Source organism: Athene noctua, chromosome 1 (assembly GCF_965140245.1).
Source record: "Athene noctua chromosome 1, bAthNoc1.hap1.1, whole genome shotgun sequence".
Lineage (NCBI taxonomy): Eukaryota > Metazoa > Chordata > Aves > Strigiformes > Strigidae > Athene > Athene noctua.
Genome location: NC_134037.1, coordinates 248165571 through 248742286, shown reverse-complemented (window position 1 = coordinate 248742286; position 576716 = coordinate 248165571). Strand labels below are relative to the sequence as shown.

General features: G+C 39.3%; 4 protein-coding genes across 19 annotated transcripts; 2 read left to right on the top strand and 2 right to left on the bottom strand.

The window, feature by feature from the left end:
• The first annotated feature begins 168978 nt into the window (after nt 1–168978).
• Nucleotides 168979–414209, top strand: GRIA4 (glutamate ionotropic receptor AMPA type subunit 4). 12 transcript variants are annotated; one of them, XM_074916299.1, is made up of 16 exons: nt 168979–169146; nt 170295–170453; nt 247177–247416; nt 318028–318212; nt 334493–334546; nt 336527–336685; nt 338468–338635; nt 340259–340363; nt 348831–348941; nt 357396–357581; nt 364190–364560; nt 365904–366102; nt 371838–372085; nt 404103–404217; nt 406454–406588; nt 413101–414209. In XM_074916299.1, exons 1-16 carry the CDS (start codon nt 169059–169061, stop codon nt 413263–413265), a joined length of 2688 nt encoding a protein of 895 aa, XP_074772400.1. In that variant the 5' UTR covers nt 168979–169058; the 3' UTR covers nt 413266–414209. The 12 variants fall into 12 exon arrangements, with proteins under 12 accessions (XP_074772400.1, XP_074772392.1, XP_074772385.1 ...); XM_074916291.1 differs by lacking the exon at nt 404103–404217 and adding an exon at nt 397162–397276; XM_074916284.1 differs by having other exon boundaries at nt 357396–357602.
• Nucleotides 414210–446359: 32150 nt separating this feature from the next.
• MSANTD4 (Myb/SANT DNA binding domain containing 4 with coiled-coils) lies at nt 446360–456431 on the bottom strand. 3 transcript variants are annotated; one of them, XM_074932315.1, is made up of 3 exons: nt 456345–456431; nt 449938–450567; nt 446360–448297 (listed from the first exon to the last, which is right to left on the bottom strand). In XM_074932315.1, the coding sequence occupies exons 2-3, from the start codon at nt 450397–450399 to the stop codon at nt 447722–447724; spliced, it is 1038 nt and encodes a 345-aa protein (XP_074788416.1). In that variant the 5' UTR covers nt 450400–450567; nt 456345–456431; the 3' UTR covers nt 446360–447721. The 3 variants fall into 3 exon arrangements, with proteins under 3 accessions (XP_074788416.1, XP_074788433.1, XP_074788424.1); XM_074932332.1 differs by lacking the exon at nt 456345–456431 and adding an exon at nt 455691–455963; XM_074932323.1 differs by lacking the exon at nt 456345–456431 and adding an exon at nt 455536–455649.
• A 2589-nt stretch (nt 456432–459020) lies between these two features.
• KBTBD3 (kelch repeat and BTB domain containing 3) lies at nt 459021–476121 on the bottom strand. 3 transcript variants are annotated; one of them, XM_074916247.1, is made up of 3 exons: nt 476030–476121; nt 467451–467692; nt 459021–464616 (listed from the first exon to the last, which is right to left on the bottom strand). In XM_074916247.1, the coding sequence occupies exons 2-3, from the start codon at nt 467672–467674 to the stop codon at nt 462996–462998; spliced, it is 1845 nt and encodes a 614-aa protein (XP_074772348.1). In that variant the 5' UTR covers nt 467675–467692; nt 476030–476121; the 3' UTR covers nt 459021–462995. The 3 variants fall into 3 exon arrangements, with proteins under 3 accessions (XP_074772348.1, XP_074772356.1, XP_074772364.1); XM_074916255.1 differs by lacking the exon at nt 476030–476121 and adding an exon at nt 475161–475671; XM_074916263.1 differs by lacking the exon at nt 476030–476121 and adding an exon at nt 468857–468956.
• Nucleotides 476122–476430: 309 nt separating this feature from the next.
• Nucleotides 476431–511486, top strand: AASDHPPT (aminoadipate-semialdehyde dehydrogenase-phosphopantetheinyl transferase). The gene is made up of 6 exons (XM_074932303.1): nt 476431–476596; nt 477704–477929; nt 496199–496320; nt 496795–496956; nt 503427–503504; nt 510546–511486. Exons 1-6 carry the CDS (start codon nt 476453–476455, stop codon nt 510702–510704), a joined length of 891 nt encoding a protein of 296 aa, XP_074788404.1. The 5' UTR covers nt 476431–476452; the 3' UTR covers nt 510705–511486.
• Nucleotides 511487–576716: the final 65230 nt, after the last annotated feature.

Sequence of the window (576716 nt, the reverse complement as noted above, 5' to 3'; positions counted from 1 at the left end):
CGATTTTGAAAACATGTGCATCGCAGCTGTAATGCACTGGGGGTGAGGGGTGGGTGTGATTTTAAAAACATGGCAAGCCACTTCTGTATTTTATTTTCTGTAACTAATAATTATTTTCAGTTTTCAAAAGCGTCTGGATATTACACCTTTACCAACAATCAAACAATTCAGGTTCTCAAAAAATTATACTAGGAAAACTGGGGAGAGGTGGAGGTTTCACAGACTGCCTAAACACAAACTGTGTATGCTTCATTAGAATTTGTCAAACGTGACAGTTTTTAGAAAAAACTGCCTGTGTTGTATGCATTGAACTATATTTTACACTGTTCACCACTGTGGTGGTTTAGGCCCTGCTGGGACCTGAGGCCACGACGCTGTTGTCCCTCCCCCACCCTCGGACTGGACGGGGCAGGGAGTGAGATACAAACCCCGGGGTTGAGATAAGGAAAAATTTAGTGCAACAGTGTAACAAATAGTAAACCGAACAACAACAATAGCATTAACAATAACAATGAACAGGACAAGAGATATACAGAGATATACCACAAGGATAGAGCAGTGAAGGGGAGCGACAACGAACAAAAGCTGTCTCTGCTCTTCCTGCGCTTGGGCACCCCGACCTGATGTCCAGAGCTCCCTCCCCACTGCTGGGGAAGCTTAACCCTATCCTAGCTGAACCAGCACAACCGCCATCTAAGGAACAAATACATTCGGTAGTTGGCAGACAGGAGAAGTGAAAAGCATGAAAATAAAAAAAAATTATTATTGGTAATGTGCTAAGAATGTACTCTACTAAAGTGCATCAAAGTACACTCAGAAAACCAAACCTAAGCAGTCCTTAAACTAAAGAGTTGTAATCCTACAGGTATCTTCTCACTGCATAGTCTACACTGATGTGTGTATACATGTGCTAACACTTAATCTCATTCTTTGAAATCTTTCTCGAAAATGTTTTCTTTCTAATGAAATGCAACATCTTTCTCTGCTTTAACAAAAAAAAATCTTTTTTTTTTTTGCATTTATCTTTTTTTTTTTTCAACTCATGAAAACACTAAGTCCTCATAAAGAAGAGTATTTTAAGACATTCCCTTATGTATTTTTTTCCCTTGACTTCTCCTGTTTACTATTTTCTTGTTTTTTGAAGGAAAATGATGAAATCAACTTTCTTTTTTTTTCCCTGTCTTTCCTGCCCCATTTTGGTAAAGCTAGGAAAGAACATCAAGCCATTAATAATCTAGTAATAACATTAAATATCTGTGAAGTTATAATTATTTTATCATCCATTTTATTTCATTAGCACACATATAAAATGTAGATAATACTCAGAAAATATTAACTTTTTTTTCTTGCTTATACCATTTTGTTTCACTAAATTCATTATTAGATGCTCACATTTCACATTTCTTTTTCAAGGCCTACTTGTGGCTCTCCTCTCCTCCTCAGACTATTGCTGGACTCACTGTGCATTCCAGATTGAGACATGAGCCAAAGTAGTTTAAGAAACAAAATAAAATACCCACAGAAGGAATCTATGGGTACTAGTTCTACAACATTAAACAGTATTTTTTGTGAAAAAGCAGATGGAGGTCGGTCAACTTGCGGTATTTCAATTAAGGTTTTAAGAAGATCCTAGGAAGATTTACTAAAATCCTTATCCTCAACAAAAGGCATTAGAGAGAAAATGCATTTCAAGCTGGGTGTTGTTTTCTTTTCTTTTGGTTTTATGTTTGGTTTTTGGTTGTTTGTTTGTTTGTTTTCCCCAAATCACTAACACTGTTTCCTTACGGTAACTCACCAGTTTCGATACCCTCCCCATCTTTCCACTGTACCTACCCACTAAAAGGATTCAAAAATTGCTCATGAAATTTACAACATATGAACAGGACAAAGAATAGAAGATTTTTAAAATTAAGAAAATTACAATAACTGATTATATTTTGAACTTAATGGAATCATATCTCAGAATATGAAGAGAGCCTGGGAAATAAGGGAGGTATCTGCAGTGTGTCACGTCTCAGTACCTGATGCCAAATTTATCAAAACTTTTCATAGACTTGTTTAGCACTGCTGTCTTGCCCACTTCTGTGTGACAGAGACTGTTTGCTTTTGATGAACTAGATTCCTGTCAATACAGGAATTGGCAAATATACCTGTCCTATATAAGAAAGAGAACTTCTACTTTTGCCCATATTTTCAGAAGGAAGGAAAGGTTTGAGAGCAATCAACTTTAGAGATTTTAAATTCATTGGATTTTTCAAAATTGAATTGATTAGTGTTGTCTGAAAATTAATATTATTGAATGTAGTGTGTGTTCAAGAATCAAAAGTAAAGCTCTCCACTAACCTCTCCAAACAGGAAAGTTCATAAGTGATGAACTATTTCAGAATCTCCAGTCTTTCACTATGCATCAACTACTTCATAAAGATACCACACAAATTAATAAATGCATCTGAGAAAAAAAAAAAAAAAAAAAAAAAAAAGGTTAGTTAAAATAATACAAGAAAAACACCGGAAAACAATATAGAGTAGAAAAGGGAGATATAACCATGAGTAACTGGTGTCATCTACCTAGACTTGTGCAAAGTTTTTGAAACTGTCCTACATGACATGCTTGTCTCTTAAATTGGCAAGACGTGGATTTGATGGATGGACACTTGGTGGAAAAAGAATGGGCTTGGTGGTCTCACTCAAAGGCTTTTGGTCAGCGGCTTGATGTCCAAGTGGAAAGCAGTGACAAGTGGCATTCCTCAGGGGTTGGTGCTGTGTCCAGCTCTGTTTAATATCTTTGTTGAACACATGGATAGTGGGATTGAGTGCACCCTCAGCAAGTTTGCTGACACCACCAAACTGTGTGGTGAAATCAACACGCTTGAGAGAAGGGATGTGCCATCCAGAGGGACCTTGACAGGCTTAAGATGTGGGCCCATGCAAACCTCATGAAGTTCAACAAGGCCAAGTGCAAAGTCCTGCACATGGGTTGGGACAATTCCAAGCACAAATACAGGCTGGGCCCTGAGTGGGCTGAGAGCAGCCCTGAAGAGAAGGACTTGGGGGTATTAGTGGATGGAAAACTGACTGTGAGCCAAAAATGTGCACTCACAGCCCAAGAGAAGTGTGGACAGCAGGTCGAGGGAGGTGATTCTCCCTCTCTACATCACCTTTGTGAGACCCCACCTGGAGTATTGTGTTCAGCTCTGGGGCCCCCAACATAAGAGTGACATGGACTGGAAAGGCCATGAAGATGATCAGGGGGCTGGAGCACCTCCCGTATGAGGATATGCTGAAAGACTTGGGGTTGTTCAGCCTGGAGAAGAGAAGGCTCTTGGCAAAACTTATAGCGGCCTTCCAGTCCTTAAAGGAGGCTACAGGAAAGCTGAGGAGGGACTCTTTATCAGGGAGTGTAGTGATAGAACACGGGGTAACAGTTTTAAACTGAGAGAGGGTAGATTTAGATTAGATGTAAGGAAGAAATTTTTTCCTGTGAGGGTGGTGAGACACTGGAGGAGGTTGCCCAGAGAAGCTGTGGCTGCCCCTCCCTGGCAGTGTTCAAGGCCAGGTTGGACGGGGCTTTGAGCAACGTGGTCTAGTGGAAGGTGTCCCTGCCCATGGCAGGGGGTTGGAATTGGATGATCTTTAAGGTTCTTTCCAACCCAAACCATTCTTTGATTCTATGTTTCTATGATGATTGAGGATCTCAGTACTTTGTAAGACAGGTCTATCATTCATCTGAAAACATGATGAACATCTTATGACAGAGCCTCACTTTCACTCCAAAATCTCAGGCAAATGAACACATAAATATGTAGGTTTTAAGATCCAAGAGATTCTTTGGCTTGAGTTTCTTTTTCAAAATCTGACTAATGAAATTATTTTTTCTCGTGTGATTTCAAAATAGTCATTAGGACAGTAACTCTACATTGTCAGGGAAGAATTTCATCAGTCCAGACTCTCCATAACATCCTCCACTAAGCTCATCTGTTTGGGCATTAAACCAGGCAAAGAGGATATTTGACTATGTCAATAGAAATGAGTTTAAATAGAGCTATCTTCCTATACAATCCCTCGGCTGTCCTTAGGTGAATTGCAATAAATGATGATAGGGCAATTATACTCTGCTGTTTTACCAGATGTCTCCATTTCTCTGAAATACTATTTTGCTCAGCTTTATAACCTCTGTCTCTCTAAATATGAAAAAGAACCAGTGTGATTAGTTACTTATTCTTCATTATGGCAAGAACTATTCCCATGTCACACTTTATATTGGCTACTGTACTTCTTACAGGAAATTTTTTCTGTTATGTAATAATTATAATCTTATTCAACTGTAAAAGATTTGACTCTAACTATAAGAATATTATTTGGTTCTAGGGAATGATCCAGAAGCCACAATACATGTAAAAGAGTCCTTTCCCCTTTCTTGAAAGTAGATGATTTGCAGTAATTGGCCTGCTCCTTCTGATCCTATTTATGGAAGCTCTAGCTGATGGAAGAGTATTGAGTATCTTTGAATTGTAGGCAGTATCAGGGCTGCCACCATGACCTGGTCTATATCATCATTTTAGTAATTTTCCATAAATCCTTAAGAGATACAAGCAGAAGAAACACACTTCCCTTTATGGATCAGAGAGTGGACCTATTTGTTCACAAGTCGGAATCAGTGTTAGCAGATTAAATGACACCAGCACAAAGTCATCACACAGTAAAAAATATTCTGAACATTCTTAACGTGATTTATCCTGACTTAAGCAAAGAAGGTTTGAAGTAATCAAGAAAAAAGAGAGAAGAAAGAAAGGGAAAGGTTGTGTGATGTTTTCCTATTCTTTTCCCCTGAATCAATGACAATTTCACGTGCTGACGTTGAGACACTGTATGCCAAGAACATTTGTCCACATATGGTATTTCAGAGCACAGAGTAAGGGAGTAAACACTGCAGAGCACCCTCCTTTGGATCCCTTTCTTCTACTAAGTGAGCCATGGCACAGTACCCACAGCTGTGTGCTGACTTTTTTGTTGTTGTTTTTTGTTTGTTTCTTGAGTTTTCTTTTTCTTTTTTAAAATTTTCTTTATTTTTTATTTATCTTCTTCTGATTTCCTTTTCTTTCTCTTTTTGTTCTTCATTTCTCTTTCCCTTTTTCTTTTCATTTCTTTACTCCACTTTCAGACCTGAAGGTGGGAGCCTGGACAAGATGCTTTGGTGATTTGACCCTCAAAAGAAGTTTAAGAAACCCTCAGTTTGGCTCTCCATGGTAGCTTAGTAGAGCTTTTGAAAGCAAGTAACAGCTAGGAATTAAGTGGCATCAGAGAAGCCTGAAAAATGTGTTGTAGCAAATGAAAGCAACTGGGGGTAGGGGACAAATGCTATCAAACTCTTAAATATTATGAGCCTAAAAACATCATTTCCATGAAGGACTTACAACAACGAGCAGATATCCAGTTCCTCTGAGACCAGGCATCAGCTCTTTCACAGAACTGTTGATGAAATAAATCTAATTTATTTTCTGTGCTTAGGAAATAGAAGTCACTTCCCTGCAGCTCTCTTCAGACAGAGTTTCTGGGCGGTGGTGTTTGTTCAAACATGTAGCAATCAAACTATGCATTTATAATCCTAGAAACATAAGAAAGAGCGAGCACAGAAGAAAGTATTTCTGTACTTACCTATATCTAACCTTTTGTTTTGAATACTATTAGGGAAACAGATTGTTCCCAATAATGCATGGAAATTACTGCTGTTGTTATTACATCCTGCATATGTGTCTTGGTATAAATCACTTACAACCAGCATGGAAATATACAGGACTCTTATGCAAAAAAAAAAAAAAAAAAACCAGCTTCCACAATTCACTGCAGTCACAATATGTGGGGGACTCAGGTTAAAAATTAAACTGGCATTTTAGGCATAAGTCTGCTTTACTATGTAATATGGATATGAGTTTATTTGTTTTAACACTGATTATGTACATGGAACAATGCCAAGATAGCCTTGACCTCTAAAGACTACATCTATAAAGATGTTTATGTTATCTGTGAAGTGTCATTATCTGTGAAGATTAAATTCGTTGCCAGTAAACAGCTAGTTCTTTACTATGCCATCTAAATTCTGGACAATTACATTGATTCTGAGATCAGTAATTTTTTTTTTTTTTCTCTAAAATTATTTACAATTAGTAGAAATTGTGCTTGTGTAATTGTTGTATAAAATGTCTGAATGAAAACTTTACATACAAACACTGAACTATGAAGGAAATTTTATGAGCATCTTTATTTGAAATGGGAAGACCTAATACCCCATATCCCATTAATTTAATAGGATAAACACAAATAAATATCAGGAATCTTGTCATTCCATGCCTCAGACTGCAGTGACACAAACATTATGGCTTTAGAAATACTTTCAATACTACATAAATAAAAAGCCGTGCCTGCAGTAAAGCTGGAAGCAGCAGCTTGACTGCTCTGAAGAACTTCCATCATAATGAAAGAGTAAACAGACTTTCATCGCCTACGAAAATGAAGTGCCCAGAGTAAAACAGCGACACTTATGTGCAGTCAAAGTTTTCCAAACACACAGGTCCTGGCCAGCAGAAAAAGCTATTACCAATTCTTTTTTGATACTGCTTACTTCTGCACCAGCTCTTCAATGTGCAAGAAGGAGTTCCAAGCAGTAGCCTTGGAGTCTGTTTTATTAAATTCCATAAACAAAGTGGAAGGTAGTCTGGGGCAAAAGTGCTCCCTGATAGATATTTACGTGCACAATAGATAGTGTTAAATCATCCAAGTGAGGGGTGACTTATCTCTGCAGATTTAAACCTTGACATTTAGCAGGACTGAACAAACAGCACATGTACCTCAAGTACACAGGATTTATTGTTTTCATCTACTTAGGTGTCCACTTTATGTGAGTCCCTTATTAAAATATTACTGCAGACACCTAAAGCCTCAGTCCAAATTCTTGAGATGTGATCTTGGGTTTTGAATATTTGCTCTTTAAGTGCAGTGTTTGACGTATCAAATACATCCTATCTAGAGATGTCTTTTCTCTAGAGTTTTCAAATTATAACTTCTCTGTTCTTTATTTAGAGAGACACTTACTTTCTTTCTCCAGAAAGGGAATGCTGCATAGAAGTGTAACGCATCACTTTTATTTCAAGGCAAGGCCCTGTATTGATAACACATTCAAACTCACCAGGAATACCTGAGAGGACTGCAAAATCCCATTGATCGCTTCTGAAATACTGACTTGCAATATGTTTTCACAATAAAAAGGCTGAGTACCAAGTATATCGTCATTTGAGAGCACAAAACCAGAAGGATGGCTTTTCCAGCTTAGGCCAAAGGTCTGTCTAGTCACACCATCCATGCGGGGTCTCGCTCTGTTTTCTTCAGAGAGAGCAGAGTGAACAATTCCCAGTAGGTCTTTGGTCCTGTGCTGAACTCCTTAGTTCATCTTTTTTAATTTTTTTTTTTAATATTAATCACATTTCCTTCATGATTTTTAATTCATTTTGCCTATTTCCTGTGGTTCTCAGCCTTTTTTGTAAGGAATTTCAGTGCCTCTTCAGGATGTGCATAGGCTTGTCCTTTCCATGGCATTCAAGAAGGATGAAGGATGCTTGAGGAAGAACATAAGAGCTCAAACAAACAGCAGCACTTTTTCAGAATATTCTCCAGGAGTCTGCAACAGAGAAACTGCCTAGCACAGAGGCAGTACCACTGCATTTAACTCAGGGCAAGCTCTTGTCTCCACAAAGGTGACTGCTCTCCTCTTGGGAGGTACTGCAGACTCTGTGCTTCCAGTCACTAGAACATGAGTGTATCTTGGATAGAATTACAATCTATAATGCCTGGGGAAAGGGTGTGAAAAAGCAAGGAAACAATTAGAGGTGGTCACCAAACTGAGACAGAGACTCAGATCTATTGCCAACCCCTCCCAAAGCAATATTCACGACTCTTATGCAACTTACATTATAATTACACTTTTTAGCTCTAAACCTGAACTTTCAGACTTTTGAAAGAGAGAAGGTAATCAAAACGTAATCACTGTTCCTTTTCACTGTAACATACCAATATAATGGGACTAAATAGAAGCTCTCTGCTAAAATTATTTTCTTCATAATTCAGTGATATAAGGAGCAAATGCTGCTGGACCTATCTGAGGAAAAAAAATGTACACTGTTTGGTGGTTAAATACATTAGACTGAGCTGTGTTAGGTTTCAGAGGGATTAGAAATCTCCAAACTGCTGCAAATAAATTTCTTAAGAGTTAACAGGCCATCAGGGTTTCAGTGATGAGCTGCTTGTTCTTTGAAAGAATACAGGGAAGAGAAAAAGCGAACAGAACAAAAAAACGGGATCTGTGAGAATGGCTGGAGAAAATTTTGTCAGAATAAATCCCTTTATATACAACAAGAAGGTTTCTGCAGAAGAAAATTTTGTTTTTTCCAGTATGAAATAATGGATGAGTCAAACAAAAAAACTATGTGTACATAAACACTTTCATGTACATACATACATAACCCAAGGACACATCATTGATACACTGAAGAAAACAAGGACATGTTCCTGTGTGTTTTGGTGGTTTTGAAAAAAAGGATGCTAAAACCAGAACCATTTTCTTGCTCTATTAGATACAAATATACAACACCTACTATTTTAACTTCTTGGAACCATTTCAGTTCTTTCCTTTAGGGTTGTGCTGGCACAGAAACACATCCCTGGCTTACCAATTGACTCAGTATTTTCTGCAGTGTGGGTTAAATCCAGTGAGATAATTTCATTCTTGTGAAATAGGTTTGAAACATAGCTGTCTTTTTCATGTTCTTTTCATAGTTTGTCTCATTTGCAACTCATATTTCAAATCGGGTTATCTTGCCCAAAAGGATTTTTCTGGTATCTCTGATATGCAAGACAATAAGTGTCCTTGTGTGAGTTGCTTTTAAACACCACCTTCTCAATATCACATTGCCAGTTTCCTTCTGGAGCCTTCTCACAGTGGGAACTTTGTTACAGGATCTCCTGAAGGAGCTTGGCTGGCTGTGTGGGAACGACATGGGAAAACTGCTCCTATAGCTTTGCTTTTTGTGCAGGAAAGAAATTCAGAATGCAGAATAATTTCAGGAGTAACCACAGGAAGAAAATGGTGTTTCAAACCATTGGGTGGAAGGGTTAGGCAACTAAATGTTTGAGGAATAGGTGCCTACCCAGCCTCAGGACTCTGGAGACAATGCTGTTTGTAACTGCCATGTGCATTAGTGAAACAATTCAATGTCATTCTTTGAGTTTTGCCACTGTTTCTTGTAGTTAAATGGGTTTTGCTTCCCTCTCCACCTGTTCTATCTTTAGTGAAATCAGCAAGAACAGTGAAGGTATTCTAAACAATGAAACCATAATTGTGTAAGTTTGACAAAAATTAAATTATGCAATGTTTTGGATCTTGTTCTGCATTTAAATTGATGAAAAGGGACTCTCAAAACCACTGATTTTAAGTCTACTTGTTTGATGTCAGACCTGACACTACTAGCTTCTCATACATACAGTGTAAGTTTAAACTTTACAGCTTTCAAATGCAGGTTTCCCATTGCACTCTAATCTCTGAAATTAATTTAGTTTCAGGAGTATCAGATCAACAGACTTGGAGAATTAACTCCTATCCAAAGCGCAGGAATTGTTCTCAACTAAGTGGTAAAAGATTGAGTTATTATTAAAGCTTACACATCTGCAGCTGCACAATCTTGCCAACAGTCTTCCTTTAATGTAGCTTGGAGCTGCACTGGAGGGAGGTACCGGCCCTTCTGCCTGTTGCAATGACCATACTGATGGTTCAGTGCTGTGAACACCTGTCTTTTTGCAAGCTGATCTGCAATATCCAGTTCATTTCATTTAATGAACTATGGGCACCACTAAACACAGCCCGATGCAGCCAGTGATCCAGAAATGAAAGGTTTGCTATCCTTTTACCAATAGACTGATGTGCCTTGCCCTTATTAGTGACGTTTGTGTAAGTTAAGGCTGTGTGTTCAGTACCTTGGTTCTTTCACATTATACCTCAGGCCACTTCACTGTGCAAAGCACAATGCAGAACTCAGTTTCTTCAATTCTTTTATAAAAGTTATAGTGTTATATCACCAAGAAGACATCATGCAATTTCCTAAGCAATAACACTATATATGTAAAAAACTAAAAACACCTGGAAGCAGTGTTGAGAGTAATCTTGAACAAACTTTTATTTCTTTTTACTTTGAGCATATTTTCCCACAGACAGTGACTCAGCTTCAGGTGATCTTTAGAACAGTCATTTCCAAGCTTTTCAAACACCTGAAGTTTTAGCTTCTGCAGCACAAAATTAAAACTGTAAGTAGTCATCAGAATTCCACAAAGGCAGACCACTCCTCCTGCCTAGTGCTTCTTAAACTCTTGTTTAGTATGAGATAAATAAAGTTTTGTAAAAGCAACAGTAACTGTCCCAGAGACTATAAATGACCTTTTGTACATTTTTCTGTGAGCTGGGGAATTTCCAGGAGAAGTGAGCTTCAGTATGGTACTCTTGAGAAGATATATCTTTGCTATCATTTTTTTGAGGGGGAACATCCACAAATCCTCAGGTCTGTTTGCTTCTGGCTTTCATATAATATTCATTGCTCTATAGTGAATAAAAATAAAAAGCAATAATTGTGATTTTATTTTTAAATAAATGAAATGCACACCATTTCAAGGAATTGTTCAAATCTTAGTCTTATTCTAAGGTGCGTATAAAACTTTTAGTGAAAAATGCACCCAATAGAAACTTATCCTGCAAATTATGTGAATGTAAAGTCATAAGTTTCTGGGTTCCAAGACCTTGCCATTAGGCAGAAAATAGATCCCTTAAACAAAACAGGAGTTGGACACAGCTTAAGATGTAATCAGCTACAAAGCTCTCTTATATTCTGTAGGAGCCATTTTGTTAATATTAGGAGAGGATCTGAAGCAGATTGAAAGGGTAAGATTTCCATGTGGTTCTCTCCTATCTACTGATACCCTTCTTTGCTTTTTCACACCTCTCTCCTTGCAACAATATTACACCATTTTTGAGAAGTGTGGGTCCATACCAGACTTACTGTGTGGTCCAGTTAACTGCTGAGTAAGACTTTCCTCTGAAAACCAAGCAGATTTTGGTCTTTTTCTGCTTTGTTTTCTAATAAGTCTAGGATTGTGGTGTTGCAATAAAATCTCTGAAAAAGATATACATAGATAAAGAGTTACGGAACTTCCATACTGACAAGCAACTTGCAGATAAAAACTATGGAAAACAGTATATGTTTTACAGGATTGTTTTTCTTTCTCAATTCCTATATCACTTTGTACACAAAACAGAACAATTTTAATAGTAAAGAGTTTTGCATCTGAAACTTCCTTGGTTACAATTGTTAACTATGAAAATTGTATCTCTCAGGTAGAGGGTGATACAGATCTTCCAGGAAAGCACAGAGCAGAGAGGACAAAAGTCTCTTCCATTTCGAAGGGGCCAAGGTTTCTTCATGCAGCACTTCAGGACAACACCTCACAGCAGGGAATACTAGGTGCAGAAAAGTATTTTTTTAATATTATAGTCAGCATCTAACCATGAGGGCTTATTCCCGTATTTCCTCCTTAATATTTCAGGGTTATTTTGATATAGCAAGTACAGCACTGGCTTAAGGGCAGGTACTGTAAGAATTCCTGAGGTCCATTCGAGGGTAGATGAATTTTTCTTTGATTTTCTAGTTTAAGTATGATAGAGCATTGTCACTCCATGACATATCACTCATTTCCCAGTGTACAGAAGAATCAAGAATCAGGATTCTGATTTCCTTTAAGCAGACAAGTACCTCTAAGTGAAGTATTGCAGTCATATGCCATTTAGAAACTGATTTCATCACCTAGTCTTCTATATTTTACAGAGATCCATAGATGGAGTCTGCAAAACAGAAATGACTGAATTTTCTAATCATAATGACTAGATGAATCACAGACAAAAGCTAAACTGAGCAGCAAAATAAACTAAAATTAGCAACAGCATGCCCCTGGCCTAGGGCAACATCCAGCTGATGAACAGAGACAGCTGGGACCTCATCCTTGCTCTACATTGTTATAAAAAAAAATTAGTTATGTCACTCCTGTAATAGTATGGACAACATCCACCTTCTGGAGCACCTGCACTGACGTTTCTATGTGGTTTTGCTTCTTTGTGGTCCCAACCCACCTGCCTGGATATATTCTTCAGGAGATCATAAAAATATCAGGAGAAAGAGAGTAGAGCTGTTATTTCATCTATCACTGATAATCCCTCTAAAGCCCTTGCATTTGTTCTTCACAGGGTCTATAAAGACACGTCAAAAAATATATATAGCCGTGTTTTTATTCATCTGTTCACCGTCAGCTTTTAATGCTTTTCTTGCTTGCCACAGAATAACACTCTCCCTCTCTTGGCTGTAAATGCCACAACATAGCTTTTTATAAACTAATCAATATTTAATCATTGTAATACTTTGGAGGTTAAAAGAGGTTCAGACATGGAAATTATATTGCACTTTCCTGATATTGAAAAGACCTCCCTTTGATTCTGTGAGATTAATAAATCATATTATTCCCATTATAGCAAGGAATCCAAATTACACATAAGATATGTGAATTACCCAAGGTTATACAATGCATCAGTAGCACAGCAAAGAACCAAACTGGCATGAACCTGTCCTACGGGTTATTCTCAGTTAATTAGACCAGTTCTGTCTGTGTGTATGTTTAAAGGGATATAATCTCTGATATAAACTGTTACTGTGAGCTGGCTATTCCTTTGCAGCCCACATTCATCCTCCTCTGGATTTTTCTTCATTTAATATGACCTAGTTCATCATATTAATTAAGATGGAGAATGGGAAACACTTGTATGTTAAACCTGCGGTGCATGAACCAATCAAGTAATGTTGAGCAGCTGGTCAAATGACCAGAATTTGACTGACACTACTGTCACTGAGTGTCTAATGCTAAAGAATCATCATGGAGTCCTTTAGAAGTAAAATGAATATGTCAGTAGCAGAGAAACTCACCAGCTTGACAAATGGAAAATCTTGCCACTCCATAAAAACTATCTTAGAGATGATATATACAGGTCATCCTCTTACCTTGGAATGATTGTTCTAAACTAATGCCTTCCAAGTATGTTGGTCAAAAGACATGCATCCAGTTTTCATCTCTGCCTTGCTTTTTTCTTGAGGTTCCCTGAGGACCACATTCTCAATGCAAAACAAGAAACTTAAATAGAAAATTGGTGTCTTTCTTTGTGTATCTCAGACTTAGCCAATAACTAGGAAAGTTGTTTTACTGATTTCACATACAACTTGGCTATGGTAGCATCAATTACCTCTCAACTTAGATTTGCAGAACAGGAAGAGCCATTTAGCTCCTCCACCAATCCAAATGTCATTACTAACCCACAAACTGTATATTAAAAACCAAGATACTCCTTATGTATTGCAATTCATGGTTTTCAATACATGAAGCATAGTTTTAGCATGCACCTGCTATTCCTCTTCTTTTCAGTTAGTCTAAGATTAGTTTAATCCAGTGAGCACCTTACAAAAGAGATAACATTTATTTCTCCAGTCTTTTGGAGATACATATTTCTTTTTCAAAGCTTGACTGAAAAACAAAAGTAAATAATTACCAGATAAATGTGCAAGTTTGTTTATATTTCTCCTTTTCATCTTGCCATCGGTTCATGAATAAATGGAAAGAATATTTTCTAGGAAATGCTTAAAGAAAGTGATTATTTAAATATATATACAAAAGCTCTAGCTGCAGCAGCAGTAAGGCAGGGGTTATACAGCTGTGCAAATTCATTCAGGAATAAAATCTTCGTGAAAGCTTTCCTGAATAGCTATGAAAAATAAAGTGCATGTACAGGAGGAAAAAAGAAAACATTAAGACACAAATTCTCTTCAAGAATTTATTTCAGAAGGTTTCTCTGCCTCCTCCTCATTAGGAAATGTTGTACTATCTCAAATCTACGACTTCCCTCAAGCAACAGAATTTCAAAGTGATTCTGTGCAGAATGAAAGTATTTAACATGCTGGCTGGAGCACTAGCTTCTTTGCATTGATTTGAAATGGTGTATTAATGCTACAAGAGATTACCTAAGGTTATTTAGGGTTAAGGTTACACTGTCTCCTAGGACAATAATTAACTAGTCAAAAAAACCCCAGATTTTGTTCTCTTCTTACTAGTCTTATCTTCCTTATTATAACAAGACCCTTTCTCTCTTTCAATTATCTGTGCACACAGTTTGACTTTGCTGTATAATTTTTCTAGTATATCCAGCACTTTGCTCAGTGCATTTTCTCTCTAGCTTTTTTAACAGTATGGAATTAGTTGAAGGGGTGAGGAGCCCTTTATGTGCATTATTTGGACTTTTCCAAAGGTGCCATTAGCACCTTCTTTGATGTTTTCTTTCTTAATGTGTTTAATGGCTCTAAAGCAATTGGACTGTCTTACAAAATGGTATCTCCTTGAGCGTGCAAACAACTCAGAAAAGTTATTGCACTTGTATGATACCTACAAAATGCAGTAACCTTCCTAGATCGGTTTCTTAAAATCTTTCCCAGGGATTTCCTTTGAGCATTTTGGAATAGTTTATTTTATATGAAAAGTTCATGGAATAAGATTTAGGAGGAACAGGAAATCCAGTGGGAGTGAAGATCATCAATGAAAATTAAATGAGATGAAGTATTGTTGGTTTGTATTTTGCTCATGACTTTGCAGCAGTTGCAAGCACCCAACCATTTTCCAGAATTTTTGTGTCCAAGAAAATGTTGATTGTAGTGCATTTTGTGGATGTCCCATCACTGGAAGTGTTCAAAGTCAATATCAGTGATACCCCACTATTAGAACTGTTCAAAGTCAGGTTGGATGGGACTTTGAGCAACCTGATATAATGAAAGATGTCCCTGTCCATGGCAGGGGAGTTGGACTAGTTGATCTTTAAAGGTTCCTTCCAACCCAAACCATTCTATGATTCTATGATTTTCCTATCCAAAACCCAAGCTGCAATATTCATATACTACTAATAATAATGACCATTCCCTTGTTGTCATGTCTTCTCTCCCAAGCATGGACAGAAACAAGTTGAAGAGTGAAAAAAGCAACAGTCCAGCTACTAAAAAATAAAAATATCTGCTAAATATTTTGAATATCATGAACACTTATCTTCCTTCTCCCCTTTCCTCTGTGCCTTTTTTTTTTCCCCCCCCCAAGACAAGAGGACAACTGTTCCCTCTGGTAACAATGCTGATTTTTTAAAAATTTTCTAAGGACGGTCTTAAATCACAGATGCTGAAAATATTCTCTAAATCTTTCCCAGCTATAAAAAAAAGCAGTATTGTGTCTGCAGAGCTAAAGTGTCTTACATGTAATGCATTGTTATCAACATTGTTTTGAAAGATACTGAATAATGTGGTTGCCTAGACAGCAGGGACTGGACTGACTGACCTGAGAGGTCTTATATTCAGTCTAACTTCCTCTATTCCTATGAAAAGGGAACACTAGTAAATTAATTTCGAGGTTTCATTGTTTGAGATCCAGAAGTGCTATTGCACCTCAGTAAAGCAAGACAGCAAACATCTTACTGAAGCTTTCTGAATTATAAAACATACTGTGGTAGTTCATGTTGTTCATTTAAACCTAGAACAGATCTTTATTGAGCTGAACTTGTTAGGGAAAAAAATGAAATGACCCTTAGGAAAATATGTGGCAAATTGAGCTAAACTGCTGACTTTCCCTTCCCAAATTTAGGAAGAGTTAATTAGTTTGTTATATTAAGTGTAGTGAACACAAGAAGGTGGCTATACATGCAGAGTAATAACTCCATGAGATTTGTTAGGATATTCAGTTTCAAGCAGATACACGTTTTCCTCATAGAGAAGAATGGGTGATAAGGAAGGCAGGATAAACAGAGAACTCATCTATGCAAGGATCATACAAACCAACATAGGAGCATTTTGCCTATTCAAAAAATGTAGGCGGAAGAGACCAGAAATATTTATAACATGTCTCAAACAGGAATATTCATTCCAGAGTAACATACTTTTTGGTTATAATTGCAACTTCCTTTACTGCTAATTAGCTAAATCCTAGCTTTCCAGACTTTCATAGTATGAATACAAGTTGTCATCCTTCAGTTCCATTCAGAAGAGTATTATAATAATTAATACAGCCTAAACAAAGCCATGCATTCTGGAATAAAGATTGTAGGCCATGTTTGAAGAGTAGAGTAACCTAGATAACAATTACTGTGAAAAAAATGAGAAGATCATAGCTGATAAAGTAATAGTGAGCTCTTTCAGTGATGCAGCCGGAAGAAAATCAACCAAGTAAATCCCTGGAAAAATTTAACAGGGTAGTGGTAAAGAGACACTGAACAATAATTTCATCTCTCCTCAATACTGAAACCATGCTAGAATGGTGTCTGCAGTTTTACTCTTTACAAATGAAAAACTGGAAGGAATCTCTATGAAAAAAATTTGAAGGCTAGTGAAAAATAATTATACAATGAGATTTTGAACTCCGTTAGTTCATCTTCTTAATAGCAAGCTAACATCTTTGTGATTAGTCAGTATGAGTAAATTTACGGAAGATTCACATTAGTATGGGACATATTCTCCTCTCCTCATATGATCTCCATTTTTCATATGATGGTCCAGAACAATTTAGTTATATAGACAGCCTGGTTTATCAGTTCAATATCCTCGCTGAACATCATCTTGAATTCCATAATCATTGCTCAGTACAAGTGATAGTTTCATAGCACAAGCCTTCCCTTTTGACATGCAATGGAATCAAAAGGAAGTATGGTATTCCACTGATTTATTTTGTATGATCTAACAAAGGGACAACCTGGGGTTCTGGTCTCTGCTCCAGGGACTGTTTATGTATTTTATATAATAGAGTGTCCTTGGACAATTCAATAATACTGAAAACAGAACGAAAGTGCAGGAAAGGTTTCTCACAGCTAAGGGGCCCTCTTTAGACCTGCTAGTTCAGAGTCTTTCTCTCTGATCTTATAGCTCATGCATTCCGAAATTTAGAGTAGTCCAGCTTCAAAAAGTATTGTAAAGTGCCTTCCTAACATCTTTAATGCAGGGTAGGAAAATGCTGGTCTATGAGAGTGGTGAGTATGAGAGTCCTGCAGGCTAGAAGAGTCTTCCACTTCCTTAGTAAGTACTCTTCTAATCACTAAGTCATCATGCATCCTTAAATAAGGATATTTTTCAGAAACTTTTGTTGTGATTAATGATGTTAAACAGAGCTGTGACTTGGCTCCAACACTCCTCAATATCTTACTTGCTCCACTGTTTCTTGTTGCATTTAAAGACATTCCTTGCGACACATACAAGAAGGCAGCAGTTGATAGACAGGTCTTGAATTCGCATCAGTGGTATGCAAAAGCCAAAATAATAAAGGCAAACAGTTGAACAGTAGTTTGCATACAGCTACCCTCTGCTGAATTATATCCTTCAGAATAATTTAGTTGTTTTAGAATTGTTTAGCTCAAATTACAAAGCATCTTGGTCTCACAGTAACAAAAACACTATATATGTTAGGACTAAGACTGGTTGGACTGAATCCATGCACAGATCCCCCATTTGTAAGATGTTCTTCACGCCTGCAAATTCTTAGCCTTGGTAGCATAAGCTTTCAAAATGCTGTAGTTGCTGAAGGTACTGCAGAGTGTACCAGCATTGTTACTGGCGAAATAGTCTCCTCTATGAGTTACTTCAGTCATATTCATCTGTAACGTCACTGATAGTAATCAAATATCAGAGGTCAAAAATCAGAGGCCATCACTGAGTGCACCCTCAGTCAGTTTGCAGATGACACCCAGTTGGGTGGGAGTGTTGATCTGCTCGAGGGTAGGGAGGCTCTGCAGAGAGACCTGGACAGGCTGGAGCCATGGGCTGAGGCCAACTGGAGGAGTTTCAATAAGGCCAAATGCCGGGGGCTGCCCTTGGGCCACAACAACCCCCAGCAGCGCTACAGGCTTGGGGAGGAGTGGCTGGAGAGCTGCCAGTCAGAGAGGGACCTGGGGGTGTTGGTTGACAGCCAGCTGAACAGGAGCCAGCAGTGTGCCCAGGTGGCCAAGAAGGCCAATGGCATCCTGGCTTGTGTCAGCAATAGCGTGGCCAGCAGGGACAGGGAAGAGATCTGACCCCTGTCCTCGGCACTGGTGAGGCCGCCCCTCGATTCCTGTGTTCAGTTTTGGGCCCCTCACTACAAAAAGGACATTGAATGACTCGAGCGTGTCCAGAGAAGGGCAACGGAGCTGGTGCAGGGTCTGGAGCACAGGTCGTATGAGGAGCGGCTGAGGGAACTGGGGGGGTTTAGTCTGGAGAAGAGGAGGCTGAGGGGAGACCTCATCGCCCTCTGTAGCTACCTGGAAGGAGGGTGTAGAGTGCTGGGGATGAGTCTCTTTAACCAAGTAATCAGTGATAGGACAAGAGGGAATGGCCTCAAGTAGCACCAGGGAAGGTTTACACTAGATATTTGGAAGCATTTCTTTCCGGAAGGGGTTGTTGGGCGTTGGAATGGGCTGCCCAGGGAGGTGGTGGAGTCCCCATAACTGGAGGTGTTTAAGAGTCGGGTCGACATAGCGCTGAGGGATATGTAATAGTTGGGAACTGTCAGTGCCAGGTTAACGGTTGGACTGGATGATCTTCAAGGTCCTTTCCAACCTAGATGATTCTGTGATTCTGTGAAAAAGTCTCTAGGGTAATATTTTGGGGGAGAGTTCAAATCAGGAACTCATCCTGGAAGAGGAAAATCATAACACAGAGACAGTTCCCAGACTAGGCTAAATCACAGAACTAATCATAACATCTGGGTGATCCAGCCCAAAACAAGACTTTGATCACAAAACTATGGAGTTGTTTGTCTCACAAAATTTTAGGATATATTATTGAAATTTTTAAAAGAAATCTTTAAAAGAGAAAATAATCAATAAACTAGTGCCACTTGTTCTTGCTCTATATACACAGGATTTGTGTTCTGTCCAGAACATCATTTTCACTATAGAACTTAATAAGTGGCACATACAAGGAAAAGATACTGAAGCTGTACAGAAAATTACAACATAAATTTCCATCAAGCTATCCTGGAAAAGGTAATAAAATGCATGCCCTTGTGACTATGTTTTAGGAAAAAACAGTTGTCTTTTCTTCTGTATCCTTGCATATCTAATACATGATTTTGATATGTGACAGTAAGAGGAAATTTTCTCAAATCCAACGTTTACAAAGATGTTTCATGACTAACATTAGATTATGATTAATTTGAACAAAAATTAACACTTTTGTGAGGTTCATCTCTAACCAAACCGGTCTAAAATTATCATAAGAGTTTCAGATTCTGTGACAATAGAGTCTGAAACACCAGTTAAGAAAAAATTCAGATTTACTAAAGCAATGCTCCCCACAGACTGTTCTGTGCTTTGCTTCCTTTCTCACAACCTTGCGTTGTCAAGGGAGTGACAGCATGGTAACTATAAATATTGCCTTGAGGAATGTTCCAGGCAACAAAGGCTCAAACATTTATTGCTCTTACATCTTTTTTTTTTTTCAAAGCATTTCCTAATAATGTCAGATAATGCAATGCATATCGGTTTCATTTGACCAAATGTAAATACTTACGACATGTACATCTACATCCCAGCTAAACACTTGAGGGAGTATACAGTGACTAAAAGGAACTATAAACTCTCAACAGAAAGAGATGATGGACTATTGTAGCACAGTTCACACACAAGCAGAAATTTAGAACAGGTCAGATGCATAACTAGGAGTACCTGCTTCCCTCTTTTGAAGAATCTAAGGGAGACCAACTTGGAGATAGATATGCACATTTTAGAGCTCTAAAATCAAATGAGATGAATCCCACCCTCAGCACCTAATTTCTACAGGCTGTGCAAATCTATCCATTATATGTGTTATGTTCATGTTAGCAGTTGCTATGCAGTTACTATCATTATACTATTATTAAAACTTCAGCATGGAGCTGGCTTAACAAAATGGCCTGTATCAAAACAATTCTTGGTTACCAACCTTCACATTTCAGCTAAACAAGAAATCATACCCTTGGTTACCTATGACTTTTCTGAGCAAGGATGTACTGATAAATTAGTCATTTTTGCCAAGCATCAAATCTCATAATTAATTAGGTTCTTTGGGAGTTTAATTTATGCTGTGTGAATTTCTGCAAAGTTAAAAATCTCTGTATGAGCCATTGACTGAGCTGCATGGTTGTATCTCAGTATACCCTGAGATAAATGCTGGAATTCCTCAAGAGAGACAGAATTTCAGGTATGCTTCAACTTCTGTCTCTCTCAATCTGAATGAAGGAGTTATAACACAGTTTTGAAACCCCTTTTCGATTACCAAACCCTTCTCATTTGCTGTACAGAGAGAGGTGGGTCCCTAAATTTTCCCTGGCTTAGTTTTTTGGGATTTTTTTAATCTGAAGAACATGCTTAAACTTTAGGTTATGCTGTTGTTTATTATGTGTTTTATTGTATTGTGTTTATTTATTGCACTCTTTATTCTCTTGCCTCTGGGTCAGGACTGCCACTTCCCATTTCCCAAGATATTGTGGTGTTAAACACAATGAAGACTGTAAAGTGTTAGGTCCGAACTGATAATTTAGAAAATAGAAAACTGACTAGTAGTAGATGCAGCCATGGCACTAATGTATACTGAGACTGCCCCACAGGATGTTACTCAGTGTGGAGAGGCCAGAACCTAGCCAAGGGGGAACAATCTCTGTTGTGGCGTTTGGAATCAATAATAAGCAATCTTGTTCTAATTGTATTGTTCAGAGTGCCAGTTTCCCTTTGACATTACGTATTGTTTTATGCCTTGGTCATTCATTTGCCACCCTCGAGGCACAGGCAATAGCCCACAGCCTGTAACAGAGCAAGATATTTTTTCTCGTTGTTTGCGACAGCATCATTCTGTGAATAAAGGTGAGATTTAATTCATCTTGACAGTGCATTCCCAAACATGTCAAGTAATATTGCCACAATCTATAATCATGTTACATTTGTTCCTAAACACCCATTTCCTACATACAAACTTTCATGAATATACCTATGCTGATGTTTACTCGCTTGGCACAACAGGATCTCTTCTATCAACACTAATAGCTGAGTTTATGTGTAATTTACTGCACTTTATGGTTCTGAAACACAAGATTGTAAAGTAAAAATTATAGATAATGCATCCCTCTTTTTTTCATGCTGTCCTCTTGAAACATGCTTTCTTCTCTGCCCTCTCAACTGTGCACTTCATGTTGCACTACACTTCAGGAGAAGGGGGTGTTATTACTTTATTAAACTTTCTGGAATACTTAAGCATGAAAGATGTTATATCACATCAAGCATCATTTACAAGAATACTTCAAGAAATGCAGGGGAAGAACATTCCATCAGTCAGCCTTGGATTAAAAAAGAAAATCAGATTCCATTTCTTTATTTGCTACATACTCCACTGTGAGTTTGGGACAATCAGTGAAAACTCGGGGTAAAAGTTTACCACAAATAAGTCAACAGTAATAGCTAGTTATTTGAGTTAAATTAGTGTATGGTAAAAGAAGGCAATATTTCATTGCATTTTATTCTTCTGAACTGTGTCACAGAACCTTTCAAGGAAAAGCCATAGATATCTGAGTTATCTTGCATTTGCCATGAACTTTGCACACGCCTATAGAGAATTGACACATTTATGATGAATTATTTTTTCACAAGCCTGAGCTCACAATGTATTGGTGGTTAGTTATTTGCCTATAAAGTTGGTATAGTGACATTTCCTGAATCATCAGGGCATTACAGAGATAAAACCATATAGTATTGCGGTCCACAGTTAACAACATGGATATTAAGTGCCCAAAATGAAAAATGCAAGTGAAGGTACAGACATGATAAAGAGGGAGATGGATACCTTCTTCTATCAGAAAATAAAGAAAAGTGTCTGAAGCTGAATGCTCGCTGTTACTGTCTGCTGGAGAGAGCAGAAAGTAGAATTTTCCTTTCATGTTTTTTTTCTGTCAACAGCAATCAAATTACACTCTGAGAGGTCTTTACAAGATATATAATATATCTACCAGTAGTATAGAGGGTGATGAGCAAAACAAGAGGAAGGAAGGGAGAACTGTCAAGATGGTGGGAATAAGTGCATGCTTAATGCATGCTTAACAGAGAGGACCCTCCTCAGTGACCCCCTCCACTGAGGACTTTGTAACCAACAATGCCAGAACTGACCTTGTGGTATGATGCTCTTTACTGATATTGCAGAGCACAGGAGAAAGGTTAGTGACCCTGGGAAGAGAAGAGCCATCTCCAGCAGAGTTATTGTAGTTGAGTGAAATGATAGAAACGCATGGCCAGGACCATCAGTGTTTCACTTTAGGGCCTGAGATGACCCTGCCTCTCTAACCCCATACAAATACAGGAATTGCCTGTTCGTGTGTACCTGGGAGTAGAACATGATAGGGAAGAAAACAGAAATGTTCTGTAATATTTATTGGGCATAGCCAGAGGCTGTCAGGGAACTACCTTAAAGATTGGTACCATCAAGTAACATGACAAAAAAGGTTTTACTCATTACTCATTTCTGTAATCTCTAGCTGTGTTTTCCACAATTCTCTTGACTCATAGCATATTCATTCCTTGTTTATAGTGCAACCTTACTACCAATAATCAGGGAAGTCTTCCATGTAATTTGTGTCTTCAGAATAGACTTAGTTTTCACATGTGCCTGGATAGTGCCTCAGGCTGCTGTTTTATGTTAATTTTAAGAGGAATCCCTGGATATTATAACCCTTCCTGTTGCAAATAATAGCTGTCAGAAGGCTCGGAGACAGAGTTTACTGGGTTCGGCAATAATTAATTTCATCTATACGACATGTGGAAAATACCCATGATTTGTATTGTGGTAACATACCACAGTTGCCACTGTATTGCACTAACATATAAACTCAAACACAAAAAGGAAGCCTACAGAGGGTTGAAGCAAGGACATAGCCTGGGAGGAATACAGAGAAACTGTCCAAGCAGGCAAGGATCAGGTTGGGAATGCCAAAGCCCTGATAGAATTAAATCTGGCCAGGGACATCAAGGGCAACAACAAAAGCTTTTATAGGTATGTTGGAAGACTAGGGTAAATGTGGGCCCTCTCTGGAAGGAAAGAGGAGACCTGGTTACCTGGGACATGGAGAAGGCTGAGGTACTCAAAGACTTTCTTGCCTCAGTCTTTACTGGCAAGTGCTCCAGCCATACCACCCAACTTGTAAAAGGCAAAGACAGGGACTGGGAGAATGAAGAACCACCCACTGTAAGAGAAGATCAGATTCAAGACCATCTAAGGAACCTGAAGGAGCACAAGTCCATGGGACCTGATGAGATGCATCTGCAGGTCCTGAAGGAACTGACAGATGAAGTGACTAAGCCACTATCCATTATATTTGAGAAGTCATGGCAGTGCAGTGAAGTTCCTGCTGACTGGAAAAGGGGAAACATAACCCCCATTTTTAAAAAAGGAAAACAGGAAGACCCAGGAAACTATGGACCCGTCAGTCTCACTGTTGTGCCTGGCAAAATCATGGAGCAGATCCTGAAACTATGTAAGGGCACAAGGAAAATAAGGAGGTGATTGGTGACAGCCAAAATGTCTTAACTAAGGGCATATCATCCCTGAAAAATTTGGTGTCCTTCCACGATGGGGTTACAGCATTGGTGGATAAAGAAAAAGCAACTTATGTCATCTACCTGGACCCTTGCAAAGCATTTCATACTGTCCTGCACAACATCCTTGTCTCTAAATTGGAAAGACAATGGATTTTATGGATAGACACTCGGTGGAAAAGGCATTAGCTTGATGGTTGCACTCAAAGAGCTGCAGTCAATGGCTCAATGTCCAAGTGGAGAGAAGTGACGAGGAGTATTTCTAAGAGGTCGATGTTGGGACCAGCTCTGTTTAACATCTTTGTTGAACACATGGACAGTGGGATTGAGTGCACCATCAGCAAGTTTGCTGACACCATCAAACTGTCCGGTGTGGTCAACACACTGGAGGGAAGGGATGTGCCTTCCAGAGGGACAGGCTTAAGAGGTGGGCCCATGCAATCCTCATGAAGTTCAACAAGGCCAAGTGCAAGGTCCTGCTCACAGGTTGGGGCAATCCCAAGCAAAAATACAGGCTGGGCCATGAGTGGATTGAGAACAGCCCTGTGGAAAAGGACTTGGTGGTATTAGTGGAAGGAAAACTGACTATGAGTCAGCAATGTATGTTCACAGTCCATAAAGCCAACCATATCCTGGAATGCATCAGAAGTGTGGACAGCAGGTTGATGGAGATTTTTCCCCCTCTACTCCACTCTCGTGACAACCCACCTGGAGTGCTGTGTCCCATCCCCAACATAAGAAGGACATGGACCTGCTCAAGAGGATACAGAGGAGGCCATGAACATGATCAAGGGCCTGGAGCACCTCTCCTTGTGAGGACAGGCTGAAAGAGTTGGGGTTGTTCAGCTGAAGAAGAGAAGGCTCTGGAGAGACGTTATAGTGGCCTTTCAGTACTTAAAGATGGCCTGTAGGAAAGCTGAGGAGGGACTCTTTACCAGGGAGTGTAGTGATAGAACAATGGGTAACAGTTTTAAACTGAAAGAGGGTAGATTTAGATCAGATATAAGGAAGAAATTTTTTCCTGTGAGGGTGGTGAGACACTGGAGGAGGTTGTCCAGAGAAGCTGTGGCTGCCCCCTCCCTGGCAGTGTTCAAGGCCAGGTTGGACGGGGCTTTGAGCAACCTGGGCTAGTGGAAGGTGTCCCTGCCCATGGCAGGGGGGGTGGAACTAGATGATCTTTAAGCTCCCTTCCAACCCAAACCATTTTATGGTTCTCACATACCAGTATTAAGATGTTCTGTACAGTATTTTTTTAGTAATATCAACTTTTCAGCTTTATGATGCATTTTGTTTGGTCCTTACCCTGTATTTCCCTCTAACCTACCTCATTCCAGGTTTTTTCTATCCCTTATCATACATGATACGATAAGCATCTAACACACTCACAGCATGTAGAGGGTCTATAGATGCTTTCTGGCTTTCACAGATGGCGTTGTATGCTAACTTTATTGCTGCCATCTTTCTTTCCTGACAGAGATTTCAATGCATACACTAATCTCACAGGAAAATATGGTAGAAACATCCATATTCCTGTAATCCTCAGGCAGGTACTAAATTGCTTTTAATCACCAAATAATCCTAATAAGGCTGTCCTCCTATGTGCATTTCAGTTTCAACTCTATATGACATTCCATTCCTACCCCAGCATGCCCACCACACCAGTGCTGTAGTGATGCATCAGAAGGCAGCTGGTGTGGGAAGAACCCTCCAAAAGCAGATTTTTTAGTGTACAGTGTTAAAGACAAAAATTGACTCATCCGATTTTTTTTGAGAATTTGAGATCTGAAAGTTGTGTTATTAAAATAACTGTCTTCATCTTTGCAGATGACACCAAGTTGGGTGGGAGTGTTGATCTGCTCGAGGGTAGGGAGGCTCTGCAGAGAGACCTGGACAGGCTGGAGCCATGGGCTGAGGCCAACTGGGGGAGTTTCAATAAGGCCAAATGCCGGGGGCTGCCCTTGGGCCACAACAACCCCCAGCAGCGCTACAGGCTTGGGGAGGAGTGGCTGGAGAGCTGCCAGTCAGAGAGGGACCTGGGGGTGTTGATTGACAGCCGGCTGAACAGGAGCCAGCAGTGTGCCCAAGTGGCCAAGAAGGCCAATGACATCCTGGCTTGTGTCAGCAATAGCGTGGCCAGCAGGGACAGGGAAGGGATCTGACCCCTGTCCTCGGCACTGGTGAGGCCGCCCCTCGATTCCTGTGTTCAGTTTTGGGCCCCTCACTACAAAAAGGACATTGAATGACTCGAGCGTGTCCAGAGAAGGGCAACAGAGCTGGTGCAGGGTCTGGAGCACAGGTCGTATGAGGAGCGGCTGAGGGAACTGGGGGGGTTTAGTCTGGAGAAGAGGAGGCTGAGGGGAGACCTCATCGCCCTCTACAGCTCCCTGAAAGGAGGTTGCAGAGAGCTGGGGATGAGTCTCTTTAACCAAGTAACAAGAGACAGGACGAGAGGGAATGGCCTCAAGTTGCGCCAGGGAAGGCTTACACTAGATGTCAGGAAGCATTTCTTTCCAGAAGGGGTTGTGAGGGGTTGGAATGGGCTGCCCAGGGAGGTGGTGGAGTCCCCATAACTGGAGGTGTTTAAGAGTTGGGTCGACAGTGCTGAGGAATATGGTGTAGTTGGGAACTGTCAGTGCCAGGTTAACGGTTGGACTAGATGATCTTCAAGGTCTTTTCCAAACTAGATGATTCTGTGATCTCCTTGTATTCAGAAATGAGATCTGCTTTGGAATGGCACAGGGTTCTGCTATGCCTGTGTCCCATCCCACTCTGTGTGCTAGCATAGGTTGTTTTTAATTCTCTGCATGGTACAAGAAGTGACAACAGTCACCCAAAAGGTTTTGCCAAATAGCAAGTTCATCTGAAACCTAGCAGTGGCACAGTGGGTAGTGTAATGGCTAGGTAAAACTTGGATGAGAACCAAAATCCGGGAATACAGTGATAATAGCAGCTGAGACAAAGCTTACAACATATACCGACAAACTGCAAATGTATATACAAACCTTAGAACATGTAAATCACATAACACACACCAGTAAGCTTTAATTCATACAACATGTCTCAACAAGGTCTATGACATGTCCCAACTAGCCCTTTATGTGAAAAATGGAGAGAGAATGGAAGGGGGAAAGACAGCAAGAGAAAGGAAAGGAGAGAGAAAGAGAAAGATTTCACCAGTCCTGGTTCCAGCATTGGTCCAGCCAGCCTGCAGGTCCAGTTCCAGAGGGGGGCCCCACAGGGCTTAATTCATGTCCTTTTATAATCCCTTGCCCCTCTTCTGGGCAGGTACTTGGAATATTAGGGTAATTAGGTTCCATGTGCTGTTCATGCTTCCCGAATCTTCCCAGCTCTGGTGCATGAGCAGTTTGTACCTTCAGAGCCTTCTAGAAATGGATCTTGGGGATGGGTGTCGTTGGGGAGCTAGTCCACCCTCCCTGTAGATATGACCACCAACTGATCCCTCTTCTTAGCGCATGTGTTTTGAAAATGGCCTCCCCATTGGCTCTTCACAGAGTCACTCAAGGTAGGGAAGTCCAGTGTCAGAGAGTTTTGGTCCCACCTGCACAGGACACACACACACACACACACACACACCCTCCCACCTTGCCAGATCTTCCTGACTTACCTGCAGGACTCCAGCGTTTCCACAGAGACCCTCTCCTTTGTCAAAGTTCCCTCTGGATGTTTGAGGCATTAGCTATGACTTGGTTGGACCATCACAGTCTGCTCACACACCAGGGTATCTTTGGACCTGCAACACAGCACAAACCACAATAAATAACCTTGTGCTGCACATCTGCATAGGCTGGTTCACATGAGACCTCAGCAGAACTTGACATGGCCTTGACAGTATGTCATATCCTAGGTTTTACTCAGCTGGACAGGAAGAGAAGTATGCAGCTTCTGCTGTAATGTGTGCTTTTTTGAAAATTTGCATGTATGCCTTTTTATCTGGTGAGCAAAAAGAAACTTGACTCTTCTTGGAGTTGCATGGAAAACTCAGCAACAAGCTCTTTTTTGCCTTATTGTTTCAGTTCTTACAATATGATAGTGTCACCATGAAGATGAAACAGAGCGTAATAAAGAAATTAAAGCTCACAGGTAAAGGACAGATAATTGCAGGTGGCCAGAAATCAAGCATTGGTCATGGACATGTGTGGCCATGTGAATTATAATCATAAGATTCAGACTGCAATATAAAAATATGGTTTTACTTCAATGATTCTAAACACAACATTTGAAATACTTTCCTAAGTAATAAATTCAGTCCAGGTGAGAAATACGATTATTGTATTGGAGTTATTGACTCTTCCAATTTTATTTCAGATGTTAAATGTACCCTTCAGATGCTGTGGATCAGCAATTTTCAGCCTTTGTTATTTTTTGACACATTAGTATTTTATCCCCTAAACAAAAAACAATGCTTGTTTAGAGTTTATTAATGTATCAGTTCTGTACCCATAAATCTAGTATTTGCTTGGATCTACAGTACCCATGTTTTATACAAAAATAATTTCTTTGCTAAACATAAATTTAAGTGAAAACCAAACAAAGATAATGAAATTTTGAGATATAGTAGGATATAACTCCATCAATATTGAAAGACAATAGAACAGCCACTCAGTTAATGTAGAAATTATTAGTGCCACCTATTGGCAAGCGATGCAAACATAGCAAGCTATAAAGTAGGAAAATAATACAAAAATAAAATGCTAATTGATTTCCAAAAGTGAAACTTCCTTTCAAAAAAAAATTGTGTGGTTTGTTTTTTTTTTTCCTGGCATTCTTTTATGTTTTATCTCCCTCCATGCAATTTGAAATTATTTATAGGAGCAGTGAATTTTAAGCAGCTAATGGAGATACCACCGAAAAATGAGTTTTGAAATTATGAATGCTACTAATCAAAGTGGGAAATCTTATTCTAAAGAATGTCACTTTATTCTAAAGATTTATGTTTGTTCAGTCAGGAAAGGAAATGTATATCTAGCCAGATAGTATGGGATAAAGAAGATTAAAAATAAACTATTCATGAAGTTTTTTTGGGGAATGACACTGTTGATTACCAAAACCCACTGAAATTTTGATCTTTTCAACACTTTCAAAGATGTTCAAATTATTACAGTTTATTCCAATTTATTTTATTATTGTGTTATGGTAAATTGTATAGAGAAATTTTAACAGAAGTACAATTTATAATGAAAGATATGAAAGTACTGAGAAAAATTTCCAGAAAATGCAATATGCTTTTGTGATCACTGTGCACTTAATACAGTCAACATGTGAGTATACCTATTTCTATGCTTAATACATACATGGAAGTATTGGTTTGAATGCCAGATATGCACGTGGCTAGAAACATGAAGGGTCAAGTATTTCAAATCTAGCCAAGCCCAGCCAATTTGCTGAATGCTGTGGTTCTGCCTGCAGGTTTAATAAGTACCAGGTTGATTACTTCTTTCTGGTCATGAAGGAAAATAAAAGAGCCAGAGCTGTAAACCACTTGTTACAAATCATTCCAATTTGACAGTGAACTATTAGTAAGTGCTTTATAAATAAAAAGATTCAAGTCTTCTTGTGCCCACTTTCTATAATTTTGTTTGAAATAGACTTCCTGGGCTTAATTATGAGAATATCATGAGGCAGTGTTAAAAGCTATGTGTGACATCTGCTGCTTCTTTTCTGTCCACAGTTGCTCTCTCACAGAAGGAAATTAGATTATTCTGATATAATTTTGTCTTGACAAACCCATGTTGACAGTTACTAATTTCCTTGTTTTCTTTTAGGTGCTTACAAATAGTTTGATTACTTTTTTTTAGTGTTTTTCCAGAAACTGAAGTTCATCTAATTTCCAAATATTCTTTCTGTTATGACTTGGACTGGGACCCCAGGGAGTCATAAAGGTTTTGTGATCCCCTAGGGTTAAATTAAGGTGAAACAACACCAGATAAATGGTTAAAATATTTTACTTGCAGTAGAAATAGCTTTAACTTGGAAAAAGATAATAAGCAATGTGGTGTCTTATAGATCTATAAGGAAAAAATAAGAAAGGTGAGAAAAGAAAAAGGAAGGAGGGAAAGAGAGTCGAAGAAATCCATCATCGGCCCAGCTTCCAGTGATGTCTCAGGTACAGTAATCTTGGATAGTGCGTGCACACACAGCAAAGTTTTTTGTTGCCTTCTAAATTCATCTTATCAGCTGATTAGCATACTAGACAAGGAGAGGCAGGTGTTCCACAAACTCATTTCCATAAGAGATGAGAAAAAGGTGGAGCATGGGCTCTGCACATGCATTGAGGGGGAATGGGGTGCCCCAACCCCCTTGTCCAATTGAGTCTGTGGTCAGGATTTCTCTCTGCTGCCTTTACTTCTCCCCTGGTTCCCGCAGATTTTTGCTGACTTCATGCTTTTTGAACAATCATCTGGCTTCTAGAGCAGAAATGCTCACCTCTTATCAGTCCTTGCCACCTCCTCGGCTTTACACAATGCAGCCAGTGGTTAGCGGTCCTTGCTCTTGATGAAAAACATTTAGTTTCACTCAGCCAATGTTTCCCCTCTTTGAGACTTATCTAAGGAGTTTGACAATACAACCACAAAGGAGTGGGGACCTTTGTGTATTCTTTGATACACTCCCGCTTCCTTGTGTGGAATTCCTTAGACAAAGGTCATAGCTTGTCCTTGGGGTTTTCTGTGTTGATGAATATTTGAGGCATTACTTTCTTCTGTTCCTTACACTTCCACATTCCTTTCTAAGATCACTACCATGTTTGTTCCTCATCATCACCCATTGTCCTTGACTTTTCAGAGGGAATTCTATCATCTCTGACATATCATCAGCTAATGCTTCAAGTATCACAGCTAATAGAAAACATCTAACTTATTATTGAGTATTTAACCTCTTCCTTCCCACTTAAAGCTTAAATTTTCTCCATTGTTACTTAATACTCTAATAAAAGTGATGCAGAAAAAGTATTAAAAAACATATGTCAGCATCAGCTCTTGATTGCCTTTCCTCTTTTTTTGAACTGCTACTTAGTTAGTCTTTGTCCTATTTTTTCTGTGATGAAAGAATGATTTTTATTATTATCATGGCCTTTGGGATTGAAATCTATTGTGTGTCTTGTAATTTTTGATTCTGTAGCATCACACTTACTCTGTAGTTCCCTCCCCTTAGGAACTGACCTAGCTTCACCTTTTCAGGTGCTGCCTGAAAAGATCAAAATTTAGCATCATTGCTCATAATTTAGAAAATCTTACACTTTCTGTTCTGGGACAGTTTGTATTTATGCCCTTAATATTGCTCCCTTAAGAAACTCCTAGATTTCTTAAATTCCAATTGTTACTTACAAGACAATTCTGAATTTACTGAAGCCTACTTTCTTGAAATCTGATGCTTTTATTTTGCTGTTCTTCTTTTCCTATCATATGGTTCATGAACTCTGTTGCTGCATGGCTTTTCACACTTACTACTGCCTTTCATCCAGATATTCTTGATCAGTTCCTGCCTAGTAATAACAAACAAGGAAGGAGGTCTCCTATCTGAATTCTGTACCATCTGCATTCATAACAGTTACCAGTTCATTGCAAGGACTTTGTGGGCAGTTCACATCTTTTTCCAACAGAAGTGCAGAAGCTTCCCAACAGAGGTTAAAATGCCTCACTGGCCTCAAATCCTGACATCTGTATAATTTTGTCATTGGCTTACAAGAAATCTTATTTACTTTACTATTTATGCTGATAGTCTATTGTTCACCTCTCTACTTTGACAATGCTCATATTTTTTTCTATTTTAAAAAAGACATACATGTATAGTAAGAAGGCAACAACCTATTAGTTAGAATTCATAACACAGATAGCGTACGCAAGGAATCATAGCAGGCCCAGCCAGCACTAGGACAACTCAAGGAGCACTGAGGATAGAAATGTATTACTAAGGTCTAATTAAGAGCCAAAAAAACTTGGCAAAAGACTCTTCCTAAGTGCTGTTCATTGCAGCATTCTAGGATTTTTCTGTTTGTTTCAGAACAAGTTAAGTTACTTACCTGGTTATTTGTGAGAAGTTATTCTTTGTGTTCTTAAAATCACCTTTTCCAAAGTTCAATTAAAAAAAAAAGAATCATAGGTAGATACTGCCAGAAAATAAAAAAGAACTCCAGAACTATTTGGTTCCTAGTTTAATGTATATCAGTAAATATTGCCAATGAGGTAAAAATCAATAGAATCTCTTCTCTTGTTATATTTGTGAGATAGATATAGATTTCCATTTAATCAAAATAAATTCCTTACCTTTTAGCCATTACTGCAACTTAATAACTGTCTTGCAGAGGTTTGATTTTTTCCTGTCTGAAGTCAGAGGGAATTTTGCTGCTGACTTCAATGGAAAATATTTCACCTGAAGCAGTTCAGTCTAATGATGTCTTATTAAAATACTGGAGACTAGTTTGAGCTTTATTACGTCAGACAACTGCATTCACATTGCTGTATTCCAAGGATCTTCTATTTATAAAGTGGATACCACTGAAAGGCTGCTGATTATCAAGGTGATGGAATCTATACTAGAGCAGATCCTTTCCTCTTAAAGTATTTTTGAATAGAGTCCACAGACTTGTGGTTTTGTGATGGGGAATTTTCAGCTGTACCTCTTTCACCGCTGCTGGCAGACATAATGTAGGGGACTGAAGTTCAGCAATCAGCTAATTGATTACAGCCTCTGGCTCAGTGCTTGCCACAATCTTCCTTTATGCCTATCTGATTTTCACAATATCATTATCTTCTTTATCCTTTCCCTTCAGAACAGATATCTTCTGTTAGAACTACAAAACCACTATAAACTACAGAATGCAAGTCCTTCTCTGCCTTCTCTTTCAGCATTTTAATACAGGAGAGCCTTAGGTGCTGTTGGGTAGTAGTATTATTTTGCTAGGCAACTAGCAGCAGCCCAGCAGGACTTTTCCGAAGTCACTGCTATGTTGTATGGCTCTGCAGTGACACTGGACTGCATCACTTACCTTGCACACAGCCACCTGATGCTACTGAATCTGAGAAACTCCCAAAACCGTGGCAGTTATGGTGACCATTATGTTTCTACTGAGATATATCACTCTTGCTTGAGAACCTCCAGAGTGATAGCACACCAGCACTGCAGTACACTGGGATAATGATCTTGGCCACAGAGGTAGGTAGGTAGGATGAGGGTGGATAAAAATAATGCTCAACTGCTTTTCTGTGGCACAGCATTTAATTTGGATTGATAGCAACACACCTCTCTGTGCTCATCTGATTAGTGTGAACAGCCTTGTCCTTTGATATGAAGAATGACAAAATTACATAACCCCACCTGAAAAAATAATCCATTGGTAAGTGGAGCACTGCTGTGTCTCAGGACAAAGCTCAACACCTTAAGACTCAACATCTTATATAAAAAAAGTATCCCCTTATTGTCTTCATTGCTGTTATGATGTTGGCTGCTTTTAAGCAATAATGTAAAAATAGTTTTCTTACCATCAAAACTGGTTAAACTACTGAGTACTAGAAACTGGAGAAAGTGTCATTGCACCTACCTTGTTCATATAAAGTTTCCTTTCACATCCTGTGCAGGATGGTTTCACACAGGAGACTGGTTTCGATCTGGCCTGGTGTGGAAGATCATACATTTTTATGTTGCTGGCAAGTTATTGACCAAAATATTGGATTTTCTACTGCGTGACATGTGCTATGAGGCAGACTGTGATTTTTTAAAAGATAACTCCATCATGGAAACTTTTTTGCTGAGAACCTCAAGCAGTGTGCTGAAAATATTGTAGATTAAAGTATTATCAGGATTTTCTCAGACTACTTCAGTGAAGTGTCATTTCATTTTTCAGGGTTGACACATTAATGAATTAATCAGAAAATATGTTGAAATAACAACCATAGCAAACCCAACTTTTCCACACTTCAGTACATACTGCTTTTTTGAAATGCTGAAATAATTTCTACTTACATCTATAGAAGAAATCTCTCAGACCACTCAAGAAAATGTTGGTTTTGCCTTAATGCCTTAGCATTAAGACTCAACCTGTGGAATTTTATTTTAGAATACACTTTGCATATGGATATAAAAATGCTTGTTTTGTCATTGCAATGCACAAAAGTCTCCTGAGCATACAAAGCCTTACATTTTTTCCTACTACCTGAATTAGAAAAAAATCCCACATATTTATTTACTTGAATGTGATGACTGTGGTGGTGAAGTAAGTACTATTTATGAGCAGAAGGGTTTACATGACAGTTTTGTTATCGTCCAAAAGTGATCACAGCAATAAAACACAAGTTTCATAGAAGGCCACTTGTGCTAGGACTTTTATTTTAGTAATAATAAAGCACTTTTCTGTGAATTTAAGAAAGTAAAATATTTAAAGGAAACTAAGGATAAGATTGACTTCATGACATAGACAGATACAGTGGTATGAAGGCTCCAGTACAAGTAACAGCCCATAAAGTCTCATAAAGGGTTGACTCAAGGGGTTTCTTTGGAGGTTTTTCACTATTTAACTGAAAGCAAATACTAAACCAGCTTCAAGCAGGAAGGTAAGCACTAGCGTACAATACCCAACTAAATGCAGGTTAAAAATAAATCTATCTGCTCCCTCAGTTCCAGTAATTCTCTCAAAAAGTAAGGAGGTAATATTGCTTAAAGGAGCATTACATTATTAATTCAACTCCACAGTGTGTTGAGCATTGTATAGTGCAGCTCTAGCATGGCATCTCCTCAAAGATTCCTCTAAACAGGGTTTTGCTTAGATTTCTTTAGATTTGTGTTTATTTTCTGAGAAAGAGCTAGATGGTAATTCCTGGAAAGATATTCCTTGGTTTAACCCTGAGCCACAGAAGAGACTGCTAGTGCATACTCCTGTGTGATGGAGGTCCGAGGGGAGCTTTGAGAAAGCATTGGGTTAGCGATGGTTCAGATATGCAGCAGCTTGTGACCCACAGAGCATCTGAGTTCCATAGAACTGGAGCTAAGCTGCTGCAGTGCTCAAGATCCCATAGGAACAGAGTTAAACAGCAGATTAGCTTCAGCCTTGCACAGTTACAGAGCACCACAGGACTGGTGCCTGAAGATAAGCTCAGCAGTTGTGAAGCTTCCCCCATAGCAAATCCAGGAGACGTAATGAATGGGATGGAGATAAAGGTGTAATATTCATGAATATCAGCAAAAGCCTGATCTTTATTTTCTTGCCAATTGTCTGACACAGGACAGAGCTGTGAAAAGCTAATCAGAGAACTAGTCAGGAAATCAGAATTTTACTCATGGACACTTGTGAGGAAACAGAAAAATCTTTCAGTATTTCCCTGGTGGATAATTTACAGCATTAAATGCACAACAAATGACTTCCTCACATCCCTTGACTGCCTTCCAGCTTAACTGTGTTAAAGTAGTAGAGTGCTAAAATCACTCTTTGGAGATGAAGTAGCACAGTCATGCTTTGAAGCGAAATAGAGATGTAAAAGAGAAAGTGCTGCTTACCAACGTGAAACAAATTATTTTTAAAACGTAAGATGTTACTTTCTCCTTCCTTTTTTTAAAGTTCCCATTTCCCAAGGGCTAAAAAAAAAATGAAATAGAGAAGTTGGGTGTTTTTCCATAATGTTCACTTCAAACAGCCCAAAATCCCTGAAAAGACATTCTAGTGAAATCTTCCTTTCAGCACCAAAAAATAATGTTAGTTAGACATTAGATTGTTTTCTACCTAAATATAGTTTTGAAAGAAAACCAAACTCTTACTTCCTGTGTTTTGGCAGGATGGCCACTATCTGTATTGATGAGCATTAGTACTATTGACTGACTAAAAATACCCCACCAAAACAGAGAGTAGCACAGAAGATAAATCTTCTGAAGCTTTAGTACAGGAGCGTATTTTACTTAAATTATAACAAGAAGAATAGAAAGGTAATTCTTAGACAGGACTATGTGGATAATCTGGCTTCAGTCTGCAAGCCACAAACTTACCTTCATCTACAGGCTTGTCTTGGTTTGCAGCGGGACCAGAGTATACTGACTTTGCCAGAGTAGTTCCTTAGTGCTCTTCTAGTCCTTCTAAAGATTAAGGAGAAACCACCAGTGTATTTGAAGGCTACAATTTCATAGTTGATCACATCTCTGGACATCAGTGACACATCTTGGCAGAGATGCAGCATTGTAAGCTCCTGTTAAAATAAATTAGAAAATTATTTTCTAAAAAAATAAAAAAATCTTTTGTCTGGTTACTGAAAACTTTTAATTGTAATTGTTAAATGAAAAAGCTGCTAAAAACATGACAGAATTGGAAATGCTAATGAGGTATATATCTAAATCTTGATGGTTTTTCCCTTTTCATTACTTGTATTCTGAAGAATATTTTCCTGGCTTGTTTTCAGACTACTATTTACATCCAAAAGCTCAGCTGAATGACAAATTTTAATTTCCATCTAATGACTAGTGTTTCACAAGAAATAAATCAAGAAAGAACAATGACTGCAGAAGCCAAGGATCAAGTAGGGTGGATGGACAGTTCTCTGCATATACCTGTGGGACAGAGGTTGCAATAGAAGCACACTGATAAGACACATGTAGGAGCTCACACTGCTGCTGCACACGCTCAGTCTCCCCGCCTCACAAATGTACAGATCATTTCTAAGCACAGAAATTATTACTTTCAGAAACTCTGTGGGCGACATTTAGAAAAACAGGCAAATTTGCCAATTGTATAGCCCAGCTGACTCCCCAAAACAGGCTCCAAACAACAAAGTGGCCTTCTTTCCTTCTGAACACTGGTATTTTATTTAGCAAATAATGACAGAAGAGCCTTGTCTGAGAGTGGATAGTAGTAGATAGTGGGCGCGTGAGGAAATAATGTAAGATGAAGCCAAGTTTATACACTATAAGTATCTGATAATTAGTGGTTTAAGGATTTCTTAAATCAGGCATGACCTCAGATCTTTTTATTTAGCAAACCCTGAAGGATTTTTTTCTTTCTATAAATTTCTCTGATCCTTTTCTACCTTTGTTCTTCATAATATCCTGTGGCAATGAGTTCCACATTTTAATTATGAGCATGTTAAAAAGTATTTCACTTCTTTTAAACCTGCTACTTGAAAAACATAATTTGACAACTTATTTGAGAGCTAATGAATGAACATCACTCCTGATTTTATATACTTGTACCATATCACAGTTTTGCCAAATTAAAAGTCTTATTCTGTTTAATGTCCCTTAAAACTAAAACTGCTCTGTAGTGTTGCTCATCCTTGTCACATTCCTTCCTGCTTTTCTATTTCTTCCTAACCCTTTTCAGATGAGAATATTGGAATGCACTGTAATACTAAAAAATATGTGTCCTAGTGATTTATATGCTGCCTTAATGGTGTTTTCTGTTTCATTCTATCTTCCTTCCCTAACAACTTCTAATACCACATTTTGCCTTTCTGGGCTTACAAGGCATTAACCTCTCTTCATAGAACTATCACGGCTTTTTTGCAATTGCATTGCTATCAGTCTTAACTAATTCAGCAATCATCTTTGTATATGCATAGATATGGTTCTTTTTCCCAACAAGCAGTATTTTGTATTTCACTGACCATTTTATTTTTAGTCAATAACCGAGTGACTCTAGCAATCTCAAGATTCCTCTGCACCTCTTCACAGGTTGGGTCTGTATGTGTTTTTCAGGGCAGGGATGGTTATTGCTTAATACCCAGATCCTGTAGCTGTGTTATTTTGTGTAAGGCCCAAACAGATTAAAACACACCCTAAGGTTGCTTACAAAACAGTGGCAGATATAAGAATGGGCAAAGGGGCAACTAGTAATGGTAGTAGACTGCTCAAATGTTTTTTCATAGTTTCTTATCACTTTAGTTTCTCTGTCTTCCCAGCAAATTCTGATGGGAAGAGAATCACAGTTCCATTTACTTCCTTCAGCCTTAGAACAGAAAACCTCTCTTTTGTCTATACAGTGACACAAAACTGGAACCACTGGTGTAAAATAGGTACATGTAGTACTGTTTCACCGTCAGTGACTGGGTTTGTGCAGCCTCTGTTTTTCTGAAGTCATTCACAGTAAATCCTCTGACATGGAGGTGAATCCCGGAAGGATTCTAGGAAGACATTGCAGTCCTGAGCTTTTAAGAAAAGGAGAGAGCAGACAAACTCAATATTAGCCTGGTAGTTTACCATACCTCTAAATAATATTTTGTACTCCTTTCTCTCCACTCCTTGCAAAACAGGGGACAAAAATGTAAGAGGTGTACAAGGTCAGAACTATAGTCCTAATTTTAAACCACAGCAAGAGTGCAGTATGAATCCCTGTAGTTGGTGAAAGGAATTTCATCCTGAGTAGTTAGGGAAGTACCCTGCACAACATGCAAGAGTGCCCTGAGGGGGAACAGCTCTGCAATGACATACACATTGGAGGACCTCACTCCTTAGGTGTTTTCTATGCCAAATTTCTGTGTCATGTAATTTACATTGATTGTCAGACTATCTCAGTGGCCTCTATGGTATCTGAAAGTCTAATCCATTTGAACCAGGATCATGTTCTGATTAGTGCAGAGACAAATTTAAAAATGTCTATCTCCATAACTTTCAGTGGTGAAACACAATGCTAATACGCAAAATCTCATGAAAGCTTTGATTTTTCTCCCTGTATATATTTTTTACAACAAAAAAGAATCCCCTTTATCCTAACTCTGTGATCATAATTATTTGAACAAATACTATCATCTGTGACTCCCGCGCTACTATGTGAATCCCTGGGCATTGAATCCAAAGTCATTTTGACATATGGCTTCAAGCTCAGATGGAAGTTGGTTTACTCTTCCCTGTGGAATTTGAAGTCATAGAAGTTGTACTAAACAGTTCTGAAGGAGATCAAGCAGAAAACAGTCATTTAAAATGAAAAGGGAAAAAAAAAAGTCTATAAATTGGAAAACAATGGAGGGGAAAATAAAGAATACATAAAACAGTTTACAAAATAGAAAAATGGTCAATAGATTTTATTTATTATTATCTATTACAAATTTACCTGGCTTCTAAACTTTTTCAACTAAATCATTTTTACAGTTGGAACAAAATGTTCCCTGGGGAAGATGCTGTCTTTGTTTGAAAACAACTTCCACCTCAACCACAATATATTTGCAATTAAGCAGATTTCTCTAAAGTATGGCCGCTGGTATTATACAATAGTGACACACATACACACACAAAAGAAGTATCAATTCAATACTATGGAAAGATTCACAATAATCCAGAAATATTCCCACCCTGACCCAAATAGTGTCACTTCAGGACAGAATTGACCATTAGTGACATAGTAAAATAGTGGCATAGTTGAAATGGTGTTCTTTGGTGATTGGGGGCATGTGTGTGTGTGTTTGTGTGTATTTCTAATATATTACAGGAGATGAATCTTGTGAAATTTAATTATTACAGCACTTTCACAGTATTTCTAATGGAAGGTCAACATTTTACATCTAGCAGTGATAGCCTATTTGTAAGTTATTTATCTATTTAATTTTTATTTATTTATAATGCCATTCTGCTAAATGCTGTATTAATCTTCTGAAAAAGTCTGTTCATCTCCATTGACAATGTAGGAGGTGTAGAGTTATTAAGAGCCTAATTAGGGCTATTACTTTTACCCTCTAGTCATAGCTAGTTTGAAAAAAAAAGTTTTAGAAAATGAGCTTATTTTTCCCTATTATGACTTTGCATGAACTTTGCTGGATTATAATGACATTAAAAGATGATGTGGTGTTAAAAATGCTGAGGTACAGACTGCTTGATGGGGCTAGTAGAGTTACAAAGATGGTGAAAGACTCCAAAGGTTCATCAGCTACTGCAAAGATTATAAGTTTTCTTTCCACATAGTAGATATACTTTGGGAGGGTCTCAGCCACTGCTGCTTACTACCATCTGGGCTAGAGATCCTTCCCACAGCCACTCTAAACCTGCATCACCCCTGCATGGTCATGGTCCACAAGCAGAAACCTCCAGCTGGAGAGCTGGGACACAGGGCTGCACTGAGAAGGGAATGAAAGTGTATCAGGGAGACTGAAGGAGCTCCTCAAAACAATAATAAAAATATAAAAATGCACAGTATTTTGAGGTTTTACAGGAAGCAACCTGGAAATTCATAATTCAAAAATATTGCTAAGTGATGGAAATTAATTCAAAGAGACTTTACTATGCAAAAAAAAATAAAAAATAAAAGGAGGAACTCTGTGTGGATTCAGGCTCACTGCTTCACAAAATATATACAGTTTTGATAACTTTGCACTAGAAATGTTGCTCTTTAGCTAGCGTGAATCAACAGTCTTCAGCAGAGCTACACTGATTTACATGAGCTGCAGACATGACCCATTGTATTTAATTTTAGGCATCTTATTATAAGAAAGATATTCACATATTGGAGGAAGATCAGAAGAAAACTGCAAAAATGATTAGACTTCTGGAGTGATTGATGTATGAGGATTGATTGCAAGTGCTAAATATGCATAGTTTGTCTAAGAAATGACTAAAGGGGGACATGGTAACAATCTATAAATATTTGAAGAGTCTAAATGTCAAGGAGGGAAAGACATTTTCAGGATACAGAAGAGAAGCAGCAGGATGAAATTAGTAAAGGAAAAAAGAAAGTGAATTTTAAAAGAGTTCCTAAAGGAAGACCTTAGAGAGTGAAAAAGTGTTGCCTTTCCAAAAGAAAAAAAGTAGATATAGATATAAATATAGATGAATTTACAAATGCATCTGTCATCCAAGATTGTTCTAAATGACCTTGAAAAGGAAATTTTAAGGCCAGTGCTCTGCAAATAATCAGCTCACATTTACCAATATCTGTTCACATTGGAGTCTGGGTCAGTTTGGGTTTTTTTAGGGTTTAAACAACTGTCACTCCATGAGGAACCACAAAATTGGGGGAAAATGTGACTATGTCCATTGTAATTGCAACTGATTTAAATTTAGAACACCACTTTTAGTCAAGAAGCACCACTTCCACTTTGACGAAAATAAGGAGAGACAAAAGATCTGTATTTTCCTTGCTTTTATAGTCTCTGGAGCCAGTGGTATGATTTAGAAAACAACAAAAGAAAAGGTTGCCTCTGGAGATGCCTTCCACATTTTTATGTTCAACCCAAAATATTTTTAGAAATGAGTGGAAAGTTTAGAAAATGTCCATGTATATAGCACTGACAAGATCACTACAGCTATAGATTTATGTCTTACTATGAATTTCATTAAGAATTGATTTCAGGATTACAAGTAGTGACAAGTATAGAACAAATTTCTGTAAGATGCTAACAAGAAGAAAGGAGATTCAGAGAAGTGGGCCTAAAATTAATAGAAAATTAATAGAAATTAATAGAAAAAATTGATGTTCATCACGAAAGAGTGGTATGTCCCCAATTCCAAATGTGAGTGAGAAGGTGAGAAAACAGGTTTTGGGAAATATATAGAAATGATGAAACAACTGGACATAAGGAATCACAGCTCCAAATTCAACATATGAATCCCTGAGTCAATGTTTTCCTAAAGATATAAATGATCTCCAGAAGTGGAAATAAATATGGAATTTAAAAGTAAAATAAATGTGGTTATCTGATTGTATTTCATGATACCACAGATTTTACAGAGGTTGAAGCCAGAAGAAATCATAATGTCCCTCTTCTTTACCTCTAGCATAACACAGGTTAAAAAACATTACTTGTCAATTTATGTGACAAATTGAACTAAAGAGTATCTTTTAGAAAAATTTTCAGCCTAGATTTAAAGACTCTAAATGATGAGGAATTCATTTCATCCTTTTGTAATCCATTGTAGTGCTTGACACTCTTCTGTACTAAAATAAATGTGTCTTATTTCAACTTTCCTCATTACTGATTTCAGCTTCTAGACACAGGTGTTCTCTCTGAATAATTCCTACCATGATTACTCCTCAGAAATCCACTTATGACCTTAACACATGCTATTTTCTTCTTTGGTTGAAGTCTACCCACAATTTTGCCAGGACATCACATCTAGAGATTTGGTAAATTTATCATTAGATAAATAGTTTCCTTAAATGCATTATTTATTTTCCTAGTATAGATTAGCAATTATTCACTGAAGATAATCAATATATCTATATTGACCTGAGAGACCACAATGGCATGCAAAGTATTTTGCAGAAGCTTAACATAGACTGAATTGTGCTGGCAGAAAAAAAACCCTCTACTCACCACCACTCATCATTGTAAATTACATCTAGGTAAACACCAACATCTGCTTCCCATGCAGAGTCTGTCATCACAGGACCCATTATATTATTATGAGTAGATCAGATGGTTTAGTATTCATTACAGATATAGAAGCAGCAAGAAAGTGCTTAATGCACATGCTAATGGGCAGTAAATGTATGAAATGAATTGTACCAGCCTTCACAGGTAACTACAATTTTGAAACTTTAACTGATTTAATATGAAAACTCGATATCATCAAAGAGAGATTCTGAGGTAATATGTATGCTTAGTGAATATCTGCTGTAAAAAATCAAAGAGACTAGCCCATGAGGAAGAACTAGCAAGTGCACTTTAGGGTGTCAACAATACCCAGTATACTACTTTTTTGCCCTGTTTTGTAATAATGTGTGTTACATTTTTGGAAAAAATAACAATCCAGCTATAAAGACTAATACAGTGAGATGGTTTATAAACAAAAATCCTATCTCATGCCATTCTTGTGCACTTTTGTTGGATTTTAGACTTGGATGTAGGAAAGACAAGAGGCATTACTGTATCTGGCAGCTCTATACTTTCCCTTCATGGATCCCTCCAGGAAGAGGCAGAACAGAGAATAGGTAGGACTTTTATCACTTCTCACCCACAGTACTCTAGCTTGCAGAGGTAAGCCACCATGCAAGGTAACAAACAAAATCATAAAAATATAATAATGTGATTCAGTGAACATTTGTTGTCAGTCCACTTAGTGAGACTAGAAGACACAGATGTAAATAGCACAGTTTTGGACAATAATTTGACAATTTTGACAAATACTTCACCAATCTAAGTTGTTTCTGTGACTCCTTAGGAGCTAAAAAATAAAAAAAAAAAAAAAAAAAAGAAAGTAGGGTCGAAATAATTCTCCCTGAAAAAGACACTGAAAGGAGTAGAAATGGTTACCTTAAAGAGGCGCCGAGCTAAGTAGTTATAAAAGCATGCCCCCCACCCCCCCCACCCCCCTGGCCCAATATTGCATACACATCATGGGAATGTTTGTTCTTCCTGCTCTAACTATAGTTAAGCAGGCAGTTAAGGGGCAGTTATGTAATCGAAAAACAGCAACTTCAAAACTACAATTCGGAAGTTTGGAGGGCTTTTTTCTTTCTTTTTTTTTTTTTTTTTTTTTTTTTAAACAGTGTGAAATTGCCATGATTAAATAACATCTTTGAATCTGGCAGGATTCACTAAAAGATTTGATACTATGTAGGCAAATATTAGATTTTCTAGATTTTGGGACATGAGAGACTGGGAAAAAACTTTTACTGGTGATCCCACATCAGCCTGTTACACGGGACTGCAACCTCTCTGGGGCAACTCAGGCCAATTATGGGCTAATGAAATAGTACTTACATGTACAGTAATTCCTGTAATTCTCACTTTGTGGTAGAGGGGAATTAGCATTCACTGAATTTTGCTGGCCGCCTTTAGATTTGGTCAAGTTCTTCCTATCTACCGGGATTGGATTCTGAACTGGAGATGGATCTGATTATGAACTGGAGCTTTAGCTTTCAGCAAGTGCTACCTTTCTGATGGGAGCAGTCTGTCACTGCCAAGAAGTTATCTGTTATCTATTCGAGTAATAATGTAAGGGTACTAACATGGTTTAACAGCAGAAGTCTGGATTTAATTTGCTTGCTTTATACAGAAAGACCCATGTAGCTTTCACCGTGTAATCCATATAATGAACTTATAAAGAAGATACAATTTGTAGTGTTCTGGTTCATATTCTTGTGAGTCTCTTAAATCAAAGTGCAGGATTAACAGTGAGGTCTGTAAAAAACATATTGCTGTAATACAGCTGTCTCTAGTCAAGAACAAACCTAAACTGAAATCTGGTACCGTCACATGATAAGTTAACATAACTCTTATAATACATAAGAACAAACGAATGGCCAAGCTGGGTCAAATGAGAGCTTCACCTAACCCAGGAACCTGAGTGATACTGGCTAATAATGAAAGCCTAGAGAAAGAGAATAATCATGGGGCAACCATAAGGGATACTTCCCCAATAACTTCCTAGTCTGTGATTTAGGGACTTCCAGACTCAGAGGTTCTGTTTTTAATAGGTCTTGATGGGATTTTCTTTTCTGAATTTCTTTTATTGCTTTTTGAACTCATCAATGCCTCTGGCATCGCTAGCACCATGTGGCAGTAAGTTGGACAACTTAATTATGAGTACCACACAAAATTAACTTATTTAGTTTGCTTGAAGCCTGCTACCCCATAATTTAATTTCATGTCTGTTAGTTCCTTTGCTGTGAGAAAAAGTGAATAATTGTTTCCTATTCTCCTTTCCAGTGTCAGTCATGTTTCATCTGTGAGTTTTTGAAAGCTATGAGGAAGTATGTGAAAGGTCTGTCTCAGGAAAGAACAACTACCGATTGACTTTTTCTGAAACTGAAGCATGTGCAAATCATGACTAAGTGCTTTTATTTACACTATAACTGTCATTGAAACAGCAATTAACTATGCCCATTATTTATACACTACCCCTTACTCCGGCCATAAAGTCATAGAACTGCTGAGGGCTAAAAGATACTGTGAAGGAGTAGTTTTCTTCATCTTGCAATCTACTTTTCTGGCCAAGCTCTGATAATCTTAATATATTTAGTTCATCTCCAATAAGTGTGACTGTATAAACAACATCTGCATTTTCTTTAACATACAATTTCTTCTTTCTCTCTTTTTCTGCTCTGAATGGTATAAAATGAATTCTACATTTCATTGTAGTGCTTAACAATCAACCTTTAAGATACTAAAATAATATAAATTTCCTACCCCCTCACTCTTACCTGCCATTCCCCACTACTAAAACAATGCCACTTATTCATTATCAATATCTTCAACAGTGGCCAACTAAGTGACATTTCTAGGAGTTTGGTATCAACCTATATGAAAAAAAAACCATTCATTTCACTTCTGACCATCACTATATTTAGCAGCAATCTATCCTAGAAGTCTGAAGGCAAGTATAATAGCCTCATTTTATCATGAGTATTTCTCATTCATAACATGTTAGAAAATGACCTACTGTGTTTCATCTTAGCAGAAGTAAAATATGTAATGTGAGGTTTTTGGAGATTCAGAAATCTCTGCAATTTCAAATCTTATAGTAAATATAGCATACACCATTTACAGGGTTATTTGAGACACGTGTTCTGTGAGCTATATTATGATGTCAGCTTTGCAGAAAGGGATTGCAGCCATATCAGGTAGCAATGAGAATATGTGGTGAACTGAAATTACAGAAAGCTTTAGCATTTATTTATCTTCTGTCTTTTCATTAGTTTAAAATGCTAGAAAGGCCTCCCAGTCACCCCAATATAATTTAATAATTCAGTAAAAATTTTATTCAGACCTAAAAAACAATAGCATGATACAAAGTTATGCATTCCTAAACTCAAAGAAATTAAACCACCCCTTTATTCTCCAGCAACTGTGTGCAGAGACATACACAAATACTTACATACCAACTATTTTCAAAGGCCTACGGGAAACACATATGTTTGGCTGCACACCCTAAGATACTCTGATATTCCAGTCAGGTGTTGATATAGCAAATTCCAAAGTCAGAGAGTCTTCTTTGAGGAGACTCACTCAGTACTACTTTTTACAATAGGCCAACAATAGTCTGAAGTTGGTGGTTTCCCCATTGATCTAAAGCGAGGTGATGCTTCAGAGTAAAAATGAGATATGTCATCATCACTGAGAAAGCTCAAAACTCAAAAGATCAGTCCCTGGGTTATAGCATGGACAGATTCCAATGCTCAGTGGTGCAAATCCTACAATGTGCACGCATTTCAGACTGAAGTTGACACAAATTCAACACAGAACTCTTCGTAATAATTTCCCAGCTCGTATAGGAACCTTAGGGATAAAAAGGTGTGAATTCTCTACATGTACAGAACTGAATATCTCTGAAACATTGTAAAATATTGATATTTTAAGCAATTTTTATTGGAGAGTAAAGGGGTTGTAAGATTGCCACTTCTATTTTTCCTGACTGAGAAATTCCTTAAACACAGGATACAGATCATAGGAAGTACTTAGAAAGAAGAAAACTTCATCCATGTGCAAACATTAACTATGAAGAGCTTTTACGGATGGTGGTTTCTCAAAACGGGACAAAATGGGAGCTAATTTTCTGTAGAAGGCAGTATCCAGAAGCTCTGTCCTTATCATAAAAAATAATTATTTTGTACTCCAAAATCAGGTTCTAGATATCCAGTCTAGGCTAACCTGTTAAAAATTAGCCATAGTTAGTTTGTTAGCAGAAAGTTGTGGAGAAAGAAGTCTGCTTGTTCTTTCACATTCATTTAGAAGATCTAATTAATATTTAATAAAACCCCAAAGCATTCCAACTTTTATAATGTATAACTTGTTAAGCACATGTGCAAATTTCAATATAAACTGTTTGCAAACAATATTAAACTATCAACAAATTCAAGTGTCTCTTTTCCAGCTGGATATAAGAGGGGTATTTTTTTAATCAAAACTGATTTGGCAGCAGTTTGATCGCACATTTCTTTAACATATTTTAATGTTCTATTTTTAAATGGATAATTAAAGAATATAAGGAAGCTAGAAAATACAAGTATTATATAGTATATATAATTATATACTAAAAGCAAACAGATACATACTATACAATGCACTTACAGGCAAAACAATTACACACATGACCACTTAAGCACATTCATTACTATATGTCCAGTCCATTTGGCTACCACAAGACTACTTGATAGAATTGAAACCAGGCACATGTTTAAGTGTTTTGCTGAACCAAAGCCTAGAAAAATAAGCAGACAGTTAAAGATTTAGAACAAAATTTAATTAAAGGATATATCCAATATTTTAAAAATTGTTTAGGCATGTCCTCCAAATCTGAGTAGCTAACAGAAGTCAAACTTTAATAAAAAACCCAACTCTTTTATAATTTGGTCTTAATTCTGCTAAACTTATACAGGCCAAACTTTCGAAATAGAAATGAGATATCTTTGTGAATACGAACAAGCTCGAGTTTCTTTCTATGTTTTTCTCTTCCAAGAACTGAACTGATTTGTGTTTATAGTATGTTGCACAAATGACTCACTCAGGGAGCATCTGTGCTAAGTACTGAGTGGGCCAACGTTTTATATCAAGTAATATGACACATTTTGCTCTTTTTTGTTTGCAAATTATGAACAGATTTTATTTTTTAAGGGTTCTTCTCTCCCCTCAAGTTGGAAGTTGTCCTTAGGTTTTGGATCATCTTTGACTAAGCTCCCACTGGGGCAGAAACTAACATGTCTCTCCCAAGAAACATGGAAGAAGACAACTAATAGTGGGAATTCTTATCAAGTCTAGTGTATATTTGCATCAGCCCTACCACTACTGAATACTTCTGCCAGAATAATTTGCCTGACTTTCTTCTCAGAAGAATCTGCTTGACAAAACACAGCTAATGATAAAAGACCACAGAAAAGTTTTGTAAATTGCATTCTCATGCATACCCATGGAAACAATCACAAACTTTTGCATTCTTCAGATCTGTCAGTGTTTTGTTGTGTAGTCAGACAGTAGACACTGTCACACTGAAAATATTATTCTGTTTAAGTGTAATTCTTATACTGAAGCTTCATGGTAAGAATATGCTCAGTTTGCTTTCAGCAATGTTCAGCAACTTTTGCCAAAAATCTGTTTCTTCCAATAATTCTTAATTAAGCAATTCAAATTAGTATTCACAGAAGCCCATCCTCTTAATGGCAAAGAGCTGGCTCGGTTTTTAAGTCAGTTTTTCACACGGAAACAGTATTACTGGAACACTCAAACTAAACATATCTTGCTGCAAATAGAAGTGTTTAAAATGACTTTTTTTAATATAATAATATATATATATAATGGCTTTTAAAATATAATAAATATTTTTTCCGTAAGGTATTTTTCAGTAGGAATATGCAAAATTAAAATATGGACTTAGCTGAAACTCAGTGCAAGATTCAACAACAAAATCTGGTGTAAATGTTGGACACTGAATTGAAGGCATACAGAAACATTCCTTTTCCCAAGTTTTGCTCGCTAGACCTTCCTTAGTTTAGTTTAGTTTAGACTGAATCTGGCTAATTGTTGTGCTTGGCTGGTATCTCCTTATTCCCGTATACTTTTAAAAAATGTTGAAGTCCATCTCTTTTCTGTTGAGCGAGAAAAATTTGGAAACTCTTATTTCAAAATATTGTACTTAGTACCATGGTAGGGCTTATCCTACTAAATCTATGAAGGAGATAGGAAAAATTACCTCACAATGTCCATTTTAACCAATCTTCTTATTAATTCAGTTCAGTGAAGCAAACAAACAACTTAAAAATTTTTAAGTGTCAGGTATAAACATAATACCAAAAGCAAACAAATGTTTGGGAGCACTGTAGAATTCTCTGACAATTTTTCATCACACAGGTCGAAATGAGATAAATTAAGCCGTTACCATGACAAAACCCAGGAGATTTGGAAAGTCTGTGCAAGACTACTAGACGCGTGGAAGATTTATGAAGAAATAATTCTTCTAAATACAGGTATAACACATTGGAGACTGGCTATATGACCAGGGTTTTAATCATATAAAATTCTTGTTTGTGTCCTTCCAGCAATACACCAGCAGTACTTCCCTGTCTAATCATAACTCACATAAAAATCAATTTTGACAAATCCATAGCGCTTTTCTTTCTTCAAGTGCATAAAAAAATAATTTATAATATTAACCACTAACTGGTGGTTTATAAACGCAAAAATTGTGAAAAATGTTCAAATACGTGTTGTGTTTAGTATAATAGCTCTTACCAGTTGTCAGTGCTTGAGTTTTCTTGCTTCTTTTTGCTTTCTTAATGTGCCTAAATTATTTACTGAAGCTGTTTACATTGATTGATTTTATAACACTCAAATATGAATCAATAGGTCGCTTCATATCTTAAATTTGCAAACTGGATTTTAAAATGGCATACTATCTTATGTAAGCTAGTCAACAAGCAGCTGCATGCTATTTTAAGAGATTCATTTTAGGGTAACTTAGAGCTTAAATGATAAATTGATAGGTAATATAAAGCACTCTGAAAAGCAAATCCTGGCCTTGGGATCTATACATTTTAGTGAATAGGACAGTGCTTTGTGTGCTTCATGGTCAGCATACTACTCTTGGGTATTACCAGTATAAAATTGAGTACCATATGAGTAGTGGCGAGAAAAAATATGCAAATTGGATAACTAATTTCCAAGCAAGAAACATCTTCAGGTTGTAGATTGCTTTAAAAGCAAATCAAACTGCAGTATGCAGCAAAAAACAAAAAACCTTGGGGTTTTGTGTTGAGGAGAAGGGAAAGACTAAGGATTTGCTTTATCAATGTTATCAAGGCACTTGCTCCATCTGCCTAGAAATGGTAGGAGAAGTCAGAGCACTGTGAGGGCCTCCTGTGGGTATGGGTCAAGATCAGGCTGGGTGAGGAGAATTAGGGTCAGGCAGCCCCAGGATGGCCATGGGGATGGGGATGGGCTGAGGCCAGGCTGGGACTCGGCCAGTGGGTCAGCAGGGCTGGACCTGGGCAGGGCTGCCTCGCGGAGGAGCCATTGCCCCAGGTGCAGGGGCCTCCCTTGGCCAGGCTGGACATGGCCATGGCTTCCCCACAGGCTGGACTTGGCCATGCCTTCCCCCGCAGAGCGTCTCTGGTCCCAGCGGGACATGGCTCAGAGCCAGCCCTACCAGGAGAGGGGTGTGCTCAGAGCCTGGCAAAGCAGAGGAATGAGGAACCAGGCCTTGTCGTATGTAAAAAAATGACTTTTCCTCAGAACAAGAATGAAGTGCGTATGGGGTACCTCAAAGCCTCTTTTGGGAGCTGTTATAGCAAGTTGAAATAGTAGTGAGCCGAAATCTAGTAATCAGCACTCAGCTACCATGTCTGTCATCTGAGCAAGGGCTGACCTCACAGCTCTGCGTGTGTGTCAAATCTCTGGCAAATCTCACCTGCAACTGCACGGCTGGCACAAATATCTTGTCTGGCACCTAACGGTAAATAAAATTCAGGGACTTAGAAACACTGTTTCCTTACATCTGAGACTGCTGCTGTCCACTTTGGACCTCATTACGCACTGCTTCACATATCCTAGGCAGGTCCATTCAGCTCCTATCACTTGACTAGTCCCTGCAACTCATGTTATCATAAACCATCAGGATCCTGATGAAATTTCATGTAAAAATGCAACATCCAACAGCAGTATTTCAAAATACGATGTTAAGTTTTAGTTTATTATTGTTTTACAGATAAGTCTGGTAAAGAACTTTTTTTTTAAAGGGGAAAAAACAGTTTCTGCAAATATTTTCCCAAGAAAACTGATTTTCCCATGAGGAAAATCAAAATCTTAGTGGATTAAGTCAAGTCAACCAGAATGAGAAAATTTTGGAGTTTTTTGAAACCAATGGAATTATTTTATTTTGTAGTCTGCATTAACTTCTGTCTCTGCTTTGTAGCCACAGGAGGTTATAATTGAAGCACATCCCTTCCTCACTCTCTTAAACAGAAACAGCTCTGTGAATAGAATACATCACCCATGATAAATCACTGCCTTTTTATGTTTGAAATTGTGACACATGATGAAAATCATATGATTATATTTTAAAAACACATAATATGCAAGAAAAGCTTAGCCAGTAAGAAGCATGTGTCATCAGAATGATACCATAGTGCCTGGGAGGAACCTGTTATTCTTAGCTCAAGCTGCTCTGGTTTTGGAAATATCAGGAAAATTTTGGAAATCTGGAAATTGGAAATATTTTACTGTAATCACGAATGTCAAAATTTAACCCCTTTTCTGAATTTTCTGTTTTATGATAATGTAAAAAATGTAAAAAGCTTTTATAAAAATATATATTCAAATTTACTACCCCTATCAGAAAGAAAACAAATGTGAAATGATTAGCAATTTCCACAGGACAAATATTGCAATATTAACCACTCAGACACAAAAGCTAGCTATAACACCATCTCTAAAACTTAAATTCTCAGAATTTTTTTTAGTTGTCTTTTAAATTACTATTAAGCTTAGGAGATCTGGGCAGTTTATTATTAGATATAGGGCAGCTACAGATTAGAAGGTTAGATATTTTTCGTTTTCATAGATACAACGACTAAATTTAAAAATATTTTAAAACATGGACATTATGACTTTTATATTGTGTATATAGGTGTATATATATATACACAAATGTTTATACATCTAAACACTGTCACAGGAAATGATACTAGTAGCAAATTTATTATGAGGTGAGATGTAAGCTTTCTTTTGGAATTTGGTAGCTAATTTGTGACTGTGATAGACCATTTGTAAAAATGATAGAAGTTATCAAGTCTGATTACCTATCTTAAACTGCCCTAATGCAGAATATTTCCATATGTTGATTGAGGAAATGTAAACTGATTTCATAACACTAGCCAAAGACATATTTCTTAATCTATCTGGAAAATACTTGGTAGCATGGTATGATCCATGTTTTCAAAGACAGATTTTAAACTACCCTTTAAAAAGGCAGGAGCATAAATCAATAGCAAAATGTTCTTGTAAACTAGATAGAACAAGTTTTCTGTCTCCTTCTTCTCTTCTAATTTTATATGCTTTTCAAGTATCAAATGGAAATGTTGATTTGAATAGTTTTTTAAGGCATAACTTTCAAGGCAATAGAAAGAATAACAGTATACCTGGCTGATTTTCTATTAACATATTGATGAAACTACAAACCAGCAGAAATGTCTCCTCTCCTCTCCTCTCCTCTCCTCTCCTCTCCTCTCCTCTCCTCTCCTCTCCTCTCCTCTCCTCTCCTCTCCTCTCCTCTCCTCTCCTCTCCTCTCCTCTCCTCTCCTCCAGTATATGGCAAATTTTAGCCATAGTATAGTATAGTCAGGTATACAACTATGGCTAACTCATATTCTATTTCCATTCAATTTCTGGAAAAACACCAGTGTCCTTTTTTGTTTAATTTATACTTTGTTTCTGAGCATCACAATGTTAGAGAACTGTTTCTGGCATCACATCAGAAATTCAACTTGGCAGGTATCACTCTATTAAAAGATTACAGCAATGTGGCAACCACTTGGCCAAAGTCATAGTGTTTTAAAATGATTTACAGTCTTGCAATTACAAATTGTCATCTAGCCCTGGGTTTGGGTATAAATACAGAAGATAGAGATGGATACTTAAGTATGGGCTACCTTTTCTGTTCCCACAATTTACAGATGCAAATTGTGAACACATTTTTACATCCACAATAATTGCATATACAATTTATCTCATTTGGATATGTAACTGCCTGATTACACCTACAAGGTAAATACTACGATTCTTCCTCAACACCATGTTACACTGCCATAATACTAGAATAATTCACCAATGAATCAATGAATCCATAGCCCTACATAAATTGTCTCCACAATTATTTGTTCTTACATTACTAAAGGTGTAAAAGGAAGTCTAAATAAGGTCATCCTGGATAATGAATTTCTATTGTATATACAAATCTATTTGACTTTACCTTCACAAGTCTGTATCTTCCCATTTCTAAAGACCAAATTATTAGAATATATTCAAAATAACCTATATTTTATTGTTTGTTTGGGTTTTTTAAATAAATTTCTGGTATTCCAGTTTCTACATGACTTAGGTAACCTTTACCCAGGCAAACATTTCAATATCAAACACCCAGCAAATTATTTTAACAGTCAGGTCCACTGATTCAAGAGGTAATAGAATCAAACAAAAGATGTTTCACCTCTTGTAAATATGTCTTTTTCAGAATAATTTTCACCTTTGTCATCTTTAATTGTGCATATAGATGAGGAATTAAGCCATTTCAAAATTTAGTTCATAGCAATTGTAAAAGCATCAAAATTTTGACTACTGTGGCTTGCAGACTTTAATTGTGTCCACTGTGAGATATGAGAACGCTTAATCTTTAATTTCAGAAAAACAACAAAAAAAATCATAATCTATTAGTACTTCAGCTTCTTTCCTTGATAATTCTTTTTATATGATAGTCATTTTGCTCTTGATCAAAATTTTCTTAGTAAACAGTTGGCTCAGTATCAAAACTCGATGGCTAGTATAAAAATTAGAAATAATGACATGATTTTGTCTTGGGAATGTGTGAAAAGTTTTAAATCAGGGGGATCCCAATTCTTATGCCAGGCTTATCTCAAATTAAAATAATGAAGAGGTACCAACAGAAAACACTATAGTTTGATCCTAATTTCATTTTGATCTCTGCAGTTTTACATTAGGGTGAGTCCACTGTTGTCATAAAATTACTCCAGAACAACATAATGTAAGAAACCTAGCCCAGGGAACTCTGTTTTATTTTCCACACGAAGGTGTATGTGACCTGAAGTTCATCAAAGCCAAAACCTCGTTTCTGACAGGGGTCAATACCAGATGCATCAGAGAAAGGTATAAAAATCCTATGGCAGTAGTATACATGATAATGTGGATACATGGGTTATCGTGGATACACAAAACTGAGTTGAAATAACTTTCTGTCTCCTCTCAGAGAAGAAATAACAGCACATACTACACATATGTTGTTGTGATTAAGATTTAATGCAACTGGCAATTGATTAGGAGCCATTATGTCTATTTATATTTTAAAAGCTTTATAAATTCTATAATATTAAAATGTAATTCATTATAGTCTAATAATTATATGTATACCATTAATCAACAGGAAAGTGCATGTTACAATACAAAACACAGCATAAGAGACATCTTGCTCCATGTTGGAAAAGATAGGGCATCCTGGGAGGGCAGTAGAGGAAGTAGCATGTTCTGAGGGAGATTTAGCTTTGCATAAAAAAATTTAGATCTGGGAGGGGTTTTTGCAACCGTAATGGAAGTTGTTCTGTTTTGCTCATATAGCATAATATCAGCCTCATATCAGCTTCACATTAATCTAAAATACAAAAAAGATAGTCTATGAGATCACTACAAACAAATCATGACTGCTGTCAGCATTCCAGAGTGATGAAGATTTTTTTTTATTGTTAAAGACATTTTCATTCTTTGAAAAAGGCACTGAAAGCTTCAAAGTGGTAAAACAAAACCAGAAACTTAAAATTTCCCTGGGGACTTGATCAGAAAGTTGTTTTCTTTCTCAGAGCTAAAGACCAGGGTCATTTTTAAGCAAAAATAACAGATGTACTATCTGTAAATTATATTATGCATATAAATTAATACATGCAACACCTTTATGATATGAGCATGAGAGACTCCTGGAGCATCTGACTTTAATTCTTGTACTTCAGTGAATGCACTGCTCTTTCCCTCTCGATTCTTCATTTCTCAAAAGGAGAGTACGGGGGTGTATATAGTTGCAGTATGGAGCAGATAACAATGCAATTGGACCTGGAAAACTTTAGGAATGTCAGTTTATCCATATACTCCCTGAATGTTGAGGCATCACTGCCCTTTCCAGCTCCTTGTCCATTCTTTTAAACAGAGGTCTGAAAGTCTCAAGTTTCTACAATTGTTTCAGCATGTGTCACTATTCAGTTCTTTATTTTAGCCTAAATTTCCTGAGTAGAATTTCCTCTGATAAAACATCATGTTCAGATACCAGTCAGTGAAAAAATACCAGATTCCATGTACAAATTTGCTTGGGTTAGGTGATCAGCTCCTTGTTTATCTGTATAGTCTTACCTATCCATAGTATTCATTCCCACCAATACCCACCAAACACTTGAGTCTCATTCTAGTTGTTCATTAAATAGAAAACTATAGCATTTCAGCTGTAAAATAAAGAGGAACAATGGCCCAAAATGAAAGAGATATGAAGAATACCTGTGTAGGAAGTATTGCCTGATACAACATTAGTTTTGCTGATACAAACATCAAATTCTACATCCTCATTTTTTCTGATCTGCAATTTCTGCATAAATAATTTATGGTATTATAAGTGACAGAATACTATGTCTGACTTGGTGTTAATTTGTATCAAAAATGAGACATGATTAAAAAATATGAGCCTAGATCTATTTCTGTAAAAACAAACTCTTCAAATAAAGGCAGGCATGCTAAAAACAAGAGGAAGACTGTATGTTGCTAGCAGTGAGACCTTCAAAGCATTAAAAAGAAATAATCACCACTTTGTACTCACTTTTTTCTTTCTGTGCCTACATGACAGACACCCACGATTCTAAGGAGCTTCTCTATCTCTGGTAAAGACAGAGAGGGATGATTTTTAAAACCTTTTCAAAATCAGATTATGATCCTTTCCTCTAGATCCTAAAACTACCTCAGACAAAAAGATGAAATTAAACAGGACTATGAGGTATTCAAGCATCCATGAAGCTACTGAACTGAAAAGCAGTGAAAGAAATCACTCATAATATTGAGACACATAAGAAGGGACCTAAACCTTCTCTCATTTTGTTCACTATAAATAAGAAACTAGGATCAGTGGATTTATACTGATGTAAAAATTATCAAGTGCAAGAAGAAACCCCACTGCTTTCTGCAGCAGCATAGCCTCTCATCATTCTGCAGCAATATATATTAAATAACTTAGGCCTTTTTCACACAAACACAAAAGTGTCCATTTTATTGAGCATCCTTACCTGAGGCACTGGCAACACAGGCCTAAACTCAGGAGAGAAGAGCATTTTTTAACTCTAGAAGTCCTATGTGGAAACTCCATAAATGACCATCCATTCTCTGCATCATATACATGCCCAAACTACTCTGCAAAGGCATATGCATGAGAAGAGTGTCTTTAAAATGTCATAACTTTGAAATTACTGAGCCACTATGATTCCCTCACTCTGCACTGGAGAACAGTTAGGACTGCTGAGCCATGGGGTCATTCAACATCACTGGACCATGAATGCCCTCCAACAGGAAGACATTATTATCAGCAGATATCTATCAGACCACAGTGCAGGAAATGAATAAAAATGGTCCATGCAAATGTTTTATAGCTGCTCCTAAAAAGTCTGGTTTATCTAACCTGAAACTATTCATAGGAGCATTGTGGTTTCAGAGAATTTTTGCAGGTCAAAGGTTGTTGGCAAACACACAGACACATTGTTGCTACATCCCTTGCTGTACTTTCAAATTACTTTCTTTCCTTAGAAACATACTCTTACTCTGTGTGACAGACAAATCTTAGTAAAAATAAGATTTAAAAAATCAAGGTCAAAGTATAGATTCAAATAGGTCCCCTCATGGAAAACTGTGGTGCATTATTTCTTCCTGCCAGACTGTGAGAAAAAATAATTAAATCCCAACAAAAGATTATGAGATGAGAAAAATACTTTACCCAATGTCCTCAGCAACTATTCATCATTATTGCCTTGTTCTATATTGAAAAACTGAGACATGCAAATCCTTAAACATAGGTGCCTGGTGACTCTGGACATGGGACATCCATGTGGTTTTTGGCAAGTTTGTCCCAAGACTACAGGAGCTTTTTGTGGTCACCTTGAGGCTGAACAATACCCTAGGGCATCTACAGTGGCACAAGACACCTATGCTTATGTAGCTTAACCACTCACCAACTGCTGATAGAGGAAAAGCTTGAAACTCTTGTGTTTCTTTTAAATTTGGATTATTTTTACAGTGAATGAAAAACGTGGGGAAAAAAAAAACAACATATGGAATGCCTGGCCTATATTTGGATAAATGCAGTAGTGTAACATGTTCAGAGAAACACCTTGGCCACTGTTCAAAGAAGTGTGTGTCCATGAGTCAAGTCACACTAGAAAAACAAGGTATACAGTACACTTACGTGTCTCAGATATTGATAGTGTATCCGTTTTAATTTATCTTTATTAATCTCAAGCAAATAGACCTGAGACATCATAAATAAATATGCTTCATTTCCCTAAATGTGATGCCATGTAATAGTCTGCTTTTTTACTTGTCTGTAGGTTGTGTTCCTCCACAAAATGTAAGGATATGTGGAAGGTGAGAGCATTTGTTTCATTAAAGTTATGCGATCAAGGACCTTTTCAATGCAAAAGGGATAATATATAAGGGAAGAAATGCTAAACAAGGACACACTGAGACACAAACCTGCTAGAGACGGGATAACAGAGATGATGGCAAAGACCAGAAGTCCCCGATGACTACTTGTTGAGCCATTAAGAAACTCTAAGCACAGTGTTGGAAAGGGCCAACCTGGACTTTGCCATTCGTAAGAAAGGGGAACAAAACAAACATTCAAGATATTTGAGAGGGGGTGGTGGAGGCATAAGGACTGATAAAAGAACTGAAGGGAATCAGGGAGGAACAGAGAGGGGAAGAGACAGGTGTAAAACTAGGCTGGTCAGTACACTTGTCCAGCTGAGCTCTGCACCTGATCACACAGTTTATCCTGTCTTCTAAATACTTTCTTAACTATCTGTGTAGTTTTATCTGTGTTTCATGTGTTTGAGGGTTGCAAGGACTAAGTGCCAGCAACTGGTGGGACCAATGTGAGTGGATTTGGGGTCAGCAACTGCAGTCAGGCTAGGGGTGTAGGTACCCTGGGCCCATGGTGTCACCTACTGGAGGGGAGGTCTCAGAGACAGCTACTGGAGCAGGTGAGGGTCTCTGTTGCCAGCCACTGGGGCATGAACAGTGTGTGTCCTGAAAACCAGGAGGAGAGGGGCTCAGTGCTGGTGGCTAAAGCAGGACTGCAGGTCACAGCCTGTGTGCCTGCTGCTTGCTCCAGTGTGGGGAGCAAGTGTTTATATCTTTAGCAAATCTGGCATCCATGGGGTTGTGCATGTCATTCACTAGCCAATTTCAAACTGGAGTAGATGGAGAGTAGGAGGCCCTAGGTCCGAGTTGGGGTATCAGGCGAATGGAGCATCCATGCTGGTGTGTGGCGGGATGTGTAAGTGTGGGGGGCCTGTGAGATAAGTGTCTTGACTGTGTATCTATCTGATCATGAGCACCAAGCTGGACCAGCCAGTGAGTAGGAGACCCATGGAACGACTCAGAGGGCTTGGGATCTCAACAGTAGTATTAGATGGACATAAGGGCCATGATGGTAGTCAGAGAATCTGTGAATATGTGTGTGTTTTGAATCTAGAGAATGCTCTGTATGTGCTTTAACTAGTGAACTTCAATCCTTACCAGCTGAAGAGGAGGAAGGGGATTTGGTGTCTAAAATTATGTTCTATTTCAGTCCTATATGGAGATGTTGTTGAAAGTAGCACCTTGTCTGTGGCAGTCTGGGTAGCTGACCATAGCCTTCATCTGACTGTGCGTGTGTGTGTGTGTGTGTGTGTGTGTGTGTGTGTCTAGGATACCCACTCAGCCTCACTACTGGCTGAACCTGCTAATGAGAAAGAAGCAACCACACCCATCAGCCTGGGCTGGAGACTCCTGGGCCCTGGACTCCTGAGATATTGGAGGCAGTATGCCCTTAACTTAGAGAATGGCCTGAAAACTCTTTGTAAAACAAGCAAGGGTAATGTTTCATTAATAGGGTACTCAAGTTTTTACTAGAAAGCCAGACATAGCTCTATGCTCCTTAAAACTTTTCAAGAACCTTTTTTTCTCCTCAAACTCTGAAAAGGACAGGGATACTTATTACCCCAATCTTTTACCCTTACGAATTGCTGCAGCTGCATTGCATTTTTATTGTGTTTCTGAAGTTTGAAAACAATATATATATATTGCAAATTTAAACACCAGTGGATAAACAAATTTTTTCAAACTGTTCAGCTTCAGCAAGGCTTAGATTTATCTGTAAATTGATCACAGTGAATGTGTTTACCACATCTTGGCACATATGGATGAAATAGATTAGACTTTTGCAGACATAACTTGTACTTTTGGAAAGAGTAATACAGCTCACAGCCATCCATATTTCTGCATCTTTAGTGTGTAGTCTCTAATAAGTAATTAGTTTAGTTACATGGAAGAGTAAGTTTTAGGAGGGAAAAAATCACAGAGCAACGTTGCTAATCACTTCAAAAATCAGTCTTATGAGTTAGGCAGAAGTAAAGTAAGACATAGATATTAAAGTTCTTTGCCCCAGTCTACAGCTGCTGGAGGCACATGGTGAGATCAGAATCTTTGCCCTCATGTTTCTTTTACTTTCCTAGTCCTTTAGGGTAGAAGAAAAGCTTAAAAACATTAACTGGGCACACACAGCACCTAAAGTGCTTTCAAATATCCGGGACCAATGACAGGAGATGTGAATTGTTCTTTTCAGTCTGAACTTTGAAACTCTCTTCAAATTTAAGGGCAGAAGACAGCTTGCTATTTGGCTTGTGCCACCTAGCTACACTGTATTGCACTTCTCAGTGCTACAGCCTGTGCAAATGTGTATTACAACACATTCTACTGCAAGGTATTTATATCAGTCTATGCTGAGGATGCACAAATAAACAAAATCCTTCAGGGTAGACTCTTGATGGGTTGTTTCCAAGGTCAATGTCTGTTGAGAACAAATTAAAGAAAATTCTTCATTTTTCCTAGATGAGTAAATGTTCAAATGTAAACAGTTTATTAAGTTGTATTTTCATGTGAAAAAGCACCATATTACTTTACATTACAGTCATGGATAGCAGTTTTCACTTGAGCAAATTCAATAAATCTTTACTAACCTATTTGTATTTTATGGTAGTTCTCCTTCAGCCTTGAACAGTTTCTCTCTATGTGAAGAATAGACTGTAAATCCCATGCTTCCATCTGAAAAAAAGAAGCTTCATATCTGTACAAATTATGGCATTTAATATTAGTATATACAAATGGCCAATCTGTTTCTACCTTCTTGTTATTGTCTTCATTTTACTAAACAGTTTGTGTCTCAGATAAAGTTCATTCTTAGCTCAGTATCTGACCAAAAATGGGTATATTATAAAGTACATCTTCTCTGTGTGTGGAGTAAGTTCCCACAAATGTAACTTGGAAATTATTATTTATTTAGTTAACTAATTAATTTATCTCTCGCTTTCTTTCCACACCATAGATATACAGAGAGAGGAAAAAAAAAAAAAAAGAGATTGAATATATATGTATATTACCTACACAACATTTGTTTAAAATCCATATTTATATAGTCCAATTCTGCAATATTATGAATGAACCCTGTCCTTCTGAAGTATTTATAAATATACAGTTTTCAAGAAAAGGCAAATATTTTGTAGTAACAATAAGGATATCTGCCCCAGACAGTTTGTGACCTCTTTTCACAGATTTTGTTATTAAAGGGAACAACTGTAACAGCATAAATGAATACAGATATATAGAAATAAACACAGCAAATAATTGAGCAGTATCTAGAGGAGAATATTCCATAACTCAGCACTGAAAAAGCAGAGAGTCCCAACAAAGACACTATTCACCTGCCTACCAGGTGAAGATCTACATACTAGTAGATAGGGTTGTATTTTAGGGTCTATTGGTTAACTGTAGAGCAACTGGCACTACCAGGTGTAACAGGTTTTTTAAAATAAAAGGTGTTTAGTACCCTGGAAAGATAAGCCACAGCTGAGAAGTACTGAGCATGAACAGAACTGAAGACCCTTAAATACACTCAATTATTTAATGACACATTTTATCTGCAACACAAAAATATTAGTTTGGACTCTGCTAGCCTTTGATGAATAAACACAAATTCCTACCACTTACTCTTGCTTGATGTTGGTGGAGTTTTGCCAGTTAATATCAACAGTCAGCCTGGGGTAAGAATGCAAATTATTGTTTTCATAGAAAATTTTGAACCCCCCAGAAAGTGCAAATGCCCTCATCTCAGATGAGCTTTCAACCTTACTGTTTTGCAGGGTGATATCCTTTTTGCAGTGGGTAAAAATAACACTAACATATGCTGAAAGTCAGTATTCCAGTTGTTTGATTTTTCCTTTTGCACTTTTCAGATATCTAGCTCCTTCCTCTTGAATGGGAGGTGTGAATTTGGACTATCAGTTCTTTTCTGAATCTTGTAAATTTTAAGCTGAATTGCACTACAGGAACTGAGTTCAGTGCCATATAGGGCAATGAAGTAGATTCAACACAACAGATTTCTGCTGTTTCATTTCTAACTCTGTTTTTTTTAGGCTCCCCTACTACAGTGTTCTTAGATTATCATCTAGCTTTTTAGACACTAATCTAAAATATTAAGGAGCTGAAAAGAAAATCAATTCATAATCTATGCAAGTGGGTTTAATCACTAATGTAGTATATTAGTCTGTGTGCTCAGTCATATGTTCTAAAAAGACATAAAAAACTGTGTGAGATAAAGGCAACCATCCCTTCTGTCAAGAAACCCTAAGTGATTTACTAGTAGTTATAAATTTATGAATCATTTAGTGCTTTCCATCATCCAAATCACATTAACTCACTGTTATGAAAACTCTCCTGAGGTAAATAAACATTTCAGTCCATGTTGCCACAAGATTATACAAATAAAACACACGTAGTAAATTGTTTTAGACATTGTGGGTCCTGACATTACTCTCTGTCTTTCTGATGCAGTGAAGACTTCTCTGGTTCTGTGATTCCTTGCTTACTAACATAGAAAGGCTGACTGCTGGCATCTGTCATAATAGATAATGACAAGTATATACAGAAAGAGAAGTGAGTTGCCATTAAAAACACATTTAATATCATGAGTGCAAAAAAGCCCTATGTATTTCATTATTATCAGTATCCCAGCCAATAATTATGTGTAAATTATAATAATAATTTAAGTATTGGTTACTTTGCATTATTTATTCATTTTTAGTACTGATACAACTGTCAACAAATTAGATGATGAACCAGATTTATTCATATTACAGCTGTATGTAGAAGTTCAAACTAGAATCAGAACTGCCCACAGAGAGCAAAAGCAGTGCACAGCATTGCCTGTTCCGCAGAAAATATTTCAACCTTAATCTGAAAGAGGGTGCATGAACAGATGTGGCATGCATGAGAAAGGGTGAAGGATAAAGAAGACTACACAGTCAGTTATAGTAGCTCCTTTGATTCTTAACTTAGAAATCTCTCTACTCACACTCCTAAGGTTTAGTATTATTCTTTATAACCACTACCAGTTCTTAGGAATCCTTAGTTTTCTTTCAGACCTTTTTAGGATCTCAGTAAACTAGCTACAACTGCTTTGCTCATTTCATGTGGCTTCAAATCACTACAAATGATATGAAGTTGATGTTTTGGTTTCTCACACAAGACATACTAAACTCTTTACCCCCAAAATATTAAGTTGCATATTTACAGCCTTTGAGACAGGCTGCATATTTACAGGGTGTAACTACTATTTTTTTCCCTGAATATCTTTGTATCTAGAGCTTAGAAGTTTGTTGCTTGCATGCTCGCTTTACCTGCTATATTCATTCATATCTACCAGTAAAGTATGTTACAAGGCTGAATCGAAACATACTGAATAACATTTTTAAAAATCCCTTCTGTGGTGTTATCTATTAGATTAGAATGTCAACACTGAAAATTAAATAATCATATTTGAGAGAAAGCCATCGTCTCCCATTTTGATATAGTTGGTCTGCATTCATAGTAAGGTCCTGACTTAGGTAATTAGGAATATACTCTATTCAAGTGCTGCTGAGGGAGGCACATCTGAATATCTCATTATGTAAAAGATGGATAATTATGTTTATTTTCTTATAGCACATTCACCAGAGCTGAAGAAATTATCTCCGCATTAGGCCATTTCCCTCATTTTTACACTGAATAGAACGCATAAAAACCTGACCAGTATGACTTTGCTAAGTATGTAACAAGGGCAGAAGGACAGCTGAACTTCTGTGACTTTCTTTTCAACCACAGAAGTCCTTTCCAAGTGTCACACATAAAAGGGGGAAAACATTGGGTTTTTCAAGGAGTGTGGTTTGCAAGATGAAAAATGAAAACTGCTCTTACAGTCACTTTCCCAAGCAAGCTCTGCTTTGCACCACCACATTTAACTGAAGTAAGGACTACTGACAGGCATGGTTTCCAGACACTATACTACCAAGGGCATTGCTAACTATTTAGAAAGATACTATGAGGCACTGTTGGTCTCTAGAGCCATTGCCATCATACTAATAGAAAAACGGAGTAAGCATGACAACACAGCCAGCAATAAGGTACAGATTTCAGGTGTGGCTTGAACCTTCTGTGAATCTTGAGGGACATTTGAGTTGGAGTTCAGGACACATAGCACTTTATTTACATGGAGCAAGCTGTGTTTCCTCCCAGGAAACAACGACAGGGGATTTCTAAGAGGTCATTCTCAAAGGATTTTTTTTTTCCATGTCCACTTTTGAAGCAGTAACACACATAAAAGACTCTAAAGAAAATCAAGAAGACTAATGTCTGTCCCAGGGGATAGAATTTCTGTGATTACTTTCCACCTTTATCCGAGGAAACAAAATTTCTGCATGTTTTGTAAAATTACAGTGACTCATAGGGTCATTACCAGAGAGACTACCGTACAAAGTGACATTTTTCATACATATAAAGAGGAAGGTAACTATTTGTATCTAACTGAATCCAGCACATCCTGAAGAAGACTTACTGAGTATCTCAGGTCTGAAAGGACAACTGAGGATAATTTAAAATTGTGACCAATAAATTTTTCATTATAATATAAACTAAAATAGCTCACAACTCAATTCCTGAAGAAGATAAGAATTCTCTTAGGTTTAATACTGCGGCCTTCCTAAGATTTAAAAAAAAAAAAAACAAAACCACAACACACTAATATAATAGCAATCCTACTACATTTGCCAAAACTTTACTTGAGAATTTTAATTGATCTGTTAATTCCAAAATTATAATCACAAAACCAGGGTTTAAATAGTGCTGGAAGCCCATACCTGTACTATGGTTTGTGGAGACTGAGTCTGTTTTGCCCGACCAAATTGGACTAAACGTTTCTAGTTGAATTTCTGGGATCAAGCAAGAATTCTTTACCTCACATAGTGTTTCCACTCCTGCAGTTTCTGAGATCTACTGCAGGACTGAGGTCACGCTACGTGACAGCATGGAATGCAACACACATTGCTCCTGAGCTAAATGCCAATCAAGTTAGCCTCAGGATGGGGTCAGGGTCATCACATCAGCATAGTATAATAATCACATATAACCCAGGTAATTGTTTTAGACACAGCACCCCACTGGCATGGCCATGACTTGAGCTACCTGAATCATGTGGGAGTGTTCAGTTACCAATAGCTTGAGGCAATAATGTGTTGACACAGCACTTTGGAAGTACACAGAGCTGCTATCTCCTGAACAAATCCTCTTGTATTAGTCCCCATCAGGGATCACTCTCCAACCTCGAGTCCACTGGGGAGTCACAACTTGTGTTTCTAAAAGCAGAATGTCTCACCCTGAGAAGAAGTATGATGCAGATAAACTGCCTGTTAAGAATGGTTCCTGGCTCATCCTAACCTTTGGGCTGAGCCAGGGAATGGTATGGGAGACCACTAGTTGTTACAGGGCAAAACTGCACCAGTGAGTGTGCTAGTGGTTGTACAATATGGATTATTACACATCGGCTCTTCTGTTCTGGGCTTGCCCTGGCAATATTGCATTTCTAGTGGAGACACAGACATAGTCGACAAGGTTTTATATGAGCTGAACCTGGGCTAAATCATTCTGACTGTCAGCAGGACTTATTCCACTGTTAGAGCTTTATCACATGGCTTTCTGCTAGTTCAGAGCAAGCTAAACTGTGTTTGTAAATAACATATAAATATATTTGTATGCACAAATAGTGTTCTCCTCCTTCCCTTCAGCTGCGGGGATGGATGAGGAAGATTACAGGAGAAGGCAACAGATGAACTTGTGGCTCTGAGACTGGTGTTACATCAGGGCTTTGGATTTTTCAGTCACGGGTTAGCATACAGGATGCCAGAGCTTTTGGCATCAGATAGGATGAACCTGTCCCAGAGGGGGAAAAGGATCTTGGGGCAGGAGTTAGCTGGGATCACTGAGAAAGCTTTAAACTAGATTTGAACGGGGAAGGGGACAAAACTGGAACTCCCAGATATAAGCCCCAGGGAAGGTTACCAGAGTTTGTGGGCTGGTGTGCCAGCGACGACCCTCACCCTGCCATCTCGGTGGAGGCAAGGGATAGAGACATGCAGCACAACAAAGATGTGAGGGATATTGATGGATCAGTAACCGTGGTAACACCTGTGAAAGGTCAGGCCGGACTTAGGACCTCTAAATGCAAAAAGGTGCTGGGGACATCAGCCCATCTGAAGTGCATGTATACCAGTGCACACAGCATGGGTAACAAACAGGAGGAGCTTGAAGCCATGATGCAACAGAAAAATTATGATGTCATGGTTATCACAGAAACACGGTGGGATGTCTCCCATGACTGGAGTGTGCCAGCTGATGGCTACAAGCTCTTTAGGAGGGATAGACAAGGAAGGAGATGTGGTGGGGTGGTGCTGTATGTCAGGAACTGTTATGATTGCTTTCAGTACAAGTGTGGTGAAGACAGGGTGGAGTGTCTTTGCATTAGAATCAGGAGGAAGGCCAACAGGGCAGACGTTGTAGTAGGAGTCTACTATAGGCCACCCAACCAGGACAGAGAGGTTGATGAAATATTCTATAGGCACTTAGGAGAAATCTCACGATCACTTGCCCTTGTTCTTGTGGGAGATTTTAACATCCCAGACATCTGCTGGAAATAAAACCCATTAGAGCGGAACCAGTCCCGGAGATTCCTGGAACATGTGGCAGATAACTTCCTGACACAGCTGGTGAGTGAACCGACCAGATAAGGTGCCCTGCTGGATCTCCTCTTTGTGAACAGAGAAGGACTGGTGGATGATGTGGAGCCTGGAGGACAATCAGGGCACAGCGATCGTGAAATAACATTCTCTGTTCTTAGAGAGGCCAGGAGAGGGCTAAGCAGAACTGAAATCCTGGACTCCAGAAGGGCTGACTTTGTCTCGTTTAGGCACCTGCTAGACAGAATCTCTTGGGAGAGGATCCTGAAGGGTATAGGGGCCCAGGAAGGCTGGGCGCTCATTAAGAAGGAAGTGTTAATGGCTCAGAAGCAGGCTGTCCCCAGGTGCTGTAAGAGAAGCCGATGACAGAGAAGACCACTTTGGCTAAACAGGGAGCTTTGGCTGGAACTCAGGGAGAAAAGGTGAGTTTACAGCCTTTGGAAGAAGGGGCTAGGCACTCACAGTGATTACAAAGATGCTGTGAGGATATGCACGGCAGAAATCAGGACATCTAAAGCCCAACTAGTAATTAATCTGGCTTCAGCAGTCAAGGATAACAAGAAATGTTTCTGTAAGTACTTCAACAGCAAAAGAAAGACAAGAGAGATCCTCCATCCCCTGCTAGACGCAGGAGGAAACATGACAACAAGTGATGAAGAAAAGGCTGAGGTGCTTAATGCCTTCTTTGCTTCAGTCTTTAATAAGAAAACTAGTTGAACTGAGCCAATCCAGCCTCCTCAGCCACAAGACACAGGCTGGGAGAACAATCCCCTGCAATCCAGGAGGAGACAGTCAGTGACCTGCTGCATCACATAGACATACACAAGTCTATGGGACCAGATGGGATACACCCGAGGGTGCTGAAGGAGCTGGCTGGGGTGCTCACCAAGCCATTTTCCATCATTTTCCCGGAGTTCTGGCTGACTGGGGGGGTCCTGAAAGATTGGAAATTGGACAATGTGACATACACATATAAGAAGGTTCAGAAGGATGATCTGGGAAATTACAGGCCTGCAGCTTGACTTCAGTGCTCAAGAATTTGATAGAGCAGCTCATCCTGAGTACCATCATACAACACATGTGGGACTTGCTTATTGGCTGAGGGAAAGGCTGTGGATGTTGTCTATCTTGACCTTAGCAAGGCCTTTGACACGGTTTCCCACAGCATTCTCCTGGCAAAAATGACTGCTTGGATGGGCACACGCTTCACTGAGTAAAAAAATAGTTGGATGGCCAGGCCCAGAGAGTTGTGGTGAATGGAGTTAAATCCAGTTGGCGGCCGGTCACGAGTGGTGTCTCCCAGGGCTCAGTTTTGGGGCCACTCCTGTTTAACATCTTTATTGATGATCTAGACGAGGGGATTGAGTGCACCCTCAGTCAGTTTGCAGGTGACCCCAAGCTGGGTGGGAGTGTTGATCTGCTCGAGGGTAGGGAGGCTCTGCAGAGAGACCTGGACAGGCTGGAGCCATGGGCTGAGGCCAACTGGAGGAGTTTCAATAAGGCCAAATGCCGGGGGCTGCCCTTGGGCCACAACAACCCCCAGCAGCGCTACAGGCTTGGGGAGGAGTGGCTGGAGAGCTGCCAGTCAGAGAGGGACCTGGGGGGTTGATTGACAGCCGGCTGAACATGAGCCAGCAGTGTGCCCAGGTGGCCAAGAAGGCCAATGGCATCCTGGCTTGTGTCAGCAATAGCATGGCCAGCAGGGACAGGGAAGAGATCTGACCCCTGTCCTCGGCACTGGTGAGGCCGCACCTCGATTCCTGTGTTCAGTTTTGGGCCCCTCACTACAAAAAGGACATTGAATGACTCGAGCGTGTCCAGAGAAGGGCAACGGAGCTGGTGCAGGGTCTGGAGCACAGGTCGTACGAGGAGCGGCTGAGGGAACTGGGGGTGTTTAGTCTGGAGAAGAGGAGGCTGAGGGGAGACCTCATCGCCCTCTACAGCTCCCTGAAAGGAGGGTGCAGAGAGCTGGGGATGAGTCTCTTTAACCAAGTAATAAGCGATAGAACAAGGGGGAATGGCCTCAAGTTATGCCAGGGAAGGTTTAGGCTAGATGTCAGGAAGCATTTCTTTCCAGAACTAGTTGTCAGGCGTTGGAATGGGCTGCCCAGGGCGGTGGTGGAGTCCCCATCCCTGGAGGTGTTTAAAAGTCAGGTCGACAGAGTACTGAGGGATCTGGTGTGGTTGGGAACTGTCAGTGCTAGCTTAATGGCTGGACTAAATGATTTTCAAGGTCTTTTCCAATGTAGATGATTCTGTTATTCTGTGATATTAAAACTTAGGCCATTATATAATGAGATCCTCATGCTACAAGACATTACATGTTCCAGAAGTTCCTGGGAGTTTGTGCAGCAGTGGAAAAAATGAATAATTCTTTGCTTGTAAAACACAGAATTTTATATAACGTATAGTTAGGTATCTGGGCAAAGTGAACTAAGAGACTGCTGGTGACTGATATCTCTGATGTCTATAGCAGTGTTTCTCCAGGCTAAGATTGTCTGTGAAGGATATCCCAAAGTATTAGTAATTTGTTCCACTTTATCATGGTCATGTCTATGTGACTGCAGTGTTTGATTCAATGCTCTTCTCAAATGGTTTTCTGTTAGAAGACTGTAACAGCATCTTGCCTTTCTTCTTCTTTGTATTTTTTCACACATTTATCTGTACTCCCTGCCACGGTCCGAAATACTCTCTCCCACCTCAGCTACTCAGATCCCCATTTCACTCTAGTCTGTAGCTGAAAATGCTTCCCCCTGCCTGGCTTGTCACATCCTGGAGGTCCAGGTCTTCCAAAACTGTAAGCCTGACAGCAAAGAACTACCACAGTATCTAGGAATAAGTCTTCCCAGGAACAGAGCAGGAGATATGGCATCAGTGAAGATGGGGGCAGGAGAAATCTTTGTCCCAAATGTGACCATAAGGCTAAATATGGCCATCTGCCTGAGCCCTTCTCCAAGAACTGTTGGGCTCAGTTCCTTTTCTCCCTTTGCCTTCCTTTGTCTTTCTGACTGTCATTGAAAGTCCTGAAAATATACACTGCTGTCTGTATTGTGTGTTCATGCCAAGGTGCTGGCAACAGAGGGCTTCAGAGGTAACCTCTGTGAGAAGCCTTCAAGGGCTGCCCTTGACAGACACAGCCAGTCCCAGATGGCTCAAACAGTCCAACCACAAGACACTATTTATCACATCAGCCAAGCCAGTGGCGCCTCTGGAAAATGTATTTAAGAAAAGGCAAAACACCACACAGGCAAAGGAGGAGGACAACAAAAGAATGAGAAAGAGCAATGTGAACAACAAGGTCAGAGAAGAAGGAATGGGAGAAGGTGATCCAGGCACATATTCCCCTGCAGCCCATGGAGGATGATACTGGAGCAGATATCCATGCTGCAGCTCATGAAGGACCCCACACTCTGGAGCAAGTGGATATACCCTGAAGCAATTAGAGTCCATGGAGGTCTCACAATACAGCATGTTTTTCCTGAAGGACTTGCAGCCTGGGAAGGGCTGATGCAGAAGCAAGGGAAAAGTGTGTGGAGGAAAGAGCAGCAGAGAGAAGCTGTTATGGACTGATCACAAACTGTATTCCTCACACCCCTGTACTGCTCAGGGTGGGGAGGAGGTAGAAGCATCATAGTGAAGCTGATCTTGGGAAAAAGAGGGAAGTGTTTTTAGTTTTGTCCCTGTTTCTCACCATCCTATTCTATTGTTAACTGGCAATAAATTAAATTTATTTTCTCCAGGTTGAGTCCTTTTTCCCACGGCAGTAACTAGTAAGTGTCTTCATCTGTCTTCATCTCAACCCATAAACTTTTTCATCCTATTTTCTCCCCCTGTCCTGTCAAGAAGGGGAGGGAGTGAGCAGCTGGGTTGGACTTTGGCCCTTAAACAAGGTTAACCCACCACAACTGTGAATATGGCTCACTTGACTATGACTCTTGTGGCCAAACTATGGGCCCTACAATAATAGAAAAAATATTCTACAGCAGCATAAGATTTGTTATCTGCATCACTTTTTGAAGACTGCATATGCAGGGCAATCATAGCAAATTCTGAGCATCCATTTACTTTAATGGAGTTAAGTGCTTTGCATTGGTCAGTGGCTTTCAGTAAGACCTGTTCCAGTTCAACATAAAACAATTAAAGTGTTAGTCTGAACTATAACAGAAACACAGATAGAATAACTAAAGATAGCATAAGCATGTGTGACATAGGGTCCCTTATATCGCTCACGGTCTGCTAGGATAGGATTAACTTCACTAAAATTCACACTTCCGTACTTATAGCCAAGTTATGCCCAAGACTCACTTCGTAGTCAGTAGAGAAAAAAAGCCCTTCCAAGATATGATTAATTTCCTCCTAAATCAATGTCTGAAGTAGGTCAAATGAATGACCCCTAAACCATCTGTTTCTCTCCACTGGCTAAATAGGAAGCCTACTTCAGAAGGTGAGAAATTTGGATTGTACACACCAAAAAGAGATGAGGTTTGTCTCACCTCTAACAACTGGTTGGTCCATTCTGTGCTGCTTTACCAATGCTTCTAACAGATGCATAATGCAATGCATTCTCTAGCACATCCCACAAAAATGAGCATTTGTACTATGCTAGGTTATGAAAGATGTGGTCCACTGAAAAGTTTTGCAAAAAATAAAACAGAATTCAGATTTTATCGTTTGACTCACAAAACACTCAATGGTCTGTGAAGACAACCAGCACACCTATTGAGGCATTTAGTATAAGTAGGACAGCAAAATACAGAAGTATTGATCAGCAGTAGGGGAAAATACATTCAGATGTCACACACGGACTGAGAAACCCCAGCTTGGTACCACAGAAATACAAGACATCAGCTTTGCAGACCATACCAGATAATTGAAACTGAGAGATCAGGCGTTCCTAATGTGATTGAGTGACCTGATTTCATGGTTTTTAAAAAGTAATTCAGTTGAGTCAAAATAAGATTTGAGTGGTTTGGGTACCTTATGCATCACAGGTCAGTAACTCATCACTCATGAGAGGTGCCTCAACCCTGAATTGTACGGGATTTGAATCGGGTTTCAACTCTGAGCAAGGACTTTGTTTCAAAGTGAATTCAAAACTCTTTCCTTTGCATTCTTTTTGTCCTTGGGTGACAGACTGGGGAAAGGCAGCTTTCCACTTAGCATAGTCGAGTCTAATCCACTGAGGCCTACACTGCACCTGTCCTAGTGTTACTTCAACACCTCCAAGTAGTATGTGTTGCAACATGACTAATATTTACCATGACAGATCTTTTTATGATAACATTCCTGTGTTAAACCAGTATCTTTTCTCAACAAATTCTCAGTAACATGAGGATGCCACACCTGGCTTTGCAAGACATTATTTTTATGCACCTCCTTTATATGCATTGACATTTCTGGGAGAGGTGTGGCTTGAAAAATCAGACAGAGGTCAAGGAAAGAACATCATAGATATTCAATTGTCAAAGAATGTAAGGCTCTGAGTCTCATCTAGACAGTATTCTATTCCTGTACATTACTTGCATTGTACTATCTGATCAGGAATCTCACTGATTCAAGTAATAATAAAAAGAATCATAAAAAGACCGCAAATGAGATTCCACTATGAAGGAATTAAAAGAGCGCCATGCCAGCTCTTGTGAGATGTGTCTACCCCCGAGACATCTGAATCATAAAGAATTGGCTTAGATGCTTTGGTAAAACTTAAATTCTACCCTGACTTGGAGAATTTATCTAGATATTTGTAAGATACCAGTATTGTCTTATCGTCATTGACTTAGATTTATGATTTTCTGACAATATGAGGGGTTTTTTTAAAAAAATCTTTATAATGAATGACTGGAGAAAATATTTAATAAATATTACTCTGGATTTGATGCGATATATGGTAATATTTCAATCAATAAAATCAGAGTAGCAGAAATAAGCATCTTTGTGTGAATCCATAGGGAATTCCATGGCTAATAGATATTTTCTAGGAGAAAACAGGTAAGACAGTGAAACGTTTTCCTGTGATGGCCTGAGGTGAAACTTCCCAGAGACAGATCACAGAACATCCCAGCTGTGCACTTGACAACAACTGACCTTGTGGTGAGGTCTGCGTGGAGCCCATGTACCACAGGCTGACCTCTGCCTCCTGCCTCATCCCACTCACTCAAGGACATGGCTTTTGCCTCACACCCCACGTGCATTCACACTGCTCTGGGATTGGCTGTTTTCCATGTTTTGAAAGTGTCATACCCACATGATGAGTGTCAGAGCAGCCTCTGACTTGGCACTTCACTTCCTTCCCCTAAGGAAGGTACAGGTACACTTTCCACAGGACTGGGTATAAAGAAGACTATATTATTATCTATAGACATATATGAAGATCTAGACATTTAGTGGAGTAAGGACAATAAGGAAAAGGCTGAGGAGGTTTCCCCCAAGAGAATACACAAAGCAGAAGACCCAGCCAATGGCTCATGAATCAGAACATTTTATTTCAAGGTGAGTTTCAGACAGGGTGGGTGGCACAGAGCTCCCCTTGTCCGTGGCTGTGGGGAGCCTCCAGCTGCCTGTGGGACCATGGCGCCGTCCAGACTGGGGCTGCGGGTGCTTCCTTGTCCTTAGGTCAGTGTCCTGTCCCAAGGTCTTTGTTGAAAGCTGAAGACATCTCTGGCTGAGTGGCTGTGGAGGGAGGGGACGGGAGTGCACCATGGTCTCGTCCTGTCCCTGTCTGGTCCTGTGGCTGCAGAAGGCAGCATAATATCAACAAACAAAGGAAACAGCCACCCTGGCTGAACCATGGGCATCCCCTGCCCAGGACTCTGCCAGCCTGAGGCCAAGGCTGTCAGTCCCACATCTCCCTGGCAGCCAGGAGACACCCATTCCATGGTGGCATGGGCCACCACCGCTCAAGCACCCACTCTGACAGTGCCTCTGCATCACTAGGTGTGTGCCAAGAGCTGGTGTCATTTTTGATTCCTTAACTTTTAGTTGGTGTGCTTGTAGAAGGTAGCAAATATCTCCAGCTGTGTGGCTGAGGACTGGAGGGCGCCAAGGTCTGGTCCTGTCCCTGTCTGAGCCTGCAGCTGCAAAAGGCAGGATCATATCAGCAAACAAAGGAAACAGCCCCCCTGGCTCCTAATGGGCAACCCCTGCCCAGGGCTCTGCCAGGGTCTTGATTCCTTTGTCTCAGCATCCTTGTAGAAGTTAGAAAATCTCTCTGGGTCTGTGACTGAGGTCCTGTTCTGGTCCTGTCCTTGTGCCAGGTGCCACGGTCTGGTCCAGTCCTTGGGTGAGCCTCTGGCTCTGCAAGACAAAGGAGGAGCAGCCACCGTCCGTCATGCCACGGGCAGCCCCTGCCGCCCTGCCTGGGCCCAGCAGCCCTGCCCTCCCCTCCCTGACCCCTTGCCTCAGCCCCTGCTCACCCAGCTGCTCGCCTCCAGTCCAAGCTGGCTCACCGTGCAGCCCGTTCTCTACCCATCCTGGGTGGCTGTATCACCAATCCCCTGTGACAAGGCCACCACTAACATTCTGCCTGCTGTGACATGGCCACCAAATCACCAGGGGTTCCAGAACTGACGGAAGGCCCAGCCCTCGGCTGCTGATGGAAAAAGGGCTGTTGCTTTTCAGCCTTGTTAAATGCAGTGGGATGAACAAATGCCATAACTCAGGCCCATGGGGAAAATGGGCAACACAGAGATACCATGATCATTCCTGTCTGTGTGGGGACATCCTCTTGACCCGGGGCTGTGGTCACCTCATGGCCCCTCACCATCCCGTCCCACCCCACATCCCCTGGGCTTCCTCCTTACTTCAGTGCCAGGGCAGAGCGAGGTTTAGCTCAGCAGGAGGGTGCACACAAATAAATGTGATGCTTGAACACTGGGGAGCAGTTCAGATGTTTAACACACTGACCTAGTGCCACTAGGGCTGTCCACCAGCCTAATATCCTGTGGATATACATGAAACTGGCAGATAGGACATGGGACCTGGGAAAAATGTATGCCTCTTTAGGTCAGACGGGAAGGATGCACGAGGGCATCTCACATTGCACTAAATACTTATTTCAATCACAGTTGTAACACCTGGAAGTCCACCGGGTCTGGCACGGACAGTTAGCTCACACCCAGCTGCACAGAGCAGGGTTCAGGTGTCTGGAAACGGGCTCCACAGCGTCACTTCATGTGCTGCGAGGAGCCTCCCCTGGCCTGTAGCCACTGCACCAGGACAGGGCAGGGCTGGGGTAAATGCGGCACCGTGCTCGTCTGCTCTGCCTCGGGGTCTCGGGCACTATGGAGAGCTGCAAATGGCACTGGGTATTTATCTGTTAGGAATTGAACACTCCGCACAGATTAATTCACGTGCTTGAAGTGAGGTCTGCAGTGCACTTCAACTACCTTAAGGTATCTGTCCTGATCCCAAGCGTCCACTTCAGCAGCCTCCCATAGATCCTGCGTCATATATGGCAGCTCTGTCTTGGGGAGTCTGAAATATGGTTCTACCTAAGTGTTTAGGCTTTTTAAACACTTTCCTACACTTAAGACTTCTAAAAACAGATACTATGAGAGACTTTATTCTGTGCTCTGGTGGCTGCAATCATCTGAACTCTTTCAGAACTGTGTCAGAATAAGATGAACTCACTCCTAGAAATTATGATTTTCTTTTGTACTTCAGCTCTAGTGATGACCCCATATTCTGCTAAAGAGAGAATTTAATCTTGCGAGTTCTAATTATATGAATGGATGTTGAATTGCTTATTACAGAATTCCTATATTTTAGTATATGTGATATGGTGAAGGGTCTGGAGCACGTCTTATGAGGAGAGGATGAGGGAACTGGGGGTGCTTAGTCTGGAGAAGAGGAGGCTGAGGGGAGACCTCATTGCCCTCTACAGCTACCTGAAAGGAGGGTGCAGAGAGCTGGGGATGAGCCTCATTAACCAAGTAACAAGCAATAAGACAAGAGGAAATGACCTCAAGTTGCACCAGGGAAGGTTTAGACTGGATATTAGGAAGCATTTCTTTACAAAACAGGTTGTGAGGGGTTGGAATGGGCTGCCCAGGGAGGTGGTGGAGTCCCCATCCCTGGAAGTGTTTAAGAGTTGGATTGACATAGCACTTAGCGATATGGTGTAGTTGAGAGTAGTCAGTGTTAAGTTAATGGTTGGGTTGGGTGATCTTCAAGGTCTTTTCCAATGTAAATGATTCTGTGATTCTGTAACTACCAAACTGGCCTGCAGGAAATAATGCTGCACATTGTAGCAAAAATGCAGCTCGATGCAGTATTTCATAGGAAGAAAATACTAATTTACTTTAAAACACAACTGATTTCAGCCCCTAACACTCATGCTTTCATATAAACAAGCACCAAGATGCATGTAAGTACTCTGGCAAATAGTCAGGCACTGACACTTATATCCAGGGATACTATCCAGGAGTTCTTGTATTGACATGGAGGACAAGCAGCACCAGCTTTCAAATCTATCCCCACACTTACTGGGTTCTTTATAGGAGGGTGTCAGTTATGGATGAGTATCATTGATGCATCAGGAGCCAACACTGATTAATCTTTTGGTCCTGTCCCACCTCAGTGAGTCACCAGGATTTATTCACTGTCTCTGTTTCTAGTTGTCCTGAGGAAGAGCAGGTAGATGTATGCTAGGACCTTGATGACCTGCTACTGTAGATGTCAGCCTTATTATAGTCTTCGTTCTGTTGGTATTTTGCACCCTTGTGTTCACATGTTTTATAAACATTTTTATTACAATTTTCTACATCCCTAGAAGATTCCTGGACTTTATTTTTTCTAATGGATTACAGGCATTTTTGTATGAGTTAGGGAAAAAAAAAAAAAAAAAAAGGAAGGGAGAAAAAAAAAAAGGGGCAAAAAATACACCAGCTACCTTTTATGATTCATGATATTCTTCTCAGTAGTCTCCAAAGATTCAGGCGTTGCCCATTAGTATTTAAATGATATCGTAATAATTATAAAATGTTCCACGTTCCTGGACCAGAATTAAAAATGAAGACTACATCTCTCTTTCTTTTATGCAATTTTTTAATCTATGAATTCTAATCTGATCCAGTCTTCATGTTCTGTTTATTTTATTGGATGAGGATAAGATGGTGTGCCTTTCCACTTCCTTATTCTCCATCATTCACTTTACATTATCCCTTTTCAACCAAACTGGAAAAAAAGTTTGAGAGGAAGGGAAAGAGAGACTTGCCACTGATAGGACAGGCAGAAGGAAAACTGTCAAGTAGATGAAAAAGTATTTATTTCACTTTTACATAATATTTTAAATGTTATTCTGGGGATTGTCATGCAGCATTTATACGTCAGAGTGGCAGCTGCATCTCTCCTGAGAGTAGCAGCATAGTGAGAGTTAGTAAGTTCAGTTCCATGAATCCCCTTTATGACAAGGTCAGATTGTTGAACAGGAAACTGATCTGTGTACAAATAAGGCAGGCATCTCTACAGAGTTCATATTAATAATAAGACATTTTCTGCGTTATGCTATCAGAGAGCATGTTTCATACCATGTTGAACACTGAAATGTACAAAAACCACACAAGTTTTGTATCTTCAGTCTTATATAGTTACCAACAGCTGGAGAAAAAATATTGCATGACAGGAGAAAAAAATTATATTAAAATACTTCAGCATCAGACCATTAAGATAATTTGGGAAGCTGTTTCAGAACCATTGGAATGATCACAAAAATCTGCCAATACGTGTAAGAATGTGAGCCTTCCAAGACAGATTAAATCACCAACAAGCAGCCTTTCAGGACTTTCTATTGGTTGGGATTATTGTCTTCCATAGCATTCCTAGCATGACACACAGTTCCAGATCCTACTGTTCACACAAAAATAAAGCACATTATTGTGACAAGCATTATTAATGATGCCACAGTAATGCGCCTGTCACAATAACTTGTCACAGTAATGATGCAATTGCCCTAAACTGGCACATCCCCACTCTGCTACAGCAGCGTGTACATTAATGATATCACATCTGAACCTGAAATAATGACTTGAAAGAATTTTTAAAAGTCATCTTATAGATCTTCAAAATGAACAACTCATATTTTTGTATAGGACAAATCTATTCATCTGGCATCACCAGCAGGTATAAATCTTCAAATAATTAAATTGCTCCCCAGAGAACTCCTTCTCCGTCACATTCTCTTTGCAAGTGACCTTTCACCCAAACTGTTTATTCTGTTCCCATTTCCTGTGTCCTTCATTTGTAAGCGGTATAATACCACTCATAGCACCTTCTACAGCAGGATCTAACCATACCTTTGTTAAGTAATTTAGTTTTACAAAAGTGAAGAACCCTTGCAAAGTGGAGAAACCTTAACATCCTTCATTTTTCGAAGGTGGAATCTGTGGTGCAAACAGTCTAACTACAGCCTTTTTATTGAAAAGCTCTGTCTCTGAAATCAAGAACAATCAAAGCTCAGCAAATTTTACAGTTAGAGCAATGGAAGGAACTGAGAAGAGAGAATGCCCTCATCATAAGACTTGCAGAAGTCTTTTTTTTTTTTTTCACAGCATTCAATTTCCATGTTACTCTAGAATAACTTTGTTTTAAAAGTAATCAGTTATGCAATATGTAATGAAGGATAGGATGTTCACAGTGAAACACAAAATATGTGAATAAGAATGCCTTGATATTATGGAGTTAGATGTGTTTAGAAACAAAGAAAATACTACCCAGGTAATAATTTATATTTTAATATTTATACCACTAAGATGCTCATTACCAGAATAACTAAGTGGTGCTTAAGTTCTTTTCCTATCTGAGTTAAGCCCCAACGAATGGTGAAGTTCTGAGTGCTCTGGGTAGCATCATGCTCCCCCAAGTCTGATCTGGATTTTCTATAAGGACCATTAACTACATCATGGAGTGAGTATTGAGACCACCCAGGCCTTGATTCATTTAGGGGAAGATATAATCTGAAATCCAGCTACTCGGGGAAAGTGATACCTAGCACATCATTTTGGAATAAGCTCTGCTGAAAGTAACCTAAATTCAGTATTGTTTGTTGCTCGTGACAAAGTGTTGAATTCTTTGCTGACAGAAGATAGAAGAAAGGAAACACTCTGAGACAAAGGCAGCAGGTAGAGGTTTTACAAGAAATACATGACTCCCTCCCCTCCTCTCATCAGGCAGGAGGAGGGCATGTGGGGGACAGGGGGGAATGGAGAAAGGTCCTTCCTTGGAAAGACAATGAAAACCTTCTTGGCCCTCCTCACCTTCCCAGTTGTCATTATACAATAGGTACAAGGCTTTGGAACTAGACGGCCAGCCAAATGAAGATGGAAACAAGGACCCATCTAGTGAGTCATCCACAGCTTGCCCCTCAGCCCCAAGACTTGCAACTTCTTCAAATAAAAAGAAAAGAAGGGTAATTATAGTGGGTGATTCTATTGTGAGGGGTATGGAGGGGCCCCATATGTCGACCAGACCCATACCATAAAGAGGTCTGCTGCCTCCCTGGGGCTCGGGTCAGAGATATTAAAAGGAAGTTCACCGCTCAGTTGCAGCCCTCTGATTACTACCCCTTATAGGTTATCTGGGCAGGTAATGATGAGGTGGTAGAGAGAAGTATTCAGTCGCTCAAAAAGGACTTCAGAGAACTGGGGCGGGCTAATTGAGGACTCAGGAGCTCAGGTTGTGTTTTCATCAGTCCCTCAAGTGGAAGGGAAAACCGTATCTGGTTGAGGGTGGAAAACATATCTGATTAATAGTGTCTCAGAGACTGCTGCCACCGTAGGAATTTTGGGTTCTTTGACCATGGCGAGGTTTATAAGGCACCTGGTCTGCTGGCGATAAATGAGACAGGTGGGATGCAGCTGTACCAGAGGGGGAAAAAGATTCTGGGGCTGGAGTTAGCAGGGCTTATTGACAGGGCTTTAAAATAGATATGAGGGGGGACAGTGAGATAACTGGGCATGTTAGGAACAAGCTCAAGGGAAGCATGCCAAAATTTGAAGGATAGTGGACTGGTAAGGGCTCTCCCTCTGCCACTTCATCTGAGAGAAGGGAAAGATGTTTAGGAACTGTGGAAGCACCTGAAAAGGGTCTGGTAAGGAATGGGCACCACACTCACAGAAAGGACTTGGATTCACTAACTCATCTCAAGAGCATGTATACCAAAGCATGCAGTATGAGCAACAAACAGGGGGAGCTTGAGGCTGTGATGCAGCATGAGAACTGTGACATAGTAGCTATAACAGAAACGTGGTGGGATGCCTCACATGACTAGAGTGCTGCAATCGATGGCTACAAGCTCTTCAGGAGGGATAGACAGGGAAGGAGAGGTGGTGGAGTAGCCCTGTATGTAAGAGAATGCTATGACAGCTCAGAAATCAAGTATAGTGATAATGGGGTTGAGCATGTGTGGATTAAGTTAAGGGCCAATAAAGCAGAACTTGCTGTGGGAGTCTGCTATAGACCCCCCAACCAAAGTAGTGAGGTGGATGAAGCTTTCTCTAAACAGTTGGAGGAAATCTCGTGGTCACTTGCCATTGTTCTTGTGGAGGACTTTAACTTCCCAGATACCTGCTGGGAACACAACACAGCAGAGAAGGAACAATCCAGGAGGTTCCTGGAATGTGTGGAGGGTAACTTCCTCACACAGCTGGTGAGTGAGCCGACCAGGGAAGGTGCCCTCCTGGACCTGCTTCTTGTGAACAGGGAAGAGCTTGTGGGGGAGGTAAAGGCTGGAGGCTGTCTAGGGTGCAGCAATCATTAGATGATGGAGTTTTTGATCCTTGAAGAAACAAAGAGAGGGGTTAGTAAAGCTGCCACCTTAGACTTCCAGAGGGCAAACTTTGACCTGTTCAGAAGACTGATTAACAAAATCTCTTGGGAGGCTGCCTTGAAGGAAATGGGAGTCCAGGAAGGCTGGACATGCTTCAAGAGAGAAGTCTTAAAGGCACAGGAGAGGCTGTTCCCGTGTGCTGGAAAACAAGCAGGCGGGGAAGGAGACCAGCCTGGCTGAACAGGGACCTTTGGCTGGATCTCAAGAACAAAAGGAGAATCTATTGCCTTTGGAAGAGGGGGCAGGTCTCTCATGAAGACTATAAAGATGTAGTGAAGATATGCAGGGACAACATTAGGAGAGCAAAAGCACAGCTAGAGCTCAACTTGGCTACAGCTGTTAAATATCCTTAACAGATACATACAAAAGTGTTTCTATAAATTCATTAACAGCAAAAGGACGATTAGGGAAAATCTCCCTCCTTTACTGGATGCAGAATGAAACATGGTAACTAAGGATGAGGAAAAGGCTGAGGTGCTCAACGCCTACTTTTCCTCAGTCTGTAGCAGTGGAACTGGCTGTTCCCTGGACACCCAGCCTCATGAGCTGGGAGATGGGGAGGGGACGCAGATTGAGGTCAGCACAGTTGAAGAGGAGGTGGTCAGAGACCTGCTGCACCACTTGGATGCACACAAGTCTGTGGGACCAGATGGGTTACACCTAAGGGTGCTGAAAGAGTTGGCAGATGTGCTCGCCAAGCCGCTGTCCATGATTTGCCTGAAGCCATGGCTAACTGTGGAGGTCCCACTGGACTGGAGGGTGGCAAATGTGACACCCATCTACAAGAAAGGCAGGAAGGATGATCCAGGAAACTATAGACCTGTCAGTCTGTAGTTTGGTGCCAGGCAAGGTCATGGAGCAGGTCATCTCGGGTGCCATTAGAAGTCATATGGACAACCAGGGGATCAGGCCCAGTCAGCACGGGTTTATGAATGGCAGATCCTGCCTGACAAACCTGATCTCCTTCTATGACAAGGCAACCTGCTTATTGGATGAGGGAAAGGCTGTGGATGTTGTTTATCTTGACCTTAGCAAGGTCTTTGACACGGTTTTCCACAGCATTCTCCTGGCAAAAATGGCTGCTCATGGCTTGGATGGGCACACGCTTTGCTGGGTAAAAAAAACAGTTGGATGACCAGGCGCAAAGAGTTGTGGTGAACGGAGTTAAGTTTGGTTGGTGGCTGGTCATGAGCTCCATTTTGGGGCCACGCTTGTTTAACATCTTTATTGATGATCTAGACGAGGGGATCGAGTGCACCCTCAGTCAGTTTGCAGATGACACCCAGTTTGGTGGGAGTGTTGATCTGCTCGAGGGTAGGGAGGCTCTGCAGAGAGACCTGGACAGGCTGGAGCCATGGGCTGAGGCCAACTGGAGGAGTTTCAATAAGGCCAAATGCCGGGGGCTGCCCTTGGGCCACAACAACCCCCAGCAGCGCTACAGGCTTGGGGAGGAGTGGCTGGAGAGCTGCCAGTAAGAGAGGGACCTGGGGGTGTTGATGACAGCCGGCTGAACAGGAGCCAGCAGTGTGCCCAGGTGGCCAAGAAGGCCAGTGGCATCCTGGCTTGTGTCAGCAATGGCGTGGCCAGCAGGGACAGGGAAGGGATCTGACCCCTGTCCTCAGCACTGGTGAGGCCGCCCCTCGATTCCTGTGTTCAGTTTTGGGCCCCTCACTACAAAAAGGACATTGAATGACTCGAGCGTGTCCAGAGAAGGGCAACGGAGCTGGTGCAGGGTCTGGAGCACAGGTTGTACGAGGAGCGGCTGAGGGAACTGGGGGTGTTTAGTCTGGAGAAGAGGAGGCTGAGGGGAGACCTCATCGCCCTCTACAGCTCCCTGGAAGGAGGGTGCAGAGAGCTGGGGATGAGCCTCTTTAACCGTGTAATAAGTGACAGCACAAGAGGGTATAGCCTCAAGTTGTGCCAGAAAGGTTTAGACAAGATATTAGGAAGCATTTCTTTCCAGAAGGGGTTGTGAGGTGTTGGAATGGGCTGCCCAGGGAGGTGGTGGAGTCCCCATCCCTGGAGGTGTTTAAGAGTCGGGTCGACATAGTGCTGAGGGATCTGGTGTAGTTGGGAACTGTCAGTGTTAGGTCAATGGTTGGACTGGATGATCTTCAAGGTCTTTTCCAACCTAGACGATTCTGATTCTGTGAAAATATTTGTATCATATGACTTTCAATAGTCCCTACATAACCTATTTTCTTCATGCCTTAGCTGTTCTAAAGAGAGAAATTTAGACTGGGTGAGTGAGTTGTATAAGGCTAAATTATTCAGAAGGATAACTTCACAAACAGAGTTACACCCTGTCCCATTGAGACTTGTGAATTTTTCAAGTGGCTTCCATAGCAAACCAGGATTTCAACCAAAGTGTTTTTGATTATATTTTACTGACAATGATAACTTACAAAGCAGCACTATGGCTACTCACCAAAAAGACAGAGTACAACTTCAGGACATACAGCAGATCATGGAAAGATGTATCCTTGCTCTTAAGAAAGGATACAAACCAAACATACTAATAAAAGACCAAATACAGGTGAAGGACATAAAGAAAACCAGGAACAAGTAGTGTTTTGGCACAGCAGATGTAATACATAATATTCTCATGTCAGAATGAGGAATAGTTAAGTACATTAAGGACTGCAATTAAAAAAATTATGGGAAAATAAACTGCTCCCATTTATATGAAGTGCATAGCTATGTTTTATCCAGAATAATTATGTTAATAATATCATGCTTATGCCTTTGTCTTGTAATGAAGTGTGGGTGATTGTGAAAATGGATCTACTGTAATGATTGCATATATTATTATCTGGAAATGAAGGATGAGATTCACCTCACTTAGCTTCACATGAGTTGGGTATCAAGTCTAAATTCATTATGTAGGCTCCTTTTGGAGTCAACTGTCAGATAAACATTTTCCAATTTAAGATGTCTAAAACAGTCAAGATTAATAGCCTTTGGACTTGCCTGTCCGTTACCATTGATTATAGAAAGAACTGGAAGACTAACTTACTAGATACACAACTTTCACATAGCCAAAGTTAGGTGATACTAATTCTACCTTAATAGGTAGAATTAAATCTTGAGATTAAGTCTTTGAAGTCTAGAACTGCTATTACATTTACATATAAACACATGCTTAAATGTTTTACAAGATCTCAACTAGGCACTTGTCAGGAATAAAACTTTAGCAGATAGTTACAATTTCCTTGCTTCCTTCAAGAATGATAATTTGTGAATAGTTCATTTAATTCAAGTAGCAATTAGCAAAGCATTTTAAGTATCTGGAATTGTGAGAGCAAACCTCATTAAACTGCATAGATTTTGTCAACCTAGTGGACTTCCTCCTAGAAAAAAGCAATGGCATCTGTAACAAATGCTACATTCATGAATGCTGTACCACACTGCTCAACTTTTATAAAATAGCTGAATGTCATCTGCACAACATTCTCATAAAATAGAAATTCAATCAACAGGTTTTCCTTTTCAATGGTACAAGTAGGTTCTGTCAGCTCTGGTGCTCCTTTAAATCTAAGTCAGCCACCTAAAGCAGGGCCACATGGATTCGCTGTTCACTTCTGTAAGTGATTATACCTGCATCAGTTCTGTGACAAGACTGCATTAACTGTGTAATACTAGTTGCTGCAGAGTGTGAACAGAGAAATCTGTGGAAACAGAGATGATAAACTGTGCTAAATAAACCATGACTGCTGCAGTCAAGGCTGCCTTTGGTCAAGATCCTGAAGAGCAAACAATACACTTAATCCATTTACAAAGCTTTGGAAATGAAAATAAATGCTAACAATATCTAACGGCTGGACTTTCTGCATCCAGAGAGGAAAGGTTCATAATTTCGTTCTAATTTGTATTTGTCCTCTAATACAGCCTGGTTGTGCTATTCTTGTGTTTAGATAGTCATATGCTCTTGCTCTTCATCACTCTCCTTCTTTTCTGACTTTTTTACCTCCACTCTATCACACTGGGAGAAGCAGTTTTGGTATTTATATATTTTGTTGATGTGCAGAACTGAAATGGTCATGACTTTCACATGTTTCACATCTGAACTGTCAGAGTCTGGAAAGTAAGAGACACAGATCTGTAGCTTTGCCCCTGGTCAGCTCCTCCTCCTCTGCCCCCACCCCCCCTCACCCATCCACCCCCTCCTTGCTTTTTTTTTTATACTGGCAGAAAAGTGCAAGAAAAAGGACAACACTGTTATGGAATAAAGCCACAATATTTCATCATCTTAAGAGGTGAGGAGCAGAACCAACCTGCAATGTATCTCTGATTCTTAGAAACACAGATGCAGAGTTAGCCTCACTTATTTATTTGGGTCTAAGTAAGCCATAAGGGCTAGCTGTAAAAGCTAGACTTCATATTTTGCCTTTACTCCTGTTAGGCACGTCAGTCTGAGAGACGCCTATTCCAGTAGAGGAGTCAGCAGCCAACACATTGATGTAAGGTATAGATGACAACTTTAGCTAACGAAGTTGTTTTGCTATTGTGACATGTTTGTAAGGAATGTGGGCCTGTGACAATGTTTTGAACTTGTTTGTACAGCAGCTAACACAAGGAAGAGACTATCTGCACAGGATTCCACATAGCCTGAGAAGGAAGTGTAGTAAAAATAATTTACAATTTTGAGTGCATAACATAACCTAAATGCTCTGAAAAAAAGATTTTTTTCCTCATTTTTATCCAGATTAATTTTCTTCCCAGAACAGAATAGCTGACCAGTTAAAAATGTGTGCTAGAAGGATCATTTGACCCCTTATCACCTTTATTGGCATGTTCTTGTAACCTTCTACTTTACTGGTCTTGCTCTTTTAGGGCACTCTGAGTGCTTTGCCACATAGAGGATCAACACAGGAAAGACAGGTGGTATAGGACTTAATGCTTTTTACTGCCTCTTTTGCCTCAGTACCCTCTGTCAAGATAAATGGTTAGCACAGCAGCATCCAGTTCCTCTCCTAAGCTCAACGTACAAGGAAGCCATCACCCTAAGCAAGTACAAAGGATGGCAGCAACAACATATTCATGGGAAGCTCTGTTGCGTGGATTCTGTCTGTGTGTTGGTTTCTTTTTACGTAGTTGCTTAGGCTGGCCACTGCTGTGCACCGCTCAGGTGCTTTACTGGTCTCAGCATGTTCTGCTGTGCAATAACATACTTCTTTTTGATTTTCCTCATTTCTGAAATTCTGCATTTCCAATTTTGCTTGCTCTGCTGCTTTCTAGATTTGTATGTCTTTTTCCAAATTTAATTCACAATGATTTTTAGCAGATGCTCATGTACCTTCCTATTACTTCAGGCCACCTCTAAGAATGTGATCCCATGAATCACAGAGAATTAAACTTCCTTGCTTTTTCAAGGAAATAAAGTTAACTTTTCTTCAAACTACTCAAGCAGTTTCCAGTATTCATGAGTCCAGATTTTTTATTTTAAAGTAAGTGCATGAAATATAAATACAAGATAAAATCTGTGGTCCAGGAACCTTTACACTAATCTGATATATGCAAAAACAAAGGGAGAAAGAAGAGACTATGCAACTCTCAAAAACAAGATTAGTTGTTGACTCCAACTTTTATATTTTCTATTGTCTGCTCTTTCAAAAGATGTATAACACTGGAAAATTACTGTTATTGTTTTTCTTCTGCTTATTTTCCTTTCTTGACTGATACGCACTTTACAGACAAAAAAAGTCCTGAGGAGGGATTTCACTGTCTCAATACAGCATACTCTTTATTCAGTGGAGTTTTCATAATTTAAAAAAAAAAAAATGCATATCAAGTGGTTCAATTATCTTTCTGCAGAGCCTAAAGTGGTCATGCTCTCTCCACCCATATGCCCTCTCAGGTATTATTTCTGGTTGCCTTCACTGACTCTCATTTGTAGTTGTGAAAAAATAATAAAAATATTGTGGACTATTCAAGCCCACTTTACTCTCTGTAAAAGCAGTCTGTCCTTGTACATTCTACATCCCTTGTATAGGCCCTATACATGGCTCACTCTCATGGAGCAAGACATTTCCCACCAGGTTTTTTTCTAACATAAAGCAACTGTTCACATTTAACCATGACATAATGTATCCTATTCATAAAAGACTCCACACATGTGTCTGTATTTTTATTCATCTGGAGAAAGATCAAGAGCGAAACCAAGTATCATATGCAGAGGAAGGCAGAGGTCATCAGACTGCTCTGTGTCCTCTTGAAGAGTCAGACTTGTCAGTAATGTGGAATGATCAACAACGTTGGGCAGGATTGATATCCAAGGGACACTTCACTGTTTTGAAGGATGGAATTACTGGTTTTATGAGCACTTAGCTGACAGATGAGCATCATCCTGCAAGCCTAGTACAGCACCTATACAAAATTCAGATAGAAGCCATAGCAAATTTTGGCTATTATTCATGAGGAAGGAAGAAACATGGTGAGTGTCCTACATGCTCTGATGTTTTGGCACAGAGCTCCAGGCATGGACTAGGGGTCAAACTACCAGTTGTATGGAATAAGAAGTAAGAGGACTGACTTCTTTCCAAAAGTCTCTTTGAAAGAACTTGCTGCCTTTGGGGAACAAATATGAGGAATAACTGCTTTATTGTGATTGGTCTTATCCATCTGCACTTCATCCATTAAAATGCCATGAAGAAGCCACAGAAGCAGAGCTGGACCCTAAGCAAACAAGCTATTTAAAGTAGCAACAAATGCAAATTCTAGCAACATACATGTTGTTGCTCTAGATGTTTCACGATAGTTGTCAAAAAGTAGAAAAAATGTGAGTCTATTAAAGACATCATACTATATTTGGGGTTAATATTTTATAAACTGAGGAACACAAAGCTCATTTAATTTTATAGTTAGGTCAAACAATATGATTTTTCAGTTTTCCTGTGCTACACTTACTAATGGAATCTCCTCAAACAAAGAAGTCTAAGAGGGACTTAATTGCTTAATAATTTGCTATATTCACTTAATGTAGTAATCATTCTTGCCTACCAATTTGCTGCATAGTATTTTCCTGAATTTTTAACTTTATTAATAGAAAATCAATGCAGTAAATTATCAAGATAATTTTCTAATAATTTTTTTTCCTTAGAGAAGTATACAAAGTTTAAAATTACTGTTTGAGAGAAGATTAAAGTTAGCAAATTTTTTCAATTACATTTTTAACAGAAAAGAAACAAACAAAGAGGACAGAATAATACTCATATATGTGATACAGTATGTATGTGGTACTGAAATAGTGATAGACAGTATTAGAGAATAAAAATTCTCTTGTGTTTTTGAATAGCCATAAGCAAAATATACAGAAAAGCCATCAAACTACAGTCTGTTGCTCTAAAATATTGGTGCAGGTTTTTATTAAACTTTGATTTTTTTAAAAATTAAATGAATTATGCGTAATCAAAATGACAGATATATTTCAACTTGATATATTGTAGTTATAACATTATGGAAAATGAATGGTATTATATTTTCTAATTATTTAGTCAAATAGTTAACTCTGGTGGGTCTTAACTAATTTATATTTTTCAGACACCATTGATGTTTCATTCTATTGTTCTAGAAAATTTGTGATGAACATTTCTCAAGGGACCCAGTTCTGTAATTGGCTGCTTCATCTGTGTAAAAGCCAACTGGGCTTCCAGGACTTTGCATGGGTGAATGCAAATCTATTCAAAGGGCAAGGAGCAACATTTACAGATGCCCAGTAATTCTACTGCTGTTTCTGTGTTTGATTCCAGCCTGTTGCTAAGGTGTAAGGTATAGATTTGTCAGCATTTCAGAGCATCAGCCATCCAGTTGACAATGTCTGGTCTCAGCACCACTAAAAAACAAACCCCTTAAAACACATGGTTTTAAAATACTGAAAATGTGGAAACAATCATGACTGCATGAGAAGGGAATAAAGAACAACAGGAGAAAATGCTTTTTTAAGAACTGTATTAAAGAAACAAGAGATAGTAGCCTTGCATAAATTAAAAGAAAACAGGAGCAGAGAGTCTTAGTCCCTTTTACATGGACACCCTTTTACTTTGCTATAGCAGTCCTAAGTAAACATTAATGGAATTATAAAAAATAATTTGAGGTGTTATTAATCTCTTCTTTTAGTCAGTAGTCTCAAACATTGTTATTAAACCAAAATTATCATAGTTTTGTATAGTTTGGGGTTCTTAGTCCTGAAGCTTCAGTTTAAGGTAATATAGTAATCTGCATGTAGGCCTTCTTTAAACGCCATTTGACTAGGGTTCTTCAGGATACTTTTCAGGGCTTAATTTTTCTAGGGAAAATATGTATTTGATTTCCAGAGCAGTTATAAATTTTTTTAAACATAACTCTTAAAAATATGGAAAGATTTTTTTGCTTTTGCAATTAAAAAATGATTTAAAGAAAATCAAGTGGAAGAAATTCTTTCAAAATGGAAATAAATGCATGGCATCATTAGGGTAAAGTTTTCATAAGCAAGCAACAAGTAAATCCATACATAAGTAAAGCTGTTCAGGAAATGTGAAGTTTTGTCACAAAATGTAAATGCAGAAACATGTTTCTGACCATAAAGAGATTTCAGATTGTAAATGTTAACGGATGACATACAGTAATTGCCTGTTTCTCTTCAGATACAGATGACTAGTAAAGGTGTAGATATTATCATATGACTGATGAATATGATATGATATGATGAATTTTGGACTTAGATAAAAGATAAATTAGTAAGGTAAAAATTAAAGCTCTTTTAAGAATTAATACTATTACAATGTTTCAGAAATTAAAGAGGGAATTGGATATATCAAAGTATGTCAGTGTAGATTAGGGCATTAATGTAGCCTTAACAACTATCAACAGTTATAAATTTTCCATCTGTATTTTTGAACCTAATTTTATAGTTTACATTTTCTTCTTGGAGATATGACTGAAATTTCCCCTCCTTAAATAATCATATTATCATTAATAAAGTTAACAGTATCTGAAATAAGCACAGTCGTGCATGTATGTGTACTTATTTGTGTGTACATATATTTTTCATTGTGCACTACTTGATTTAACAGAGACTCTCATTCTCCAATTCTTTTTCTTCTTGAAAGGCAGCAGCTATATTCTACTGCTTTTAACTTTGCACAACTCTCAAATTTAGCACTGCTTCTGCTACAAGTTGACTTCTTTGATTTCAAACCTCTGACATTCCCAATGTACCTTAACAAATTACAGGGAACACATATGCAACATTTTCCTCAGCTTTAAAACTTTTAAGTTGACTTTTTTAAAGACACTTATCTTTGTTAATGTTTCAGAGAAAATATTGTCTAAAAAAAATTAACTACATCTTTATATTATTATACTTTATTTTCATTCTGACATGCTGTATTTATAACTCTGTCTCAGTTGTTTGTTTTTTTTTTCAAATATTCTATGGTGTTCACTCAAGGAAAAGTTATCCATCCTAAAATTCACTAATAAATAGGTATACCCATGAGTATCTGAGCTCACTCGGAGCTCACGTGTGAGGGATCCCATGGGAACCTTCCATGGAGGATAAAGGAATTAGCGAGTGCTGGGATTTTTTCAAGAACACTCTCCTTGAAGCAAAAAACCAAGTTCATCCCCTTTAAAGGTAAGGGAAGTAGGTGGAGCAAGAGAACCCCTCTGGCTTAACTGTGAGTTTCTGAGTCTGCTGAAAACCAAAAGAGAAGCATACCAGAAAGTGAACGAATACCTATTGAGTTCTACAAGGGCATTTCCAGGGCATGCAGAGATGCAATTAGAAAAGCAAAAGATCATCTCGAATTGAAATTGGCCAGAGATATCAAAACCTATGAATAGGGGTCTTCACATATGTAAACAACAAACAGAAACAGAAGGAAAATAATGACCTGTTGTTAAACAAGAGAAGTGTATTAGTCACCAACACAGAAAAGGTGGGGGATCTCAACACTTTCTTGACCTTTACTAGGACTGTTGGGCCCCAGGTCTTGGGAACAAAAATCCAGGTGGATGCAAGCATAGAGCCACCATCAGTGAAGGAAGAGTTGGTATGTGAACTATTACAGGAGCTTAACACCTACAAATTGATGGGTCCTGATGTTATCCACTGAAGGTGTTAAGAGAGCTGGCTGATGTTGTTGTGAGGCCACTCTCCATAATCGCTGAGAAGTCATGGAGATCGGGGGATGTCCCAGAAGACTGGAAGGCGGCTAATGTCACCTCATCTACAAGAAGGGCTTAAAGGAGGATCCAGGAAATTATAGGCCCATCACTCTTACCTCAATCCCTGGGAAAGTTATAAAACAAACCCTCCTGGGGGCTATCCCAAGTCAAATGAAGTATGTGATAGGGAAAAGTCGGCATTGATTCACCAAGGACAAATCATGCTTGACAAACGGCAAAGTAACCTTCGCGGTTGATGTGGGGCAAGCAGTGGACACTGTCTTGTGGACCTGAATTTCTCCAAAACATTTGATACAGTTACCCTCAGTCTCCTCCTAAAGGAACTGATGAGTTATGGTCTTGATAAGTGGTCTGTGCAATGGGTGGGGAACGGGCTGACAGGCCACATCCAGAGGGTGGTGGTAAATAGCTCTTTTCAAACTGACAACCTGTCACAGGTGGGGTTCCCCAGGAAGGGATATTGTGCCCAACACTGTTTAATATGTCATAAGTGATCTGCATGATGGGATCAAGTGTACCCTGATGAAGTTTGCTTATGATATCAAACTGAGCAGGGATGCAGACACTTGGGAAGGGAGAGCCATCCTGCAGGAAAATCTGCATATGCTGGAAGAGTGGGCTAACAAGAATTTTATAAAGTTCAACAATGACAAGTGTAAGGTCTTGCACCGGGAAAAAGATAATCCAGGAGTGTCGCACAGGCTGGGATCTACCCAGCTGGGGGACAGCTCTTTGGAAAGGGGCCTGGGGGTCCCGGTGGACAACAAGTTCAATATGAGTGACCAGTGTGCTGCAGCAGCAAAGAAAGCCAACAGGATGCTGGACTGCATCAACAAGGACATCACCAGCAGAGAGAAAGAAGTCATTATCCCACTCCACTCAGCATTTGTCAGGCCAAACTAGTTTTGGTCCCCACTGTACAAAAAAGTTGTGGACAGTCTAGAGAGGGTCCAGAGAAGGGCCACAAAGATGATCAAGAGACTGGGAAGCCTGCCATATGAGGAAAGTCTGAGACAAGTGGGTTTGTCCAGCCTTGAGAAGAGAAAGCTCTGGGGAGACCTTATCACCTTGTTCCAGTATTTAAAGGGTGGCTACAAAGAAGGAACTCCCTTTTTACAAGGAGCCACATGGAAAACATCAGGGGTAATGGGTACAAGTTATTCCTGGGGAGATTCTGATTGGACACAGGAGGAAAATTTTTCACATTGAAAAAAAATCAGCTATTGGAATAATCTCCCAGGGAACTGGTGGATTCCCCAAACTTGGACACCTTTAAGATTCAGCTGGAAGACTGCTGGGCCATCTTGTCTAGACTGTGCTTTTTCCTAGATAGATTGGACCAAATGATCCTTGAGGTCCCTTCTAACATGGTATTTTGTGATTCTAAAGAATTATACGCAGTTTCACAGACCAGGCTTCTGAAAACTATACAGGAAAATAACTGTGCATCTACAGTGCTCAAAAGCCCTTTGCATGCAATGAAAGCAAAGAATCCAATAACAGACTAGCACATGAAAGACTGTGTCCAACTCCATTTTACAGCAAGATGAAGCTACTCTTGACAGTCTTTTTTTCAGCCTTCTGCCAAAAAGACAGGAAATCTAGTAAAGAATTTAACTTCTTAAATTAAAATCAAAGGTAGGAATTGCAAGGCAGCTCACACAGGCACATTTAGAGAAATTCAGCTGATCAGTGTAGAAAGCTACAGTTCTGAAGACAGAACCCTTGGCAGCATCTACACCAGCCAAGACACAGGCTGAAGGGCCAGACGCCTTTCATCCATACTGCTAACCATAATGCTCATTGCCAGGCTTCGTTTAGGTCATTCCTTGTTCCTGTAAAAACACAATTTATTTATACTAAGATATTAATATTATGCTTTTTCTTAATCAGCCATGTAATTAACCTACTAGACCTGTAAAATGAACAATAAGGTACAGAAGGAAATGTGCTTGTTTCTGACATTAATTCCTATATGTTATATGCAATATCATACTCCTAATTCCCTGCAAAATTGACAGCTGTCATCAATTTATAGTTGGTTGGTTACATTTGCAGTGAAGCTTGAGACAATGGCTGCTTTCATGAACTCTGTACTCATATGTTAGTGCATGTTTCAGTCGAGTTTAACACTGTTAGACATTGCGATTATGCTTCAAAAAATGCAAAAGTGAGTTTCAGATGTTACTGAGTTTTGATATTCAGGAAGCAACAGTTATCCGTGCTCATCAAAACTTAGGGTTTTTTTAATGAATAAGAATAAATCAATCTGGTCAACTGGGATACCTCATTAGAGGAAGTTTTGTTTAAATATCTGAAGCATTGACATATGATTATGATGCACAGGGTAGGAAGTTAGGTTTAGAAATCTTTGCACTATTTTCCCATATCCTGATTAAAATTTACCTCTCTAGTAATCTCAAAACTCATGTTATTCATTATACTAAAGGTCACATTCATTAAACACAAGAAGTACAGTGAAGAAGGCAAATTCATCTGCAGTGTTCCATCTCTTACTGTGTAACCAACTGTCATAATGTTTAACAACTGCATTTTTTACAAATTGCCACAAAACTTTGGTTCCTATCATACATTAAATATGAACTGTGTTCAGGACAGGCTTCAAATAAAACACTGTTTTCACTGTTAAGGTGTGATTAAGAAGGTACAAACCCTTTCAGTCTTATCAGAACAATACAAGTTGTATGCATACAATTTTTTCCATACTTTTTACAGTAATGTAACTGCATCCATTCATATGAAAGGGAGGTGTGCCTTTTTAGGTATATTAGCACCAAACATATCCCTCACCAAAATATTTTATCCTGAATGAAATTTCTGTTAACCAAGTGATAAAAGAATTGCTTCTGAAGCTTCTTCACTCTGAAACAACATGACTTGCAGAATACAGCCCACCAAGTGAATTTCTTTCACATAGATTGTTTAAAATATACTAGTAACTAGTTGATACTTGTGGTATATGCATATTCAGCAGTGCTATACAATTCTGTTTTGAATCACTGATTGGATGACTAGAATTTTCGTAAATAAAGGATGGAGAAATCAGAGAGCTCTGAAGATAGACACATAGAATGGCATTCATGAGATCACAAATATAGACATCAGCAGTAAAGATATTTTCATGTTAGCTAGTTGTCAAGACTTTTTCACAGTGAGTGGAGTAAAATTGGCACTTTCAAAGCATGAGTCATCTCATCCTAAAATAGATGATTAAAATAGGTCAGATGAATCACTGGATATTGCTCTCAATTGACCTTGGAGAGAGCATTGTGTTACTAGGTAGTATGTACGCATATAAACTGTAGACATACGATGATGGGTGAGATGGACACAGCCCAGGGTGTCTTCAGAAACTATTTTCACAACCAGATTTACAAATATGGATCAGAACAATAGACTAACATTACCTAAGCAGAGGAAAAAAAAAAAAAAGAAAAAAAAAAAAAAGTTGTTTGCATTTTAATGGTAAATAAGCTAAAAGACAGTACATGTGATTTAAAGGGATCCTCTATATCTGTATGTAAAGTATTTGGATATAAAGGTATTTTTCCTGGCTCTAGAAGCTGTACACATTCTTTGAAATATTATCACAGTGTTTCAATGCATCATATCCATATATGTTAGCATCAAATATCTTTATAACTTCAAGACCTAGAACTAGTACTGTAAATGACTGGTTCCCTTGAGAAAAAGCAAGTCTAAGATATAAATACTTTAAAATTAAACTTGAAAGATTCTACATAGATGATAAATGGCTTTGCAGTAAACTACACATTCTCACAGTTGAATTAAAATGAAAACTGTATGTACTGATATTTTGACTGAGGAAAGTTGTAACCTATCCTTTAAATTATAACTACTAAAAGCATACATAGAGTGTTTTAACATCTTCAAGCATCTTCTTCCATTAATTTACTCTTCTACAGACTCTCACAAGGGCACTTTCTTGAAATCAAAATCCTAAAATTATTCATCCTGACATATCTGCCAGGTTTTATCCCCAAACCATCAGAATATTAACAGAAAGGTTAAAGGCAGCATTATGTGTCTGTGCTATGTGTTTTTTCATCTTATCTCTGTATGACCTTAAGGTGAACTTGAAGTCTGCATTCAATAGAGATTGAGCTTTTCCTGGCTTTACTTCACCTTCCATTTATGCATCATGATGTACTACATTGTTAACAGCATTTGCTGCTCTGCTAGAAATGAAGACGAAACTATCTCAAATCTGGTTGACTATAACAGATCTCCCCAATACAGATTTAAATGAGATTTTCTAAGTCTCATGTTCCTAAACTCAGCGATCTGCTGCTTATTTTTAAAGTCAAAAGAAATTAAATGCACCCATTACCACTGAAACTCAGTCTAAAACGGATTGAGGCAAGCCATGTAATAAGTTCTTCAGTGGGTCCTTACTTCCATGAATAATGCAATTATGGCAAATTTTCCAAGTTTTGTGAGTTTGTGTATATACTCTAGAGAGAAGTAGGGTAACTTTGTAAATATTCAGGAAAAAATACTTACCAGAAAATGCTCTTTCTAGGGTACAAATCTGTTTATAAATTTGGATAAAATTTGTCAAATAGCTGTGAGAGTAAAGGAAACATCTGACCTCCATGATTTCCAAAAGGAAAAAAAAAAAACAAATTATAATCCAAAAAAATATTTCAAATCTTAGAACTTCAGAAATAAGGTTATAAAAAAGGAGTTAAAAGGAAAATATTATCTATTTATCAAAACTGATTTTATAGTAGTGGTAGATTATCCCAGATCCAACCTAGTTAGCTATTTTGTCAACACAGACCAAAAAATGTCAAGCATAATAGCTAGATATAGGAATCCAGACCCATATTTCAGCATAAGAACAATAATTTCCATGTCTTTCCTCTTCGTACTGGCAATCCATTTGTTCTCTATATCTGCAGCTTCTCTTTTACTGCAAAGTTTACTTTGTGGACATTGAAAGGATCAAAGTCAGAACAATAAAGTAACTCTTGTATTTGTCTTTTAAATGTACCTGTAATACATATGGTTGATTTACCCTCATTGTCCTAAACTGAATTTCAGTGTTACAAGCTCACCAAATTTTCAGTGTATTCATACAAAGACCACTATGACTATTTGGTCAAAATGTAGCATCAGTGTGTTGTTATAAGAAACGTCAGCTTTTCCTTACAGTACTGATTTATAAATATTTCCCCTTTAGTCTCAGAAACTTTCTCTTTCTTTGTTACAGGGGTAATCATGAATTTCATTAACTCTTCTCCTTAATCTACTGGTTTCAAGACATTTATGTATGTCTTAGGTCAGCAAAATACCAAAGCAGGTAGTCCCAAAAACACACATCAAATATTTAAGTTCCATTAAACCAAAGGATGATAATGTAAAGCAAAGGAAACAGCTGAATGCAGGTAGCGGCACTTCTTTCCCATTATGAGTGCAACAAATAAGAAGGCTTTGTTGGCAACAGTAAACTTCACGAATAAGATATGGGGTTTTTTTTTCCAGAAAATGGTAAATATTAGTAAAAAATATATGAAAACAAAAACTAAATTATGTTCTAAATGATAAAAACATTAGTTGTTACAAATGCTGGTTTTCAATAAACACGACTGTCAACTGTTATTCTCCATCATATGTATTGTTATTCCTGGTTATTTGGAGAGGAGATTTCATTCAAATATTAGCCTTCTGTGGTTTCTTTTGTTTCCTTATAAAAGTATTTAACAGAGTTTGAGACTTTTTTTTTTCTCACCTGGTAAAGGAAAATATAACTAGGAATACCATTTGGAATTTTTACGTTGCTCATCCTTACATTCTTTTAAAATAACAAAAATAAGTTAAAAGTGGAGAATACGAGTGTGAAAACTATTTACACCTTATGTTTTAAAAAGATTTTACATATCCTTGTAATAGAAAGAAATTAAAAGTGAGGTCTTTCTTTTGCACTACTTCCACTCTTTTCTATTTTCCTGCTCTCCAGCTTTTTCCAACATAAAAGTTAAAGCAATCAATTTTTTTGTCATATTCTATTTAAGTTGTAAAACTTTCTTTTCCTGCTCTATCTTTGGAAATTATAAAAAGTAAAGAAAAAAAGACAAAAGAGAAAAGAAAAAAGGAAAAGAGAAAAAAGAGAAAAAAGAAAAATTTAAAAAAAAAAAAAAAAAAAAAAAAAAAAGGAGTTGTGCCACAGAAAGAGATAAATATTGAAAAGTAGTATGGGTAGGCTACCATTTAATTCTCTCACAAGATATATTTGTCTTTAAGGGATCTCATCGGATTTGGTAACCCTGATCTGGATACTGTGGAATACTATTTATATCTCTACATCAGTCAATGTCTCTATATCAGTCAATAAATGAAGACAATTCCTTCACAAATTTTACTTCCCTTTAAAAATAATATTAATTGCCAATTATAAAATACTAGCTGTGGCAGTCTACACACATTGTCTGCATGTAGCAGAAGGCAAACTGTCTGGAGAAACTGAAAGTAAGCACTTTCCTCACATCCCTAACGCAAATGCATATAGCGTAAAAATAAAAAGGAGAATTTTCTCTTATTCATATTCATATCCAAGTGAAACTGCAACAGAATCTTTTTACCACACTTTCAACTTCTAAAGTACAAACGGGTCTCAGCAGCTTCAGTGCGAAAGTTGTTCTTTCATTCAGGCTGCCATTTTGAATGTATACAAATTCCTCTGCTTCATCCTAGATCTCTTTCTAGATTAAAAGTATTTTGAAAACAATAAAACTGATTGTTTCTTGTGCAATGAAACAAGTTGTTTCTCTCAGGCTGCCATAATATACTACTGGCACAATTTAAAATTTTGCCTGGATAGGATCTTGTGCAGTATTCCCCAGATGAACTGTGCAATTGCCTTTGCAGAAAAGATTGTACAGGTCCTTCTTATCGTTCCCCTCGGGTAAATGGAGACTGTTGTAGGTTTATATGTGAATTCTTAAGAAGATCTTGTGTCAACTTTTATTAAAGCAATTCTGCCAATTAAGCTGGAGCTTTAAAAATCCATTTTTAGGAAAAAAAAAAAAAAAGGGAAAATAAAAAAGATAAGGGTAATTTGCAGTTATGACACACCAATTAGTCTATGATTCTGAATATGATAGCAAATTTTGGTATATTCAGAGACACTATTTTCATGAGGATCCCTCTCCTAGGAAAAATTATTGTCCAGTGACCTGTGCTGCTACTCTTCTGCTGTGATCTGTCTTTGCCTCTGGGCCTGACAGCTCCTTTTAACATTAGCCTTTTTTACTGTATGTCCACTGCCACAGTTCTTAAACTTTAAATTATTTCCATAGCTATTTATCATACTGCCTAGTTTATGGGTTAATTACCTGCTTGCTGAACTATTTATCTTTACCTATTAGGTAACATGTACAATGTAATAAAAGGTGAGCTCAGCGTGCTGGAATACCCTACTTAGTATTACCTTACACAGGACAGAAACAGTAGGTGTAACAAAGGGTGTACTGTAGTAAGGAACTTCCAAAGTCTGGCAGGAAACCTGGACTAAGCTTACTGAGCTGTGCCTGATGCAGGTTGACCCCCCTTCACGGCTACTGCCAGCCCTGCTGGTTCCATGAAGGGCCACAGGGATGAATGACTGTCATTCCACCAAACATCCCAAGCAGTTTTATCTTGATAGATTTCACCCAACTCACAATCCTTTGCAATGTGTGCATGAAATGCACTATGCACCCACTTTGCTGTTTAACTGTCCAAAAGCACTTCTAACTGTTGATCTATTGTTTAACAGTGTGAAAATACCTCACGTATATGGTGTTCCATGGATTTACTAGTCTGTCATCTAAAATCTAACCTGCATTTACAGCATTTAGTTACCTCCAGAAGTGGACCATTTTCCATTTTATTCCTTTTAGTATTCTCTTTCTAGGGTCCTACCCAGCTCCTCTTAATTTTTTTTTTTTTTTTTTTAATTATACCAGTTTGTCAATGATGATTTTGCTTAAATATTCCCTTTAAGACACTTTTCTCATCCCACATACTTTTATGCCTTTCTTAATATTTTTGCACAACTTAGATCCAGATTACAATGCCAGATCCCTCTCCTTACAGCAGAGTCACCACAACCTCAGTCTGTTACCATTATGACTATGTACTTTTCTCCTCTTTCAGTTTCTTCTCTAGTATTGCCCATTATATCTGTAAGTAGAGTTGTGTAGAAAAGAACATTATTATGGTTAATTTGAAAGGAGCCTGGAAGCAAAAATACTCTTTCAATGATGTTTACACTGCAACAATTCAACTTGTCATTGAAAACCAAGTACAAAACTTGGGATTTTTCTTTGTAGACAAAAACTCAGTAATCTTTGCATATAAGTCCAGGCATATTTCAGTTACAGTTGTATAGAAGTGTGGAAAAAGTCCCTTCTGTCTGGAAAGAAACATTTGGTGGAAATTGTTTACCCATTCCTCCTTTATTGTATGCTTGCTGATTTATGTAATCCCCCTGGCTCTTCCCCTAAAATCCTCCTAACAGTATTCTTTCAAAACTGTCTGTACATCCCAAAATTCTTCCTACATAGCTAGAACAATAATGGACAGCAGAAAACTTTCAAATAAATAAATGAGTAGAACATATGTTGATTTAAAATGCTCTATCCACTTGAATTTTTAATTACCTTTCCAGTCCCTTCCCTCCTAATTATCTGTAAGTGGTAAGTGGTGTTGAGGTGACACTTTTCTCGGATATTTGTCTATGAAGAGATTAGTTCATTCATACATACTGCTGTATCAATTACTATTATTATTTGCAGGATTAAGACAATGAAGTGGGATTTTACACCACATTTTGATCAGATGAGCTACCTGAGTCTCAGAAACAAAATTCATTGCTCAAGCCACAGCCTGCAAATTGACTCTCTGAAGACTGTTTAATTTGTGTCATTATGCTATATCATTATGAATTCCATATTTCATTTGCTCATTTCTGCTGAAGTTACCCCTGTTAAAAACTGCTGTAGTCATTGGTGCTTCAGCCTGCTTCACCCATGGAGTGAACTAAGTCCTTTAAGGGTCTTTGCATTCTTCTTTAAGAAAGAGCTTTATATTTCACAAGAGCTGGTTATGCTCCCAGGTAAAAGTTCAACCACTGCCTTTAGATTTTACATCCCATAGTAAAACAGAAGTAAACCAGGCATGGTACCTCAGTGTTTGTTCTGACCCTGTGCTCCAGAGACCTTGTTCCCCTCAAAAGGAGGGGCTTGTTCTTTTGCAAGCAGTATTTTTTCCCTTTCATTTTGAGGACTCAAAACCAAAACTACACTCACAGATTACTGTATAGCAAATTTCATTTGTATATAAGAGAAAACTTTTTTACTGTGACAGTGGTTGAATACTCAGGTCAGGCTGCCCCAAGAGCTTGTGGTATCTCTGTCCTAGGTGATATTCAAAACACACCTGGACATGGCCCAAAGAAACTTGTTCTAGATGAGCCTGCTTTGAGCAGGGACTAGACTAGATAATCTCCAGAGTTGCCTCCTTACTACAGCTGTTCTGTGATTGTGTGATATATGAGCCTGCTTTGTGTAACCTCATCTTATAAACTTATGTCTCATTTTAGGAAAGGATATCATGTTAATTGTTCATACTGTTGATTTCTTGTATTCCTAATACAAGGTAACTGAAAGACCTGGTTTGTTCCTCAGTACAAATTAATTTTTGAACAAAATTCAAAAGATTATAATGCTATTGGGCATGGCTATCCTGAAGGATTGACTTTAAAATGATTGGTAATGACATCTTATTCAGCACAGTGGCAGAACCATCCATTTAACTTTACATCTCTTCTGTCTAGGTATCATGACTTCTACCCTTACAATAATTATTAGAAACACTGACACTGATATAAGCTACCCAAACAAGTCAACCTCCACCTTCTTTTTTTATAAACTCAAGATCTTGTTTTTTCTTTTTTTCTTTTTTTTTTTTTTTAATTATTAAGGACATATTATTAACCCCCTTTTCCACTGATCTGAAAGAAGATTACAGTCTCACTGTGCTTCTAGTCAGTCTCAGAATCAAATACATGAATTCTTTATCTGTCAGTCATTTAAAATAATGACCTTTAATATTCAATCTTTGAAAAAACACTGGGGCGTAAAACTCTCTTTATCTAAACAGTATTTCTTCTGAATCATTTGTTTTCCTCTTCCTAGTTATCTTCATCTTATCCCATACTTAGTTAATTCTACTTTTGGATATTCTAAGGACTATGATCTTGAAGCACCTTTGTACATGAAAAATGTCAACCAGAGGCTGTCACCACACAAGGATAAGATATTGTCCAAAGTATATCACTGGTTTCATATAATTTTGCTTCCTCAGAAATTTCTGGGAACATCATTACTTGTAATGAGTAATTAAAAAGAACTATGCTAGGAAGAGCTGCAGGCATCAGAAAAAAAACCTTGAGAAGTTTCTTTTAAGGTGTACTCCATTTCCTTTCTTTGCTTCCAGTTTAGCCACATATACTCCTGGCTATGAGGGTAAGACATCATTTTAGAAAGTGGATTTGGATGTTTCAAACTGAGGAACTGAACATTAGCGGTCAAATTTGAAAGTCATATCTAAAACTGTGGCCACGTGTTTATATTAAAAAAAAAAAAAAATGCTGCTCCATGGTTTTTTTTTCATGTACAATTGTTATCCTTTTACAGGGATGAATCTGGGTTTTCATTGCTGTAAGTAAAAGTTGAAAGGTGAGGAGGACTTAGGAGTTTCTCTGTGTCTGCACTCCCACAGGGAGCATAACTCCTACTGGCTTTAGAGAATGCAGGTGAAGAAGATGATCTCAGCATCTTTCACCAGCATTCAGCTGCTCTACTCAGCTTCTTTCAAGCAACATAAATGGTACACATCCATTATTCTGTGTGCATGTATCACTGGAACTTGACTATATATCAGTAAACCTGACTACTGTAATCCTAACATATTATTATGTGTAATTATGTTCACACAGACATGTACATAGCATGTGTGTCCGTGCATAAGAGAGAGGAGAGAAACTGAATATAGGTTTTTTAATTATTGGATTTTTTACCAAAGGAGAAAATCCTTAAGTCATTTGAGGATCTGGTCCTTTATATAGAGTGCTTTGTATATGAAGTGTTGAAATCTTACACGGGTTAGTTGCTGACAAGCTGCTTGGATAGGAAATTTCTTCTTTCCCATTTTCAGTGCATTAAAATATTTATCAAAAAGAATTCTTCAGGATAAGGTAATAACAGAGTAAAACTTTACCATATGTTCAGCATGTCATCTCTCACATACATATCTTAAGTGCAATTCAAGTAGTCTTGCTGGATAATAAAAGTTTCTAGAGTATACAGTATCAAATATTAATTCCTTATGTTAAGCCATGTTGTTTACGATATTCTTGGAATAGATGGTGGGAAAGAAATGAAAATTGTCAAAACAAGAGAGTATTCTACTAAAAGGAAAAATGAAGAATTTTGATATAAAGATTTTTTGACAACCAAACTAAAATAACAAATATCTTTCTAACTTCTAACCATTTTTTTCCTGGAGTGATCCAAAGTCCACTGAATTCAAAGGCAGTTCTTTCACAAGCTCACTGAGTTTTTCATTGAAATCTTACTGTGCCTTTCTATAGTATTGTGATAACAGAAGGGACCTGAGCAGTCTGGAAGAAAAATGAAAGAATGAAAATAAATTTTTATCTTAGGAAACAGCCAAGATATCTTTGACAGAAAAGTCCTGATATACCCTCAAAGATTTTGTCTGTGAGTGAAAAAGTAGATTTTTAATTAGAGACAAATATAATTTTTAATGACACAAAGCTGCAAGAAATGTGTGAAATATACATAATTCTGCAAACTGTACCTGCCAATTAAAGATAACAACAACATATTCTGTTTCAGAAACATTTCATAGTAAATGAAAATCAAAGCTGAATAATTCCATGTAACTTAGCTAACTGCCAGGTTAAGTGTAGCAAATGATTTTTTAAAATCTTTGATTTTTTTTTAAAGAGGATCTAGTGCTTTGAAGCAAGTCAAACAAATTAGAACTGACTCTAGAGGGTACACAGAATAATGTTTAAAGAACAGATGCAGTTTAGTATCCACCTGGACTAAGCAGCAGTCATTGCAAATTAGGTTAAATGTCAATGTAAATTACAAAGTGGTATAAACTTCACCATAGTTTCTGTGTTAAGTTTTAAACAGCAGTTCATTTGAAGTTTAATGACAGTATGTCTATGCATATTTCATCACAGAAGGAATGCAAAACATAGACCTTCTAAAAGCCTTAGTTTTGACCCTATGCAAAGTTGTTCCAGTACTCCATGGAAATTCTGGCAATGCAACATGAAGACCAAGAATTAGGTCAGTAATGGGTCCCTACACCACCACAGGTTATATTGTCAAAGAAATGAAAAGCAATACTAAAGAGAAGAAACACTTGCACATGGCTAACTCTTTCAAAAGCTTCCCATTCCTGCAACTAACTACATGATTTGACTTGCCCACAGAGTCTACCATTGAAGCAAATATCACCCACTGACCTACAGGATGCATTTACTGATTCAGGGTTAATAGTAATATCCATTTAAATTTACCAGTATGTGAAGCCATGATACAGTGGTTTTGGATTTGAGGGTTTTCTGTTCCTTCCACCAAAGCAATGAAGTCTGACATCAAAGCAATTTTTTCAAATGGTTCCTATTAAATACACAGTATTAGCCAGAAGAGGTAGTATGGAGATTTAGCCACAGCACTGTTCTTTGTGTATGAATAGTTGTTTTTCTCTATATCAACAAAATCTATTCCAGAAAAATATATTTATGTCCTGGAAAATAAATTCTCCCTTTCCTACCTTGTTACCTACTCCCATTAAATCACTCCTTCTCTCTGTGGCTCACCAGTTCCCTCATTTACCTCTCATTGTGCTGGAATTGATTGAGAAAAACACTTAAAGTGCTGGCCTTCAATGCTAGTCCAGCTTCTACACCCATCAGTCAGCTCAGTAAATCACTCAGCCCTGCCCTCATTTTCCAGCACCAACTCAGTTCAACTCTGTACAAAATAGTTGTTCCTCAGCTCCCCTCACTTTCCCCTGCAGTCTCATCAGAGAACCTAGAGAAGTTCTTCTATGTAATAAATCCAGAGAATAAACAAACAAATCACTCCATGGCATCAAATAATTCTCACCCTTTCTACCTAGGTAAACAATTCACTCCCGAGAAGAATTTTTTCCTCTAATTCTTCTGTCTAACTACCTTTGGATCCACAGTGCTTGACAAAGACAGTAGACAGAGCTTTCCCAGTTGGAGTACAAATTGGTTTTATAGGCAATACCTAGTGTGGTTTTTACTCTTTGGAACACATAAATGAATATCTACATGTAGATTTATGATCTCCATAATCATCTGTTCTAAGACAGACATGTCCTGTTTTTAATCAGTCAGTTGAATATGTGGGAGGGAGAGAATAAGGAAGTTATCAGTGTGCATTTCATGCTGTCTTAATACAATCTCAATCTTTTGAACTATTTGATCAGAACAATTCCTGTTGTTATAACCTTTTAAATCCCAGTTCAATGGAAAATATTTATAAGAGAATTTCACTTTGTGGTTATTTAATCATCTAGAACACTGCTTTTACAAGGACCTTGATGCACTGTTCTTGAAATATATGATGATATTGATCCTGCTCCAGGCAGGAAAACACAGTGGGAAAGGAAGGCTGAAAACCAGGTGTTGTGGATTCCCCTCACATCCACTGCCTGTCTTCTCACTCTCTATACAAATGCATTCATCCACAAGAGTGGTAGCGAAGCCTTGCTAGAAAAGAAATGTAGCAATTTTTAAATTTTTTTTAAAATATGTTTGTCTGGTGAGTAGAGTGTACAAATAAGGCAAGCTGCATGTGGCTTAAAATAGAGTAAAAGGTAGGAAGAAGCTGAGGTTAAGATAACTTTTGAGATCATCATAACATGATAGACTGGATATTTATAATACTGCAAGAAAGTACTTTGTCTGAATGGTGTGCATTTCAGTTGTGCAGCTTGTGTGACCCGAAAAAAGCCGTATCTTCCAAGGCAGGCATATGCATATAGAATAAGCAATGGTCATTTGCTTCTTTTATGTAGCCCAAGATCTTTAAAATGGAGGCTTCCTCCCACTATGACCAAGGAAGATGCTTTGCTGTTTTTCACGCAGTTCAGATGTGGAGAAAGGAAGTAGAAAAAGTATCAGGAACCATGAAGATCAACTGATTTGGAAACAGAAATAAATACAACCTCTTAGAAGTGATGCAGGAGCAGGTATTGATTGCTGCACGTGCATTTAGTACCAAAAACCGTTGCTGAGCACTTTATACGAAAGGTTTGTTTTAAGCCTGAGAAAGCTGGTTTCAGTAAAGCAGGTTCACGATTGTCCTCTTGTTTGTTTCTAATACATGTTTCAGCTTCTTCTTTTATATATATATATATATATATATAAATAAATAATAATAAAAAAGTGATGTGTAAATGTTTGCAGAACTAGGTCCTAAAAGACACCTTCCTAGATTTTCTGTCATACATACAGCACTGGAGAAACAGATATATCAGTTATATAAATAATGAAAATATTAGGTTCCAAACTTACACAGTCTGATCTGTATACTAGTCTTGTTGAAATTGCAGAAAATTCTATCAGTGACTTCAGTTTCAAAACAACTCCATGCTGAAATTAACAAATACAAGCTCTGAAAATAGAGAAGAATGAAGAAAACTAAAAATAGTGAAAATTCATATTTTTAAAAAATCAATTGGCAAAGAGAAGTGGACAAAGCACCTGTAAAAACATATTAAAGAATGAAAAGAAAAGCTATTCATAACTTTAAATCAAAGCTCAGTTATTTTAGCTACTAAAGAAATGAAAATGCTGAATTCTAAAGAAATTAATAAAATTTCTTATATTCTAGTTTGTCTTTTTACTCATGATGGTTTGCTAAGTTATGAAATTACTAAGGCTACGTGTTTTCTTTCCAGTAAACTCCCTTTTCCTTAGACCAGAAAAGCTTCACTCAAATTTCTACCATATTGTCATCTTTTAATTGGATCTCTTATATGATCCATCACTAAGTCACTCAGTCCTTAAAAGAGAAATAGTTTATTGTACACACATACATAGTCCTTTAATGATTTTTGAGTGTATAACATCACATGATTAAGCTTTAGGAAATGTAAATGTTGCAAAGACTATCTGAAAGAAGATATGCCTTTAATGTGAGTTTAAACGTTATTATGCTAAGAAGGATCTTACATATATTTACAAATCAAATTTAATGCTGATACTAAGATTTTCATCATCACTACATTTTAAATATAAAAGGTTTAATTGAGTATTTTTTTCTTTAAATTTAATGAATTCCATTTGAAGGTCTAAGTGAAACTTAGGCATTATAGGGACTCTATTATTCCCTTTAAAAAAAGGAAAATTGCCTCTGAATAATGGCAAAGGTACTAAAAGTAAATTTGCACTACTTAGTGCCAATTGCTAGGTTGTCCTGAATCAAACCAAACCACATGAACCACCCCACCACTTCTCTGTCATTATCTTGTACTGAAGTCCTCTACAATCAAGAATCATTTTTAAAGAAGAGATGAGATTTGTCTCTCCTATTTTTACATCCCCACAATGTAGATGTTGGAGTGAGTCACTCCAAGATGAATAAAGAAGGAAAAAGTGAAAAGGGGAAAAAATAGACACATTTTAAGGACAGGTTCATCTGACCTATTTTAGACCTCAATGTTTCTCCTTCCAGGCTGCTCACTGCTAGTAAGCATGCCAGAGAGGGGCAGAGGGCCTAGGGGCTTAGGGACTGCAGCTAGTATTATAAAATTGTGCCAATGCTGCTGGTAGATCTCTGGCCCCAAGGCTGGGGAAGTCTCAGATGCTTGCAAATCTGGGGGATGTTTCAAAGTGCAGGAAAAAGGGCATCTCTGAAGTGAATGGAAGCAGCATCTTCATCATGAAAGTTCAAGCAAGCAACCAGAGTCAAAGTCTCTGAAGATACGGGAAGAATCTGAGTTGTTAGCTGGTTGGTCATCAGAGGTGCAATGAGCTGTAACACATACCTGTTCCTAATCTTCTCCAGGGATCCCTGGGGCAGGAGTTCATCTCACCTTGCTCTTATTTCTAGTCTACCACCTTCTGGTGCCTTGAACACCAAACGTAGTTCATCACCAGTTTGAAAACAGCTAGTATAAATAATCCTATTTTTCAGCTTCCTAGAGTTAATTTTGGAACTTCTTCTATACTCCTGATACAGTTATGGGTTATAACCCTAAGTAATTCAGTCTTCATTCCATAGGCAGATATATGCTGCATTGGATATCTCACTCAAGAAACTGGGAAGACTGTTGGGGTGAGAGCCCATCACTTCAGTAAGATGTCATTCACATGAAAGAAGGACATTTTAGGCTTAAAATTTTAAAATTAAATATATCTAACTTTTATATGTTAGAAAATCAAAGCTATGAACTCAGTGTCTTCCATACTCTCTAAGGTAAGAATGATTTAATTTTCCCAGAATTATAGAAAGAAACTTGTATGACTTGGTTAGAACAGTCTTAAGGATATAATTGCTTTGATGTGTTTCCTACAACCTTGGCCTTTGAAGTTGCTGGTTGCATACTTTGTAACATTAGTTAGTGTCGCACGCCTTGTGACGCTACTACTATATTTGTTAGTAAGTAGCAAAGGTCTTCATTACAGTTCTTCATGAAATGAAAGACTGGGAAAGCAAAACTTGTCATTTTCTGGTTTTCAGATTCCTCCCTCCAGCAAAGCAGAACATTATCAAATATATTTGGGTTTTTGGTGGGTTTTTTTAAGAAACTTTCTAAAGCAAAAACATTTATATTTTATTACCTTTTTGTAAATTCTGTAAATTGAATAGTTTCAAAATGCCAGCCAACTGTTCTACTTTTTAAATGCCTGTTTAGAGTTACCTCATGGAGAGCATGGAGAGAAAGCAATTAAACAGAGAGGAAAAGAGCATGTGAAGTCACTGGAATCCAACAGGACTCTCAAACTCAAACCAGCTACTGCTGCTATGTCTACATTCAGGTGTAGAAGCCTTTCTTTCTCTAACTGTCATTGAAATACCAGCTATAAGTTTTCTATTATTCTTCTCAGTAAGGTCAAACATCAACTATGTGTTCAAATTTATTTGCAAAAATAAATCATCTATTCTGGGAAAGTCTATCCATATAATTACACATTTCTACACTGCCACAATATTGTGTATTGACCATGATTGTTCATCTAGAAGAGTTTTCATTCTCTGAATTGCTTTTTTGGCCATCTCTCAGCTCTGTGGGAGTATTTCTGAGTTGACACAGTTCTCAAACTGGTAAATCTCAGTAATATTCTTCTGAGTAAATATGTCCATCAGATTAGAGCTAGTCATTAACAGTCACTAACTTTGGCAGCCTGCAAACTAGTTTCATAGGGGTAATCACCATTTCTAATTTGTGTTTGGTAGCGTTTCCAGACTGTAAATTAACTTGTCAGATTTTGATCCTTTACTAGCCTTTATGACCTTTTCTCTCATAGTCACTCAGAAATTGTTCTATGTATGTATAATGTTTCCATGTCTGGTATCTCTTACTACAGTTAGTTGCAGCAAGCCCCTTTCCAAGCACAAAATATCCCTTATTCTTTTACTTGTTTCTTTCAACACTTAAATTACTGCTGTAGATTTTATTGAGCATGAGAATACTTCAGAAAAATGCTTTCACTTTTCCCATCTTATTTTATGGGAGCCCAAGATCAAATTTTCAGCAATGGCAATGGTGGCCTCCTGTGGGTTTCGTTGACTTCAAGTTCACCTTCACACAAATGAAATGCAGTCATGCTTCCCTCACTCTTCTTACTCCTTTCTGACCTTCTTTCCCCACTCCAGCCTGGCTAGAGATGATATGTGTATCTACTAATACCTTTAAAAAATGGGCACTCTACCTCTCTAACTGCCAGAATTATGCCAGTTTGCGACCCCAAAATTTATGCTGCATTTTAAAATTTTGGCCCAAATATAACAAGCATAAAGAGCTAAAAGCAGCTGAGTAACCAATCCATGTTGTAAGTACTGCCAGAGTTGAAAATCTGCAAGAGTTATTTCTTGCTGCGCAGCATCACAATTGGACTGTGAAAAAGAAAGTCAGAGGCTCAGCCATAGATCACACAGAGCTCTTTGCCAGCATCACAGGAGCAAAGATGGATTGAGGTAAAGAAATCCCATAGAAAAGGTTTAACTTAGCTTTTTCACAGTGGAGAAGTGTGTTTTACCATGTGGTGCTTGGTCTGATGCAGGGTGCAGTCAGACAAGACAGATTGAACCAGTCTAATAGCTTACTGTCTCTGAAAGGCCACTCCTCTGAGCCAGCTCTGGTGCCCCTCTGAGCAGATTTCATCCTCTAATCCAGCAGAAAAGGGGAAAAAAATGAGATTTCTGCTGGATTGGTGGGTTGCATTTTCTTACTGAGGAAAACATGAACAAGACTACCCAGATACTCCCAGGGAATGAGTACATAGATGGAGCAGGGATGGATGTCAGAGGGCAAGAAACATTTCCCTTCTGTTATCTAAGAACTGTTATGTCAGTTTACCATTCTTACCTAAGTGCCCTTTCAAAGGATGCTGACACACCATGTTTCTGTTTTCTGTGCTGAGAGTATACATGAAACACCCAGGAAGCGTGGATGGAACACAACAGCATAAATTAGATAAGACATAGTAATTATCTTAATCCCTAAATTAACTTTTTTAAAATATATGACCTCAGTTAAAATAATAGAATGTATAGGATAGTGCAAAAAACTAAAAATTATTTTATTTATTTAGGACAAGTTTAAGCTCAGCATTAATGATAGTTTTTACCTCCTCATCAATTTTGCTTGCTATTTATACAAAAGATGTAGGCCCAGAACTATCAAGAACAGAGAAATGTTCCCCAGTAAGTTGTTGTGAGGAGAGTAAATTGCTTTTCCCAACCCTGAATAGTATCTGATGTGTACAGCTGTCTCTGTACATTCAGCCTGCCCCCAGCACTGCAGAGACAACATGTGATCACCAGCACTATCCCAGGGAAACGTTTCTGGACACCTGGGAGACATAAAGGAGAACTGTATACAGACCAAGTACACTATATTCAAAACAGTGGTGACTAAGCCATTCAGTGAGTGCTTCTCATGATTTCCTGAATTCAGCCAGTGCTGTCCTAATCCACAGAATAAAAGCAGAATAAAAGAGGCAGAGACTGAAATTTAGTGTACTCTTACAAACTTTGGGCCAGAGACTCTGTAAGGTCAAGTTCAAGAGCACCATTTCTAAAGGACAGTGAACCAATTTAAGGTAAAAATTAATGAAAGCTAAGTGCAGGTGTAATGACTTTGCTCTCTGGGTTATTTCATGCACCTTCCACTGCTTATAATGTTTAAATCATCAGTGGTACTGAAACACCTCTAGCCTGCTTCTGTGGTGTCGCTTGGTTTTGCTTACATGCTGGGAATTAAACTGATTGTCAGATTTGGGGTTGAGAAGGAAAGTTCTCCTGGGTCACATAGGGAGGGATACTGGGGGCAAGAATGTGGCAAGTACTCTTTTTCTAACCTCTCTTTTTAGTATGAGGCATGGCCTCTTCCCTAAAATCATCAGGGAATATTTACTTACTAAATGACTTGCTATAGGCAGAACAGTGGTGGTACCCTTTGATTCCCTTGCTTTCTACCAATGTCACATTATGACTTCTAATAAATCATGTGGCCTTTGGCCTATTTCTTGTGAGCAATGGGCACTGGGAAGTGCTCTGTAGCTGGTGGTGGGTGGGTGGCTGGTGTCTGTGCCTGTAATTGTACCACTGATAGAGGGGAACCCTTCTCCTTTGTGTGCTCCGATGTACAGCTCCCATTACTTTCTCCAGATTACTTGCACTGGTGCTCAGATATTCTGCTGGCTGAGCATCATTTCAATAGTCTCAATCAACTGGTAAGAGTAGAAGCAAGTACTGAGGTATCACAGTGTGGTTTTGAAGTCTTAGAGGTTGCTGACAAGAGGTACCTGATTCTTTGCAAGTAAACATTCAGTGCTTTCCTCCATTTCTTATTAATTATTCTAAACCGTCATTTTCAGAAGAAACAGACATGTACAATTACCTAAAGGAGATGCAGTATTTTTAAGAAATAGCATGACTCGTGAAATGTATATTCTGATTCACCTTATGCAAAAGTAAACAAAATTAGGCCACGTGAACAGTACTTTAAGTATCTGTTTCTTTCCAGTACTATAAGGGAACAAAGGTTGCTTAGTTTAGATACATGTAAACATATAAACATTTAATTGTAGAAATCCAGAAGTAACTGAAATGAATCCCACCTTGGGCAATAGTTTGATGAAAGCATTATTGTAAAATTTGAACACGTAGAAGTTTATTTGATTTCCTCTACTCACAGAACCAAAGAAATGGTCAGGTTTGTCGCTCAAAGGAGAATACAGCTTCCTATTTCTCTACACAAAGCAGGTTTTCTAACAAATCCATGCCAAAAAAGAGTCTTTCAGCAAGCAGTGTCCTATAACTTCTGGCAGTTTTGTGACAAAGCCCAAGAACAGGCCTTGGACAAATACAGCAGTGGGATCTCTGGCTCATAAACCAGAAAAGAAAATAAAACCTCTTGAACCAACATGAAGTTTCATGTGTTTTTTTGTTTTTCCAATGCTTTCGAACTTTCAGAGACATTAACAGTATATTAATTTTCCCATGTGGAATTCTACATTCAGGTTAATTTAAAACTGATGAATTTTGTTAAGGTAATGGGCCCCTAATGTATTGTACAAATGCATATTAACTACTCTTTGTAAGAATTAATTAAGAAAAAAAAAAAAGAAAATAAAGGAAAATATCTGTGATTAAATTAGTTAAATAAGAACTTATTCAGATTCAAAATTACTGTATTTTTTCCCTATATTATAATGGTTAGGACACTGCAGAGAATAAATAAAAGCTTTTATGAAAAGAGACAAATATCTGATCTATAAATACATTGCTTCAGTGCAATCTCTTGAGTTATTTTCATACTGCATTCAGCTACTGCCATAACAATTTCCCCTGCTCTGCTCACGTCTTTGTATTTAAAACTAAAATAATGTTAAAAAAAACCTTGGATGAGAGAATACTGGATGAGAAAGAATTGGACATCTTGCTCTGAAGAATCTGAAGAGGCAAAGAGACGTGAGAAGAGTTTCTTACTTCCATGCACATTAGTTGGCACAGACAGAAGTAGATCACCCAGACAGATATCCTGTATAACACAGGTCCTTACCTCTCCATGCAGAGATTCAAATTAAACCAGTGTTGGAGAACAATGACAATCTCTCTGCCACCCATGCCTGAAAGATTTCTTTGCTCATGAGGAAAAGAAAGCAGAGAGAGAATTGCAATTTTAAAAATAATCTACCTTATTTCAGTCTCAAAATCATCTGTGAAGTGGTACCTGACACTCTGCACTTGGTCCCTACTGTACACCCCATAATAGTAGATCAGATTTGTAGCTCAGCAGCAGTGAAATACTTAGTCAATTCGGTACTGAAAGGGAACTTCTTAGAAATTACTCAGTTGCCATCTCATTGAAGGTCACAGCTTTCCTACTGTTAATATGAACTATTGGGACACTCATACAAGGAAATTACCACATTGGTTCAAATTCAAGTTGTAGTTTAAGGGTCACTTTCATTTTACACTCATGAGTTTGCTTAGGAAAAAAGGAACACAAGACCCAAAATGTTGAACCCACACCCTGTTAGACATGTTAAAAGTAAACAAGACAAAGCCATACATCTAAAACTAAAATATTTTTTTTTAGCATGCAGTTCTTAATCAAACTTGCAAAATAAGACTTGGATTATACTGATAGAATTCCATTCTGGACCCTCAGCGAAATCACTGGGGCAAAATGATGATAACAACATAAACCATGACCAGACTGGCACATGGTGAAAATCCTGGGTGAATATGCTGAAGGGGCTGGCTGTTTACCATCCCTTCTTCTCAACAGCATACATTTTCAAATCCAATGAATAAAAAAGTTAAAAGTAAGGCTTGGTTGGGGAGCTCTTTGAGATGTTCATGTCTGGTTGTCAAAGAACATATACAGAAATTGTGTCTCTTCATATCCATGCAAAAAGATTTTCAGCAAATGATCAACAGGCCTGAATTTCACTTGGAAACAGTAAAACACCATAGTCTGTCCTAACACTTTTTTCCTGTGAACCGTAATTGTAGCTTTTCCATCCATTACTGATAGCAATTTTGGCAGCCTGAGAGCAATCATAAACAATGTTGTAACAAAATACTCAGAAAAATAACACTATCTCAAAAAAAAGGTAAATTTCAGCTGCTTTTTACAGAAACAAGCACTTAAGTACTATACTATAAGTGGTAAAAGCTAATGATATTGAAAATTATTGGTGAAGAAAACTGTTCTTGTTAAGATTGTAATGTAAACTGAGGTATGATCATTTTGAAAGGACAAAGTAATATAATGTTTGCCTCTAGAAAAACAGTGAGGAAAGGAGACGTGAATAAACAGCAGGAGACCAGAAGGTAATTCAAGGGCAGAGGAAGAAGAGTACAAACACTGATCTGCATTTCTGCTGTGTCTCTGAGCAACAGCACTCAGAAAAACAGGTCAGCTCACCAGGTGGTAGGCTGTGCGACTGTGTGATGCTGAACCCTCCTGAGGATGCTCTTTCTATGTAACACACATGTCCAAGGAACAGTACAGTGTATTAACAGCTAAGGCATCACAAAATTTTTATCTTAAAGGGGATGGCAAACTCAGTCAACTTTTCTGGAAGATTTTCTCAGAAATCCAACTCCTGTGATGTTACAGAATGACAAGAACCAACTCATCCTATTCCTGTGAACTTCACTGGGGTTTTTTTGCCGGAAACATGAAAAACTTTTCTCAACATTTTACCCCCACTGCAGTCCTTTCCAAACAGCATAGACAAGACCAGATTCTGAGCCTCTGAAGGCTCTACACATGTTTGTCCTCCATCATTTAGTGTTGTGCCCTATCTACTAAGCCTTCCCTTTGTTGTTAAGGTCTGTATAACTCATACTCTTCCTATTTCAATGCCATACACTGGATATTCTTTTGAGAGTGCTCAATACCATCACACAATTCTTCCACCCATTTCTCCCAAAAACTGACCATGTACTCTCCCACAGCATTTTCTATGTAGGTTGTATAATTTCTAGACTGGAATAGCAGACTCCTCTACCATCTTCCCAGTTAAATCCATTTTCTCATAAAAAGTTTATCCTATTGACAAATAATAATTATTTTTAAAAAGCAGGTCAGAGACAGAGAAGTTTTTTCTTTCCTTCATAGAAGAAAAAACAAATTATGGAACTACAGAGGTGTATTTCTAACCTCACTTTTTGTCAGTTTTAATCTCTTTTTATGTGCTTTAACTAAGCCAACAAAATCGGTTTGAGCATGGGAACAGAATGTGATCAGCTCCACCTGCAACTTTATCTAAATATTATAGATATGATGCATAGACATGTTTTTTCGAAAGCACAATTTACCTCATTTCAGAGAGGTAGGTATATTTACTCATCAAAATCCTGGACTCTAACTATTGTGTAAATATGTAGAGTTGGCCTACCTTTTGCATGTGTTTAAATAATCCCAAGCAAACTACAGTTTTACTGCAAATTAAATATTTATACATGCACGCATTTACACATTCGCCGAAAATAAAAGACAAACAGTGAACTGGAACAGAATTCCTATGACATCCTCATAGTAGGTAATGACATCATATAATATGCTATAATATAAGATAATATGATATAATCAATTTCCTAAAATTGTTTTCCTGAAAACCAGAGTATTTTACCCTCATTTCCTTTCCAGCTTAAATTTATTCCTGGACAGTTTGTTCCCACTTGTTTCTGAGCCAACACTATTCTTTAGCTTAAACAGTTCCTTCCTGTCTCTGGCTTTACCATCCCGATGTATTTAAAGACAGCAATCTTACCCCTGTCTGCTTTTGTTCTGCTAAAATTCTAAGCTCTTTCAGTATCCTTTCATGAAATAGACTCTTCCTTCCCTTGAGAATCATAAGAGCCTGTCTCTTGCACTTTTTCAAATTCATCTCTCCTGACTATGAATGAGGAATTGAACACAATATTCCAGATGAGGTCTCATCCAAGCCTGCCACAGTGGCATTAATATTCTCCCTCCCTCCACTGGAAATGTCTCCCCTGACACATCCCAGTCTTTTACTAGCTTTTTTCACTGTCACATTACAATGGTAGCACACAAATTATCTTGTGATTGATGAATGCACTCAGATACACTTCCTTCCCTTTGGCACCCCATTGATAAACTCTAGGATTATTAAAAGGGCTTTGTTTGATTTAATTTATTAGTTACTCATAATTAAAGTCCTTTCCATTTTATAACTTTATATGCTATTTTATTTATATTATATTAATTTTAATGCCAACTAACTCCCTGAAATGCTGGGGTTTCAACCCCAAGCCCCAAATTAAGGTTGACGTATGGGTGATTCCCACAGCCCTTCACAAAGGGGGGGTGAGTTTACCTTTAGGCTTCCCTCCAGGGCTCGGCCTTGCAGACAGAGCCATTGGGTAAATGAGCCCCCGGTGTCCCACATTAGGTAACCCAAGGTCAGGTGTCCCACTTGGGGATAAAAGCTGGGACCACTTGCAGGCAGGGGCAGTGTCTGTGTGTGAGGTGGGTGCCCTGTGCAGAGTTCCCTGTTGGGGAAGGACCTCCTGCCTCCCTGGGACTGGGCTCCAGTCAGCTCTGGCCTTTGTAAACACAGGCTGTGTAGAGATTCAGTGTGTGGCTTCCTTGGTCTTATGTATTTGGCTTGTTGTCTCCCATCCCTTCTATAGGAGACTGCATTTTACCATTTATTCCCCCCATTGTTGGTTGTGTGGTATCATTGTTGGGGTCGGTGGGATTGATGTCATCAATTATGTATAATCTGACTGATTTGTTTGTACCCCCGGTGCTCACCCATGTACTGACCCTTTTGTATCAAATACAATTTGGTTATTGGTTCATCTTTATGCTGGCTGTGTCTTTTATGCTAGGCCTAATAATTGGCAAAACACTCCCCAATTAAGATCATTTTACTATTCCATATTAACAGTACCTACTATTTTCAAACAACACATTTCATTAGGACATTTCTACCTTTGAGTGAAGTTTATTAATCCACAGCATCAAATGACCTGCATCTTGAAAATGACTCTTTAATGCTTTCATTCCTAACACCTAGCTTAAGACTTCTTGGTTCAGCATTGTGCATTTCTTCCTGTTAGCTGTACTCACTTTAAACTTTTTATACTTATCTCAGGTTCTTCCTAGCAAATCTCCATGTCAAATCATTGTGTGCTTTATTAAAAGGTATGTTATGTAATGATCCAGGTTGATTAGATCTGAGATCTCTCTGTTCTAAAAACCAATTATCTTATGAAAGAAAGATGTCATTTCAGTCTAGCCTAATCTACTTTTTGTAAACCTGTTCCTTATTATCCCAGTTCATGTCTTTTGTATTCTTTTCTTCAAAGCTTCAAGTCATCCAAATCAGTCCAAGTTACCTATTTCACAATCCTAACAGGCATTCACTTACTGCCAGGACAATATTTTTCTCCTGCCCCCTCCAACTTTACCTCTACCTTTATCTTTCTAGTTGTACTGATCTCCCAAATACATACCACAATATCCATGACTTAAAGTGTAATTTTTCAGAACTATCCATCCCCAAGACAAGTTTATTTATCTTGTTGAATTCTGTGCAATCTCAGTTACAATGACTTCCATTTCTACTGTCTTATCTCATTTCCCATAGTGGGTAAGCAGTATCACCACTGCAATTAAAACTTGGGACCAGCCATTCAGTTAATATTGAGACTTCTTAGATTTACTGTATCTCTTTGCTGTCCTTATGACATTGCAACCCTACTTTTATTTTCATTCTTTTCCTCTTTATTTGTTTTTTCTTCTGTAGAACATTTTTACAGCTTTTAGTATGTATATTCTGCTATAAGAAGATGAGGAACAAATGCAACAGCACATGGCAGAATAAACAGGGCTTCCTTAGGTTTGCAGCCAAAAGAAACTTGTCTATCGACATGAATTTTTCCCTTCTTGCTGCTGACTCAGAGTGCTGGGGATAAACTAAGCACTCAGAATTTGCATCAGAGGTATTGCCCATAAATTAAGCTCATGCCCTCTCTAAGATGTGGAGAATTCTGGTGTCATATACTTCTGGAGTCATTGAAAAGTGTAACCCACATGGTATTTTCAAGGTGATTTTCAAGTATGAGTTGTTCAGGCCAAGTTGTGCCCCACTCCCTACCTGAAGTAACAGGGGGATCAGCTCAGGAATACATCCAAGAGTACTTTGAATCCCTAAAGTGCTGAAGTAATAAAAGTGCTTGTTGTTTCCCATCCTGTAATAGTATTCAGACAGTTGATTTCAATTCACTCAGTCTTGCTCAGCTTTTTCTATTACTTAACTCTTTCCTTTCTTTCACAGACTTGGGGGGAGGAGCAGGGAGGTATATTGCCTAGATATGACTTTTTCATTTCAGAGATAACACCGTCTCCAGGGATCATCCATAGTGTTATAGATGGTTGATGTTAGGCTTGCTTCTTGGTATCTTATGGAAGGTGTAACCAGGTACTGAACTATCCTAAGCACAACAAATTAATAGAAAATTCTCTTGCACTGTTCACATGCGGAATACTGTTCAAATATTGCAGTCCTCTGAGTCAAGCTGTATTTACAGAGGTCTGCATAACTGCTGAGAGTGCTACTGTTTAAAAATTTACACCATGCACCACTCTCATCTCAGCAAACCTACATTTTAGAAATGAATGAAAAAAATAATAAAGGCTCAAGTTTTCCTACATTAGCCTTAAGGGCCACATGTATAAACAGCTGCTACAACCTTTCTGTTTTGGTTTTTTTTTTGTGGGATGTTGAATTATTCGGACATGCTGTAAAGCTATCTGGCACTGTGTGACCTAATAGAAAAGCAAACCTTAAGCATTTACTATTATAAAACACGAACCTGGGGAGATAAATACTCTGCAGAGAGGGAAGGAAGTATAAGCCACAGAAAATTAATAATAGCCATTTCTCTATGAAAGAAGAGTAACCTTCTCCTAGCTACATTTTTTTTTCTTTTTTTTTCCTAACATTTCACAGTCTCCTTTATCTCCTTGTGGCATGAAGCTACACTTTACTGGTTTTGCTGCCTTGAATTCAAAAGCCTTTAGCCCTTTAAATGTGGCATACCCAAACAGACCAGAAAGGGTTCTTTTTGAAAAGGTGACATCTTCTTTCTCAGTCAATAGGTTGAATGGTGCCTTTCTTTTTCTCCTGTTCTGTTACTCTACTGGTCTTAAAGTTGATGTATAGCCTGAGTGTATTTGTAGGTAGGGCATGGTAAAAACAACCAGGGGGTACATACATATGCCGATTGGAAGAGCTATTGCATAGACATGTGGTATACCACAAAAGAAGGAGAGGAAAAGTGAACAATAAGAAAATACTTCACTGCATTTAGTGACTTTGCTGTACAAACAATTGGGTTTTGGACATCCCTTACAATTTTGAGTCCTATATAGGTCGGGTCAAGGTGTAAACCCATCTTTTATGTGCACCAGGATAACTGAAAGGAAGATATTTTCAGAAAGGTTGCTGTGCCTGCTACCACTTTCAGTTAAAAAAATAAGAAAAAGAAAAGCAAGCATTGCAGAGTTCAAATCCATCTTTCTTGTTTTCTCGTTTCTCATGCTGATATTTTTCCTTTCACTATCTCACCTCTCCTTCTTGGGTCCTTTGCAGTATCGCACTCATCCAAATGCTGTGCAAAGCCAGTGGCAATACCACAAGGGGGAGTGGCAGAGGTCCATCTTTTGGGTTTCTACTTTTACCTTCTCAGAACAGCATCAGCCTGATATAGTCTGAAGGGGACCAGCAGTGCACCTAGACCCAGCTTAGTTTCTCCCTTGCTTTTATTAGTGTCTCACTATCTGAGGACCAGTGTCAGAGGAAACACTGGGGATGGTTTTCCATCGCTGAAAGCACAGTGTCTTGAATGGAGGGTGATATGATCAGCTTGGGATAATGTACACATAGATACAAAAGAGATGTGAAACTGCCTTAAAATGTTTTTATGCCAGTTTAACGGAGCTCTGGTGGTGAAGTTATCTTGTAAGAGAGCACATTTAGACAGCTTCTGGTACCAATAAGATTCAGTAGTGGTTCACCTGCAGCTTCAGTGACAGTCCTGCAATCATGATGATAAACACAGATTAGTGAGAACTGAGTTCTTGCTCTTGCTTGGCAACAGGTGTTTTGATATTATCTTGGGCAACTTACTTAGATTTTATATTTCTTATTCCCCTTTCCATCAAAATGAGTATAGTTCTTCAGTTTATCACTGTAACATTGTGAAAATAAGATCTTCACTTTGAAGATCTGAGGTGTTTGGGTACTAGTATGATATCTATATATGAAGGATCTTGAGATATGACACTAGAAAAATAGATTTGGCAGTTAGAAAATTTTTTTTTTTCCATTTTTAAGTGTATCAGTAGAACTGCACATGAAAATGGGTCCTGTGTCCAGATTCAGAAAGAACATTAAGCTACAGTGTGACGTAATGGCAGTCTATCCTCAACCACTCTTTCTGGAAGGTGTGGGAAAAGGAGATAGATAGATAGATAGATAGATAGATAGATAGATAGATAGATAGATAGATAGATAGACATTTCACTAAAAAGATACTTTTCAAAAATTTTAGAAAACCTTCTGTTGTCATTGTTTACAATGCCATTGGATACAAGGTGGAAGCTCATTTTTACAGACAATAAGCAAAGCTTTACTCATGAACAAAATCTTCTGGGATAAAATGGTGATGTTAATATGCATTATTTCCACAAAGACACACACATCCATAATTCTGTACTTGCAGGGTCAAAGCTGACGTTTGAAAAATATACATATCATGAAGTTATATATTTCAATTATAAGTCAGAATTATTTCACTTCTAAGAAACATATAGAATATTTTGGAGGATCATGTGAAAGGTCTAAGATATCTCATATTTTGCCACACTTATGGATAAACCAGAGAGTTAAAAACAATCATAATGCCCAGCTGCACTTTCCCTCTGGTGTTAATGGGGCCATTGATCCTGAAAATAATTGCACTGGACCTCACAGAAATCAGAAATATTGTCATTTGGGTCAGTAGCAGTATTCTTACCTTTCACTCTAAATGTCACAGTGTTTATAAATCAGCATCTGTGAGCTCTTGCCTCACATGGAAATGAGGTAATGTAGTTATTTGGAAATGGATAAGAAAATGTGGAAAATCAGCCTCTTTATATGGGATAGTCCTAGTTTCATGTTAGCAGGCAGAGAGTTCTGGCATTTCAAAAGGATTAATTAGTACATCTGACATGCACTAGTGAGGATTTACTAATACGCAGAGCTGACATACACCCCCAAAAATTTGGAAGCCATGATTGAAGCTAAGACCAATGGGAAATCAGAGTACACCTTTGTTCATTAAATGGCAGGTGCGTTCCCAATAAAAACATGTTTATAAAAGTACCCCTTGAAAGAAAAGTTGCTTCAGACAGATGTTTTTACTGACATATAAAGCTAGCAATACAGAAGAATAACTGTGAATGGATCCTCACTGGGAGATTTTGTTTTGAATTAATACTGCTTTTCTCTCTGTGTTCAGCCAGACACAGCAGGTAGGGAAGTTGATTTCCTTTGTTTAGTTCATAACAGAAACCTAGAAATATTTTTCCTGGGAAATCTTGCTGCAGAAAAGACTGCATTGGTTAATGATAAAACATCAAGAGAGAGGGTGGAATACCATTGAAAAAGATCTATAAATACATGCTGGGTTTATGTATATATATGTCATAAATGCAATTGGTCTAGGAAGTGCTGTGCTACTGTTATCTTCATGGAACAAGTGTTACTGAAAATTTCTCTGATGTATCCCCTATCAGATGTCACAGCACCTATTTTCCCAAAGTATGAAACTGGCTTTAACAGCTGTTACAATCATTTAACTTTTCTGAGGAAAGTCCTTAGGTGTAACTACAGCTTGCAATGGCTCAAATAAAAAATAAAATTAGTCCTTTCAGGGAGAACAAACAAGTCGTCCTTGATGTGAAAAGATGTGAAAAACTCTGGTTTGAGCCACTTTATTTAATATAATCTACGTTGGATTTAACAGGCTACAAAAAAGGATGTAGTTTCCAAAGTTCCTCACAGCTCCTCTGTGCCTGTACCATTCTATTTTCTGTTTTATTCTACAAGGAATCAGGTACTAATTGTTTTCTTTTGAAACTTAGCCATCGTGTTACATCATGTGGTATGTTAGACATGAGCTCTTGATCTACTATGAGGTTGATCTAAAAGGATCCATCCTTATCACCTTTGTGTATGACTTGCCTTATCACAATGACAGTAGTCTGAAAACTAACATGACTCACCGCATTAAATAATCCCTAAGAGTACATCAGACATAATATACAAAAGCATTTTAAGAGCATACAGAATACACTGAACCCTCAGCGTTACAAAATAATTGAACTGAATTGAGTTATTTTGAATGGGGAATAAAATCTTAATTTGCTAAACCTAAAATGGATGCACTGGGATCAAAGAGTTAGAGTAATGGATGGCAATAGTATGCAAATACAGCAGGCTGCTGGAACAGTCTATGGAGTTGTGCATGCAAATACACATGGCACAGAGTGGCTTTATTTTATTCCAATACACAGAATCAAAAAGATAAGGAAAAATAAAGCAAAATACAACATACAGCAAAAAATAGGCTGCTAAAGGGAAGAAGGGCAGAAATGTTTCTTTTGCAAAGCAGCATTTCTGGTTTTGATTCACTGCATTTTCCCAAAGATTTAAACTGTAGTAAGCAGAATATATTTATGCACATTAATAAAATGTAATTCCTTCTGTAGATAATATTTTTTTCACTCCTAAATTCCATCTATAAGATATGTTACAGACTTCTGTGGATATTGGGTTTGTTTTTTGGGAGGGTTTTGGGGTTTTTTTGATTGTTTCCTGCTCTTCTGTATATTCCCCAAAAAATCATGTATTTCCTAATCTGGGTAGGACTCTTGAACTGTTCCTAATCCTGATCCTTTTGAATTGAATGGTAAAATTATCTCTGGCATTAGCAAAAACAGAATTAAGACAATATTATGTGGAAATTTTATTTTCCTTTGATTTGCATACTTTTTGTTTGTCTTAGATTCTACCATTTTTGGCTTATAAATTTGACTAATAACAAAACGTAGGGACGTAGGTATAGACAAGGAAAATAACACCCTCATTCCTGAAAATACAGAAAAATAAATATTCCACATAACGAGGAGTTTCTCTTGTTCAAGTTTGTTTTCTATGCATTGAAAAATCTATTTGTGAGATACATCATAAACAAAATTTTTTGTGACTAAATTTGTGGACTGCTTTCTGCTCTGTTGTGGTTTGAACTCAGCCAGTAGCCAAATGCCACGTGGCCAGTTGTTTACTTCACCCCCCTCCCTGGTGAAATAGGGGAGGGACAAAAGAAGAAATTAGAGGTGGAATAAAAAAAAAATTAGTAATAATAAGAATAGTAAGTCCAAAATGGGTAAAATGCAGCAGTGGCTTACTGAGCATGACGACAGGTACGCAGCCCACTGTCCTGCAGCAGCGATCCAACCACACCAGCAAATCTCACCACGCCAATCCAGAAACCGAAAGGTCTGTGAGAGAGCCCGCGTCCACCCATATACTGAGCGTGACGTCACATGACATGGAATAGTCCAATGATCGATCTGGACCCGGCCCGCTAGTTGTGCTCCCTCTCAGCCCAAGGAAAGTCAACTCTATTGTTGCCGAAACAGGACATGCTCCTATAAGAGGTCCAGCCACAGAACATATATAGCTAAAATTCTTGTCTATAGTGGCTGTAATAGTCCTTTGCAATATTGTTTTTCATGCTGGCTAAAAGACTTAACATTCACTTTCAGAGGGACAATATCAGTTACTTAAAGGCAATATTTGTTCTGGTTTTGCTTTAAATATAATTTAAGCAAACTTCAGTGTTATTTAAATGTCCTTCTTTGGGGACAGGGTTAGCAGCAGGATTAGTCCAAAACACAAATATGCAGTAATTGAACAAACCCCTGTTGCAGTGGACATTTTTGCCGCTTAAGGAGATTCTGAGAGCATCACTCCAAAGTGGCTAATAGTACCATGATGAACGTTTTCAACTAACAAGGTAAAAGAATCACAGGATTTATTTTAATTTCTGACACTAAAGGCAAATACACCCTCCAAATTTTTCTAGCGTGTCTAGTCTATGTTGCTATTATTGCTATTCATAAGAGATACTGGTTTTGTCCCTCTGCTGTTCTTAGATATTTCTGTTTTTTTTTTGTTTTGGTTTGGTTTGGGGTTTTTTTGAGGAAAAGGAAAAGTATTTCCTGTCAGTTCTGTCCCAGAATATGTCTTTTTTTTTTTTTTTCTTCCAATTATTCTTTCATCTGCAGTGTCCTGAGACTTGATTCCGTGTTAAAAGAGAACTGAATTCTGTCTATTTTGCTGGTGACATTCTGCTCTATGCTTCTGCTTATTTAGCCTGGAGCACTGAGATCAGTACCTTCACCTATGTGATGTTGTACATGGCAGACAACCACATTTGTGATGAAGTAAGTAAACAAGAAATTGTTGGGAAGACAACTGCAGGATTTGCCTAGGACTGTTTGGATCACTTCATAGTTACTTAGTTTCTTTGAGCTAGTTTCCTATTACTGCGCTCATTTACCAAGTCCTTCTAGATCGAAGTTTAGCAACATGATATTATAGCATGATATTTTATCTGGGGTCTGAAAAGAAGCATATACATTTCAGTGACCTTTCTATTATAAAATATGCTGTGTTGGTACAGTGAGGTTTCATTCAACTGGGTCTGGCTTACCCCTATGATTTGAACATTTCATTTTCTTCATGTGACTGCATATAAAATTTGACCCCACAGTGGTCAGACTGGAAGACTACTGTATGAGGAGTTAGTGATCCATATAATGAGTAATCCAGATGTATGCGTCTGTATCATGGATACTGCATGACTGCTATTTAATCAAGGCATAGCTAATGAACGGTGTAATTGATCAGTGAATACACAGTCAATGCAAAACTATTCGATGTACATGTGGTCAATGTGTAATTAATCAAAAGTACACATACAATATTGTCTTGGCACTTGAAATATTAGATGCACCTTTTCAAGAACTGCAGCTTTATTAATGAGATAAGAATATTACAGCATACCAAGGGATCTAAAGCTAAATCAGCATTCCAAGTTTGATTCCTTCCAATGTCTGATGAAGCTGTACTGTGAGCAAGACTCTATAAGGACACTAATGAAATTAAGCATGGTGAATTTCACCATGGATGGGATCTGTGGAGCATGCCCTGATCCATGGTTCATCCAATGATGTATTATCTCGGGGTTTCCAGCATCAGAAAGGGATGTGAGTTTTTATAATTTGCTGTTACCTTTCCTAGGCTCTTAGTAAATAGTTATCTGTCTTGCAAGTGTATGTACCTTTGTTATTGAGATCCAGATAAACCACCGTCACCTGGTGCAAACAAGTAATCTTTACTGTGCAAGTTAGCTTCATGAAAAAAAAACAAACAAACAAACAAACAAAACAAAACAAAAAAAAAACATTCTGCTTTAGGTGTTAATGTGAGGCACATATAATTAATGAATTAAAATTGTTTAGAATATGGAAAAGGTATGTGTTCTGTGATCTTTCACATTGAGTAGTCTAAAATATGACAGCTACCACTATCTGGACTAAATACAGGGACAATTTCCCGAGGAACAGACTTCTGAGTTCATTTTCTGATGACATACACTTTCTTTAATACCTATCTAGCTCCACTAGCCAGAAGTTCCTTTTCCTCCCATTCTTTAAAAAAAAAAAAAAAAAAAAAAAAAAAAAAAAAATCTATACTTTCCTCATTTAGTCAGTCATGATCATGCCTATTCTGTATGCCCAGGAGGTATCTTAAAGTAATCATAGCACTATCAGAGAAAATACTAAAATCAAAAAAGCATAAGCCCCAATCATTTTACATAAAAATTCCTTTTCATCACTGAATGCTGGACACCTTGTCTTTACAGGTTTTTGAGAGAGTGTTGGTTTAAGAGCTTGGAAGGTAATCCTTGCCTGAGTATACTCTGCTCTAAGTGTCCTTTATGATTATTACTGAAGGATATAAGTGAAAGTAATATATAAAGTTTGATGGGAGCAAACAAAAACCTTGCAGCAGAGCATAAACTAGTAGTATCAACATACCGCTACTTTTCTTACCCAAACAATGCATTTTGGATCTTCCCACTTCAGCTGAACTTTGACAGAACGTTCCTTTCACTTCAAAATATTTTAGCGGTGAATGAACTGTTTGTGTAAGTGAGGCCCATGGAACAACAAATATAAACAGGCAGCAATAGAAAAAGATACTGAAGGAAAGAAGTGAATTAATTCAAATGTAAAGCTCCCCGAACACTCCCCCAATCTCGCCTGCTTAGCAGGAGATGTCTATGTCACCGTTTCAGCACCACGGCCAGCAGCTCGGCGCACCGCCCGCCTCGCGGGACGGGTTAAATCATCTCCTCGCCCCAGGCCAGCAGTGCTGGAGGTGTGCAGACCTGGGCGGCGACTAGAGCAAGAGGAACTGCCCGAGCAATACTGGAGCAAGTATTTTTTATGCCCAAGCACTTTAGTGGAGACTGAGTGAATTCAGCACTCTAAAATCAGCAGAAATGCAAGGAACCAAACACTTGAGGGGGGGAAAATTAAAAATTTAGCATTTTAAAAATAAAGAATTCTGACATTATTGCTTGCCTAACAAGTAGCACTGATATGGGTTTCAAAGAACAAGAGTTTTAAAATTCTATGCTACATTTTCACTGCATTTTCATATTATCTAGATTTTTTTATCTTACTGGCTCATATTCCTAAATAAAATACCCCAAACAGCCCAGGAATATAGTACATTAAAAACCTTTATGGGACGTAAATACATAGACTGTCAAGGTCAATCAGGTACAAAGACTTCATTTTTAGCTCAGCATATTGTAACACACCTAGTAACAGGAAATTTTACATGTTTTCTGTGTATCAAAAGAAAGCAAAAATTTACCTGCTTAATGTACTGGATCTAAAAACCCTTTCCAGCACAATCCAAGACCCCAAATAGGCAGGAAATCTTAGGGTCATAAGAGGTGTCCTACAAAATTTAACGCAGAATATATTTTTCTTGCGAGAATATTTACTATCCTGTCAAAGTCATAGTACTGAAAAAAACCTATGAATCTCAGGGGTTTTTTTTATTCTGCATATGATTTATGGTTTCTATGATGGCTATTTTCTGTCAAATTCTGCTTCTCAAGTCCTTGCTTTGCTTATCCTTCTATTCTTATTTTGGATATTGAATATAAATGGGACCATGCTATTATAGTTCGGACATGAAAAAGCAATTAAAAACTCAGTGATGTTTCAGTTTCATCACCAAATGGCACAAATATCCAACTATCTGCTGTCATAGAATAATAAACTACTAATACTTTTAGGGAGGTAATCAGCAGGACATTCTTGTTTACTTGCTTCTTTCCATGTCTCTCATGTAGTTTTACTGTTACTACATGGTGGATGCACTCACACTTGCTGGGCATTCACCACTGCTCTAATGATCCCAAGTCTGCAGACCCACATTCCCTTGCTCACTGGGACTAACACAACTATGCAGTGTCACTCTGAGTTGGTTTGACCTTGGCTAAATGCCAGGTACCCACCAAGTCACTCTATCACTTCCACCTCTTTCCCCTTGTTTTCTAAACAGAGCAAAGAGGGGAAAGAAAATAAGATAGACCAACCCTTGTGGGTAAAACAAAAGCCGTTTTAATATAAGCAAAGAGAAGTCAAGGTCCATGTGTGTGGAAAACAAAACAAAAACAAACAAACAAAAAAAAGCCAAACCAACAAAACCAAAAAAAAACCCCACAAGCCAACAATAACAACAAAAAACCCCACGCAGATTTATTCTCCCCTTCCCATGGAGAGGCGCTGTGGGGCCTTCTCAGGAGCGGGGCTCCCATACCACAGTGGTTGCCTCGGAGGACCAAGGGTGACCCCAGCCCCTTCCTCCTTTCCCCAGCTTTATACTGAGCAGACGCCATGTGGTACGGAATACCCCGTGGGTCGGTTCGGGTCAGCTGTCCTGGCTGTGTTTCCCCCACTGCGGGGGGAGATGTCGGGAAGAGCCTTGGTGCTGTGTAAGCTTCGCTCAGCAGCAGCCACAGCCCCAGGGTGCTACTGACACCCTGCCAGCTCCCGACATAAAACACAGCACCGTGAGGGCTGCGATAGGGGAAAAACAATTCCAGCTGAGTCAGACCCAGTACACACTTGCTCTGGACACCCATGAAAACTTTCAGGTTTTACTCTATGGCTAATATTGGCTGTTCGGAAATTAATTTCCATTTTGTAATGTGATTTTCATTGTGTATGTTTCAGGAATAGTACCTTCTCGACTGGTGTACTGTTATATATTTTTGAAAAGCTCATGTTATGAAATTTCATGCTGTATAATTAAATTATAATATAAACTGTGTTTTTGACAGATTTTGGAGGTTTGAAGTTCAGATGTCAAAACAGTGATTTCAACAGATCTACAAGTTCAAACTTGGACATAATGCAGCGCAAGCTGCTCGAAATATCAGTGAGGTATATGGTCAGGGAAGTGTTAACGAATGAACAGTGCGACTTTGGTTCCAAAAATTTTGAGGTGGCAATTTCAGCCTCGAAGATCAAGAAGGTCGTGGACGTCCTTCTGCTATTGACGACGATGACTTGAAGGCTCTGGTGGAAGCAGATACACGCACAACTGTTCCAGAACTTGCAAAAGAACTCGGGGTAAGCATATCAACTGTTTCTGAGCATCTGAAGAAGATTGGAAAGTCGAAGAAGCTCGACAAATGGGTGCCGCACGAATTGAATGAGAATCACAGAAATCGCCATTTGGACGTGTTGTCGGCGCTTCTTCTTCGCAACCAGAACGACCCGTTTCTCGACCGTATTGTGACATGCGATGAGAAATGGATGCTCTACGATAACCAGCGACGATCGGCTCAGTGGTTGGACCGGATGAAGCTCCACAGCACTTCCCAAAGCTGAATCTGCACCAAAAGAAGGTCATGCTGACTGTCTGGTGTCTGCTGTTGGTTTAATCCATCACAGCTTCCTGAATCTGGGTGAAATGATCACGGTGGAGAAGTACATCCAGCAAATCCATGAAATGCACCAGAAACTTCAGTGGCTGCGCCCAGCACTGGTCAACAGCAAGGGTCCAATCCTTCATGATAACACACGGCCACACGTTGCACTTTCGATGCTGCAATGGATGAATGAGCTGGGCTACAAAACTCTGCCTCATCCACTGTACTCACCAGACCTCTCGCCCACTGACTATTCAATCATCTCGACAGCTTCCTGTGAGGGAGACACTTCAGAAACCAAGGGAAGGCCGAAACTGCCTTCGATGACTTCATTGCCTCCAGAAGTCCAGAATTTTATACAACCGGAATAAATATGCTTGTTTCTCATTGGCAAAAATGTGTTGATTCTAATGGTTTTTATTTCGATTAATAAATTTTATTCTGAGCTGAGATATGCCACTTCAAACATACAGGTTGAAATCGGCAATTAATTTCTGATAATTTCTCCATCTTTGGGATGCCACAATAAAGTTTTCTAGAACCTAAAATAATTGTCAGATTTCCCAGTCCTCCTTGAAAGTTGTTTCCCTGTGTGTCATCAAAATCTAAAAGTCTCACATTTATCACTTACCCTATCACAAAGGGAAATATGTTACGAGAAAGTATAAAATAAATAATAATCGCTATAAAAGGAACTACTTGCAGGAAAATCCCACCTTTTGTCATCCTCATTCTACCATGTCTTACTTTCTCCACCTGCCCAGCCTTATGCCTCTAGCTTCAGGATGGGTGCTGGAAAAGCCTCTCTTTTTAAAGCTGCTGTTTCCTTTCTGAAGAAGGTACTGGTTTTCAGTCCCTTTTGAGTTGCTCAAACAGAATGAAAGACTGCAAACTCACTTGTCCAATACTTGTATTGAGCAGGAGAGCCTCCAGGTCTGGGACTATCAATGGATTCTTCATTCTCTGTCAGCACCTTTCTGTCCAAGCTGCAGGCAAAAGAAAATTGAAAGGCTGAAGATAACCTAGCAAGAAAAAGGGTGCTTGCAAAATAAAACATAACCTTTAATTTTATGAGAATATATACAACCATTTGTTAAGGCTTCTATCATCAAAAAATAAATTATTATATATATAAACAGACACTCCTTGTAATACACAGTTCAGAGGACAAGATAGACATATTTTCTGGTCCCCTGAGCCTGCAAAAGCAAATGCATATTTCAACATCCATTAGTACTTTTCTGCAGGCTTTCCATAGCCTTTAAGTGGAAAAAAAACCGAAACAAACAAACAAAAAAAACCCCAAAACCCAAACCAAAGCCAAAACCAAAACCCACCAACACCAAAAAAACCCTGTGATAGAATCTTTTTATCTTTTTTTTTTTTTTTTTTGTAAACTTCACTAACCTCATTCAGAGGACTTAAATGCAAAACATAGTAGGAAATATTTTCAACTACTATTTTTTCCCTCCTGCAGAGAGTATTTAGAAGTTTGAGAGAGCTAACGATGACAGAATTTGCCATCAATGGAGAATTTTTCCCCTCAGACATCTCTGATCTTTATTCCTGACTGACTGACTGCTCTGCACTCTCAAATGTCATTTTCTGTGATCAACACTCAAAAGCTAGTAAATTCACATCAAATTTTAGGAATAAATGTATCTCTCACAATAATGTTAAAATACATTTCCCTCCCTCTTGGAATGACTTTTAGCACTGTGCCTGCAATTTAGCAAACACGGACTGGGTGTGCACCTCTGCACCTTTAAGTACTGCTCTCTTGATAAGAAAGTTATAAAGTATTCCATCTGAAAGCTTCTATCAGAAAAGAAGCATGAATGCATTAAACTTCAAAAACTCTATCTTTCTTCATTATTACTAATAATGCATTATTATGGTGGTCATCTTACAGAGATTTTTTTTTTCCAGCCTTCTTTTGCAACATTTCATTCATCATGATAGAGAGACTACTTCTTGATTCTGAGATGTTTTCCCTCATATGCTAATAGCATCAGTCCATCCCTCCAGAGGTTATAGGAAATTTTTGACAGTTCTTTGTTCTATTCCTGTTTCTGCAAAGTTTGAAAATCCAGTATGTCTGAATAAAATGTTAAAGTGGTCTTTGTGACGGTATCCTTTCGTAAATGTGACAAATTATTCCATTATTGTAAACATTTCTCACACTTGGTTCTAAATTTTCACCAAGAAGTTTTCATTCTCAGGCATTTGGGCAGAGCTACTCACTGGTCTCTGGCAAACAAGAGAAAAATAGTGGAATAATGTGGAAAGGCAATATGTCTTCATCCTAACCTGCTTCTTCCTTAAACCATGGCTATTTTCAATCATTTACTTAACAGTACTATATGTTTTCATTTAGATCTTGTCTGCTTTCTAGAGACAGAATATACATTCACTTTCTAAAGTTTTCCAGATCCACTATAGACTCACATTCTTGATTTAAATAGATATATTTACACAGCAGATGATTCAGCATTTCTGACATTTAAAGTGAAAATATTTTGTTTCTGTAACACATACCATATTTTTCCAAAGTTGTATTAGGCAAAATCATCCCCTTCTTCTTTCATAAGAAAGGCTCAAAGCTCTCATGGTGGGTTAACCTTGGTTGGCTGCCAGGTGCCCACCAACCCAGTCCCTTGTTCTCCCTCCTCAATAGGACAATGGGGACAAAATAAAAGCTCTTGGGCTTAGATAAGGACAGGGAGATCACTCACCAATTACCATCACAGGCAAAACAGACTCAACCTGGGGAAGATAAATTTAGTCTATTGCCAATTAAAAGTACAGCATGATAGTGAGAAACAAAGAACTCAAAACTAAAAGCCCATTCCCCCACCCCCTCTTCCCAGGCTCAACTTCACTCCTTTATTTCTGGCACTTCTACCTCCTGCCCACCCAAGCAGTGCAGGGGGATGGGGAAGAGGGTTGTGGTCAGATCATAACACTTCATCTATGCCAATCCTTCCTCCTCACACTATTCCCCTGAATAGTGTGTTTTCCGTGGTATAAAGTCCACAATCGGCTCCTGTGTGGGTCCTTTCCGTGGGGTGCAGTCCTTCAGGAACAGACTGCTCCAGCGTGGGTCCCCCACAGGCCACAGTTCCTGTCAAACCTGCTCCTCTGTGAGCTCCTCTCCATGGACCATGGTCTGCAGCTTTCTTCAGGCATCTCCACCTCCTCCAGTGGGGGATCCTGCATGGGTTGCAGTGTTCATATCTGCTCTGGCAGGATCCTCCATGGGCTGCAGAGTCCAACTGCTTCACCATAGTCTTCTCCATGGGCTGCAAGGGAATATCTGCTCCAGCATCTGGAGCATCTCTTCTCCCTCCTTCATCACTGACCTTCATGTCTGCAGGACTGTTTCTTACGCATTTTTCTCACTCCTTTCTCTGATCACTGCTGCACAGTGGTTTTTGCCCTTTCTTAAATGTGTTATCACAGAGGCACCATCAGCTTTGCCCAGCGGTGGGTCTGTTGAGCCAGCTGGTACTCACTGTGTCTGACGTGGTGGCAGCTCCTGGTGTCTTCTCACAGAGACGACCCCTACAGTCCTCCATCACCAAAACCTTGACAGGTAAACCTAATACAGCTCTCAGCTGGATATGGAATTCTACCTGAGGTATTGTAAATCCAGAACTACTCTTTTCACCTCTTTTACATAGTAATTACCTTAAATGAAATTTCTGGTCCTCTTTTATCATAATTCATGCTTTCTTCTTCCCAAAGTTTGCACCTTTCAAAGCACTTATGTATCTACTTCCTCTAACTCTCTTAGAATTATATATATCTACAACATATCGTTTCTTAACTGTTTCTTTTCAAATTAATACTAGGTTTTAATAGCTTCCCATAGCAGTACAGCCCATAAACTCTCTATTAGTCTACCTCACATCTTCTTTGTCACTTCTGATTCTTCATTGTTTCCTGCAATATGGTGACCAGAACTGTGTACAACATCCTTCCTCTGCTTTCGTTTTGAAACATGCTCATACATTTCAGAAATGCTCACATGAGTTTCATTGAAGGAGCATTAAGTTATTAACTTAGGCAACACCGGAGAATGAGGAAATACCAAGCATATGACCCAACAATGTAGTGCTACCAGTTGAAGGACTGGTAAGAGAATACCTGCTTTCCACTATAGTTCTTTCTATCCAATCTTACTTTCTACCTTCACTTTTGGAGAGATCGTTAGCTGTTTGTCTGAAGTCCTGAACCTGGGGAAATTGCAGCAAAGCACTAACATACCTGCTGGATCTATCCTTTCCTAGTCAGGATTATATGAAGCCCTTCTGGAGGAGAGAGAAATGCATCATTTGGTCAATCCTTGTGCTCTTGGAGAAAGCTCACACCCTTTCCCTATATCCTGTCATCTTTCACTTTAGCTATTTTTTGCTACATGGCAGTGATGTATATGTGAGTTTGTTCTCCCAATCTCCGTTAACTTAGATAATGAAATTCCACCAAATCAGAACAGAAAGTCACAAGACAAATAAAACATGCTTCTGAAATCCAAGGAGGGGTTCTCCTGCCAAATAACAAAGGTCTGTGGCAAACAATGTGACTGAAATCTTAAAAACAAAACAAAACAAAAAACCAACCCAACAATTTACAATAAAAAAAGCATTGTCCCTCAGAACTGTAGAACCTACCTCTCCTCGTTCTCAGTCTGTATTCACTTACTGCTATAAACTTGGTAGCTAAGTTAAATAATTATGAAAAATTTTGCCATTGGTAATGTACTTAGTAACCCCATATGTGATCCTTTCACACAGCACAGTATGAAAAGACTTTTTGATGACCACAATAAATTCTATATCTTCCCCAATTCTTGTAATTTCCTATTGTCATTTGCTCCAAGAAGTTAATCAGGTTTATAAGCCAGCCCCACTTTTCATAAATTAATGTAATCAATTCATCTAGTTTCTGCCTCTTTTCGTTAAATGAATCCAGGACTAAAATATAGAAAAATAGAGAATATCCACATGAGAAAAACAACAACAATAACAACACACAGATCACAACAGAGATAGGAAGGTTAGAAGCATATTCAAACAGTGCAGCTAACTCTGTACTGAAGGGGCTAGAGCCCCTTAACTGCAAGACTGGGCAGGCTTGCAAAATCATCCTCACCTGGTAAGAAGGCTACAGGAATGCTCTTGAGCACCATCCAATTTCAAACTTTTAGGCTGCAGACATTGCCAGCATATCAATATGGATGTGTTTCTCTCAACATCTGTTGCCTAGTATTGTGAGAAATCTTACAGGAAATGTCTGTATATGATTTATATTCAGGCTGAATTTAAATCTTTTCTATTTTTCCACACTGTATTTTGGGGAGCAGATTCTCTCTCATTCGATTTTCATTAATATCTGCAATTCGGGCATTTTCTACCATATAAATTTCACAATACCATATAGATTTCACAAATAATATTTTTCAAAAAAAAATCATGTGTGCATTTATATGTATAGTCTACAGAATGGAGTATGTAACTATATATGCAACATATATAGTCTTAATTCACCTCCTTCTGCTTACTTTTGCTACCATCCTGCCAAAGATCTTTTTCATGTGTTTTTCTCACAGTTCCCTCTTCATTAATATCTTCTCAATAGCTGCTTTGATCTTCCAATCCATCGTGTGTTCATATACCTGTTCAACAAAGTACTTTTCAGAATTTTTATTACAAAAATTTATTTTCTTCCTGTTCTTTCCACCAGGTAAGTATTTCAAAGGTATTAACAAATTTAGCTTCACAGAATACCTATGAGCTTAGATTGTAAGGTCAACATTTTATAGGTGGAGAACAAAACTGCCAAAAGCCTACGCTGAAAATGGCTGTTTTCACACATTTTGAAATCTTTGTTTTTGAAATCAGATCTCGGGGATTCTCTTTTTCAGCTACTTGACCAATTCACTTAGTTTAACAGAAAAACAAGTGTACTATACTCATGGAATTCAGACCAAGATGTCTCTAAGCAGCTTCAAATGTGTAGTCTTTTCCTTCCTGAACTCCATCTGCTAGTGAAACAAGCCTCCAAACTCAGCTCTGCAGACTATGGCTCAGTATATTTCAGTCAACATCTACTTTCCTAGACTCTGAGCTCTACAAGCACATCTTTGAAGCAGTGTTATCTGCAGAATGACAGTATTCCTTTCTATATATTCATCTGCTGTTTCCTTGCAGTGCTTTATCTTCAGTTCTCTGGTTTCATCCTCATCAATCTTGTCCTATGGTCTTAGGCTATTCAGCACAACAAAGTCCTGGTGTATTTATGAAGGTTTGGACAGGAATGATTATGAGTTTGGAAATAAAGAGGTTACAAGTAAAACTGAAACACATAATTGCAATATATTCAAGGACATCTTATGCAAAATGTACTTCTTAGAGTACTGTTCAGCCAGAAAGCTTTTGACCACATATTCACATGGCATCTTCACCTCACTGACTACATTGGTGCTGGAATTCTTCCTTTATTCTGCTTCCTCCCAACTGAGGTACAGATGGAGTTCCTGCTTTAATTCATTGTAAAGGCAACTTGGATGACTTTTCTGTGAGATTAATACCTCTGCTACTCAGAATCCTTTCCAAGTTTCACCTATCATCTCTCTTCAGAAAGGAAATATTGCTATTTCAGTTTCAGTTTCCTCTTCTCTGTTATGATCAATACACAACCTTAAAATCTTTTAAGGTGTCATACATCATGAAAAGTACATGAAAATACTTGTACATCAGCTCATTTAAGTCTGAAACCTCCAATACATCCTCTGTTTCTTATGAAAAACATTTTCAGACATAGAAATGAAACTTTATACATACAAGCCACTGAAGACTTCCTCCTCTCTCTTCCCTTCCCCTCACTTCTTCATACACATATTTTTGGATGCACCCCTCCTGATAATAAAACACCTTGGTTTGTTGGTATGTTTTGTTTTACATTTCATGGCATAGTTGTGAAAGATGTGAAACAGGGCTATGTTGTCTTTCATGCTTCACTCTCCATGGCTCCAAGGGTTTTTCACTTCTGCATAAATCCCTGCAGGTATACAATTCACAGTAGAAGGAAGAAATTTTTACTGAGTGTAAACTAGTGTTTAGGGAGCTCTTGCAATAGTTAGAGAAACCTGTATTCTCATCCATCTCTGAAGAAAATGCTGAGACAACTTCAGCTTTTTTTAGACTTAAATCTTTCTTATGCTGGTAAACCACAAGGAATAAACATAAACCAAATAAGGCCCCTAACACATTTCAAGTCTCAGTTTCAAAACTCCAACAATTCTTAAAAATAGTACGTGTGACTTTTTAAACATAAGAAAAAATACTGCTTCTTTTCTCCCACTTGTTTTTATTTAAAGAAACTACCTAGTGGTGTTACCTGATATTTAAAGAAGATACAAATCTATATGGCCTAAAGCTACAGTCATGGTGTACAAAATTCCAGCCAAAATGATTAAAGGTTCAACATAAATGACAAAAGATAATGGGGAAGTGTCTGGTAAACTAGCTAAATATATGTCTAATTACAGGCGGTGATGATGGTTTTTCCTGTAGTGTACTTTCTTTTTCACTAAGAGAGTGATGGGTTTTTTGCTCTATTCCTTCTCAGCTATGGCTGTGCCTTAGCCCATCTGCTTTTTTGTATGCTCTTTCTTCCTTCAGTTTCATTATTCTAGTCTTTGATGACTTTCATGACTGATATTGAAGTGGTCATGAAATGAAGCTAAGATGATTGATCACTGTTAAGAAACATAGATCCTTGACTTTAACATTATATCCTTAACATTTTCCTTAATATATAAAATAATTTTAGTTTATAACATTAAACTAAGTTGTTTAAAGCATTATGCTTTCAACTCATTGCTGTCCATTTTGAAATCTTCTGAATCATATTTTATGGTGACTGATAACCTAGACTTGGCTCTGTATTAATCCCACTGAAGGAAGCAGCCAGCACCTGATCCTTTCACTGACAGACAGCCTCTCCTGTGATTATTTACTGAGTTGACTGCTCAGAGTTGACCAGCTACTGTGCATAATAATTGTTACTTCAGATGCCAGTATTGTAGACTTGGATTTTTGACATTTCTTTCATTCTTTGGTGATATACTTGTTAAATGGTTACTTCTTCCATTAATTTTTCTATTCAAAAAGCCAAATAACATAATGTTAAAGAAAAAAACAGTCCTTTACAGAGTGCTTGCTTGGACAAAGCTTCACATACGCAAGCTGTATTGAGGTCAGAATGTAATATAATAAAGACAGTTAATAACATAGAAAAACTGTTGACAACTATTATGGAAAAATTCTGGTGGATTTTTTCATTCGGATAATTTTCTGTCACTTCATTAGCAACAATGTTGCAGTATCAATGTCATGAAGAACTGAAGACAGTTGTGTTTTCAAAACACTATCTCTGGCTGCATAGTTTAATATCTCTCTGGCCATTAATACTTACATAGGGAAGTGCTGAAATACAATGCAAATATTATTACTTTGTTTTAACCTTCTTTGCTAGTTAAATCTTCCCTTAGACATTGCATAAATTGCATTAGCTAAGTGTATTCTTCATCCCTTTTGGAATCCTCAGAGTTTTTAAAGCTGTATTCATAGGTACCACACATTCAACTTTCTCATTGTTTTTCATCTTTTCAGTATGTTCATATCATTTTTACAAAGCCTGCCTTCTGCAAAGGCTTGTGTCTGCTACATCTAAACATTTTGACCAGCTATGTTATCTAACCTTTGTTTCTGTCCAGTTCTTTTTTTGGCTGTCTGAGATGAATTTTGTCAGATTCAGTGAATGTACACTGTGAAAAAATGGTTCTCTTCTGCTACTAACATTAGTTTTTATGTATCACTCATGACTTGAAAAGTTAAATATTTCTCCTCTTCTCAGAAATATTTTACACATTCTTAATATTTTCAGTCAAAATCCTTACTACAAAAAATTACATCAGTTAATAGTGTCTGTCAGCACATATGTTAGAGGCTTTCTTGGCAGCAGGTCACGTAATTGTCATTCTCTGAAATGTTGCCTGACTTAACGCATATTCAGAGATACCAGTATTCTGAAATTGACTTCAGGAATATATATCGTGGTGGTCATCTTTTGAAGCCACTTGAGGTAGTTCACATGATGAAATTATATGCAGAATATTAGCATTCAGGAATCTTAAAAACATTTTACTTGTAAAACATCTTGTTGAGATGCTTATGAATTTGCTATCATCAATCAAAGACATCAGAGTAATTTAGCAACGTTGGAAAATATTAACCCTATTTTCTATAAATGATCTGAGGTACTATGATGAAGAAACAGTTTGCAGATAAATTTTCTGCATTGCCAGAAAATGGAATACAATTCCTGTCATGAAATCTTTTTGTTCCTCTTCTAACAGGGCATGTAAAAATTTAATGCATATTTACCACCTAACTATATATGCAATATTACAGTTGGACTTGGAATAAGTAAAGCCCCGGAGCTCATGCAAGGCCATATATGTCCTGATGGTATTGTGTCTGAGGAGGTATTGAAGTTTCCTCCACATATGATGGTTTGATCATATTGTTACTTCATCCCAAATCTGATTGACCTGATGGTCAGCTCAATTTCCGTCTTTGTTTCAGAGGGCTAAGAAAAGGAGATAGACATTGTTTTACCAGAAAATTTGCAAAGATCAGAACAGGGAAAGAATCCCAGTTCAGTGCTTACTGAGATATTTTCTGGTTTTTATTCTTGCTAGTATAAACTCAAGAATACCTGAGTTGAATGAAATGCAAAAATACCACAGGTGCAGAGCAGTGTGCTCCCAGTGTTCACTTACTCTGAGGTGGGTTCTGCTGTCAAGTTCAGGAGATACGATAGAGTACAGTGGAGCCTGGTACGAACCCAGGCAGACTCAAGTAGAAATTCCCTGAATTGGAATGATCTGCAGAAAGTCTCTTTATATTTTGACAACACAAAAAAAATCTGACCAAACATTTTTCCAATCAGATGCTACTCTGGATATATAGCAGCCAAGTCCACTCTATCTAAATAAACGGATGCATTCAAGTAATATATTCCAGAGTAAGATTTTTACTTGGTTTGTGCTTTGATAGTTCTTGTTCAGCTAATCTGTGGAGTTACTTATTTGTGTATATTTCTCTTTCAATATCAGTCTGACATGCAGTGGAATGCTATTTAATTACAGCTCTAAATTTCGTAGGTGGACACCTGAGTAGAACATCAAAACGATGACCGCAGATCATTGCAGCAATGAATGTAACATTTATTCCAAAGTACTGTTTTCTATGTCTCTGTGTTGAATGTTGATCTTCTTTTTCAGTTGTTCGGTGATTAAATTGTTAATTTTTCTTCCTCTTTCTCCTCCAACAGTTCCTCAAAGACATATTACATATTCTTCAAAGACATAGTGAAATAATGGTGACTCAGATGTTAAATTTAACATTAGATTTTCTGACTTATTTCAAGTTAGATAAACGCAATCTTTGTATATAGCACGTTAAGTAAACAGAAATACAGTATACATCCTACAAACATTATATGATACTGCTACGTGTGTATAAAATTAAATGTACATAGTTATACATCTCAGTCTTACAATATCTTGAATTTAAAGTCCTATGACCACATTTTATATACAGTAAAAGTCTAATTTATTGTATCAGAAAGTCTAGTAAGATTTTGACCTGCTTGCCTCTCTCTTGCTGTTTTCCTCTTTGTATAATTCTGCAGTCTATATAGTCTGTAACAATATATATACACATACACATTTTTCATTTTGAGTCACTGAGTAAATGAAATTACATTGGGTCTAATAAATATGTTGTCATCTAAATAACAGCTTCATTAGAGTTCATTATAAACATTAGTTTTATTATTTAGAATTTACTGTAATGCTGACTACTGTTTACTTAGTTCCAGTAAAAAATCTGTACACTTTATTATGTGCAGACTGAACCTTACAATTATATTGCACCAAGATCTGAATATGCAACCGTATGATTTGTAAACTCTTTTGCATTTTCTAAAGGGCAGCCACAGCACAGAAGTACAACTGCTGAAATGAACACATGCAGAATCAGTATGAATGAGAAGCAAATGAACTGAAAATACAGGGAGAAATGAGGTAACCAAGGATTAATAAAACATATCTCCAACATCCTCAGATAATAAGATATGTATTCATGAATACTACTAATGAAATATATTATTAAACTTTACAATAGGGCCTAAGCAGCTACTGAACTGGACATAACACAAATGGAGGCAAAAACCATATGTTACAATCTCTCTCACCCAAGAGATATAACATTAAATAAATAAATAAATAAATAAATAAAGTACATCAGTAGACTGTATCAGAAAAAGTATTGCAAAGGCTCAGGAAATATTAATGCCATTGTATAATGTACTCATGAGATTTCATCTGGAAACTCCATAAAGCTCTAGCTGTCCTCACTCAAAAAATAAGAGTTAAAATTGCAAAAGCACCAGAGAAAGTTTCATAGCATGAACAGGGAAATGAGAAAGATTGATTTTATAGACAGCACTGAAAGAGTATAACTTGCTCGTTTTACCAAAATGAAGGCTGGGATGTGGAGAGGAATTATGACTGATTATTTTACATAATGAAGGGATGGTGTAGGAAGATGAGGTAGGATGGTGTCAGAAGAAAAGAGAATCAGCAGGGAGGTAGAAGAACCACATAAACTGCAAGATAGACTAACACAAGAAAAACCTAAGGGAAAAGGACCTGGGTATATTGGTCAATAACAGGCTGAATATAAGCAAGGTGGCCAAGAAGGCAAATAGCACCCTGGCTTGTATCAGAAACGGTGTGGCCAGCAGGACTAGGGAAATGATGTCCTCCTTTACTTGGCACTGGTGAGGCTGCACCTCGAGTGCTGTGTTCAATTTTAGGCCCCTCATAACAAGAAAGACATCGAGGGGCTGGAGCATGTCCAGAGAAGGGCAATGAAGCTGGTGAACGGCCTAGAGCACACATCTTATGAGGAGTGGCTGAGGGAACTGAGGGTGTTTAGCCTGGAGAAAAAGAGTCAGGGAAGACCTCATTGCTCTGTACAACTACCTGAAAGGAGGTTGTAGCAAGGTGGGTGTCAGTCTCTTATCCCAAGTAGCAAGTGACAGTATGAGAGGAAATGGCCTCAAGTTGTGCCAGGGGAGGTTTAAATTGGATCTTATGAAAAATTTCTTCACTGAATGAGTTATCAAGCATTGGAACAGGCTGCCCAGGGAAGTGGTGTAGTCACCATCCCCAGAGGTGTTTAAAAGATGTGTAGATGTGGTGCTTAGGGACATGATTTAGAAGTGGACTTGGCAGTGTTAGGTTAATGGTTGAACTTAATGATTTTAAAGGTCTTTTCCAACATAAACGATTCTATTATTCTAAGAAAAATTGTAAACCAGACAGAAATACATTCAAGTTGAAAATTAGAGGAAGAATTTTGGTATGATAGTAGTGAGTTTCTGGAACAAGCTTCTGGCTGACATGGTGGAGACAGAGGAACCTGTATCTAATTTTTAGATGTCTCTGATCAGGATGGTACCCTGATAGCAGGGGCCTGAGTTAAAGCCCTGGGGTTTCTTGCAGCTGTCACAGTTCATATCGATTCAAGGAGTTCATTGAGTTTCATAGTAATGAACCCTGATGAAAGGACAGATCAAACACATGGAGAACAGTTGTCCTTAATCCTCAGCACTTCATTATAAACCTTTCAGAAATTAGTATAGGCTTGTTGAAGTTTCTGTTCAGCTCTTGATCTCTGCATTCAAATTTCAGTGACATTCAAAACAGCTGACATGGTAGAGTAAGTTCAGACACATGAAGAAAATCACAGAACTCATGTGCTGTGGTCTTTTTTTCCAACTAATAAATTTTCATAAAATACATTGCAGAGCGTGTTTGCTCTTAATTCCTGAAATTTGACAGGGTATAGATTTTTATAGAGAAAATCACCATGGTATCCCACCACTTTCTATATTGGGACACTTCAACACTTGGCTTGATCAGAAACACTCTTATAATGGGTTTCCAGAAGCATGTCAATACTTCTATGCTGATTTTTACTGTATAAAAGTGGATACACAAATACTCAGCTAGAAAAAAAAATAGTATTACAGTAATATAGTTGCTAACATTCAAGTGACATATCTTTCACACTCTCTCTGTTGCTGGAATTAAAAGAATTGAGCCAGGCAAGACCCTCAGCTGTATCTTCCAGAACATCTACCAAAATGTTAAATACAAACTCAGAAGAAAATACAGACAGCAGCTTCCACTTGTTTTTTAGTTCTTGCCATGACTGAATGAAAATAGTCAAAGGTCAAAAATTGTTCCAAATACAAAGCAAAAGCTGTGGAAGATAAATCTAAGCTGAAGAAAATAATCTCATTAACTATGTTAAATATGTTAGTTGTGCTCCTTAATCTTGAATAAAAGGTCATCAGCTAGATTTTGTTCTGTTAATAGCAGTAGGATGACTCAAACTGGAAAAAAGCTCAAGCAGCATGTGCAGTAGGTCTGAGAGCTATGTGCATAGATCTATTCATAGGGAGAGACTTGCACTGCACTATACAAATATGTATGGTGCAACCACTTCTTGAGTGTTGCAACATCTAATGGCACTCCAGACACAAACAGACATCAGGTAATACTGGAGCAATATGGATGAATCTAAGACCAGGGACCAGTAATCACTGGCACATGCACTGCCTTCTGTGCTAAGAGAAAATTGGTTGATCTTGTGAAATTATTTATTTCCTTCCCTTGGAGGTCTTGATGATGCCAAGGCTTTGCAGACAATAAAGAATAGGCAGAAATAATTTGAAATATTACCATGACATCTCAAAAGGCTGTATTGTATTGTTCAGATGCATAGACTTTCCTAAATGGAACAATCTTTCTTTACAAGACATAGTCCAAGAGTTAATTTCCTGGAAGTTTCGAAGGAATCTCCATAAGTTTAAGTAGGAACAAAATTCAGAATTAAAATCTGCCACTCTCTTAATTATTTTTTACACATTTCCCCGGGAAAGGGATTAATTCACATCTCTGCTGCAAACAGAGCTTTTCATGCAATTCTCTGTTTCAGTAAATGTCTGGCCTAATTCAATAAATATTTTATTAAAGGTCAGCTACAGGAGTGTTATGAAAACCTCTATTTCACACAAGATCATGATTCTAGAAAAGTATAAGCCATATTCTTAAATCACTTTCTTCCATCCTTACTCCAGTACAGTACTTTATTCCATAAATAGCCTATATCTGCATGCCGTTTGCATTTTTTGGGGAAAGCAAACTATGTTTTGTCTCCAAGACATACTTTTTTATTGAATACAGTAATCCAGACTACTGCATGGTTTGCATAGCAGTTGCAAAGTCTGGCCTATGTGCTGGCTAACACTGGAATTATTATCAACTATTACTTGTATTACTCAAGTACCAAGTTTTCCTCTTCTACTCCCAAAGTAATAGCAACCTAAGATTACAGAAGTTAAGGAGTTCTGAATATTATATAAAGGAATACTTGAAACATTGGGAAGATGACGGATGCATTGATGGCTACCAAAAAGTTATACAAGTTTAAAATTAATAAAATCTTTGCAAAAGGAAATTTAGGAAATGAGAGGGAAACAAATCTTTAATTGTTGTAAGAATGGAAGAATCTGTTCAAAACTTCTACTTCAGCGTTTTGCTGATACATACAGTACATGTCTTTAGAGAAAAGGAAACAATGCCATTGGCTATTTACAGATATACAGAATTATCAAAGATGCTATTTATAATGTAATCTTGTAATTTGTCATAAAACAAATCTCACCAGTGTGCTACAGAACATCAGTGAGAGATGAAAAGGAGACACAAAATTATGTGCATGAAATGAAAAGTCCCCCCAGCCCAACCGAATGGTGTATATTTCTTTATCCTTGTTTCCAAGCTTTTCAGTATGCAAAGACAAGATGAGTGTAACCAGGGAAAGCAGCATACTAGTTACAGAAATGCTACAAGCAAAATCAAGTGTGGACATTTAGCTTATCTGTTTGGAAGACATATTCTCCAAGAAGTATTTTAAACAAAAGCATTTTAAGCTATCCTGTGGACAGCATGCTAAATATAGTGGATGAAGCATCTTTCTAATCTCACGCATAAGTAACCTCCTGACCAATTAAAGAGCAGGAAGGAAGACCAAATATGAGCAAAGATCGCCCTCTTATCATGCAAGCAACCTGCTCAGACTGCTGAAAATTAATCCTGTATTTTCCCTCAAAGAACAGATATACTTCCTTTTCAACTATTTGCATTGAGAGAGAGACTAGGTACCGGACAAATAGGAGAAATTGTCTTTAAAACAACTGGACAGTCACCCTGATCAGGCAGTATAAATAACATTGGTTTCTGACTCACCCAGAGAAAAGGTCTGTTATGGCTTAACCCCGGTGGGCAGATAATCCCCACACAGTCACTCACTCACTCCTACACAGTGGGAGAGGGAAAAAGAAATGGAAGGGTAAAAGTGAGAAAACTTGTGGGTTAAGATAAAGACAGTTTAATAGGTAAAAAAAAAACCTGTGCATGCAAGCAAAGCAAAATGAGGAATTAATTCACTACTTCCCATTGGCAGGCAGATGTTTAGCCATCTCCAGGAAAGCAGGGTTCCATCATGTGTAATGGTTATTTGGGAAGACAAAAAAGCATAACTCTAAACATCTCCCTGCTTCTTCCTTCTTCCCCCAGCTTTTATTGCTAAGTGTGACAACATATGGTATGGGATACCCCTTTGGTCAGTTGGGGTCAGCTGTCCCAGCTGTGTCCTCTCTCATCTCCCTGTGCACCATCAGCCTACTCACTGGTGGGGTGGGGTAAGAAGCAGAAAACGTCCTGTCTCTGTGTAAGCACCATTCAGCAATAACTAAAACATCAAACATCCCTCTGTTATCAACACCGCTTACACCACAAGTCCAAAACATAGCCCCATACAAGCTAATATGAAGAAAATTAATTCTATCCTAGACAAAACCAGTACGAAGACCCAGAGACATCTCCAGGAAAAGCACCAACTATTTTATTCAATTTTCATTTTGGTTCCCAAAGTCAATTTTCTAGGCTTCTTAGGAGTATCTTCTAGGCACGAAGTTATTGGGTTAAAAAGAAAATACCTTCTTGTTCTGCCTAACACAGTTATTACTCAAAAAATGTCTCTTTTATTATAGAACATTCTATTTGATCTGGGTTTTTTTTTTAAAAAAAAGGTTTTAAAAAGTAATTTAGATATCTTTATATTCTTCACTGAACACTGAAAATGTTAACTATTTGTAACCTCTTGCTACAGACCTACTTTTTTAAACCGGGGAGCTCATTCAGTTGTCCCACATGCTGAATGCTTAAAATGGCCAGAAAAATTTAAATGGAAAAAGCTTTCAGTACCGAAGGTAATTCTATCAAGGTTAATCCTTTATGAAGACATTTTTACAGGGGTTTTTTTTTTGAGGGGGTTAATAATGAAGGGAAGAAAATTTGAAAGAACAAGAGCATGAATTAAACCTTTATTTCTTCCTCATTGATTCAGTTAATCTGTTTGTAGACAAATGCAGTGGTCAGATTCAAATATAAGCCCTGTTTTCTTGCTATTTAAAGAAAACAGTCAGACTTTGTAATGGCCCCTTACAGCACTGATAAGTGAAGACCCATAGATTTGTGAAAAGAGACAAGATTACATGGGTATTTAAGGATCTGCCTGTCAAAAACACTGTAAAAAACTCTTAGTCTTTTCTTTTCCAAGTCAGGGATCTTGTGGAGGTCTGTGGATAATTTTGTACCAGTGTAATTATTCTTGGCAAGGACACCACAAAACACTTCTTTTCCAAAACTTGTTCAGTCCTGTGACAGCTGCTGACCTAGTGACAGTTACTGACAATGGCTTAAGCACAAAAGTGTCACTGCAAGGTAGGAATCATTTGAAAAGTCATCGTTTGTTGGCTATTTCTTTCGAGCTACAATAAATAATATTTTGTTGTTGTTATCTTCTATTTAGCAGATCCCAGTGACCAAAAGATAAAATGGCAGTTGAAATTCAATAGCAAAGTGAGAAGTAATGCAAACAGGAAAAAATATCATTACTGGTGGATGCTGAGGACTCCACGTCAACCATTATCACTAAGAAAAGAGCTATGAGAATTATTGTGGATAGTCCTTTGAAAATGTCAAGGAAATGCTCAACCAGCAGGTCAGGTAGTAACTAGATGTTGAGGGTCATTCCAGAAAGAACTGAGAACAACCTACAAGCATTATCTCACTTTCTGAACCCACACAGTTTCCATGTTGGAATATCTCATAAAGGTCTGGTCAAACCATTGCAAAGAAAAGTATACTAGAAGATGAACAGAATTATAGAATATTTTACACATAACAGGAAACTACATAAACTTCAGCTAGGAAAAGGAATATGATGTTTTTACAAGAAAAGATCTGTAAAATTACTATGGACATAGAAAAGGAAGAAAGAGAAATATCACTCTTTATATGTCATAACAAGATAACTAGGGAACATACCAGGAAATTATCAGGCAGTAAGTGTAGATCAAACATGAAATGAAACTGAAATGAAATAAAATTGAATGTAACTGTGGAATTCATCACTGCAGGATGCCATGAAAGCTTAAAATACAGGGAGGGCTCCAGACAGTTTACACATACTCATGGGGTGTATTTCTGTTGCTAGGTACTACATATGGCTGGTTATCAATGTAAGCCAGGGACCTTATGCTGTACAAAATATATTCAGCAGTTCTTCCAACAGACAGACATGCATTTCATCATCATGAATCACATGGTCTTCCAATCCTAATCTTATATCTCAACTCAGAGAGCTAACTACAAGAGTAATGGCTAACCTCTAGTTAGTAATAGTAGCCATTTAAACTACTTGAATAGTGAATTTAAACTTGGTGGATGAGGGAAGAGCTGTGGATGTTGTCTACCTTGACTGCAGTAAGGATTTTGACACTGTGTCCCATCACACCCTTACAAAAAAGAAGCTGATGAAGCATGGGCTGGATGAGCAGTGAGGTGGATTGAAAACTGACTGAATGCCTGGGCCTAGGGGTGCTGATCATTGGTACAAAGTCTAATTGGAGGCCAATAACTAGCAGTGTACCACAGGGGTCGATACTGGGTGCAACCTTGCTTAACATCTTCATTAATAATCTGGATGGTGGATGAAGCATGTACCATCAGCAAGTTTTCTGGTGACACAAAGCTGAGAGAGTGGCTGATAGGCCAGAGGGTCTTGCTGCCACCCAGAGGAACCTAGACAGGCTGGAGAAATGGGCTGACAGGAACCTCATACAGTTCAGCAATGAGAGTGCAAAAGCCTGCACCTCCTGAGGAATAAACCAGGCCATCAAGCCATACTGGAATGAACTACCTGGAAAGCAGCTTTGCAGAAAGGGACCTGGGGATCCTGGTGAATGCTAAGTTGACCAGGAGCCAGCAATGCATCCTTGCAGCAAAGAAGTCCAACCAGGAGCTTAATTTCAAATGCACTGTTACAACTGCAATGCACTGAACATGAAGGAAACACATTCAGATGTGATTACATTCATCAGATCAACAGCAAGTCTACCACTGGACTGGCTTTCCTCCCTTCTTCCAGCAGAATTTTTCAGTCTTCTGGATACTGCTTTGGAAGATACTTTAGGACTTTGGCCACAGTGTTGCTCTCTGTGTACTTTCCAACGTACCAGAAATATAGAGATAGGATATGCCTACAGGATATGCCATTTTTAAGCCATTATGGTACAGAGACCAAAATGTGCATCTCCGTAACTATATAAGCATAACTTGACACAAATATGTCAGTCTTGTTTCTGCTGGAGGCTATGCAACTGTGTGAGAGAAAAAGACTTGCTCAAATACTTCATTTTCAAAAAAAAAAAAAAAAGAAGAAGATTGATCTCTTAAAATTAGAAAGTATTCACAGAATTGCAGAATCACTGAGGATGAAAGGGAGTCAGCAGAATAAGTTCTTTTCAATGTTATTATCTCTGTAATGTAATCTTATGTCTACATATTGTGAGAAACAGTACTGTTGTATGTTTTGGTTTTCTCTTTAATGGGTATTTTGTGAAATAAATTTTTAGTGCATGTCTTCAGCTAAAGTTTATAGTATAAATTATGACACAGTTATTACTAGGTCATCAGATTGATTAGTTGCTTGCCCTCAGCTGAAGGGAATTCTCCCACTCTTACTGGCTACTCAGGAAACAGCAAAGTGAATAGCATTCATAAGAATAGAAGAATTTAATCCTGAGACCAGTAGTAATTTCAGACTTCAGCAAACACTGCCAAACAACTTAGAACAGTAGATTCTAATACACCAGACCACACACATACACACACAAACAAACAAACAAAAGAAGTGGGTTTATCTTGTGCTTCCGATGCAGAGTTCTCCTAAAGATTTCAACTGTCTTTTTTACCTCAGATATATTAGTATCCTGGATTTTGACATAAGAATTCCAGAGACATTAGAACTTTGCTGGGTATCTGATTAATTACACAAAGAGAAATGAGAAAGATGTTAAGAAGATCTTGACAAATACATGTAGCAAAGCAGCAACAACCCAGTCCTCTTTTAAAAGCCTGGAAATTAGGAAATGCTGCACACTCAGCAGTAACTTTATCTATTACAGATGTAACAATAAGACTGTCTACTTCACAAAGGCAAAAGTTTTTAAGAGCAACTGTTTATAACAGCACTCGCTTGAAAGAAAAATGCCTGTTTACCATTCCTCAGAGTGCTGCTCCAGCAACTTGACCAATCTAGAAGAAAAATTACTTTGTTTAGGTATAATATGGAAAAAAAAAATCAAAACAAAGATGTGTTTGCTAAAAGTATCAATGTAGTAAAGAGAAAATATAAATAGCATATGTAGTAGTCTGTCCATTCATATAGAACTGCCCGAATATAAAATGTATTTGGGCAGTAGTAACAAATACAATTTGCTGTTTTAAGACTACCTGCAATGATAGTTTAATGTGCATGTGCTGAGGTCACAACAGTCTGATACAGCATGAAAATCAACTGTAATACTCTCTCACAAGGAACAACCGGGCAAATCTGAGACAGAGACAACCTGTACCTGGCCATGTCTTAGTTTCATTAGTGTTGTACAGGAAGAAACATGAATGTCTGTGCAGTCTTAATGTGCCTCTAAACAGGGCAACGACATCAAACTGGAACAGCCTGCTCAGAAAGGTCACCATCCTTGGGGATATTCAAAAGCCATCTGGACATAGTCCTTTCCCGGGATCTAGGTGGCCCTGCCTAGGCAGGGAGGTTGGACCAGATATCTTCAGAGGTCCTTTCCAACCTTGGCCACTCATTGATACAATGGTTCTGTCAACACCTGCAAATTCCTAACCAGTAAGACAGACATAAGCAGAAGAATTGAAGGAAAAAAAAATGAGAATCAAATTCTAGTTAATACATCAGGAAAGTCATAAGCTGAATTGTCATTGACTGACTGACACAGAAAGAAGATATTCCTGAATTTAGAGGATAGGAAATAAGATATAGAGTTTGAAATAGAATAAAAACAGGCAAAACACGTCGTCCAGTCCCAGACTACTCTGAAATAGGACAGTGTCTGCTGTACCAGAGATAAAACTAACTGGAGAAGTCTTTCAGAGGCTGGCTTGATACTACCACTCATAAATAATAAAACATGCACTGTATAGGGAATATGCTAGAGTGTAGCTGGCCTTCCATGGGAACTAGAGAAAGTAACAAGGGCCATTTCCTCAGAACATGAAAATAAAGATTACGTGGCAAGTTCCCCTTCTCCCTTAGGTCCTCTCTTCTCTAGATGAACATAAAGGGAATGGAGGAGTATGGAAATGTGGAGCACGAAGGACAGTGTTCTTTTATAAGTATGTCTAGTTTTTTTGGCTAACGAGCCCAAAAGAGCTCTTGATTAGCATGATTCCATCTTCCAGATTATTATTTCAAATGTTGTACCAGGAAATGACTCAACTGGATTCTTGTCCTTGAGTAGTAAATAATTATTTCTGCAAAGGAGCACTGCCATCAGGAGACATCAGACTCCCACACCAAAGTACCCAGTATGTAATAGGCATTCTTCTATGTTGTGAAAAATCCAGAAATGAATCCCATCAGCTTGCAGAGAAGAACTCTGCCCATTGCCCACACTGTGCAGGAAGGGGCAGGATTTTGTAATCATCAACAGAGCCTTTGAGAACTTCAAGTAGTCTGCTCTTTTCTTCCAAAAAGAAACTATTTAGTGAGTTCAAAAGTGCTTCTGAAGCTTCAGGTTCTTCCCTCTGTCCCCAAATCTCTCTGTGATTTAGCAACATGTCTACTGCAGATTACCAGGTGTCCATTAAAGGAAGACTAGGATAACCACAAATGCCTGGCTAGCAATACATTTTCTGTGCTACTATAAGCAGCAGGATTTGAAAACATGCAAAATTCATGTGCTTGCAGAGAATCTTATGCAGGAAGCTCTCTCAGACAGGTTTTCAAAATACCACACAGAGTGAGAATTTCTTGGCTGCTTGTCATAAGGCACACATTGCTAATGCCTAGTGTAAAGGGTTTGAGCAATAGCAGTGTCTATTTGAAGTAGGCCAATAGCAGCTGCATCCTCCCAGTCACAAGAAAGCTCTGCACAGGCTTTCAGTACAGAAACAGAGCTACTCCAAAAGCTAAGATTTGGTGGTACTCTGGAAACACCATACATTTATTTAACGGGATGAAGACAGCTTGTTGAGAGGGTGCAGCGAGAGCAGGGATACACCCTGGGTGAGACAAGCCAGGGGCCACAGTCCCTGCTGGGCAGTGCCTACACCTACAGGGTGCAGTGCCACTGCCCCAGAGGCAGGCAGGCAGGACAGGGTGGTGAAAGCACAGGGTGGTGACAGCACAGGGGGCTCTCAACAGCCCCGTGACCATCAGGCAATGGCAAGGCAGCAAGTCAGCACCAAGTTCAAGCCAGGAAATCCAAGCAATAATCCAGGAAAAAGAGTAGAGGCAGACACCCCTACAAAAGGTCCCAGACAGGGACTGGCAATCCAAGTCTAGGCTTAAATGGAGCCCTCAGGTGAGGCTGGTCAGGGCCATCAGGACTATTTGTGCCCATAGGACCCCTACACCAGTATGTAAGGTGAACTCTTCTGCACCTAGCAATCATGTGCAAAAATATTTGTCATTCAAACCAAAGTACAAATCTCAGAAATGGAAAATGGAAAGTACTGGGCTGTAAAATAATAGCATGTTGCCCTTTGCAAACTTAGCTCACTGTAAAAGAGTTGTTTTCACATTTCCCAATGAAACTCTCTGACATAGCTAAATTGATTTACAAAAGCTTTTAAAATAGAAATGTGTTGGATTTAAAAAAAATGCTCATTTTCTAGTACTCTCACAAAACAGAGGTTGTATGCACCCTTATTAGGACAATAAGCAATTCATCAAAACAATGGTGCTTCTATAATGTGAGCTGTTGGTAGCACCATGCAGAAAACATAGAGCAGGAGCAGGTGCCTGAGCCTTAAAGAAAATTCAACAATAATGCTTCTATACTGTTTCGCATTTCCAGAATACATGAATTTACCTCATTAACTACTGCTAGCTGCAGTGGTAGCACAGGTGAGATAGTGACACTGTCTCTCATCCATAATTCTCACCCATCCAGTCTGTACTGGGAGCTTAGTATATCAGCATCCACCCATTTTCCTGCTTGTCTCACTGGTTATGTCTGCTTACAGTAGCCAGTTATCTTATTTTCTCACTACTACAGTAGTGCTTAATAAATTAATTTTCCTAAAAAAGACTAAGAAGTCCTGCAATTCTACTGGCATTTGAAGTAACCATTGCAGTGTGACATTTTAAAACAGTGTGAATGCATGATGCAGGTCCAGGAGAAGACTGACACTTGCTACCAGGATCTGCCCAGGCTACTTCTAGCTTACCATATCTTGTGCTGGTTGTTTTGCTTGTGAATCAGGATATATATAAAATCAACATGTATGGAAAACTTTCCATTCCCCATCAGTCACTGAAAAGGTTTTTCTTTCTGTTTTCAAATGATTGGAGACCATCTTACATCAGTAAATTTTGGTCTCCTGGAATAATCAAAACTTCTTTAAAAAACAATAAGCTTGATCGAAATTTTATCTGTTTACTAATGGAATTTGCTGATAGCAATTGCCTGTTCATAGCTTTTATTACTTTCTTCCTATATCTTCTAATAAAATTTACATCTGCAATATATCAATAGGGACATGATCAAGTTTGTTTATAAAAAGAATATGTACTAGATGGAAAAAATCAATGCACTAACTTTGTATCTTAACAGATAGTAGTATTTGACATTAACCTCATGTAGTTGCTTCATCATTCCTGGGAAGTGTTCACAAGAGGGAAAGAAACAAGTTTCTCCAGTGTTAAGGCAACAGGAACCATACAGGAATCTTCTGTACTGATATGTGTTGTTTAAAAAAGTCTACTCACCTAAACTTGTACCCAGAATTACTGCTCGTATTCACTATGTTCTTGAATCAATGACACCTCTAAGTCTTATTACATATAAATAAACAATCAGATTACATTATTTTCAGGCCTAAAGACAGACTAAGATATGGGCAACAATTAACTTTTAAGAAATACGATTCAGCAGACATTTTCCAGTACCACCCTCGAAAACAGCTTCTCTTTTTTCTCATGGTAAAGATAACTTTCCATTACTTAATTTCACACACCTCTCTTCCTTAGAGATTTTCCAAATAACAGTAGCTCTATGCCTCACAGTATTCTTCTGACCCAACAACAAAATATATGTCTTAATGACTAAAAAAACCCTCTAAGTGACAATATTTCTGAAATTTTAGTAACCCTACTAAGTATCACGGTTGCTGCCTAAAATCCTTTGACTTTTAAACTATTTATATGAGTAGATTATTTTGCTCTTAGGCTAGAAGAAAAGTCCAGTAGCAGAGGATAAAAAAGAAAAGAGCAATGAAAATGACATGCCATGTTACATGACACTGTCTTCTCAGTTGGAGATCCAAATATTAGCCTCCTGCTCCAATTTCAATTTTGTTGTGTTATCAAGCGTAGCACCATTTCAGAGGAACAATACCACCAACAATAAGCTTACCACACGTGACAAGCCTACATATATAAATTATTTCAACATATCCATATTTTCCTGGGAATATCTACATGTAAATCACAAATCTGAATGTTAAATGTTGTATCTGTATCTTCTCTGTATGGCATCTTTTACCTATACTTTTGATAAGCTTAATAGTAATTTTAACAAGACTTTTATAGATAAAACACACGTTTATAGCTGAAACACCTCAAATTACCCCTGGATATTTTACATAGAAGTACAAGAAGAAAAATAAGTGATTTTGCAAAAATGTCTCTTAAAAAGTCTGTTCACTTTTTGAGGATCTTCCCTACTGTCAAAGAATCTGAATGCTGAAGCTTCTGAAAAACTGGTGACATGGCAGCAAATGTTCAGTGGAGAATTTATTTTAATTTCAAACTCATTAACTTCCTGAAAAAAACGGCTTTTGAGCAGGAAGCTGGTATTCCATTTCTATAAATGTAAGTTATGATCCAGAATGGAGACAAGAGCCCAGTCCCCAAGGCAGAAGTTAGAGATGAGAGACAGTGCTGGGGTCCATAAAATGGGGCCTTTAAATAATACACAATAAATACAAATGTAGTCTTCTTTTAAAGCCTAGTTCTACAGCGGTGCTGGAAAAGCATGAACCATGAACCACATGATGAACGTGTTGAAATGTTCGCTGAGACTAAGAGTAAAGGTCAAAGTACATAATATCAGTCAGTCAATCAGTCAAACAACTGTTTCCATTGATTTTCACAGATCACTCTTTGGACTCACAGATGTAGGATTTAAACTATTTGGTGCTGTAAAATATTGAGTATCACAATGGTCCTTCCCCATACTTCAACTTTGTACTTCATGCGTCATCTTACTATCTTGAAACACAACAAAACAATCTTCATTATATTAACTCTGAGAAGTTCTTCAGAGATCTAATTATTTGTATGTGAAGTTATATATGTGAATAACTTTACAGGATCAAGACCTTATTGTGTAATTTTTTGGGACATACACTGAGTATATTTAAATTGTATGGTTAAACTTGGCCCTACCTTTGAGAACATAATACACAAATAGTCAAACTTTTAAAGTTTACATATTATCATTCCTTAAACTCCTATTAACACTAATTGATAGGTTGCTTTGATGTGCTGACACTCTGGGATTCATCTTGTGTCAAGACGGAAATCCTAAAGCAACTGCAGTAAGCCTTAACCATTTGGAAAGCATTCAAGCATGTCTAAATCTATCTCAGCTATCACGGTTTTTACTATTACCTGTCACTCTTCTCAACCAGCTTTCATTTCTCTATTTGGCTGGGTATTGCTTCCTATTATGAACTTTTTTTGGTGGACTGTCCAAAACAGTAAACTTTTTTCCCTTCTTGTGTTACAGTACCTGAAGGAATCTCAGACTTCTTTGACATTAATAACAACTTCCAAGTACTTTGGAATTCAGACCACTGAATTTCTACAATCTTGCTTTCTTCCTCTGCCTGAGGAAACAGATCTAAACTCATGAGAACCATTTTTTGCTAAAAAGTTCAACCAAATCTGTGTAAGTTTAAGAGCCAAAGAATAACTATGAAAACTAAGACTGTTTAAGAGAAAAAGCCACCACCAATGGTGAATAGCAGTCAGGTTTTACATTTGTTATATTTTTCAGTAGTTTTGCATGTATGAGGATAGCTATACATTAACCTTTTCTCCCTCTCTGTCGTTAGTTAACATTTCTAGAGCTACCAAGGGAGCAATTTCAGCTTCATATAAACCAGCTAAAGATTGAAACTGATATACTTCCAGACCATTTTCTATTGTTTTTCTGGTAAGTTTGGCACATTGCAAGACTTAATATTTTGCAATTTGACCATGTCTTTAGGTTCAGAATCAGCTCAATAGATTTGTTCCCTCATTGTAGCCTGTATATATGTCAGTGTTTTCAAGTGCATGGAACAAGTGCTCTCAAACTGCGAGGTTAGCTTTCCTGATGCAACTTGGATCTTTCCACAGCAAGATATACCAAGCCCAGGGAAAACATGAAAATGAGCATTAATTTTCTCTTATTTTTTTCTCCGTTTGGGTTACAACAAACCCAGGATTTTGTACTTTATGATGAATAAGATAGGTGCTTCTGGGTTTTGCTGATTTCCAAGCAGAAGCAAGCTGGCAAAGCAAGAAATAATGGCAGGTATGTACATCCAGACGTTGTAAACTATCACAACAGTGTCCAATTTCCAGAGGACTATTAAAAAGAAGTTAATCCACAGATATTTCCATGTTTGTTTACTTCAGTAGTTTTTATGTTTCAAGTTTTTTGATATTATTTTTTCCAAACTTAATGGCACCTTTATCAATAAGCCATTAAATCAACTTTCCAAAGTTATGTGTTGGCTACCTGTTGGGGGAAAATAATTAGGGACAAAGTTCGTCGATGCAGGATTTCTGGAAGAGCTAGATTCTCTCCAAATTTGAAATCACACTTTTTAAACTGGACACTCAAGCCAGGTATGCAGGTATCCAGACACGGGGTGACAAGTCATATTATGAACAGAAGCTTGAAAACTATATAATTAGAATTACTTACTCATAGTGGTAGGCCAGATAATAGGGATGAAATAAAAGATTAGGAAGAGAAACGATTAAAATAATGTATCAGTCTGCCTGCTGAAATGAATTGTCCCCTATTATACAATATCTAGCATTCAAACTGATCTTGTTTTAAGCTCTTTAAAATTAAGGACATATTTCTTCCCTTAGGTCAAGATCCCCAGCTCTCAATTCCCATGTCAATGACATCTTCTGTTAGTGCCAAGGGCAGATCTTGAATTATAGTTAACAAATATTTTACTAAAAAAAAGCTAAATATACCTAATATTTATATATTTCCTAAATCTTAACTGTATTTAATAAAATGTTCTTTATAGAAATATTTTGCATTTAGTTGGAATATTATTTTTTTAAATCTGGATAAACTAACTAGGAATTACAAATTTTCAGGTGTTCTGATTATTCCCTCCTCTACTCTATAGCAAATCCCTTTATTTCTTCCAGTAAGTGACAGTTTCCTTACTCAGACTTCATCCTGAAAAATCTCATTCTTTAGTTTAGCCAGGACTCAACCTGTCCTATAAAAATGCAGTTTCTGAGCTTTTGCTTAAGTTCCCATTACCAGAGTAAATTTCATCTTCAGTAAAAAGATTCTAAATTTTTTTTTGTGAGAATCTGTTAATACATGAGTGAGCCTTTACTAGACACTGAGTTTTCAAGCAACTTTCTGTAGAAATCCGCTTGTTCATGCCAAAAAAAGAAGCATTTGTTATGTCAGCTTTCATTCTTAAAGATGAATGTGCTTATAATTTAAGTTCAAATGTTTCCTGGCTCCTTTAGGCCTCAAGAAATATTTTGTTCTCTTTTTTTCTATCGGTAGATATAGATGTGTTCAGAAGGCACTGACCATTACGAGGAAAATTTAAGAAAAGACAAGTACAGTTTTCAAGATGTTTTTAAAGCAAGCAATAATGAGGCTTGAGAAAAAATTTTTTCTCAGTTTGACTGTCAGTAGTTACCACATTGGAGCAGCTTTTTTACTTCTTTCTAAGTGTTATGCTACACAAGAAGAAAAGCCCTATGATATATGCAGCTAAAATAGTAAAATCAAGTGGTTAGAACTGTGAAAAATAAGGACTTGGAGGTGCATTTATGATTTTAAATTTCCTCCTTTTTAGACATACATCATTTATCATAAACTCTCATTACAAAATTACTTTGAACATTTTCCACATAATTCTGACTCAGTGTGTAGTCATTACTCAAGTGAGTAAATATTTAGTGGCAAACTTCAAGTTGCCTTTACCTACAAGAACCTTTGTGGAAATGGAGAGATGATGAATGTACTAAAATAATACATTGGCCAATAACATTAGCAAATACTGATTTTTAAATGTTCTTCCACATTAAGTGACATTGAATATATACAACATATATATGACCAGTCAAGCATACTTTCTCTAGGGCTGCTATTTCTTCTTCTGGGACTATATTGTAGCCTAAATTCCCAAAATGTCAAAAAATGTTGAATGTGGAAATCCTCACTGCTCGGTGCTGCTGGTGGCCCTCAGTACTTCGAGGCAGTCTGAAACAGATGGAAACAGAGGAGACATTTCATCTTGTGCACACAGAATAGCAGTAATTGTACATAATAAATGCAAACACATTTTCCTTTAGGATCAGTTTCCTTCAAAAACAATTTGTTTTATATAATCTAATAAGCTCTACAAAAGAATTTTAAAAAGGGTAGAAAGCCTACTGAATGTGATGATGAACATACGAAGGATTCAGACATTTTACTGGCTGGAGAGTTAGCACAACCTACATACATACACACACAAACCCTTATTTTAAAAATGAAAGAACGAAGAACAGTTAGCAAAATTCCCCAAAGGCCTTTCTCGTAAGTTAGCAACATCATTCCTATATTGTTTCATCAAACTATTAAATATGTTCCTGTTAAAATTTGTGCAAAAGTGCATGGCCCTTCACAAGTTTTCTTACGAGTTTTCTTTTTAATGTTCTCTGCATATCATTAAGTGATTAGCTGAAAACTAGTAAGCTGTCACAGACAAACACACAGGCCTACACAGACACACAGAGGAATGACCGACGCCTGTTTCTGAGATTGTACCTGCCACCGTGTCTTGGCCTCGCTGTACGGACTGGCTGTCAGTGCCCGGGCGCGGGGGGGCTGCGGGGGCTGCTGTGAGGGGAGGCCAGTTCCAGCAGATTCCAGCCAGCTCCAGTGGCCCCATCACAGGGCACAGCTGAGCCCCTCAGCCACGATGGTGGAGCCTCTGGGAAAGCATATTTAAAACAGGGCAAATGCTTCATGGTGGTGTGAGGGGTGAGGAAGAGAAGTGAGAGAGACAGCCCTGTGAAGATCAAGGTCAGTGAAGAAGGAGGGGGAGGAGGTGCTCCAGGTGCCAGAGCAGAGCAAAGATTCTCCTGCAGCCCACAGAAGAGACCACAGTGGAGGAGATACCCCCACGGCAGCCATGGAGGACCCCATGCCACAGCAGGTGGATATTTCCTGAAGAAAGCTGCCACCACGGACAGCCCGCGGGGTAGCAGGGGAAAAGTGTGAGGAAGGAGCAGCAGAGATGAGCTGTTATGGACTGACCGCAACCCCCATCGTCCCTTATACTACAAAAGTATCATTGTAAGAAGTCTCTCTTTATGAATTTTGTTTACTCTCAAGTTAACTAGACGCATATTTCTATTATCTTTGATGAACAAAAATACATGAATACACCTCAAACTGACCTTTCCAAGAACATTTCCTTTTTATCAGGTGCACCCAATAACAGTCTTAAGTCTTATTTTTCCTCTATGCAACCTGTTATACATCTCAGGTAAAGAATTCTCACATATATTTAATACATGTAACATTTGTCATGCATTATCAGGTCATGTATATTTTTCAATTAATAAGTTTTAATTAAGTCTTTCCAGAACCATCAGATTACAGATCAAATCATAATTTGTGAAAGTTAAAAGAAAGTTTCAAATTCTCAGCTGCTGAGTGGCAGATAATTGCCAGTGAAATCTAAGAAAATAATGGATTTTTATACTTTTTAGCACTTTTCAGTGTTTCTTGAGTATCTCAAGATGAAATTACAAAGAAAACCAGATATGTCTCAATTCTTCTACACTGCTATCCTAGCAACTTTTGATCTAGGCTGGGTGCTATAGCAAATGACTCTTGGCAGCTTTGGCTTAGGAAGTCCTGTTTTTCCTAACTCTGGGGATGGATTTTCAGAGCCTTCTTTGCACTTCATGCTAGCACAGGTATCCAGCTGCTGACATTTCAAGAGTGTATTTTAAAACTAACTTGGTATCTCTAACCTACAGCAGCATCACAGAAATAACTGCCACCTAGGCCTACTCACAGATGATTTGGTTGCATATGACATGACAGCTGCTGTCGATTCTATCTTAATATCATTAACCTATGAAAATACATTCAACATAACCACAGCCTGCCGTGCTGAACTTCATAAAGTAGTTCAAATCATTTTTTGCTGCAGGTCATTAAGAAACTAGTAAACAGACTATTTAACAATGATGCTAATGTAAATTTTCCATGACAGCAGTCACTGGTATCCTGCTGACAAATGATAATGTCATTGCAACGTGTCCTTAGAGCTCAGTAATTACTTCTGTATTCATGAGTGTATTTGGCTGGAAGTTTACCTGATCTGAATGTAAAAACTCTCAGCAAAGTTTATACATGCTAAGTGCGTCAGGTGCATGTGCAAAATGAGTATGTTTGAAATCCCTCTAAAGAAATGATTTGTTCACCTGGGGCATTACACTTTCTTCTTCCTACCACTCAATATTCTTCCTGAAATACTGCATTATTGAACTATTGCTTTAGCTTCTTACCTTCCAAGATAATGCAATAAGAAAACATTTCAAAGACCAAAAAAGCAAAATACTTCCAAAGAACTGCAATAAACTAGCTTTAAAAGTGTCCTGCCTGGGTGTATGAAATAGGCTTTTGTAATTTCAGATACCACTAGCATAGTTTGAAGCATAGTTTTATGATGGTGATTCTTTCAAAATGCTTTTAAACCTTCTAAACTATTTGAAGGACAACATCTGGATTTCAGAAGTTAAGAAACAATATCTAATGTTTCTAAATGAGTTTTATATATTAAAGTGTCCACTACCTGATTAAATTTACCTTCAAGTACATAAAGAAATAAATAACGTTGTATTTGAAGCATCAGTGATTACATGTGAGAAGTCATATTATAGAAGGGAATAGTCTCAGAAAACAAGAAACAATGTCTCCTTAAAAAAGGGATAATGAGGAATCCAAAGAAAACAGAACACTTCACCTAAGTATGGAACTACCTTAAAATGGAATAGATGTGTAGATGGTGAACTTACACACACCTGAATAATAACAAAAACAGCCAATATGGATTTTTCAAGAACAAAATATGTCAAGCCAAGCTAATCTCCTGCTATGACAGGATGACTGCAATGCTGGGTAAGAAGAATAAATTTGATGTATCTTGAGTACAGTAAGACTTTAAATATTTTTCTATGTTAAATTCTCACAGGGAAATGTCGTCTAGATGAAAAAAAAACCATAAAGACAGTGTGTGTCTTCCTGAAAAGCTCTTCTCAAAGAATAGCTGTGTACCAAATAGGGATTTTCTTTCAAGCTGGCTCCCTCAGAGATTCCAGACCCAACTCTGTTAAATATTTTCATTAGAAATATGCATTACAAAGTAAGTGGATAAAATTTGTAGATGAAATCAGGATGTGTTAGAGTTACAGAAGTCTGGAGAACAACTTCCTAATTCAAAACTGTCATAATAAAGAAAGCTCAGAGCACAGTAACTAGTAAGAAGAAACAAACACTTAAGACACCAAATCAGGAAAAAGGACCTGCAAGATTAAGTGTATTAGAAGGACATGTGAGTCAACAGTGCACTATTACTGCAAAGGAAGGAAAGGGAAATCTTGTATTGTCAAGAATTTTGCAGGTTAAGATATGGGTGAGGATCATTTTCTTCTACTTGTTTCCAGGGAGAATGCAGCTAAAGCAGTGTGAGCGGTCTTCAATGCCATACTCCAAACCACATAATCACTCTGGAAAGAATACAGCAGAAAACAGTAAGAAAGAGAAGTGGACTCAGAATGCATTATCTGTGAGGGAAGACTGCAGACAAAAAGGTTTCTTTTAGTCCAGGCAGGCAAAGAGTTTATAAATCTTCCAGGGCATGGAAAATTGTTAATATAAAAGACAATGACAGATTGTTACCAATTGTTCATGAGAAAGAAAGACAAAAAGAACCCAGTTTAACTTGCAGTAAAGACTATATAGGTCATATATTAAGAAAAAAAATGAGAGAAAAAAAGCTTGAACAGGACACCCTCAGAAAGTCTTTTAGCAAAACTTCTAAAAAAGTACCAGATAAAAATCTCTGTGGGAAGCTCTAGCATATTTGATCCTTCTCCAGCGCCAGGGGACTGGACTATGTAACCTTTGGAAATCTATTCCATCCCTGCATTTCTAATTCAATGACCACATGATGTGCTTTATCAAGGACCATTTATGGATTTTTTAGGAGTCCTCTAAGTGACATAAGGTTAGATAATTTCACCCTTTTGCAAAGCAACATTTTCTTCCCCAAGAGGCACCCCTTGCATGTACTTACAGATTATAGTGCTATTCAACACAGGTAAAGGCAGAGGAAGTTGCCATAAAATGTATTTTGGATAATTTTTATAAACATGTCTACGTGAATGATTAGGACAAAATCTGACCTGTTTTAAAAGATGCTCCACAAATAAACTTTCTATGAATAATCCCTAGCTTCACAGAGTATGAATCACTGTGTATTAAATATTAAATAAATCAACAGCTTTAAAATCAATTGCTTTTAAGGGATTTTAGTGCTAGATGAGATCATTACAGCACTGATTTGCTTCATATAACTTCACCTAGTAATGTAACAGACATACCCACCTTGATGTTGGTTAGGATAACGCATCTTAGTCATTTTTTAAAGAAGAAATAACTGGATAAAAACAGACATGTCCTGACTATCAGAATACTTGTAGGAACATACAATTTTGAATAAATACCAGGTATGCTTACAGCACTTAAGGCATCAAAGACTGTTCTGATTTTCTAGGAAAACAGATTCTACTTCTGTAAACACATAGCACGTGGTTATATCTGAATGGCAGCAATTATCCAGTCTGCAGCTTTTGCAGTGTGGGGGACGAGTGTTGGAAGCCAGCTAGAGCTGAAGCAAACAGACTTATTTGAGATAAAATTTAACCCTACTGTAGAGAGAATAATACAAGTTTGAATACAGAAAGGCCAAAACCGTGGGCTAAAAATGCATCCTCTAATGCAGACAATATTGTATGAGCTCTAATTAATGTGAAAATTAAGCAGAAAATAACATCTCTGTGTGTGTGTTAAGAATAGCATTAGATTGCTTGATCTATTTTTTTTCCCAAAGCTGAGAAATAGCTTAATGTAAGCAACTAGTGCTTTGATATAAAAGTATAGATGGTATGATGGCAGTACATTATCTCTCAAACATGCAGATACAGGTCTGTTAGGAACTAGGAAAGGTAAGACAAGATCTCAGCCCATAGATGAAAAGTATCATTGGCAATAAGCCTCACTAAAACTAATTTTTATGAGGAATTTAGTGTTACATGCAGTAGAAGCATGTAACATGAAGCATTGGTTTCCTGATTATCATGCTTGAAAGATTTTTTACCAAATTTTCTTCCCTTCATGAGTTTAAAAGTCAGGGCAGAGGTTTCTTAGCAATTTCACTGTTACCTTTCTCTCCCCGGATCTGGAATTCAGACTCGCCCTTTTTGCTTATCCAGCATCATTGATACTGAGGCTTTTGCAGCTGGAGCTGGTGGGGTGATTCTGTGCTAGTGGCATGCACAAGCCACAGAGAAACTATCTCACCCTTCCACATGGGTGAAGGCATGACGGAGGTGAACAAGAGAAGTGAGCTAAAAAGTTACCACCTTCAAGCAAAGGTGAACTTTGGGGTGTTTTTTACAGGATATGACAATTAGGTCAAAACAGCAAGATGCACTGGGTAGTGAACAGATGCCATTATACTGTTCTGACATCTTCCTCACTCTGGTGCTTAGATTATGTCACAGAGGTTAAGGCAAAACATTTTAATGAGAACTGGTAAGAGAATAAAAAATATTTTCCACCAACAGTTGGCAAAAAAAAAAAAGGGAAAAAAAAAAGAGTTTGGGGAAAATCTTAAATTTTTAAAATTGAAATATTCTGATGTTTTGACATGTTCTGGGATTTCTTCCTGAATAGAAACCAAAGAAACTGTCTTTTTCATTTAGGGAAAAATATCGTTTTTATTAACAATAATTCACATTCCAAATATCTATAATTATTTAGGTCAAGTTTTTGTCTCCCGATTATTTTCTTCTGGTTTCTTCTCATCTTATTCCACACTGAATTCAGTTTCACTGCAAAGTTTTCAACTGAGGGGGTGTGTGTGTATGTGTTACAGTGGCTGTTGTTTGCTTAGAAGATGTAGAATCAACATCTCATGCCCAGTTAAAAAAGGCAATTTTTAAGTGCTGCAAGATTCAGAAGGGCCATATGCATGCCTCCAGTAAATAGTAGAGGGACATGTGGGTGAACAGCCTTTCTTAACCTGCACCCTCCCTTTCAGGGAATGACCAGGATGGCCAGACTTTTCAGTCTGTATGATTACCAGCCAGAGACCACAAATACACCCAGGGGAACCCTTCCTTTGATACTTTAGAAAAAGTACTCAAATGAGTAAGTATAAAAACGGGAATGAAATACATTTATTTTAAACACTATTTCAGGTAAACTTACTGACAGTTGGTCTAACTCATACAGTATCTAGAAGACCAGCAATAACTCACTTCAAATTCAGGAATTATTATAAGTGATGGGCAGAAGCCAGCATTAGCAATAGTTGATCTTTTTTCACTGTATAAACAAGGCCAGATGGGCTCAGGTGGAATGCATTTAAGTTGGTGCATTTTCCCCACACGCATGCCTCTAATTGATGAGAAAATTGCCCCATCCTTCAGATTTGCCTGGCATTTACTACTGCAATAAGCTGTACTTAAGGAAGAAACATTGCTTCAAACTTTCACACTTTCTCAGGTACATCCCATGATGCAGCCCACATTATAAATCTGGGCCAGAAGAAACCTATTACACCATTAAAAATGTAACGAAGGTGAGATCAAATTTAAAGGGCATAGATTCCAATTTTGCTCTTGTATCAAGTTCTCAGGGACTTAAGCTGTCTGGGAAGTATTGCAGAAGAATCTCACAATACTAATTGAATGAGCAATAAAATGGCAGATGAAATTCTGTATCAAAAAAAATGGAAAGCGCTGCACATGGGAAAAATAACCTTAACTATACATACACAATGATAGGCTCTAAATTAGCTATTACCACTCAGGAAAGAGATCTTGAAGTCTTTGTGGATAGCTTCCTGAAAACATTGTCTGCATGCTCAGAGGGGAATGCCATTTTAGGAATGATTAGGAAAGGAAATGAGTAAAACAGAAACCAGTTTTACACCTGAAAAAATGTGTCATATTCTGTGTGTCCTATTTTTCAGAAAGCCATAAGAAGCAGCAAAGAGAATAGCAGCAAAGAGGACTGATATATAGCATAGGCTGTAGGATATAGGAGGACAGAATAGATGGAGTAGGATTCTTCACATTTGAAGAGGTGACTGATGGGTGATATTATAAAGGTATACAAAACTATGGCTGATATGGCATGGTAAACCATTTTTACCTCTTTTTTCTTAGAGGAGTGTCAGGGAAAGTTCAATATAAAACAAGGTTTAAAACAAACTAAATAAACTCTCTTAGAATGGGATTATAGAGCTCACTTGCATAGGATGTTGTGGACGCTGGAAGTAAATACATGGAAATAACAACCGTAGGCAGCTCTTCAACACAAGGATCTCTGTGAAATCTTCAGTTTAGAAACCTTTAAGCCCTGGCTGTCAGGAGGTGAGAGCACTGAACAAGAAAGAACCTCTTCAAAGTCCCTTCAAGTTTAAAGGAAGGACTGCTCAGCTTCTCATACTCTTCCCTAATAAACCTCTACTGGTTGTTAGACATAGGGTACTGTTCTAAATGGACATTAAGTCTAACTTAATATGGAAGTTCTTAATTATAATCAGCATTACCACATTTTTCTCAAATGGAAATAATCCTGATTGATATCAGAGTGATTTAAAGAATAATCAGGATTTTTCACTTTCTGCAGGATAACCACAATAACCTCGCCTTTTGTGGTCAAGGTCTCTTACCATATCACTTCAGTTTCTTAAGGTTGGTAAGTTTGCAAAGAATGATGTTAGCATGCAGCATGGTGGAAAGGAGTGGGATCGTTGGATGAACACATTCAAAGCAAAATGCATTGTACTATAGTTTTTTCAGTATCAACATAACACTCTTAATGAGAAGCACTATTAAAAATAATTACCTGTTCTGTCTGCCCCAGAATTTAGATGAATGGAAAATAAATCAGTAAGAACAAAAATGCAAAAAACCACTGTAAAGCAATTTCCTGAAAATGGGTTCTGCTACTGAAAGGAAACTGTATCTTGTTCTGGTGCATGGCTCATCTATGCAGTACTGCTGGTATCACTTCAAAAGGTGATGTGAGACCATGCCACAGTGTGGAGTGTAAAAAATTCTACATAGATTTGTATTTTACTTACTTTTTACTGCCCAGAAGTGCTAAGCATTTCACAAAAGACATAGACTTGTCCCTGAGTTTACAGTCTAATGGATCTATTTGACAGCTATGTGAGCTACAGCATTTCATAAGGCAAGAAAGGACTAAGCAAGGACAGGGTGTTGAGTCAATTGTTTTCTCCATCGTTTATTTATTGCTGAAGCATTTCCAGTGACCACACAGCGTAAGCTGCAATGAGAATTGCATTTGAAGCAAGACTAATCTAAATGACTGAATCCAGTTTTGAGATGGAACTCCATGCCCAGATGGTTGTGCCATGGGGAGCCTTTGTAGTGCAGACATTTGCCTACTCTGAAGGAGCTCATTTAGCAGCACTGGCACACAAACCAGGGTCAGGGTGTTGTCTGTTTGCATGCTGTCAACTGCCCCGGTGCAGCTGGAACATGCTGGGGAGGGGTGGTGGTGCATCTTTATTTCTGTGTCTCTTGCTAGTAAAATTGCCCTTCTCTTCTCCTTTCGTCCTCTCTGTACTCCAGTTGTCTCAGCCTACCCTTGACAATTAGCACAGCTTCACTGTCCCCCTTTCTCAGACAAGTCCCCTTCTCCCTCACAAAGTTACATGTCTCCAGACACACAATGACATGCCTTTTGTATAGATTGTGTAGCTGGGATTTGTATTTCGGATGCAAGAACATATAAATACGAATCAAAGTTGCTACTTCAGCAATGGGTATTGATCACTACATATGCATCATGAACTCCGTCCACTGCAAATTGTCTGTCTCCTTCATATCCTGCTTTTCCTCTGGGATTCCCAAAAGGTGAATGACTCTGGTATCTTTGCAGTTTTATTCCTCCTGGCTAACATACAGCCTTCATTTCTTCTCTAGCACAGATTTTCTCATCTTCTTCTGGTTCCTGCAGGGTCTTTCCATAAACACATTTAGTCCAAGCACAAGACTATCTGATCAAGAAAATAGCCAAAGTTTTCCAAGCCTTGCCAGAGGGAAAAAACATCATATTCATGCATTTTCTGCAGCAAGATTTACTCAGGTGCTGCAGCAGATAGCCAGCCTCTCAGCAGATGCTCTAAAGCACCACTCTTCTCTAGTGGTGGCCTCCAGACAAGGCAGACAGGAGCTGTCATGTGGCCTAAGGCAAAGCAAGCATTCGCCACCAACAACCAGCAGTCCCTCTCCAGACTCCCTCTAGTCTATCCCCTCCATACATTTTATGCATTCAATAAAACATTTTTCACTCATTTCTTAATTTCTCTAATATGTTGTTGTTAGGAGATCTGTCCCTTTTTCACTTAATCACTTACCACAACCTTCACAGTCTGGCTAAAGGGAACTAGCCGGAGCCAGGGACCCCAGTTCAGAAGATGGTTTGTGCAGCACGCCTCCAGCAGCTACCGGGAAAACAGGCAAACTCTCTCTTCTGCTCTCCTCTTGCCTGGCAGTGTGCAGCTGTACGGGGTTTATGTGGCAAGGTTGGGGGTGTGGGGGTTAGCAAGTTCTGCAGGGGTGGCTTCTGTGAGAAGACACCAGAAGCTGCCACCATGTCAGAGCCAGTTTCATCTGGCTCCAAAACAGACGCATTTCTGCCCGAAGCTGAGCCCATCAGTGATGCTGGTGGTACCTCTCTGATAATGTATTTAGGAAAGGGTAAAAAAACCACTTCATAGCAGCTGCATGAGAGAGAAGTGAGAAAAATGGATAAGAAACAGCCCTGCAGACACTGAGGTTAGTGAAGAAGGGTGGGGAGGAGGTGGTCCAGGTGCTGGAGCAGAGATTCCCCTGCAGTCCATGGAGGGCCATGGTGGAACAGATATCAACACCGCTGCCTGTGGCCAACCCCATGCTGCAGCAGGTGAAGATGCCTGAAGGAAGCTGCAGCCTGTGGAGAGCCTGAGCTGGAGAAGACTCCTGGAAGGAGCTGTGGCCTGTGAAGAGGAGCCCACATAGGAGCAGGTTTTGTGGCCCATGGAGAGCCTACACTGGATCAGTCTGTTCCTGAAGGACTGTACCCTGCGGGAAGGATCCACACTGGAGCAGGACAAAAGTATGAGCAGAAAGAAGCAGCAGAGAAGTGCTATGGATTGACCGGGACCCCATTCCTCATCCCCTCACACAGCTTGGGGTAAGAGGGAGAAGGGTTGTGAAAGAAGGAGTGAAGTTGAGGCTCATAAATGCTGGGGGTGGGGGGTGTTATATAGTTTTGTCTTTGTTTCTTACCATCCTACTCTATTCTTAATTGGTAATAAATTAAATTAATTTTCCCCAAGTTGAATCTGTTTCGCCTGTGATACTAATTGGTGAGGGATCTCCATGTCTTTATCATGACCCATGATCTTTGTCATCTTATTTTTTCCCCATGTCCCATTGGGAGTGAGAGAGGAGCTTGGTGGGCACTCACAAGTCAGCCAAGGTTAACCACCAGAGCAGCAGTGAGTCTAAAAACTTATCTCACCTTTCTTCCTTTCCAGCCTTAATCTTGATTACATCCCTGTTACCTTTCCTGTTCCAGTTTTTCTGTAAGATAAACATTGTGATCAATTACTTGATCATCTGCCATTCACTTCTCAAAACTTACTGAAATGAGATTTTCCCTCTTGTATCTTTTAAACAAAATTGCTAAGGTGGCCTCTTCACTTTTCTTTCCCCTGCTTTCCACAGCTACAAAAGTGATCCTGACATGTCTAAGCAGGGTAGTGTCAAGTAAAGGAGGGGATTATTTCCAGGAATAGCATGCAGTGATACAGGAATACTGGGGTCATCTCTGATAGTCAACATTAGAAACCAAAGCTAGACAAATGCAGATTTTAACAAATGAGAGTAGGTTACAACTGGAACAACTTACCCAGGGAAGTGATGGATTTCCTGTCTCCTGAAATCTTTAAATTAATATTGGATGTTTTACTAAAATATATGTTCCAACTCCAACAGAAATTACAGACTTGATGTAGGAACTGCTGGGTGAGATTCTTGGTCAAATCAGATTAGACCATTGTACAAAATGGTTCCTTACGGACTCTCAAATTAAATTTAAATTAACATGCTACCATTATATTTGAAAAACACCAAGGCATATTCCTCACCTCAGTTGGTAAGCAACTGAGTAACTTGCTGTGCCACTATAATGGACATATGTCTAAAATCCTATACTTTTAAACATGTTTGGCATGAACTCACATGAGTACATGTCACCAGATTAACTAAATGTTTTACCTGTTTCCAGGTTCACTTGCTCCTAGTGGTGAAGAACCAGCCAGTCATTATGGAATGGAAGTATTATCCCATTTTCATTACTTTTTACTTGGATTTACAAAGTCATAAAGTTAAATGCTAAAGGATGGAAGAAAGGAGGAACCAAATCTTGGGGAGAATTTAGGAACACGAAGGAGGCAAGGCAAGGAAGAAGAAAGGCAAGCAAGAGCAACAGCAGAGGTCACAGAAAGCCATGGGTAAACAATGTGAGACACAAGCCTGCAGATTCAGAGGAAGGATGGCAATACATGGAGGGAAAGTAAAAGGAAGACTTACTGAAAAATAAAGGAATGAGTATTCTGAAATGCAGGTGAAGTTTGCTTGCCACTGACCTGCAAAGAAATCTCTCAAAGAGTAATTTATTTACAGAAACTCCACACTTTCCCAACCACGCACACACAGACAGTCACGCACACGATGGCACATGCCCATGCAGATAAGTTTATATATAAATCTATTTTCAATGCTCTTTGCTTGCTCTTCTGGGTACGTGGTTGATGGTAAGGAGCTCACGATCATGCTTCAGGAATCACTGCCACCGTCTGCAGCAATTAAAGGGGGTGTCTTCCAGCCCAAAACAGGAGAGCTTGAGGACATGGGATGTGGTAATAAACTAAGAAAGTAAACCTGAGTGAAAGCAGGCAACACTCTGGTTTGGAGCAATTGTGTGTGCTTGAACACAGAGCCGCAAAGTTCACCTTAAAAATCAATATCCTTTCATATTACCAATTAACATTTTAAAATTAAGTTATTGGAGCTCAAATCATTCCCTGTAGCTGACAGAAACCTCTCTGCAAAGCTACATGTAAAACTAGAAGCTCCCTTCTCTGACATACAGCTATTGTTGGATGATTTCATTACCTATAATTTATTATATATATATCTTTAATTATTAACTGCAATATCCCCAGACTTCTGGCAGCAGCTTTGGGGAACTTCCAAGGCTTGGAAAGAAAAATCCAAAGGCACCAAAAAGAAGGGTCTAGACACATTAAAAAGCTCCATTATTTTTCCCACCAAAAAAAAAAAAACCAACCCTAAAATTAAATATATATATAAAAAAAAAAAAAGGCGGCATAGGAGCAGCGAAGTTTTCCTTTCATTTGCTCTGTCTCCTCTTGGCGTGAGTGCCCACCAGCGCCGAGCGCTTCCCTGCTCGTCCCTCTGCTCCATCCGCTGCCGCAAACCCCGAGAGCGGGGAGGGATCCCGCTCCGCGCGTGCGGAGCGGGGCTCGCAGGACGCGGAGCCCTCCGCCCGAGCGCCCCCCCACGGGGACACACACACACAGGCCTGCCCGGCCGCGACCCCCCGCTCCGCAGCTGTTCAGCACATGCAGATAGGACCCGCCACCTTCATTAATAATAATTGGTACTTAATAACCCCAGCCGCGGGCACGTGAACGACAGGCTGCAGCGGCCGTGCCCCCCCGCCCCGCGCAAAGCCCGGGGCAGTGACCTTGCCAGTCTCTCTCACCCTACGCCCGCCGCACAAACTTCCGCGCCGCTACGCGTCCGCGGATGTGCGAGCGGAAGAAATACAGAGGGATGGGGGGGGGGGGACCACCAAAAAACACCAAGCAAAAAACCCCATCGCTTTCGCGGTGGCTGTGACCGCCAGCGCTGCAGTGCGCGCTCGAAGCCGCGGGCGGCTCCGCGGGGCGGCGCGGAACGGGACGCGCGCGGCAGCTCCCCGTCCGCGGCGGCGCGGGCGGCGGCGGGAGGGGGGCGCGCACGGCGCATGTCCGCCCGCGCCGCGCCGCGCCGCCACTAGACGCTCCCCCCCGCCGCCAAACTCACCACCATCTTCTGCATGTGCAACATTCGCAGCCGGACAGAAACCGCTCCCCGGCGATGGAGACTGCGGGAAAAATCCGCCGCGGCGGGATGGCTTGCTGAAACGGCAGCGGCAGCCCGGAGAGAGGCAGAGCGCGAGAGAATAGCGAACATATACTAAAACAGAACAAACAAACAAAAAAAAAAAAAAAAGAAAAAAGAAAAAGAAAGGAGGAAACCTCTCTTTTTCTCCCCCTTTTTTTTTTTTTTTTTTTTTTTTAATTCTTGGTTTTGTTTGTAGCACCTCGTCCTCAATGCCTCTCTGAGCAGCATCTAGCGAGCGAGCGGGAGAAGGCGAGACAGAGAGGCAAAAGAGAAGATGAGGATAATTTGCAGACAGCTTGTCTTGTTGTTTTCTGGCTTTTGGGGACTAGCAATGGGAGCTTTTCCTAGCAGTGTGCAAATAGGTAAGCGCTGCATTGGGCTGTGTGCGTGTGTCCAGGGGTTCAATCCTTTGGAAAGTGAGTTGGAAAGGAGGCTCTGAAGGCAGTTTGCAGATTTCTCCTCCACCGCTCATCCCATTTCCCTGCCTTCATGAAAATACCCGCGTGTATTTGTGTATGTATGCCCCCGGGAGTGTGTGTAGCCGTACATACGGGTGTGCGTTCGCGTGCGGCCGGGAGGATGCTTGTCTTTCGCAGCACTCCTTCCCGCTGCGGGGCGTGTGGGCTCGGGAGGGGGAGAAGGGGCTCGGGGCTAATGCCCCTTGGCTGCTTCAGCCCCCTCCGGCACCCCGCTTCTGCCAGGCTCCCGGAGCGATGGCGAGTTCTGTGCACCGGAGGTTGCCGTAGCCGGCAGGGCTGGGGGGTAGAAGGCAACGCTGCCCTTCTTTCCATTCCCGTAGTTGGAAAGTTCAGGATTTTGTAGGTCTCTCCCTGTAGTCCTGTGCCCCATCCTCACCCCTTTGCCGTCGCCTCCTGCTTCCCTCCTTTCGGACGTGTCTCGGATGGGACGCAGCTATCTGAATTCCTTCCAGCTCAGCTCCATCACTGCATCATTTCTCGTGGACTTGTAAAGATGCTGCTAATAAGGCTGAGCTGCTCCCTGCCTGCACATGGCTGCAGAGGAGCAAAGTTCATTATATTCCTGTTCAGTGCAGATTATCCTACACTGAGTTGGTATGTTCTCTTTTTTTTTTTAATCTAGAAAGCATCGTTCGCTTTAATCAGCCCGCCACTTAATGTAAGAGGCTGTTGAGTAGCTGATTTACCAGTGTGTTCGGTATCAGGGAGATGGAGGCTAAACACTTTAAAAGGTCACTGTAATCATGACAAATCTGGGTATTTATGTATGAAAGGCTAGAAACTGAGAAGTCAGGAAAGAAGCATGAATGCATCGGGGAGGTTAAAATCGATTGAGGACAGTGATTTAAAGGCAGCAGTTGTGATTATGAATATGATTAGTTCCTTATCCATTAAAGTCTTAGGACTTGCCTTGCTGTGCAGCTTTGGGAGAGACAGTGCTTGGTGTTACAAGGGAGTAAGTAGCTTGCAAATGATTCACCCTGCTTCCTTTGCTTTTTGCTTTTTTTTTTTTTTTTCCTGTTTTTTTGTAGGTGGTCTCTTCATCAGGAACACAGATCAGGAATATACTGCTTTTCGATTAGCAATTTTTCTTCATAACACCAGCCCCAATGCATCTGAAGCACCTTTTAATTTGGTTCCTCATGTAGACAACATTGAAACAGCTAACAGCTTCGCTGTAACAAATGCCTGTAAGTAAACGTGTCATTGATCTGACCACCTTATGAGTAAATTGCAGTGGAAATAATAGGAAACCACATTATTATCTTGCATTGGAAATATATCAGTAAGTCTGTCTTCAGTTTAGATACCCTTTGCAGAAAAGCGAAAGGGGCAGCAATCCTTGTTAGTTTCTAACTGGAGCAAAATCCCTTCTCCTGCCTTCTGCTGACTAACCTGATGTGACATTTACTTTAGTGTTATTACTGTAATTTCTTGCTTTCTGGTTTCTATGGAGATGAATTTTGTTGTTGTAAAGAAAAAATATGAATGTCGCGGTCAGTCCATAAACCCCACAATTACTCTTGTTCACTTTTGGGTATGGCATACCTCGAGTGTATTTCAAAAAGTGTATATATATATATATATATATTTGTGCTCACAAATGCTTTTCTAATGGCTGGAAAGGAGGCAGGGAAGCAGTGGTGTGCAGGATAATATATCTGAGTTGGTTGACGCTGCAGTTGATCTGGTGATGTCACTTGAGGCAGCCCTGCTCTTATATTCTAGGTTGTAAATGTCTCTTATCATCTCGTAATGCATACATCCTGTGGATATGTCTCTATGCATCCATACATTGGTGCCAAATCAAGTTAGTATCTGATCTACTTGATTTCACAGACCACCTCAACTGGAACAAATACTCTCTTCGTACTATATATTTTGTACACACACACATCCGCATGCACACAGATGCACATACACCATAAGAGGAAAACAGGGAAAGAAATGCCCTTACCGAATGAGGTAACATTTACTTTCTTCTTTTTTCTTTTTTTTTTTTTTTTTTTAATTTAAAGAATAACTAGCTGAACTTCCTACATTTAGATCACCTCAGGGGTCTTTAAGCTTTGTTAAAACACATGCTGGATACTGCTTAATCTCCAAAAGAGGCAAAGCATTGTTTTTATTTATCTTCATGTATGTCAGGCTTATAAAAAGAAATTAATGTTATTATGTAAGACAGTGGGATATAGCGTGGCAAAGCTGAAGACTGTAGTAGCATTACTATTTTGATGTTTGTATTTCAGGATTCTATAGGTTTTCCTCTGTGGCCTTTAAGTTTTCGAATCCCTCCTCTTCATTTAAGAGTGAATTGCCTCTGGAAGTAGATGCTCTAAGCAACATTGCTGAGCGAGTTTAAAATAGAAACATACTGGAGACGGTCTTACGCTTCATCATGCCTTTAAAATAAATACTATATTTCTCTCCACTTTCTCACAGCAGTCTCTATGGTACTTTTTAATATGTGAACATTAATGTGCAGTTCTCATGCATAATTTTTTGAATGATTGCTAAATTTATTTAGACGAGTCTTTGGTACTCCAAGTTTCAGATGACCTTGCCACCTTATTTAACAGGAAAAGCTGCTGAGCTGCCAAAATGGCTCCATTCATTTTATGCAGGAATGATTGATGTCCCATTAAGTGTGAATTCTATATTAAGCAATGTATTAGTTGTGTTTAGCGTGAAAATCAATATCAAATTCCATAAGGAGCAAACATTTCCAAAGGTGCTTTGAAACTGGAAGGAATCAGATCTATACAGGTGTAATTCATTGAGAAAATATTACAATGCATGTCAACTTTTGCAGGCACTGATTATAGATTCCATGAAGACAAATGACATATCTTTTTTAAACTTTCATTTTTAGTGAAAGAGGAGGGGACTAAAGTTTTTGTATATTGAAATCAGTAATTTCAGGTGAAGTCAATTATTTGAGATTCTGCCTACGCATCTAGTTCTACCAAATAATTTCTGACGCTATTGTTACTTTTTGGATTAAGGGTATTGCACAGTATTTTCCGTTTGAACATTAATGAATTAATTCTGATCTACATAAATTTAAAATAATCTAAAATGGAGCTGCTTCTCTGTGTAAGACTTAACACCATAGATTCAAATAGGGTTGGCCCAAAACTTTCCTCATTTAGACTATTCACAGCAGATTCTTCTCTCTCATTCCAACCACCTTAGGTTATGTTTACCTTGCATTGCTTTAACTGAGGAAAACCTGTCCCTTTATATTTGCTGTCATTTATAGATATAGATTTATAACCTGATTATTATTTTTTTTTTAAACTGAGCCCAGTTTCAGTTCCAAAGAGTTTGATCACTCAAAGATGCTGAATCTTTACAGTATGGAGAGAGTCAGAGAAAGAGGGGGAAAGTAAATGTGTATGTTTATGTGTGTATGTATGCTCGTATAATTCTGTACGTGTCTCTGTTAGATAGGCGTAATCCCAGAAGCCTTATTTAGGTCTGTACTTTCCACTTACACCAACATGTATTTTTATATTAGTCCAAGTTTGCATTTATTTCACATTTTGCAGTCTTGTGTCAATAATCTGACTGCTGCTTCTTTTTTTAAAACATTTTAATACTGAAGAATATTTTTTAAACAACAAATCCACTTCTAATGAAACATAGGCAGACTGAATGAACATATCGTGTGTCCCTTAAGCTAAATATGAGCAGAGTTCTGCAAAAATCAATTGTCTGATAGCTGGAGGACACCGGCTTCCATGTGATTGAATTTAGTGGCTTGACAGAGGCTTCTAAAGCGCAGATGTGTGAGATTTTCTAACCTAATTAAAGAACCCCCACCATCAGCTCTGAATTAAGTGATTTCATGGCAATATGAAATGATAACTCTTTGCTGAACCGCTGTGAAACAGTGGCTTTGGATCTTGCTATTTGTGTAGAAATTACTCAGCTCACACGTCCCCAAATATACAGTACAAAAGCCTTAGAGCTGCTGGACTGAAATGAATATTCATGTGAGTTCAAGCATAACACTCTGAGACATGACCAGTTACTTCTATTTCTGTTTCCACTTGCTGCAGAGCTTACTTGTGAAGATTCAGGGCCTGGCCACTTGCATGTGTTAGGGATAGTAAACAGACTATTTCAGAGGATTAGGGATGGCATATTAGCAGGTAACTCACTGCAACACTGGAAAAACTTGATTATTTTTTTCTTTTCACTAGCTAAAAACATATAACCCCATGTTCACCCAGGAGTACTTTTGGCACTGCAATAATTTTGTATATTCAGTTTAATACCCATCTTCTAATGATTATCTTACGCATTTTTGTTTTCTTTTAAACGGTCCCAGAACATTAGTATTTTTGTTCTAAATCGTGAATACACATGAAACAAGTTGTTTAAGCACATAGACTCTGTTGTATGTTTGCAAAATTGATCTGATCTATATCAGTTTGAAAATAGACCTTTCTTACCCCCTCCCATTTGCATGTTTTATTTAAACTCTGTTCATTTCTTTTGCACTACATACATTATTCAGAGAGTCTCTCTTACTGACAGAGAGAGCTGAAATTATTGCAAAACATGAGTAGTACAAGATTCTTACTCATCAGAACACAGTACACCAGAGCTGAAACATTTGACTATTGACATACATTGTTTTGCACATTATAAGCAGGAAATTTTGCTCATGATTGGAAATCTACCTTCAGTTTGATTTCAAATGTTGGAGCAATGCATTGATTTTTGGAGAGGATTGTATATATTTGTTCTTTAGCTGAATGCAAAATAATTTTCTCCATTCCATGAACCATCTATATTACAGTAGTATATCTTAGCAATGTAGTCATCATTGAACCTACTTGTATACTTTTGAGAGGCAGCTCTGTAATTTTACAAAGAACTATTTGGTTTCTAGCTCTTCTCTTGTGGTTGAGAATTTTTCTGTTGAAGTTTCAAAAATCCTTAACGTATAACCAGTCTTGCAGTTCATGTACAGGATTAGGCTAAATGGGGAAGGAAAGAGATCAATTTGAGTCTCTCCATCAGTGTTTCATAATAAAAGTAAAGCTTTTCCCTTTGAGTCTGTTTGACATGTGTATTCTGAGATGAATATATTCCTAATAAGTGTAATTTGGGGTAAACCAGACACTCCTGTTGTTTCATCTTGTCCACAATTCAGTTCTTACCAGATTTTAACCCCAGTAGATACAAAACCCCAGGAATAACAATTTTGCTTATTACACGCCCCATGGATCAGAAGAAGAAAAGCCCACTGGGATTAAAAATTGCATATCTTGGAATAACTTTTCTCTTTTTCCAAGAGTGATTTTTATGCCCTATGGACTCCTGTGGGGTTGATGACCTGAAATTGGAGGGCCTGATTTTGCCTCACCATCATGAGCACAGTTTCTGGGTGAGATCCACTGAGCTCAGGGTCAGCCCTGAGGACGGACAGGAACCTCACTCGTCACCCTGCCCTCCCTGGGGGTCTGTCTCTGGGCTTGTGATTGCTAGTGAGGGGAGAGCACTGTCATTTTGAAGTTAACTTTTCTGCTGAGACATCCCAAAAGCTGAAGAAATAGACTCAAATGTAGTAATTGCCTTTATACTATGACTTCATTTAACTTACAGCAGTTCAGCTTTGACTCGCTAAGCTTCATCATAATGGGATTTTCATTAAATTTGGTTATTAATTCTGCTTTATAATTACAACTCAATTTAACAACAGGAGTGTAACCTTAGTTTAATAATCAGTGTCATTTAAAACCATGGTGTTCTTTGTTTAGAATGTGAGGTTTTGTACAGCTGAATCGTATTTTGCTGTGATCAAGAGCAGTAGAGTATTCCCAAGGATGCAGTTTGGAGTGTATTGAGAGTTACCATAAAGGCATACCATACGGTCAGGTTAGAACTGCAAAAGCAAATAGTGTGCCAGTTGGCTAGGAAAATGGAACTGGATTAAATCATGCTCTTCTAAAATAGGATCGATTACAAAAACCCATTTGAAGTGAATGTTTTACTTTAATACATGGAGTTTATCTTAAACTAGACCCCAATTATTGAAAACAATTTATCTTAAAATTTCTATTGTTAGCACATGCTGATGGAATCAAAGAATATATGTGTACTTGGGTGTCACTTGCTGAAAGGATTGTTTATTTTTAATATACAAGAAGTCTGTATGCAAAGAGTTTCATAACTCTACATGTGGTCCTTGTAAATAACTGTACAGCATAGAGAAAATCAACCATCAATATCTCCAATCCATCAGTGTCTGGATTTAATTTGCAAGGTTATTTTTGGGAAAATAAATTACAGACCTTTGCTGAAATATAGTCGGATTTCTTCAGTGAAAATTCAGAACATGCATTTCTCTGGCATGAAATAAGACTTTTGTCCTAGCATGTTACTGGACTGGCTAAAACTGTAAACTCAAAAGCGTTATTATAGGCTACAGAAATAATTTCATATTCGTTTCAGAGGATTAATAACAAAGATTGTGTTCATTCCACCTGCAGAAGCCAATGCAGTGCTGTATTTCTTGTGCAGGACAAAGCACTGTAACAAGTAAATTAAATTGATTAACTTCAGCTTTATCATTATAATCTAGGTTTGTATGCTAGTCAAAATAGCTCATGCATTTCACTTTTAGGTCTTTATTGTTTTGAGACTTGCTTGTTCATGAGAGAGGAAGCCGTTTGCTTTGCTTTCTTAACTGGTTTAGATCCTACTATGAATTGTGCGAATTCACATTGTGGGCAGGTGAAGTTCTTTGGATTTAAATGTGTGACCAAATAATACTTTCTCATAGTTCTTATTCTGTAATAAATGACTGATTTAAAGGGGATACTAGTGCAAAAGTGAAGAACTCTGTATGATTGCACCAGTTTAATTAAAAGGAAAAACTGACCTCCTCTCTGGTTTTCCATTCCTTTGGGGACTTGACTTGAGGCAAAGATTTTGGACTAGTACAGCACCAAGTCTGCTTCTGCAGCTTAGGGGGGCATACCTATACCGAAGTTATATGTTCGGGCACAAAGTCAAAATAGATAATTTATTCCTGTGTAAATCAAGAATTGTTCTTCTGAACTTGGGAAAATAAATTTGTTCAAGAGTACCTAATCACAGCATCTTGTTTAGACATTTTGGTGTTGCTTTACTTTTAACCATTTTCACAGAAGTTTTATTATCCTCCTCTATCTAGTTTGGGTTCTTACATAACTTTTTAAATTTTTTTTTGTTTTAAAGATATTACTGGCTGATAACAGTGCTGATATGGATTCACTTGTTTGTCAGCGCAGTTATGGGTTGAGTGCTCTTAAAAATTCTGTGTCAGTGATAATCTGTTTTCAGGCGCCCAAGTTCAAATAGAGAGGCTGTCTTACATTTTGGCACTCAGAGACATTATAGTATTTTCCAGAGTTCTCAGCAGCACCTGCCTTCCCAAGGGGAATGGTTTACTACTGAGCATTTTGGAAAATCTGTCCTTATCTATGTGATAATGCATGGCTCAACTGTCTTGTCTCAGTAGTGCTACTTCCTTGTGAGGACTTTGTTTCTTCCCTGTTCTTTTTCCTACAGTCCTGATGAAGTGTCTGCCTGACTTCAAATAGTTGCAGCTGTTTGTTGGGTTTCTGGTTCCTTACGGTGAGAAGACGGAACCAGAATATCACATACCTATCACCTTTGTCTTGTCAATGCACTGTGAAGACTGAGCCCATCCTTCCTCTTCATGAGGTTCCTCAGAAGCTGATTATAGATAAGCTTTATGTTGAACTCAAGGGGGAATACCTGGGTACTTAATAACAAGCTGCTGCTCTTGCTGGGTTTTGGCCAGCTATGCTAACATTAACAAATTCAAGTTCAAATGTTGGCCCTTGTCCTGCAGTTTCTTCCCCAGGCAGAGCTGTTTGATTTAAATAAGGGCTCTCTACCTAGGCATACTGGTACCCATTATACTGAAGGAATAGTGAGAATCAGCTTTTTTCCAAGGTGAACAGATTCTTTTGTCTCATAGCTCAAATTTTTAAAAGTATCAAATTGCTTAACTCCTGTTATTCTTAAAAAAATATATGTTTAAAAATTGGCCCCCTGGTACATAATTGCCTATTTTAAAAGAAAGTAATTTGGACTCCTGTTTTCTTGTGTTCCACAGGCTATTTTGGTGTTATATTTATATGCAACCATTGTTCCTGAAAAATGCAGTCTTGTGCAGTACATTTCTATATTCTAAAGCCACGGACAACGCGAGCATGACTGCAGGGTTTTTTCTCTAAATACACATAGAGCACAAGAGAAACAAAAAGCACACTTTTCACCATCTTATTTATTAGATTCTTTGCGGAGAACAACTTTAAACACATTTTGAAGACCGATACTAAAATATGTCAGCTTTTAACTGTTCATAACAGTTCCTCTGCTTCGCAATTGCAGACCCTCTGTGGGGTAGATTCTGTGCCATTTCTGCATGCACACTCTTCCAATGGCTTTTACGGTGTGTTTGCATAGTACTCTCTTAAACCCATAAAATTTGAATTTAAGTTTTATTTGTGCATCGCCTTTTCATAAAATTCAGGTGTGCCCAATGAATAACCATCAAATAGGTGTTTTAGGAAAGTTCACAGGTAGTGAGAGTTAATTGCTGAAAAGAATTGAGACTTTTATGCTCCAGTTTTTTGCCTCAGTTTTCAAATCCATTTCTAAATGGTGTCCTGGTTTCGACCAGGATGGAGTTGATTTTCTTTGGAGTATGTCATACCATGTGGTGCCATGCCCTGAGATTTGGGTGGGTGGGCTCTCTCTTGCGGGGGCTTTTCGCTCGGGCTTGGGCTGGTGCTGTTTGCTCGCTGGGTCGTGTTGTTGGTGGAGGGGGATGGCGGTCACCACGCTCAGTAAGTCACTGCTGCATTTTACCCGTTTCTCTTTGAACTCACTATCGTTACTGTTGTTCTCTTGTTATATTTAGTAAATTCTTTCTTTTTATTCAACCTACGAATTTTCTTCTTTTTTTGTCCCTCCCCTATTTCACCAGAGGGGGCAGGGGGGAGGTGAATGGCCGGCCGTGTGGTGTGTGGCTGCTGGCTTAGTTCAAACCTCTACAAATGGTTATGGAATTTACATTTTCACATTGTGGTGCAAAAGGCATTGCACGTGTTAGTATTAGAAATTACTATACAAAATAATTAGGAATTGTTACACAAATATTCTGGTTTTGTTATTGCTGTCACAGTTTTGTGTTGAGGTTCATTTCTTTTTGTTAAAGATTTCACTAATACCACATGTCTGGTTTTTTTAAATGTCAGGATCAGATCTGTTTCCTCAGTGGGTAGAATGATTCTTGTAATACATAATCAAGGTGGAGACAGAGCAATGAGAGGAAATTCTTGTAGAGCAAAGAGAGTACAAAATGTAGAGTAATATTTGCCTGCAGAAGCTTCCTGTTCTGCTTTAATATTCCTGATGTACAGTAGCAGTATTTCACACTACTAGTTAATGTGAGATATGGGTCTGGATGGTGCTGTGTTCAGGTCTGGAAAACATTATTGAGTGTAAGTGGAAAACACTTCATCAAGCACAGATACATTCATGTAAAATTCAGAAGTAAAAAGCTATAATATTTTTTAAGAAGCGCATGCACAGTAGTACCTTTAGCCCTTTGTTGCCTCACCTAAGTTGATGGGGAAAAACGGAACAAGACTTAACAGACCCACAGTCTCTGCAGAACCACGTAGGACTCTGTATTGGTGATTTCCTCCGGGTTTTCTGTGTGGATCTGTGCTGGAGAGGCTTGCTAATAAAGGCCTTCAGCCTTGGTCATTTCCATCCATTTAATCCAAGAAGAGTGTTTAAGAATGGACTTTTCAAAACCATTGCAGCTGGGAGGATAATTTCCTTTGAAAATCAATAATCATGTGCTCTTGGCTGACTCAGGAGTTTTTCTCACTTCTCCTCCAAGTAGAAAGCACAAGCTGGGTAAGAAGCTGGCTCCCGGGGCTGTTTGTGCACCCTATTAACACCGTCTCTGTATCTAGCTGTTTGCGTGCCCTCCAGTTGAGAGCTGGTCAGGTGCTTTTCTTTCTCAGGTCCTTTTTTTTAAATCGGTATCCTTGTTCAGTGCTTCTCTTGGGTGGTAAAAGAAATGGAGTAATACTGTAAGTGATGGATGATTATATAGATAAGAATTGGAGTTGCTGTCTGGAGGCACAAGCAAATGTCCAAGGAAAAGAGCATAAGAGGACATTGGTGTATTGGGAGGATGTACATCGGCATCTGCTGCAGGATTACAGATGCCCCATGAAAATATGTTGCTGGCAGGTCAGAAGTAGTTCCATATTGAAGTGATCCAATTTACAAGCCCTTAACAGATGATACAGAAAAGAGTGAAAGCAGTCTGGGGGATGAAACGTTGTCTGATGGCTGTGAGCATCAGTGCTTCAAAGAAGAAAAAGTAAAGGTCACCAAAATAAATGTGAGAGTAGATAGCATGTAATAGTGTTCACAGGTTATTGTGCTCTAAGGCTAGATGAGAGAATTTTGATCACCCAGGCTGACCAACGAGATACTAGTCAGACAGCCCCAATTAATTTCTTTATCCAGCCCACATTTTTTTCCAAATAAATCCACTGTTGAATTAAAGACTGAAAGAATTGCAGGTAAATTGTCATGTCATCAACACCTCATTTGGACATATCACCCATTGTCTTTATCTGTGTTGAATGTAGGAGTCATACAGAGTAGGCAACCAGAAAAAAATTGCCTACTGGTTTTGTTGTTGGTCTCTAATTTAGAGAGATAGCATAATCAGCATGATTTGCATCCTGGCGCCACAGTTGTGCAGCTCCCAGAGCCCCCTGAGGTTTGTTCTGGCTGGTTGGTGCTGTCTTGCCTGCTCACAGGGGCAGTGTGGGACACCCTTGGTAGCAGGGCCTGTGCCACGGCAAGACATGTAAAGGACATACAGGGGACTTCTCCAAGTACCCTTGGAAAATGCTTCCAGTGGACACAAATGGTGGTTTTTTTCTGTCTTAAGAGAGAACATCTAACCCCACAGAGGGGAGTATGTCTTGAGGCAGTAGTAATATAAGCTCGGTAAATATGTTCAAAGACCATTAACTATGTTTTTGCTAGCAACTGTATGTTAATCCCCGTTATTTGTACAGACTTGTCTACCTACAAATACAACTTAATGGTCAGGTATGTTACACATATTTTACTTTCTATGAGCCACAGAGGATGTGAATCTATTACTGCTTTCACCTGGAGGGTTTGGGCTGTTAGCTTAAGATACTAAGAGTTATGAATTCAGCTTTGGAAGTCCCTGGTTTCATCTGCTTTGTGTGTTGGAGGAGATGGCAGCCTGAACACAAACATGATGATGAATGAGATTTAATGCACAAGAATATTTCCAGAAAGCAAAAGCCTAATAAAGGAGTACAAGAAGTGTTCCCACAGCTGTCCTTGGTGATCTGTTGTGCTATTCTGAATAGCAAACTTATATGGAAAGACAAAAAAAAGGACAAACCTTTTATTTTCTTATACCATAAGTCATTAAAACAGAGAGAAATATTAACACAAGACCTCAGCAATTAATTATGGTATACTAATAGCTGTATTTGCAGCATCCTGTTTACTACCATTCCATCCGTTAAATGGTTTGCTTAAATGATTTATTGTACTGTTATTATTCAAATCACATGGAAAGTGACAAGGTGGTTTTAGATAACTAAGTCAGAAAAAGAACAGGCACAGTTAATGCAAATGCATGTGTGCAGCATATAATTGACGAGGTTCGGCCAGGTGTTGTGCGCAGTGGTTTGCAGCCCAGGCAGGAGGTGGGTCTGCCCCGGTTCTTCGGGGACACTTGCAGACTCAGAATGACAGATTGCCCGGAGTAAGGAATCAAACGAGTTTGAGACCATGCGCCTGAAGTTGGTGTTTGCCCTCCATTCACCCTCAGTTGGGTGGAGAAAGGGTTCAAGATTTATCAGGAGCTCTGTACTTCATGAAACAGCATTGTTCAGTGTTGCAGAAGGAGGTTTCTGAGAGCAGAGGAAGGGCTGACATGCAGTGCTGCTCGCTGCATGGGGAATTTTCTGTTTCTGAAAACAGAGCAGGAAGGTGTGGCTGGTGCTTGTGAATTAGAGATTATAACTGGTGTGAGCTGATGTGACTTTGGAAAACATTAGGTGGACATGTGGTTTGTGCTAAGCTGAAAACGTGGTGTGGAGGAGGAAGTAACGAGTAATCCCCATGTCCAGTGGAGTATAGTAGGAGTTAATAGACATGCAAGAATGTAAGACTCAAAAATACTATTTAAAGAGACAGGGAGAATGCTGTTCTCTATCTGCCAGCCTCTTGTCCCTCCATGCTTTTTGCTGGTACATGCCCCAGCTTTTCATGGCAAAATGGGAAGAGTCTGCAAGGAGCACCAGCAGTGGAAGCAGTGGACATGGTGCTTCTTGAGCTCTGCACCACTGAGAAGTGCTGCTGCACAGGAGACAGCAGATGGAATCCCAGGGGCTGCCTTCCCCATCCCCTTCCTGCCCCACACCTAGGGACAGGCTGCGAGGGCTTCTGGGTTCAGCATGTGTTACTAGCGCCTGTAACGTATTGATTACAAATAGCCATCAGCTTAGCTACTGCAGGGAAAGGAAGCATAAGGACAGAGCATAAACTATTTGTTTCTTGGTTATGAACAGAAGCAAGATTACATCCTTATACAACATCAGAAAAACTGCAAGTTTACATCTCTGTCTTACTCCCCATACCTTGCCTTAGATTCCATCATGGTCAATACTTTCTTATTTTAAGGGAGTGAATGGAAGGAGGGAGTGGTTGTGTTGTACTACAGAAGACAGTTTATACGGATGAATTGGATTGCTTTCGTCCATTCTTCTCTGGGTCTCTGACAGATGTTGAAGGACTCCTGTATTTTTATTTCCTGATGAAAGCCCCAGAAAGCCCATCATTCTTTCAGTTACTGTTTATGATGGGAATCTTTTGCACTTCAGTACAGCTGGCAGGCACCAGAGCTTCACACCTTAATCACATTTTCTTTGTCAGCCTTTCACATACTATGCTAAATGGGAGACTAGCAGAAAATCCTTTGAGCAATTACAGTAATAGGATAATAATAATTACTGCAGTTCCTTGCACTTACATAGTGTCTGTGAGATTAAAATGAGATCCAGCATAATGTTACCCCTTTGAAAAGGTGTGGATATCCCCATCCTCTGCCAGTGGCATCACCTTAAGAAGCAACTCTCCATGGCCTCAGCTTCTTTCTCCCTTATCTTTGGTATGGTCAAGGAGGTCTGTACTGCTATCTTCCTATTCATGTCTGTGAGCAATTGACTGCACAAATAAAGTCATGAAAGAGAATGTGAGTGAGGGGAATCAGCAGCCTGAAGAAGGTTTTGTTGATGTGTGTGGCTATAAAAGACAAGAGACTGTTAAAGGGTAAAGTCTCTCTAGTTCAGAGGGAGCATGTTTACATGAGGCATTTTCCTTTCTTGGCTTCACGTCATGTAGATCTTAGGAGCATTAGTGAGAGTTAAATGTGTGCAACCACAAATGTAACACACAGGTGTAACTTTAAGCCTGTTCGTTTCTTAAGATGTGAGTTAAGATAATGCACTACCTTCCTATTTGGTCCTGTCTGTGAAAGTATTTCTGCAAACTGTTGGATTATTGGTACAGTAAGTTAGCAGTTTCTATCTGGTGTAATAAAATCCTTCGGGGCCTTTTCCTGGCCCCAAAAAACTGCTCCACACTTAATTAAAATTATGAAGTTCAGTGTCAATCTTTCAAAACATTGTACCTATTGTTAGTGCTGTAATGATGATAAGTTCCTTAAGGATGTGTGTGACCATAATAAGCTGCTGCCATAATTTTTTCACAGAGACAAAAATAGCAAAGTGTTTTAAAATCCTAGATACTATTTTTTTGGTGGTACAGTCTGTAACTTTCCACAATAAAAATACAGAACAACTCCACCTTTTATTGGAAGCCTGCCCCTTTTTCTCACCTCTTAGTAGGTCCAAACAGAGATGGAAGCATCCAAAACCTGTTGGAAGACAGGAACGCAGCAGACTATCTCCTTGCATTTGCAGCATGGGTGACTGAAGAAGCTCTGTTTGTCACCTCAATTAATGTGGGTATCTTGATGCTTGACTTCAAGAGAGCAAATAATGGCTCAGACTTCCTAAAATCAACGATGTGCCGCAATTCTGGCTCTCTGTACAGCCAGTTGTAACCCACAGGAGACCTCCATGGAGAGCAACCTGGATGTGACTATTCCCAGTATCACACTGGGTGAAATGCCTTTAGCAGCAGCCAGCCATTCCTCATGGTACGAGAAGGCAAATGTCAGAGGTTATACTGTAATACTCACTCTCTTCTGTTGTCATCTTGACCAAACAAAAGATGTTCTGGTCCATGATGTCTGTTTGGATCTAATCCCCTGGAACTTGTAACACCTGACAGTAGTCCCAAAGGATTGCAGCAGAGGTTTTCTGGAGTATTTTACATTTCTGCCAATCCAGTGTCTGCTCTGGTAATTCCGTCTCCATTTGGCTGTGCCAAGGACATGAGGAGAGCAGAAGAGACGATGGCTGTCCACCCTGGCCTTCCTGGGGCCTTTATCTCCTGCATCTACAACCCACCTGGGAAAGCCCCTGCCTGGGAAGATCACTGATGTCTGCTCCGTTTTGCCAAGGGAGCAAAACTGCACAGGAAGCAAAACTAGGGTGGGACTTGCATTCTTCTCCTCCAGGGCCTCCTGTGCATATTTATGATTTACATCTGCACTCTGACTTTCTCACGCATATCTGCAAGAGACTTTGAGCAACAGTTTGATTTCTGGAGCTCAAACTCTTTGTTTTCTTAGGATTGTTACTTGCATCTCAAATTATGCACATGGTTGACAGTGTTTGTCACCAAGAAAGGAAGTTTGGGATAATAGGGACAAGTCACTGGTGTCTTAGGTTGAGCTGCAGACACATGTAAAAACATCTTACTTATTTTCTTCCATGTGTATGTAAAGGAAGCTTTACAAAACACTTAAATACCTTTAAAACTCTTTTGGCTTTATGTTGACAACTGCAGACATTTAGGAGATGCTTTCCAGGAAGAGACTTTAAGAGACTTGATCCATCACACATCCTGGCCGGCCAAATCTCAATACTCCATTGGAAGCATGGATGGGGCTTAATTTACTTGGACCAAGTTGTTGTTAATTTCTGGTTGAAACTGTTGCCCAGAAGTCTGTGTAGATGTGTATAGCTAACAGAGACCTGTCCTTCTCTACATTCATTTTTGTACTTCTATCAGCTAATTCAGTGATTGAAATACTAAATCTAGCACTCAGACAGAATTTGGATTTATGACAGTCCCTGAAGGACTTTGACTTATAATTATTCATGTAGGTAGTTTTTAAAATTTATGACAGAAATAATACCTCTGTGCTAATATTTGCCCTCTTGCTTATTTAGAGCACTGAGAGTAAGACAAAAAAAACGAGCAGCTAGGATTTCCTGGGGCAAAGCTCTGGCTCAGTGCTCTGCTGTCCCTCACAGGGCCTGGAAGCCAGAGACATTTCAGAGACTTTAGACAAGTTCCAGAATTTGCAGAGATGTAAAACCAAAGTGATACTTGGTCCAGAGCAGCAACTAGTATATTTAACTGTACTTTAGAAGCTCTACTTGTCTCTTTACAACTAACTATTGTTTTCCGCTATTCAGGGATGTGCACATATACTGTAGAAGAGTTTAGCGGGTCGTCTCTGTCCCACTCCACATTCTCACAGGTTGACGGTGATATTCACCAGTTTGTCCTGCCCCTCTTGCTGCTCTGTCATAGTCTGCGGTATTGCCCAGAGCACATTCTGGATTTCAAGAGGTTACAGCACATCCCTTGGGACTAAGCAGCAACGAGGAAAGATGAGATCGGGCAGCTGGAGTCAAGTCTCAATGAACCACCCAGTGTGGTGTTGCCCTGCCTTCTCCCTTCCCTCTCAGGCCATCACATCCACCAAGCTTTATGAAGGGAACCTGCCAACAGCACTGTTTAGTCAGAACTGAAAGCAGCGATGTTTGGTTTTTGGAGTTTTTCTTCTGGTCATACCTGCCATCTGTGTTTTCCATGTTCCTATCAATATCTGTTGGAAGTGTGATGTCTTCCAGTACCCAGAAATGGGGAGAGGTCGTGGAGTACAAGTGGACAAAGAGATAAAGTATTTCCTAGGAAGGAGTTGGAAATGAAGAACAGATTTCTTTTGAACTTGTGCTTAGGGAGAGCCTTTCCTCAGGCTAAGGTCATGTTTTCACTGAAACAATGTGAAAGTGAAGTATTTTTATCTTAACGACTAAGAAACTAACTTTAGTGTAAACCTGTGACACCAGAGAGCTTTCTCATAAGGGGAAAGGCTGCCGTAGTCAATGGCTTTTGTTTTAATGAGTAAGGCAGTCTTTACTCAGATAGACAAACTGTGATCTGAAAGGAAGCCCTTCTCTAGCGGGGGCAGAAAATGTCTTTAAATTAGTGTCCTTCTAACATTCATGTCTTTGTAAGAAGAGGGTTAGTGATGTGATCAGGTGTGAGCAAGATGAATGGCTTTCAGATATGCTTGGGATGATGGCTTTGCTTTGTTGCTGTTTTGTTTTGTGTTTTTTCTTGTTGTTTGTTTTGTTTTATTTTATCTCACATTCAAAATGAAGAACCAAGAATCTCCTGTATAAATCTTACAAAAAATCTGAAACTTCCAAGTGGGTGAACATGAGCAAAGCTGGTACTTTCCATTTCAGCGAGGCACACCAGGGCGGGTGTTGGATTAATGCTGTTTCACGGGTCATTAAGGACCTGCAGAGGAGCTGCTGTCTCAGCGCCACCCCGAGATGTGGCAGCGCTCCCACACAGGGCTTGTGACACCCCTCGCTGTGGGGTGCCGGTGTCCCTGCCACCACTGTCCCAGCCCTGTGTGAGCTCTGAAGGTAACACACAGGACTGGTTTTAGGATGGGGAGGGGGTTAAGCTCGTAGGATTGTACAAAGGCCATGGGGGGCTGCAGCTCTTCGAGAATATTGGAGCAAACCTGCATTAAGGTCCAGGCCCGCTGCTGCCCATGCTGAGCAGTGCCCACCTTGGTGGCTGGGTTCTGGGCGAGGACCTGCCTGGTGCCTGCCCACCTGCATCCTCCCAGGGTTGGGCGCCAGGCAGCGGGGCTGGAGAGGGCATCAGCTCTTCTTCCATAGAGGTAGGAGGCTATAAACAGTGATTATCAGCCTCAGGCTCACTGCAGCGAGTGCTGTCATTAAAAGCTCAATTGCAACCACTACGGTGAATGTAAGGGACTCCAAAAAAAGGTGATTTCAGAAGGAAACTTTCAGACCTTCTAATAAGCAAAATAGCTAGTGCTTGTCTGTATGCCTTGAAATGATGTGGGTTTTTTTTTTCTTGCTATTTAGGGTTAATACAGTGTGCATGTAGTAAGAGCATGTCTGCTAAGTGTTTCTAGCAAGAGTTCTTGAAATGCTGCCAGACGACCTGGAGAGCAGCATACCTTGCTTTTAACACAGAGCGACAGCTTTGCATCACACATGCCACTGCATAGCCAGGATTGTAAATGCCCAATTTTAATTATCAAGTATATTTATAATTCGTTAATAGGAGATAGGAAAACAGACCAGGCTGGCTTTGCAGTGTGAGAAAGATAAATGGAAGATGGTGTGTAGGTAATAGATGCTGGAGTAGAACATGTGGAGTTTTTCTTTCCTCCATTTTGTCTTGCTGCAGTTATTTTGCTTAAACTCTGTTTTTCCAGGAAGAGGGGCTGGAAATAGGACAAATGTACATCCATCACAAATGTTCAGAATTCTGAAACTGAGCTTTAAGTACAGTGTGAACTGCTGAACACAAAACTTACAGGAGCAGAAGTAATGTTTTGGTATGTTCTGTGGCAAATATTTCTTTAGTTATTTAACAGCACCCATTTAAACTTCGAATGTATTGAATAACATATTTCTTAACCACGTCCCTCCTAGTTGTTCTTGAATATGTAAATTTAATTGACTTACTGATAAATATTCCAAGAACTGCTTATCAGTTTGGGTGATATGATAGATGATATGTCATTGATTTAATGACATAAAGCCATGTTTAGGTAATGAACTTTTGGCAGTCTTTCTCTTTTAAACATATAGTCATCTACTTCAACATTTTTTTTTCAGGCTAAATTAAAAGTAGAGTGAGAAATGTATATGTAATATATCACATTCTCAGCTGTAACTTGAGTCTAGATAGCAGAGTACACCATTGCCTAACCATCAGGCTCACTTTAGAGGCATAATCAGCTATAAGAAAATGATGAGTACCTAATTTTATATCATTAGAGATAATTATTATAACTGGGAATGCTTTTAACGTGAAAGTGAATAAATGGCACCTGTGCAATATATATGTCCATAGTTCAAAATACATGTTTAAATGAAAGATGTAATATGAGATAGAGAATTGAAATTCTCAGTTTGTTCATGACATCCTTTTTTTTTTTTTTTTTTTTTTGTGGAGGTGTCTTCGGACACTTATGATGAAAATGGCATTTAATACAATGTACTAGTTGTGTGTATTGTGTGTAGACTTAGTGGCAGATACATGTTACGGCGCTCCTAAATGCGGTGGTTCTTTGCTGGACCGGGACTTGGCCAGGAGGCAACTTGGCCCCCACCAGCCCCCAAGCCTGGGTGTTGGGAGGGTCTAGGGGAGCACAGACATCTGGGGGGGAACTTAAAAAGCCAACAGGCCCACTGACTTACTTTACTCACTATGTCATTCACTATAGTTGAGAACATAATTCATGGGTGGGAAGGGGACGGTTTTGAATGCAAAAGGTTCTTGTAATTTTAAAAAATCAAAAAAAGTCAACAGCATACGATACCTGGTTCGCAGTGAAAGACGGACACCCCATTGCCTACTGTGAAGGCATCTGCTTATAAAATGATGTTTTGAAGCATTCCTTAGTCTTTTCTTCACAGCTGATATTTTTCCTGAAATGGAAGAAACCCAAAAAACCCCAACTTCTGGCTGCCTCAGTGTCTTTCACATGGGGATTTCAGAGGTGTTTGTATTATCATTAACTAAGTTTCTGAATGTTTCATGATTTATGTGGAATATGAAAATACTATTTCAGTTGGTGCTCAGATGCATTTGCTTTCTGTGTGCTGTAATGGGTCAGGAGAGCTGAGCAGAGCAGAGATCCCGAGCAAGGCTGTTGTCCTCCATCACAGGTGATCTGTGCAGGTGCGGTGAAAGGGAAGTTCTCTAATTCTTAACGTCAGTCAAAGCTGAGCACCTGGTGGCCCTGAGAAGAGCTCCCCATTGCTGCTGCTGCAGAGAACAGAAGCGATCTGGGCTGTTTCCAACTGATGGGGCATTTGGGCCCTGATTTCCAGCAGTGGATTGCTGAGGACACCCGCTGCTCTGGCAGCCAGAAAGCTAATGGGAGACGCTGTTGTTCAGTTTTCTGAAAAACAGGGCTCAATTTGTCTCCCAATTGAGTCACTGTATGTCACATTTATTTTATCTGGGAAAAAAAAGTTAGAAGGGTTTCTGCTGGAGCATATATGTGGGTTCACCGAATTACAGAATCCATGATTATGTGAAGTGACTTTAACCATAAACTTCTGTTTCAGTTTTAGTTTGTCAAATGAATAGAATCAGCCAAAGCCCCCTTCTTTTATAGTTTCTAGGACAGCTGGAAATTTCAGGAAGATTCAGTGCCCAGCTATACATGCTGTATGCGCGATAGCATCTCTTAGGTATGTAGGTGTAGCAAAATTACTGTCTCTAGGTCCAGTTTCTGACAGTTTGATCTTCTATGTGCCAAAGACAGAAATTTCATTTTATCTAGATATTCTCATCAGCAACAATCTGTTATTTTAAAAACTGAAAATACACAAAAAGTTGAAGAAAAGGAAATCAATGGTATAAATTATTCAGTGCCAATAATTATTTCAGGGCATGTTCCTATTCCACATTTCCAAGAGTTTAAGGGGGGGCACTTTTATACTTCAGAAATAAATTATCCTCTATCAAAGAAAAGTAAATGCACTGAACGGCCAATCTACAAGTGAAAATAATCATTGCTATATGATGTATCCAATATGCATTTAGTGATTCTGCTTTAAAGACAGGGCACAGATAATATTGTTCTTCAAGGCCCATGTCAGAGAAAATTTGGTTTTGTGCTTTTTCAAAAAAACCTAATTAAGTCAGAGTCATTGCAATTACATGTATGTGTAAAGTTAAGCATACTTTTAAATCCTTAGCTGAACAAAGCTTTCAAAGCATTTCAGTGTTGTTCCAGCCAAAACACAAATATTTTACAAATCGGGAAGGGAAAGTGAAATGTTTGCTTGAGGCCAAGGAACCAGTTACCAGCAGGATTGGAATGAACTAAATTCCCTGAGTAGCTTCTTGACAGACAGAGCACAATTTGAGAGCCATTTACATATTTAGATATATGTGTTAAGAAACTTCATGATGGTCATGTTTTATTGTTGTCTTTATTCTCTGGAAATGCTCTGTCTGAAAAATAGGATTTTAAATAAACTATTACATGACAATCTACTACAAGTATAAAGATAAATAGAAATTTATGCATATTTTCTTGCTTTTGTCTTACAGTGTTGTCGTAAACAAGTTTATAGCCTTAGCAATATGTTTCATTTTCCATAGTACCATTAAAGCTGTGATTTAATTTTAGTTTGTGGTGTACAATTGCTTGTTGGTTTATCATCAAGTTTATTGTAATCAAGGTATATTGCTGGGGTATGGAGTACACTTTTCCCCAGCAAAATTAATTTCCTGATTGTAAAGAACAAGAGCAGTCGCTGGAGCTATTATCTTACTATTCTGTTTTTAGTTTTTGTTTTAATAATTTATTGAATATGTAGTGTAAGCTTCTCATGCATTAACCTTTGCATACAAAAAAATTCTGCAAATAATTCCTGTTGTTGGGCTGTTCTTCAAGGAAAATTTATACACATGCCTATTTTTTAATAACAATTGAAGTATGGAAACAATTGTTTTCCAAGTGGGATGAACTTTCAGAACTGTAGAAATAATGGTATAGGTTGAAGTAATTTATTTCATATATTTTTATTGCATTTCCCCAACAATGTTTGTATGCAAAAGATTCAAAACAAACAAAACAGATGTGGTTTTTTGTGTGACAAGTGGTAGAGCTATGGGACTCTTTTCTGAAGAAAACTGGTGATGCAAAAAGTTTGCATGGATTCAAGTACAGCTTAGCTGTGCAAAGAGATGCATGAGGCCAAACCACTCAGAAACACTGAGCTGTAAATAGCTGAGTGCTGGGAGTATACTCAGGGGAAATACTCACTTCTGACCGTGCGTGGAGGTAGGTGGACCCTTTGCCTGAGGCAGAATTGCCATTCTTATTTTGGGGGATATTTCCAATCCCATTATGATTATAGACTCTTTATGTAATACGATACTAACATAAGAACGGGCTAAAATGCTGGCAAAGCACCTTCGGGCTGGCGAGACTGACCCCGGGCGTGGGAGCACCAGAGAGTGCTGCTTATGTTGTTGAGCATCAGCCTTGTGCATGTAGGTGATGGTGCGAGATGCAGGCGGGAGTGGCTCAGACCCAGTGAAGCAATTACATGTTCAGTGCACATCCCAGCACTAACTAAAGCCTCACAGGTATTTCCAGAGGAGAATGTACCCTTTCTACTCACAAACATCAAAGGATCTGTAGGGTTACTGATTAGGAGCCGCAGCTTCTTTTACTTAAGGAAGGCATGGATAATTAATGATTTTGCGTTCTGATTAGAAAATTAACATTGCTAATGCCGTTACTAGATAACTGAATTTCGGTATTATACAAGCCTTTTGAAATGCAATTTGACAGTGCATATATCAGATTAAATTGGATTGATTATGGGAGTTTTGAAGTTGTTGATTTCTTTGAGAGCTCTGTTAACGAAGCATTATATTGTAACAGAACCCATTAATAGCACTGTTCTACTTCACTAACAGCCCATTACCCTCAGTAGGTAATAAAGTACATACGCGAAATGCCATAGCCAGCAGGGTAGGACTCCACTGCGTCCACTATAGATCTTAGGATACAGTTATAATTTTGTGGTGCTGTGGGCTCTTGTTTTCACTGTCAACTTGGGCTGATAACACTGAGTCCCACAGACTGCTGTCATGAAGCAAGACTGCGATTTTGCGTTGTCTGCTAACATCAGTGGACTGCTGCAATAATTCCACATGTCAGGATGGTGTAGTGACAATATTCTGTCTATATGAGGAGCTAGGGAAAAGAATTGACACACTGGGCTATGCAGTGTGACCCTCCCAAAGTGGCAGTGAGATAATTACCTGCATGTAGTTTTTCTTCATTTCTATTGGGTGACGTAGTTTTCTCCCTAGAGGCCAAAGCAACTGCATTGTATTCTGGAGTACCATGCAAAAAATAAAAAATACATATTAAATATTATAATGAAGAAGACAGCCTCAAAGCTACTAGTAACTAGAGGCTTTGGCTGCATACCAGAAACTTTCAATTCTTTTACAAACTTCTCTGCTTTGAATCTTGGTCGAAACCTCATCACCCTGTAATTTCAAAACTTTGAAGAAAAAAGCCTTGGCATCTCATTTCTGAATGTTTTCCACAGCATCTGTGAAATTCTTTGCCACTTTCCTGTACGTTACTTTCATGGTCCCATTGAAGGCAATGCACAATGCTGAGGTACGACTCAGAAATACCATCCAAAGTCCAATGATGCATAGGTACGACAAAGAGTTATTTTTCATTTTTTGAGTTTTTGATGATAGTGATGATGCAGGAAAAGATATCTGTACAGCTGGCAGCTGAAAACTGCACTTTTTGATGTCAGGAAGATAAGAGGTCAAAAAAATAATAAACCCCATGGTGCTATCTGTTGTTACTTTTTGAAGTAAAATTGCCCTTAATGCAGATGTTTCTAAATCCACAGTTGCCTACCTTGGTTGTCTGGGAGCCCTGAAAAAGAAGCAGCCTGCAGAGAAAACAACTAGTAGGGCAAATATATTATACTGCAGTTCTGTTGTCGTCCTGGCATGCATGGTCTTCTTCCTTATGCTTAGGAGGTAACACAGAATTTTTGTTTTGTCCTGTGAGGAGATTTTCGGGGTGGCAGTAAGATTAGGGTTGTGAGAAATTATGTACTTTCTGGAGATTTCTTTTTATTTACTTGCACCAAGTATCCCTGTGTGATCTTGACTGTAAGGCAAAATCTGAACTCAGTAGAGGTTGATAGGTCTGAGAGCAATAACCCAAGTAAACCTAAATGCACCTATCAAAGACTGATAAGAGTTGCCCTTATTGAAAGAATTTGCATTTCTGTACTTCCGGAATTGTGTCAGACCAATTTCCTCTCTATTTTATTACTTTTCAGTAACACAAAATTCTTAGGAGTGTCTGGTGCCTTGTAACCCCGAAACATATTTCAAATTATTTGCCACCGGAACTGCACTCAGAGCCCTGGAACATTAAAATTCTGCCTGCATTGCAGGGCAGTAGCTAATTTAAAATTTAAAAAAAACCAACAAAACCCACAAAAACAAACAACAAAAAAAGCAAGACACAACACTGCTGGCCTTTAATGTCAGACTCCTCTTTCTTAGACTATTTTTTTTTTTTTTTAAATGAAAATGGCTTTACTTGAATGTAAACGCTGTGGTCATTGTCATTCATCTGAACTTACATTGGCTCTTGTCTCTCTTCCTTTACAAGTTTTCATTTTCAGTAGTTTGGGTTTCATTTTGAAAAGTATTCTCCACACCCAAAGTTGGAGACTTGTGAAGCAGGATCAAGCCTAGAATCAAGTACAATTTTAGTTTCATTTAGAGAAAAATACGTCAAAACCAAAATGAAAGCAGGCTTCTCAATCAGGAAGCCATTTATTTTGAGGAGGGGCAAGAGAAACGGGGAGATGAAAAATGGTTAAAAGGAAAGGGCTGGCAGATGGGAGAGAGGTTGAAAAACCTGTTGTTAATGTAGTCTTTTTCAGTCAAGATAACAAAAGAGAACAAAAAGCAGGTGGAAAGGATTTACTGCCATGTGTGAGGTAGGGAAGTAAGAAAAGCAATTCCAGAGCACTGCAACGTGAGAACAGTTGTGCAGTCTGGACCAAACTCTGTGTAAGCGCCATCCTGCCTCTAACAATTGCTACTGGAGAATATTTATAGAAAAAAAAAAAAAAAAAGCCTATACAGTGATCATTGCTCTGTGACCTGTGCAATTTCTGGCGGAGTGTATAGATTTCTGGAGCCATTACGTATATCCATATCAGTTTATCTGTCCTTCATGACTGCCTAATCCTTTTCTGAATTTGGGTATCCTCCTGAAATCCACAGCATCCTGGGGTGGGAAGGGGGCCAGGGGAAATATAATTTTCATGACCTATAGGGTCTTTCCTTCTTTGAGTTGTGAAATTAATGGGAAGGAGACAAATTTTCAGCTACTGGCAGTTGCTTTTCCAGAATTTATGCAGAAAGCTGCATCAAGCTGACTGATTAAACTAGACAAAATATTTCCTCCAAAATACCATTTAGTCAGACATACAGATCTGTTGATATTGAGACATTTCATTAATCCATTTAGATTTTGCAAGTATGTTTGGCAGCTTGCTCTCTCCCTGTGTCTCTTTCCCAGTCTCCTTAGGAATCATTATATTCAACTTACTTAGATATACTTAAATACCAATTTCCAGTTTTAGTATTTGATATTTTTGTTTTGAAATCTACTTTAAATTCAGTGTAAAACTCTGAAATTCCAAACTGACTCAAATCCAGAAGGAGATTTTTTTAAACTTCAGATATGTTTCTGTTTCATTGTCAAAAAAAAAAAAAAAAAAAAAAGGATTTTATCTCCATCCATAGCAGATGTTGGTTTTATTTTCAGAATTGCAAGCAAACTGAAAAATAAGTTGTTCGGACAGTTTTCCTTCTGCATCTTCAGAAAAGTTTAATTTTATTTCAGAGTCTCTAAGAGAACAACATTCATATTGTAGTACTCATTGAGGTACTCCAGTCTTGCAAATAATCACAGTATGTATGACATTGGCACATGGCATGAAATAACCCAAGCAGTAGCACTATAAGACCGGGTAATACTAAATTCCCCAAAATATACAGTTAACTTAATAATTAGACTCTTTGCTCAGCTATGAAGTTGCTACAGTACTCTGTCTCCTTACGATTTTTGTGATTCCTCAGTCAATCAAAATCCAAATGAAAAACTAGCTCTTGAAGACACTCTGGATTTCTCAGAGTCCTTTGAAGAGGCGGAATGTGATTAAAAAGAAGATCAAAATTACATTGTAAAATCATCTGTAATATCTGTGTCTTCTTTTCCTGAAAACACTGAACTAAAATTTTGAAACATAGAAAGTGTTTAAAGATTTGCTTCTGAAAATCTACTTTTATGATAGGTGAACCCAGAACAATTTTAAAGGATATTACAATGTCTGTATGAACAATTAAAAAATGCAAATGATTTATTAAGTAGGCACAGTATTTTATGTTATGTCAGTGAAGCAGGACAGCACAGCAAGCAGGGACAGCACTGAGATGTAGAAATCCATCCCTGTAATATTACAGATAGCTCAGTTATTAGGATTCTACTTTTCTTGAGAAAGAGTAGAAATCCCTTTGCTTGCTTTAATCTCAATCTTATATGCCACTTAATAGAGAACAAGAAATAATCCTGATCACAGACAGTGTAATTAGATCATTTAGATTTTATTTTCCCTACATGTTACTCCTCTCTGTATTTTATCACCATCTTCCTAATTAGGAAGCTACTCATGATAGGTGAGAAAATTGCTTGCATACTGGGGGCCTTTTGGTGGTTTATACTGAAGCAGCAGGAGACAACTAGAATGACCACAAATGTTCATATGCAGTGCTAAATATCAACCTAATTAATGTTTAACAGTCATTTATTTTGTAAAAGCTATTTTCAAAAAACCCCCACTTTTTTATGTCATACCAAATGATAAGACGGAGAGAACTTCTGCAGATGTAAATCGATACAAAGCCAGGGCTCTGCCTTAAGTTCAAAAACTGATACAAGTCGTATAAGAAAATCTACTAGGATGTGCAGTTTTTTCTCCTTTTTTCCCTTCTTTTTTCCTGTACCAAGCTAGCACATGTACCTTGATGGAATTCTAGTTTTCAGAATTACATGTGTTTATCTGTGAAAAAAAGGTACTGGACAAGTATTGCTGACCACAAATACATCATGGTAGACCACTTGTATCCTTTCCTTGTTACCACTTAGGATTTTTTGAAAGAAAAACAGTATTTTTTTTTCTCAGTCGGACAGGCTTCTGTTTTTGCAGACAGTGGATGAGACTGATTTTACATCAATATTCTCAGTAAAATTAGACAGATGTATTAGTAATCTTGCTCTGGTCTGTGTGCTGACAAGCAGTGCATGAGTAATGAAGAGGTCTTTCCAATGTGACCCTACTGCAGAGCGCTCATGAACAGGGATGTGCATTATTAGTTGATAGTTCATACCAGAATTAGAACAAAGAAATGCAATTTAAGGTGCTGCTTACTTATATGATGTTCTAGATAGTTTAGAGAACAATAAAAAGATGGGACTTCTGTGCTGGACCTGTGTAGCTAATGTTTTCCTTGTTTTTTTAGGAATTAGTGCTTTTCCAAGAAAAATGTAGAAAGCTTCCAGAAATTGTTGTTCCTAGCTTTACAGTCAAGAAAAGCAGACTATATGACCTGTAAAAATATTTCCATTTAAATTACAGTATGGATGAACAGACAAATGCTTAAAAAATGAACATACATGTTCAGATAAAGGTATTGAACATTTTACCTAGAAATACAAATACATGTTTGTTTTAGGTTTTATCATCCACTGCTACCTCAGTATTAATAGTTAAACAAATAAATTGTTTTCTATCTTCTTCTCTAATGTATGCTAAGAGACCTTATATTTTGCTTCCTTTTTTAGTGATTTGGTGATAATGGGCAACAACGCTAATATGATGAAATCCATTTTTGGATTTAGAGTGCAAATGAACCCTTGTTGTGTTTTGAAATTGCAATCATTTCCATAGCAAGAGAGAATAAAAGGTATTATGGGATAAAATTTCAGCTCAGAGCACAGTGATCCATAGGTGATCATTCCAGTAAGATGATAGTCACGACAAGTTGTCACAGGTCCATGAATTCAAATCATAATGGCACATCACTCCAGTTTGGCAGTACTGACATGGATGTTTAGGTCTGGATTGCTGACACCCACAACACTGCCATGCACGGGGGTGAAGGCAGATACTCACCACCCAATGTAGACATGATCTTTTTTTGCGGAGTAGTGGCCGGTGAGATGAATTTTCCGCTGCTGCAGACTTCCAGCTGTGTGTGCACAGGTTTTCACTAGATGGTCACCAGGAGAATAGGTGAGAAAGGAGACATGTGATGAGCCACTTGCTGGAAGTGGTGTGTGGCAAGGGGAGGAATAGCTGATGATGTGTTCTCTTGAGGAGTATTTGGCCCTTGGAGCAAAGGTACTCAAAGACAGAGCTCCAAAGACATCTGAAGAGATTGCAGAATATTTCATAAGCCATGCTACTGTGGACAAAAGTTTATCCCTCTCAATATTTAAAGACAGATGAGAATGATAAAGGATGGTGCTTAGTGCTCTTTTGAATTGTCATCTTTATTCTAAACCTTTCTTTGCCCCATAACAACTGGAAGCTTTGGGGCAGTTCAGTAAAGGTTTCTGGCATAAATTCCTAATGTTTATTGTTTCAGTTCCCAAAGATTCTTTCTGTGCAAACACAAATTGTTTTCTGTAAATGCTGGCTTCATAATTCATTTAATCACCAACATAAGGCTTTCCATGTTCCTGTTTTGTTGGTTTAGAGTTTTCCACATAAGTTACAATGTTTCACTAAGTGTCTTCGAACAAATAATATTTAAAATCACTTCATAAAATGAAACACTTTTTCATTGTTATTGAATAATATATGTTTAGAATAAGGAATACCTAGTTATTAACAGAGCATGAAGTCATCAGTGAGTTTCACTTAACCAGCTAATTCACGGAAACATCTGGTCTGTGGTCTGCATGTCCCTCAGAATAACGAGGAAGTCAAGGAAAATTGCTTGGAAGACAAGCAGTCTTCCAGGTCCAATACAGTCCTAAGTGATTTGTTTTGTTCCATTGAAAACAGTAGCAGCTTGGTCTGTCAAATTGCTTCAGAAGTGCTTATGTTCAGGTTACGCAGGTATGTGAGGAAGCTCAAGGCTTACTCATACTTGCAAGCACAGCATATGTGATTCTAATCCTCCCATCAAAAGTAGTCTATCAAAATGTCATTGCTTTCATTAAGGATAAAATTTATCCCCTAATCTGTATTCTGAATCCTGTAAAGTTGAGGAAATAATGGAGGAGGTAAGTAATTCTTTTTTAGCTGTTCTATTCAATTTACATTGGTTTCAAAGAGAATTTGCTTGAGCATTTGCTATTATATTCCAGTGAGACTAGTGCTAAAGAAAGGGAGAAAGGATAACTTCTGGGTGTGTTGAGGTCTCTTCCAGTTTATGGAAGGTCTTATCTCATGTGGTTGCCTGTATTTTTACAGGATTGGATATGATGATTCGAGAGAAAGCTTCCAGATATTTCTGTGTTTTCCTCAGATTTTTAGAGGAAGTGATGATTGAGACCACAGTGGTGAAAAGAATGGACAGTATCTGGAAATGCCATCTAGCCCAGACAAACTGGATACCTTTTTTCACTAGTTTGGCAATGACTCTGGGTAACATCCCTCTCCATGTATTGGAGATCAGCTGAGTTGGTGTCTGGAGTGGTGCACCTTTATTTGTGAAAGTAATGCCATTTTAGTACTTCTGTGTTAGAGGACTTTGCAAAGCAAATACGTAAATTATAGAGCAGGGAAATGCAGGAGACTTACTTTTGTTTCTTTTTCTGTTTTTACACTGGATATTCTAGAATATGAGTGTTTTGTCTCTGTTTATCTATTCTGCAGGTTCCTCTAGAAAAAAAATTCCTTATCAATTAAAGCAACATGTGCTTATAACTATGTATGTGTACAGATGTGAGCGGGCGTGTGTGTATATGTTACACTGAAGTTCCTCAGTTGTCAGTTCTTACGCAAGTTTGACACTTTTAGTGAAGTCACTGTAAATACTTTGGGGAAGAAAAGGACTCTTAATGTTAATAAAGGTTGTGTGCAAGATGTGCTCCTTTTATTTATGGTTACAAAGATCAACATGTTTATGGGAACGTTTACATAGACCAAACTAGCCAGACATTAATTTTCTCTGGCCTTAAACCATTTACTGGATGCCACGTAGATGTGCTAGGACTGATGTGTAGAGCTGTGGGACTGTAGGTCCCTTTTTCCTGACCAGTTATGGGCACTGGAGGAAATAATCTGGACTGCAAAAAAAGAATAGAAGAAAGAGAGAAGCAGCCCCACTGGTGGATGGTGATTAAAGGATTATCCCTGATCTCCCCATCTTGTAGCGGAGCCACAGCTAAGGAGTCTGTGGGAAGTGTGAGCCCTTAGCTATTGTTTGTGATAAGAAATTTTCATGCTAGAAAGGGTCATGGTATTTTTGATGGTTAGCACTCCTGGTCTGGCTTTGAGATGTTCAAACTCGGGATCTGCCTGTGGCATCACAGGATGAAGCCATGCTGCTCTCGACCTTTAATCCTGAGCATCATTCAAGAAACATCCCCCTCACAGGAAAACAGGCCAGAGTGGGGCAATCCTGCTGCCAGTTTCATACATACGTGCATACTTTCCCTTACTTTGGATTAATGATGTTTAACACATACATCTGACATACTCCAGGACACTTTCTCTGAACACACAGGTTTTCTGCTGCTTGGAAAGCCCCTGGCTTCTGAGTGGTCTCTGCTTGGACCCCATAACATAGCTAATAGGAGCAGTGGAAGTTCCACTCTGGAAAAGTCAGCTTTTGACCAAAGAAAACTGATGGGTTAACCTTAAGGCTTTCCTGGTGGGAAATGTAGTCTACCTGTCACTGTGACGCTGCCCAAGTACCCACTCCTACCTGTAGCAGCTGAACAAGTTGTCAGTCAGTCGTGCTGTCTTTAATTGAATTATTCATGAGGTTAAAGTAATTCAGGGTCATGAAATATGTATGTAAAACCTATGTTTTCACAGTAGAAAAATAATGAAAATATATTTTCTTTTCTAAACAATGCCTTGTGTTCTAGTATAACAGGCAATTTGTATAGTTTTTGTTGTGTGATACATGATTTAACTATGTAAATATTTTGACAGTAATCTGAACAAGCGATGCCTTTAATTAGTAAGCATTGCTTTAAAAGAGCAATTAAAATATTAACTAAAACTGTAATATCTTATATTTTCATTTTACTGACCAATAAACATCAACAAAGTTTTTAGACCATTGTGAGCTGATGTTTGTGTTTGCGGAATGTCCGCAAGCAGTTTCAACCATTAGAGTGCTCTACTATCCCATGTCCTGAGTTTTATGTAATTTACCATTGTGCATCATGATTTCTGTAAAATGGGCGTTAAAGCTTTACTTTATGTTTTGTTATAGTGGTTGTACGCTGAGGATTTGTCATGCCTGACAGATCAAATAATATGTTCTCATGTACTGGGACCAGTGCCTACCAGTACACTCCAAATTAAGCCATGAGGGCCATATTTAATCATATTGATTAGATGAGTATAGTTCGTGATGTAGAGGAAGACATTCACGTTAAGCAAAACTCACAGGAACAAAACGAACTGAAGAAGGGCAGTGCTGAACTGCAAACACCATACCTGGTAGTGCCTCTGCCAAGCTCCGATCCCTGTGCTCACAGAAGGAGCAGCTCCACAGTTCCGTGCGGATGGACCCTGCAGGTGCAGTGGCTGTGTCTGCTGTGGGCTCCTGACTAGAGTCAGTGCTAAGCACTGCTAGAAATCAGAAGAGTTATTCTGTAACTGATATGGGGCCTTTATAAAAGGCAGATGTCATCCACTATTAAAGATTGCATCTCTTCATGCTCTATTGAGTAAAAATTACAATTTAAACCTTTAAAATATACATCACGGTGTCTGTAGACTATAACATTAACAAGCTTGTACTATGCCAGGTTGACTGACAAGATAATATATATTTAAATAAAAAATGACAGTGGGGCTCCACCAGATTTCCCTGGAATTCAAGTGTGAATTAAACATTAGTCAGTTTTCTTTGTACCACAAATTAATGAAGACAGAACAATCAGCAAGGAAGCTTACAGCCAGAAAATACCATTTACGTAAAGTGATTATTAATAGGCAGTCAATATTTACTGCACTGTAAATACACAGTCTTTTGTTTTTTTAAAGAAGTCAAATACAGGGCCATGGTACATGTCATTTCTCTACAGTGATGACTACTGTAGCTGCAAACAACTATCAAATAAATACACTGCCAAACATCATTAGTACTTGTGCTTGCCATAGAAATTAGAGAAGCTTACATACAGTTTTTAAATGAGGGCAGCATAAGTAGCTCCAGGCAATAATTCAGACTGTCCAATTGTGTCAGTTTTACAAGAGGACCATGACTAAAAATAGCTCTCTAGTACCAGGAATAGTGAGAGCAGCTTGGGACGGGATGCTGGATGTGGAAATTAAGGTTATGGGTTATCTCAGTGATGTTACCTCAGGTGGAAACATCTTTTTACAGTGTTAAAAGTACATTAAGGACCCTGGTCGAGGCAGCTAAGTCCAGGCAGCGTCAGGGAGGTCAGTAGTATTTAAGAATAAAGAGCTGAATATGCATGCAAGCGTTTCTTACATGTAGTGATACAGTCAAGGACTCAGACCTTCTGGACTTTTGAAAGGAATCTGTTGCTTCAAGATGCTGGGTTATAATTGCAGTATGAGGTAAAGATCATATATGGCAATGTTAAGTTGCGTAGGTGACAGTAAGCATGGTATTGCCACTGAGTAATGCCAGGAATTCACTGTTGAAGAAAAGTCATACGTCAAAATTAAAATTGATGATGTATTTAAAAATCATAAAATTAACTGAAGTGAATAAAATAGTAATTTAAGTGACAGTATTTAAGGAAAAAAAATAAATCATGTGTTCCTATCAATATACTGGAACGGGGACAAAATCTCACTAACATAAAGTATAACAAAACTTTTTTAGTCAGTTCCAAGGTGGAACTACTTTACAGCTTGTTTCTTCAGTTCAGTAAAACACATGGTGGACTTGACAAAGGATAATCACAGTAAATCACTGTCTAAACCTAAATTCATTATAGTATTGGAGTGATAACTCTGTACTTAAAAGTTGCACTGCCAGATCCAGACTCATAATATATTGTTATAGCCAAGTAATAATGCTGAAATTCAAGTCATGTTTTTATTCAGGCAGTGTTCAAAGTAATTAACACATTCATTAAAATTAATACTGTAATTAATATAAAATGTTTTATGATTTCAAATGTCCTAGCATTTGCCTTAACTGGAGGTGACTTCTTTTTGAAGCTTGGATAAACTCTCAACAACCTTGAGGTTTCCAAGTGTCTAAACGGGTTTTTTTTTCACTTAGGATAATGGATGGAAACTTTCTTCTTACACATAGAGCTAAGAGAGATCTTAATTTTCAGTCTTTATATTTAACATGCACAGTATACTCTTGAATGAAGAAATATGTGATGTGGCTTGCTTGAAGATTATTTTAATGATTACAGGTACTGTTTAAACCAGATAGAAGTCAGAATGTGGTCTGTGAATTCAGGGTTATAGTGGTGTTGCTGAACTGGAGTAAGTAGTGTATGTGTGCTTCAAAATGAATAAAATTAGATTTTATATAATTAGCTTTGAGATTAAATTTTTTAAGGAGCATAATGCATATATGTTTCATATGTGCCAGTTATAGTAAGCTTTTTTTGTGCTAGGGGTTTCTAGAAAAGGGAGATATTTTTCCAGATACTTTATTTTTGACAAGAGAATTTTGGAACAAATGCGTATTTTAAAAAAAAAAAAAAATTGTGGATTGTTTTGAAAAATGAGCAAAATTTAAATCTTCAACTAAAATTGATGGGTTTATCATTAGATTAAGAAATTTTTATGCTTGTACTTTCATCCTTTGGAACTGAAAAATTGAAATTCTTACTGCAACCTGTTTTAAAATACTCTTAAAGAAAGAAGGGAAAGGAAATGGATGTTTCTCCACTGAACAAAGCAAAACTTTCTTAAAAAAAATTTTGCAAAAATACCTGCCATTCCTAACTTCTTTATGGTGTATGTTTCCTATTAGGAGAAGCATACTAAGGTAAGAATAGCTAGACTAACTGACAACTTTCTCAGTATCAGTCATAAGGATGAATATTTTCTTGTGGCAAGGGAAGGTAATCGTATTTGCAATAAAAAAAAAAAAATCCATATTCAGTCTGGAGAAACAAATGCATTTTCAGAGGAAATACCTTTATGGGTTGGGTAAAATCAAAATTCTATTAAAGTTACTTTGCCTTCTGAAATTTCAGTTATATATGCTCTGTGGAGAGACGATCTTGTGTACCTGAGCACAATATTCAACAATATGCCTAGGCTTTTCAGTGTCTTTTGCCCTCTGTATTTTGAATAGATGTGATGTTGTTTTATTTGATGTTAGGAAACCATCGTTATTTAGTTACAGAAACTCTAGTGATAATATTAAAGATGATACATTATCTCCTCGAACTAATATATTATAAAAGTAACACTAGGCTGTAGTTTTGGATGAATGATACAAACCAGATGACTTTTGTATCCACTACTGATTTGATTTCATCTAATTAGAAGCCAAATGAAATGGTCTCTGATGAAATGCAGATGAGCAAGAATCAGTATTTTGGCTTCACAGTTCTTTGTCAGTAATGGCTGGCTTAGCAGTTAGGAGCGTTATGTAATCTTTCTAATACCTGATGGGCTCCCCTGGTCTCCTGGTCGGACCCACTGTGGTTGCAGGCTCCAGCCCTGAGCCTGCCTTGGTAAGCCAGAAATGTACTTCCCTGGCTGAAGTCCTAAAATACCCTGATGTGCCATCTTGGCATGTCACCTCAGATCCTCATCAGGCCGTAATCCTTTTCATTGCCGCACAGAGACATGAAGGACAAGCTTCTGCACGGTTTGCACAAGGTGGATATAAAGCTGTCAGAGCCCCATCAGTGATGTGCATCTCCTTCTAATACTGTTTTGGGAGGTGCGGGGTTGGCCAAATGTGCGTGCCTATAGGAAGTGTGAGTCAGGGGAGCGTCAGCTTGAGTTTCTGGTTTGGAGACAGTATAGTGGGAGCTCAGGTTCTTACTGTTTTGACAGGGAAAGCCTGAGCTGGTGCTGGTAGAGATATCTGAATAAGCTGATGTCGTTCAGATTGTTAGATAATAGTTTCTAGGATGATTAGTTATCTTTATTGCAGTAGTAGCTAAATGCCATCAACACTTACTCTGCATGCAGCAGGCAAGACACTGTTGTGGGTTTTTTTGAGGTGGGGGAACTGATGCTTTGATTTTTTTTGCTAGATCCCAGTGGATTCTTGGGAGCTGCAGGATTAATCCTTAGAAATCAAACCTGTGTGGTATTGAGCTAGAAGGACTATCCTTTCTGTGCTGAGATTTCTGTTTTGTTTATACTGTGTTTCTAAGCGTGTAAGACTATATCTGGTAGCTCTTGGTTTGTTTGTGCTTTGGAGTTTTGGTAGCATGGATACACTATATAGATCATTATCCTAAAAAACCCAGTAACATATGTGAGGAGATTTTACTTCTTCATAATCTGGCTGCCTTGTGTATTTTTCTCTTTGGACACTAAGGTATTGAAACCATCACATAGTTTTATAAGTGACTTGGAAGACTTAGAGTAGCTCAACAAGGTTTTTTTATATGTACGTTTGCCATCTATTTTAAGTGAACTTGGTAGATACTTTTTACACCTGCGTCAGTGTATAAATCCCTGAATATTATTCATGCATAAATTCTGTTTTAAAAGTCTTAACATTTATGATGCATTTAACTTTTCAATCAAACAGAATGTAATGTTAAGTGTTAATTTATTATAAAAGTATTGAATATTGAGGATATAAAATACTGAATTTAGAATATGAAGTATACAGAAAAGTAGATAGCTGAGAGCTGCTTGTGAGTCATCAAAGATGTAGCTTGGAAGGTGTCATACCATGAATGTGTCACTCTGATTTTCTAGTTCAGTTGTTCAGTACCAAAAAGTCAGTCTGATGGAAGCATTTTATTTCAACAAGTAACAGACTGTGGTCGCCATGTGTACTGTGTATTATTATTGGCTGTGTTTATAATTTGAAGGTGGTAACATTTAAGACACACTATGAAAGACACTATAGCAGCATAAGGAAGCCAGTCCTTGCCAAGGAGAGTTGTAATCTGAGATATGAAATGATTGATGGTGAAATTAGGAGTCCAAAAAAGAAAAAAAATTAATCAGCAGTGCACATAGGGGCAGGTATTGGTAAGTGTGTTGGGTTTGTGTGTGGTGGGGTTTTGGTAACAAGGGAGGGGGCTACAGAGGTGAGTCCTGTGAGCAGCTTCTAGAAGCTCCCTTGGCTCCAAGTCAGACCCACCTCTGGCCAAGGCTGAGCCAATTAGCGATGGTGGCTGCACCTCTGCAATAATGTATTTAAGAAGGGAAACCTGGAAGGAGGAGGGGTTGTGAGGGAAATAGCTATGCAAACACCTAGGTCAGTTGAAGAAAGGAGGAGGACGAGGAGGATGGGGAGGTGTGACAGAGCAGAGACTCCCCTGCAGCCCGTGGTGGGAGGGCAGGCTGTGCCCCTGCAGCCCCTGGAGGTCACCGGTGGAGCAGATGCCCACCTGCAGGCCGTGGAGGATCCCACACCAGAGCTGCAGCTTGAAGAGGGCTGGGACTCTGAGGGAAACCCATGCTGGAGGAGTCTGTTGCTGGGAGCACTGCAGCCTACAGAGGATTGCAGACTGTTGCAGGGACCCAAGTTGGAGCAGCTCATGGGAAGGACTCCTATGGTGGAGAAGGTCATGGAGGACTGTCTCCCATAGGGGAGGGACCCCACGCTGGAGCAGAGGAAGAGTGTGAGGAGTGCTCCACCTGAGGAGGAAGGAGCAGCAGAATCAATGGGTGATGAACTGACTGCAACCCCCATCCCCTGACCTGCTGTGCTGCTGTGGGAGGGGGAGATAGAGAAATTGGGAGCAAAGCTGAGCCTGTGAAGAAGAGAGGGGTGGGGGGAAGGTGTTTTTTAAGATGTGGTTGTATTTCTCACTGTCCTGCTGTGTTTCATTGGTGAATGAAGTGGTGGTAGTGGTCAAATTAAATGTTCTTTTTCTTCCCCAATCGAGTGTGACTTTCGCCCATGACCATAATGGGTAGATCATTCCTCCCTGTCCTTTTCTCAATCCCTGAGCCTTTTATTTTCTCCTTCCCCATCCCTGAGGAGGAAAGAGTGATCAAGGAGTCATCAAGCAGCTGTGTGGCACTCAGTTGCCCTCTGGGTTTAAACCATGACAGTAAGGTAGTAGGGGTGCCAAACTGTACATTATTTATGAATGCAACAGACATACTGATATGAGAAAGGAAGAAAATAGCTGTATTAGCCTAAATTTTCAACTGCAGGTGTCTGATATCAAGTATTTAATAGCTTGGGAGATGTGAGAATCTCTTCCATTCTCACTGGAATTAATTGGTGTAGAGTCCTGAAGGCAGCTCTCACAATCAGGTCTGACTTTATGAATTCACATTTGGAGGTGTTGGCCTTTATATCCTACTCATATGTATGTGAGTTTCTTAGTAGTTTGCGTCCAACAGTTTTTTGTAAAGGTTATTTATTTACTACATAATGATAGTTCTAGCCATTTCTCATGTTTCTAAGAGTATAGTGGGAAGACAGAGCAGGATGAACGAAACCGTGGAAGTGAGACCTGTATGTATCCACAAATAGAAGTTAAACAGCTCAGTTTTGCCAGGAGCATGAATATGTAAACCCTACGCAAAGATCGGAAACATATTTTGTAATTCTCTTCCTATTTAAGGGCAAAACTGTGTCTTCTAGAAACTGAATTCAAGAGTGGCTTTCTGGTATTTCAGTTGTAGTGTTCAGGACTTGATGTTTACAAGAACGAAAACTTGGAGGCTGTCCATTCTTCTGAAAGACGTACTGGGAATTGCCCTTTAGCACCTATAGAGAAGGAAAATCAAGAGACACATAAGTATTCTTGCATATAAATTGCTTTCAATACTGTTAACAAAGGTGCACCCTTCTTATTTTCTCTGTGTCCTTTTCTGCCTCTCCACACAGTGCAGTTATTAAATATTAATTAGATAGTAATGTACTCTATATTAAATTACAGAAAACATTCCTGTGATTTTATGCTTTGAGCTTTGCAAAAGCAGTAAGGAAATACATTAAAACACTAGTACAGATGTAGTGTAGTTATACTCACTTCTGCCATATAAGTCTGTACTGAATTTGTCTCATCATAAAACCTCTAGAAAATTGATGTCTTTGCACAAATGCAATAATAAACAATAGAGTCATAACAAAATGGAAGCACTTGTTTCTGTTTTCTTACTTAGGTAAGTTACCTTTGGTGGGTGTATCTCAGTAATTAAAAGATACATGCAAGCAGAATAATATTATATAAATAATGTTTCAATGTCAAAGTATATGTTTGCAGATCTAATTTAGCTGCCTACTATGTTCCTGCAGGGTTTGAGAAGGGTGCTATATGGATGTGCTGAATTTTTTAAAGGCAAAAAGCGGCAGAGGGCTTCAATTTGCAGTACTTGTTTTACCTTAGTTTTTGTCATCAGCCTCCTGAAAAGAAGGTTTTGGCAAGGTGTCTTCATTGGAACTTGCTGAAAACCAGCTAGAAACACCACATTTACAAAGAGCTTTACATGTGTTGATGCCAACTGGTTGGCAGCATTTTTATAGAAGCTCCTTAGATTTTTTTTAATGCTGTGGCTGCAGTTTGTGCCAGCTCCAGTGACTCTGTCTGGGTTGCTGGACCTACAGTTGTTTCCTACTTGTAAGGTCTGTATGTCCCACCTGTGCCTCAAGTGCATACTCCAACACAAACCTGTTTGTGAAAATACATGCTTACTTGTGTGTTCCTGAATTTATTTAATTTCTAATCACGATTGCAGACAGGATACAAGGCAGATAGATAGATAGATAGATAGATAGATAGATAGATAGATGAAACTAACTCTGGATAAATAGTGAGATATTGAATGGTGAGACTTAACATGCTGAGAATTTTGCATTCCTTAGCAAATCTTTGCTAATAACAGCATATTGCAAGGTAAATCAGCTAGTTTATAGCTCAATGGAACAAGACTTTGAAGACTTGGAATTCAGTAGAGAATAGGAACAGACTCTCTTCCAGAGTGCCTTCTGTGCACTGTACTTTTTCCCATGCCACTGCCCTGAAATCATCTTAACTTTCTGCCTTGTTGTCTGGATTATGTGCTTCCTTGGGTCATTCTCCCCACAGGACAGTCCTTCCTTCTGTATTCCCTTGCTTGGCAGTTTGACAATTTTGAGTTGTTTGCACAGGTCCTTCATTTCATATCTCCACTATGTCTTCATGTCCTCCTCTGAGCTCTCCTGTCCTTTTCATCTGCATCACTAGATCTTCACCTCCATGAGTAGCATTATATGGCACTTGTGGCTTAAAGAGATTCTGGCTTGCAGGTTTGGCATCCTGTCACTTTTATTTCTGGAGAAGATATTTTCCATGAAGGCAGCTGCAAAACTCTGCCCCATACTCAGATAGTTCACAACTTATTTAGAAAAGTGCCCTTAGAGAATAAAAGAATCTACTGTTTACGTTTGTTGTGACACTATTACTGTTTTATCCATTGTTAATTTAAAAGAGGCTTGCCATGAAACCTAGGCTCATTTGAAGCATAAGTGCATATTATTTGCTTGAACAGTTACAGTATCCCTTCTGTCATATATACAGGTTGCTAAAAATGTTAGTTCAGTTTTTCATTACTTATTCTTTGTGCAGCTGCTAAAGCAAAACCTTTGTCATAATTCTGCCTACACTAGTTTCTGACATATAAGAGAACTAGTAACAGGTATTGTTAGGATGCTAAAAAAAAAACAGTGTCCCTTTTGGACTCCATTCATTATAAACTCTAAATCCTGACATGGACTCCACTTCATGAGCTCAATTCCATAGCCTTCACGAAGGTGTTTTCTTTTGTAGACATCTTTTTTGCTTATTTTTAATGGTACTGTAATGTGTGCAATCTAAAAGAAAAAATTACATCCAGCACTTATAAGCTGAACAGGATACAGAATCAGGGTGCAATAGTTCTACAGCAGACAGAAATACTGTTGAGTTGCATTATATTCTACATGGCATTAGAGAGCATATGAATTGATCTCATGTTACTTTTTCTCCTAGTTGTCACCAGATGGATCACCACATTTATATAGCATCAGTCACTGTCTTAGTTCTACTTCATATTAACCAGCGTGAAGTAAACAGCACTAAGTAAACAGCAGAACGGTTCAATACCCTGTGCTGATTTCTGAACATATGCAATACAGCAATGAAATCAGAAGCAATTACAGTGTAAACGAAAAAAAGGTCTTTTTTGTGTACAACAGGAAACCTGAAATTGTATTACCAGTTTGGAGTAAATGTGCAGTGAAGCACTTTCTCACAAGAGGATTTTAGTATCTAATAACAGAGCCCTTTCTTGCTCTGTCTTGGACTCCTAACCTGAATGAAATAGTAGGTGTGCTGCATGCTTGCTTGAGGGAATGAAGGCTGGTCTAGTCAGCAGTTCACCTGCATGACCTTTACATTTCTCTGACAGAGCGTACAGCCTCCGTTTCCTCTCTTGCCTTCTGTAAGGAGGGAGTTGTAGCGTGTCTCCTGCTTAGCATGCACGCACTTAACTCCTGTTAATCCTTTTGGGAGCTACACTGTGATATCAAAGTAAGTATATACTTTTAATCTCTAAAGCAGCCCTCTAAGAGGTAACTGGAATTTATAGGTCTTATCAATTTGCAGCAGTGCAGGTGGATAAAGAGAGTCTTTAAAATAAAGCAACTGCTGACTCAGCCTAGTTAGAGGCTGGGGAGTAAAACTGAAAATTCAGCAGTGCTAGTCCCTCCTCATCTATCAGCTGATTGAAAGTATTACCCTTTTCCTGCTAATCCTCAAAGACTGGTGTAATGTTAAAGAATTGGAGATACAGGTGTCTAAATAACAAGAGATTGCTAGTGTTTGGAGACCCTTTAAAGAGTAGCTCCTCGGGATATCCTTCCGCAGCCAACAAGGAGAAACTTAGAATATTAAAGTTTACTTTACATCTGAAAGCTAACAAAACTCTAAATTCAGTAGAGCCTACTAACGTGGAGGTGGTTCAGCTAGATTTTCTTCACTATCAAAAAGTGGTAGGAGCATCTGCACTTGATTACTTTTATATTTTGATTACTTCAGACAAGTAAGGTTTGATAGTCATCCTAATTTGAATAACAGCTATCCAAATAGCTCACTGTCAATACATGTTGAATAACAGTATCGTTGTGTAACATCAGATTCATGTAATACGCTCTTTTCAGATGATAATAGAAATGCAGGTTTGTTGTATGTTACTGGGATGAGCACATTTTGAATGCACATTTGAGGGCCAACCTTAATTAGACTAAAGATCACTTCAACCCACAAATAATTATGCTACCCTTCCAGTTGGCCGAATGGCTCAATTGTCTGCTTATGTTTGGCTCAGTTGTCTGCTTATGTTTGTAAATAAATTGAAAAATAGATCCTAACATACAGTTTAGGAATAAACAGCAAAGTTGGAGATGCTCTTCTTGCTGATAATTTAAAATCAACATACTTTCAGACAGTTATGTTTATTTCCTTTGGTACTGGTGACATGATGAGTAATAGGAAAAAGTACAATGGAATATACAGGACTGATATATAGAAAATAAATATTATTTCATACAGTTAATAAAAAAGGCAATGATGTCTTGAAAAGCTGAAAACATTCAATGGATGTTCTGATATTCTCCTGTCAATTCATTTCTAATATCTGGTGATTGATTATTTCTAGAAAATGATGGCCTTATAGTTGTGTCACTTTAATATTTTTCTCTTTCTAGTTGTCTAAAAGCATTCTGGATATGAGACATTACTCAGGATGCTTTAAGAACCAGAAGTTTGCCTTTACTTAGTTGTTAGGGAAGGTTTTTTTCAGGTACCATTCGGGAGTGTTTCTTCCTGGAAGAAACTAACTAAATGCAATTTTGTTTGACCATATTGCAGCCAGCCTCTTAGTTTTAAAATGAAAGTAACATTGAATGTTATATTATAAGGATGCAGAAATTCCAATATTTCTGGGGTTTATTTTCATAACCCATTACATACTGCTTTTGAATAAAATGCACACTTACCTACTTAACCATGTAGAATACAAGAAACAAGTACTATGAACAGAATTCCATAAAGTAAATATTGCCTGTAGTTGTAGATACAGAGGCATTTTGAAATTTCAAATGCAATGAAAAAAATGGAAATAGAAAAACTTCGAGCTTGCAGATATTTGTGGAGAAATTTCCTGAATCGTTAAATGCCTCTTTTCATTCATAATATGGAAACGTAGCAAGATGCACCTGGTATTTCTGATGAAAGAAATCACATTCAATTTTTTCAGCTTCCTGAAGTTTAACATATCCATGATCTGAATAACATCTTTTACAACAAAATGTTTTATGGGTTTATTCTGAAGGCTGATAACATGAGACCAAATATCAGAACAATTAAGTGTATGCATAAATCCAGATAACAACAGGGGGAAAAAATAGTCTTTAAAAATTCGTTATGAACCCGGGACATATTTTGATTACTGTTCTGTAGAGAGAAAATACTTTCGTAAGAACTCATGATATCTGCAGTTAAATTACGAAGAAGATGACATTATGCAAAATGAAGAAACATAAATCTAAAGTTTATGTTCATGACTTCACAAAGTCTAGAGATCTGTATTTTATCTCAGAAGTAAAACAGCTGAACCCTAAATGAGCTGCTATTCACTATAATTTACATACATGTATGTAATTAGAACTGAATGAAACAGTAGAAAAATATGATAATTTACTGTCTTTTCTTAAATTGTCTGTAAACTTTTTGTGTATAAACTTACAGTTGATGTTCTTCAAGGACTAGAAATTGCAAAGCAGGTCCTGACATGGGTCAGGAGACTCCGCTAGAACACTGATGCTGTATAGCATTGTGAAGTTTTGGCCTCAGATTGGTGTTAAGAAAATTCCCTGGTAATGGCAGCTGTCCTTTTCTGGAGCTACATGATGATGTTTTTAATGCTGGTAACCCAACTCCATGTTACGGCCTAAGACTGTTGTACAACTCAGCGCATGCGTGACTGCTGCCTTCCCTTTTCCCCTGACCTTTTCCTTGTTTGAGTGTGGAGTCAACCATGTTAGATTGAAATGCCTTCACTGTTGATTTAAGATTAAAAAAAGATTTTGCACTGGGGCGTTGAGTTTAGGAAGCACTCATGGACTCCATTTAGTTCGCTTTGCTGTTGTCATAGTGATCTCCAACATGGAGGTGGTAAAAAATGGCCCGAGGTAATAACATTTGCAGCTCTTCCAGCTGCCTGCACAGTAAATATGTGTCTGTGACCTTAGAGTCTAGGATATAGTTTTTAATAAATGGTGAATTTCAGTCCCTAAAATAAATGTAAATTTTTAAAATTAACCCTTTGAAATGTAAATTTATATAAGTCTGTAGGACCATATTTTAATTCCAGTGTAGTTAGTAGTACAGGATATAACTGCATGTTTATGCTTTGAGAACGTATATCTCAGTTCTGAGCTTTCCCCAGGCAGTCTCTTAAGATCCTGTAATCCTCCCAGGTCCAGCAGTAGAGACAGTCTTGTAAACATGAGAGTTTCTCCATAAAACTGTCCTTGAAAAATAAATCTATGCAATTAGCTTCCTATCACTCTGTTCAGCACTTACTCCTGCAAATACAATGTTTCACTATTCAATGGGTCTAATTTAGATTAAGTCTTTAGATCAGGGCTGTAATTTCTCTGTCCGTTTATATCTGTGATGCTATTTAAAGATGTCATATTATTGACCTAAATAATAACTTACCAAACGTTTTTTGTTGAACAAGGTTTGTGAGGCTGTCTGATTACAAGGTGAATGGAATGGGGAGAAAAAAGTGGAGGAGTTTGAGAGCTCTTTTCAGTCTTTGCATTTTCTGAGGTGCTATGTGAGGAAACTGTGAAGGATAAAGGAGAATCGTGTAGCGTGTCCAAGGCGTCCACTTTATTTTGCAGTGTCTGTTTTTTTTATTTGTCTGTGTGAAGGAAATGGTCTGTATCCCAAGATCTCTTCTGTCTGAGAGCCATGCTCAAAGCCTCTGTCAAGAACATTCTGTTGGTACCTGGTTACCAAGATAATAGGACTCTTCCAGGAGGCCCCCCACAAGATTTCTTTTGTGCTTACTTATGTTGCTACTTAGGCATGTGAAATGACCCGAGAATGGGTGTAGCCAACAGATAACTTGTGGCAATGTCCATTGGGATCTGGGGACACATCTGTCACTGTACATGGCACTGCCTTATCTCTCTGTAGCTTAGAAAGGTCTCCTTTTGCAGCTCAGAATACTCCTTCCTTTAGATGATGGTTTTGGTTTTATCTAGTCCTTCTTACATGACTTCACTCTTCTTAAACTGTGAAATATATTCCTTCAGCACTGGAAGAAGACCTGCAAATGTATCTGTCACTGGCCTCAATTCAGACTGCTGGAATGCGGCAGGGTGATTGCTGCAGAACTGTCCCAGCAGTTAAATCTGTACCTGTCAAAGGTGATGTTTCATTTCTCTATACATTTCTCTATTAACATCTCCAGACTTGGAAGCTGAGTCTTGGAGTTATATGAGTCTGTGATCACAGTTTTTTAGTTTGGACCTGAAAGCTTAGGACAATTCTGGACTAGGCTCTTCATCTTGGACAAGCTGTACCCAAGTCTCAGCCTGCATGACTAGGTGCGGTTCCTATCCGTAACATTCACACGGCCAGCAGAGGTGAAACAGTTCTACTTGGTGGTTACTGAGTAGAAGATTTATGTATAGAACTTAGTGTACAGTCAAGATTAAGTAGGTTTTAGCTATACTCATGTATATATGTAAGTGATCTGATATTTTATCACTTGATACATGAACTGAGCCAACTTAATGGAAGAAGTTACATGGGAGGATGCAACAGAGCTGCTGTCATTGGATTTGAATGTAAAATGGAGACCTTCAGCATGTATAGTGTTTGCATGGGAAAGATGGAGGTTTAGTGAGTGCATTGTGTGGGATTTCATGGCAGGACATGTTCCTGAGGTTCTCCTGAAAGTTTTCCCATCGTGCATGTGAGTGTGGAACTGGCCAGGTATCCTGTGAGCCCGTGTTGGTATACATAGCTCAAAGAGGTAAAATGTTAATGGAGGTGCATTAGGATAATGCAAAGGGAAATTTAATTAAGACATATAGCTCTGGGTGCCTTACAAACATTTAAATTTGTTCCTGAAACCAGCATGGAGCAGAGTTTTGGAATTTCTCTCATTTGATTGAGAAAGCCATGACGTCATCTGTGGATTTCTGTGACTTGAACTCACACAGGAGGACTAGAGGGCAGAGTCAGACAGTTGTTCAGTATGTATTTACAAGCTCAGTTTCAGTCTGATCTTAAAATAAAGCTAGGTGTACTTAATCATATGTCAGTGCCTCTGTGGGTAATAAATGGGATGGCAGAGGTCTGGCATTTAACAATTTTTTTTCTTTTGCAGATCCTTACTAGACAAAGACTTGTATTTGAACAATCTGCTGCCGTTTTATTCTTCTTTTTCCCCAGTATGAAAATTGTGAAGCGGCAGGAGGGGGAAGCTACATTTTAATTGTCCCAAACAAAATAGAAATTAACCTCTCATTTCATAAGTATAACTGATGCAAACATATAAGAAGTTTGTTTTCCACTATATTTTATAATTTGGTAATTATAAACAAGTATTATTGATGGTGGCTTTAAAACAATGTATAGTAGTTTATTTAGCATCTCTTGCTTTTTCTTTAAGATGCCTTAAGCTACTGGAAAAATTATTTACTATGTCACAAAATTTCCTGCCTTATTACTTAAAGGAAAATATTTCCCTCCAGTTATTTTCACATGTAATGCTATTTCCCATATTTCACAAGCTGTTTGCAGTTTAAATTTAATCATATTTGCTTCTCCATCACTGAGACTTTTTAGAATTACCTTAGAGATCTAGATTTTATTTGGATATTTACAGCAATTAGATGTGACGTATCACACTTTGTTTATCTCAGTTAGTGCCTAAAGGCTTGATTCTGATCTGAGATCTGCAGAGGCATAGCACCTAATTTGAAATAAGCTCCATTGGAGATGCTAATAGCAGTTTCTGTGCAAAATAGTTACTCTGCTCTCCTCCTACCTCCTAAAATGTGTTAGATTGGAAAGATGTATTGGTATTTTATTATGACCTAATGGCAGGAAGTGGAGCCAGTCTCCAGGATTTTAGTCTTTTGTCCTGGCATTCTCCAGATATATAATTGTATAGCTGACATATGAATACAGTTTATTTACTGGAATAAACATGGTTTTGAGCCTTCAAATATACTCCGCTACAAGGAGACCTGATCACCTATACTTTTGCTTTGTATTTTTTTCTATTTTTAATAATGCAGAGATACAGATATAAAATTCAGCATTCCTGGAAAGTCAGTCTGGTTTGGTGATGCCCCCAGAGAACTTTATTCTGATGAATCACTGAATTAATCATCACCTAGAATTTGTAGTTTACCCCCAGTAAATGAAAAATATTTCTGGTGATCTTTCTACACATGCATTCTCCAGTGATAACTCTAGGCATGTGACTGAGATGAATTCACATCTTTGCTTTAAAAAATTCTCGTATGGTCATACCACACTATAGATACTCCCCATAGCACTACAGCTAGTGCTGTAGTACTAGAAAGAGTATTGCAATATGTATTGGCTGGCAGTGCATCAATTCTTACTGCTGGGTAATCTGTGTTTGGAGCACATGGAATTAAAATATGGAACTTGTTATGTTTCTTTGTCCTGCATGTGTTGGCAATACTCAGTCATCATACTCTCCCCAGATACATCCCTTCATCAAGAGATTTGGTAATGTGCTAATATCTGTCACCAAGCTGGTTTACCGCATCAGTCAAGACTGGTCATATTCAAAAGCAAGAGCACTTTGCTGGCTTACAGTGGTTTGCCCACATTGAGTAAAAGGCATGAGGAATCTTCCTGTGTTCAGCTCTGAGAACAGAGTATATGACAGAAGAACCCTTGTGTAAATATATTCATGTGTGTATTGCTTTTGGTTGAAACTGTGGATTTTATTTGCCAGAAAATCAGGGCTGGTACTCCGGCTCAGACAGAGCTGGGCCGCTTTGTACTCGAGCCAGGCTTTGCTCATCCCTAATTTACGTGTTGTGTAATGCAATTTACAGACTGCAGTTGGAAAATCTGTTTCAGCTTTATAATCATCCATCTGTGGCATTTGAACCCTGATCAGAGTAAATTAAACTCAGTGTCCATAGTCAGGTTTTGTGACTGCTACCACTTTTGTGAAAGGGGCCCTTTTAAAAGTGTGTAAGACTCCCAAAATGTTTATATGTAAGCCGTGTCTTTGAAGACATGTAGTCCATTTGTGGATTTCCTGAATGAGATAAAGTAGGGGAGAGGTTTTACTGAATTATCTGTTTCAACAGTTTGTAAATTTGCAATTGTGTTTTGAAGGTTATTTATAATGTTTTTATGGAAAGACAGTACGCTAAATTAAAGTTTGCTGACATGCAATATAGGTTTGGGCTACACATAACAATACACATAAAATATTCTGCAATTCTCATAAAAATACAAGCACACAGACTGATTTTTCTGGTCTGACCTTTAGATGCAGAATGCTACTTTAGTATTCATAAGACAGAGTCTTAATGTCTTGCTTTTTGAGATCAGGCGCACTGTAGAAAAAAATGGATAGTGCTGAAAATTACTGTTTCTGTAGAATTTAGTTTCTTATTGGACTGTTTGTGTGGTTTTGGGGAAATATGGCTTTATTAAGAAAAGACGACTATCCTTTACTCATTATTCAGAGGTTCTGCATACACTAATTAGTACTATGTTATTTCTCAGATACTCAAATTATAGTGTACAAATAAATTTTAATTGCTAGTGATTTATACAAAAGTTATTAATTTCGATGCTACAGAATGTTGATACTGTGGAAAATTATTAATGTAGTAAGTATTTTAGACAAGAATAGGGCAATAATTATTGTTACTAATAACATTCCAGTATTATCCAAAATTTACTGAGCCCTTTAGAAATGCAGAGGACAGCACAACCTGCATCTTAAAAATGCATAAAGCAGCAAGAACAGATGTAATATGCAGAGAGTCAGATTTATGCTAGGCAAATGTCTCATTATTTACAGGTTTGCTGCTGTCTGAGTCTAAATTTAACACATTTATGGTATTTAAGCCGTTGCTGTCTGCACTGATCCATCTAAGTCAGGAGTGACCAACTTGTGGCTCTTGAGTAGCCTATGTGCAGCCCCCTGCTGGAGTTGTGTGCAGGACCATGGTGAGGCTGCCCATCACAGACACCGGTGGATAAATAAACCCCACAGCTGTGGGAGCTAGTGAATGCTGCCGAGGCCAGCCAAGCACCCCAGGGCCATGCGTACACCCGGCCCCAGCTGCTCTGAGTGGGAAACGCTCCCATGTTGTCCTTTAGATACAAACTGCTTGAGAGCTTTGCACTTGTTTCCCTGCTCCACTGCCTTCTAACCCCATGTGGGGATGTGCTGTCTTCTACCTTCCCCTCATGAAGCTCAAGATACGTTGCGTGTAGTGTCAGGATACCGGGCTGCTTCTAGAGTTTTTCTCCAACAGTTCTGCCTAGATGAATGTGAGCTTTACCATGCATATCTGAGAGATAGGGAAGAAGAGTGACTCCAGGAGACACCTAGTAGGGAGCAGGGAGCTTTTCCCAGCATTTCAGAGTGGGTGATCCCATTGGAGTTGAAGCATGGAGGGAAGTGAGGGCGTATCTGTGAGAAATGTAACAGATGAGGTGTGAATAATGCCTTCGTGACTATTTGCTTTCAGTCTGCTGCAGCTGGAGATCTCAAAAGTAAGGCTGGTGAGAGCTCAGAGGTGAGGTTGTGATGAGAAGCAAGAGAGACCCTGTCAGAGATGACTCTTATATGGACCAGAAAAGAATGAGCGTGATTTCTATCAGGCTAGTGTGCAGACATCTCTGTGAATTGAGTTGGTGAAGTTGCAATAGGAAGACAAAGAAAAGAAAACATCTCAGATGCAATGTGAGAAAAAAAGGTACTAAGTATCAGACATGACTTTTGTGAGTGAGGAAAAATGGTCAAAATTATGTTGGGCTATGTCAGAACTGCATAAAGAAGCATAAGTAATCCTGGAGGAAACAGAAGAGCTCTGTTTTGCCATGTTGAACTTGAGCAGATACTGTGAAGTTATGGGTTAGGGTGATTTATGGAATTGAATAAAACACTGAAGAAGCAGCTTTGCTTTAAGTCACCTATACAAGACTATTACTAACAGTGTTTGAACAAGCAAAGTTGCAAAAAAATGAGAAAAAAAAACAGCTTCAAGAGAAAGAATTTTAAGAAAAAGTGATGCGAGGCTGGGCTGTTGCAGAAGAGGGGTAGTCAGTGAATATGAGTAGACAACTGCATTTGACTGAGCTGAAAAATAGAATGGCCATTCTCACTGTTTTCCAGTTTCTCAGCTGATGGTAAATTAACATATGTCAATTAGTTTGAATTTACAATAGCTCAATCAGACCAATACTGGAATGGTGTCATACATAAAATGGACAGAGAGACCCAATAAATAACTTACTTGACCTTTATATATTATTTATAAAGGGCTATGCATGGAAAGTGCTAGCACCTTCCATTTTCAATAACTAGCCTGCAGGAGCTACTCATAAAAGCAGTGCTTCAGTCTAGCAAGGAAGGAAGCCAGGTTAATTGGAGGATTTACGTCAGTCAGTAAGATATGATGTGTTCAGTTGCTTTATTGACATGAACCAGCTTTGTAGTGATACCCAAGAGAAGATTTTAAATAAATCAGTGCAGAAAGTAACTGGTCCCATATGGGTCCACTGGCAAATAAAATAATAATAATAATAAAGAAATGAAGTCCTCTACTGCAGGTTAATTTAAATGTGGTTTCTGTTTAAGACTTTATCCATGAGATTAAAAAAACCCCCTACAACTGTAAGGCAGATGAACCTGAAGTTCTGGTTTGTGCAAGGGTGTTAACTGAGATTGAACATTCTAGGAAAATTATTGGAGGTCAAGCAATTATTTATATAAGGTGCCACATTCACACCAAAGGGCAACAGCAAATGGCAGCTGTTGGCAGTTGTGTAATTTCTCATAGGAAAAGAGTTTACGATCACAGTCAGGATTTGCAGGATTCTACACTGGGTCATTTATGCACAGCTTCCCCGAAGCCTATGGCCTGAGTGCTGCAGACTGTGCTTGGAATCAGTAGAAGTTCTGTTACCAGAAGCTGTGACTCTAGCATGTGTTATGAGTACAGTTTGGAAGTGAGGAAGACCTTCATGGTTTTATAGCCCATTCTTTCTCTTGAAGTACAACCCTTTTGTTGTAAATACACCTGCTTACCTTTCTCAGATTTGATTAGGCTGACCTTTTGTTACAATTGAAAGCCAACCAACCAACCAAAAAAAAAAAAAAAAAAGCAAAAAAAATGTTATTTAAAAGAAATTTTTTAAAAGTTCATAAAATTTTGAATAGATCAATTTAGATAGGGTCAATAAAATACAGTAACCCAAATGATGGAGGTGCTTAGACAAGTCCTAGTGGGCTTTCTTCTGACCTAAAAGTCTGTCTGTCCAGGGCATCATTGTAGCTTAGTTGATAGCAAGGGCCCTTTTACATATGTGTGGCATTGGCTGGGTTAACAGTAGCTCACCTTTTGGATGGACTGTTGCAAATTTCTACTGGCAAATAAGGCAGTACTCGGCTATAGACAGTATTTGGCCTTCTTGACATTGAGAGTACATAAATCGCTCTTACTGTAAGCTTTACTAATGCAGAAAGTTGTGTATATTGGGGATTAGCTGGATTTCCTTTCAGAATTGTGTTTCTTGTACAAGAAGGTAAAGGTGTGCCTTTTTTCTCTCAAACATTAAACATTTTTTTGTCTTCATGAATTCTATATCTAAAATAACTCAGTTTAACTGCCCTACAAATCAAAGAGGTTTTTTCTGGTGCACAGATTAGATCTTCCAGTGTATTTTCATGTTGGTGGTGTTTTTTCCCCCATCTCACAGAATTTTCTGTGTCTGAGGCAACCATGCTTTTGCTTATGATTATGGGGCAGTTCCTCTACATATTGCAGTGGCCAGATAGGCCCTCCGTATTAATCTTAAATCATGCCTTACTTTCATTCTATCCCACTTGATTGTACAATTTGTGCAAACCTAAATATCTTTTCTATCCTTCTATTATTTAAGTATATGCAGACTAAAAGCTATTACTTTTCCATACTTTATAAGTGTTTTTCTGATTGCATGCTCTTTGAGGAAGGAAATCTAAACTTCATTTTTCTTTGGTGTTCTCTTTCTTGCCTCCTTTTTCTTCTCCCCTCTGGATATTTCTATTGGCTTTTTCTTAAATATGCATAAAAAAGAATCTCACAGTGTGGTGGGTTGACCTTGACTAAGGGTCAGACACCCACAATCCACTCTCTCACTCTCACCTTCCACAGGACACCAGAAGAAAACAGAATTTAAGAGTCTGGGGTTGGGATAAGGAGAGGAGATCCCTTACCAATTACTGTCATGGGCAAAACAGACTTGACTTGGGGAAAATTAATTAAGCACCTTTTCTCAGGCACAAGTGCACTCCTTTCCCCCTGCCCTGAGCAGCACAGCTGCCATCGTGGCTGAGGGGTGCAGCTCTGCCCTCGGTGGGGTCCTTGGAGCTGACTGGAACCACCTGTGCCTGGCACAGGGCAGCTGCGTTCTTTCTTCATAGTGGCCCCTGCAGCCCCCCCCTGCCAGCACCTGCGCACCGACACCCCCTACAAAGAGACACAATTCAGTGAAAACATCTAAGGGAGGGTTTTTCTTCCCAACCCCAGGTACATTTTCACCCATTCTGTTTTCCAGCAGTTTTGGACTAAAGCTTTTTCATGTGTGGATGTGTGGGAAGGTGTATGAAAGCTCACTCTATATAAGTAAAGTTTATATTTTTCCAGTTATGTTATTTGATTCCCAGGCTGCTGCTGCTTCTTGCATAACTTTGTCTTCTCCCCCTTGGTGATTCCCTCCATATTTTTTCCCCAACAATTAACTCTTGCAGGGTTTACTACACTGTATTTATCAGAATTACTCTGCCTTTTGGTGGTCTGTTAGAACTTCCCCATAGCTGTTGTTAAGTATAAAATGGCTAGTCCATGTCACTAGGCACGTTCACTTCTTCCTCTTCTCACATGCTAATGAACCTGGTTGATGCCTGAGTCCTTGCGCAAAACCTGCTGGAGCCTCTTTTACTCCTTCGGACAGCATTACCAATTCCAGCTTTCCTCTTGCTACACTTGTCTGTTGCCTTCGGGAGTAAACTTACTTTTCTTCTTGAGTTTCTTCTTTGCTTTCCATGGACAATGTTGCTTTCTTCAGCCTCAGACATTTGCGTGTAACTGGCATAGCTATGCTACCTACTTGACATTTTGCACTTCTTTTAGATTAATATTTATATTGTATGGGTTTTGCCAAGTATATATGTATAACATTTATTATATATATCATATTTTGTATATTACTATATATAATATAGAAACATTTCCTCTCCTTATAATTTAACAACCATTATAAATCGTTCAAAAGCATAAAATGTCTTTCCCAGACTCTGGCACTGTACTCTTCATTGAAAATTAAGATGTTTCTCCTTACTACATGAGCTATCCTATATTCTGATGATTTCAACCTTTTCCTTTTTCTCAGCCACAGATCATTTAATTATTGGAGTCTTCTGTCAATAGGACAACCGAGATTTAAAATAGGAATATTCAGACTCTGAAGCTGGATTTTTTGGGGGAGCTAGTTAGACTTTCCTGATCTGAGGAAAGCTTAACAGTATAAATGATGCTACTGTATCTTCGTTGAGTCCATCTGTGGGCAGCTTGTGAGCAGACTATACACTTAGCTGTGAATACCTGATTTCAGCTTAATGAAATATTATCTTCCAGAGTCTAAAAATATGATCACTTCAGGGCTCTATTTAACAAGTTGTTCAAAGCATGAGTCACTGAAGCTTAATTGCAGAATAACTGGTATTTTGTGAAATCCAAGTCAACTGTTCTTGTCCTAAAAAATTATAACTTCATATTATTGTCTTTTTAAAACAACTGTATATTTTGATGTGCTTATTTCAACTCTTGATGGTGGTGAAGGTGTATGTATTATTTGTGATTACTGAATGTCAGGTATATTTTCAGTTGCATAGCTCTCAAAGATACGACTGCTCAATTCATGTCAGTTTTCTTGAGTAGCACCAGTGTAAGTTATGGCCAAGCCACATGTTCAGAAATCCTGTTTCTGCTTTGTTCATAAAGTTTTTTTGTTTTTTGTTTTTTTTTTTTTTCATGGGAAATGTAGTCTGCCGAGAAAGCTCTGTCCCAAGTGGGAATGAAAAATTGACTGAAGAAGGAAATGACTAAGGATGGACAGTTCTGAAACAAAATTTTCTGAGTCAGTTTAAAAAAAATGCAATACTTTTTATTTCAAATGTAAAAATTTGTTTTGATTTAGTGATGAAAAGATGGAAGTTTTCTGGTAGTTGAAGCAGTTGGCAGAGACTTCTAATGTTACAGAAATTATGTTTTCCTGATAATATTCCTAGTTAGGAGATGCCAGAAAAAGAGAGAGCTTTTTTGATCATACTGTATGCTGTGACATTACCCTTGTGACTCTTTTATTGAAATTAGAACCATTAGATATTTTTATTGTTTTGACATTATTTAGTAGTCCTTGTTTTTTGACATGTGGAAGCTCATGAGATGAACAAACCAAAATTACAGAAAATAAGGTCAGTAAGTAATCATCTGTGCAATCAAAAACACTTCATGTTGTTTACAAAATCCAGTGTCTTAAAGATGTACATAATATAGTAGATGTAATTTAAAGACTGTAGTCTCAGAAAAAGAGAGAAGATATGTTTTCATGGTTTATGTGATGCTCTACATACAATAGCACAAGGAGAAAAATCGGCAGCATTCTGGATAAGAGAGGGCCTTGGGTATCAGAGACCACTTAAGGCGTATCTCACTAGCAGCTTGATTTCCTGATTGCTCAGCATTTGCAGAAGACTGTAATTACGCTAAAAGCAAACTTTCATGTTTTGTACAAATTATTCACTATTACTTTGCTGCAGGGCTATTGCAGAAAACAACTTGCACTTTCATAGTTTTTCGCAGAGGAGCCTTTATAATCAGAGGCAATGATAACCTTGCTTCACCCAACCGGGTGAATACAAATCAAAACACTGTGCTCAGTGCTGGTGTTTTCCTCAGTAACAGTCAGTTCATTTCTTTATTTTGAAGGAAAAGCATTCCTGTCCATCACGCACCTTGTGGTGAAGCGCACTGTGCTGGTGGAGTCTTATCCTTCATGGAGATATCAGAGTTGCTGAGGCGAGCAGCTCCAGTGCCGGCACACTCAGCAGCAAAGTGCTCTAGCATGGTGCACAGTTGGGGTTTTCCAAATGTGGGAGCCTCAGGAGGAGCCAAGAGCGCTGCCAGGAGCCCATAGCTAGCGCAGTAGTGGCTGACGAGACCTGTTCAGGGCCAGGAGCAGTGGTGGCCAAGGCCCCCACATGGATCAAAGAAAACCTTAGGGAGCTCTGTGAGCAGGGCGAGTCAAACAGGGCATGGCATGGCAGCAAGGGTGTGGTGCGGCAGTTTGTGTGGAAGGGTGTGCAGGAAGGGCATGCAGGAAGGGCGCTGAAGCTCTGCCAGCTCGACCAGGGAGTGATGGTATCCACCTGGCAGAAAGCCATGGCCTCTCTAAGCTCTGCACCCACCACGGCTGATGCAGCTGCCCAGCCAGAGCTGCTGGGAACACGCTGCCAACCTGGTGCCAGGCTGGAGGGTGGGCCCTGCTCTGACATGGGTCTGGGATGGCAGCAGCAAGCACAGATGTGGGAGGTGTGTCCGAGTACAGGAGCTCCTCCACTCAGTGACAGAGCTCTGGGAGGAGGCAAGTCGGTTGAGTATCAGGGAGTGCAAGAGAGAGAGAGAGAGAGAGAGAGAGAGACTACTGGAATCACACCCACCTTCCCTGGGACAGGCCCAACAGGCAGACAGGACGTGTGATACGGAGGATTCCCGATCCTCTCTCCACCTGGCTGAACATGGTGACTTGAGGGATAGGGGGCAATGGGAACAAGTTCCTGCGTGGCACAGCAGGCACGTCTCCTCTGCAATACCCCACCTTCCCAGGTGCCCTTGTGTAATAGGTATGAGGTTCTGCATGTGGAACCGGACAATAGCGAGGATGATGGTTCATCTAGCTTAGAGGTGTTGGCCGAGGTTAAGTCAGGCTGTGCCCTGCATCAAAACTGCTTCCGTAAAGAAAAAAAGACAGGTCATCTTCATAGGAGACTCCCTTCTGAAGGGAAGGCCCGGCCCAGTATGCCAGTCAGACCCACGTCTGCTGCTTCCCTGGGGCTTGAGTTACAAATGTGAAGAGAAAGCTTCCTACCCTGGTACGGCCCTCAGATTATTATCTGTTACTGATTTTTCAGGTGATGAAGTTGCAACAAGAAGTCCTAGGGCAATCGAGAGACTTCAGGGCCTTGGGACGACTGATTAAGGGATCAGGAGCACAAGTAGTGTTCTGCTTTATCCTTCCACTTGCAGGGAATGATGAGGGAAGAAACAGGAAGAGCCAGCAAATCAGTACCTCATTCTCAGCCTGGTGTCACTGACAGAATTTTGGGGTTTTTAATCATGGGTTGGTTTACATAACACCAGGCCTGCTGGCAACAGATGGGGTACACCTGTTCCAATGTCAGAAAAGGATCTTTGTACAGGAGTTAGCAGGGCTCATTGAGAGAGATTTAAACCGGGTAAGCCTGGGCACGGCACACAAGTGTTTCCGGCATGGTGTGTAGAGAGGTCCTTAGGTCTGCAATCTCAGCAGAGGTAGGGGATGGATATCCATGTGGCAGCAAAGGCGCAGGGGTTATCGATGTATTAGAAATCATGGAAGTGTCTGAGAATGGCCATGTAGGAATTAGGGCTTCTCCCTGCAAAAAGGTGGCACCCCAACCAAAGTGCATCTACACCAGTGCACGCAGCATGGGCAACAAACAGGAGCTGGAAGCCATTGTGCAGCAGAAAAACTATGATGTAGTTGCCATCAGGAAAACATGGTGGGATGATTTGCACAACTGGAGTGCTGCAGTTGATGGTTATAAACTCTTCAGAACGGATACGCAAGAAAGGAGAGGTGGTGGAGTAGCCCTGCGTGTTAGGGAGTGTTTTGGTTGTCTAGAGCTTAATGATGGTGATGATAGAGTTGAGTGCTTATGGGCAAGAATCAGAGAAAAGACCAACAAGGCAGATATCATGGTGGGAGTGTCTTATAGACTCCCCAACCAGGATGAAGAGGCAGATGAAATATTCTGTAAGCAACTGGGAGAAGTCTCACAATCGCTAGCCCTTGTTCTCATAGGGACTTCAACTTACCGGATGACTGCTGGAAATACAATACAGCAGAGAGGATGCAGTCTGGAAGGTTCCTGGAATGTGTGGAAGATAATTTCCTGACAACTGATGAGTGAGACCACTAGGGATGGCGCCCCACTGGACCTGTTGTTTGTGAACAAAGGACTTGTGGGTGACATGATGGTTAGAGGTCATCATAGGCATAGCGATCATGAAATTACAGTTTTTGATTCTTGGAGAAGTAAAGATGGGGTTCAGCAAAACTGCCACTTTGGACTTCCACAAGGCAGCCTTTGGCCTGTTTAGGAGCCTGGTTGACAGAGTCCCTTGGGAGGCCATCCTGAAGAGGAAAGGAGTCCAGGAGGGGTGGACATTCTGTAAAGGTACAGGAGCAGGCTGTCCCCATGTGTTGAAAGATGGGCCTGAGGGCAAAAAGGCTGGCCTAGCTGAACAGAGATCTTTGGCTGGATCTTGCAGGGGGGAGGGGGATGGGTGGCAGGGAAGAGAGTGTATGATCTTTGGAAGATGGGGCAGGCAACTTAGGAGGACTACAGAGATGTTGTGAGGTTATGCAGGGAGAAAATTAGAAGGTCCAAGCCCAGCTAGAACTTAATCTGGCTAGTGCTGTAAAAGACAATAAAAAATGTTTCCATAAATAAAATAGCAGCAAAGGGAAGGCTAAGGAAAATCTCCATCCTTTAATAGATGTGGAGGTAAACCTAGTGGCAAAGGATGAGGAAAAGGCTGAGGTACTTGACACCGTCTTTGCCTCAGTATTTAATAGTAAGACCATTTGTTCTTGGTGTACCCAGCCCCCTGAGCTGGAACGTAGGGACAGGGAGCAGAATTAAGCCCCCCATAATCCAAGGGGAAATGATTAACGACCTGCTACACCACTTAGACATACACAGGTCTATGGGGCAAGATGGGATCCACAGAAGGGTGCTGAGGGAGTTTGCAGAAGTGTTCACCAAGCCACATCCCATCATTTACCAGCAGTCTTGGCTAACAGAGGAGGTCCCAGTTGACTGGAAGTTAGCAAATGTGACGCCCATCTACAAGAAGGGCTGGAAGGAGGATCTGGAGAACTACAGACCTGTCAGTCTGACCTTGGTACCGAGGAAAGTTATGGAGCAGATCGTCATGAGTGCCAACACATGGCACGTACGGGACAATTAAGTGACTAGGCCCAGTCAGCATGGGTTTATGAAAGGCAGGTCCCGTTTGACTAACCTGATCTCCTACTATGACAAGGTAACCCACTTAGTGGATGAGGGAAAGGCTGTCGATGGTGTCTACCTGAACTTCAGTAAAGCCTTTGACACCATTTCCCACAACATTCTCCTGGAGAAACTGGCTGCTCATGGCTTGGACGGGTGTCCTCTTCATTGCGTAATAACCTGGCTGGATGGCTGAGCCCAAAGAGTGGTGGTGAATGGAATAAAATCCGGCTGGCAGCTGGTCACAAGTGGTGTTCCCTAGGGCTCAGTATTGGGGCCACTTCTGTTTAGTATCTTTATCAGTGATCTCGACAAGGGGATCAAGTGCACCCTCAGTAAGTTTGCAGATGACACTGAGTTGGGTGGGAGTGTTGATCTGCTCGAGGGTAGGGAGGTTCTCCAGACAGATCTGGACAAGCTGGATTGATGGGTTGAGGCCAACTGTATGAGGTTCTCACCTAGGCAAAGTGTTGGGTCCTGCACCTGGGTCACAACAACCCCACACAATGCTACAGGCTTGGGGAGGAGTGGCTGGAGAGCTGCCCAGTGAAAAGGGACCTGGGGGTGTTGGTCAGCAGCTGTCTGAATAGGAGCTGGCAGTGTGCCCAGGTGGCCACAAAGGCCAATGACATCCTGACTTGTGTCAGAAATAGTGTGGCCAGCAGGACTAGTGAAGTGATTGTCCCTCTGTACTTGGCACTGGTGAGGCTGCACCTCGAATACTGTGTTGAGTTTTGGGCCCCTCACTACAAGAAAGACATTGAGGGGCTGGAGTGTGCCCAGAGAAGGGCAGGAAAGCTGTTGAAGGGTCTAGAGCACAAGTCTTATGAGGAGTGACTGAGGGAGCTGGGGTTGTTAACCTTGAGAAAAAGAGGTTCAGGGGAGACCTCATCGCTCTGTACAGCTACCTGGAAGGAGGTTGCAGCAAGGTGGGTGCTGGTCTCTTATTCCAAGTAGCAACTGACAGGATAAGAGGAAATGGTCTCAAGTTGTGTCAGGGGATGTTTAGATTGGATATTAGGAATAATTTCTTCACTGAAAGATTTATCAAGCATTGGAAGAGGCTGCCCAGGGAAGTGGTTGAGTCACCATCTCTGGAGGTATTTGAAGGAAGTGTAGATGTGGTGCTTAGGGACATGGTTTAGTGCTGGTCTTGTCATTGTTAGGTTAATGGTTGGACTCAATGATCTTAAAGGTCTTTTTCAACCTTCTACAGATTCTATGATTCTGTATTAATTTCAGAGTTTAAAAAAAATCACAACTCACATTTCTTCTGTTAGTGAATCTAAAATTCTCTTAAATCTGACATACATCTGGGTGATAGTCCTTAAATGCTAAATTGAAGTATATTTCAAAGACCTGCATCTATTTTTTCACAATCTTCCTACTAACTTCAGTTTATAGATTGCTTATAGAAGTAAGCCCTATATCTACATAGCCTTCTGATTTTATTAACAAAGTGATTCTGTTAATGTCTGCTATGCCTGTGCAGGAACTGATTTCCACAAGTTTTCTCTTACAGCTGTTTCACCATTTACTTTCGTGAGTTAATGTGAAGGTGTGGCAATAAACAGACCATAGTATAGCCTCTAGAGCAAGCCCTCAGCCCTATTCTGACATGCCTAGACTTAGGCCTTAGGTTTTGTACAATGTCCAATAATCAAATTGTGTTGTTTAAAATACTCATCGATATATGTTGGTTTATCTTCTGATGCGCAGGGATGACTTCAGGCTGGATTTTGCCCTTGCGTGTGCACAAGCAATTCCCACTGACTTTGAAACAAGGTGACTTCAGACAGGAGCATAATATTGTCCCTTAACCTTTATGGCAATGCAATTATTTAATCAATTGGAGTTGTGTTTTTGTGATACCTCATAGTGCACCCAATCAATAATAAATTTCTGGTTTTAGTAAGTGATTGGGAATAAAACATGTTCCTTATTGTGTTAATAGCATTATGCCATAGGCTCATCCTCGTAGAAGCAGGTGTGACTTTCTGGGTTTTTTTCTAGTTGCCTTACTTCTAGTCCAAATTTGGCAGGAGGTAGAAAAATACTGTTATCAAGTGCAAATATGTACCTTTAATGCCATATTTTCAAAACTGTATGTACACTTGTGTTCATTGACATTACTATTATTAGCCTAGGGGGTGGTTTGGTTTGGTTTGTTTATTTTCTAGTAGCTATGCTGACTTTGTTTATAGTAGTTAATTACTGCTTGCAATGGGCAATGAAAATTGTGATGTCTTGCAGGTGGTATCTGGAGGAGGGTTTATTAACCAGTATTTGATTATTTGCCAACAGTATCCTGAGGTGTATGAACAGGAGTGGGGCCAGTAGATCTTGAGAAGTTAGCACCCACCTTGAGCACTGGCCCTGTGAGGAGGGGCTTGGGAAGCTGGGCTTGTTCAGCCTGGAATACTCAGCTTCAGCGGGACCTCATGGCAGCCCCCTAGTGTCTGTAAATTCATCTAGGAGATGGAACTGGCCTCACTGGAGTGGAGCAGGATGAGAAGATGAGAGACTGAAAATAAACTGAAATGAGAGGTTCATGCTGGATATTAAAAAAAAAAAAAAAAAAAAATTGCCCTCATGAGGACAGTCAGGCAGTGGCACAGAATGTCCATGTTGTTGTGCAGTCTCTGTCTTTGGAGATTTTCAACCCTGAAGCCTTGAGCAGTGTCATCTGGCCTCAGAGCTGACCCAGCTGTGAGCAGGAGGTTGGAGCAGAGAACTTCTGAGGTCCCCCCCAGCCTGAATCATCCTGTGATCTTGTTCCTACCCTCCAGCCAGGTCACTTGAAGTCTCTGTTTGCTTTTTCTGAATTTTGATCTCAGTTGAAGTCAGGGATAAGAAGTGGCCTGGTAAGGAAATCCTGTGGGGTTGTACTGAGTTTGTCCACACAGAGATCAAAGCATTATGACAAGGAACGTGATGCTGGAGGAGATTCCCTTAAGCCTCCAGTGCAGTCCTTATTCGCACAGGCCACCAGCTGGCAGGCCATCCCTCTTTTCTTCAGTCTAGAGAAAATGCGACAAGAAAATTAAGCAGCTAGTTTGTGTAAACTATCTCTTGATACTGTTGTACATAGAGGAAGGATTATCCAGCAAAGCATGGATGTGAAGTAGATGATCTGGACATTGAAAATCAAAAAAATGCAAGTAGTATATTACTAGGACTGGATTTTTTTGTAGATCCTCAGTGTGATTTCAGTGCAACACATGTTAAACCCGGTAAAACCTGGATGGAAGTAAAATGACCCTACGTAGATTATATTTGATCTCTGGCAAAGGAGTAGTTGGTGCATTTCTTTCTTTTCTGGGCTGTGTAGGTATAGAAGTGTAACTATTGTGGAAATGCCACAAAAATAGGCTAAGAAAGAGACTGTAGAAAAAGTTGGATTTTAAAAAGACAAGTATTCTGTGCTTCTGTATATTATTTCTTTTTCACAGCAACTCTTCCATTTCAAATCAAGCTGTGAAAAATACTTGAATCTGTAGCTTTAGTAGCATCTGTGCTCCTTTGTGTACCCATAAACAAAACAAATTCATCAGGCTAAGGGTAGTCGGTTTGATTCTGCATAGCTGCATAGGAGAGAAAAATGCTTTATTCTGTACATTGTTCCTGACTGATTGAGTTTAGATATGTGATGTCAACATTTCATTTAAACATTTGGTTGGTTGAAAAGGCATGATCAGCATGACCAGCGTTTTCTAAATTTGAAGAATTATTATTTACAGATGTTGATTTTGGCCAGTAATTGCATATTTGTATAATAAATCGTTGTGGTACTTAATTACTAATGAGTTTTCTGTATGTTAGAAATTAAAAGATCATACAATATTTTCAAGACTGTGAATGTGACTTTTAAAAAGCATACATGTTGTGGTAGCTTTGGGCTACCAGAAATGAATAGGTTTTAATGGCAGAGGTACTTTTAATAAATATGCTAGTATATATGCATTAAAAAAAAATGTTGCAATCCTTATTCAGGAGAAATGTCCATTTCTGTTAATGAAATGTTTCCTGTAACAGAACATAGAGTAAGCAAGATAGTCTCAGAGAGAAAGAAAGAAATTACTTTGTAACAGCCGGTTTGGGTAGGTCTTGCTGGAATCAACAAAACTGTGGAAGACTTTTAAAAATATTTTTTACATCTAATTTTATAAATAAAAAGATTGAACATAGTTTTCTTAAAAACTCTACCTACAGCGGTCTGCCTTTCTCCATTATGCCTATAAGCAATACCAATCCATTATCCTAAGACAGTCACTTTGATCCTGCAGAGCAGCACGGAGAAAAGCAACATGTGCAGAAGCATTTCTGCACTTCGGTGCTTAGCGTGATTGATGTGGTTTGGGTGCGCGTTACCACAGTCACATTTCATCCACCAACTCTTCAGCCACTGCTAATGATTTTTTTGTCATTTTTCTTTTTTGTATATAGCAACAGACTATCTGGGAATTATGAATGAATGTATGCTAATTAAGACAATAAAGCAGTTTAAAGATACACAAATGTTAATAGGATTTGAAATAAGAGGTAGCTTGAGGCCGCTGCTGTAGCTAAAAGGCCATTTAAAAATTATTAGCATCAGGCCCAGTGGACCAGTATTAAAGTACAGCTGCCTTTTTAGTACAATATCAGAGCTAGTGGCCCCTAGACCCTGAGCTTTATTCCAGTGATCACAGCTGTGAAGTGTGCTGTACTAATTTTGCTTATTCCTGCAAACGCCAGCATAGATGCTGCTAGCCTTACATAATACCTGGGGTGATACATACAGTATTTTGTTACTTTGTCTTTACAGCAAATCAATTTTAAGTACATCATCAAAATGTTCTTGCAAAATTTACATCAAGCTGTTAAATGTTTTACTAATTTTCAGTGGTCTTTTGTGAAGACTAAGATTGATATATAATAGAAGATGGAGTATATTGCTTAGTTTGTTGATCTAAAGGTTCAGTGAGGTGAAGGACTCTGATTAGCCTGAAAGTCCAAAAATAAAAACAAAGGTTTCATTTGAGAAGGCTACTATTTGAACAGCAAAAGAAGTTTACATAAGGTGACAGCTATTTTAAAACTTCTGTGATAACTGTGATAAAGAAAAGTATTTTGTAATGGCAAATTCTGGTTGACAATCTGCCGCCTTTTCCCCCAGACCCCACAGTACACTCGCCTTCGGTCCATTCACAGAGATAACACAGTGCCAGCCAACCAATCTCAGCTCCCTTCTTATCTGTCGTCTTTTCTAAAACCATCACCAGCACATTTTCCAGCTCTGTAGAAATCCCAATTATAGATAGTCCATTTCAAAATGCCTTATGGATGAAGACCCATTTCTGCCAAAGATATGAGAGAGCAAAATGAGAGGGCTTGTGCTCCTGTTTTAAATTAGTGAAGTTGTGGAAATACTTAAGACGGTGCCTGAAAACCTGACATGGAGAAAACAGGATTAACTGAAAACAGAGGAAGAAACAACGATAACTGAGAAATCTATTTCTGTTACTGCTTTCTTTTCATTAGGCAGTTTCCAAGTACAGAAATCATGATCTCTGCCTTCAGAAGGTAAATTTTTTTGGGAAATTAGGAAAACTCATTGCATGTAGAAAGATGTGAAGCAGTGCATAAAACTGAATATTAGCAGCTTTTTTAGGCTTTGACCAGCAATGCCCTCTGACTTAAGTGGTTCTGAATACATTTTGCCATGTTTTTATTACACTTTACAGATTATTGTTCTAATCTAGAAGCTCACAGTCTAACAGTGTTGTAGGAAGAGAGGTGAAAATAGCATTTTTGATTGTTGTGCCAAGAACAGGATACAAACACAAATATTTGCATCACAGTGGGTTTAAGGACAACAATGGGCAGATAGTTTTTGAGATGCAGTTTGATTTCTTTGGCTTTATGTTATTATTTTAAGCCAGTAGGTTGTACTGCCATCCTTTTGTGTATTGAGAAATACCGTGAAAGAGAACTGTGACTGCCAGATTACTGTAGTCAACAACGTAATAATGCAATTTGGTGACATCAATTGATTTTAATGCAAATGAGCAATTTTGCTCTTAGAGGAGAATATGAAATATGCTAAGCAATTTCTGCCTATTAGAAGGTTGTGTTGTGTTTCAAAATGTCTACTTGAGTTAAGAGGAGCTAGGTCATGCCAAGCATTCAAAACTTTTACCTGCATTCTACAGGCTGCTTTCAGTCTGGTAGCCATTAGGAGCTCCAGTTTTGGATAGAGACACCGTTTTGTTAGATGTTTTACAAATACAGAGTTACAAAAGAGGTGTTCATTCATAAAAAAACTTAAAATTTAATTATTTAATGTGAAGCAGTGTTTTGAGGGTGGTAACTATGCTTTATGGGACAATATAAACATTCCCTGCTCAACTGTTAGGCTCTCAGACAATAGGATATTTAATTTCCGAAAGTATCTCCTGGCCCAGAATTGAAATGAAATAAACTCTCCTTGTTAAACTAAATATGGTGAAGTAAGAAAGACAGATATGTTGCCAGAGTTACAAAGTTACATACTTTAATTTGGCTTATCTGCCTATTTCTTTTAACGACATCTAAGCTAACATCTATACATTTTATAGTAGAGATGTATATGTGTTTAAAATAAACAGCTGTACAGTTTGCATAGAATGAAAGAATTTGTGATCTGCAGAAATAAAAAACATGAATACTTACGATGTATATACAGATGTATTTATGCATGTATTAAATTTCTTAAGTCTTGTTTTCACTGAAGAGAATTAAATACAGGGGCATGGCCAGAATCCATCTTGCAGTCAGATCTGATGAGACCTGTCATCCATTTAGAAGGTGAAATGCTTTCACTTTAAATAACCTTGGTCAGATGGTTTGTTTGCGTTTTATTTTTTGAAATGTAATTACTTTCATTATTTTAATTATTATATGAGACCTACAGCTATTTAGAAATGCCTTTTAGATGTAAAAAAGGTAGAAGGATTAGTTTTTCAGAGAAAGAAGAAATGGCTTGGTGAAAAAAAAAAAAGGCAGATAGTGGAAGATCATTTCCAATATTCCATGCCAAGCATTTGATTTTAAAACCACCCAACTGTACTGTGGTTGATTCCCACTGACATAATCGTGGGAGGCTAAGAAGCAACTCTCTCTTAAAATGACTAGAGAAGAAACTGCAAGGCACGCAGAGGTAAAAGAAGGAGGAGAGGAAGAAAAGACATAGCTCAGGGTTACTTAAGATTTGGACTTTTGGCCTCCACAGAGAGTAATTCCCTGATGTCATTTTGGCGTGACATGTCCACAGTAAGCAGAATCTACATCTGAAAATTCCCTTAGCTATGATCAATGCATTATCTGGGGAAAACAGGCAAGCTACAAGATGCTGAAAAAACTTCAGTGCAGTGAGGTGATCAAAACAATAAGGCAACATAAAGGAACAAGTACAAGTAATGAAAACACAGTCTGTTTGACATGGCAGTGTGAGATGTCTTAAGTAGCCATAATTCCCAGATATATATAGTTACCCAAATGGCTAAGGCCAGAATTTCTGGGAGGATCAGGAGAGAAAATTGCTTGGTATGGTTTTATTTTTGTGAAGTTAATAGTAATAATGCCTAGGACATTTGAGGGAGGGCTGAAGTCTGAAGTACAGAATGATGAAAGAAATTTCAGAGAATTACTGGTGAACAGGCCAATGATGGATAATAAAGGTAGACATTCATCTTAGTGATTCTTTGAAAAGATTGTATTCATTGCTTCAGCCATGTGAAGAACTAAAGTGTTAGAATCTTTGGTTTTCAGATTGGAAAACTCAGAAAGCCTAAGTGACATGTCTACAGCTAGTGGAAATTAAAATGGTAGTTAGAGTGAAAATTTACCAACTCCTTGCTTTTCACTTAGACTGTGTCTATCCAGGTACCATTTGCCAGTTCATTAGATCAAGGGTAGGAAAAACAGTAAAAACAGTAAGATCACACAATTTATGGGGTAATTCTAGGCAGTCAGAAGCACTTAAGTGTTCTGGGAAAGCCATCATTACCAATGGTGACATGTAAGAAGAAACAACCTAAGCAACCAGGAAGTGCATTTTGGGTGTACATCACAAAGTAAATTTCACTTTTTATTTACTTACTTATCAGAACACACTTGCACTAACATAGAAGAAAAATCATGGAAGCATGGAAATCTCTTTTCCATTATAAATAAAACCAAGGAGCTCAAATGTGATAAGACTAATAGAACAATTGGCACTTCGTGTATCTTGATCCCTGAAATGATATTTCAGAAGATACCCCTTGACTGGGGAATAGCTTCAGCAGAGCCTCATGCACTTTGTCAGCAACTGCTGTTCTGCTGCTGTACAGTCACAGACTGCAGAAGGCAGCAGCAGAATTTTGTTTCTAGATCTTGTGAGGAGCTTTTTTCTCTCTGATCAAGTTGTATATAATCTCATGATGTGATACCGTGTTCCATTTATCTGACAGTAATGCTAGTTTCAAATTCTGCTTCCTATCATCAAACGGAAGGAGGAAAGGACAGACAACAGATTTTATCAAAAGTTTTCAGAAGCTCTTCTTATGGAAGTCCCAATTGTGAGCAAAAAGTCACTGATTTTTTTTTTTTCTTCAAGTTAGGGTGTGTGTAATAGCTTTTATTAACCCATGGGAGGTTGGGAAAAACAGATAAGATTTTCATCACATATATCCTCTTAACATTAGCATTGTTTTTAAAAATTAGAAACCATGTTTTCTCGCTCTTTAAAGATACTTACTTCAGTCTAAGAGTGGCCAGGGAAGCAATGTTTTATTTAATGTTACTTAATCAGCATCATATGGTGAATGTCTGTTGATCTTACTAAGGCCAAAAGGAATCCATGGCTTCATTAATTCTAAATGGTGAGCAGCAAAGTAGGAAGAATTATTTAAGATGATAGCCTCGTGCAATATCATGAATCAAAATAAGCAATGATTTAAGTTGCTAGTGGGGGGAATCTTGATGGTGTGAAATCTGTTATGTAAGGAAGGAAGTAGCAAAAATCCCAACCTTGCCCCTGCCAGCATTCAGAAGCCTGGATTGGACAGACAGTATTGCACTTCAGTGGACAACCCACATTAGCTGGAAGATTAAGTTGGAAGAATAAGAAATTGGGAGACAGACTCACCAATGAAAGAAAAACAGAGTTCCAGCAATGGATCAAATGGCATCACTCCCCTCAGGACAGATTTTAATTCTAAAAATAATACTACAAACCTGACAAAAAAACCCCAGATCTCCATTCAGGTTTGAGTGACAGCAATGTAAAGACCTTCATCGTCATGCAGAACCAAGTTAGTCACATATTTGATTTCCTGCCTTCCTTTCCTTCTTTTTCCCAGAACTGGGGAGACATTTTCTAAGTCAGAGGAAGCAGTAAGATGACTAGTGTCCTTTTAATGTCACATGGAGTTTTAGTACCAAACTTCCCTGATACTTTAAAAAATACTTTATTTGAGCTTCCTCAGATTACAGCAGAGTTCATGTTTTTTTTCAGTTCAGTTAAATTAGAATATGAGGTTTGGCATGAAGAAGCACCATTGGTTCAAAGTGTGAGGTATACTTGATAATGCATCCATCAAAGTAATTTAGGTCAGGAGCCATGCTGTATGGCTCCACCTCTCTTATCTTGTATGAAATTCCATTAATTCCTGTCAATGACAGTCTTGCTGGCAGGAGTACTGCTAAATTAACATGTATTTCTCCAAAATCAAGAAAAAAAATTTTTATGTCATTTTTTTTCTGAAAACTATGAATACTTCTTTTACGTAAGAATCTCTGATTACGTACCTATATACAAAAAGCTATTTTTGTGTAATCAATTGCCTATTTTCTAAGGTACCCTCCCATTTAAAATGGTACTGGGTTTTTTTTTTCAGTTTTTCTTCTTCTGGAAAGAAAAATGTCTGCTTAAATGTGCCTATTCTCTCTCTTTCTGAGATTAAAAAAAAAAAAAAGCAGCAAGCTAATGTAGAGAATTGGACCATCAAAGGCTTACTTCTTAAAACAAGGAAGTTCTGTTACATTAAAAGGGGATATGGGGTCAGGTTTTATAAAAACTTACATTTTGGGGGGAAAAACAAGCTGCAAAGAAACTTATTTTCTCTACAAAAGAATGTTTGGATGAAGTTCAAATTTGCTCTGAAAGAAATAATATGTCTCATAAGGAAATTAATCAATCCAAGAACAGCCCAAAATGTTTAATCACAGAAGAAAAAAATCACATAGGCCGTCTAGATAAGTTATAAAACATGATTTCTCTAGATATTCATCTAATGAGGATGAGCTTTCCCTCAGCTGGCAAACTGAAGAGGTGAAATGATTTTGGAAGAAGATCTCTAACCACCACATGAGTATCTGAGTTGAAATGTTAACCTCAATTAAGCAACGGAGATTTTTTACCACTGATTGCATAAAACAGTTTTTTACTGTAGTCCAGTCTAATTTCCATGCAATCTGTTATGCCTCTCTAAACTTCTATCCTTAAGGAGGGGAAAAAAAAAAAAAAAAAAAAAAAGAAGATAACTATAGACACTTTGTCCTTGAGAAAACCTGTGAGCTTCATGGGAACTTTGTACCAAAACCTTCATGTTTAACCTCTCACATGGTACTGATACTATTAACAGTTTTTAAAAACAGCAAAAAAAGAACTTCTGTACCAATGTGGATTCTCATTCATATTACTATGAAAGGTAAACGCTGCATGTGGATTCCGTATGGGAGAGCATTCAAAGGGAAAGTTTTGGCAGAGTTAGGGAAATGCACGTGTATGTGCATTGCCAGACAGCTATAAATACCAGATCCATGGAGTGCACAGGACTGGCAGACAAAGGCACAAAGACTGGATAATTTATTGCAGAGAGAGCTGTGAAATACTTTTAAAAATGAGAAAAGATTTGTTAGCATTCAGCAAATGTGAAATTCATGAGGGGAGTACTATCAAAGAGATTAGCAAAGGCACAGCGGAAAGAGAAATTTTATAAATAAACCCAGTGGAAAATGTTTTCTTGTTGTGTAAAAATGTTCCATTGGATTAAAATTATTTGGAATTATATATTAATGAAAGTAAATACTTTAGTGGTGCCAAAGTTTTCAAATGGAAAGTGCTTAAAGATTAAAGCAGTTTTCCTCATAGAAATTTATGAAAGGCCAGGGTACTTTGTGTTCTCCATCAGGAAATGAGAGTTGTCAGCACTTTTCTGGAAAATAGATACATGGTCTGTATCTGAGAAAGCTGCAACTCCTGGCTGGGAGGGATCTGTGCCCATTGTATGAGAATGGCCTCAGATAAGGGCAGCTCTAAAAATTGCATTGAATCCAGGGATGGACAGGGGAGAAAAACACAGAGATGTATTTCCTAAAGTGAGACTTTTTAACAATTTTAAATGTAGCTATCTAAATGTAGGTGCCAAGTCTTTCATAGTTGCATAGTCTCCTCTTACAGCCAGAAGAGAGATGTTCATCTAGTAAATGAACCAGTACACTTAATTTATATCACCCATCTTAAACTGGGATGATCTGTCATCTGAATACACCTTTTTCTGTTTTAGAGATAGGACCTAGGAAAAAAAGGTAACTTTCAGCTGCTAAGAATTAGGTGAGACAGTCCCTTCCACTCTCCCTGCATGCATAGATACATACAAAAAAATGCACACACTACTTTCACAAATTCTTTAGGGATTGGCTTGGAGGAAACTTTAATAAATGTATTAATTTGTGAAGAGCAGACTTACTCTGTGTGAAGCATGGAGAAGAGTTCAGCATGGTACTCTCTTTGTTATTTTGGGCATCTCTCAGGGTAACCTAAAGTTAACGTTCTGTAACTTAGTAATATGATATAAGACATAACACACAAAATACTGTATTACAATTTCAAGTCTATTTTAAAAGAAAAAAATACCGTACATGTTAATTAAGCTAATTCAATTCCATTTTCCATTCAATAGTCAAGAAATGCACTATCACTTTCTGCTGTTGTTTCAGGAGTTGACTTTGAGCAGAAATAGTCTTTCAGAGACAATTCTCAAACCTTTCTGGAAACTTAATTATTAATTTAAAATGTACCAAGTTTGTATCTTGCTTTGCAGTATGTTCTCACATCTGCAATTGCACAGACAAAACTGCATTTCCCAAATTACAATTTGATGTAGCACATTCAACCAAGGTTTTCTTCGTCCCTATGAGAGTATTTTTAATTGAGCTGGCAGGTCATTTACAAAGCACTAGAAATAACCCATTGCTATGCATTACATGTAAAAGACACCAGTGAATTTTCTGTGCCTCAAGTTGGGTGGATCCATCTGTTGATCTCCACATAAATACTCCTGCACACTATTTAGAACGTGCTTAATTTCATGCATGCAACTAAACACATTGACCTTTAGGACAAGTGCTTATGTGTTTTTAGGGTTCCAGAATTTACTATACAATTGAAAGATAAAGGTCCATTAGGTATAACATTTACACATTGGGGTAGCACTCAGAAGCCGCAGCTGGGACAGTTGGACCATTGTGCTAAACTTTCTACAAACTGCCCTTCCTGTTAAGTGCTTGTAGTCCAAAATAGAACAGACAGTTAAAACGTTGAGAACTGAGGCATGGAAATGTGAAGTGATTTGCTCTAGAGTACGCATTTTGTCTCAGAGATTCAGTGTCCAACATACAGTTATATTAAAGAAGATAAACAGTTGAGAGGAATAAATATTTGAGAGGGTAATGTTTGTGATTCAATTTTTTTTTAAAACCAGAAAGATCTTAATTTAGTCTCTTTTTGTTCACCTCCATCATTAAGACTATATTAGTATATAGAGCAATAAACTGATTTTAGTTAAAGTAGTGATGTGATATTATTCCTGGTTATAGTGCTTTAGGTACGATGCTACTTGAAGTGTGATGCATGGGTCCTGAACACAGGGTAAGATAATTCTTTTGCTTGAAGAAGTTTGTGATCAAAAGGCAGAGGTAGATGATGATTTAGAGGATACAGGTTCTGTTAATAGGAAACTAATACGATTGTGATGGATGCTTGTTTCACTAGGCACAAAAAGATCTAATATAATTATTAATAAATGATCTATAATTTGTAAGAAATTCCTTGTTTCCCTTTTCGCTTTTTTTGGATAGCAGTATTTAGAAATAACCCTTTCTGAGACAATTCTTAAGATAGTAGCAAACTGCTCTAATACATCTATAATGTTTTTCATCTACCCACTTTATGTAACACTTTTCTTTTTTATAATCCTGTCATCTTATATCAGTGATTTAATTCATGAAGGTACCTCATTAAGTTTGTCTCAGTGCTGGGAATTTTTCTTAATGCAACAGCATAATTTAGTATAAAATCAGCAGTCTCAAACAGAAGCCAGAGGAAGAGCATATTTGTATCAAATTTGTACTGAGTTGGGGTGCAAGGTAGTTTAAAACTACATGGGGATGAATTCAGATCATTTGTCTTGTAATTCTAAAGACCTGAGTGGCCTTGTGTCCTCTTCTGGGAGTTGGAGGTCAGGGGAGTGATCGGGAGGAGGTGGATCAAGGAGCACAGAAGAGAAAGAGTGTTGGGATATTCAGTACAAAATGAGCAGAAATGTATTTTGACATTTTAACAGGAAATTCTGATCTCAAAGCTGGTTTAGAAATATTACCTGATCTCAAGTGTTGGAGCTGTCATGCATGTAAGTTGATAAATCATTTGACCTTGGGAGGCAGGTCCTTATGTAGATTAAATGATTCTCCCTTCCGTGCTTCATCTCACTCGCAGAGCTTGCATCTCCATATGGCTTTGCTATTCCTCTTGGAAGGAGTTCTTCAGGTTGAGAAAATTCACCCAGTACTTTTACATCAGTGCTGGCAAATGCAGGTGCACAGCAGCTGAACAAAATAGAGCATATGACTGTGATTTGTGAGAACATGAATCACTGACAGCATTGCACACACACCTCAAATGAAAGCCTTCATATACTATTGTGGTACCAAGGAAATGTAAATTCTTATATATATTTTTTGAAATTCATTGCTCTCTGGAGTTCACCAGGTGTATTGGCTTTCTGTGGACAGGTTTTGGTTGGTGGGGGCTACAGGGGGCACCCCCATGTCTGACAGAGCCAGTTTTCAGATGGCTCCAAAATGGATCCACCTCTGGCCAAAGCTGAGCCCAGCAGTGATGCTGTGGTGCCTCTGTGATAACATATTTAAGAAAAGGTAAAAAACAGTGCATTGGAGCAATGAGAGAGGAGTGAGAATATCTCAGAAAAACAACTCTGCAGACACCAAGGTTGGTGAAAAAGAGTGGGAAGGAGGTGCTGCCAGTGTTGGAGTAGAGATTCCCCTGTAGCCCATGGAGAAGACCGTGGTGACACAGGTTGTTCCTCTGCAGCCCACGGAGGACCATGGTGGAGCACGCAGCCGGTGGATGTGCCCTTAAGGAAGCTGCAGCCTGTGGAGAGCCCACACCACAGCAGCCTTCTGGCAGGAGCTGTGGCCCATGATGAGGAGCCCGTGCAGGAGCAGGTTTTCTGACAGGAACTGTGGCCTGTGGGGGACCTATGCTGGAGCAGTCTTTTCCTGAAGGACTGCACCCCGTTGAGAGTGCCTACAGTGGAGCAGTTCTAGAAGAACTGCAACCCATGGAAGGATCCATGTTGGAGCAGATCGTGAAGGACTCTATCCCATGGTGGGACCCCACGCTGGATTAGAGCAACAGTGTGAGGAGGGAGGAGCAGCAGAGACAAGTTGTTACGGACTGACCACAATCCCCACTCCCCGTTTAGATCTCCAAAGCATAGAAGTAACTGAAGAGGCAGCAGTGAAAGGCTGTCCTCATATCTGGAAAGCTTCCATAACGCAAACTGCTCTGAGTCTTTCAGTTTTGGTGCTTCCACAGTTTGTGAATTTGTGGCAGATCAGTGGGCCTGTCAGTATATCTGTAACAGCCAGCTGTGCCAAGGCTTCTCCCGTTGGAGACTGCATCCTAGGGAAAGCATTTTAAAATGCTTCTTCCAGAGCTTGTGTTCTGGAACGCTCAGGGTCTGCGAGTCGTGGCTCTGAAGCAAGATGTACCATGTTTACTTCTGTATTAGAATGTCGGTCTTCCAGATTCTTGCCTATATAGGTACCATTTAGACTGCTGAGGAAAACTAATGCTGTTGGCAGACCAGCTGTGCTCTGCTTATGAGATTTCATTTTGTAAATATATCCTTAGGGCAGTGTTTTATTTATCTTTTGAAAAAAATTATGAAACATTTGGGTGTGACCCAATAATAAAACAAGCCCAATATCCTGTAAGTATGTGTGCAGGTATGTGTATATAGGTGTATTTGTAGATACATTTCTCACAGCCTTGACCTCTTCTGTGTCATTTTCATGGTTATGATTACAGCTGTATTTGGACTCTTCCCCTGTGCCTGTTTAGAGGATTTAAACTATATAACTTCTGGAAATCAGTGAATAAAATTAAATCGGGATTTTTTGCTTTTTGTTTTCAATAAAATATTTGTGTTTAAAGTGTGGGACTTGTTTTTAGAACAGTAACAGGGACTTTGGGAAGTCTTTCACAGAGCAAGAAGACAACATGTGGCTTGTCTCTGTGTCTCAGTAAACCCTGCAGTGCACAGTTTTTGCTATTTTGGCATTATGATTTCTTTTTTTAACTGAAGGTCCTGTGAGTCACCTGTTCTTTTAAAATGATAGTACTATCACATAGTTCAATCTGCTAGAATAGAACATGCCTAATTCATATTACAGTTACAGCAATAACATTATCTTGGCTATTTAAGGTGCATTGAAGTGTCTTCTCTGGCATCTGACCTCCACATTCATTTTATCTTAGGTGAGACCAATGGCATTGCAAAATTTTCAGGAGAAAATCGTATGTGTAATACTGGTATTAAGTTGTCAGTTATGAAGAGGTGTCTGGTTTAAAGAAAAATTATTATTCAATGTATTTTAAAGTATGCTCATGGAAGTGTATTTGTCACTGCTTTATATTTATGGGGGGAAAATCTTGAACAAAATTTTCTTAGAATGCTAATATAAGCATAATTTAGTCCATAAGTAAAATGCCTTTAGAAGTGCAAGAGAAATAGAGAACTGGGAAATCCAGGTAGTCGTGTTTGCCTGGAGGCATTTTCTGAGAACAGTAGTGAGTCAGAATGCAAATAGTCCTGGCTTTGCTGATTTCTGTGGTTGCTGCTGATTACTGTAAAATTGATTCAGGAGCGTTGCAGCATCTCTGCATATGTTTAAGCCTAATCTCCATGGTGTCACAGTCATTTTTCCTCTCTGTGGTTACTGTACTAAGAAAAAACTCTCATAACCTTTATCTTAGCATTTTTTTCTTATCAAGGAGCAAAGAAGGACACTATTCAGTAACTTCCCAGTCTTGATCTTGAGTATAGTAGCACAAATTTTCTTGGAGGGGTTATTTCAGGACTTTAATGATAGTCAGATAATGTTTTATTGCATTTGGATCTAGGCTATGGCAAGGATAGCTTGTTTTGAAAGCATGAACAATTATTCTGTTATTTTTAGTTAAGAGTATTTTAGGGGCATATGTTATTTAATGAAATTTCAAGTTTTACTTTTTTATCTCTTTTTTTTTATCCATCCTGAGAATGAATTTGAGCTTTAATTCCACTAAGTGTACAGTTTCACGGCTTGACATTGATTTCTTGAATTTTTTGTCATGTAGAATCCTACTGTATGGACTGCATGTTATGAAAAGTATGCTGTACTCATGTAAAACTGCAAAGAAGTAAGGCAATGCAGGGCCTCACAAGGGTTTTCTCTAAACAAAAAAGATATTAACTAACTAACACTTATGTACACAAGGTTTACATTCAGCTATTTCAGTTGGCAAAGTTAACTGGACTGTTCTTGAAAATAGAGAAGGACTGTCATTTCCTCACAGAAGCACTTGTAAAACAAGTGAGAAATCCCTTTGCAGGGGAAAGTAACATGCAGGATGTGACTCCAGAACTGAATATTTATTATTATACAAGAAATATATCTAAGAAATCAGTGTTTGGAAAGGCTTATTAGTAAGAAATAATGTGTTGAAAACATCAGGGGTTATAGAGGACACCTGCTGCAGAAATAAGAGCCTAAGTTAGGGCTGCCAGTGAAAACTGAAACTTGCAAAACTTCAAAACAGCAGTAGAAAGTCACTTCTTTAAATACAAAGCAGGAAATAAGAAAATAATTGAAGCTGTTACATATTGATGATGGGACAGAAAACCAGGAAAATCTGGTTAGAGACATAAAATTAATAGATACTTCACACTGATTTTCACTCAAGGAGGACACTGGCCTTAAAAGAGATGTGATGGCTAATGGGAATAGGGAAATCAGCTCCTTCCATTGTTCTTAAGGAATTGTTTTACCGAAGGGCAGATGCAATTACAAGTGCTTCTTAGTAGAGCTTTTAAATGAGTTGTGATACGTATGGTCAGTGAATAGGAAATATAGTACCTGTTTTTAAAGGGAGACATGGAATCTGGCATCCATGGACCTAGCAGTTTAACATCAATAGACTGTAAACTTACAGAACAGATTTTAATGGAAAGAAAGCTTTATAACATGGCTATAGACAGAAAACGGCATAAAATGCAACCAGAAGTTATTAAGGTAGTATGTATGGGATTAATCCATATCTTCCAGTTGCTGAGTGAATTAAGTACAATAGACATGCTCCTAAGAGAAGTGATTTATGAAAATAGAGACAAACAGGAGAGTTAAAAGGGAGACATGAAACTAAGAGGAAGATGGCAATGAATTCTGTTAGAAGATACCAGGCTGGAGAAGCATAGCTACAGGAGGAAGATACTAAAAAACTGATTTTACAGTAAACACAGAGATAGTCAGAGTACCCTGTTGGAATTTGCTGGTGCGGCAGACACAGGCATTGCTAGAAGTTCAGAGTAAGCTGAGAATGTAACTGCAGAAGTAAATGATTTTGAAGAGTACAGCGATAACTGTGACATAATGGAAAATTAATAATAGTGACTAATTGAAATATTATGCTGTAAGTAGAAACTCATCATTTGGAAATGGCCCAGAAGGAAGAAGGAGCAGAATTTTGATCCCAAGATGATTGTCAGCCATGACTGAGGTGGAGATTTAGGAAAACACAATGTGATCTTACGATATGTCAGCAAAAGTATCTTAAAGTAGAGATGGGGAAGTAGTGTAAAAAGAAGCAGAAAGCCTTCAGCTGAAATTCTAATGTGGTTGTTATCTGTGTTCAAGAAAGATAAGATGAAACTGGGAAAGTACAGAACACTATTTAGGATGATTAGTGGAATGTCAGGCCAGTCATTTGATGGGTCTAGGAGAATGTATGTTGTGTGGTCCAGCAAAGAAAACACTAAGAGTGTTTTTAAGAGCTGTGTATCAACATATTGAAGGGGATCTTAGAGGAAGGAAGAAATATTTTTAAAAAGCTTTATATTTATATATAATCTGGCTATGAAAATCCTTAAGTTGGGGGCTGTAACAGTATGACAGCACATAAAATCACAGAACTGCCCTCAAGCCACTTGCTCCAGTTCTGGCATCAGAACTAGATAAATCACCCAAGTCTAGGGAAAAAAATGCACAGTTTGTAATTTTTTTTTTTTGCTTTTTATGCCATAAATGTAATATGAAATAATTAAAGCTGAACTGATTTGAATCAGCCCATTTGCTAAGTGCGTACACTGTACCCTGACTGTGCTGCTCTCACAGGAAAACTGTGACCTCCAGGCTGGGAGGGAGGAGGCCATCGTGTAGTTAGAAGGGTGTGTGTCCTGGGTTTGAGTGAGTGGCAGGGTTTTGGTAGTGGGGAAGGGGGATGCAGTGGTGGCCCTCTTTGAGAAGCTTCTCGAAGCTCCCCCGGCTCCAAGTCAGACCCACCTTTGCACCAAGGCCAGGCCAGTTAGCTACATCTCTGCAGTATCGTATTTAAACAGGGGAACCTGGGAGGAGGAGTTGGAATTGTGAGAAGTAATTTCAAGGAGAATATCTGTGCAAACACAGAGGTCAGTGGAAGAAAGGAGGAAAAGAGGGGGAGTTACACCAGAACAGAGATGCCCCTGTATCCCGTGGTGAGACAGCAGGGCTGTCCCCCCCTGCCACCCACCCATGGGGGTCACTGGTGGAGCAGATGCCCACCTGCAGCCTGTGGAGAACCCTTCACCGGGGCAGGTGACTGTGCCTGAAGGAGGCCAGGAGTCTGTGAGGAGAAGTCGTCCCCACTATTGTAGTTCAGCTCTGTGAAGACTGCAGCATGCAGGGGTGGCCAACGCCAGAGCAGCATGGGAAACACTGCAGCCCTTGGGAGGGACTCATGTTGGAGAAAGTTCATGGAGAACTGTCTCCTGTAAGAGGGGAATGACCCTAGAGCAGGGGAAGAATGCCAGAAGTCCCCCCTGTCCCCGAGGTGGAAGAAGCAGCAGGACTGACTGCATCCCCCATTCCCTGCCCCCTGCACCGCTGTGAGAAAGGAGGTAGAGATATTGGGAGCTAAACTTTTTTCTTCCTCTAATGACTCTGTCTTTTGCCCATGACCATAGTGGATGGATCACCCCTCTCTTTCTTTATCTCAGTTCCCAAGTCCTTCCCTTTACTTTCTCCTTCCCAGTGCTGGGGGGGGGGAGGGCAGAATGAGTGGCTGTGTGGTGCTCAGTTTCCCTCTGAGCTCAGACTACAGCAATGTGACTTAGGTTTTCCCATGTTTAGGCTACATGGAAAAAGGGGTTGTGAGAAGGGAGGGTCTGGAACAGGAGAGCATAGAAAATAAATACTTAGGAGAAAATGGATACGATGATCCCCTAACTGACTGTTCCTTTCTCTGTTTTCTGTGATTCTGGGATCAGTAACACTAATAATGAACACACAGTTACTCCTAAATTGTTTAGTACTTTAAAAAAAGGGAGATGTTTTTCACTGCTCCTTTTATAAGTTGCTAGAAAGGCAGTATTTTCTCAAGAAAATATCCTTATGCCTGCTTTTATGTACATAGATCAGTAAAGCCCTTATCCAGTCTGCTGATATCAATAAAAGTCTTTCTCTGTGTCTTAAATGAGTCCAAAAGCAGATAAAAACTCAGAATATATATTCAGGTAATTTATTTTCTGGTTTTGAGGTTAACACAGAGTAGAAAGAAAAGGTTTGGGGCAAAAGTCTGGTCACACTGACTAACTAAATTTTTCTTCAACAGCTCTCTTAAGGAGATTATTCAAGAAGTAGGTTTTTATTCGATGTCTGTAGTAGAGTTTTAATGTAGCATAAGGGCTCCCTGCTTAAAAGGGAGTGAAGGTTCTACATTGTTACAATTCAAGATGTCCAAATTTCACTTAGGAGGTCAGTAACATTTTTGTGCTAATTTTCACATTTTAAAATGTGAATTCTTTCCTGTTTAAGGTAATTGAAATGATCAATGCCTGATAGTATGCAGAACTATGGTTAAAACAGCATATGTTGCCTTTTTACTGGTGTGCAAAAATCCATGTGGTTTATTTTAGATTTTATCTTAGAATAAAAACACTATAGACAATGTAATGTTCTATGAATAAAATCCAAAAGTCACATACTGTTATTTAGCTATGTATTGGTTTCCAGAATGAAACACATGTGAAAACTGAAGCTAACAATACAGGCAAAAATTAAAATCTTCAAATTAAAAATTTGGGAATGTTGTAATGTGTAAGTACATGTTTATAGATTTTTGTCACTAGCTGAACTCTTGGTTTTTTTCTTTCAGTTTGCTCCCAGTATTCTAGAGGAGTTTTTGCCATTTTTGGACTATATGATAAGAGATCAGTACATACCTTGACCTCATTCTGCAGCGCCTTGCACATCTCGCTCATCACGCCGAGTTTCCCCACGGAGGGTGAGAGTCAGTTTGTGCTGCAGCTGCGGCCATCTCTGCGGGGAGCCCTCCTGAGCTTGCTGGATCATTATGAATGGAACCGCTTTGTCTTCCTGTATGACACAGATCGAGGTGAGTTGTGACCCGGCTTGATCTTTTTAGTTCAAATTACTTTTGCAAGAATTGTGCATTTTTATATCTTATTGAGAGGCTGGGGAGTCAAATTTTAAAGGGCATTTGAGGTGAAATACCTCCGTCTGAGTAGCTGTGTGGCTGAAGGAAGAATTCCTTCATCTGCAAAAATTGGATATTTGATGCACATAGTATATAATCGACCAGCTGAAGCCTGTGCTTTAAGTCTAGAATACTAAAACATTTTAACTAATGTTAGTGAAACAAAGACACAGTTCAATAAGCAGAATTTTACAGCTCTGTTCATTCACTCTTCAACTCACTTCCTAAGTGACAGCAGTACAAAGAAGTAGAGAGAACCAGCCACTTCTGTGCACTTGCACTTGGTGTAAGCTGAGGTGTGAGTGAGCCCCTTGGGGCTCCATGCTTTGGAAGGTCAAGGCAGAGAGAGGCTCACTCGGTGTGAGGCCCTCAGGCTGCAACAGAGAAGTGGAGGTAAGAGGCAGGACCTGCCAGGTGAGAGGTATCCATGGGGCAGCAGGGGGAGGGCGTGCTGCAGTAGCCCATCTCCTGCTCCTTTCATCTGGAATTACCTCTGTGATGGACTACCCTTTTATAAAATATATAGCGTGTTACACAAAAGGCTACACTCTATCCACATTATCCATTCCACATCCCAGAGCATCTCAGAACCTTTTAGGTGGTAAAAAACTCAAGTGCATCACTGCACCTCACCCCTCAGTGTTGAATTGAGAAGTAAAATCTCCTGTTCTCCATGTCATGTGTTCATGCTGCTGGCAAAGCCCTTTGCCTTTGTGGAATAGGATTGAGCCAACATGGCTGAGCTGCTGTGAAAGAGGCAAGATTTTTATGCGGATGGCTTGCTTTCAGGGGGGAAGTGAGCAGCATAGCTGTAGTCAAATAATTATTTTACTACAGCTGTTTCAGTATAGCTCCCCATGTGGACAGTCTATTCTGGAATTAAGGTGGCTTTATTCCAGTATAATTACTCTGCAGTAGAAATAGGGTATTATACTAACCTAACTAAATCTGTTTAATTATTTTATTATGTCTATAGAAGTCAGTTTTCTCATACATACAAGCACTAAATTTCAGTGAATATTTAGCTTGATATGCTGCCTAATATGAGAATTTAAATCAAAAAGAGTAATGGAACAAAAGAAAGATTTACTATTGTTTCATAATTGCTTGTTTGTTTGGTTTTTTTTTTTAAATAAAGGTTTTTTTAATGTTATCTGGACCTACAAAGTTCTGGGAAGGATTATAGAAAATATTAGGTAACTGGATAGAGAAAAAAAAAAGCACACTTAAAAGTATTCTTACTCAAGACATAGTTGTGGGTAACAAGAAAACAAGTGTGTAATTACAGATGTGATCCTACAAGTTCAACAAATTGTTAAGAGAAGTGCATAACTTACAGTCACCTTTCTCATCTAAATTCACACATTTAATTAGATTGAGACATCATTTTTAAGCATGCAATATCACACTAAGTGATACAGTTTCAGAACATCTATAGTAGTGTGGTTAACAAACAGTTCTTACAGCACTGAACTCTGCAACTCTGAACTCATCGGTGTGTCTTTTGCCAGCTTGGATTTCGGGGGTGCTGCATTGGGTAGTGTCTCAAATTCTGAATAGGTCTTGTCACTCACTTTAATGCAGGAGAAAGTAAGATTCAATGTACCTTTAGGTATTAAGATTACTGTAAAGATGCATCATTGCTGAATAATTTTCACTAACATTACACAACAGAAATTTTTAATGTGGACCTGAAATATGATTTTAAAAAGTATCATCTCTTACTATAGTGTAACTGGAAAAAGAAAAAGAAATAATTCATGTTGAGTCATAAGGTCTCTGCAAGTGAGGCCAGAACTTAACCTTGTCCAGATTTTTGCCAAAGATCTTTCCTTTACATGCAGATGTTTCCCTGTCTCTCAGAGCAGCCCCATCCAACCAAACTGAAGGAAGGGGAATGGAGTTGGCCTTTGGGTTTTGATACTGGGTCTGTGAGTTGATCTTTGCAGCTTAACTGGGAAGCTATACATAAGCTCTTAGGAGGGAAGGTAAGCAATAAGCATAAATCCCAGCCAGACCCAGTAGCTGTTAGTGAAGACGGCAGCATTTAGCAGCTATCAGTATTGTAAAAGTCAGAAGTCCTTGGCAGAAGGCGGTATGACAGAATAAACTTTGGCAAACCTTCAGCAGCAGTGGCGACATGCTGTGGTGGGAAAATGCACATTGTTTTCAGACCTGCTTTCCTGGCCTTTCCATCCTGCTTGCTTCTTGGTTCTGTTGCATGAAGCTCGGTTGCTACTCTCTTTTATGGGGTGAACAATTAAATCCTATTATTAAGGTAGGTTTCTCTGCTGTATCACTCCATTCAACTCTGACAGCCACTCAGCTCCCTGCAGAACCCCAGTCTCTTTGCTATTGGGAGCATCAATGTTAACATTTCGCTTCAGGTCAGAAATGCACTTTTGTCACATTTCTCCAAGTCATTCCCACGTACCACACTTGAGTTTACACCATGGAGTAGTCTTGGAGCTTACAAACAATGAAGAAGTGGTGGCTTCGGCTGTTACATTAAATCTCCCTTTCTGATGTTCTGCCAAATTCACAGCCTGGAAAATCACTGTCCTGTGACAGGATGAAGATACTAGAAAGAATGGCAAAGGTACAAAATGAACTGGATCTAGGAGGGGACATTACAGGAAAGGAGAACAGGTTTTGCAAAAGGTGTCACACCTAAGAGAAATACAAAGGAAAGTTCAGCTCATTATTTAACAGGGAAAGTAAGCAAGTAAAAAGTGTCACAGAAGGCTAAAGCCTCAAGGGTCCTTCTGTTTCAATACATTCTTCTTTCTCTTACTCTGCTTCCATAAAAAGGTTTAATTATGACCCAGTGCTTAATACAATTAATATTAACAGCAAAGTGCCAGGAACACAGACAGGACAGGGAAAACGCAGACTGAAGAATGCTTAACCAGGTTACGTGAAACACAGTGGGAAAGGCTGAAATGCAAAGATATCCAGAGGAAATGGAAATCCAGCAGGGCTGAAGTGCTCAGTTAATACTTAATGTCACCTCTAAAGGGACTTCAATGAAAGAATCAATGATTAGACCAGAAGAACATTTAGCTTATATATGTTGTTTTATTGTGATTGAGAGGTTTCTTTTAAAAAGAGGCATACAATCAAGTGGAGCTGTGCATCTGCAAATCCATTGGATTCTTGACCTAGTGCAGGTATGCATACAGTATGATTTTGCTAGTTGATGACAATATTTTCTAGCACCAGAAAGCAAAAGTTGGACCTGAAACCACAGAAGAAGGATGGAGAAGTTTGTGTGAGGTGTGAAGAGCTGTTTAAGAATAGAATCAGAATAATTTCAGTTGGAAAAGACCCTTAAAATCATCAAGTCCAACCATTAACAACACTGTGAAGTCCACCACTAAACTATGTCCCTAAGCGCCATGTCTACACATCTTTCAAATACCTCCAGAGATAGTGATTTGGCCACTTCCCTCCACAGCCTGTTCCAATGCTTGACAACCCTCCTGGTGAAGAAATTTCTCCTAATATCCAATATAAAATCGATAGTGCAACAACTGAGCATACAAGAGGTTGGTGTTAGTTTTCCACATTGTGTACATGTCACATGTCCCAGACTGGAAGCCCAGAGAATTGCAATGGTTCTGTGATCCCCTCGGGTTAAAGGTGAAAGGACACTGAACAACCGGTTAAAATGCTTTACTTGTGGTAGAGAACAATTTAAACTTGGAAAAGAATAATAAGCAATGTGGTCTCTTATAAATCTGTCAGAAAGAAAAAGGAAAGGAAAGAAAAAGAAAGGAGAGAAAGAGAGTCAAAGAAATCCAGATCACCATCCCTGGGTCCAGCGTTGTCTCAGGTCCCGTAATCCTGGGTGGTGGGTGCACACACAACAAAGTTTCTGTTGCCCTTTTTAAGTTCATTTTATCAGCTGATTAGCATACTAGACGAGGAGGGGCAGGTATTCCACAAATTCATTCCCATGAGAGGCAAGGCAAAAGGTGGAGCATGGGTTCCAGTTGAGTTGGTGGTCGCTGCCCAGCTTTGGTTTTTCCTCTGTTCCCAGAAATCTTATCAGTCATCCCAGAAGTGATCACCTCTTATCAGTTCTTGTTACCACTTTAATGGTGAAGGAGCCATTAGTCATTAGCAAGTCATTAGGCAAGGCAAGCATGGTGTCTGGTTTGCACAGTAGAGTCACAAATGGCTACACGATGGAGCCACCGATAAACATTTAGTTTCACTTAGTCCAAGTCTCCCCCTTTGAAGCTTATCTAAGGAGTCTGATAATGCAAATGCAAGGGAGTGAGTGGTGCATCCTTCAATACACTCCTGCTTCCCTGGGTGACATTCCTTAGACTAATCCAAAGGCTACAGCTTGTCCTTGAGGTTTTCTGTGTCAGTGAATGTTTAAGGCATTTCTTCCTTCAGTTCCCTACAGTGCAGCCTTACGGAGAGCTGGAATGGCTGAAGTTGCTAGTAAAACTGCAGGGATTACCCAGAGCTAAGAGGTCCCAGGATGGTGAGTGGTAGAGGGGCTGCAGAACAGCATGGGATGCCAGGGAGGATGTCAGCCAGCAAGGTGGAAACTGCTTTCACAGAAGTTCAGCAGCCATTTGAATTCAAGCAGGTATCCCAGTAAGTTTTCAGTCCCTGACTGTGACTAAAGAGTGGTAGCAGGAGGGGTAGAGCTACCAGCTGGCCTAGCAGTTGGCTTACCAGAGGCAAGGATTGTAAAATAGTTACAGTTATCTTGAAATTAGGTATTGTGTGTGAGCCTGTTAATGTACCTTGATAATGCTTTTTTTTTACTTTGCTCCTTGTAATTACATATTGTTCATTAAGCCAACTCAGTCATGGTTGCAGGTGAGGAAAATCAACTTGCTGTGCACAAGGTAAATTTAATTTTCCCACATTTCTGGATAATGTTTTTATAGCAGCCCCTTTAGGTTGAAGACATTCTGTTTTATGACAATCTAAACTGGGCAGAAGGATTACAGAAATCCTGATGGCCTGTTGGAATTAATCCATACATAGATTAGCAATCTCCAAGTTTTTGTCTTTGAGGATTTGTGGAGGATAGCCAAGTCCCAGATTTCTGGAAAAGGCAAAGAAAGGTACGGGAAATTTATAGGTCTGCCTCTTATTTTGAGAGAGTTATGGAATTGGTTATTTACCATCAGTTTATCAGACTAAACTGATTCTCTCCTTTGGTAGAGTAGCTGGCCCAGCAGTAAGCAGTAGGTTTGGTGTAGCCATGATTAGTACCTCCAGTGATACTGCCTCATGCCTGACATTCTCCCAGAAAAAATTGAAAATAGATTCAATTATACCATGGCATCTTGAAAATTAGAAACCATAGCCCCCAAATTGTTGTTAATGACACATTTTAAAAGTAAGAGGAGAACTCAGATGAGGTTGAAGGCATTTGTCTTTCATCTGGTCTAGTGAATATCCAGTATGAATTTGCAGGATAGCACAGCGAACAGCTTTTGTGGGTACCCAGCCTGGCTGAGGTAAGAGTGACAAGACAGAGTTCAAAGTGATCTTGCTAAATAGAGGAATAAAAAAGGTGAAGTATGATAAAGGTGTTACAAAGGGTAAACTTAGTAGGAAAGAAACAAAGTACAGACGCAAAGTGCAGAGTAACTGGCTCAGCACTAGTATCATGGGGAATGTTTTGGGAGTTGTGGTGAGCTATAAGAATAGTGTAAGTCCAGAAAGCAATACTGTTTCCAATAAAGTAAATGTTGTTTTTAAATTTATGTAAAAGAATGTTGCATTTGAGAAGTGAAATCTGAATATTGCTCTCTCCCAGCTGGCTATGCTTCTGTATCACATCTTGGGATTTCCACTGCAACAGAAACTATCAAAAATTTCCAGTAAACTGAGGAAGTGGAATGGGATTGAGTGGATGAGGCACATAGAGGACGTGATGGCGGCAGCACTATGTTGCACACTTTTTCCTTGCCCTTTGAAAGCACTGGGCACTGTTCGCAGCTATATCAAGGGCCTTCAGTATGGGCATGGCACAAGGAATTTCCAATTTTTAATTTTAATTTTAAGTTCAAATTTACAATTTCCATCTGCTGCTGGAATGGCACTGTGGTCACTGACCACCTCGTATGGGTATCACATGTAGAAGTTTCAAGGGCCCAGAAGAGAGGGAGAATATTAACAAAAAAGAATAAATCATGACCTGTGAGAAAAAGCTTCAGGAATTGAGATCTTTTATTCTAGGTCTGTTAAGGAGCAAAGACCAATTCTTCTTCGTACCCTCTGAGATCAAGGCAAGAATTAGAATTATTTTGCAGAAAGACAGATTTAAGGTGTTACTAGGTAAAACTCTTCCATAAGATTAGAATAGTCTGAGGAGATTGTGGGGATTCTTAACACTAGAGTTTTTAAAGAAGAGGTTAGAAAATATCTGCAGTGATGATCTGCTTTGCTACATCCCACCTCAGATGATCTCTTATGTCCTTTCAGAATTTATATTTATGTAATTTTCATTATTTCTCTAGGAAATCGGGGATGGCTTCATCACAGTTCTTGAGACACTGAAAAGATAATTTTCTACAATGGAGCAACTTTCAATAATATATTATTGCTATTCAATTATATATATAGCCTTTGTAAAACATTTAGTATGTTCTATTATTCAAAAACCAGATCAAAAACATTCTAAGTGACTTAGATAAAAACACTGTAAAAACAGTTTGAAGGACTGTAATTATAATATGTTACTCAGTAAGTTAAGTTATTGTTAGCTGGGCATTTAGGAACTGCAAGAAATGGACCTGCATCAGACTTAACTCATTATTTTTACCACACTTCTGAAGAAATTTGTGAATGTCTTAATAATTAAAAGAGTAATAATAGCAAGTTGGAAAGTTATTTCAGTAGTTAGCTCAATTGAAAAAGCTAGCGGTACTAAAGACATACAATACATTCTAGTATTATAGAAATACAGCCTACCTGTTTATATGCATAGCAATACTGAGTCAAGGCTCTTATTTGTGAGTAAGTTAAAAAGATCAAGTTTTGCTAATAAGGAGCAAATTGAAGATGAACTTACAGTACTCAAAAAAAAAAAAAAAAGTTTTGGCACCAAGTGCTGTTTAACTGTTAATTATATATTTTGCATAACACTGTTAAGCCCAGACCTACATTGTTGTTATGCTGGAAGGCCACAGGGTATTTCAGGTAAGCCTGAGAAACAGCAGTTATGTGCTGGATTGTAGAGAAGATTATGCTGGGAATCTGACTTTGTTCTATTGCAGTGATCTGCTTGGTCTTGGGCCCTTTTTCAGTTATGATCACCAGGAGGAATTTGGAAGGATTCCCACAATAAACATTTTTCATCCTACTGACCTTTGGCAAAATGTCCAAGAACAGAAGAGAAACAGAAGTTTGTGACTACTACATGTTCTCTAAAAATGAAAGGTTCTTACCTGCATCATGCAGTTAGGTACCCAACTTCTGTGAAACAAGATCAGTGGTGTCATGGCATCATAGAAATACTGATATGATGTATTCCAGAAGACAGCATCCAATACCTGGTCTCGTAGTGTTTATTAGACTTCTCTAACATCTGGTTTGTAGGTTTGAACTTTTCTATGTTTTGTATCTTTGCAGTTATTGAGATCAAAATCATCAGTGTTTTTACCATGTCAGCTATTACCTATTTCAAAGTAGTTACATTAGGTCCAATGGTCAAACTGGTTTGGAGTTTTGGTATTCCAAGTACATCCCAGGAATAGGATGGCACCTATGCTGTAGGTGAACAGGAAGAAATCCTCACCGGATTTGATAAAAATCTGTTTCTCTTCAGCGAACACTCTATATGGGCAGTGAATCATGTCATACATATTGGGATCTTGACTACCACTGTGTTGTTTACTAAAGTTGTGTTGTAATTTTGTGCAGGCCAGTCTGAACTGATACACAAAACATAGCAAACAAAGTTGTTTCCTCAAAAATCAGTGAGTGTGGAAAACTGTAGTAAGTTTGTCAGCCTCCTTCATATGGTCTGCTGCTGTCTATACTCAGTAACAGTAAATTTCATGTCTTTAATGGAATAGACCAATGTACTTTATCCATTGATAATTGGTTTGCAGCAAAGTTTGTTTTGCCAGTGTTATCTCATTAGTAATTATACCAGCAACATGCCGGCTTCTTCTTATCTTCTCAGCAGGCAATAACAGCTTGAAAGTATAGGTAGTAAATGCACACTTGAAACTAAGATGCAGCTGGATCCTAACATCAGCATCAGTAATGATACTGTGACTTTCTGTCTTCCCCTTGTCTTAACACCAAAGAGAAGGAATAATGATAAACCAGTATATTTATTGTATAATGAGCTCAGAATTTACTACATATGAAAATCTTCCAAGAGCTCCTCTTGTTGATTGAAACTATTGAAATGAACAGAAAATACAGGTATAGAAATCAAAAGCTGATCATCAGCTGTACAGATGAGTCCCCTGACTCTGCTATTTCATGTAAGATGTGGGTCAAACTAAACTGCATCAGAACTTTTCTGGGTGTTTCAGTCATCTACTTAAACACTCAGAATATGCAGTGCAGCCTAATGTGCAAATACTATAGAAATGTATAAATCAGAAAATATTAAATAAACTGCTGCTCATTATATTCCTGATCTGAAGAATTTGCTTTCCTTTATTCTGGGTTAGTGGATGCCATGGAGAAGACAAGAGACTCGTTTCAAGTTGCCATGCCAGTGAATCATCTTTGCCCTTTTTAATAATTTGTTTGTGACAGTGTTGCAGAATCCTTAGAGCTAAGTTCTTTTCTCAGTAGCATTTATCTCAGGTTTGCACATGTGTAACTCAAGAGTATGCCCGAAGCTTCTGTATGCTTTTATATTCCAACATCCTAATGTAAATTACATTGCTACAGCCAGTGACTTGTTCTAATAATACCAGAGCAATTGCATTTACAGAACCTGGCACAATCGGTTAATTTGTTGTTACCTGCATATGTAACACATTCTTTCAAATGGAAACATGTCATTTTTAGCTGTTTGTTACACACATTCTGTACAATTTACTTGAGAGCAGGACAGCGCGGTCTGTAGTTCTGAATGTTTCCATTTCTTTAAGAGCTTTTCCACACAAGGAAGTTATACTGCAGTTAAGAAAGGAATTGACTTTATAGTAGAGCGTTTTTTCTGAGAAAAACCTCTTGTATTGGCATTTTTACTCAACCATCTTCATAGCAAAGTTATGTTCAGTTGCTCTTTGAGTTATGAGTGGCAACTCTGAGCACATTTCTGAGTATGTGCTGTACCTGAGTATTTGAGTACATATTGCTCTGAGCAGGAATTTTAGTCACTTGCCCCATACTGATAAGCCATAATAAAAGTTCTGCATACTGTATGTTAGGAACTGTATGCTGTAAAAATTTATTTTATGATTATTTGATCCCAAATAAGAGCAGATGATTTATATACATACTAATGGGACTTATATTAATCTTTTCCATGGACTAAATAAATTACGTCCAGAAAAAGAAAAGTTTTAAGCAGAAATTCGTGCTGCGGTTTGTTGATATATAGCTTTCATATTAATCTTTAAGATAGACTCTGCCCTTCCTTATGTATATCTATATCAGTGGTATCATGATTGACAAAACCTGCAAAAACCTGTCTTCAGTGAAGGGACTGTGGCAGCCTTACGTCAGCATAACCAAGAGCATCTTTTCTAAGTATTAGGCTGTCCTATGTTACCACAACACATTGGTCAGTAATAACACTGCAGACAGTTGATAGATACAACATCCAGCAGCGTGGACCTCCAAAGAAGGCCTTGAAAAGACTCAGACAAGGAAGCCAGCCACACATCCAAATGCTTATGCTTTAGAAATTTCTTTCAGTATGGACATCCGAGTCCTGCAGCTGCTGTACATAGCCTTTTATATGGCCACAGGTGTTGGCTTCAGTGCTGGAGCACGGAGTGGTAGCAAACAAAGGGGAGTATAGTCGATGCTGCCAGAGACCAGACATAGTGCCAATTTAATACTGAATCTAAAACAAATACTTGTGCCAATTTGTTTCTAAATGCATTTTTAGTTAGAAAAATTAGCTTGTCTCTTTTGAGAGCATTATCTATGTGTGGATGAATGTTCCAAGTTTTAATACAGTATAAAGCAGGCTTTTTAAAAATCAAAATAAATAAACAAAATATAGACTTACAAATATCAAAACCTACTATTCTATTGTTTATGCTCTTATTGTTTAAAAAAGAATCAAACTGTATTAGACTAATTTAATTCATGATCACTCCTTGGCATATTTTGTGAAACATTTATGCCTTCTATAGTACAAATTACTTCTCTGGAGCTGCAGCAGGAAGTAAAGGTAATTCAGCATTAGACTATGTTGAGAAGTAAATCTGTGTTTGTGCTTAAGGGCATTTCTGGAGTTACACATTCTTAATTCAGCTGATTGAACTGTCATTGTATCATCTATGCAATCTTTAATTTTAGGACTGCGTTTTCTGCTTCCATGAAGAATGCATATTCCAGTGTATTCAGATTTTCACTATTTTGAGATGCATTTTGCCTGTTTATTTTAGGCATTTCCCTCATTAATTACAGCTGACTCCTATTTGCATACATATTTCTACAAATAATTTGTCTTTGGTCGATTCCAAAAGGAGAGGTGGAAGTGTAGAGATCCTTTTAAAATGATTGACTACTTATCACAGTACTACAGATGCTATTTCTGCCTCTGTACAGGGAATTTCCTGCACTAGTGTTTACAGATAATAGCATTAACAGCTGCTTCTGTTACCAAAATTGCAGTGAATGTTTGAGGTATTTAGCATTTTGCAATTAGAAAGATACCAAAGGGTCTTTCAATCCTAAGGACTCAAAATCCCTCTTTTGTACTACTACCTTGGTGGGTTTTAATATTAATGCACACCTGGATGCTGCAGGAAGTTTTCCTGTGGGCAAGGGACATAGATTTTGTTCCAGTCTGACTTGGACTGCAAATGGCAAGCAGAACATTTAATCCAGTTTTGAAGATCTGGGCATAGTAAGTGATGAAAGTTTCACCCAAAAGAGGAGTCGTGAATGCAAAACTGTGGTTGCTGGTCTAGATCCCTGAAACAAATATGCATTTTATGTTAACCCATCACTTAGAAAAGAGAAAGACACTGTCCTGGGAGTAAGGACTTGTATCTTAGATCTTCCGTCTCCTAACAGAGAGCCCTGTCAGCACAGGACTGTTGTTATTCTGGGAGGTCCTGTATAGGCACTTCTATTTCATAAAAGCCATTGGAGCTAATTTTCCTCTGTAGAGAGTTCAGAGTAAGAAAACTACATAAGAAATGGCAAGTATAGGTACACATTACGAAAAATGGACAGTAGTAAACAAGTCTTGAACAAAGATAATAAGCAACATTTTTAAGTGAGCCATTGAGAGAAGTTCCTCATAACAGAAATGTGTGTTTGCAGATGCTTGTTATGAAGCAGTTGGATTTGTATGAATGGAGTGGAGAGGAGCCAGTTTACTTTGGTAGTAAACTTGGTAAAAGCAAGGCATTAAGATATCTCCATTCAAATATATCCATCCTGTGAAAAACAAAGTACTGTGTTTTATGCAATGGGATAAGGGTAGTTTCAGCTAGATTTAAATTATTCAAAATACTCTTAAGAAACTTTAACTATTGGTAGTGAAATAAGGCTGCTTTGCCAAACTTACACTGAAACACAGTTTACACTTAATAGTACAAAGCAGGTAATGAATCTGACCCTTAAATACAGGTGATTGTCCCAAGCAGAGACCTGTCAATTATTTTTGGATAGGAATCTCATTTTGTTTGTGTTGATGGTGTGGATGGCTTTTTATCATTTTGTATATGTGTATACATGCATGTGTGTATATATATGCCTAATAATAATTATATCTCCTAGTTTTGTGAGGGTGCAGAACAGTTGAAATCATTTAAATATCAAAAATCTTCTTGCCTTAGAAGTTGAGAACATACCACTGAAAAATCTTCTAGCAATAATTTTAATTTGTATTTTCATTCTCATTAAGCATTATTTTAAAACCAAACTTCTCCAATGTTCAGCTAGTATGTCTCAACATTTTCAATATTTTGTTTCAAAACTTTTCAAAACAGGACATTAATCTAAACTAGCCTTTTCCCATGAAAAGGATATTGATGTTTATTTTTCAAAGAAATAGAGTTTGGGAAAAAATTTCCCAGCTAATTCTATCAAATATCTGTTTTACTGAGAAAATAATATCTTTCCTCTGAAGTGTTTCTTTAAAAAAAAGTTTTAAAAGATCAGTACATCTCTGCATGTATCTTTGAAGTTGTGCCTTGTGCTAGATTGATTTCACATCCACTTTGTCCTTAAATAAGCAAAGGATTCTGCCGGTTATTTCCTAATACAACTACATGCACTTGGTCTTAAAGCAGAATGAAAATCCCTGTCCAGGTTCTATGAGAAGCCAGGGGTGATGTTCACAGTGTGCCCTTCTGCACAGGACTTGTATTATTCTGTGAAATGCCCCCAAAACAGCCCCACTTGATACACTCTTTTATTTTTAAAACTGTTATTTTCCCCTTGTGAGAAGAGGGACTTTCTTCTTTGCATCAAAATATTAAGTTACAGGTTCCTAATCCCATGTCTGCATTGTGGGCTGTGTATAGAACTACAGCAACTTCTCTTCAGAAACTTCTGATAAGGCCTCCCAAAACTTGGCTTACCTATTTTTTTTCTCACATTTCCACTGCTGCAGTGAGGTTTAATTATCTGCAACTGCATTATCTCATGAATCACCTCAGGATCTACTGCATTCCTGCTTTTACATATTTCCTCAGATTTGTTTGATTCAGCATTTCTTTTCCTCTTTGATCACTCAGCATTGGCTTTTTTTCTACACCTTCTATTCCTTTTTCCACATTTTCCTGTTCTACAGGAGATTCCAGTAGGCCTGATTCATTTTCAACCCTTACACATTATTTGAGAACTTTGGAGCATCCCATTGCCTTCTATTTTTATCTCTGCCATCCACAATTGTCACAGATAAAGGTTTTTAGCTTGAAAAAAATTCAGAAACATGTAAAATTACTCTGTATCCTTGGCTTCCATGGAGGAAAAGTGCAGTTTCATTTCTAGGATGAACAATTAATTATCAATATATTTTAATGCATCAACACTCCAGTTTGAATGAAAACTAAAGACATAAAAAAGAAAAAATCAATTTATTTTTATTCTAAATCAGTTCAGAAAGTGAAGGAAATCCTGTTTTGTTTTACTTACTTTTTTGCTGCTAAAAATGCGTATGGATTTCACGTACATGTATCACCAAACAGAAAAAGAGAGAGGTTCGCCAAGTGCATTATTTTTTATCCTCAAATGCACTTCCAGGCTACTAGACAAGAGTGATAATAGGAAATGCATAGAGGTGCAGTATTTTGTCTGCACCAAGAGCTGAATTCACAAGTAGCTGAAAGGCCAAATTACATAATTTCTCCTCCCGCAAGTCAGGCGTGTTGCGGTGGCCACCGCACAGCTGCTGGCCTGGGCAGCATCCAGGCAGACACAGTCACAATTGTCCCTTTTCATCTGGGTCATTCTGAATTCCCTCAACAGGAAATGGAACACAAGCAAAAAAGTTTTAAAAACATCCCAGACATGAATCAACAAAAGCCCCGAACATCTGCTCATCAAAGCTCATCAGAAAACAGTGTATTTTATTTACACTACTCTTCTGGATGTACTGAGAATGCCCAATGAGGTTAGAGATCACTGGAAAATATTGCTCCAATGAAGTATTCATTTCACTTTACAGATTGCTTGCCTAATCTACCTAAAATATGTGAAATACAATGTATCATAATCACAGTCTCTGCAATTTTGTTATTTATTTTAGCATAAAGTGATGTAATCTTATTAAATCCACAGTTGATATCAAATCCAAGATGGCTAAAAATAGGTACAATATTTTAATCAATATTTTTATTTCTTTTGAAGATAAAATAGTGCTAGCAAATGTGAAAACCAGGATAATAGAAACTGCAGTTAATATAAGTAGATTCAGCAGAGGAGTGAGGAACATTTTCATGTATAAGGAAATGTGGGCTCAGATCCGCAGATAGAGCAGCTCACCATAAGCTGCTGACTACATCCTGCATTGCCTGGGAATTGGACCACTGTGTTTAAGCATCTAACATTGTATAGTTTTTCTGATCCACCAGACAGATCCCATACTCTGTCCTCATTCAGGATTCATGAATCCACATGTCCTTGTGAAAAGTCTTATTACCAGGGCAGGTCTAATATCAGCTTTGTCCAGAGTAAGAGCTTAGATACTTACAGATACTTTTTAAAGTATTGGTTGATATTTTTTGTATTTTTTATTTATTGTTATTGTATTTATTAATTGGTTGATATTTTTGTAGAGCTTCATTCAAGCTATTACAGAGGGAAGTGCTTAGCTCAAAGGTGGGTACTGAGTTACCTGAGCTATTTTGGTTGTTTCAGGGAGAGGTTCACCTCAGCTACAGTGAGGAAACATTGGTTTACAGTGGCTGTGACCTTGTCGTTGCAGATGTCCTCACACTTATCTCTGCATATCAGAAGGGAGACAAAATCTTCTGCAGAACTAAAATTTGTTGGGGAGTGAAGGGAGTGTTTTAACTTTAGTTGCCTTTTTCAGACTTTTAAAACGGTGTCTTATCACCTTAGCATCAAAACACCACATAGAATTTCCTCAGAGACTTTTCTGTTTGTGTTCATAGGAAAGCATCTTCCTTAGAGATGAGTGCTTTTAAAGGAAGCCAGTGTAGCACCCTGGTCACTCTCTTAAAGAGTCAACTTGGAGGTTTTGCAGTTTTCTCAGTACATTCCAGAAGAAGCAACACTTTCATAGTGTTGGTTTGGAGAAAGAGGACAACAGCATTGATGAATGACTGGAACAGCTGTAAGTCACATAAGGAGTAATTATTTTTTGCAAGTGTAGAAAGGAATTTTAGTCTGCATGTCTGCTGTGTAGCTACAAAATATTGCTGTCAATGCCAAAAAGGATAAACACCTGCTAAAAGAACTGTAGAGAGGATTATCTCTCTTTCTTACACATATACTTATGAAATATGTACCACGCATTGGACCTTCTCCAGTTTTTTTCTCTTTCTCTCAGCATTTTTCTAGCCATTGAATCAATTGTTCACCCTCTCTGCCTGACCTGTGAAAAAGACATCTGCTATGTAGAGAGGCCAAATATCAACATATGACATGCTTCGGTTACCTTTTGCCAACTTGCCAGGACAGAATGCTTGTTTGTTTTTTAACGGATCTGCTTTTGAGTTCTGTTGCATGGTATCACCACTGGGATGTGGGGCTGGTACTCTCTCCTACTCCTTATCCCTCCTCACCAGGCTGGAAAGATCTACTTGCTAATTTCGCTCCACCTGTGCAGCTGTAGCAATACTCTGCCAGCAACGCTAATGCTCCCTTGCCAGTTTTTAAACATTCTGCCAAGTAGAGAGAATTAATAACAAGATCTGAATCATCTCTAAAGTAACCCCAATGCCCCTGTGTCCTATTCCTCCAGTATTATGTCATTTTTCAGCTCCTGTCCAGGATAATAAAAAGAATCTCTTATACCCCCACAGCTGAGAACTGTGTCAGGGCGGGCCGTGCCATTTATTCAGGCTACCCTTTTGCCTTTGTGGCTCTAAACATTTAAAAACCTTTAGGCCAGATTTTACAGTCCATGTCATGCTGCTCAGCTGGTGCAAAGTAGATGGAGTCCAGCCAAAGCTGGCAAGTGGCCACAGCCTTCCCCTCGTGCCCGTGAAGGCAGCTGGGAAAGGGCAGCACGATTCACATCTTTGTGGCCCCTCTTTGGTGCCATGTCCAAGGCAGCCTGGCCCTGGGCCCCCATCACCCTTGGAGGGGAGCCCGGGGCTGGGCTAAGACCTGTATCTCCATGTGCAGGGCAACGTGTGGGGACACAGCTCACATTGCCTCCTCTGAGGACGTCCACATTTAGAGTGGAGCTTTTGATTTTTAGACTGGAAAACAGAAGAGTTAAAATGGTTGAAGGGTTTGAGTGGAGGTTAAACCAACAGGGAGAAACTACTAAACCTAAGTCACAGCTGATAATGTCTGCAATATACATGCCTACTATAACTTCAGCAGCAGCTTCCCACTGTGATGTAGGCTTAACTTATTTGATTTTCTTTCTTTCATTTCATCCTTTTTGCTCCATTTGAAAGCAAAATCAAAGATCTTAGAGCATCAACATGAACTGTCAGAAGTCAATAGTGGAAGATGCTTTGGGATGGCCGTGCTCAGTTAGTACCCTACTTTCAAGAAGTGCTGACGAGCATTCCTTCTAGGATTAAAAAAAGAGTGTTTCACTTCTGTTTCAATAGGAGAACTTGGCCTTTAGTCTCCAGAGACCTATGCAAGCTGCATGATGGTGGGCAGAGCAGAGGCAAAGGAATGGATCTTGCTGCAGTCAGCTGTGGTGCCTGGTTCTGCTCCTAGCACCTTTCATTCCTGTTGCAGCTACTGGTGGCTCGCTTTGGCTGGGTCATGCTCTCCTTCCTCAGTGTTCTGGGGAATATCTGCACAGCCACAAGTATAACCTGATACACTCTAAGCTTCTCCCCTCTCTTCTCTCCTGTCTCTCGTCTACCACATATGTGAATTATAAACTTTACTTCATATTCAGATGGCATCCTTACTTATCTCCAGGTCTCTGCAGTGCATTTGGTTTTCCCGTGGGCATGAAGTCTTTGAGGCAGCAGTTCTGCAGCTCTTCGATTCTAATTCTGCAGCCTACCTGTCCTGTCTACCATTTGCAAAGGACAACACTTAACTGCCTGCAAGGGCATTCCTAAATACCAGTGTGGAGATTCTGAGACAGCTTGTCCTGTTAGTGTGGTAAAAGGCAAACCTCTTTATAGAAATGTAAACATGCTCTAATACTTTGCCATCCACCTGTCAGTGGCCATACATTGTCCTTGTCCTGCCCTGAACATATGACTTGCATATATAAACCACATCATGTTTCATTTTACCACATCATGTAGCCACTGCTTTTATTAATAAGGGGTTATTCCACAGCGGCTGTGATGATAACAGAGTGGTCGGTGGTAATGAACTGACCTCAAGTGCTGCTTAAAGCCCTGATGGGAGGTGTGAAAGAAGGCATCTTTTTAGATGAAGTACCACATGCTTTCTTTGTCCTGGCCAAAAAGGGTCACCTGATTTGATGCACCGGTTGAAATAATCTTTTTTTTTTCCAAGATTATCTTCCATCTTTTTCACTGTTAATACCTTAATATGACAAATTAATTTGTCTGAAAGAGCTACCTGGTAGAAGCCACTAAATTGCTTTTGGCTCTCTGATCTGTTTGTAGTAAAGAGGCGGTTAGTGAAGGCCTAAAAGTTATCTGGCTTGGAAAGAAGAATCCAATCTCTGTCAGAGACTGGAGTTATAAAATTTGACCTACTTAACAAAAAATCCTATTAGATGGATTTACACATGGCTCCCTGAGATCAGACTGTCCAATGTGAAGAACAGGACCTGAAGACTTCTAATGGGACCTGAAGCCTTAAAGCTGTTTAATGCTGTCAGGTATTTTTTCCAGGTTTCTTTTCCTTGCTTCTTTCAGATTCTGGTGCTAAAACCAATGCAAAGTATAGTCTGATCCATATAGAATTTACAGTCTGGAATATCATCATGCCCAACCACTAAATCTGTTACATCACAATATGATAAACAGCATTGCTGTAAACAAGAAAAAAAAACTTGAATTTTTTTTCAACACAACTAGTTACATAGCATGGCAAGATGAGCTTCCTCAGAGACTATTCTGAGCTCTGAAGTAGTCAGCTCTCCTTTTAGCTTGATGTAGTCAAAACCATTTTTTCTTGATTTCATACTGCTTCATGTCACCCCATGCTGCAAAGCCACATGATTTTCTTGCAAAGCTAACAGTACTGAGTGGGATTTTTCTTGAGTCTCTTGCTTGAAGAGTCAGATAGTTTTGTGAATCTCTCAGCACTTCTTTCTGTCCAGAAAGAAAATACAAAAAAGAAAATTTCTGACCCTCTTGGTTGTAGAAAAGAGTTTGTGACCCCAAACATTGCCATGGCTCAGAAACTAGGAGACAAAACAAAAATCCAAATGTATATTGTTAACTTTAAATCCTTTTTTTTATTTGTCTTTTTTTGTTTGTTTGTTTCAAGCAATGATTTTGGAAGTTTGTTTGCTTAGCCAAACTTTGGTTAACAAGGTCCTACCAAAAAAACCCCAACCAAACCAACCCCAAAAACCAAAACCCCGCAAAAGATCTTATGAAATTCACACTTGCTAATACTTTGACTCATTGGGATCATCCCCAGCTCCTTTGCTCTCTTTGACTTCTTATCTTTTAAATAATAATGTTCCTGTAAATGGCAGATATGTTTGCCAGAATGCTGTTACCTTCTTTGCATAACTGTCACAATATCCATCACCTGGTCAGAAAAAGCAAATGCCCATGCCAACCTGGCATAACTGTGAATTTGCTTGGTACATTCCCAGCAAGAGGTACTCAGAGAGTCACCCTTGGCAAAACTTGGAAGACGTTTCCTTGATAAAGTGTCAGGGGTGGTATTTCTGGGCCCTGAGCAAACATCTTTTTCTCCATCATCCAACAATCTGAGCACAAGGAGAGGACATTACTGTCTTGGGCATATTGAGCTCTTGCTGGTTATGAGCAGTATTGGTACAGTGTGTATTGCAAAGCAGAATAGCTTACTTTCTGGGTAATAAAGTAAGGATTTCAATTCAGCATTGTCATTTCATATGTTCTTTATATGAGAGCATATGGGGAGTCTTTGACAGAGAAGATATATAATTTTTTAAAATCTGTAGTAATAAATATGTACTGGCCATAGCAATAAACTTTCTCCATCCTTTAGCTTTTAAAAATGGTTTTGAATAACTCTGTAAGAGGACTAGATTCCCAGCTGTCATCAAAAGCAACAAAAGAGGCATTTATGCATTTATCCTCTGAAGGCTGGTTCCCAAGGCTCCCTTCTGACATGACTGCTGTGCCACGAGCTTGCAGATTTTGCTAACCTCAAGCTAGGGAATCCCCACTGAGGGAAGGCTAGTTTCACAGACGTAGGATACGGCCCAGGGACTCTTTCACTTATCTTTAAAAAGGTCTCTGTGCACATGTGTGTGCACATGTGTGTGCATACATGTGCATGCACAGGCATGCATGTACTTTAGACTTTATTTTGTCCTGTATCTGCAAACAGAAATACCCCTTAAAATTTCACCTCAGCTTAGTTTAATTTGGCTGACTCAAGATGAGAACATACCTCCTGATACTTCCTGTGTTTTTATCTCCATACACTTGAACAGTAATGATATCAATTAGAATGAGTGAAGGTAGAAGGTGAAATATTACTGGCCTGAATTGAAACATTTTATACCAGTTTTGCATTTAGTTGTCATAAATGATCATGAAAACACAAGGTCTCATATATTGATTCCTCATTCTTCAGTCCATTGAGGTTTACATTACATTTGACAAGTGGGTATTGACCTTCATATGGTGTTGAGTTGATGTTGTCTTTTAAAACACTAAAATCTTAGTGTTATCTAAACAGAAGTGATAATCTTCTTATTACCTCTCCTTTTTCCACATGGATTATTATATTATAAATGACAATATATTAATTTAGCTTGGCTTTACTTTGAATCATACATATACTTGAATTTTGAAGTAGGGTATTTGAAATGAAAATAATGTATTAAAGATCTCTGGTGAGACCTAATAGATTTATAAAAATAGAAAACTGCAAGTACAAACACATAAATATTTATGGTGAATTTTCTTATCCCTGTTTATATTATATGTAGCATAATTTTTCTGTCACTGGATTAAATTTGAACTGCCTCTGGTTTGTGTGACAAGAAGTTTAGAGAAGCTCATATCAATCAACATAAAGCACAATGCAATGAGTCAATATCAGCACTACAAACGTGGAAGTTTTTTAATGCATGACTGATGTAAGTGCATGTCCTGTCCTTCTGAATTAAAAAGACCATTTGGGACTGAAAATTAAATCCTAGCTGGATTGTTTTTCAATTAGTAAAATAAGGGGAACAAAGCTTTTAAAACACTTTGTGATTCATTGATACACTTCATAGAGCACACATGGCAGTGGCTGTTCCTTCAGCCTGATTCTGCTTTCACTGACAATGATGAAAATCAAGAGGATCTCCAGGAAAGTCAGTGGAGCTACCTGGGGTAAGATGAGAACAAAATGAGGAATTTATTGTCACAGCTGTGGAGCACATACATAGCAGTGATGGATTATTTCTTTATGGACTATGACACAGCTTGAATGAAGAAAAAATAGTAATGGCCTATAAGGAATTGATTTTTTTTTTTCCAGTGCTGAATGCAGGTAGAGCCATTGTTTGCCACTGCTCTTATGCAGAGAAAGAACTGGAAAAGTACAAAGAAATTGTACGGGATGTGAATATGTTTTACAAAGGTACTTTCCGTTTAATCATTGGAACACAGTAGTTTGCCTTTCTATAATGGAAAGTATATGTCTCTGAAACTGCTGACAAAGTCTGCCAGACAGAAAACAGATTGGAGAAATGTATGCCAGAGGCTTCCTGAAATATTCTTTATTTGCAGCTAGTAATCTTTGGGTAAATTCAGACTTGTTCAGATTATGATATTTTATTGTATGTCAACCTGAACTACTGCATCTTTCAATGACTAGTAACATATTTCATTTTTAGTTAATAAATGATGGATGGCTTTGGGTTAAACAAATCAATCTAGACTTTAATTTCTAATGTTTCTTTCAAACTGCTAATTCCCTTCAGCTTTACATTCATACAGGTTAGTACAATGGTTATAGTTGATTAATAGTGAACTTTGCAAGTTACTATCTGGTTCTAGTAACATTTAATAATCCATTTAATTTTTTTCCTTGCTGTTCCTTGTCCTCTGTAAATTATCTAACACTTGGTTTTGATTCTTAGCAAAAAAAAAATGCCACTATATTTCTCTTCTAAAGGATCAGATAATACAGAGTACAAACTGACACTTAATTTGAACTGCTTAAAATGCAGAAGGCAGAAGTTTCACTCAGGGATAGAATTTTAATAGCCAAGAGGACTTCAGTAAATCTAGTGGAAGGAAAGCAAAAGAAAGATGTCAAACTATTGTTTTTGTTTGGCAAGAAGATTAAAAAAAGAGCTACGAATAAGATGAGGAATTTAAGAATTAAAAACTCCTAAAGAGAATTACTTAGAACACTGTTTTAAAGCATCCAAAGAAAAATTTCAAGGAGCAGAGTCCTAGGCTCAGAAAATGCCTAGTGGGATGAATCCAGACATTGGCAAATGTAAAATGTTGTAACTATGTGACTATCAGGGTTTCACTAGAGGGAGAGGAAGCTACCAAGCAAATCCCCAGAGTGAGACAGCTTTAGATTTTATTCAATGCTTTTGAAATGATGCAGAGGACATACAGAAGCTATCTAAGAAAGAGAATAAAGCAAACTATTGTTACAAGAGGCCAGGTGTTCTCCACATGAGTGCATATGAACAAAGCTATAGTAGATCTATAGGTATTATAGATTGAAATTGCCATGGAAAGGTGGACATTTCAAAACTCATGAAGAATTTTGTATACAGTTTTGAAATTATACCATGAAAATGACACTTACAGGATACTGCTGAAGGCAAAAATACATCATGCTTCAATTATCAGCTAGAGATTGCTGTGAGTAACAATATCTTGAGTTATACTAGTAAAGCCAAAGAAGAAATAACACAAGGAAGATAACAACTCATGTCAGATTTTAAGCCAGTATCTGAACATTAGCGAGTATGATAAAACTGACAGGGACTGTAACACATAGTAAAAAGCTTTTTGGCCTTTTTGTGAAGCAGCTGGTGTTACATATGGTAAGAAGTAGGATCATGGAGGGACTGGACTTTGGTTTAGTGGCAAATATTATATGCTGTAAAGTAAAAATAATGGAAATGACTCTCAAATAAAATGATACAAAGGTGGTCTCTCAAAATTCTCTAACCAAAATTTCTCTTGGATAATTTGTCTGATTGTATTTAGTGTGGTAGGGCTGTGGTAATTTATCCCAGGTGACAGTAGGCCTTAGAGCTTTAAGATAAGCTATAAAAAAGAAGATATTTCAGCAAAACACTGAGAAGTAATCAGTCTATTAACTCCTGTATGAAAAACTACCATAAAGCTAATAAATTTGTTTTTAAATTAATGACAACATAAGTGAAGATCTAGTTTTTGAAGGGAAGTGACATTTTATTCTGATTCTCCAGTTGAATCACATAAAGTTTCCTTGCAGGGATCAGCTCCTGTGTTTCCTGCTGTTAGCTTGTGAAACTCACCTTCAGGTGATGCCATTGAGCTAGTACAGCTGGTTGTTTGTGTAGAAAATTGGAAAACTCAAAAAAGCTAAGTATTAAGCTACTTGTTGAACAGCTAAAATTAGTGGGTTTGGGAGCAATAAAATTATAAATATAGACGATGGAATGGTAGAGAGAAAGACGTGGGCATTTCTGTATCGTTTGTTATTATGTTGCCTAAGCAGTAACAGTGAAAGACAATTGTATATCAGGTGCTGTGACAGTCTGTAAGTTACTGCAAACTCTTTTACCATAGAGTGAAAAACATACTCAAATGTAAAGTAAAAAAAAAAAAAAAAAAATTAGTACCCATATAATAGAAAATATTTTGGGGATTTCTTTCATGGTCAGTCTTCAGATGTCCACCACCCATAATGAAATAGAATCTTATTAACTACAGGAATAAAAGTTCTGAGAATATTGTAGCAAATAGTTAAAGTGTCTAATGAAAAAAACCAAAACAGGTAGACAAATTCCTCTGCTTTCTGGTACCTAGAAAATGCTCTACTTGAAATGTCACAAGACATAGATATATATAAAGAGGGAAATGAGCCTAAAACTCTAAAATCACTTTTAGTGAAGTTTTCAAACAAGATTTTTCATAGATCTCTGTCTTATGTATCTGCATTGCTTACCAAAGAGTATCTGTGCTAGATTCTTAGCACTTATTTGTCATAAACTGGCAATTAGCTAATTAACAAACTGCTTTGAGACAGATTGTCTCATTTGGAAAAAACCTACTTAAAAGTTTTTTAATAAAAAAAAAAATAAGACTTCCAGAACTATTGCCACATGGTATATTTGCACAATGTAGACTGCACATTTTCTCATCTTCTACTAAGATGAGAAGTAAATAATTTGCAATTCAGAAGTGTTCCAAACATCTATTAACCCTTTATCTACTGTGTTCACACATATTCTCAGTTCATATCTGGTGGAATGTGAAGTTATCAGCCACAGTTTTGAAAATGTACTAGTGTTTCAGTATTCTTCTATTTCTAATGGAAATTTGACTACATATTTGTTACCTAGGGACCTTAATCTATATAGGGCTTAATGTAGTCTTTATGCAAAGAAAAATCCAGTCATGTGTTTCAGACTGGGCATTGAAAACTGTTCTCCTTTACAATGTTTAGATAATCTAAACATGTCCTGATATGGGTGGGGTTTTTTTTAATGAGAAGCTATAAAATAGTGTTTGAAGCATATTGATTGTTTATAAAAAATATTAGGGCAGTTGGGCAGATAAAAAGTAGTTCCCATGTTAAAAAATAATACTATTTTTCTGACTTGTCTATTGCCAGTAGGTTATTCACAATAGTAATAAGTTGCTGATGATAGTTTTAGGAATAGTGGTGTATACAATAAAGACATCATAGCAAGTGAACAAAAAATCTTTTCTATCAGAAAGAAATGACAACCTCAGGAAACAAAATGTTTCCTGCAGATGTGGTGAGAGAAGTAAATTGCTGCAGAATGAAGTAGTATGTGGATTTATAGCAAATTCATTATTCCACAGTAACTACCTGACTGTGAGGAAGGTTGTCTCAGCACTCTGACAGAGGCTGCAAGCTCAGAGCCTGCACTTCTTTGCATGGTGGTGACCCATTAATTTATTCACTTATTAAATATTTGTCAAAGTTTAGTATCATAGTACATCATCAACTAGCCAATTAAATTCAATAATATTGATTGGAAAAAACATTTAGGAGTCCAGACTCAAGTATAAGATTGGAAATATATTTTTTGGACTTCAGTGGAGGCCCTAGTAAACAGAAATTAATAAAGCAGGCAAAATCTGATCTACTGTAGGTGGGAGTGTTTAAACCTCAAAATCTTAGTGAATTTAACAAAGTTCAGTGGTTAACTTCTTGATTTCATTTAGTGTGACCAGCATGCAAAGCTTCCAAATTTGTCATGAGCACTGTTAACTTTACAGAGTGAAATTTCTGTGCAGAAGTTTTGGACTTATAATACTCTTGGTATATTCAAGCACAGATTTAATAAGAAAAGTTAAGGGGGTTTTTTCCTCCTTTTTATCTTGAGATACTGATTTGATTCATTCTGATATTTTAATACCATTTTTGTTAGGATTTCTTTATGGTATCGCTTTGTTCCACTTTCAGACTCCAGAAACATTTCTAATATGGCCTTCTCTAATAGAGGACAGGGAAGGCTCTACTGTAGATGTTGGACTTCAGGCTGTTTCACAGAGAGATCTAGGATTGCACCAGTGTGTGTCCAAGCCCCAGCCTGAGGTACCTGCATAACCAGTATGTGCAGAAATAGGAGTTTCCCATGAGCAGGAATCCTCAGACAGGAATCATCAAAGCCAGATGCTAGGAAATACAAACGGGAACAGTGTTTTGCCCTCCCTGAACTTCACATAATTAGATGTTATGGAGGCATCTGTTCAAAGTTCATAAATTTCCCTTTGGAATTAGTCATCGGAGTTTTTCCTTTTGACAGCCCTGCCAAGGCAGGTGTCTTTATTCCCTTAAAATACGTCTGGAAGAGATGGTGCCATCTTGGATTTTGATACATAATTTTCATTAAGTAGTTACTCTAAAAATCGTGTAAGGGCAAAAAGTGAACGTGGCTGATACATGAAGACAAGACTTTAATGTTAGTCTAATCAAAATACGAGTTATGATTAGTCTTATCACAGTCATACTAGACCTAGGACTTACAGTGCTAATCCTCCTTCTGCATAAAGTAGAGGCAAGGGGAGCTGGACCATCAGAGATGTGAAGGTTTTACTAGGATGAGTATCATGTTGGTGAGAGTTTCTTCCTCCATGATCCTCTTGAGAGCTTTTTTATGTTCTCTAATTTAGTCTTGTTATTTGGTCTTTCTTCATTGGTTCCCAATTCCACCTTATCTAGTTTTTCTGTTCTCTTTGTTATCCTTGAAAACCATTTCAGCTGACTGAGTGACCAGCCACTGACCACTGTGATTTGTGATTACAGTGTCAGGCCTCCGCTCTTCACCTCTGCCTGTGCTTCTCTACACTACACTTTAACACATGGACTGTTCTCCCTATGCAAAACTATCCTACCATTGTCTATTAAATATACATAGGTGCTGTACCATACAGCTGCACGCAGCTTAGCTGAAGCTACCATGTATTTAGGCAATAGTCAGCTGACTGCTAAATGTTTGCTAAAACAGGCTAAAATCAGCTCAAGCCAAGCCAAGTCCAGAGACCTAGACTGTTAGGTCAATAAAAAGCCTTTGGTCTTTTCTTAGCAATGGGAAGATCATGTTTATTATTGTCTAAATTGGATACACCAAGTTATCTACACCTACTTTTCAATATGGGTATTTGTTTCATGGCTCAGGTCATTGCCTGCTGAAAAACGTGTTGAGACATTCTCAGTAGAAGGACACTTCTGCTGGATTGCTTTCTGAGTTTGTCCCTGTTTTGTTGAGAGCAGGTGGGCTGGCTTGCACAGAGCAGGAGACTGTGGGAACATTGAGTCCAACTGTTAACTTAAAAATGCAAAGTCAAGGACTAAACCACGTCCCTAAGCACCACATCTACACTTCTTTCACACACCTCCAGGGATGGTGACTCAACCACTTCCCTGGGTATCCCCTGTTCCAATGCTTGACAACCCCTTTAGTGGAGACTTTTTTCCCAGTATCCAATCTAAACCTCCCCTGGCACAACTTGAGGCCATTTCCTCTCATCTTATCACTTGCTGCTTGAGAAAAGAGAGAGACACCCACCTTGCTACAACCTCCTTTTAGGTAGCTGTAGAGAGTGATAAGATCTCCCCTGAACCTCTTTTTCTCAAGGTTAACAACCCCAGCTCCCTCAGTCACTCCTCATAAGACTTGTGCTCTAGACCCTTCACCAGCTTCGCTGCCCGTCTCTGGACACGCTCCAGCCCATCAGTGTCTTTCTTGTAGTGAGGGTGCCAAGTACAGAGGGACAATCACTTCACTAGTCCTGCTGGCCACACTATTTCTGACACAAGTCAGGATGCTGTTGGCCTTTGTGGCCACCTGGGCACACTGCTGGCTCATATTCAGACAGCTGCTGACCAACACCCCCAGGTCCTTTTTCACCAGGCAGCTCTCCACCCACTCTTCCCCAAGCCTGTAGAGTTGTGTTGGGTTGTTGTGACCCAGGTGCAGGACCCGGCACTGAGCCTTGTTGAAACTCGTATAGTTGGCCTTGACCCTGTCCAGATCTGTCTGGAGAACCTCTCTACCCTCGAGCAGATCAACACTCCCACCCAACTCAGTGTCATCTGCAAACTTACTGAGGGTGCACTTGATCCCCTTGTCAAGATCACTGATAAAGATACTAAACAGAAGTGGCCCCAATACTGGGCCCCAGGGAACACCACTTGTGACCAGCTGCCAGCCGGATTTTGTTCCATTCACCACCACTCTTTGGGCTCAGCCATCCAGCCGGGTTCTTACGCAATGAAGAGGACACCCGTCCAAGCCATGAGCAGCCAGTTTCTCCAGGAGAATGTTGTGGGAAATGGTGTCAAAGGCTTTACTGAAGTTCAGGTAGACACCATCGACAGCCTTTCCCTCATCCACTAAGTGGGTTACCTTGTCATAGTAGATCAGGTTTGTCAAGCAGGACCTGCCTTTCATAAACCCATGCTGACTGGGCCTAGTCACTTAATTGTCCCGTACGTGCCATGTGTTGGCACTCATGACGATCTGCTCCATAACTTTCCTCGGTACCAAGGTCAGACTGACGGGTCTGTAGTTCTCCAGATCCTCCTTCCAGCCCTTCTTGAAGAATGTCCAGCCTTCCTTGACTGCTTTGCCCTTCAGGACTGCCTCCCAAGGGACTCTGTCAACCAGGCTCCTAAACAACCAAAGGCTGCCCTCCAAAATTTTATTTTTACATAATATATATGTATTTGCAGACTTCCAGTGTTGCAACAGAGTGCTTTGTAGCCACAGCCTAGTAATAAGTAATGCAATTATAAATAATCAGAACCACCAAAGCAGTAGTTCACATCAAGAAACTGCAAAAAATTGCTATTTATTGTGCGTAGGTGGAAGAATAGGAACTAGAAAGTTGATGCTAGGATATGTTCCTAGTCATTTTTAACCTCCTTGTTAGAAACACATTTGAGAACATGTTCATATACAAATTACATTGTGAGGGTTAATCAAAGAAGCTGTATCTAACTAAAAGGACATATAATTCTTGTTTTGACTGATTTGTAACTTGAGAGGAGTCTGCCCCAGTTGTAGTTTTGAAATGAGAAACTCGGATATCCCCTTTAAATCTGCTAAACTAAAAAAAGAATGAACAAAAAGCCCTGTTTAGTTGCTAATAGAGGTAAATTCCTTTTATGCCTTCAGTTAGCATACAGGAGAAACTTCTGTCTTCATTGAGAAAATACCATAGTTCCTGTAGTTTTGATCAACACCCCTGCTGAATCTTGGATTGTTTCTTCATCTTGGATCACATTTCCCTATTCTGTATTTATTTATAGAAATTTCTTTATTTTGTCAGACTTGATTTAGTTTTAAAATCAGGACCAAGATTAAAAGAGAGGGAGAGACTACTGTGTTGTTAGACTTGGACAGAATGTCTGACATGACACTCTCTCTCTACTTCCTTCTTCCCTTTTCTTTAAATTAGCATTGTAAAGCAGCATGTTTCTGACTGATTCCACATAAACACTGAGGTGCAGCACCTCCCACCATTCCTGTCAGTCTGACTCAGTATGAACTGAGGGGTTATAAGGCCAGATGGGTTGACTGTGTGCATCTACATGGGCATTCTGCCATACATGGGGCATAGATTTTCTAGTTTTTGCATGTAGCTGAGGGTACTTCTTGTTAAGCATCTCTTGTCAGTCACGCATAATGAACAAATGCATGGCTTACCAGGCAGAAAACACAAATTTATATCAAGGAAATAAGTGCAGAAGAAATTTTCTCGAACAATTTCTGTTTGATAGAAAACTTCTGTTAAAGCCAGGTTTTAGTCCACATATGGAGGATATCATCTCAACAAATAAGTAAAGGTCTGTCCATGCTTAGATGGCTTTTGTGAAGATAGCTTGCCAAAACCCCATAGGGAGGTTGTAGTATGGAGTCACAGAGGCTTAGCTAGCATGGTCTGAGGGGTAATGCTGGGGACTAGGTTTCAATCAAGGGCAGCACAAGGCTGAAACACACATCTGAGTCAGTAGCAACACTGACCAATACTTCTGCTAAAATCGTAGAATCACAGAAAAATTTGTGCTGGAAGGGACCTCTGGATGCGATCTGACCAAAGGCCACCCAAATATGTGGGCCAACTTAGAAAAGGTTGCTCAAACCCTTGTCTAATCAGATTTTTAGTAACTCTAGGGATGGGGATCCCAGATATGCTCTGGGAAATCTCTTCTTCTGACCACTTTCATTGTGAGAATTGGAAGTTCTGGGTTTGATACTTAACGTCTGTTGGGCCTCTCTTCCTTTTACTGTGTACCACCAGAAAAGGCTGGCTCCATCTCCTTTATTCTCACCCATTATGTAGTTGAAGAGAGCAGAAAGGTCTCCCTTAGCCTTCCCTTCTGTTGCTGCCTTCTGTCTTGTGTAAGGGCTGTGAAGGATGTAGTTCTCTCAGTTTAAATTGAACTTAGTGAACCAGGAAGGGCTTTGGCCCAATATATTTAACTTCAGGTTGGTGAAGCAATTATTCCTCGAAGAGTTAATATCCTTCTGATGCTGCATTTTGAATAGCAATTTGAAAAGAGTAAGGAACCTTATTTGGAGTCATTTACACCACTAATAGCCTTTTTCAATCTTAGTTATGGTGTCAGCAGTATAATATTATAATAAGATTTCTTTTCTCTGCCTTAAGGTAAAACTAACTGCAGAGACAGAAAATGTGCATTGTAGGCTAAACTCTGCTGGTTATGTAGCCTCTTAGGAGGAGGAAAAACAAGCTATGACATTGTTCCATTATGTATTCTGTAGATTATTATCTCCCCTCCACCTCAGCCCATCCTTTTTTGGGACACTTGATGCAAAAACAGTTCTTGAAAACCAATGAGTGTCAGGATTGAAATAGTTCTTGACTTCACTGGGTAGCACATGGGGAATTGGTCACACGAGGAGTAGGGATAATCTAGTTGCATGGAAACACCCCATTTTTCTTAGATATGCAAACACACAATGCCAAGGGCTGAATTTTTTGCTTCAGTGCCTCTGAAGATGGGGGCACAACATAAGGCTGATTGTGTTGGCAGTCTGCTAGCCACAGTCAAAATGGAGCAGCTACCTTTCAGGCACTGTTTCCTCAGTCTGCTGCACCTGTGCAAGGTAATGGAGAAAGGCTAAAGCAGGCAGAAATAAAGAGGCCACGGTGTCTCTGACCCAAAACTCTCTCACAGCAGCTGGGCTGTCAGGAGGGTGTGTAAGTACACCTGGTGTATGCTCGGCTCCGGCTGCTCCCATTGTAAGGAGTAAGCAGGGGGCTGAAATGTGATTGTCTGGATCACAGTGCACACCCAAATCTGACCCCTGAGCTATGCATTTACACATTGACCTTATTCAGGTCTCATGCTGACTATATGATCTAAATAATTTTCAAAGCTTCTATTCATGTAACTGTGATTAGATAAGGTTGCACAGTAGCTGTTTTTATACAACTGCAGTGCACTCTGTATGCAGGGTCTAGTGAAACGCTGAAAAGAAAATTCTGAAATAATACTTTCTCCAACTGAAATTTGATTTTCAAGTTATAAATGAGAGGCATTTTTGAAAGGGTTTTAACTGGATATTTTTCTCTCCTGGGAGATGTGTGCAAAGCTCTCTACCCCATAGGTAAGGCACTGACAAAGCTAAATTTGATGCATTAAATGTCATACTTCTGTGGGTGGGCATACATTGTAATGGTGTTTACAACATGAATCAGCATAATTGTTCCTGATAGGTTGCTTGTATCACTTTATCTTTCCTCCAACAGAGACAGCTCAACTTCTTTTCTGAAAAGTTGAGCATCTCTTATACAGCATAAGGCTTCATAACTGAATTTCATGTTTTTATAAAATCCAACAGAAATACCTTTTATTGTCTTTCTTCCTGATGGAATTATTATGTGAGATGAACAGTTTTGGTCTTACTATAGCTTCTCTAAATCATAAATATATAAATGCTAAACATCTAACATTAGGCAATTATAAATGTACAGATGTCAGAAAATTTTGAAGATATTGTTCTCACACAGATTGTAATTTCTTTTTAGTATGTATATGCAATACTTACTATTTCTCAGTAATGCTTTACTGTACTTAACTTTTATTTCATAGCCACCTTACGCGTGATTTGTACTTACTGCAAGAGTTGTTAATTCAGATTTTCCAGGTTTTGTATGTTCACACTAAGTATTTCTAATGTGTTGTATATGGAAAGGTGTTGTGTGTCCTTCTTTGGGGGGAAGGGAGAATCGGAGATAGCAGCGTATGTTCCTGAAAGATACTACATAATTGTGTCTGAAGTCTGTCCCTGAAATGATGCTTCTTTCAGGCCTCGCAATGTAACTGAGTCAACATCTGATTTGGATGTATTTGTCTTGTGACTTTGTAAAAATGCACATTGTGATGAGATAGTATAATGAGAAGCAGAAGCAATTGTAGCCACTGAAGTCTCCCGTTGCCACTGCTTGTGTGCAGCTGTTGTATGTAAAAACTGACAGTTCTGTGAACTCAAGATGAAAGCACTAGAGAAAGAGAAACAACTACATTTATTCAATAACACATTGTCAACAACAGCCAGGCTACAATTTTTAAATTGATACATTTGTTCTAAATATGATTTAGAGTCATTCTGCCAGGGCAAAGTTAAAAACTGAAAGTGAGGGAGTTTGAGAACTGATAGTATCACCCCGACTCCTTTTTGGAAATAGACTAATAAAAGTGCATACTGAAGTATGTTAGTCTGGTCTATTACAGTGACTCCCAAATACTCTGGGAATGCAAACTATGGTGCTGCAAAATCCAAATGTGTTAAAAATTATTGCATTATTAAAAAGATCAAAATTAATAAAGAACTTAATGAAGAAAATTAGAAAAATATGGGAAAGCAAGAAGTTTTTTGTGGGTTGAGGAAAAAAGAATCAACAAAGTATGAACATAAAAAATAATTAATGTGGGTTCTACAGAACTTTGTCTTTTTTAACAGTGGTCAAAGTCACTATCCTGTGGAGAGGGATACATTTGTGAGCAGTCACTGGAAGCCTTCCTAGTCTTCACAAAATCAAAGTAACATAATTTGTCCTGTAGGGCTCAATAATTTTAATACTAAAATAAATATATAAATATATAAATAATAAATATAAATATATAAAAATAAATAAACAGTTTATTTATAATTCTGTGCCCATTAATTGTATTTATTAATAATTTTCTACTGTTTTGAAAAACAAAATGATGTTACATTCTACCTATCCTTGAATCACTGAAACACATCATCTCTAGGTGCCTGTCATGGATCAGGCCTTGTCATCTAGCTACATATTCAGAAGGTTTATGTTACATGAAGTGGTTAAGGGCTGGCCAAGTTCTTTGTCTGTAAAACAGGGATAATACCTGGTCTCTGTTGCAAAACTAAGCACAATAAAGTACATTTTTGAGATGCTGAGATACAGTAGTACTACAAGCTACTCGAATACTATGAAAAAGGAAAATGAAGGTTGTGAAAGAAGTGATAATAAATAGAAAATACACTTTTTTTCCTCATTTCCTCTTTTTTGTGATTTGTCAAATCACGCAGCCAAGAGCTTTTAGTTTATGGACAGAATAAAATCAGTATGTCATCAATCACTTCTGTGAAGAAAGCAGCAGCCAATGGAGCAGACAGCAGCCAGTTTATCTCATAAAATGAAACTGCTTTTTTTGCTTTTTGAACTATTCATTATTCTATAAGAGTTCACATTTTTATTAAAATGATGGCAGCTACATGTAAGAGGTCAAAAACATGCAACTGCTGTTGATTCCACTTTGATATCTGTCAAGTATTATTTTCCAAAGCATGGAAAAGGCAACTTACTCAATAACTTTCTACCTCCTCTTTGGAAATATATTTCATAAATTACATGCAAAAATGTATGGAGAGGAAAATACAAGGGCATCCTACTTTGGTTTTCCTTGCAGTTGGTATTAGGCTTTCTGGCTTCTCTTGCACTTACAAAAAGTACAGTTACTGATAATACTAAAATGTCATTGTTACATGGTAAACCCTTTCACTACCGCTGTGCATTAACAAATGAACAACAGTGGCTTTATTTCTCATTTCTTTTCCAAATTTTCCTTCTGATTGTCACTGTACTCTTGCATGGAGCTTGATCTCTTTTAGCTTCGAATGACTGTACAGATGTCCAAGGGAGTCGTGGTGAAATTTTGAGAAGAAGGTGGCAACATAAAAGGCTCAGATATGAAATAGCTGAGGACCATTGCACAATGCTCTGATTTTTCTACTGTGTAAAAAAGCATTCAATCCCCAAAATGGAATTCACTTACAATTGGCAGAATTGCTGAAAGGAATTCATGTGGGAGTGTGACACAGTCATGACTATTTTTTGCCTCCAGTAGGATGGAAGAGCTACTAACCGAATATCCAGGTGATCATTTCAGCTAGTACTATTCAAAACCTTTGGTTTTAAGCTTCCAACTTTTCAGATATAGAATGACAAATGATTCATTAAACATAATTAGAAATGAGTCAAGACAATGTGGGCTAGGGCATACACTTCATGCTATGCTTTGATCAGGAGCCTTGCTTTTTGGGCTTATTGAAACACCGTTTCCAGGACCAAATTACCATTTTTGACATATTGCATGAGGGTTTCCTGACTGCTCAGGAAATCTTCCAAAAATGGGTCTTCCTCAACAACCATATTGGCTTAATAGCATGATGAATTTAGAACAGAATTAACAACAGAACTACCCAAGAGCAAACTGTACCACTGAAATGGAAGTAGTATGTTCATTTGAGTATTACTTGTTGGTATCATCATATCACTTGAGAACTGTAGTAAGAGATAATTCTTTAACAGAAGTACAAAAGAAAGAGACCATCATTACCTACAGTGATTGTATCTACATATTAAGCAGGACAGCAAAAAGAGAGCAAAAGATGGGAGAATTCAGTCATATAGGGAGACATGAAAAGAATTCTTAAAGTTGTGGCAGTCTAATCATTATCAAGCCTTCCTACAAGTGTTACAGAAAAGCAGTATTTGAGGGACAATAATGAAGTAACTAAGTAAATGCTCACAGGGAACCTCTGTTCAACCTGCAGAACCACAAAGGAGAAAGCAGAGTTGAATGCTGCAAAATCTAGTAAGTGGGTATGAGATTAGCATCACTGATCATCAGCATCTCTAAAATAAATTATAATATGGTGGAGGCAGGTCAGAAAGAGCCTTGAAAGTGGGTAGAAATACTTAAATTCGATGCAATAAGGAAAGAAGAGCAGGGTAAAGGAATACAATGAGAGGGACATTATGACCAGAACAGTGGACTAAGAGACATTCACTGAGTAACATTATGGGTTGATATGAGTGAGGAAAAATATCATCTCTCAGAAATGAATGAAATAATGTTGAAATAGCTGAGAAAAAGGATGGAAGCTGTGGTGAATTTGCACTGCAGGATGGATACAATATGCTAAATACGGAATTTAATCTGCAAAAATAAGATTGTACATTAGCATGTTTAATGCGATAACTTATTAGAGAGTTCTGATGTGTAGGTTAAGAGCCTGCCTTATAAATAAGATGAAGTGGTTATGTTATTATGTTATTATGGTATTTAAGAAAGTAAATAGGCAGTTCGAGAAGGAAAATTATTCGTGTTGATCCTGAGCTCATGAGGAAACAGTAGAAAGGTAGAGGACAAGTTTCAGTCTGTCAAAGAGACAGACTGGAATAGCAAATGTATAGGTTATATATATCAATAAATATGGCAAACTATCTGGGAAAGTAGAGACAGAATTCAATTTTAAAGGCTTGAGTAGAAGCTTTAGCTGATGCAGACAAGTAGGTGGGAAAGCAGAGGAGATGATCTGAGAGGGACGTGGCAGAGAAGTATGATTAAAGGGGTTATAAGCAAAGGATTCAGGGAGCTTAGAGAGAAAGGAGAATTGAGTAGTGATTGTAAAGGCAAGTGGAACTAGAATTGGTACAAATTCAAGCTCTGATGGGGAGGAAGGGATGATAACTCATGTGTGTTAGAGTATATGCCTGAATGTGCATATTTATAAGCTTGGAAAATAAAGGCTGTACTCCAAAGGGAAGCACTATGACTATTTTTTATTTCACTGTAGCCGCATTGCTACTTTGTTTTTATAGGAAGGATGTGGGTTGTTACTAGAATTCAGCAATTCCTTGAAAGTAAGAAGAGCATAACACTGGCTTAATTTATGAAGGGTCTGTATTAAAATATTCTATTAAGAGCTTTGTTCCACTAATTATATAGGTAAGTGCTAATATAACTGGTTTATATTAAATTTAGAGTATAATATGCAGGAGGATGGATGTTACTTTTCTAAACCTCCTTTGTTGCAGAAAAAGATAATGAGAGCTATATAAAGTCCTGAAATCATAGCCAATTTATCAGGCCCACTATGCGAGCTAATGCAAGACTAGAGACATACTGCATTGACTGCTGATCATTTTATACCACTTTTAATGCCTAGAAATGAAAAGAGATAAATTAATGGAGAAATAAGGAGAGAAAATGGAATATAAATAATGCATTTTTGACATTTTGAATCTTATCCTATTATTAGTCTTTTTATATGGCAAAAAAAATCTAATCAAATCAAACAAGTATTCAGATTTTCTGCTTTATCCCATATACATGGATTATAGAGGATACTCGAAGAAGTGTTGCAAAATAATATATTTTTCATAAGGATCTAAAGTGAACAATAAATGGGAACTAACACAAATACAGTTTCCTTAGATATGATGCTTCGTAATACCATTATTATTTGTTGTTTATGCTACAGTAGTTAATATTTTATCATAATTTCTTTAATAATACTATTTTGAGAAATCTAAAAATTTGTTTATGAGGCCTTGCTTTAGTCTAGGAATTGACTTCTAAAATGTAAGCTAAATCATGTCATTTTATGGAAGGAGTAGAAAGATAATAAGGAGCAATGGCAATCATTTCAGGCACATTTGTGTTCCAGTAACATAAAATTTCATTTGATTTCTAGTCTGAACTGTTGCGTTTAGGCCTAAAAATCAAAGTTGTCTGGATATTTGTTTATTTAGGATATCAGAAGACTTGACCCAGTGGGGAGTGGGAGGCCATGAGGAAGCACCTGGGGAACAGAGTGGTGGGAGATTCTGTCGTGCTCTCACCTGGTGAAAACATTGTGACTGTAGTCCCATACCAAGTGTCCATGTCTGAATGCAGGCAGCATGGGGAACAAACAAGCAGGATTAGCCACCATACAGCCACTCAGCGGGGACTTTGTGTGGGATTACAGAAAGGAGTGGAATGACCCCGAGTATGGCAGTGCTGCAGGGTATGGAGGAGATGGACACAGACTCTTAGGAAGGATGGACTGGGAAGGTGAGCAGGAGCTGTCCTCTGTACAAAGGGACGGCTGCAGTGTGCAAGAAGATGCCTATGAGGCAAACTGGACCAGAGCATGGGCGTCAGGAGCAGAGGACAGATGAGCAGGGGTGGTGTGCTGGTACGTCTGCTGCATGCTGGCTAATCAAGAAGTGGAAGCAGAGGAAGCCTTTAGTCAGCTGGAGAAAACCTCAAAACTGCAGGTTCTGGTACTCATAGGGGACTTCACCTGTGCTGATATCTGAGAAAATGCAATAGAGCAGAGTGCAAGCAGTGCAGGAGATTTCGGGAAAACATCCAAGTGTTTTCTTGAAGCAGATGATGGAGATAACTAGGGTAAACCTGTTGGACCTGCAGTTACAAGCAAGGAAGAGCAAGGCTGGAGATATGCAGGGCAATGGCAGCCTTGTCAGCAGCAACTGTGTGATTCTGAAGTTAAAGACAGAGAAGTAAGCAAGACAAATAGCAGAGTCACAGCCCCAGTCTTAAGGAGAGCAGCTCATTTAGGGATCTTCTTGGCATGATTCAACAGCCTTCTAACCTGGAGAGGAAGGGGTCCGGGAAGCCATCTGATCATCTGGAACAGTTTCCTTAGAGCACCAATATGGTCTGTTCTGATGTGCAGCAAGTCAAGCCAGTGTGGCAGAAAGTCAGCATGGATGGATGGGGAACTCCTGATTGAGCTCAAATGCAAAAAGGAGGTCCACTGAAGACAGAAACAGGGACAGGCTACCTGGAGGATTACAGAAACATGGCTCAAGCATGCCGTTATGGAGTGGAATGAAAACCAACAGGGTGTTTTAAAGGTTTCTAGAAGTATATTGTCAGGAAAAGGAGGATAAAACCCTGTGAGTCCCCTGCTCAGTGGGAAGCGGAAGTAGTGGCCAAGGACGCAAAAATGTCGGTGCCTTTTTTTTCTTGATTTATATTGGCAAGATCTGCTCTCAATCCTGCCAAATCACTGAGCTTAGTGACAGAATTGGAGTGAAGGAGGACTGTGTCAGATACCTTTTAAGCCAATTGGATTTATACAGGCCCATGGGACCAGATGGGATCTATCCAAGGGTGCTGAGGGAACCAGCTGACATCATTTAAGGCTGTTGTCTAGGGTCTTTGAAAGATCTTGTTGCTCAAGAGGAGGTTCATCATGACTGGGAAAAGGAAAACTTCACACCCATCTTCAAATAGGGGAAGAAAGGATTTTGGGAAGATCAGGCTGGTCAGATTTGGCTCAGTCTACAAGAAGCTTATGGAGCAAGTCCATTTCTGTGCATATGAAAGACAAGGAGGTGATTTGGAATAGCCAGCATGGATTTACTAGGGTAAGACTCTGTGACCAGTTTGATGGCTTTCTATGATCAAAATACTGGCTTCATGGACAAGTGGAAAGAACAGTAGATGTTGTTTAGTTTGACTTTAGCAAGGCTTTTGACATTGTCTCCTGTGCTATTGACAGCTGAGATACAGTTTGGGTGAGTGAGTGATAAGGTGTGTGTAATACTGACTGCATTGTCATGTTGAAAGGGTTGTGGTGAGCTGTAAAATACCCAGTTTGCAGCCAAGTATTGGTGGTGTGCCTCAAGGTCAATAAGGGAATTAATAATCTCTATCAACTCTATTAATTACTTGAATAATGTGACAAAGTGCATGCCCCAGGAGATTTGCAGATGATACCAAACTGGGATAAATGACTGATATGCTGGACAGAAATAAAGTTCAACAAACACAAATGCAGGCATTGCACCTGAGACAGAAAAACCTCAACAGTAAGCCCTGGGGGCTATACAGAAAAGGACCTGAAGTCCTGAGGAGTTGAACATGAGTCAGCAATACACAAGGTTTCTTGAGCCTTAAGAAGAGAAGGCTCCAGCGGGATCTTACTGCAGCCTTCAACTGCTTGATGGGAGGGTGTAGGAGACAGACTCTTCCTTATGGTTCTCAGCAAAAGGAGAGGAGGCAGTGTTCATAAGTTGCAACTATGTGGTTTATGGTTCAATATTAGGAAAATCTCTTCACAGTGGAAGTGATGAAACAGTAAAATAGGTTTCCTAGAGAGTTTTTAGAATGTTCACCAAAATTAAGATGTTCGGAGTTCAAATGGACATGCCTTGAGCAACATGCTGTTAATTTGCCCTGCTTTGAGCAGGAAATGAATTCAGGTGGCCTCCAGGGCTCTCTTTCAGCCAGAATTATTCTATGATTCTGTGACTATGACAACAACAAATATTCACAAAATCCCTCATAACAGTACCAGAGATGAGCTAAATGCCAAGGTCCCATGTGAACTCTCTTCATAGGTAAATATCTAGCTTTAACATCATCAGTACTTCTGAATGTTGATGAATGGAGGCATGGAGCACAGTCAGGGATCTTGGATGCCCTTGGAGATGGATGTTGAAGATCTTTTCTATGTATTTCCCTCAAAAGGTCTTTCCATAAAAGCATCTTCCTACTAGGAAAAACGTATAGGTGATTTTGGTCAGCATGAAAGACCAACTTTTCAAAAGCACTTAAATGAATAATTCCTGTTATTTTCCATAGGATTTTCTGGTGTTTTGTGGTTCTAGTCTTTACATTCTAGGAGGTCCTACTGAGAAGTAAATATTTTTATTCCCTAGTGGGTCTTGTTGCCTGTAATTTAAACACATTTTCATAGAATCATGGAAACATAGCATGATTTGAATTGGAAGGGACATTTAAAGATCATCTAATCCAGCCCCCCTGCCATGGGCAGGGACATCTTTCACTAGATCAGATTGCTGAAAGCCCCGTCCAACCTGGCCTTGAACACTGCCACTGATGGTGCATCTACAGCTTCTCCAGGCAACCTGTTCCAGTGTCTCACCACCCTCATCATTCATCATAAAGTATTTCTTCCTTGTATCCAATCTAAATCCACCCTTTTTCAGTTTCAAACAACTACCCTTTTTGTCCTGTCACTACAGGCCCTGGTAAAACGTTTCTCTCCATCTTTTTTATAAGCCCCTTTTATATATTGAAAGGCTGCAGTAAGGTGTCCCTGGAGTGTTCTCTTGTCAACACTTAACAATCCCAAACTTTCTCAGCCTTTGACTGTTCCAGCCCTCTGACCATTTTCATGGCCCTCCTCTGGACCCGCTAACAGGTCCATGTCTTTCTTGTACTGGGGACCCCAGAACAGGACACCTACTCCAGATGAGGTCTCATGAGAATAGAGACTAGAGGGGGAGAATCACCTCCCTCGACCTGCTGGCCACTCGTCTTTTGATGCAGCCCAGGATACAGTTGGCTTTCTGGGCTGCAGACACACCTTGTCAGCTCATGTACAATTTTTCCTCTACCAGTACTCCCAAGTCCTTCTTTGCAGGGCTGCTCTCAATCCATACATCACCCAGTCTGTATTGATAATGGGATTGCCCTGACCCAGGTGCACGAACTTGCATTTGGCCTTGTTATAAGATTTACATGGGCTCACTTCTCAAGCTTGTCAAGATCCCTCTGGATGGCATCCTATCCATCTAGCAAATCAACTGCACATCTCAGCTTGGTGTTATCTGCAAACTTGCTGAGGATGCACTTAATCCCACTGGCTATGTCATTAGTGAAAATATTAAATATTGTTGGTCCCAGTATGGACCCTTGAGAAACACCATTCATTACTGGTTTCCACTTGGATGTTGAGTTGTTGACTGTAAATCTTTGCATGCAGCCATCCAGCCAATTCCGTATCCATCTAACAGCTCATCCATGAAATCCATATGTCTCCATTTTAGAGATAAGAACACTGTGAGGGACTGTATCAAAGGCCTTAGAGAAGTCCATTTTTACCTTTCTGAGCATTTAGAATTTGGGAGACAGAGAACACATTAACTACTGAGATTGTGAATTATAAGCATTACTGTTTTCATTCCTCTTCCCAGAGAAATGTGTTAGAAAGACTGTAATAGTTTGTATTAAGTCCATTAAAATATTTTCCAGTGCTTTAATTAACCTCTTAATTTTAAAATGTGCATATTTTCCTTTTTAAGGCTCTTCTAAATAATTGGTTTTACATTTCACCCTTTTTTCCATGTCTTTTGTTGTTTTTTTCTAAAAATATGAATGGAGGAGTAAACTATTTGACAATAGTACATGTATTTTGACCCTGTATGAACTCTTAGTAGTTTCAGTCCCTAAATAAGATGGAGTTCTGTGGTGTGGACAACAGGCAGCAGTATTCAAGTCTGTATACATTAATAAGAGTGGGAAAAATGAGATTTCTTCATCTTTAATGTTTACAGTAGGTATTATAATGGTTTCTTAAAAAGAATATTGAGTACCTGGCAGGCATGTAGAAGTATTTCTCATGCATGAGTCACGCCTTTCCCTACCCCCACCAAAAATGCAGTCTAAATGATTTTTTTTATCCACTTGTCATTATAACTCAGCATTTTAAAGAGTGGCAGATTACTGTGCATAACTTACGATGTTCATTGAGTCATTGGAAACTACTCTCTGAGCTCCATATTTCATCTTTCTTCTTCTTAAGTGTCAGGGGTTTTTTGCATATCACAGATTTTTCAAATGACACTGGACACAAGTCTCAGGGGAATATAGTCCTCATGAGATAATCATACCTCTGGCAAACTGAATTTACTTGGGTACCACTCTTGATTCAGGTTGTTGTAGGATACAATTATCTTCACAGAACCACAGAATCATCTAGGTTAGAAAGGACCCTGAAGATCATCCAGTCCAACCGTTAACCTAGCACTGACAGTTCCCAACTACACCAGATCCCTCATCGCTATGTCAACCCGACTCTTAAACACCTCCAGTTATGGGGACTCCACCACCTCCCTGGGCAGCCCATTCCAACGCCCAACAACCCCTTCTGGAAAGAAATGCTTCCTAATACCCACTCTGAACCTTCCCTGGTGCAACTTGAGGCCATTCCCTCTTGTCCTATCACTTACTACTTGGTTAAAGAGACTCATCCCCAGCTCTCTGCACCCTCCTTTCAGGGAGCTGTAGAGCGCGATGAGGTCTCCCCTCAGCCTCCTCTTCTCCAGACTAAACCCCCCCAGTTCCCGCAGCCACTCCCCGTACAACCTGTGCTCCAGACCCTGCACCAGCTCCGTTGCCCTTCTCTGGACACGCTCGAGTCATTCAATGTCCTTTTTGTAGTGAGGGGCCCAAAACTGAACACAGGAATCGAGGGGCGGCCTCACCAGTGCCGAGGACAGGGGTCAGATCCCTTCCCTGTCCCTGCTGGCCATGCTATTGCTGACACAAGCCAGGATGCCATTGGCCTTCTTGGCCACCTGGGCACACTGCTGGCTCCTGTTCAGCCAGCTGTCAATCACCCCCCAGGTCCCTCTCTGACTGGCAGCTCTCCAGCCACTCCTCCCCAAGCCTGTAGCGCTGCTGGGGGTTGTTGTGGCCCAAGGGCAGCCCCCGGCATTTGGCCTTATGGAAACTCCTCCAGTTGGCCTCAGCCCATGGCTCCAGCCTGTCCAGGTCTCTCTGCAGAGCCTCCCTACCCTCGAGCAGATCAACACTCCCACCCAACTGGGTGTCATCTGCAAACTGACTGAGGGTGCACTCGATCCCCTTGTCTAGATCATCAATAAAGATGTTAAACAGGAGTGGCCCCAACACCGAGCCCTGGGGGACACCACTCATGACCGGCCACCAACAGGATTTAACTCCATTCACCACAACTCTTTGGGCCCAGCCATCCAACTGTTTTTTTACTCAGTGAAGCGTGTGCCCGTCCAAGCCACAAGCAGCCAGTTTCGCCAGGAGAATGCTGTGGGAAATGGTGTCAAAGGCCTTGCTAAAGTCAAGGTAAGCAACATCCACAGCCTTTCCCTCATCCAATAAGCAGGTTGCCTTGTCATGGAAGGAGATCAGGTTTGTCAAGCAGGACCTGCCTTTCATAAACCCATGCTGACTGGGCCTGAGCATCTGGTTGTCCCGCACGTGTTGTATGATGGTACTCAGGATGAGCGGATCCATCAGCTTCCCATGCACTGAAGTCAAGCTGACAGGCCTGTAATTTCCCAGATCATCCTTCTGTCCCTTCTTATATATGGGCGTCACATTGGCCACTTTCCAATCAGTTGGTACCTCCCTGGTCAGCCAGGACTGCTGGTAAATGATGGAAAGCAGCTTGGCGAGCACCCCAGCCAGCTCCTTCAGCACCCTCGGGTGTATCCCATCTGGTCCCATAGATTTGTGTATATCTATGTGATGCTGCAGGTCACCGACTGTCTCCTGGATTGCAAGGGAGTCTTTCTCCCAGTGTCTGTCATCTGGCTGAGGAGGCTGGATTCCCTCAGCACAACCAGTTTTGTTACTAAAGACTGAGGCAAAGAAGGCATTAAGCACCTCAGCCTTCTCCTTATCACTCATTGCCATGTTTCCTCCTGCATCTAGCAGGGGATGGAGGCTCTCCCTGGTCTTTCTTTTGCTACTGACATACTTACAGAAACATTTCTTCTCCTTGATCGCTGAAGCCAGATTAATTTCCAACTGGGCTTTAGACCTCCTGATTTCTGCCCTGCATAGCCTCACAGCCTCTCTGTAATCACTGTGAGTGCCTAGCCCCTTCTTCCAAAGGCTGTAAACTCTCCTTTTCTCCCTGAGTTCCAGCCAAAGCTCCCTGTTTAGCCAGAGTGGTCTTCTCTGTCATCGGCTTCTCTTACAGCACCTGGTGACCCCTGCTCTTGTGCCATTAACACTTCCTTCTTAAGGAGCGCCCAGACTTCCTGGACCCATATAGTCTTCAGAACCATCTCCCAAGGAATTCTGTCAAGCAGGTGCCTAAACAAGTCAAAGTCAGCCCTTTGGAAGTCCAGGATGTCAGTTCTGCTTAGTCCCCTCTCGGCCTCTCTAAGAACAGAGAACTCTGTTATTTCATGATCGCTGTGCCCTGATTGTCCTCCAGCCGCCACATCATCCACCAGTCCCTCTCTGTTCACAAAGAGGAGATCCAGCAGGGCACCTTCTCTGGTCGGTTCACTCACCAGCTGTGTCAGGAAGTTATCTGCCACATGTTCCAGGAATCTCCAGAACTGGTCTTACTCTAATGTATTTTATTTCCTGCAGATGTCTGGGAAGTTAAAGTCTCCCACCAGAACAAGGGCAAGTGATAATGAGATTTCTCCTAAATTCCTATAGAATATTTCATCCACCCCTCTGTCATGGTTGGGTGGCCTATAGTAGACTCCCACTAACACGTGTGCCTTGTTGACCTTCCCCCTGATTCTAACGCAATGATTTACACAGGCCCCAGGGAGGCAGCAGACTTCCCTATGAAGCATGTCTGGTCTTCATATTGGGCCTTCAACACCCCTCAGAGTGGAGTCACCCACTACAATGACTCTTCTGGGGTTCTTTTTAGAACTGGTTTTAATACCTGGTCTAGAATGCCCCAGCTTTGGTGGACCTTGGTCATCCTCCTTGTTTGTCTCATTCTCTTCCTCCTCTTTTTCATTCAAGGGTTCCAGGGCCCCGAATCTATTGTGAAGGGACACGATGGAGGGTGAGAGAGGTTGGGAGACGATTTTCCTGTCTCCCTGAGTAGGGACCTGTTTCCAGCCTCCCCCATCTCTTAGGTCCTCTCCTTCTGCCTGATAGCAAGAGGATGAGGGATAACCTGCCTCGTTTGGAGCCTCCATTTGCTCCTGTTACTTTAGGGGTGCTAAGGTGCTACTTCACCAGTCAATTTCCCTTTCACACTCCCTGATACTTCTTAATCTCTCGATCTCTTCTTTGAGTTCTGCCACCAGGCTGAGCAGGTCATCCAGCTGATGGCAGCGCACACAGGTGCTGTCCCTGCTGCCCTCCGGCAGGACTGAGGCTCAGGCACTCCCTGCAGCCCGGGACCTGGACCGCTGCATGTTTGCGTGGCAGCTCCGTCTGGGTCGCCACGTTCTTTCTGGTGGTGGTTTTGACCTGAGTGGTTCAGTCTACTTGTGGAGAACAATAAGATGAAACTAGCTCAGGTAAGGTCTAGACCCCGGAGAGGGACTGCACCCTCTCCGTGCAAAGTACCACGCAAACTAACGCACCACACCCTGTTTGCTGCACTCCTGGTCGCTCGCGCTCCCTGGGGGCTGCTCTTGTACATGAGGGGCATTGGCCATCGTCACTCCAGGCTCTGCCCACTCTGAGTCCCTGCTGCCCTCGTCAGCACCAGCTCACTCTTCCCACTTAGAGGGGAGGCGACTTGAGGCTCTCCTTCTTCTCTGGGCTTCTGCCTTCATGTCTTGAGGTTTTGCCACGGGTTTTAGATGCTTTCAGGGGGGTCCCCCGCCGCTGTCCTCCTCCTCTTTGGAGACCCTCTCCTCAGCAACTCCTCACAAATCTTGTGAGATTTCACAATGCTTAGGCATTTCCTAATGCTTTTTAATGGTTTTGTATTTCTTCCCCAAATTAAAACAAATAAATAATTTGCGCTTTAAAAAGAAGATTGTTGGCGCTCATGTAAATAATACTAATTATGATAAATAAAGCTTTTTTTTATTTGGAGCATGGGTTATATGAAAAACTTAAAGCTACATAGGGGTGCACAGGACTTCTAACCATGGCAATTCTTGTGGCTTCTCTTCAAGAAAGGATTCTGAGAATATGTGCTAGGATGATCATCACTGTGCACAGCCTCTGTCATGAGAGGAGAGTGAAAAGGCTCTTCTGTGAATGAAAAGTGATTGTTTTTCATAAATATATTAGGAGAGTAAAAGTAATGGAGGAAGTGGAACTTTTTAAGCTAAAGGACAGTGTTGACTCAAATGCAAAGCAGTGTAGAAATGGAAAAAACAGTGAATTTCTATTGGAAATCAGAAGATTATTAAGCAAAAGTGGAAGAAGGTTGTGGAACAGCCACGAAGTGACCTTTATGGAATGAAGTACTGTCAAGTACTTTTATAAGGTAGATTGGTTATTCTTGTCTTATGGTTAGATTTTGTGCAGGTATTTTGTCAGGCAATGAATTTTAGTGTTCGAAAAAGGATATGTGTGTTGTTCTAATACCATGTGCTTCCTAGTATAGTATTTCTATATCAGCTTTTTAAAATGGCATATACATACCGTTTTGGAGAATATATCATGACTAGCAGTGTATAGATAGGGGACAGAGATGTTTGGTAATTTGTAAATTAATAACGGTAAATTTGGGGGGATCAAACCTACTTTTTTAGCTTCAAACCTATAGTAATGTTAAATATATAATGCTCTGAAAAGACTACTGAGTATAAATCAACCATTATCAATAACAAATCAATTAACTTCATAGTACTTACTGTAATATAGGAACTTCTGGTTTACAATTACCAAACTTTTTTTACCCCAGTCTTAGGCATTGTTTTGTCTTACTTTTGCAAATGTCAGTGCCATTAAGGAAAAATCAACATTATCTGAGTAGTCCAAGAAGAGCACAAGATAAATACAAAGTGATCCTGTTCAAATTCTCTGTGAACATGTAGGATTTAATTTTGTAAACTGATGGTCAGTAATATTGTCTGTCTAGAAAGACCGCTAAGGTAAAAGAAAGATCAGGCTGCTGAGAAGATAAAAACCAAGAACTGTCAGGATTTTATGTACTTGTCAAGAAAAAGTAAGTTTCTGAAAATGAGTCGTCTGACCCTTTCATACAGTTTGTCTCTCTGTTTCTTATTATATCTCACTGTCTGGAGGGGTGTTCTTCTGCCTGCTGGGGTCAAGTGACTCCGCTACTTTATTAGATACACCAGTCTTAGGGCTTTTAGGAAATGAATTCATTTCCCTTTGGATTTCGTCTCATCCCTGATACCTAACCAATATTTTCAGGAAGACCTTTTCTTCTCTTGCTGTTCCTCTAGGGTGTTATGTTGTACTTGCCAGATTAAAAAAAAATGTTTTGACCAGCAATATGCGTGAGCCTCTTGAATAAAAATGTAGACTGTTAATCAGCAAAAGCCTTTCTGAAAAGCATTTTCTACCTCGCTGACTGTGTATTTTACCTGGATTGCCATATAATTGACTGAATTCTTCCAGTAGATTACTGTAAGTATTTTGGGTTTCATTGGTACTATGTATACCAGAAAAAAAATCTACTTTTAGGTTCACATGTTTTCATCCATAGTGTGCACAGGATCCACATATCCTAGTGAGACGAGTAGGGTACAAAGGCCTTCTTGTGGGGAAATTATGGAGAGGACACAGCAGGCATTCAGGAAGGATTTGGTCACAGGATCGGGCCCAGCTGCTTACTGATGCCCGAAACAAGACCTTTGTGTTTATCAGATTGCATGTGAAAGTACCAGATTAAATTCTCTGTTGAATTGTTACAGATGAGGTGGGACTAAATAGCATAAAAAGGTTTAATTCCCTTTTCATAATTCAATATATTTGAGTGTGGGCAAGAACAAATAATAACTCTATAGAGCACTGGAGGTTTTAACTCAAGGTAATATACCTCTGCCACATACTGGATAACAGTCACAGTTTTTATATGATTATCATCAGTATCTTTGAACTTGGTTACTTCAGACTTTAGCAAATTCTTAATCTCAGCCTTGGAGTGGCTAGGCAGTTGGAGTAGCTTTGCACTCTGTTTTCTGAAAAATGAGGAAGAAATTACTGAATGTGATTCTGAGTGTCTTTAATTGTACAGAAAAATAATGTAGGGTTATTTTCCCACCTATTGGGCACTTTCCACATATTTTTTTAACTTTTGATGTCGATACATTACAGTTGTGGCTTAAGACTTTATTGAAAAGAAGAATTTAAATTAACAAAAAAATCACCATAAACCAGGTAATCAGATGTAATGATAAGTCTATGGATCTGGATTCCTCTTAATTTCACTGAGGTGCCTTTAACTCCCTGTAAATACAATGAAGTACTCTAATGCTGCATGGATCGAGTCTTCAGGGAGAGTCCAACATGAAGATAGTTTGCAAATCCTGAAAAGATAAAAGGAGCGATATCAAGAAAAGAAGATCCCATTATGCTTATTTATAGGATGTGCCCATTTCATTGCCTGCTCTTTCAAATGCCTTGTTTCCTGCGAAATTTTCTTTTGCATTTTGTTGGCAAATCCAGACATTTTGCAAACCCATAGAGTGGCAATCTAGTATAAAATTTAATTTTTAGGTGTATTCGGATATCCCACATGACTGACAGTACCTTGTAAGTTCATTGTTTGTAAGTCATACTTTATAAGTTTATGCTGTACATGTAACTTGTACTGCAAGTTACACTGTTGTGGAATTTGGCCTGTGACATTTATGGGAAGTAGCATTTGGGCATGTCTGCTATCATTAGGGTCACCATACAAAAGCAGATTCTCAGGAGCCTTTCAAAGATGTAGATGGAAGTTCCCAAAGATGATGTAGGCCTTGGCACAAGCCTTCTTAACATAGAAACATTAGGTATTTTACCACATTTTAAATGCATCAGGGAAGGATATCTGTAGCTGTCTTTGTAAAACTTTAATTGTAATAAATCTGCAGGACAGAAAACCTTTGGAGTACCAAAGACGCTGTAATGGAGAAGTGTGGCTTTTAGGTAAGAATATGCAATAAGATATGAAGAGTTATTTAAAGAACAGTGTAGCTTTCAGATTTAAGTATTACTGTCTTGCAGCATAAAGACCTTTTCTGGTACTGGTTTTTAGTGGCATGAGACTACAAGTTCAATTCCTTGTGGGTTTCAGTAGACATACAAGCCTGGAGCATGCCTGGAGCAAGGTACTGTACAAACAAAGAAAGATGCTATTCAAACTGAATGTTGAAATGTCAGTTTGCTGCAAGTTATCCTTAATAAATTCTAACATCTCCCTGGTAAATGTTTTGTAGTGTTTGTCAGCATGGTGGGGGTTTTTGAACTCTCTTTCCTACCCAGATATTGACTATCTTAGATATTAAGTGACCGAGATCATTCCAGGGTGGAAAAGGGCTTTTGCTGTGGCAGTCCACTGAATATGTCATACACTTCACCTGCATAATTCTCCCCTGCCAGGAAATAGCTAATACTGACATACTGGCATGCTGACAATGAACTGTCAAAAATGTCGTCGATTCTAAAGAGCAAAACCTATGCTTAATCTATGGTAGACATGTTTGGTCATGTTTTAAGTGTTCAGTTTGCAAATAAGGCAAGTAATTTGAAAATCAAAATCTGTCACTTCATATCTTTTGGAAATGATCATAGAACATATGCAGTAGCGTTTTAAACCATACTTTTGATGTGCCAAAACTGTGCCACACATGTTGTGACCATCCCGGAGTTGTGAAACTGTGTATGAAAGATACACAAGAGAAATTTGCACAGAAGAGGTAAACATTCAGTCTAAAAAGTGAAAAAAGTCTATTTCTGGAAGAAAGTATATCAAGACAAGATTTAACATAAGGACAGTTCACGTGAGAAGGCATGCAGGGACAGCGCCTCTTCAAAGGAGGGGCATTGCACTGGCCAAGTGGAGAGGCTTGAAGCCCACATAACCCAGCAACTGGGCACCGTTCTGTGACCATCCGCACAGGCCGAGGGCACTCACCCCACCTGACCCCCAAGGCAGGAGGGCGGGCACTCCTCTGAGAGCAAAGGCTGCAGCTCCGGCCGGGGTCCGCACCATCCGCCCAGCGGTGGCCGATGCTTCCAGCCAGACGGAGCTGCTGAAGGGAGAGGCTGCAGTGCAGACCTCAGCGTGCAGGACGTGCCCAGACCTTTCTCCTGGGGCAGGGACAGGCGGCAGAGCTGCCTGCAGAAGGTGTGCCCAGGTGGAGGAGCTCCTGCAGCAGGTGGCTGAGCTGCAGGAGGTGGTGGGAAGGCTGCGTAGCCTCAGGGAGGCTGAGAAGGAGTTAGACAGCTGCTTCCAAGTGCAGTCTGCAGTGGACCCACAGCCCACGGCCAAAGAGCCAAAAACACACAAGGAAGGGAAGAGGAACAATTATACAGAAGAACAGAAGCTTGCGGTAGAATGACCTGCAGGAGGAGGAGACTTCCCCTGAAGCCTGATGTGCCCTTGCAGAACGGCTTCGCTCTGCAGACTGAAGAGGAAAGACCTGTGACATCAGGAGAGACACGGTAGCTGAGTAAGGCAGCCCAGTCTGCTCTCCGTGTGACAACCAGCGCAACTAAGAAAAGGCGACAGGTGATAGTAGTAGGTGACTCTCTTCTGAGAGGTACGGAGGCACCCATCTGCTGACCTGACACACTCTCGAGAGGTGTGCTGCTTACCCCAGGGGCTTGTGTCAGGGATGTCACTGGGAGAATACCAAGTCTCGTACAGTCCACTGACTATTACCTGCTGCTGTTGTTTCATGTGGGCACCAGGGATTCAGCCAGGAGCAGTCTGAGGAGTATCAAGAATTACAACCTCTGGGAGTGGCAGTAAAAGACTCTGGAGCACTAGTAGCCTTTTCATCAGTCCTCCTGTTCAAAGAGAAGGGTTTTGAAAGGGCCAGTCAAATCTGGCAAATCAACAATTGGTTACGGGACTGGTGCCACAGCCAGGGGTTCAGCTGCTTAGGCCATGAGACTCTCTTTGAGAAACCTGGTCTACTGGGGGCTGATGGGGTCCATCTGTCAGAGAAGGGGAAGAGCATCTTCGGTCATAAACTTGCCAAGCTGATGAGGGCTTTAAACTAAAGTTGCATGGGAGGGGAACTTTAATCCATCCCACTCCTACCAGTGTCATGCCAGTGCCAGCAATCCCCAGAGAGGGATCACAGGTCAGCAGGAGAGCCCCTGAAGAACAGCACAAAGGAATTCCAGACACTTCAGGCACTAAGGCAGTTTCATAGGGGACCCAACTTAAATGCCTCTATGCAAACACACATAGAATGGGGAATAAACAAGAGGAGTTAGAGATGTGCACACACCTGCAGGGCTGTGATCTTACTAGCATCATGGAGAGATGGTGGGATAGCTCCTATGACTGGAGTGTTGGAGTGAAAGGATACAGGCACTTTAGGAGGGACAGGCAGGGAAGACAAGGAGGGGATGTTGCCCTCTATGTCAGTGACCAGCTGGAGTGCATGGAGCTCTGACTGGGGATGGATGAGGAGGTGACTGAGAGCTTATGGGTCAGGATTAAATGAAGGGCAGGGACAGGTGACATTATAGTGGGGTCTGTACAGACCACCTCACCAGGAACAATGAGCGAATGACCCTATAGACAGATAGGGGAATCCTCATGTCCACAAGCCCTGGTCCTCATGGGGGACTTCAACCACCCCAGTATCTGTTGGAGGGACAACACAGCAGGGCGTAAGTAATCCAGGAGGTTTCTGGAACGCATTGATGAATACATCCTTCTCCAAGTGATGGAGGAGCCAACAAGGAGTGGTGCTATGCTGGACCTTGTTCTCACCAACAAGGAAGGGCTGGTGGAGAATGTGAAGCTCAAGGGCAGCCTTGGCTGCAGTCACCATGAAATGGAGTTCAAGATCCTTGGCGCAGCAAAGAGGGTGCACAGCAAGCTCACTACCCTGGACTTCAGGAGAGCAGACTTTGGCCTCTTCAGGGATCTGCTTGGTAGCGTACTGTGGGATACAGCCCTGGAAGGAAGACGTACAAGACTGGATATTAGGAAGTATTTCTTTACAGAATGGGTTGTTAGATATTAGAATGGGCTGCCCAGGGCAGTTGTGGAGTCCCCATCCCTGGAGATGTTTAAGAGTCGGGTCGACATAGCACTTAGGGATATGGTCTAGTTGAGAATGGTCAGTGGTAGGTTGAAATGCAGGGGTTTCAACCCCAAGCCCCAAATTAAGGTTGACATATGGGTGATTCCCACAGCCCTTCACAAAGGGAGGGTGAGTTTACCTTTAAGCTTCCCTCCAGGGCTCAGCCTTGCAGGGAGAGCCACTGGGTAAATGAGCCCCCGGTGTCCCACATTAGGTAACCAAAGGTCAGGTGTCCCACTGAGGGATAAAAGCTGGGACCACTTGCAGGCAGGGGCAGTGTCTGTGTGTGAGGTGGATGCAGTTTGCAGAGTTCCCTGTTGGGGAAGGACCTCCTGCCTCCCTGGGACTGGGGTCTGGTCACGTCTGGCCTTTCTAAATGCAGGCTGTGTAGAGATTCAGTGTGTGGCTTCCTTGGTCTTACGTATTTGGCTTGTTGACTCGGTTGTCTCCTGTCCCTTCTCTGGGAGACTGCATTTCACCATTTATTCCCCCCATTGTTGGTTGTGTGGTGTCATTGTTGGGGTCAGTGGGAGTGATGTTGATTATGTATAATCTGACTGACTTGTTTGTACCCCCAGTGCTCACCCATGTACTGACCCTTTTGTATCAAATACAATTTGGTTATTGGTTCATCTTTATGCTGGCTGTGTCCTTTATTCTAGGCCTGATAATTGGCAAAACAAAATTGGCAATGAGGATGGCCCCATCTGAAGTTCCTGGTTGGGAAGATCCTGTGTATATATTGCTGGCCCTTGAATGGATTAAACTGGGGAGACCATGTGAACAGTGGGAGAAGTGGTTGGCGGAGGCTGAACTGCAGAATGTATTAGAAGATAGTCAAAAATTCTCCAGTAAGGCACAGGATGTTGTAACCTTCAGGAGATGGGGATGGATCTTGTTAACAGCATATAAGAAACAGCACCAGCAAAAAGATCACTTACTGTCTGAATGTTCCCATATGCAAGCTCAGATTATGACACTAGAATCTGTAAACAAGCTCCATACTGATAAACTAGACACTTCTCAAACTGTACCTGAGAAGGACACAGTACAAGTTGCCCAGTGTAAATGTAGGAAGACATGGGGACATGAAGAAACAGCTGAGATGACTGTGGCAGTGTCTGTAGTGGAATACAAGATAAAGATGTCACACTTGGAGATTGTGTGAGGGCTGTGGTCCATGCATATCTCAAAGGGCTGAGTGAAATGCTGGGTTTCAACCCCAAGCCCCAAATTAAGGTTGACATATGGGTGATTCCCACAGCCCTTCACAAAGGGGGGGTGAGTTTACCTTTAAGCTTCCCTCCAGGGCTCGGCCTTGCAGACAGAGCCATTGGGTAAATGAGCCCCCAGTGTCCCACATTAGGTAACCAAAGGTCAGGTGTCCCACTGAGGGATAAAAGCTGGGACCACTTGCAGGCAGGGGCAGTGTCTGTCTGTGAGGTGGATGCCCTGTGCAGAGTTCCCTGTTGGGGAAGGACCTCCTGCCTCCCTGGGACTGGGCTTTGGTCACGTCTGGCTTTTGTAAACGCGGGCTGTGTAGAGATTCAGTGTGTGGCTTCCTTGGTCTTATGTATTTGGCTTGTTGACTCGGTTGTCTCCTGTCCCTTCTCTGGGAGACTGCATTTCACCATTTATTCCACCCATTGTTGGTTGTGCGGTGTCTTTGTTGGGGTCAGTGGGAGTGATGTTGATTACGTATAACCTGACTGACTAGTTTGTACCCCCAGTGCTCACCCGTGTATCAAATACAATTTGGTTATTGGTTCATCTTTATGCTGGCTGTGTCCTTTATGCTAGGCCTAATAATTAGCAAAACATAGGTTAATGGATGGACTAGATGATCTTCAAGGTCTTTTCCAACCTAGATGATTCTGTGATTGTATGAAGAAGCCTGGCTAATAATCAAGGATCACCTCCTTCAAACTCAGGAGTGATGCATACCAACAAAGAGGAAGTCATCAGAGACACCAGGAGGCTGCATGGGTGAACAAGGAGCTCCGGGATAAACTCAAACACAAAACGAAAGGCTACAGAGGGTTGAAGCAAGGACAAGTAGCCTCTGAGGGATACAGAGAAACTGTCCAAGCAGCCAGGGATCAGGTTAGGAAGGCTAAAGCCCTGATAGAATTAAATCTGGCCAGAGACATCAAGGGCAACAACAAAAAGTTTCTATAGCGATGTTGGTGATAAAAGAAAAACTAGGGAAAATGTGGGTCCTCTCTGGAAGGAAATGGGAGACCTGATTGCCCAGGATATGGAGAAGGCTGAGGTACTCAATGATTTTTTTGCCTCAGACTTCACTAGCAAGTGCTCCAGCCACACTGCCCTAGTGACAGAAGACAGCATCAGGGACTGGGAGAATGAAGAACTGCCCACTGTAAGAGAAGATCAGGTTCAAGACCATCTACAGAACCTGAAGAAGCACAAATCCATGGGACCTGATGAGATGCAACCGTGGGTCCTGAGGGAACCAGCACAGAAAGTGGCTAAGACGCTTTCCATCATATTTGAGAACTCATGACAGTCTGGTGATGTTCCCACTGAGTGGAAAAGGGGAAACATAACCCCCATTTTTAAAAAGGGAAAAAAGGAAGACCTGGGGAACCACAAGCCAGTCAGTCTCACCTCTGTGCCCAGCAAAATCATGGAGCAGATCATCCTGGAAACTATGCTAGGGCACATGTAAAATAAGGAGGTGACTGGTGACAGGCAGCATGGTTTCACTAAAGGCAAATTGTGCCTGACAGATGTGGTGGCCTTCTACAACAAAGTTACAGCATTGGTGGATAAAGGAAGACCAACTCATGTTATGTACCTGCATTTGTGCAAAGCATTTGACACTGTCCTGCATGACATTCTTGTCTCTAAATCAGAGAGACATAAATTTGATGGATGGACCACTTGGTGAATAAGGAATTGGCTGAATGGTTGCACTGAAAGAGTTCTCCAAGTGTAGAGCAATGATGAGTGGTGTTCCCCAGGGATCAGTATTGGGACTGGCACTGTTTAACATCTTTGTTGGAGACATGGACAGTGGGATTGAGTGCACCCTCAGCAAGTTTGCCAATGACATTAAGCTGTGTGGTGCAGTTGACATGCTGGATAGAAAGGATGTGCCACCCAGAGGGACCTGGACAGGCTGGAGAGGCGGGCCCATGCAAACCTCATGAACTAACCTGCACATGGGTCAAGGCAATCTCAAGCACAAATACAGTCTGGGCAATGAGTCGATCGCACGCAGCCCTGCGGAGAAGGGCTTGAGGGTCATAGGGGATGGAAAATTGACCATGAGCCAGCAATGTGCACTTGCAGCCCAGAAAGCCAGCAATGTCCTGGGCTGCATCAGAAGTGTGGCCAGCAGGTCAAGGGAGGAGGTTCTCTCCCTCTCATGAGACCCCACCTGCAGTGCTGTGTCCAGCTCTAGGGCCCCCAACATAAGAATGACATGGACATGCTCGAGCAGGTCCAGAGGAGGCCATGAAAACAATCATGGGGCTGGAGCACCTCTCCTGTAAGGACAGGCTGAGAGAGATGGAGTTGTTCAGCCTGGAGAAGCAAAGGTTCTGGGCAGAGCTTACAGTGGCCTTCCAGTACTTGAAGGGGGCTACAGGAAAGATGGGGAGGGACTCTCTCCGGGATTGTAGTGACAGGACAAGGCGTAATGGTTTTAAACTGAAAGAGGGTAGATTTAGATTAGATACAAGGGAGAAATTATTTCCTGTGAGTGTGGTGAGATACTGGAGGAGGTTGCCCACAGAAGCTGTGGCTGCCCCCTCCCTGGCAGTGTTCAAGGCCAGGCTGGACGGGGCTTTGGGCAACCTGGGCTAGTGGAAGGTGTCCCTGCCCATGGCAGGGGGTTGGAACTAGGTGATCTTTAAGGTCCCTTCCAACCCAAACCATCCTATGATTTTATGACAAAACATCAGCTTCGACCCAGGCTGTGATTTATGATATTACCCAAATTCACATATAACACTTAATGTGCTTTGTGACAGGACTGCAGTTGTAGTGTATAGTACTAGTCCTGTGAAGAAGGGTCCACTTCCCACCTGCCTGCCTTTCAGCTATAAAGTTTCTGCATGCATACTGGAGTCTCATTTTGCTATCTGGTTCTTTGTTAGCTTTACTTTAACTTCTTTTTGTCAATTACACTTTCACCTGTCAGAATTAGTCGTTGTAAACTTAAAATCCAAGGAATATATTAAATGGCTTTTTGGAATGAGATGGTCTCAAATTTTAATTATATCAGATTTCAAATATTAGACCAGTTTCTTCTCCCATGAGTAGTTTCAGCTAAAGTCAATACAAATATTTTATGAGTTATGCAACAGCATTTGTCCTATCTTTTACAAGTAATCCTAAAAGAAACACTATTTATAGTATTTCTCTAGTTCTTATTCTGTGAAAATGCAACACAGAATATGGACCGTATAGTAACTCATCTGTAATGTTGTGAAAGCATGACAGAAAGAAAAATGCCATGTAAATTAATCTAAATGATTTACTTCTAAATGTATTTTACGACAAACAAATATTAATATCAATAAAAGTGAGAATATATGCATATTCAAATATGTCTAATTTGTATTATATATTTTTGATCATAATATTTTTAAATTAATTACTGAATATCCACATGAAAGCAAGTTGGTTTATTTTCAGACTTGATAAGTATGAAAAATGCTTCTGAAATGTCCTGTTGACCTAATTAAAAATAAAAGGAATAAGCAACTAGCCTTACCTATGAGCCTGTTTGGTTTCCAAAGTCATCTTTTTTGAGACTTCTGCATACATGCAGTACCTAGGACAATGAGCCCTTTGAGCAAAACATTATGTAAATAGAAACAATTATTCTAGCAGGGTGCCTAAAATTTTATCCACATTCTCTATCATAGGGTATATTGTACAGGCCTATCTCATATTTCATGATCATTGTCTCAGGATCAGAATAACCTTTTTAATAATGAAAATGAATTAACAGCAGACTCCTTTGCTGAAAAAGGACTTGTTCATTTAGACTACCAAGGAGATGAAAGCTAAATACTGAATATTAATATTTTCAGACACAGATAAAACCTTAAAGAAATATCTGTCAAGTAATTACAACTCTTTCTTGCACAAATATATTCCTAAATTAAGCCGCTAAGGTTTTTTAAGTGTTCATTCGGTGATACACAAGTCAAGATGCCATCATCAATAGAATACTAAATGTAAGTAAAAGTGGTATCTTGTAGAGTATTATTCGATTAATAGATGTTTTATGTCTGCTTTGTTATATTAAGGAAAAAAATCTCTTCTTTGTGTCTGTCATGAACAACTTTGGGAGACACTTACTACATGGTACTTCAGAATAGCTCCAGCCCACGGAGGCATCCTGGTCCTGGGACAAAGATGTCTGTCGGGGGAAACACCACACATGAGCACTTTGCAAATTCACACCCTCCTTCCAACTGCAGCAACTTCAAGTACATACAACTTCTCACAAGACTGTTTGGTGTAAATGTCCTGCAGTGTGTAAATATTGAGATTGTTGTCATCATCATCTCCAGTGTTAACAGCTCAGCAGGGAAACTCCTGCTGCTGCTTATATCTGTGCAAATTGTCTCTCATGAAACCATCTCATAATAGACATAGGCAAATGTCCAGTTTCTGTAATGGTGATGTTTGTTTATTTGTAATTAATTAGCCTGAGATCTGGTTCAATGATTTGGAACCCGATTTAACAGGTAATTTTGGCAAGAGGATAGAGGTCACCCTGTCTCTAGTACCTTGGGGAGATCATACCACATACATCCTAGCCTGGAGTCGTAGTCCAAAGCTGCCGTGTGAGCGTTCCTTCGGGGTGCCAGTAGGCATAACTCCAATAATGCAAGCAAAATATGTACTTAAGGAATTATATGCAGTTTTAAAGCTGTACCCTGGTCTCCTGGAGACACTTAAGGATCCCCAGCAAAGGAGCTGGGTGTGGTGTCTGCTCCCTTCCACTGTGCTTCCAGAGAAAATGCCCTCAAGTATTAACTGTGGCCCACTGACCTTTTTGGAATAATGTTTCAGCCCTCAGGTTGAAAAGGCTGGACATTACTGCATTAAGCAGACTGGGAAATTCAGATCTACGCTGTATCTCTTGAGGAAAATTAGACAGTTGAGGTAATTTATAGTGTTTAAGATGCTCTATTATGAAATAATACCTTGTCAGTCAGATTGAAAAGGTCAATGGAAGCAGAAGCCAAAACATACAAAAAAGCGTTCATGAGCAGCAGTTTTTTCACAGTAGTTTTTGAGCAATAGGCATAGCGTTGTTCTAGGCATCAGTTTGTAAGAAAATCCAAGATAAATTAAATAATACTGTATACTTAGATGAACTATCATCTTCTGTAGCTTTTTAATTTCCAAGTACAGCAGTGGGAACCTTAAATCTGGTGAAAGTGGAATTTTTCTGGTTTTACGGTAGTACAACTGAAATCAAACCCTATTTACTATATTATTTTCAACCTGAGTTACAAGCTAAAATGCCAAGCATATTCTTGGACACCTAAAGTACTTTATTGAGCAGTTACTGGGTTCTCACTTCTCATTCTCTCAGATACTGAAAATCCCTCTGTTGTGTTTTTATTTTTCATCTCCTTAAGTTTTTGCAGCCAATTCCCACATTCTCTGCATATTTTTGATATTCTTTTATAAACTACTTAGCCACTGAAGCAAAGATTGCAATAAAAGTTTCTGACTTCTCTGATAAATATTCTTTGTACCATGCTGCAGAGTGATTTTCTCTGTTGTTCTCTGCCTTGGTGAATATTTTGGCATTGTTTTTCTGCTGTAGCACTGCTCCAGATGGAGTGGTGAAGACTAAACCACCCAGGATATTCAGTCCTAATGATCATGACACAGTGGACTTGGGGGGTATCCAGTGACACATGCAGAGTCCTGTACTTTCGGGGAGGGGTAAGAGGGGATCTTGCTACTACTGCTCCTCTGGGTAACAGTTATGTAGATACCAAAGTGTGCCTTTTGTTTCTATTATTCATGGAGATGCCCCAAATGGAAATATTTAAGAAATGTCCATTTGTATTAAGTGCTATTTCAATTTTTTTGAAAACTTTGTCATTTTTTCTTCTGGCCAATCCTATGCAGAAAAATTCAGTCATGTTCATTAAGACTTGGGATATCACCAGAGTACAATTTTCTGTGAATAAACAGCTGTTCAGGGGAAGGAAAATACCCAGCTCTAAAATGAACAAAGTTCTTAAGACTATTTGCTTTCAAAATGGTCAATGCAAGTGCCATTGTATAATGAAACGTCACAGGCACTTAACTTTTATGGAGCTGTTATTGACTGGTCACTGGTTCATTTTCAGACATTAAATGCCATTTCAGCCAAGGTCAGTTAAAACTAAACAAAGTCCAGATCAACATATATTTAATACAAGAAACTTGCCAGGATTTTACCACAATTTTTTATCCTGGCCTGTTTTCAGACAGGCCAATCAGAGCTTTTAATGTCTGTAGTCTTTTACCTGTTATCTTTTCATTATACCTTGCCCATTTCCATGTTTCCCACCAAATGTCAGTTCCTACAGCTGAAATTTAATTTGAATTGTTAAATATATTCATTCTACCAGAGCTTTGAACATGAGTTTATGATTACTTCTTAGAATATAGCTTGCCTCAGTGGGCTGTAATAAATTAGTCTAATCATATGGTGAGTACTTACTTCATCCTGTGTTTGTTCCTGCTAGGAACTGAAATTGTCTCTGTAATTGTATGCAAATCCCTTCACCAGAATAATCAAAGGAAACTATGTGTAGCTGCCCATCCTCCACAAGAGAAGCATAAAAGTAATCTAACTTTTAATTCTACTTAAATGAAAAGTTGTATCTTCAAATGTAAATTGCAGATACAAAATAGAAGAAAACTTAAAAGGCATGTGAGTAGCAAACAGATACTTTGCTAATATTCCCAGGCTTCTTTTAGTCCTGCTTTTTAACATACACACAGTGCTATGTAAATAGTGTTCATGGCATTGAACCTGAAAAACAATAATATTGGAATTTTTCATTCTAAACATGGGGGAATTTCTTCTCCCCTGAAAATACATGAGATGATAAATGTAAGGGGTTTTATGAATTGCCTTCAGAGAGTGCCTTTTTCCCTCCACTGCCTGCAGAAGGAGACTGAAGTAAGTAGCTCAGACTTAGCCATCAAACTTTCAATTGACATAAATTCTCCTGTAAGTCTCTTACTCCAAGGCATGTTTTAAATATTGGTCTCAAATCATTCTGATTTGCTCTTTTGAACTCTGTCAAATATTTCAGCATTCATTTTTTAACTGTGGACACCAAAAAGAGATTTAGTCATGTAGGAGCAGATGAGTTCCTGTATGAAGATCATATCATTCTAGCCTTCCTCTTCCCCGTTTCTCTATTCAAGTATCTAGATTTTACATTAGCTGTTTACTCATAACATCGCTGCAAAAGATTAGTTCTGTGTATCTATGACTGATAAAAATGTTTGTGAAGACACTCAAATAAGGCAAGACTATTAAGTGCCTTTTGTCCCATCAGTTCTTTTCAGAGGAGGTGTGAGGAAAGGGAGAGGGTAGAAGGAACTGAAACAATTTCTGTTTGTTCATTTGCCTCCTTTAAAAGTTCTGTCACTTCTTTGCATGCAGTTTTGCACAGATTCGTATAAAGTATTTACTTATATACATACATATGTATGTATTTACTTGTATGTATGTATGCTTGCAATATCTTGGAGCATTTAGAAGAACTTATTAAAATGTTTTCTCACTTTTTATTTTCTTGTAGGATTTTGTTCTTTTTAAGAAACTCAGATTCTAAGCTGTTTTCAGGATTTAGTTGAGAGCGATACTTGCAGTCCCTCAGATGAAGTGCCTGGGAGGTGCAAGATTATTTAGTATCATGGAATCATTTAGGTTGGAAGACCTTTAAGATCATTGAGTCCAGCCATAAACCTAGCACAGCCAAGTCCACCACTAAGCAGAAGTGCTACATCTACACGTCTTTTAAATACCTCCAGGGATGGTGACTCAACCACTTTCTTGGGCAACCTGTTCCAAAGCTTGACAACCCTGTTCATGAAGAAATTTTTCATTATACCCAATCTAAACCTCCCCTGACACAACTTGAGGCCATTTTCTCTAATCCTGTCACTTGTTACTTGGGAAAAGAAGCTGACACCCACCTCACTACAACCTCCTTTCAGGTAGTTGTAGAGAGTGATAAGGTCTCCCCTGAGCCTTCCTTTTCTCCAGGCTAAACAACCCCCGTTCCCTCAGCCATTCCTCATAAGACTTGGTGTCTGGACCCTTCGCCAGCTTCGTTGCCCTTTTCTGGACACGCTCCAGCCCCTCAGTGTCTTTCTTGTTTGAGGTACAGCCTCACCAGTGACGAGTACAGGGGGACTATCACTGTCATTGCACCTCAATAAAAGCCACTATATGAAATCTTTGGATATTTCCCAAGTTGTTTCTCCAGTCTAAAAAGAAAGAATGACATTTTAATTCTGGTCTACATCAGAAGAGCAATGAATTAGTTTTAGGAACTGGAAGAAAATCATAGATCTTTAGGCTTATCTCCAAATTGTTAGTTGTTTGCTGAGGGGGAGGCAATCAACTTTTAATAAAACTGTGGTCTGCGTCAGTTTAAAAGAAATAGTAAGATTTATTTCAGACTTATTTCAATCAAAAGATAACCATATTATAATCATAACATCCAAATTTTACAGCCTTTCTTCCCAGGACATGTTGCATTTTTCTGAGGAAGTTAAATACTTGAGAATAGATTTCAGAAAAATCTTAACTGAAATTTAAAATCAGAAATAATGTGCCCGAGACCTACAAGTAGAACTTATAGAAGGAGAAAGGTCTTATCAATTATCTGCTGTGTAGCCACCACTAAATATGGACATGGCCATGTGCAAAGAGATACAATTAAGGATGCAACTCTCTTAAAAGAATGCTTCTTAGTGTGAATGTCGGTTGTTTCAGTCTGAATATTGTTCTTGCATTAATGCCGATGATAGGTAGAGGTTGTCAGATGTTTTATAGTATGACTAGTTTTCTAACAAATCCCTATAGAAAGGAGGCAGAAGTTCTGACATCAAGATCCTCATTTAGTACCCACAGTCAGTTCTGTCCTAGGTCACAGGTATCTTATGCATGGACTGAGGCAGATGCCTGGTGGGGGAAAAACTGTATGTGACAATGTAATTAAAGACAGCACCATAATACATTAATATGAATACTTTAGGGTACTGCTAATTTTAATATATACCAGCTCTTGAGTGCTTCAGCTTGCAGTCTTAATATTCTTTGACATGGTTCTTTTGGATGTTCTTTACACAGAGGTCTCTGTAATATTGTATAACATCACAGGGCAAACAAAATCCTATTAAACTGAGACTAGAAAGGTAAGTTGTTGGGAAGCTAGCAATTTCTGGAAAAGAGCTTTGCATCAATGAAGATGTTGTGCAAGAAATGTATTTTATTAGTATCAACATTACAGACTACAGGTTTCAGTGAAATGAAGAATTTTGGCTTTGAGGCATTGCACTAAAAAAGACAAGTGTAAACTATAAAGTATAAAAGGAAGGAATTTTACAACTAAGCTGGGTATTTGTCAAATAAATAGTAAGAAGAAAGAAAAAAGGTAATGTTGAAGTTTTGAACATAGTGTATTTTCTTCCCAAATAAGTTCACTTTGTCCTGTTTTCTCTTCTTTTTCTTTTTTTTTTTAATGCTGATACACATTAGCCCTAATCATAGACCCAAGATGACATATCAGATAACTGTTTATTTGGAGAAACTATGTAGCCTCTATAGTTACTCTAAAATTCTGGTCTGACAGAGTAATCTAGCAGCTGCTTTTTTTTCTCTCTCTTTTTTTTTCTACTCAGTGACTTGATTGCTGTTTAAGGTAATAGGTGGTGAGGTTCTGATAATGCTGCAATTACATACAGTTCCTGATTTAGTGTTCAAAGTTCTGTAGTAAGAATTCGCTAAGAATTTGGTTTCATTTCTGTGTGTAAGCTTCAGAGGAGCCAAAGACTTCTCACATCAGCCAGTTCTAGCTGAACCCTTTGGCACAGCTAAATAATAGACAAATAAAAGGAAAGAAAATATCAAATGCTAACAAGGTACATAGATGTACTTTTGGGGTATATGTGTAAATATGCTTGGATGTGTTCATTTCTATGAAAGCTTGTCATAAGGTTACTGGACTTTGACAGTAGTTTGAAGGCTAGTGAAGAGGGAAGGGTAGTGGTATCAGAACTGTGGAAGCATGAGCAAAACTATCAGACTGCCTTCAAAACCAGGGCTTTTCTTCAGTCCCTCCCAAGTTTCCACTCATATTTATCACTTGGCATTTTGATAAGACACCTTTACAGTGTAATTCATGTGAGGGTTGCAGACTCTGAAATGCAAAGAAGGGAAAAAATCTTGCTGCAGAGTGGGTGTAGCATAAATGGGACCTGACATAGCCTGAATCTTTGATCATGAATTCCCATTGTGGAGTAAGCCAAACCTCCTTCCATATGGTCCCTGAAAGCACATACCTTATATGCCATTGTTCCACTGAAGACTTTATTTTTAAAAAAAGGGTAATGTTTGCAATATATTGACAGCACTTTCTTGTAGCTTTATGTCCTCCTCAGGAAAAAAGGATTATTAAATACTGCAGATGAAGTTGCACAGGTACCAGCCTCTAGAGGATTAAGGGAGAGAAGGACAAAAGTTTGACCATAAATCACTGTTAGAGGTTGTTTTGGAGGTTTTTCACAACACCAAGAAAATATTCAAGGTCATGGATCTCAGGGAGGTAAGAAACGTAGAATCAGATCATAGAGGTAATTTTCTTTATCATCAAATATCCTGAAATCTTTGAAGCAAAATAGCGATAGAAGAGATGGCTAATCTGGATCCATTATTTCCTCTGTTTTGTTTCAGAACCATCTGTAATAAAGTTATCCTGGTCATTGATAGTAGAGGTGACTTAATTCACAACTTACAACATAACAGGTATATTTGAAAGTATATATAATTTGGAAAGCTAAGTAAACCCAAACATTAATTTTTCAGGGACAAATCATGTGAGATAAAACATATTTCCTTCTATTACAAAGTAAAAGGTTTTGTAGACAATGGGAAAAAATAAGCGTCTCATTCTAGTACAATATTTTACACAGTTTGCATGAAATTTTGCTAAATGAGTGCATTGGGTTTGTGTGACAAGCTTTTGGTAGTGGGGGGCTACAAGGGTGGCTTCTGTGAGAAGGTGCTAGAAGCTTCCTCTGTGTCTGACAGAGCCAATGCCAGCTGGCTCCAAGATGGACCCACTGCTGGCCAAGGTCGAGCCCATCAGCAATGGTGGTAGCACCCTGGGATAACATATTTAAGAAATGGAGAAAAACACTATGCAGCCACAGCTAAAAGAGAGGAGTGAGAATGTGCGAGAGCAACAGCTCTGCAGCCACCCAGGTCAGTGCAGAAGGAGAGGGAGGAGGTGCTCCAGGCTCCAGAGCAGAGATTCCCCTGCAGCCCGTGGTGCAGCCCATGGTGAGGCAGCTGTGCCCTGCAGCCCGTGGAGGTCCATGCTGGAGCAGATCTCCACCTGCAGCCTGTGGAGAACTCCACACTGGAGCAGGTGGATGCCCAAAGGAGGCTGTGACCCCGGGGGAAGCCCACGCTGGAGCAGGCTCCTGGCAGGACCTGTGAACCCATGGAGAGAGGAGCCCACGCTGGAGCAGGTTTGCTGGCAGGACTTGTGACCCTGTGGGGGACCCACGCTGGAGCAGCCTGTGCCTGAAGGACTGCAGCCTGTGGAAGGGACCCATGCTGGAGCAGTCTGTGAAGAACTGCAGCCCATGGGAAGAATTCATGTTGGAGAAGTTCGTGGAGGACTGTCTGCTGTGGGAGGGACCCCACACTGGAGCAGGGGTGAGGAGTCCTCCCCCTGAGGAGGAAGGGGTGTCAGATACCACAGATGACGAACTGACCACAACCCCCAATCCCTATCTCCCTGCACTGCTGGGGGATGAGAAGGTGGAGAAAATCGAGAGTGAAGTTGTGCCCGAAAAGAAGGGAGGGGTGGGGGGAAAAAAGGTGCTTTTAAGATTTGGTTTTCTTTCCCATTATCCTACTCTGGTTTAATTGGAATAAATTAAATTAATTTCCCAGAATTGAGTCTGTTTTACTCTTGACAGTAATTGATGAGTGATCTCTCCCTGTCCTTACCTCAACCCAGGAGCCTTTCGTCATATTTTTCTGCCCCCCATGCGGTTGAGGAGGGGGAGTGATAGAGCAGCTTGGTGGGCACCTGGTGTCCAGCCGAGGTCAACTCACCACAGTGAGATAAAGAAATTTTGTCTTTACTAAATTTCTAACAGATATGTGAAACTCTAGTCACACACTTGGACTCATAAAGAGGTATATGAGGTTCACTGTCGAATAAGGAGGTACTAAGTAGTGATCCATTCTGGTTGCAGTTTTTCCCAGTGTCTTTGTTAATGACTTGGATGAAGAAACACAGAATACTTCTGTCAAACTTTCAGGTGATAAAGAATTGAAAGGACTATGTGTACTTTGGAATACATTTTTGAAATACATCGCATTTTCACCAATGCACTTCAGGAAAGACGGATAAATTGCAACATATCCAGAGGAAAACAAAGAAAATTGTCAGAATCTAGACTAAAACATGTTCCACAAGGAAAACCTGAAAGAATCATGTTTCAGCAAGAGAAGTGCAGACAGAAAAGAAATGAAACAACAGTCTTCACTTATGTAAAGAGCTGCTTTAAAGAAGAAGGGAACAACCTGTTCTCCAGGTCTACTAGAGATAGGACAAGAATGAGTGGCTTTAAATTGTGCCAGGGGAGACTTAGGTTAGACTTCAGGAAACATCTCCTAATGATAAGGATAATTAAGCAATGAATATATTACCTAGGAAGTTACAGAATCCTCTTTAGAGATTTTTAAAGACAAAGAAAGATATCTGTCCCAAATGATTTAAATACAATTTCTCTGTCTTGGGGGATGGAGGGATAGAGAGGAATAGATGGGATTATTTCTCAAGCTCCCTTATTTTCCAATCTATGTGTCATTTCTGTGAATTAGACACAAGAAGGACTCAGAACACACCTGCAGTTGTAGCTTTCACTCTGTCACCTAAATTGAGCAGTTTGTATGTACTTTCTGTTGAATGTTCAAGCTCCAACTCCAAATGCAGAGAAAATTGGGTATGCAAATCAGTTATCATGTTAAGGGTTATATGATAGAGCTTATAAATCTTACTCTGTGTGTTTGAGTTCTGGAAGCGTATACTGACCAGAGTTTAAAACAAAACCAAATGTTGATAAAAAGGTATTAATTATAATGAGGAAAATTAAAATACACTTAAGTTTGAGTGTTTGTAACTATTGGTTGAATGTACAATTATGCATCACTCATACTGTAAATTTCTTGTGTGGCTTTCATCACTGTAGTGTGTGAATTCATCTCACCAAGATTTGGCTAGATAAATGGTAGGTATTTTCACTAAGCCTTATGTCTAGACTCCAGTATTCATTGGAGAAAGAGAAAAGCACCTTTGAGATAGATTTCTAAGTCCCCAAAAATGCTTTTTTATGGGTTATATGTCTCTCCCTTGAAAGCTTGGATGATTAACTTCAGACAACTACTTTATAGACAGCAGAGTTAAGTGACATGAATCCAGTCCTGAATGTCAAATATATTGCCTTATCCATATCAAATTATTTGATCATTTATTCTTCACTTTTGCTGTGTGTTGGATTTATAACAAATTTATTTCTTCTACTGATCCTAATACAAATTTCAATAGATGGAATTAGCTTTCCTAAAATAGCTCCAGCATTTCAATGTCTGTGGCTGTTGGGGTCATAGGTAATCTTGGGAATGGGATCACTTCCTATTTGAAAGTTAATTGGACCAGAAGAAGAAGAAAATGAATTTGTATTTTAGTAATGTGCAGTATATGATGCTCATTTTTAAAAAGGACTCGTGTTTGTCAAACATGTTTCTGTTCCTGGTGCTGTAACAAATATATTGCATATGCTGTTTCCAAGTATATTAACCTGTTAAGTTGTGTCATTCAGTATTGTCTGTCTGTTAGCCAGAGTAAAATACAGTAATAATATGCAAATATTGCATCCTCTTCATCATAAAAAAATATTAAGAAATTGCTTCCTGCACAACGGTTCCAAAAAAAGAGTTATTACTGGGGGTGCTATTGTTTGGAGCAAGCAAGCACTTTGCTATCTGTCTCCTGGCAAGACTATCAGGAATGATTGCCCAAGCTTAGAGGGGCAAGGAAAACAGTTTCCCAGAATGAAAAGGCTTCAGGAAGATTAAAGTTACTGAAATATAATTATAACATTGTAATTGATCACTCAAGTATTTTTGGTGAAAGCAAGAATGAAGAAAAAAAAAAAGAAAAAGGAAAAAAGGAAAAGGAAACAAGCCAACGATGTGCATTCCAGCAGAAAAATAAGTCAAGAAAATGCTCCTCTATCTCTATAGTTTATTCTGAACACACTGTAGAGATTTAGATATCAAGATTTTACTTTACATTTAAATGGAAATAAATGAAATTAAGTCATTGACTGCTGAAATGAAATTGGATAGAGGAAAGCCTAGCTGGTACAGAAGAAAAATAAAAAAACCCTGAAAGGCCACTGAACTTTTAAAATCAAAAAGCTTACTCATGATTTCAGCTACTTGCGTGGAGAGTGGTTGTGTCTAGGCTCCAATTACAGCAATGTTGCAGTGACTAGGAGGAATCCTGTACTCCCAAACTGCACTTAAAATTTGTTCTTAAATACCAAAATTGCTCAAGTCTCTGTGAAGAAGTACTAATCTCTCTAAACAGATAGAAGACCGGGTGCACATCTGGCATTGGTTTTCTATGGCTGATGCATTTTGCAATGGAAAAATGCCTATGGAGTGTGGAATGAGGGAAGCAAGGTTACAAAAAACCTAAGATGCTCTTTGTGAAGTACTTAGCTGTAGTATCAACCCCAGTATGTAGATTTTCTGTGATAGGCATCTCCATCTCTGATTTTACAGGAAACAAACAGAGTAACTCTTTCATGTTTGTGAGGTTTTTTTTCCCAACATGATGACTGTGTGGTCATCTTTTTGGAAAAAAATAGCAGTAATTTCAATCACAGTTCCACCTGACCGGAGAACAGAAAAGCAAGGAGAGAAGTGATGAAGAAAACAAAATCTTTGCAGACTTCCCCTTTCTCTGTTTGATTCCAGTATATTGAGGTGGAATTGGTATTAATGGTCCTTAAGCAGTTGTCAATAGTGTCTACATTTGAGCAATGACCTACAAAAAGCAATTGGCAGAATTCTCATCCCAGATCATTTGAGGAGAATTCCTGACAATCAGAGTTCAATAAAGAGGAAAACTAAGCCATTTTTGTATATAGCATCCTTGTGTTTGGGAAGGACTTCATCTGTTTTTCCAGGCAGTTGTATTGGTGTTTTATCTTGTTCATAGATTTACTAATTTAAAAAAAAAAAAAAAACCAAACAAACAGAAAACAAAACCCAACAAACTTCGTGAAGGACCAGGAGCTTGTGATACAGACTTCCAGGCTTCAACCATTTATGTTTGGGCACAATAATTTATATTTTTTGATAAATTAGTTATATGCATTTTAAGGTTGAATTAGTTCATGACGAAAGGTTGAGATATATATATACACATACACACATTTGTGAGAACTTACCTTACTTACATTTATTGCCATATTCCTAAACATTTTTTTAAATAATGTTGTTTTGTAAAACATTGATAGTGTATCTCAGCTGATATGAGTTAGCTTGGGTTTTTTTAGTTTGCTTTTATGCAACAAATAGTATGCCACAATACATGGGATGGAATGTATTCCAGAAAATGAATCATTCATCTGTCTGTAGCATAACTGAGGATAAACAGCAGATAACCACAAAATAAATACCTTTTAGATGACAGCTGTAAGATTCACGCCTGCTGTCTTTACTTGGGCAAACATCTTTCTGAAGTTTAAGAATTTTGTCTAAACAGAGATGCTGCACGTTTTCTGAGAAGTACCCAAGGTTAGTTTCAGCTTTTTTGCCTTATGTTTGCAGCCGTACATACAACTCATTTTTTTTCCTGTCAGCTGTAGCCAATTATTTTGGACAAATAAGCATTCTCCTCAGCATGTCTAATTTTTATGCCAGCTAAGCCTGTGAATCCTTTATTCGTTCTGTGTAAACTCCACCCTTGTCAGTCTGTTATATTAAAAATTGTTTCTGCACACTGAATAGATGACTAATACCACCGATTACTTGCACAGGGATTCTTCTCATGGAGATGTTGCACCATATCCAGTTACTACCATTTAGCTGTATTATGCTATGTGTGAAAGACATGCTAACATGAAAACCCACATCTGAGTGCCAGCTACTGACAAGAAGCTACAGAAGCTTCAGATACCTAAATGATGGCAGTTGCTAATGAAATGTGGCAAGTCAAACCTTGATCCAGTGTAGAAGAGCTTTTCTATGTGTTTGGTATTTGTCATGCTTTATGCTGGGATAAATTCCCAGTTTGATCAAAACACATCTTAGTAAAGTTGTCCAAGTGAAATAAGAAAGGAATGAGGGGATGTCAACTGCTGTTTCAAACACTACTTGTTCTGAATAAAAAAAAAATGTTAATTTGTGTCAGGAAGCTGAATTCAGTAAATGTTGACTGCCTGTGTAGCAAAGATCAAGTCAAAGTTACACTGTAGATGAAGCAGGAACCCCTGTAACACTGGAGTAGTTTTAATATATGTCTATATATGGAAATGAATAGGAAATGAATCAAGAAATACAATGTTTGGGAAAGAATCTCATCATGATTTGCAGAGATAATTACAGGCAGAAAGGAGATTGAATATAGCAACAGGAAAAGCAGAATAATTATGCAGCAATTAACAGGAAAGCTGTATGGTTCTTTGAAAAAAATAACAGTCATCGGGTTAAAAATATATGCTGAGTACAGAAATGTTTTATTATTCAATACATCAAGTATTTTAATTCATTTCCTAAGATAAAATACTGTTTCATTAAATAAATGTCTTATTTCTACGATAAAATATGTTATGCATTTTATGTATTCATTACAATTGTTTGTATTTTTGTCTTAAATATGTCATCTGAATTGGAGACAAAACCTGATGTTCATTTCAGAGTGTGAATGCAAAGCGTGTTAAGAAGATACGGATTTCAAGTTAATGTTTCAAGGACTGCAGATATCATAGGAGCCAGTAGAAAAACAGCCCATGTGTCCTAAAATCTTCATATTCTGATGAAAGTGTTGTCTGCTTTTATTTTACTGGAGGCAAACTCAGGTTTTGGTAGGTTTGTAGGTCTTCTGATAATTAGTTAGCACCAGCACACTCAATAGTACTCTTCCTGAAATGTGGCTTACAAAGATTCTTTTTGCAATCTATGGCAATGTCTGATAGTGCTTTTTACAGGGAATCTGTCACTCAGTGGCATCTTCAAGTGCATTAAAATGACAGGTGGGGGTCACTGCACTTAGTCATGGGACCCTCTTGTTGAAGAGAGAAAGGAGCCACCACTGTACAGATGCATCACTAAGGATAGCTTTCAAGAGGTGAAATCTTTTGTTTAAAGCTAGTGGGGAAATTTCAGCCAGATAATGAGAAAAAAGGCGTGTTGTGATTCGAGACAGGGAGACCTTTTCTCAATTGTATAATTTGTATTGGTGTGTTATTGTCAAACATATCTGCCCTTTATGTCTTTCTTTAAAATTAACTGGGGATCTGAGGTGTGCATTCTTCATGGCTTTAAACAAATTCACCATTTACTCTGATAAAAGATGGAATAATACATGCTTCCTACTTCAGGATCTGGTCGGGCAAGTCAAGACTAGACTGTCCTAAAATATGTCACAAGCTCCTCTCCCGCCTCCACATCCCCAGTGAGAAAAACGGAGGAGAGGGAAGAAGGCAAAGGGCTGGTGGGCCAAGGCACGCTGAGCCTGCATGCAGGAAGCCTGCCCTGCAGGTTCAGGTGGAGACCTCTGAGAGGATGCTGCCTTCCCCTTCTGTGAATGGGCTCAAAGATGGCAAAGGGGGCATCAAATACTGATCATGATAAAAAACAATAATCCTGCAAGTAGTAATAATTAATGCTTATGTGATGACCTTCATTCATTGACCTCTCATCACTTTGCATGCATCGAATAAAGCTATATCAAATCTCTGAAATAGATCAATATAATTTCTGTTGACACATCTATACTGGCATGCATATATATATATATATGTATAAATGAATGAAAAACATAATTCTTACTAAGAAACATTAAAAAGTGCTTGAATCAAATCTTGTCAAAAAAAAAAAAAAAACCCAACAAGGAGAAAAGCAAAGCATTTGAATGTCTAACATATTGCTTCTGTGGTATACAAATACTTCTGGTGAATGAGTAGGCTCAGATTTTTTCTTTGCTGTGTCGTGAAATGCCCAGATACAGAAACCTGTACAAAACCAGTCTGAGAAGCTGAATGCTTGTCTGGAGGAGTTCATGTGTATAAATCATAGGAAGATTATCTATATTGCTGAGAATCCAAGCATTCTGATCACAGCAGTTTTAATTTTTGTTAATTGCATACTGTGCGCTGATCATAGCTAGCAGCATAGGTAGGGATAAAAACAGTCTCTTATTCCCTTCCCTGCAGTAGAAAATACTAAGAGACATAATATTGATTAAGGAAAATTCCTATTCAAAAAATGCAATGATTGTATTATTAGTGTATTGCATTCCTTCTTTTTTAGGTTATTCAATACTTCAAGCTATTATGGAAAAAGCGGGACAAAATAGCTGGCAAGTCAGTGCCATCTGTGTGGAGAATTTTAACGATGCCAGCTACAGGCGGCTTTTAGAAGATCTGGACCGAAGGCAAGAGAAGAAATTTGTAATAGACTGTGAAATAGAGAGGCTTCAGAATCTCTTAGAACAGGTAATACCTGCTTTTAATGTCACTGTAAGCATATTACTGAAACTCCAGATGCAGTACAGTTGTTCATTGTGTTTTATTCATTTTCTCAATAGAAATGAAGTTGCTTGCTTCTTCATTTGTTTTTTCTGCTCTGTTTTCTTTTTCCTGTATAATTCTCGTCTTGGCAGCCACCACATCAATGCAGTGAGCTCCTGCTTTCCCACCCAGCAGGTCTGTGGGAGAAGGGTGACAGCAGTCAGGGCAGCTGCACATTTGGTCCCTCATCCCAGCACCTCCATGCCTGATGCATCTTGCACCAGGGTCTTGGGGCTGGCAGAACAACATGGTATTGCTGGATTGCCAAGATGCCCTCAGTCTGTACCTTCATGGGGGTAAAGCTCAGTCTTATGTGAGGAAAAAAAAGTTTATTTGAATCCAGTATTACTTCCTATTCACCAAATAGCATAGGCTATGTATTTCTAGCCATAAAATGCTTTAAAATTATTACTACATTTATTTAAACTGATAGTTTTATTACCTTAGCAGAGTATTTATGAACATGAAGAACAGTAGAATAAAGGTGCCACTGAACTGGGAAGGAAGGTCAGGTTCTTCCATCAGTTATTCATGGGAAGCTGCTATTAGATAAAGAAAATACTGGTCCAGACAGAACAGCTTGCACTAGGTAGTACCTACACCAGTGTGTAAAGGGAGTATGAAATCCTGCTTCTCTGATGTGGCAAATCTGTCTCTATATAGTGCTTATGTATGATTTCTTTCCTAAATGATGGAAAAAATAAAACAATGCTTTGAAAGGAGCATTTTGTCAAATGACAGGAAAATAGGGTTAACTGCTTCTCGCATGATCCTACATATTATGCTGATGTGATTCAAGGGCACCGTTCAGTACCTGCTGCTGTTAATGCTGCAGGAACTGCAGGGGATGAATGCCATCTGCTGGTGGTAGATCCTCCACCGCCACGATGCTTCTCTGCTAGTGCATTAGAGAATTCTAAGATTTTGTTGCAAAAACGTGCATGATGCATCAGCTGCTGAAGTCACAGAAATATGAAATGTAGTTTTTGATACATAAATTCATAAAATAGTACTCATATAAATATATACATCAAGTTTGCTTTCACCATCAGAAGATAAAGAGGGAAACAGCATTAATAGTATGGCTGATTTAACAAGGACTTTTTCTATGACTGTTGCCAAGAGAAGAATAGATGATGCCATATTGCTATAGATACTCATTTGGCCATTTTTTTTTATTCTGAATGCCATTATGTTTTAACACATGCTTTCTATAGCTTATAATTAAATCCTCCCCCGGTTCAGCCTATGTTGTAGTAAAACAGAACACTCATTTGAGTGTCTTTTAAAATACATTTAGAAAAATAATTTCTCTCTTAACTCTGTGTGTGTGTGCGTATGTACTTGATTTCTTTTACATGGTGTGCAAATGTGACTTAGAAAATGTATGCTATATTGCCATAAGTCTTGAAATATGCCCACCAACCTGCATAGGTGTATCTACTGAGTATGTACTCAGTTTCAAAACAAAATGAAGACATCCAGTATGCATTTGTATGCACCCAGTACAGGATCTCACTGATCTCACGTGTAAATTTTATTTGCTTCCAGGAGCTACTGCTCATGTTTCTTTCCAGATTGGTACCTGTGTAGTCAGCTCCTTTTTAGGAACATACCCTGTGTTCTTTGTTTAGATCACGCAGAACTGAATTGGATATTGATATCAGTGTGATTAGGTTTTTGACCTTCTCTGACTTTATGCAGGTCTAGTTTTTACATGCCTAAAATAGTACTTAATGCAGGCATGGCAAGTCATAAAAATGAGGTGCCTGGCCTCAACAGGCTGAACCAGACGTGGTGAGTTTGGCTAACACCTCTACAGGGCAAGCCCGAAAGCTAATTGAGTCCTCTTTTCATTAACTACACAGGAAGGGCAGAGGGTAGGAGTTAACATCTAACTTGAAACATACTTGTATTCGTACCTGTATGCAACATACCTGTAGTCAGTCATACAAGCACTTTTAGGATGGAATTCTTCTAGCTACTGTCTAATTTTGAGTGGGATGAATTTTACCCAGGAAATGAGCTCTTCTGTACTTGTGCTAGTGTTTTTTCATACCTGAGTGTAAAGCCTTTGCTCTTAAGTCTATGCTAATGAAGTGAGAGAAATTTTTATTTGGGCATGTGGATTTTTTATTTTCTCAGTAGTTACTGCCCATATATAATAAATAAATAAATATACTTACCTTTGACCTAATTGAGTTTGAATTCATATATTTCAGAATACTTCTGTAATTTTCCACAGTTTATTTCTGTAGTTCTTAACCAACATGTCTGGAGATGGTCTTCATCCTTCCAAAGGAAAGTCACTGAACAAACAGCAATGGCATTATAGCCAGAGTATACAAAGTATGCAGAAGAGCTGCAGCTTTACTTTCCATTGTGAAGGTCCTGGTCTTCCTAGACAGGCTGACCTGCAAGCAGGCCTGGGTGCTGGTTTGGGGATCCAAAATGAAAGCACTTTACCTTCAGAGATCAAGTGCTGCTTAAGAATGAGATGCCAGAAAGTCTCAAGCAGGAAAACATTTAGTCTGCTAAAAATGGGATTGAAGCAGAAGGAGTCTAGCCCAATGTAGAAGATGGAAAATAACAGCCATTTTAAAATACCAGACACTGACTTTTTTCCTTTGCATGAAGGCTTTAATAACCTGTAGCAGACAGGTAAGGTGGCTTCACATATGGACTAAAAGTTGGTGTGCTCTTCCCTGCATACACAGAGGAATTGATTAAGCTTCAGTGACTCTAATTAACTCAACTTCTTTCCTGCCTAGTTCTCCTGTAATTGAGAGCCTCAGTTGTGACTATACTGTAATACTTTGCAATGTACAAGTAAATGTTCTGCAGAGCATTTAGGAAAAGTAATTAAATCTCAGTAACGAGAACGTAACTCAGAGTGCTTTGCCCTTAAATCTATGCTAATCACAGAGAGAAACTGGCTTGTGGGCTTGTGGGTTTCTTCTGAAGCGACTGCCCATATATATACACTTACACAGTCACGCTTCTAGTGACTCTGGACCTCAAGCAGTGAAGACTGGAGAATTTTTCGATGGCTATATTCAAAAAGTGACCTCATGCAGTCATCCCCTGGTGTCCACTTATCTGACATGGTGTCTTCTTCTTGCTGTTGTCTCTCAGCTGGCCAGCTGCAAAAAATCAACACCTTGCTATTTCCTCACTTCTGGTGCAACTTTAATCTTAGAATTTTCTATTTCTTTTTTCTCCTAAATTTTTGTTAGTTCATTTTTTTTTTCATTTATTTTCTCTTCTGCATGTTCCTTGGTGTTTGCAGAAGCTGCCTCCACACTCCATACCTGAAGCTTGTCTTCAAGGAAGATTTATTTTCTAGAAACCAATGACATATCTGAAATCTAGACTCCCTCTGTACGCAACCCAGGATGTACATTTTTCATCATATGATCTTCCGTTCAGGTTTTTATGTTGCTGTGGTGAGATTGATGTTTTGGGCAAGGCTAAACCTCTAGCTTTTAAAGGTGAACTATAGAGAGATGGAGTTTCATTTTCAGATCTGCATTCTAGAAAAGGAGAGTAGGGCCAGTATTAAATTCAGGAGATGCATTCAGCCTGCGCACAAGTGCTTACATCAGTTTTGCTTGGATTGCCCCCTACTGTCAGACTCAGAAGAGGTTTTAGATCTTACCTCTCAAGGCTATGCCAAGACTTACAAGACTTTGATGGTTTTCTTAATAAAGCTATGCTCCTCTTCTTTGGTCATGCTCACCCACACAAGTAAAAACTGGAGATATTTGGGGATGAGTGGAAACGTTTTGATTGGTTTCTGTATTAGTGCCATTTGGCATGACTCATCTCAAAGTGTTGTTTAAACATAACACTGAAGCAAGACATCCACATCTGCAGGGTCACAGGTTGTTGCTTTGATTCATCACTAAGACAGACAGCACCTTCAACCTATCTGAGTCAGTAGATCACCTATTCTTAAAAATCTGCTGTAACTTAAACATACCAAGATAATTTCAGCTCCTTTTTAGACTTTATTCTCAGGACAGTGAAAGAACACCCTACCTCCTTAATATCTTACAACAGACATAACCAGGAAAGCCTTATTGTTTTTACACTCCTCTGGATGACCTTATCACCCTTCAATCTCAGGCTCTGAAAGACCAAAAGCATCAAGACTTTTGCCATAAGTGTTTTCTTTACTTGCCCCTCTGGGGAGAGAACCAGGTCCTGACCCATTTTAATTTACCAGTGTAGACCTGGTGTATGGTTTGGGGTGGTGTGGCTCTGGGCATGGACTGCTCCCTCACCATGGCCTTTCAGGGCAGCCTTGGCAGCAGTGATGCTTGGGGTAGCCCCACAGTCCTTGACGCAAGGGCATGCAATGCTTGACATGACCACTACTGCTCACCCCCAGTGTGTTTCAGTGCTGTACAGGGAGCAGCAAAAGCAGTAAAATGAAGATAGAAGGTATCCCCCCCCCTCATGGCAGGGGGATTGTAACTAGATAATCTTTAAGGTCTCTTCCAACTCAAACCATTCTATGACTATATATTATGAAGATCTATTTCATGTCAGCTTTCTCCAGAACTTCCAGAAAGTGTGTTTCCATTTTGAAGAAGTATATCTACGCTTAACAGTTATGGAGGACTCTTATGCTAAACAGAATGTTTTTTAGAACCGCATAAATAATCTCACTAAATCTGCTGAAGTGTCTCCCCAGTTTACTTACGTGGCTCTTTGTTTCATCTGTTCATACACAGCCATAATAAAAATCCCCTACATGTTTTTTATTTAAAAAATAAACTAGGATAGCCCTTTATTTGTATTGCATTAGTGACTAGAAAGAGAGACAAAGCCCCATTTTCCTATGTGCATGAAATTAGACATTGTTTTTACCATTGCCTTTCCAGCTTATCAGGACAAAACGGAAAAAGAGAGGTAAAACAAAGACAAAGGAAGATAAAATGACATCTCCACAGTTTTATATAACAGATATAGCTTATATAGCAGAATGCATTTCTAGTGATTCATATTCTTCTGTCAAGGATCATTATGTCCTTGTTTATCAACATCCCTTTTTTCACAACACTTTCAGCAGGTGGTCTTTTAAAAGCACAAAAATATTCTGTTTGAATCAAAGGATGGAAGTTGATGAGAGAGAAGAAAAATTCTCTGCTTATGTGTCTCTTCTTTCCAAGTTGTGTTTCTAAAGTGCTCCCCTGAATTTAATACAAAGAACTTTCTGCTTAAGATGAAATGAGCACTTGAAACACATTATAACGTGTTTTCCATTTCCTACCAACTAATCCACTAATCCTGGCAGTAGGCAGTACAGCACCCGAACAGTCCAGGCCAAAGGAGACATTTACTTCATATGGCACAGCAAGAATCAGGTCCATTTGTTTCTCTGACTTTTCACTAGAAGTTTCTCTTCTTTTCTTACTCCTTCTTTTATTTTTATTTATGCATTCTAAAATACTGTATCTATTTCTGGCTTATTCACTGAAAATCAGAAGTCAAGTCAGCCTAAGGATAAAGGCTGTATCTACCAAAATTAGAAAATGCTTACAAATGAAATGTGTTTTTATTTATTACGGAGAAAGTCTAGGCTTTCTCAGTAATACCAGATACCTATATAAGACGAACTTATGAAACCCCAAGTCAGTCTTCCCGGTTTAACAAAACTGTTATTTTTCATTTCTATTTTTCTTCTCATTTTTTTCTCTTTAATACTTATGCATTGCTTAATTTGTATCCATTCAATCTGAAGCAATCCAGAAGCTGCATATAGCAGAACAAAGCAGTGGTTAGAATTACTGAAACAGTAAAAAGTGAGGGATGACACCCCCTTGGTTTTTGCAGGCTTTGTTTTTCTCTTAGACCACCACTACCACCAGCACCATAGAAATCTTCTTCCCACAAATGTACTGAACATCTTGAATGATGTCTTAGAGGCATTGTCTTCCTTTCAATTATAGCTGATTTGCAAAAATCTGTTAAAAAAATACTTTACTGGAAAATTGATGGAGAGACCCACGGACAACTCAGTAGCAGAAATGTGATCTCCTTAGGAAAGAGGACTAAAAATATATAGAAAAACACACAAATTTAAGAAAATGTCATATTACTCTCTTCCAAGTTAGCATTTAGTTGGAATAATTTACCTTCACTGAATATATGTCATAGATTTCTTTTGTTCTTTGTTTGCTAACTTCCAAGCAAGAGTGAAGTGTAATAAAGCAATGAAATTGTGGTCAGTTTTGAAGAATAACACAGAAAATAATTTTTAAGATTTCAGTGAAAACATATGTTACTTCTTCAACCATTGTATTCATTCTTTTCACTTCTTCAGACACTAATAACACTTACTACTAGAGAAGCAGACTGTCATTTGCTCAGCCATAGCTGATCTCACAGCTGTTACTTATAGTTTGTTCAGTGCTCAGAAATGTGTTCAGGTATACAATGAAGGCAATGTTCCAAATAGATTTTACAATTAAGCTGCGAAGTGTAATATAAGAATCATTTAGATTGTGGTGGATAGTTTTGTTAACTGTAAATACTTTAGCCCTTTTCTTTTGGCCTTTTATTATATTCTCTTTTTGCTGTTAATCTATACTAAAAGGATATTTAAAATTATGTAAGGAAACTGTCAAAAGCATGAAATGCTGAAGTTGGAAGTTAACAGTTCTGGTCCCCCATTTCTTTTTCTGACGAAATTCTCATTGTCAGCACATACTAAAAACTGAAGTGCAAATAAGGTACCAGAAAAAAAAAGACTGGAGTTTTAGAGCTTTGAGATTTGTTTTTTAGGCAAAATTTGGATTTTGAAGTTCAGACTGTGAAGTACTGACATGAGCAGCTCTATTCTACAAACAGAATAAGAGAATAATTGGGGTTGGAAGTGACCTCTGAAGGTCATCTGAACAGCTCAAGGGGGCAAGCTTAGTTCAGGTTACTCATCCAGTCAAATTTTGAACACTCCCAAGGATGGAGATCCCACAACTCCTTTATGCTCTGTTTCAGTACTTGACTACATCATGTTAGAAAATATTCCTCGTATCTATCTGGAATTTATTTTGGTACAACCTGTGTCCTTTGCCTTTTGACCTATTGTTGTGCACCTCCAGGAAGACAGATACCCTCTTCCTTACACCTTCTCCTCCAGGCTGAACAGTCCCAGCTCTTTCAGCTTCTCATATGACAGATGCTTTAAGCCCTCAGTCACATTCATGGCCATTCTCTAGACCTGCTCCAGTATGCCCATATCTCTTGTACTGGGGGAGCCCAGCACTGGACACAGCACTCCAGATGTGCCTCACCAGATCTGAGCAGAGTGGAAGGATCACATCCCTCCACCTGCTGGCAGTGCAGCCCAAGAGGTTGTTGGCTTTCTTTGCCATGAGGGTACATGACTGGCTCATAGTAAACTTGTGTAACAGAACCCCCAGGAGCTTTCCTGCAAAACTTGTTCCAATCCAGTATGTACCCAGCCTGTCCTGCTGTGTTTGTAGAGTCAGACTGCGAGTCAGGCCACAAAAGAAGACACAGATCTACACAAATGAGCTCATTTGTTTCTCATTACTCTGTTTGCATACCTATAGACAGCTCTTGAGATAAAAATACCTTATGAGTGGGTGAACTGTGTATCATCTTGTATTGATTCTTCCAAAACCATGATATGCTTAAATCAGAAACAGCCACAAGGAATACCAGAGTGATCAGATCAACCTCTGTGCTACTTTGTCAGCACATCTAAGAAAAATCCTTCGCTAAGCCAGGCAACATGCTTCTCCAGTATTCTGGTTTCTCATTCTCTGCTATTAAATACTGTGCTACTTCTTCCTAGTTTCAGTTCGTCCTTTTGGGCAGATTTTTGCTAGGAATTGAATTTAACTGTGTCTCCATACTGACTTTCATGCTAAGATCAGCAAAGCAAACTGAAAAACACAAGCTAACTGTAATTGCATTTGCCTAGGACCTTTATGTTTGCTTCTTTCTGAAAGAGCATATTGCTACTCTTAATTTCTGTTTCTCAGGGTTTTTCATATGCAATAACATCTGAAGTGTTTGTTTCTATATTTGTACACACAGATACATAAACACATGTACATGGATGTACACAGGACTAAAAAAAATGTTTCTCCTTTCTGCAAGAATGGCAATGGATTTCCTTTCTTTTTCCAACTGTGGCTGCTCCATCCTTTCCCACCTGTCTCCATCCAACAAAGTTCAAGCCTCAGCACTCGGTGTGTTAGATCTCTTCCAAGGTGTCCGCTGTGAGCAGCATTTTCTTCTGAATTTTGCATAGTGAATCAGTTTTACTGTCAGAGATCATCACTCTGGCTCCTTGTCTACCAGGCAGGCTGATTCCAGTCTTTTTTAGTTGCTCGCTGCCCTCCCTTGCCTGTAAGAACTAAAGAGGATGTTTCCCAGTAGACAAGCGCCATTTTTCTCATTTCTGTCAGTGCTCTGTATCAGCAAGATCAGGCCTCGCTGCTCATCTGGGGCTGTATTTGCTTTTAAACACAGAGGTGAAAACTGCTATGCAGCATCTGGCACATGTGTAATGCTTCAGTGTACACAGCTGAATTAATACATAATAATACAAATAATGTACATTGTACTTTGTAATATTAAAAATTAAACATGGAAGTAAAGTTGTCATGTACCAAAGTATTAGTATCATTAATCTTATCTTGTAAAAATTACAGGCCAAAAAACTTTAATTAATAATCGCTAACAATACTTAACCATGATAGGGAAGTAGCTGCACAGTGTGTTGGACGCTGTTCATAGCTGTCTAACTAATTCAGTTTCTGCGTGTGTTGTTTGACATCACTGAACTTCATCTTCCCCAGCCTTAAAGAGCCTTGAGATATGTAGCTGAAAAGTATCATCTATGTGTGAGCACTGAAAACCCAATGTCTCTGATGGCTAAAATGGAGCAGGCTGTTACAGCAAGACTTATTATTATTATTTCCATCAAAATGAAAGTAAATAAATGTGTGAGTGGAGAAAAATACAGAAGCTGACATATTCCACTCCTTCTTGGTCTGCTCTTAATATTTTGCCACACGAGTACTAAACCTGAAAAAGTAATGTTTGAATGCTGAATTTCTCTAAATTGTTCGAGTTGTAAATTTTACCATTTTTTAAAATGTGGTTTTTCTTATATTAATTTCCAGTGTGTCTACTAACCGAAGCTATTAAACTGTCATTTTTGCAAATCACTGGCATAATTAATTTAAGATAATAAGAAATTAAAACATAATGCTTTAATAAAATACAACATAATACTTACAGGAAGGCAAAAATCAACCAGACACCACATGAATTAAACAGAATAGTAGCTCAATCATTCATCCACAATTTCTTCTGCTTTCCTGTTTTTCATGAATGCAGCAGTGCTGGCACGAAGGATCACTAGCACAACGCAGATAAGTGTTTATCAAGAGATTGTGTTGCTTTTACATGTAATTGAGTTGTGTAATGAAGATTTGTTTATCCCTTGAGTCAGAAATGGCATGGACTTTCCTTGTCTCTCATTGTCTCCAGTTTTCCTCTATATCTTTTTGATTTGCTTGAACAAAATGCAGGTTTAGTTCTCACACAGAACCACAGCAGCAAATCATTAGCCACGGAATTTGGTATGTGCATGGCACACAGTAATTTAGGGCAGTAGCAGCATTCTTGGATTTACAGTACTTCAGGAGCATGGTAGCAGCTCTCTGTGTAGCTCTTCTTAGTCCCAGGGGGGTTGGGAAATTGATAAAGTGCCTTTTCCTCATCATTCCTTTCTCTCCATGCTTTTTTTCCCTAGAGGTCTATGGAGTTGCTTCTAACCAACACTGCAATGTCAATGCAAACTGATAACTCTTCTCCTTGAGGCAGTCAGCTGCCAGCACTGCCACCAGTGTCTTCGCCACCCCACAGGGACAGGAGGAGCTGTCTGCATAGGCTCATTTTCTGTGAAGCAGCTGGGATTTTGCACACAATAATAGTCCCACACTGCACAGTAATAAAAACACTTATTTTCATTGCATCACACAACTGATGAGAGTTGGACCTGAGAAACAGGTTATTTCAGTTGCTGAAAGAATAGGCAGTAGAAGGCAGGATGAATATAAACAGTTCGGGGGATTTGTAAAGTGACCTTCTTAAACCCTTCCTCTCCTTCCTTGCCTACTTTTTCCCTACAAGTCTGCATATACCATTTGGCTCTGAGCAAGCCTTTCAGAAGAGTAGGCTTTGAATACAAATGCCTTTAGTAGCAGAAGAAAGTAACCAGCCAAAGGGCACTTGGTTAATGGCCTTTGAGCCATCTCTCCAGGTTTTCTTCCCCAGCGGCTGCCAGCTGGTCGTGGGCATGGGGGCTGTGTGGGAAGCATCCTTCCCCTCGGCTCGGCCGTGTGTGGGGCAGGTGTGTGCACCTCTGTGCCAGCTCACCACCTGCCTTAACAGGGAAAGAAATGCTGATTTGTAAGGAGCCACTTCTGCTTTGTTTGTGGCCTTCGTTAACATCCTCTCTGGTGGCTGTAGTAGGCTGTTAACAGTCCACCCTTTCCCCAACAACAGTGCCCTTTCACAAGCACTAGCTGCTAAAATTAAGCTTGTTCCTCAATCTCTTTTTTATGGCTTTGTAAAAGATTTATCCTTGCTTCAGATATTGCATAAAATCCCATTTCAGTTGTGGTTTATATCATCACCATTTCTGCCACACCGTTTCAGGTCAGGTCTCAATCTTCCATCTTTAACAAGTCTCCACACTTTTTATATTGTGTTAGACAGACTTCATTTTATTGCAGGTGTTCTTTTTCTTAAGGCAGTGGATTGTGACACAATAGCAGAGAGGAAAACCTTTGTTAAAGTCCCATTGGTAATGCACCACTATCACCCTTTGAAGAGATTTAACTGAAAATAAGTCCTTTTCACTCCAGCTGTACTGACCTCCATCTTCTGGAAATCGTAACGAGGAGCATTTCATGCTATAGAAGTTAAGCATTCTTTTAAAATGAGTTATATGCAATATCCATTTCATAGTAGTGGAGAACAGAGGATGACTTGGGGCTTGATTCTCTGTTCAGATTCTGATGTAAGTCTGGAAATGTTTTTATCAGAGTCAGTGAACTTGCCACTCCTTAGGAAAGAAAAAAAAAAAAAAAAAAAGAATCAAAGCAGACACTGGTAGCTCTTCTTTTCAATAGTGGAATAGTTTCTGAATTTCCTAGTTGAGGCTATTGTTCAGCTAAATTAAAAGAACAGTATTGTATGATAAAATCAGAAAGTTCAGAGTTGTGTCTAAAGCCTACGTTGGATTCAGATCTCACTGGCCCTGCTTTTACCACACTTCAAAGTCAGTGGTATAATTCTAGTTAACTTTGATTATCACTGAAATCACTAAGATCAGAATAAGTAATTTTCTTAATTGCTATATAGTAGATCAGCAACTAAAAATTATCACAATGTACTGTTCTTTTCAGCTTCTTATATATAAATGATCAACCCTAAGGCTGATTTTTTTTTCATAGTTCACCTTTTTGCAGACATTCAGATACAGAATGATATTTAGAAAGAAAAAAGTTGCATTCAATTCAGAAACAAAGGCCTTAATATTTCATTTTCTTTGATTCTATCCTGCTTCAATTACTGAAATAAAGAATTCACTAATAGTGTGACTACTGGATAATACATGGAATGCCTCTTCTCTTTTCTGTTAATGGTAACTTGAGAAGCAGATTGTCTTTTCTTATTCATTCTTCTTCAGAACAGTGTTGATTATTTAATAATTTCTTCAGTTTTACAAATAAGAGTATAAAAGAGTTCCACTTCTAGGTGCTAGCCATATTGGTCATTGAATTAAAGCATACAAATCAACTTACAAAAGGCAGTGCAGCATCCTTCTTGCCCCTGCTCTCATCGTTCACCAACAAGTCACAAATCAGTTCACCCTTCCCAACACTTTCTTCCCAGAATCTCCCTGAGCAAGCTGAGGTCACCTTGAACTCTTGCTGTAACAAAAGCCAGGTGCAGTATCTGGTGTTTAAGGAGAAGTCAGAGTGGGAGTGCAGAGCAAAAATAAATGCTTAAAAGGTGTAAATAAAGAAGTACTATATGAGGGGGAGGAATGGATCTGATCTCATTCACTCAGGTTGCCAGGACTAGGACAGTTTTTTAATCAAAGCATCCTGAAACAATGAAAAGGACAGTTAACATATACAGAAGGTCCTTCCTGACTTACCATACCAGCAGTTTCATGGTGTATCACTGCTTTGAGTGACTGGCAAAGCTCATCTCTGATGCCTAGCCCCATCTCAGGTTTTGCAACTGGCCAAGGTGAGAGCCGAGCTAGACTTCCAGCTCCATGGGCAGAGCCGCCGTGGGTGTCTGTGGTATCATTATCCTCACTTGAGGGCGTTTCTTTTGAAATGAAGGCAGTTTTCACTGCTCAGCCTTGTGCATACATGGATCTGCACTCTGCCCCGTGGGTGCTCAGGGCCTGTCTAAGAGAGCAGGTCCCACAAACACATGGAGCATCTTGGTAGCAGGAGCATGCTCTTTTGAAGTGAATCTCTTGATTGTGGCCATTTACTGTGCTGTGTTTCACATCAAAGGCAGACTCAAAATACAGGAACTGGTTTTCTTTTGGATGATGCCAAACAAGAAGATGTGCCCAGAAGCACCCCTGAACTGCATTGTCACTAGTGTGAGTTCAGTCTAGTGACCAGGTTAGAGGTAGTCCAGAGTAAGACCCTGAAATGTGCATGCTATGGATGCCAGCTCCTGAGCACCAGTGCTTTTGCTGTACGGATCCTGTCCTACGGACTTTGCTACTTGCTAATGTAGATATTAAAGGATGCAACTCTGCCCTCTCTCTGGCCTGTGACTGAGCTTAGCCCTTCGGTCTGAATTTAGGGGTGCACGAGGAAGTACCTGGGTGTTTAAGGGGCCCCCATACTTCATGAATTTCTGCAGCAAAGGCTTTCTGGAACCCTCTCTCATCTGTCAAAATCTCAGTTCTGTTTTCCCCTTTCAGAATAGATTTTCTGGTTCTTTTACCGCCCCTCTGCATGCTGCCATAGAAGAAAAATTAGTCCCTCATTCACCAGCACTCATCTGTTTAGTTTGTGGTTCAGGGCAATGTCTACTATTATGTGTATGGAATGGTTGAGGTCTCATCTCTGTTAAAGCTCTAGTCACTGCTAACCGGTTAAAGAACAGAGAAGAAAAGTGTGAGAGTTTGCATTCCAGACAGAGTAGCTGTCAGAAACTCCTTCTCTTTTTATGAAAGACTTAAGTTCATTGCCTCAATTTATCTCAGTGAAGAAGTACAGTATAGAGAAAGGTGGTCCTTCAGGTAGTGAGAATTCATATTCTGTTTTGTAGATTATAATCTGCAGCTTTGAGTATCCAAGAGAGGAAAGTGACTATGTATAATTTGGATTTTTAAAAGTATGAGAAGCTCAGAGAAAGCTGTTTAACTGAACAGGCACTTTTTTCCTAAGTCATAAGCACTTCCTGGTTTGCAAACTATGTGTGATTCATAGCTGTGAACATTTACAAATTCAAAATCGGAATTGTATCCGATTTTGGTTGGAAATACAAGCCATATAGCATCATTTGTCTTTGTATGCAGGATCAACATTCTTAGGGTGAAATTCATCTCAGTTAACATTAGGGATATAAAATGTAGGTGTCTACATCAGAGCTAATCATCATCAACTCTTTTGCTAGTCAGTGCAGAAAAACATGCACTTTCAGGGCACAAGATGTCTAATTAATTTTAGAAATGTGCTTTAGGATAAGATGAATCATTTCCTCAAAGTGCCTGCTCTTTCCACTGACTATAAAGTTAAGACAACTAAATGATACATAAATGTGTGCCTTTATCACTCACCCTAACAGACAAGTTAAGAGAGAATACAGTGAAAAATTATTTTTTTCAAAAATATTCTGTATTTTTGAAATTAAATCCAGGAATTCTGCAGTCATTTCTAGGTGCATTTGCTAGGAACAAGCACAGAAGTAAATCTGGTTAATCATTTGCAGTATTTACTCATTTTGACCGTGAGAACTATGAGCATGCATCTGACATACCTCAGTGGTTACAGGTTGATCACGTGCTTATTTTATTTGACTGGTATGTTGCAATGATCATTACAATTTGTTCTACAAAACCAAGGGAACAGATCACTAAGGGTGTGAGTTGCCACAGCGGTGTTAACTTCCCAGAGCTCAAAGGGAGTTGCAGTGATTTGCCCAAGTGGAGGATCTGGTGCACAGTTACTGTGTCACATACGTCTTAAATCATGTCAGTCTAATTAGATTCAAACTGTGATGCTATAGTTATTTAAAAGTGTGAGGTTTTAATCTATATCAGTTTCCCTATGATGGGAAAGCAAACATATTTTCATTACCATATACTGCTGAAGGAGTACAGACGTAGAAGCACTATTGATGTCAGGGTCCCCACTGAAGCAGTTGAACTCTCTCCTTGGGCCAGCAGGGATCTGAACCCTCTGTATTCAGGGAAAAAAAATGGCTTGAGAGCACCCTCCTTGTGTTGGCAATAGGGAAAAATGTGATTTCTCCTTCTTGCTCTCTGCCGCCCTCCGGTAAAATGGTAGCAAGTACTGATATTAATGGAACTCTGATTGGGTCCAAAATAAGAAATTCATTTATATGAAGGGTAACGGTCTGACCATGGCTCGGGGGTGGGGTGGGGTGTGTGGGGGGGTGGTTTTTCTGGTTTTTTAGCTTATGTTTTGCTTTCTAAATACTATCATTTTACCTACAGACTATAAATAAGAAATAGGTGTTGGGAAGCAAGAAGAACAAAAAGATAACAGACAAATTGCTTATTTACTTTATTACTTTAAAATAATTAAATTAAAATAGTTCCAACAAGATGTTATGCCACATCCCTTCAATTTTGCCTTCCACTTTGCTGTAGAAGCAAACAGAGCTGGGAAACAAGCATTTCCAATTCTTAATCCAGATTTAGAACCTGAATCCTTGGGTGTCTTTGGCCAAATTATTTAGTCCTTCAGCAACTTGTTTCTCATCTCCAAAATGTGATACTAGTTATTTTTCACTGCACCGGGGAAAGAGACTGCAAGTCTTAGTGAACGTTTGTTCTGTCTTTTGAACATGAGGTGTGATCCATAAAGTCAACAAGTTGCCAATTCTTCAGGACAGGGCCTAGAGCTAAGATTTCAAAGAAGGAAAGAAGACAGATCTATGTTTCCCATTACTTACTGAGTAACCTGCACCACATGAAGAACTTCTGGCTGTATCTTATTTATTCATTTGGAAGGAAGATAAAATGCTTTGTGTTTTTAAACTATCAAAATCTGTGGTTTTAAACTATCAAAAATAAAGTTAAAGGGACTCTTTACTGGTATTAAATGCAAGTTGCGTGTTACAGATATTATTGTTAGCTTCTGTAGTAAAAACATCTTCAGTCTGCATTGAAGCTATTAACACCTTTTTCTACTGACAAAATATTGTCCCCTTATTTTTGATTTTCAGCACATTAAATAAGAGGCATTCTATCGTAGAAATGGCAGTAATATCGATGCAAGGTGCAGGTTGACATACTTTTTGTCTAAACCCTGGTGTTGATCTTGCCGTATCAGGACTGTAGCGACTGTACGTCACAGTTGTTCCCTTTTTTCATCCTTGTTGTTATATTATGGTTAAATGTTCAAGGGCAGCCTCACGGTCTGTTCTTGCTCTATCCTCACTCATGCCCATTCCCAAAGTCTTTAGCATATTACTAAGAGCTGAATAGCACTCTGGTACTTTGCTACCTCAAGGGCAAACAACTTTGATCCCAAGAGATGAAAACCCAGTTTGATTCATAAATTTTGCACTTAAGATGAAAAGGTACATCATTGGGCAGACTTTCTAGCTTATGTGTGACCTCCTCCTGAATTTGTATCCCATAGGTAATTGCTCTATTTGACAAAATTATATACTACAGTAACATTTTCAGTCATACAGAAGACACTCAGATTACCAGTTCATTACTTAACTCACTTTCATTTTACTTTTTTCCCGTGATTAAGCACCTGGAAAGTTATAGCTACTTTACTGGAGAAAGACTCTTAACGTTATATTACTGATGTTATATATTTAAGAATTTATATCTATCTGGCTATGAAAACACCTTTCTAGAGAAAATATGACTTTTTTTTCTCTTTTTTCTTATTTCTTTTCCACAGATTGTCAGTGTGGGAAAGCATGTTAAAGGATACCATTACATTGTTGCTAACCTGGTAAGATACTTTTCTAGAATTATACCCCTGCTCGGTAAGTGAAACACTCAGTTTTACTTCAAAGTTATAGTACTTCACAGAACATTTGCCATTTGTCACTAATACGTGGTTGTGCATAATACATCCTTTATGGTGCGTTAAAGAACTTGGTTTTGTTGTTACAGCCATCTAGACAAGAAGGGCACAGTGTTACCCTTTTAAATTCTGTCAAAATCAATGTAGCATAAAGGACTGCTGAGTGTATCTTGTGGCTGAATTAGAATTTACAGAACTACCCTATGATTTTTGACTCATCTTTTTAGTATTAGTGACATAACAATTATTGAGGTAACTTTTCTACATTCTCTAGGGAACATTTGTTTTGCTGTAAAGTCAGCTATTTCCAATCAAATTACTAGTTCAGTATTTTCACTCTAAACCGCACATTCACACAGATAATGTTCAGAAGATGACAAAGAAAGTGTAAAAGCAATATTTTATTATTAAACTAACCCATTATTTAAGCTAAAATACTTGCCTGGCGAAGCACGGTGAATGTGGGACAGAGTCTAATGTATGCTTTAAATTGTTTTCTTTTTAGTCTCCCTCAAGGAATTTTAGTTGACATGATATATTTGAGTGTGCTTTCCTGTGCTTGCACCTTAACTTAAGATCACATCAGTGGATTTTTAAGACCTCAGGCATTTTAAATGAGACATGTCTATTCTCTTAGGTCTTACAAATTAGATTTTCAGCATTACAAATTTATAGTTCCCCAAGTAACTTTTCCCATGCAAAATAGTTGCTGTAAACAAGGAACTGGATGTTGCCGTGAACTGCTAGTGTGATATACAGTGGAGACAGGCACATCTACTCATCTGCTTCAGCAGGGGCACACATTGCTATCTACTGGCTGTTCAATAATGTGGGTAGTGTGACTTCCTGATGTGTCACCTTTTATATTTACTGCCAGTATCCTTTAGGACATGAATCGAATCTCTGTCCTTAACCCTTTCCCTGGGGCACTGAGTCAGTACCCCACATTTTTTTGTGTGCTAAATCTTTCCTTTTTAAGTTAAGTGTGATAATACACTTCTGTTTGCACTGATAAATGCCGATCAGAGGAATGTAAGAAAATAAAAATAAGATACCTCTGAGCTGGCATTAAACATAACAGCTAGAAAGGATCAGAATGATTCATGTGTGCTTCTTAGCTTACTTGAGCATTTTGCATTATGCAGTTTCTTGAAGTTCGGCTATGTCTCTAAAGGCAAATTTTACAAAATAATTTGTCTTTATATGTGCTGAACAGATTATCCTGAGAAACTAATAAGTCATGAAGTATATCTACTTTATTTTCTCTTTCAGTGTTGGGAGTCACTCTAGGCTTTAAATATGTAGCTGGTCGGAGAGCTATCACCATATTTCACAAAAGTGTAATTCTGATTTTATATTTTCCTTGCAGTGACAGTGAAATCCTTATGCACTGTCTCTGCCTTCTAATGTCTGTTATATTATGTCATGATACCAGACACCTTCAGCCTAAACTGAATCCTTCCATAAATGTATTTACACAAATGTTCATTTTGCAAACTTGCAAAGAAACAGGGATATATCAGTTAAAGCACTAGTACAGTGATCATTCAAATCTGCTAGCTTTGACTGAAATTCAATTAAGACTTTAAAATTCTTCAGGTACTTTTCAGTTGTTTCACCAAAGGTATTTCTTCAAAAACTGTCTGCCACTCCCAGAAATGTATTGCTTAGCTCTAAGTCAAGACCACCCTAGCAATAACGTGGGAAATTTATTTCTTGGTTTTGTTTCATTCTGTATTACACAAATGGAAATTATTAACAAAGGTTCAACATTATTCTCTTTTAAGTCTTGGCTTCTAATGTAAACCTGCTGCTGTACATACTTTATTCTGCCTTTCTGACCTAGAACAGATTGGACCCACAGTGGTGTATCAGGACAGACAAAATCTTAAATTGATTTTCTAGGGATTCAAAGATATTTCTCTGGAGAGATTTATGCATGGAGGAGCCAATGTGACTGGATTTCAGCTAGTAGATTTCAGTACCCCGATGGTAACTAAGCTGATGCAGCGCTGGAAGAAGCTAGACCAGAGAGAATACCCAGGATCCGAGACCCCACCAAAGGTACTAGCTGATCTGAAGCACTACCAAAAATATCACTCAAGTGTTCTAATTTCTGAGTAACATTGTTGAATACGTGAATGAAGACCTTAATATTTAGGCAGAGGAGTAAGCTGTTTATCTTACTATCACTGGCAACTAATTATGCCTATCCTTACGATTGTGTGATAGAAACACAGACTGCAACACATTTCACTGATGTACTTCAGTGTCCTTTGTCACTTATTCTCCAACTTCACCTCTTTACTGACAGGAATTAAAGGTCAAATGCTTAACTGACAACTTAATTTCAATCAATTTTAAATGAAGTAGTCCAATTATCTAGATTCACTTAGAGTGCAGAGCTTTCCGGACAGCTGAATCCTTCTGTATGTGAGATATAGCCAGAGTTGTAAATTTGCTACCCTTAAATTTTCATTTGGAGTTTCCTCTGGAAATTCTATCCACCTGAAAACCTGATGTAGTAATCACTTTCAGGCACAATCTTGCAGTGAAATTGCACCCCAGTGTTCCTCTATCCTAATCCCTCACAGATGGATAACAAAATATTTTTCTCACCTATAATTTTCTTGGCAGAAAATAACAGCATAGCTATAAATGTGACTTCATCAAAATAGTTCTGTTATTATACATACTAATGCAATCAGACCTAGTTGAGACTGGGCTCCTTTGTGCTGGGCACTGTGCAAAGATAAGCAATCAGCCCCTTGACTGGGAGAATGGTAGGCTGGCAAAGTCCAGAGAAAGTGTCAACATGGATACTACAAAGCATAGCTACATAATTCAGTGAAAAATCAAGAAATTTATGTTCTGGAAAAAAAAAAAATACAAGGCTGTTGAGGGCTATGGAGTTCAGATATCCCCAGGTACTGGTGACAGTAACAGTTTAGCCTGTAGGACTCCCTGCCACATGAAGAGGATTGTTCTGCCTCCTTCTGAGAAGTCAGCATGATTAATCTGAATCACCCATAACTCACCTATGGATAACCAAAATTTGAGATTATAAGGTTAAACCATGTCCCAAAGATCTTATAATATGCAAAACAAAGAACAGGAAGGAAATTAGACTGAGTGACTGGATTTGAGTTTTGGAAGTTACGGGTCATATCAGTAACAGCCCTGGGCATGTGAACAACTTCTCCTGGGGCGGTATATTCATCAGAGGACCATACTGAGAAAATGTGCCTTTGCTTATGTGGCACGTATTGTTATGCTTCCAGGATAACATCTGTTGAAGACTTTCTCTACACGTTTCATTTGGCGTGTTCTCAACCTAAAGCAGTTACTGTAGTTATTGTGGAAACACAGACCATTCAGTGCCCTATGTCATTCAGAGAGAGCCAACATATATTTTCCAATAGTAAAAATGTACCCTTGATCATTCTTAACAATTCCAGTAGCCTGGATGTCTGCTCAATAGCTGTACATATTTTCAGTTAAACTTTCTCAGTGAGTTACTGTTTCTCTTTTTTCTGAGTAAGTTGCATGGGTGGGGTTATTCCCTAACATATAAGACAACTAGAAAAAAAAAAAAAATTAAGACCTCAATATCTCCAGTTTAATTTATTTCTTTTAATAAAGTTTTAAAGCTGGAGTTACTAAAACATACTCTTCTCAGTCCTCCATTTGTTCCTTAAACAAAATTGCTTTTGATTTTGAGGAGAGTTTTTTCTAAATGCAGGTGTAGAAACTGCTGCATAATGAATCAAACTAGAAATATCCGAGACAGCTGATTTTTGTAAAGACACGCCCACTCTAAAGCTGTGTGTTTGTCCATCTTTTTAGTATACATCTGCATTAACATATGATGGAGTACTTGTGATGGCTGAAACTTTCCGTAATCTTAGAAGACAGAAAATTGATATTTCAAGAAGAGGAAATGCTGGTGATTGTCTTGCTAACCCTGCAGCCCCATGGGGCCAAGGAATTGATATGGAGAGAACATTAAAACAGGTAAGGATAGGCTCTATTCTAGTGACCTTTGTGAATAGTAGATACTAATTGTACTCTGTATGATTTGGAAGATATAATACACAATGGTAGTAATGGGAGAGGAGAAATTTATTTTTCAGTTGCCATTTGGAAACAGCTGGGGCTGTTCCGGTTGTTCTAGTTTTTATCTTGGAACGAAGGCAAATGGTATCTGCTACTGTGTGAAACTACTGTTAGTTCTATTAAGATAGTTGGGACCTCCTCCACTAAACTGGTGATCTCATCTGTTGCTTTTGCATATAATCTGGGTATACAAATATTGTCATTTAAAGAAAAAGGTATAGCTACCTAATACAACCTTTCAAATATGTTTCTGTCATCTTGAATAGGAGTAGATTTCTCCCAGGGAAATCACATTGGTAGTATTTTTTGCTTTAAAAAGAAATAACCCAGAGCTATTGTTCTCTGATGTCAGGAGTTTGAATTCCTGATTAATATGGATGCCTAGAAAGTTCCAGATCTCTGTCAAGATGATTCAGCCTTTCCTTTGAATAGGACAGTAAGAAAATAGAAATCCTGCAGTAGAATTTAAATCATTGCAAATGAGCAGGCTCCACTCAGGAGAAACTGCTGAGGAGAAGTGACTGCTGACAGAGCTGGCAGCTCTCTGCCTGGAAGCCAAGGTTTCAGTCCTGGAGAAAAAACACCAGAAATAGAAATGGACAGAGGGCAGGAGTAACTGGTTAAATCCACATCCTGACTCTTAGGGATAGAAATAAAGCATTTTGTGTGCTTCACATAGTCTGTGCAGATGCACAGATCTTGAACAATTGTGAGAAGCATGAAGTCAGGCTTCTGTGTTAGGGTGGACAGTGTGAGCCTTCAAATCTGGCCGAAGAGGTTTGCGTAGCTGGATCCTGATACAATCAAAGCCAGCAGCAGTACGTCCATGGCTTCTTTGGGATGAGGACCACAGTCTGCATATACTTCAGTGAGGCAGTAAAGTGCTGAAACTAAAAAAAAAAAAAAGAGTTTTGGTTTCAGCTAAGACACAGGTGGTGGAAAACTGCCACAGCCAGTTTTACAGCTTTACATCTATCCTTCACTCTGAGGCTTTGAAAACACTCTCTTCAAGCCCTATGCATGTCACCCATCTTCTGTGGTAGTAAATTACTTTGCTGGGGCCAAGATTGTTGTCAAGTTTACCTTGATGAGCAATATATACTAAATTTATACATTTAATCTACCAGAGTGTAAGCTAAAAAGATATATGAGCTCAGGTTGAACGTCCTTTAGGTATATTTCATGTGATCCAAAATATTCTTCAGCAGTGATGAGAGTGATAAAAAATGTACTTCTCTTTAGGACCTGCAGCTGGAAAGTCGGGCTGCACAGCATGAAAGAAGGTCCACTGTGTGTCTTTGTTAGGCCTTAGATACTGGCATACGTAAACCTATTTTGAGCATGGTTTGACAGGAAAAAGGAATACAAAGCCAATTTTTTGCTTTATAATGCCTGTCTATCCTACTGTAGTGTTGTTATAGTAATTTAAGGACATAGCCAGGATAACTTTCACTGCTCTGTGACATTTGGAATAAAGAATATAAGACTGGATCCTCATGACACTTACTCTTCCATTTGTAGGTTCGAATACAGGGATTGACAGGAAATGTTCAGTTTGATCACTATGGTCGCAGAGTCAATTACACCATGGATGTCTTTGAGCTGAAGAACACGGGCCCTCGGAAGGTATGTGCTGACAGTGTTTACTATCCTGATATCACATAAATGAGTTATGTATGGTGAAATGATTATGCAAACTTACATTAAACTGGACTCTGTGTAGTTTAAAAAAGATAATATCTTGAATACACGGATATTTCTGGGGGAAGCAGATTTAAATTGCATTTTCTACTAGATACTATTATTCAGTGCAATAAACTGGGACACAAAAAACCAAGTGTGCATCTTGGAGAGGTGAGATGTCAGTGAGTCAAGCATACTAATGAAAACCAGCTGGATGGCATGTTGCTATACTGATGGGTGATGGAAAATGGTCAGAACTCTGAATAGTTGATATTTCTTGTATCTTATCCAAGATTTCTATCTTGCAAATTACTGGTATTTTTAGGCAGGGTCATTTGTACATTCTGTGTAAACATGAATCATAGGCTGTAACTAACATAGGGCTTTTAAGGGGAAGAGGAGAGCAGAGAGGAGGAAAGGAGAATGCCATGAATACTTGTATTTTCTGAAATTAATTGCAGTATCTAATGCTGTGTGCTTGATTGGTTGCTTGTAAACAACTTAGGCAAATGCACATCCATATATGTCTAAGCAGATCCTCCATGTCTGAATGCTTATAGCTTATCACTCATCTCAATCACTTTGAAAAGATAGCCTGGGTACTTTGTTAACCCTTTCTCCTCTGTGCTGAAATTTGGCCAGTTTTCATAGTATAAACCAAATAAAGACCAGAAAACGTACTCAGGCTCAAGGATTTTATTTCCTTTGGAGGCACTGTGGCCCATTTTTTTGGTGAGGTCACCAGAACAAGAAAAAAGTGAGAAGCTGATGGTGAGTAGGAGAATCATGGCTGCTTGAATAGGGCCAAGGCAATCAGAATTGAATCAAATCGTCCTCTGCTATCGGGCCAGAGGTAGCAAGCCCAGTACATAGTACTCCAGGTGAACCGTGTTTCCCCCAAGACAGTTATATACTAGAGTGATGAGGAGGTGGTGTTCAACTACAGACCCAGAGCAGAATTACACACTGGGATGAACAAATTGCCAGTATATCACAGCATAGAGCTTTAGACCAAAGCAAAGTATGTGCCTGTGTATGTGCTGTTTTGAAGTATGACAGATGGCTGAAGAATAAATTGGGAAAGGTGAGTCTGTCTTCTTTCTCTCTTGGGAAGTCCAGTGTCTCCTGCCAGGCAATGTGTCTGACCTTGCTTCCACTCCTGCTCCCCTCCTGGCTCCCTGCTGCACTGTCGGCCATCAGGAGGATGTACAGGTAGCTGGGGTGTATCAAAGGCAAGTGGTGAAATATGACCTTTCCATTCCCCAGTTCTCAATTGTACAGGAGGGAAGCCAAGGTGGAAAAGATGTGGTTAATTAGGTCAGTAACTCGTTAGGGAATTTGCTTTCCAGCAAACTGTCAAAAGTGGCCTGTTGTTCCTGTTTCAACATTTGTCACCTGTTTTGGGAGAGGTGTCTGGATGACACCACTGCAGGGATGTCCCCACCCTCTCTTGCCTTCAGTTTAAAGGGAGGGTGGCTGCAAATAGAGGAGCTATGTCTGTGCTGTGCTGGAGTCCCAAGGTGCTTTTCTTACCTTGTCAGGCATGTTTCTGCCACTTTTAAGCCATTACCCGTCTTTGATATAACAAGCCATAGCATCTTTGACATATCTGGCTACTCACAAGAATTTATTTCTCATGTATTACACAGTATTTTATATGTGATCATTGGACCAATTCTATGCTCCAGACTGACAAATCCTATATAATACGTGAGAAATGGCTATACTTAATTGAACTAAGAGGCCTTCACTTTTAATATCTTCTTTTCATGTCCTACATAACATGACTTACGACTCACCCAGCAATATCTTTTCAGAACTAGCCTTTCCAATCAGAGTAATGTATGCCTCTAATCTTTAGAAAAGTGATTTTTGTTGCCCACACCTATAAGGATATGAACAGAGCATTGCAAAATGGCACAGCTAATCAGAGTCAGACTTCAATATAGTTTAGTAAAATGGGAAACAACAGCGAGTGCTCATATTACTTTCATTTATGCCGCCTTTCTTACACAGTTCTTGTTTTCAGAAGAGTAACAAAATGAGATGGTGAGGGGAAAGGGTGTGAGGAGAAGGATCACAGAGATGTAGTGGATTGGCTTCTGTGACTGGAGTCTTGCAGTGGAGGGATACAGTGTCTTTCTGAGGGACAGGCAGAGAAGATGAGAGGGGGAGTTGCCCTTTATGTAAGAGAGCAGCTGGAGTGCATGGAGCTCTGCCTGGGACTGGATAAGGAGCGAGCTGAGAGTTTATGGGTTGGGTTTAAAGACAGGACAGGTCAAGGTGACGTTATAGTGGGTGTCTGTTCTAGGCCAACTGACCAGGAAGAACAAGTGGATGAGGCCCTCTACTAACAGGTATGAGAAGCCTCATATTCACCAGTCCTGGTTGTCACAGGGGACTTTAAGCAACCCAGTATCTGCTGGTGGGACAACACAGCAGGACATAAGCGATCCAGGAGGTTCCTGGAGTCCATTGGCAACAACTTATTCCTCCAAGGGATTGAGATGACAATGAGGAAGGGTGCTCTGCTAGACCTCTTACTGAGCAGTAAGGAGGGACTTATTGGGCATGTGAAGCTCAAAGGCAGCCTTGGCTGCAGTGAGCATGAGATGGTGGCATTCAGAAGCCTAAGAGCAGAGAGGAGGGTGAAAAGAAAGATCATGCTTGAGGAGAACAGACTTTGGCGTCCTCAAAGATCTGCTTGGAAGATAAGGAGTAAGGAGGCCTAAGAGAGATGTTTAATATTCAAGGATCACCTCCTCCAAGCTCAAGAGAGTTCCATCCTAACGAATAAGAAGTCAGGGAAAAATGTCAGGAGACCTGCATGGATGAACAAAGATCTCCTAGCCAAACTCAAGCACAAAAAGGAGGGTTATAGAGGGTTGAAGCAAGGATGAGTAACCTGAGAGGAATACAAAAAACATTGAGCATCCAGGCACAAAGTTAGGAAAATTAAAACCCAGATGGAATTGAATCTGACCCAGGATATCGAAGACAACAAGAAGGGCTTCTATATGTACACAGGTGGCCAGAGGATGACTAGGAAAAATGTGGGCCCTTTGCTCAATGAGACAGGAAACCTGACTATACAGAACATGGAAGAGGCTGAGGTACTGAATGCCTTCTTTGTCTCAGTCTTTACTAGCAAGACCAGCCTTCAGAAATCCCAGGTCCCAGAGGCAAGGGAGAAAGTCTGGAGTATGACAGATGTACCCTTGGTGGAAGAGGATCAGGTCAGGGAATACTTAGGCAAACTGGACATACATCAGTCCATGGCCCTTTGGGATGCACCAAGCCCATGGGATGCACCCACAAGTGCTGAGAGAGCTCGCAGATGTCATTGCAAGGACACTCTCAATAATCTTTGATTGATCATGGTGGCTGGGAGACATGCCCAAAGAGTGTAGGAGAGTAAATGTCACTTCTCTCTTCAAGAATAACAAGAAGGGGAAACCAGGGAACTACACCTTGATCCCTGAAAGGTGATGGAGCAGCTTAGAAACCGTTTCCAGACACATTAAGGACAAGAAAATCATCATGAGTAGCCAGCATGACTGGCTTCTTCAAGGGGAAGTCATGCTTGATCAAATCGATAAACTTCTAGAATGAAGTGGCTGGCCTAGTAGTGTAGGGGAGAGCTGTGGATATTGTCTACCAGGACTTCACTAAGGCCTTTGACACTTTGTCCTGCAAGATTTTCCTAGAAAATCTATTGGTGTTTGGGCTGGAAAAGCAAACAGACAGAAACCTGGCTGAAGGGCCAGGCCCAGGGGGTGCTGATCAGTGATCTGAAGTCTATCTGGAGGCCAGTAAGTAGTGATGTACCCCAGGGGTCAAAACTGGGTCCAGTCCCATTTAGTCTGTTCATTAATGATCTGGATCTGGGGCAGAGTGCCACCAGCAAGTTTGCTGATGACACCAAACTATGAGGAGGGGCCAGGGGATTGTGCTGACAGCCTGGAGAAATGGGCCAACAGGAGCCTCATGCAGTTCAGCAAGGAGAGGTGCAAATTCCTGCCTCTGGGAAGGAACAATCCCAGGATCCAGTATATGCTGAGGGCCACCTGGCTGGAAGACAGCTTGGCAGAAAAGACACTGGGGGTCCTGGTGGACGCCAGGTAGAACATGAGCCCGTAATGTGCCCTTGCAACAAAGAAGGCTAATGGTATCCTGGGCTGCATTAGACGGAGTATTGGCAGCAAGTTGAGGGAGATGATCCTTAGAGGGAGGTGATCCTTACCAGTCACCTACTTAGCACTGGTGAGGCCACACCTGGAGTACTGTGTCCAGTTCTGGGCTCCTCAGTACAAGAGAGACATGGACATGCTGGAGAGAATCCAGTGAAGGGCCACAAATAGGATTAAGGGTCTGGAGTGCCTCTTCTATGAGAAAAGGCTGAGAGAGCTGGGACTGTTCAGCCTGGAGAAGAGAAGGCTCAAGAGGGATCTTATCAATGTGTACATACATCTGAAGGGAGAGTGAAAGAAAGTTGTTGAGCCAGGTTAATTTCATTGGTGCCCAGGAACAGAGGCAGAGACAGTGAGCACGAAGTGACCCATGGGAGGTTCCCTCTGAAGATCAGGAGACACATTTTTACTGTGAGGGTGGCCAAGCGCTGTCACAGATTGCCTGAGAGGTGGTGGAATCTCCATCCTTGGAGATATTCAGAAGCCATGTGGACACAGCCCTGGGCACCTGACTCTAGGTTGAGCAGGGGGGTTGGGCCAAATGACCTCCAGAAGTTCCTTCCCACCTCAGTCATGCTGTGATCTGTGATTCCGTTATTCACCATGCATCATGTCACCAGGATTTAAAAAAAAAAAAAAAAAAAAAGGCGGGGGGGGGGGAAGTAAACAAAGTATATACATATACATGTACATGCATAAGACAGTCTAAGATTTGAGTCCTAAATTCTAACTTGGTCAACTAACGTGAAAATTATAAAAAAATTTGCATATTTGGTTGCTCTTACTGACTTGCGAGCTTCAGCAGGAGTACTTCAGCAGTTGCTACAGGGCATACAGGCCTTCAGAAATGACACCATTCATTCAAAAGCCAAACTGTTGTGACAAACTTAGTTTGAGGCAGATATTTTTGCAATGTTGGTTCCTAAGAGACAAATCCGGCCTTTGTTTAGGTGGATGCAACTGGTATAAAGTCTAATTGCAATCCAAATAGAATCATGTAATTTAATAGCTGAATTCAATCCTATCCTTTGAGGAGTGTTTTTTCCTTGGGGATTTGAGTTATTTATACGAAAGCATATTGTTATTTAGTGCTCTGACAGTGGCTGTGAATTTATAAACTTATACAAGTGTCATGATGTATCTTATATATTTATTCAGTAATCCAGTTCCAGAGTTACTTTAGCACAGGTTCGAGATGCATGCTCACAAGCTCACACCCATGCACACAAGCTAAAATCTCTTTTTAAAATGCCTGCCATTCCTCAAATCCTCCCTCACCTCTGTCTGCATTTTTGTATGGTATTTACTTGTATAACACAGTGCATCATTCATCTTCTGCTTTCCTTCTGAACTTTCCAGCAGTGAGGAATTGCACAGTGAAAAACAATCATTTGCTATTATAATGAGCTTCGCAAATTGCCAGGTTTTGGTGTACATGTCCTAACTTTAACCGATCACAGTTTTTGACAAGAATTTGACATTTTCAGTTATCAGTTGTATCTGTGACTCTATGGTTGTCTGGGTGAAAAAGAATATGTGCTAGCAGAAAACCTCCCTCTCCTGTATCAGCAATGCTGAAGCTTCCCATTAACTTCAGACACCTAAATCAAAGCTGCAGTGCTGTAATAGCAATTACGAAGAGAAAAGGAACAGTCCAACTAAATACACTAGAAGTTGTGCATAGGAAGAGAAAAAAAAGATCACTCATACTCAATCATACTCACTCATCTAATTATTTCAGGTATTTGTAATTCTCTACGTTGAGTGTGTCTGCACACTACTCTAGGGACTGCTAAAATTAATTGCCTCTCCATAATTTTCTTTCAGAAAGGAAATTAATAGTAAAAGTAAAAATCAAGAGGAAGATTGGCTTTTTTAAGAATATACAGGATTCTTTAATGGATATGAGACCAGGAACCAGAAGCAAAACCCTGCACTTCTAGTCTCACATCACATTACTGCATTGATTTGAACATGATGTTTGTCTGTGTCATGGAGGCTGAATCCTATATGATGGTGAATTGTAGTTTGGGTTCTACAGTAATGTTAGAAATAATATTGACCGCATAACTGATCTGATCACTTAGCTGTTTTTCATCATATGAAGTCTTTTCATCCAAGGCACAGGCTGTCCTTTGGCACTGGCGATTACACTGAAGCTCTGTCTGGAGTCTGCTTTCCACTAAAATTCCCTTTCCTCTTCTGGTAAGACAGACAGGGCATTCCTCTCTCCCAGCTTTTGGTCTCATAAACGCCTAATTAATCAAGGAAGGAGGGAAGGAGGTATTGCTCGTGACTGATCCCCAGGTGCTTCTGAAAAGTGAGCTGTGCCAGCTTGAATTGCATCTCTTTGATAGGAACCTTTTAAAATCACTGCCACTGTCTGCACTTTCCCTGGGAAAAAAGATTAGTCTCTTAATTCATTAGGTTCTCAGCAACCTGAAGAGCCCCTTTAGGTGGGTTTATAGCACTGTTCTACTGGCATGTTTGTGTTGTCTGACATGGAGCTGAGTACTGTCAGCAGTGAGTCAGAGGAACAGGCACTGAGCCACCTTGTCATAGGGTCCGCAGACAACCATGAGCTAACTGCAGAAAAGAAAATGACACAAAGGGGAAAAGGGAGGATGTTTGCTAGTGAGCCAGAGGTTAGATGTGAGAGAACAGTTTCACCTAAGGTACCCGAGTCTGTCATGCTGAAATGACTGGTGAGAAGGTGGAATCGGACATCTTCAAGTAAGAATGACACAAAGGACCACTTGCTATTTCATAGACATCTGTCTTGTACTGGGGACATCATGCATACAGCATCCCCAGGAAGACCTTTCCTTCCTAACATCACCCAGGGCAACATTAAATGATTGGGAGGAATTCTACATCCAGAAGTGCCACTTGCTGATATAGATGCTAAATACGGTATCACCACATGGAGTGAGATGAGTGTCCTGTAAGATTCTGACTGGGCAGAATTTGCAAAAGCAGTGAAGTATTTTAGGTCTTATATGTACTTTTGGCTACCCAAAACCATATTACATAGCCTGTGGGGAATTTTGGGGGGTATGTGGGGATTTTTAAGTGTTCATTGAGCAGCTCCTAAAAGCATCAATCAAAGTTTGAGGGGGGATCTCCTTTTCTCAGGCTGCCTTCATTCCATCTGGTTTTACAGCAAGCACTGCACCACTGGGCCCTCGCAGGAAAGGATGTTGACTCATCTTGTGCCCAGCAGCACCACTGCCAATGCACAGGGCACAGCTGCAGGCTGTACTGAATACCAGAGATGTGCACTGCAAAGAGTGATGTCTGTATGTAAAGGAAGGCTTCAGATTGCAGGCATACCATTTTTAACTTTTTTTTTTTTTTCTCCATGGGAATGCAAGAACAAGTGATAATCTAGACCTGGCTCTAGAGTAAATTCATCCATCACCAGTAATGAGCAAAGACAGCTGTTTCACCTTAAAGCTGCTCTGGGAAGGGTTGTGGTAACTTAAATTCATCCAGGGAGAGGAAAATGTGATCTGTTCCCCCTCCCTGTAGGCACTTGCCAGAGATACTTGCAGAGTCAAGTCACTCTCACCATTCTTTAGAGTCAGTGAGGAAAGCAAGCAGTTTTCTGAGAAGGGGTGCTTATTCTGCATGAGCTGAGTTTGGCAGTGCTTGTCTGTCCAGTGAGTGGAGCTTTAATAACAGGGCTTCTAATATAGGTGCTAAAGGTCAGTGCAGCAGTTAAGTGGAACGAGCCTGGTGTAAGTCCCTGGGTTGGGGTCTCTTAGGAGGCCCACAAGGCAGCAGGGGATTGAGATCAGCCATTGAATTACAAAGCTGCCATCCAGATATCGTTCACTGATCCATCTAAGACCAGAAGATCTGGAGGAGTAGTGAATGAAAATTTTTTTGTGGAGAGCAAAAATTCTTACATCTCATTTATGCCCCAGGAAGGCTTCAAACTATTGAAAATGGCATTTAACTGGTACCTCTGGTCAAAGTAGCTCATATCATTCAGGAACAGCTGAGTGGCAGCTCTGACTCCATGCAGCAGTGGTGCAAGGTGATAAACCCAGAGTGTTAAGATACATACCACTGTGCACCTGTCCGTGAGCATGACAGCACTTCCCTTGGTACAAAATTATCTTTGAATCGCTCTGTTGTTCTTACAACCATTTATATTTGTAATTATACAGAGTGTAGACTTTTCTACTGTAAATTATATACATTTTGTTTTGCAGGTTGGATACTGGAATGACATGGATAAATTAGTTTTGATTCAGCATGAACCTACACTTGGAAATGACACTTCAGCCATTGAGAATAGAACAGTAGTTGTCACTACAATTTTGGTAAGGTGTTCCTTTTTTTAATGCTTACACTGGTGTGTGACACCATCTCATTTCTAGTTATGGTCCAATTTAGTCTGCCAGTTCCTAGGTTAGTGGGAGGGTGAGAACTATATAGCTTAATTATCGTGACTGTCATGTCTGTAACAGAGGTTTTTTGGTACACATTTAATATAATAATTTACTTGAAATCAGGTTTTTAAATTTTAGTTGTAATTTTTTTTTTCTTTATTCAGTTGTTTCCATTTTTTACTAAAGTAAGTCCTAGAAATAGAAGTGAATTCTTTCAACCTCTAATTGATAAATCTTGACTCACAAGAAACTGGAAGAAAAGAAAAACCCAAAACCTCTGAATTTAACAGAGGTATAAAATTAGATGTCTGTAATGACAGTGTCCCTTTTTGTTGATACTTTATAAATTCAAAGTTGACATTATCAAGAGCTAAAATTCTATATAGTTCAGTCAGCCAATGAGACCTGGATTATCTACTTCCAATTGTGAATGAACTTGAATTTAGTAGATGCATTTGAACATATTTCTTAATATGTTTATTCAGCATTTCAATAAAGTTTCCATTTTAATAAAATCTGGATAGATTTGGGGTTTGATCTGCCAGTGTTACTGGTGTTTTTAAAGAGTGGTTGCAAAGGAGAATGCAGTTGCTTCATTCATTTACATTTTTAATACATAGTTTTTCAAAACCATAGATTCTTACAAATCTGTATTTTAAACAAAATATTTAACAATTTTCCCTCTGAAGTCAGACATGCCCTTTTAAGCTGATGTTTGTCAAGCCAACTAGCAAAGGGTGACCTTTACCTGACCGCTTTTAAGATTTTACATCTCAGTTCACTGCCCTTTTCACCTACTTCATTTAGACAAGACATTTTAACCCTTTAGAATAAGCTGTGTCTCAAATGGGAAGGAATATGTGTTGTTAAACAATATTTTTTTCTAATTTAATACAGAGTTGAAAATAATGCAAAGGAAAGTGACCTTTTCTTACTCAAAAATGCAGTTAGTTACCACATTTCCAGCAGTGTGTATTCACATCTATACATTAAGTATGTTTTAATAATCTCCTGTTGAAGATTATCATTCCAGGATTCAAACCAGCCAAACTACTATGCAGGAATTCAGAATGTAACTCCTAACCAAACTGTGTAACTTTTTATTTTATTTTATTTTTTTGCATGGGACATTTAAAATATATGTATCTTTTTCCTAAAAAAAAAAAAAAAAAAAAAAAAGACGGTGATGGAAAAAAAAATATACTTCAGTACAGTCCTCCTCTTTTCAGCCTCTGATGAAGAATCCTATTTTAAGAAATTGATCAAGGAAGAAAAGAGTCCCAAGATGCTGCGAACATTCCTAACTAAGGCTCAAGTATTAACCACCAGTCTAGTAGCATTGAGCTAATTTTTCCATATGGATTACTGTTCCTCTGACTGGATGACCAGGCACTGAACCACCAAGAAAAGTTCTGTGACTAATCTGAAATGTCTAGAACAGATGACGTTAACCTTCAACTTTGCCAAGCTGAGAAGAGAACGATGTGAATAACAAGCTTTCAGTCGAAATTTTCCTCTCAGACCAATCCTGATATCTTTGACTGAAGCTACTATACATGAATACTGTAATTTCTATAAATAGCTCCAAGTTTAGGAGAAACAAGTAAAAATAATAATGAAAAGTAATAGAAAAGGTTCCTGTTTGCCAGAAAGGAAAGAGAAAGAAAAAAAAAAAAAAGCTTTTAAAATGTGTTATCTTGCCTGTCCTGTTTGCATTGAAGCATTTTGATGTGCATAATAAATGTTATCTTCAGAACTTTTCCAGTCCCTGTATTGAAAGGACTGGTGGGATCATTTTCAAAACCAAAAAGCTGAATTAATATTCCAAAACATGCCCTGTGTTTATGCAGCATGTCCTTTTGGGATAAATGCAGTTATTTGAAAGGAGCACTGCTTCTTGGCCAAAAGTGTCCCCTTTCAGTGTTTCAAAATCACAGTGCAAGAGAAATATATCAGAATTTGGTTTGAATAAGAATATATGGTGAATTCTGCCTTATCATGCCCATCTCCCATTGACTCCACTGGGAGCTGCACACATGATGCTGAAGGCAGGTTAGAACCATGATTCTTAATATTGGCCTGACAGGGCAATGCATTTAACATCCACAAGCATGTGATCACACACACAAAGAAAAGATATATTTAACTAGAATAACTTTCATAATACTGTTATTTTGCTCTTCTCTGTATTATAGTCATGTTGCAAATGCCAGACAGACTTTTTCACCTCTTCTTTCCCCTCTTCATTTTGAAGGGAAGTTGAACCATTGTAGATGACACATATAATTTTGGTTGCATGCATATTTTCCACATTGAACTGAAAAGCTTCTGCAGTCAATGCTGTCAGGCTTTTCAGTCTTCAAAGACAGGTGTCGTGACAGCGTAAGAAAAGTTTACAAGTTTTCAGCATGGCTCGCTTTAATTTTTGCTTGAAGCCAAATAGCACAAGTTGATTTGACCTCTGTTTCTTCAATTTTTATGCATCCAAGCTTACTTCGCTGTAATGTGGCTGTATGGCTATTGCATAGAAGGTGCATTATAACAAATTAGCTCTGCACTCAAAGAACTTAGTACAGTGTTTTCTACTTGGCAAAATGTTATGTACATTTGTAATGTAGTGAGAGCACATAGAAGTTATTTTATAGTTTTGATTTAGGGCATAGGCATCAACCTATCTCTAATTAGTCCTGTGGTGAAGGAACACCCCAGAGAGAGGTGGCAGCAGGAGCAGCTGATGCATTTTACTCCACTAGTTGCCATGCAGCCCGGATTTTTATGGTTCCTGGGAGAGACCTATGTCCTGCACCTCATGTGTTGCACAGCCTCCTACACGTATAGCCCCATGAAAAGGACAGGTTTTCTACTTGTGTGCAGAAGCATTTGCTCCAGGGGGGCGCTTGGGACTCCAAGTGCACAGCAGGCTCGTATGACTGGAGAAGGGATGCCATGTGCAGCCCTCCTCTAACACTAAGGTAAGGTGAGTGACTTAGCTAGAAAGAATGATCATCTCTAATTTAGTAAATTGAGAAATACTGTGACAAGTTGTTGAGGTAGAATACAGAATAGTAGGCTGGGAAGACTACACCAAACTCTCTAATTCATTTCCTGATATAGCCAACTCTGTACCTACTCTGAGATTGCAAAACTTAAAAATCCCAAAAATCTTTTAAAACCAAAGCTTGATGTATATGAGCTGCATCTGCATTGTGGCTTCCGAGCTCAATAATTTAGTGATAGTCTTGGTGTTGGCAGATTAAGCTTCAAGGGCAGGATCCAGTTCATGACTGAGTCACCTAAATGTAGATGACTTTACAAAGGGTACTGATTCAGTTGCCCTCTTAAAAGCACTCAGTGACATTTAAGATGCTCTAGGATATGCTGCCTACCCTCCATTTCTTACACTGACAGGATGGCACTTGCCTGTCTCATGCCATATAGGACCATCTGGATGTCTCAGATAGTGGATGTTGTATCAGGCACGTGAGATAATTTGTGCCCCAAGTATGTAAATTTTCATCAAGTCCACAAAGATTTAGAAATTGATTCAGTAACCCATAGGTGAATGCCTAACACTGCGGATATCAGACCAATCTGGAAAGGGACAGCACAAGGACCTGCAGAACAGCACTTGGAGGTCAAGCAGTTTACCTTAGGGTGTCTCAGATGTCAGATAACCTTCATTAGGTGACAGAACCACACTCATTGTTTTGACTGATGTACTCTTGATGGAGTCTTACGTCAAAAAAATTCTAACTATAACCTTCTTTCTTATAATAGAAAAATATATTTTGATTAGAAATTTTGTTAATTAAATTCTTCAGTAGACTGGAGAAAAAAATTGAAGTTTGTTGCATGACAATAATAAATACTCAAACCGAATCCTGGACACTTTATTCAGAAAAAAGACCCCCAAACCACTAAAACCAAAAAACCTTCCATTGACATCTACAGAAGTTTCTTTCAGAATAAAGTGTGATAATATGTGCCACTCCTGTTCTAAAAATGAGGCATTTCCTTGCACAAATATTTGTCACTTTTGCAAATTATTTTTACAATGTTTAAAGATTTTGAAATGAACTTTAGAATAGGAAAGCCAAACATAGATCTGTTTGGTATTTGGGTTAGTTACTTTCTCCAGCTTCCCTTATAGTATGAATCAGTTGTAAGCATTTTACTGTACACATGAATTTGTGGCAATGTGGTGGAATGATTTGTTTACATCTATAAAGGTAATTGTTGCAGACATCAACTTGTATTTACAAATGTTAAGTATTGTTATAAAATTGTGAATTATATAAGTAAAGCTTGCACCATTTCAAATACCTGTTCCGTGCTAGTCATTGATCATTTCAATATGGACTTTTTCTTGATTCACTACCCCATAGAATGCTATTAAGTAGCTGAAATCTTGCAAATATTGCAGTGCTAAACCTCATTCAGCAGTAAGTCAAACTTGTCTTTTACATCAGTAGGTTAAGAGTTTATAGTTCAAAACTGTAGTAAATACAAAGATGGTGGGGAGAAGTAATATTTTTATTAGACAAGATGCTATAACTGGAAACAGTGAAAAAGTATGCCTGCTGTTTTCAGGTACTTTAGCTGATCTAATAGTAGATATTACCTCTTCCTAGATGTCTTGCATCTCTTGTATCTTTACACTAGCATGGTTACACTAACATTACTACTAATTCAGAAAATGCTATTGTAATATATTACACAAAACAAAAAATCTTTTTCAGTGCCACAGATAGAAAAGAGCATCAAGATATGGCTGAGTGCATGCTATTGATCAATTCAGATATTTCATGACTTTGCAGTGTGACCTTGCAAGTTTGTCTGTATAAGTTGCTTGTTAGCAAACCAGTAAAACTTGCCATTCAGTGACCAGATGTTATTACAATAGCATCTGCACACCTCATTAATTTGAAATACCACCAAAGTCTTGAATGGACAGAATTTACAGCTAGTGCTACTGTTTGATTTTTTTTTTTGTAAACAGTCTTTATCAGAAAGCCACATTCAATCCCACCCACATCCCCTCATCAAATTCTACTTGAAAATACATCTCTTGTTATTTGGCAGGTAAAGTAGGCACAGCAATTAAAGAAACTGTTATTTATTCTGTGTAAAATAGGTAGGAGGGAAAGGACAACATAGTAAGCAAAAAGCAGTATGTCTTGCCATTATTTTTAATTGTATTGTTTCACACTGGCAGATCTCACTCGATTGGTGCTTCTTTTAAAGCAGTCACTGCAAGAGGTACTACCTTACTCTGTACAGAGAATTGCATTATAAGAGATGTTCTGTATTTTGCTCTAAATCAGTAAGATCAGAGTGTGTAGAAAGAGAAACGGACAGGAAAAGAACTAATGTGGTTCCTCCAAGTCACCCAGCAGATCCCTGCCAGAACCCAGGTCCTCTGAGTCCTTCCTCACTTGGTGGTCCCTCCACTGGATGGGATTGCCACTGCTTGCACCTGCCAGGGATTGTATTGGACCCCACTGCTCCCCTTCTCGGTGTTCTAGCACAGAACTCATGGGGAGGAGGGCTGAAGCTTATTTAGCCTTTAACAGGAAAAATAAGGCACCTGTCACTTTGCTTTGCTGTGCAGAGACAGTTGAAATGCTTTTTTGTAGCAGCCCTGTCAGTGATGAGGTACAGGCAGAAGCAGAATGTCTGGGTTTTGAGTGAAGGAGCAGACTGACCTGGCCTCCTCTGTGCCTGTCTGCTTTGTCTCCCTCTCCAGAATTATTATTTCCTGATGTGACTAATTGTATGCCTTTGGCTTGGGATTTATAAGAAAGGCTAAATCAGAAGAGCTAACAGTCACTAACTGGTCTTTGAAAAACAACATTGCTTTTGAGGTGCGGCAAGCAAATGTAACTGAAGCTTGTAAGGAGAGTCCACAAATGCAGGATGCTGGACAAATCTTGGCTGTATTTCTAGCTAGAGGTTGGCTAAATCACAGTCAGGAGACATAGAATTTTTGATCTCTGTTTATTTTTAACCATTTTTGTGCAATAACATATGTAGAAAGACACAGATTGGCTTTTCCTCTCATAGGAACAAAAAGCCTACATGAGGGAGGAACAGCTGATTAATGTGCCCAAAATACTTCCAAAATCAAGATCTGCTGCAAAGAGAGGGCAGGACCCTTTCTGCCTGCTCTTCTCCCTCCCTCCCTCTGGAAAACAGGTGTCTGAGATTAAGCTGATTTAACTGAGGATAGGAGTACAATAAATGGTGCAGGCTGCTGGTAATGCCAGTTTTCCTTTGAAGATACAAACTCTGTATGGGCAAAGGCATTGCACTGCATCACTGCAGTGATTACAGTGCAGAGTTGATGCTGTAGCTCAGTGGTCTTCACGGTGCCCAGGCCACATGCGTCAGGGTGATAACAGCTCGTTTTGTGATTGCTCCAATTCTAGAAGTCCGTGGTGATCTATGGATGTGCGGTGGTCCTAACTGTGGGCTCAAAAATGCAACAAACTGCTGTTGTCACCCGCAAATTTCTCTGGGAATTTATACTTACATATAGGTCAACAAACCCGGTAGTCAGACAGAGTTTGACTTTGATCATTGTGGACACTTTTCTATGCTGCTTGGTTCCTTAGCTGAAGGAACGGCCATAGTGCATCAATGGCCTCCAACACTGAATTATTGCTAAAGGATTGTGGCCCAAAGAGGCATGTCTGTAGCAGAGATTAACGTAAGAAGGAGATGATGGGAGGAGAGGTGTTCTGGGAATACACTGGAGAGCAAAACTTTCCTGCAATACTTAGGAACCTGACTCTGTTTTTAAGGAATCACTAGCACTTCCCTGTTCTCAAACTGTGTGGAATTTAATCTGGGACCTTTCTCTCACACTGAAGTAAACGAACTACACAACTTTCTCCACTCACATAACAAAGCTTCATTGTGCCATCCTTATACAGAGGTGGGTCCTGGGCAGTGTTACCACAGGGAGTAAACTTACATAAGTAAAGGAGTAATGCCTCCCATGTATAATCTCTCTTTTTTCTGTTTCTCTGCCTTTTCACCTTCCAATAGTAAATTACAGATACGGTTCAGGCTTGCCTGTCAAGTTCTTCTCTTGGGTGGATCCACAGCCTGCTAATAGGAGCTACATATTGACATCCAAAAGGAAAAAAATATCTGACACACTGAAAAATTTTGGAATTGGTTCATTAAGTCCTCCTGTTGCTCCTGTAATGCCATGTTTCCTCCATTGTTAAACACCTAATAGATGTTACGAAGTTGCTGTTGCTTACGGTTGATGTTGATGTAGTTTCAAGAAGCAGACATTCTCGGACTACATGTTTACTTTTATATTTTTATTTTTGTACTAATTATGCATGTGGGAAAGATGTGAATAGGGCAGAATACTACCAAGGTTAGTGTCAAAAAAACATTCACCAAGGCCAGCACAGAGAAAACTTAAGTTGCCAGTATTTTGAGATGTAAATTCAAAGGGTGACATTAGTGACAAGTATTTTATCAGGAACTGGCTATGAATATGAATTATGTGAAGTAATTTAAAAAAACCACCAGAAAGTATAGTTTCGCATAATGATTCCTAAAGTCTGAATCCACACAGCAAAAAAAGAAAAATGTGACTGTTTTCCCAATGTGACCTTGATTTTCCAGTCACATAATGTTCACTATTGTGTAGGACGGTTTACACAGGGAATGTAAGATCCACTTTTCAAGACAGGTTTTACACACTTAGTATCCAAAAATACTTCTTTTTCATGCAGCATGTAAAGTCAGTGTCAGCTTAATGCCATTCTTGTCCATGCATATTGCTTAGATTCTTCCTAAAAGACCTTGCAGAATGTGCACTGTTTATTTGAAGAGGAAGAGAGGTGTTTCACCAGGAACATATTTCTATGTTCTCACTAAAATGTATGTAGCCTCTTAGTAACTATGCATTCTAAACCCCAAGAAGGCAAATAATTCAGACTGTGCATCTGAAATTACATTGACAGTAACCACACTATGCTAGAAGATATGCTTACTTACTGAAGTCAAAAGCGTAAATTATACCTTGCATTATCCCACAGTCATTTGCGTTGTATGGGTTCAGCTTCTGTTCACGCTTCAAATTTAGCATATACTGCACTGAGGTCATTTAAAATAAAGTAAAATTTATATGGATTCTTGGATAGTTTTTGTGTTTATAATTCGTAAGGTTCATCAATCTTGTGAAATGTATAAGCCAAATTACAGTGTACAGAAGGATTTCTGTTCATATATTTTAATTTAAATATGCTAATACTATCCATGAACTTTTGATAAAATGTGTATTGTTCGGTTGGTAGATGACATGTTTTCAGAGTATATGCGGTATACTTCTCCTTTACAGTTCTACTTCTTTCATTATAGGAAGCCCCATATGTTATGTTCAAGAAAAACCATGATACGTTTGAAGGGAATGACAAGTTTGAAGGATACTGTGTAGATCTGGCATCAGAAATTGCAAAACATATTGGTATCAAGTACAAAATTGCCATTGTTCCTGATGGAAAGTATGGAGCAAGGGATCCAGAGACAAAAATCTGGAATGGGATGGTGGGAGAACTTGTTTATGGGGTAAGCATACCAATTTTTGAAGCAGGATTTAATATATCATAGTATTAGTCATAAAATAGGAAGTATATATGCATTTTATTTAACCTTGGGGTCACAGAAAAAAACCCAGAATTTTGTTTCAGATCTCTGTGCTTTCATTTATTTTCAAGAGAAAATCAAATAGTTTCATGCAAATTCTACAATTTATTCAACTAGTACTGTGTAACATTAGAACATCCATAGTTTGCACATCTCTTAAAAATTCATTAATGTTAGAACTAACGTTAGAGACCATCTATTCCTGATACATTGTAAAACTTAATTGGGAAGAATATCAGTCAGTCATTCATTTTCATGGAATGATGGACTGATCTTTTATAAAAGACAGGACTCTTGGTCTAATCTGAGAAATGGAGAATCCCCCATCATATATTAAACTTATATAACAAGCTACTACAGAGAAGTACACAATTAGGCAATTCAGAATTACGACAGACTTTTAAAATGAGTATCAGTAATAAAATTCAAGAGCAAACCTGGTTAAGTTCAGCAACTAAATGCACTGTGGTATACAGTGATCTAGAGAAGAATTCTTCAGAATAGCATATTTAACATTTCTGTTGACACATAAAGTTGTAATATTTAATGAAGATAGTTCCAAGAAACCCATAAAAATATTTGCAGTATCTGGTGTTACCAAAAGTAGCAAAACTCAGAGCTGTGCTTGCTGATGACTGCAGTTGCTTGTATCTGCACTGAGAACAGATCAGAATTCTTAGAGAAACTTTTCATTTCGGAGATGGAATAAAAAAACATAAATCCTAAAACTATTCAGGTGAGAATATTTCTGCCAATTAACTCAGAACATGACTCAACCTCCCTATAAAAAAACTACTGCATACCATTTGGTCCATCCACAGTTGCAGTTTTTGCAATTCCAGTGATGGTTAGGGCCATGTGTGGAAAAAGCCTAGTAGCTTTTCTAGAAGCTCCATTTCTGTTCCCTTTTATCAGCTCAGTATAGCTGATAAATTTTGTCAAAATCTTCTCCACTAACATCAGTTCAGGGACTCCTCAACATGAAATAGACTGTGTGCTGTAGGACTGTGGGAAATGGTGCCCCAGATTGTTGTTAGTTTCCCCTCCACATGGGAATGAGAAGGTTATACCAACCTCACAAAACTCCCTGTGTTCTTGGAAGTTCTTGGAAGAATCAACCCCACTTGTATCTTTAAAGAGTGGAAAAGCTGAATGATCACCAAGCATATATATCCACTTCAGTGGCTTGGAAGCAGCTCAACTCTCAGGATATTAAAAGTCAAAGGTTTTTCATACTTATTTTATCAAAATGGACGTGACTCCTTGTCTGGCTTTTAAGTGCAATGACAAGCACATAGATGTCAATAGCTATGTGCTGTTTTACAAATTGTGAGAAAATTCTCTTGCCCAGATGCATAGTTTCAGTGGCCTAATATCTAGCTGAAAATTATAGAGGAAACTTGAAATGGCACTTACATTTTCTGTTTGTGGGGTTTTTTTTCTTTTTATCACAAAAAATTTGCCTCATCAAACCCAAACTGCCCTAGTACTAGACTGAAATAGAAAGTACTGTGAGGAAGCTCACACAGAAGTTCATGCCAATAGTGGAAAGTGACGTGCAGCTGTTAACATAGCTGCAACAAAAATTCACAAGCATAAGGAACCTGTTGCAAATCACCTACATGAAGAGGACATCCCAGAATACATGGTCAACACTTCATTTTTTTGTAATGGAAAAGAATGAGGTGAAGGCTCTTTGGTGGCCAAATTTAAAAGCTCCTACACAATTATCTGTTAGGAAGGCTTCAGTCTGATTGTGATTCTGGTATTGAGCTCTGGGAATGAGCTGCAGTAAAGCTGTCAGAGCTGCTCTTTTTCTTGAAAGTACTAACAGAAGTCCACTGTTGTCCAGTATATTTGCTTTATTGTCCGAAGGCTTCTTGGGGTTTTATGTATCCCAGTATATCAGTGGCACCAGGGAGTGTCCCTGGGCACTGGAACTTGGCTGACTAATCTCCTATATTGCAGCAATGGTCCCTGATATATTTTTGGCCCATAATTACTGTCCAAAATAATTTCTGAGCCCAGCTGGACACTAGGATAAGGGAGAAACCATTCCCTATAGGTAGCTTGGATGCCACCATGCTGGTGTACAGGTTAAATGACTTTCATAGTAGCAACACAGGCTGTCCTGTGCCATCTGGCTTTAAGGCCAAGAGCTACTCCAAGCATGTTTAATGTACTTTTACAGGTGTAGCTTTAAAGGAAATTGTTATTTCTGTTATCTTATAAAAGTTTGCTGCTTAAGATTTCCATAGGGAATCTGTGAAGAGCATCTTCCCTGCAATTTCCTTGAGTCCTTGCCAGATGATTTACAGAGCATTGGGTCCCCTGGCCTATTTAATATAGAGAAAGCATAAAAATCAGTCAGCCAGAGACTTTCCTGAAAAGCTCTGCTACAAGAGTATGTTCACCTTCTCTGATAGATCCCCAAATCATAACCACAAGTACTCTGAGTAGTTGGCTGTGCTTCAAGCAAGGATTTTTATATGCAGCCAGGACTGGGACAGAATTTGCAACCGAATTAGCAAGTTAACGAGACAATCTGTTTGGGAAACATTTTACAGCTTCTAATTCCCAATCACATTAAAGGATTAACAGACAGTTTTGTGCTGGCCAGTGAGATTGGACCTTTTCTGTGCCACACAAAAGGCTCCCCTCCTGTTCTTCTCTCTACACAGTACCCCAGTGCCTCAGTGTCACCAATGTCTCTTAGTTCTATCCCTGTTACTGAGAGCGAACACGTGCCAATTTTATCCCATGTCTACTTGAGACCCATAAGCACTGTTGGTCGTTCTGGTACCTGGATGCTCCAGATACTGCACAGGGCAGCTTGGTTGTTACCCGAACTCTGTAGTTGATTTTTTCCATCATGTTCCAGTGTATAAAGCGCTGTGGTGTACAGTTTTGCTATGACTGTACAGAAGGTTGTGTGCAGGGGTGTGTTTATTTTTCGGTTTTGTTTTTAGCACTCTGTTAAAAACTACTAGGAAGTCTTCTGTCCCTGATGTATCCGAATGCCTGCAGTGGTCCCTGTGGGACTCTATAGACCTTGATATCTAAGGAGAAATGCTGGCTGGGCATGAAATACCATTAAGCACATGTAACAGGTGTTTCCAAATGCACTAACAGCCAGCTCCAATTAAATATTCATTCTACTGACACAGAATGCTATTCTTTCATGGCTTAACACAAAAGGTCACAACTTGTTTCTGTTTAAATTCTGAGAGGCCGTGAACTACTGAAGTTGAAATCAATTCCTCGGTGATTTTTCTCAGCTTTACCACCTTCATACAGCTTGTACCAAGCATAGATTTTACTGACAAGTTTATAATAATATGTTCTGGAAAAGTAAAAGTATCTTACCATCAGACTTAATGTTGTCCCATTGTATAATATCGGGAGGATCCAGAATCCATCTGTCTTTGTTAGTGGCGCGGCCTTGATTGAAATGCTGTTACAGATGCAGTTGATTCAAGTGTGAAGTATCATTAGTCTTTGTCAAAACAGATTTCACTGGCAACAGAATCATTGTTTGCACCATTGTTATATTGTTAATCATTTAAATCCATAATTATATGGTGTACATTAACTGGGCAAAGCACAAATGCTGATGATTATTATGCACAGCTATTGTCATTATTTAGCTTTCAACAACAAAGATTTTATGTAGGCCTTAATATGGCACACAGTAGTCTTACAAAAATAACGAATAATACGATCAGATTGGGGAGGATGCACTTTAACAGTTATTTGGCATCTAATTGTGACCTAGCTATGTGCTGTCCCTTTGCAGTCATTGGCATGAAATGGGTTTACATACATTATGAATCATCTGACATTAGATCACTGTTGTAATGAAATGGGATAAGTTCCTGTTTTTTCTCTTTTAACTCCTTAAAGTAGTGTAGGCAGCTAGTTCTAATGTAGTTTGAGTTCTGCACGTACTCTTTGAGCATTTAAATTTGGTAAGATGAATCTTTTCCAGTCTTTCACATACAGTATGGAGTGTGCTAATTGGATTTTTAAAAACTCCACAATTCACACTAAAATGATGCTGTCACTTTTCCACCTCACATCATAAAAGCTAACAGCCCTCAAGGATCATTGTTTTAATCCCAGTAGCAATCCACAGACACAAAAAAATTGTTAGCCAACACTTTTGAAGACCAATGACCAGGTCTATCATTTACACTGTGTTAATGAAGATACTGCTATGTGACCAATACAAAGATTAGCAGTAATAGATCACAGTTTCCCCAAGTCTTTCAGTTAATCCATTTCAAGGACTCTACATTAGACATTCACAGTAGCTGATATTTAGAAATATAAAAGACATTGACTCTAAGGAAGGAAACTGTTCTTCATGCAGCAATGCCAGTAGCCCAAACCATGCTACAATCCATAGACTACAGAAACCAAATTTACTTTACAAATTTCAGGATATTTAAAAACATATTTTAGACATGTTATTTTTTTTTTCATATAATACCTATCTTCATAAAATATCTATTTCAGACGTGTAATCACAAGTCTTCAAGAAGCCAATTTTTATAAAATGTCTTATATTACAAAATTTACATTAAACTTCAGAGAATTAGCAGCATTATCATAATGTTTACCCAAGATGTTAACACCAAAAATGTCTGATATGCTTGCAAAATTGTCATTTAGTGTGCTTAAGCTGTAATATCTTTACAAACACTTCTGCACAAGTATTTCAGAATGACAGATATAATCTGATGATTAATATATAGCAATTTTAATACAAATTTGCATTTTTTGTCCATTGCACTGGAATGAGTCAGGTTTTTTGAATTATTCAAAATTATACAGCTACCAAAATAGGTTTAAATTTTATCTACATGAAATTAGCTTTAAATTAAATTCCATAAAATACATATAGCTCAGTATAACTTAGCATATAAAATAACAAAAACATATTCTTTTAAATGCCTTTATCTGTTTCAGAGTAGTGAGATAACAAAAAAGCCGACATTTCAATTTGTTCTTTTCTTTATCACACAAGTTATTTATGTAAACACTTGAATTAAACTATTTAAGCACAACCTTGATTTTCAGCATGTTTTAATCTCATTGAAATTGATGGGATTTAAATATATCCTTGTATATTTTATTAAGTATGAAAGTCCTTAAGAGCATCCTGAAAGACAAACATGCTTAAATGCTTTGGTAAACTATGGGTTATATACTATATCTGAAGATGCTACCCCATAAGATTGATTTGGCCCAACTTCGAAAAGAAAACTACAACAGTTCTATTGTGGAGACTTATGAATAACTCTTAATTGTGCCTGTGAGGATGACTGGGCCTGGGGTGGGGTAAACACAGGCAGATTATCTCATGTATTGAGGTCTGAAGTGGAGTAATGCCACTGCAAAAGGCAGATTGCAAGTCCACCTTATTGGCAACCAAAACAAAGTGTTCTCAAAATATGCTCAGTTACCCTCCTTAGCCCATAAGCTGTATAGAAGTCCATGCTAGTCACAGAGCATGAGCTCTGCTCTGTAAATCCACATAGATAAGCACCGTGATGGTGAACAGGAGAAAGGTTTCATCAGATTCTGCATCTGTTCCCCTACCACCAATGCATCTTTTGTCCCAATTCCCATCTTAACTACCTTTGTAATGACAGTTTTAGTGTCCAAGACAAGGCAAGGCAAGGAGCAAACCTTAATGTAGAGTCCCTAATGACAGAAATGACCCATTAGCACAGCTACAATATCTTTATAGTTCATGCAGACATCACTGTTGGCAGCCATAGTCACCATCATCAATAATACATAATTCAAGACTGGCATCTTCATTCCAAAAACAGAGAAACGTATTAAAAATTATTCCTAATAGGAATGGATTCAGCACATTTTTTATCCTTTTATTGCATGACTTTGCACAGCTGTTTTCTGTATACTTGCCTTTTAAAATCTGAATCATTCCTACTGAACTATCTTTCCCCCAAGAGAACTGTGTGCAGTTTTGTGGCATCATGGCAATAGTTAATCCCCTTTGCTACTTCATGCTATTGGGAACTTCCCTAAGTCTGTGAGGTGGTTTCCCTCAAAGAATGATTGCGTTTTATGAAAATATTATAATAAATGACTGTTCCTGGGATCTCATAAAAAGATCTCTATACATTCAGTGACATTAGGGTCATTCTCATTTTTAATTCTTCCTTGAATTCCTTTAAATCAAATTTAATACCTAAAATGATCTACCTACACTGCTGTACACCTCTATATGATTTGTCTTCTCCTTAGCCAGAAAACTATTCCTATAATTCTGTAAAATAACCTGCAATATGTATGTTTTACTAAAAGAATATTGAGTAAATATAGATTGTGATAGAAAGAAACAGAAATATGTTATAAAAAACATTTAAGCCACAGTGTCCTGATGTTAATGACATACCTTTGGAATTAGCTGCTTAGCTGAGTGTATAAGACAACTCCAATTAATCTATACATCTGTATTTCTTTTTTCTTTATAGAAAGCAGAGATTGCTGTTGCGCCTCTGACCATCACTTTGGTACGAGAAGAGGTCATTGATTTTTCTAAGCCTTTTATGAGTTTGGGGATATCCATTATGATCAAAAAGCCCCAGAAATCTAAACCAGGAGTGTTTTCCTTCTTGGACCCTTTGGCCTATGAGATCTGGATGTGCATAGTCTTTGCCTACATTGGTGTCAGTGTGGTCCTGTTCCTAGTTAGCAGGTTTAGCCCATATGAGTGGCACACAGAAGAACCAGAGGATGGGAAAGAAGGACCCAGTGACCAGCCTCCCAATGAGTTTGGCATATTCAACAGCCTCTGGTTTTCCCTGGGTGCCTTTATGCAACAAGGATGTGATATTTCCCCAAGGTTTGTGTCAAATCTTTTTACATTTGCATTTTATCTTCAACACTGAAGCATAAAATCTTCCTTCATTTATTTTCCTGGCAGTGTTTTGAAGTTCATTCTTTGGGAAGCCTTTTCATTTTTTTTGTTTTCTAATAGCTATGATAAGGGCAAGAGAGAATCTGCTTTGAATTTCAGTCATTACTATTATTTTACGTATGTCAATTTGCATGAACCACAAACAGCTCTCAGAAACAGCAGGTACACACAGGAGTAATTCCACTGAGTTGACTTCAGAGGAACTGTGTTGTTGCTAAATTAGTTCCATTGGATTACAATTATGAAATGCACACTATTATGCTGAATATTTGCATTGCATGAATGAATGTCCCATTTCTGTTCCTATCAAGTTCTACAGCACTGCTTCCAGAATGTCACTGTCTATGAGAGAGAGAATATTTGACCATCTGTTTCTGAGAAGCCACACTGTATTCCTAAACTATGCCTTACAGAGTGGGTGCCTTATATGTAATATAGACCCCAGGCCTGAATTTCAAAACGTTTTAAGATGTTCTGGAACTTCAGTGTGCAGTAACTACACGTTCTTATTTAAACATTATGACCCAATCTTTCAAATCTGAACGCTTCATTTTAGCCATTTATAGTGAGATTTAAAGAGTGTTCAGCATTGGCCTAACTCTGCTATTATTGAAGTTAGCAATTAAACTCATACTGATTAAAACTGGATGTACATTACTCCTCAACAGCTTTCTCATCAAATTACAAGTATTAAAATGGAAAATATAAATTTTTGCTTAACAAAAATATCTCTGTTACCACAAAATACTTGCTTCTTAAATAAGAAAAATGTGAAAGTTCAAATGATTGCAGTAGCTTGTAGAATGTTTGATATGTTTGGGTGACAGGAACATTTTAATCCTAGAGCCAACATAATCCATGTGCAAAACCTTTTGTGTCTTTTGAGTTTTTTTTAAGAGGAAACAGAGAAAGCTACCGATTTACGGATACCATGCTTTACTTTTGTCTCCAAAAAGAGATTACCTATCCAGTATTTTTGACAAAATTTTTGCTATGTTAGGCATTTCCTGAAATAATAACACTGGGATTACTTTTCAAGGGAATTTAGACATCTGTATGTGCATGATACATAGTAATACAGTGAACTCTGCACTGTAGGCATTAAGATAGAAGAGAAAAACCATTTATTAGTATTTGAAATGCAAATGATCTCCCTCCCATTGACTGTTAATGATATATGTTCAGGAATAATGGTGCCTTCTCTCTTTCTCTCTCTTTCTTCATGGCTTAAGAGACAGGAAAATGTGCATTATCTTATTCATGTTTAGATCCCTCTCAGGTCGCATTGTTGGAGGTGTCTGGTGGTTCTTCACGCTCATCATTATTTCATCCTACACTGCTAACCTTGCTGCTTTCTTGACTGTTGAGCGAATGGTCTCACCCATAGAAAGTGCAGAAGACCTTGCCAAACAAACCGAAATTGCTTATGGGACACTGGACTCAGGGTCAACCAAAGAGTTCTTCCGAGTAAGTTGGCATGTCCATGAGAGCAGCTCTCCCTAGCGAATGCTCTTATAAGATGCTTGGAAGTGTGAAAAAAAGTTACTTTGCAATTATGTGTGATACAGTGTGTAACTGCTACAATATTTCAGCTACATTTTTACCCCCACAACACCATTTGTTGTTTTCAGCTATTTTAATTCATGGAAAGCTTATTGATCCTGTCATATTGGGCAAAAGAGGTGCCCTGAGGGACACTGAAGCCAGTGATAATTAAAGCAGCATTGCCCTATTGATTCATCTGAAGCTACAGTACTAAAATGTGCAGCATTGAAAGCCTATGATGATGAACATGGAGTCTTGCAGGTTTTGTTATGCTTATGGATTTGGCTGTGTGCATTTTGCTTTAGGGTCTTGGGTGGTGGGCAGGAAATGCATTTTTTAATTTTTTGACTTTTCAGATGAATAATAAAGAGAAAATATGTCTTGGGGATATGTGGTTAGAGCATTAGGAAATAACCTAAATAGCCGTTCATATGTCTGTGCTGTCTGTATTGATTACTTCATTTTCATTTGCTTTCCTGTGTTAGTGTGGTTGGTAATCCGCATCATTTGCCAGCTGGAAAACAGGGAATCTGGACATCACAAGGAATACATAATAAACAGCCCCCCCCCCCCCCCCCCCCCCCCCCGCTTTATTTATTTCATGTTTCTAGCAGATGAAAGTTAAGCCTAGCAGACTGAATATTTGTGAGTTTAGTGTTTGAACATGGCTCTGAATAAATGCTGTGAGACAGTAATCCTTCCCTGGAAATTACACAGCTTAGGAGCATTATTTATCTGAAAGGTGCATTTTAAGGCATTTTTAGAAGAAAAGAAGATGAAGTGATACTTTATTATTATAGTCTAATTGAAAGGGAGCTGTTCTGTGTTAGGTACTCCCATGTACCTTGACTGTTTTCAGTTTGGCCAAACTGAAATCAGAAAATCATTAACAAAATTATGGATGGGATTTGTGAACTATAGACAGTATCATTTCAAGGGCAGCTGCTGAGTGACCCCCTAAAGATCTGTAGTGAAATAATCTTTTTTATTCTGAGAGATATCCCCATAGAACATGCAGATAGTTTCTGTTAGATGTAAAAAGGTGATGCCTCATAAGATATAAATGGCACTTAACCAGCACACAGTGGTTAAGCCTTCACATAATGAAGCTGTCCAAGGAGTTTAATCTAAGCTAGTTTTCAAGATTTCTTCTATAGACACTGGAGAAAGCAAGCACCCCTGTGTATCCTGTATAGGACAAGTGTGTTGTGTTGAAATAAATCACCCTTTAAAGTATCTTCCTCTGCATAAAGTCTAGAGGGATCCCACTGAAATGTCTAGGGTACTTGGTGCATCCTTTTTTAATGGATACAGTTCAGCAACAGGTTTCTACTTAGATGTGTGTTCTTCTAGAGCCAGGGTTTTGGTATACACCTAAATAGGACACTACAGATGCTCTCTGGGAGCTTTATTTTTACCTCAAGAGGTACAAACTCAGCTTGTGGTCCCTAGAAGCCCTGATTTCACATCAAACGTCTACAAAAATGGTGGCATTAAGATATAGGAGGCTTGTCTGAGAATCAAAATAGTTTGATCCTGAGATGGGCAAATTTCCTATATAATCCCTCAGTACTCATTATTTATATTCATCTATGCTTAACCCATTAATTCTCCTTTAGGTCAATTTGTGAAAGGTTAGGTATTTAATTCTGTCAATCCCAGTTTTGGTCCATCACAACCTGAGGTGGTAACGACAATATCTGAATATAAATAGTTCTTTCAACTAGAATGAAGCTGTGATGATAGTTAAAAACATGATGCTGAGGACTAGGCAGATTTATTCAACTTTAGATTTAGTAAGTTGTTGCATTTTCAGGAGCATCCAGTGCTTGCAGTTTTTTTAGTGATGATGCAAAAATTGATTATCATGGAAATAGTAAAGAATGAAGGAATGGAGTTGTTTTCTTAAGAGTTTCAAAATGCTCATACAAGCAACTGTTTTGAAGTAATGAGGTCAGGTCTTTTGACATAAGAACAGTCTTGGTCACAAAAATTTCATGATTCATTTAAATTATCCTGTAAATACAGATGCTTTTTTGTTTGAATCAGTATTTTGTGAAGATCTCTCCTTAAAGAGAGATCTTCTTTGTCCTCTGTAATGACATCCATTCTTTCGCTTTAATCTTAAAGGGTTACAAGAAAAAAGAAAGAAAATCAATGTTCTTTATTTTTTTCCTTTATTTCAAAATACAAAGGGAAACATTAAAAGTATCTACAAATATTAAATGTAGTTGCATATGCAAAATTTGAAGCTTTATCAAGATTTAAACTGTGTTGATCACTTTTTAAAAATGGTGCAATTGAGGCCATGTTATCAAATGATTTCTAATCTCTGCAACACTGTGGTGATTGTTAATGATAACACATGTGCTATTTCTAAAAATATTTTTCACAAAACAGGGACAAAGATAAAATATCATTGACAGACAATATTTGCCCAAACACTCAGAATCACAGAATCACAGAATCGTTTAGGTTGGAAAAGACCTTGAAGATCATCCACTCCAACCGTCAACCTAGCACTGACAGTTCCCAACTACACCAGATCCCTCAGTGCTATGTCGACCCAGCTCTTAAACACCTCCAGGGATGGGGACTCCACCACTTCCCTGGGCAGCCCATTCCAATGCCCAACAACCCCTTCTGGAAAGAAATACTTCCTAATATCTAGTCTAAACCTTCCCTGGTGCAACTTGAGGCCATTCCCTCTTGTCCTATCGCTTATTACTTGGTTAAAGAGACTCATCCCCACTCTCTGCACCCTCCTTTCAGGTAGCTGTAGAGGGCGATGAGGTCTCCCCTCAGCCTCCTCTTCTCCAGACTAAACACCCCCAGTTCCCTCAGCCGCTCCTCGTACGACCTGTGCTCCAGACCCTGCACCAGCTCCGTTGCCCTTCTCTGGACACGCTCGAGTCATTCAATGTCCTTTTTGTCGTGAGGGGCCCAAAACTGAACACAGGAATCGAGGGGCGGCCTCAGCAGTGCCGAGGACAGGGGTAAGATCCCTTCCCTGTCCCTGCTGGCCACAATATTTCTCATGCAAACCAGGATACCATTGGCCTTCTTGACCACCTGGGCACACTCTTTTCATAATACATAAATTAAGACCCACCCTGAAACAATAACAAGAAGACTTGTTTGCCAGGTCTAACATTTTGTGTGGTTGGAAGAAAACATCATCACTTCTGTAATTAGAGTCATGAGTAACTTTTCTGTCAGTGATTGATACCTGGCTGAAGATGAGCCTTCAGGGCAGTTTCTCATCATTTGATCCTTTCTGATGAAAATATCAGAAACTCTAAACAGCTTTTCAGTCTGTATTAATTTTCAATTGCAAACAGAAAAGAGAAGGGTCATTTTAAGAAAAATTAGACTTTGAGTTTCTTAGCGAGAGTTGCATTTTCTGAGCAGCTTGCTCAAGGTGAAAAGAGCTTAGTTTTAGCAGTCCTACTCAGAAAAGTCCTAAATGAAAATTATCGTAGGTTCGCTGACTGCAAGGGAAAGCTGCAATGTTTCCTCATATGATAATAAAGAATATCTGTTGGTTCACTCTTCAGTTTTCGTTCTGAGTTGACATGTAGAAATTGAATGTTAACAAATGGAAGTTTGGGAGAAGAAAATGTTCTTACAGAGCAGATACCTTGTTAGACTTTGCGTAATTTTTTTGTCTCTTGATGGGCAAAAGAAACTAAATCCTAAAAAAAAATAGCTTTAAATCAACCTTTTTCAGCTGATTTAGGGCATAGTTTCCTCTTACTAATAGAGCTATTTTATGTGCTGCGTGTTTTTAGTTTTGAAGGAAAGTGACCTAGTATACGTTTACTTTATAAAGAGTCTGATGATGTAGATACTAAGATGTAAAAAATGATTGGAAGTGCAAGCAGACAAAGGCAAATAAATATTCTTTAAGTGATGCCTGATTCATTAATGATCTCTTGCACTTCTTTTCTTTCTGTAAATTTAAATCTATGAAATTACATCAGCGTAAAGCAAAAAGAATGCATAGGTGTCTTAGTTTATGCTCTGCTCTCAGCCACTATTATATAAATGAAAAAGTAGCTATGCCTACAGTGGAGAGTGTGACGAGGCAGAATGTGATTGTGAACATGCATAGCTGTTATTAATTTAAATTGTACTGTATTTGACAGAAAGATAAAATGATGCATATAGACAAGCTAAAAAAGCAAGGATAATTTATGATGTTCTGCTGTATGGTATTTTTATTGAACATTTCTGGTTAAATGCCACTTACTTTCAAGTGAAACCTCCTTCCCTAACAAATTACTTTCTAAGTAATAATACAATCATCCAGTAATTGGTAAAAAGAAGCGCTTCGGGGAAATTACTTTTACCTATACAAAGGCTCAGTTGCAGGCTTTTTGAAGCCATTGTGTATTTAAATAATACCTAGTTTATAGAATTGGATATTAATTTAAATGTTCTAAGGCCCTTTGTTTTGGGGATTTATAGTAATGAATATTTTCCTGGAGTGCTCAGCACAGTGTAGGAATGGGCACGTTGACCAAATCTTGCTCAGCTGAAAACTACTGTTGACTCAAATAAAAGCTGACTTGAGCATTGTGTTCTAAAGTACTTTTTGCAGAATGCGTAAGAGAAGACAAGTGTCATCTGTTATTAAATAAAAACACTGTGTAGTGTTCAGCTGATGCACTGCTGGTGTGCATGTATGTATCCCTCTTGCTGGAGGAAGCAAAGGAGTTGTTGAGTGAAGCTAACAAGCATGGGAAGCTTCTCAGCCTGACAGCATTTCCTTTCTTTCTTTAAATGAAAATATTTATGTGCTTTTATTTTTTATTGTTTTATTTTTGCTTAAGTTGTTACTTGTGGTTACACTATGCATTCCCAGACAGGAAAATTTCCAACTAATGCTCTCTGAGCCATGAATTCTTGCACATTCTTTGAGCAAGCACATTTCTTACTCAATAACTGGCAGGATCAGAGTCTTTAAAATAAATCCACTGATACTGTGGTTCTAAAAACATACCTAATACTTCTTTAAGATAAGTGCTTAGGGCATTTTGTTTCCTTTACTAGCATATTTGGTCCAATTTGCTGTTTCCATCTTTTATTGTGAACCATGTCTTAAAATGTTGTGCAGCCTTTCTGAATGTAAATTGAATGCAATGGTATTCTGGACTCTTGAATTATGAAAGCAGAAATCTTACTTAAGCCACTGTGGTTTTGATGGTGTAAGAAGTAGGTGTTAGAGCTGCAAAATACTTCAGGATTCAGCTCCGTATTTATGGGGAGATTATTCTGCTGTATCTCTTTCCCATACACTTTTATTGTGGATATCTACTTCATATATAATTCATATATAATTCCTTAAAACACACTTCACAACACTTTGACTGTGTGAACTGCCTTTAGCTATCAGCAAATTCAGGTCTTAGCTTTGCAGTTATTTTATTGTGACTGCTAGAGGCTAACTGGACCTAAAAATATTGATTATATAGTATTGATATTTCTTGTTTCTTTTAAAATAATCATGGAATTCAAAGAAAATCCTTATCCAAGTATGATTTTCCCAACCCCAGTTGTTTGAAAAATGAAGTATGATTGATTTTCTTTTGAACAGTGCCATTCTTAAATGTTACAATATTCGTTTGTTCTAACTTCTTTTTAATTTTCTCCAGAGATCAAAAATAGCAGTGTATGAAAAGATGTGGACCTACATGAAATCAGCTGAGCCATCAGTGTTCACTAGGACTACTGCAGAGGGAGTAGCTCGTGTCCGCAAATCCAAGGGCAAGTTTGCCTTCCTGCTGGAGTCCACCATGAATGAATACATTGAGCAACGAAAGCCATGTGACACCATGAAAGTGGGAGGAAATCTGGATTCGAAAGGCTATGGCGTAGCCACACCGAAGGGTTCTCCATTAAGGTGGGTGGAATAGTATAACAATATAAAATGTGTTGTTATAGTATTCCACCTTCCCTGATGTCCCTGATATAGCTCTTTTTGTTTTGTGTGTGAACATGGTATGTTATTTTTCTTTTCTTCCATTTCATATTTTTTTGATCAACAAAGGTAACCATTTCTAATTGTGATATGGATTTAGCAGTTATAGTTGGCATATCTTTCAAGGCCATATAAAAACCAAACTGGTTGAACACTAGCTACTTCAAGTCAGCCTCAATAGAATTAACATCAGCTATTTCATCAGCTTCTTTCACCAAATTCAACTGTTTATAGCACTATTATGCCTACATTATCTGCATTAGTATGTGCATCAATAATATGCCTACATTTTATCGTTTGTTTATTGGTTTTGGCTGCTAATTTCTGACTAAGAAGCTGCCTGTAACATCTTTTTTTAAATGTCATCACCTGGAGGCAATTAGTCCTTCATCAAAGCAACTTCATTATAGTACTTTTTGTCAAAGCACCTTCTTATTTAGAAAAAAAAAGTTTGTGTTTCTAGCATTATGCATTTCAGTACTGCCTTCAAACTCACCAGTATTTAGTTTATCATGGTATCAGACATACTCAGTCAAGTAAGAGAGTTTTTGATTCACGGACAGAACATCATTTGCTTTTCATCCAAATTGTCAGTGAAACAGAAATGAAGGTACTAGTTCTGTGTTTAAATTGGCAGTATTTACCACTGTGTTGTCTTTAATGTTTAAGGCAAACAAAACTGGCGTTTTTCCTCTGGTAGACTTGCCAATTTTCTTTAAAAGAGCAACTAGCAGATTGAGGGAGTGTGGCCTGTGTAGTCCTACAGTGATAGGGCACATGTGTGTTAGGGGAGAAGGAGTGGCCTGTGAAGCAAGCAGCACCCCACTTCTCCAATTTGTGCTTGTGATAAGGGATTACAGCAGGCTCTGATGAAATATATTCACAAAGTGAGTTGAAGGGAGGAGTTGCAAGCATAGATGGAGCCATAGTTCTGTGCAGGAAATAATTAAGGAGGTACCTGTCTGCATCTGTGACTGCAGAGGTAACCTCATTGCCACTATGCAGATTACTAGGCTCACTCTTAACAACCTGGTTTAACCTGTAGATAATACCACAAACCTCAATAGCCTTAACTGTTTTACACGGATGGGAATAGGAGTATCATCAGAATCACTTGCATTCACAGCAAAAGATTTGTATGTGCAGGGGAAAATCAGGCCAGTCATTTCAGTGACTGAATATGAATTTTTGGTTGTTAACATTCAGTACCTCTCAGGTTTAAAACCTGCCACCTTCACTGCTGAATGAAGTAGTAAGAGAACATGAGGAGGTGAGAGAGGGAAAATAACAGCAATAAAAATATTAATTATAAAGAAAAACATGTCCAGAACTCATGGGTTTATTAAAGGTATAAGACAACAGATACTAGGAGAGGCTGACCTATTATATGGTATATTTTCAAAGCACTTATTTTTAATTTATATTTCTAATAGATTGCTGTCTGTTGCCCAGTGTTTCAGACAACCTAGAAGCTGTAGGCAGCACTGCAGTTTGGTGGAGCTGCTGTCCCATAGCAAGGAAATGCCCATTGCTGACACCGTCATGCTTTACTGTGCCAAAGCTAGGGCAGACTTTTTAGGAATCACTTTAGCTTCTGTCATATATATCATAGCAGTGGGCTGTTGAGCATGCTTTAGGGTGCTCTTCAGTCCCTCTCACTTTTTTCTTCAGAGTGTCCAACACCAACAAGCCTGTTATAATGAGCACTAGTAGCCAGTGAAATTTGGTTTGTGTCAAATTTGGGCTTATTTCAGTTTTTTTTAAGTTGGCTTGATAAAAATATCTTGGAGTAATGGGGACAAGACACAAAGGAGTTAGAAGAAAGAGGGCCTAGTAAGACCGTTTAATAAGAACAGAGAAGACGAGTACAACCATGATTGTAAGGACCAAGTGTGACATCCTGGTTCTATCCCAGCTAGAGACCAAGCTCTCATGTTTCATTGACGCCAGTTTGGTCTAACTGGGGGTCAGCAGCTATCATAAGGGTGGTGTGATCAAAAGCATTTGATTTTTCACATCCTACCTTCAAACATGTTTCAAAAAAGGGAATAGGGGATATCCTGAAAATTGGACCAAATCTTCTTTCAAGCTGTCTCGACTGGATGTCCATATCCATGCCTTTCCCGAGCGTTTCTTTCACATGTGCTAAGCTGCTCGCTCTCCTGCTGCACCCCATTTCTCCTCCAGCCCTAGTGACAGATCTCAGGCAGCACATCAGTGCTGCTTACCTATTAAAAACATTAAGCAACATGCTTAATGTTCTGCACAAAAATAAAGAACAATCAATACCTCACATTCATACTGTCTGTTCCATGTATGTCTATAGACAGTAGTGCTTATTGAAGAGGGGAAAAGCTTCCTACCCCTGTGCTTTTGATCAGAAAAGACTCAGCTGTAAATTATAACTGCATGCTTCAGTATTTTCTGAATTGTTTGCAATTGTAGAATTTGCTGGTTTTGCTCTTTTGACTGCATCCCACATGGTAGTGTTTCTGTTACTGATGAGATGACTTATGTATCTGCTGCCTGCACAGATAATTGCAAATATTGAACATGCAGTTTGAAATCCATGAAGGGACAGACTAGCTAAGCTCCTTACATAAATTACTCAAAAGACACACTTTGCTATGGGAGTTGTAAATCTTATATTTTATTTAATAATCATAATTTCCTGTTTGAGTTCTGTGTAGGCTACAAATTGTTTGATGTAGTTCACAACTAATTGCAAGTAGCACATAAATGTTAAACATTCACACTCTATTCTTTGGCTGTTCAGGACTAGGGAAAAATATCTTTTTTTTCAAATGAATTATTAATATTAAATTATTCACTAAACTCTTCGAACACCTATTTCACTAGACATGTTTTAGTCTTAATCCTCCTCCTTCTTACAGTGATTATAAATCAGGAGTTTTTTCACTGAAAATATACTAACAGCTGCATAAATTGATGCGAGTGTATGGAAAAACAGACCATATATTTTCACACATCTGACACTGACAGAAAGTGGGGTAGTCTAAATCAGAGTTTGTCCTGTAGCATAGGGCTAGCGATGGTTTCCTGCCATCACATCACTGGGCTCATGTTCATTACAGAGCACATACCCATCACTTTTAACTCATGCAGATGAAATCCACCTGTCAGAGTGATCCAGAGACTGGTCTCTCTGGTCTCTCTGTTGCTCATGACCCTACACATGAGCAGGGTAGTGGATTTTAATTTGAAGCTCTTCCTTACTGGGTTCCATGCTACACTCCTGCAGTGTTCAACCAGTACCTATTGGCTAATTGGGATAATGTTTTCTCAGTGCTGGTGCAGTGGTAGGATTCATGCATATCACTGGATGGAGGAGAATGGGAAATGCCTGATGTGTATTTCTTTTATGCCTACCAGGCAGTACCACATTACACATCATGTGTGTCTCCTTCCTTCCTTCCTTTTCAGTGATATTCATTTCTATATAATGTTGTAAAAGACTGGAATATTTGAGAAGGAATGTGGGATTGAGGGCAAAGGCCCTTCTCACAGCACAGATTGAGTTTCTGTCATGGTACTACCCAGCTGTCCTTACTGTTTCCTCCTACCACGGTAGGTATCCTTCCCAAACTGCTGTGTAGTAATCAGTGTGAATTAATGAGGTTTTTTTCTTCAAAGGTGGTGTTTTCAAAGGTGGTTAAGAGTTCTGCTTGTCTGCTTAGCAAGACCTGCCTTTGTAAATGTGTTGTCATTTTAAAATGTTCTCATGGCCGGACTTCAGGCCGCTGCGGATCACCCCTGGCTCATCTGTCTTGCCACTTGCAGTAGTCTGTGTTTCTAGAGGGCAACACCTGGAGATCTTGTACTACACAAATCCTGTGCTTTGCATGCCTCTGCTTTTCTGTTTTAGATATGTAGGCGCCATAAACAAGTTTGAATAGTGGTAAACATGAGAGTTTTCCATTCTAAGAGGTTATGGAAAGGGAAGTAGGGGCAATATTGTCTTAAAGGTACACTAAAAGCGTTTTCTACTTTTTGTACCTTGAAGTTGTTTGATTCAAAGGTGAATGACAGGTTGGGCTAAAAATTTAGTTGTTGCCATCGTATCTGTGACTGTTTTAACTAAGGACATCTGGCTGTCCTGTCCTGCAGCCAACAGTACGCAGCGTGGATGAGCGAAACCTGCTCAGGTCATGTCTGGTGAGAAAATTTTGAGTCCAGACAGATGAGAGTGGCAGGATTACATCTAGCTAAATAATTAAAAACTGTTGTGAATGGATGTGTTGATGCATTTTAGAGATGGGTGCTGGTTGTTCATCAACCTGATGAAATCCAGAGTTATATTAAATTCCCACTGTTTCAATTACAGTTGTTTATAGATACAAATCTTGGATTCTATATATCATCATTCAGGTCTCTATTCTTTTTGCATAGTGAAGAAATAGCTCCAGTTTGACTTTAGGAGGAATTCTTTTATGTTGTGGAGAGGAAGGCAAAAATGTCCACATGGTGATACCTGCTGGTTCTTTGCAGTGTGACAGCTGGTGACATGAACTGACTCTTTACACTGACTAAGGTGCCAGTTCTTTATCCATTTGTTACTGTGTTTGTATTAACATGAGGTGGGAAATGTGGGAAGTGAAGCAGGGGATGCAGATGTAATTTTCTGATCATTCTAGCGACTTGTGTGAATTGCGAAGTACGTGAGTGAAGGTATGGATTTTAGTTTCCATCCCTTACAAAAAAGGAGTGCTGTGAAGAGTGCTTGGGGTGCAGAAGGCATCCCAGCAGTGCCCTATCAACATTGTATGGGTTCTCCTGTTGTATGTAATTGTGTGATACCTGAAGGAGATTCACCCTAAAAATGAAGGATCTCTGGTGGAGGGGACTTTTTCTTGACAAAACGTGAGTTTATGTGAATAAGGTAAAGATGTTATGGAGGGAGACTTGTGTGCATGGGTTTTATAAACTACCATCTTGATCTCAGTGACTTATCTAGTCCTTGTTTTCCTGAGGTAAATCTCTAAAATTGCTGTTTGTTCATTGCTTCGTTTCAATGTGGTACTAGAGCTGACAATGTTACCTTTGCTTTTCAAGGTTATATCTGGTATGGTTCCTTAGTTAGAAATGTAGTGCTGAAGGAGAACTTATTTTGGTAATGCATGCTTGTTCCTACAAATTTTTGGCAGACCTTACATAGGATGGATATTCTCTGATCTTTTTGGGAGCACTTGTTTTTCATTGACCTGAAACCAGCTTGGGAAAATAAGAGTAAATCTGATAGTATAATTTTTTTCCAATGCTACCATTAAACTTTTTATCAAGTTCTATCCTTGATGTTTTCAGAGATCAGAGTATAAGGAGCTTATCGTGGAAGAAATTTCCAGATCATCATTCACTGTCAAAGCTGTTTATTGTGAACTTAATATATTAATTCTGATATATACCCCAGTTCTCCTTTTACTCTAGTTTTGTAGATCAGTGAACTGATAATTCACACCAAGCACCAAGCTCTGTGGGAAAAGAATCAGAGACATTACACAGTAGTCACCTATAAGGATAGATAAAAATGTTTCTGACAAAGATTCTGGCATTCTTATACTTTCTGTAAAATCGGATTTGTGTGTACAAAATGGGAATGATATTCACGCATTCCTTCTGAATAAGAGGACAGCTAGGAAAAAGTTTGGGCTGACGACCCAAATTACTTACAGAGTCAAAGTTCATTTAGAACAGAGGACTTCTTTCAGTAGCATTTTTCAAAGGTTTTGTACTGTGGAAATCCATGAATCTTCTTAAAAATGGACTTTTCCCATGAGTGAAGCTTCCTTGTTGAAGTTGTGTTGTATCATAAAGTAAGCATTTCCCTGGACCACGCTTTGGTGTACCTATATTGTTCAGTTTTCACGTAGTTGTTTTTTTTTTTTTTTAACCGATATCACGATGTAGCTGTTCTAGCTTGTGATGTTTCTGTGCATTGTTTACTGCATTGTGGCTGTATTTGTGTGTTCCTGTTTCTAGAAAGGCACAGGAATAAGCAAAGGTAATGTACGCTTGGGTCACCGTGGTGAGGTCTGTGCCCTGCATGCTTTTGAGCACTGTTCTGGTAATTCAGAGAGAAGAATGGGTATTTCCTCTGCTGGCTAGCTGTCCTGCATCTGGCAACACTGGCATCCAGAGACCTCTCCACATCATTCTGAAGACAAGGGACCTTCACAATGAGGAGAGATGCAGAGGAAGCAGGTTCAGGGCTTTTTCACATGTTTCTCTTCTGCCAGAATGGCTGGTCTTGCCCATAATGTGTGTGTTGTCCACAGAGGCAATCATTTCAGCAAAGCACTGTAGGAGCTAGAAACTGGTGTTATTTATGTTTGATGTAGAGAACATCTAGAGGCAACTGGTGAATAATGGAGGTTTGAGGATAAAAATGAGTGACGTGAAATTACTGAGTTTGACCGCTATTTTCTTAAAGCAAGGGGCAGTGGAGAAAATGAAAATCCTTGCATAGTTATGGGGTGGTCTGTTGATATTTACAAGAACAGGATTTTAATCAGGAGTTTCATTTACCAAGATTTTACAAGGTCATTTCTTTCTATGATACAAAATTATTTTAAAACTAGAATGTGATCTGTAACATTTTATGCATATTGTAAACATTATCCTGTTCAACTGATAGTGTAGATCATACTGTATGACTTTACATAATATTCTTCCCTTCACTGTAGACATAACAAGGCTTGAATTACCACCCCATTACCCATTCAGTGACAGATCTTATAACCTGAATATTTCTTAAGCAGGTCAGATCCTTCAGAGCTTGTTGGGTTTTCTGTCAAGTAAAAATAACATTTACTAGGTAAAAAGGCAGAGAGTGGGTCACTGCTTATCGAGGAATGTAAAAGTCAGGGGTCAAAAGAAGATCAGTGAAAAGAGAGCCTGGCAATGAATGTTAGCAAGTTGTTCTTTCAGCTGAGCCTGGGAGGCATGCTTAGTTTTGGTTACATGGATTATTTCTGTCTAAAAACAGTATCTGTTTTAAAAGGAAAAGTAAAGCCTTGAGAACAGAGATCAGAATCCCAGCTTGCTCTGTTCCCTAGCAGTGCCCATTGGATTAATTTCATAATTTTTAATCAAGATAAGGGTCTTCCCCATACAAAAAGAGTGCAATAAAAAAAGAGGAAAATTTGATTATGGCTAATGAGCTCCATTTCAAGATGTACAAGCAAATGTATTTAAGCAAAATCTTCTACTTGGAGGAGTTTTGCCCTTTCTTGCAGTTCTTACATGGAGAGGCGGGAAAGTGTAATAGCCCTGGCTTAAGTCACCAAACTGTAGTGAAGAGCATTGTTATTGAGAGAGTTTCTGACATTTGTATCTTTAGAAGAAAACAACTCATTAGTGTCCACAATGCTGCACTCACTGAATTTTCTCTGTCCTGGCAAAAAAGCCCCCACCAGTGTATCTTTCAAGTATTTCAGAGAGCCATCTCTGATCTACCTTACCCCACAGAGCCTATTTCTTCATTGCCACTTGCAGGAAGTTTTCACCCTCAGACTTCAGGGGGGGAATTCATAATTGAACAAAGCTCTTCGTGGCCTGGAGGAAAGAACAAAAGTCACAGGAACTTTTTCTGTTGCCATTTCTATTTTCCTACGCTGCGAATGACATTGGAAGCAACTGATGAAAGGCAAATCTCTTCTAAGAAGCCCAGCTCCCATTTTGGTCAGATTCACATTCTGATACCTCTCTGCTAGTATCATCCTGCTCCTTACTTCAGGGAATGTCCCAGGATTTCAGTGAGAACAGTTGTGAAATGAGGTGCTTCTGAGCAGGAGTGAAAGGACAGAGCATGGAAACAGTAAAATATTGCCTAGAAAGGTATTTTTTTATCTAAACATTGCAGTGACAATAGGTATTTTTAAATTAGCAATATAATCAGTATAAAAGGTGAAACTACTATCTCTTCAGCTTTAGCACTGGTTTAACAACAAAATGAGGCGCTTTTTTCCTTTGTTTTCCTTTTTTACAAGATATTTATACAAGGCCTTTGTCTTCTCATATTTAGTGATGACTAAATGTGAACTATCTGTGCTGTCATATAAAAGCATTACTTGGACCAGTTCATGGCAGTCAGCACCAGGACGAGTTTTATAACAGGGTCCTTTTCTACAATCAGAAAAAAAAATGAAGTAATCAAAAAAAATCACAGTTCTTTTTTTGTTAGTCTGTTTCAGAAATATTTGAATTGCAAGCAGTATAGGAGTTTTGTAATACCAAATCTGTCCAAATGAAATCTGTCAGGCTGTTCTCTGTCAGGTAAAAAGGGACATATATTTTAGTATAAACAATAAACTTCCCTGAAACTATCAGTGAAGACCAGAATGTCTCAAAAGTACTGATACCATTGCTGTGCACACATCTTACTGACTTTCTGGATGTTTGCCAAGGTTTGATAGGTGTTAATGCCCAGAGTGTGCCAGTGGGATACAAAAGGGTTGTTCCAATCTATAGATCTTCTGAGGAAAAAACTGCTTCTTGGCACTTCAGAAATAAATTTGTCCTGCCCTTTTCCCTGCCATTTCCCCAATCCCTCATAAAGCAGCTCAGCAGAGGGCAAGATGCAAACTATTATATTTTAACAATGCAGCTTGTTATTATTTCTCTCTTTTCTTTTCATGACAACTGTCTGGCTGTTTAGGTGTCAATCCCCAGGAAACTGCCAGGCCTCAGAATATGTGTTCATTAAGGGCACAAACCATCTACCCTTTGAAGTTGATGGTACGGTTCCCGCCAAGTAAAAGGCCGATCCCACTAAGATAATAATTGTCCAGGTAAATTGTAGGTAGACTAAAGCAAGGGAGAAGGCCACTGAAAGGCATCTCAGCAGCTTGCAACAATACCTCTCCGTGGAACTGACATTTGGGGAACAAATAGCACCCGAAAAACAGTTTGTGATTAATCTTGTGTGGTAGTTGTGAAACTGCCCACTTCCAATTGACATTAAATACTAGATGGACTCCCAAGAGACACAGAATGGCCGTTTAGTCTTTATGCAGCCGTGGCTTTTGTGAGAAATCCCAAACCAAAATTAGGGGGAAAAGTTTATTTTCTTTCTCATGGTACCTTTGAGCTAAGAACATTATTGGTTTAACAGCACAATGAGTCATTATGAAGAGAGTGGACAACACAGAACTAAAGGTGAAAAGATGTTGCCAGTGAAAAAAAGCACAAAACAAGATTCAGGAATTTTAATATATAATTTAAGATACTCTTTGTTTTGGCACGACATCTCCAAAATGTGGCTATTTGCAAATATCAGCAAGATGTTTCCAAGGTGTTCAGGTTCCAGATAACAATGGCCATATGTGTATCTCAAACACAAGTATATAAGATTGTATGATAAAACAGTGACTTGTGGTTGATCAGTAATTATTTCTCTGAACTGCTTTACCTTTTGTGTGGTAGGAAGTAGAGTCAAAACTACTGCTCTTTTTTTTCAACTATCTCTAGATATCGTTTGCTCAAGTGTCTCTATTTTTTTAGCTAGAAGCCTTACTCCTGTTTTCAGCCTGCCTTCCTCTGCTTCCCATTCTGATTAAGTCACTGAGTAAGAACTGAAATCAAACCTGAAAAAGGATTTATATCCTATTTAACCATATTTTTTAGCAAATCACATGATGCTAAACAATGCTGTGTGCTCTTTTGTTGAGTGAGATTCTCTTTTAACAGCTTTTGGCAGGACTGGCAGTTTTCTGTAGTCAAAGTTTGACTACAATTTTCCCTACACTTTTTTAAATCCAAAAGTCAACGGGATGAAAGTCATCCAAGACTGACCTGATACAGAGACCTATTTTATTGTTACACTTCAGTTAATTCATTATACTCTGAAAGAACACATTAAATTCTACCTCCAGGACCCAGCAAAGACAGCATTTTTTTTACACACACCCCTTCCCCCCACCATGAGCAGGAATAGCATCTGTGCACAGGAAGATCCAGATCCCTTGCATCTTCCGTTACTAGCAGCAGGGATGAACGAGGCCTGCAGGTGAGATCATCCCCAACATCTGGCAGCCCATCTGGTACCTCCAGAATAGGCTTTCTCCGTACATAATTACACGTTAGGCTCATTCAGATCTGTGGCTTGTGTAGTTCCATTTAGTGCAGCCAAAATTTGCAACTGTATGTTAAGAGAGGCTTTTGCATTTAGAATGAGACCTTTGGCTTCCTTGGTGTGGATGTAGGCACCTGATTTTGCACACAGCAGTGTGAAAATTCTTTTTATAGCATCTTATGCTCTGTCATTTGTGTGGTTCAGATCTATTTGGATCTTAGAAGTCCAAGATTATAAAAAAACTCATCAGACCTGTTTGGAAATCCGCGAGCTATTTGCTATAGAAAACCTCAACCTTTTCTAGAGAAATCACCCAAATTTCAGGTGCCTAATTGAAAAGTTTACTAGGCAATTTTTCAGATTTTTATATTTTCAGCAAAACTTTGAATTTTAAGGTTTCCACAAAAGCTTTTTACTTGTTGCAACGCAAAACAGTAAGAGTCAGGATGTAGGCTGATGCTCATTTCTTTACTGGTTTTAATTAAAAAGCTGATGTCCTGTGTGCAAAGCTGTGGGACCAGCCCACATTCAGATGCTCTGCACTTTCTAAGATCCATCTTCTCAGGTTTTAATCAGTATATGATGCTATTTTAATTGTATTCTATACCTGCTAATGATATTTCTTCCTTTAAATCCACATGAACACTTGACAATTACTTCTGCTCGTGCAGAGTTTAAATAATGCAAACTCAGGCGATGAAAGTGTAGTTGAAAGTGAACAGAAAGTCATCACAGTTTCTTGAGGATTTAGGAACTTTTCCTATCACAGTTAAATAAGCAGGCTGCTGCTTTTGACATCTCTTTTATATGGTGGGCAATTATCCAAGGCAGTTTCTAATTAGGATTCTTTTAGTTCATCCAATTTGTACACCACAAGAGAAGATACTGTGGCATCAAATAAAATTCAAACTTTCAGACCACATGTAGAATACTGCATCCTTTTTTTGGCCTCCTCATTCAAGAAAAACATCAAGAAATTGAAGCAGTTTCAGTAGAAGGTGATCAAGATGGAGCACCTGCCCTGTGAAGAGAGGCTGGGGAAGCTGGGCTTGTTCAGCCTGGAGCAGAGGTGGCTTTGATGGGACCTAACAGCATCTCACAGTGCCTGTGGGGGGGTCTTTGAGGGGATGGAGCCAGGTTCTTCACAGCAGTACAGTGAAGGAAGGTAAGAGACAGTGGGAATAAACTGAAACAAGAGAAGTTAAGACTGGGTGTAAGGAGAACTTTTTCCCCTGACTGCCTGAGGACAGTCTGACAGTGACACTGGTTGCCCAGAGAGATTGTGCAGTCTCCATCCTTGAAGGTTTTCAAACCGTGACTGGATGAACCCCTCAGCAGCCTCGTCTGACCTCAAAGCTGACCCTTGTGTGAACAAGAGGTTGGACCAGACACCTACTGAGGTGCCTTCCAGACTGCACTACTCTGTGATCCTTTTATGACAATTATGGATATGGAAATGACATCTTCAGCCATCACAGTCAGTCTCCTGGGACTCCGGGAGTATTTGCAAAGTTCTAGGAGCTTATGGAGAGGGATGTTTAACTTCTACATAGTAGAAGGTCTTCTCCCAAACTGTACAAAAAATGTTCCTGACCACTAGGTTTTAGTTATGATTTCTATGAATCAAAAGTCAATCAGATTGTTCTCATCTAAATCCCATTCTCACACTGGAAAAGAGAGTGAGAATATCTGAACTCATTAAAATAAGTTGCAGTGTTTAGTATCTCTGCTTTGCTCTGCAAAGAGAGCTCTTAACTTCCTAAGCAGCCTTATATAGGTGCTGAGTGACCAACGGCATGGACCTTTGTGAAACCCCTAAGAGTGGGGTCTAAAGGTGGAAGAGATTTTTGTTACAGGAGTCAGACCACTGAAGTTGAATGTCTCTCACTTTTGGCAGAGTATGTGGAATAATTAGGAATATCTCCTGGTTAAAGACTGAGTTGAGGGAATGTGCACAGAAGTTTAAGTTGGGTCTGTCTCTAGGAAGTTATTTCCACTGATAGGCCAGAAGGATAAATTCTGTATCACCACTTGCCTGAAAAGGCCCAAAGATTTCGGAGTAGCAATGAAGTGTGGTTGACTGAAGTCATGTCATACTGATGAGCTTAATTATGATCCTGTCCCAGTTTCCTGGGCGTCTTGGAGGAGGTCAGTTCACCTTCTCCCTCCAGTTTCACCTTTGCAAATTGAGGGTAATGACAATTGCCTGTCAACCTCAGAGGGACAGTGAAAATTAATAGCACAGTGTTTATTGTGCTCTGAATATTTAAAGTCCATTCCTACTTCATATTTTGTGTGATTATTTCAAATCCATGGAGGTGTGTGCCTCACAACAAGCCCCATGGTAGATTTCTCAGTGTCTTTGATCAAAGAAACTGTTTTGGAGACAAACAATTAAGAAAATGTAACTTCAGCTAGTGGTTTCTTAAACAGTCTATGGTCTGTGGCCACATGTTCTGTGTTCCCTTTAGAAAGCAATAGCAGGAATCTCCATTACCAGTGGACTCTACTCCTGCCAGTTTGTTTATTAAAAGTGGCATGTGGGCATGTGTTCAGGACAAAAGCAATTACATTAGTTGGATTCCATATCCACTGCAGAGATCTATTAGTAATTTCTATACCGTCTTTTCTCTGCAGCCTGGCTGCTTGTATTTGAAACATTACAAGCATGAGTATTACTGTATTGACGTGACTGTGCTTGGTCTGGCTGGTGTGACTGCTGATGTGTTTGCATTTGCTGCTGTGTACATGGCTGTACCAATGGTGGCAACATTATATAGCTGATCGCCAGAGGGATTGGATTGCCCTTGTCTGATAATTTCACCTGATCTTGGACTGATGTTCAGCTGGCTTCAGGGCATTTTAATTATCAGCACACTGACTATTGGACCAACCGTCTTGTCTGGTTGCTGGCACTGTTCATGTTTGTCTCAGCCTATCAGATCTTCCTCATTAACTTCTGCGATAATATTCAGACAGAAAGTCCTAGGAACTCTTCCAGTTAATCCCCATTTTGGCTGCTGACCAAATAAGGCTTTATATGACACAACTGTAATTGCTTCATTTGTATGGTATTGATCTGCCATTAAGCAAAACACAAGCCAGCATTTTACTAAGGCTCAAGTTATGCTGTATTATTTGTTGTTTGCATTGCAGTTGCAGCTAGAGTTTCACCTGGGGAATGGACCCCCTGTTTTTTCTTTCAGTCTCTGCTTCTAATTAAAATAATGAACTTCAAAGTGCCTGCATTATAATTAGACCACAGCTTAAGAAGCCATCTCTTAGCAGGAGTCTTTCCATTTATTGCTTCCTTCTAATCCTTTTTTTTTGAAAAACATCAGTATGGAGTCACAAAAAAGCATGTAGAGTTACAGAAATCTCTCATGCCTCTTCTCAGTCTAAGATTAGATCTGATAACACTGTAACAGCTGTGCAGATCTTATGAATTACTAGTCTGTTTCTGGCAAAAGTGAAAATCAGGTATCCATCCTAATTCCTCCGTGTTGCCAATGGCTTTTGACATAGTGGCCATGTTATGTTAATAACTTGGTGGACATTGATGTCAGTGGATGATTTTCCTCAGAAGCAAACTGTAGTTTTGCCCTATAGCTTTCCCATGTGGAGTTGCTTTCCTTACTAGGAAAAAGTTAATGAATGAAGAGACTCCTTGTATTACAGCACTTCAGTACCATGCAGTATGCTGATGGTATTTGGCTTTGCAGTCATTTCATGCTTCATTCTTGTTAAGGTGAGACAGGGACTTGGTGGCTGAAAAGTCTAACCAGACAGGAAAAAGATTAGTGTGCACTGGAAACAGCACCTAAAATACTGGGTTTGTTTCTAAAGTGAAAATATAGATATTCATAGAATCATAGGATAGTTTGTATTGGAATGGACCTTTGAAGTTCATCTACCCCCTTCATCTTCAACTAGATCAGGTTGCTCAAAGACCTGTCCAGCCTGACCTTGAATGTTTCCAGGGATTGGACACCTACTACCTCTGGTGGTAGAACATTAAAAAAAAAAAAAAAAAGTGTTCCTTATGTCTAGTCTGAATCTACCTTCATTTAGCTGAAAACCATTGCCTTGTCACAACAGGCCCTACTAAAAAGTTTGTCCCCATCTTTCTTATAAGCCCCCTTTAAGTATTGAAAGGCTGCAAGAAGGTCTCCCTGGATTCTTCTCTTCTCTGGGCTGAACAACCCCAACTCTCTCATCCTTTCCTCTCAGGAGAGATGTTCTGTCCCTCTGGACCCACTCCAACAGATCCATGTCTTTTCTGTGCTGGGGACTCCAGAGCTGAATGCAGTACTCCAGGTGGGGTCTCACCAGAGCAGGGTAGAGGGGCAGAATCACCTCCCTCAACTTGATGGCCATGCTTCTTTTTATGAATTCAGCTGAATCTGGCTATTCCATGAATTCCTATGAAAAGCAGTACCAGTTCATCTTTTTTTTCTCACTGCAGCTGCCGAGAAGATGGCAGGAGGTTTTTCCCTTTACTGTGGATCTTGCCACAGATAACTATGTCTCTGTCACCCTGAGAGTGGTCAAATGCAACCCGTGATTCTTCTCTGAGGACATTTCAGAAATGTTAGCTAGGATAGAGGACTTCTCTCACCATTTATGGAGCATCTTAAGCTGACAGTGAGGTAGTTTATGAAAAAGGCATGTAGAGATGCTCAGTTGAGCTTCTTTACTTGTAGAAGCCACTCCATTGTGAGTCCTGATGTTTTCTTGCCATTTACTAATCTTAAACTGACAAATTAATCAGTTGCTGTTATGGCGTCTTGCTGTTTGCAAGCAGGAAAATAGAGCAACATATCGTAAGGAGTAAAATACCAGGAGAAGACCATTTGAAATATAGTTTATTTTACCTGTCTTATCATTATATGTTCATAAAGGGTGAGATTCAGCCTGGCATAAATGAAAAACTGGAGAAGTCCGATAGTGAAATCTCTTCAAATATTTCCAAATTTGAACCAGTCTCAAAAAATGCCAGGTATGTTCAATACTGCATTAAGAAACATCTTGTATTTATTATATTAGCTGCCCTGCTACCCACTGAATAGAACATACATTTATGTAGCACATTGAGACATAGGGCTGGTTAGGAACCAGGAAACCTAATTTTTGCAGTGAGTCCAAAAGGATATTTTACTTCCCATGATTTGTGTCAAGCATCAGCAATGAGTCCTGACTGGTTTTGGAGGTCACAGTAATGTTTCTTCTGGGGGTAGGTGATTGAGCCTAGGCCTGGGTCTTCCTGTGGAATGCTCAGTCGAAGGTACAGTATTTCTGCCACTGCTGGGACATGTTGAATGGAGTGAAAAATTGGAAGCTGCTGCAACAGCTGCCACCTGCTTTGTGCTGCAAGATGGTGATGTAGTAAAATCTTCCTTTGTGTAGGGTGGCCAGAGTCTGTGATCTAGGCTGCCTAGTAATCCATCAGTGATATCAAATGTATATAAAGAAGGAACAACTTTCTAAGTTATGAGAAACCACACCCTATTTGTATTCAGTAAGCACTGAATTGCATCCAAAAGAGATACATTTTTCCTAGCCTCATTCTGGGTGAAAGGAGTCACTCTGTGGCATTCAGAAGATAAAATTAAGGTGCCTTACAAATGGGGCTAAGATATTATGTGAAAGGAAATTTAAATCTAGTGGTGAACATCAGTAATGATGAATAATGTTTTCAATCCTTTTAAAATCGAGTCATCCACTTGAAAAACAAATAGATCATTCGTGCAGACAGTAAACTGCAGCATTTGGCTTTTTCTTGTGGATGGAGCAGCCTAAGGAGTCTCAATGACATGTGCCTGAATAACAGAATGTCATTTGAAGAGACCTGCACTAATGCAGTCTAGGTAGGAAAGGAGACGGACAGCCTGAGGTGTGGTAGAGCTTCACTGCTGTGGCCCCCACCACAAGCTAGTACTGCCTGTCTCTCAGCAATGCTAATCCAGTACTGATGGAAACGCTGCCTGGCACCACACCATGTCTTGTGCCCTGCCATGAAACCCCTACCTGTCTGTGCCAATGCTACCATTTTCTCTCAGCTAAGGGCCCCTAAATTTAGGAGTTACTGAAGAGGCAGGCGAAACAGCATCCAAACGCTCTGCTGCAACAAAACTGTGGGTTGAGATCTGCTTTGCCTAAGGTCTAAAAAGGCAAACGGTTTTCTGTCAGCCATGCCAAAGGTGGATGTTACTCTTCTGAAAGCCTTAAGTTTTTTGGGAACATGTATTTAAAAATGCTCATTTGGCACATTTCAAATTCTAAAATATTGTTGTAAGTGCTTTCAGCGATTTCAAATGTATTAAAACCATAAAGGGCTCAGGATTCCTAATGTTTCTGAGGTGAGACAGTTTTGAGGCAGTTGGCAATTGGCTAAGCTTATTCTTCAGCAATTCCTGCAGTGTGGAGACAGTGTTACACTGGTGCTCAGACACTTTTGAAAAAATCTCACGCAAGCCTTTAAAACATGTATTTTGAGTTGCAGGTGTTGGACTGCAGCAGCCTGTTCTCATAATCCTGCTTATGCTGCAATCAGCAAGAAAAACTGTACTTTGAAAAGTGGTACTGCTCAATAGGAACAAGATTAGGTAGTCGTTAGCGAAAATTAAAATAGCTCAGAGATGGGAGAAGCTAGTGTTTCTGTGGCTACTAAAGACTATATACTGAACCAAGATGAACAGTTACTCTAGGGACAATTTTATGTGCTTTTTATTTACAGTAAAGCTTTGTATAAAGCAAAGAAACAAGCTGAGTTGCCTTCCCAGATCAACTACTGTTGTTTTTTCACAAGAAAAATATATATTTAATTGTTTGGGCCAAGAAATGTTTGCACACTCTAATTGGAATATCTTACTGCAAAACAGCTTTCAATTTATATAAATATTTTAAACTACAGTCATCAGACCTCTAGCTGGTGTAAATTGTCAGAACTTCTTTGAATTCAAAGTAGCTATGGCAGTTTTTAGCAGCAGTGGGTCTCACATTAATTGGAACTCCTGCTGATCCTCAAGGTGTCAGTTTGGCTCGTATTTGTTTAGAAAGCTCAGTTCAAGTAACTAAGCTGCATACTTAGGACATACATGGAAGCTGTAAATACTCAGTGCCCCTGAAAATTAACCTTCTTATTTGGATGGCTAAATGAAGAGCATTATATTTATTTTAATTAGCCACAATCGAAGAGTATTTGAGTGTGGTTTTAAATTTCACATCTCTAAACAAAGAAAAACAAAATATATACGCTCTTGTAAGGATACTTTATTCCTAGTGTTTGTAGAATATTTTAAGATACTGTTCTGGAAGAGGTGTTTTAAATGCAGTTGGACAGGGGATTTTTAAATAACATTTATAAATGCTATTAGCTTTTAATGCAACACATAACCTGCATTTTTGCAAGACTTTTGCCTTTCTACAGGCCAGTCAGTTTCTTAGGAGCATGTGGATTTTGCAAGATGGAATTCAAGAGGCATCCACTGTCCTGGTGGATCCTCAGCTGGGCGTTATGTACTCAATTGAGATGGTTGGTCTTGTCCTTTCTCTGGTAAGCATGTATATAGAAATGGAAGAATTTAGCAGGAAAGCCTCAGAGACCCACTGCAGAAGAGCTAGTATTGTTGTGAAGACTCACACCTTGAATACTAATAGTTCTTATTTAATATAAATGAGGGACAAGCTATCAGAGCAAGTGCCAGGGACTCCATTTTGTTTGAACTATCAACTACATGTAAAAATGTCTTGATATGTGCTTCAGTATTTGAATGCAATTTTTTCATACAAATAGCATTACAGCATACAAGCCTTTATAAATCCCAGTACAAAAAATATTCTTATACATTTTTGAATGTGTTTAAAAAATCATGATTTCAAAGTTGGCGCTCTTTCATTAAAATTTAGGTTGTTTTTCTTGTAAAAATGATCTTGCATTAGCTCTCTTCTTTGTATTTGCATTATTGATCCTTCAAGCCTTCTGAGTATAGAATGATGTAAGCTTTGGCTGCATCTTCCTCGTTAACAGAGTGCTTGTTTCATTCCTAATTTATTAAACGTATTCAGGCAGTACCATGCAGCTTTACACTTAAGTTCTTTTGATGAATTGTCAAACACCCTTAAACTGCACTGCATTTGTGTTGTGTTATGATCTGCCATCAGTGCTTTTCAAAACATGGTTAAAATAAACAGCTTAGAAGATGGGCAGGTTTTAATTTTTTGCTTGGTAAGGTTGCATTTTCATTTTTCCCATTTGAAATTGTTTGAACAGATGATATGAACAAGCTGTGAAAGTGCACCCGGATGTGTTTCACTAAGTATGTCTGAGACAGATCCCCAGCTGCATCCAGGAATCACTGTGTTGTGCAGTGAAGGGAGGCTCTTGGGCAGCTGTGGCCTCCTCTTCCCAAGCCACCTGGGCTGGAGGCAGACTAGGTCACGAGAGAATAACTGTGATTTGCATCACTGAAATAAGGTCACTGAACTTGGCTTCACCAGGCTCTCTCTCTGCCTTGTGCTGAGGAACAACCCCCCTCCAGCCTGTGCCAGGAGCAATGAGGGGTTTGTCTGGGAGATGGCTGGCATCATCAGGTAGCTGCAGGGAGAGATGTCCAAAGTGTAAGGTTGAGATGCTTGGACATGTCATCAGTGGCTGCATGTCACTCGCTGTGACATTGTGGTCATGGGAAAGCTTGTTCCTTTAGTGAACACCTACTGCAGATGCACCATCACATCTGTGGCTTAAGTTCCCATTGTGCAGTAGTCTACTGATCCCCACTTTTTTCCAGGGACAACTTATAGAGGAGTATATATGCAACAAACTTATATGACAATGTAGTTGTGGATTTTACTGGCATGAAAAGCAAATCCCTGTATTTTGTCAGTTGGTCCCTACCTTGTGTATGCCCCCCCCCCCATGGTGCTTTGAGCATTTAACAGTCAGGTACTCTTGGAAGTTTGCTGCGAGTTCAGAGAACCTAAGATTAAACAGAGGTGGCATCCCTCCACACAGTGTAATGTGTAAGTGACTGAGCAATTTCTGAGGCTTTCAAATCCTTGTGAGAAGGATTTGTGAAAAGCCTTTTAGAGGACCAGGGTCTCTGCTTCTGCCTCAGTAACTGCAGTGGCAGCACCAGCGGTTCTAGGATGATGCACTGTGCAATACGGCTCCAGTTTAAACAAAGCTGTCTCTGTGTATGTAGAGTCTCATTAGTGAATCATGTTATTTTTGCACATCCTGCTTGTTCATTATTTCAAGTGAAAAACATCCCTAACTCTAAGAAGTGAAACAACAGTGCCACTGTCTGTAAAGATAATGACAGAATTTCACCAAGACTCTGTCCAGGATTCAGGGAAGTATTTCGCTCTCTAACATCCCAGTTACACAGAATTTATGAGACTGAGTACAGGAAACGGACTCAGGAAAATGTCACAGCTGTTTAAATAGCTAAGACATTTAAATTTTCCTGGCAAAACACTACCAGTTGCCTAAAAGATTGTTATTAAATACTCCCAGCAGAGATGCTGCCTTTGTTGCAATGAGTACTTGGGGACCCGTCTGTGCCTTTATACCATTTAGTATTCAAAAACCGGTATTCTGAGACCTGACTTCATGGAGGAGGTCTCCTTCACTGTGTGTGCTCAGGCCAAGACTGAGTCCTCTGAATTACATTCACAGATGATGCTAAGTGGTGCTGATGGGTGGTGATTTCCACCTGTCCCATGAACCACTGTGCGTCCAGATTTTGGGAGCTGAATGACTTAAACAAAAAGCAGCTGTATATGAGACTGTGGATACTTACTCAAGTCTAATCAGGCTGGAGAGAGCCTTTTCTACCTGTTGCACATATTCAGGCTGTGGTAATTAGGTTGTTGAAAACATTCTTGATCATACTGTGCAGGATGCATTTCATGCTTTGGTTTCTGGTTTCTTAGAGATGCTGAGTTACTGTGCTGAAATAGGTGCTTGAAGTGTTGCATTAGGTAGAATTTGGTGCCCCTCCTGTGCTGTTCCCTTATGGCTATCTCAAATTTCCAGCAGTGCTTGTGATACTGGCTGCTGTGGTCCCTAGCCTGAGACTCTGTGTCATTCCCTTGTGGTGCAGGGACCTTTGTGTGTCTCTGTCAGCCTTGGAAATGCTCCTCCATGTAATTGCTAGGTACCACAGTGTTGTATGTCATAGCATTCAGGTCGTTTGTTGAATGCCTGCCTCACTGCTTCATATAGACTGAAGTCCAGTGGATGGGTCATCTGCTAACCATTGCTGTGACCCAAACTTACTGGAAGACGAAGCAGATCTCTCTGCCAACTTGTCTTTGGGCAAGCACCCTACTGCAGTTCTTTTGAGTAGCAGGTGAGGTATCCCTGTCTGGAATCATAGATGTTATTTTGCAAAGGACTGGGTAGTCGCACTGTCATCTGTCTGTTCAGTTTTATCTTTTGCTAACTGTGAAAGGCATATCTGCAGTTGGCACAAGTAGGCTCTTTAAAAAAGAAGTGACACTGATTAACGTTTTAAACTGCTTATTACTGTTTATTTATGAGGACATGGAAAGTGATTTTAAATAAGAATTATTTCATTCTCATCAAGTTTTTCATACTATAATTCTATAGGCAGCTTAAAAAAATCTGTGATCATCCATTGAAATCACTGTCCATGCACTCAAGTAATTGTGAAGTGAGGTATCACTGTAACTAAAGAGCTTCAGTTTTGGGTGAACTACCTTAACTATCACATACACGGACACCGTTTTCTTCTGAGTAATGGAAAAGGTGAGATTGTGCAGTGACAACAAGGATTAAGAGTCAAATATTAAAGCACTTGCCTGCTTTCTACTGTTAAACCCTTACTCTTGCAAAGATTTCAGTTCCTTTTTTGAGGAACACATTGTTCTTCAGTGGGAGTTTTGACTAAGTGTGGTATTGAGGATACAGTCCTATTAATGATGAAAGAACAGTTTCTGCCACAGATACTCAAGTCTCAAAATACCTTCCTCTGTGGCAGAATGAAGCGTTGTCTAGGATGAGTATGAGTGATCGTAGAATGGCTCTGAGGTCTTAGATATATATTTTTCAATGTAGTCACCATTTCATCTATCAGGATATCAGCTACAACGTTTCTGTGGGAGATACAGCAGTGTTAAGTAAAGGTTCTCTGTGTTTTGTGGACCAGAAGGAAGTATTTCCACATGTTGAGGTGGACCTAGGTAACAAAGTAACAGAAAAAGCAGTGTGAAACTAATCTGGTTTTACATGGCCTACTAGACATGATGAGGACAATAATGTCTTACATTTATAAACAATGCAGTTTAATTTCAGAGCAATGATTGCAGCTTAAATCCACATTTACTTCTTCATCCTTTTTATTTCCATTTCTCTATTGTGCTGTGAAACCGTCTGTGGATATGGCTAATAACCCAGCTAAATAACCCTCTCATGAATGGGTTTCATTTCTTTATTTATTACTCTAGGATTACTATCAACCAGCCACAGTTTATCTAAATGACTGTGGGAAAATTTTCCGTTATAATCTTCAATACTTTGAAAGATAAATTCTAACATTTGGCAAATAAGCTAGCTCTTTCCCTTCAACTTGGAAATTAAACATGAAAACGTGTATTAGTTGTCAAAAAAAATCACCTAGTTGGTTTTTATTCACCTTAGAATATCCAGATAAAAGGTCTAAGTAGACCTTAACTTGAAAAGCTTGAAGAAAATGTTGCAAATTATCAGGTAACTTCTTCACCCAAGATAAGATAAAGGTTGAAAAAAAAAACTTTCTGAGGATTTTAGCATAAGGACTTTGTCTAATTCAGTGAGCTTTAGCATTCATACTTGAAAGACTACAGTTTAGAGGAAATAGTATGAAGATGCTTTTACAGATAGACTGATTGATAGGGCTTCCCATCTGCTTTAAAATAAGACTGTGCTTAAGTGGCTCATTGAATTGAGAGTTAGTGATATTTCTTGAGATATGTTTCATTTTTCGTGGGAATGATCGCTCCTGCCTGCATCTGTAGCACTGTCAAAGGAGCTGTTTATGTTATTGATACCCAGTGTGACGATTAGACATAGCAGCATTAAATTAGACCTTGCTTTGGTTCCTGTTGAAGGGAGAAGGAGTTTTGACATTGACTTTGTAGACAGCAGGCTCAAGCTATATATCTAAGCCATTTTCAGAATAAGAGATGTTGCTCAGCAGCAAAGAAATAGTGTTTCTAGGATCATCTTTCATCTATGGCTCAATCCCAATGTCCTTACAAAGATAAAATTGACATTCAATGTACTGGAAATTTGTAAAGTGGCAAGGCTGGCCACACAGTTACCTTTCTGAATGGGGCAAAGAGCCCAAAAGCATACGTTTTGTAACTAAAAGCTGAGTAGGAAAAAACTGTAGTAAATATGACTGGTTCAAAAGCAATCACTTCCAAGAACAAAAGGGACAAATGAACAATTTCATTCCAATTTTGCAATTGCTCCTCTCCCTCTGGAGTGTGAACCATAATTAGAGCACTTATACAAAATCACATTTGTCAGCCTGACTGCTAAATTCTCCTTAAAGCTTTACCCACAAAGAGCAGTCTGTTATCACTCCCACTACAGCCTACAGTTCTCATTTTCACTTTCAGGGACAGACAAGCAATTCCTTTATCTGTATTGAAAATCTCCTATAAATGTAACTACAGTGAAGCTAATAAAATCAGATCTACACACAAGCAGTTTCCAAACCTCCTGACCAGTCAGCAAAGACCTGTCTCGATTCCAGCAGAAGCTATATGAAAAACTGTTACCAGAAGACAGTGAAGGTATGTCCTGAAGCTGACATTTGTCCCACAAATAGGCCAGTGTTGTAAGGAATGTTCCATAAGCTGTGAAATGCTGTTGTCTGTACCTGTCTGCCAGGAAGATCTCTCTCCTAATGAGTGAGAGAAAAATGTCCATTCTAAGACCAGAATGGAGCCCCAGGGACCTGAGATGCATCCTCTCATAATTGATGAGGGGAAGATGCCATTGACAGACATAGCTCTTGCCAAATCCCACTCAGCCCTTACAGACAGATCTTGACAGCATTAAAAAAATCCAGACAGAGAGAAATTCCATCTTTCTCAATTGCATATTGACCCTGAAGAGCAGTAGTTAAGCTACTGGCAACTCACAGATGCTTCTGTCCCTTTGGAGATGACAGGTGCTTCAAGGATATGATGTCACTGCTCCACATGCCTCTGCAGGTCCACAGGCAAGCCTGCACAGACACTCAACAGAAATGTACATGTCTGATAGGCATGGATGCACTAGGGACCTCTGAACATGAAAAGAGGAAAAGAAAAGTTTATTATTATGAATAAATACTGATGTAGTTGTGTACCAATAGGATATTTGACTCATGAGGCTCTTAGTAATAAAGGTAGGAAGTCATACAGTTAAACAAGTGCAGAGGTTCCTCAGGAGGTGATGAAGGCTGCATAAGTGCCTTGGCAGATTAGTTATCAACTGATTTTAAAATGTCATATAGTGACTGTAATTCCTATCATAAATCTAGGTGCCTTACATTTGAGTTTGTATGGTAATCTATACTGTCTACCCTCTGCCATCCAGTCTTAACACTCTCTGGACACTTAAAGGAAAATCTCTGGTCATGAACAGAAGCAGTCCCATCCTAGGATCAGCTGTGTCCCTTTCTTGCCTGAGTTTCGGTGCACTCCCAGCAGCCTTGAGTTCATACAGAAGCAGTGATTCTGTGCTTTAGCCTTCATGTTGGCAATGCCTCCTCTGCCTGCACAGATCCAAAGTGTCCCTCAGGTATTTTTCTCACCTGAAAAAAGAGCACTTAAACATGAGATAGAGAACACCAGGTTCACGGAGCCCCTTTCAGTCTGTTGTGCCTATGCTACCGTGCTGCTAGCAATTAAGGATTTGTCCTTCATCCAGTGGTAGTACAACATGTAAAGTCCTTAGGATGTCCCAACTACCTGCTTGTATCTCAGCACCCAGCGAATGGGCTGGGTTTGGTCCTTCCAGCATTTGAGCTTCTGCTTGGCTGCGCTGTCCCCTGGCTTCCCCAGAGAGGGTGACTTCCCCTGCCACCCTCCTCCCCCACACTGCAGGTGCCTTTCAAGACAGGGTGCTCTCCCAGGGTCGCGGGGCAGTCTCTGGAGTCACGGTACTAAGATAGACCCCAGGACTTGCATTTCAGCTAAGCCTTTTCAGTACAAAAGAAGAAGGACTCTCGAGCCTGCATCCCAAATGTACGGATGTGCCTACATCAGGTGATGAAGCTTCAGATGGGCAGGACTCCCAGCACCTCTTTGTGCATTGTTTTCTGTTCACTGACTCTAGACAGCATCATAGTCAGCATGCAAGCTGTTAGTGCTGCTCTTCAGCTCTACCTCACATTGCCTGTTTCCGCAGCCTTAGCCCTTAGCTTGTGCAGGATCACTCTGAAGTGCTATATGTCAAATCTGTTTGTGGCACAGTGACTAGCAGTGTGCTATCATTGGCCATCTGAATGTTGCCTCTTTAGTATATGGGAATACATTTCCCCATCTGCTTGAAAAATCAGTCTGGGCCCACACTAAACATATTCTAAATATAGATTCAAATAAATCTGTGTAAATCTTTTATAATTCCAGCCAGTATTTTATAATAATTTTGCAAAAATTGTTTTGGTTGGTTGATAGAATTTTCTTGTTAAAATCCAAACCATTCTGAAAATCATTTCTACACTGGAAGGACATTTTTCACATTTGAAAGTAACCACAATTATTTGTGCTGCCAAGAGCTTTGAAATATGGAAATGAGAGGTTTATTTAGTGTGTGGATCAAGCTTATAAACAGCTTAAGTCCTCATTCCTTCTAACATCTTAACAGCTGTGCAGTTTCTTACAAAATATGTTTTATCGTTTCAAGAAATGCTGTTAACCTCGCAGTTTTAAAACTGAATGAACAAGGCCTGTTGGACAAATTGAAAAACAAATGGTGGTACGACAAAGGAGAATGTGGCAGCGGGGGAGGTGACTCCAAGGTTAGCCTCAATGTCACCAAAAGCGGGTAAACAGTATGTAAAGTAATTGGTGCATCTGCTGGGGTTTTACCTGCGAGAAAGAGCTTCACCAGTAGCACAGCACTGCTGGTACCTGCAGCTGAAATCTAGGTGTATGCAATTACTGTCAAAGCAAAAATATTTGCATTTGTTTAAGTGCCCCAAGGGAACTTGTAAACAGTCTCCGCTGTGAGATCTATCATCAGTTTTCAGAAATCGGCATCTTCTGACATAGTGAATAGCCTTTTCCAAGCTTGCTTTTGTGAACAAGCAGTTTGAAACCTTCAGAAGCAAATACTGGCTCAGATTTTTTTCCTACTATATGGTACCACCCAAAATATTTTTCAGTGACAGTAGAGGAAAAGGGTGAAAATCAGTGTGACTGACTCCTAGCAGTAATCTAATGCATGGTCCAGGCTCAGGGATCCACTATTGACACAAACAATACTGGTACAAATTACAATTTTCAAGAGTATCCAAAAATAGGAGGACAAATTTCAGCTGAAATATCTTCACGCTGACGTTTCCTGGTATCTTACCAGCAAACTGAAATCCATGGTGGTTCCCTAGGCAGAATTTACCAGAATTTATCAGACAAGAATTTTAGGCTGAGATGATGACAGCTTCTTATTCTTCCTGCATTTCCATATCTTCCATACGGCCAGTGCCACTACTTCCTTGCCTCCTCACAGCTTCCTTTTGGGAAACTGCCTTGTGCTGAAAAGAAGCAAAGGTGTGGAAGTGGAAGATGGTGAAGTGGGGGAGGATGAAGATATTAAAAATACCCCTTCAGTGCCAGGCAGCATGTAATAATGTTTATTTATGTGGTTGTGTGCAAACAATATATAAGAGAATGCTGCAGAGGTAACTGTGCAGGTACAGAGCTAGTCAAGACATAGATGATTCAATTTGACTGAGTTGTCATACACAATTTATGTAGCTTTCTTTACAGTTGCCTACGTATATTTTTTCGTACTATTTTTTCTCCTTCTTTAGTCCTTCTGCTCTTTCATGCTGTGTCCTGGCCTCAGGGACCATCCCTTGGGCTGTTCTGCACTCACCCAGAACTGGTCTCCTAATCCTCTTCACTTTGCCTTCGATCCTGCTGCTCTACCTATTTTCCCCCCACTGCTCTGCTCGCCAGCAGTCACAGTTTCAAAAATGGTCTCTATTTTCTCTTCCAAAGTGCTTAGGCATATTAGACCTGATAGCACTTAGTTGCAAGAAGACACCAACTTCTTGTAAGTTGACAAGTGAACCATAAGTCTCCCACAATGCTACTATTATGTGCTCCACCCAAGCCTGAACTTCTGTATTATTGGGGGAGGAATGATTATTTTTCTAAAATGTCACAGGCAGAGAGTCACATCATTAAAATACCTTCATTTTCTTTGAATATGCTCCTCACTAACCTGCTGTTGTTGAAAAGTGAGATAAAAGCTAGGTAGCAAAGTAAGGATGCTTTTAACTTACTTTTCAGAAAGTAAACTCCAAAATTTAGATTACCAGCCACTGGTGCTTTGAGTCATGAAGCAGGAAAAGGGGAGCAGCTCATGGCAGATGGATGGGCAGAGAAATGTCTGGAAGTGCTGAAGGAGCAAGTTTAGTGTAATGGCAAGTGACAGAAAAAGGAGTGGGTGAGAAAAGAAGAAAGGCAAGGAGTGTGGTCCATAGAGAAACAGGGAGGATCTGTGTATGCATCAGGGAGGAAGAAACACATTGCCAGTGGAAATGAACAATAGATGACACAGGCAGTTCAGCATGCAATAGAAAATATGGTGGGCAAGGCAGCATTAGCGAAGGATGGAGAACATGATGGAGCTCAACCTGTGGTCCTAGGACTGTAGACAGCCTGCCAGGAGCATACATCTGACCTTAGGTCTGTTTCTTGCCATGCTTTTTCCCAGGCACAGCTGAGTGAGTAGGCAGTATCAGTGCTCTTGGGAAACCTTGGGTCTATCATGTGCCTGCGCTGCCCATGTGCAGTAGATCCAAACACATCATGGAGATGAGCAGGTATTACCATGTTTCTCAAATTGTGCATTGCAGCAGCATCTGGTCTTGTTATTTAAACTACAGCTACTCCAACTCCCCAAAGTGTTAAGTTAGCCATTTATCATCTACAAAATCCATTTCCTTGTTCAGGAAAGTCTTGTAGGATCTGATCAATTAAAGTCAATGAGACCTTTTCTACTGGATTAATGGAGCTCTAAATATTTTAATTTTATATGCTAGCAAATTATGAATAGTGGAATAACCAGGACACCATGCACTGTTGTAAACCTGACAGCTACCAACAAGTTCCCTACTATGCTCTTAAGCATCTCTAGCTAATACTTGTTTTCATTGTGTGAATTTAATAAGAACAACCCTGAGCATTGTTAGTAGCTCCAGTCCAAATTACAGGTCTTCCTACTGTCATGAACAAGAATAAAAACATCCTCTTCTCCTGAGAGAAATACAGTACCTGAGACTTGACTGATAACTGTGCTGTAACTCTTTAGATTCACTAGTCAGAATATGAGAGTTTAGACTCAGAATAACCCTTCATGATAGTACAGAGGACTACAGAAATCAGGGAGTTTCATAAGAACTGAGCAGTTCTCCAAAGTTTTGTGTTGCTCTGTAAAACAAGATTTCTCCTACCTCCATTCTGTGCTCTTAAAAGGTCATCTCTAGCCTTCCTGTTTATTGTTCCCTTTAAGGAGCAATCTTCCAGAATTCAGAAAGACAGTTCAGAGAGCTGCCCTGTGTGAACCACCTGTGGTTTAGTGACCTCAGTAATTAAGTCATAATAGAACATAAAACTGAGGTCCCCAAGTCGTGAGTGCTTTTGAAAGTATTATCTCAGATCTTAACTGTATGCCAGCATCTTTTTATGTGATGCATGGAAAGGTATTTAAACACAGTTTCTGCCACTGTGCTCCATTGTTTCTATAAAAGTATGAGGGGAAGGAAGCTGTGCTCATGGAGCTCTCCTCCAGTCTCTGCTGGCAGTCCTTAGGAGAACATGGTGGCCCTTGTTTTTCATTCAGCAGATGAGACTGACCTTACACTTAGTTAATGGCCCAGCCATGAGTGGATAATGAAAATGCTCCTAAAGCATACTTGTGACTGCATTTTCAAAATCCCTGTCTACCAGAATTCTGCATTGGTTTCAGAATCACTCGGTATTGTAATTTAAATGCTATAATTCCCATTCCTTGTCCTAAACACAACTAACTCAGAACTTCATTAATGCCATTTTAAAGCACTGTGATTTTGCTGATGTTGCTGGCACAAGATCCAGCCTTAAAAACCAGTCTTAAAAACCAGCCCTTCCAACATCAAGAGATTGATGACAGGACAGGAGGAAACTATTAGGAAGCTGAGAGAGGAGGTAGAAGGGCTGAGAACATGATGAAAAGGTAGAAAACCAGTGTCCCTGCAGCCAAGTTGGGCTGTGCCACCACTGACTTCAGCACATGGGTGAAGAACAGGGTCTTCTGTGCTGTCACACAAGAATTTTGCACTGTGGCTACATGGGACAAATTCTTCTCCATATATAAAGGATAATTTTAGTTACTATTTCTCATATATTATCCTTACGTGAATTCAAGGCAGATGGATCCTGTTTATATATAACAACAGAGATTTTTGGCAGTTGTACACTGGAAAAACTACACTGATTTTTACAAACTCTGCCAGAGTTCATGACTTACATGATCAAAATGATGCTTATTTGAAGAGGATATTTTCAAAGGAAAGAAAGATGCCTGGAAGCCCTGAAAGCCAAGGTGATCTGGGCATTCATCTCCCATGGGAGCTGATGAAAATCTACTAAAATGAAAAAACAACCAAAACAAAACCTAAAATACATGAAAATTCACTACACCTCCAATCACTTACTGTGATTGCAAACAGGTTTATGTGTTGCTATTCTGAAAAGCATAAGCAAAAATCTTGCTTTTCTACTCTGCAGCCCGTCAATCTGGGCTTCTTGTATTGGACTATGTACATTTCCCATTGCAGCTGGATGATTTAAAGTGGGACAAAATCCTGGTCTGAAAGTGTAAAATACTTTTAAATTTAAATATATTGAAAATATTTTAAATTTTAAATTTAGCTCAGAGTGCATCTCCCTCATCACAGCTAGGACTGTCTGAGGGGAGGTGTAAAGGACACATCATGTCTCATTCATTCACGTGGCCTTGCTAGGGCAGTCAAGAAAGTGAGGGGCAGAGGACAGGTTTCCATGAGTTTGTGCAGCACCTTGATTCAGAAAGTGTTTCAGCAAAAATAATGGAGATGAGAAACAAGGGTCTGGCCTTGAACACATCACTGGCTGTATTTCAGTGAAGAGTGGGAATTACCGCATCTCTGCTGGCCATTGCCATTGCATTCAATTGTATACTGAGGATAGCGTGGCAACTTTAAGCGTGAAATTGATTGCTTTTCCCAAAGGAAGGACTGAGAGCTTCCTTGCAGAGACAATACAGAAAGATGACATTAAAGGAAGTAAAGCTGCAAAGAAAAAAAAAAAAAAATCCATGCCTAACCTAACCTAAATTGCTAGTGCTCAAAAACCAAGCAAAGGACTGGGAGAGAGCTGTTGTCTGACTTGTCCCAGCTTGCTGCTGGTCTTGATAGTTCATATCAGTCCTAATTATTACTTTAATCAGTTTAATCTGCAAGAACACAGGTTTCTGATTTTCTATGTGAGAACAGTACCTGGATGTGCCTTATCTTTGTCGTAAACAGCCCTGTTACACTGCTGGGATTTACCAGCACCAAACTGTGGCTCAGTGCCAATGTATGACATGTTACAGATGATGGCTATCCAAATAACATTAATTATTTCGCACTTGTACTAGAAGCAAACAGAGGATCGTATTGACAGGCAACTTACCAGCATCCCAAACTGCTACCCACTCATTTCACAGCTGTGGGACTTTCATATTCCACTGTCAACCTGACAACCTGCTGCCAGGAAGCCTGAAGACAAAATGTAAGTTTGAATACTGTAAAAGATCAAGCAATAGGCATTTTTTCTGTTCTAGGAGCAGAGTATTCCATATGAATTAAATGTATGGGATTTGGGAAGTGGATGAAGCATATCCTTTACTTAAAGAGATCATTTGAGAGTATACCTGGGAATCCTCTCACTCAGCTGTAGCTGTCAAAAATTGTCATTTTTCTGAGGCACCAAGTTGTCCTCAGTAGTAAATGAACAGAGGTGAGCATCTCAACAGCATGCTTCATCCTTTGTTAAAACCGGTATCTAAGCCCACCTTTTGGAAGTAGCTATCTTCTTTCCCTTAACTGCAAGAAGGCCTAGACAGGCAGCCAAAGCTTGGGGCATAATTTATGGGTGTAAAAACTGAGGCGAAGTGAATTCCCCCCCTTTATGTATATATACAAAGAGTAAGCAGAATGTATAAGACAAGATCCCTAAAGCTAAGAGCAGCATACAAGGTTCAGAAACCCTTTTGTGTATTAAATATATATGCATAAACATGCACAAATCCATTCATACATAAGTATTTGGGGATTTCCAGTTAAACCAGTTACAGTGTACCAAGGCCCTTTTTTCTTTCATAATAACTATTTTAGTAGGTCAGTTACACTATACTAATTAATGCTTTCACTGGTTATTTATTAAGCCTTGAATTCATGAGTTAACATCTTAGCAATGCATGGATTATGGTATATTATGAGAAATTAATTTTCCCATGGGAATCTGCTGGTACACCCAGGATCAGGTCCTATGTCATATAACATTATCAGAAGGCTGTTACATGCCATTTCTATTTATCCACCTCCTTCTCTGATATATATTGTATTTTCATGCACACCTGCACATAAATATATTCTGTATGCCTACCACCTTAAGAATTGGACAGTCAGTGATTCAAAGTGGAAAATATATAAAATAAGTCTGTTAATCATTTAATAGGTTTTTAGAAAATAAACTGGTACGACCGCTTGAAGTGGGGCGTTACCGTAATACTCTGAGGTTATTCAGTGAATTTAAGTAATTTCAGTGTAAAACTATAGCAGTTCATGTCTTTGAGGTATCAGATTAGGTTTCATCTCAATATTAAACTCTGTTACGTCACCCACAGCAAATACCACTAGTAAAAGAAGACATTCCAAGTAATAATTTATTATCAGCCTGGAACCTGTGAAGGAATTATGTGAATCAGTGAGATTTAAGGAAAAACTTTGAATTTTAAAATAACGTTGAAACAGAAAATGGAAAGGAAAGATGACAGTCATGTTCTTAGCTGAGGATAAGGGCATCGCAGCCCTTCTCCTAAATTCTGTGCATGCAGACATCCTGACTACAGGTCTGTGCCAAGTGGTTATGGGCAGCAAACTGCACAAAACATCTCCTTTCTCTTGTCAGGATAGTTTTGAGGGCAGTAAATGAAATAGCTATGGCCAAGTCACATTATTAGTTTGTATGCATACAAACTAAAAATAGATTGAAAGCAAGGAACACAATATTTTTCTTAACTCGTGTATCCAGTTGTATTACACATGTCTCTGAAGGGTATGTTGTTAATATGTCTAAGCCAATAGTTTTGGGTTCACAGTAATTGCATACTATTTATTTACAAATCTTCCCCAGTAGTATGTGCCTGTTACCTAAAGCGATGGAGCAGGTCCCGGTCGTATGTCTGTCTCTAAACCTGGGCCAACAGTACACGACATAGCACCCACTGTGGCCTCTGCTCTGTCACTTTGCAATGCGATTCTATGTAGTTTTACTTGAATAACATAAAATAACATATATAATGTTATTTATGTTATTTTCCACGTGAAGAACTCCTGTAAACCTTGCCGTTTTGAAACTCAGTGAGGCAGGCGTCTTAGACAAGCTGAAAAACAAATGGTGGTACGATAAAGGTGAATGTGGACCCAAGGACTCTGGAAGTAAGGTCAGTCGCTGCAGTTCGGGACCTACTATCGTGTTCACAAAGCAGTAAAGGAAGTAATAAGCAAAATGACTTAGAAATAAAATAAGCAGCTGTAGACACAGAACGAATCAGCTTTGCCCCATCTTCATGGCGGTCACACTTTAATTTAAAGAAGCACTATTGCTTTTTAAAGTCTTCAGTGATATAAATCAACAAAAATTGTCCTACATATTCAGGGCATCTGCTGAAGAGTTACAAGGTAGTTTTTTGGTTTTGGAGGAGGCAGGTTGGGTTGTTTCCTTCCTGCCTAGGGGGGATGGACTTTCCCCATTGACTGCTTAGAAAATGTCCCTTTACACCTTCTCCTTTTGAAGCTGGCCTCCCTCAGCTGTTTTCTGAAAAGTAAAAACACTAGCGGGAAGGATTGCCTTTCATCGCCACCAAGGGTGGCTGTGCCTGGCTGCCCTTGGGAAGGTCGCTGGCTCCTTGAGGCGCCAAGAAAGACTTGAGCTTTGAAGTGAAAGGCTTCAATAATTAATAGCTTTTTACAGCTCCCAGTGTTTACCCTAGTCCATTCCCTCCCAAACAGTAATCCTGACAGCTCCAGGGAGTGGAGTCTTCTCTATTTCTCTCTATTTGGGGACAAACACAGAAGCAGTTGTTTTGTGATGGCTGGGAAGCACCACAGTCAGTGCCAGCCCTGTATTCAGGGAGTCTGAAATCTCCTCACAGCACCTGTCTCTGTGCCAGCTTGTGCTGTCCAGAGCTAAAAGGAAAGCGTGACGGGCAGTGACTGCTTGCTGCCTTCATGCCCTGAGAGTTATCCTGATGAATAGCAGGTAAAATTAGCCAGGGAAACAAACTTCCAACGTGCCTTGCTTTTTCTGACAAGTGCTTTGGAGAAAGGAGGCAAACCAATTAAGAGAATGGCAGAGTACTTGCAGATGACAGCTGAGAAAGCCTCAACCCACCATGTATGTTAGGTCAGGTCCTTCTCAGTCCTGCCTCCTTGTTTGCAAGCAGCATGTTAGCAATTGTCACGAGAGGAACACAGTCACATCCAAGATATTCAGAGTCCTCTTAGCCAACTAAAAAGAGACAGAGAAAACAGAACCCAGCTATAAGCCTCAAAGAAGTCTACACATCCACCGAAATTGTTACTGTGCTAATCTACTGATTACACAATAAATAGTGCCTCTTTAAATTAAACATCCAAATATTTTACAATCTTTGTAAGTTAAAATTTCATAGAGATTACAGTCAGAAGTTAAGTACTCTCCTTACTTTAGGTAGAGATTATACAGTCTGCCTAAGAATAAAGCTTTATAAGTATCTTAAGGCACACGATATAGTATATAGAAGTGAATCCTAAGAGAGTTCCTTGAGAACTGTGCTAAAAATGCACATGGATTTCAAATCAAAATATAGACCTTATAACTAAGCAGTGAAATATAGAGGAATGTAAAATAGTTACTACAGTACGTCCAAGAAGATGATCGTTTATAAAATTATGTATATTTAATAGTTTGCTAAAGAAAGTTCTCACTGTTGTCTAAATTATGAATAATGTATAAGATTTCATAAATTGCTATTTAAAATTATACTATTGCTGAGCCTTAGTAGTCCATGGGCATGTTCCAGAACTGTATCTGTAATAAAATAGAAACAAAATACAGTAATTGGTTAGAGACAGTATATCACGATATATATGGTACAGTGTACACTTTCAAAGGAAGTGTTTGCTCAAAGAAATAGCTTAAACCTCACATGTTATTTTCACCTGTCATTTAAGTATCAGAAACTCAGTCTGGATCTTTTAAATCAACATCAGTGCCTACCACAAATAGAATTACTGGTTTTGTAAAGATCAAGCAGTCTCTTGTCTGATACAAATGGATTTCTGGATTCCAAGGTTTTTAAAGGGCTTTACATAAAAGCAGTTTCATATCAGCACTAAAATGTCCCCTAAAGAGAGCTAGATATGTAATTGTTTAATTCTCCACTTAGTGGAGCAATGTCATCCTTATATATTGGCCATATACTGGTAGTATTTTTTTATGCTGACCAGGAAAACTAGGCGCTTAAAATATATTTTACAGATCCAGATAGGTCAAATGTTATGAGAAGTATGTAAACAACTGTCACTTAATCTCAGTTAAACATTGTTATTTATTTGTACTTCCAATGTTTTAACATACAGCTTGTGCTCCTGGGGGTCTGTTTTCCAGGGTTAACTGTGTCGCTTCTGTTTCCCCAGGACAAGACGAGTGCCTTGAGTCTCAGCAACGTTGCTGGAGTCTTCTACATTCTGGTTGGAGGCTTGGGCTTGGCAATGCTGGTGGCTTTGATAGAGTTCTGTTACAAGTCCAGGGCAGAGGCGAAACGAATGAAGGTGGCAAAGAGTGCACAGACTTTTAACCCAACTTCCTCGCAGAATACCCAGAATTTAGCAACTTATAGAGAAGGTTACAACGTATATGGAACCGAAAGTATTAAAATTTAGGGGTAGGACTTAGGGCCTACTACAGTGAGTGGGTGATGCATCTTGTAACGCAGTGTTGTGACATGTCTGTCTAGTGGTGCTTGCTTCTGAACAGAGCTTTATATTTTGAAAAACTTCAGTGCAAAGTGGTTCAGTTTTTTTGGCTGCAGATGTACAGTATACTATTCTATGTTGCTAATAGACATCTGCATTGCAAGAAATTTTTAACATTATTAAAAAACATTTTTAACTCAATGTTGTCAAATCAGTTGGGAGATGACAACTATTTGAAATCATAAAATATATATTCAGAGGTCCAGTGTTTAATTACTTGATTGGCCAGTCTGTTTTCCTAAAGGTTTGCACTCTACTAGTGACAAACTGCTGTAAGCCTTTATTATTCAATGTTGGCCCTAACTGGGACTTCATTATAATCAAGATTTAGGATAGGCAACGTCACTGAACCATAGTTAACCTAATGGAAGACAAGGCACTGTTACAAGAAGTCTAAATGTTGTTTTACCTTCTCTCCCTCCTCCCCACCCTGTTTCTTCACCCTCCCTTTGATACATGTTTTATGCTAATTGTGTGGCATTTTTTTCACAATGTCCTGCCTCAGGTCAACCTTTGCCCACTATAATAACCACAAAAAGTCACTAAACAATGAATAGACCTTGGTTATCGTCCTCAGCTTTCAGTAACATACCCCCTTACCTAGCTCAGGACTAGTGTATTTTAGATGTTCACGCAGTGATTTCAGAGACTGAACCTCTGACGTTGCCAAGCTGCATCCTGTGTAGTTCCCCTGAGTAGGCATGCAGGGATGGTTTACTAATGTACTTGTTGTCATCCGTGCAGTGAGTATCTTGCCAACTAATCATTAGTCAAATCAACTCTCTGACCTTTGGAAATGGCACGTAGCAGCAAATTGAGCTTCTAAATATAACTTTCACATAGCTCCCAAGCTATACTGGCTGCTTTATAAGTGAAGGTGCAGCTAGGAACCTTGCCCTTTTGTGCTACCTTGAGCTCCCTTGCCCTTGCAAATTGCAGACCACGTCTCCTCTGTTAACAAAAAGCTTGAGCTGCATTTTCCTGAAATCCCTGAGCCATACCTATGGTGGAAGTAAGAAACAAAAATGTAGGGAAAGAAGATGAAGAATATAATTTTAATGTTGCCTAGAAAAATTTTTGGAGAAAACAACTGGAGATGCAATTATTATTTTTTATTTATTATTTATATAGCGCTGGAGTACACGGCGCTGTACAATAGGTGAAGTGTGCCAAACACATAACAGGTCCCTGTCCCGAGGAGCTTACAGTCTAAAGGCACAGCCGGTACAATACCGAACCATACAGTACAGAGCAAACACAGAGTGAGCAGAGAATGGTGTTTGAGCATGATAGCTGGAGCGCTGCGAGGAATAGGTGGGTTCTCGGGGGGCAAGGGAGGGGGCTTGGCGTACGCTGGCTGGGAAACTATCCCAAACATACTGTCACTGTTGTTCAAGGTCATGACCCTGGGTATATTTTAATTGTAACAAAGCTGCCCAATTTCCCCAGGTGAAAAAAAAAGCTGTGTACTTTGTTCACTAGTGAAAATGTGAGGCATAGTAGGTGTCAGGGGGACTCCATGGGTATAGGCCAGTGTTCATTACTGTGAACCAGGAGTCGGGACTTCCCAATGCTAATATTAAATCTCCCAAATTCACTGCCTGCTGTCAATAATAAGGGTCTTAAAAAGACATAATCCTGTAAAAGTAATTGTGCAAAATGCAAATGAAGACATCTTTTTCCTTTAAATTCTTTAGTGATATGCCCACAGCTGAGAATGTACCCAGGCTGGTATAAGAGTCCCACAAAGCATATTCCTTACAAAGTTTACAGGGTGCAGTGCATCCAAAACATAGTTTTAAAGAAAGCAAACAGAAAAACAAAGCTTTCATTCAAATACTGACCTGACCCAAACTGGCTTAGCATGCTGAATGTGTCAGGACTCAACAATCCCCTGAGTTCTTACCTAGCTCTGTGATTCCAGTACAACAAATAGTATGATTATACTTGTAGAATTTATTTTAGACTTACTGTTTTCTTGAAATAAAAATTAGGGCTGAGTTTTATTTTTTAAGGAAAGATCATAAGTACCTTTCTCTGAAGTTTGGATTTTTGTGGGACCTGCAACACAGAGTTGAATTCTTATAGGAAAAATTATATAAAAATTGCCCATGTTGCATTTTATTTTATTGAAAATTCATGTTTGGGTCAGTCAAAACTTCTCATAATCTCTTGAAAATATTTTACAGTGCAGACATTTCAAAATTCACAAAAAAAAAAAAAAAAAAAGGAAATAACTAGGATTTTGAACAAATATTTATAGACTTCTGAAATTCTTCATTCTACTTATTTGCCATAATAGGTACCTGAGAAATTTCAGCATGTGAACTTCTTACAAAAACGCTTACGCTTATATGTGAAAGACTGCCAAGGTCCCTAGCCACGCAGGCAGCGAGGGGTTATCTGTGTGCTGTGCTCTGTACAGGGTGACTGTGCCATCTGTTCGTGCACATGCTGGTCACAAACCCCTGATAGCTGGCAGTAGTACAGAGCCCACAACACTGGTTACAAATATTTCTGCAGAAATGTGTCTCTCTGATGCATTTTGAAACCTTTGATATGTTTATTTATCCAAGGAGTAAAGGGATTGTATTGAGACTAAAACTTGCTAATACAGAAAAATGTTTCTCGGTTCTAATCTGCATGAGTAACCAACATGCTGACTTACTAAGCTAACAGCAAATAGTTTTAATAGTATATCTTTTAAACTAATATAAAATAGCTTAAATAACCCACTTGGCCATTAATATTCATTACCATGTTTTTTTTCTTTTAGTTTAATCCAGTCAGAAGTGAGTTGGCTCAGGAAAATTCACCTGCCTGTGGGGCAGCAGAAAATGAAAATGTAGGACTAGTCTGTATGTGTGGGATAAAGACATTCAGAAGGGATGACAGGCTATTGCATCTGCTGAAGGCAGGGAAGGAAGTTTGCTTTAAGGATGGAACAATCCCTTCCTCTTCTCCTGTGCATCAGTTTCCCATTTTTGTGTATCAGTAGTAAGCCCTTAGTACACTAGTTGAGCTGATGCCCTGAGAACAGTGCAGAGCCTAACAGCCTTCCCTCCAGATACTCTAGGGAAAAGCCCCACTGAGTTCCTCACCCCAAACCCAGAGGCTTTTGAGGGGATTGTCCCAGTATCCAGCCAGACACCACCACCGCCTCTCCATGGCCATCTCAGTGGGCCATGAAGCTCATGAACCACCTTCCAATTCAGCTGCCTTCTCTTGCTCTCCCATCCCACGCTGTTGTCTATAGTTAACAAAATTAATTATAAAACTACAAAAGGCAATGAAAAAAAAAATTACAAAAAATTATTAAGTGCTACAGGATGGCTCAGTAAATGTGTAATGTACTTATTTTGGCTTGTATACTTCCAATTTCATATTCAAGATGATAGAAAAATTCACTAAAAGTTCATCTTAAATATTTGTGCCAAAGACATCTCCATGTGACCTTAGGTACTAGAGGAGCCTGAACAACAAAATAACCCACATAGACTACGATATTTGTATTATATAGACTGAGGATATCAGTTTCCTGAATTCCCATTTCCCAACAGGACCAGGGCAGTCATGTTTTCACATGATTAATTCCACAACTAATTTAATCAAAACTAATTACAAATTCGAAAATACATTATCACTATTAACTGCATACACTAAGCACAGAGACTTTCACAATTTGGGTAATATTCACAGTAAACACCAAGACTTTTCCCTCTCATCCCAGTCTCTCCTGAAACAGTTCCTGCAGCCAGGCCATAAATCTGAAATTGTAACAACACAGTTAAGCAGAGTATTAGCCTGGCTTATTACCTGTAGTGTAGTTTAAAATATAACACAGACACTTACTGATTACTTGCCTTATGGCACCTTCCCGAGCAGAAGTTTGACCTGCTCCTCCTGGCTTTGTTAACTGTCTGGGTTGTTTTCTGTGGTGTGTTGCTGAGCTGTTGTTAATCTCTGCCATGAGAAGAGAGGAGTTGCTTTATTGCAGCTTTTTCTGTTATTCTGTGGAAGGCTGATGAGAAATAGTTTGTTATTCTTATTTGATTTCTTTTTTTTTTTTTTTTGGTGGATCCCTTTTTACTGTCTTTCTGTCCTGAGTGTGTTGTCAATGGCCAGAAATCTATTACAGACTGAGCTCTAAACAACAGTTATGCATAACTTGGATATCCTATGTAAATCTGACCTCTCAGATTTCCCAGTGTCCAGCCCTGAATGGCCATGAACAGATAGCTGATCAAAGTGATGGAGAGAAGCTGGTACATAAGCATGACTTTATGGGAAATTTAGTACATCTGGAGTAAGCTGTCCCTTTTCCACCCAAGTTTGCATTCTAATCTGGTTTGGACTCTCATACCTTCCCAAAACTAAAACGCCTTTGTTTTTTCTTGCCATTGACCAAAACATGTTCTGTGCATTTCTTCAGGGAGTTATCAGTCCTTGACATCCATTTGCAGTGGGACTCTGGACATGCACAGTGTAGAGCTACCCCACGTTGCATTGTGTCTGTGCTTTGCAAATGCATAGATTTTTATTTGCTGCTGGGGAGTAGTTGAGGTTTTTGGTACTGTATGGGCCCAGGTCCCCACCCCCTCATTTAGCTCTGCCTCCCTTTTTATATCTAGCTGTTGGAATTATATGTTATGTATGATATGTTTGGTAATAGTCCCTGTCACAAAGTACTGTGGCATCAGGGAAACTTTTCAAAGGGTGACTCTGGACATTGCAATCAATGATTATCAAAGCCAAGGTTTTCCAGCATAAGGAGAATACCCTAATGTCCTATGTAAGCTGAGGTCTTTTCCTGTATTCACCTGCTTGGGAGGACTGAGGTTTTTAGGGTGATTGATTTGGAAAGTTGCTTTTATATCCAAGCTCCAGCTGTGCCACAACAGCAGCTTGTACTTCTGAGAACTCTTTTTTGAAGGAACTACTATAGCAATACAATATTAGACTGGTGCATTTTCATTGATATGTACCCAGAAGCAGTGGAAATGTTTGGGAGTGTTAAGGAATCTCCCTCATCCCTGTACATACACACTCATATATTAAATTACTTCAGCATATCAAACACCAGCTCAGGATTTCACTGCTACCTCAGAAGGAGAAACCAGGCTCAGAGGGACAAAGTTCTAATTGCAGAGATCAGTAGTAAGGCAAATAAAATTATTTTATGATGTTTGTCATCCCTTTGCTCCTATGTGAATGCACCCTCCTGTCTCTTTTTTCAATTGGTATTTCAGATTGCATCCCTGCACACCAGTTACATGAGTTAGTTGCACAGGCTATAGATTCTGCTGACTAGAAATCAGATTTCCCCACTAATTAATATCTTAACATGTTATCTTTGAAATCTGTTTCAACATAGCATAGTTTGGGTGCCTGTTCCAGGTGTCCTTGCTGCATTGGTTGACCTTAGTCACCTCCCCTAATTTTAGTCATCTGGAAATCATTTATTCTAAACTAGTCATCTGGTCTTTTTCTGTTATCACATGAGAGAGCTCTCTGAGATTAAGTTAAGTGATTTTTGGATGACTAGTTAGGTGGCATAACTACAAATCTTTGGTTTTTTAACAAATCCAAATTTTTTGCCTGACTCAGTCCCTAAACAAGATATTTTGTTCCGATTTATCTGAAACCTAAGGTTCTGAGGTAATAAAAATGTAAACCTTCTTGTGGAAAATTTAGAAAACTACAGAAAATTGTATTTTCTCTCAATAAACTACATTTCCTTTGAAAGTTCCCACCTTCTCTGATTGCAGGAAAATATATATATGAGAAGAGATTGGAGAACAGTTCTAAGATTTACTGATACTAAACATGTGCTGATATAGCTATTGCAATTTATAGGCAATTTTCAATAGTTATATTTTGTCTTGACATTCCTAGTTAAAGGTCTAAGCCTATACACAACTGTGCATGACTTTATTCACAGATGCTAAGGCTTTCAGATTCATAAAAGATCTTGGTTCTCATTTCACTGTGTATAAATGTAGTTTGAAGCAGTTTAGGTGAAGGTATTGCCTCTTCTGTTAATTTCTTGATCAAATTCGGATTTTATATTTAAATCAGTAATGATATATTGTAATGAAATTTACCCTCAGAATTGCTAGTCTTTTTTCCCCTACTAGATTTAAATACTATGTTTTATATTTATGATGATGACTATTATTATATTTAATGCTAACATGAAAAAATGCAGATGTCTAAAATTTAATATTTTGGTGTTTGCTGTGTCCTGGTTTGTTGAAGCACAGAAACATTGTAACACTTTCTCTTTTCTCCTTTCTTTCCACACCTAGCTTACCTTTTCTGAAGCCATAAGAAACAAAGCCAGATTATCCATCACAGGGAGTGTGGGAGAAAACGGACGCGTATTGACTCCTGACTGCCCAAAGGCCGTGCATACTGGAACTGCAATTAGACAAAGTTCAGGATTGGCTGTAATTGCATCGGACCTACCATAAAAACCAAAAAAATAATTGAGTGCCTTAATCAAACTGTGTTGGTGACTGATGGGAACACAGCACAGACTGTAACGACATGGGAGTGTCATTGATGAACTAATAATTTGGCTGAGAAAGGGAAGTACGTCCAAATGCGCCAGACATCATCAGCAACAATGTGTGCATGAGCTCAGCTCGGAAACCCAAACTCAGATTTTATATCAGGAAAATTCATAATTTAGTTTTGTTGGGGGGAGGGGGCTGGGAAGGGTGTATTAACAGCAACAAATTTCACTTGAGTGGACTTAAACTAATAAGACTTGCCAATTTAGCGCATTAAACTGTGAAGAACATGCTCAGAAAGGACAACATTTTGGTCTTTGTCTTGACAAAGAGAGAAAAATAGCTATAGAAGTCAATGAACATGCTAACCTGTGTCTCCAGAACATCAATATATACAATGGAAGAATACTCAGCTGTTCAGCTGTAGAAATGAATCACTAAACTGTGATAAGAAAATAATAAATATGTAAATCCTGTGAAAAAATAAAGAAATTATTTACATTTTCTTTGAAAAAGGAGGAATATTGAAACATGCTTGCTTTTTAACTGATGTAAATTCGGTAGAGGACAACACAATTCTTTTTTCTAACCATCTTAGGGAACAATTCATTGCAATAATTGATATAAAATGCCATCACTGTAATAAAATTCAGAGACTTTTTTTTTATAAAAGTTGTTGGTCATCCTCTTGTTTGCTGTTACCTTCATTCTGTTCCATCATTCCGTGTTCCACAGATTTGCATCTGTCTAATACAAGAAACAAAATGATAAAATGTTTAGAGTACGTCATCAGTCTGCAGTGTAGAATCAAAAGAGACTACGGGTCACTCATGTTACAGATATTATTTATAATCTTGTTCTGTGTAAGAAACTGTGGTTTTTGTACCCACCAAAAAGAATAAAACAACAAACGTTCTTATAATATCGACAGAGCTTGGGTTGTTTTCTGATCATCAGGGATGTCACCTGGAAAATAGAGTAAGGTGGTTCGTTGCTTATCGCAGGATGCAGAACCCTATCAGAGACAGTCTGAGTCCCTGCACATTTGTGAAGTGCTTTTAAGTCCTTAGAAGCTGTCAAAGTACTGTCATGATTATCCACTAGGTATTTTAGTACTAGCCACTAGAACCCTTTCTGAGAGGTTAGGGAACCATTTAGTGATAGGGTTTATTGTCTGGGTAGGTCAGGGGATGAGATACCAGGGAGCCGGAAAGAACAAATGACAGTTTTTCAGACTGATGTAATAGAGTGTGGTTGATACCCAGTAACCTCGATTTCCATCAACCAGCCTTTCAGTGGCATGCCAGGGAAAGGCAAGCAGGCACCGTTTGAATGAAAGCCAAATGTCAACAGAAGCAGGCATGTCTGTAGGTGCAAAGTTGTAGCAAGTCTTTTCTGCTGTGATCATTCTCCTTGGCCACATTAGACACTGCAGTGGTCCAGTGGTTTCCAAATCCAGAGTACTGCCACCAGTGTAACAGCTTCATTCCAGAGCCCAGATCACAAATCAGACTTCCATGGCTGGTGGTTCCCTCAGCCCACAGGACTCCAGGCCCTCACAAAGAGGACTGTGAGCACAGGGTGGAACCTAACGCTGCCAAACATTGACCATCCCTCAACAATTTCAGCAAAGGAGAACCAAACAAAGCACTACTGAGGTGATACTCTTCCTATGTGTTACAGACTTCTGTGAAGTGGCAAAGTAGGTGTTCGCTTCAGTTGAGGTATTGACAATATTGATAGGAATTTTTTATCTCAAATACTCCAGACACCCTCTATAGTTACTGGAGGGAAATAACCAATGAGAGTGAATGACTTCATGTTAAAGTAGACATTATAACATCAAAATGCTGAATCGCAGCAGGAAGAGCCTTTATCTTTCCACTGACTATAACACAGGCTGAGGGCAACGAGTCCTTATACAGAGCTTGACAGTGCAGGCAAAAGTGAAAATAAAATGATGCTTACCCCTAAGGCACAGTGACTACAAAGTGTGCAGGGGTCTTGGAGAAAAAGACACATAACACTGCAATGAATCACTGTGACTAAACTTACTTTATATATCCTTGTTTTACTGGCATGTTTAGCTCATTCATGAGTTACTGTGAACTGTTTGTGTTTCTGTGGCCAGTATGGTGAGTTCTCTGTTTTTTCTCTTGTTTGAGTAAAGCTGGGATCTCACTCTCAGACATCTTTCTACAGCTGAATTTAAAAAGCAACTTCTGGGTTGTTGGGTGGGTTTTTTTGAAAAAGAAAAATATAATCTGCCTTGATTTTTGGTACAGTAACATATTAGAGGCTGAACAGAATGGGAGACTGTGAAGACTCCTGTCTATTTTGTTCTACTATGTATGTCTGTTTTTTCCAGGAGTTCATCTTCATCTTTGTTCAGGGCTGTGACTAGTGCCAGTGCTGTCCTGGCATATTTTACTGTGTGCCAATGTTACTCCTCTTACATGCTCCCCTGTGTCTTTAATGTATTACATTTATTTTTCACCTTCAGTAAACAGCACATCACTGCAGTTAGGAATGTCACTTCATGGAGCCCATTCTTAACTGTCTAAGCCAGGTTTCCACTTGGCAATAAGACCCCCAAGTCCTCTGAGATGACTTGTGGTGGTTTGACTTTGGCTAAATGCCAAGTATCCACCAAGTCATTCTATCACTTCCCCAGACCCAGTACATTTGTCCAGTGTCAAGGATCCCCACCAAGATCCCCCAACCGAGCAGCCTGAGCAATGCAGCTACCGAGCAGCATGACCATGGAGTCCCGTGACCCACCAAGGGTGGGCAGTCAGCAGCCATGGGGTGGGGAATCACCACATCCTTTCACCACTTCCAAGCTTTATCCTTGGCAAGGGAATGCTTTTCTCAAAGAAAACTTGGTCAGATGAGGTAAAGAGGAGACTGTGACTTTGCCAATGCCTGTCATAAAATACCACAGATATAAAATAAATTTTAAGAAAAGAAAACCAGATGGGACAATGCTACGGCAGAGGGAGCTAACTAGAATTCAAGTGGTTGAGAAAGCAATCTCAGGGTATCAGTCTGCTCTCTCCACAGTAGCTTCCTTTGTTGTCTTATTCCAAGAGGGTAACCACTGCGTGACTGCTATGACCATCTCCACATGCCTATCTTAGCTGCCCCTCAGACATTTGTTCTTTTGCTTTTCTCCCTTCTCCCAAATCACTAGTCTGTATTGTCCCCACATACTTTTGAAGATCAGTACCAGAAGTCACCCTCCTCCCATATGACACAAAGGAGGAGATCCCTTCCTCAGGTCAGGCTTAGGAATGCCATGTCCTTCATTCCTATGTGTATGAAGGTCTGAGGCTCTGAGAAGCAGTGAAGCAGCTCCTGGCAGCTGTTGGGCTGCATCCTACCCTCCCAGCACAGCATTTGCACCTCTTGTCCATCCTCCCCCCGGCTCTTTCTTTGGTCACCTCCATCTAGGAGCTTCATGGCAATGACTGGTTCAAAGGAATAAAAAATAAGCAAAGGAGGCTATTAATTACAGGAATCTATTCATATTGAGGCATTTATTCGTTTTTCCAAAATCATGCCCTCAGAAAGAACACAGGCAACAGAACCATTTTCCTTCACACAGGATGCCCCAAGCCATGCTGCCTGGCCTCCAACTAACAGTCCAAAAAGTGTTCCATCAACCTCGAGACATATCTGCCAGTCCCAAAGATATCTTGATCCCCACAGAGAATCAGATGGAGCAGAGAATAACCGTATGTGGGCAAATGAATTGAGGGTGATTCTGATCAACGAAAGACTCGTTTCTTCTGCATTAAACCTAGGCATTTGGGGGTCACTTGGGATGCTTTTGAGTATCCCACCTGGCCTCTATTACAAGTCCAGAAAAGCATGAGTCTTCTGTGGATCCTGGGTCAGACCTAAGAGCCCCGTGCAGATGTCTCAGATAGCCTAAGATATCTCAAATGGTGCCAGGTACCTGTGGGACAGAAACTAAATTGTGTCCTATAGTCTGTTCAGCCGATTTGTTTTCAAGTCTCCAATGACTAGATCTCCATGGAGTATGAAAGATCTTAGACACATCATTTTCCTATAGACATCTACATTTAACTATCTTAATGACAAACTAAATTATATATGTATTTATCTGCCTCCAAATTAATTTCAGTTTTGATGTGAACAATTGCAATTATTAACATTAATACTTCCAATTTGTCTGCAAAGTGTCTTCTGAGCTGATGTGAATCATACTGTAGGACAAGCCTGCTTTGATGTTTACTGCTACATTAGTTGGTTTTTGTTCTACACATTCAACCCTCCCACACTGGTAGTGTATTCCATTAAACACCTATTAAATTCAAGATCAGTACAGACTTGCTGGGTTGTCTGAGGACCTCACTTGCAAGATTAGTCTCACACAACTGCTTGTTATTGCTGAATTTCACTTAGAGACTATCCTGGGAGCTGAATGTACACGTTCTAAGTTGAATTTGCCTCAGTGCAGTTGAGAACAGAGCCTGGGGAAAGGAGTACAACTTTATACAACCAGTTGTAATCATTGTGTGTGGTGAAGCAGGAGAGTGTTCGCCTCTGTTCCTTAGTAATTCTGTACTGGCTTCTGCCCTTATAGCTTGTCAGTTTGAAGAGCAAATTTAATTTGGTGTAGAAACTCCAGTGTTCTTCTGCCATCTCAAAGTGTAAGCAAATCTTCATCCACGACTAGACAATTACAGCAGAAGGGAGATTCTAAAGCTCTCAACTGGCAGAATGCACTTACTATACCAATGCCAAAAGCAAGAAAAGAAGGACAGCCTGCAAGGAGCTCCAGAGATTTGTTGTAGACTTGGATTAATTAACACTGTTACAACAAAACATGTAATTGGCATGCAACAGCCAGTTAAACTTCAGCTGGAATGTCTAAGAGTAAGAAGTCACCAGTGGAATTCTAAATAGATAATTAGATTCACTTCCTTTTCTAAATGAGAGGAGTATCACAGATTCTAAATAACTTACTGATTTCATAACAATTGCATTGAATGTAAGGTCAGGCAAGCTGAAACTAGTAAATGAGAATTATAGAATAATTTAGATTGGAAGGGACCTCTGGAGGTCATCTGCTTCAAACCTCCATTTAAAGCAGATTCAGCATTGAAGTTTGATCCAACTTCAGAATTTGACAGGCTTCTCAGGGTTACTCCTATCAAAATTTTAGTATAATCTCCAGTGTTGAGATAGCGTAACTTCTCTGGGCAACCTCTTCCAAGTTCTGACCACCCTCAGTATTTTCCTAAGTTCAAAATTTTCTTAAAAATGTTTTTTTGTTCTGCACTGAGAGTGGATTCAAATGTAACAACACATATTTCAAGGTGCTTAATTAAATGCAAATGTGTATTATTATTTGTGTAACTGAGCTCAGAATCTGAATGAATCTGTTAAGGGAGAATAAGGTATACTGTCATCACCTTTCAGAGGAGCATGCACTGCTGTCAGCCTTTCCTTACTGCTAAAATGAGTATTCATGCTCCTAGTTTACCAATCCACCATTTCCATTAGCAACAAACTTTGAAAAGTTTTAAAGGCCATAACCTGAATGTCCTTTTAAAGTGATACATCTCTAATGGGTCTAAAGACCTTCAATGAGGCTAAATTTTTGAAGTGGACTTTAAAGTGCTTTAAGATGAATTATATATTTTCCTGAGACTTTGACAAAAAATTACATCACTTTTCAAGTTACTGTACATTTTAGCTATTCCCATAAGGATTCCAGTACTAAAGCCCTGATTCCACCCAGCCCATGCTTGATCAATGTAAATTTGATGTAAAAATCCAACCACTAATGTGGATGGGAAGATCTGATCTGGTGAAATATTTAAACCTATCTTTGTCTAATGGTGTAGAAGTTTCAGAAAATTTGGAAGGCACAAGACTAGCACTGTAAATCCAGTAACTCCATTAAAAGAGTCTTTTTACAGTAGTCATCAAGTTCATAACAGTGTATCAGAGGTGGTGTCTTCCCCTCTTCTACCGTGTCAGGGTATGTGAGAGTCTTTCCATGCTTTGGTGAACAGACTGCAAGACCACAAAAAATAAATTTTGCATGTATTGTAAACAGAACACTTATATTCTGGTTGTCTTCAATCCTGTTAATTGCTAGAATTTCCCTAGCACTAGATTCTGAAAAAAAAAAAAAAAAAACTAAAAAAAAAAACCTATAAGAGAAACAAAAAATGGCTAAAGGACAGAACCAATATTCTTTAAAAAATGCATTTGTTAGAAGTTCCATCACAAAGATAAAGAAATAACTGCTGGAATGCCTATAGAAAATCCAATGGCATTCTGAGAACATCTGATGATATTTGGGGTGCCACTCACTGACTTTAAACCTCTCCAATGTAACTGTCTAGGAACATGTAGGATGGAGTATATCTGACTGATTTTAGATGACTATTTGTGGGTGAGATAGTCATGCCCTACCAATCTTTTCTGGATTTTGTTGGTGAAGATAGAAAAGGGTGACTAATTCAAATGTTGACATTTATACTACAGATGCCTACACTTGGCCAGATGACTCTTACTTGTGGTGACCTAAGTCCAGCCACCACATTGTGAAATAGAGTGAGACTAGCTCTGATCAAAATGAGACAGGACCACAAGGACAGAGCTGCTTCCATAATCTCCAAACTGTGTGTTTATGACCTCCAGCTTTACAGTATCTGATGCCTGCTGGTCACTGTTTGCCACTATGTGTAAACACACTACTTTAGACTCCCTGGTGTACTCTCATAGTTGCTATTTAGATACCACCAGATCCTAGAGATGAGTGCTTTCCCTCAGCTCCAAAAGACTATGTTGTTTGGTACACATTTAATTAAAATTAACCTTTAATTAATATAAGACACTAGTAAGCTGGTTGGAAACCTTGTTACAGCAGCAGCTGGATGCCCTGAAAGTATTGGTGACCGGAGGTGGGAACACACCTCCCTCTTGGGGGCTGATGAGAAATGTATCTCCAGCACACCTCAGGCATGATGCTTTGGATCAAGAGAATTAAAGACAGGTCAGTACATCCATCCTGAGGATCTCTGGAGGCACAAGGCAACTGTCTGTGCATTTAATCAGGCACATTTTCAGTACAGCAGAAACAATCACAGAATCATCTAGGTTGATAAAGACCTTGAAGATCATCCAGTCCAACCATTAACCTAACACTGACCATTCTCAACTACACCAGATCCCTCAGCGCTATGTCAACCCGACTCCTAAAAACCTCCACAGATGGGGACTCCACCACAACCCTGGGCAGCCCATTCCAACGCCCAACAACCCCTTCTGGAAAGAAATACTTCCTGACATCTAGTCTAAACCTTCCCTGGCACAACTTGAGGCCATTCACTCTTGTCCTATCACTTGTTACTTGGTTAAAGAGACTCATCCCCAGCTCTCTGCACCCTCCTTTCAGGGAGCTGTAGAGGGCGATGAGGTCTCCCCTCAGCCTCCTCTTCTCCAGACTAAACACCCCCAGTTCCCTCAGCTGCTCTCCGTACGACCTGTGCTCCAGACCCTGCACCAGCTCCGTTGCCCTTCTCTGGACACGCTCGAGTCATTCAATGTCCTTTTTGTCGTGAGGGGCCCAAAACTGAACACAGGAATCGAGGGGCGGCCTCACCAGTGCCGAGGACAGGGGTCAGATCCCTTCCCTGTCCCTGCTGGCCACGCTATTGCTGACACAGGCCAGGATGCCATTGGCCTTCTTGGCCACCTGGGCACACTGCTGGCTCCTGTTCAGCTGGCTGTCAATCAACACCCCCAGGCCCCTCTCTGACTGGCAGCTCTCCAGCCACTCCTCCCCAAGCCTGTAGCGCTGCTGGGGGTTGTTGTGGCCCAAGGGCAGCCCCCGGCATTTGGCCTTATGGAAACTCCTCCAGTTGGCCTCAGCCCATGGCTCCAGCCTGTCCAGGTCTCTCTGCAGAGCCTCCCTACCCTCGAGCAGATCAACACTCCCACCCAACTGGGTGTCATCTGCAAACTGACTGAGGGTGCACTCGATCCCCTTGTCTAGATCATCGATAAAGATGTTAAACAGGAGTGGCCCCAACACCGAGCCCTGGGGTACACCACTCTTGACCGGCTGCCAACTGGATTCAACTCCGTTCACCACAACTCTTTGGGCCTGGCCATCCAGACAGTTTTTTTACCCAGCAAAGTGTGTGCCCATCCAAACCACAAGCAGCCAGTTTCTCCAGGAGAATGCTGTGGGAAATGGTGTCACAGGCCTTGCTAAAGTCAAGGTAAACAACATCCACAGCCTTTCCCTCATCCAGTAAGCAGGTCACCCTGTCATAGGAGATCAGTTTTGTCAAGCAGGACCTGCCTTTCATAAACCCATGCTGACGGGGCCTGAGCATCTGGTTGTCCCTCATGTATTGTATGATGGCATTCAGGATGAGCGGCTCCATCAGCTTCCCATGCACTGAAGTCAAGCTGACAGGCCTGTAATTTCCTGGATCATCCTTCTGACCCTGCTTATATCTGGGCGTCACATTGGCCAATTTCCAATCTGTTGGGACCTCCCCGGTCAGCCAGGACTGCTGGTAAATGATGGAAAGGGGCTTTTCAAGCACCCCAGCCAGCTCCTTCAGCACCCTCGGGTGTATCCCATCTGGTCCCATAGACTTGTGCATGTCTGTGTGATGCAGCAGGTCACTGACTGTCTACTGGATTGCAGGGGGGTCATTCTCCTAGTCTCTGTCTTCTGTCTGAGGAGGCTGCATTCCCTCAGTACAACGTCTTGTTATTAAAGACTGAGGCAAAGAAAGCATTAAGCACCTCAGCCTTTTCTTCATCACTTGTTGTCATGTTTCCACCTGTGTCTAGCCAGGGATGGAGGATCTCTCTGGTCTTTCTTTCTGTCAAGCAGGTGCCTAAACAAGTCAAAGTCAGCCCTTTGGAAGTCCAGGATGGAAGTTCTGCTTCCCCCTCTCCTGGCTTCCCTAAGAATAGAGAACTCTATTAGTTCATGATCGCTGTGCCCTAGTCGGCCTCCAACCACCACATCATCCACCAGTCCTTCTCTGTTCACAAAGAGGAGATCCAGCAGGGCACCTTCTCTGGTTGGTTCACTCACCAGCTGTGTCAGGAAGTTATCTGCCACACGTTCCAGGAATCTCCAGGACTGGTCCCACTCTGCTGTATCTCCTACAGTGTGAGTTAACTAATTATTGGCAATGCAGCAATTTCCATGTTCGTGTAACTCTGTTAATAATTCTTCCCATCAGGTGGAATGTCTACAGAAGAAACCCCAGCTGGGGCAGGCCAGTTTTGATCTTCATCACTGGAACCATTCCATGGATCAGACCCAAGATGATATAAATTGAAAATATATGAAAATTAAATCAGTTATATGGAGACTAGTTATAAGAGCTCACTTCATTTCTTAATACAGGGAATATTTAAAAATAACTCTAATAAAAAGCAACAAAACAAAGCCACTGTATGAAATATTGAATTAAATCATTCCCAAAGAAAATGTACAAAAAAGCTTCCTTTTAAAACAAGCAATTATCACTATGAATAATGTTAAGATGTAATGCCTGCTGTTTCTCTAGACACATTGCTGAGTACAAGGGAGCTGTAGCAACCCTAAGGAAGGAGGCTGTCAGATAGGTTGACTTACACTGATAACCATGTCAGATTAAGTTAGGTTTAATATTTTCCAAGTGTGTGATCAGTTGCTGAAGGCTTTGAAGTGGCAAGCATGATGCAATTGAGTCTGAAATTCCCACAGAGTTCCTGAACAGAAGGTGAGGTTTCTCTCTTAAACATGTAGGCAAGGCTTCTGGCCCATCTCCTCTTACTCCACATCAAACAGAATCAGGCTCAGGAGAGAGGGTGCAGTTAAGGTCACTGTTTTCAAACAGGTCTGTCTGTGCTCAGAAGGCAGGAGCTGATGTGAAAATGCTGCTGCTTTCTTCTCCTCCCATTTTATTTGGTCATGGAGGACATTCAAAATCTGAAAGCCATTAGCTTGTAGAGCTGATTGGATTTGGTCCATCATGCTCATATACTTTCCCATGCATTCAGACCTGATCACCTGATTATCACATCTCCTGTTAGGAACTGAAAACCAGGAATCACTGTGACATTAAATTAACGTAGGAAAAAAAAAAAAAAAAAATGACAAGCATTTACCTTTTCCTTCTACTTTTCACAAATTAGGTGGACTGATGCTTTCACTCAGCATTGTTGTCATTGTGTTGTTCTCTGAAGGCCACCAAAGCTCTTTGGGACTGTGTGTGTGGTAATATGTCATTCGCAATTTGTGGTCAACCTGAAAAAAGATTTTGGGAGATTTAACATACCCACAGGGCAACAGAAGCTTTTGACTTTCCATCAGCATAGTGAAAATTAACTCCATCCAAACCAGAATCGTACTATCTTATCTTCTTCAGAGTCTCAGTAATGGTCACAATCCACACAGAAATCACTTTGTGGGGTCTTCATCTGGCCACTTGTGGATCAGCAAACCAGAGGAGCAGAAAGCCCTTTTCTCGGGTGCTTTGCTCTGGCTCCTGCTTCTGACCCCAGCCTTTCTCCTCCTCCCTCTCTGTTGAGCCCCCTTGGCCCTTTTCCCTGTTCATGAGATTCTAGACTAGAGTCATGCCCTGTCAGGCATCAATGGGCTATAGCTAGTGAGAAGGAAAGGGACTGATGAAAATGGAAATCTGAATGGGCAAGTTGTGGACCTGCTCTACTGGTGGCTCTCTGGCTGCCTTTCCTCCTCACAGCTCTCCTGCTGTCCAACACACCTGCTCAGCTCTCTTTCCTTATTTCAAGCGCCACAACAGCTGTGGAGTGTGGACATTTTCCTGCCAGAGCTACATCCATCAAAGCCCAGATCACCCTTCAGTCATGAATTTCCTTCCCTGCCTTGAGATTTTCCACCTTTGCTCATCTACACCAAGCCTCTACCCACTAGTGTTTCTTCCACTTTGCAACTCTTCTTTGTGCCAAGGTGCCTTGATTCATTCCTGATGAAGGTTGAGATCTTGTCACCACCCAGCCCGCTCTTTCAAGGCAATATAGTATCTCCAGTTCTCCATGACAGCTAACTTCAGACTAACTTCTAAACCTCAGACTGGTTACACTGTTGTCTCCAGGAGTCTTCCCAACTGAGCCACATCCATCGTGAAGTCCCCTGCCTGTCAAAACTGCCCCCAGCACAGGCCTGATGAGCGGTCACAATTAAAGCACAAGGACTCCTTCATGTGCATTTCACACAGTATTCCTAAATTTGATATTTATTTTATCTGCAGGCGTATGAGCATGTTGCTGCATTTTCCTCCTGATTTTTTGCAGTAAAGCTGCAGAGCCACTCATCCTTTATTCTGCATTTCTGTAGTATATTTCTCCTACTTAGGCAGTTTTTCATTTGTCCACCTTAACTTGCGTTCAATTTTTTCTATACTATTTATCCAATGTGTTAGCTTCATACAAAACTTTTCAACAGTTTATATTATATAGAAAAGAATAAGGGAAACAGGAAGAAAAGAGCCTGTTTTAATAGTGAGAAATACTATTTCCTTATGATGAGTTACAAGTTGCAGTGTGATTAATATTTAATACAGCTGATTAATTTTCAGAAGTTTTCTTGTTAAAATGGTGGTTTCCTGCAAAATGTATTGCAGAAAGGCTGCATTTAAAGTCATCACTTCAGAGTTATTTTCAAAATTATAGTAATGCAATGTTTTTTGTGACATTAACAACAGACAGTGTTAGGTTGTTATAGTGACAGAGTAATGTGATGACTTCATGGAAGCAAGTGACATTACAGTGACAGTTTGGGAACAGTTGCTTCATTTATGAGCTTGACTTTGAAGAAAAAGACAAATGAAGATTTGTAAATCTAAAGCTTCTCTGTGTACAAAATGCCAAATATCCTAACTTCCTTCTGACTAAATCTACAGCTGAAAAATGATAAATATTTCAACCGTAATTCCTCAGGCCCATTTACTTTAATATCCATTAGGAAAATGAGATTTATACCCATACATTAAGTGTGTAATACGGGATAAACACCCCAGTTCAGTAAAGGTGATATATCTGAAAGGTTTCCCAATAGGTGGAAAGCAGAAGAAGCAATTTCTAGGCAGGAGAACATGTTTTTCTTTTCTGGTTAGGTATGAAGTCATCAATCAGAAAACTTTCTCTCCTGTTTTTGAATCAGCCCTCTTGGATAAATGTAAAAAATAACTTTTAAAAAAACCCAATCCAGTAAAATGATGTTAAGACAAAAGATGTCCTTTTCTAGAACATCTTTTCTTATGCTCTTTGTCAGAAGAAAGAAGAGGAAAGAAAAGGATTTGAACATTTTCCAACTGTGGTATTGAAAATTTATACAGGGCATCAGCACATGAATAAATGCCATGGAGAAACTTTTCAGTCAATGTGAAGACTGGTGTCAGCCCACAATAAAAATAATGAAAAAATGCCAAACTCCACAGTTCCAGCTACCATTAATGTCAAACAGAAAGACGCACAAATGAAGCAAAAACAAAGAAGGAACTACAGCAGTGTTCACAAAAGTGGAGAGTACTTGGAGAAAGTCCTTGGAATGAGACATAGAAAGGCCAAATCTTTTGTACTGAGCTGTTACTAGTGGTCAAGCAGAAATCCAATGGAAGATCATTGCAAGGAAATAGCATCTCCGGAAACACTGAGTCAAGAGTTGCATACAAAGGATTGAAGGGTACATACAGGCAGTGGACAAAGTGCAGTGGACAGAAGTTGCAACAGCAGAAATTCAAGTCAGACATTTGTAAACAAAATTTTTACGAAGAGGTTGATCAAACATGGAGACAGGCTACTCAGAGGGGCTGTGGAGCCTCAGTTCTCAGAGATACTTAAAAGTTGTTGGACACAGTCCTGAGCAACCTGATTTAACACTGAGCTGAAATGTCCCAGTTTTGAGTGGGGGTTGATACAGAAGCTTGCAATGGCCTTGAGTTTCTTGCAAGTTAAACACTATTCTGAAAATGCTCATCAGTGGAGAACTGTTTCACAGAATCACAAAATCATCTAGGTAGGAAAGGACCCAGGAGATCATCTAGTCCAACCGTTCGCCTAGCACAGTTCCCACCTACAGCATATCCTTAAGCTCTAAACCAACCCTACTCTTAAACACCTCCAGGGATGGGGACTCCACCACCTCCCTGGGCAGCCCATTCCAATCCCTCACAAGCCCTTCTGGAAAGAAATGCTTCCTGACATATAGTCTAAACCTTCCCTGGCACAACTTGAGGCCATTCCCTCTTGTCCTATCGCTTTCTACTAGGTTAAAGAGACTCATCCCCAGCTCTCTGCACCCTCCTTTCAGGGAGCTGTAGAGGGCGATGAGGTCTCCCCTCAGCCTCCTCTTCTCCAGACTAAACACCCCCAGTTCCCTCAGCTGCTCCTCGTACGACCTGTGCTCCAGACCCTGCACCAGCTCCGTTGCCCTTCTCTGGACACGCTCGAGTCATTCAATGTCCTTTTTGTAGTGAGGGGCCCAAAACTGAACACAGGAATCGAGGGGCAGCCTCACCAGTGCCGAGGACAGGGGTCAGATCCCTTCCCTGTCCCTGCTGGCCATGCTAGTGCTGACACAAGCCAGGATGCCGTTGGCCTTCTTGGCCACCTGGGCACACTGCTGGCTCCTGTTCAGCTGGCTGTCAATCAACACCCCCAGGTCCCTCTCTGACTGGCAGCTCTCCAGTCACTCCTCCCCAAGCCTGTAGCGCTGCTGGGGGTTGTTGTGGCCCAAGGGCAGCCCCCGGCATTTGGCCTTATTGAAACTCCTCCAGTTGGCCTCAGCCCATGGCTCCAGCCTGTCCAGGTCTCTCTGCAGAGCCTCCCTCCCCTCGAGCACATCAACACTCCCCCCAGCTTGGTGTCATCTGCAAACTGACTGAGGGTGCACTCGATCCCCTCGTCTAGATCACCAATAAAGATGTTAAACAGGAGTGGCCCCAAAACCAAGCCCTGGGGGACACGACTCGTGACCGGCTGCCAACTGGATTTAACTCCATTCACCACAACTCTTTGGGCCCAGCCATCCAGACAGTTTTTTACCCAGTGAAGCGTGCGATTGTCCAAAACTCGAACAGTCATTTTTGCCAGGAGAATGCTGTGGGAAACGGTGTCAAAAGCCATGCTAAAGCCAAGGTAAATTACATCTACAGCCTTTCCCTCATCCAATAAGCAGGTTGCTCTGTCATAGAAGATCAGGTTTGTCAGGCAGGACCTGCCTTTCATAACCCCATGCTGACTGGGCCTGATCATCTGCTTGTCCCGCATGTGTTGTGTGATGGTGTTTAGGATGAACTGCTCCATCAGCTTCCTGGGCACCAAAGTCAAGCTGACATGCCTGTAATTTCCCGGATCATCCTTCCGACCCTTCTCATATATGGGCGTCACATTGGCCAATTTCCAATCAGTCGGGACCTCCTTCCTGACACTGGCTCTACAACATGAAACATACTGTTCTTAGACTGCAAAACCTAGAGACAGAGACAAAACCTAGAGACAGTTGGTTTGTGGCCAAGCATCTCCTATATCATGAACTAAAGAGAAAAAGGAAGCAATACTGTCCAATATGAGACACTGGGGCCACTCGAAAAATACATTTGATTAGTGCAATTTTCTGACTTAAAACTGTTTATGGCCAATGTAGCAGCAATGAGTCAGAAAGATGAGGGAAGCAACAAGTTTCCTGGGACAGAAGGATCAAGTTGATGAGCAGGAGGTTCATGATAATTATGTGGTGCAGCAGTGTGTGGTGAGGTGATTTGATTGGTGCGATTTAAGGTGCTGATGATGCACGAAATTTAACAGTCACCTGCACACTCAGATCCTGACTTGTCCATTCCAGTGGGGAACTGGTATTTAAAAGATGAAATCATATATTAAACTTTTGCTCCTTATAATGCCCTACTTCCCCATAGCCTCCTTATTCCCATCTGCTCCTTTCATGACCAGGTACCACATATTTCCCAAATCCCCTCCACAAGGAGACTCTATTTTGGAAAATCCTGAACTTCTACTATCTGTAGGCACACAGCTCCCTATATACAGGAAAGAGGGGTATTTTCTTCTCTAAAAAAGGATTTTAGGAAAAAGATAAAGCCAAAAGAATGGTGAAAGCATCAATAGCAAAGTCCTGGCAGAGAAAAGGAGATGTTGATAGAGGCAGTGCTGGGGTGGTTATCCTTGCTGGTGGGAGTGAACATTTGTAGCAGAATAAATGCAAACTGTTACAAATGAATCATGGAATCATAGAATCATTTACGTTGGAAAAGACCTTTAAGTCCATCCATAAGCCTAACACTGAGAAGTCCACCACTAAACTGTAAAGCCCAAAGGTTGCTGGTTGCTGGTTTTTATTTTGGAAAAAGGCCAAAAAAAAGAGGCAAGATTGAAAGGAGATAAGAAGCATCAGCATATGATATCATTTATATCATATAAAGATGATAGAGAAAACACTGATGGTAATGGTTACACCCACACTGAGGTGTGGGCTGGTCATTTGGTTTTGCAAGCTAATCTCTGTGTGGTGCATGCTGATTCCCATCTCACGATACCCACCTACCACCTGGGGTGTTTATCTTCCTGAGGAACTCAGACTGTGATGATTTATTAGCACAGACAGTCTGGGCAATCCTTTGCTCTTTTCAGAGACACAGAAGTCTACAGTCCAGAAGGGAAAATTACCAGCACCTCATTGGAGGGCACATATGTCATGGCCTGCAGCACTTCACATGCTAGTGCCGGGATTTCAAGCACCACTCAGAACTGACTTAAAGATGTTGATTTCACTCAGCATCTAGATCCCTAGGTGTTTTGTTGCAAGCCCTCAGGGGTAAAAAGTGTCATTTTTCAGGGTTAAATACACCTATTTTCTGCATCCAGAAATTTGATTGTGTCATTTTGCCTTTATCTGGTATAACACTGTACTCTTGGAAATCTCCCATGTAGATATTTCTAGGCCTTAATCAAGCTATGTTGCCATGACCTGTTTTCTCAGATAAATTAAACTGATTTATTATTTAAATATAACATTGTGCAGCAGTTTTTTCCAACCTGGATTCACTCTTTCTCAGCCCTTTATCCTTGGGCTGTGTCAGAACAATGCTTTAGTCAGTCATATTTCATATTCCCAAAAGCTTCCTCAAGCTAAGACCACTTTGGCACAAGGAAGGGAAACCTCACCACAGCCCTGCAAAATCCATTCAGATGTGTGCAAGTGAAGACAAAAAACTCCTCTGCCTTGCCTTGCCTACGGCCTGCCAGCCATAGATCTGCCTGTTTCTCTCTTCAGAGATGTGGCAGGTTTGTTGTCCCATCTGTAACCCAAGCAAAGGGATGCTCCTATCTGCCACTACCTTTCCTTCAGCAAGCAGTCAGCAAGGGCACTTCCCAGGCCCTGTCACAGCCACCAGTCTTGGATGGACGCTCCAGGAAGAGAAGGATGAAGCCAGGTTCCCACCTGGGACCCTTGGGATAGTTTTTCTCCCCAGATCCTAGAGCAACACTGCCACCAAAATCCAGGACAACCACAGACTGTTGGAGGGAGGACGAGGTGGGATGAGAGCCCGACCACATTCGGCAATGAGTTATTATCACATGCTGCAGTGAACATGTGGTGACTTCTTCCCTGCCTACTCCTCGCAGGCCTACAACCTTATTCTGTTAATTTCAGTGGGAAATGTGATGAGTAGGAGAATATGTCCTCTGAATTGATATTTCAGGCAGAAAAGATTAATTTATGTATATTTGATAATTGGTGATGCATTTCTTCATTTGATTTCTTTTGGATGATTTCCTATATACCCACACATACATCAAAAAAAACCCGACAAAAAGTTTTTTGGCTGCTGTACTTCGTATATATCAGTGGCATGGTACATAGGGGTTGGTGTTGGGGTTTTTTTGTGGAATACATGAGAGCTGTTAAAACTTACTAGACAGACTCCCTTTCAAACTGAAATTTCGTGTGTAACCCTGGGGAAAATACTGCACAGGCAATAGCAATGCTGGCTACCCCCAGATCACACCAGTAAGTCTTGGCATCAGCCTTACAGAGAAAACCACGTCTCAGATATCACTCTACTTCAGTCTTTGCATCTTCTGTTGTGGTTCCAGAGATGAACTGCCTGGTATTTTTGTGATGAGGTTGTCTGTCCATTTGTAACCCTGTTGAGTCAGCTTGGCAACACTGTCAAACTTGGGTACAGATGTATAGGAAGCCACTGAAGGGAATTGTGCTGAGAATTGATTTGAGCTATTATTTCTGCTGCTGACATAAATATGCTCAGCTCCTGCAAACCTGTTTGTCCCTGTAGATTCCCACCAGCTATGAAACAGTATCTCACAGGGTTGCAGAGACTCACAGCAGTGCCATTGCAGGTCAGATTTTAATAAGTAACAAGCAAAAAATGCTAAATTTAAATATCCAGACTTTGGAGGCATTTGGTTTTAGTTCTTATAAATCCCTTGTTATTCTTTCCTTTAATATTTATTTAAAACCATTTCCTACCATTTATCCTCCTTTTGCTCAGTCCCTATTGTTTCCCTTCCTTTTCCAATATAAAAAAATCTCTATACTGGGCAGACATTATGCAGGCAGCCATTATATTCGCGGTTTGGGAAATCTGAAAAGGACACTTCAGTTTTACTCCCCGTTTCACTATGCTGATATGGTGGTTTAGGCCCTGCCGGGACCAGACACCACGTTGACGTTGTCCCTCCCCCACCCTCGGACCGAGTAGGGCACAAACCCTGGGGTTGAAATAAGGAGAAACTTAATACAACAGTGTAATAAATAATGATCTGAACAACAACAACAGCAATAATAACAACAATAAACAGTAATAACAGTAAACAAGACAAAAGATATACAGAGAAATACCGCAGTGAACACAGCCAGCCTGTGCGCCTGCTTCCCTCCACCAAAGCCACAAAGGAAATAGTTCCTGCACTGCCGCACCGGACTTGATGTCAGCATGGTATGAATAACCCGGCTGGAGATCCCTTCCTCCTCTCTGCTGGGGAAACTTAACCCTATCCTAGCTGAACCAGGACAGCTGATTTGAAAAAGAATTTAAAACTTCAGCTTGAACTCCAGGTTGACTGAATTTTTTATAACAGTGACAAAGGAACAGAGATAAGGCTAGGACAAATATTTCCAACAAAAATGAAGGATTAAAAAGATCAGCATGGAATTTACATTATGAAAAAACAAAGAGGCTCTCAGAAAACAAGCTTGCTGGGAAAACATTCATTCGCCTGAAAATATAGTCTCAAAGCTTCCCATTTGTATCTGTTGTACTGAAATTTAATTTCTGCTGTTCATTTTTAGCTATCAAACTAAAAATAATTCTAAACGATGTTTTCAAAAGTTGTGCCACATAACCTGTATCTGCTTCAGTTCTGGACCTGCTCACTTATCTCAGACACTCATCTGAGGACAGTCTCATATCCCAGGCCTTTGACAAGAAATATTCCAGCAGGGAAATGTGCTATGCAACAAACTTGAGCAGCTCCATCCTGCCCTTCCAGCTGTATGATTTTCTTTTCCTTGGGTGCACCCCTAATTTTCTGAGAGTGTCACCATCAAAGTTCTCCATTACTTTTGGAGGAACGATTTCAGCCTGAAATCTATTTAGTTCAGTCCCATCCAAACAGTTTGAATAATCAGTGCAAACACTTCTTGCTTCTTCCTTTCTTTTTTCAGTCTCAAAGAGGCTTTTTTTTTTTCTTTTTTTATTTTCTTAGGAGACTTTAAATCAGTGCCCATGATGTCTTCTTGGTCACTAGAGAGGGATTAGTGCTTAAATTTCCTTATGAGTTGTTAATATTGTTAATCTGGTCTCTTCTTGAGAATATCTCTGAATTCTCCAGCTATCCTGTTTCTCCACACTTTTATACTCTAGCTCCAGTTACAGAAGCACAGTGATTGTGGGGAGGCTGTGCAGCAGATGGGAAACTCCCTGCTTCAGGACCCAGACTGCCTGTGCCACACTGGACAAGAATAATTAAGGAAAACAACCACGTCCTTCCCTCTCACTGATGAATATCACCTAACCAAAAATGTCATGTGTGTCAGATTTGTAGGATGCACCTGGATAAGAGTATGTCAGCATACTGGAGAAGTGTCATCTGCGTCATGTGTGGGCTCAGGGGCAGCTCTTATCCTGGGGTCCATGAGGCCCATCTCCATTAGAACCTGTATTCTCCTAAACCTCCTTTCTGCACACACACACATACACACACGTTCCTGTTCAGATCTCCATCAACTGAAGTGCAGTAGAGACACTGCTGGGTACTCTGAGCTTCCCTTGGTGCCGTCAGTGGTGAGGACATTAGCACAGTGCTGGTCAGGAGAAGAACCAGTGCCCCTGCCACCATATGTGTCATGTAGAGGGTCCTGCTGACACCAAGGGACGGTGGCAGATCAAGTCTGTCTAGAGGTTGCTCTCTTCCCTTTGGCAGTGGCAGAGGGGGTTTGGGAGAAGGCTTCTCCAAGCCTGTTTCACTTGCACTGTTTTTGTGTTTCCCCTAACCTCTTTCTGAACTCTTGGATGAAAAGCTGTGAACTGAAGCTCACAAAGCTCGATTTCTGTCTTTCCCACAAAGATTTTTGTTCTACAGGAAATAACTCTTTTCTACAAAAAGAATAAATATATAAACTACTCAGACTTAATAATGATCATATATCAAAAGGGACAGTCTGAAGAGGGCACAAGGGACTTATTTTCTGAATGGGTTTGCTCATCCTGAAGAAAAGCTGGCATCCTCTAAAAGACTGAATTTTCTTTTATAGCAAAAAGTCTAGCTAAACTGACAAGCTTCTGAGTACAGCCTCCTAAATAAACAGCCTTGTATCCTTCTTGCAGAAACATTTCAATTATTATAAATACTGCAGATGGGAAAACAATTTGAAGGAAGGGAAGCTGGCAGGCTCTAAGAAGAAGGAAGAGCCAGCATGTGCACTATGATTCACAAGAAGGGTCCTTTTGTGATGAAAATGATGTAGGGAAAGTATTTGTGTTCACTTCTGCCTCTGAAAGAACTTCTTCCAGAAAATATTTTGTTAATAAGATGTTCTATGGCTAAAAATTTATATTGCCTAGATCTTATATGTAAGATCAAATACAAATCAAATTTTAGAAAAGTATGTGACAATGCATATTTTATTTGACTTGACAGAAATGCTGTTTTTTCAGTCTGAGACACCTCAGAGGTTGGTGATACCCTTAGTTTGTCTATTAAGAGTTTTCCTGGATACCATTCTGGATTAGCTCACAATTTCTCCTCTATATTTTGGAGCCAAAAGATCTCTCCAGCCCCAATTTGTAAAAGAAATAGTGCTAGTTCTCTTACCTATAGTCTGTGACAGCGCTCTGGGAGATATCTGCACAAGTCTAAAAGAAACTGTACTCTTGCCCACTCCTCATGTAGGTCTCAAAAAGCTGCAGAAACACCCATAGAATCAAACAACAAAAACAGAGATTTTTTTTTTTAATGGTCTTATTAGATTGCTCCATTTTTGTCTCCTGCCCTTATGTTACAGATGCTTTCAAATAAACAACCAAGCACCAAAAATAAAAAAATTATTATTAACACAATTAACCATCTCTCCGTAAATTATAGGTTCGAATGTTTGTGAGAGGAGAACAGAACAGCTTTCTAGGGTTTAAAGGCAACCCAAAATGCTGAACAAAGCCCCACTCCCTGGGGGTTAAAAACAACTCCAAAAGCTTTACAAAGCCCCACTCCCTGGGATTTAACAACAACCCAAAACGCTTTATCACTCACCTGACAAGTGAGGGCTCTCAGCCTCGAGGACCTGCCCAGGGCAGCGCCCCGACCCAAGGCCCCTCAAAGAGTTTCCTTGGGCAGCGTCCTGACCCCAGGGGAGAGTCCTCGACCACAGCTGCTGCTCCAGGGGACGAGCTCCAAATGGCTCCCAGGGGACTCCATTGATACCCAGGCCCAATCTGACCTGGAGTCAATAGCGGCTCCCATTGCCAAAGGCCCCAGTTACCACGAGGCCCTGAGAACAAGGGCAGCCCCAAGCTGCTGCACTTGAGCAGCCAAGAAGCTCTGCTTTCACTGGGCGGGGGCACCTGCCACACTTTAGCTCTGAGATTATTTTTCTCAGCTGAAACCAATATGAAAGAATAATACCTCTTATCTCTCATTTTTTTTCCCCCTTCTGTCTTTTGTGTAATTCTTTAAAGATCTGGGCACTTGGAAGTGGACAGTCACAGCTCAGGGGGAGGCTGATCCTCTCGCTCCTCCTCCTCCGACTGCTCAGACGCAGACACAGACTGGTCCCTGGGATCACAGAATCACAGAATTGTCTAGGTTGGAAAAGACCTTGAAGATCATCCAGTCCAACCATTGACCTAACACTGACAGTTCCCAACTACACCAGATCCCTCAGTGCTATGTTGACCCGACTCTTAAACCCCTCCAGGGATGGGGACTCCACCACAACCCTGGGCAGCCCATTCCAACGCCTAACAACCCCTTCTGGAAAGAAATACTTCCTGACATCTAATCTAAACCTTCCCTGGTGCAAATTGAGGCCATTCCCTCTTGTCCTATCACTTATTACTTGGTTGAAGAGGCTCATCCCCAGCTCTCTGCACTCTCCTTCCAGGGAGCTGTAGAGGACGATGAGGTCTCCCCTCAGCCTCCTCTTCTCCAGACTAAACCCCCCCAGTTCCCTCAGCCGCTCCCCATATGACCTGTGCTCCAGACCCTGCACCAGCTCCGTTGCCCTTCTCTGGACACGCTCGAGTCATTCAATGTCCTTTTTGTAGTGAGGGGCCCAAAACTGAACACAGGAATCGAGGGGCGGCCTCACCAGTGCCGAGGACAGGGGTCAGATCCCTTCCCTGTCCCTGCTGGCCACGCTATTGCTGATACAAGCCAGGATGCCATTGGCCTTCTTGGCCACCTGGGCACACTGCTGGCTCCTGTTCAGCCGGCCGTCAATCAACACCCCCAGGTCCCTCTCTGACTGGCAGCTCTCCAGCCATTCCTCCCCAAGCCTGTAGCGCTGTTGGGGGTTGTTGTGGCCCAAGGGCAGCCCCCGGCATTTGGCCTTATGGAAACTCCTCCAGTTGGCCTCAGCCCATGGCTCCAGCCTGTCCAGGTCTCTCTGCAGAGCCTCCCTACCCTCGAGCACATCAACACTCCCACCCAGCTGGGTGTCATCTGCAAACTGACTGAGGGTGCACTCGATCCCCTCGTCTAGATCATCAATAAAGATGTTAAACAGGAGTGGCCCCAAAAACGAGCCCTGGGGGACACCACTCTTGACCGGCTGCCAACTGGATTTAACTCCGTTCACCACAGCTCTTCGGGCCCGGCCATCCAGACAGTTTTTTACCCAGTGAAGCATGTGCCCATTCAAGCGCAAGCATCCAGTTTCACCAGGAGAATGCTGTGGGAAATGGTGTCAAAAAATCCCAGTGTTAAGAACCCTCATTCTTCCAGGTCTCCGTGCTGCCACCAACCACCATCCTGCCTTCACCTCCTGGGCTTTCAGGTCCTCTCCAGAAATCCCGCAGCATATTCCCCAGGGAAGGATCACCAAATCGCCCTCAGGTCTACAAGTGGGCTAAAATGTTCTTCTCGTTCAGTGTAACTGAACCCAGGACTAGGAAAATTAACAATACATCTCTTCATCTTCGTATATTCATTTTTCCCACTTTATCTGATGTGTTTTTACTTTCTTAGTTGCCATTTTGCTGCAATACTGCAAAAAATATACATACCAGAAATGGAATGAGTGATCAGTTGATCTGTCTTCACAGCATTTCTTCTGAATTCTCTTGGGTGGAGCAGTTTGCTGTGCTTGTAAACAATCTGGAGTCTTTCAACTAAAAGACCTGTGTGTTAATAACATTCATAAAATAGTAGTGACATGTCCATTGAAAGTCAATTGAATACCTCAATTGATAGAAAAGCATATCAGTCCTGGAGAGCTGAGAAGAGAAGATGCAATATATTCTGTGGTTGCTGTCATTCTCACCCTTCACCTGCATCCCTGATATTCATTTGCTTACTCCACCTCTGTTCTCCAATTCCTAATCTGTTGCTTTTGTGGTGTTGTTCTTTTATTGTTACAGCTGGCCTTGCATGATGGTTTTGCTCATCCACCATGTAGGGAATTCTGGGAGGATCTGCTTTAGTGGAAAGCCCAAAGCGATGCTGTGTTGTTTCTTCTTGAGGAAGAGGAAGAAGTGGTGAGCCAGGCAACCAGCCTCTGTACACCCAGGATGCTCTCACTTGTTGCCCGGTTTCTCCATTTCCATCTCTCTCTACTTGTTTAAGTATCATAGTTAACTACTCTCAGCTTCTTTATATCCATTGTGATAGCAGACTGTGCCTTACTAATCTAGTCCTCCTGTTGCTCTCTCTCCCTTGAACTTCTACCCAGCTCTATGGCTGAATGCTGAACCTCAGACCTTTTCCAATGTTTTGGATACCAAATGACCTTGACACATTCTGCAGACACAGCTGTCTCATCTTGCTTTGGTGAGATGACCAAACCCCCTTCACCTTTCCTGAGCTCAGGGTTTCTGAAGCATTTTTAACTCTGTTATTTTTGACTGGTGAGATCTCACTGATAGTGCTGGGAGGAAGGATGATATACTAAAAGGATGTCAGATAGGAAGATGGAAAAGTCCAAGATGTAGCCTTGTGCAAAAGTCAAAGAACAATGAAGACAAGAGAATTTTATTATAGAAATAGGAATATTTCACCTATAGGTTTTGCCCTCGAATCATGCAATTCTATAAAGATATGCAAGAACATAAACACTGCTTTATTGAACCAAAGCAATAGCTCATCTGGCCAGAAATTCTGTCCTGAAACTGGCTCTTCTCAGAACAGTGCAAACATGTAAATAGGATCAAACTTTCCTCTGCTGTAAAATCAGGCCACTAGAATGTCATTTCTCCACAAAGGCCATAGCCCTCTTCACTTTCACTCACTTGGCATGGGTGTTCCACTGTCCTTGTGATCTGTATTGCACTCCTGGACCCCATAGTTGCAATTCTTCCTCTGTTAGGAAAAGGTACTTCCTGTATCCTATAACTGAAAGTTGGCTGCCACTTCAGAAAATCTTTTGATTCATGAACATTTGATTCATGACTGAGCAGAAAACCTTTGGAAATAATTTTTTTCAGGGGCCTAGTACTGAGCAGTAGTAGTAAGGAAGATCATCAGCTCATTTCATGTAATCCTTGGAATAGTTATGAGAAGCAGGTAATGGTTTTCTCCAGTACATTAAACAGGTGACTAAATGATTTGCACTCCATTAACAGAGTAATACACAATAGCTTTCTGTGGAAGAATGTCTAATTTATATCTTTCCTCTTTTGCAAACCAGAACTAGAAAATGCTTTTCAAACTTCAGTTCTCTCTTTTAAGGTCTCATTTCTGTAATCTCTTCCTACCTCAGTGAGATAAATATTGGTCTGAAAAGCAGTGTTCAAGTAGCTAAATAGACAGAGGAGCAAAATTAAAAATTTGCTTCTTCCTTTAACTCATACACTCCGTGATGGGGCTATCCATCACGAGTGAGCTATCTCAGGATTGATCACAAGTCTGGCACAATGTAATTACTGAACCAGAAGCATCGTATTATATAGCATGAAATGAAATAGCAATTTTGCCTTCCACATTATGAACCAGTTGACTAATGATGGAGTGTTGCAATTAGAAAATATGGAAGTAACAAGGCAAGGTATTCCATGGTCTGCTAATGTGTAGAATAAAACTACTGATAGTTTGAAGTAAGGAAATTAAAACCAGTAAAACTGTAACAGAAAATAACAATGGTGTTCTTAATAAACTGTAAAAGGAGATGATGGAATTGTCCTCTAAAGTAGGTCAGGTCTAAAAGGATTATGTGTAGTGCATGAAAAGACTTCCTCTGGTCTTGTGTCAGTGGATCTGGTTTTTTTTTCTAATGTGTTTTCTGGTGTCTGAGAACTGTTGCATTCATTTCCATAGTGACATAGCCGCAGGAGATTTTGCTTTGAGTCCAGGAAGGAAAAATGATGAGTTGAGGGTGAGAGCTGCTGCAGTTGCATCACCCAGCACTCCCTCCCTGCCCTCCATTTCATGCTGTATGAGTGACAAATGGCTAGATCACAGTGTTGCTGCAAGGTTGCCCAGGGACACCAAGCCAAAAACACTGGTGGCATAACTAGTAGTTTGAAAAAAAACATCGTTTTGGTATAAATTAGCCAAAAAAAGAATGAGAGGAAATGACGAAGCACTATGAATTGCCCCAAGTCACTACTGAAGGCATTCTTCCCTGATCTTCTCCTCTTATTTGTCTGAAACATGTCTTCAATTAAGTTGAATATCTAGAAACAAAAAAATCTGGGCATTTATTTTAAAATATAATCTTTTTTCTTTTATTTTTAATTATTAAACCTGGATTAAAATCTTTCTGTAATCCTAATACCAGCTACAAACATTCTGAGTCACTGATGCAAAATAAACCTGCTAACATATGGAGGAATCTGGCCCACTTACATTTTATCTTAATGTTAGCTGCAAACTTTAACAGTGCCTGAGCGATGCAAAGATTTAGACTTCCAGTCAAGGAGGTTTGTCAGAGGCAGTAGCTGCTACTCTCACTCTGCTATCTTTTTAAATCAAGTTTGCCTCATACATATCTACCTGCCTCCTTAGCACTTTGGGCTACTCAAAAGCTCTGGTTTCTGAATTACATGATTACTGGATAATGGAGCTCATCACAAACTGACAGCCTAATGCCAGATAAGAGATTCCTGAGGACAAACACACATCTAAAGCAAGCAGCTCCAGCCTTTCCCATGTCAGAGCACAATGCCCACCAAGCCCCTTCTGCCAACTGCTGCCAGCAGGAGCTCTGCAGGTGAGCAGTCACAGCTGAGGCAGCAGCTTGTTCAGTTTCCCATTTGATGGGTGAGATAACCATGGCGGTAGCACATGCTGGAAACCCTCCCTTGCTATAGTCACACCACCGGAGGGTCTGCTCATCCATCAGTTTTAGCCTCTGGGAAGGAATATTGCCATAAAGACCCCAACATTTAGACCACGTACTAACACGAGTGATGGAAATGATGAATGAAAAGTAGAGTGCTAGACCACAGCTTGTAGCATGAGATGTTATTTGAACACCATAGGCAAAAATTCACAGCATGCTGTGTTATTGACAGCCGATCTCAGGACTGATCATCTTTTTGCCTGTTCTGGCTGCGTGACTACTCGAGACCTTGGAGGTGCAGGTTTTTCTGTCCAGAAGTTCATGGGGTGAACAAACACAGGAGATGGTACAAATCTGGTAGAGAAACACTGAGCTGTGAAAGAGCTACTGGATGTTTTCAAAGGTCAGAAGCTCCCTGGGATGCAGCTGAACTGCCACCCTGGCAAGACATCCACACATATGATGCTGAGCAGGAGCAGGGCTCCCGGTGCAAAACACCCAAGTCCTGAACCAAATAGCCACACCACCTCCTCCACGGACTCCTGGGAACAGCCCTCCCATCCATGGGGATGCACTTGACTAACACACTAGAGCTGACTGAGCCTAGGAAATAAATGCAGGTCAGAAAAGAGAAGCCAGCTTACAACCTGACAGCACGGAGAAATAGGAAAGCTAAGCAGGAAAAGAAGTAAATAATCTTGTTGCTTCATGGCATCATGGAAAGTAACAGTGGAGGACAGTATCCGTATCACTCTTCATGTTTACCAGATTTTATTTTTTAAATTTCTGAATGATGGAGACCATACAGCTCCCCTGGGCATCTACATCTAGACCAGCCTTTTATGTTGTGACCAGCCTTTTTCCTCATGACTAGTCCAGGCAGTCATGGCTGCAATTTAGGCTTCCTCTTCCACATCTCATTGGCAGCAGGCACAGAACAGGTTGTTTCCTGCAGTCTTTTACATATTTGAAGTTTGTTATGTCTCCTCTTAGTCCCTTTTTTTGTGATGAGGTAACCCCAGTTCTTTCACCCATTCCTTGTGGGTGATGCTTTAATACCTGTCATTCTTCTTGCTCAGACTGGGTGGGAAAAGAGAGAGCCTTATCTTTCCTTCTTCACAGAAGGAAAAAAGGGATAATATATTACCACCAGATCTCTCTAGAGTCAGTGAGGGTCAGACAGTGATCAGTGACTGTTGCTTTCTCATGCTTCATTTTAATAGAAAACCAACTCAGTGTCGTGTGGATGGATATCATAGATATCAAAATTGAACAGAGAGCAAATCAGCACCCTGTGGATGTATGGACATCAAAGTGACAAGCACCCCAGAAATCTCTGAGCTAGATGAAGGCAGAGGTGAAAGACACAAGGTGAAGCAGAGACTGGGAACATGCAAGGAAGAAGGGTGAGAGCTTGGAGGAGAGTTGAGCAAGGGAAAAAGACATCCTCTAACCTCTGAGAAATCAGGTAAGGAGTCAAACTGTCTGGCCCAGCACTTCCATTCCTGAACGGGATACTGGGAGCTGAGCTGAGATGGATCATGTTTCAAAGTGATTTGAGCATGAGAGGAACAGGGTGTGTGCTTGGGGTTACTAATCCCTGTAAGAAGACAGGGGGGCATCATCCTGACTCAGCAAGGGATAGTGAGATAGGAACCTGCACAGGGCTTTAAGCAATCTTCTGTATTAGGTCTAGCTTTTGCCATTCATTGGATGGCAAGCTTAAGTAAAGAAAAAAAAAAAGGGAAAAGGGAAAAGGGAAAAGGGAAAGGGAGAGGGAAAGGGAGAGGGAAAGGGAGAGGGAAAGGGAGAGGGAAAGGGAGAGGGAAAGGGAGAGGGAAAGGGAGAAAGAAAGGAAAGAAAGGAAGAAAGAAAGAAAGAAAGAAAGAAAGAAAGAAAGAAAGAAAGAAAGAAAGAAAGAAAGAAGAAAAGAAAGAAAAGAGAAAGGAGGAAAGAAGGAAAAGAAGAAAAGGAAAAAGTAAAAATAGTGAATACAATTGCATTTGGTGGCATTTTCTAACAGCCTCTGGCTTAAATTCACTAACTGATCTCAGCAACAATAGAGAAAAATCAGTCTTTCCTTCTCCCTGTTCTCCCACCTATCACTTCTGTCAAGGCTCCTGATTGACATGGAGTAGGATTTTTGAGGGTATTTTTGTGTTTGTAAAATATCAGGCCTGGATCTGACTTCATCTCTTTGGAGCACTCTGTGCCTTTCTGAGGGGAGCTTCTGGGGGCGTGTGAGCCAGAGAGGCAGGTGGTGTCACTGATGCTCTTTTGTGGCAACTGCATCAGGAGTTCTATGAAAAGGTGAAGAAATATGAGTTACCAGCTTCTGTTCCCACTCAGAAGGGGGATTCTAGAAACTTCTTTTTTGGGGGGCAGGGAAACAAAATTTGAACGTAATTAATCTATGTTTTGAGAACGCATCTAACAGATTATTGCCCATTTCAAGATGGTGCATATACAAAACAACCAGTCCTGGATTATCCAAATACCTGACATAGCAGCAGTGTTAGGGGCAACTCTTTACCACCAGGCAACCGGCGAATCAGCTGATGTAACTGAGAGCCCCATGCTCTACTTGGGAAAGTTCACAGGAACCCAAGACTTACTTTTGTCTCCCTCTTGGGCCCTTCATGCTATTTCACTAGCAGCCAGTAACCAAGTTTTTTTCCAACATCTGAAACAGCTTGATGATAGATACTGGCTTGCCTCTTTTTGCCAATCTTGCTGTTACTCTGGAGACAGCAATGGAAGCAACACCCAGGACACCATCGCCCAGTCACACAGCTCCTAACTCCACAGGTGGGTGCTGGAGAACTGCTTTACTCACTGCAGGTTGGTCTGACTAGTACCACCATTATGTAAGACCTCCTGGACTCTAACAGGGAGACTAGGTGGGTCTAATCAACTCTGTAGTCTCCCTGCCACATCTCTAATCCAGGGCTCAGCACAGCCTGTCTGACTAACCTTGGCTCATGTTGATGGGAAAATTATGAAGGTATGAGAAAAATCTCAGAAAGCTTGTAGAGAACGGTCAGGCAAGATAAGGTAAAACTACAGATGGAAGTGGGATTGTTGAGGTAGGTGTTAGCAGCACTTCAGGGATTTAAGGGGAAAAACATTGTGCCAACATGGAAAGATTAAGAAATACCAAAGCAAAAAGAAAAAATCTCTCAGAAGACACTGGGGAGCCCTGGAGGATGATAAACCTTTCCTATCCTGGCTGTTGCTTGCCTGGCTAGTAAAGACACTTTGAGGTGATGAGGATACTAATGCTTAGTCTGAGGGCTTATTTAAATCCTAACCATATCTTGTTTGTTTTAATAAAGATTTTATACCTCGTGTATACATTCCTTGCAGTGTATCTTTATGCACAGTGAAAGTTGCTCAAAATGGCCCAGAAATAAGAGGATCCCTTACTCAAGGAAATTAAGTTATGTTTGAATCCTACCATGCTCTCTCAGAAGTGTCTTGGCAGTGTGGCTGCTGTTCATCCTGGGCTGTTCTTGTGGACTATATTTACAACTTTACCCTATGACCTTCTCTGGCTGTTGTTAGGACACTTAAACATTAGCCAGTCTGTCTCCAAACTGCATTGTGAAAACACCTGGACGTACTCTGTTTCTCTTCCTTAATGTCTTAGCCAGGCACAAATTGGTGGGACACATCACTAATAACAGACAGTGAGAAACTCTCTGAAGTAGCCTTTATTTTACCTTTATTTGGCCTTCTGATTACCGGGTAGAAAGCCCTTCCTGGACAGCATGCATGGTGTGCGTGAGCCTGACGCCTTTCACAGCATCTGCAAAGTTGCCTGCTGCAGCTCGGGCTGCGCATTGCCCCTCGCCTTCCCCATTCATACACCCCCATGGGGGTCCACAGAGCCATGAGGATCTGCTATCAGTGCATCAGATGTAACCTCGACACAGCAGTTCACAGTAACCACTGGGGATATGGGGATATTTCCAGTTCTCTGTTTTATCTACCACCAGCTTCACCTGCCTTCCCTCTTACTAAGTGTTGATCATCTTCACCCCTCTCCTTTTTTTTTTTTTTTTTTTTTTCCTCCAAATACTTGCCTCTTCTTCTGTATGTATGCGTGGTTTCCCCTTTGTCTTAAAAATTTTCCCAGTCTGGGAATGTCACTCATTACTTACAATCACAGGCCCTTCTTTTAAGAAGGAGCCCAAAATCTCCCCCTCTCTAACAGAGGAATTGAGTTCATGCCTATGTCCTGACTTCAGTGACATTTACATGGTTGAAATCTTGCCCTTAGGCTTTGCTGTCAGGATCCAAGGTTGGTAAATCAAGCAATTAAAGTTTAAGAGATTGCAGATTAGTATTTAAAGATATGACATTTAAATTCAAATTACCACAAAATTACTGCAATTTTGGTATGAAAAAAAGCAAGCTATAAAATTGATGTATTAAACTCTGTAATTTTCTCTAAATTTTATGTTGAAATGTATTTTCAGTGATTTATGACGATACTTAATTTCATCATTCAGTATTTTCCAAAAGGTTTTGTATAACCAAAGGATGCATCATTTCCCTAGGAGGCTGAACAGTTGTTAGAAGAAATAATTGCTTATATACTACTCTATTCATTTTGGAGAAGTGTTCAAGTTTCTGAAACAATTCAGAAATGGTTCAGATTTATCTTTTTATTTTTCCCAAAAGCATTTAATGTTCTTGGGCATAATTCCCAAGATGTCCAATGTAAAATACAAACCATTATCCTGACTGTTAAGGTATTCAATTGAAATAAAATATGAAGACAGAGGTGCTGGTATCAAGCAGCAGCATAACCACCTGTCAAAATAGGAGCCAGACTCCACACCCGCTCCTTCCCAGCCAAGCATTTCTTACAGAACATAGGAAGGGTCTCTGTCCTGGTTGGTCCTTCTGGTCACTACCTCTTGCATAGCTGGCTATGTTGTCCCTTGTTCCGACTCACCCTGTCTGGCACTCAGAATAGTTATCTAGAAAGTTGGTCCCTTTAGGATACAGTGATCATGAAATCCAAGTAATCCCACTATCTGGGTAAATGCTCTATGCACTAGGCAATCCTGATGAACTTCCTGAATTCTGCTTCCTCATGTTTTAAAAGGGAAAGGTAAGTAATTTCACCAAAACATAGCTATTTTTAATATAAATTTTCTTGATAAGTATCAGGAAACTGAAAATTTGGCACTCTACTTCAGTGTATTGGATTTGCAGGGCAAAGTTTTGGTAGCAGGGGTCTACAGGGGTGGCTTCTGTGGTAAGCTGCTAGAAGCTTCCCGTATGTCTGATAGAGCCAATGCCAGCCAGCTCCAAGACAGACTGTGTGAGCCAGCACAGGCAGGATGCAGGAACAACCACAAAACCATGGATGAAATGGTAAAATAGATGAAGAGTAAATTTATTCTTGTTACCTTGCAACCCAGGGGATCTCCACAGCAGCACCCAGGCAGAAGCATTCAAGAGGTGACACACGCACCACAGAGCTTGGTCCTTGCTAGCCAGAAAAAAAGAAGATCTCAAGCCTGCTGCTTTTGCCTGTATATATCGGGGATTTTCACAGGCATACTTTTCCACTGTGCTTCAATCTTTCCCACAGCCGGGCAGGAATCTCAAGGATGTTCAATAAGGTGCCTCTGAGTCTCTCACAGGTCTATGTTATCTAAATGCAGATATTCTACCCAAAAAGCACACAGAGCAAAACAACAATTAGTATGATATATGTGTTTTTTGACACCCCAGCTGCAAGTCACCTGAGCGTGTTTACAATCCTCCTCACCAATCTTCCATTGTATTCCCACATGGACCTGCCACTGGCCAAGGCCGAGCCCATCAGCGACCGTGGTAGTGCCTCTGGGATAATGTATTTAAGAAAGGGTAAAAAACCTGTGCACCTGCAGCTGGAGAACGATGAGTGAGAACATGTTGAGAGAAACAGCTCTGCAGATACCAAGGTCAGTGAAGGAAGGGGAGGTGGTGCTCCAGGTGCCGGAGCAGCCCGTGATGAAGACCCTGGTGAAGACCCTGGTTAGGCAGGCTGTGCCCCTGAAGCCCGTGGGGGTTAATGGTGGAGCAAATACCCTCACTGAAGCCTGTGGAGGACCCCATACCAGAGCAGGTGGATGCCCAAAGGAGGCTGTGATCTCATGAAGAGCCCAGGTGGGAGGGAACAGGCTCCTTGGGAGGATCTGTGGACCTGTGGAGGGAGGAGCCCATGCTGAAGCAGGTTTGCTGGAAGGACTTGTGAGCCCATGGGGCACCCATGTGGAGCCATCTGCTCCTGAAGGACTGCACCCCGTGGAAGGGATCCACGTTGGAGAAGTCTGTGTAGGACTGTCTCATGTGGGAGGGACCCCACACTGGAGAAGGGGAAGAGTGTGAAGAGTTGCGCCCCTGAGGAGGAAGGAGCAGCAGAGACAATGTGTGATGAACTGACTGCAACCCCCAATCCCCCTCCCCCCTGCATTGCTGAGGCAGGAGGAGGTAGAGAAATTGGGAGGGAACTTGAACCCAGAGGGGAGAGGTGGAGGGAAGTTGTTTTAAGATTTGGTTTTATTTCTCGTTATCCTACTCTGATTTTGATTGGCAATACATTAAATTAACTTCCCCGAGTCACATCTGTTTTGCCCATGACAGTAACTGGCAAGTGATCTCTCCCTGTTCTTATCTCAACCCACAACCCTTTTGTCATATTTTCTCCCCCTGCCCAGCTGAAGAGGGGAGTGATAACACAGCCTTGGTGGGCACTTGGCATCCAGCCAATGTCAACCCACCACATTCCAAAAGAAGAATCTCAGATATACTTTCCCCTGGGGCATTTCTATCCAGCTGATCTGTGTTTCCTTCCTTTTTCCTTTCTCAAGTAAGTGCTGGTTGGTTAAGCCATACTCTGAAGTGCCTCATCTCTGATTTACACAGAATACAAGGTACCAGCAAGTGTGAGGTGGTGCAGTGTTGAGTATTCAAGTTTCTCTTCACATGTAGCCATTTCTCTGTGAAGAAACACAGTTTCAAGAGCAATTCTGGATTGTAGTAGTCAAATTTATTTCCACTGTAGAAGCACACTTGTTTCAGTAATAAAAAAATAACATTTTCTTTGCAGAATAAAAGTAATCCTGTAGTGGTATAAATATATTTACTTGCACAAGAACCCATGAAAGTCACTCAACATATATTCAGATTTAGTATTCTCATAGTCCTAAATTTCAAATGGAGTTAACAAAAGATAGTTACTTGCAGAAAGATGAGAAATGTGAAGTCTGGCTCAGTTGTAATTGAAACATATGTGAAATAACAGAAAGCTTCCTTACTGTTTTTATTATTTGAAATGAATACATTGCTTATGAAAAATACTGACAGCCTTCAGCACTGACTATTTCTCCTTGACTAATTAAAACATACTATATGCCATCAAAGCCTCTTCTGGCCGCCTCACGGACATGGCCTCAGTGCTGGCCCAGCATAACTACCATCAGGAGTGTTAGTGTTCAAGCTCAGTGCTCCTCAGTCTGTGCTCAGCCCTTGTGTCTCCACCCTTGAGACTCCCAGCACCAGCTACTGTCTTTCAAGGAACAGACCAGGTCTAGCAATTTCCTTCAGGGGGTCATCACAGACTTATCAGGCAGCATGCCTGATCAATCAGGAAGTCCCCTATGCTATACTAAAACAGGTGCAGTACTACATATAGCATTATTAATGACCTGGTGCAACCAACAGTCCAACTTATAGTAGGTATGGTCAAAGTAACTTTATCCAGGATGAGTACTTCATGCAAAAGGAAGAATACTCTTTTCTACACTCCATTCAGTTCAAGCCATAGAACAGTAAACACAACTGCAGTGAATTTAACTTGTACTTTAACTTTTAGATAATTCTTGAACTCTTTTTCTAATTGTGGGGGTGGAAAAAAAACAAAAAGGGGAAATTAAGTTTAATGAATCAATCGCATCATGACTCTGTGTTATTGTGTTCTAACTTATGCTTATTTACTGTGTGGGCTATCGTCAGCACCATGCCCTCACAACATATGTTGATTTATTCTGATCCTTCCTTACTGTTAGTACAGTGAAAAAAGTACAAGGTTCAGCCTTGATTCTTCTCAATGTGTCTATGAGAGAAGGACACCAAACTAATACAACACAATACTGAAGACAAGAGAACATAACACTTAGTTCTGATACACTGAAAAGCAATTTCACACATAAGCTCATTTATGTAGGCACACTGACATATTGAGCACTTTTTTTTTTTTTTTTTTTCAGTTTTACATCAACATTCAACTCTGAACAGAAGAACGTTAAGCCTCTAGGACAGTTTCAGTATTAAGAAAAGAACTACCTCTATTTTACAAACATCAAAACACTAATGTTGACACTTTAGTCAAGAAGTTCACTGCAAGTGACCCTCTCTCTGAATTCGAAGGCGCTCCTTCTCCACTTGCAAGCGTTCCTTCTCAATCTGGAGCTTCTCTGACTCAAACTTTAGGAATTGCAGCCTCTCCTTCTCTAACTGCAAACGTTCTTTTTCAAGTTTTAGCTTTTCAGTTTCTAGATCCAGAGGCTGCATGATGGGTTTTTCTGTTTGTGTGAGGTCATTTTCCAGGGCAGGTTTTTCAGCATGCAGAGTCTCTAGCCTGAGTTTCTCCCATTCAATCTGAAGTCGCTCCTTCTCAATCTGAAGTCTCTCTCGCTCCAAGTCAACATGCCGCAACCGTTCCTTTTCAATTTGCAGGCGCTCCTTCTCCACTTGCAACCTTTCAGCTTCAATGTCTAGTCGCTGCTTCTCCAGCTCCACCTTCTGCTTCTCCAGATTTATAAGCAAGTGGGAATCTTCATAGGCTAGTCTAGCTTGAGCAGAGCTTAGATTTCCAAACTCTTCAATGTGGGGGAAGTCTGGTAGGTCATTTTCCTTTTTTGAATCTGGCAAAACTGATGATAGAATTTCTTCTTCTTCCTCAATAGGAAACTGTAGAGAGGAATGCGATAGACAAGAATTACATTTCAGTCTTTATGCCAGAATAAATGTTACAACTTGACTGAAAAGAACATACTGGGTTTTTTTTATCATCTTAAAAGTTACTCAGAGCTGTTTAACTCACATGCTGTGAAATAACCACGTTAGATCAAAAGACTGTTTTCTACCATTACACAGGTAGAGAAACACTCTTTATCTGAATGTTAATATCTGGTAATGAGAAACGGAAAATCAGCTTGTCAGTGGACATGCAAGAACATACAGAAAATACTGCATGATAGATATTATAAAGTATTCAGAACCACTGATAGAAAACTGGACCTAAAAAAGCATATGTTGTTCTTACTTTTCATATAGCTGAGTGGCATGTATGTAAGCCACTAGGAATTTCTGTGACTATTTACCAGAGCAGCTGGATCCACAGGCTATGTGGTATATAAGCTAACCCAGCCTTCACTAACTTGAGGATTCCCTTTCTGGAAAATATTTAACACTAATGTTTTTCACATGCTCCTAACCCTTCAGACTGTATTGAGTGAGTCAATAAACAGGACTTGTTTAACCAATTTTGCATTATCACATTTGCTGTAATGCTATCACAGATGACTAGGTGGTTAGGATCATTGCTCTTGGCAGACTGCAACAACTCATGCAGAATTATAGCCCTTATGTGCTACAGATTCATAGCACACAAAGGATAATTGTCTCCCACTAAGTATGCTGCAAAAGAAAGGCAAACTGAGGAATATACAGGTTCAGAAAATCTTAAGACAACGAGAGCCACTGCCAGTCCTCTAGCATTAGGGGAGACACCGTTCTTCAGCAGCTGTCAGACAGTAGTCTCCCTACCATTTAATAGCTTGTGCTGATTTTTCCCCAGCACACATCTCAACTGAGCTAAGACAGGACTTGCTTTTCCCTCACCCCCACACCCAAAGAAACCCCAAACCAAACCTATTTGAGTACTCCTTTTTGAAATGAGAACTATATATCTGTATAGGCACAACAAAACTATCCAAACACTTGACTTCAACTGGCTTCCTACCCCAGGACTGTCATGGTACTAGTAGGAGTAACAACTCATCTACAAGATCCACAGCTGCTTATCAAATTCACACTAAAATTCTGACAGAGAGGTATGACTGACTTCTTCAAGTAACATTTTCATCTCCCAGGGGTTCCTTTTAAGAAATGCAAACAGAATTCTATTTCTTCCTGTATCTGTAGGTAACATATAGTTCCATTTGTTAAAGAGGTGCATTTCTCTTCTCCATTCATCTATCCAGACAGCCTAAGTATTAAAATAACCAGTTCCCTTCAGCAGTGCATTTTCATTCTAGTGACTGAATTGATTCTTATCTATGGCACATATAAATGGAAAATACATGTGAAAATACATATTCAGACTTGAGGGATATCAATTTAATAATCAACATCCAACACCTTACACACAATTGCAAGTTACTAGATTTGAATACCATCTCTCAAACATATTTGTTTCTACAGTTTCTTTAACTCACACATTCAAAAAAAACCAGAAACAGATGCTATGAAGAAACACAGCAAAAAGCCTTATGCTGAAATGAAACAAAGGCCATATTGCATATAGCTAATGTATGTCAGTCACTCACTTCAAAATTCTGCGGATCCTCCTCTTCCTCTTCTACTTTTATTTCTGTTAAAGATCCACCGGCTTCTCTGAAGTCAGTGATATTTTGCCATTCAAAACTAGATTCAATTGCAAATCCCATTTTCTCATCCATGTCTTCATTGAGAGAGTCATCTAAATTGGATGAAGGAAGGTGAAACCCAGCACCTACTACTTTGATGTTTGCATTCAGACGTTTTCTCTTCATGAGTGCTCTCCAGTCAAGGTATCGCCTTTTCACTTCTGTCCCTGTTCTTTGCTCTCCTTCACCTACAGCATTTACACACTCTGCTATTTCCTCCCAAGCTTTCCGTTTCATCTCATTAATTGTTGTATTAAGTTGCTTTGAAAAGAGTACTTCTCTCCTTTTTCTGATTTCCTTAAGGAGAGTTTGAGTTTCCTGAACGCTAAAATTGCTTTTTCTTTTTCTTTTTAATTGTTTCATTTTTTCCAGCTTTAACCTAATAATTTCACCACAGTAGACTACAGAGATGGTCTGACACTAATCACTTATTAATACAAATAAAATTTAAAAGCCAATGAAAGCAGAGCTCAGTTCTTGTGAAGTGAATTTTCTCTTCACTTTGTAGTATTTTCCTATTTGTCAGGCTTCCTAAGAGAAAAAGAGCAAACAACATAAATCTCCAAGGTATACACTGTATATTTTCATTTAACCAACTTGACTCCTAAGTCATAATTTAAGGAATGCATATTTTGAACTGATCGTTCATTTGATAGAAGAAAACCATTTTGTTAAACTCCGAATATAAAGTAGCTACAGATACTTTCTCTAATCTCATATTAATTATAAATCTATTAATATATCCACATCATGAACCGTTAAGGTTGAGTTGGTATTTCCGTTACAAAAATACAGCTATATTCCTTCAACTCTAAGTTTTGCCAGTTGGGATTTGTTTAAGGCTGAAATTTGACTTTCACATTTCAGTTTGAATGCTAAATTATTTCCAAAAGAAGCTAAATTTGTTATAGCATTACTTCATAAACATGAAATGTTTAGGTGACTGAAATTTCTGAGACACTTTAAATGAGACACCATTTTCAGGAAAAAAAAAATATTACTATGAAAAGCTGAAGTTTTAGAGGCTCTTCCAACTTATCTTAATCACAAAAAAAGAACTGGAGCAATTCTGCTGAATGTCATAAATACTAGTTCGAACAGATGTCATGCATTAGAGATGTTTTAATAGGAAACAGATTCAGGAATAAGTCACTATACACCCATAGTAAAGCCCTTCTCTATCCTCACACTGCAAAACTGCTCATGTGAAATGCAATGGCAGGTTAAAAGTTCATCCAGTCCTCTACCCTCAGCAACAGCTGGTCCTGTGACCAATGCTGAAGAGAAAGTTAAACCCCATAATACACCTGACAGATTGTGCACAAGTCTGTACAGAAAGCAAAAAGTCTGAGCGGAAGAAACAAGTGACTATGAATGCAGTGATGAATATACCATAGACCACATTACCAAAAAAAAAAAAAAAAAAAAGAAAAATCCCAAAACTGAAAGCAGAGACAGAATAAAAGATGGTTCTTGGTCACAGGCTGCTTGGTAATGGTCCAATTTAGGACTCTCCTTTTGAACTTTCTACTGTACCATGTTACCTAGCACTTTAGGTAAGTTTAAAAGATTTTAAACTAAGTAGGCCACCAATTCACTATACAGTATTTACAGTTTCAAGCTGTTGTGTTTGTTCACTATTAATCTAGAATAGGCTTTTTGTCCACCTGAAGCAAATGGCTTGCAGGTTATATATTCAATTGATATTAATGGACTTAATCCTTAACTTCCCCCCGGCTATACAGGATTCTTAAATTACTAAGTATTTTTTTGTCCTGTTATTCTCCTAAATTTGGTTAAAACATACACATCAGCACATTACATAAAATATCTCAATTTGAGGGATAACACACATAATAGTTTAGACATTGTTCTTCATCTCCTATGTGCTCTTGACTGTCAACAAGTGGTTCACTTGCAAAGTTCCTCATATCAAGCAACATTCTTTCACACCAAACACGTAACCATACTGGCATCAAAGATTTTTTAAAACATTGTATTTAGGAAACTGGTTTACTACTTCTCCTCATTAAACTATTGTCCTCACTGAGAATCCACTTAGTTCCAATGGTTACTAGCTAGCAAATATGCAAAACTCAGTCCCAAGAAGAAATCAACTACATAAAGCATGAGCTTGTATCACCATGGACCACTTTATAGTGCTCCCATGCAGTTACCCAGCACTTTTGACTCCTCAGACTCAAGCTGGAAGCTGCATGTTGCTGTTTAAGATGCATGAAACTTCCTGTCTTTCTGAAAATAAAATACTAATTGGTTTTGAGAAAAGGGAATTATTTAAAAAAATAATATAACATACTGTTTTAATGCAGACCCTTAACTTGACATGACCAGTACTAAAAAAAAAAATAAATGCTGTAGTTTAAAAAGTCAGATTTACACCACAACACAGCACTGTATCTGCTAGAATTATGTAACATTTTTCTGAGATCTTTTATCTGATCTTTAAGTGTCTCCCTTAACCTTCATTATTGTAAGTTTACCATGAAAAGATACCTGGGCTTTCAAGGAAGCAGCATCATATTTACTTGTCTGACAGTAAATCGATTTATTTGGTACTTGCTGTGATTTTCAAACACAAATTACAGCGTTAGTGCTTTTCTATTATTACGGCAACTAAATTTCTTGACCTATGTATCAAATTCTAAGTTAATCTTGTGTAAGTTTGGGGTTTGTTTTTTAACTTAAAAGTCACCAAGCAAGTAAATTCTTCAGAAAAGTTACCTGCACACAGAACGAATTAAAAGCACTTTCAGAAGCCTCCTTGTTAATAATGCAATTATTCTGGACTGATACACAGATTAAGCTGTGATTCCTCGTTACTTGGGAATGACCAAGTACTCATATTTTCACGTGGCTTTAGAAACACACACATTGGCACTTACCTGTTTTCAAGGTGGGGAGTGTGCATGAAAGACAGAGATACTCATTTTGAGTTGGGTCTTCCAGGTAAAAAGAACTACACAGACTTCTTACATACAATGTAAGTTTCACAAGAATATCAACTTTCTGATTTGTCAATGCCAAGACACTGAACCTCTGTTTATAAGATCACACTTATATTTACTGAAATCAGCAAAATTTCACATTTGATTTTAAGTATATACTTAAGTGAACATTCAAGCACTTTGCTAACTATGGAAGAATGGGTCAGACTTTCCAAAGTACTTGCCAATTGGATACACCAAACCCTTGAAAGTACCAGCAGATACTTAGTTGTCTCTTAAGGTACCTAAATATCAGACTTATGCTGAACCACAGCTGGTTTTGTCCCAAAGATATACAATGGCCAATTCCTTTACTTAGTCCCAACTGGGATGAACAAGGTTCTGGTCATTCCCTAATAACAGGGAACCACAGGATTTTAGAGACTCATAAAGGTATCTATAGTTACCCCCCCTAAATTTCTCAGTGCTAGTACAGCAGGATAGAGTGATCACAATTACAGGAAAATAAAAAAAAAGGTTTTCAAAACAAATTTTCTTCATTATTTTCTAAATATAATTCTACATGAATGTGGAAGACACAGACAGGAAAGCTTTCACCTTAGCTCCAGAGAAGGTAGAGAGTTAAAACATGAACATCAGGCTATTCTGTGTGTCAGTCTCACTGCTCGTTTCACAGGTGTTGTCCATCACCTGTCTGATCTCCACAGCCACTCTCTGTGAAGTGCCTAATCTTGGTTTTAGATTTCACACTGTAAGTCAAGCACATAACCTTTAAGAATTATAATATTAACTTGGAAACTCCTGGCATCCAATTCTTTCATTATGTAAAGTTTCCTTTTAGACTTTTCTTTTTTTGGAAGTACATGTTTGATACAAGTCCCTGAATTTCCCAGTAAAAACAGCAGCAAACCCTATTTTGAAACTCATGACTAATAAATTCCAATTGGTAAGGACATCTTACTTTTTCTAACTCTTTACTTTTGAAAGATTATTGCCTCATTAACGACAATTCCATTCTTATTAATATAAATGTGTGTTAATGAATTGTCTTAACAGTATATTGACTCCCAACTACTGTGGGACTGTTTACCTTTCTGATATATTAACTAAAAAGCATTATTATCTAACTAAAGCTGAGTTTGAGATATTCTGGTTTTTGCTAGCATTGCTAGATAGTCTCAAGGATATTCCTCTTTAATGCAGAAAAATGAACTGTTACATGCTCAAAGTCTATAAGGGACAGGAATGGTAATAAGCTAGGATTTGTACAACATTCTAGATAGTTATAGAAGAAAAACACCTGTCGCCATTTTGAAAAGCATGATTTGCAAAAACATAACATAGAGCATGTTTAAGTTTTGCTTTGATATGAAGTCTAAACCATGAAATGCATACATTTGAAAAAAACAGTAGACAGACATTACAGTTTTTCTAAAATCAGAACTCTTAACTGCTCTACATTTTAGTGTCTTTAGGAAAAGATTCCACAGCAAGTATTATTTTCTGAGTGCAACAAATGGAAAGATGGGCAGTTCACTCAGGAAAATTATGTGGTGGTAAGAGCAGAGGTGAACAAAAAAATCTAGTCAGATCAAGCCACTTACACCACTATGAAGGTAAGAGAAAACATGTCCAAGAAAAAATTTTGTTACCAACTATATCACCAGAAGTACTTCCAGTACATGATCACAGACATCAGTTACCTGACAAGAAATAGCTATGGTCTGGTCAAATGACAGACAAATCCCAGGAAATAACAGAGGACGCAAGCAGCCCATTATGTGATCAGCCACGCATCCATTCTAAAACATGGTGCTAGCTGCAAATGCAAAATGCATATTTTTACAGTTCAGATAGAAATGAAAAGTGCTAGCTAGAAAAGAAGAAACAATTCTCATCATATGATAATGAAAAGATTCTGAGGTCTTCCAGGACAGAAGGCAACATGGAGGTATGAGTTTGATGTGGCCCTGTCAGGCCAGAAGCAACCTACGGTCAAGAAGGTCCTCGTCAACAGACTAAAGAAAAAACCGTCAGGGTTGAAATGAAACAAGTATTGCAAAAGTAAACTGAACACTCCATAAACACACATACACTGAATAACTTTGATATACTTAATGACAGAGGCATTCACATTCTGTCTTTGTGTCTCATTTGCTTACACCTTATTGTATGATCACATGCTGGACCAACAGAAAAACAAAACAAAAAACCACCCCACAAAACAAACACGCAAGCAAGCAAAAAAAATTTCATACATTCAGCAGGACCGCAGGACAGTTGTCAGCATCAAACTTGAACTATTCTTTAGAAAAATAATGATTTTTGTTTAAAGTATGGTGTCTTGATGATTTGCCTTTTTCTTTAAAAAAAAATTTCAGAGCTTATGATTATAGAAAAATAAAATTTCAATCAGGAGGACGTGTTACTTTTTTTTTTTTTTTAAACATCTGAGAGTCTGAGGATCTTTGCATGATACTAAAGCCTAGGGCCTTCTGGAAAACTTTGTATGTGATTCATAACGGATAGCTACCTTGGCTTGGAACAACTTAGGCATCTGTACTAAGCGAGGCTTTAGTACAGGAGGATCTGGGTGTTGCCAAACACGCCACCAAAGGGACAGTCCTCCCTGCAAGAAGCTTGCGGCTTGAGCACATGAGAAGGCAAGAGCTGCAGGGAACCACCTACAAGGTCAATTTAGAGAAGCAGAGAGGAGGTACGGAGAACGGAAAGCAGCTGCGGATTCAGGCTGCGGAATCCAGATCCGTCAGTTCCAAGTTCCCCTTCCCCTGAAGCAGCAGTGACCGCGAAGGGGAGAACGCCTCCCCTCCGAGCAGGGCGCGCATTCTGGAGGGACGAAGCAGCCCCTCGCCAGCGGGGCTGGCCCGGTCTGGCCAGGAGGCGCGCACGGAGCGCGGCGGGGGACCAAGGACGGCAACAAAGAAAGGCGCGGGCACGGCGGCTACCCCGGCCGCCACGCCCCCGAGGCCCGCCGGGCCCGCGCCGCCGCACGCTGAGCCCCGGGGAGCAGGCGGGCCCGCGGCCCCCACCCGCGCCGCGCGCCAGGGTCCCCCCCAGCAAGGGACCCGCGGGCGGGCTGGCGGCGCCCTACGCCTCTCCCGGGAGGAGGAGGAGGAGGAGGAGGAGGAAGAGGAGGAGGGCGGCGGCCAACCGCCACACCGCTCTCAGGGGCCGAGGGCGGTAAAGCCCCAGCGCTCTCCCTCTGCAAAGGGGCCGCCGGGCTGCCTGCGCCCTGCGCGGGGCGCGGCCGCCTTGGCCAGGCCCGTTCCCCGCCCTGCTCCGCTCCACTCCGGTCCCCGGGGAGCCGCGCAAACTACTCACCTGCGCCCAACTCTCCCCTCCGGGTCGCCGGCCCTTTAACGGCCACCACCCTCCCATTGGCCGAGCTGTGTGCCTGTCAGAACTTCCCGCGCGCCTATTGGTGGCCCACGTCCGCCGCTCCTCTCCCGCTCCGCCCCCTCACGGCCCTCACCGCGCCAGGCGGGCCGGAGTCCCCCACATACGCTTGGCGCGCAGCAACTACTCTCCCAGCGGATCCGCCCCCGTACGCAGACCCCACGCAGCATTGGCTACGGTCGCTGCTTGTCTTCCCGATGCCTACCGGTGATTGGCTAATAGCTGCCAAGGCCCGCCTATCCCCTCAATGAGCTTCCGGCGGCGGGGATCTCGCCGGGTCATGGCGGAGCCAGACAGGGCGGACCTGGCGCCGCTGTCTCCCCGGCTTTGTCTGAGGGGCGGGATGCCCGGGGGTGGTGGGAGAGGGCTGGCGCTTCTCTGCGGCCGCCTATAAAGGAGGGGGAAGCTCAGCCGAGCGCGGGGTGTATGACTGTGTGTGCGTTTTTCCGCGGCCGCGTAGGAGCAACCAGAGAACAGCAGCCAGAGCTGGTGTGGCCAGTAGGCTTATGGTGGCAGGGTTAATGCACAGCAGTTTGCATTTCTTCCTGAACTGCGTGGTTCGAGTGTATCGTAGATTTAGTGATTAAAATAGGGAAATAGCATTTGTGGAGGTAACTATTTTTTTATTACAGTATCTTTGGGAAAGTGCTGTTTATGTAAGCCACCATGTCGTTAATATAAGTGAATATACACACAAACCACGTGGAGCTTCTGTTCATGAGCTCTTCCTTTTTTTGCCCTCGGCCACACAGACTATCCGGCACTTGCTCTTTGTATTCCATCTTGTTGCCTTGGTAATTGTAACCTTTGTGCAGGCTTAAGGTGCTATTTGCACGTAGATAATTATAAATGCTTGTTCTCTGAAGTTTGCAACCTCTATTCTGCCTGATGTATGCATGTCTTATTTTGCATATTTACTAATGCTCAGTCCTTCCAAATCTAAGTTCTGGGCTGTATTCAGTATTTGGACTTAAGCATTTTCATTGGACAGAAAAGTTACTTGATTAATACAGCTTCTAGTGATAATAATTGTGATCATGAAACCACGAATCTCCCTTAAGAGGTTTTTTCCAGTTCAGCCAACACTTATGGCAGTGAACTTCCTGGAAATACAGAAACTAAACATGGAAAGGCTATGTTTACAGTTTATGAGTTTTGCTGCCATACTTGCCCGCTGTCTACTGAATATCATAAAAATGTAAGTAGGAAAATAGTAAGGAGCAGGGTAGCAAGACTGCCACATTGCTGGCAATATATTACACCGGGATATTTCTTACTAAGGCTTATGTATGAACTAGGGTTCAATTTACATTATTACCAGTATTTTGACAGTGTTCAGAAACAAGATGCAAGTATACCCTAAAGTTCTTGCAAGTTAGCTCAAACTAGATTCAGGTAGGTAGAAAAATGATAAAGTGAAAGTTGTTAACAGTCTATCAGTCTGCAATATCATTTTATTGTGAAGCACAAAACCACTAAATATGATTAGTGTCCATTAGACTAATTTGAACTAGGAAGCATATGATTTCCTAGGGTAATTGTGCATATAATTCTAAATAGCTGTACTTTTTTTTCCCTATTGTTATTACACAGGCTACTTACTGATCACAGGTGAAAAATCTTGGTATATACCAGTTTCTTCTAACAAAAATACTTGGATGTCTTTTATTTATATGAACTGTCTTGAATTTATGTGTAATTTCTGTGTATTTTAGTCATTAAATGCAGAGTCTGCTTCCTTGCTTGTGATGACAATGAGAAAAGCCCCACTGTCCTGTCTACTTCAGATACAAACTCTTCAAGTCCATGGTGAATTCCCTTGATATGTAGTACATACATACACAATTTTCTGATTGTGCACAAGGTTACACAACTACAGCTCTCAATTTCGTCTGTGAATCCCTTCATTATTCAACATAAGCTTTTAACATTATGAAAGCTGTTGGAATGTTTTGCACATGTATCCAAATGGCTTTTGCTAGCTGTGGGGCAAAGTTAGTTTTCATTGCTGTAACTCCATTTTATCTATACAGAGGTTTGAATGTCACAGCATTTTAAGTTCTGAAAGAACACAAGACAACGCAGGGCTCCCTCACCTTGTATTAATGCCATTTCTGCACCCTTTGCATATGAATTTTAGGCTAAGTAGCTTATAACTCCTTTTATTGAAAGCCACTTCTAGGTAGTATGGAAGCTCATTTCAGGCAAAATAAATACCTCATCATTTGCAATAGTTAAACTGTTAAAAACCCTACATAGCAATCTGGACTAGATGGATCTCATAAAAAAAGATACCCATTTAAATGAGTACTTTACAATGGTAAACTTACAACTTTGCATCAGACTAAATCAAATTTAGGGAGCAGCAAATTAATATACAATGGATATGCAAATACAAAGTCCAAGGTTAATTAAAAAAAAACCTCTCGCTGCGGTTTTCATGCATGCTAACTGCATTCTTGGTTATAACATTCAAAATGTTCTTCAGTTGAAAAAAGGAGGGGAAAAAAAGGTAGCTAACCTCATTAGAAACATTGTAGATTCTCTGTGTTTTGAAACTCACTCAAAAAATCAGACCTGCAAAAGATTCAGTTGCTCGGTGCTTTTATTTCACAAAAGAATGAACATCTTGGCAAACATGTAGTATCATACTTTCCACGTATCAGCAGAGCCCAGGCAGCAGCAAAATGTTACTGATCTCTATGCTTTATTGGATGTTAGAGGGGAAAAAAAGTTGAGCATAATGTTCAGCTATAAATATTGTCAAATGTATCCCTGCTTTCAGTCTGGTTTAATTAAAACAGATCTTATGCTGCCTCCTGTTGGGCACCTACAAACAAACATCTAAAATCAGACTCCACGTTACAAACTGAGGACAGCACATTCTATAGCCTATACCTTACCTACTGTTTCTACTAATCTGAGGAGGTATACAGCTTGCTTCATGAAATAATACCAGAAATAAATCTGACCCAGTAAATCTTCTCCATTTTTTGAGTATGATGAATTATGAATTTTTAACATCAGTAAACTGACTTACTACAAATGTATTTAGAATATAGAAAATAAATTCATTAGTACATAAATAATATAGTAATCATCAGGTTTGTGCAAACATAATCAATATAAACACCTGAATAATTGATATTTATTATAACAACTAAACCACTTTGATAACATTACCAAAGTGCCATAATGTTTTGATAGCATTCTTTAAAAATTAAGATTATCCAATATAATCATTACTGGATATTAAAATCCCACATACAATATATATTATCTTCTTGTATATTATACTGGTCATGCTTATAATGTGTTCTGTGACATGTAATAGGATACTATTAGAAATGTTTTGGTTACATCATTTAAGTGCAAATAGTAGATTATAACTTTACATGCAATTTGTGTGTTTTAAACTTCTTACTATATTTCAGTGAGAACATAGGTAATCATTAATCTAGTCATTGACTATTTTTAGAGGAAGGTACTTTTTCATAAACTATTGTGAGCTTTGAAAAGTGAGAAAAGATGTAGAAAAGCTTGCTTTGCACCAATTTTGTTATTTTTAAAAATTGCATAACAGCTGTGTAGACTGAAAAATCTAATTGATCCAAACCTACAGCAGTTACTCATGCAAGTAATCCATATTCTTCTGAGTAGTGTAGTTGATTTTGCTGAGATTTCTTACATTATTAGCAATTAATCACAGGATTGGCAACACAGGCCTCTAATTTTATCATAAACCTTTGTTTTTAACCATGACTTTCTAACACAGCTTCTTCTGTACTCAATTCTGCTATCAGATTTAACTCTCTGTATGCAGAATTCTGGCAGATGGTTTTTTCTTCTGTGAGAGTTGTAATACAGGCTTACCTAAATAACTGAAGAAAATTAATACTATTTTACAGTAACTTCACTGTAAGCAATGGTATAAAGTAACTGACACTATGACATTATTTCCTGACTGCTGAGTAAGAGAGCTCAACTCCATTTGAAATCCATGAATGATTTGTCAAACTGGGAACTGACTTTAGTTCCTGTGCAAATGTAGCATAGAATAGTAGAGACATGTCTGTTTTCCCGTTAAGCTTAATTCAGTTTTTACTATATATACTGAGTAATTTACCACATACGTCGTTGCGCTGATTTCATATGCCAAAGCCTTATACATAGAGCAAATAGCTGGATGGAAGACTGCCCAAAAAAATTTGCTGTAAGGAAAAACTTAGAGGAAAGAGCATCACCTGAATTACTGACTGACTTGCTGTTTATGTGACCCAGCAATCTGGTCATGACAGAGGCAATTAAAAAACCCTCGCAATTCTCTAGTCTCTTCCAATTTGCATAGCTATTTATACCCATGTACTATGGGCATAATATGTTAATTTTCTCATTGCATAAATTGCATACTTACATTACTCAGGTATAAAAACAAGACAAAAACACAAGCAAAGAATTGGGCCTTGTATTCCAATGAAGTGACAAGTGGCAATAATTAATGGTTAATGAAGTCTCTATGCTACCTCGAGTAATTTATTAATGCTAAACCTACTGTTCTATAGGTCTATTTTTCCCCCACTATTTCAATAAGTGGGAATAGTATTCTCCATCTCTCCTAAACTATTCAATACATTTATGTTGCACTAACAAAAAGTAGTTGTGTTCCAGTATAAAACTGCTTGTATTTCAGTATGGTGATTGTAAAGGTTACCTAGCTAAGTGTAGTTATATGATTTGGAGACTCACTATGAAAAGAGCAAATTAAATGTGGAAGTTGCCTGAAATACTGTAACAACAAGCTATTTAATTCTACAGAACTGACACACATCTTAATACAAATAAATTAAATTGAGTGGGAGGGTTCCACTCCATTAGTATGTTCTCCAAATGTGTGTAATTTTCATTTATATCCTTATGAAGATATTTATGATGAATGTTATCTAAATGGATAAAGGTAACAAATTATAGAGTCAGTCACAGAGTTGGAACATTACATTGTTTACTGTTTAAAACAGAAGTATGTTGCTAGGCAATATTAAGCTTTAAGCATTAATACTGAGCTTGAGTTTTGCAAAAAGTACATGCAGTAGTGATGTCATAATGAACTTACCACAGTTGTCTCAAGCCATAGGAAAGATGTTTTAGATGTCTCACTAAATTTGGTCATCTTTAAACTGTTTGGAAAAGATGTGCTTAGATGTTTAGAACCATTCTGTCTGGCATAAGACAACCTTACCGCTTAAAAGATACTTACATGGAACATTAAGGGCTCTCAATATCTTATGGAAATAACTGGTAAGAAAATTCTCAGGCTGTGGAGGATTACAAATGATTTATGAAACCTAGCTAATTTTAGTGTCCTTCTGTCAGACATAGGTCCCACTTTGTATGCATGAGATCAAATGTACTTCACAATGTATGCCTACACTAATATTAATACTAAAATTCCATTATGATTTTAACATTATAATAGATGACTACTGAAAGTTTATCAAGCAGTATATTGTGTAGTGTTTTCTATGTAATATTTTAACAGCTAAAATTACCATGATGTACAATCTAAAGTGTTTTAATTCATTTAAACCACTATAGAAGTTTAAAAAAAAATCTTTCACCTCAGAAATACTATTTACTTTTACTTTAAATATAGGGATTTATTTTTGTAACTTTGTATTTGATGTATGACAATAGGAACTTTTCCCATAGTTAACTGAAGCAACAACTAAAATTTTACAGCTTGCTGCTCTAAGCAGCCTAGTGGCTGCTTAGTAGGTAGCACTGGAGACTTCAGAGATGGAAGACTTCTATTAGAAAACATCCTGAAGTGTTTTTTCTTTAGTTAACAGCATGACTGAAGCAAAGATACCACATGAATCATCCATTCTGTAGAAATCTTGCCCACTCTGCAATATGTTATCAAAGTTTACCTTACCACAGTTAATGGGATGAAAACAGAAAGTACAGCTACTACTAAGGCACAAGGATGAAGAAAAAATGGTAAAACTGAAGAGCTGAAGTAAGATGATATGAATTATCAGTCTCTTCAAGTTAAGATACCTGGTTTTAATGCTGTGAAGGTCACTTTGGCTCTTGCCCTTGCTAAGGTCATTCTAATAAGATAAAGCTGTCAATTAATTCCTCTTACAGGTTTATGAATATAAAAAACCTAAATAACACTAATATAGATCTCTTTTAAACTTCAGTTACATAGGGAAAACAGTATCACAGTCAGTTTTCTCACTCATCAATTTGTCTCCCGGGACAACTGTGAATATTACAGAAATAATGGCACATATTACACAATGAATTCCTCATGACTATGCTTTTTTGAAAAGTAATATCATTTTGTAAATTATTCAGATAATTACAGAGAAGGCTTGCATATAAAATTAAGTAGTACTTTCTATATAATGACTAGAATGAATGACAATGGACTCTTCCAAAAGCAATTCTATAGCATACAATTTAAACTGAAGATTTAAACAAAACAGTACATATTTTTCCATCTGTAAATTAATACCTAAAAATCTGTTCTAAAACTTGTGCATTTAAATAGATAATTTTGATTCAGGAATTTCAAAATTCTCCAGAGCAAATTGTCAGTACAGATGACCAGGGGTCCCTATATTTATTAAACTGAATGACCTGACAGTAAAACTCAGTTAAGGCTCTTGGCATTGGAGAAACTTCTTCCCACTCAGACCTACTACTGTGGTAGACTTGAACTTCATCTGTGATTTCTTCTGGAGCATAATCACCACCTAATATATAGATTTTGTCTTCTGTCCCAACTGCCCCTGCATTAAAGCCAGCGCATTCAAAAGATCCCTCCCCTTTCCAAACACAGGTTTCTGGGCAAAAGCTGTAGACCTTGTAGGTGGAGAGATCACAGATGTACAATGTACAGTTCACTGGAACGGCTTTGATTAGAGTTGCATGGAAAAACTGCCCAAATTCTGCTACAAGCTCAGACCACTGATCAGTCATAGCATTATACTTAAAGAAACAGTCAAGAGATGGATTAAAAGCATCAGTAATCTCTACTTCTGAGCCAAGGACATAAATTATATTCTGACATGCACTTGCTTCTGGATAGTAGATACCTCTTGGTAATTGGCTTACAGATTTCCAATCTCTGGAAAGAGGATTATAAGATTCTACATCCAAAAGACTCCGAGTTTCTTGAGCTCCTCTGGTCTTTCCACCTATTACAAACAGCTGATTTAAGGTTACAACAGATGTGTGCATTGTCCTTGGTTTTTTCATAGCTGACACTATGGAGAATTCATTGCTGACTGGACAGTAGCACCAGGTTTGGTCAGTGGCATCATGAAATGGTTCAGCAATATGAAGCCTCACAGTCCTATAACAATTCCCTTTGCATCCTCCAGTTATAAATATTTTTTCTCCATAGCTAGATAAACTTGACCCGGGAAGATCAATCATGTGCGTATGTGGTAGTTCTTTCCATTTATCTGTTTTGATGTTGTAGCAGAATGTATGTCTGTTTTCTCCATCTTCATCAGTTTTATGAACAAATATGTATTTTTCTGTTGTTGACGGACGTGCATCTGGAAACAGTCCACTAAAGTTTTGCACACTTTTAACTGCATCATTGATTATTACTGAGCAATTAGCACTCTTAAGTAAGTGTTCTTCAGAATGTAGAAAGTCCTGCAAAGTCTTTTCAGGTAACTGGTGTAGTCTCACTTTTTTAATCAAATTAGGCAGATATTTCTGTCGTGTTTCTAAGTTGTGTTTGGTCCACTGAAGAACAGCTTTCAACACCGATTCTTCCTCAGGGACATTTAGTTCGTCAGCCTCAAGACATTTTTGTAATATCTCAAAGTTAATCTCCAAAAAATCGCTCGATCTGAGCAGCAAGGAAAAGTGGTGCTGTACAAAATCTAGTGCATGATCAAATAAGCGAACAGAACCGTAACTTTCTGATAGAGAAAGCAACTGTAAGCAATTCACAAGATCAATACTTTTTATTAGAAAGTCACTGCAAGCTTTGGAAAGGAGTGAAACTTGAAGAAATGACGACAGCTGGAAGAGCATTTCCACATTATCATTTGTTATCTCTGTTTTTCCTGTGTAAGCGTAATCAAGAAAAGCTTTCACTGCCTTGGGTGATAGATTACTAATAGTAACATTGCCATCATCTCGTTCTTTCATATTAACTTCAAACATGGCTCTGTGAATAAAATATAGAAGATACACACACAAATTAAAGATCTAGCAAACAGCAGGGAACACTATTGTGAGAGGAAGGAGGCAAGCAGGGGTGTATAATTAGGTGGGCAGACTGTATAGGTCTAAAATGTGGAGGTTCTCATAAGGAAGAACAATACATTTGCTTGATATGGTTGAAGAAAAAAAGGCGTGGTGATAAGAACATATTCAAAATGTTGGCTCATAAAAATTATAGCAGCCCAGGTGTTTTGTATGGATTTTCACAGTGAGCGATGAAATCTGCAACTCTCAATGTGAGCGAAAACGTGAAATTGTGGGCGCCCCATCAGTTTCAACAGCCTGAGACAGAAAGGCTGATTTAAAAAAATATATAGTAAAAAAGCCCCATGATTTAGGTCATGCACTGTGGATGAATACAGAAAATTAAAGTGAAAAAAGGCCTTCCAAACTGCAGGCTGAGCAAACAGCACGATGGATGATGGGTGCACTCCGAAGTAATAAAAGTAGGTGAGGGGTGAAAGAGGATAAAAAATATGAGGAAACTTAATTCTTGCTTTAGAGTTGACAGATAGATGTATGGGTACAGGCAGACGTCAGAAAAAATTTAGGTTTTGACATAGCATCGCATGACACAATGAAACTTGTGCAGAAAGTAGATGGTGACTGAATACAAAGACAAAAGCTGAAATCGTGGAACTATTGATCAGTAGATTTTTGCAAATTTTATTACAATTTTAACTATTGCTAAATATGTAATAACGTTTAACTATTTCACATAGTCTAACATAGCAAGATAAAATAATTGAAGTTTTTCAAGCCAGTAAGTGCTGGCAACAGAACAGTGCTGCAGCATCACTTGTCCTACCCTCCCAGAGCCCAAGCATCAGGCTGTGATAGCAACAGCTTCTGAATTTGACAAAAGATGACAGTGGAGAAAGATTTAGATAAATCATCAAATACTAAGTATATAACCTAGATTATTAATATAACATTGATAGTTCCTATTAAAAAAAAATCATAGTTCAGTTATACAATTGGTATCTGTATGGTATGTGTTTTTTTAAATCCCATACTTTTATGAAGCCAAAGAGAAAAAAAAAAAAAAAAAATCACTATGTATAGCATACTCCTTGAGAAGTGAACATCGGGTAAAGCAGGAACTTGTCTGATCTCCTGAACAAGAACATAAAGACACATCTCCCAAAGACCTTTTACATATTAAATGATGATCCTTAGAATCCTCTCCTCATTAACCCAAGAGCTATACAAATCTCTAGTTACAGAGTAAAATAGCAACTAAACAATACTAGTAGAAGGAGAGCAATCTAGGCAAAGGCTTTGATTCTGAAAGCTAACTAGTAGTGAGCAAAATGTTGCTGAATTTTGGGTTTACAAAATAAAACCAAAACTAAGGGAAGTCCAAAAGCTAATGAATACAAAAGGTGTTTAATTTTAATTTTTTTCTAGTGGATCTAGGTACTTTTTATTCTCTGAAGGTAATAAATGGGCCTTGCATTCCAGGACAACTTATGAATTTGATGGCTGCTGTTATCCAGTGTTACACAGAGAGAGAGGTCTCTCCTGGCGAATTTTAACCTGAAGAGCCTGTAGGTAGTGAAAAGGACATGTATGTTACCATGTGCTTAACTTCAATTCTAACAATTACCACTAGGAGCTATTTCATCCTAATATTCCTTTACCCCAGAGCACCTCTGTGCTGTCAAGCAGTAAACACTTGAAATGCAAGTAGTTCTGTGTGTCAGAGAAAAAACAAATCTGCTGCTAGAGTGGAGAAATAGTTTATTTCATCTGCATTTCTTCTTTTTTCAGTAGTCCTAAGAACATGTCTAGCCTATATCCTCTGTTGTATATGGCAGATTCCCACAGACCATGGGATGTTCCGGGACATTTAAAAATAACACTTGTCATCTATGTATGGGCTACTGAATCAAGGTCATTAACTCATTTCATTGTTAGAGCATCTTAGCTTTAATGTTTTAGTAAAGAATATATTTGGAAACAGACTGGAAACAGTGTGGAATTGCAGGTTTGAGCCTTACTAATAAAAACGTTAGCAAGGTTCTTCATAAATTAATACCCTATATTTGAATGATCTGTCTGTCCCTTAGGAATGCATAGCTTTAAACACCAGAAAGAGGATCAGAGATCCATTTCATGCTAAAAGGCTGAAATCTGTAGTTTAGAAAAAAATGTAAGATACCTGTTTAAATATCTCTGAAGACAACCTCTACTGTACTGACTGCTCATCTTGGACAAACAAAATCCAGCCCTATTCCAAAAGCATGTACAATTTATCCACAGTTGCTTAATCCAAGATATATTTGTAATCAACCTAGGTTTTTTTCACAATATAATTGTGTCATAGTACATAGACTGTGGCATACAAAGTCAAACAATACTCCTGCAGACCTTCAAGTACAGATACAAGCAACAGGTAATATAAAGATACACAACTTGTGTCTAGTCTACCTAGCAGCAGAACCATGCACTTATGGCTTGACATCTGTACTTCAGAGTACAGACTGCTGTCTGAATCTCAAATTCAGAGTCCTCATGTAGCTTTGGAAATACGAACATGTATTTGGGGTATGGTTAGGCACCTAACACTGTAGTTTTGTTTGAGGGGTTGGTTGTTTTTTTGTTGTTTTTTTTTTTTGTTATCCTTAATATGATGTTTGAATGCTTTACTCAAGACTCTGTAAGCTGTGATAATTTTTTTTTTTAATTTTTGTAATTATATTCATTCCTTCCTTCCCTCCCTCCCAGAGAGCTTACAATCCATTTCCTGCAAACTCATGCCAAAATTGGGTTTACCTGAAAAAATCACTGCATGCTGCCAGTACACAACGATGACAAGGAATTATTTCATCTTTCACAAGAATTTTAAAGTCAAAAAATATATTTTGTTCTCTGAATTTTTGTAGTACTTTTAGAATTTGTTGTCCATGACCTTCAGCCACTAAGGAACTGATCTTATTTTCAGGAACAGAAATTCCGTTGCAAATAGGTCTGCTAATGTAATCCCGTTGATTGGCCATGGTTTCTTCAATCTATTCCTGAAAGTAAAATGGAAAAATAAAGAATTGATTCTACGGTCTTACTATTTAAAAAATCACAATATACCATAAACCAAACAAAAAAATCCCCATCATTGAATTTGGTTTGTAAATCCTATGCACAGTTTTAAACTTGTTTAATAAGTGACTTCTACACTGAATTTAATTTGACAACAGTATTTCTACTTTGTAAAATATATACACATAGCATACCTTGAAAAGTAAAATATCTGACATATATCAAAAAACAACTCTGCAAATAGTACCCACCTGTAGGAATTCTTTCAATAAAGTTCACAGGAAGCACACCAAGGTGTGTGTTAAAATTTTTAATGGTCATTTAAGAGAAAGACTAGCCCTAGGCTTACCCTCCAAAAAACCCCCCAAACTCTTACAATTTTATGTAAAAATGGAGATGGAAAAGGAAAACGTTGTTACCTATTTTTAGATTCCAAAAGGCTCATCTGTATACCACAAACCCCAAACTCAGCACAGACCAATGGTCTTTCTAAAGGTTACAGTGGAAGGGAGGTACAGCTACTAGACTACTTTCTAAGTGGATTCCCATTAGGCACTCCAGACTAAAATATCAGAATACAAACACTGACAGCCTGGCCTAATCACAGGATTGCTAGGGCTTACCAAATAGGGTCATTTAGAGATGGTTTGGCAACAGTGCAACTCTGAATGTTTAGTCAATTGATACCAATTTTTTCTTGTACCTCTAGTCTTGATAGGAAGCTGTATGTTTGCTTACAGCTTATGCTGCACACCATGAGCTTCATTTGCTGTGGCATAAATTAACTGGCTTCAGAACCAATTTAAATTTAATACAGTGCAATCTCCCTTTCAGCAGCCAAGTTTTTCTGGTCAAAATCTCTATACTGAAGTGCATTGTTTTGATGGTAAATTGGCCTTCACTATTTTATCCTTTAAAAATATTTTACTCCACTTTGCCAACATAAAGAAACTTTAAACATGAGTCTATTTTATTTACACCTATCTAAAGAGCCATTTATACTGCTAAAGATACATAAACTGCCCTTACCACAAATTCGAATCAAGCTTGCCTATTTTAAAGCTTAAGGAAACACACCAAAGTTTTTCTATTGCAGAATTTTGCTTCCACAATTCCAATTAAAATAGCAACAGATAATGGCCCACCTGAATTGACAAAGGAGGGGATAAAAAATTCCAAGCCAAACCCAGAAACCAGAAAAATACTGATTTTGGGTTTTAACTTCATGAAAAGGCTTATCTTATACATGACATATTCATAGCAAACTAAGCCATCAGGCTGTCTTCTTTATGGGAGGTACTTTCATAGCAGACTGATCTATATCTAGTCAGGTGGCTCCAACCACAAATAGACCTCCATGTCTCCTGGAATAGAAGAGATCCACTGATCTTGCTGCCAGCATTGGCACCCTTGGAGCAGGCATCTTCTCCTTCCCATGGCCAATCTCACGTATTCACTCTTTCCATCCTAAGCCTGAGGAATCAGGAAAATACAGAAGAACAAGACCACCATTTATTTTGACAATGTATGGCCTCATGAACTTCCATAAATCATAAAGTCCTTCAGTATGTCAGAGAAGCCTGTTCCTCAAAAGACTGAATCTTCAAAAGCAGAGTTGTTTCCGTAAAATTAGTTTCCCACAGTTGAATGACACTTAAAAAAAAGTAAGTAAATTTCAAGGTTTATTTGGCATCATGTAAAGTAATACTTCTAAAGGAAATGTAAACCTTTTCACAAAATTATGGAATTGATAATACATAGGAGACGTCTTTCTCCTTTCACATGTAATTTCTATAGCAAGATCCGACCCACAACTTGCTTTGTCTAGGTGAAATTAGCAATTTCTGTAATATTTGTCTTTGTATAATGAATATGGAAACATCTAATGTCATCAAGTCCATCTCTGCTGTTTTAGGCAAAGATTGTATAATCACTTTCATAAAAGTAATCTATATTTCAGAAAGTTTTCTTTTATCACTATTTCCACAGAAAGACTATCCCCCTACATTACTGCCAAGACTGCAAACCTTCTTTTAATTACACAGTTTATTAATGCTTACAAATATTTGTTCTTCCATCAAAATTGTCATTTGTCTTAATTTTCCTTTATATATTCATTCACTCATAATTATCAAGAGTGTTGATATCCTTTCTCAACTTTTATTAGAATGAACAGTTCTCAAAAGTTCCAAAGTCCATTTATAAATCTGAGTTTTTGTTTTCCTTATTATTTTTTGCAGTTTTCTCTTAATCCACTCCAGTCTGATCTCATATTTCTTTCACTGATATCAGATTTGTTGTACAACATTATGGTTAAGATCCCATCAGTGTCCACTACTCCAATATGCAGTCATCCAGTGCATCCTAATCCTAATCTGTAACATCAGTGTCTCCTTATTTTTTATTTTTGTCCATCATTAAGGAAAATACTATTGAATACCATGCTATGGTTTAGCCTAATTCACCCTCCTCTCTACTCCATTAAAAATATAAATATTAAAAAACTCACTTCTTATCTCCCTTGTAGCCAATTCCTGCTTTATTTGATAATTTTGGTTACTAATTTACCGATTTACTGGATTTGTTGGTGATTTTAGAGCCCTCCAAAATATCTTAACAATTCAGCTAAAACTTGTTATGTTAAACAAGGCCAACTAGCATTCATAATTATTTCATGCTTTCTTCCACAAAGCCATATGAATTAATCAACAGTTATAAATATTTGATCAAGTTCCTGACAAAAGGGTAGAAAACACAGGAGATGCAGACATACGTTGCGTAGGTCTGGAGTTCAGGAAAACTGGGCAACGAGCCTCCTTATATTTGCTCCATTTACTCCCACAGGATTCCAATTACAAAGCCTGTCTTTATGTGGATTATCAAGAACCAAACTCCGGTGGATGGTTCTCACAGTTGGGATCTCCTACTTTTGTTTCGTACTTTTGTACTTACATACTCGAGCCCTCTTCCATCATCTGACCCACTGGGCACCTGTCACACAACCAGCCTTCCAGCAACTCTTGTAACATGACATATCAGACCCTGAGTACTGGGGTATGTGACTGGGTATTGCCTGTGGTGAGATCAAATGTGTTCTCTGATGTGACCAAATTCAAGTTACCCTACCACTTGACAAAACTCTGCTCGCGTACTGAATCTTTGCACATCTTACACTGACAAATGCCTGGTTAGCTATTAGCCTGTTTTTCTTTAAAAAAAAACACCTTCAAAACCAAACCTTTAAAGTTAGTATTTGCCCCGTTTTTCTGCTTGAAAGTCACATCAAACAAATGGCTCATTGGCCGTTATAGTGAAATTTGATACAGACTTCAAAGTTATTAAGGTCAACCCCATATGATACATGTCTGGGGGAAATATAGGTACCTCTTGAAGCTATCTGTACAGATCTCCAGTTGAGGAGCAATTCTGCATTCTGCACATCTGATAGTTGTCAAGAAATGTGTCAAGCGTCAAGAAATGGCCAGCCTATGTACGGCCACAAAGCAGCTAGGAGTTGAACAGAAGCAGGTTGGGGATGGTAAACTAATTTTGGTCATTACAGTTGATGAACTAAGGCCACCACCTGGGAGCTCCGATAGTAGGAGCATTCTAATGGTCTGTCACAAAGTCCACTAATAAGGACCCAGACCTCATTAGTTCTGCTGTTCACAAGATCCTCTGTTTTAACACTGACCTTTTCCCAAGACAATAAGGGATGGAGCAGCATAATAAGCTTGTTGACCCAGATGCCAGACAAGCACACCACAAAGTCTGATAAGCCCATAGTCAAAATATGAGATATACATGCATTCCTACTAGTAGTATCTAATCTATTGATAAAAATGCTACAAGACAAAGTTTAACTGATTTTAATACTTGTATAGTAAGCAAAGAGCTGCCAAAACACTCACGGAATTTCTAGAGGAATTCTTTTACTTCACCAATGCTAATGTTCCCTTGTCAAAGATAGTTATAAGGCATACTTATAAAGATTTTCTTTTAGTTGGCACCATCAACAATCCTTCTTAGATATAATTCTGTACGCAGAAGAAGTTGAAATGTGTAATTAGTTCATACTTACCCTTCACAAAGTTCAGCTGCCCTTTTGTGTATCAATTTCATAACGAGTATTTGTTGAATCCTAGATATTACACTAAGATACTGTAAATACAGCATACTGTTAAACTTATATAGGAGACCAAAAACATCCAGGATAGCCACTTTCAGAATATCTCTACAGGCATACACTAAAATCATAACCACTGCAATATGACTCCTAGAAATATCATTCATATCCATTCCACCAGATTTGAAATAGCAAAGCAAACACAACTGCAGAGTGAACTCTGAGCAGAGATGAACTTTTGTTTGTGCAGTGTCTACTGTAGTTCCCACTAGAGCATCAATCAGAACATACTCATATAAAGTACATATATTCATAAACACTTTTACTGAAAAGACTTTGCTAAACCAACAGTCAAAATAGCCTTAGATAATGCGACCGACAGATAAAATGGTTACAGAAGTTTAAAAGTGCTAATGAAGTTTAGAATGGTGTAAGATGTGCAGTTAATTCTAAGTGAATAACAGATGAAAATTTATTAAACAAGGGAGGGCAAGGGCCTGTGTAATAAGAATGGAGCACGAACACCCAGATGAGGACACAGGGTACAGAAGACTTACACCAAGTCATTTTGATCACTTTATAATAGTAAAATAAAAACATATACAAATATATGTGACTTTGTAATAGCCTAGGGAATGTTGTTTTGTGAAAGTACTGAGCATACATAAGTATCATGTATAGATAAGTTAGCACTTTGTCAGAAAAAACACATCAGACCATGCCTGCCGGACAATAAACATGACTAAACCTTTGTAACAGGACTGAAGGTCTGAAGCCTGAAGCCATTCCCAGCATGATGGACACCAATCTTACATGAGGCATGTGAACATTCAGACACTACAAATAACATTCTGTGTGTAGATGTTCTCCTCTACCAACACAGCTGGCAAAACTAATCTAAATTCTGCCTTTATCTGGTACTTTACAAACAACTGTAAAACAATCTACCTGCTTTATCTCAAAGCACAATATAGCTGTGCTACAGCACTCTCTCACCAATTAAAAAAAAAAGAATATTAATTCTTAATACTTCTTAACAGGTATCTTATGAGAAATAAACTGATCTTCAAGAGAATATTACCTTTGTCATTGAGCCTCCTCCTAACTTGGATAGTATATCTTACTAGATAGCAGGGCTTTTAAAACGAGAAATCTGAAATGCTGATATTTTACAGCATACTATATGTACCTAAGAAGAAAGAATTCCATTGAAGATAAAGAAATTATATACATTTCTCTAGAAAATGGTTTGATTTTTTTTTTAATACAAAATTTAACTGTACAGTCAATGTAAGTTCTGTAAAGGTCAGGGTCAGCATTTTAATATCAAACCTTAAAAATGTGTTCTATTACTAAACCAACTATATAGCCATCAAGACGATTTGCTACTTTCACACCTTATCTATGAAAAAGGGGAGAAATTAGTAATTTGCTAACAATTTTTAAAGACCCCACTACATATCTAATTTGACCACACCTAATAAAATATTCAGCGAGTTGAATACAAGTGGAACCTGTATCTAAAGGATTTGGTGACACTTCTAATTGCTGACTAAAAATACAAGAGTGGATTGAAATGTAATTAAATTATAAATACTAAGTACAAAGTTCTGTACTTTTATATTGCATTATTGTTTTGATTGTCATTGACTGTCCAAGACTGAAAACAGATGGAAACAGAATTCCAGGTTCCTGTCTGGAAATTTCAATGCAACTGAGTCTCACAGCTTTTTCATAAATAATCAAACTTCAAAGAAAATTAATATTCAGTCAAACATTTTTAGATAATCAGAATGTGACATTCTGAGACATTTAATTCACAAAAGTGGCATTTATCAATAATAAATGTTGAGACATGTGTTCCAAGAAAAAAAAGGTGACACGGAGACTTTAAAGGCTTGGGTTCTTTAGAAGTGACTGAAAAAACCCAGCATGGAAAAAACCCAGCATGGTACCACTAGGAAGCAGAGAAATTGCATTGATTCCTGGAGGCTTTCCAGATGTGGAAGATTCCCTCTCTTCAAGCCGTGATCTTTAATTGCATAGCCTCTCACAATCACATGAATCCACAAAGATAAAGAAAATAATCACTTAGAACTCAAACTGACTGGATTTTATCCTTGAATTTCTTGAACTCATCAAGTTCCTTTGGAAATTATTTTCTTAGCTAAAAAAGCTCAAGAATTGTAATTTTCATTTTCAGAAAAAAAAAAAAAGGAATTAACATGCCATGCTGTACTTGTAATTCTGTCAAAAATAATAACTGCAAAATCTGTAAGAGGAAATTACTGCTTTTATTGGGTTCTGTGGTCATCACTCCTGTATGTGATTGTTTTTTTTCAAAACACACATGCAATATTGAGCATACTTACAGTTTAGCATAGCTTATTGTGATAGCATGTTTTACTTATAATAAAAATGTGGGCTTATATTGAATATATTCATAATTATATTACGTATTATACACTGCATCTTGAATCGCAATTTGCACTTACGCATGATACTTATGTTTTTTAAAAAATAAGTCTACTCGTGAAAAAACTGCTACATGTTTACATCACCTAGTAGACAGCATGGACAAGTCCAATCTATTAACCAAACCTTAGGGGGTTTTTTGAACTAGGCAATATCCACATTCCATTAGTACTTTCACATATCAGTAACGAAATATAGATATGGCCACAATTTCCTCTTCAAGTGTGCAGAATACAGTGTTTGAAATGTAAGTCTCAGATACAATTTGATATTGGTGAATAGCATTTTCCTGGAGTTTTTCTTGACTGTGCAACATCCTCCCCTGCTGTCAGTCAGCTTTGTCTCCATCTTTGGATAATACATAAAGGAGTATATATGACATTGTTTGCTTGACTAAGTAATGAGGAAAAATGGTAATCTTTAAAAATGAGCTACACTACTGATTCCTAGCCAAAACATTTTTTTCCCCAGCGTTACTTCTGTGTTTAAAATATTTTGCAAAGACCAGCCTATACTCAGGTGTAACTGAGGCTTGACAAAAAGCCAGCTGTTCTTCTGGCCTGTGTAGAAACAGCACTTTTTCACATTAACAGGGAGCTGGGAATGCTAAACAACAATAACAAAGATTCTAAGAATTACCTGAAATAAGATAATGATTTTAAGAAATACATAAAAGAATGTAATTTTCAATATTTTTGCATCATTTGTGCATGGTCAGTATAGAACAGTTAAACGCACATGTATTTCTAAAGGTAAGCAACAGAAAGGAGGGTCGTAAATGTTCGAACAGACCCTACATTTTTAGCCATGGCCCAATTGCAAAGCTAAAGGGTAAACAAAATTATTACCTTGTGATGATTTACAGATAGCCTGTAATTGAGGGCACACGGGAATCCAGTTCTGACAACCATTACGGTTCTTAGCAGAACAAAGAGCACAGGATATGAAAGGCTTTTGTTCGGACATATTCTTTACAAGCCAGAATCAAACCCGGGTGATGCAGTACTTCGCATCTGGTGGGTGAACAATTGTCTCCTCATTTCTAGTCAACACAAAGCAGCAAGCCCAGGGAAGGCCCAGGGGAGAGGCCACCCCCGCTGCCACAGCTGCCAGCACGTGTCACCTCCTCCAGGGGCCGGGACGGTTCTTCAGGCACATACCCACGTGCTAATAGGGCCAAAGACACCGGGGGAACTATCTGCCGTTAACCGGTAACGGTGCCGCTACCCTCAGCGGCATAAACGCAGCCCTGTCTCGCACAAAGCCGGGGGCAGCCAGAAGTTACAAGGAAATTACGTTCGTTTAGCCATAGCTGGGACTACCCGCCACCCCCAGCCTCATCGGTCCCCGCCGGTGCCGGTGCCGGTGCCGATCTCGGCCCGCCCCTGCAGGCCCACAGCGCCAGCCCAGCCATAGCCGCTGCCCCTCCGCCCCTGCCCCTCGCCCCGCCCGCCGGAGGGAGGGCGGCGGCGTCAGCGCCGCTACTGAGCAGGCCCACGACACCGCGCATGCGCCCTGCAGCGGCTCCCTTCATTCTAAGGGAGGACTAATTCTGGCAGGACAGGCAGGATGGTGCAAAGGGGCTTCCCCTCCTCTCACAGCGCGACTGCGGGGCCCGGCCACGGGATGTGGCGGTCTTCAAGCGCTGCCACCTCTCCGCAACCGGCGAAGAGTCAGTCCCCCGCCTTGGCGCTCCCGCCGAACAGCGCGCACCCACCTGCAGCCAACACCAGCAGCTCAGCGACCAGTCTGGCCCACCTTCCGCAGCAGTAGCGCCAGCAGATTGGCTCCTTCCGGTGTCATTCTCCCGCTTCTTGCATTCGGAATGGTTCCCCCGGCCGTCAATCCAGATGAAAGCCCGCCCACCCCCCACCGGGCGGATTGTTCCCGGGGCTCGCTGACGACACTACGAGTGTAGCTCAGCCGCAGGCACCGCCTTTCTCCTGATACGTGGGTACCTGGCGCATTCCCCCGTCACTCACAGAGCACTCTGATACCCGATTGGCCGTCGTGCCTTGCCAGCAGGTCCCGCCCACCGATCGGCGCATGCGCGGTTGTGCCGCCCGGGGGGGCGCGGAGGGGGGCAGTCGCGGGCCGCGCTGCCGGGGGACGGCGCTGGGGAGCGCCGCCGGGCGCGGCCATGGGGGGCGTGCGCTGGGCCTTCCCCTGCGCCGCCTGGCGCCCCTGCCGCCAGGAGTGGCTGCTGGCGGCGCGGCTCGTGCAGCCCGAGGAGAAGGACCGCATCGGCCAGTTTGTCTTTGCCCGCGATGCCAAAGCCGCCTTGGTACACGCTGGCGGGGGGGCACGGCGGGGGGCGGCTTCCCCTCCCTCAGGGCAGGCGGCGGTAGTCCACGGGCGGGACTCAAGGACCCGCGCTGGCCGGAGCCCTCCGTCTCGTTCGTCCCGGTGCTGCGGACGGGTGCCGGCGTGGCCGGCGGGCCCTCGCCCCTCCGCGGGGCCGTGGTGGAGGTTGCCGGGAGCCCCTCGGGGCGCGGGCGGAGGCCGCTCTGCGGAGGAGCCGCCGCGGGCACCGCTTGGAGCCCCGGGACCGGCCCTTTCCCCTGGGGACGCGATTGTCTCTCTGCAGATTCACTGTTGCCCAAATTCCTGACTTGTACGAAAATCTGCTCTGCAAGGGCGTTTCAGGGAAGAAAATGCGTTAGGAAGTATTAATTGCTATCTCTACTTACGCCTTCACTTAGGAGGAAAAAGTGGATGTTTGCCGTCTGCTATTCGTGCTTATTCTGAAAGACTTGACAAATTTTATGTCATCATTTCAAGTTAGGAGACAAAATCAGCGTTCTCTAGGAGACTATACATGAAAACAGTGTAATGTGTAAGGGAGTAAAGCTGCTTTACATAATTCAGGTTTTAAATCTCACATAACGATGAGGTAGTAATAACAGACTTCTGCTAATTAGTCTATAAGAAGTTACTCATCATTTTTAGCTGTTTAGTATTTCATTTAACGCCTAAGTAACAGAATGAATGTACTGAAAGGAAAGCTCTTGAGACATTTTTACTGTTCAGTGTGGTATAAAAAGTACTCATCCGTGCAATAAAGTATCCTAAGTAAGTAAATAAGGTAGAGAAGAAATTATTTTATGTGATTCTTTTAGGCTGGGACTGCTTTTTATTGGGTCTCTACTGGGTTGTCTCTGTGATAATACTGATAAGTGTTCTATACTCAGGTCTAGTGAACTCTTGGTTAAATTTACTTGACACAGGCTTTTATAAAAGGGAGAAATCTAAGTGAGTTAAGTATACTCTATATTGGCAGTAATAAAGTCACGTTATTTTTTTTTTTTTGGCAGGTGGTTTTCTAGCAACCATAGGTATTTTGCACATAGCATAATAGTTCTGTATGAATCACCTCCATTTTATTTCATAGGCTGGTCGCCTGCTGATACGGAAGTTAGTTGCAGAGAAGTTGTGCATACCTTGGAATGAAATACACTTGCAAAGAACATCAAAAGGAAAACCTTTCCTGGCAAATAACATATTCAGTATCTATTCAAATTACAACTTCAATGTCTCTCATCAAGGAGATTATGCGGTTCTTGCAGCTGAGCCTGAGCTACAAGTTGGCATTGATATTATGAAGACTAATTTACCAGGTAATGCATTATGGTAACCAAAGCAGATTCAGTAGTGTTTAAGCGCTGAACATTTAAATGTTTCTCAAAGAACCGATCTGTGTCCTAGAAATTTAGTGTAATTAGAGGAAACTGTATGAATTTATTGCATATTTGCTTTTTTTTTGTTAAATGCACTCCTCATTGTTTATTTTGGGTTTTCTGTTATGCCAGATACGGATATATTTCCAGTTTAGAAAAGCAAAACCATGGAAAAAATAAGGCATCTGCAGGGGTTTGCTGTCTGTTAGGTAGAAACAGGGACAACTTTCCAACTAAAGACAGTGGGATCCATCCCCCTGAGAACTTTATGGACTGTCAGTATTACTCCCTTGTCCCATAAGCATGGACAGTCTATGTGTCAGCACAGGCCCAGTACCGTAGCAAACTGACATCAGAAATTCACTGTGAGTGTGCAGCAGTCCTCAGTGAGAGGGGAACGTGGGGAGAGAACATTTGAGGTGCCTCTGGTAAAAGTCTAAACATCACAAACTTTAGATGTTGGCCTGTTTATCTGTATGAAACGTTGCACTAACTTGAATTAGTGATCTTCAGGACCCAAACTGTAAATTAGAATTGTAGCGAAGTGTATGTTTAAGTACAGTTTCATGAGGATCATGTAGTTCACAAATGTTCATTGATGCATGACTGGGTTTTCATTGATCCATGACTGGGTTAAAGGAGAAACATACTGGGATTTACAGTTTACTGGAATTTTAGGTTTTGAGAATCATACAGATATGACAGTAATAGCTCTGTTCTTAGAAAGTATCTCTTCACAATCCTCAATTTGTCCAGCATTTTATGCTATAAAATAATTGGTGTATTAAGGTAAAAATTCAAATAAACCCTGACTGGATGACTTTCTCTCTGATCGCTTTACAACTTTTTAATGTTTATTACAAGTGTACATTTTTGGATAGGCATGGTTAGCTAAGATGCACAGAAACCCTACTGCAATCCAAAGTGAAGTTCTTCTCGGTGACTCACTCCCATCTGCTCTAGACCCTCACTCTGAAGACAGTGGTCAGCACGTGAGGCCACACTTGTAGCCCGTGGAGGACCCCACACCAGAGCAGTTGTATGTTTCATGACAGGAACTGTGGCCCGTGGGTAAGGCTGTACTGGAATGGGTACACACCTGAAGGGACTGCAGTAACTCCGGGCCCAAATACCAGGTTAAACTCGAGGCTAGTGTCTTTATCAGCATTCCCCCAGGCAAAAAAATAACCAAAGTGATGTCCCAGCTGTGTCTCCTCCCAACATCTTGCACATCCTCAGCCTATTTGCTGGGGGTGCAGAGTGACAGAGAAGGCCTTGATGCTGTGCAAACCCTGCTGGTATTGGTGTGGTATCAACACTGTTTTAGGCATAGATCTAAAACACAGTGCTGTACAGACTGCTATGAAAAAAAATAACATCCAGAGTCAGTACCCTTGGCAACACTTTGGCTAAGCTTGCTACAGGCCTTACTGCAAAACTCCCTAATTACTGTTTTTTAAAAAGCTTTCCCTACTTCAGTTGTAAACAGTGAAAATCAAAATGTTCAAATGTTTGTGTATTAAGCTTTTCTTGGGAAACGAAAAATTGGAAGTCATTTATATGTGGTATATATGGAGGTAGGGATATCTTGCATTCTCTGCTGGCATTTTATGCAGCTGGAAATGTAGCTGATATTTTAAAGACACATTGCTGATATCCATCTGACATCTTAAGTCTTAAAATGTGTTAAACTTCTGATTGTAGGAAACAATTGTGAAGAGTAGAGGTTTAATTTTGCATTTGGGTTAGAAACCTGTATTTGTATTATTTCTTAAATTGGGGATACAATACATTCAACTTTGTAAGGAAATATATGCGTTATTTTCCAGTTAATAGAAAAAAAATCTTTTGACTTCAGTATTAGCTGGCTTTATTTAAAAAAGAATCTCATCTCTACTGCTTCCTTTCTCTTGTAGTTTTTACTTAATTATTCCTTTCTCATTTCCCTCACTTTAAATTGCTGAAATAGTGAATAACTCAATGTCCAGTGGTCTATTGCTCATTCTGCAGGCAGCATCAAAACAAATCAGGGTGCTTTTACCTTGTGTCTGAGTCTGTTCTTCATTCAGTGTCCTTAGTTGCTGCTGTCATAAGAGGTGTAGAATCAGTTAGGCTGTCAGTATGTATTGTTGCTTACTTTTAGTTATGTCAAATTTAGCAGCCTAAATTTAGGGAGGAATTATCTTGAGTTCATCCTATCAATGATGCTTTGGTTGCTATTCTGCTTCTGTCATTTAGCTTTTTGATTGCCTGCCTTGGGGTTTCCAAATAACAACATGAAGCTGAAGTTCAAAGGAGGATTTGGGCAAGAGTTTAATTTCAGCAGAAATGGAGGAAAAGCGGTGAAACTGAACAAAATTTTTAGTTAATAATAATTTAAAAAAAAAAAAAAAAAAGGTTTAGATGCAGCATTTAGTTCTTAACTTCTTGAGTATCAAGAGAGGCTCCTGCCAACATGTCTTAGAATTGTTGATGGCAGCAGCCATGACCTCTTGTCCAAAAGGAAATGTTGCCACATCCCCTTGGGCAGCTGCACTCAGCTCCTGTGTGCGTTTAATTTGTGAGTAGGAGCTGGTGAGACTAAGTAACACTTTAAGATCTGATACAAACAGGTCTCAGGTTTTTTACCCAGAGAGAAAAACTGTGCTTATTCTAGAGATGCTTGTGATTCCAAAGACTAAATGATGGAATTAAATTGGTGCTTTTGTAATAAAGTAATCATGAAAAACTATGTATCCAGATGACCAATTTTAAACAAGATAGTGACAGATGCAGCCCTCTTGGATTCCTGAACATGGGTCCTTTATACACCTTTATCTGTGGCTGCTTCATCCACCTCTCCCTCTTTCATCAGAGATCTAGGTATATATTAACAGAAGAGGGGACTATTAGGCCTAGTTACCGTATTTGCAATCTGGCAAGCTTCACAGTGTATACAGATGAGTACAAAATGCATCATTACAAAATTTCTGGCTTTCTTTTCCAATATATGAAGTTCCACAGCTAGCACAGTCTGTCCTGAAGTAATTTAGCTGTCAACAGCTTGTATGCATCTTTTCTGTCTTTTCATAAGGAAAGAGATTTCTATTCTTGTCATTATGCATAAGAAATAACTGTCATAATATGACAGCACCTGGTCATGCAGTTGTTTTCCACATTATGTAACTTTACATAAATATTTGTGAATTAAATAAATACCAGGTTCCAAATTTTAAAGAGGTTTTCTTTATCGTCATATGTCTTCATTTTTGGAATTATAATTTGTATTTTTAGAAAAGAATATGATAGTAATGAAAACATAGTAATTTTATGTGGAAAAGTGAGCCAGCAAATAAGTGATATTAAGGATAGAATTTTAAGTTATAGTCTCTGTAGTATGAATTAAGCTAGAATTATTTTCACCCAAAATTTTTCAGAGAAGGTTTTTTGTCTTGGAATTACCTCGAACTCTTTTTACTGCTGTAGTATGAATGTATAACTTTGACTTTACAAGTATTGTTTTATCTGATAATTCCACTGAGTGGTGCTCTTGCTCTGCAGTTGTTAAGCACATTATATTTCTGAGAGTGAATCCACTATAAATCTCTTTTTCTGGAATAGCTACAAGGACAAAGAGTTCCCTATGTACAAAGTACATTACAGTAGGTTTGTTTGTTTGTTAGTTTTTGCTTTTTTTTTTCAAAATGCTTGTTTAAATATGAAGTACCTCATCTTGTGATGTTATCCAACAGAATCTTGACTGAGGTCTCCAATATTCTAGTTCTTATATTCCTTTATTGTTCAAACAGTGCACAAAATATGCAGTGCGAATATACAAGAGAGTATCATGCAGTTGAAAATTTTGAGAAATAAATTGTGTGGTAGTATGTAACAAGGAGACCTGGTGCACATAAAAATTTTGTGTCATTTCTTAATGTGCTACTTCTGTTTTACTTATGAGCAATAAGAAGCCACCTCTTTCCATATTACTTTTGCTGCATTATTAATATCTGAAAAATGAAACTACTGCAAGACATAGCATTCTTCAAAGGTGAAGGCTGGCCACTCAAGAGGCTATTCTTAGCAGTGCAAATAGACAGTTCCACAAAAGTTCCATAGGTATGCAACAGTTTGTCACCTTTTTTTCCTCTATTCAGGTATTGAACTAAATAATATAGTGATGGTAGAAAAGGAAAATGTCCTCTTCAGGTATTGTGTGTTGTTACCTTTTATCTGGCAGGTTATTGTTGTAGATTTAAATGAGTCTTTCAGTTTGTTGGTTTTGAAGAATTACTCAGACCAATTATTTTTTTTCTTCTCTTTAAATCAGTTTAAGATGAACTCTTGAATCATTTGGGAAAATGCACACTGTACTGTAAATTTGTTAATGGAAGTAATTATGGACTTTATTTGACAGGAGGTAATACATCTGAAATTATTTTAACCCTTTCACAAAAGAAGTGAGAAGGTTTCTTACAGTATTACTAAATCCTGTGGAAAAACTCAGTTTGTCATAACGTATTTGATTTTTAACTTATGGTCAAGAAATTTTGTGACATGTCAACTTGGTTTAAGTGGTGTGTGGGATGTTGATTTACCAGTCACTTAAACTCTGTAAAGTAGAATATTTTCAGAATCTTAGGAAATAATTCTAGCTTAATAAAGATTGCTTTGAGCATTTGAAAGAAATTTAGATCTTAGGTTCAAGAGCTTTCCTGCTGTTCAAGTGAATTTCTTTTCAGTAATTTGCCTTTTTAGTTTAGATGGAATTACAAAGGTAAATAAATTAACAGTTCATTCCTCGTCCTTCATAATCAGCCTGCAATCTTTCTTACCTTTTGCATTACAGTTAACTTTGGTCCAGATGTCTCCAATCTCAATGTAATTCCAGAATTAAATATTTGACATGCAATAAAATTAGTTTTTCTCATTAATCTTTCAGTTAAATGTTAGATCTTTCAGTTAATGCTAAAAATATAAACAGAACTTAACTAATTTTTCTCCTTTTATTCTCATTATTTCAGCAATGAGGTGGGATAATAGAAGAGATAATAGACATCTTCAAAACAGAGATATGTCACATGTGAATCAGAGTATCTAAGTCCCACATGAAGAAGCTAAATACTAAAGTATACTTCAGCCTAACTAGTGGAGGGAAGCTCTCGCTCTCCAGCCAGTTACAAACTTTGTGCTCTTTCTTTTGTTAGTCATAAATTAAATGGAGAGTTAGGCACACCTACATCGTAGTCAAGGTATTTGGCATGTCTTTTATCATGCAGCAGCGTTCAAGCTTTTGAACTTGTAATACTTTCTTAATTGCTGCTTTTCAGCTTTTGCAATAAGAATTTCTTGACCTAGAAAGAAATGCCAAAACAGATTATTCTTTGGAGGGCTTTTGTCCTTATGGTGCCTTAACTTTACCTTAAGCAAAGTTTTAACTGATTTAGTTTTTATTGTATTTCAGTAAACATAGCAGCAATCACCACCTAATCCTTTACTACAAGAAGGTACAGCTATAGATATGTAAATGCGCTGTTTGGGATGAAGAAATTAATGAAGGATTTAGGTTATATGTTACTTCTAATTGATTAAGGGAGTCAGAACTTATAAATATGAAAACATATTTAGATGTAAAGTAGTGTTAAAACTTCTAACATCTTTGAACAAACAAATCATAGTGGTCATATGCCCTTGCACTGAGTAAACAGGGAGTAATTTCTTTGTTCTTGTTCTGTTTGAAAATGGGAAGAAACAGCCATTTTAAACAGCTATCTTACTCTTAAAGAATATATAGCAATTTCATTGTTGTGCTTTATTTATTCACATTTCTAACCCTGTTTTAACCTGGAATTACATCACCTTTGTCAAAATGCTTGCCATTCTGGTAATTGATTAGGCACCAATGCTTGATAAACTGTGAAATGAAAATTTGATACCATGATTAAATCTTTTATTTGAGGGGAAATAGTTTCTTTCTAAAAAGCCTATCTTAATCCTTTATGACTGTTTTTTAATAGGAAAAATTAAATCTATTTGATTAAAATAGAATCTGAGACCAAAATGTAGAACAGTAAAAATGAACTTGTAGAGAATAGATATGCTTAAAATGAGGGATAAATTAACAATTAAGAAAGAGAAAAACTTAAAACTAGGAGCTTTTAGTAAAAATAAGAGGTGGAACAAGGAGGAACTGTGAGAATGTTTGTCTGGTTTTGGTTTTTTGGTGTGTTTGTGGTTTTGTTTTTTCTCTGAAATCCTTCTGCATACTGTATTTACAATAATCACAATTTATTCCTTGACTAGTCTTTTGGGAAATTAAGTTTTATGTTCAAAATGAGGGGCTAAAGAGAATTGGTTTTTAATTTTTTTTAACAGAACTAAAAATATTTCTCAGCACACCCTAATGGCAGTTAGCTTTGGCTTTCTAAGTTAAGGAAGTCTGGCAGAAAGATGTGAAAGGAGGGCCAAGTTTGAGTAATTATTACGTAGGTATTAAGAATTTGCTTTTCGAGGAGTTTCTTGCTAACATTGCCCATTTCCAATAGCTTCAGCTCACATATGTTTGTTGCAAGAGTTGGAAAATAGAAGCTGTCTTTATTCATGTTGTCAAAAGCTTATTTGAATGTTGCCTGTGTAAGAATTACAGTTTGGAGCTCTTGTTAGTTTCAAGGTTGGGACAGATTTTTAGGCAGACTTGTTAAATATTTAAGATGCTTTTCTACTATTTCATATCTCCCGTCGGTAACTGTAAAAAAAAAAAAAAAAAGCTTCAGCTGGATCTCCCTGATGTATTTGCTTTCTAAGAGAAATTCTGATTTTTGACAAGGCAAATATTTTTATATTTCCTCACTAAAGGTGACAGGTTGCTGCTGTTGTGTCAGGCTTTCAGGAAAGTTTAAGACCAGGAGACTTCTGCTACTTCTGCAGGTAGCTCTTTTCTTGCATTATGATTGGATTGGTGCTGTAAATTCTAGGCATTCATGGCTGTGTTACATGGCGTGTTGCATTTTGATGGGAAGTCCAATCCTGTAGTGCATTAAAAAATGGTTACTTGCTCAATATAGTTTTTCTGTCCATCAGAATTGTTGGAGTTTGTACTAAATATGTAGATCTTTTTCCTAGCAAAAAACAATTTAATAAAAACATAGCAAACACTTGAAGATAGTATCTACAAGAGTAGATATAACTGATAAAGGTGAATGGACCATTGAGGTTTATCAATTTTTCACTTGTGGGCCATACTCTGTTTTTGCCACATTGCAAAACATTTATCTTCCTGTTACATCTTTTCTTATATAGCCTGTTGGCTGGATAAAAGACATCTCCTGCAGTGCCTGGTCTGGAGCTATGCAGAAGTTGATTTTTGTGTTATTAGCAGGGAAGGATGCAGGGGGACAACATGCTGAATGACTATCTGTTACCCTTTCTCTGTGAGAAAACCAGACAAAACATGCTGGGTTTTAGCTGCCAAGTGGCCCAAAGTCTTTCAGCTGCTGACAAGCCAAGCAAATGGCTTTGAAAGTTGTTTTTTTTTAAAGCATGTTCTTACGTGGTTACTTTCACTGTTACATAGGAGAGATTGATTCTCAAATTTAAAACACTAATACTTATTCTGTCATCTTGTGGGGTTTTTTGGACTTCATTTTGAAGGGGGAAAAGAGGGAAGGAAGGTGAGTACAGAGGAATGGGAGTGTTTTAAGGGGGAAAATGATAAGGGATGTTTTTACTGCATCTGGCTGTGAGATTCATGTTCTGGGGCAGGCTCTGGGCAGTGTCCTGACTTCTGCCATCGCAAGGAAGTCTGATGTTCAGTGACTTGATTACCTACAGTAGGATATCATGATGTGGAAGGACATAGTCCCAGAGTGCATGTGTCTCAATATTGAAGACCAGTTCCACACCAAACACTGAATTTAGAAGAGAGATCTCTCATGAGACTCTTTCAGAGAAAGCAGTTCAGTCTGAATCAGCTTGTGCTTTCTAAGGTCGCAAAGCTTCCGGGGCAGGGAGGGAAAACTGCATTAGTCAAATCAAGGAGGTGTTAGGAAGTGTGAATCATGTAGTCAAATTCATGTGGAAGATGAAGATGACTTAAGTACTGAGAATTGGCTTTTCCTCCCCCTCTTTTGTTCAACATAACATTTATATACCGAGTACCAAGCAGATCCCAATGCACTCCCAGGTTCTGCAGTGGTACTAGTTTCTTAGAGATGGGAATACTCTCCCTATAATCACGTTTTCACTAAAGTACCTACCCTGTCCTACTATTATCTCAATAATTTTATGGTTTAGTACGAACCATTAGTGATACAATGTGGATAATGTTGTTTTGCAGTCTATCTGATTCAGTACAAAAATGGAACTTGGTGTCATCCACCTTGCACTGCAATTTCTATCTATGTATCTCACAGCAGCACCATATATATGTGTATATATATGCACATGCATACACGCATACCAGTGTGTATATGTATATACATACATAGATAGGCTTTTTTGCATACATATATGAATATGTGTGTACATATATACGTACACACGTGTTGTATATTATATAGTGTGAGAATTAATCTGATTTCTGTTCACTGGAGGTGCGGAATGATCCAGTTTTGACATTGGGTGGTCATTCTCCTAGCAGTGGGGTTTTGTTTGTCTTTTTTTCTGGGGCAAATACCATCTGGGAGTAGATGGTATTAAGTGGTTAATTTTCTTAAAATATTTATTTTTAAATGAAGGATTAGTTTCCAAATGTTTCAGTCAATATAATATTTCTGTATGTGTAGAAAGGCCCTCTAGTGCATTATTTCACAAAATGTAATAAAATATTTAAGATATTTGGTGGCTTGGTAGTACTACTGTAGTGTAAGGCTATAGATAGTCAGGCACATACCTGATATGTAGGTGCTTTTGCACTAGCAACATCTTGAGGCTTTTATTGTCTTTTTAAAGAGCAACAGAAGATCTAGTTCCATTAAAATGTTATGTTCCTAACGTCTGTTACCTTTAAAAAAATATGAGCATGTTTGACTTTTTTTTTTTACATCTGTAGTTGTGTTCTCACAACCATAATGGTTTTATAAAAGAAAGTCTATTTTTATGTTTATTTAGATTTTGGGATTTTGTGTTTATTTTTAGTGTGATGCATCATAACCTCATGAGTGTTGAAAGGAAGTAGAGTTCCTGCTGTTCTGACAAAAATGATTGCATTAACTGTTTGATATGTTCTATACTGGAAAACTGATTAAAATGACATTTTCATGGGGTAATTTACTTTTTTGCTGAAATACTGTGACTACCTACAGCTCTTCTGGCTGTGGTCATACAACCTCTTGGAAAGAGCTTAAGCAAATAAAAGGTATAACCATTGACACAGACAAGTTAAGAAAGGGTTCCTTATTTCATTATTGCTCATTATCTTTTTTGCTATTACTGTTTAGTTATAAATAATGAAATTACATTTCATTAAAAGAATTTGGGATTCCTGAATCATCTTAGTGATGAAGACCCCATGTATTTTAAATACTTTTGTCTACTCAGAAGCAAGCTAAAACGATGCGCTTGCACTCAGGTGTGATTATGTCAATAGGCTCTTCAGTGGCGAGTATACGTTACAGTTAAATGTTTGGCATGCAGTGAACATGTAAAAGTATGATGGAGTCTGAACAAAATATGAGATGATCTGGCATTTTTTTGTATTTTCAGAACAAATGACAAAAAGCAGCTTTCTGTTGCAGACCATACACTACATGCCTGTAAATTGATCAGATGGGAGGTATCCAGTTAATAGCTTGTGACTTCTGGGTGTTTGGGGTTTTTTTTAATCCAAGCCACACCTGTGTCAAAATTGCTATTTCTCCAGTGCTGTTTTGGAGGTAGAGATCTAATCCATTATGATTCTTTACTTTCTTTTGGTTAACAATGACTGTCGGGGCACCTTGCTTAAATATTCAACACTGCTGTTAGACCCAATCACAGTGACGCAATTGCAATATTAGAGAAACTGCTAAGGTTTCAAAGACTTAACAGTCTTAACTGCAGATAAAATACCAAATGTCATCAAATTATGTCAATCTCTTTATGATTTTTCCATTTTTACAATCTGGGAGATGCTGAGTAATTCAAAGGGGGCAACCTCAGATTTTCTCACATCTTAAAGTTAGTGCTGCTTCTCTAAGGCCAAGATAAAGCATGTCATCAGTAGTTGCAAGAATGGATGTTTAACATATGTATTACTGGGAGAATTTTGGGATACTGGCAGGAAGCAGAGAGGTCACAGAATGCAAATCCAATTTCCAATTCACAGTAAAGCTGTGTGAGCTAATAGATTTGAAAAACATGCTTTGTTAATTTTCTATCTGGTTCCTCTAAGTTAGTAATTTATCTAGCTAATTATTTGTCTTGGGTTGTCAGTTTCTAAACATCTGTACAAGGATTAGTTGGTATTAATAAACAATTAGGCCTTTGGCATCTGTTGCAAAAGAAATATTTTCTCTGTATCAGTTTACTTTTATTTTCTTTCGAGATATTAAAACATGTTCAAATATGGCTCGTGTCCTGCACCAAAAGGATTGTTGGCCCAAGAGTCCAGGACTCAAAATGTATTAATCGTATACAGTTTGTTAGTTTGCAGAATTTATAGCTAGCCTGTGTTTCACATTATTAAGCAGATTGATCTGTTCGTACTTGTCTCTCCTTTTGCTAGGTAGTACATTTCACATTGTCACTTTGCCCATTCACTATCTGAAAGGACATTAGTAAGTATTGATTAGATATGAGTTCTTGATCACTGACCTGTTTTTTTCATGCAGTTCAAGGCAGTCAGGAGTCTGTTAGCGTTCTGAGGTTTGGTTTTGTTGGGTTGTTTTGGTTTGGTTTTTTTTTTTTTTTTCAGGGGATTAGTTGATCAGTGAGCTGGCAGTAGTAGCTTTTAGCTTTCCATTTCCATAGATTTGGATATAGACCACAGTAAAAGATAGTTAATTTGTATCTAACCAAAGGAATTTGAAGACTGTAAATCTGGTAAAAAGTTACCTACTCTTCTCACTATTTTTGAGAAGGCATATCGTGGTTTTAATAACTCGGGTACAACTGGACAATTACTAGGGTCTGTTGTATCACCAAAGATTTATCATTGACGTGATGTTTGCAACAATGTAAACAGCGCACCAGAATGAAGATTTCTGTATTAGCTCTATGGGTAGTAATCTTCACTATTAGTAGCATCATAAATTACATGTGTCTTAACTCTGATTGTCTTTTATCTTCATATGAATCCCGCTTGTTTGACTTTTTTTATTGGGTAGAAAACTGCTGAAGAGTTACCCTGTACTTATCTACTATTTCTAAAGCATTTTCTCACATAGGATTAGGGAATGTAGTATGTTTTCTTATTCTTCACACCTACATCTTTAAAATCAGTCTTTTATATCTGGTCTGAGATTTTGCTGTTTTCCAGGGAAAATGCAAAGCAGATTTTTGGCCTAGTCTTTATGAAAAAATTAATAAAGTACCCAGTTGTCACTGCAGTGGAAAAGATGGCATTATATATTTAAATGTAAATAGTTTGTGCAAAAAAATCCAAAATGTGCACACACATGAATGTGCACGCTTACCTTTGTAGAGCATGTTTACAGGTATATTGGACTCTTCCAGTATCTCACTATTTCTTCTCACTCTTCCTGAAATATTTGGGGTGTTGTATATTTTTAATTTAATGTAAACTTCTGGTTTAGATTTTTTTTAAATGCATAGAAGACAATTTTTGAAAGATTATTCAGATTATATTTTTAAAGGTCTAATGTGCTTTAAAGTTTACTAGCAGGGAGATAGCTGTATATGTGTAAGAAATCAGTTGCCTTCACAACTATGTTAACTTTACATTTAATTTTTTCTGTGAACTACTATAGTTTCACATCTGCATTATGATGTGATAGGGGTGTGAGGCTTAAGTGTTTGTAGATTAAAGAAAAATCAATGAAAATGTATCTTGGTCTCAAGGATAAAACCTGTAGCTTCTCTTATGAATATCAAAGTAATTTAAACACCAACTAGAGGAAATGGTCAGAGATTTGCTAGATGCCTTTTCTGTGTTGGCTACCATTCCCTAAGAAGCAAGTTAATGAATTTTACAAGAAGGAGTCAGAGATCTATATATTCCAGGGAAAAAGGATTTTTAAAGTTAGGCCACTGAATACTAAATCTTCCAGTCAATTTTGTTCTAATGCAAATGAACATACTGCTTTGTATTTGTTAGGCAATCATACTGGGACAAATTGTTGTCAGTTAATTATTATAAGATGAAGCTGTAGTATGTTTTGGTTAAATTTTGTTAGAGTTTTTTGTTGACTCTCTTGCTTTTCAGCAAGATGATCCAATGTAAAACCAAAAACTGCTTCCAGTATTTAGAGGATGTCATACTCTGTAACAATTTTTTTTTAAGTGAGGAGTTTACAGTAAACTAGAAAAATGCTTTCAGAATATTAGCTATTATGAACAAATCCAAAAAGAATGCACAACAGTTTGTGTAAAGAAGAGAAAAGGAGTGAACTATAAAAAACATGTACAAATGAAAATGTATTTTCAGATGACAGAGAAAGGGCAATATAATTCTGCTCAGTATTAAAAAAAATTAAAGTTTGTTTCCCAGTTTCTCTTGAAAAGAAGCTATGTAAATTTTGAACAGTATGTTAACTGTAAATCTGGAAGTTAAGTGGCATAGGCAAGTAAGAAGTATCTATAGAAAGCATTGGAAATAATTTTGAAGTTTACATTGCCAGGAATTGCCACATTCAAAATTTCTAGCTGTTAACTTAGATTTTCATAAGGCTTATAGTGAAATTTTTTTGATTGATGACTCAACAGATATATGCATTTCTGAAAAGAAAAAGTGTCTTTATTAATACCAATTCTGTGATTAGGCTTCTATACTAAATAAAAATCTTATTTTTAGGTATTAATAGGGGTAATTGTGAAAAGACATACTGTTAGGTTTTTGACAGAATACTTAGAGTAATCAATATGGTAAATTTCAAAGCAAAAAAACTCTCAGTCACAGTGAAGCTTATTTTTATTAATCCCCTTGACTCAGGCAAGTTTGGTTTCATGTTTAATTCAAAAATGTCATCCCTATCCTCCCATCCCCTTGTGATGTTAATAACTTTTGTGCCATTGGCTCAGTTTTTCTGTCTGCTGAAATGCACTTTCTCAATTCCCTATAGAATCTAAATCAGCATTTTTCTCATTTTTTTTAAAAATCCTTTTATCCATTATTTTCATAGATCTGCTCCCATCACAATTTTTCTTCTCTTAAAGCAAGCCAACAATAGGTGAGAGAGTGTTCTTTCAGAGTTTTAATAGTTAAAGGGGATAGGTGTCTTTTCCCATTGATCATAAGCCATCTGTGGAACAAGCTTCCTGTTTTTTGCTGTTTCCAACTCCATTTGTTTTTGAAATCTCATATGAAAACATGTCTTATCTCTCTTATGTATTCTTAAAAATCACAAAATTGAATTTATTCCATTTCAGTGATGAACCTCCACCTAGTCAGAAGTTTGACCGATCAGATAAATGTTGTGCAATATCCTGATGCTCACCAATTTAAATAATTTACGTACATAAATATTTTTTCTGAAGTGCACACATTTTGTGTTACAGGAATCACTTTGCCACTGATGTGGACAAGATTGCTCTAAGTATGTTGGATTTATTGGAATCAGAATCTAAATTCTGATTCCTCAGAAGCTGTAAATATGACTTACAAGAAGGATATTTGAAATGCAATTTTGAGCATTTAAATTACAAATTTACACATAGTTGTATACCCACATAATTTTTTCACTCACACTTAAGTGGTTTTCTGAATAACCCTGAGCACTGGAAAAAGAGTGCTGGATTGTATGAGCAAGGGCTCAGTACTGTGTGAATCCAGCTGTATGGCGTCTGCTCTGGATCTTGTTTATGCATGGATGTTTAGAAGCACAGAGAGATCATATGAGCAGTTTTCTACAACCTGCATAGGCATATCTTAAAGGAATCTCTTTACTGCTGTAAGTTAAATAAGAAACATGAGTACAATTACATAGGTTTCAGTGAGTGTCTGGCCTTATCATTGATCATTGAAAACGTAAAAATGAAGTATTTGTATTATACATGTGCATTACCATAAAAGCATTTGTTCTTTCAGAGAATCTGTTTTTCAAGTTTTTACTGTCAGTTCATTTTTATTATGCTTCTCCAGTTCATAGATCTTATTTAGAGAATTTTCATAGAACTTGCTCTTAGAAAAATACTCAAGTTTGCATGCATTAAGGATTTTAGAGCATTTATGTACCAGAACTCCACACTGCAGCCAAATTTCTCTTAGAAAATTGGTATCATCTTGTAGAGAAGAAGAAACAACTGCACAATGAAGTGCAGATACTAAATTCACATTTTTAGTTAACAAAAGTCTGAAGGTAAAGCCAAAACCTAACTATATTTATGCAAATATTTATCATGTTATGTCGTTTTTTGCAGTGAATACTTCCAGTCTTGGGGAAGATCTTCTGAAACTTTTAAAAGTACTTTTAAGTTATGTCTGGTTGATAACCCTTACAAATAACTTTGTCTTGCCTTTATTTCCTATCAGAGTTCCAACTTGTGTTCTAGTTTCTTTTGCATTCTGTTGCATTTGTAATTCCCTTGTAGAAAATATTGTGGCTTCATGAAGATCATTAAAATATTGAGGCACATTTTTTCTTTCTTCTCTTAAGTTTGAGTAGGCTTTGAGATTACAAAAAAATGTTTAGCACTTCTCCTAAACTTCTCAGAGAGAAAAATACAGGCAATAAACACAGGAGGAAGAATACTCAGGGAGGTCTTAGAAAGTTATCATCAGAATAGGAAGCTCAGTTGTTCAGTGAAGAATCCTGGTACCCTGTCTTTCCCTGTGCCTCAGGTGATCATCTGTAGACTATACTGTGTGTAATCCAAAATTGTATCCAAAATAGCTGTTAGCTCTAAAGTATGCATAATGGAATAATTTTTCATGAAAGCTCTTTGGTATATTTTTAATGAAATGTAATTATTTTGTAATCTAGAACTTGGATTATTAATGAATTGAAATGGTCACAGAAGTAAGTCCAAGTGTATAATTGATAACAGAGTTTATTTCTGAAATAAGTTGGCAAATGAGAGGTAATTTAGAAATACAAATTTAAAACCAACTGAATAAATGCTGTATGGAAGTTATTCTCATTCTTTCAAAGAAAGTTTTTGTAAATTGTGGCAAGTATGTTTGAGGCTTTTTTTTTTTCCCCAGAATAAAAACAGAAAGGGTAGCATCTAAAAGAAAACTCTGCTGCTTCTAATTTTGTTCACTTCTCATCCCCCAGGCCATGAGAGACATGGGAACATTGAAGAGGGCTTAGTGAAAGGCCACCAAGGTGATTAAAGGGTTGAGGAACTCGACCTATGTTGATGGAGCTGGGTTTGTGGAGCCTGAAGAGGAGAAAAGTTCTGAGTAGGGGAATCTAATCCCAGTCTACCTGAAAGGTAGCTGTTGAGAAGACATAGGTAGCTGTCTTCATGATGTTGCTCCAGAACAGGGCAAGAGGCAACAAGCTCATGTTGCTTCAGGGGGAGTTCTGTCTCAGTAGAACAATTCTTCACCATGAGAACAGTAAAACATTGCAATAAGTTTCCTGGAGAAGAGGTAAAAACTCTGTTGACAGTGCCCTGGGTAACCTAACATAGAGCTCTGTTTTCAACAGTAGATTGGAACAGGTGGTCTCCAAAGGTCCTTTCCAACCTAAATTTGTTCATGATTCTGTGACTCTTCCTTTCTCTGATATTGAGGCAAATATGGGGAAATGGACTAGGCAGACTATGGTACTACTAGTAATTTGTGGAGAATAGTCCTGGCTCCTCTAGTCTGATCCATTCCTCAGAGTGAAGCAGCTGTACCGTGTTAGAAGGAAACAGGATGGGAGGGCAGTTCAGCAGAAAGCGGTGCCTGAGCTTTTCAGAGGAGGGACATGATGGATGATGAGTGGAGGGGAAAGTGCTGTGTAAGTCTGAACATAAGCATCAAGGATAGCTGAACAGCTGAAGAAACCTAGGACAAAAAAGGGGTAAGGAGTGAAAAGGCAGTAGCATATAGGTTTCATATACACTTGGGATGCTAAACAGTTTAAGTATCCAGTGTATTCACCATGTGTGATAAGGTTTGGATGGTGGAAGGACTGACAACACAGGAGGCATATGCCTCTAGGTGCTGAAGGTACTGTAGTGTGGATAGTCTTGGATAGTCTTTGCTAGTGTGGGTAGCCCTGGGTTTTTGAAAGTGAGAGAACGCTGAAGTTAATGGAGGAGAAAGGGTACACCAGGACATTCTTGAATGTTTTGTAGTTTGAATCACCTGAACAGGCTGGTGCTTCATCACTGTTGTTTTAAATACTTGAGAGAAGAAGAGAAAGAAAAAAATATGTGGATTATTTGAAGCAGGTGTTAACACAGTTATTTGATCATAAAATAGACGATATAAACTCAGGGATAACAGGCTATAACCTTTCTTCAATTTGAATTTTTTTTTTTCTTCATTGTTTTAGGAAGGTTGGATTGTCTAAATAGATGGATATTTCATTTGCTTTGGTAATCCATCAAAACATACTTGAAATTGTGGTTGCTTTTATTTTTCAGTATCATCATTTTCTCCAGAGAGGAAAGTTAATTCTGTCCTTAGGTTGTTTTGGATCATTCCATTAGCTGACTACTGCAACTGTCAACAAAATTTCTGTCTTAAGATGTTTTCTTGACTTTAGTCTATAAATGAAATTGAGGGCATCTCTGTCACTGCCATGTCTTGTGATGTGTGTGTCAGATTACACTTGACAATATGATCTGGAAATTGTCAGAAAACCTGAGTGTGTGCTTCAAGTGTGACATTAGTTCATTCAGATCAATTATTACTGCTGCCAATACCTATATTTATGTACTTCTTAGATATCTGTAGAAGACAACCACTTGATAGAGAGGGGTTAATATCCTTAACCCTGGCTTAAGATGGGGAACGTTAGTGTAGAGAAGGAAAGTTCCTTGCCTGTAGTCACTCACAGAATCAGTGGCAGAGCTAGGCTTAGAATCTGCATCTTCGTTAAACAATTATTTAGTGATGGGTTCTTTAAAAGTAGTGTGATATTGGGAGAGGAGACTGTTTTGGATTAAATAAGTAATATTTTCTTTTGAATAAGAACATGGTGTAACTTATGAAAAGTTTTGTCTCAGTATGTGGAATTGTCTATATTCAGATATTTATTGTCCCTACTAAAGAAAATATATTGCTTTCTGCTATTGTCTGTTTAGCCAGCTGTAAGCCCTATTTGCACAGATTGCATGGTATGCTGATTGGTGATACAGGCTCTGGGTGATTAGCCAAATATGTAATGAGGTCCGTAGCTTCCAGTGTATTATAGAAATGCCATTGATCAATATAACCAAACAGTCTGTAGTGTCTTCTGCAAAATACATTTAGACTAGTGGGGAAAAGTGGTGTAGCCCCTGAAGAGTTGCTGCAGTGCTACACAGCTGTGATTATTTTTAGAGTCTTAAATTTAATCTAAGGATTTGAAGGTTTGGTGTCTTGGTTTTTGGTGTTTTGTTTTGTTTTTTTTTCCTTGCTATCTTTCTCACTGTTTTTATGGGCATCTCCCTACCTCATTTTTCTTGCAGAATAATCCAAAAGGCTTAATATGCATGTGATAAATTTGGGAGGTTGTATTTCTACATGTTCTGAAAAAAGTGTTTTGTATCTCAGTATCCAAGGGCAGGAGGCAGAATAGCTTGATGAATTCTGACAAACAGTATGCCGCTTTATAAAATGTTACTAGATCAAGTTGTCAAATGTCAAACACTGTATATGCTAATTTTGTAGCTGAATATAATTTTTTTATATATATAAAACCAGCACTGGTTAAATACTTTCCTTTTTAGAGAATGCTGAGAATATACAATATGTTTATGACTTTCATTTCACATTTTAATGCATTAATGCTGGTGTAGGGTTGGGTTTTCTTCATCCTGCATCCTGAACCATCATCAACCCTACTACTTCAAGACTATATAAATTCAGATTGTAGAGAAGAGTTGGTTCATATATTTTTTCTTGATTTTTTTCTAGAGTAATAACAACAGGTAATTAATGTGCTTATTATTACTACAGTATTAAAATGTCTATAAATATCTCTAATTTATAGGTAGTAGCTCAATTCCAAATTTCTTCCGCATTATGGAGCGACAGTTTACTGAAACAGAGTGGTGTGTAATCAAGTCTATGAGTAATGAATGGATGCAGCTGGATATGTTTCATCGACACTGGGTAATATTTTTTTCTTATTTAAAGACTTCAGTGCTATAACCTGCACATTCTCTTTTGATAAATTTTTTTATTATATTCATTATGGTAATGTTCATGTGGAGATAATACTTTAATGGGTTTTATATTTTAGTGATGTTTTTTAATGTTAGAATGACTTTGAGAACCGTAGTACAGCTGCCATTTCTAGAAGGATTTATGACTAGTTTTAAACATATACCCAGAACAAGGTAAAGGGTTCGTATCTGTATGTGCTACTTAATAAGTCTGATTGCACTTTCATTATAATGCAGCATTAGGCTAGGTATTAACAAAAGTGATAACTTTTTCTCTTGATCTTTGCATCAGTCTGCCTTCACATTTACAGTAGTGTAAGTCTTAAAGGTATTTGCTTTACAGTGTCTGCTCAGAAGTAGTGTTTATAGAACCGTTTGAAAACAGCCAGTATGAATAAAATACATTTATTCCATGTTTTAGGCCTTAAAGGAGAGTTTCTTAAAGGCTATTGGAGTTGGAATTGGCTTTAATTTGCAAAGAATTGAATTTAATGTGTCCCCATTGCAACTGGAAGTAGGGAAGGTGTATAAGGAGACAAAAATGCTTCTGGATGGCGATGAAGAAGCAGAGTGGACATTTGAGGTAAGAAATATTCACATTTATTTTTTCAATAACAATAAACAGTCTCAACACCATAAGGCTACATTGCACATTTGATTTTTTTAATTGCAACTTCACACCTTTATTCTGTATAACTACACTGAACATAGATCAATCAAAACTCAGGATATAATTCTGCAGCATTTTAAAGTATTTTTGATGATCACAAAAACACCCCAGAGAAATATTCATTATAATGGCTTTTTATTTTTTTCTGTTCCTGGAGTATGTTTCTTGCACTCCATGAAATTCATCCTAGGGCACACGGGAAGTTCACTGTAGCATGTTTAGACCTGACTTCTGAACAGTGTCTTGAGATTTTAAAGTTTCGTCGGTTGGTCTAGAATGGGACTAGTGATTAACTAACCCCATAGTTAGTGTTTATGTTAAACGTTTGAAATGAAGGAGATGTCTTCAGCTCCTTTGGGTATCTTCTTGTCCATACAAGTTGGTAGAAACACATGCATTTGTGGGTTTGGAGTTACAGTGTGCTGATTAGCTGCTGCCTGTGGGAATGGAGAGGTGCAAAGAACTTGCCTTTGCTTAACAGGAACATTAGTTTGGGCTCAGTCTTCTGAGTGTTGGGGTTTGGGGTTTTGTTTTTCCTCCTTGCAAGTTATTGAGGCTTATCAGTAAATATCTGTGCTGTTAGATTTGGTAGACAATGATCAATAGCATCTACTGTACTTTAAAGGGTATATAGAGAAAAAAACTGGTAGGGACATGGTTTAGTGGTGGACTTGGTAGTGTTAGGTTGACAGTTGAACTTCATGATCTTAAGACTCTTTTTCAACCTGAATGATTCTATGATTCTATACGATGGTCTCAAATTATTTAATTACCATAAAAATTCAAGCTTTAAAAAAAAAAAAAAAATCACAATACCATTTCTATGCACCCCAGAGGCACTTTCATTCAACCACTTAAAACAAAGGAAAAAATGCAAAAGACATTGACTTTAAAATTATCTGTAAAGGGCACCTTGTTCCAGTCTGCTGTAAGTTTGTGCATCTGGTAAATAGCTGACTAGCAACTCAAAGACTACATACTTTACCATTTCACAAAAATCAAGTGCACTTTTCAGTAAGAGTATTCAGTTTCCAATATGCATTTATATTTTGAAAATATCTACATTGTTGGAGACAACTGTTCCGGTAGAGCTTATCTAAATGACAGATTTCTGGTCTATGCTTGTTTTGTGTAGTATACAAGCTGCATGCATGGTACGCATGTACTGAGTGAACGAATGTACCAGCAATGTTTAACGTTGTAGTATAAGTTGACTTCTTCACAGTTCACTTCATTCAGCATTTCTGGCCACATTTGGTTTTGTTTTATTTTAAAAGTCTACTCAAACTAAATCAGACTTCTCACTGATACTTCCATACTCTAGGAATTGAGTATGTCATGAAATTCACTAGTTGGAATTATAGACTGGCAAAAGAAAATCATAGGAAAGACTGTGACACATTTTGTAATAGAATGCTTTCTGTATTAATGGTTACAGTGTACCATTGTCAGGGAAGCATCTACCTCTTTGGAACTCCTTCTGCCTTCTGGAACTCATATTTTTGGTCTTTGATGAGATGGCTGTGGTTGATTGACTAAAGTAGCCAGAAGATGATGATTTAGATAGCTCTCTACATTACTTAAATGCCTTGTAATTATTTAATTTTTCCTTATTGCTTAGTAATTACTGCTAGAAGCTTAATTTAATTTTTGCCTGAGGAATGTCTCCTCTTCGGTGCTCGCCCTCCTGCTTCTCAAGAGTGCAGCCTTATAATAAGGCATATTGTAGTAATTCAAAGAAAGGATTTATTATCAAGTTACATTTAGATACAAGCTCAACTGGTATATAATTTCATTTAAATATCAACATTTATTACAATAAAATTGGAAAAAAATAATTCATTTTTCAGTTACCAATCCCCAGTCTAAAATTAAGTATCACTTTACTTTTTTTGTCTTCTCCCAGTTTTTTTTTTAATTTTGTGCCCATTTTCTTACTTTGAAAAAGCCTTTTTTTGTTTCATTATTTGACCTTGAACCAAATTCCTGAAACAACTTGTTAACTGAAAACACTAATTTTGAGAAATCTGGAAGAGTCACCCAAGAGAAGTCATTAAGAATCACCTGTAAGACTGCATATTACTGGTACAGTATTTTCCTTGTGTTCCCTCTTGTGCTGTTTGCTTGAGTGAACTTTTTCTACCAAATTAAAAAATATAATAACCTTGCTTCCACTTTTCAGATCTGCCTATATATGATAGGAGATGATTGAAGAGAGCAAGGCTGTTTAAAATCCAATTATCACATATTTTGGATTGGTTTATAGCAATTTTAAAGATAATCTAATTTACCAAAAATAGAAGACAGTGATAAAGGGAATTTTACCCGTCTAAAATTACAGAAAATATTCTGAAATCTCCTTCAGAAAGTACTATGTAATGTGAAAAAAGCAACTTAAAAGCATTAAGACTAGAAGAGGATCTACCACCTTATACCTGTCATGACAAAAAGGTCAAGAGAAGTACTAGTGAATTAGAGCAAATCGAAGATTACACTATTCAGACACCTTGTAACTGTTCACAACAAGAGCAAAACCTGTTGATGTCAGACATAGAATTTTTGTGTGAACATTAAAAAACATCCTTTTCTGTTATTTCAGTGTAAATACCAAATGAACTACCTTGTTGTGTAGTTGACTATTTGCTGCGCCTTCACCAAGGGTTTAGTTTTGTTCAAAGTGTCTTTCCTCTCCTCTCCTTCTCATATATTTTTGAGCTTGTATAGGACGCAGTAGCTCAGAAACAGCCTCTTGTGTTTGATCTTGATGGATGGGTTTAGCTTTAGGCACTTATTTTCATACAGTACTCTAGAGATTGCTACTCAGATTCCTTTCAACTGTTTCAGAAGGAGTAGGAGAAGAAATACAGTAAAACTTCATTTAAAAACTTACATTTAATTTTAAGATATGTTAAAATGTGTTTTATTCACAAAGGCAGTGCACACTTTACTCATTTTAAAAAGATGAATTTGTTCAGTAATAATTAAAACTTTACTAACCCAGTAAAGAGTGATACAGTATTTGTATCAGGATGTTAATTTAGGATGGAGTCATGATGATGATGATTATTATTATTGAATAATTCTGTATGCTCCATTTACTTCCTTGGAAGAAAATAAACTTGCAGAATGAAGTACTAGCTAATTTTAAAAGTGAAAGAAGTTGATCAATAACAATTATGACGTTTTATAATTTAGAGATAAACGTAAGTTTATAATGTATAAATCTATAGCAGATCTGATACGTGGAAAAAAAATCCTAATTACTGATTTGCAAAATATTAAGTGTATTCATGGCTTTCCTTATTACTCCTTATTAGTTTTGTACAGTTAATCAGGAAGAATGACTGGATAGCACTTACTGGATTTAATAAGAATCTTCAATGAGACATAACACACTTCTGTTTTGGTCCCTATTTCAATTTTGGATACAACCAGATTATAAATTTCTACAACCAATTTGTCCTAAACCTTACTCAGGGATTAAGAATCACCTGGCATTCCACAACAAATATTTGATTGGTTTCTCTGTATGCAAACACATTACTTCAAAAATATTAATTTTAAACTGACATTACATGGGTCAATTTGAAACATGCAGTAATCGGTGTTGGTGTGCAACTGTAACGGAGTCTTTCACTCTAGTAAGAGAAGTTAATCCTGTTGTATTGTCAGGAATAAATAGGAATGAAAACTATTACTTCTAAGACTAGCTAACTGACCTGATATTCACATAGCAGTCAGTTCTGCTGGCTGGGAAGGTACAGTTTTCTCATAAGATGTCTGTTGTTGAGTGAATCCAGGATGACTTGAATCCCAGACACATCATTCTGCCGAGCCTTTGAAATGAGGCCATTGTAAGTCTCAGTGTACTTGTAGCTTGAACACCTCTAGCACTTCGATTCTGTAATGGATCTAATTTGGATCCATTATATGTTTTATGGTTTACAGAGAGGGATCTTAACAAAACAAAGGTAAAGGAATTCCTCCTTTACCTCACAGGAATTTCTGTATGGTTGTCCTCTTTCTCTTTTTGTTTAGCCATCTATTTCCATTTAAGAAGTTGGATTATAAGCTGGTATAGCAACATTTCCAGATGAATAGGAAAGCAAGCTGATTTGCTCTTTTTTATGGTTTTGGTGTGTTTCATTAACTCCATACCGTAAGTTTTTTGCTGGCTGCTAGTAGGGGCCAGGGAAGATCTCCTTCCCTTCTGTGTTTGTTTTGTATCTACATTTCTCTGAAGCAGCAAAGATAAGATGAAGGGAATGATTTGTTATGTTTTATTGTAAGGTGCTGAAAAGTCTTTTGTGATCACAGAGGATATGTGAAGTGATCCTTTGTGGAGATACATGGATATGTGAGGAGTTGGAACCTTCTGAATTTGTCCATTGGGCAGGGTCTCTGCGGAGGAACAGTCCCTGTTATCTATCTATTAAATGCAACTTTGAGCTCACAAATTATTTTATTAACAATATGTAAAAGACTTTATAATACGTTTATAGCTGCACAAACAAGAAGTAATGCATAAGTTCACAAAAAGAAATTTCTGTGCATTTAGCTTAAAGCTGTAACACAGTTGTTTGCAGACTTCTGACTACAGATGTAGGCCACTGCTGAATGTGCTGTGCTGTGTCCTCTGTCTCATCAGACTTTAAGTCTTCAGACACGCAAAAAATGAAAGATCGTGGAAAATGAAGTGATGAAAAACTGATGTAGTCATTTTTCCATCCAGACAAACACAAAACATTGCTACCTTAGAACTATATAAATTGTTTCTATTGATCAAACATCGAATTTTCATAATTTTTTTTTACTTTTGAGGAAGTTATAGAAATATGCATGAAGTGTACAAATGGTTAGATATCATCAAACTTGAGATAGCAGTCTTTATGCTTGACCTATTTTCAGTATTGCACCATAGTCAAGGAACAGGAAAACCTAGTAAAATACTTCATAGTAAGTACACCTATAGCTCTTTCAGTCGTGGCAAATACCATTTTCATTGCAATTTGTCAGTGTTATGTGCATTAAATATTTCTCCTAATCTAGACAGAATTGAAATAGTAATTTTCTTACTAGTGCTCTGCAGGAAGGTAAACCAACATGAGCTTGATATTTTGTTTTTAAGTACGTGAGACGAAATTCACTGCTGAATCTGTCAAATGGGGACAATTTTGGTGCTGATGAGATCAAAATGAAAATATAGTCCTACTCCCACACCAGCAGCTATCTGCCAAGACACACATCTTTGCCAGTAAAGTCCCCCAGCCTTATAGTTGTACTGCTGCTACACATGACTAGAGCAGCTGCTGTCTTGGCTGAGTTGGGTTGAGTAGATCTGTGCTGAGCATCTTGGCACTTTTTGTTTTATATACAGAGCTGTTTGGGAATCACAAGAAATGGTATCCTTGCAACTGAAATATTTGAAAATTCTGTATAGTGGATGAACTGTAGGAAAGTGTAATGTAGACTGACAGAGTTGTTTTAAAAGAAATTTTGCTTAGATTAAAAGGAAAAGAGAAAGGCAACCAACAATGTGTCAGGTAAAATTCTTGTTATTCTTGATTTCCATTTTATAAAGCTTTTGCAGAAAGCATGTGACAATTTTTGGATAAAGAAACAAGGAAAACATTCCACCCCCTTTATATATACTAAAAAAAAAAAAAAAAACAACCAACCAACAGCAACCAACCTAAACGTTACTCAGAAATAGTATAGAAGTGGTTTTTTTTCTGAAATTGTTTAGGATGAATTCTCAGCCTTTCTAGAGGAAAAGACTTTTAAACAAAACTAATAAGTTGGTAAACAATATTACTAAATATATAGTTATAGATATATATAGTTATATATCTAAAAATGTTTTTTGAGAAAAATTGATGCGTATTTACACAGAGCAGTGCTCAGACTGCCATGTCAGAAATCTGAAGTTGTGATCTTACATGCTGTCTGAAGCCAAGAATGAGAGAGCAATTGGTTTAAGTTTACATTTACATTGTTGTTTTTTAGAATACCTCCCAGAAATTCATGATTCATGTCATTGGAAAACAGATAGCTAAGATGGGCTATGTGTCTTGTGAATTAGAAGTGACTGGTAAAGGAATGCCAAGGTTACAGACTTAATTATAAATATCTACAAATAGGTGAGATGGTGGTAACCTATAGTAACCAGTTCAGCCGAGCTCACTTTTTAATGTATCTGCATCCTTGAGCTCTCCAACAAAACTGCTAAAAGGGACTATTGCTTTTTATAAATGTCATTATTTGAAACTATTTTAAATTACATTCTGCTATTCTTTTGAACCATGTTCTAAACATTTATGTAGTTTTTGTTGGAAACATAGTAAAGAAAATGCATTTACATTGACATTTTTTATCTTTACTAGGAAACCCTTTTAGATGACCATCATCATGTTGCAGTGGCTCTTGGCAAACAGGAAGGATTTGGACAGAAGCATTCTGATGTAAGAAATTATGAAATGTCTTCAGGTCTTGGTAACTAATCCCTTGAGTTTAAACTTAGTCTGATACTGTAGCTAAAGTGTGTTATCTCAGACATAGGGCCAAGGAGAAAGCATAAGTACAGTATCAACCAGAGTGTTACTGAACTGTTACCTCTAGTAATGTTGCGCCTGTTTCAGGAAAGGTCTGGGAAGGAGAAATGGTTTCAGAGGACAGCAACGGATAATGTCAAATCTGGAATGCATGTGTTACAGCTTTCAATATTTTCATTCAGGAGAAGATTAAGTGATTTTTGTCATAGCATGCTAGTACTCATGTGGGAAGGATGATTTTCACAGAGGGAAATGGAGACAGTGAACCAATCTGGACTGCTAAACTAGTACAGCACCTCACCAAATTGAATTTAATGGGGGACTGTGAGTATATGTATCCCAGAGCAGATCCATCTCTCAAACACCGTTATGACAAGATAACCTTTGAGACAAGCAACAACAACCAACAGATGGGAAGAACAGCAGTGTTAGTCTTCATTCCATGTGGTCTCTATTGAAAGAAACATCAAAACTACTTAAAAGCTCTTCAGGATTTTCTGTGTAATTTAACAAAGACCTGAGTCATGAAAATAGCAGTAAAAGTCAAATCTGAGGCAGACTGGCAGGTTGTAGCCGAAATAGCCAGTCAGCAAAGGGAAGTGTGACAAATTGCCAGGCTTGTCTCTGGTGTTTTAGTTGCTCAAAATAAAATGGGCTAATTGTGTTAATGGGAACTAGAAAAAAATAATTACTATATGAATGGATAAAAGGATGAAAGTGGTCATGCACGCATCCGTCGGGGTCATAAAGTTTGAGTCTGTGCTCATGGATAACACAGAGAGGGAGTACTTTTAACTAGTATTGGTTAAAGTGAAAAAAGTAGTATAAACTACCTTTGAAGATCTACTGTGGTAAATCAGTGCTCAAATATTTTTTAAGAAAATATGTGCATCCTGTTTGACGGAACATAGTTAAGTTCCCAGTGGGATTGCATATCATCCTTCCTGTAGGAATACTGATATCAGTCTGAGGTGAAAAGAAAGTGGCCATTATTTCTAAAAACAATTACCTAAGTATTCTACAAAAATCCAGGATTTTTAAGTGTTGATCTTCACCATCACTGTCACACACCTTAAAATTATTATAGAAAGAATAAGCATGGTATCAAGAATTATGATGAAAAGTCTTTGAATCAAGAAAAGTCTCAAAGGCATACTTGTCCACTGACTAAATTTGTCATGACCTAAATTTCATTAGTCAATTCACTAAAAAAAGCTCATCTTAAGTAGGACAAGTGAGCATTCTTTGGTTCTCCAATATGGAAGTGAAAATTTCAGTACCTATTGCATTGTGTCTTTTTCAGGACTCCTAAGAGAATTGTGGAGGAAATGAAAGTGTCCTTCTCCTTTTCTAACAGAACTATAAAAAAGGAATCTACGTATTGCTAGATGTGTTGAGAGGTCTTCATCTTAATTTAAAAAAATTGAGTGTGTAGACATTATGCAATTGCTTCAGGATGTCAGTGCTTGTTTCTGTTCCCTCTCTGTTATTACAGGAGTAATTCATTATGTCCTGTTTGCAGAACATGTACTTTCAGTGAGCTTGCTTCCCAACCTGATAAGAAGTACCTACAATTCACAGGAAATACCAATTCTTCCTTTAATGTACTATAATTTAGATCATGTAGTGTCAAGAATCTTAAAAGAATTTCTGCTAGTGACTGCAGTGTGCTTGGAGACAGAGCACTTACCTGCACTCTTAACCTAGATCTAGACAGTTATCTGAGGCATCTCAGTGAAAGATGGCTGAGTTTATAATTCTTTGTAATTCCTATGTAGGCTATAAAACATCTTTTTGTCTATCGCTTGCTAAACTTCACAGGAAGTGTGATGAATTCAGTCAAACACACTTGCTTTCAGACAAGCATGTGCTGAAGTTCAAACTAGGTCTGTTAACAATCTGTTTAGCTCTGAGGCTTAGTTTATATTTGGTGTGTATCTGTGATGTCACTTTGCATGGCTCTAAGAATGGCTCCTGCAGCTTTGCCTCATCTTCAAAATGCCAGATGAACAGGAATGTCTCAACACCGTGTCACTTATGTGAGGATATAAAGTGACAGGCAGCTCAATTAACTTTTGCTTTCAGCCTAAATTGAACAACTTTGAGTTTTGCTGTGCTGTTATAACAAACACAAGCGTTTTGTTGTCTCTCCATTTGTTCTTAACAGTAGCTTACTGCTCAAACACTACAGTGGAAAATAGACATTTTTGCTCTTTTACCTATTTACTGACCTACCTTCATTGATGTGACAGGAAGGGATAACAAAATGGGCCTTAGATGAGGTTGCCCCCAACACTTGCATGGCATAAAGTGCCTACAAGGCACCATTATGGACAAATCCCCCAAACCATCTCCAGGAACTCAAATGTGCTGGAGTGCCTCTCTAAAGTGCCTGTACTCTAGTGCACACAGTCTGGGGAATAAACATGATGAGTTAGAGATCTGTGTACAGTTGCATGGCTATGGTTTTGTTGGAATCATGGAGACATGGTGGGATGGCTCCTATGGCTGGAGTGTTATGATCGAGGGGTACAGGCCCTTTAGGAAGGACAGGCAGGGAAGACGAAGAAAGAGAGTTACCCTTTAGGTGAAAGAGCAGCTGGAGTGCATGAAGCTCTGCCTGGGGGTGGATGAGGAGCCAGCTGAGGGTGATGGGTTAGGTTTAAGGAGAGGGCAAGTCAAGGTGACATTATAGTGGGTGTCTGCTATATGCCACTTGACCAGAAAGAACAAGTGGATCATGCCCACTACAGACAGGCAGAAGCAGTCTCCCATTCACAGGCCCTGCTCTTCATGGGGAACTTCAACCACCCAATATCTGATGGAGAGACACAGCAGGACATAAGCAACCTAGGAGGCTCCTGGAGTCCATTGACAACAACTTCCTCCTCCAAGTGATAGAGGAGCCAACTAGGAGAGGTGCTCTTCTGAACCTCCTACTCACCAACAAAGAGGGGCTTCTCAGGGATGTGAAGGTCAAAAGCAGCCTTGGCTACAATGAACATGAGATGATAGAGTTCAGGATCCTGGAGGCAGGGAGGAGGGCTCACAACCGTGGGCTTGTGGAGAGACAACTTTGACCTCCTCAAAGATCTGCTTGGAAGAGTCCCGTGGGATAAGACCTCAGAGGGAACTGGGACCCAAGAAAGCTGCTTAATATTCAAGGATCACTTCCCTCAAGCTCAGGAGAATTCCCTCCCAATGCATATGAAGTCAGGCAAAAAGGCCAAGAGGCCTGCGTGGATAAACATAGAGCTCCTAACCAAACTCAAACATAAAAAGGATGCATACAGAGAGTGGAAGCAAAGATGAATAACCTGGGAGGAATACAGAACTGTTAAGCATTCAGGGACAAAGTTAAGAAAGCCCAGATGGAATCTAATCCGGCCAGGGATGTCCAAGGCAACAAGAAAGGCTTCTATAAGTGCATAGAAGTCAAAGGGAAGACTAGGGAAAATGTGGACCCTTTGCTTGATGAGACAGAGGCCCTGAGTACACAGGACGTGGAAAAGGCTGAGGTACTGAATGCCTTCTTTGCCTCAGTCTTAGCAAGATTGGCCTTTGGGAATCCCAGGTCCCAGGGGTGTGAAGGGAAGGAGCAAGGAACATGACCCTTGGTGGAAGGGGATCAGATCAGGGAATACTTAAGCAAACTGGACGTACATAAGTTCATGAGCTCTTACAGGATGAAGCTGGCAGATGTCATTGTGAGGCATTACAACTCTCAGTAATTTCTGGTTGGTCATGGCGACTAGGAGAAGTACCCAAAGATTGGAGGAAAGCAAACATTGCTATCTTCAAGAAGGACCGAGGGAATTACAGGCCCACCAGCATCACCCTGATCTCTGGAAAGGTGGTGGAGCAGCTAGTTCTGGAAACAATTCCAGGCACATCAAAGACAAAAAAATCATCAGCGTAGCTTCACCAAGAGAAAGTCATGGTTGACCAACTTGGTAAACTTCTATAAGGAAATGACTGGCCTGGTAGATGAGGGGAGAGCAGTGAATATTGTCTACCTAGACTTCACTACCTTGTACCTCTGAACACTGCCTCTCCTAAGATCTATACATAGAGAAAATGTTGATGTATGTACTGGAAAAGCAGACAGTGAGGTGTACTGAAAACTGTCTGAACAGTTGGGCCCAGAGGGTAGTGATCAGTGGCACAAAGTCTGGTTGGAGACCAGTAACTAGCAGTGTTTCCCAGTGGTCAAAACTGGATCCAGTCTTGTTTGACATTTTCATTAATGATCTGAATGATGGGGCAGTGTACCCTCACCAAGTTTGCTGTTAACACAAAACTGGGAGGAGGAGCTGATATAACAAGGGGTCACGCTGCTATCCAGAGAGGCCTTGACAGGCTGGAGAAATGGGCCAACGGGAACATGATGAAGTTCAACAAAGAGAAGTGCAAAGTCCTGCACCTGGAGAAGAACAAAGCCAGGCACCAGGATGTGCTGGGGACTAGCCAGCTGGAAAGCAGCTTGGCAGAAAAGGCACTGGAGGTTCTGGTGGAACTGAATGCGGACCAGCAACATGCCCTTGCAGCAAAGAAGGCTAATGGTATCCTAGGCTGTGTTAGACAAAGTATTGGCAGCAGGTCAAGGGAGGTGATCCTTCCCCTTTTGCTCAGCACTGGTGAGGCCACATCTGTGGTGATGTGTCCAGTTCTGGGCTTCTCAGTATGAGACATGGTCATACTGGAGACAGTCCAGCAAACGGCCACAAATATGATTAAGGGACTGACATAACTCTTCTTTGAGGAAAACCAGAGAGAGCTGGGGCTGTTGAATCTAGAGAAGAGAAAGTTCTCAGCAATGTATATAAATACCTGAGGGAAGGGTGCAAATTGGACAGGGACAGTCTCTTTTCATTGGTACCAAATTACAGGACCAGAGGCAGTGGGAACAAGGTTGCTCAGGGAGGTTGTGAAGTCTCCATCTGTGGTGATATTCAAAAGCTGTCTGGACACAGTCCTGGGCAGCTAGCTCTAGGTGGCCCTGCTTGAACAGAAGGTTAGACCAAATGACCTCCAGAGCTCCCTTCCAATCTCAGGCATTCTGTGATTACCAGACATTAGTATTTTCTCCTCAAGAAGTTAGCAGTACCTTAGCCTGTATCAAAAATGTGTCAGTTTGTGTCATGTACAGAACAACCCCACTGCAGAGTAACCCTGATGAATTCTATCAAATATTAAGCATTAAGAATATGTTGCTCAAGCAAATGTTGAATTTAGAAGTATCAGCTGTATTCATGTTCATTTCAAGCAGTTGTACTATTTTCCCTGCTGTTTGGAAAGGATTACATTTGCAGATAGCATACAGCAGGCTGCACAGTAACATGCTCAAGAAAACAAATCTTTTTTCTTTGAAATGTGATTTTTTCTTGAAGTGATGAAACTAACACAGGGACTGTGACACTCATCTCTAATATCTCAGTCTAAATTTAATCTGGATTTAACATGGGGAATTATGGGTTGATTGTGACCACTTTTATCCTTAAATGGCTTGAGTTTGAGAGAAGCATGCCCAACCCCAGTGACTGCTGGTATTAAAAACACTATGAATAGACACACCTCTAGTGGAATCAGTCCTTATGCTATCACCTCAAATAATCATGTCCACTGGAGAATGAAGTAGTTTGTTTGTTGGTGTGTTTTTTCTTCCTTTTTTCTAGACTTAAACACTCATTCTATGGTATTTGCAGCATTCTCTATCTCATTCTTTCAGTTTCAAAGAAAAGCTTTTTCTGTTTGGCCTTGTCCTCATTTGAGTGAGTGGAGGGGGTTTTTTTGGTAGCAGGGTAGGGGACTACAGTGGTGGCCCCCTGTGAGAAGCTTCTTGAAGCTCCCCTGACTCCAGGTTGGACCTACCTTTGCACCAGGGCTGGGCCGATTAGCTGCATCTCTGCGACAGTGTATTTAAGAAGGGGAACATGGGAGGAGGGGTTGGAGTTGTGAGGAGAAGTTGTGAGAACATCTATGCAAACACCAAGGTCAGTGGAAGGAAGTAGGGGAGGATCACCGCAGCAGAAACTCCCCTGTATTCTGTGGTGAGATGGCAGAGCTCTCCCCAGCCACCCATGGAGGTCACTGGAGGAGCAGATACCAGTTTGTGGACTCGGGGGGTGCCCACGCTGACCCAGGTGACTGTGCCTGAAGAAGGCCGGGACCCTGTGGGAAGAAGGCCCCGCTGTTGTAGTTCGGCGCTGGGAGGACTGCAACATGTGGGGGTGACCCACATGCCCATGGGAGTGACTCATGGCAGAGAGAGTTTGTGGAGGACTGTCTTCTGTGAGAGGCAAATTCCACTGAAACAGGAATGCCAGAAGTTTCACCCTCCCCGAGGTGGAAGAAGCAACAGGACTGACTGCGCCCCCCATTCCGTGCCCCCTGCACTGCTGAGGTGGAGGAGGTCGAGATATTGGAGCAAAGCTGAGCCTGGGGAGAAGGGAGGGATGGGAGAAGGTGTTTTCAGGATGTGGTAATGCTTCTCACAGTCCTACTTTGTTAAGACTTGTTGTTAGTGTATTGATTTTATGTTCTTTTCTTTCTTCCCCTAACAAGTCTGTCTTTTGCCTGTGCTTTAAAGCATGAGGTCATTGTCCTTATCTCAAGTTCCTGAGTCTTCTGCTTTCTTCCTTCTCAGTGCTGGGGGAGGAAGAGGGGAGTGAGCAGTGTCTTTGCTTATTTTTCCCTTCTCAGCATTGGGGCAAGGCAGGGAGTGGCAGTTGTGTGGTGTTCAGTTGCCCTCTGAGCTCAAACCATGGCAGTCCTGCTACATGCTTCTATTGGTTACCATATAGCATAAAGTAGGGACAGTGATACTGGTCTTGACTGGAATATTTTCTTTCTTCTTTAGTAAGCAATGTGTAGTTGTAAACTACAGGGAATACTGCAGGAAGAAAATAGAGATTTATTGATTCATGTAATACTAATATGTTTTTTCCGTAGGTATGTTCCATGGAGCCTAACCAACCACAGTTTACATTATTGACTTTTGAAGATTTAGTTGCATCTGGTATTCCAATCACACCTGAGGATTCTGCGTGTTGGGATAATTTTTGTTGTAAGCAGGAGCATCCAGTGAAACAGAATTTCCATTCAAGATAAGCATGTTTTTATGAAAAAGAAAATTGTCAAACTTTTTTATGCCGTTACTCAATTCAGAGTGTGGGAATAAGTGCACAAGTGTAAGTGAAACATGTTTCTCCTTATTTAAACTGTCTGATTTCTACCTTTTTAAAACTGACATTCTTTATCAATATCTTAAGGAAAATGCATGTTTCCTCACTAAAGGAATTATGAGTGAAAAGTCTAATCTGGCCACTTTCTTTTTTGCTTCTCCATGGTTGTGATTCTTACACTTCAATAATTTCCCATGTTAGGAACGAGGAGCAGAGCTACAGTAACTTTGTTGATTAGTCAAGTATTTAATACAGTAAAATGTGTTTCCATAGAGTCACAGAATCATCTAGGTTGATAAAGACCTTGAAGATCATCCAGTCCAACCATAAACTTAACACTGACCATTCTCAACTGCACCATACCCCTCAGCGCTGTGTCAACCCGACTCTTAAACACCTCCAAGGATGGGGACTCCACCACCTCCCTGGGCAGCCCATTCCAACATCCAACAACCCATTCTGGAAAGAAATGCTTCCTAATATCTAGTCTAAACCTTCCCTGGTGCAACTTGAGGCCATTCCCTCTTGTCCTGTCGCTGGTTACTTGGTTAAAGAGACTCATCCCCAGCTCTCTGCACCCTCCTCTCAGGTAGCTGTAGAGGGCGATGAGGACTCCCCTCAGCCTCCTCTTCTCCAGACTAAACACCCCCAGTTCCCTCAGCTGCTCCTCCTACGACCTGTGCTCCAGACCCTGCTGCACCAGCTCCGTTGCCCTTCTCTGGACACGCTCGAGTCATTCAATGTCCTTTTTGTAGTGAGGGGCCCAAAACTGAACACAGGAATTAAGGGGCAGCCTCACCAGTGCCGAGGACAGGGGTCAGATCCCTTCCCTGTCCCTGCTGGCCACGCTATTGCTGACACAAGCCAGGATGCCATTGGCCTTCTTGGCCACCTGGGCACACTGCTGGCTCCTGTTCAGCCGGCTGTCAATCAACACCCCCAGGTCTCTCTCTGACTGGCAGCTCTCCAGCCACTCCTCCCCAAGCCTGTAGCGCTGCTGGGGGTTGTTGTGGCCCAAGGGCAGCCCCTGGCATTTGGCCTTATGGAAACTCCTCCAGTTGGCCTCAGCCCATGGCTCCAGCCTGTCCAGGTCTCTCTGCAGAGCCTCCCTCCCCTCGAGCACATCAACACTCCCACCCAACTGGGTGTCATCTGCAAACTGACTGAGGGTGCACTCGATCCCCTCGTCTAGATCATCAATAAAGATGTTAAACAGGAGTGGCCCCAACACCGAGCCCCGGGGGACACGACTCGTGACCAGCTGCCAACTGGATTTAACTCCATTCACCACAACTCTTTGGGCCCGGACATCCAGACAGTTTTTTACCCAGCAAAGCATGTGCCCGTCCAAGCCACGAGCAGCCAGTTTCACCAGGAGAATGCTGTGGGAAACTGTGTCAAAGGCCTTGCGAAAGTCAAGGTAAACAACATCCACAGCCTTTCCCTCATCCAATAAGCAGGTTGCCTTGTCATGGAAGGAGATCAGGTTTGTCAAGCAGGACCTGCCTTTTATAAACCCATGTTGACTGGGCCTGAGCATCTGTTTGTCCTGCATGTGTGTTGTATGATGGTACTCAGGATGAGCTGCTCCATCAGTTCATTTATGCTGAAGTTTAAATTATTACATTGCCTTTTCTCCTACAAGAATAATACTTTTATTCTCAGATGGATGAATAAAACCAGAAGAACTGGTGCCAATCTTTTTGCTGTTACTGTATGGTGCAAATATTTGTACAACTGTTTGTGTAGTAGCAGGCTGAAGAAGTCTGAATCTTGGTAGTCTTGGAACTATGCCTGTAGTTTGAAGCAGGGAATTAACTTATAAGTACTTCATATCCTTTTCACTTACAATCTTTGTTAATTAAAGGTTCCTTTATGTAATTTAGGATTTTATTTTTAACGGTTCTTTTTGTATTTTTTCCCTCAGCAGTAGGTATGAGCCAAACAGCAGTTCAATTTTCCCAGTCTTGCATTTACATCTGTACTGTCAAAAACACTAAGTCAGGCGAGGAACCAAACAGAACAAACCCTATTTACTTTTTTTCAAATAGTCTCATAACATCTGAAGACAGAATATTTTATTGTCTTGCAGTGAATTAAAATTTCTGAAGATCTGTAGATCTTGAATGAACTTTTAGAATATTTTGTATTCTTTTTCAAAAGAAATCTTGTTTTATGCCATTACCTCCCACTAATTCTTTCTAGAAGTCAGAGATATAATATGGTCCATCTAAACATAACAAAACATACCGAACAGTATGAGTCACACCGAATGGAATGATTTTCACATCTAAAGACAGTTCATTTCTGTTCTACATTTAAACATAGATCTTCATTGAATTTGTGCTTGTGTACAACTTAGCTGCACCTTGTATTCTCACTAGGGGAGAATCTACTTGAAGTGTAACCATTGAAGCCATGCCTTATTACAAAGATAAAGAAAAGGATTAGAGAGAGAAAAATATGAGTTTTAAAATATTATGCAAGCTTTTGGAGTTTTGCTGTAGATAATTCTGAATTCAAATATGCTGTTAAACTTCCCTATTTCTACCAGTTCTGATTAATATTTTTTTTTCCTTTTCAATGACTCTCCCATCTTGCATGTTAATCATTATTTTTGGTGTTGTTTTTTTTTTTCCCTCTAAAACTGCAAATCAGTGACTCTTTTCTCCCAACTCCATGGGGGTTAAATGAGATGTTCAGTAACTTCAAATCTGAAGCTAACAGAAATATAGAATAATCTATTTACAAACTGTAAATCAAGTATTCCAGACTGGATTTTTAAAACTAAGTACAATTTATGATAAATAATTGGCAGTCTGTGGAGGCCAGAAAAGGCTATTGAGTGGATGTGAAATGGTATCACTTACTGGGGTAGGACATTTTAACTGATTCAGATGACTCAGTCCTATTCTGTTCAACCTGAAGTGTACTGTCATCCCAGATGGACAAGCACATGAAGGTGCTTAAGAGTAGACATAACTAGAAGTATTACCAGGCTGAAAGAAAGGACTTGTTCTGCCACAGGTTTTGGAAGTCTGCAGAATAAGGAGGCCTATTCAGAGTATGAGGGGCTGAAGACTACTGAGCTCCATGGCTGGGTGGCTCTTAACTGGTCCAGTACATGCCAGTCCTCATGAGTCACTGAGGACCCCATCAATTGCAGCTGTACCAGCTAGTTTAAATTACCACTTTTTTTCTGGCACAATGAAATGAACTTAAGGTATGAGGTGGAATGAATAGAGAATGTTCAGATCTGGATTTCTGGGAATAAAGGAATTAATTTCATATGAGAGGTGAGTTATTTTTGCATGGTGTCAGTATCTCAAAACAATTTTTCCCTCATTGGAGAATTTAAAATGAAATTAATGATATTTTTCTCTCATTGGAAAGAGTTTAAATATTAAATTAATGAAATTATTTACAGTATAGTGCTTGCATATGAGTAGAGGGCAAGCCAGGGGTTTTTTTTAAATTAGCAAGCAAACCAAGTGTAATTTTCTAGGAATATGATAATTTTCAGGACTATATTGTCTAATTAGCAAGGTTACAAAAACAAAGGAGTTTCTTACCTTTCTGTGAAATAGAATCAGATGTTCTAATGGTCTAGAATAATCTAGAATATTGCAGTTCCTCACATTATGATTTTTTCCATGTCTTTGATTTACACTGAGCTATTTGAAAAATTAGATTAATCTCTTTTTTCTTTTAATCTTAGGTAGCAATAAGGTTAGGTGATGGTAATGCCTTAGGAGGAACCACTTGAGTCAGGTTGTTTAGTTTTGGTACAAATGGACAAAATTTTTACACATGCTTTTACCAGTGTGAGAAAGAGCAACTGTATAGTTATGAAATTATCAGCTAAAAGCATGGTGCTAAAAGGCCAGCAAGATACTTGGACTCTTTATGAATGTGAATGATCCTTCTGAATGTCATCAGAATGTTTTTCTGGGAATCTCTGTATTGTGGAGGAAAATATTGAAATAAATGTTTCTAGCATGCACAGATAAATTGCTGTAATCTCACAGTTCTAAGATTTTTATTTTTTTGTATTTCACCATCACACTTTCCCTTATATAAAAAATGAGTCCTGTATCTACACATGGCCATAATGATGGCTTCCTTGCATTTGCTCAGTGTAGCAGGAACCCCCTTAGTTGCAGGATGAGGCTGTGAGACAGGACACACACCACTATGGTTAACAGTCAAGCTCCGACGTTTATTAGAAAAACAAGTCCTTATATATTCTTGTGACAGCAAATCCGTGTGTTGCTCTGGCGCATGCTCATTTCAAAAACTCATTCCTCTCAGCACTTTCAACAAGCACTACTAAGCGTGCACCTCCGGTAGATAAATTTCTGCTTTGTTATTCTAAAGATTCCCTTCTTATCTGTTTCTTCCCTAATGAGCAAAAATACTTTCACTTTTAGTTAATCTTGACACCGTTAATCTTCTAACACAAGTGTGTCATTAATTTAGACATCATTAATCTTCTAACTTGAATGCTGATGACACATTGTCAGTGACGCAGACGATTCGCAACCCAGCATACGCACCCACACCTCAGAATGCAGTCTTTATGTCCATAGAGTGTCTCTGCCATTTTTAGAAGTACTGGTCCAGCACAGCTCCAGCTTCCCTCACTAATTCAAGTTGCTGGCCTAGTCCAGTGCAGATGAGCTGACCTTTGCTGATCTCCCATCACTTTTCTATCTGCAAGAAATTTCCCAGTTATGTCTAGAAGCCCTCCGACTTACATGTTCCTTCTCCAGAGGTCCATTCCTTTATCTGTTTTGTTTTCTGTATACTGCCTTAGACATGACCATACCATGTGCCTGGATCCTAGAGGGTGCGATGGCGCAAAACCAGAAGCTCTGCTCCACATGAGCCTTTCCCAGCAAGGGCTGAAGCTAGGTAGTCTTTTTCCCTATGGAACTGAATTGACCAGGCTCCCAGTTTCTCAAAGTACAGATTTAGATCTTAGATCACATCTGATGCCTTAGACTGCAGATCAACCCAATGTTTCTGAGGAGTAGCTATTAATAGCCTCTGACCCAAAAATAATTTTTAAAAATTTTTAAAAAGTTTTAATCTTCAGTGAAAAGATTACCAAAAATGAATAAATGTGGTATAGTTTGAACATACTATCATGTTTAAACCTTTGTGTATCTTGCATAAAAATTGTTAAGTGGATTAGGAACTTCATGGGATAAAACTGTATTCAAGACAATTTTCAGCTGTGTGACAAGAGACTGGTGCCATCTGATGTGAAAATCTGTAATTTTGAAAAGTGGATCATATTAATTCACTCTTAGCCTTTCACGAAGTCTGTAAACCTATGCAAGATGTATACTGTTACTGTAGTATGGGATCAAATGCACTGATGCTAATCAGATGTACTCATCTTAGACAAGAAATAGTAGATGTAGCAGCAGAAATAGTGGAAATATGGTTGTAATTTATATGTTCTTGGAAACATTCAGGAAACTGCCCACCTTTTAACAGTCATCTTTATTTCAGTGTCTTAAAGCCATGATCTGCAAAGAAAATCAAGATAGGAAGGAAAAGATAGGTATTCAAGTGAGCTTAGACTGTCTACTTGTTTGATCTTTACAATATTATAGTACTACATTGAACCAAGAAGATAAGTGTTCTTGGATTGAATTGAGACAACCAAGTCTAAAACAGTGATTCAAACTTTCTTCCTTAACTACTGACTAGTTCTCAAACTAACTGTACATGCTAATTTCCACTTCATGTTCTAGATAGTCTGGATTACTCTACACTGTATAGAAAATGTAAGCACAAAAATAAACTGCATTCTTCTCAAGAAAGCCCACATCATTTTATTGTTTGCTTTTTTTTTTTCCTAAAAAGTCACTTGTGATAATATGTTATTTTCTTGTGCTGTACATACACATTTTTTATGGACAGATTCTGTTTCTGCTAAGATTGAGTTTAATTTCTTTATTGAAATAAAAAATGGGTTATTATGTCTCTGTGTTCTGATTTTGTATGGTCTATTTATGGTTCTACCTTTATCAGTTAGTTTTGTATGTCACTATTATTTAGATCCAGACATAGGTGGGATTACTAAAACAGTTACCTAACACTCCTTTGTTATTTTTGAAACAGATTATGGGAACACAAAACTGTATATTCTTCTTGACATCCTTTGGATAAATTGTGAAACAAAGGTCTGGATCCTTATAAGACTGGGTGTGTTCAAGTCCTTCCAGGAAAAAGAGACTCCCTGGTTTCTTTCAGCAATTTAAATTCAATAACATGCAACCTAGTTTATTGACATAACTATGACATGAAGTTGGTATATTCTGTGTTAGAGTGAGTGTCTCATCGTTTGATCTAACTGGCAATAGTGTGAGGTTTAATTCTTGTAGAAAGATACGTATTTTCAAATGCAAGGCTAAAGTGTTGCATACTGTTACACGTGTAAGGAAATTTCTGAAGAATTTGGTTTGGAACTATGCTGTAGAACACAGAGGTTCTTTATGTTGTAATAGGGGCTTATTCATAGAGAAAAAGCATTCTGCTTGCACAAGGGTTTTCTTTAAAACACTTGAAAAATTCTTTTGGATTTATAAATGATGTAACCGGTAAGAAAATGAGTTTTTCACTTGAAATGCATCTTTGATCCTCCAACATCTGGAGGTACCTAGACACCTTTATTTCTACTTTACAAACCAGTGAAGAAGCACTGTCATATAGCCAAGTGTTAGAGAATCTGCCCAGTAGCCACAAATAGAAAAGTATCTGCAATAGATGTGTATAATCTGTTACGAAATAGTTTGCACCTCTACTAACAACTGAATAATATTTTTAATAAATTTTAAAGCTGCTTTTTTATGGTTTTAGTGGCTATCAACCCAATAAGAGAAGAAATGGTTTAGACTATGGTGGATACTTGAAATGAAAGTCTGAATTTAGTACTTTATTGTTTCTTGGCTGCTAGGAATCTTACTGAGTAGTAAGCATGTCTGTGTCAGCCTATAACCTGCTGATCAAATTTGTTTCTGAAAAGTGACTATGTTTTCCTTATGCCGAGGAGAATTCTGAAGGAGTTTCTACCTTTTAATTAAAGTTGTAATCATCTGAATAAAGAATTTTAAGTCATTTGTAGATGTGTTCAATGGAAGTGCACTGTCTACTAATCTGCTACCAAAAAAAGAAAAAAGTGTAGGTCCTACTGAAGGCAAGGATTTAAATTTTTTTAAAAATTTTTAAAGTTCCAAGCTTAGAAATGCTTTGTGTTAAGTGTACTTAAAAGGTTTGCCAGACTGCTTGTCCTGGGGATTTAGGGGTGCCTATTGAACATCCTGAGCAGGCTTAGTGTGGGAAGCTAACACCAAGGTTCCCAGTGTAAGCAAGATGCAATGTCATACCTAGATGCAATACTAGAACTTGGAAGGACTGATGGAGCTCTGGTAAATGGTAACGTTCTTACGAATGGCAAAGCTCTAAAAGGGTTGGGTGGGGGTTTTTTCAGGTTCGTATTTTAGGTTTTGATAGCTATGTTGTAGATGTATAAATGTCTCACTTTGGATTTGGTTATTAATCCATTAAGTTATTCAGGCATTTAACTCTAGTCAGATATTCCACAAAGGCACTGAGGTTTTGATTGCATTAGGATTTGAGATTTAGTGCAGTGTCATTGCTGTTGGCAAACTTGCATTTTTGCAAAACCAGAATAAGCTGGTGCATCAATTTCATCCTATTTTGTGTGTGTTGGTGTGCCTTGTGCTGTGTCCTTGGTTTCACAGGACCTCTAACACATCATGAGGTACCTTTTGCTGCAGTGGCTTTTAATAGGCTAATCCCAGCATGCTGAAAATTCCTTCTGGCAGGTGGTTGTCCCTGAGCTGACAAGAAAAAGTTTTGGTGTCATTACCAAAAAGTGGTGCAATGTTTCCATTGTAAATTAATGGAAAATAGGAGTAAAAGAATTCCATGTTAATACCTTAAATGTTTTGCTGCAAATAATAAGGGGAAATAAATGTATAAGACAAGTTGAATGTATATTAATTCTAGCTTTTAATTCACAAAGGAAAGTTCCTAGTTCTGCTTTGCTCTAAGGTCTCAAAGCAGTGGCAATTATTTCAATCCTTTTATTCAGGTTTCTTTTTTTTCCCCTCAAGGTTAAATAGTAGTATCTATATTGCACACTTTAAAAGTTCCTGTTAAGATTTTCTAAATATCCAGTGAGTTTCTCTTGTCACAGTAGTTTTATATCTCCAGCCTTGGTTCAGTGTTCTAAAAAATTGCTTTCCTTTAATCTTGAAATAGGCTGAAGTTCACTTAAGTAGCCTGTCACATCCATTTTATCCATGGGAATCTCTGACCAGAGGCAGAAAGCAGGAGCTTGGGCTGCCTCTGAATTCACAAACAGGTTAGCCACTCGTCCCTCCTCCTGCTCTACCGTGCTTTGTGCATCCAGGATCCTCTGCGCCTGCGGAAACTGTTAGCTGCCCAGGCAGGGTGTGTTTGTAGCCCTTTCCACCTATACAGCAGTGCTAAGGCATGGCAAAGCCTGGAGATGGATGGTGCCTCTCAGATGTTCTCGTTAAAATGCGTCACCAGAAGCAAGAGCTTGACAGAATGCAGCGCTTCATCCAACCTGCTGCTGTTGGACAGCCAGCAGTCATTTGGTTGTTCAGTGTGACCCTGTTTAGGTCAGAGGAGGAGAGTGCACGCTCCTGTTGTAATGCCCTTTAAAAAAGCTGCCTCATTATTTATTGAATTAACACAACTGAGTGATCGCACTACTTGATGTCACTGAATATTAAATTCTCAGCTGCATGACTGATAATCAGTTTTGATTTTTATTTTCCAGTGTTGAAGGTAATGCTTCCATCCCATGAATTTCCCAAAGACTGTTCTCACCAATGTTTGCAGTTTTTTGCCGTATCAATGTACTGCTGGTTTTGGCTTTAAGGCATCCTAATAACCAATGAAGAAGGGAAATGCAAAAAGACTAACAAAAATATAACTGATCTTTATAAACATGATTACAGATTTTATATATCACTGCATGATACGTATTGCATGCTGTATATGTATTTTATAATAATGTGTTATATATTTATACACGCAGGCTCTGTAGACTCATATATACATACACTATTACAGTATCGTATCTTTCACTTAAGGATAGACCTATGTTTTCCTCTGCAGTATGTATAGGCATAAGTACCCATATGTAGTTGAAAAAATGCATGTGCTATTTTTCATTGTAGAGTGGTGTTTGGTGTTTGATATATTTCAATGATTGCCTATTAAAATTACTTTCAAGTTTGCATTTGAAACAGCGCACAGGCAAAAATCTGAAAGCACTACCTTGAAAATATTTTTCGTTTAAAGTGGATGTTCTGTATTTTCTCAGCTTCAGCAGCATAGTTTTCTGCAGTTTATCACTGCTGCCATCAGATGAGTGGATTCTCAGCCCACGTATCAGCTGATTGTACAATGAGCTCCTCATCCTCATTGAGAGCTTGGTACAGTGAACTGCTTATTCAGTGAGGTCACTGGTCTCTGTAAGAGAAATGGAATTTTCCTGCATGTGTTAAGTTCAAACAGTGTCTACTGAATAGAGTAATATTCTCAGCAAGCAGTGTTTGCTACATACATAAAAGCATTTTGCTAATCTTGTGACAGTTAGGTGATCTACAATTAATTAGCTACCTGTACTACTTTAGGAAAATGAATTGGATTAATTCTGTGTATTAAAATTGTGTGTGGGTAAAGGTTGTACTTCAGCTGTGTACTTGCATATACCATAATTAAAATTCTCATGAGAGTGAAAATAACATATTGGAAAGAAACTGATCTTTCTGATATCATTGTTTCTGCCTAATTGCTTGTTAGGAACTTTAGATGATTAGCCTTGTTAATTTGGAACGTTTTCCCTAAAGTGCAGTAGGATGTTTATTTGCATTTAAACTGGGACAGTCAGACAGCTCCTACTTGCACAAATCATTGTTACCTCTGTCACCTTTCAGGAGAGAGAATAGCAAACTGCTCATTACAGTGGAAGCACATTGGTTTCAGCTGGCTTGGGCAAAGTCAGATAGGCTGGCCATAGAGCTATGTAATGTTGGTCATGTAAAAGCCTTTAAGAAATCAGAAAATAAGTTTACCTTCTGAGATGAGTCTTCAGTTAAAAGAGGGAAGAAAGTAATGTCAGATGAAGGAAATAATTTGTCCCAGAGTAAAGGACTGTTGAAGTAGTGAAGAAACCTCGTGTGTGCCAGGAATTTTAAAACATATCTGATTTATTTATGAAAGTCAATTTGGGGACTTCTGAAACAATGTGATAGAATGATTATGGGTTTTAGTTTGGTTTTTTTTTCTGGTGTGACAGCAGTTTGAGTGCAGCATTGAGTTGTTGAGTTTGTATAAACAGGCTTTTAAAAGGGAAATAAAAATACAGTTGCATTAAAATGTAAATGTGTTAATGCAAATATATCTTTTTCAGCCTTACAGTGTGTTTTAACTCATTTGTTCTCAGACTACAGTTAGTTCATCACTGACAGATGTATCAGAGAGTCACTACAAATATGGAATATATACACACATATATACAGGTTTTATATATATATGCTCTACACATAATCACCTTTAAAAAAACTAGAAACCAGCCCCATCTTTATTAATTCAGTAACCAGGAAGTGTAAGCAAAGAGCTTCAAGAGCAAGTAATACAAATCGTACAAATATATTTGGCTGATGCAGGAGACAATTTAAGGTCTGGCAGTGGGAAAATTGAAAACACTGCCTTGAACAAGTAGAAGGAGCAGATTAAGACAAATTTTTTAATCTGTTGGAAGCTTTTATTAAAAGTACATGAATTAAAAAAATGTGAAAAGGAGTAAATATAGTTAAATATCTATTTTTTCCTGTGTCATTTAACAATTGGTACTTTGGTTAAAGGAAGTTAACAACAGAAACCCAAGAAACAAGACTGCACTGAATTTATTTTGCTTTAGCCCATAGGTCTTCAGAGCCTTTCTAGTTCAAAATCCAGAGTGGCAGAGGATAACCTGTGGTATCTTTACAGTATATGCTTGAAATATATTTGAGATTCTAACAGATCTAACAGATCTTCAAGATGCAGCTGTTTCAGGAAAACCATTTTTCTGAAAAAAGCTCTTGACATTGTGGGTTGGCAGGTAGCAAAACACCTGTAAATTAGAAAATCTGGTGGGCATATCACAGCCAAATAACTACTGTGTCCTGCTTTGAAGAGGTGATTTCACGGTCTTAGTATAAGTCACACTATCAGAAATGCTGCTCCACCACTTAAATGGTGCTTCTCCACCACTTAGCAGTACAGGTCCTGTAGGATTTACACAAACTTGCCCTTGGTGTCTGTAAAAGAACAGTATTTGTAAAAGAATGATCAAGAGCAGAAGTTTTAAAAAAAAAATCTGAGTTTAAACTCCTGTGAACCCTTCCATCCTGAGATGCTGAAGATGGACGGCTGTTAGCTTTTAGACGCCTGCTCAAGATGATTCTCGGGCTCTAAGGAATCTTTTCAACCGCAGGACATCGAGTCAGATGTTTGTCCATTACAGTACACAGGGCTTCCCTCCTGGGCTTCAGGAGGGTGTCTGAGAGCTCTGGTTAGCCAGGGAAAATTGGTAAGAGAAGTGAGGCAGTCCAAGGATCGTAAACCACTCTAGCATCTGAGTTGGCATCAAATAAGACTTTGGAAGAAGAAGCTTTACTTCTTAGGGTAAGTACAAGGGCAGCTCAAACCTGATTATCTGTGGAGCAGTTTATAATGTGGTTTTTGTCATGAAAGCCATTGTTCTAAGGTTCACAGAACCTCAATTAGAAATGGTACAGGACAATGGCACAGCTGGGATGTAAGAATTAAGGAGTCTTCCAATTCTGGTCATAAAATATTTTCTTCCATTCCTCCAGGTTCCAAAGTGTAACATTTCTGTGTCTCTAACATACATTTTCTTGTAATCTTATATATATGGCTTTTTGTTTATGTTATAGGTCTAAAATGGCCTTGCTTCTATTTTAATCAAGAAAAGGCATGTGCTTACGTTTTAACTGGATACCAGCTAATATAAAAGTGTCATTTAGAATTAGTTCCTGCCTGTTGGCTGTATTTCTGTGCAACATAATAAAATCACTTCTTGATGCCTGTGTTTCCCCTCTGTCTGCATATCGTCAGCTGAAACTGCAAGGCCCTTCCGAGAAGGAAACTGTCTCCCAGTACTTCTTAAAATGGAGGCCTGGTCTCAGCTGGAGCCTCTTTGCATTACTCTTACACAAATAATACAGGAATAATTGAATCCCACCGATGACAAACCTAATAATCCAGCAGCAGCTCCTTCAAACTCGGAAGATGCTGTTCTTGTATGTGGGGGATGATCACGAGTCATTGTGCTGATACAAGACAGACTTGGCTGTCTGTTAATACACAGAAGAGATGGGCAAAGACCTTGGGTGGGTCCTCTGAGTGGAGACGCCATTAGACTCTTCCACCTTGGCCTGTAGCATTTCTCTGTCTAACCTATAGGTGGTTTTCAGTTGAAATTTCTAGCTGGTTTCATGTCTGCCTGCTCCTCCATTTGAATTAATGTCTGTAATAGAGTTAAAAGAATATCTCTGCCAGTAATGTTTATACAGCAGACAGTATGCCAAAGGCGTGACAATATCATAAATAAATGTAAGTGTATGTATGAACTAAAAGATAATTCAGTTGTTCTTAGAGTGTATGGCCCCTGCTTACCATGTTTTCCTGCTTAACCCACAACTTGGCTAGAGTATTTTTATCTTCTGCAAGTCATGAATGCTTTGTGATGCTTATTAAATCCTAAGCCAGTTCACAAATACTATGTAGTCACAGCACACTCTTCCAGCATTCTCCTCCTGTTCATGTTCTTTTACCCCTTCCAGCTTAATATTCCTCTAGGGGGAACTGAGACTGAGTCCCTCTTGCAGTGGAGATTGTCCTTCCCTTTTCTGCAACACCACTCAGTGCAATGGACTCCCATTTTGCACAAGTGTAATTTAATACCTGCAGTGTGAATATGTGGATATTTTTTTTTCCACTTTTGTCATTTCCCTTTTCTCCTTCTCAGTCCTTTTTTTTTTTTCTCCTGATACACTTTCCTCTTCTCCACTCTAAAGCCCCTTCTATTTTTCCTGATCAATAAATCCACATTTTACTGCCCATGTTGCTCCTTTCTCCTTTTCTGCTACATAGCCTTAGATCTCACACTGCCATGTGCTAGCTACAGAGGTGGGGAAGGCACATCCAGTTAGACTGGCTCAGGCTACCCTGTGACACTGTTTTCAGGAGTACACTCATCCAGTTTCTTGCAGAGGTGATGTGATGCCTGCTCTTTTTGAACAACACAGTAGGGTTCTACTTTGTCATTACATTACATTATATACATTAAAGATCTTTACTGTATGCTTGTGAGGCAGGACCTGACATAATGAGACAAGAAAGGTGTCTGGGTCTGTGCTATGTGGGTCTCACTGGCATTGTTTTCCCTTTTACATGAGACCTCCAGCAAGTCATCAATGTATGTTTTCTCACTTGTAAAATGGAGTGATATGTTTCTATTATCTAGTGGTTTGCCTTGTTTAGTACTTCAAAGCCCTTGGATTCAAGCTTTTACAGAGATAAAAAATACTGAAAAAATGTTACTGCAGTTTGGTCTATGGATTTTGGAAAGACATCAATGGATTTTGGAGGCTTTAGTGTATAAGCAAAAATCAGCATAGTCTACTGTGAAGGTTCCTGAGTGCATCCACACATGTTTACGGCCAGCAGGACAGCTTTTAGCTATAGGCTATCCCTGAATGGATTTAGATGCCAGCCCACAGCTTTCTTTACCTCTAGCAGCCCAGGTAGAACCAAGGAGTCAACTACAGAGCTACTGTGAGCCCTCTGTGGTGCATTACAGCTCTGCCTCTTCTTTGGACCTTTCACGTGGGTCTCCCTGTGTGCAGTTCTTAGAATTAGCTGTAAGCAAATAAGGCAGTTCTGGGTTTGATAAACATTTATAACTGTAACTTCTGTCACCAGACAACATTGAAGCCAGTCTTGCATTGAATCAATTGAAACAAAAATGTTCAGATTATCAGTTTGATGGAAATGGTGAAATCACACACAAGAGTTACGCCTCCTCATCGAGATGGTTGATACTAGCTGGCAGACTGCAAAAAAATGTACCCCACCAAAACAAAAAATACGTGCCCCAACAGTGTGGTAACAAAAAAGAGACAAATTTCCCAAGGTATGTGTGATCAGTCTGATTGCAACTGGAGCTTTTGATGAGATAATGTCACATAAGGGGTGCATAAAGTGTAATTTTTATTCTTAAGGGTTTTTTTTATTTATTCTTAAGGTATTTTGAAATTTGACAGACAGAATAATTTCTCAGAGGTACCAAAATGTAGTACATACCTATGGGCCACACTACTAAACTGTAGTACTTGGATAAATGTTCATTTAATGTGACAGTTTTATGTTAGCTTAATGCTTTCAAAGATTGGTTTATATTGTAATTGCTTATCAATGATTTCTGTTATACAACTGTCCTGGTTCAGCTAGGATAGGGTTAAGTTTCCCCAGCAGAGAGGGGGAAGGGATCTCCAGCCGGGTTATTCATACCATGCTGATGTCAGGTCCCGCGCAGCAGCGTGGGAAGCTTTCCTTCTGGCTTTGGTGGCGGGAAGCAGGCGTGCGGGCTGGATGTGTCCATTGCGGTATTCCTCTATATATCTTTTGTCTTGTTTACTGTTATTACTGTTTGTTGTTGTTATTATTGCTATTGTTGTTGTTCAGATTGTTTATTACACTGTTGTATTAAATTTATTCTTATTTTAACCCAGGGTTTGTGCCCTACTTGTGTCTGAGGGTGGGGGAGGGACAACGGCAACGTGGTCTCTGGTCCCGGCAGGGCTTAAAACTATCACAACAACACAGGAACAAAAACATTGACTAGCTTAATTATGCATTAAAAAAGGTAAAATGCTTGCATTTTTATTATTTTCTACAGCAAAAAATAAGTTTTCTGTTATTTCCCTGTGAGAGTATTCTCTCCAATAAATATAAACTGAGTCTTTGTTTCTCTTCCATCTTTGTTCAACAGAATTATGAGGTCCAAATCACTCAGTGTCATCTGTGATGGAGGATTTTGTATCTGGTTATTGACCGTCTGGCAACTGACACTGGACAATGAACAAAGCTGTAATCAAAGCAGAATTTAAAAGATTATTTGTAACTTCAAAAGCCACAGTGTCTTGACATACAACCAGCTTTTTACTTCTCTTCCACTGGATGTGTAAGATCTTCAGGGACATCATAAGCAATGAAAAAGGTTATGATTGTGGGAATGGGCATGAAGCAATCTAGAAGAATACCTTTGAGGTGTTTCATTATCAGCCATTTCAATGGGTCTTAAACATCTTGGAGCAGCTTCAAAAAGATGTCAGGAGTTATGCTCCTCAGAGCTGCCATGTCCAAAAGCTGGATGTATGAGACTGTGAAGGGAATCTACAACCCAGAAGCAGCTGCCTGAATTACCTTTACATTGAGAAGTGTGGGTTATGTACATTAAATAATGTTCCCAATAGCAGGCATTTTTGGGCTGAGATGGACATAAACTGTGAAAAAAGAAGCAATATATTTTCATCCCTGCAGGATGGACAACAGGGCAATGTATTGGCTGGAATTCCAGCATTGTAGATGACAAAGCCCAACAGGCAGAGACCCTAGACCTCTTTTGCCTGCAACCATTTTGACAAATTGGGAGTAGTAGAGGCAAGACAATGGGACAAATTGACAAATGGGAGTAGTAGAGGCAAGACAGAACATCCCAGGGCATGCTGGGCACCCACTGAATCTTGTTAACTCTTCTAGTTAATTGGATAGTGGTTTTGAAATTCTGTATTAGGTTAATATTTTTTTAATTCTTAATGTTATTGACTAGGGAAGGAAGATGTAATAAGCTCTGCCTTTACTGAACTCTGGTAAAAGCTGGCCAGTGTGTTATACAGAGATCATGTTATGTGGTGGTAACTAGTGAGAAACAGACCTCAGACTCCTTGCAATGGATCAAGGCCTCTCCAGTGATGGAGGCAAAATTGAGTTTTGCCACAAAGAAGATAAAACCAAAATAATTGGAATGCACCAGCTCTGCTAGAAAGCTACATCATTGCCATCTGGGGGTGGTGAGATGAAGGGAATATGATTACCCTCTGCTTCCCTCCCTTTATTCTGCTATATGTCTGATGTAAAGCCAGTTCTCCGCCTTCAAACCTTATCCCTCTATTTCAGTGGTGGGACACAGGCAGTGACTGGGCGAGGGCTGAGCTGGATATGCAGCAGTGTGGCGCCCCCAGTACTCACTGGGTTTGGGGAAGTCATTCAGATGGAATCACACAAAAATGGTGTCTACCCTTGCTTGTCTGTTAGCTCACCCACCTGTGCCTAAAGGTTTTGGTTGATCACTGAGCAGTGCTACAGCCAGGCAGGCAGTAGCATCTAGAAAACTTGATATGCACGTGGGATCAAGAGCTTGTGTTGGCAGTTGATGCTGAACAGTAAGATGCTGAACAGATTGATGCTGACAGTAAGATATTTTGCAAATACCTTACTGTCCTACATTTAAAGGATCAGCATCCAGGTTAGCCTGTGGCTAGTTTTTGACTCCTACCTGAATACAGGCAAAGCGATGTGGAATAAAGGTGTCCTGATTGACAGATGGGATAGGAAAGAGTCAGACCCAAGTGCATGAGCTGCAGTGTTATATGGGAGTAAATGAGACTTCTTCATGTTTGATTCCAGGCACAGGAAAGCTCCAGCAAAGGATCAGAAACCAGAGTTTGCTCATAAGCTTCTTTTTTCTCCCTCTCTGACTTGTCTCAGCTGCAAAAAGGAGTAACAATTTTAAAAATTAATCTAGGTTTCTGCTCTAATTTTTGTTTTGGACTCACACAATCTTATTCTCTCCCTCATGTCAGATATAATCATAAAAATGTTAGAGAAGTTCAAATAGCGTTTGAGAATGCTTTCTGGAGAAAAGCCTTTCCCAATCTCTCTTCTTTATTCCATATACTAGGTTTCTTATTACAGTTTAATTTCTTTTTTATCCATGATTTTTTATCATAAAAATTATGTCTTTTAAGTTTGAACAGACCAATTATCTTCTCTAACCCTCAGTATTTTGGTATCACATATTTTTCTCTTGAATTTGAAACAACCTACAGGATATGATAAAGGAACAGAAAGAACCGATCATGTATCTCAACCTGGGCTGGACAGCCTTTAAAATGATCCTAAACACTAATATAAATTTTCCCTTAATTTATTTCTATAATATAATTATTATTTAAATTCTTGCAGGAGAACACATTTGTGATGCTGTTGCCAGAGGGCTTGTAAATGTTGGTGGATGTAAATGAGATGGATGATTTACCCTGGATCGGCAAAGACAGCTGTATGGGCAGACCTCTCTCTGCCACTAAGGTCTGTCAGGTTCAGAGGCTGCCAGTGAGAGCACTGGGAGCTGCCCTGTATTCTGGTTTCCAAACAATCTGGAGCTAAGCCTAGGAAGAGCAGGAGCTGTATTGTCTCACTGTCAGGAGCTCTAGATAGGTCCGTTGTATGCTGTATTTAACTCCTTGATTTGCATCTATGTTCAAGTCAGATCTTTTGTACAACTATAATAGTGTCAAAATCTTCTGTCTTATTTCCATCAGTCCAGAGAGGAATGCTTGTGAGCTGAGCTGTTACCTTGAGCTTGCTCTAAACCGTTGAGTTGGTGGTTGTAGATTTCTGTGCTGTTGCTATAAGCTGACAAATTTCTGATATTACTCGTTTCACTCCTTAAAAAAAATCTTGATATTTTTAGTTAGATAATAACAGCTAAAAAATTGTCCAAGCATCAATTTCAAAACGTTATATTTTCATTGTCTTCTTGCTATCAGGTACCTTTTAATATTCACAGTTTTGTGGTGCAGTGAGACATTCTGCTTTGTGCTTTAGGGCTGTTCCCCTGATCTGTGGGCTTGTTGTAAACCTGACTGGTTTTATTTTTCTTTTCCAAATAAATAAATGCTATGGGCCAGACTGTTAACAGACTCAAACCAGTTTAATTCTACTAAAGTGAAAAGAACTTTGCAGACTAAAAACAACTTACATGTTGGCCCAATATTCTTGAAATAATGATCCCGTTCAAAATCCACAGCCTGCCAGATATTTTCAAGACTGGCCTTGATTGGAGTGTAGAAGTGCAGGATGTCTATTGCTAATCTAATGGTGCATAGAAAATAACTATTTAAGCTATGTGGAGCATTGGTTTTACTACTAGAAGCCATTTAAGAATTCTGAGAACCACTACTACTTAAGCTGTGTTTATAATGTTTATCTAAATGCAAATGAGAACATTGCTGTTTATATATATGTTTGTCATTTTGGTTTACATAGTTGGTCAGGGAAAGAGCTTTGATAAACTTTCTTATAAAATACTTACAACTTTCTAACATAAAACTTCTATCAGTGCGAGAAACAGATAAGTGGGTTTTTTAATGAAAAATGTTTGTTTAAAAAAGCTGCTGAAGTTCTCAGTAAATTTTGTCTTTATTAGCTGTTTAGGACAGGCCCAGTACTTTGATATATTGTGAAATAATAAATAAAGCTGAATCAGTTAATGTTCATCCAGTTTGCTTCTCTTTGCTTTAAAAGAAAGACCTTCTTCAGCATATTTATGATTCATATGCTTACGCTACTCTCCTCTTTTCAGTAATGCAATTCAGCCACCAAAAGGTTATATTTGTAATAAAACAAAAGAAGAGAAGCACAGTGATATGCTACCCCTAAAAGATATTGTCATTGGTATTTTAAGAGGTGGTATATTGGTTTTGCTTTGCACAATGCTGCATTGGTGACAGCTCAGAGACTTACTTCAACAATGTGAATAATTCCATTGATGTTGAAGACAGTTGCTTCAAAAAGCATGCACTGACTTCAGTGAGAATGCCAATTTACATCCAGCTAGGCATGGATGCAGCACGGGTGCTAGTATAGGGAGTGGGTGTTTATTTTGCAGTCTGTCCCCAGAGCAGATGCTGTGTGGGAGCAAGAATAGATCCTGCACTGCTGTTTTGAGGTGTCTGCAACTGAGGAGTCTTCCATCTTCTGCAGATAAATTATAGTATTTTTCTTCTTTATTTCTGTTACCTAAGAGTGTTTCAGAAGTCTATCTAGAACAGTAACTTGATTTGTCTTAGACTAGCACTTGTGAGGAGCAGGGGGGTAGGAAGACCAATAATTACTAACATTGCTTGGAAAATTGCTTGTCTAAATAGCTAAAATTGTTGTAAATCACTATAAAAGCCAATGACCAAGTGTTGCTATGGAGATACTATTTCATAGAAAATCTTACTTAGCTGCTTGCCATTCACTTTTAAACCATCATATGTAATTACTTCCATTTCCCAGACCCAAGTTACAGCAAGAGCTTGGAAACTCATTGCTTTTCACAGTTCAATCCTTACAGAGCTAAACCTATTGGATAAAAAACATCTATGAATGTACAAAGTAGAAAGGGGGTGATTATTTCTTTGTGATAAAACTGGAGGAATTTTTTAGTAAACCAATCTAATTCAGCATTTTATATGAAATTGCAGAGGTTAATAAGGGCTGTTTAGAGCTTGTAATAAAATTGTTTCTCAATCATTATTTGGAACCTGTTAGCTACAACCTGTGTCATCAAAAATCTAACAGTTGCTGTATGCAGTCTGAATTTTCCATTTCTTGAACATTATTGACAACTTCTAACAAGCAGTAAAAAAATAATTAACATTTGAGAGCGCCAGCAATAGAAGCCAAAAAGAAGGATCAAGGCAGCCCAGAGATTTACATGTTACTCAGAAATAATTGCTCTCCCTCTACTGAGCAAGCAAAGGTCACTTCAAAAAGTATGAGATATCACAATAAGGGAAGTAAAAAAAAAAAATAAAATCAAGTGTGAAATCTTATGAAAAATAGTATCTAAGATGGAAACCTACTAAATTTGCTGAGTTATAAACTTCTTCAACTTCCAGTATGACAAATTAATGGCTGTGGCACTTGAGTCAGAATGGAAATTCTGCAACACTTTCTGCCAGATCTGAAATCAGGTAAGCTCCTAGGTATCTCTGTGTACCATTTCAAAACTGTAGGAAAAAAAATGCAATGACATACCCAAATTAAATCCTCAATATGAAAAACGGTGCACCTGGGTGTGAATTTTGGCATCTGGAGGGGAACGGTTGTCAGCAGGGAGATGGTGCCTAAAAGACAAGCCAGAGGATGCAGTCTTGCTGTTGCTTGAGTTCAGCAACAACCTGAAAATGAACAAGTGACCCAAGTGCAGCAGCCAGGTTATAAAGTTTTTGCAACTTTTCATGAAAAAGCTGCTTATACTAATTAATATGAAGTGATTAAATGCCCTACACATATAGAAGAAAAAGACCATCTCTCTGCAGAAACACAATCCAAGCATCAAGCCAAAGACAGAAAGTGGAAAAAGGTGGGGGGATGGAAATTACGGCTTTTTTCCAATGCAATAGTAATGATTGAAAGGAACACCAGCACAGCAAACACGCGGGCTCACTATGAAGTTTCCAAGGGGAAAAATAAGCAACGATGAACCTTTTGTGTGTTGATGGTTCTGTGTGTGGTGCTAGCTAGGGCCACTAGTCCCACTCTGAGGTACTGAGCAGCTCATCCTTTGTCTACTGAGAGGAGCCCCAGTCACTGCCTGGGAAAGGAGCTGCAGAGGTGAGATGGTAAATATAAGAAGTTGAATAAACTTTGAAGCATGCTATGGGAAGACAGGGACAAGGAACTGGATTTTCCCTGTGGAGCTGCCTACTTAGACTGAATAGTGTTGCAGTCAAGCATCATTGATGTGCTTCTCTTTGTTGTTTAAGCCAGAACCACAAGCAATTATTTTGATGACAACACCATGCTCACAGATTCAGACTATGAATTTTTTTTTTCACTTCATTAAGCTCCCTTTCACTTTCTCTGTCAATTAATCCTGAGACAAATCTCATTTTTCCCCTTCCCCTCTCCAGAGTACCCCAGTGCCGTTACAGAGAGGTGAGAACAAGGAGAGGGTTTCTTTCTAACATTCACTGTTTTTAACATGGACTTTCCCTCCTCTTCATTTTTTTGGCTGTCCTTTTCCATGCTCTCTCAGGATGTTCACAGAGAAAAGACATCCAGGCAGCGAATGGTGTGAGATACGCAGGTGGGCTGTTGCATTTCGGCATCCTCCGTGGTGCTGCTAGTGCCACTGGCAACCAAATTGCATGTCTTTGTTGCCCTCGAGCTTTAGCTATCCCAGTGTCCTGTAGTGTTAACACAATGTGAATGCACACAAACTTTTTCAGATATGATAGCAAAACTCCCTCTTGCTTTCACGGGAGGTCAGATACCTATGTTCCTCAGGATGTCAAAGAGCTGCTCTCACAACAGTCCTGTGAATTCCTGTTGACAACTCAGCAGCAAATTGTACTTGATTGAATGCTTTTTGTGAAACATAAATGGATTTGTGAAAAATAGAAGAAGAAAATTAACTCCCAAAGGGGGTCAGCTGGTCAGCTCTGCTGTTAAAATAAGTGAAGACATCATTCTATCTATTAGCAGCGTTTGCTACTAAGTAGTAGCATGGTACAGAACAAGATTATCTTTGGTATTAAGGAAACAAATTCTGCTTATCTGAGGGAAATAGTGGCTTTTTTTTTTTTTTTTTTCTATGAGGTAATTACCTATAAAATGATGTAACAGTTAAATACTCTTTTTGTCAGAGTTTGAAAAAACTCTCCAGTTCGTAGGCATTGCTGCCTAGACAAGAATGAGTGTGAAACGCAAGGGTATAAGTCAGATGTCTGTGAAATACAGACCTGCAGAAGCAATCCTGAATCTATACTGCTCAGCCATATAATCTAGCAACAAATGTGGATTCCCAAGGTCCTGTCAGAAGTGGAAATGTACAAAGCTATTTAAGTCAGATAACTCAGTTTTCTACTTGGTATTTCCCTTCCTTGAACTTCATGAGGTTCTTGTCGATTTCTCCAGCCTGTGCAGTCCCTCTGAATGGCAGCACACCCATCTGGTGTCTCACCCACTCCTCCTGGTTTTGTATCATCTGTGAACTTGATAAGGGTACAGTGTCCCATCATACAGGTCATTAATGAAGATGTTAAACAGTGTTTGCCCCAGGATCCACCCCTGTGGCACACCACTGGACTTTGTGCTGCTGACAACAGTTCTGTCAGCCAGTTTTCACAATCCACCTCACAACCTGTTTATCTAGTACAACTTCATTTATTTGTCTATGTGAGACAGTGCTGAAAGCCTTGCTGAAATTGAGATAAACAATATCGACTGTTTTCCCCTCATCTACTGAGCCTGTCTTCATTGCAGAAGGCTATGTTGATGAAGCAGGATTTCCCTTTTGTAAATCCATGCTGGCTACTCCCTATCACCATCTTGTCCTTCATGTGTCTGGAAGTGGTTTTCAAGGAAGATTTGCTCCATCACCTTTCCAGAGATTAAGTGAGGTTGACCAGTCATAGTTCCCCAAGTCCTCTTTCTTGCCCTTCTTGAAGGTTAAGAGTGATATTTGCTTTCCACCAGTCTTCAGTTGAGACAATCAAGACTGTCTTGAATGATATTGATCAGCTCCCTTAACATCTCATCAGGTCCCATGAACTTGTGAATGTCTAGTTTGTTTAAGCGTCCCCTAACTGGATTCTCCTCTACCAAGGGTAAATTGTCCTTGCTTCAGACTTTCCCATGGCTCTCAGGGGTCTGGAGTTCCTGATGGCATATTGTACCAGTAAAGACTGAGGTGAAGAAGTCATTGAGTACCTCAGCCTTTTCCATATTCTCAGCAGGTGACCCACATTTCTTCTCATCTTCCTTTTACCAATGCTACAACTTTAGAAGCCGTTCTTGTTTCCTTTCACATCCTTCATCCTCACCATATTCAACTGTCCCTCTGTTCATATAGGCCAGGTTTCTGTTGGCTGCCTTTGCAGCTAGGACTCACTGTTGGCCCATGTTCTGCTCACTGTCCAATGGGACCCCCAGGGCCTTTGTTGCAGAGTGGGTCCCCAGTAGACAATCCCCAGCCTGGGTTGTTGCAGGAGTCTTTCCTTCCTAGGGGAAGAAAACTTCTCCTTGTTGAATCTCATGACTCATTCCCCCAGACTGACCCAGTCCCTCTGGATGGCAGCCCTTTCTTTAAGTCTCCCCCCAGTTTGGCATCATCTGCAAGCACAATGAGAGTACACTCAGTCACCTCCTCCAGCCCCTGATAAAGATGTTAAGCAAATTGTTCCCAGCAGAGACCCCTGTGGTGCTCCCCTAGAACTAGCCTGCCAGCCTTTTACCCACCTAGCCGTTTCCAAGCCAGATGTTGAATTAATACTGCGGGAGATATAGTTTCAAAAGGCTTGCTAAAGTTGAGGTACTTGATTTTACCACTCTGTACTGCTGTCCTCCTGAAAAATCTGGTGAGTTTATTACACAAGAAAATCAGGCTGGTCAGGCAGGGTTTTATCCTCAGTAAATCTGTGTCAACTCTTCCCAGTTAGCTGCTTCTTGTGCTCAGAAGTGCTCTACAAGAGGCCTCGCTTTACAATGTGCCCAGGGAGGAAGTTTTCAAGTGAGGCTGAGTGATCTGTAGTTCCCCATGCTGTCCTTTTGGCCTCTTCTGAAGGTGGGTGCATCCTTTGCCTTTTTTGACTGATTTGCACTGTTGGCTGAAGGGACAAGTCACAAGGGATGCGTATCAGCAGGTGCTGATGTCTGCAACAGACTGAGCTTTCTGTGTCTCTCTTATCTGGAGGAACAGGGGCTCTTCTAGGGAACAATTCTTACCATCTTATTAAAGGTGTTTAAAATACTGAGATGAAAAGTGCCCACTTGTCTCCCCTAACAGTGGGAGTCTGGGGGACAAGTGCCAGTGTGAACATGTGAAATGAAGCTCAGCACTTCAGACAAGCTTTGCTTTCTTCTGTTACACCTGACTGTCTTTACACAGGCTGCCACTGAAGTGGTGAGTAACAGCTCCATGACCCTGCCTTGAGCACTAGACAGACGGCACAGTGATGCTGTTTGCTCCAGGTAAGTCTTGCTTCTCTTATCAGCTGTGAGTGGACGATGACTGGGATATCAGCATGGCTAATGCACAGGCAAGCATGGTAATCAGAGCTGAGGTTTCTCAACTCTTTCTTTTCAGAGGACTCTATCATTTCAGAGTATGCCTCTTGATATCCAGCAAGGAGAAGAAAATGACTGATTGTTTAAAAATTAGAGAATATAATTATAATTTACCTGGGAGGTTTTTGTCACAGAGGAAACAAACTGAAACCTTTGTATCCTTTTTATTTTGATTCTTCTTTCTAACAGAAGAACATCTAATTTCTAATCAGCGGCATCTGCAGGAAATCCCAAAAACTTTAAACCTGGACCAAGGGTTAGGCTTTTGTTTTTTTGTTTTGTTTTGTTTTGTACGTGCTACTGAAAAATATGCTCTTTTTCAAATGCATTGTGGCTGAGACATTCAGCTAGAGGATCTTTTCTGGCACTGCTGCCATTAGGAAATCATCTAAACCTTATTTTCTCCCAAGGCAGAGAGGAAACAGTTGAATCCTTTAGAACAATGGTAAATATCCATAGATGATGGGGAGGTTACAGACCATAATCTGTGTATGTTATTGTGGGTATTTTGTGAATTGCCTATAGTTCAGCTATATATATATATATATCCCGTTATGGATTCCTCTCACAACTAGTATTTTCAAGGTAATCCATCTGGTTAAAGAATTAAACTTTTCCTGCTCTTCCATCATTTTACTCTTAATTACTAATTTTTTTAAGATTAGGATCTGAACAAATAGTCACTTTATGTATTAAAGGTTTTTAATTCAATTTTTTATTATATATTATTGTTTTATGATATTCTATTTTTTATTATATCCTCCATTTACTCTCAAAACTGCTGTGAGCATGAATTAAACAACATTTGAAGTGTCACTACAAAATATGATTATAGAAGCAGCTGATTTTCATGCAAAATTAGCAGAAGATTTAAAACCCTGAACTCTAAGTAATCCGCTTTAGTAAATCTACTTTAAACATCTCAAAATTTGCTTTAGGAAATCATAACGAACTATAGTTAATGTTCTGTGTATATCTTAACATTTTTATTAAATCTTCCAAAACATTTAGTTTTCAGTTTTCAGAACAGAAAAACTTGAGCAGATACTTCTGTGGATTTTCAAGACAACCAGGGAATAGATCTTTCTGATCCTTGAAAGCAGTTGTCATTTCCCTGTTGGTGCAGGTTCTCTCCAGGTAAGAACTGTAAACACCTCCAACACAAACACAGACATTTGCAGTATGCAACATTTGCTCAGAGAATTAGAGCAAAATCAGCTGTTCAAACGTTGGGTCTGAAAATCTCTGAGTAAACTGGGCACTGACTGAAAACTTTGTAATGTGGTCTGATCCTGTGACCAGATTATACACTGTTTGAATGGAGGGAGAATAAAAAATAGCATTGCAACTGATTTGAGCTCTGCAGAAATGTGAATATTTAGTCAAAGATGCTAGGCCAGTGAGGGATTTTCTAACTTACAGTTCCACCTGTAGTATAACATGAAAAGTATTTTTGTCAGCCTCAGGAGTAAAACCTCTCAAACAGCTCGTATCTTTGCTGGTGGTGTTTCAGTTCTATGGCATGATGCAAAGCATTTTGTTTTTTTCTCACAAAGGCAGAATGCTCATTAAGTCCCTTCTCCTACCAACATTTTCTCTGAAACTCAATTTTTTGTTTTGAACTGGGATGGAGGCCATTGTGGTCTGCAGTAGAAGGAAAAGAATTGATGTGTTTGGTCTGAATTCTCATCTTCATTCTATCCTAGAAGAGGTGTTAACCCTCAAGTCCATCTCCAGTTGCACAGCCCCAAAAGGGAGCCCTATGGCAACACTGCAAAAATTCTGCCATTTCTTATTTCAATAACAGCAGAATCCTGGTGTCTGTCTTGAAGGGCTTAGGGGAATCCTCCTTCTACTTCTCTTCCTCTCCCAGCTACCCCACTTTTAGGGGCCAGCAGGCAGCCAGAGGATGCAGGCATACCTCCCTACTCTGCCATTAGCAACCTGGTGCAGTGTTTACATGAAGAAAAGATGGAGGAGAAAGAAAATCCCAGTCCCCTCAGGACTTCTCTCAGGAAGTCCTCTCTCTCTTCCCATGAACAGACATTTCTTTAAAACCTCTGAACATACCTCTCATAATGCAAATACAATCACAGGTTCTTTTGTGTAACAGATTCAAAATTAAAAGTGAAGTTTGGAATGGAACTGCCAGCCAGAATTTGCTTTTGTCAGTGTTGCATAGCAGCCTGGGTGACAGATTTCTTTTAAGACCATTTTTCAGTTGAAGATTTGTTTTTCAAATTCTTCATAAATATCATGCTGGTTTGATTTCTTAGTAACTTTTTTTTTCTTGCTTGCCAGTTTCTGTAGCAGTGCTTCATTACACCCTTTCTTGGTGAAGGAACACTGCAGCATGGAGTATTTATCTGGGGTAGGTTATCATAAATGTAGTTTGGTCGGATTTTAAAGCAAGAAAAAGGAGAATAAATTCCAAGTCTCATGAGATACAATAAGTTCACTCACTTCAGCACTTTTGTTTTATATAAGAATTGCAGGAGGATAAGTTAAAACTACACTGATAGTCCCACTCTTCCTAATTCTTGAGTGCTCAACTCAAATGCTTTAGCCTCCTGAGATATCGTTCCTTCAACACAGCTTCCTTTGTGCACAGCATATATAAGTGTTCATACACAGTTTGCTTCTTTACCTACACTATTTTGAAAGTTTCAGGTAATAGAAGGAGAAAAGACTTTTAAAAGTCCTGATATAAAAGTGATGCAGTGCAGAAGAATGGTAAATAGAAAAGAAAAATAGCAATATAAGAATATTGACAGTCAAAGCCTGTAATGCATAACCTTTGGACCAGCAGCTTGGCATAGACAGCTAGTCTGGCATTAACATTGCCTCAAGGGAGGCCTTGGTTTGTTTGACCTTGAGATTCTCACTCCTCGAATAAGCAGGAAATGGAATAACACTGAGGTAATACTTCTCCTCCTGAGTGAAGTGCCGTTCATTAGCAGTTTTTACATGTTGTTATTTTGTTTATCCTGGAAAATAGCCTCAGAAAGAGCTTCTTGCCTCAGTTCCCTGAACACAATTATATGTTAAGGGACTGTGGGAGCAGCAAGTTAGGAGAAACAGACCACAAAAATGAGAGAGAGAGAGAGAGAGAGTTTCATTAAAAGCACAGGTGATACTAAGTTCAGCAGAGCCTCTGCAAACATGCCGCAGTGAGGAGTGAAGGTGGATTGCCTCCCTGATGTACCCCGGCCAAGAGCATCCTGATGTCCTGCCCAGGCAGAGCCAGCATTGCTGGGCAGTCACTCCAGCTCTGCCTCAAGGTCAGAGGCTGTCAAGAGTTTTCTAGTTAGATAGTTCTCTGTTGGAAAACGCCACTTAAGTAAGACTGAAATGTTTAGTCAATTTTGACATAATTGGGCTTTGAAAAAAATTTGGGGTTTGTTTTGAAAAAACACTTTTTGTTCTGAAAGTTGCAAACAAAGCATTTCAGCAGTGATGCATTTTTTTACCACTGTTGAAAATATTTTTCTTCAAACAGTGCTTTCTGGCTTCCAATTTGTTGTCTCAGAGTTGTATGTATAAATAAATCAGATAAGAAACCAAATCAATGATATTTAAAGCCAATATTTAACAGAGATTTTCACAAATTTGCCCTTAATTTTAAGTTAGAAAGTTGTAATCATCTAGACCCCAATTCCAACATGATGGGCTTCAGATTTTCTTCTGTACATTTCTGCTTTAACTCCAGTGCTTGAAATAGGAGCCCTCTCTTAGTAAAACACCTTTACACATCAGTACTCTCAGTGCTGAGTACTCTGGGAAACAGCTGCTTGGATTTGCAAAAGCATATTTTTCACTGAAAATGTCAGCTGCTCATGGGAGCAATGCAAGACCATTCTGCTCAGCTAATACAAACTGCACTATTGGAATATTAACTACAATTTCATCAGAACACTACCAACTCCAGAAGACCACATATGAAGATTAAGGGGATAGCCTCTGTAATATAGTAAGCAGACATAAGTTTGGCAGATACACTAAAACTACAGCAGTCCAGTCACTCAATGAATTTACGCAGAAATGAAAATGTAGATAATACAGTGCAGCTGACTAGGTTATACCAGCATTAATTGATGTCCTGAGTACAGTAATTTCCCATAAAGTTGCAAGCAATCTGTTTTCCTTACATGAAAAAATGTAATATGACAACACCAGTAAGGCATATTTAGAAAGGGCTTTTTAAAGGAATCTGACAGATAACCATCCATTTTCTAATTAAAATGGGATTTGAGTGTCTGGTTTTCTTGGGTTTGCATCAAAATCCCAGCAAAAATGCACTGATTTTCATCACAGAACCAAGTAAAAGCATGTTTGGAGCATTTAAATTAAGGAAGGGGGTTATGAAGATTATCCAAAATGGAAATCTGAAGCAATTATCCTTGGAGAGCACAGAGTTAAAGTTGTAATCCTCCTTTGATGTACTAGTCCATACCCTATTTGAGGGTACGCAGAGGCTCTCACCAGGTTCAACATTGCCTCAAATGGAAATCCCCTAGTGCAGGAGAGCTGAGCACGCACACGACCAATGTGATCAAGCAATGCCCGTTTATTACAACTAAGAAAGCCCTGTTACAATGTTCTCCCACACACGTGAGTAACATGCAGTACAAGTCCTCAAGATTGGACAGTTAACTTAGCCCGTGCTTTAAACCTTCTTATGATTGGATAAAAAGTGCCACATCAGCCTTGCCAGGCTTCCTGCCTTGTGGAACTTCCTCTTCCATCCCACCCCCTTCCAGGGGTGGTTTGTCTTGTCGAGTTTCTCCCCCCTCATTCAGGGTCACATCCTTATCGCATTCTTGCTCAGCTGAGGCTCTTATCAGTCTTGTTCTCAGGCAGGATTGCTCACATGTCCATTCTCTCGCAGAAAGTCCTCTAGAATCCCAACACTCTAGTAAGGTGGTTTGTACCACTATGAGTTTTAGAGTATGGAAGAGACAAACCAGGAAAAATTATGCTTGAAAGTGAGCCTGAAATAAAGCTTGACAGAGAATAGGAGTAAATGGCGGCTCCAAAAGAGTCAGGTTATCCCTCATCCTCTTGCTACCAGGCAGAAGGAGGGGCCCTAAGTGACAAGGGAGGCTGGAAACAGGTCCCTGTTCATGGAGTCAGGAAAATCCTCCCCCGACCTCCCTCACCCTCCATGGTGCCCCTTCACAACAGATATGGGGCCCTGGAACCTGTGAATGAGGCAGAGAAGGATGAAGAAAATGAGTCAAACAAGGAGGAAGATGAATGTACACCAAGACTGGGTCACTCTAGACCCAGGTATTAAAACCAGTTCTAAAAAGAACCCCAGAAGAGTCATTGTAGTGGGTGACTCCACTCTGAGGGGTGTCAAAGGCCCAATACGCAGACCAGACACACACTTCATAGGGAAGTCTGCTGCCTCCCTGGGGCCAGGGTCAAGGACCTCACAGCTAAACTCCCTGCTCTAGTGAGACCCAAGGACTACTAACCTCTCCTGGTTTTCCAGGTAATTAGCAACGATATTACCAGAAGAAGTCCAAAATCAATGAAGAGAGATTTCAGGTCCTTGGGGAAACTAATTAAGGAGTCAGGGGCACAAATTGTGTTCTCCTCCATCCCTTCAGTTGGGAAGATGAATGAAGAAGAATACAGGAGAACTCAACAGATGAACTTGTGGCTCCGAGACTGGTGTTATCAGCAGGGCTTTGGATTTTCCAATCATGAGTTAGATGCCAGAGCTTCTGGGATTAGATGGGACACACCTGTCTCAGAGGGGAAAGAGGATCTTGGGGCAGGAGTTAGCTGGGATCATTGACAGAGCTTTAAACTAGATTTGAAGGGGGAAGGGGGGGCAAAATATCAGCCCATCTGAAGTGCATGTATACCAATGCACACAGCATGGGTAACAAACAGGAGGAGCTTGAAGCCATGATAAAACAGGAAAATTATCATGTAGTGGCTGTAACAGAAACACGGTGGGATGTCTCCCATGACTGGAGTGTGCCAGCTGATGGCTACAAGCTCTTTAGGAGGGATAGACAAGGAAGAAGAGGTGGTGGGGTGGTGCTGTATGTCAGGGACTGTTAATGATTGCTTTGAGTACAAGTGTGGTGAAGACAGGGTGGAATGTCTTTGCGTTAGAATCAGGGGGAAGGCCAACAGGGCAGATGTTGTAGTAGGAGTCTACTACAGGCCACCCACCCAGGACAGAGGTGGGTGAAATAATCTATAGGCATTTAGGAGAAATCTCATTATCGCTTGCCCTTGTTCTTGTGGGAGACTTTAATTTCCCAGACATCTGCTGGAAATACAACACAGCAGAGCAGGACCAGTCCTGGAGATTCCTGGAATGTGTGGCAGATAAATTCCTGACATGGCTAGAGAGAGAACCAACCAGAGAAGGTGCCCTGCTGGATCTCCTCTTTGTGAACAGAGAAGGGCTGGTGGATGATGTGGCAGTTGGAGGCTGACTAGGGCACAGTGATCATGAAATAACAGAGTTCTCTATACTTAGGGAAGCCAGGAGAGGGGGAAGCAGAACTGCCATCCTGGACTTCCAAAGGGCTGACTTTGTCTTGTTCTCTGCAGAGGGACCTGGACAGGCTGGAGCCATGGGCTGAGGCCAACTGGAGGAGTTTCCATAAGGCCAAATGCCGGGGGCTGCCCTTGGGCCACAACAACCCCCAGCAGCGCTACAGGCTTGGGGAGGAGTGGCTGGAGAGCTGCCAGTCAGAGAGGGACCTGGGGGGGTTGATTGACAGCCAGCTGAACAGGAGCCAGCAGTGTGCCCAGGGGGCCAAGAAGGCCAATGGCATCCTGGCTTGTGTCAGCACTAGCGTGGCCAGCAGGGACAGGGAAGGGATCTGACCCCTGTGCTCGGCACTGGTGAGGCCGCCCCTCGATTCCTGTGTTCAGTTTTGGGCCCCTCACTACAAAAAGGACATTGAATGACTCGAGCGTGTCCAGAGAAGGGCAACGGAGCTGGTGCAGGGTCTGGAGCACAGGTCGTATGAGGAGCGGCTGAGGGAACTGGGGGGGTTTAGTCTGGAGAAGAGGAGGCTGAGGGGAGACCTCATCGCCCTCTACAGCTCCCTGAAAGGAGGGTGCAGAGAGTGGGGATGAGCCTTTTTAACCAAGTAATCAGTGATAGGCCAAGAAGGAATGGCCTCAAGTTGTGCCAGGGAAGGTTTAGACTAGATATTAGGAAGCATTTCTTTCCAGAAGGGGTTGTCAGGCGTTGGAATGGGCTGCCCAGGGAGGTGGTGGAGTCCCCATCCCTGGAGGTGTTTAAGAGTAGGGTTGATTTAGAGCTTAAGGATATGCTGTAGGTGGGAACTGTGCTAGGCGAACGGTTGGACTAGATGATCTCCTGGGTCCTTTCCTACCTAGATGATTCTGTGATTCTGTGAAAATTCTTGTGTGCTTCCAAACAGAAAGACACTGGTGAAAGAATTACTGAGCAGAAGTCATTGTTCTTGGGTAGAAGTAGCTGGACCACAGTGGCATAGTATTTACAAGTTTATATGATAACATACAAAATACATCTTTTTAATACTATTTTGATTATATGTATATAGAAATTATCAAGTTTTAATCTAAAATTTATTTATGGTTTGGTCAAATCAGAATATATGAATTGGAGAGTGCATCTCTCCAAGGGTCCAAACCATGCTAAATTATCTTCAGCCCTTCAATCATGCAGAAAATACATTTTGTATATTTGAGAATTTCTCCATTCCTACTCCAGCCCTGCACTTTCCAGTTCAAGTGAAAAGAATGCAGGAGAAAGAGCTCAAATATGTATTTTTAAAAGAGTAAATCATTTCTTCATTTAAACAGAATGTGCAGGGCAATTGTGAAGGCAACATTGTTCACTCTTTCCATCACTGATCTCCACTACTACGCAATTTAAATTGTCATCTTGCAAGTTAATCAGTGAAAGTCCCTTGATGTGGCAAAATGTAAGGCAATTTCAAAACTGACTTGAAGTGGATGAACTGTATTCTCCAGAACTATTCTACACTATTACAGTGCAGAAGAAAACAAGAAAATTGTGTTTTAGGACAAGATGGACTGTCAGAGAAAGTAGTGGCATCAGTGAAAGAGCTTGTTGTCTCTTTATTACTCAATAAAAGAATACGCATGAGACTCCGTTATGTACACAGTGAAGTAAATGAAGATTGTAAGTACTTTGTCAGTTGTAGTCACTCTTTAGGTTTATGTACCAGTGAGGTACATAAATCTAAAGGTAAATACTTTGTCAATTGTAGCCAGTCTGTAGATTTACGTACAGTGAGGTAGATTTATATTTACGTACCAGCAAGGTACACACAACTCTCTGGTCCCCTGGTTACCTAGACGAGGATCTGTGAAGCAAACTGCTTCTCCCATTGCTCAGCACCCAAAAGTTTATTTTCTTTCTGTGGAAACAAGTACTTAGGGGGAAAAATGGGAGACTATGAATCACGAGTCAGGGTTGCCCCCATGGTGGAACCATGGTGTGCACCCACATTCAGGAACTCAGAATACCATCTTCTCCCGGCTATCTAGATTTTTGCTGTTAATGCATGAAGGGCTGAAGTACCCAAATGCCACTTGAAAATCCGGGTTAGAAGGTGCCAGGCTTGATGGTTTAACCTACTTGTATCAGAAAAAAATTGAGAAAATTTGAAAATATCACTAGCACTCAGAGTTTTCAACTCATTCTGACAGTTCTTAATAAAGTTAAAGTGCAGAAGAGATTTAACCTCCTATAAATCTCAGGGTGTTTCCTTTAATTTTATCCACTTACCTTCATCTTGAGCAAGCAAACTTGTATTTGAATAGGCATGACTTGTCTGGCTACAGCATATTTCCCAAAAAGACATCAAAGTCTTCATATGAAGTTAAATTAAATCTTCAGCTGAGTACATCAAATGGTGGAAAAGCCACCACCTTCTCATGTACTTTCTTAATCACCATTTTTGTTCATCTTGTCGTTGGTATGTGTGATTTTATTGCCCACATCAAGCTTCACCATTCCTCATCTGCATGTTCTCTCCAATAGATATTTGATACCTATTTTGAGATTATGGATTAAAAGCATTCAGTAGTATTCAGTAGTATTATGGATTAAAAGCATTCAGTAGTTTTGTGATCCCTGTGAGCCTCTAGTAGGCATGTTTATGCACTTGCAAGCATTTTAGGTGAATTTTTTCTTTATCATATTCTGTCAGTCAATATAATGGTTTTTTTCTGCTTTCAAATTTCATTTCCCTGTTGGGTTGGAAAAGCAATGTACATTCAGGTGTCGTCTAACTAGACTTGTGCAAAGCATTTAACACTGTCTCACATGACATATTTGTCTCTAAATTGGAGACACATGGATTTGATGGATGGACCACTTGGTGGATAAGAAACTGGCTAGATGGTCACACTCAAAAATTTGCAGTCAACAGTTCAATGTCCAAGTGGAGAGCAGTGACGAGTGGCATTCCTCAGTGGTCATTCCTGGGACTGGTGCTGTTTAACATCTTTGTCAGTGACACGGACAGTAGAATTGAGTTCACCCTCAGCAAGTTTGCTGACAACACCAAGCTGTGTGACAACACCAAGCTGACATGCTGGATGGAAGGGATGTGCCATCCAGAGGGACCTTGACAAGATTGAGAGTCGGGCCCACTCAAATCTTATGAAATTCAACAAGGCCAGGTGCACAGTCCTGCACATGGGTTGAGGCAATCCCAAGTACAAATATAGACTGGGTGATGAGTGGATTGAGAACAGCCCTGAGGAGAAGGACTTGGGGGTACTAATGGATGGAAAACTGACTGTGACCCAGCAGTGTACATTTGTAGCCTGGAAAGCCAACCATATCCTGGGCTGCACCAAGAGAATTGTGGACAGCGGGTTGAGGGAGGTGATTGTCCGCCACTACTCCACTCTCATGAGACCCCACATGGAGTACTGTGCTGAGCTCTGGGGCTCCCAACATAAGCAGGACATGGACCTGCTCAAGCAGGTTCGGAGAAGGGCCACAAAGATGATCAGGGGACTGGAACACCTCCCCAATTAGGACAGGCTGAGAGAGTTGGGGTTGTTCGGCCTGGAGAAGAGAAGGCTCCAGGGAGACCTTATAGCAGCCTTCCAGTACTTAAAGGGGGCTGCAGGAAAGATGAGGAGGGACTCTTTATCAGGGAGTGTAGTGATAGGATGAGGGGTAACGGTTTTAAACTGAAAGAAGGAAGATTTAGATTAGATATAAGGAATATAACATTTCCTGTGACGATGGCGAAACACTGGAACAAGTTGCCCAGAGAGGTTGTGGCTGCCCCCTCCCTGGCAGTGTTCAAGGCCAGGTTGGATGGGGCTTTGAGCAACCTGGGCTAGTGGAAGGTGTCCCTGCCCATGGCAGGGGGGTTGAACTAGGTAATATTTAAGATTCCTCCCAACTCAAACCATTCTATGATTCTATGATTTTCTGATATCTGTTCTGTCCGTAGGCTTTGAATATTGGAGCAAGTCATCCTCCAGCAGATATGACAGAGGCAGAGATCATTTTCATAACCAGTCCAGCTACGTTTCAGTAAAGAGATAGCACCTATAAAGAAATTCTGTTGATTACTTGTACAGATTAGCTGAGGCTATACATCTCGACTTTACAGCATCCACAGATACGATTTGTGTCACTGGTGTTTTGGTTTAAGTGTCCTGGATTTAGTGTTGCAGAGCTGTCTATTCAAAACAATCTATTTTGGCAATACACAACAAATAGCTGTAAAAAGATGTTAATTGACCAGCATCTTAGTGCACTCTGTGATGCCATCCACATTAACCTCCTGAACTTTGATTAGCCACTGCTTTTTTACCAACAGAAAATCATCAATACAGAAAACAGATGCCTTTGTGAGTACAGTCAGTCTAACAAAACTTGTGTCTACTTTGAATTCTGACTTGACAAGTATGGTTGAATACTGCAAAAATGGTATCTTCTTCTGAGTCTAACAAAATGACTGTCAATAACATTGTACTTGGGGTCAGTGTAAAAATTTAAGTATCATTATGATGTCTGAGCTGAATCCAGTCTTTCTTGGTGTGAAGCTAGCTCAAATGTTGACCTTTTAGGAACACATGCCAAAATTAAAGCTTGTAATGCGCTTTTGTAATGACACGCTGGTTTATCCTGGGTTGCACATGCTCATATACTTTTCCATTTGCAGCTCAGTTGCAGAACAATGTTCATCCTCTGTCATTTGTCATAGCAAGTGTATGGTTATGTTTCACTTTGTTTAACACATGAAAACATTTCTGTCTTAACAGTTGCTGGTGTTAAGCATATGTATTCAACACAGGGATGCAAGTCATTAACTATCAGGGAAGATCTAAACTATCATTCATCTGCCACTTCATACATATCTTTCCAATATGCTTGTAGTTTTGCAGTCTTTGAAATAATCCCTGTGGTGTCAGAGACTGAGCATAAACAGCCTGGAGTCAGGTTGGTGAGAAATATGTTCCTCATCAGGAACAAGGACAAGAGTCAGCAGTTTTACAATCCAATATGAAGACCTTTCAGCAGGATCATCTGAACAGATTATAATCTGGCCATTTTGTAATCAGTTTGCAAGTAGTCTTCACAGCCGTGGCCACTGTGTCTTGCAGAAATAAAGAGCTGTGAATAAAAAAGGCAGTAGGCAGACTACTGTTAGGAGTGATGGCAGCTCCTCAGCATGAATAAGCACACAGGGAGCTGCTGATGGACTCAACAGGGGGAATGTGTTTGCTGAATGGCTTGACAGAATTTTGCAATTTTTTATCTGTAACTGTTCATTCTTGCAAAATTTACGAAGAAGCCGTAATGATGGGCAGTTCTGCCTCTGTCATTAGCTGTATGACCATCACCTGTGGGTTACTAACATGCGTTCTGCCTTGGATGGATCCTAAAGGGTTCAGGACTTAATTGTATGTCCATCACTAAGGACTCCTTGTAAATAAACACTTTTAGTCATTACAGAAGCCCAAAAAGTTCCAAACTTCTGAAGTGCTAAGGCTTGAATAACCAGCCCAAGCCAGAGTTGACCTATAGATGAATCCCGTATATTTTATAACTGGTAACCATTATGCTAACAGATATTATACTAAGTTATAATAAACCACCTATTCTGATTTAAAAGGTGGAAGTGTTAAAGCCTGAACAACAGGCCCTGAACCGAAACTGCTATCTCAGTATGTAGTCATTAGTGAAATATGCATAGAAAATGTAGCTTAGACATCATAAATCATGTCTATCTTGATTATATCCTTATCTTTCTTATCTTGAATATATCCTTATCTTTGTGTGTGGGCAAGATCACAGGGCCACAGAGATAGTTATCTGGCCTTGTGACCTGATGTGCAACCTTGCTCATAAATCGACTAGATAAGCAGAGAAACTCCCTTAGCTTCTCCCCTGAGCCCTGCCAGGCTCTGGGGGAATATAATGTGTGAATGAAACCAGATATTTCTGCTTAAAACAAAGGTGCCAGCTATTCTGGCTTGCTGATTTTGGGGTATACAAGGCTGGACCCGCTCACAGCGACTTTGGCAGCCTCACCTACGGGTGGACACACTGCGTAGGATTTCCCCCTTGCCGGGACAGGCTCTCCAGACCCTCGCTGTAAGCGGGGCTGCCCAGCGACAGCGGATCTGGATGATGGTAATGTGTGCAAGTGGTGATGGATCTTTCCTAATCACTATTCTCTTTCTCTGGTAGTAATGATTTGATGCGTTACCCTGTATTTTCCCGTTTGTTTAAGTGCACTATTCTGTCTTTTCTTACTGTATGTTTTCTGTATTATTCTGTTACATTATTTAGTTCTTTCCAGTAAAATACATCTGCTCTTTTCACTCTGGTGTCTGAGTTTAATTGGTATCTCTAAACAGCAAAACAACTTCCAAAGTCTGACCATTGTTTGAAGTTCACATACTTGACCTGACTTTGAGTTTGTCTAGTTTGGAGAAAAGGAGACTGAGGGTGACCTCATTGCTCTCTACAGCTTCCTGAGGAGGGGAAGTGGAGAGGGAGGTGCTGATCTCTTCTTTCTGATGTCCAGTGATACGATGCATGGGAATGGTTCAGAGCTGCACCAGGGGAGGTTTAGACTGGACATTAGGCAGCATTTCTTTACAGAGAGGGTGGTCAAACACTGGAACCAAGTTTGATGCTCCAGTTCTGTCAGTGTTTATGAGGCATTTGGAAAATGCCCTTAAAAACATGCTTTAACTTTTGGTCAGCCCTGAATTGATCAGGCAGTTGGACTAGATGACCTTCGTAGGTCCTTTCTGACTGAAATTATTCCATTCCATTCCATTCCATTCCATTCCATTCCATTCCATTCCATTCCATTCCATGTGCATTTGACTCTGTACAGTTGCCTGTTGGTGTTTCCTGATCTGCTTTGTGCCAGTACAGCTGTGGATCCAGATGGAGGGACCCTGTCTCCAGCTCACCAAGGTGGGGACACAGTTTGAATAGACCTTCTGACTCCACATGTGTGGCTCCTTTTCTGCCTCCGAGCACACTCAGAAAAGATGGCAGGAAAGTGTAGCTGTGGTGAACTCTTCTGGTAACAGCAGCTTCATTTTAGGGGCAACTCAGTAGAAGGGACATGTCTGCATAGACTTGCTGAGTAGTACGTGAACAATAAGATGACAGAATCACAGAATCATCTAGGTTGGAAAGGACCTTGAAGATCATCCAGTCCAACCATTAACCTAACATTGACAGTTCCCAACCACACCATGTCCCTCAGCGCTATGTCGCTATGACTCCACCACCTCCCTGGGAAGCCTATTCCAACACCTCACAACCTCTTCTGGAAAGAAATGCTTCCTGACATCTAGTTTAAACCTTCCCTGACGGAACTGGAGACCATTCCTTCATGTCCTATCGCTTATTACTTGGTTAAAGAGACTCATCCCCAGCTCTCTGCACCCTCCTTTCAGGGAGCTGTAGAGGGCGATGAGGTCTCCCCTCAGCCTCCTCTTCTCCAGACTAAACCCCCCCAGTTCCCTCAGCCGCTCCTCGTACGACCTGTGCTCCAGACCCTGCACCAGCTCCGTTGCCCTTCTCTGGACACGCTCGAGTCATTCAATGTCCTTTTTGTAGTGAGGGGCCCAAAACTGAACACAGGAATCGAGGGGCGGCCTCACCAGTGCCGAGGACAGGGGTCAGATCCCTTCCCTGTCCCTGCTGGACACTCTATTTCTGATACAAGTTGCTTCCTAGCAGTGACAAATCTACTATTTTCTCATGTGGCCACTGATTTAATGCATTTAAAACATTTTTCAGCAATGTGATCTATTCTGGACAGGAAAGGCTGGCAGGGAATTTACATTTTAAAAATTAAATTGATTGTTTTCTCTCTATAATTTAGTAATTTCATATAGTTTATGAGTCATAATCTTATTAAAAGGTACAATGTTCACTATTAAAAATGTTCACTGCATTCTGGTTTGAATTTTATTTACTTCAACTTCAAGCCATTTCATATTGTTGTGATTTTAACTGCCAGATTAAACAGTCCACTAACATATTTCTGTACTGTACTAGAAAAGCAGCAAGAGAATAAATTTAAAGATCAAAGAGGATTAGATAGATGCAGCTGCTTAATTCAACCCTTTCAGTTTGTTTATCATTAAAACATATATTGCTTTGGCCTAGACACTGCAGTTTTAACTACTGTTGATTTCCAGCTCTTAGTATTAAATTTGATCAGGCTTTTCCATTGTAAGGAACGATTTCTTATTTAGAATAAACAGAAGATCAGAAGGGCTATGATGAAATTTTGTGGGAAGAAGCCGTATGTTTCCTTTCAGAGAACAAAACACCCTCTAGGCTGTAAGAATTTTTCTTACAGTAAAGATAGTTGCTTACCAATCATGCTTTGGGGAGAGCCTGTGAAGTCTTGTAGCACCAAGAGACAATCTTTATATTAAAAAATCACTTCTCACTCCTGCAGTAGCTTAATAGCAGCATGTCACATTACACTGTCAGATCTCATGACTGGATCTGTTACTTTTTGACTCCACTGAGCATGCCAAAAAGGTAATCCATGCTCACAAAAATCAAACAACAGGGGAAAAAACCCAGCCCTATCAAGTCAGTGTCTGGGTAGTTTCAGAACTTTTGTCAAATAATTGAATGAATTATTATTTTTGCCAGATTCCCTCCTCCCGATTGTGTTAAAGTGCACTGCCTTTTATTGCACAGGATTTAATACTTCCCCCATTTCTGGTAACCCTAACAAAGATAACTGACACAAGAAAAAAAGTCAAAGGTCTCTGACTCACTCTGCTCCAAGCAGATGGTAAGAGGCTGAACTTCAAACACACACACAATCACTTGGCACTGTCTGGCAAAAGAAACCCTGTGACACTTGTATCCACCTAAGAGTGGTTACAGATCAACCCAGACAAAAGTGTGTGGGATAATCATGGTCCCACATCTGTGCAATCTTAAAAACATTAAACATTGCAAGATCAATATAGAAGAACATAAAGAACTACAGCCCTGAAATTCTTTTTTGCAAGTCTAAATGCTAAAACTGCAGTTTTAACAAGTAGTTGTTAAGTCCAAACAGGCATCAAAGCCAGATTCCCTGGTAGCAGAGTTCAGCACAGAGTGCTGCACTGTAGATGGGGCCTCCTGAAATAAATTCGGATGATGTCTGTTCTAATCTGCTGGCACAGCTTCAGAGGCTGCTCTGACCTGCCATGGTCAGCTCCAATGTGTATGCTTGTCCAAAACGGCCATGGGGTGGTCACTTTGTTGTGCTTAAATAGTCCCCTTGGTTTCCCACTGGGACATATGAACAGCCTGATGCAAGCTATTCTGCCAGCTGTATGCTGTCAGATGTACCTCTTCGAACCTTGTTACAAAAGCTTGCAAGCCCCTGCAAGGCTGCAAAAATCCCTGAGAGGATTCAACCATACTGTCCACAATTGCTGCCATTTAGAGTTCTAATTTGATCTTTGTCATTTTCCCAGGAGCATCCTCTCTGGGAGCCGCATAATAATAAGGTATTCTGCCACATAATAATAAGGCTGGGTATAATGACATTTAAGGTCATCTTCCCCAAGCAATAACACAAAGTCTCCTTCCTCCACGTAATGAACACTGTAAGCATTTAGGTGATGACTGAGGGAAATCTGAGAATAACTTCATATAGATCCCAATTTCTAAAGCAAACATGGCACTATCTCCAGCTCTGCATTACATTCTTCTCTGCATCAGAACATACACGTGTTGCAGAAAATGAGACTGACATCTCTTCTGGTAGCATTGTGTGGGAGACCTCCAAGGACTTTTGCATAGCTCTGCTGGCTTTGAGCCTCCCAAAGATTTACCACTTTAGTCAAGGAAGTCCCTGGTGGGTTTCACAGTCTGTGTGGCCATTGCAAACTCCTTCCTGAAGTAGCTGATAAGCAGCCCAGATCCCTGTCCACGTCTGCACAGAGGAGCTTTCTCTTCTTCCTCCTCTATGTCTCTCTGGAACTGCCTGGTGTCCTTTTACAAACAGGTGGGCAATGGTCCTTGCTTTGAGAAACGTGCTGTCGTGGTGACTTTCTTTGCAAAGGTTGTGAAAAAGAAAGAGGCATGATCAGGAAAGCTCAGGCACAGCTGGAGCTAAATTTGACAAGGGAAGAATAATAAGGGTTTCTTCAGGTACATTAGAAAGGAAGACGAAATAATTGGACCCCTACTAATAAATAAGACAGGGAATCTGGTAACAACTGATAAAGAGAAGGCTGAGGTTCTCAACATTTTTTTTTAACTCAGTTTCACTATCAGTTGCTTTTCTCACATCTCTCAAGTCCCTGAATGAAGAAAAAATTAGAGTTCATATTCAACTGAAATGTAGCCCAAGCAATAGACAAGCCTTATTGATCAGAATAATGCCTCCAAGTAAATTAGAGATCACTAAAATTGGAAAGCAGAACATAATATTAAAATGGTTTTAGTAGTAACTTCAGCAACTCCCTACAAAAGGCTTTTCCTCCGGGCATCTGAATAGCAACAGGCATTCCCAGAAGCATCTTGCATCTCAGCATGCATAAATCATCAAAACATGCAATGAGAAGGAAAGAAAGAAAGCAAAAGAGAGAGGAGGGAGTAATCAAGGTAAAAAAACCCCAAACCAACTCCACACCCCTCCCCCTCAACCCTCAACCCCAAAGAACAAAAAAATACCTCAGGGAAAAAAAAGTCCAAGTGAGGTTTAGGGAGTTCCCTATATGGGAAACCTTCTAGCAAAAGCAGTTCTCCTGGTTTCAGGAGGAGGCAGTTCTTCCTTCAGGGCATCAGGAACAAAAGCAGAAGCTTTTTGGAAATGACAGTTCATCATCTTTTTCTTCATTTCCAGATGTGGAAAGTGTTGTTATTTCATCTTCCCCATGAGCAATACTCAAAGCTACTAGCAGGAGGAGGAGGAAAGTTAGCTAACACAAATAAAGTTTTTAAAACTTAAATCATCTCGATGTCCCTTTGCTCCTGAAAATTCAAAACAGAGGAAACAAGAGAAGTCTTCTAGAAACATCCTCTGTTTATAATTACACAGATGCAAACATGAAACACACCAGAATGCATCAGTAGAGTTTGAGCAGGGAGAGCCTCCCCTCTAGCATGGCACTGGATCCCAGCTGCACCCCAAGACTGGTGTTACCTACAAACTTGCCGAGGGGGGTATTCTGTCTCCTCCTTTGCTCATTGATAGAGATATTTGATGGGGCAGTTACCAGGACAGATCTCTGTTATTCCCCTTGTTCTTGGTCTCCAGATCAAGTACAACCCATAAACCGTTGCTCTTCAACTGTCAAAACAGGTTTTAAACCATCTGCTTGTCCACCCTTCCAGACCATAATGTCCTCACATGGATACAAGGATATTGTGGGAGACACTGCTCTCCTTTCACCCAGAAATCCACTCATTTTATTATAGAAGGCCATCAGGTCAGGTGGGTCCCATCTCTCCCCACATATCCTATATCCTCAGAGAGGGTCCTGTGATTTTAAAAGCCCTGTCAACAAAACAAGCCCTGTTGACAATACCAGCTGTGGAACTGGCTGTGGACCTATCCCCTTCTCCTCAGGCCCTTCCCTCTCACTGGCAGGACCAAGGAGAAAACCACCTGAGATCCCATGGTCTTGAACACTGCACCCAGAGCCATGTAATCACTCCAGACACACTCTAGCTCTTCCTGCTCACATTGTTGGTCCCCATTTGGAGAAGCAGTAGGGTGTTATAGTACTAAGGCTAGATGAACATCAGCAGTCTTTCTCCTGTCCTGTATGCCTTAACTCTTTCCCACAATGAAAATTTCTGTAAAACAGGTCATGTGTAGAATGATCCTTCTCACATCTACTCTACACCTTTTTTTGCAGCGGCATTACCTGCCAGTTCTCCAAAGATATTAAAAATATAGGTGGGTGGTTTTTTTCTTTCTTTTTTTTTTTTTTTTTTTTTTTGTCTGTATCATGAGTTTTCATTGCCTGGGTTACTGGTTTTTAGGGCAAAATAACAAGTGTACATGAACTGGATGGCTGATCACATGACACATATTTCAAGCTTGTAGCAGTACTTCACAGCTCCTGTGAATCCAGTACATTCATTGAAAAAATAGAAATAAACAAATCTGAAAAAAAAATTGAAGATGCCATCTGCTCAGAACCATTCAGTAATGATAAAAACCATCTAAATTCAACAAAAGGATTCACAACAAATAATTCATACAGCTCTGCGAGGGAGAGCACTGCATCATTTACTCTGCTCTCCAATCTAACTCATGTTGTTCTGTTGGTCTGTCTTCTGGAGTGAGCTTTGTGGCCTTGTCCCCATGTCTCCAGGAATTTGCCACAGCAGAATTTCAATAAGATTATTAACGGAAGATCCTTTTTTATCCCTAAGAAAATACATTCTATTGTTCACTAATTTCAAAATTTTCGTCAGTAGTTAGGTCAACAGCAAAAGGAGATTATTTCTTACCTATGTAAGAGATGTACCCCTGTATCCTGGATATGCTTCTTGGGGCAGGGAAGGTAATATTTTTTCTCTTAAATTACTTTAATGCTCAGGGCTGCTTAGATTCTCTTTTAGGGAAAGTAATGTAACCACTTTTAAGGGATTGAGGCTGTACACCAGCTATTCATTCACTTCTCTTAAATCAGTTGAAAAACACTCAGAGCCTTCCATAGGATGAACTTGTCAGCTGAGGATCCAGTTTGTCCATGCGATGGGACTGAGACTGGTGTTAGTCAGGGCAAATAGGCTCTCTGTCCTGTATCTGGAACTGTGGGGGCAGTCCCACTGAGGCAGAATAATTCTCAGCAATTGCTGCCCATACTACTCTTCTTCTCAACAGTGAATAGCCACAAAATCAGCAAGTCATCTTTGAAGCCTGCAAGAATGTGACTGAATCTGCAGCAGATGCCCCTATACTGGATGGGAAAGGTAATTTCAGGACCCAAATCTCTTTGCAGAACTTAAAAGCTTCAATAGAGAATTGACTCTTTGACCATACTGCCTGTTTCTGCCTTCATTAAAGATAATGATCTCAAGGCAATACAAGTTCATTAGGAATTTAGTATGTCAGTTGTAAATAATTGCAATGGTCATTAAGTATACTGGGCAAAAAGTGAATAGTTAAATGGAAGCCCTTCAGACAGGACTGAGCCCTGCAGAGAACTGAAAGCTCTTGTGCAGCCAGCTGGCCATGCTTGCCAGGGAGGGAAGAAGACAGTATCTGGGAAGTATTCCTCAGACAGGGTCCTCACTACAAAATTCTCTGTGAAGATCTGTAAATGTCAGTGATTTCAGCCATCCTCTTTTTTAAAGATTTCTTGTCTTTATTACCAAAGATTTATGACAAGTAAAAATAGCAGCTCACCAATGCTAGCTGCTTTACACCAAGGCCAAGTTGTTGCTTTCACACATCTCATTCAGCTGAGAGCCAAATTAATATCCTTGTCACAAGGAAGGGATATTGCATCAGGACACACATAATCCTGCAGATGAAATTAGGTGCATACACATTGCTGCTGGGCAGAGGTGGAGGGGAGACCCAGGAACACACTGGGGAGTTTTCAGGTGTTCCATACTGCCTCGAATGAGTGGGAACATTAGAAGTGTCCAGTGCTCAGTTCCTGTTTCTGTAGATCTGCATAGCAGAGCTTTTTGGCTGGCTTTTAACTGAGTATGTTCAGTTTGGCTATGCAAGAAGGAAGGAAGGATTCACCTTGGCTCCCATTGTACAGAGGCAAGGTCCCATTCACTCTGGTTTCACACCGTTTATAGTGTCAGTATGTTTATAATTCCACTGGGAATATTACAGGATGAAGTCAGGAGCTGAGTGGGATTACTCCTGATTTACACGAGAGGATGTCAGAGCAAGCTCACTGACTGCTTACTGTGATGCTCTGCCTTTCATTGTATCTTTTTTTTTAATACTACTTAATGTTCTAAAACCTTTGTTTGCAGGGAGTGACACATGCCCAAGGTACAGGGTGTTAAGTACCTTCCATAAACAAAGTCTTTAGTGAACTTCTGAAATGTCTCCTGCTTCCTCAGGATGCTTCAGCTTGTTTGGAGAAGAGTCCTTGTTTTACATGTACATTGGTTTTGGTTGGTTGCTTTGTTAGTTTCAAGTCTTCTGTTACAATATTAATATTTTTTCGGTCATCATGTCTGAGTTTCATCTTCTGAGAAGAAAGTGTCTGTGGTACAAAGTGGGGTTTTGTCCAGCACCAGTACTCCCAGGTGAAAACAAAATCTGTTCATCACCACCTGGAATGTGCTAAATTCCCTTCTGACCCTAAATACCCAGCAACTGGCAAATGCCCCTTGGTATTGTGCTCCTTCTGGAGTCATGACAGACCAGTTTTGTAAGAACAAAACAGAATCCTGCTGAGTACCTGTACTGGTTTCAGCTGTGCTCTCAGTACTCCTCCAGACTGTACCCCCTTTGAAGAGTAAAGATTAAGACAACTTCTAGTAGTTCACTCTGAGCATATTAACATTTTGATTACACTAAACTTGATCTGAAAATGAAGAAGTGGTTATTTTGGTGTTTTGGTGTTTTGTTTTGTTTTTTTTTTCTTGCAACAGAAGGATTTCACTAACACTGAGTCAATGTAATGAACACTCGTTTTCAGAGTTGGATGATATTCAACACAATGAGATAAAATGGAAGGGCTGGGTCACAGAAAGTCCTAAGAAGGGCTCAATAACAACACTTCAAAGGAAGAACAGAAGGAGGAAGTGTTAAAATTTACATTTGACCTTTAAATATCTTTGAACAATATTATTATGCATAATCTTTCACTCTTTACCCTTTATGCTTCAGATGGAGCATTTTTTTGACAGAATACATCCCTTTTCCAGTACACTCTCTACATTTTCAAAGTTCAGTCGTACATTAACATTTACAGAAATTTTTTATCATTATTGTAGGAAAAGTTTGAATGCCAGAATCACTGTGGGATTAACTAATTAATATTTTGAAAGCACTTTGAAGAAGAAAAGTGCAAAAGGAAAATACACTTCTCTATTTTTGACAAAAATTAGGGCTCTATTGTGCAGATTTTCAATTTAACTTAATGCCAAAAAGGTCCCAGTGTAGAACTCAGCTTAGTCGTGCTCTTGCATTCAAACCTGTTCAGTAGAGTGCTCAAACACAGCTGAATGCTGTCCGGAATTAGGAGTATCCTAGACAAAGGGAACAGCATGCAGAAATTCTCCTCCTGGACCAGTAAAGCCAACAGCAACAGAACAAGAGATATTGAACTTTCATAAATGCATTGTCTTGTCCCTTAGTACTCTGCTCCTGATTACAGAATGGAACTGAGTCATCTTTGAGGCTCTCTTCACACAGCCCTCCAAGATAGGGCAGGACAACTGAGAAAACACAGGATGAGTTTATCAGACAGCAGCACAGTCTCACTGGTAGGACCCCACAATGGAGCATGTCTACAGAAGACATCAAACTGAATTTAGCTCTGGTACTTAGATCAGTAAAGAAATAGAATCTTTTTGGTTTTGTTATGGTTTGTTTTTTTTTCCCTCCTCAAGAATATTTAGCCATTATTTTCTAAATTGTCTCTGCATTTGATAGTAAAAGTTTTTTAGTTGTGTTGCAGAAAGAGTCAGATCCAGACAAAGTCAGAAGCATGGAATTACAAATTACAATATCTGAACATAAGAGCTTGGAGAAAGGCTAAGTGTCCATATAATCACTACAGACACACTGAGAAGGTGATTTGGACCAATTAACTAAAGATCTACCTGTCTCTTCTGACTGCGTGGGAAAGTCAGCTTCTCACTGATGCTATAGAGCCAAGGAAGCCCTCCAAAACAAAGTCAGTGGCAAATGTCATCTCCAAATGAAGGTACTCACTCAAGAAAAACATGGTCCAAGATCTGAGGTCTTGTTCTTTAGGAAATGTTTGTGTATTACTAACAAAATCACTGTCTGGAAACAAAATCCTTCAGGTTTGCTCCTTAGCTGGGTGATCTCACAATGGGTGCAGTCAGTCTGGCTTCTGTGTGCTGTGCTGTCACCCTGCTGGGGTGGAAGAGGAGCTCATGGCATTAAACATTAGATTATTATGCAAAAGCAACATAGTGTGGCAATATTTTGGACTGAAATCAATGTAGTTCACAGAATCACAGAATCATCTAGGTTGGAAAAGACCTTGAAGATCATCCAGTTCAACCATTAACCTAACACTGACAGTTCCCAACTACACCATATCCCTAAGTGCTATGTCTACCTGACTCTTAAATGCCTCCAGGCACGGGGACTCCAATTCTATGAAGTTAATATGTCTAAATTCTCTGTCCTCCATGGGAAGTCATGTGGGATGTGCATAAAGAGGGATTAATGGGTAACAGACATCAAGGGTAAATCAGTGAGTTCCTCATGTTCCTGGAGAGATAGCTGGTGCTATAAAGCAGGATTGTCTTTAAGGGCTGGGTGTGATTTAATCCCTTTACATGGCAACACTTCTGGACTTTTTTAGAGAGGTACAAACTCATATTTTGAATCTGGTGTTTGCCCAGAGCATCTTGTTCGCTATGTATGCACTACCATCCAGGACAGTTACTGGTTCCCCCACCTCATCCCCACTCTAAATTTTGATTCATCCATTCCTTTGTTTTCAGACAATGGTAGTTTGTAGTGTCCTGTTAAGCTGCATGAAATACTCTTCTCTGAGGTGGAACACATCCTTTTCTGAGCCATTTCATACCAATTAGAAAGGAAAAAAAGAGAATGGGAATTGAAACACATGGGTAAAAACTTTGGTAATGGGCATACCAATTGTAGAAATGCAGGGAATAATCAGTTCCATAATATCAAATAGATAAATATTAAATGTAACTCAGAAGCTGTTTTATAGATCAAATAGGGGTTACATGTGTCTCTGTAGACAGGTTGTATTATGTCTCCATGGAGGAGTTACACTTTTCTGCATGTAATAAACTAACTCAGAGGTAATGTAAAGAGCTAGTCAGAAAAAATACTCAGGAGGAACCACAGTCCCATGTTGGCCTTGGCTAGTCTGGAGGGGCTGATAAAAATTTCCTGTCAAAGCCCTGGTGATGGCAGTGAGGAACCAGACTGCATGCAGGGAAAGGAAATAGCCCTGAAACTGAGGATTAATGTATAAAATGTATAGTCTTTGTGTTTGAAGCTTTTGTCCTAAATGGCAGTCCTTTGCCTTAGGTGTTTGGTTAACTAGTTGTCTGACAGCAGAGGACCAGAACCTATATCAGACCTACCAAAGGGACCATGGTAATGGACAGGAGGAACCATAAATACCTGGGATGGGGAAAAGGACAAGATCCATCCCAGAGGGGTCAGGGCCAGAGGAGCAGCACTTGTGCTGAGTGGTTTTAAAAGGAGGAGTTCGTTGTTTCCAATTTTCCTTGGCTTATGCTAGGAGCTCTTGAATGTAGTGAAAATAGTATGTAAGCATGTCAAGATCTGGTGAGTGGAAACTGAAATTAGATAAATTCAGGCTATAAATACGGTGTTGTTCTCCAGAGGGAAGGTAGCATTGAGAAGCTGTGTTTCACAGTAGTGAATTCAGAGCAGGTATCTCTTCTACAGGGTGTCACACTAAACAGTCTATCCTTTTAGTAGCTAGAACTTCAATTATTGTTTTCCAACATCTCCACAAGATATTATTAGTAATGCCTCCCTCAGATCTTCTCTTTACAATTTCCTTCTGTTTCTGGTCATAAACTGTCTGAGGAGCCACGTGGACAATAAACTCTGCGGTGGAGTTTTTCAAATCTCCCTTCATATAAATCCCAGTAAGTTTTTAGAAAATTGATTGTCCAAAATCCTTCATCTCCCGTGAATTCCTCAAAGTATATTTTTAAGTGCCATGCAGTTCCTAAGTGTTCACTACTAGGAAGCACTTAATCCTCCAGTACCACTATCTGAATTACTAGAGAAACTTTCAGCTTACTTTTTGACTTTCCATTCTTTCTCTTTAATCACCACCTTTAAAGAAGTATTCCTGAAAATGTGTTGCTTACTACAGTAAGAAGGGAAGTGAAACACCACTGCAATTTAATAGTGGCCAATAAGGAATGAGTTGTTTCAGTGTGTTGTTAACACACTAGCATTGTTCTTAACCTTTAGAAAATTCTAGTTATCTGCAACTATGCCTAGCAAATCATGTAAGCCTGCAGGACTACACTAATGATTTTCCTACTAAGGGTCTCCAAAGGGATCTGTATTCATACTCTCAATCTCTGGTGCAGTACATTAAAAACTGAATTCCTCACATCTGTTTGCCTACCATTAGGTTTTCATTCTACCTAAAAGGAGGTTAGGTAACTACCTGAAAGGAGGTTGCAGAGAGCTGTGGATGAGTCTCTTTAACCAAGTAATAAGTGACAGGACAAGAGGTAACACCTTCAAGTTGCACCAGGGAAGGTTTAGACTAGATGTCAGGAAGTATTTCTTTCCAGAAGGGGTTGTCAGGTGTTGGAATGGGCTGCCCAGGGAGGTGGTGGAGTCCCCATCCCTGGAGGTGTTTAAGAGTCGGGCTGACATAGCGCTGAGGGATCTGGTGTAGTTGGGAACTGTCAGTGTTAGGTTAACGGTTGGACTGGATGATCTTCAAGGTCCTTTCCAACCTAGATGATTCTGTGATTTTGTGATTCTGTGATTCTGTAATTCATTCATGTTGGTCATCTCCCTGCAACAGAAAATGTGAAGTTTAAAAAAAAAAGAAAGAGAAACCAGTTTCTTACCAACACAGTAAGTAAGCATGACTATTGGAGTTTTCATCAGTGCCTTATCACAGAATCACAGCATAGCAATGCATTGAAATGACTGCTAAAAACTGAGTTTGTCAGAAGACACTGCATAAAAATAATAAAGAAGAGACTCATTACTATTTGGACAGATAATTTTTTAAGTAGATGTTTGGAGAACTGAGTTTGAGATTTGCTGCAACATTTTGCTAGTGTCAGTATCTTGCCAAAGTTGGATATCTGGTCGTTCTGCAGTTTTGTCCATCAAAGCTACATTTAAGCATTAGATCTTTCATTATGCTTGTTGGAACAACAGTTACCATCTTAAATGCAGTGCAAGACACCATGACTGGAGCTTTCTGTAGACTGCACATGCTAAACCTCATCATGGTGTGTTCACACCATTACAGTTCTGTGGTGCAGAGTATAGGATATAGCCCAGAAGAGACTGCTCTACTACCCAGCCTGCCAGGGGCTAAATTCCCTTACAAAAGTAGTTATCTGTAGTTCTATAAAAAAACACTCTTCTAATGAAAAAGAAAATTATTAAAAAGCTGTCCCTATTTTAGGTCTTCCATTTTTTACATTTTTGATTTGTGCATACAGAGAATATAAGGGTAAGAATTAATTGTAAATAATATTTGAAATTGTCAGACTAAAACCAAAAGGTGTAATACAGGATAAGTCCACATATTATTTGTCAGTTTTGTGGTGACTCTGAGCTGCAGCTAAAATGGCTGTCTTCAGGTTTTCTTGTGGATTTTGAAAGTCAAAGCAGAAGCTCAACTCTGCAGAAAAGTTTTTTGCATGGGAGAAAAACTACTATGTTGGTTTAGATCTCAGCACAGCACCAACATTCGTCCTTACTTCTCTGAAAGCTTAGATTTACCTGTAGAAGGTATATTGTGAGAAAAATAAGGACAAGCAGAAGACAAAGAGATTAAATATTCAGGCATTTTCTGGTCAAGGAGAAAAGCTGGGTGACCTACACCTTCATCTCACTTTCTGACTTCTCTCACTGGATCAGACCACAGTGGTCTTTATTAGCATTTGCAAGTTACCAAGTGAAGAGCGTTCCTTGAGTTTCTATAAGAGAGGCTTGAGATGAAACTGTCTGACACATAATAGGTATCACTACCCTTCTGAGTCATGTTGGACATCTTTAGCTCTGCATAAGGAAACTGTGCAAGAAGAATATGCACATCTAAAAGTATGAGGCAATTATTTATTAGCTAACAAACACAAAATATAGCCAAGATAGCTGGGATTTAAGGAGCCTGGTGACATTCACCACTCCACAGGGCCTCCCAGAACCTTTGCTGGCGGGGCAGCAGGGGAAGGGTTGGCCCTTGCAGCACCCAGGCTTGGTCCTCAGTCGTGTTGCTTTGTCATTATCTGTTGTTGACCCAAAACCTTATGACACTGATGACCAGGTGTTTCAGCCTGGTGATCCAGCTGCCTGAGTCCCATGATGGACGGAGGCTGCAGAGGGGCTTACAGAGGGAGGGGTTACCTATAGCGCATGGAGCAGCAGTGTAACAGCTATAGTCACACTGTCCTCAGCCCCTTTCCGTGTCCTTTTTCCCTAGGTAAGTCCACATGTAATATTCCTTGCAGAGGCAACACTGTTGTGGCAGGTGCCCCCGCCCAGTGAAAGCAGAGCTTCTTGGCTGCTCAAGTGCAGCAGCTCAGAGCTGCCCTTGTTCTCAGGACTTTGCAGTAGTTGGGGCCTTTGGCAATGGGAGCCGCTATTAACTCCAGGCCAGATTGGGCCTGGGTATCAATGGAGTCCCCTGGGAGCCATTTGGAGCTCGTCCCCTGGAGCAGCAGCTGCGGTCGAGGACTCTCCCCTGGGGTCAGGACGCTGCCCAAGGAAACTCCTCGAGGGGCCTTGGGTCGGGGCGCTGCCCTGGGCAGGTCCTCGAGGCTGAGAGCCCTCACTTGTCAGGTGAGTGATAAAGCGTTTTGTATTGCCATTAAACCCCAGGGAGTGGGACTTTGTTCTGCGATTTGGGTTGCCTTTAAACCCTAGAAAGTTGTTCTGTTCTCCTCTCACAGACATTCGAACCTGTAATTTACGGAGAGATGGTTAATTGTGTTTGGTGTTTGGCTGTTTATTTGAGACCCTCCGTAACAACTGTGAACTTTACTAATAAATTATTTAAATTCATCTTTTCTGGTTATGACATACCTGCAACGTTATTACAAGTATTAAAATGTTTATTTAAATGTGACAATCCTTGCAGTATCTGGTTTCTCAGACTATGAGACCAGAGGCATACTTGAACCTGGCAGAAAGAGCAGAAGAGGTGTTAGAGTTATATTTAACCATATCAGTTCTGGTCACAGGAGGAAAACCTCCTCCTTCTCACTAGCACGGTTGCACTTTCATGTTCTTCAGACATTTTTATGAAGAGATGGAACTCCCACTTGCTCATTTGCTGTCAGTTGGACCTGACTTTACAAAACACTTACAGCTTTCTCCAAAGTGCTGCATTCCATTACCAGTTTTTCCTGCTGTAGCTTCCTGAAACACATTACTGTTAGCAGTAGGTATATTGAATGAGGCTGCCAGAAACTAGGCTTAAATGAAAAAAAGGACATTTCTTGCAAGTGGTGGTGCAATTGAGAGGCTGAAATCTTCACCATGAGTTACAGATGGCAAAAACTTACATGGTTTCAAGGAGAGGCTGTAAAAGTTCACAGAAGAGAAATTCACTGAGACTTGCTAATTTCATAGAAATTACTCTGTCCAGGGAGTTCAAGTATCTGAACTGCAAAGAGCAATGGGCTGGAAGAATCATCAGAAAAAATATCGTATGTTTGTCCTCCTCCCATACAGTGCCCCAGGCTTTTTGACCACTGCTGGAAAGCAAATGGTTTGACCCATTGTAGCCATTCTTACATAAGATAAGCAGAAACATGCTTACCTGATCAATGGCAAGCTACTAATTGTATCTTTGCATATGCTCTGCTATTCTTTCCCATAACTTTTTAACAATGGTGAAATAAATTAGACTGAAAAGGAAACACTTATACAAAACATAGAATAAGCTTTTATCTGGTTAAAGACCATTAAGATATTTAACTTACTGATCTCTGTACCTATTTGTAATGGCTTGCTCTACATCTTTTTATGTTAGGTCATCACTGTGACCTCCATTTGTGCTCTTAAACTTGGCTTCCTTTTTAATTGTGGATAGATTTGATGCTCAGTCTGATTTTGTTCAAACAGCACTAATAAAAGAAGTCAGGAGTCTCAGATCTGGGTTTGTCATTCATAGGCAGCTCTGATGGTTTTGCTTTTTTTGTTGCTGCTCCGCCTGCAACCTGCAGACATGGGAAAATAGCATGCTGCTGCTTAGCTCTGTCAGCCTGGCTCCCCAAACCTGACCTTAACAGGGAGAGAAAAAGGAAAATAAAAATTATGCCAGTGACCAGAACTGGGATAACCTGAATCAAAAAAGATGTGAGACAATCCAATAAAAACAAACCTAGCAGCAGAGCTCGAATCTAAAAAAAGTTAGGGGCCAAAAGTTGACAAAAACTATTAAAATAGCAATTCTGAAACAGGTGCCTCCTTTGTGTATGCAGCATATGATGAAGATGTGTATAAAAATTCTGTGAACTGTCCTCAGATGTCTGTCAAAAAATGAATCTTCACAAGTTGAAAAAGATATTGCTTAAAAATAGGATTAAGTTAAAAAAAATATTTTGGAATTTATTTAATGAGGCAGTTTCTGAAGTACAGCACAAAGCAAAGATTACATAATGAGTGTCAAGATAATAAATCATACTCAAATTCTTCTTGTACTTCTGAGTCATTTAGCCTGCTGTCCTTTTGAGCTGACACTTGAACAAAAGCATCTGAAATTAACTGATTTGGTAACTTACCCCATTTGTCTTTCTTCTGGAAGCTTTCCTTTTCTCTAGAAGTCTCTAATAACATGCTAAAAGGAGAGACAAATATACGTGAAATGCCAATAAGAAAGACGATTAGATTTTTCCATGACCTAAAACTTTGAGATGTCTATTCTAGGCATGTCTGCTGTGTATACCACGTGCCTCTGATATTCAGGTCAGAACTTAAAGAAAAGTCATGGAAATTATCTCTCTTATTGGGAGATAAGAGTTGGATAAGTCTATTGGAGAGTCTTTGAGAATCCAACGCAACTACAACACAGCACAACTGCAATGTTATGGAATAATAGTCAGTCTGGCTTGGCTATCAGAAACCATACAGCTGCTTTAACATGACTCCTCCCTGAAGCATCACACTCTGTTTACAGCATTTGTCCTTCCTCCAACACCCAGATGTAATTCTCCAACACACATATATCCCTGTGCAATATTGAATAACCCTAACCTGAAGAAAAGAAAAAAAGTGTTAAACTTTGGTCTTACAACACAGTTTGAAAGAGGGACTGTCCTCCTGGCAGATCAGCACCTCCTAAGCAGTGACTCCAAACTGGGCTACACCACAGATACCCTTGACAAATTGCAGAGCAAGTTGTTTCATCTTTGGGTGCCTCTGCACCCTGCTCACACCAGGTTAAATGCAATTATTTGCTTTCCTCTGACCACTGAGGCTGGAAATGGGTTGAGGCCAAAAGCAGTCTCTTACTGTGTGCTCATGTTTATAACAACAGTACTGAAGTCTCAGCAGCAGGCTCCTAGTGCTATATAGCACAAATAGTTAATAATAATAACTAACATCTCTAATGAGAGACCTCTTCAAAAATGTAGGGAGACATCCCTGACTGTCTGTATGAACAGATGTGTGTCCATTAACCTACCTGTCAGGTTGTTTTCTTCTTGCATTGGTACAGAACCCATGATTGTATCTCATTTTTTAAAATAATTTTTGTTCTTCTTGAGGATTTATTGTCTTAAAAGTCAACTATATTAAGGTAGGCACTTAAATAGAATTTAGTAAGGCTTCCTTTACTACCCAGCCTGTATACATTCATGCTTCAAGTATTCTGAAATGTAGTAACAGATTGGGGCATGTATGAAAATTGCATGAAGCCCCGAACCTCAGTATCAGATTCACTAGCAAACAAGTAGACCTCAAGCTTAACACAACATATTTCCTTCAGAATAGAACTGAAAACAGCGTTATCTGTGGGGAAAAAAATCTAGCAGCTGGACTAAGGTGCTCTGAAATGTAGTATGCCATAAAACAGACAAAATGAGATTAGTGGAGATTTAAGAACTCACAGAAATATGTACAGGATTATTTTACAACATTAGCATCCACAAAAACGGTTAGGGAAAACTAAGAAGTAACGATATTCTCAAACACTGTTGCCATCACATAGTGTTTTAACATGAAATGAGATATTTGAAGCTTTAGCTTTGGTAGTCATGCTATTCTGTATCTTCTCCACTGCCTTTATCTCTCTCTCTCTCTTTTTCCTTCTGGCATTTACAAATATTTCACATTTTCTATAAGGCTGTGGAGAAAAGTAATTGGATTGCAATTCTCAACGACTTAAAAACCACAGGGCAAATAGATCTTAAAACATATATTTATTAATCTCTTCAATTTAAACAGAAACTGGTTGGTTTTCTGAGCCATGATTGTGAATTTTAAATACTTACACTACTTTCCTGTTGATATAACCTTTTTTGTAATTCTGACAGAAAACATAGTTACAGTCCTGGAATACAGCTGAAGTGTACTAAACCACTCAAATCTACTTGCACACAAATAATTCAAATTTGTTAACAAGCAGAAATGAAAGTTAGTCAAAGTACAACAAGGGGAGAGCCAGTGTGAACATGGATTAAAATATGCATTAATATTAGAGTTACTTCTATTTTATTATTATCATCAGTAATCTAAAAGCATGGTTAAATAACATCTACTTAGACAGTTATCAAGTAGAACAATGATATAACAATAGGAAGAACAGAGATCTAATACAAAAGGACTTAAAAGACGTTCATGGTAGCAAAAAGAAAAAAAGGTTTGATCTGAAAAAGCACTAGCTAATATAAAAAGGAAAATGAGCTTTTAGGGTGGAATCAATCTTGCCTAATTTCAGCCATTTAAACCATTTAAAACTTCAACCATTTAAACTTTAAGCATTTCATTTCAATATAATTGTCTTGTTTCCTGTGTAGTCAGTGGACAGAAATATGTTATAGCCAAATTTAATTCATCTCACCTATCTTGGTAGGTTACTTTTGAGAAGCTCTGGTCTCTCTTTTCACTGTAAGGGAAATTGGGACCACTGCCTTATACTAGACATATATGTTTTGGACAATTAAGATTAAATAATTTTGAAAATATTTAAGTATTATGAAAACAAGAAAAACAAGCTCATATTATAAAATGTCATAAAATCTTTTCTTACAGCTTTAAATTGTATTTGAAGACTTTTTAGAGGGCTTGTGTTTTAGCACTGTAATAATGCTGACTGGTTCTTCCTCTGAAGAATTTCTAAAATGTCTACTTTTCTCTCTCGCATATAATGAATTTAAGCATTTTTAGGAGAACCGATTGATTGGACACTTAAAATTTGGAAGTCCAAGTCAGGTGTTTAAATTTGAAGGACGGATTAGACCTTACAACTTCAAAACAAATTTTGAAAGAAAAAATTGCAAAAGACACAAATAAATAGAACAATGCAACATATTTTTGTCAGAGTTAAGTTTTGTCAAGTAATTCTGACATTTTTTTTTAAATAAAATTATTTCTTAAATATAATAGGCAGTTTATATTTAGAAAATCATAGTAAAGCTGAAGAACAAGAGAGCTAAATGTAATGTGAGTAATGTGTAAGTGGAACTAAGGTAAAGTAGGTAGGGAACTCCTCAGAGGGAATGAAAGTGGTATTCAACAATGAGAATCCTCAAAAAATGCTCCTAAGATTAATTTATTAATATTTTCATTAATGATCTTAGCTCAAAAGTAAGCATGCGATGATAAAATTTTCTGATAGCATGAAGACTTTGTCAATAAACAAGCAGGTCAGGAAGAACAACATGATGAGGACTGCAGTGATGGAAATGGGATTAAATTTAATGGTGTATAAAATGAAAGGTTGTGCATTTAGGGACTCATAAGAAGACTGGAATAATAAGGAATTAATCAGCTGGAGCTGAATGAAGCAGAGAAAGTGTGTTATGTGAGCAGAGATATCTTCTGAGTTATGAAGGAGAAGTAGACATGGAAATAGTAAAGGTCCTAAGATATGTTGTGAGAGGTATTTCCAGCAGAGACTACCTGTTTTACCTGCATGGCAGACTGAAGCTCAGTGGAGGTAAAGAAATATTAATGGCTTTTGTGAGAAGCATTAATGTTTTTTGTGGCTTTTGTGAAGCTTCCGCTGGTGTTCTGTGCATCCCTGTGGTCACCCTTTGGCACGGTCAAAAGAAGATGTGGCACCCTGCAGCGTGTCCTTTGGGCAAAGCTTCATTGAGAGGAGTTATGAGATGACCATCCATAAACATGATAAGGGATAAACACATTTAATAAAGAGATATTTAAACCAAGTCACAATATTACATGGAAAATAAAATAATAATTAAAAAAACCCCAAACAACAAACCACAAAAAAACCCCAACAAACACCAAACCAAACCCAAGAACGGATATATACTGAGCAGGAAAGTATTTAGGTTCAAAATAGTAAAAAAAAAAAAGTTTCCTTATCATTATTATATGTGATTAATGAGATTGTCAATTTAACTAGTTTCAAGATGGAACTCAATTGTCTTCTGGAAAAAAATGATAAAATGCTGATACAAAACAAGCAGGGAACTAGACACAGATTTTGGAGATTCCTTACAGTTATTGCAAACACATGAGTAGTTGATAGAAAATAGCACAGAACAACATGTCTGGGAGTAACAGGCTCTTTTCTAGAACATTTTATGAGAAGATTTTTAAAGATTCTATAAGGAAAGGAAAGGAAGACTTTATTTCTTTTTGTGGAGGAATAAACTGAGGTACATGCAGGTAAAAAGGCTTTTCTTTGTCACCAACCAAGTTTGTAAATGATAGAATGAGTTTCTTTAATTCCTCTACAGTGGGCTGACTGCTGCACTACAGTGACTTCCCATGGCTGGAAATGAGGGTGAAAGGAGCTAATCTTTTTCTGTTAAAAATAGCTATTTGTAAGCAACAAGCTTAATATTTAGAAAAAGATACATACCATGGCAATTTTCCTTTTGGAGACTGCTGTAAAAGAGTAGGGCAGTTTCCTAGGGAATGATGCATTTTTGCATCTAGAGTATGCCTACAAGTGTGAAATGGATTGTGGTGGAGAGCATTAATAGAACCCTAAATCCATCAATTCAGGTGGGAAAGTGTAATCTTGCAGATAACTTGCTTTCAGACTTGAGATAATGCTTAGTGTGGCCCTGCCCATGAGCGAACCAAGTAACTCTGCGTCTTGCCCTGAGCTGACTCACATCTGATACTTGGGTATCTGCCCTGGATACACCAAATGTCTAAGTCAAGAGAGAATATGGATGGGACCATGTGTGAATGCAGCCTTAAAATCATCCAAGGCCATGCGGACACTTCCTTTGTCAACTTGACTTTGGCTTTTTTTCAGGATGAATTCGGATTATTCAATCTATTCTAATATTAATTTTTCAAAAATTTGCCTTAGCACACTAGATTGACAGTGAAAAAGGAAACATAAGTCACAAGCTGAACAGAAGTTATTTACTCTGTTATGTAGAAGTGCTGTCTATTCAGATCAGCTGTATCGTAATTTCCTCCAATTCTGTGTTTTGTCTATGTTTGCAAGACTGGGTTCATTCCAACAGACTATTTCATCAGTTTCAGTGACAGACTTACATAAAAATATTTCTGTTCACCCAAACAAATGGATCTTCACAATAAATTAATATATTTCTTTGTTAACAAGAAGATGCCAAGTATAAGGGAGATTGTCCAGTAGGGAATATGTATTAGATATTGCTGGATGGCTCTCACCCTTAATAAATTTGCAGATTCAGAAATTAATGTATTTTACTGAATATAAGCAAAATGTTTACAAACATAACAAAGCATCAGTCTGTACCCTGGTGTTTAAATTAGATTTACAGCTCTGAGACATAAAATACAAAGTATGTAAATTGTTGACAAAGGAAGTGTGGATCAGATCATCAAAAATCCTGTATTTTTCACTGTATTAATTTTCTGATATGAATAAAACAAGCAAGCTAATAATAAAGTCCTTTCGATATTGTTACTTTGTCCTCTTATCTGAACAACTGCTGGATTTTCTGTTACGTTATTCATTTCTTTTGATTTAAACCCTGCTCAATCTCTGAGGAATGGCACACAGCTTGAAAAGGAATAAAGACAAACTTTACAAAAATAACGTCTAATATTATTGGGGATATAAAATATCCCAGAATCCTTTAACCACCTGAATTGCTAACCCTAACATCAGCTTATAGTAAATTTCCAAAATCAAGGAAATGTAGCCCTGCTATAAAAGGCCCTGGAAACCTAATAAAGAAGTAAATCCAGTTGGCCTTCCTACCTATAGCAGAAATTTACTGTCCCGGTTGCAAGCTTTGCTTGATGTGAGGGTTGGGGCTGAAGAATATAGCAGTATTGAAAGGTAGTAGCTTACTAGATATTAATTGTACCCTGCAGATAGAAAGAGGTGGGGGGTTGTATTATATTGTCTTCTACAATGGGGAATGATCCTCTGGGTTTCTGGACATATCATGTTAGGACTAGCAGTATGGTTATGGCTGAACATTCTCATGCTGCAGGAAGCTAGAGGACTCAAGGTGTCAGATGGCTTTTAGAGACAGGAAGGGATTGGTACTGGCATTTACATGGCACTCCATGGTCTTTTACGACACTGTGGTACTCGTATCAGGAATTTAATCATTCTGGGTTAGGGTTAAGGAAGGTGCAGGCAGGTAGCAGACTGTGGCACACAAACTGACTCACTGACAGGAGATGGCCTGAGTCATTCTTTCATATGTGTCCTTCTACAATGCCAGAGGTCCTCAGACTTCAGAGCATATAGGAGTAGTGTCAGGCAGTTATCGTGGTGAAATCTCACCTAGGGAGCTAGTACCTTGCCTATCCCATCCCTGATTTACTGGAGAGAAAAGAACCTAGGCTGTTGTAAAAGACTATGAAATGTCAGTTAAAAAGAACCATTCCTACACTGAAAAGCCAAATGATGTCTTTAATCCACTGCCTTCTTAGCCCATTACACCCCCCATGGTCTTAAATGCATCTCACTTTAGTGATATACCATACAGATTTTGTGTCAGATATTTTGCTTGTTTTCCTTTTAATTTTGTCATAAATGTTTGATTGCATCTAAACTACATCGTATCTATTATTAATACACAGCCCTAAGTCAGTAATTTTGTTTTCAAAATTTGATCAGAAATAGCAGATTGCATAAGGAATAATTTGTGGTAGAAATGGCCAGTCAAGATCAAAATACATTTGAATGCAGAATAGAGACACCCAGTCAGTTATGTACTTATGGAAAACACAGATATCTTATATTTCTGTATGCAAATGCTGTCACTACTCTGAGCCTCTCTTATGAATATACAATGGTAATTGTGACTGTGAACATCTTGCATTTCACTCATATTCCCAAATGGAAAATCTCAGCACTCAGGAAAACTATTATGAATTTATAACTCTGCCTATAAAACTTCAAGTCTGTGAACAAATAAATGGAGCTTGTGTTAAGTATCTCATAATTTTGCCAAAGGATTTTTCTTGGAATATAGATTTTTATACATTTTCACCAAGTACCTTCAAGCAGAGGATGAGCCTTCTTACTTCTTTGACTTTAAAAAAATTGTAACCTTTCACTTGGCTTCACAATCCCACCAAAACCAGCAAATAATCTTTACGTAGCTACTTATTCTTGAAGTAATCAATGTCTCTTGTAGTGATTTACATTCAACAGATGGCAACTAGTCTAAGATAAACTAAAACATTTTGATCATGTGGATGTCCTGGGCTCAGGGGCTGTTTAGATTAGCAAATAGAAAAGGTTATCTCCCATCCTTAGGATATAGCTTGCATCCACAGTGCTTACCCCTCTACCCTCTCCTCCCAGGATGGGGTGGTTCCATCCCAGTCAGTAGGGAGCAGTCCTTGAGCAGTGGTATTCCTGCATCTGTCCCAGGATGTAGGCGAGGAGAGCCCTAGTGCCAAGGGGCATCCTAAAATTAACTGATATGAATGATCGCACACCAGCTTGAGCCAGTGCCTGGCACAGGTTATTTTTCTACTTAGATTAGTAGTTCATATTTATAGAAATAGCTATTAGTCCAAAGCCAAACCTACCCAAACCTAATAAGAAGGAGAATAGAATCTTTTCACTCCTAAGTGCTCTATTTAGTCATAAATATGTTGGGAAGATCTTTGACTGGCATATTGGATTTCTGTGTCTCTCATATTTTGGCTAGATTGTTTGAAATCCAGAATACAGACAGTCTTCCTCTGTATGTTTGAGACAGCTCTTAGACATATTTTACATGAGGGTAAAGGATGGTTGTACAGGTTTAACCCCTGCCGGAATCGGAGAGCACGTTGCTGTTGCCCCTCCCCCACCCGCGGCCGGTCGGGCTGGAAGTTAGGAACAGACCCGGGCTAAAGTAACAAGGAGTTTAATACAACAGAGTGATAGAACAATCTGAACAACAACAGTAACAGTGATAATAACAATAAACAGCAATAACAGTGAGCAAGATAAAAGATATACAGAGAAATACCACTAAATGGTCAAGGAGCAAACCCGCCGCGTGTACGGCAACCCCCAAAACCCAAAGCGAAAGTAAAAAGGCTCCGCCCCTGGACCTGACATCAGCATGGTATGAATAACCCGGCTGGAGATCCCTTCCCCCTCTCTCTCTGCTGGGGAAAAACTTGACTCTATCCTAGCTGAACCAGGACAGTGGTTTAGGATCCTTATTTGCCTGAATAATCCTGGGCTTTATCAAACTGTCTCAGAAAAGACAGCTCTCCTGTAAGCAGTAAGAAAACTGTGCTTTCCCCAGCACATCAGTTTGGTGTTCGCTGACAATAGTGAAATGCTTTCTTGATGCAGTGGGATCACATGGAAGAGCCTGTTTTCCTCTCCCATGTCTGGTCTCCCAGTAAGGAGGACTCATTAGATGCTGAGATGTGAGTCTGCCCTCAATTCTTCAAGAAAGTTGTGTTGAAGTCTGACCAGCAGGTCTGGCTGCCCTGGGCCCTGGGGAGTGCTCTGCATCTGCTGTTGTGCCAAGTAAATTACATATCATCATGGGCATGTACAGGTTTGTTTTCTTCCTTCTTTGTTGAAAAAAACCCAAACAAAACTGGCTTATATCTCCATAAAAGCTTAACAGAGTAGCTGAAGCAGGCTACTCCCTGTGTGCATAAAAATAATTTTACTAATAATTTTTCCAGCCAAAATACCTTCTTAGCACAACAACAACAGCAAATTAAGGTATCTTAAAGAAGCAATGGTATCAAGTGTTGCTCGGTCCAAAAGATGAAATGAGCTGCATGACCTCCATCAGGAACCACTTCCAGGTGAGTGTGAGCAGCACTGACACCCAGGCAGGGTGTGAGCCGCAAAACTGCTCTTCTCTACAGAGTAACCAGGTCAGAAAGATGCGCTGGTAAATCAAGGTCACATCTCTAAGGCAATAGTGCATTCCAGTGTACTCTCCTAAGCAACTTCATCAAACAATGTTTCCCACAATTTTTAATTCCAGTATAAGTATTCAGCTTTTGATTTCTCAACAGCCTTATGCAAATTTGTCATTCTTCTGCAGTCTTTGGTTTCTTCTACACAGATGCATTGCAATTATTTTTTTCCAATGCAATCTATCAACACTTAATACTTAATTTTTAATTCCCCTTACCCACTTCTTTCGTTTTGGACATAGTTATTGGTTCTGAGGAGGTAAAATACAAGATGGGCAGAAAACTTTTGGACCAGAGTTTGCTCAGTCTGCTGTCTCAGAGCATCGGTAGAACTAGTTCACATATGTCTACCAAGAACAAATAAACATCCTTTCAGCTATGCTCTCTCTTGTGCACTTTAACTGAAATTGTTCCATACTGCATGAATGATTAAATATTAATTAGGCCAGAAGCTGACTATAGTGTCAGTTCTCATGGCAAAACTTCTGGCAGAACAATCGCTATTAAGCCCCACATTCGTAGAGAATGTGTTGCTGTGGTTTTGGGTATTGTCACTGCAAGGGTGGGTTGGATTATGCTACACAGTCATAAATTTCTGCTAGACAAAATTTAAATAACGATACTGTCTCTAAATGATTCTAGTATTCCTAAGGGCAGGCCAATGATTCTGGCTTTAGTTCTTGGGGTTTTTTAGAAGAATATGGCTTTAGGTATTCTCACCACCAGGCAGGCTTCTGAGTGTGCTCATCAAGGAAAGGAACACAAGGCCCCAGATACTTCTTAGGACAATATTTGAAAGTGTAGTGTGTCTCTGCTAAACTGCTTGCTCTCAATAACAGAAACAGGAGTGCTGGGAAAGGCAGATGGTACATGTTTAAAACACTGTGGTCAATACTCCCAGTTAAGTCATTTTAACACATGCTTAGATATGGAACATTTTAACACCATTGGCACAGACAGATGTATTTTTTCTTGGCCTTGAAGGTCCTTTTTCTCACAACCCTGAGCAACTAGAATATTTGGAGAGCTCCAAAACTCATCAAATAATGAGATTATCCAAGATTTTTTTTTACTTCTCTGCCTTCCCAGGCATGCCAGACTGGGTATGTGCCCACCTGTGAGAAGTTACCAGTGCCCACATGTGCATGAGGGTGACAGGGCTGAGATGAGTGGCACAGACACTGGCTGATGCTCTCTGCTGTGAGACAAGCTGCACAACAGTGGAAATACTGAGTTGTGGCTCCTCAAACACCACCTTACATCCTCTGTTCCTGTTCCTGTGAGGTAAGCACAGATAAATGAATGATGGATATCATTTCTTTAAGAAAGGAAGTCAAGAACACTCATGAACTTCACTGAACACCTCACAAGCTGCGAAAGACAATCAACTTTGCCAAGGAAATGAATAACTTTTACAACACATGTATCTGAGAAAGATCAATGTAGAGATAAATTGATCTTTTATTTTTCCATTTTGAAATGATGGGTTTGACTAAGAAGAGTTTAAGTTCTTTTGGGCACTCAAACAGAAGCACATCTGTTGGAAAAAAAAAAAAATTAAAACTTTTCTTGTCAACAGCTCATTTCTTTTTAGTCTTATTTGTATTTATACTACCTTCTTTGCAGCTATCTTTAAGCTTAATTTTTGGACATTTTTATTAAGCTCATTTTGGTTTGACCCATTTTCTTCTTTTCTTCTTTTCTTCTTCTTCCTAGAACAGGCATGATAGGAAATGCAGAGTGCTATTCAAAGAATAAAAACAAAGTTATGTTTTCCAAGACTTTACCATCCAAGACAAGAGACAGATGGAAGGAGGCAGATGGAGAGTACAGGGAATCAGTGACACAACTTCGATCAACATGAGTGGCAGTAAAATCATTGCTGCAGCAGTTTTAGCATTATAAGGTTTGTTCCTGGCATTAGGGCAAGAAAGGTTTTAAGAAACCTGAAGGAGCATAATGAGGCATTTTTACTGGTGTTTACAAAAAACTCCAGAGTGTGAGGAAAGACGAAAAGGATCATTTGCTCTAAATTAGGAGTTAGAGATTTCACTTTAGATTGTCATATTTTAAATTCCTGAGCAAAATTCCTGTTATTTACCATTTCCCAGTGTTCTGTTACTCAAAATAATAAAACCTCAAAATAAATCCCCTTTCTTCTGTATCACTACCATGTACATCTGGAGGCCTGAAGGAGGAATCTTTCAAAGCTTTGGTGCATATTCTATGGCATGTGGGCTACAAAATAGCTTTGGTGTGATAGCTGTCAGCCTAAGAACTAGAGAGAAAGTGTCTCTCTAATAAAGAATGCGACTTGTATGTGCTTTAATCCACTATCAGTGCATGCTTGAGAGAGTTTTAGAACTAAAAACCCCCAACACAACAGTAGAGGACACAGGTGATGTTAACAGTCAAAACCACGGGAAGCAAGAAGAAAGGGTCGATGTGGCAAAGCCTTCATTGGAGTAAGAGATTGCTCCCGCACAACACTTGGGGTGTACAGAAAAGACAGCAGAGGAGGAAAAATAATCAGAAAGGAAGGTTCTAATCTAACAACATGGAGAAAGAATAAGACATCAAAAAAGATCACAAAGAATTAAGAAATAGGACAAGAACCTGGACACCCTTGCAGCAACACATAAGAGCTGATCCTGCTCAGCCAGAGTTCTCCTTGTCTGCAGCACATGCTCTTGTGTGATTTGGTCAACCCAGTGTTGACCTTCTGCACATTTTCTGTGCAGGAATTGCTGTCTGTCCTTCTGCTAGGGTGCCCTTGCCCACTTTCTTTCCCAGAGTGGTTTGTAAGGGGTCTTACATGTCTCCTCCAGTGAACCCACAGGCCACATCTGTGTGTCACATAAGGACTGCCTCCCAGCAACCTCAACTAGAGAGATGCAGTGACTCACCACCAAGAAATAAAGCCTTATTTTCACTCTTGCTAACAATGTCTCCCATGCTAGAGGATAACAGAGAGCGTGAGCAGCAGAAAAGTGATGGGACCACCTCACTGGAGACAGTGAGCTGTGTACATAATTCTTGGGCAAGCAGGACTCCTCCGTTATGATCCTGGACTCAGGAAAGCTGAAAGATGTGTGGGAGAGCAATTCAGAAATACCCTCACCTTCAGTACTTGAGGATCCCACTACTACAGCCACAGAGGAAACTGCAGGGAGTTGACATACTTGCCATCTGCACAGTCCACACACGGCTTTCAAACCTCTGCCACTTCCTCCTCAAGTTTGCAGTAGGTTTGCTAGACTGTGTACAAAATGTACTTCTATTTCTGGTTTGTCTTCCAGATGCCCTCATTAGTGGGATAAGAATCATCTCATCCTAACTTGCTCTTTGCTTTGCTAAACTGAAATGCTACTTTAGCTGGATTCTATTCATACTGAAATCAGGTTTATGCCATTTTAAAAGGAAAAATAAATCAGTTCTAGCTACCTACTGAGACGCCATATTTCATGCCTAGAGGATTCATCAAGCACCTGGTGAATGTTCAGAAAGGCAATGAAACCTACTTGTGTTTTCATCAATTTTGATGGAAAAAATCCCAACCCTAAACAGTTGGAAATCTGAGTCCCAAGAAAGAAAAAGAGCCAAACACCAAAACCATGAGATAGTTTTAAGGATCCGTTTTTCTAAACATTAGTTGCGACAAATTCCAAACATGTCTTCTCGTTCTAAAGGCAAGAAATCCTAACCCACTATACTTCCCTAGTAAATTCACACCTTTC

Coding starts and splice junctions, on each gene's coding strand:
- AASDHPPT (XM_074932303.1), top strand. CDS start 476,453: ATGGGGGGCGTGCGCTGGGCCTTCCCCTGCGCCGCCTGGCGCCCCTGC. Junction 477,930..496,198: donor TATGAAGACTAATTTACCAG/GTAATGCATTAT, acceptor TCTAATTTATAG/GTAGTAGCTCAATTCCAAAT. Junction 496,957..503,426: donor AAGCAGAGTGGACATTTGAG/GTAAGAAATATT, acceptor TATCTTTACTAG/GAAACCCTTTTAGATGACCA.
- GRIA4 (XM_074916284.1), top strand. CDS start 169,059: ATGAGGATAATTTGCAGACAGCTTGTCTTGTTGTTTTCTGGCTTTTGG. Junction 169,147..170,294: donor TCCTAGCAGTGTGCAAATAG/GTAAGCGCTGCA, acceptor GTTTTTTTGTAG/GTGGTCTCTTCATCAGGAAC. Junction 348,942..357,395: donor TAGTTGTCACTACAATTTTG/GTAAGGTGTTCC, acceptor CTTTCATTATAG/GAAGCCCCATATGTTATGTT.
- KBTBD3 (XM_074916247.1), bottom strand. CDS start 467,674: ATGGCCAATCAACGGGATTACATTAGCAGACCTATTTGCAACGGAATT. Junction 464,617..467,450: donor GCATGCAGTGATTTTTTCAG/GTAAACCCAATT, acceptor TTTTATTCACAG/AGCCATGTTTGAAGTTAATA.
- MSANTD4 (XM_074932315.1), bottom strand. CDS start 450,399: ATGAAACAATTAAAAAGAAAAAGAAAAAGCAATTTTAGCGTTCAGGAA. Junction 448,298..449,937: donor AGGATCCGCAGAATTTTGAA/GTGAGTGACTGA, acceptor TCCTCTCTACAG/TTTCCTATTGAGGAAGAAGA.